This window comes from Cydia splendana, chromosome 24 (assembly GCF_910591565.1).
Source record: "Cydia splendana chromosome 24, ilCydSple1.2, whole genome shotgun sequence".
Classification (NCBI taxonomy): Eukaryota; Metazoa; Arthropoda; class Insecta; order Lepidoptera; family Tortricidae; genus Cydia; species Cydia splendana.
The window spans coordinates 1,682,320-2,242,469 of record NC_085983.1 but is presented as its reverse complement, the minus strand read 5'-3'; the positions used below and the strand labels follow the sequence as shown (position 1 = coordinate 2,242,469).

The window sequence follows — 560,150 nt, the reverse complement described above, 5'->3', positions numbered from 1 at the left end:
GCTTGAATTTTGACAACCCTAAATAGCCGAAAGGGATAATGCCATATATTAGAAAGACAGCATGATTCGACGCTGAACCGCTGTCAAACTTCGGTTTTGTAGGAAGTTCCCTTTCTGTACTATTATTTATTCTGTGACCAAACGAACTCGGTAGCTACTTTCATAGCACAGACTGTGCAAGTGTTATTTTAAACGTCACATTTGTAAAGAAGTTTGATGTGGGCCAAGATCGCCACAGAGTGGCAGCCCAGATCAAAACGAGGATTTGGCAGACCACGTCGGACTCCTTTTTAAAGGAATGGCCAGAGACTGCACAGGATCGGGAAGACTGGAAAGTGGGGGGAGGCTTGTGCCCAGCAGTGGGACATTATAGGCTCCCAATAATAATAATAATTGATGTTTAAAATAACACTTGAACAGTTAAGTGCTATCAAAATCGTAGCCGAGTTAACTTGGTATAACTACTGCGTTGAAAGTTGTGCAAAAACATTGTTTGAATTTTTTTATCCCTAGTCTTAAAGTATTTTCTTCTTACTGCATCAAAATCCTTTTTTACCCTGGTATGTCGTATATGTGTAGGTTTATTCAATGTGAATGTGTGTATTATTAATTTGTCAATTATTTGCATGTCGTGTCTTCGACTGAATACTGATACTTACTTTGTAAAACCTTTTCTGTTGTAATCTTGTACCATACGTATTCTGGTTCTGGCAAATAAATAAATTCTATTCTATAAACGTAGGCTCCATAATGTTTTTGCAACACCACTTTTTCGATTATTTCTCTGTTTCCGCTACCCAAAGGTTGTCTGGAAGAGATCACTCTTTAGCGATAAGACCGTTGTCTGCCTCTACATTTAATCAATTGTTCTTTTCTTTTGTATCCTTTTACTGAGGTGTGCCAATAAAGAGTATTCTATGTATCTATGTATTTATGTCCTAAAGGTACGTCGAAACAAAGGAGTGGTGATATAAAAAAATGTCTCAGTTCCAGAGACCACGAGCGGGCGGCCCTCTGTCGCGCGTGGAGACGCGCGTGGTGACTCGCAAGAAGACGCGCGTGGGGACGCGCGTGGAGACTCGCGAGGATACACGCGTGGGGACGCGCGTGACACCGCACACGACCACACTTACGCGCGGCTCCAGTCCACGCCGGCGCCGGGGCCCAGCGCCGCTCCTCCAGGTTAGTGCACGTGCCTAACGCCGCGGCTCGTTGAGTCATGGTCACGGTATATGGCACGGCCGCGGAAGAAATGTTAAACTCGATACCTCCACGCGTTCCCGAGATAAATACATTTTTATATGAAATAGCTACCGCGAAATACAAAACTTCTTCTCTTACGATATATGGCTAGTTTTCTATTATTTTGGCACTATACTGCAGTTTGTTTAAATTTTTAAGTACTATAAATATATGCAATAAAAAATTATGTACCGCTTTGTGATTGATTTGCGTTATTGAAATTTCTCGGAAACTTACAGCAAGTAGGAGTTACATGTTATAAATATTAATCTACTTATGACTTATCGATAACAGATTTATCGATGTTTCGTTTTCTCAAACACTCGTTTTTGCCACAAAAACTGCTATGTCTGGTCTTGACAAACAGACGGACGGACAACAAAGTGGTCTTATAAGAGTTCCGTTTTTTTCCCCTTGATGTACGGAAGCCTGAAAAGTATACATTCTATGTAATTGGGAAATATTCGACGACCCCGGGTTGGAGGTTTTGTATCAAATAATAATTATTGTTGTTGTTTTTTAGTTTGGTATGTTAGGCCCACTTAAACCATCCCACTAACCCGGGGTTAAGCGGTTAATCCGTTAACCCAGTGTCAAATTGTACTGGTATCCATGGTAACTCCAGGTTTGACCGGTTAACCTCGTGTTAGTGAATGGTGCAAGTGGCCCTTATTAGTATAATCAGCAGAAGGCGGAATTGCTTATGGCAAAAATCAAACGTCAATAGAGTTGAAATGTTGAATTTATTTTTTATTTTTGTCATTTGGAGATTCAACAGCTATTTTTTTTTATTATTTTATCATTATTTTATCGACTTTTCAGCTATCGATAAGTTCAGTCACCTTTTACATTTCTGACTTTAACATTAACCTCTTTGATTAGCTAGTTGACTAGCTAGATTTTTTTTTATACCACATCGGTGGCAAACAAGCATACGGCCCGCCTGATGGTAGGCAGTCACCGTAGCCTATGGACGCCTGCAACTCCAGAGGTGTTACAAGCGCGTTGCCGACCTTTTAAAAACCTGTACACTCCTTTTTTGAAGAACCCCATACTGTAGACCCTCGGAATAACCTCGGAAGGGAGCTCATTCCACAGCCGGAGCGTCCGCGGGAGGAAATTCCTCTTAAATCGCACAGTACGCGACCATTTAGGTTCTAGGGTGTGAGGATGAACACCCTGCCGACGGCGAGCGGTGCGGTGATAGAAAGCGGCCGTTGGCATCATGTCAAATAATTCCATATAGTTTTAATAATGCAGTACTAAGTTAAGTAGTTTATAAAATTAACGTTTTATATTGTCTTTTATTTAAATGTTATTCCGTAATGTTCATAATCATATGAAATCTATTATTGTTTGCTTATGGATTTGAGATTTAGTTTTGTTAATAAATAAATAAAGATAATTATAATCTAGGTAAATATAATTTCAGTTTATTCGATAGTCGATAAAATTCAACGTTCCAACTCTATTGACGTTTGAGTTTTGCCATGAGCAATTCCGCCCTCTGAATTAATCACTTTAATCAGTACTGCGGGCTCAGCACGGTTCCATTTTTATCGACTATCACTATGCGCGTCCCTTTCGCATTTACATACTTGTTAGAACGTGACAGGCATGGTGACAAGGGATAAAAACGCGACCGTGCTAAGCCGCCTGGATAAGTGCAAATATTAATATTAAACTTAATATTGTCCTCAGGCCTCGAAAGCGGCCATCGTGCGCGCTCGCACAAACAGAGCGAGACCCTTAACGGCTTGAACAGGAAGACATATAGGTTAGTCTCGTTAGGTAGCGATAGCTATTACTACCTACACTTTTTTCCTAAAAGTGCGAGTGTATTTTCATGGACGTCACGCTAAATCAATATGTAGGTAGGTTAGACTCGTTAGGTAGCTGGGTGAATCGACTTTTTCTTGGCACTAGTTGCCATTCTCCTGGGTCACTCTTAAAATACTAGTTATTTCGTATTTAAATGAACCAGCCTTGAATTTATTGGTAGTTATAAGGCCTTTCCATAATAGGACATCTACGAAGCACATTTGTAGAACATGGTATGTACAGCAGCTCTAATAAGAAACTGTGCTACTATTGTCTCCTGGCTGATGGGACAGAATAATAACAAGAAATAGTTGATCGACCCAGCTTCAGATGCCCGAAGGGCGAACCGCCCAGAATTAGGAGTTAAGTTGTGAAGGAAGATATTATTTAAACTCATTTATTGTATAATAAGTGTTATAAAATGAATACACATACAAAACAAAAACGAAACAGTGCGCTGGGACCATCCAAGAACTCCGGATTTGATGGACACCCCAGCGTTTTTCACATTAAAACTATTTTTGATGTGCAGAAGTTTGAAATGTAAGCTTCAGTTAAATTATTTTTTGGAATAGATCCAACAGGTCTCCATCGCCATACAGCGGGGTAACGCTGCTAGTGTGATGGGGACCTTTGGACCCGGCATGGCTCAGAACGGGTTTTAGTTTCTTAAGTTTTGTACATACCTAATATTGTAAAATGTATCGACTTGTATTAAATTGCAAATATTAATTCAATAAAATGTTAGCAAGTATGATGCAATGACCTTTTATTTATGTAGACGTGTGACGTTCATAGTTGACAAAACTAAAATTTGATCCAACGATTTTGACAACTTGACAGGTTGGCGTCACCCATACGACTAACTAAATATAGGTTCCGGAACCTATATTTAATGGCAATCGTGCGCCTGGTACCATATCTACCTCAATTTACTTACATCTATGGTATGATGTCATAAAAAACTTTTTTTGGAATAAATGATTGAATACCATTAAGTTTTTTTTTGTAAACCATGGTCACCCTGGCGATACCCTAAGCTTTGTACATACCTAATATTGTAAAATGTATCGACTTGTATTAAATTGCAAATATTAATTCATTAACATGTTAGCAAGTATGATGTCACTAAAAAAAATCGGGCAAGTGCGAGTCGGACTCGCGCACGAAGGGTTCCGTACCATATAAAAAAAAAACAAAAAAAAAAGCAAAAAAAAAACGGTCACCCATCCAAGTACTGACCACTCCCGACGTTGCTTGACTTTGGTCAAAAATCACGTTTGTTGTATGGGAGCCCCATTTAAATCTTTATTTTATTCTGTTTTTAGTATTTGTTGTTATAGCGGCAACAGAAATACATCATCTGTGAAAATTTCAACTGTCTAGCTATCACGGTTCGTGAGATACAGCCTGGTGACAGACGGACGGACGGACGGACGGACGGACGGACGGATGGACGGACGGACGGACAGCGAAGTCTTAGTAATAGGGTCCCGTTTTACCCTTTGGGTACGGAACCCTAAAAATGTTTGGAATAAATGATTGAATACCTTTAAGTTTTTTTTTCAACAATGGTCACCCTGGCAATACCCACAACGTTTCACGTTGACGCTACGCTGAGCGCACTAACAATTTGCCTTCGGCAATTTGCAAACGGCGAAACGTTTGTAAAATGCCGACTTCGTTTGTAAACTTGTTGCGCTTAATTTTTGTTTAAATAAAAATGACTAATATGTAATATTTGACGTTTTTTTTAAGTACCTAATCTTAACATCCGCAACCGCAGATGTCAAAAAATCTGCATCCGCAACATCCCTGGGGAGTATAACGCCTACGCAGAGGCAGGGGTGCGAAACTCCTGACTCCTGACAGCATTGCTCCGAGCAATTATTAGGGTTGACACAACAGCACGTCCCTTTGCGTGCACGACCACAGATAAGATAATGGCTTGAATTTTGACAACCCTAAATAGCCGAAAGGGATAGTGCCATATATTAGAAAGGGACAGCATGATTCGACCCTGAACCGCTGTCAAACTTCGGTTTTGGAAGTTTCCTTTCTGTACCGCAGTACTATTATTTATTCTGTGGTATAACGCCCACGCAGAGGCTAATAAATAAAATAAAACCAATGCTGCTAATAAATAATATATTATAGATCTAATAAGCCTTGTCGATGGCCTTGTTCCGCTTCCGGGGCGGCGGCTTGAGTTTCATGTGCACGTATTTGACGTGAGTGGTGAGCGAGCCCGACTGCGTGAACGCCTTGCTGCATATGCTGCACTCGTATGGTTTCTCACCCGTGTGGATCTGAGGACAGATTGTATTTAAATGGGCGTAAAAAAATAATAAATAAAAATAAAAAGCCTTTTTATTCCGTAACCACTTTTACAAACTATTTTTAAACTAAATACTATTTTATGATAATCGAATAAAGATTATTTAGTTTAAAAATATTTATTTAGTAGATCATAGTATAAAAATTACCTACAGTTAAACCAAGAAAAGTCTGCAGCGATTTTGGTAGCCCACGCAGTGCAAGTGTTATTTTTACGTCATAATTTCATTAACGTTTAAAATAACACTTGCATTGCGTGGGCTATCAAAATCGCTGCAGAGTTTCCTTGGTCTAACTCTATCTTCCAAACATTGTACTAGATGTTAAAAGTATATATACCATTCTCTAGTAGCTTAAAATACGTCTCTATATGAAGAACTAGACTGTGTCAGATACTTTTGAACGAGAACTGACGAGATATACCTCTGTTTAGAAAAGTACTTCAGGGTAGCGGATACTTTAACCTTTTGAACGACACAGACGGCAATTGACGTCAACGCAAAATCGTGACAACGACGTCAAAGACGGCATTTGACGGCGATCGTTTTTTCATTAAAATCTACTGAAAAACACCCCACTTTTAGGTTGACATTATTTATTCACAAAAGTAAATTTTACCCCCGTGGCGTCAGTGGCACGGCAAATGGATGCGCCGTTTGGCGTTCAAAAGGTTAAATATCGTTTTTTATTGGAAATAGCCCGTATGGCAACACTTACCAGGCGATGTTTGTAGATGGAAGACTGCCGGAGGAATGTTTTGGGACACTGCGGGCAGCGGTACTTCCGGATGCGCGCGTGGAAGCTGTCGCGGTGGCCCTGCACACAAATAGGTCAGGTATAGTCCGACATATAGTCTGACAAATATGTATAACATAATAATGTTTTTGGCAAAAATTTCATTTTTGGTACAAGCTTTTATCGCTGACTGTACTTTTCTTACGACAGACAACTAATACTCATCGAGACAATTCTAAAAACCCCTAACACAATTAGGTTGCGTTGTTTCATCACAGAGTTCCTATGGCCACCTCCTGTCTCCATCATCAGATCAGCTCGATGGTACCATAATATTGCATTGTCATCCGATTTATACATGCATGCATAATTTCAGCTCAATCGGAAACCGGGAAGTGGATCAAATGTAACTTGCAAGATTTGATTACAAACAGACAGACAACGGGACAGGTGAAAGTAAATAAAAGCTTGTAATAATTCAGCATACATACGTCCCACTGCTGGGCACAGGCCTCCTCTCATGCGCGAGAGGGCTTGGGCTATCCCAATGCGGATTGGGGACTTCACATACACCTTTGAATTTCTTCGCAGATGTATGCAGGTTTCCTCACGATGTTTTCCTTCACCGAAAAGCTAGTGGTAAATATCAAATGATATTTCATACGTAAGTTCCGTACAACTCATTGGTACGAGCCAGGATTTGAACCCGCGACCTCCGGATTGAAATATGCACTCTGTCACCACCGCTTCTGTGTGACGAAAAAGAGTAGAAATAAAAAAGTGGTAATACTGTAGTATCGTCCCGTTTTCTTAGATTGATTTGAAAGCGACGACACTAAATTATCGCCACTCTTTAATTTCTATTCTTTTTTGTCAGACTGTACAAGAAATTGTAGAAAATTATTGAGGGCGCCACTTCCTACGTATCTGTCACATTTTTGACGTAAAATGCATACATGGCAACAATTTACTATGGAATTTTCGCGCACGAAGGTTATCGTACCAATACGCAAAAAAAACACGTTTGTTGTATGAAGCCCCACTATATTATATTCTGTTTTTAGTATTTGATGTTATAGCGGCAACAGATATACATATAGGATATACATCGTCTGTGAAAATTTCAACTGCCTAGCTATCACGATTCATGTGTATCTCATGAATCGTGATAGACAGACGGACAGCGGAGTCTTAGTAATAGGATCCCGTTTTTACCCTTTGGGTACGGAACCCTCTAAAGAAATAAATACCTTCAGCTGTGAGGCGGTGATAAAACTCTTCGGGCAGAGAGAGCATTTGAACGGCCTCTCCCCGGTGTGGGTCATCTGATGCGTCTTCAGGAGAGCGAAGCACTGTCGAATAACATGAAATATTGCTTTATCTATGAAAAGGCGCCTTATGGTCGATGGCGCTTACGCCATTATCAACGTACTCCCATATAAATACAACGACGCGCTACGCAAAGCGGCGTAAGCGGCATCGACAATAAGGTCCCTTTTCATGGATAACGTCACAAATAGTGAGCGTATATATTTCATCGTCTTATTTTTTATATTATTATATACATATATTATAAGTTCAAGATTGTCCTTGCTTGCTGCTTGATACTGTTATCATGTGAGTTCCTTATACAGTGTGGAAAAGTAAGTCGGGCCCTGGAGGGAAACTACCTTAAATCCTTAAGTTAACTAATTTTACATAAAGGAGACATTCCTTTATTTTTAAAAAGAAACAAAACTGCATTCAAAGATTTTCTAAAACTCGCTTGCCTCGCCCGGGACTCGAACCGACTAAAAATTCCAAAAATTAAACATTCGCAATATTATTCTACTAGTAGATACAGTTAATGTTAATGATAACATTTCTCCAAGAAACATTAGGTCTTACACTCGTCTATCGTACAAAATATCCATAAAATTTAATATTTTGTACTCAAGATTTTTTAGGCAAGCCAAATTGAAGAAAAAAATAAAAATCTTTGAATGCAGTTTTATTTCTTTTTAAAAATAAAGGAATGTCTACTTAGTTAGTTAACTTAAGGATTTAAGGTAGTCGACTGCATAAGTCGTACGCGTATGTTTTCGTATAAACCATCCCACACGAGGCCAAACGATTCAACGGAGCCACGCCGTCTTGTCGCGTAAATAGTGTTTAGTTTATAAAATACATATATATGTTAGTCTGTAAGGCATTTATATTTACTTTTACTTACTTTTTTTTACTTTTTTTTTTTAATAAATAAATAAATATTATAGGACATTTTTTACACAAATCGACTAAGCCCCACGGTAAGCTCAAGAAGGCTTGTGTTGTGGGTACTCAGACAACGATATATATAATATATAAATACTTAAATACATAGAAAACAACCATGACTGAGGAACAAATATCTGTATCATCATACAAATAAATGCCCTTACCGGGATTCGAACCCGGGACCATCGGCTTCGTAGGCAGGGTCACTACCCACTAGGCCAGACCGGTCCGGTCGGTAGGTCGACCGGTTTATTTGTAATATGGGCCTTGTTGCCTAAATATTTTTTTAATAAAATAAAAAACAAATAAACCTCACACTCACATTGTGTAGTCGAGCTTAACGCCAGGCTGTGCGTTCTTCTTGTAGTTCTACACACGGATATATAGTAATATTGCAGCGACATGTACGTTTGCTGCAGTATCGCAGGCGTATGTGTTAGTACCATACTCCTGCGATACATGCATAATCTTGACTATTAACGTGTAAGCCTTCCCGCAGGTCTCGCACATGTAGTCGAGCTTGACGCCGGGCCGGGCGCTCTTATTGTAGTTCTACACACGGATGTATAGTAATATTGGAATGTTTGCTGCAGTATTCGCAGGTGTATGTGTTAGAACCATACTCCTGCGAGACATGCAGAATTCTTGACTATTACCGTGTAAGCCTTCCCGCAGGTCTCGCACATGTAGTCGAGCTTGACGCCGGGTCGTACGCTCTTCTTGTAGTTCTACACACGGATGTATAGTAATATTGCAGCGATATGTTTGCGGCAGTATTCGCAGGTGTATGTGTTAGAACCATACTCCTGCGAGACATGCAGAATTCTTGACTATTACCGTGTAAGCCTTCCCGCTAGGTCTCGCACATGTAGTCGAGCTTGACGCCGGGCCGGGCGCTCTCTTGTAGTTCTACACACGGATATATAGTAATATTGCAGCGATATGTTTGCTGCCGTATTCGCAGGTGTTAGTGTTAGAACCATACTCCTGCGAACATACAGAATTCTTGACTATTACCGTGTAAGCCTTCCCGCAGGTCTCGCACATGTAGTCTAGCTTGACGCCGGGCCGGGCGCTCTTCTTGTAGTTCTACACACGGATGTATAGTAATATTGGAGTTTGTTGCAGTATTCGCAGGTGTATGTGTTAGAACCATACTCCTGCGATACATGCAGAATTCTTGACTATTACCGTGTAAGCCTTCCCGCAGGTCTCGCACATGTAGTCGAGCTTGACGCCGGGCCGGGCGCTCTTCTTGTAGTTGTAGAACCGGAAACGGGGCTTTATATTCAGATGCACGCGGTCGATGTGCGTGGATAAGGAAGATTTTGACAGGAATGATTTGTTGCACTAGAACATAAAAGAAGGCACTTATTAGATATTAGCACATAATTTCCTGTTTAGTTTAAACCCCTTTTAACTTTAAAAAGTAAGTACAATTATTTGTGCACATTTCGTGATGCACACTTATTGATGTCTTATTTCCTTGCTGTTGTTGTCTGTACATGTTCGTACATGGTTTGTGAACATCACGAATATCTTTTATCTTTTGATCTTTTTTTTATGAAAAAAAACCTTGACGCACAAAAGGCGAACTTAATTCAATTAAGGATTCTCTATCAGTTAACCTGGTTCATTAAAAGCAATTTGAGTAGGTAAGAGAAATTATTCTTCCTTAGCAATAGGCTTCGAGCAACACGGAAGGGAGGCGGCATTCGCACTATTTCCCCTCTGCCGAGGTACAAGATTAGCGCGTCAATCTAATCTAGCGCGGGTAATAAAACTAGTTGTACTTGGATTTTTCACTAGACCGAGTCCAGACGCGCGCGTGAACACTGCTGCACAAAAATGCCTGTTTGCACGGTTTTTTGTTATAAAAAGAGGTCGGGGACATCAAATTTACAAAAAGAAAGTGTTACATTTCACATGTAATATTTTCTTTTTACATATCATACGTTTAATTACATTCAAACACAAGTATTATATTTTAGTCTCATGTAATTGTTGGATTTATCGATTTTGCTCGCTCAGTACAAATTGCGGATCGGTCGAGCGACAAATCCGACTTCTCATCTCTCAGAATACAATAACATACTTCAACGAAAATGTGTTAGTGTGCGTGTTGTGACACTTGTCACTCGTCCGTACACAAAAAGAGATCGAGGTTTGCAAGATTTGTCTTTGACGTGTGTCATTTACCATGTATTTGTGTCGTCATTACAGATTGGATTCTGTATGTAAGTGTGTGAGAAGTGCGACTGTGTGCACCTTTCCCCCCGCGAAAAATTGCAGAAAGATTTGTACGGTGAGATATCGCTTGGGCCCCTCCCTTCCGATGTGTCGGAAGCCGGTGCTCGAAGGCAATAGGTTACCTACTAGTCAAATCAGCTTCTTTTTTAGAACCATCAAAAGGATTTGCTTACATGGAATTTATATAAAAACGAGTATAGCGACGTCATGATCAACTCGCCTACTTTTTATATTTCAATCCGATCTATTAAATAGAAATAGTGTTTAAAAATAACTGCTATCTATGTTTTTCTAATAATTATCTGGTGCTTTATTTCGTGCGCGGTGTGAAGTATTTTATTTTAAGTAGAGGAAGCAACCCTATTATGTATACTTACTGCCACAATCTGACTAAATGGTGTTTCTAAATAATTTATCAACGAAGATTTATATGACTCAATCCGTAACAACTTTTTAGACCACCATTTTACAGCCAAACAATCGAGTGTATCTGTATTAGATAAGCTTCGACCCTGAACGCCACGCCTATCGTGCGCGGCGCGTCACCATGAACCTTATCAGAATGCACTAAGGTTGATATTGTGCTGTAGCCGCGTGCGTCAGTTGACGTCTTTGGCGGCCTCTAGCCGCCCAGAGACCTATAAAAAGGTCTCCTGTTCCATTCTAATTTGAACTTTTTGTTGACAAAATAAAATTTAATTTTGCTTGGCAAGGTTTGACGTACGGGCGGCTACAGGTTAAATTACAGAATAAATAATAGTACCATGTAGGTACAGAAGGTTCACTCTCTAAGAAACCGCATCTATTACGACAGATTTGACCGCAAGGTGGCGCAAGCGCGAGTAGGCGTCCGTTCCGTAATAATAATTTAGCCTATATACGTCCCACTGCTGGGCACAGGCCTCCTCTCAAGCACGAGAGGGTTTGGGCTATAGTCCCCACGCTAGCCCAATGCGGATTGGGGACTTCACATACACCTTTGAATTTCTTCGCAGATGTATGCAGGTTTCCTCACGATGTTTTCCTTCACCTGGTAAATATCAAATGATATTTCACACATAAGTTCCGAACAACTCATTGGTACGAGCCAAGATTTAAACCCGCGACCTCCGGATTGAAAGTCGGGCGTCATATCCACTCGGCCACCACCGCTTTTTTACTCTGTCACCACGTTCCGTAGCGGTGCGCGGCAACTACTACTGCTAAACACCATAATTGGTGTGGGCCGCATGTACTTGTAGCGACGCGACGAAATCCACGCCACGCCTGGTTAAAGGGTAAAGAAGAACAAACCAAGAGGAATGTACTCACGTCGTCACACTTGTAAATCTCGACGCCGTGCACGTGCTGACGGTGGAGACTCAGCTGGTCTTCGTCAGCGAAGGAACAGCCGCATGTCTCACAGAACCTGACAGCAATTAAGGTAAATAATTAAAATAAATAATACATAAATAAATAAATATTATAGGACATTCTTACACAGATTGACTAAGTCCCACAGTAAGATAACCCTTTAAACTCTCGCGTTTTGTACACATAAAATAATTACACATTACAGATTACACACATTATTTTTGTACACATTTTTCATAAACTAATTTCAGGTAGTTTAGTGATGTTTTATTAATATCTCCGTTGACATTTGTTGGGACGTCAGTCTTTCCGTGACCACAGCTGGTGTAACTCAGCTGAAACGTCGGAACTAAAGGTAAAAACAATGAAATTATATCGCGGTAGACCCGTTTGTGTAATTAAATATGTCCCACAGTAAGCTCAATAAGGCTTGTGTTGTGGGTACTCAAACAACGATATATATAATATATAAATACTTAGAAAACAACCATGACTCATGAACAAATATCTGTCATCACACAAATAAATGCCCTAACTGGGATTCGAACCCAGGACCATCGGCTTCACAGGCAGGGTCACTACCCACTAGGCCGACTTGATTTTGCAAAGCTTAACTTATTAACACTGACAAGCCTATACATTTACGAAGCAGCTGTCTTTGTGAAGAAGAATCTAGAACTCTTCCCGCCATTTAATAATATAAATAATAGACCTCTTCGACAGTACCAAATGACACTACCGCCCTATAACCTTAAAATAAGAAAAAAAGGCGCATATCACATGTGTATACAAATTTTTAACAAAATTCCTGCAAACATAAAGACGCTACCATTTAACGAGTTCAAATTTAAATTGAAAAATATATTGTGTAATGCAAGTTTTTATAACATTGATGAATATTTTAATTATAAATTCTAACTATTACTTACTTCATTGTGACATGTTAACGTTTGATACTATAAATTCTAATTTTTACTTCATTGTGACATGTAAACTTTTGACATCATAAATCCTAATTTAATTATAAATTCTAACTATTACTTAATTATGACATGTAAACTTTGACATTATAAATTCTAATTCTTACCTAATTTTGACATGTAAACTTTGACATTATAAATTTTAATTTTTACTTCATTTTAACATGTAATCTTTTTACATAGGTAAGTAAGACAATTAGATTTAACTATAATAGATTGATGAACTTAGGCGCTGAATTTGAATGACTAACTGACTGTAGAACTTGGTGTTTGTATTTAATAATTTAAATTTTGATTATATTTTAATAAACGCGACATTTTTGTAACGTATTTTCCTTTGACATGCATGAACTATGTCAATACAAATAATTTTCACATGCCATAAGGCCGAACATATCATGGGTCAATATGTACACTTAATAATATCTACTGTACCATATGTTCTCGTGAATAAACTTTCATTTCATTTCATTTCATTTTAGGCCAGACCGGTCGACAATAATTGTGTCGCTTAACTTCAAACTCGGGTAAATCCATTCGACCCTCTCAGCAAATATCTACCCTATTACCTTTTCTTAATACCAAAATCGCATAATCTGACAGATGGATTTACCCGAGTTCGAAGTTAAGCGACTCAATTAAGGTAATCTATATAATCTAATAAGGTAAAAAGGTAATCACGGTCCATATCCCGGTTGATATAAGTCAAGAGCAAAATGTCAGAAAATTTATAATACAATGTTCATAAATAGGGTACTTGACTACTAGTCAAATCAGTTTCTTTTTTCAAACTGTCAAAACGATTTTGCTACTATGAAATTTATATTAAACACTAGCATTGTGTCTTAATTCATTTATTGTAAAAATAATTTCTGTTAGTAAGTATTTCCTCTTCCATGGCTTTAAGTTTCAATTGTATAAACTCTGGGTTACCTACGAGACAGGCTGAGCCTAGTGTAGGAACCAGAGCAACCTGATATAATATACTTCTTAGCTGAGGTACCTACACTTTGTCAATTGTACATAATTAGGATAATCTTACCACCCTTGAAAATGTTTTTGTGTATTACCTACAATAAATTTTTGAAGTTTTTTTTTTGAAATTTTTTTTTATGTGACGTCTCAATCAAATGACCGTAGTTCTGTAGAAAGCGACCAACTTTTAATTTTTGTCAAAGTGACTTACACCCTAACTCAGTAGCTTTGGTCGCTTTCTGCATTGATAAAAAAATTGAGTTGGTAGTTTTCTGCATAACTACGGTCAAATAACCTACTCTTTATAGTTTTATACAGGTTATAAAATAGAAACTTTGTCTAACTGCTGTCTACGTTTCTCTATTAATCTTCTGGTGATTTATTTTATGCATGGTGTAAAATTATATATTTTAAATACAGTCAAATACCCTATAAAATGGAGCTTTATGCCACTATTCATTCAAGGTAACGACTGGATGCTGTCAGAAAATGATTCTAGTATGTATGATTTGTAATGGGCGGCTGACGGCTGCAATATGGTGACGAATGCATGATATGGATAAGACTTACATTAAATTTCGAGTATATTTAAGTATAAAAATATATGCAAGTTTTTGAAATATATCAGTAAATTCAAAATAATGGTAAAGTTATGAATACGCACCTGTACATCTGTGTGCATGTGTGTCTTACATCTGTAGATGTAGAGAGGTAATTTTCCCAATGTAAGTGGATAGTGAACTATAAAAGGAATGGACTGAAAATATCTAATATAGAAAAAAATATAATTATTTACTTCAACAATAAAATTCTATAGGTTTCTTGCAATCACGTTCTCTTGTTTTAAAACAATTGTAGTCATATCCATATTACGTATATTGTTCGACATTATTTTGACGTATTTTGCATCCGTCAGTCGCCCGTTAATGATTTGACAGATTTACAATATATTTACCGCAATTTGGGGTCGCAGTCGTTGTGAGGCTGAAAGTGTCGGTCTAGCGCCTCCTTGTTCTCGAACTGAATCTTGCATATTGTACATTTCAGTGCCTTTATTTCTTTCTGGAAGCCAATAAAAACAATAAATATTAATGATATGAGTAAGCGGACTGATCGTATCCGGAACACCACGCTGCGCGCAAAAACCCGTATTGCTGGCGTCGGCGAGAAGACTGCTAGGCTCAAATGGGACTGGGCCGGTCACGTCTGCCGCATGCATCCAGACACATGGGCTAGTGTAGCTACCAAGTGGATGCCAGAAGACGGGCGCGGACGCGGCAGGCCCAGACGGAGATGGCGGGACGACCTAGACACCTTTCTCAGTAACTGGCCAGAGCAGGCGCTATGTGAGTCGTGGAAGACAAGAGGAGAGGCCTTTGCCCAGCAGTGGCACACCTTAATAGGCTAGCACAAAAAAAATGATATGAGTAAGTGTGTTGTCTGCATGTATCGCAGGTATAAGTGTTGACTCCATAGATACAGACGTAGTGCATAATAGGGGATACCCCTACTGCAATGTTCTGCCGCCAGAGTGCTAGTAAACCATAGAAAAACTTTTACATACTGTGCCTTAAACTGTTTTATGACAAGTTTTCACAGAAAATAAAATATATCATTGATATTCATTATATTGATGTCATCAAGGCGGGTTGTTAACAACGCCTACCGGGAAACGCGAAAATCGAAATTAAGTTATCTGCCTCTTTATCGCTCGAAAATGCAAGAGTTAAGAGATTGAGAGGATAGATAACGAAATTTAGATTTTCTTGTTTCGCGGTAGACCCCCAGATTGTGATGGATTGTCGTAGTAGCGCCTCTTACGCAGAGTTTCGCGTAATATTCCCTGTTGCTTTCCATCTTATTTTCTCGGAAACGTTCGTATTTGTCATGCTACTTCAGTCAACCTCAGTACTTTTTGTACCGAGACTGACTGAAACAGCAAGACGCGTTCGTATGTTTCCGTGAAAATACGATGGAAAATAATTATGCACTACATCTGACACTATATTTATTAAAACCATAAATATAATTAGGTAATACCAAACTTACAATTAATAAGAAAAATAGGACAATTGCGAGTCGGACTCGCCCACCGAGGGTTCCGTACTTTTTTGTAAGTAAGTAAATATTCTTTATTGCACCACATCATCTGTGAAAATTTCAACTGTCTACTTGTCTAGGTATCACGGTTCATGAGATAAAGCCTGGGGACAGACGGACAGTGAAGTCTTAGTAATGGGGTCCCGTTTTATTAAATTGTATACAACGGGACTTAATCGCGTATTAAAGTTTTAAGATTTACCTCCGACGTTTCGAGGACGGCGTTGTCCCCGTGGTCTCGAAGAAGACTGGCTAAAGTTGACATCGACATCTTCTAGCCGCGCGAGTTTTTCGAACTACCCGCAGTTGGTCTTGTTCCAAAAATCGTGAAAATTAATGAGTAATTAAGTGTAAATCTGTACCTTATTATGTGTCTGAGTCTTGTGCATACGCAGCCCCATGGCGCCCGTGAATGTCTCTCCACAAATATCACAGGTGCCGCCTAACGCGTTCTGAGTCGAGTGGTTTATTCGCAGGTGAGTGTAGAATGTTGACTGTTTTCTGAAAAATACAATTTGTACTTTATTTCGATAACAAATAACGCCATATAGCACTTCAAACTCTCGCGTTTTGTACACATATTTAATTACACAAACGGGTCTACCGCGATATAATTAAACAAAATCTACCCTCAAATAGTTCCTTAAGCCAGTTGAGGGTAGATGAAGACATTACATGATCAAATAATGTAGTTAAAGTCAGGTCGTTCAGTGACAGATCCAGGCGGTGTTGTAATCAATAAATGTTATAACTACCCGAAAATGTACAAATGATTTGTTTACTTTTATTGACATACCTAAAGATAGAGTATAGATCTGGCTCCAATTTCACCACGGTGACAGGTGCGACAATTGTAAAACATCACTGTTGCTGACGTCACAGGCATCCATGGGCTACGGTTACCGCTTACCATCGGGCGGGCCGTATTCCTGTTTGCCACCATCATTGTTTTATTTAAAAAAACTTTATTATATCGGAAAAAAACAGTTATTTCTCTTGCTAAGTTTATGACAATTGTCACAAAAACACTACAATTGTCTCGAAATTCCGACATATAACTCATTACCTGTCAAGAATTACCTACAATTCTTCTAAATCTTGACAATTGTCAGAAACTTCGCAAAAGAAATATCTGTTTTTTTCCGATATAATAAAGTTTTTTTAAATAAAACAATGATGGTGGCAAACAGGAATACGGCCCGCCCGATGGTAAGTGGTAACCGCAGCCCATGGATGCCTGTGACGTCAGCAACAGTGATTTTACAATTGTCGCACCTGTCACCGTGGTGAAATTGGGGCCTGGAATGGCATGCGCTGTGCTATGCCCTACCACACAAAGCGAGATGACATTCAGTGCTCATATCTCTCTTAAAATATTTTTAAATAAACTTACTTGAATGTGAGCGGACAGTGCTTGCACTCCCAGGTTTTGCCGGCGTGGAACTGGGCGTGCATCACCGCCATGTAGCGGCCGCGAATCACTAGCTTGCACTCCTGACAAGACAAAATGCAAAACGATGTCACTGTGAAAAACTGCCTACGTGAAATGGGCAAGCAATAGGGTATTGCTATAATATAAATATATAAATTTCACACCATGCATGAAATAAAGCACCAGATAATTATTAGAAAAAACATAGAATAGTAGGTTTTTTTTCTACTCGTCGACTGTAATTCTTGTATTAAGATTTCTTATACCAAACTGCAATTGGGTATTTTTAATGTATGGGCTCCCAATTCAACTATAATATTCATTTCGATACAGTTTAGTCAACTATAATGAAATTGACCAATCACAGCTCGCCGCGATCAAGAGGACGAAACAAAACCATAGCTCAAATTAATTATTTATATATAGCTGTATTGTAGAAACAATTGCTTCATAAGTCAGAAACGCGCATGTGACACCCTTAATATAGCAACATCCATAGACTAAGAAAACCACTTAGCGTTGCTTGTTAGTCTCCATAGGCTACGGTGGCCAAAATCGAGAAAACAAATGTCTAAAAATTGAATTTAGCGCGGAGCTCAGCAAGCTTAGTTGCCTAAACACGCTACTCGACTGAAAAGCTCCCTATTATGTCACGATTGTATAAAATACTATTTAAACACAAGTTCTATTTAATAAATCGGATAGAAATATAAAAGTAGGTGAGTTGACCGTGACATCATTGTGAAATGTTTCATATAAATACCATGTTAGCAAATCCTTTTGACCGTTCTAAAAAAGAAACTGATATGACTAGTAGGAGAATATCCTATTTGGCCTAGTGTCGCATCTTAAGTCACGTATATATTTGACTGCTTATATAGCAGTACTCGCAGGTTTATGTGTTGTCACATACACCTGCGAATCCTGCAGCAGATGTTGCCGACGTGTATATTAGTGTGAACATGATTTAGCATGATACCTTGCAAATGTACTTCAGCTGGTGGCACTCGATGAGGTGCGTGCGCAGTTTGTTCGGCCACTTGAAGCGGCAGAAGCAGAAGTGGCACTCGTTGGGACCCAGCGCCTTAACAAACAACCATAAATAATGAACGCATGACATAAGTATCAATAAACAAGCCTTACATTGGACAAAATGGTGGACATATGTTTCTAAATCAAATAATATTTTTTAACTGCTGTCAGATTTCTAGTTCGTAATTATGCAATGAGCTAAAAGCGAGTTTCATAAAACATTGTGATGTTTAGTGCTTTAATGCCTAATTATGAAAGGTTACTTACACTTCTTTGTCTAAACACATATTATAAGTTCTCCATGATGTGTTGTTACAATCTTCATTGTGGCATTTAATCACACTGTTTGCGATTGACATTTCATTTCTAATAAAACGTCATTTTACCATATGGCATATACCAACTGGGTTGTGGTCTTTGATGTGGTTTTCATAGTGAACATGGACAGGAAGCCCTAGTAACACTTACACAGTTGACTATTAGTAGTTTATGTCACTGTTACATAATTAAAGGCATTAAAATACGAGCGTGAATTTATGAGACGAGCTGAAAGCGAGTTACATAAAAACATCCCACAAGCGTTTTAATGCTTAATAAAGCAGTCACCGTAGCCTATGGACGCCTGCAACTCCAGACGTGTGATGGGAAGGTTTTTTTATATAAATGATACGTACCGGGTCGTGAACTTTGATGTGGTTTTCATAAGTGAACATGGACAGAAAGCCCTTAAAGCACTTGTCGCAGCGCACGAGCGCGTGCTGGTAGTTCTCAGACTCCTTGCGTGCTGCCATCTCGCGGAGCTGTTCCTCTTCTGATAGGCGGACCACCTGGACGTATAGAAAAAATAAATAAAGCTGCGGGTATAAATATGGCCGACCATTCTAGACAGAGGTCATTCCACAGACAAGACATCCTCCAGACTGAGCATAGTAGCGCTACCCCCTCTGCCACAAATATACCTATGGTAGTTTTACTCCATTTTCGAGTCAAAGTGTCTTTGTGTGACGTCCGTGTCTTTGAACGGACCAATCACGGCACGGGACTAGCTCACCTTGTCTCCCGCTCGCCTGTATTTTTGGCAGCATCGGTTTCATGAAATAATTGCTCTAAACTCCGTCTCGAGGATTCCTAGTCTATGGGTAATTCCGTTGCCGGGCGTCAGACCGTCAACAACTCCTGAGGATGCCTCGTGGAGAGGCGAAACACGTGTCGAGTATTGTTCTTTTGGTAGTGGTTTGTTATATTTATTTGCGTATTTATTTTTGCGGTGGGAGGGTGGGAACATTAATTGCATGTAAAATATACGCAAGTAAGTATAACGGGTTAGCTGATTGACTAGCACGTTATCTTTACGCGGATTAGCAAAGTAATATTTTTTTAAGAAAAAATCTATTTAACACCGCTGAGCTACACGTAGCACACGTGCTACGTCGTAGTCGATAACATGGAAAATGCTTCGTTGATGGCGAAGACGCAAAACGACAATGTGTCGTGATTAGCGTTGAATGGGTTAATTCGTAAATTAACCTCCTAGCCATAATGAAAAATACAAAACTTGCCACAGAAATTTGAACCATTAGTGTAGGAAACAGAGTTGATTTTGCGTTGTTCAAAAACTAAACGAAACAAAGCGAAAGCAACTCTGTTCCAATCGAATATGATTTGAATTTCATTGAACTGAATAAGTAGGTATTATAGACAGGACCTTGTGCCTTAGGAGGTTAAGAATCACCGAACCAGCCGCTACTGACGCTAGTGTATAATAGATTTCGATGCTAAAGTTATGTACCAATTGTATAGCTATGCCACAGAATAAGTAATAGCTACCGTACAGAAAAGAAATTTCCTACAAAACTGAAGTTTGTCAGCGACTCAGGGACGAATCATGCTGTCCTTTTCTTATGTATCGCACTATACCTTTCGGCTATTTAGGGTTGTCAAAATTCAAATCGTTATCTATCTGTGGTCGTGCACACAAAGGGATGTCAAGTTGTGCCAACCCTAATAACTGCGCGGAGCAATGCTGAGCCGAACGGAGTCGAGAATGCCCGAAAGGACGAGTGTCGCCCCACTGCTGCTACTGAAAAAATTGGCGATGCTATGGACTAGGTAATTCACCAGTAACTGGCCACTTTAAGTAAACTGGTCATCCCAAACCAAAAATGAATTCTATTCACCTATAAATAGAATTCATTTTAGTACAAGGTGGCCAGTTATTGAAGGCTGGCCAGTTATTGAAACCGTATACTAAAATGAATTCTGTTTATAGGTGAATACAATTATTTTTTTAGTTTAGGGCGGCCAGTTACTAAAAGTGGCGAAAAGTGTTACTGGCGAATTGGCCTATTTTCTTGAATTGTTTAGAATAGAATAGATTTATTCGTAAGCACAAACAAACAAGACAATACATAATATAAAAGAAAACACAAAATAAGATTAAAGTGCCACGAAATGGCCCCATCTCAGCATGTTGCTCCGATGAGACCATCAAGTGAGAAGAATCACGGGAGGTAATTTAACAGACAAGAAAAAGACATAGAAATACCATACAGTAAACAAATAGTTAAATAAGAAAAAAGTTACACAGCAAGAAGATACAACATAACAACTATATTAAAATTAAGATTATTTATCCATAAAAAACAAGCATTGTGCTCGCAACACTGTATCGGTCCGGTCCAACCATACCTTGGCTGAGCATTATGGGGTCGTCCAGAAATCATCGTAGAGGGGGGGGGGGGGGGGGGGTGTAAGTAAAATATCACGAACGATCACGATGGGGGAGGGAGGGGTTCAGAGATGATATCACGTGTAATTTTTTTTTCAAAGCGGGAAAGACAATAACAACAGTATTACTCAAAAATTAAATTTCTATCAAATAATCCGCTCTATATTTTATATGGGTAGTTACCCAATAAAAAACATCATAATTATCAATTGATCTTGTGGCAGGGGGAAGGAGGGGTTGCATTAAAATCACCAAATATCACCAAGGGGGAGGGGGGGTCAAAAATAGGGCAAATATGATCACATGATTTCTGGACGGCCCCTATGTTTAGACAACATACCTGTATGTTGTACCGCTCCTCGAACTTGGCGTAGTCCTCCTCGCACATGAAGTACCGCTTGAACCCCTTCTTTTTCCGCTTGTAGGGGGCCTTCCTCTTGGCCACCCACTCGACCCCCGGCTTCTCCTGTTTCACTTCCGGATCCTCTTCTATTGATTTCCGTTTCTTGCTGCCGGAAGAAAATAATAATACATAATTCAGGTTAAGTTTTTTATAATGTGTTTTTTATGTGCTTTTGTATTTTACTTTTATATTCATGTTATAAACAACTTAACTTAAGATGAATAATAGGAATAATTCAGCCTATATACGATACGTCCCACTGCTGGGCATAGGCCTCCTCTCATGCGCGTGATAGCTGGTCACGGTTCATGAGATACAGCCTGGTGACAGACAGACGGACAGTGGAGTCTTAGTAATAGGGTCCCGTTTTTACCCTTTGGGTACGGAACCGTAAAAACAAAATAAAATGAAAATTTAAGTGGGGCTCCCATACAACAAACGTGTTTTCTTTGCCGTTTTTTGCGTAATTATTTATTTACAAACATGTCCGGCTCACAGCGGAAACCCAACGCCAGAACATGGAAAAACATGTCAATTGACAAACATACAAATTGATATTTTACAAATACACAAGACAAGTAAAAAGATACAGACAAGTAAACAAAAAAAAAACAATTCATAATCATTAAACGTAATAATATCCACATTTTATATTCAGGCATATTTCCCAACCGCTTTAGTCTAGGGACGTCCGATAAAACAATTAAATATTGGGATATTATCGAGCACAAATCACCTAAGTTATCGTTATCAGTAATGGACGGAACCCTTCGTGCGCGAGTCCGACTCGCACTTGTTTTTTATTTATACACTCGCAGACATATCTGCTTGATAAAAAAAACAAAGTTTTGTATGGTGCTCTAAATAGTTTACTCCCCGGTCCTATGTACAGTATGCTGTAGAGATAACTAACCCCGCTGCACAGGAATTTGTTCACAGGGGGACGGGGGGCCAGTTATCTCTACAGATTACTGTTAATTTTTTACAATTAATATTATTATTTTAAATTTAAAATGTTATTTTTGACGATCATGATGAGAAGATAAACATAATTTTGACGAATATAGCAAATTTATAGTGTAATCTTGAAATAAAGAAATCTAATGATGTGCAATCTATACTTAAATGTGATGTAGTGGTTTAGGTAATACTTCACTACTATATCATTATTAGTATTAGATCTCATTACGGGGGTGACATCGTCACTGCGTGACAAAACCCCTTTAAAAAAAATTGATTAAAAAAGAATGCACTTACCTCGTTTTCCCTTTTTTCTTCTCCCTCTTAACCGATTTTCCCTTTCTTTTCCTCTTAACGCCGCGCTCCCTCTTAATCCTAGTCCCCACCGGTTTCATCTCTCCCAGCTTTTCGTCCAATTCTACCATTTCCCCGACGACTGGCAACTCTATGTAGCTGTCATCTTTGACGTCTGTCAGATCGTCTTGACGTAGGCCGCGAGTGCAGAATGTTGACAGGAGTTGTGAGCTGGCAAAAAAAATGTGGTTGGTTCATAGAGGTACAATAATATAGAGATGACACGGGGGAGGGGCCAAACGATCGAACGAGATGCACTTTTGGAAATTTCAGTAGGAGTAACAGAGAAAGTGGTATTATTGCTTGTCCTTGTCACAGTCTCACTTTTTGTTTGTTCCCCACCATAAATTTAGTATGGTTTATGGTGGGCAACAAATAACCCGACCGAATTACGTAGATTGTTTTTGGTAGGTTGTCAGGAATGTTAAAACGTGTTTTTAATATTGTCGCTTTGCGTATGTTTTGTCCCTCACGGAGGCACGCGTATAGCTCATCTATGTAATACTAGGTCTATGGGTTGGTTGGTTGAAGTATTTTACAGATGGCGTAGGCGTGGCATAGCTTGCCCTGTCAATCCCTAAAATTGCGTCACATTTTTGGTACTTTTAAGCCTATGCTGGCGCTATCTATGCAAACCTTTGACAGTTGCCAGTCCCATTGTCACAGAATAATTAATAGTACTATCGTACAGAAAGGAAACTTCCTACAAAAACGAAGTTTGACAGCGGTTCAGGGTCGAATCATGCTGTCTCTTTCTAATATATGGCACTATCCCTTTCGGCTATTTAGGGTTGTCAAAAATCAAGTGATTATCTTATCTATGGTCGTGCACGCAAAAGGAAGTCAAGTGGTGCCAACCCTAATAATTGCTCGGAGCAATGCTGAGCCGAGCGGAGCCGAGTTTGACCGAAGTCAGGAGTTTCGCACCCCTGCTTCTTGCAATCTTGATGTGTCTTTTAATTGAAAAAACATTTTAAAAATAAGTAACGTCAAATATGTAACAATTATGAATCTAATACGATCATTTATATTCTTCTGCTTTCATAAGTATGTAATAGTTTTTGATTTTTAAAAAGAGTTTTTCAACTAAAAGACATGTCAAGATCGCTTACCTTCTTGCAAGTTCTTTCTAATGCTAAAAAAAACGAACTATACCATACCTAATAAGGGAAAAACGGAACACTTAGGTATTTTACACATTTATTAACCTTTATCTTTTGTTTTTATTTTTGTTTATTTATTTATCTTTTGTTACCATTTAAAAAGTATAATTTTAGGCCCGCCATTAATGTGATAAGTTTTTTTTTGCAATTAATATTAAATAAATACCTGTCATTAGAAATGTCATCATCGAGGTAGTCCTGTAGGCTGGGCTGCGGATAGGGCTCCTCGAGCGGCGCGTAGGGCTCCGCGGCTTCAAGGTCCTTGTCCTCTGCGGGCAGCAGGCAAAGAGACGCCCGGTCCAGCCCCCGGATGTAGTCTGTTGAGATCTGCAAATGAATTAGAATAATTTGAATCCGATTATTTAATTATTAATTTATTTATTTTTATTTGATAGGGATAATGACACACATCTCAAATTTGAAACGAAAAATAAACTCTCATGACTCATGAGGGTATGTATGAATGAAATTGATTGTATACTTTCATGAGTCGTGAGAGTTTATTTTTCGTTGATTCAGGTTTTAGTGAGATTTAAAGTATTTCAAGGTGGCGGTCCTTATGTGAAACTCACGTAATGCTGTTCCGCGAGGCACTTTGTGAGGATGTCGTGCGCGCAGCGGCTGCGCTGACGCAGGTCGAGGCTCCGGCACAGCCGCAATGCGCACTCCGCGCACAGCTGCCGAGGCATCCCGTCGCCTGCCGATAGCTGCAACACATTTACTTACATGAGGAAAGTGAGCAACCATGCGCGACATACTTTATACTTCAATATCTAGGAGTCATAATTTTTTTTTATAAACTGACCGGCGATTGGTTCTAGTCACACCTGATGGAAAGTGAAGACAGAGCCTAAGATGGAGCTCACCGGTTCAGTAAATAGCCTATTCACTCTAGCTTTAAAGAGACCGAGGTCATATTTCTCAGGGAATACAGATGACGGGAGCGCATTCTATTTAGCCATCCTTACCAAAAAAGACGAGGCAAATCGTTTTGTGCGGACAAATGGTAATCATGAACGGATGCATTCATTCCCCGCGCCTGGACGTCGATGATGGAAAGGGGAAGGTGGGATCAGGTCATGCAGCTCTTGTGCGCACTCTCCAGAATGGCATTACCAAATGTGTACTGTTATAAAGTATTTGAATAAGAAATAAGTAAAACTTGGTCACTCAAGTTCTTACCAAACTGTTGTTTGGACCTACCATTATTGAGCTATAGTTTGAAGAAATGTCCTGATAATTAAGTTAAACATATAATCTAGAACCATTGAATTATAAGACTAGTATATATTTTGGGGCTATGTTACTTAGCCCATACTGAAAATTCCTGGACTTACCTCCTCCTCATCTCATATATCAGAATCCAGAAACTTTCAGTATCGCCCGCAGTACGTATTTGTACACCACATAAAATGATAATAGTGATGTTTTCAAAAATTACTTAGAAGCTACAATAGAAAAAAAAATGTATTTAGTTTAAAATACATTTGAATTAAATAAGTGCTCTCTTAAACCTTAAGAAAAGAAGGGTAGAACTATAACTTTATGTCGCAAATGAAGGCCTAGCACCCAATAAAATCAATAACAACAAACTATTCCCCTAAATCGACTTAAAATTACTTAGTTATGTCGAAATTTTATAATACATGAATATCAGACGTTAAATTCTTTCAAATTAAAGCAAAATCATTTACCGTTGTTCCTGTAATATCCAGAAAAGCTGCGTCCAAACGTTGTTCATAGATCCCATACAACTTTACATCAGTTACTAGGCAAATACGGCACGCCAGGGGTTCCTCAGCGTCTAATTCCAACTTAATTGTAGTCATCTTGATCTAATAAATACGTTTATTTACTAATAATTATGTCTAAAACGCTCTAATCATAATAAATAGATAATAATCATATTGGATTATCTTAAGAGTACGCTAGCTTTTTGACAACTAAATTCATGTAAACGCTATTAACTTATTGCAAATCAAAAAATGCTGATGACAATTTATTATGGACCTTATTGCAACGGTCTATGGTATAAATTAAAAACTATTTATTTAGAATTAAAGTGATTTAAGCGTTATTTGCATCAGTAATTATAAAATGTTGCCTTGACGTGAAAACTACTATAATAGTAGAAAGTTTTCTTGCACTTTATTTTGGTAAAAATGTCGTATTCGTGTCGTTATGTCGTCGCCTTACAATATTGCACGATCGCACGTTACACGGTCAGCAAAGTATGTTCAAAGAGTACAATGGGGTTGGCCGGTGGAAGTTTTTAGCAGATGGCGCCATCATAGCTTGCCCCGGCAATCCCTAGAATTATGTAAAATTTTTGTTTTTTAATACCCTGGATGCCAGCCCTTTAAGCCAAATCTCAGAAAAACCGGGCAAGTGCGAGTCGGACTCGCGCACGAAGGGTTCCGTACCATAATGCAAAAAAAAACGGGAAAAAATGCAAAAAAAAACGGTCACCCATCCAAGTACTGACCACGCCCTACGTTGCTTAACTTTGGTCAAAAATCGCGTTAGTTGCATGGGAGCCCCACTTAAGTCTTTATTTTATTCTGTTTTTAGTATTTGTTGTTATAGCGGCAACAGAAATACATCATCTGTGAAAATTTCAACTGTCTAGCTATCACGGTTCGTGAGATACAGCCTGGTGACAGACGGACGGATGGACGGACAGACGGACAGCGAAGTCTTAGTAATAGGGTCCCGTTTTACACTTTGGGTACGGAACCCTAAAAAGGGGCAAGCTATGATGGCGCCATCTATGCAAACCTTTGACAGTTGCCAACCCCATTGATCGACCGAAAGTACATCAAACGTGTCATAAATCGCATGCGGTTTGTTGCAGGGTGTGTAGAAGCCGTAAAGTTTCCGAACGCACTTTATATAGTCGGTTTCGACTCTCGCGCGAGCCACGAGACGAGCCACGAGACGCGAGTGTGAACGGTAGGCTCGTGACTCGTCTCGCGGCTCGGCTCGCGCTCGCCTGGCTCGCGTGGAGGGGCTGTTTTTTGGGTACGAGTCAAAGGGGCTCGCGCAGGACGCGCGATTGCGTTCACACTCGCGTTCGACTTGTCATTCGATTATAAACCTTATGCCGTGCCGTTAGTGTTTAAAATATATTAGCTCGACGAGCTTACGAGCCATGAGAGCTCGACGGGCTCATGCGCTCAAGGCCACTCGAGGCGAGCCACGAGACGCGCCGCGAGACGAGCCGCGAGCCGAGAGTCTAAACCGGCTAATAGATTAAAAAAAAATAACTTTGCCAGGTTTGACACTTGACAGTTCATTTTCATTATCTGTGATTATTGTTTGGTCACGCCGGTCACGGACCTCGGGTTTGGTTTTGCGTTTCGCAGTAGTCGGTTGAAATTAGATGAATTCGATGCACTATTTATAAATTTAATCAAGTAAACAGCAAGCAAACAGTGTAATGCATTAAAAACAGCATTAGCATTAAACCTAACTCGGATCTCTTCGAACTACAATGTCTAAGATTGGACCAAATAACCTCTTTATCGTCTTGGACAAGACAGATAGTACGTGCTCTGATGAGTACTTGTTGTGCTGCCGCGCCTGTCTGTCCACCGACGTCAGATTGTACAATATTCATGATTATAAACTTGCTAAAGCTTTCTCTGCCATTGCTGGGACTGCTGTAAGTATTAACTACTAGCGTATAATACCACGTAGTACCAGTGGCGGATTGGGATGGCGCCCTAGGCCCCAGGCCCTGTAGCCGCCCCTTTCCAGCACCCATCATGTTGACTACATCTTGAGTTATTTCTTGCTATCATCTTTGAATTTTTCCACCCGTAATATCTTGCCACCCTAGGCCCAGACCTGCTTGGCCTTAGGGCAAATCCGCCAATTCGTAGCATGTAATATAAAATATAATAACATTAACCATTACCAAATTGCTATTTAAAGTCTATCTATAAGCTCCTTTAATAAAAAAAATCTCATATTATTTATTTGTAAACATAGGTTAAATAAAGATCTTAATATATAATAATTTATGTTTCACTATGTTTTGCCATTTGGTATACAAATATAGAATCGAGAAGTGACGGAGCATGCACTAATTATAATCTGAGATCGGACAAATTTGCGACATTGCTCGCAATAATGTAGACATGACTCCAAAATTGATTAAATAATTAATCATTTAATTAATTTCTTACCTGAGGTTTAATTTTGATTCCTAATCAATAAATAACACAAAGATTTCTTATAATGTAAATTTATTAAAGAAAATAATCAGCATGTTTTTAAAATTTTCTGTAGGTACTCATTTTTTATATCAAAAATATATTTAAATTATTTAAGTGCTATTTATTGACTAGGGAACAAAATTAAATCTCAGGTAAAAAAAATAATTAAATGATTAATTATTTAATCAAATTTGGAGCCATGTCCACATTATTGCGAGCAATGACGCCAATCTGTCCGATCTCTGATTATAATATGATGTCAAACGAAAATAATATGTTAAATGTCAATCAAAAATAAGAGTGTAATTAAAAGTAAACTAAAATAACTTAAACAAAATGTGTCCAGTAAATATTACATTATCAAATTGTTTTTGTAATTGACATATATGTTTTTGTACCAAAAATCCATACAGGAATTTCCTAAATTAAATTATTGTAATAATATGTATTGGCTACTTATTGTATTATTATTTTATTTATCCTGAGTAAGAGTAGAGTGTTATTAGTGCGTTGCACGCGCACTAATTTCGAACCGTCAGTGGAATGTTTAAATTGTTATAAAAGAATAAACAAGTACAATTATGTTTCTTAAATCCAATTTGTTTACTTCGAAATCAAGCAATATTACTATCCGGTATCTGGCCGGATAGTAGGTCACTATCCGGTATCCGGGCAGATATTAAAATATTGGCCGGATAAGCCGGATACCGGATAGTAACCGAATATCTGGTGCATCTCTAATCGTCACCTAGCACCCATAGTACAAGCTTTGCTTAGTTCCTCACTAGAACAATTTGTGTAAAACATTATCCCCAAATATTTATTTTTTTAAATATTTTTATTTATGTTTAATATTCTTTTATGTTTCCGTTATATTAAATAAAATCATATGCATGATATATGATGTAATTTCTTCAAATAGGTAATCAAGGACGAGCTTCTTCAATATTTGTGTTCACACTGCTGCACTCTACTGATGAAGTGTGTCTCGTTCAGGAAGATGTGTCTCCGATCTCCACAACGGCTCATGCCAGCGTTGCTGAGAGGACTGGTAACTTAGAAAATATTTTATAAGTAAGAATAAGAATAAGATAAGAATAGCCTTTATTGACCAAAAAATAAAATTTCAGTACATATTACATTTAAATAAATTCACATTTCGTAAATGAAATTGTATAAGTAATCACTATAAACTTGCTTCCGGTTCAGATTTATATGTTAGGGGTTGTGCACAAATCACGCGAGGTATTTTTGGCTACTTTTTGACCCCCCCACTCCCCCTTGGTGATATTTGGTGAGGTTTTTGGCTAGCCCCCCTCCCCCCACGCAACCTCACGTGTATTTTTTTGAATTTTTTTCATTCGACCTAATTTTAAGATAAATAGTGTTGTATTTAGAAAATATTGTTTATTTTTCTATTTTCGTTAAATACATTCGCTATTTTGAAGTGCAGAGTGAAGATTTATGTTTAACGAAACCGAGAAAAGGTATTTACTCATGTGGTTGGTTTTTTTTTCTTAGTTTCGTTTACTGTAGAAAAATACACGTGAGGTTTCCTTATACCCCCCTCCCCCAACGTGATCTATCGTGAGTTTTTCGTGACCCCCCCCTCCCCCCATTGAACCTCGCGTGATTTGTGCACGACCCCTTACGCAACATATGATTATTATTCACAAAAATCCCATTATTCGTAATCAAGTATTATTAAGTTTAAAAATTACCTGGACGTTTTGAGGATGGCATTGTCCTGTCCCTGCGGTCTCTGAGAAGATTGGCCATGTCAACATCTTCTATAGCACAGGTCATATTATGAACTACTGGCACTAAGTCTTGTTTATCAACATACATACTACGGACATGTGAACTCTCCTATGAGGCTGGCATCGTCACCACGAGTGTACGAAGCCTCTATAAAAATTAAGATAAAAAAATACTGAGTTTTCGGTGCGGGAATGTTTTACACTAGCCAAATAACAGATCAAAACTGTAAAAAACGATACTAATTTAACATTAACATTCTAAAAAAAAAAACCATTTCTAAGCACATTTGGCCCTTACTACCTACGTTTAATTATTTTACAATAAACAAAGTTATAAACACACGAAATCATTCCCGCACTGAAAACCGCGATGTATGTTTATCAACTTGAATGTTGTGCGCACTAGGGATATTATGGAAGAGATCCCTTAAAGCAGCGGTTGACAACCTGCGGCCCGCGGGCCGCATGCGGCTCGTGAACCTGTCACTTGCGGCCCGAGAGCAGCCTTGGCTATTTTGTATGTAATAGTGACAAACGACAATGTTTCATAAAGTCATAAATATTATCAAAGTACGGCCCGCGTCATCTCCTTTAACTAGCGTGGCCCTTGGCTGCTAAAAGGTTGCCGACCGCTGCCTTAAAGGGATAAGTTCGCGTTTGTACTAATGACGAATGTTATTTTTCTGTTTTGTTAAAAGTCTTTGTTTACTACTACTACTATTATCAGTGAAACGAAACACAACACACCCTACTATTAAAAAAGAATAAAAAAAAATTAAACTGTTTATTTTTAAAATAGAATTAACATACAATTAACTTAGAACTAATCTTACATTTTTAAGATTATCAGAACTAAGGGACCTACTATTATTAGTTTCCATTGGTTTGTAATTGTGCTTCTCATTGATTTTTCCAGCTAAACACAGACTACATTCGTAGTATAAATCAGCCTTCTCAACATTGCATCAATTTAACCACAACTAAAGTTGAAACTATCAACTACATCCCTAAAGATATACATGTTATTGAGACTGCATCGGATAATTATATAACAATTATGGAAACTCTAACACAAGACATAAACTTTGACACATCACTAGCAGAAAACATAAAAGATGAACCAAACATAGATATGGTTGACATAAATAATATATTAAACCAAACTGATGATATAGTAGAATTCGACATTGAAGTAGACGAAGAAAGTAATGTAAAAGACGAAAATGGATTAAAAGGTAGGAATAAAAATATTAAAACAGAAAACGGTGGAACAGGAGCCAAATTTAAGATAGAAATAGATAATGAAAATGGTGATGTAATTAATGTTAGTAGAATTAAATCAGTTATGGATGGAGGTATTGTAAATGAAAATGAAGATATAGGTGATGTCGATGTCAGTCTAAAAAATGAATCAAATTTAGTAATTGGAGACCATATTAAGAATATAAATGATGTCAGTAGTATACAGAATGTTAAAACTTCAGTAAAAAAGCGAAAAGGAAACGGTAGTACACAAAACGCTAACAATTTAGTAAAGAAGCGTAAAAGTAATAAAAAGGAGGAGAAAACTGAAAGTAAACTTAGTGAAAAAAATACGGGTGTCAAACCGAAACGCACGAGGAAAAGAATAAGAAACGAAAAGGAAGAAATGAGAAAAAATAAGATTTTCGAAAGTGATTATTCAGTGGAAATAGTTTTTTTGAGCAAGGTAAGAATTTTTATTTACTGAATTGTAATTGATTATATTTAGTCTATGGCGGTCAGCAAAATATAATCAGCGCGTGTCGATAGCTTAGTATAGGTTGCAGCACGCGCTGAGCCAGTTAAGATGATGTCTGTATCGCCGCAGATTAGAGATGTGATGTTAACATAAGACGAAACAGATGCTGAGTTTGAAATATTTTAGGTAAATATACTCGTCTCGCTAACGGAAGCGGCTCCTAAAACTAGTGCGATAAGGACAAGGCGAAAAGTCCCGCGGAAAAATCTCAAAAATCGAGCTTTCGTACTCGACTGTTTCCTCCTCCTGTATATAAGAAAACCTCACGTGTATTAGCGGTAGCTAAAAACCTCACCAAATATCACCAAGGGGGAGGGGGGGGTCAAAAAGTAGCCGAAAACACCTCGCGTGATTTGTGCACAACCCCTATTGTGTTTAGGCAGTGGGGAGACACTCCTGACTTCGGTCGAACTCGGCACCGCTCGGCTCAGCATTGCTCCGAGCAATTATTAGGGTTGGCACCACTTGACTTCCTTTTGCGTGCACGACCACAGATAAGATAATCACTTGATTTTTGACAACCCTAAATAGCCGAAAGGGATAGTGCCATATATTGGAAAGGGATAGCATGATTCTACCCTGAACCGCTGTCAAACATCGGGTTTGTAGGAAGTGTCCTTTCTGTATGGTAGTACTATTATTTCAGTGTTGCCAACTTGGCATAAATGATGCCAGATCTGGCGTATTTTCACTCGTTTTGGCATCAAAATTTTCCATTTAGCATCTGGCATATTTTTTAGCATAATTTAGTCCGAGCCAAGATTGCAGCAACTTGGCAGCAACAATATGCGCCATCGCCTTATGTGGTTCATTATTTCATATTATTTTTTACTTTTCTGGGCGGATGGACGTCGATGTATAATTTTTTTAATGGCAAATAAATTCCGTTTAATTGACCTCTGATTTTTTATAAAGTACGTAGTATTTAAGTACAAAAAAGTGCGTAGTTAGTGGTATTTTTTTAAAAGTACGGTGTTTTTTACTGAATATTTTTAGACACCATATTATTTTAAGTAGGTATCTATTTTCGAGTGACGTTTTAGCATTATTTTTAACATATTTCAATAACCTTTGGCATAATTTTGGCATAATCTGGACATTGGCCTATACTTCGTTTTTTTTAGCATTAGATATAAGGTAAACAATCTTGATGTGTCTTTTTATTGGAAAACACGTTTAAAAAATAAGTCACGGCAAAATCTGTAACAATTATGAATCTAATACGGTCATTTATATTCTTCTGCTTTCATAAGTAATAGTTACTGATTTTTAAAAAGCGTTTTTCAATTAAAAGACATGTCAAGATCGCTTACCTTCTTGCAAGTTCTTTCTAATGCTAAAAAAAACGAACTATAGCATTTTTCAAAGTCAGAGTTGCAACACAGTATTATTTCTTCTGTGGTTTAGGAAGAGCAACTGGCTGAGGTGACGGCGCGCAGGGAGGGCAGGAACTACTTGGAGTCTCATTTCAAGTGCGAGGAGTGTTACAAAGGGTTCGAAATGAGGCCCGCTTATGAGAATCATATGCAGCGGCACAGTCCTGTGAGTCCCCTTATCTTATTTATTTTTGAGCCTTGCCCTTTCTTTTTTAGGGTTCCGTACCCAAAGGGTAAAACGGGACCCTATTACTAAGACTGCTGTCCGTCCGTCCGTCCTTCCGTCCGTCAGTCTGTCACCAGGCTGTATCTCACGAACCGTGATAGATAGACAGTTGAAATTTTCACATATGATGTATTTCTGTTGCCGCTATAACAACAAATACTAAAAACAGAATAAAATAAAGATTTAAGTGGGGCTCCCATACAACAAACGTGATTTTAGACCGAAGTTAAGCAACGTCGGGCGGGGTCAGTACTTGGATGGATGACCGTTTTTTTTTTTTGCCGTTTTTGCACTATGGTGCGGAACCCTTCGTGCGCGAGTCCGACTCACACTTGCCCGGTTTTTGGTACTTGTGGCAATGAAACATTTTTTATTGATTAATTAATTTATTTTATTTTTTAGGGCACTGGTCCGTACTCTTGCGAGATCTGCGCCGTGCGCTTCCAATGCGACAGAAGGAGGAGAGGTCACCAGAATCTGCATCGGTTGAAGCTGCTCTGCACGCTGTGCGACTTTGTCTCAAGAACCAAGTCAGTATCCCCCCTCCCCTTGGTGATTTAAAGCTCCCCCCTTCCCATCACACACACACACACACACACACACACAAGAACACGTGATTATTACGATGCGGAGACGCTAAGCAAGTCTAATGTCGATTCTACTGTATTGCGTAACTATATGTTCAATAATCTATGTCTCAAAAAAACATTGTTTATCACTTAAGGCCCTAACTTTATTTATATAAATATATGTCGGGAATTGTGGGCGTATCATACAATCGGCAGCACATCAGAACCTTCAATCGTGGATGACGAGGGCCTTCAATGAAATACGATGTTTAACTCTTTACTGCACAAGACTCATTACAAATAACAGCACGCGATACGTTTCTTATCTTAAGCAAACCAGTGGATTAGACTATCATCATCATCTTCATCTTCTCCCGTTAGTTCTCATCGTGCTCTCTCGAAGAATAATTGACAGCATAACTTCAATAGTTCTCGACTTCAATTGTTTTGACAGCGCACTCTATGACGTCTTGGCGGAACTGCGTCGAACGCCACTCAGGTGTACGTAACACCCTAGTTTGCTCTATATGTCAAAGGCTGCGCGATAAAACGCCTCTTGAAGGCGATAGGTGGCACATTTCAGCCATTCTCCGACATATACATACCATATGTACTGTGAACGTATAGTGTGAATCAAGCGATCTGAGCTAGTTTACTCAAAGAGTCTCAAGAATACAATACCATTGAGTGGTAAACCACAAATTAGGATAATCCCCTCGTAGTAAATGCAGATTATAACCGCCTTGAAATATTAGTATAGATTAACGACTATTTCTTTAAACAATAGACTACAAAATACACTAACTAAATAATGGCTAACCCAACTTTTTTTGCATTTAACAACCACCGACACCTGTCGTGGCTAAGGTGCATGTGACTTTCCAAAAGATTGAATATGATATTATCTTTTTAGACCATTTTAACCCCATTCAACAAGACATAAGGTTTAGAATTCAATATACATGCAATGTACTTCTAACTTATTTTGTAAGTAAATTGGTTGGCGCCTACGAGAACAAAAGCAGATAATAGGATTGTAATAGAACAATGCCATTGTTAGTACAGGTAAGTGAACAAGCTCAGTTGAAAGAATTTTACGTATAATTAGCTTGGATATGCGCAGGTCCCAGGCGATGCTCCACTACGGTCTTCACGCGGGCCGAGTGTACCAGTGCGAGCACTGCGACAAGAGCTTCGAGTGAGTTAATTTATCATACGATTTTATTAAGACGAACCAGGAGCTGAGTTTTAAATATTTTAGGTAAATATACCCGTCTCGCTAACGGAAGCGGCTGCTAAAACTAGTGCGATGAGGACAAGACGAAAAATCCTGCGTAAAAATTTCTAAAATCGAGGTTTCGTACTCGACTGTTTCCTCCTCCAAAACTTAACCTACCGTTACCAAAGGGTCTAGCCGCAATCCCATAGTGAAACTGCCTCTGGCTGAAATGTATACCTTTCTTAGGCGCGTTTATTTGTCTTATTATAAGATATCGTTTTACCAAATTTCAAGCCTAGAATCCCCTTGGTTTGGCAAAAATTTCTTTTTTTTTTAATGGTTTTTATTTTTTTTTGCTAAACTAGTGGTTCTATTGTTTTTAAATTTGGATGTTATATGCATCTAATAGTAGTTTATTAAAAAAAAATCAAGATTGTAACTTGTTTATAAAGGCTTAAAAATATATTTTTAATTTTTTTAACTTTTTTTTTAATACTTGTGAGATAGCGACAACCTCATTTTTTTGTTATTTAATGCAGAATATACTATTGCATAAAATATATTTTTTGGAAAAATATCCATTTGTGGCAACAAGGTAAAAATGTCTTACTAATGCATACAGGCCGTCCTTCCTACGTACTTTAGGATGGTTCACGTTTGTATGGGAAAAATTCAAACTAGCTAGAAGAAGCGGCACCCCCTTATTTGGTTACACATAATATGCTAATAATGTACACCCAGTTTTGTAACTTTATCTCAACTACAAGGGGGTGCTCAACCACTTTGAAAATTTTCAACGTTGTATGAAATCCAAAAATAAACAAATTATATATTTTTTTAGATTTTTATATAAGTAGTTGTTTTCAAATTATTTGTAAATGTGATTTATAGCGGTCACCGCTCCCTATGGACGTCTACACTCCAGGGGTGTTACATGCGCGTTGCCGACCATTTTGAAACTTATAAACTTCTTTTTTGGAGATCTCCTTAGACTTAAAGGTTCAATATCGCTTGTGAGTTTGGGATCGTAGACTATTCATAGGTACAGCGCGCCTTTGGACTGATTTGAAGGGTCCAAGGTGGCATCAAGGTGCTCCTGTCCAAAGGTGACAGCAGTACTCAATATATGGAATCAGTCTACACCAGAGTAAAGTATCGCCTCCCTTTATTGAGCACACCGAGTTTTTTTGGATACGAGCGCAGCCTACCCAGCAAGGTGGCTACGAAATTATTGGACGTCACTGATGGAGATGTCAACACCGATCAAGGCTCCCAATACTCCCAGACATGGGAAGGGTTGTGCCTTGAAAAATGAGGTTTTCTTAGCGGTAAACGCGCAAAATTGAGTCTTGGTGGGATTGAATTGGACTAAATTGTCCCGAGCCCACACCGAAACTCAGGATAGAATGCTCTCGATACCTGACACAGGTTTTTCACGACATTCTAGTATCACAGACCGAGTGATGTTGGCACGGCAACGGCATGTGTTATACAGGGTGGTCCAAACCTTGACGTTCAAAATTTTTTTTTACATTGCTCACGCTGTGGGCTATTAGATTAGGTATGTATGTTAGCCGACTTTTCGTAGTTTTCGAGTTATGATTTTTATTACTTTTAACTTTTGTTAAGAAATTCCGGGGTGAAACAATTAATTTATTAAAAAAAACTATTGAACTTTTTGAAATGTTTCTTTTTGTAACATATTCCTTGACAAACGGCGCAATTGCTAAAAAAAATCAGCATCCTCACTTGGCTGAGTTGGGGAAAAAAGACAATGTTTTACGTTCAAGCATGTCAAGCTTAGATGTTGCCCTTACTCCTTACCTAAATAAATAAAAAATACAAGCGATTTCAAGGACTTTTGGTTATTTTAGAAACTGCTAGACCCTAAGTTTTTTAAAAGGTCAAAATAGTGATACTTAATAGTCATAATTTGTCAGAGACGCCGGTCAAAGGAACTGAGGTGGAAAGCTTCCAAATTAGTAATTCGTTAAAAAAAATCCTCTGTTGTTATTTCTACTATTATTTTATGGGGCCACTTCCCCATCGCTATTTCTTGTTATCAGTGCAAATACCATGAACAATTATTAGAAGGCATAATAAAAGCAAAGCAAAGCTTTTCACCCCGGAATTTCTTAACAAAAGTTAAAATTCTCGAAAACTACGAGAAATTACTAAGTAAGCGGATTATGAATCACCTTGTAGATAATAACATCCTTAATAAACACCAATACGCGTACCAAGCGGGACGGTCGACGGTGAGCGCGGCGCGCGACTTGAAGGCGCGGGTGCTCGCCCATCTCGACGGCGGGCGGCATGTCGCTTTTGCGACTTGTCGCGCGCCTTCGAGATGGTTGATCACCAGCTCCTTCTACAAAAAATGTGGTGCTATGGGGTGGGGGGTCACTTTCACAAATTAATTGCGTCGTTTTTAAAAAACCGAGTGCAGCGCACCCACGTCCTAAACTGCAAGTCCAGTCTGGATCCCACAGGCGAGTGTGCCGTGCCCCAGGGATCCACGATTGGTAATTACCTATTCCTGTTGCTTGTTAATGACATCACGGCTGCTAGCTCCGATGCTGAATACGTAACTTACGCAGATGACACTTGCATCATAGTCAGCGATAGTAGTATTGAAAATCTTACGCTAAAACTGACTCATGTTATGACCCAGATATCAAGGTGGTTCCGTGCCAACGGTATGTTGTTAATTAAATGTGGACAAGACCAACTTGATACATTTCCAACTTAGAAAGTCCCAAACAGAGTTAAAAATAAGTATTGACAACACCCCAATACCCCAAGTTGACCAAATTAAATACTTAGGCTTTATTATTGATGCTGGTCTGACGTGGTCAGCCCACATAGACATTATGTGCGACAAGTTATCTTCGGCAGCCTTCGCACTATCGAGACTGGCCCCGACACTTTCAGACGAAAATATGAAAAAAGCATATTACGGCTATTTTCACTCGATATTGATTTATGGTGTCGATCTGTGGGGGACAGCGGCTGATCGCGAGCGAGTGTTCAAGCTCCAAAAGAGAGCAATACGAATAATCGCGGGGAAACCTTACGACCACTCAGCACTGGCCTTATTCATTAAATATAAAATCCTAACTTTACCTAGTGTCTACATTTTAGATGCATGTAAGTATGTTAGAAGTAATCTCAGCTCGTATAAAACCCGTGAGCAGCAGTCAGGTAGAAGCACGCGCGGGGGAAGTCTGCTTTTGGTCCCGCCCCATACTACCGCTAAAGCCAGGAAATCCGTCGGTGTGTTAGGAGTCAAATTATACAACGCGTTACCTGCCGACATCAGAGATGCCCCTAGTGACATCACATTTGCTAATAAAATCAAAAAAATATTATTAGAAATGGTCTGTTACACCATCGATGAATTTTTCGATAAAGTGTCATCGATCCACACACAAAATGTAAATATGTAAATTGTAAAGTCCATGTTTGCAGTAGGTATTTTAGTGTGAAATTTATTATTGGCATTTTTTGTCGCTGTGAAATATTGTTAATATAAAACTATTATTTATTGAATTTTTCTGATGTCTACATTGTATGTACTAGACGTGTGCGCCGCGCCGGCGCGCCGCCGCCGCCGGGCTTTTTTGCCACGCCGCCGCCGCCGATAAATGATCGGCGTGAAATCGGCGTGACCTTGAGTGTTGTTAATTAGCTATTCCAAGTTGGTATTTGGATTACAATATGTTTCTTTTTGTACTGTGTATGTTACAGTTGTCAAATATACATCAATAATTATTAATTAAATGAAACAGAATAGCCAGTTGCACAAACTATTTGACACACCAATTAAAGAGACAGAGTAATCCTAAGTATTCACCGTCAAGAAAGATGAGGCAGAGATAATATGCAAAGAAGGATTGTTTCCATATACGAAGGCAGAATGGTCCGTCATGAAAACACTTACAATTAACTAGGCAACGAAAACACAGGGCTCATGTAGTGTAGTCCAGCAAAAATCTGAGAACATTCATGTCCGAAAACTCTAGATACCCTGAGTTTCCTAAAAAAATCGTGTGCCAATAATGTCCAGAAATAGAAAAAGAGAGAACGAGCGACAACTCTGTAGATTCACTGTCAATCTGGCGATTAGCGCAAATGCTTGCCCCGCAGAAATGTGCAGGCTGGAAATGGTTTTGAAATGACAACAAGAAGTACATCGAAATTGCGGCTCTTCTGAAGAAAAGAGAACATGAAAGTTTTAGAGAGGTCTTAAGATCAACCATTCCAAGACCAAAGTGATGGTAGACATGGCAAACATACTGCCAGTTACCGACGCACTCAGCGATTATGAAAAAGCGAGCTAGTTTGTATAAGTATCTTGGTTTAATAAACAATGCCGGTGGTTGCATCGCCGAGATACGCCGCAGAGCTGGCATGGCTAACCTCGACAAGATCTGGAAGAACAGGTATTCGTGAAACTAAAGTGCGCTTGATACGAGCTCTTGTCTATTCAATATTCCATTATGGTTGCCGAATCATGGAGCCTCAAAAAGTGTGAAGTGGCAAAGGTTGGCGCTAGAAGCTACAGCTAGAAGAACAAATTCCTCTATTCTAAGAGTAGCTCAATATCGACACAGCTCTTCACAACATGTTATGGGAGAGCCTTTAGATTCATTAGACATATTATCCAACGCATGATGTGGAGAAACACATGAATTTAGACCGAATGAATGGCAAACGTGCTCGAGTTGGAGCATGTGTGAGATGGTCGAACGCTATGAAGAGGTCGGCTTGCGGCAGTCTGCACCGTGCAGTCCACACGGCTTATGGCCGCACGAAATAGAGACTAATTACATGTGGTCGCGATCCTCAGCAATAAGAAAACGAGAAAGAAGATACGTCTTAGTGAGCCTGGTGCTAGTACGACAAAAAACCATTAAAAGGAAGCCATAGCAGTGTGTCACTATGTCATGTGTCACTACGCCAAATTTCAAGGATATTTAGAGTGTGTTAAAGTACGACGTTTTTAAATAATACGATAAACCATGGAAATCATGAGAAAAGGGAGGGTTGCCGATCGGATCGAATGTTTACCCCTTAATGCAAGCTATTAGACCTATCCTATATTGATTTACAAACTCTATTTTACTCACAGCCTATTCAAAACTATACGTAGTAACGTATAGTTCTCTGACCAGCAACCTGGATTGATCAAATTTTGAAGAAAACAACAATTTAATGATTTTTCTTAAGAAACCTGAAAGTCAAAGTCACGCCGATTTCACGCCGAAAATACGCCGCCGCCGCCGATTTTTTGGCAAACGCCGCCGCCGATCATTTTTTAATCGGCGCACACGTCTAGTATGTACTTTGATTTTTAATTTATAATTAATGAATTATGATTGACATATGTATTTTTGACGTGTAATTAATTATCTTTATCAATAAAAATATGAATATGAATATGAATATGAATGAATGGGCTAACATACTCGTACATGGGGTATATTTTGATAACCCACGACGAGGATTCCGAAAAAAATTATGGGCGTCAAGGTTTGGACCAGCCTGTATAGAGGGTGGCTAAAAAATAAGTAACTGCATTTCCGTTGCCAGGGAGGTTTTGGGATTATACTGAGCAACTTTTACTATGAGTCCAACCCCTAAGTCGCGAAAAAAAATTTGGCTGTTTCCAACGTTTGGCTGGTTTATTTTCTATGGGAGGGTAAACTTTTTCTTTCGCGATTTCGGGGTTGGTCCCGTAGTAAAAGTTGCTCAGTATAATCCCAAAATCTCCCTTGCAACGGGAATGTAGTTATTTTTTAGCCATCCCTGTATAGTACTGTCGTCCGGTCCGCATATCGATGAATGTGGTCGATAGACAACATGACACAGATATGCAGCAGCAGCAGCTATTGGAGCAGCCGGCCTAACCAAGTTTACAATCGCTATCGCTTCGACAACGAAAAGCATTATGTCTCTTTATCACTCTTCCTTATTAGTTTATTAGTGTGACAGTGACAGTTGCGTTTCGATCACTACAGAGCGTAAGCGATTGGCATCTTGGCTACGCGGCCAGGTTCCGTCTACTACGGCTCATATGCGCCTGCCGGACAAAGGGCTAGCGATCTATTTGCATAGGTAGTCTCTTGGACAGTCCATAAGATGGTAACTTCGACAGGAGACCCCTAACGGCAAAGACGCGCTAACACGGGACACAACTCTGAAGCACTCGGCCCGCTCGCCTTACAAAACGAAAGCATAGCAACTCCTGCTGAATAATACGCTTGATAGAAGTTTCTGGCATAGAGTATTCGCACTGCGGGATGGTGGGCAGTAGGGCGCTACCGTCGTCTTTCAAGGTCGAGTTCGAGGCAAAAAGAGTACCTAAAAGATCGGCTTTCTCTTTTGCGCTGTGGGCCAGAATACCATCCGCATTTCACACTTCACAGTGGTGGTAAATACGACTGACAAAAGTTTCCCTGTTGCCTTTTGGCAAGGCGGAGAGGTAGTCTTTTGCCCATTTTGGCGCCCCCCCTTGGACGGCGCCCGGGGCACGTGCCCCCCCCCCCCCCCCAGTTACGCTACTGCTACTATTAGATGCATATAACATCCAAATTTCAAAACAATAGAACCACTAGTTTAGCTACAAAAAATAAAAACGATTAAAAAAAAAAATTTTGCCAAACCAAGGGGATTCTAGGCTTGAAATTTGGTAAAACGATATTTGTTTTATAATAAGACAAATAAACGCGCCTAAGAAAGGTATACATTTCAGCCAGAGGCAGTTTCACTATGGGATTGCGGCTAGACCCTTTGGAAATCTAAATGATTATTAAATTATCTGTGTCGGACCGTTTTGATTTTTTGGCTAATTGATATCAGTTTTGAATACTACGCCTCTCATTGCGGCATAGTCAAGTAGGTCATTTGGCCATTATTGAAGGGCTCTAGAGCCTTAAAAAACAAAAATATCAAAAGAAGCAAAACGTCCGACACAGATGTCCGAGACACAGATGTTGACAATATTGATCTGTGTTGTAAAAATCATTGCTCTAGCATCAAAACCCACGGAGGAAACAGTCTAGTACGTTCCTATGGAGAAATGACCACTCCTGTTGGCTCTTAAGATCCCCACAATGGGTACAATCAGGCGTGGCTCACTGTCACTCCGCGATTTCGTCGCTTTGCAACAGGTAGCTAAAAGTACATCCGTTCCACACCAATTTTGGTGGCTAGCCATAAGCCGCGCGTGGCGCTGTCGCCACCTAGCGGCCATATCTGTCCTGTCGCGTTTTGTTAGACAGTGAGTTCTTCTGTACCTAGTACTATTATTTATTCTGTGATACAATTTAGAGATGCAACGGATAGTTGAGGCCTGACGATCGGCCGAATATTCGGTATCCAGCCGCCGAATACTCGGCCGGCGGAACTATGCCTACATTTCGGTTTCTCAGGTGCGCATTGTGCAGGTTTTGACTTGTTTCGTAGTGAGCGTTAGCGCGGACTCATTTCTAGGTTCGAAATGAGTGCGCGTGCAAGTTAGTGGAATATTTAAACTGTTTTAAAATAATAAGCGAGTACGATTATGACCGTGACTGTATCTTATTCCAATTTCGTTTACACCGAAATCTAGCAATGTTACTATCCGGTATCCGGCCGGATAGTAGGCCTCTATCCGGTATCCGGCCGGATGTAAAAAAATGGCCGGATGTTCCGGATACCGTGTAACCGAATATCCAGTGCATCTCTTATTTGTATTACAAGACAAGCTTTTAGAGCTTCGAGCAATACCGGGAAATGTCGAAGCACACACCCAACTAGGCAACATGCGAACGCTAACATACTCGTACATGGGGTATATTTTGATAACCCACGACGAGGATTCCGAAAAAAATTATGGGCGTCAAGGTTTGGACCAGCCTGTATAGAGGGTGGCTAAAAAATAAGTAACTGCATTTCCGTTGCCAGGGAGGTTTTGGGATTATACTGAGCAACTTTTACTATGAGTCCAACCCCTAAGTCGCGAAAAAAAATTTGGCTGTTTCCAACGTTTGGCTGGTTTATTTTCTATGGGAGGGTAAACTTTTTCTTTCGCGATTTCGGGGTTGGTCCCGTAGTAAAAGTTGCTCAGTATAATCCCAAAATCTCCCTTGCAACGGGAATGTAGTTATTTTTTAGCCATCCCTGTATAGTACTGTCGTCCGGTCCGCATATCGATGAATGTGGTCGATAGACAACATGACACAGATATGCAGCAGCAGCAGCTATTGGAGCAGCCGGCCTAACCAAGTTTACAATCGCTATCGCTTCGACAACGAAAAGCATTATGTCTCTTTATCACTCTTCCTTATTAGTTTATTAGTGTGACAGTGACAGTTGCGTTTCGATCACTACAGAGCGTAAGCGATTGGCATCTTGGCTACGCGGCCAGGTTCCGTCTACTACGGCTCATATGCGCCTGCCGGACAAAGGGCTAGCGATCTATTTGCATAGGTAGTCTCTTGGACAGTCCATAAGATGGTAACTTCGACAGGAGACCCCTAACGGCAAAGACGCGCTAACACGGGACACAACTCTGAAGCACTCGGCCCGCTCGCCTTACAAAACGAAAGCATAGCAACTCCTGCTGAATAATACGCTTGATAGAAGTTTCTGGCATAGAGTATTCGCACTGCGGGATGGTGGGCAGTAGGGCGCTACCGTCGTCTTTCAAGGTCGAGTTCGAGGCAAAAAGAGTACCTAAAAGATCGGCTTTCTCTTTTGCGCTGTGGGCCAGAATACCATCCGCATTTCACACTTCACAGTGGTGGTAAATACGACTGACAAAAGTTTCCCTGTTGCCTTTTGGCAAGGCGGAGAGGTAGTCTTTTGCCCATTTTGGCGCCCCCCCTTGGACGGCGCCCGGGGCCCGGGCCCCCCCCCCCCCCCCCCCCCCAGTTACGCTACTGCTACTATTAGATGCATATAACATCCAAATTTCAAAACAATAGAACCACTAGTTTAGCTACAAAAAATAAAAACGATTAAAAAAAAAAATTTTGCCAAACCAAGGGGATTCTAGGCTTGAAATTTGGTAAAACGATATTTGTTTTATAATAAGACAAATAAACGCGCCTAAGAAAGGTATACATTTCAGCCAGAGGCAGTTTCACTATGGGATTGCGGCTAGACCCTTTGGAAATCTAAATGATTATTAAATTATCTGTGTCGGACCGTTTTGATTTTTTGGCTAATTGATATCAGTTTTGAATACTACGCCTCTCATTGCGGCATAGTCAAGTAGGTCATTTGGCCATTATTGAAGGGCTCTAGAGCCTTAAAAAACAAAAATATCAAAAGAAGCAAAACGTCCGACACAGATGTCCGAGACACAGATGTTGACAATATTGATCTGTGTTGTAAAAATCATTGCTCTAGCATCAAAACCCACGGAGGAAACAGTCTAGTACGTTCCTATGGAGAAATGACCACTCCTGTTGGCTCTTAAGATCCCCACAATGGGTACAATCAGGCGTGGCTCACTGTCACTCCGCGATTTCGTCGCTTTGCAACAGGTAGCTAAAAGTACATCCGTTCCACACCAATTTTGGTGGCTAGCCATAAGCCGCGCGTGGCGCTGTCGCCACCTAGCGGCCATATCTGTCCTGTCGCGTTTTGTTAGACAGTGAGTTCTTCTGTACCTAGTACTATTATTTATTCTGTGATACAATTTAGAGATGCAACGGATAGTTGAGGCCTGACGATCGGCCGAATATTCGGTATCCAGCCGCCGAATACTCGGCCGGCGGAACTATGCCTACATTTCGGTTTCTCAGGTGCGCATTGTGCAGGTTTTGACTTGTTTCGTAGTGAGCGTTAGCGCGGACTCATTTCTAGGTTCGAAATGAGTGCGCGTGCAAGTTAGTGGAATATTTAAACTGTTTTAAAATAATAAGCGAGTACGATTATGACCGTGACTGTATCTTATTCCAATTTCGTTTACACCGAAATCTAGCAATGTTACTATCCGGTATCCGGCCGGATAGTAGGCCTCTATCCGGTATCCGGCCGGATGTAAAAAAATGGCCGGATGTTCCGGATACCGTGTAACCGAATATCCAGTGCATCTCTTATTTGTATTACAAGACAAGCTTTTAGAGCTTCGAGCAATACCGGGAAATGTCGAAGCACACACCCAACTAGGCAACATGCGAACGCTAAACAGCTACGTAAAGCACTTTTTGAGTTGTATTAAAAAACAAATATTTAAGTGGGTTTTTTTTTTGTTAGAAAGAGTACGTCATACTTTTCTCACGTGCGCACCAACCACCTCGCGACTAACGTGGCGTGCGACGAGTGTGGCGAGGTGTTTGTCAGTAGCAACGGGCTCAAACAACACAAGACGAAAACACATGCCAAGGTAAAATACGAGTACAACTACAAACCAACTGACGACCAGCCGGGCTAGCACATGATTGGCGCGACAGTATCTCGCGGCGAGATAGACTGCCCGTCCCTCTTTTGTTAACATAGTTAGAAAAAGACCGGTAGTCTATCTTGCCGCGATACTGTCGCATCAATCATGTGCTTGGCCTACTGACAGAATAATTAATAGTACTACCGTACAGATTCAGGGACGAATCATGCTGTCCGAATCAGGGTCGAATTAGGGTGCGAAACTCCTCCCTTCGGGCAAACTCGGCTCCGTTCGGCTCAGCATTGCTCCGAGCAATTATTAGGGTTGGCACAACTTGACGTCCCTTTGCGTGCACGACCACAGATAAGATAATGGCTTGAATTTTGACAACCCTAAATAGCCGAAAGCGGTAGTGCCATATATTACAGATTGGACCCTGAACCGCTGTCAAACTTCGGTTTTGCTGGAAGTTTCTGTAGTACTATTACTTATTCTGTGACGAAGGTTGATATTAGGCTGTAGACGCGCGCGCAGACGTTTTTTGGCGGTCAAAGATAAATGAAAATGAAAAATTATTTATTCACTAACAAGCAATGTTTAACAAAATACAGAAAAAAAGAGAATAAATAAGTTTTTGACAAAAATTTCATTTTTGGTACAAGCTTTTATCGCCGACTGTTTTTTTTTCCACAGGCACCTAATACTCATCGAGACAATTCTAAAAACCCCAAACACAATTAGGTTTCGTTGTTTTATCACAAGAGTTCCTATGGCCACCTCCGGTCTCCATTATTAGATCAGCTCGATGATACCATAATATTGCATTGTCACCCGACTTACGTATGTATGCAAAATTTCAGCTCAATCGGAAATCGGGAAGTGGATCAAATTTAACTTCCAAGATTTGATTACACACAGACAGACAGACAGACAACGGTCAGGTGAAACTAAATAAAAGCTTGTAAAAAGAGTTAATAATATTCGCGTTAGTCACTTTTTTTTTTCCAGAAAATCAAGTGCGAAACATGCTCAGCGATGTTTGTGAGCTTAGCCGCTCTGGACAGACATACGGACACGGCCGGCGAGCATACGGGCCTGTGGCCGTGCGAGCAGTGCGGCGAGAACTGTGCGAGCGAGGAGGCGCTACACGAGCATGTGGGGAGGACACATCCGACAGTGTCGATTCAATGTGATGAGGTCAGTGCAAGATAAGGGTTCGTCCACATATTACGGCTAAGGCCCACCCGCGGTTGTAATGCCTCAGATGATTATGATGACATATTACGTCAAAGCAACGGGGAGGGGGGGAAGGGTCATTGCCAAGTGAGACAGTACGTTTTAAATATCCAAAAAAGTGGAGAGTGGGGAGGGGGCGAGGGTCTAAAAAATCGTAATTTTGTGTGACGTAATTAATGGATGACTCCTAAAGAAAATATCTTATTTATTAAGCTTAGAATAAATTTTAAAAGTGGACTAAATTATTGTCTTGGGTGTGACTTGAACTCACGGCCTCTGGATCGATACTCCAGCGCTCTGCCATCTGAGCCACCAAGACCTCATCCCTAGCCAGCAAATCTTTCCACCATATCTTATTTATTATCATTTGCATACATATAAACTTGTTTCCATACTTTACAATGGGGGGTCAAAATTACCAATCAATCAATCATCATCATCATATCAGCCAGAGGACGTCCACTGCTGGACATAGGCCTCCCCCAAAGAGTGCCACAATGACCGGTCTTGCGCCACCCGCATCCAGCGGACTCCCGCGACCTTTACCAGGTCGTCAGTCCACCTTGTGGGGGTCTACCCACGCTGCGCCTTCCGGTACGTGGTCGCCACTCGAGAATCTTTCTGCCCCAATGGCCATCGGTTCTACGAGCAATTTGGCCCGCCCACTGCCACTCGGTTACTTTTTACCATGGTCTAATAAAACATGGTCTTCCATTCCCAGAGTGACACGCGATTACGTCACAATAACATTGCCACTTTATTTCAACATAACATGTTACATGGGTACATTATACCTATGGTTAATAAGTTAAAATATTTCTTTATAATTTTATAATTTTCATTTATATGTATTTTAGCTTAAATTTTACAATAACACGTCATTTTTAATTACTCGTTAGCAATGTCTTCCGATTCACGAAAGAAATTTCAGACTTTCGGGTAATTCTGTTTATACTACTGGCAACACAGGATAGCGCTGGGGACATTTGACAATTCGGATCTAGATAACTTCATGCCCTGACCGTCATCCTTGTCGAACGCGTGTTAATTGTTATTTCCTTCTCGCTCAGTGTCAGCAGTCGCAGTGTTTTCCAAACTTTTCACGTCGTAAGCTTGGTAATTAATGTGTAACTGTGAATTAGTTTGTCTGTGAACGTTTGTCTTGTATAGATAAATAAAGTTTAATTTAATACATTAGATTTGTTTTATTTTACTATGTTTCTACATGAATAACTTAAAATTAATGCCGTTAAAATAATTTTCACCGTTGGTTAAAATTCTCCCACATTTCAAAGTTTGAGAACCTGTAAACAGCATGATGACGTAGGCGCGTGTCAGTTAGGTCATACGCGAATCTCGGAATGGAGTACCAGGCGGAGTATATTATTATACCATGCTTTTTACCAATACCAGTTACCAATTATACCAATACCACAGAATAAATAATAGTACTACCGTACAGAAAGGAAACTTCCTACAAAACCGAAGTTTGACAGCGGTTCAGGGTCGTATCATGCTATCCCTTTCTAATATATGGCAGTACCCCTTTCGGCTATTAAGGGTTGTCAAAATTCAAGTGACTATCTTATCTGTGGTCGTGCTCGCAATAGGAAATCAAGTGGTGCCAACCCTAATAATTGCTCGGAGCAATGCTGAGTCGAGCGGAGCCGAGTTTGGCCGAAGTCAGGAGTTTCGCACCCCTGCCAATACTATAATAAAATTATCAATATTATACTTATATTAAGCATAAGCATATTGTTTGTGAACAGTGCTCGATATCGTTCCCGACGGCTGAAGCTTACACGACTCACGTGTCGCGCTCGCATCTCCAGCAGAAGAGGAAGGACACGCGACAGGGAAAGTATTATAAGCAGAAGGCCTCAGAGAAGATAAAGAAGATAAAGGCTATGTGCGAGTTGTGTGGACACAAAGTGACGGTAATAAATAGTTAAATACATACTAATATTAATTATTTTATTTTATTTTATTTTCCTAGCCTATTAGAGTGTCCAACTGCTGGGCAAAGGCCTCTCCCCTTAATTTCCACGACTCCCGATTTGGTGCTTCCTCCGGCCAGTTGTTCAGGAAGCTGTCCAGGTCATCTCGCCATCTCCGTTTGGGCCTACCGCGGCCACGTCCCTCTACCGGCATCCACTTGGTGGCTAAGCTAGCCCACCTCTCCGGATGCATGCGGTAGACGTGACCGGCCCAGTCCCATTTGAGCCTAGCGGTTTTCTCGCCTACGTCAGCAATGCGGGTTTTGAAGCGCAGCGTGGTGTTTCTTATGCGATCAGTTAGTTTAACACCTAGAATACTGCGCTCCATGGCGCGTTGGCAAACCTTCAGTTTGGACTTCTGAATCTCTGTGAGTGACCAAGTTTGAGCGCCGTAGGTTAGAACAGGCAGAATACACATGTCAACGAGTTTGCGCTTCAGTGACATAGGAAGGTCGCCCTTCATCAGCTCCTTCATGGACAAGTAGCTCTTCCAGGCATTTTGAACACGGCGCTCAACTTCCTTGTCTTGCCTGTTACTGAAAGAGACTAGCTAGCCCAAGTAGATGTACTCGTCAACATAGTGTATGATCTGCCCGTCCACCTCGACACTGTTACGTTCCTTGCTATTGGTCATCAACTCATCACTTGAGTCTTTGCGCGATTCATTTGAAGTCCAACCTGAAGGCTTGCGTTGCTCAAATCTTGGAGTGTTTATATACATACATATAAGATAAGTGTTTATATACATACATAATTAATATTATGTATGTATATAAACACTTTATTGTACATAAGACAGGTTAAGATACAATTAAAAGAAAGCATACAATCTACAAAGGCGAACTTATCCCTATAAGGGATCTCGTCCAGTCAACCTTTGAGCAATTGAGAGTAGACATGGGATTCTTCAAGAAGCGGGTATTTAGGGTTCTCAAGGGTCGGCAACGCTTAAGTGGCTCCTGTGATGTTGCTTATGTCCATGGGCGACGATGACCGCTTCCCATCAGGCGGCTCGTCTGCTCGTTTGCTAACTATTACATAAAAAAAAGACAAATGAAAATGACAGACAAACGAAGACATGTACAGAAAAGTAAAAACCTTTAGCCTACATTCTAATATAAATACACGTATATAATACATATTAATATAAATACATACATAGAAATAAATATATACATAAACATAACTAAATAAAAATACTTATTAATTTTATATAAGTATATTATAAATTCGAAAGTGTGTCTGTCTGTCTGATACCTCTTCATGCTTAAACCGCTGAACCGATTTAGTTGAAATTTGGTATAGAGATAGTTTGAGTTCCGGGGAAGGACATCAGATAGTTTTTAGAAGAGAGTGCAAAGGGGGGTGGAATTGAAAGAGTTAGTGGGGTCGATCAACTATTTCTTGTTGTTTATTCTGTCATTTCTGTCCCATCAGCCAGGAGACAATAAGTAGTTGCATTGTTAACACATGACATATTTGTGACGTCCCACGGGTAAAGGTTATGGCGGTTTACGCTATTATTAACGCCGCTCCAATATTATTGCGGCGCTATACGACGTAAGCGCCAACCGCCATAAGGTACCTTTTGCCGTGGAACGTCACATATTACTGTCTGTTAGTAATAAAATAAAAATATTACAAATACATTCATATTAAAATCATGGTTGACAGGTAGAGAATGCCCTTTGGCATTAAGTCCGCGCGTACATACATTGTTGTATAGGTATATATTTTGTGCAATAAAGTTTAAATAAACAAATGTTCACTGATTTAATAGGTTTGTGTTCAGGAGAGGATGATGAAAGTAAACACAAACCACCTGACCACCTGCACGATAACTTTTTTTATTATTATGAATGGGCTTACTCATAGCCACAGACTAGCCGAGGCGTAGACGTGGCTTACGATGGAGCGAGCTCGCCCAGAAGGTGCCTGTTTACTCTTGATTTAAAGGTTGCCGGGTTATTAGAACACGAAAATACACGGTGTAACATGAGAAAACCGAATAATTTTAACCACGCATTTCTGAGGTCAAAAGAAGGAAAAAATGTAATACATATGAGTTAAGGTCATTTCGCCAAAAAAAAATATTTTTGTTTTGTTTTTTCAATTTTTTGAATGTATTTGTACATAAAAAATAAATGTTATTGGTAAACTTGTCAATCAAAATTGATTTTTACATTTTTTTATTCGTTAAACCTACTTTTTGTAAAGTGTTACTTGTCACTTTTTGACATCTATCAATAAGGATATTTAGACTACGTCCCATAGCAGCAACATCACCATCAAAAAGGCCTTTTACACTAAGTAACAATAAAAACTTGTTTCTTTTTTTTTTAATTAATATTATCTCTGAAACTAGGCGAATTTCAAAAAAGTTTATAGGACATTTTTGTCTCTAAATATGATCAGGAATACGCTTTTAAAATTATTCGGTTTCCTCATGTTACACCGGGTATAGAAGGAATTCCATTCTTTGGCAGTGCGCATAAGGAAAGAATAAGCAAAGCAAACTGCACCTAGCACCCGATTGCTCTACGCATACGCATAGACGTACCCTTGTACTCTGTTAGGCCCCATTCGCACGGTAGCTTTTTCAACGCGCGTTACATGAATGGATAGCCATGTATGTATGTATTCACACGACAGCGGTGGCGCTTTTTATCAAGCGTTGTTGGATTTAGACTTTAAGCCTTGGTCGTTAAATCGAATTTAGAGTGCGGACAGGTTCAAGCGCTTTTTTAACGAGCGTTAATAAATCTGTCGTGCGAATGAGGGTGTGTTAAGTTTTTCTATAATTACTTATAATAATTAAAGTCGCATAGTAAAAGCCATTTCTTTTATTTCTATTAACAAATAATGCAATTTCATGGCAGACCCCAGCGCTGCTGAAACAACACAATCAACTGAAACACCAGGAGCCAAAACCATATGCCTGCAACGACTGCCCGAAGGCGTTCACCTCGAAAGGAAATTTAATTGTAAGTATCATAATATATTTAATTAATAATTAATACCGTTCCGTACCCAAAGGGTAAAAACGGGACCCTATTACTAAGACTGTCTGTCTGTCACCAGGCTGTATATAATTACTAACTATAGATATAAGTTATTGTAATACCTAACCCTATATATGGACCATATGTTCGAAATAAAAATATTTCATTTCATTTCATTTCATACACCGGAATAGCTTAGCAGGTATCGTCTTGGGTCGTCCCATTCGTTTTTCGTCAAGTTCTTAAATTAGTCCTATTCTGCTTTCGTCACTCATTCTACATTGAAAGCCACCGACGATTGTGCCGAAAGTAGAATGAGTGACGAAAGCAGGATAGGACTTATTTAAGAACTTGACGAAAAACGAATGGGACGACCCAAGACGATACCGCTTAGCATTGCCGGAATAGCATAACAGTTGAAATTTTGCAGGCTGTATCTCATGAACCGCGATAGCTAGGCAGTTGAAATTTTCACACATGATGTATTTCTGTTGCCGCTATAACAACAAATACTAAAAAGTACGGAACCCTCGGTGGGCGAGTCCGACTCGCACTTGTCCGGTATATGAGATCTATTTCAGTTCGTACCTTCCTTATTGCTCAATGTACTATGTATCCGCAGATTCATATCCGCTCGCACACGGGCGAGAAACCTTACAAGTGTAAGCGCTGCCCGAGTGCCTTCACCGTGAAGAGTAACCTCAAACGACACCATAAGACAGTGAGTACATCAACATTTTTATTTTTATTTAGTAGCATGTCTCCCCTAGGACCGTCTCCCCCAGGATCGTCTCCTCCAGGATCAAGTCTCCCCCAGGATCAAGTCGTCACTAGATATCAAGTCTTCCCTACTTTTGTAGGGCCGATAGGATAGGTAGTATGACAGATTTTAGACTTTTACTAACTGTTCTAACCATTAAAATTTGATTACTATGAAAATTTCTTTTTTTTCCCTCGCAAGTGTATTGAAAGACGTCGTCATTACACACATCTTAATGCGCGATATCGCCTCGTGTGGAATGACCAAAGTAGCACACTTATATCACAATGTACTATTATGTATGCGTCAGTGTAGCAGTTACTGGTATAAGTACCAATAAAAAAAATGTAATCACACTAATAATGACGAACGTAGCACACTTTGTATCATAAGGTGTCCCTTTGTTTCCCATAAAGTTTTAAGTTATAATGTACTGTTTGTCATATTATCGTTAGTCATAAAACTGAAACCGTTAACTTTTCAGGATTTTCGTAAGGTTCTTCTGTACATAGGTTAGGTTAGGTTTGTTTTATGACAATCCTGAAAAGTTACGCTTTTCTGTGAAAAAACATTTATGACTAACGAAAATTCGGACAAACAATACATTACTGCCCTCTTAAGCTAAAAGGCCGTATTTTCATTGAAAACTTAATGCAAATTAAATACCGCTTTTTAGCTTAGGAGGGCAGATTCTTGCAACATTTATTGCAAACGAAGACTTTCAAGTAATATGTTTATCGGAGACATGGATACCGCACAACCAAAGGAATATTGTTAAAATCAACGGCTACGAGTTTGCAGCTGCATACTATCGGCAAGAACGGCGCGGCGGAGGAGTGGCCATTCTGTTGAAAGAAGGCATAAATTAATAAAAAAAAAAAATAAAAAAAAAAAATCTTTATTGCAACTTTGAGTTGTTACATAACATTGGTTCTAATTATATTGAAAGGACAGACATAAGTGAGTTATCTCAGGAAATGACAATTGAATTGTGTGCAATAGAAATACCTTTATATGACCTTATTGGTGTAAATATATACAGGCCGGATAGGAATATAAACATATTTTACGATAAGTTACGCCAACTCTTACTAAAAATTAGATTAAAAGAACAAAAAATGCGCGTAGTTATTGGCGGTGATTTTAATATTAACATGTTTTTAAATACGCCAGATACACAGCAACTTACAAGCGAAATGCTTACTTGCAATCTAAATCAGATAGTTGACGAACCAACTCGTGAAAGTAAAATGTCTTCCACATGTATTGACCTCATTTTCACAAATAAAACAGATTACGAATTGAGCGTCGAGGAGAACGGTCTTTCTGATCATAAAAGTATAATATACATGTATAAAACAGCTGACTGCGTACCTATTAAACGGATATCATACAAAGATAAAAGGATTTTTAGCAATAAAAATATGGAAAAATTTAGACTAGGGCTAGAAAACATATAATGGCATGATATAATCTCCTGTAACGATGTTAACACAAATTACAACATCTTTCACAATAAACTGCAGGAAAATTTAAATAAATATATACAACGAATAATGTGTAAAAATAATAAACGGTCTTGGTTAACATCTGGAATTAGAAAAGCCTGTAAAAATAAAAGATTTCTAAAAATACTGACTAATTACACTAACAACAAAGAAATAACTAAGTATTATAAGATATATCAAAGTATTCTAAAAAAATGCGTTAGTACTTCTAAAAAGATATATTACACAAGTGAAATGAAGAGGTCAAAGAACAAAACCAAAACGATGTGGAATATAATTAAAAATACGACGCAACAAAAAACACCACAAAACAAAAGCATATCACTTAAAATCGGAAATCGTGTTGTAGAATCGTCCCAATGTATTGCAGATATGTTCAATGAGTATTTTGCATCGGTCGGTGAGTCACCGCAGGCCAGTCGCGCCGGAGCACCTGCGCGCGCGACACCGGTCGGCCGGCCGGTGCTCACCCCTACCGCCAACTCGATCTATATAGGCCAAGTTACTGAACGCTAGATAAACTACGTCATTCGACATCTAAAAAATAAATCAAGCTGCGGTTTAGATGAAATCCCACCAAAACTTATTAAATACTGCAGCAAGGAACTAACGAAACCTTTAAGACATTTAATAAATCAATCTTTTAACGACGGAATATTTCCAGATATGCTAAAAGTCTCAAAAATCGAACATAACCTCGATATAAACTTTAATAAAACGAAAATAATACAATTTAAACCAAATCAAAAAAATCCGTTGCATATAAGTTTACAAATTGACAATAATAAAACCATCGAAGAATTAGACGAGTGCAAACTATTGGGCATAACACTATGACTCGAGTATTAATTGGAAATCGCACATACAGGATATAAAATCCAAACTGGCTAGGTTCACCTACGCATTAAGCATCTTAAAGATTAATACGAACATTGAAACCGCTAAAACCGCATATTTTGCATATGCGTACGCATGGCTACGATATGGTATTATCCTGTGGAGAGAAAGCACCGATGTGCATCAACTGTTCGTTATGCAGAAAAAATGCATTCGTATCTTATCCAACACGCGCGTACCAAACAGCTGTCGCTCATATTTCAAAGAACTGAAAATACTAACACTACCCTCCATATATATAATGGAGGCGGCACTATTTGTAAAAAGTCACCTTCAGTTGTTTGAGATAAAAAAACTGTCAAGACCAAATCGCAAACCAGTCGGTACTCAATTATTATTGCCACTCTCCAAATTAGCTATGGTAAGAAACGGCCCTTACTGTCGATGTGTGCGTATAAGGAATAAAGTGCTTAGTTTCCTGAATATAGAAATTAGCGATAAATTATTTAAGAAACAGTTAAAGGATATGTTATTAGAAAAATGTTATTATTCGTTGGAAGACTTTTTTCATGATGAAAATTTGATTATGTAAAATGATAGTTTATAAATTTTATTTTAATTTTTATATTTAATTGTTAAATTTAATTTTTTAGAATGACTAAGATTTATGATTATTAATGATTATGTGAATATCTTTTATGCATGAATTAGTCTTAATTTATTATTATTTATTTCTTTGACATTTATTATTTCTTGAAATTAAAATTAGGTATAAGTTAAAATCCTATATTGTACACCCTAGCAGGGTATCATGTACCTACTTGCCAAATGTAAGACCAAATGTACAAATGAACATGATTACAATGGAATAAATGATATGATATGATATGACTTAAAACTATTTGAGAAACAATAGAGACCCGTATCATAATGTATTGTTATGTCTAGATGCACCTGGGCATCCACGGCTGCTTCGCGTGCAACATCTGTGGGACCACGCTGACCACCAAGTTCATGCTGCGCACCCACATCGAGTCCAAACATGGCGGCCGAGGCTGGCCGAGAGGCCGCAAACGGCAACAGGCGCGGTAATTAAAATAGAAATGAACCGTAATAAAGATGAACTGCAACCGCAGTTTGGCGAGGAATATAATTGGCAGAAAATTGTTGTGTATTTTATGATAAATAAATAAAATAAAAACATATAATGGAGCCTGGCTAATGAAAGGTGAAGCTGAAAAAACGCGGCAATTTCAATAATACCTTTTATGATTTCTTGAATATGATTTTTTTATCAAGAAATAAACTGTTTGTTTTTTTTTTTCTAGCAACCCTAAAGCTTAAACTCTAACACATTCATAACCATCCAGACAAACAAGACGTCCGCGCCAGGCCACAATTTCGTCATATAAAGCAGTAGTACCACGATCCCGACTATCGGGTCGTCCTGGGAACGAAATCACAAAATACCCGATACCCGATAGTCGGGTTTTCGGCACTGAATGTGCTAAAGTATAGTGCGATATAAAACAGCAGAAGTTAAATAAAATTGAACTAAATAATTTCCATACAAAATTGTTCCCATGTTTAAGCATTTTAGGTCAAAATGTGACGGTTACGTAGGAAGTGGCGCCTTCAATAACTTTCTACAATTTCTTGTCAGACTATAACAAGTCACGAGGTTGGATTAATGCGCTTCACACACTGTAACAGACTAGCGCACCGCGACCTTGGTGCGACGCACCCATAAGTGAGAGCGAGAAAAGATATCTCGGTGCGGTGCGGTAGTCTGTTACTGCTCTCAGATAGGATCCTAAAAAAACCTCCAATTTATTTTCTGATCAAATCAGTCGATTGATTGCTCGTCTTCTTCTGCGTCGGTTCCTCAAGGCTGAGGGTCGTGACCATCAGGAGTGCAGTTCTTCACCACCGCTCTCCAAACCCCCCTGTCTGGACTGGCCTAAAGTTTAAAAAGTTTCCGAACGTTAGTTAGGCTTAGGCCCCATTCGCACGACAGCTTAAAAAGCGTTGCGTTAAAACCCGACGTTGGCGCTGTTTTACCTTTTCTAATATTTGTGTTCAATGCGTGTTAAAAAAGCGCTTGAATCTGTCCGCACTCTAAATTCAATTTAACGACCAAGGTTTAAAGTCGAAAATCCAACAACGCTTGATAAAAAGCGCCACCGCTGTCGTGTGAATAGATTACATGGTTATCCATTTGTGTCATTCAAACGCTTTTTTAACGCGCCTTGAAAAAGCTGCCGTGCGAATGGGGGCTAAAGGCCTTACAATATCGCACGTTACACTGTCAGCAAAGTATGTTCAAAGAATTCAATTGATCGACCGAAAGTGTATCAAACGCATGTATGCGCCTGAGGGTCTACCGCGAACCACGTTCGAAGTGTTGCCTCCCTGTCAACTTTACGGACAAATTTACAAGTGCGATAGAGAGGCAACACGTCGAACGTGGTTCGCGGTAAGCCCTCTGAAGCTTCTATGTGTGCTTTGGCCTCCTAGAAAAAGTTGCCAGTAATCAAAATAAAAACATTTTTCTACAGCAACATTGCTCCCAACTAAGATTTAAATTTTCACGAAATTTTTACATTATTAATCATAAAACGGGACTTAAAACACTTAAAACTTAACTACACTTACTACTTACATGGATTACTGTAATGCACATAGAAAATGTGCTAAATGCGGAGCAACGGCTGTTGAAGATACATATTTGAGTGAAATTCATAGCTTTAGTGGGTTCAGAAGGAACCGCGTCATAACGCATCTGGAAAGCGTATTAATTAACCGTGAAGAAATGTATGAATACAAGTTGGAAATCTGTGAAAAATACCGTGTGTAAAGTGTAGTGTATCTGTGTGTGTAAAGTGTAATAGGTAGGCATGCCTAAAGTTATTTCAAATAACTTTGTGAATGCGCTTTATTAATGTCTATTTTTTTATTAAGTTGTCAGGGTTTAATTTTCAGTGTATATTTCTATATGTAAAACATTTTTCAATAAATAAAATAATACAATGTTATAAACATAAATATGCCTTTTATTTAAATCAATTGATAATACCACAAACAAGGGGTAATATTTGCATCTTTCATATATTTCGTGATATGAAGATAACAAATTATGTTTATCAACAGAATTACTACCTATACCTACCAATACCCGCCAGGCTAAACCGGTTGTCAACTTTAGTTCCATTGGTACACAACGACGGCGCCACTAGTATAAACGTATAAACGGTTGGGGACATTTTTTTGTATGGAGTTACCGTTCTTCTCCTAGTGAGCATTATATTCTTTGATCAAACGTGTCAAAAATCGCATGAGGTTTGTTGCAGGGTGTGTAGAGGCCGTAAAGTTCCGAACGCACATTAGGCCTCATACACACGGGCGCTTTTACAACACGCGTAAAAAAAGGGTTTGAATGACACAAATAGATACATGTGTTTGTGTCATTCACAGGACGGCGGTGGCGCTTTTTATCAAGCGTTGTTGGATTTTCGACTTCAAGCCTTGGTCGTTAAATCGAATTTAGACTGCGGACAGATTCAAGCGCTTTTTTTAACGCGCGTTGAATAAGCTCCCGTACGTATAGGGCCTTATAGATTTTTTTTTTTTTTTTTTTTTTTTTTTTTTTTTTCTGGCTTACTCCCTGGAATTTTGCACAGGGTGGATTTGCCAATGTCGGTGTTGACTTTCACACGTGAGGAGAATGTTCGGTATAATAATTTTGCATTTTTGGGAGGATGTAGTCGGGGAAGCCTAAAAACAAATAATTGTTATGAACATCACAGACAAACACATGACGAATACAACGATTAGCAAAAAAGCGGGAAGCGGATGACAGAACGTTAGTAGTGCCAACATGAAGGAAATGGAAGAGAAGAAAACGATATATATAATATAGAAATATAGAGTTTAGAATAAAACGAGTATAGATTGACATGAATTATACGCATTAAATTAGAAGAGATAAGACAATATTTAGAGTTTTATGTTATTTGTTTGTAAATATTTAATTAGAATAGAAGTTAGCTTAGTATCCATGTGGCAAAGAAGCGAGCTAAAGCATATAGGTCGTGGAACATTTTCGGGTAATACATCGTATAGTGAGTAGCTACATTTTGTACAAGCAAAGAAGATGTGGTCCAAGTTGCCCTCATCCAACCCACATCCACACAATGAGTTCGCACGGACACCAATCATAGCCAGAAATAACGGAGTACATACTTTGCCTAAGCGTAAACGGCAAATGGTGGATATTACCCACTTTGGAGAAGTACGGAATCGATAGAACCATGGTTTTCGAGTAATTCGAGGTTGTACACAGCCATAATGTTTACCAGTCTCCAATCTAGAGATATCCCATTGCCTCTGCCATGTATTAAACATATCAGATAGCGCACAACTCAACAGGTCAGTACTGTAAGTTTCCCGTTTTAGTGAACCAATCTCACCTTATAGAGTCCTTATAGATTTAAAAACTTAAAAAAAAAAAGTTTGACAGGTTTGACAGTTCACCTTCATTATCTGTGATTATTGTTTGGTCACGGACCTTAGGTTTGGTTTTGCGTTTCGCAGTAATCGGTTGAAATTAGATGAATTCGGTGCACTATTTATAAATTTAATAAAGTAAACAGCAAGCAAACAGTGTAGTGCATTAAAAACAGCAAGCAAACCCACATATATATACTCAGATCTCTTCGAACTACAATGTCTAAGACTGGACCAAATAACCTCTTTATCGTCTTAGACAAGACACATAATACGTGCTCAGATCAGTACTTGTTGTGCTGCCGCGCCTGTCTGTCCACCGACGTCAGATTGTACAATATTCATGATTATAAACTTGCTAAAGCTTTCTCTGCCATCGCTGGGCCTCCTGTAAGTGTTAACTACCAGCCAATACCACGTAGTATAATAAAATTAACCGTTCCGAAATTACTATTTAAGTTACTGTTATTTAAATCATCCAAACAAACTTAATTTATTTATTTTCATTTATTTCAGCATATATAAGCATTACATTGTCATATCAAAGTGCTTACATACTAGTCACATCAATTAACATAAAAAAAAAACATTTAATACACATTAGAAACACACTAGATTCAAATAGCAATTCCATAATAAATTCAATAATAATTTACTAATAACTTTTTTTGTTGACCAAAAGAAATTTGCATCTACTTGTTTTGACACTCTGTTTTTTTCCTTTGTATTAATAAAATCATATATATGATATTATTTCTTTATATAGGTAATCAAGGACAAGCTTCCTCAATATCTATGCTCACACTGCCGCACTCTACTGATGAAATGTGTCTCGTTCAGGAAGATGTGTCTCCGAACACAACAACGGCTCATGCCAGCGTTGCTGAGAGGACAGGTAACTTAGAAAAATATTTTATCGCTACTTACTATAAACTTGCTTCAGATTCAGATTTATTTGTTACACAACATATGAATGAATACCAAAATATTACTTTGCTTATCTGGGAAAAGAAAAGCAAAGCAAATAATAAGCAGACGCAAAAGCAAGAATAAATAACGGAAGTGGATAAGCAAAGTAATATTTTGGTATTAATTAATATGGATTTCCACAAAGTAATACCTGATTCTATTCATTACACAACATAATTATGATTCTTCTTCCTTGTTGTATCCTCATGGCTGAGGGATGTGACGAATGTGGACACTTTTCACCAGTGCTCTCCAAGCCGCTCTGTCTTGGGCCCAGTGCATGCTAGCCTGCAATGTGGCATTTGTCTCTGACGTTATTTTGTCTGCCCAACGCGTGGCCATACGTCCACCCATACGCTGCCTTGCCATGCGGCCAGTAATAAGGAGCTTTTCCAGGCTATTTGGTTATTAATATATGATTATTATTCACAAAAATGGGACTTAATGACATATTATTAAGTTTTAAAATTACCTGCGATGTTTTGAGGATGGCATTGTCCTGTCACTGTGGTCTCGGAGAAGATTGGCCATATCAACATCTTTTATAGCACAGGTCTTATGAACTACCGGCACTTAGTCTTGTTTATCAACATAAATCGGGGTTTTCGGTGCGGGAATGTTTTACACTAGCCAAATAACAGGTAAAAACTGTAAAAAACGAAACTAATTTAACATTTCTAAGCACATTTGGACCTTACTACCTACGTTTAATTCATAGTTTGGTAATTATTTTACAATAAACAAAGTTATAATTACACAAAATCATTCCCGCACTGAAAACCACGATGTATGTTTATCAACTTGAATGTTGTGCGCACTAGGGATATTATGGAAGAGATCTCTTAAAGGGATAAACATGCCTTTGTACTAATGACGAATGTTATTTTTCTGTTTGGTTAAAGTTTTGTTAAAGTGTTTTACTACTACTATTACCAGCGGAACGAAACACAACACACCCTACTATTACCTACTATTATTAGTTTCCGTTGGTTTGTAATCGTACTTCTCATTGATTTTTCCAGTTAAACACAGACTACATTCGTAGTATAAATCAGCCTTCTCAACAATTCATCAATTTAACCACAACTGAAGTTGAAACTATCAACTACATCCCTAAAGACAAACATGTTATAGAGACTGCACCGGATAATTATATAAAAATTATGGAAACCCTAACACAAGACATAAACTTCGATACATCACTAGCAGAAAACATAAAAGATGAACCAAACATAGATATGGTTGACATAAATAATATATTAAACCAAACTGATGATACAATAGAATTTGATATTGAGATAGACGAAGAAAGTAATCATAATGTAAAAGACGAAGATGGATTAAAAGGTAGGAGTAAAAATATTAAAACAGAAAATAGTGGAACAGGAACCAAATTTAAGATAGAAATAGATAATGAAAATGATGATGTATTTAATGTTAGTAGAATCAAATCAGTTATGGATGGAGGTATTGTAAATGAAAATGAAGATATAGGTGATGTCAGTCTAAAAAATGAACCAAACTTAGGAATTGGAGACCATATTGAGAATATAAATGACGTCAGTAGTATACAGAATGTTAAAAATTCAGTAAAAAAGCGAAAAGGAAATGGTAGCACACAAAACGCTAACAATTCAGTAAAAAAGCGTAAAAGTAATAAAAAGGAGGAGAAAATTGAATGTAATCTTAGTGACAAAAATACGGGGGTCAGACCGAAACGCACAAGGAAAAGAATAAAAAAAGAAAAGGAGGAACTGAGAAACATTAAGATTTTCGAAAGTGATTATTCAGTGAAAATAGTTTTTTTGAGCAAGGTAAGAATATTGTATCTTTGTTAACTGAGTTCCCTTAAGTCTATCTATCTATTGCAGCATTAAGTGTACTCGTTTCTGGACTTATGCCTTCTCCAAATCTGACAATTTCTATAATTACCCACACAAATTGTATCATACCAAATCTACAATTATTTTCAATCGAATGATAGATTTTGTGTGGGTAATTTTTAAGAAATTGTCAGGTAAATTACATTTTAAGTTTTTTTTTCCTAATCCCTACTCGTATTCAACCCAGTTGACGGTATGTTTGCATGAAAAGGCGATTTCGCAAGGTCAACTTTCATAATAATTATGTGTGTATTGTTAAGCATGGCTCACTCCGCGATTTCCTCGCGTCGCTACAACGTACATGCGGCCCACACCAATTTCGGTGTCTAGCAGTAGTAGTTGCCGCGCACCGGAACGGACGCCTGCTCGCGCTTGCGCCACCTTGCGCCATCTGTCGCAATAGGGAGTATTACTGCAATGTTCTGCCACCAGAGTGCAGCACTAATTTGTTTAGTAAACCATAGAATAACTTATACATACTACGCCTTAAACAGTTTTTTGACAAGTTTTTACTATGACATTGATGCATCAAGGCGGTTTGTACCGCGAAACGCGAAAATCGAAATTTCGTTATCTGCCTCTCTATCGATCGAATAAGCAAAAGTGATAGAGAGGCAGAAGCCGAACTTTCGATTGTCGTGTTTCATATAGGCTATGTGATTGAGCTATAGTCCGACCGCTTAAATGAGTCCTAGACTGCGCGGTACGGGGGCGACGGGGTAGGACGACTAAGGGCGGGTTGCACCAAACCACCTGCTAACGTAAGCACGGTTCGTTAAATTTTAACGCTGACGTGGGGGTCTTAACGATTGCTAAATAAAATGCGTTGCACCAACTATAAAATAACAGGACGTTAAAATTACTAATCGGTAATCGTATTGCCGTATTATGAACGCATTCCTACCAAAAATTTTATGGTAGAATTTTTATTTTATATAGCAACGCAGTCATAAATGCCAAACTGAGTTGTCAAAATTCTCAAAGAGAAAAGTTTTGTAGGCGCGAACTACACTTTCTTTGCAGATTTAAAATCTAAATATAAGCCATTCCTGAATATATTTATGGTTATATATTAAAAACACTCTAAAGTGAAATGTCTGACTACGATTGTTGAATGGCCTAGCTAAAGTCGGAATCAAACAAGGAGCGACATTGCCCGGTAAGTTATCTTATTAGTTTAATGCTTATAGCTGCTTCCTACTTTCAGTCCTTTCAGAGCCCTAAGCACAAGCATGCACAAGTGATTACTTGCGCTAACTACGCTATCTACAACTATGAAGCAAAGACGATAGTTAGGGAAAAAATTCCAATTATATTGTTGACAAAATAATGCATAACTGTTAGTAGCAGGCATTTGAGTTACTTTTGTACTTTAATTTAAAACTGCTTGGTCTAAGCATTAGTTGCCAAGCGGACCCCAGGCTCCCATGAGCCGTGGAAAATGCCGGGACAAACGCGAGGAATATGATGACTTATAATAATATCATGTTGCTTTCTTTTCAGGTTAGATTGACACCATATGATATGGAATACAAGATAAAAGTTACACACAAGTGAATGAATTCAAGAAATCAACAAATTATACAATTAAATTAACTGGAAGAAACTTGTTACAAAAAATAAAGTACAATTAGAAATATTATCTGAATTTCAATTTTGACAAGAAAATATATTGCTAGTTACCTTATCTACTTTATTTTCCATTTCATACTATTATCCTTTTTAGGTACTTAAGCAGTTTAGTGACCAATGGAGGTAAAGGGTTACCCGGAGCGTAGATAAAGAACTTATTTATTTTACAATTATATTTAAGGAGGTACCTACCTATCAGTTATTATATTTTCAGTCATACAGGTAACTTGCTTATTAACTATTTTATTTTCTTCGGGTGTAGATAAATAATTAAAAAGCCAGTATGGTGGGAAAACAAATAAAATAAAATTATTCAGACCGAGGGCCTTTTCTTGTGACAAATTCAGGGCTATTTAGGTACCTATGTTAGGTTTAAATGTTATGTATATAGGGACTTGAGGTAGGTTAATCAGTAGGTACTGTACTGGAACATTATTTCCAATACATGGCTAGGGTTAAATATATTTCAATGTATGACTGGTTGAACACAAATAAAATTCAGGTGACAAGAAGACAAGCCATATTATATTTTATTTGACCCAGGTATTGGTAGTTGTATTAAAGTTTTATAAATGTTGCTTTGTATTTTTAAAGTCACTGCAAATGTTTTTTGACTATAGTGGAAGAGCCCTACTTACAGAATACCTTGAATTTTGTCAATAGATATGCTTGTCAGATGCAGATAGGGGTATTGTTCCTTTCTGCATCTAACAAGCATATTATAAGTTCCTTTAAAACAACTCAGTTGTTCTTATGTATGTTCCATATTTCCAGAATAATTACTCTAATAAGCTTGGCAGCCAGTATCGCCTTGGCACGGTAATATATATTTTAGCTTTTCTTATTACTTAGGAAAGCGGCATCCCTCGGGCATTTATTTTTATTTTATGCTAAAGCAGCGGTCGGCAACTTGTGGCCCGCGAGCCTCCATGGCTATTTTGTATGTAATATTGACAAACGTCAATGTCTGATAAAGACATAAATATTAACAAAGTGCGGCCCGCAACTACTTTGTTAACTACTATGTGGCCCTTGGCTGCTAAAAGGTTGCCGACCGCTGTGCTAAAGGATGCTTTGCCATACTATGTTGATAATGGGTGCGGGATCCTATTAGAAGCAACACAAATTGCACTTGTAGTTGTAATTGCAATTCAAATATAGATAGCTCCAAAAATAATATTATTTTAGTTTAATGCCTACTTGGAAAGTTGTTGTTTCTTAGGGTTATGAATAAGATTATGTTGTAAAAGCAAATAAAACCCAAGTAAGTAGGAGTTGAAATATTATAATCACTTTTGCATTACACATTTTTGTCACTTTATTATAACCTATTAGTTATGCCAACTAGTCTGGAATTGTCCCAATACATTCCACACTTCACAAAACTTCACTTGCCATACTTCACAAAATACTTGATTTTATATTTCGCAACTTGTTTTATGTACGTTTATAGTTCTAAACATAGTTCACTTCTATAGCGGGTTACGATTTTCAGAGGCAGACTTGTAGATGGTTATAGGTGCCATCTCGCTGTTTTCGAATATCATAGTTCGTCCGTGGTGGATTTGTCCAAAGGATTTATCATTTTTATCTTGATTCCAATAATCAGAAGCCTTTAATTGGTTTTAATGACCATCCTGGCGACAAGTAGTAGTGCCGACATTATATGCCGTCGAGTTTCATCTGATGGGACGTATTTGTTAACCTGTGATAACGTCAATCTGGTCTTAACTCCAACTTTGAGTCATTTTGCACGCAATTTAAACTTAAAACACGCACATTTCTTTTAAACTATAAATAAATTAATGTATTTATGAAAGACGGATCGTCTCCCAATTATAATGACTTTTAGAGCCATTCATGTCAACTGTCACACGTTTTTGCGTTTAGAAACTCCACATTTTATTGTTATTAACATTTTTTTAATAATTTAAATAATATATTTCCTAAAATTATTGAAAAATCAAATATAAACTCATGAAATACGGACAAATTCAATAAAGTGCCGCCATTTTTATCAGGCGGTAAAATCGTTAACCAGTGGTCTACGACCGGTTAAGGGCAGCGTAACTTTTTAACAGACGTTAGGCGTGGTGCAACCCAAATATGCAGTTAGCGTTCGTTAGCGCCATCTTTAGCCATGATCAGCACATCAAATGGGCACGGTGCAACCCGCCCTAAGGGTGGCGGGGAAGGTGCGGGCGGCCTTCCCCGCCCCCGTACCACGCAGGCGAGGACTCATTTAAGCGGTCGGTCTATAGTGACGCCCTCTACGCAGAATTTTGCGTAACATTCCCTATATACGCGTTTTGTTAGAGAGTGAATCTTCTGTACCTAGACTATATTTGTCTGTGGTATTGTGTTTAGGAGGAGCAACTGGCTGAGGTGGCAGCGCGCCGAGAGGGCAGGAACTACTTGGAGTCTCAGTACAAGTGCGAGGAGTGTTATAAAGGGTTCGGGATGAGGCCCGCTTATGAGAATCACCTGCTGCGACACAGTCCTGTGAGTCCCCTTATCTTAGAGTTCGACCAAGAAAAGTCTGCAGCGATTTTGACAGCCCTCGCAGTGCAAGTGTTATTTATACGTCATAATTAGAAGTTTGACGTTTAAAATAATACTTGCACTGCGTGGGCTATCAAAATCTCTGCAGACTTTTCTTGGTCTATCTCTGTTTTGAGTAGAAGACTGTCCCCTAATAATTTCTGAGCCTAAAGTGTATTCATCCTTACGTGTTTTACCATGTAAATCATTCCAACAATACGATTCATATACATCGTAATGTCATTGAATTTAAACTGTTGTGAGACATACTAATATTGAATAATTTTACGGTTTAGACTCACTTGTTTTAAGTTACTCGCGCGACATGTTCCGGAGAGCCTAGGTTTCGTCGTGAACGCTGCTCGCACTGTTAGTGCTTGAGAAAGGAGACCTAGGCTCTCCGAAACATGTCGCGTGAGTATTTTACAGTACATATGGTGCTACTTTACCGCACTAGTGCGATAATTAGCACATTACGCAACTATCTCGAAAACTTAAAGGGACATATGTACTGTAAAACGTTGTACGATACATGTGCGAATAGGTAATTCGAAACTCGTGTCGATTTCAAACACTCCCTTCGGTCGTGTTTTAATTTATAGCCACTTGTTGCGAATTTCCTATTTTTTACACTTGTATCGTAATGTACTTACTATCAAAGAGAATTTGAAATAGAGAGTTACTGTCATGGTAAATTATGTAGCTATAGTCATTTTACTGCCATCTTTCGACAGAATATTAAAACTGTTAGAACGCCATTTGACTTTGATCATTATTCGTTCACTGATATGTGTTATCTCGTTATATATTAATATTAACGCCATCTACTCGAGCGTAGGCTGAAGGTTATGGCGCCATCGCTCCATACCATACCTTTGGCCAAGTGTCGAGTAGATGGCGTTAATATTAATATTTAACAAGTTAACACATATCTGTGAAAGAATAAGGATCAAAGTCAAATGGCGTTCTAATACTGGTCTTCTGCCTAAAGATGGCAGTAAATTTACAGTGGCTACATAATTTACTTTGACAATCCGCCTCTATACACTCTATTCTCTTTGCTACTATTGTGTGTGGTTGATTGTGTAGTATTATTTTAGGGCAGTGGTCCGTACTCGTGCGAAATCTGCAACGTACGCTTCGAGAGAGACAAGAGCAGGAAAGATCACCAGAATCTGCATCTGTTGAAGCTGTTCTGCACGCAGTGCGACTTCGTCTCAAGGTCCAAGTCAGTATACCCCTACTCTTGGTGATTTTAATGCACCCCCACCCCCCTCTTCCCACCACACACACACACACACACACACACACACACACACACACACACACACACACACACACACACACACACACACAAGAATACGTGATTATTACGATGCGGGTACCCTTAGACGCTAAGTAAGTCTAATGCCGATTCTACTGTATTGAAGCTACACCAGATTCTGCATCTGTTGAAGCTGTTCTGCACGCAGTGCGACTTCGTCTCAAGGTCCAAGTCAGTATCTCTCTTGAAGCTTGTACCTTTTTACATTGACGTATAATATCTGAGCGGTTCTTTTATTTTTTGCCATTTTTATATATTGTGGCCTTATTTTTTGCCACTTTTGTGTTATTTCTAGTCAGGATCACGAGCCCTTTTCATCCTTATAGGAGAAAAAAAGTGTCCTAAAATTTCCATACATTTTTCAAACTTTCCTTTTTGTTACCGCCATACAAAGTATATGGGGATATGGTAAGACAATAAAAAAAAACTCTGGGACTTTTTTATCCCATTGAGATCGAAAGAGCTCGTGATTCTGAGTAGAAATAACACAAAAGTGGCAAAAAATGTCGCAATATATAAAGATGGCAAAAAATAAAAGAAACGCTCACCTAAGGAAGGAAGTACGGGCACTAAAAATGGTACTAGTTCAGCGGACTCACGAATTCCAGCCAATCGTGCAGTCTAACGCAACTAGTTGCGACCAATAGCGCGCGTAATGCGAGCTCATCAACCAATCGCATGCGTGATGCGAACTCATCAACCAGTCGCGTTGTAGCGGTGTCACACCGCTGTACAGTCGCCATCAGATATATAGGAGCGGCCAAGGTGTTCACAATATCTGAACACGCGCTCTAACGCCCTGACAATAGAGGCGTGTTCCGATATTTGTGAGCACCTTGGCCGCTCCGATATATCTGATGGCGACTGTACTGGCTCCTGTCATGCCTCATTATTATTGCCCGTAAAGCCAGTCCGTAGATATCTATGTACTGTGAACGTAATTAGCTTGGATATGCGCATGGTATAATAATATACTCCGCCTGGTACTCCATTCCCGTCTTTTCTAGGTCACCTAACTGACACGGGCCTACGTCATCATGCGACAGCGCTATATGATAATATGCGATAGCGCTATATATAGCGGCCATGTTGTTGTGACGTAGGCCCGTGTCACTCTGGGAATGGAAGACCATGTTTTATTAGACTATGGATATGCGCAGGTCGCAGGCGATGCTGCATCACGGCCTTCACGCGGGCCGCCTCCACCAGTGCAAGCATTGTGACAGGAGCTTCCAGTGAGTTTACTTATCATACGATTTTATTACGATCCCCACAAAGGGTACAATTTATATTACAAGCTTTTAGAGCTTCGAGCAACACCGGGAAATGAGAAACTTTTTGTACCGAGACTGACTGAAATAGCAAGACACGTTCGTACGTTTCCGTGAAAATCAAAAATATTTTCTAGTATCAAAACTATAATTCCTAGTACAAAGTGTGACCAGCCCAAGATTTTTTGAATATCTCGCCAAATTTTTGTGTAATTTCAGTAGCCAGACTAGTTCGCAAAAACCAACTTTGCGAACGCTAAACAGCTACGTAAAGTAGCACTTTTTTTAAACAACTGTATTAAAAAATAAATATACAAGTGGGTGATTTTTTTTTTGTTAGAAAGCCTACGTCCTACTTTTCTCACATGCGCGCCATCCACCTCGCGAAGAACGTGGCGTGCGACGAGTGTGGCGAGGTGTTCGTCAGCAACAACGGCCTCAGACAGCACAAGGGGAAAACCCATGCCAAGGTAAAGTACAAACCAGGGATGTTGCGGATATCCGCATCCGCGTCCGCGGAACATCCGCATTATTTTTGTTAGGAAGCCTACGTCCTACTTTTCTCACATGCGCGCCATCCACCTCGCGAAGAACGTGGCCTGTGACGAGTGTGGCGAGGTGTTCGTCAGCAACAACGGGCTCAGATAGCACAAGGGGAAAACCCATGCCAATGTAAACTACAAACCAGGGATGTTGCGGATATCCGCATTATTTTTGTTAGAAAGCCTACGTCCTACTTTTCTCACATGCGCGCCATCCACCTCGCGAAGAACGTGGCGTGCGACGAGTGTGGCGAGGTGTTCGTCAGCAACAACGGCCTCAGACAGCACAAGGGGAAAACACATGCCTAGGTAAAGTACAAACCAGGGATGTTGCGGATATCCGCATCCGTGGAACATCCGCATTATTTTTGTTAGAAAGCCTACGTCCTACTTTTCTCACATGCGCGCCATCCACCTCGCGAAGAACGTGGCGTGCGACGAGTGTGGCGAGGTGTTCGTCAGCAACAACGGCCTCAGACAGCACAAGGGGAAAACCCATGCCAAGGTAAACTACAAACCGACTGACGACCTGACAGAATAATTCCGTACACGGCGGGAAGAAGATTATAACTGGCGGGAAAAAATGAAGAAATTGGAACCTTATTTATATTTATTTTAAGTTCAAATTTCTTCAATAGAATATCTCGAGTTATCAACTTCTTCCCGCCGTGTACGGAATTAATAGTACTACCGTACAGAAAGGAAACTTCCTACAAAACCGAAGTTTGACAGCGGTTCAGGGACGAATCATGATATCCCTTTCTAATATATGGCACTATCCCTTTCGGCTATTTAAGGTTGTCAAAATTCAAGCCATTATCTTATCTGTTCATGGTCGTGCACGCAAAGGGACGTCAAGTTTTGTCAACCCTAATAATTGCTCGGAGCAATTCTGAGCCGAACGGAGCCCAGTTTGCCCGAAGGGAGGAGTTTCGCACCCCTGGTATAGTATAACTGATCCACAGAGCTTCGCAATCTATGCATAATAACCCTTTGAATGCCACGCCACGTCTATCGAGTGCGGCGAATCATCGTGCATCGTCAACCTTTTCGGAATGCACGCAGGCAGGGGTGCGAAACTCCTGACTTCGGGCAAACTCGGCTCGGTTCGGCTCAGCATTGCTCCGAGCAATTATTAGGGTTGACACAACTCGACGTCCCTTTGCGTGCACGACCACAGATAAGATAATGGCTTGAATTTTGACAACCCTAAATAGCCGAAAGGGATAGTGAAAACATTAGAAAGGGAAAGCATGAATCGACCCTGAACCGCTGTCAAACTTCGGTTTTGTAGGAAGTTTCCTTTCTGTACGGTAGTATTATTACTTATTCTGTGACGAAGGTTGATATTAAGCTGTAGCCGCGCGCGTCAGTTGACATTTTAGGCGTTAAAAAAAATGAAAAATTATTTATTCACTAACAAGCAATGTTTAACAAAATACAGAAAAAAACAGAGTAAAAAGAGTTAAAAATATTCGCTTTTGTCCCTTTTTTCAGAAAATCAAGTGCGAAACATGCTCAGCGATGTTTGTGAGCTTAGCAGCTCTGGACAGACATACGGACACGGCCGGCGAGCATACGGGCCTGTGGCCGTGCGAGCAGTGCGGCGAGAACTGTGCGAGCGAGGAGGCGCTACACGAGCATGTGGGAGACACACATCCGACGGTGTCAATTCGATGTGATGAGGTCAGTGCGAGATAAGGGTCCATCCCGGATCCCTTTTGTTTGATACCCTCCTAAGACCTAGAGTCATTTTTGCAGTTTTGAATTTGGAACTTTTCTTTTATTCCATTGTATAGTTCAAAATTCGACTTTTTTTTAAAGGAACTCGGGACTTAGGAGGATATAACTATTGAAAGTCATTGTGTAATGATTGCCAGATTGTCATTAGTAATTCTGAAACCGTTAACTTTTCAGGATTTTTGTAAGGTTAGTTAGGGTTTGTTTTATGATAATCCTGAAAAGTTACGCGTTTCTGAGAAAACCCAAATTATGACTAACGAAAATGCCGACAAACAATACATTATGACTTGAAACTATATAACTTAGAGACCCGGGTTCATCCACATATTACGTCACAGCAACAGGGGAGAGGGGGTCATGCCCAGCTATCTCTTTCCTGTGAAAAAGTGGAGAGTAGGGAGGGGGCGAGGGTATAAAAATCGAAATTTTGTGTGATGTAATTAATGGATGACCCCTAATAAGAGAAGAAGATAGAGAAGTTTTGTATGTAAACCTTCCACTCGCTCTAATTTCTTTGTTTTACAATTTCTAGCAACATCAATGACTAGAAAATAAATAATGTTTTGACAAATATCTTATTTATCAAAACTACACAACGGGACTTAATCGCGTATTTAAGTTTTAAGATTTACCTCCGACGTTTCGAGGACGGCGTTGTCCCCGTGGTCTCGGAGAAGACTGGCTCAAATTAACATCAACATCTAGCCGCGCGAGTTTTTCGAACTACCCGCACTTGGTCTTGTTTATCAGTTTGAACGTTTTGTGCACTAGGGATGTTACTCTGTCGACACACAACACTAACGATATTCGATTTATCGACTGTCGATATTCGTTTCCGCTTACATTTACTAATGACTGGATTCCAGTGTTGGCCGAAAGTTAATGCGAATTGAAAATGTTGGCCATTAACCATTATAAATTGAACCTTAAACCGTGACGGACGATTACAGTTTACGATTCAATTTATAATGGTTAATGGCCAGCATTTTCAATTTGCATTAACTTTCGGCCAACACTGCTGGAATCCATGTGGATGAGATCTTAAAACTTAAATATGCGATTAAGTCCCTTTGTGCAATTTAATAATTGTTAGGGTCTCGGACCCCAAAATATATAAATATACAATAATTTCCCGTTTAAAGGTATTAGACATGCGGCCCAGATGACTTCTAACCCCTTAATTTTGTTAATTTGCCTTGTGAACAGTGCTCGATATCGTTCCCGACGGCCGAAGCCTACACGACTCACGTGTCGCGCTCGCATCTCCAGCAGAAGAGGAAGGTCGACACACGTCAGGGAAAATACTTCAAGCGGAAGCCCTTAGAGAAGTCAGAGAAGATAAGGGCTATGTGCGAGTTGTGCGGACACAAAGTTGCGGTAATAAATCCATAGTAATATTATCCCACCAAACCATTTTCATGTAAAATGTTGCCAAGACGAAACCATAAGGCTCGCACTGTCAAAAAGTTATCAGATCTTTTGTAGAGCCAATCTTCTAACTCTACGAGCCCTACTTCACAAACTCTACACCTTAGTCAAAACATGTGGCTTGGCCGTGTCGTTACTACAAACACTATTGTGTAATAAAAAATAATGAATAGTGAATACCTTTTTCATCTTACGCCCATGTGACGGTAGCGAAACGGCCAAGCCACAGATAAAGTGTATCTGTCTGTCTGTTACCTCTTCACGCTTAAGCCGCTGAACCGATTTAGTTGAAATTTGGTATAGAGATATTTTGAGTCCCGGGGAAGGACATACACACACACACACACAAACACTATTGTGTAATAAAAAATAATGAATAGTGAATACCTTTTTCATCTTACGCCCATGTGACGGTAGCGAAACGGCCAAGCCACAGATAAAGTGTGTCTGTCTGTCTGTTACCTCTTCACGCTTAAGTCGCTGAACCGATTTAGTTGAGTTATAGAGATAGTTTGAGTCTCGGGGAAGGACATAGGATAGTTATTATGTCGGAAATCATCCCTGAAGATAGTGCAAAGGGGGGTGGAATTGAAAGAGTTAATGAATTGCCTAATAATTGAAGTAAGCAATGCGCGAATTGAATGATTGCTATTAGCATTATCCAGGCGCTATACCTACTTTAGCTGCTGTCACTATCCACGCAGACGATGTCGCGGGCAAAAGCTAGTAGGGAATATTACGCAAAACTCTGCGTAGAGGACGCCACTACCACTATCTATCACAATCTGGGGGTCTACCGCGAAACAAGAAAATCGAAATTTCGTTATCCAACCTCTCTATCACTCTTGCCCATTCGAGCGATAAAGAGGCAGATAACTAAATTTCGATTTTCTTGTTTCCCGGTAGGCCCTTGTTAACAAACCGCCTTGATGCATCAATGTCATATTTTACTGTCTGTGAAAACTTGTCAAAAAACAGTTTAAGGCACAGTATGTATAAGTTACTCTATGGTTTACTAGCTAGCTTAGTGCTGCACTCTGGCGGCAGAACATTGCAGTAATACCCTTTATTAAAAGTATAAAATTACATTCACATTAAAGTATTTCGTACGAAATATTCACAACACATGACATATTACTGTCAGTAATTAATAAAATAAAAATATTACAAATACATTCAATATTAAAATCATGGTTGACTGGTAGAGAATGCCCTTTGGCATTAAGTCCACCATTTGTACATACATTGTTGTATAGCCTCCTAAGGCCCAGCCATACAACGAAAAATGAAAAATTTGCCACAGAAATTTGAACCTATAATGTTGGAAATAGAGTTGATTTTGCGTTGTTCAAAAACTGAACGAAACAAAGCAAAAGCAACTCTGTTCCAATCCAATATGATTTGAATTCCATTGAATTGAATAAGTACTATAGGTAGGACAATAAAGTTTAAATAAACAAATAATGCAATTTCGTGGCAGTTCCCAGCGTTGCTGAAGCAGCACTATCAACTCAAACATCAGGAGCCAAAACCATATGCCTGCAATGACTGCCCGAAGGCGTTCACCTCGAGAGGAAATTTAATTGTAAGTATCATAATTTATTAATAATTTATTAATTAATAATAAATCGACGGCGAAGTACCATGAACTCCTAACAGTCCTAACTATACAATACAATACAATACAAATATTCTTTATTGCACAGCTCATTACAGAAAACAATACAAATAATACAGGAAGAAGAGGTTAAACAACAGGGGGTCTTATCGCTAAAAAGCGATCTCTTCCAGACAACCTTTAGGAAGCGGAAATTATCAAACTAAATAACTATGTTTACCTATAACACTTTAAACTCTCGCGTTTTGTACACATATTTAATTGCACAAACGGGTCTACCGCGATATAATTTCATTGTTTTTACCTTTAATTCCGACGTTTCAGCTGAGTTGCACCAGCTGTGGTCACGGAAAGACTGACGTCCCAACAAATGTCAACAGAGATATTAATAAAACACCACTAAACTACCCGAAATTACTTTATAAAAATGTTTGGGGTAGACAAAGAAATTGCAGCTACCCGTTAAAGTTTAATGTTTATTGTCCACGGCACGACACGCAGCACTCACAGTATCCGTACACTGGTCCGAAGATATATCCGCTGGTTTCAACATTTGAACCGCTGGTTTCAACATTCAGCTGAAACGTCGGAATTAAAGGTAAAAACAATGAAATTATATCGCGGTAGACCCGTTTGTGCAATTAAATATATGTTTACCTATGTTTATGTTTGTCTATGTTTACTAAATGAATGAAAATGTGTATTACTAAAAATGTTAGTTAGGAGATCATGGTACTTCGCCGTTGAAATAGCATATTTATTTATTTGTAGTAGCCTAGTCGCTGGTGACCCTGCCTGCAAAGCAGGACGTTCCGGGTTCAAGTCCTGGTAAGGGCATTTATTTGTGTGTACATAACAGATATTTGTTCCTGAGTTATTGATAGTTTCAGTTTCAGTTTATTTATTCAAGAACAATTTACATCGTGTTTGAATATTCAATATACATATATACAATTATGATTAACCTAGTGAACAAAACAAAAACGCATGCAAAACATACATGATTATTCAATAAATAAATTCTATTATGACATTAAACGTTTCAACAAACAACCACAGCAAATTCATAATAAAGTAAGAAAATAAATAAATAATAATCAATTAAGTATATAAGTTTATGTCTGATATTTTCTATGTATTTAAAACAAAATCATTTATTTCACACATATATGTTTACGGATGTCAATTCACCTGTCATAAATTACAAAATTTCAATTTTATAAAATACAATAATTAATAAATATTGTATTTTATAATGAGTATAAAAACAAATCCACATCAAAATAATAAGCTCATCGACATTATTAAATTATTAAATAAAATTTATCACAATACAAATAAACTACATACTGAAATAGATATCATATACGAAAGAAAAAAAACGGACAAGTGCGAATCGGACTCGCCCACCGAGGGATCCGTACTTTTTAGTATTTGTTGTTATAGCGGCAACAGAAATACATCATCTGTGAAAATTTCAACTCTCTAGCTATCACTGTTTATGAGATACAGCCTTGTGGACAACAGACGGACAGTGTAGTCTTAGTAATAAGGTCCCGTTTTTACTCTTTGGGTACGGAACCCTAAAAATCGACTCACGCCACCGTTATCCGGGTGGCCGACCCGTTTTAGGCATCTGCCGCGAATGTAGAGGACATGGTTCGATTTTAGCCCTAAACACTTTTTAGGGTTCCGTACCCAAAGTGTAAAAACGGGACCCTATTGCTAAGACTCCACTGTCCGTCTGTCTGTCAACAGGCTGTATCTCATGAACCGGAATAGACACTTGAAATTTTCACAGATGATGTATTTTAGTTGCCGCTATAACAACAAATACTAAAAAGTACGGATCCCTCGGTGGGCGAGTCCGACTCGCACTTGTCCGGTTTTTTCTTTTGTATATGACATCTATTTCAGTTCGTATCTTCCTTATTGCTCAGTGTGCTATGTATCCGCAGATTCATATCCGGTCGCACACGGGCGAGAAACCTTACAAGTGTAAGCGCTGCCCGATGGCCTTCACCATGAAGAGTAACCTCGAACGACACCATAAGACAGTGAGTACATCAACATTAATCCTCCCCTAATAGCATGTCTCCCCCACCATCAAGTCTTCCCTAGGATCAAGTCTTCACTAGAATCAAGTATTCACTAGGATCAAGTCAACCATAGGATCAAGTCTTCCCTACCTACTTTTGTTTCACAGGCACCCATAGGTAGTATGACAGATTTTAGACTTTTACTAACTGTTCTAACCATTAAAATTTGATTAATATGAAAATTTCGTTTTTTTTTCTCGCAAGTGTGTTGAAAAACGTCGTATGAAACGCGTGTGCATTGGTCATTACACACATCGGCTTTGTTAATGCGCACAATATCGCCTCGTGTGTAATGACCAACTAAGCACAGTTATATCACAATGTACTATTATGTATGCGTCAGTGTAACAGTTACTGGCAACCAATAAAATAAAATAAAATATAATGACGAACGTAGCACACTTTGTATCATAATGTACTGTTATGTGCAGGTGCACCTGGGCATCCGCGGCTGCTTCGCGTGCAACATCTGTGGGAGCACGCTGACAACCAAGAGCATGCTGCGCACCCACATCGACTCAAAACATGGCGGCCGAGGCTGGCCGAGAGGCCGCAAACGGCAACAGGCGCAGAAATTAAAAGAGAAATGAACCATGAATAAAGATAAAATAGAGCCTGACTAATGACAACTTTCATCAGCCAGCAAAAACAACGCGGGAATTTAAAAATTCTGTTATGCATCTTTTTATACTTTTTATGATTTCTTGAATATGATCTTTTATTTATCAATAAATAAACTGTTTTTTTTTTTCCTAGCAACCCTAAAGCCTCAAGCCCGAAGGCCCCGTTCGCACGGCAGCTTTTTCAACGCGCGTTAAATAAGCGTTTGAATGAAACAAATGGATAACCATGTATGTATTCACAAGACAGCGGTGGCGCTTTTTATCAAACGTTGGATTTTCGACTTTATGCCTTGGTCGTTAAATCGAATTTAGAGTGCAGACAGAATTCAAGCGCTTTTTTAACGCGCGTTGAAAAAGCTCCCGTGAATGGGGGCTAAAGCCCGCTCCACTCTCGTGCGCGAATCGCGGCGCGAAGCCGTGAACGCGAGTGTGGAGTCGATTTCGCATATCAGCGAACTAGACTCCACACTCGCGTTCGCGGCTTCGCGCACGAGTGTGGAGCGGGCTTAACTCGTCCACTCCCACGGCTCATATATGAGCCGCAACGCTTATGGTGACTTCACATCGTGGGAATGGACAGGTTGAAGCCTAAACTCTAAAGTATAGTGCGACATAAAATAGTGGAATTTAAATAAAATGGAACTAAAACAATCCATAATAAATTGTTGCCATGTTTATGCATTTTACGTCAAAAATGTGACGGTTACGTAGGAAGTGGCGCCCTCAATAATTTTCTACAATTTCTTGTCGGACTATAACAAGTCACGAGGTTGGATTAAAGCGCTTCACACTTTGCTTAATTCAGTCGTCCTGACTGGCATCTGCTGGCATCCTAACTAGCTAAAAGCCGTAATAGACTACTGCACCGCACCGCGAACTTGGTGCGCCGCACCTATAAGTGAGAGCAAGAAAGAGATATCGCGGTGCGGTAGTCTGTACGGCTCTTAGATAGGATCGGATAAAAAGTCATATATAGTTTGTCAAAGGACTGTCTCATTTCAAACATAGACTGAGAGCATCATACTATTTTTGTCTTCGATGGCATCATGAACAACACCACTAAAGCGCCCTCCAGACTATGCGCGTGAATCCCGGGCGAAGCCGCGAACGCGAGTGTGGCGTCGATTTCGCAAATTGTTCACGCCTTCGCGCCATGTTCTCCGTTTTTTGTCGGTATTTCGGCCCGCGTCAAAGGAGACGCGAAGCGCGAACTTGCAAGACTCCACATTATACAATATTTTGGCTCCTCTGTGGCAAGATAAATATTAATTATATTATGATATATTATATTAAGCAGCTATATTTTACGGTTTTACAATAAAACAAAACGGAAAAACAGCTAAATCACGTATGATGCCATAGATAACTAACAGTTAAACTCATAGAATTAGATGAAGCGCGAGCGGATGGTAGGTCTATGGTTAAACGCGATCAGCTGATGCTTTTCCGCCATATTGCCGCAAACCAAACTACGAAATCGCCGTGAAGCGTGCGAGCAAAGAGTAAGGCCAAGCGGGCACCACGATTTTAATTTTTGCGACACGATTTTAGAATCGCGCTGTAATATATCGCAGAAAATCCACTGCGCGCACTGCGATGAAAAAGTCGACGATTTGTTCATTCTCAACATGGATTTCGTACCAGTCGCTTGTCGTGTCTTCTTATAGACACAAAGGTGATCTCCTTCTATTTCCATAATTAAACGGTCAACATCAAGCGTCTCATCTTGTGGTTCCATTGGAGAAGCAGGTTCCGATATGTTGACGCTTGGAGAGCCAAATGCCGACTGAGGTCCAGGGTGCGATTTTATAATCGCAGTGCGCGCGGGGTCATACAGCTCCGTATGCTGCAATTCACTTTGCGACAATCGCGTCGCGAGCAGTCGCGGAAAAATGTGACAAATCACAATTTTAAAATCGCTGCGATTTTTTTGTCGCATATGCGCGCACTGCCATATAAACACATACGTTACATTTCTGCGACAAAATTATCGCGCGACAAAAAGTCGTGGTGCGTGCTTGGCTGTCATTTTCAAATTATGACAGTGGACGGCAATGTAGCCAGTCGATGAAATAACAAAAATGCGGAAGCAGTGCTTTAAAAAGTCACAGATTTTTTAAGATATTCATGGAAAAAGGTGCATTATATTACCTCACGCCCTTCATCTACCTCTAAAAAAGCGGAACCACATTAATTTAAATTCAATCTTAAAAAAAAAATAAAAAAAAATTTAAAAAAAAATTTAATCAGGCAACAAGGCCCATATTACAAATACCTTACAGACTAACATACATATATATATATTATAAACTTAAAAACTAAACACTATTTATGCGACAAAACGGCGTGGCTCCGTTGAATCGGCTGTTCTTGTGTCGGATTCGACAGTTTGCCCCGGAACCTCCGAAACACGACACCTTTCGGCCAGAAGTCGGCGCACTCGATGGTCTCTTGCAGCGGTCGCGGCACGCGCACCACAAAAGAGTTGAAGTGCACGTAGTGGCGCGATCGAAGCTGGAACACCCTCAGCGAGTAACCGGTCTTCTGGTGTACGTACTCCACCACTTCAGCAGCCGTGGCGGTGTAGTGCAGGCGCGACACATATAGCGCCTTACTCGGTGTAGCAACCCGCAAGCCAGAGTTAACCGGTTCGGCGGTACCACACTGAGTCTTACGAGGCGCCGTGCGCGCCTTCTTCTTTCTTGATACCAGTGTGAAATCCTCCTCATCCACACCGGCAACAGGGAGCTTCTCCTTGGGAACCGCTCGCTCTTCAGTACCCTTTACAGGTACACTAACCCGGTTCGATGCAACTTTCGGATTCCATTGCAAAAATTCGTTGAAAAACACGGAAATATGGGACACTTGGCAACACTGGCGCACGTGTGCGGCAGTCTGTAAGCTAGGATCGCACCGTTTTGACGGTTCGGTGCGATAGTGTGGAAGCCCACGCCAGTACGAGCTATTCCTAGAACCGCTCCAAGGTCGCGGTGCGGTGCGATAGTCTGTTACGGCCTTAAGGTGTAAATTGACGCCAATTTCTTTTCTGATCAAATTGGTCAATTTGATCAACCCATCTGGAGGAGTCATTATATATCAGTTTCTTACTTCACCACGGCAACACTGAGTGACACCACTGAAATATGAAACCTATTATATAGGTCTATGAGTGACACACAGTGACAACATGGTGACAACTTTGGCTTAAAGGTCTCGTAGCCAGGCCATAAATTAAAAATAAAAACAGTGACAACCATAGACTTATAATATATAGAGACCACTGAAATATGAAACCTATTATATAGGTCTATGATCTACATATATTATTATTATTATACTCTTTGATCTCGGGAATGTCTCGGGATCTCGGCGACGGCAATAAATATTAATCATATTCGTTTATTTCGTTTAGAATCGTTCATTTTTGTGTAAAGATTGAATCAATATCAATACAGATTCGTTATACAATTTCATCGACGTGAATTCGTGGTTGGCGGTATGTCGCTGGAGGAGGTGTACATCCAGGAAGGACCCGAATGTGAGGACAGTGATGACGGTGAGTTTACTACGGATGTTATATTACTGTAAATAAATGGAGAAACGAATACCCCTGCTACTCACGGGTGGGTCCATAATTGGTGGACATAATTGTCCAGATTTACTGCAGAAATGTCGTCTTCGGTTACCGCGATAGTTACCCATGAAATAAAACTATTGAAACGGATTATATCGCGTATATTGAATTCATACTACATCCGGACGTTTCGAATTGCTAATGTTACATTATGCGTGAACTTTTACATTTTACGTACATTGTTACGTGCGCCTGAACTAGGAATATAATCCTGTATCTCAGGCAAAGAGATAATATACTAATTTGAAGAACAATAAAACAAATTAAAATCATGAACATAGAGATTAGAGACATAGACAAATAGGTATTGAATTATCTTACACATAGTAACCAAGTATTGCTGTCAGTGTCTATGATATCTATAAAGTAGGTTGATCTAATGTCCACCCATTGTTTTTAGATGAAGAGGAAGCAGTATTGTTACAAGTAGAGGGTGTGAAGGAGGAGTGTGAGAGCGCAGAAGCGAGCGAGGCGGGCATGCTGGCCGGCCTGTACACAAGCCATGTGCTCGAAGAATTCGTTGTGTTGGAGCCGGAGGAAGCTGAGGTTCCGACGCATGGTAAGTTGCCCTCCAATTTCTCCATGTTTATTTTACTTTATTAGGTACACTAACTTCTTCCTCACGTTATCCCGGAATTTTGCCACGGCTCATGGGAGCCCGAGGTCCGCTTGACAACTAATCCCGAGTATTGGCGTAGGCACTAGTTTTTACGAAAGCGACTGCCATCTGACCTTCCAACCCAGAAGGGAAACTAAGCCTTGTTGGGATTAGTCCGGTTTCCTCACGATGTTGTCCTTCACCGAAAAGCGACTAGTAAATATCAAATGATATTTCGTACATAAGTTCCGAAAAACTCATCGGTACGAAGCCGGGGTTTAAACCCGCAACTGGATTTAAAGTCGCACGCTCTTACCGCTAGGCCACCAGTGCTTTACAATACAAAACACAATACAATACAATATCATGGGTAACATACAATTGCATATTATGGCTTAAGTCTAGCATGAGATACACATCATGTTTTACAATTAAGCAGAAATATTACAAACGAATTAACACCATATTATAGCTACAGTGAAAAATATCAGAGAAGAAATAACTATCTAAACATCACAATATAAGCAAGTAATGAACTTTACATTATTTATATAGATTAAACATCTCAAATGAAACAAACTTAGGGCCACTTGCACCATCCCATTAACCCGAGGTTAACCGATTAAACCGGTAACCCAGTGGCAAATTGTACTGGTAACCATGGTAACTCCAGGTTTAACCGGTTAACCCCGGGTAGTGGAATGGTGTAAGTGGTGCTTAGGCCCACTTGCACCATTCTACTAACCCGGGGATAACCGGTTAAACCTGGCATTACCATGGTTACCAGTACAATTTGACATTAGGTTATTAGGTTTGACCGCTTATCCCCGGGTTAATGGGATAGTGCATGTGGGCCTTAGAGTGTTAAAGTAGAGTGGGAGAAGAGAAGAAGAAATGTGTTCACAACACTTTATCTTACCCCTACACTCTTGGCCTTATTTGTCCAAATATAAAAGTGCCACGGCTGTATTTAGCCAAATATTAGTCCTATAATATTTATTTATTATTTAGGTATTCCTTTATGCTGTACACTGTCTTATTGAGTAGCAATTTCTTTACTTGGAGACTGAACGTGTTGATATTAGTTTCGGCTTTAATTTCTTTTGGCAGCTTATTATACAATTTCTGAGCCATTATCTTGGCGGATTTTTTAGCAATGTTCAATCTACTTTTTATTGGCCTCAGATTGTCTGGATACCTTGTTGGGCGAACACTGATATCCCTAGTACTTACATACAAATTCACTCTGGTTGTTTTTCTTACGTATAATAATACCTCATAAATATATATATGTTAACACTGATGTTAAGATTCCTAGGCTTTTGAAAAGGTCCCTGCAACTATCTCTGTACTTTGCGTTAGCCAGGACTCTGATTGCACGTCTTTCCCATCACGGAACAATGGTGTTCCGGACCTTTGGGAGGCGTGCGCGGAGCCGAAGCCAACACGTAGAGGACCTTTTGACACTTTAATGAAATGTAAGGGGTGTCATGGGACGCACGCAGAGGCAGCACCCGCCAGGATGTAAGGACTATTGAGAGTTGATGGGATCTAATATTAACTGGGTTATTTATTGGGTGAAAGAGATGGACTAAGTACTGAGCTATGGGATAAAAAATCGGACTCCTGCCTATTAAAATTGCATACCGTTTTATATGCTATTTTATTTATTAATATTATTATATTTTCAGGCATGGTTATGCAGCCGCGGGCGCGCGCTAATTATAAACAATATGCAACTCTAGTTGGGTTTATGGAAAGGTACAATTAAATTTATTATCAATCATACAATCTCCTTATGAAAGTCTATAAATATTAGTCATATAAAACATGCCAGGGAAATAGCCGTAGTTATATGTATGTAGATTAAAAATTGGCCCTTTAAGTGTATAGTCCTTTATTGTGTATTAGACACTCGGATATAGCGCGGCTGCCGCCCGGCTGCCGGCTGTGGGGCGACCGTCTGTGGCTGCAGCTCGTGACGACGCTCAACGCCGTGCCCGGCGGCGTCTACAAGCCCCCCGAGAAGTGGAAGAAAGTAAGTCACTATAACCTAACGCCAAGTCAGGTAAGTTCGTTTGATCCTGTAATTGTGTATTAGACACTCGGATATATCCTGGCTGCCGGCTGTGGGGCGACCGTCTGTGGCTGCAGCTCGTGACGACGCTCAACGCCGTGCCCGGCGGCGTCTACAAGCCCCCCGAGAAGTGGAAGAAAGTAAGTCACTATAAACTAACGCCAAGTCAGGTAAGTTCGTTTGATCCTGTAATTGTGTATTAGACACTCGGATATATCCTGGCTGCCGGCTGTGGGGCGACCGGCTGTGGCTGCAGCTCGTGACGACGCTCAACGCCGTGCCCGGCGGCGTCTACAAGCCCCCCGAGAAGTGGAAGAAAGTAAGTCACTATAAACTAACGCCAAGTCAGGTAAGTTCGTTTGATCCTGTAATTGTGTATTAGACACTCGGATATATCCTGGCTGCCGGCTGTGGGGCGACCGTCTGTGGCTGCAGCTCGTGACGACGCTCAACGCCGTGCCCGGCGGCGTCTACAAGCCCCCCGAGAAGTGGAAGAAAGTAAGTCACTATAAACTAACGCCAAGTCAGGTAAGTTCGTTTGATCCTGTAATTGTGTATTAGACACTCGGATATATCCTGGCTGCCGGCTGTGGGGCGACCGGCTGTGGCTGCAGCTCGTGACGACGCTCAACGCCGTGCCCGGCGGCGTCTACAAGCCCCCCGAGAAGTGGAAGAAAGTAAGTCACTATAAACTAACGCCAAGTCAGGTAAGTTCGTTTGATCCTGTAATTGTGTATTAGACACTCGGATATAGCGCGGCTGCCGCCCGGCTGCATATCCTGGCTGCCGGCTGTGGGGCGACCGTCTGTGGCTGCAGCTCGTGACGACGCTCAACGCCGTGCCCGGCGGCGTCTACAAGCCCCCTGAGAAGTGGAAGAAAGTAAGTCACTATAAACTAACGCCAAGTCAGGTAAGTTCGTTTGATCCTGTAATTGTGTATTAGACACTCGGATATATCCTGGCTGCCGGCTGTGGGGTGACCGGCTGTGGTTGCAGCTCGTGACGACGCTCAACGCCGTGCCCGGCGGCGTCTACAAGCCCCCTGAGAAGTGGAAGAAAGTAAGTCACTATAAACTAACGCCAAGTCAGGTAAGTTCGTTTGATCCTGTAATTGTGTATTAGACACTCGGATATATCCTGGCTGCCGGCTGTGGGGTGACCGGCTGTGGTTGCAGCTCGTGACGACGCTCAACGCCGTGCCCGGCGGCGTCTACAAGCCCCCCGAGAAGTGGAAGAAAGTAAGTCACTATAAACTAACGCCAAGTCAGGTAAGTTCGTTTGATCCTGTAATTGTGTATTAGACACTCGGATATATCCTGGCTGCCGGCTGTGGGGCGACCGTCTGTGGCTGCAGCTCGTGACGACGCTCAACGCCGTGCCCGGCGGCGTCTACAAGCCCCCCGAGAAGTGGAAGAAAGTAAGTCACTATAAACTAACGCCAAGTCAGGTAAGTTCGTTTGATCCTGTAATTGTGTATTAGACACTCGGATATATCCAGGCTGCCGGCTGTGGGGTGACCGGCTGTGGTTGCAGCTCGTGACGACGCTCAACGCCGTGCCCGGCGGCGTCTACAAGCCCCCCGAGAAGTGGAAGAAAGTAAGTCACTATAAACTAACGCCAAGTCAGGTAAGTTCGTTTGATCCTGTAATTGTGTATTAGACACTCGGATATATCCTGGCTGCCGGATGTGGGGCGACCGTCTGTGGCTGCAGCTCGTGACGACGCTCAACGCCGTGCCCGGCGGCGTCTACAAGCCCCCCGAGAAGTGGAAGAAAGTAAGTCACTATAAACTAACGCCAAGTCAGGTAAGTTCGTTTGATCCTGTAATTGTGTATTAGACACTCGGATATATCCAGGCTGCCGGCTGTGGGGCGACCGTCTGTGGTTGCAGCTCGTGACGACGCTCAACGCCGTGCCCGGCGGCGTCTACAAGCCCCCTGAGAAGTGGAAGAAAGTAAACTAGGGTCACTATAAACTAGAGTTTAAAAACATTTCATGTTAGGTAAGCTTTTGTTTCTTTAAAGTATTGAACATTAATTAATCACTACACCTTATAAAACGAAGTCCCCCGCCGCGTCTGTCTGTTTGTGTATTTGTATGTTCGTGATAAACTCAAAAACTACTGAACGGATTTTCATGCGGTTTTCACCTATAACGGGTTAGCACTGAATGACTAGCACGTTATCTTTTCGCGGATTAATAAAGTAATATAGCTGGTCAAGCAGATCTTGTCAGTAGAAAAAGGCGGCAAATTTGAAAAAGGGATATCGTCCCATAGAAAATTTGAATTTCGCGCCTTTTTTAGGGTTCCGTACCTCAAAAGGAAAAAACGGAACCCTTATAGGATCACTCGTGCGTCTGTCTGTCTGTCTGTCTGTCCGTCTGTCACAGCCGATTTTCTCCGGAACTACTGGATCAATCAAGTTGAAATTTGGTACACATATGTAAGTTTGTGACCCGAATACGGACATGTAACGTAAACAAATGAATTTTAAACATGGGGGCCACTTTTGGGGGGTAAATGAAAAAATGAAAAAAAAAATTTTTTTTAAACTATATCATGTTACATATCAAATGAAAGAGCTTATTGTAAGGATTTCAAATAAATTTTTTTTATAATTTTCGAATCAACAGTTTAGAAGTTATTCAAGAAAATAGGCAAAAAATGACCATTCCCCCCCCCTTATATCCGAAACTACTAGGTCTAAAAATTTGAAAAAAATACATAAAATAGGTCTATACCTATAGATGACAGGAAAACCTATTAGGAATGTACAGTCAAGCGTGAGTCGGACTTAATTACAGTTTTTAATCCGACCCCTACGGATTTTTTAAAGAGATTTCACTCACGTTTCACATAAAAAATGCATTGTTAACAGTGCCGGATTACTTAGAGTAGTAGTTTTCTTAGAGTAATTGGTGATAATTTTCTGATAAGATAATCATTTTAAATATTTAACGGTCTTACCTACTTACGAGTAATTATAAGGTCAAATTAAAAATAATGTTTAAAAAAAATGTTAAATTGAGAGCTAGCTTAAAGTTTTTTGTACTCGTCGACTTTAATGGTTGAATTAATAAAGACTTTGCAACCAATAAGCAAAACAAGCACGTGCTTAGGGCACCACGTTCAGGAGGGGCACCAAAATGCCAGGTTGAAAAAGGTGAACAAATTTTAAAATTAGGGACAGACACATCGTTTTTACCACACGATTTTTTTTAGCTGTCCAAAAGCTAATTTGCAAAAATAATGGCGCGTAATTCTTTGGGAAACAATCGGTAGCAGTAGAAGAGTCGTGATTACATGCATAGATTCGATTTCAACCCACTCTTTTGCGGTTCGGCGTTAGGTCTTATGCGAGGCCTTCTGCCTTAATTACACTTGGGCGTGGATCCAAATCCAAGCTTTCCTCTTTCGCAGCTAGGCCTACTGCCTTTCTCACACTTCGCGAATTCAATTCCAAGCTCTGCTTTCTTGCATATTTTATGCATGAAAACAACCTCGAATATCGAAGCCTAAGAAATATCGAGCCCTATGCGAAGCTAGGCTGATAGAAAACTGTCCCATCCCTTCTCTGTATGAAATCCTGGATTCGTGCCTGGTTGGGACTAAAAGTAAAATTGCGTTTGTATATCGAAAAATTTTCGCGCTCGCTTCGCTCGCGTTTTCAATAACTTTATAAGGTATGATAAAGGTGACATTCGGGTGGCGACTGCAGCAACATTAGGTACTCTGTTGCAACATTACTGCTGCGGCACTGTCAATTTTCGTGATAAAATGAGGTGACTGATTTCCATTCTCAGCTGTAACGCGGCAATGAACTTCTCTCAATTTACCAAAAAAACAATGTAATCTTGATGACCCGAGGGAGAGGGGGCACTTAGAAATCCTTAGGGCATCAACATATCTTAATCCGGCACTGATTGTTAAAAATTGTGTAATATACGGAACCCTTGGAACGCGAGTCCGACTCGCACTTGGCCGGTTTTACTGACAAGATTTGCTTGACCAGCTATATTTTGGATTTAATTAATATGGATTTCCGCAAAATGACGCCTGATTCTATTCATTATACTGATGTTGGTTTGTAATTGATTAAGTTTACTATGGATATCTTGTCCGAAATAAAAGCTTTGGCGAAAGTGTGTCGGTCTGTCTGTTACCTCTTCACGCTTAAACCGCTAAACCGATTTAGTTGAAATTTGGTATAGATAGTATGGCCCGGGGAAGGATATAGAATAGTTTCTAGAAAGGTTGGGGAAGACCATATTTTAAACGCCGGTCTTCACCACGTTGACGTATTCTAAAATATTTCAACTGTTTGTTTTGTAGGTCTGGGCTGACTGGAAAGCGAAGACCAAGAAGAAGGCAATCATGTTAAGAAAGAATAACGGGGCAAGGGGTTCCCTCAACGTTCTAGAGAAGCGCGTGTTGGGCGTCATGAAACCGGCTGCCTACAGAATGGCCGACTTGGAGGAGAAAGGCTTTGTAAGTATATTTTTATAACTGCTTTGTAAGTATATGCAGTAACTAGTCACCTGATAGTAACTGGCCACCCTAAACTAAACATGAATTCTATTCACATATAAACATAATTAATTTTAGTATAAGGTGGCTAGTTATTGAAGGCTGGCCAGTTATGTAAATCCACAGACATCTTCTAGACGGAGTTTAGAGCAATTATTTCATGACACCGATGCTGCCAAAAATACAGGCGAGCGGGGGACGAGTTGAGCGAGTCCCGTGCCGTGATTGGTCCGTTCAAAGACACTTGGGCGTCACACAAAGACACTTGATCGAAAATGGAGTAAAACTACCGTATAACTCTTGGATCAAAACTTGAACTGGTATTCTCACATTGACCAAATCACTAGTAGAGTTAGGAAAATGATCTGGATATTTAAGACGCTGAGGTACATTGTTCCATGTAAAATGAGCACAACTTTAACCAACTCCCGCAATGTTTTAAATGAAATTTATATGTCTTTGGTACAATCTATAATAGTGTATTGTATACCTGTGTGGGGAGGCGCACCAAAAAGTCGTCTCATTGATCTGGAACGAGCTCAACGTGCTCTTTTTAAAAGTCATGTTTTTCAAAAAAATTAGATTCCCCACCGACTTATTATTCCAAACTAGTGGCCTACTTTCGGTCAGGAAGTTATATATATTACAAACAACACTAAAAACACACAAATTATTACCTTATAACCCTAACTACAAAAATAATAGACGTATTATCCATGTAGCTACAACTTCACGTACAAGATCGCACTTTGCAAGGTCGCAATTTAACGCAAAGTCTGCCTATTTATATAATAAAATAAATAAAGAACTAGACATCCACTCAAAGTCACACCGAGATTGCAAAACGCTCCTCACTCAGTGGCTAATAACGAAATCATATGAGGAAACGGAAAAACTACTAATCTTAGAATACTAAATAACACATATAAAAAATGGCAATCGGACAGAATAGTCTCTGTCATATATTATATATACACACACACACACACACACACACACGCGTTTTTCATGCATTTACATTTATTATTATATTTAAGCTACTTACAATAAAATAAATCTGTTAAAATTTTACACCTAATTATAAGCATCTAACGTGTAAGCTAAAAATGGTCATTGTTGTTATTTTAGTTTTAGAAATTATATTTTTAGGTATTTATGTTTAGATAAAAAGTTTGTTGTTAACCTAGGGAAGAGCGGTGCTTCCCAACACAGGCAATTCTTTGCTTACCGGGCGGCTCCATCCCCTAAACCATGGCCACGTGTATTTAAAAGAAATAAAGAATTTTGTATTTGTATTTGTTTGTATTTGTATTTGTATATTTGTGGCAGAGTGTAGCGCGACTATGCTCAGTCTGGAGGATGTCTTGTCTGTGTGTAACTTATACTAAAATGAATTATGTTTTATAGGTGAATATAATCATTTCTCGTTTAGGGTGTAGTGGCCAGTTACTGCCGAATAGGGTAATGACTACTAGTCAAATCAGTTTCTTTTTTCGAACTGTCAAAACGATTTTTCTACTATGGAATTTATATGAAACACTAGCATATGACGTCACGATCAAATTACCTACTCTTTATAGTTTTACAGGGGTATTCAAATAGAAATTGTGTCTAAAAATAACTGCTGTCTACGTTTATCTATTAATCTTCTGGTGCTTTATTTCATGCATGTTGTAAAATAATTTATTTTAACCTTTTGAACGCCAAACGGCGCATACATTTGCCGTGCCACTGACGCCACGGGGGTAAAACTTAGTTTTGTGAATAAATAATGCCAACCTAAAAGTGGGGTGTTATTCAGTAGATTTTCATCAAAAAACGATTGACGTCAAATGCCGTCTTTGGCGTCGTTGTCACGATTTTGCATTGACGTCAATTGCCGTCTGTGGCGTTCAAAAGGTTAAATACAGTCAAATACCCTATAAGATGGTAAGAGGTAAACGTTAATGTTACTTTCATTGCCAGATTCCACCAAACTTTTCGGCACCACCTAAAGATGACAACGTAGCGCATGGCGGCTCAGGACAGTCGGAGGCCGCTAACTCTGGAGATGGTATGTTTATTTTGTTATTGACGTCTGCCCGCCATTTGGTTTACCTAGAATTAGTGTTTCCATAGCCCACTTTCATCTCAAGGGATGATTTTATGAGAAATACTAAAAAAAATGTTTTTATTTTCAGACAATTATTTACCTCCTAATTACTGTCCATAGTTAGTATTAAGTATTAACCTTTTGGACGCCAATGACCGATATATCCGCACCGCAGGTTCAACGCCAAATATTAGAAAAACAGAGCAACATATTAGACCTACGTGCATATGCATAAAGTTCAATTTCAGTTTTGACACTTCGGTGACGTGGCGTCCGCGTGACAGCTTTTGTGTTTGACACGGCGTCGAAAAGGTTAACTTAGGTATAAGCTACGTTACTTACGTTACACAGACAATAAAATTGCATAAATGCAAAAATAGATTGTTGATTTAAGTTATTAATGATAAATTATAAAAAAAAAGTTTTTCAAATACAAATGTTTTTGACCGTTGGTAAAACCGAATGGTACTTTTCAGCACATTCAACGGTATCGGCACTCGGAGCGCCGCCGGCACCTCCCGCGCCCCCGGCGCCCTGCTCCCGGCATCCCCGCCCCGCGCCCGCGGCACCGCATCCCCGCCCCGCGCCCGCGGCACCGCATCCCCGCCCCGCGTCCGCGGCACCGCATCCCCGCCCCGCGCCCGCGGCATCGCACCCCCGCCCCGCGCCCGACACACCAAACACGGCAAACTCACGCGAATCGTTAAATGCTTCTACTTCAGATACTCATCCTCCATCAAGCATTCGTCATGCTACTACAACCAGTGACACTACTAGTCGTTCTACTGCAACTAGTCATATTCCTACTACAAGTCCTCCTGCAAATCGTCGCTCACTACTACCGCGTGTAACCCTCGCCGAAGCACTCAACAACTTCACATCGATCGAACGCCGGCGACTTAAGTTAGATGAGATACGAGAGAGGAACCTGCACGCGCGAGAGAGAGAAAAGCTGAGACTGGAAAGGGAGAGGCTGAGGGTGGAGAGGGAGAGGGTAGATGTGTTCCGTCATCTGGCTGAGACGGCGCAGGATTTGTTGGCTCACTTCACCGGGGGTAGCCAGAACCATGCTCGTGAATAGGACCATTATAGAGCAGTACCACAGTATAATAGTACTACCGTACAGTCAGCAGCAGAAGTTGCTAAGCGGGCGAGGTGTTCTAAATTACCTTGACACGCTCTTATTCACTTAACAATAAAGTCACGTCAAGAACATTTTGAACACCTGGCCCGCTTAGCAACATCTGCTGCCGACCGTACAGAAAATAAACTTCCTACAAAACCAAAGTTTGACAGCGATTCAGGGACGAATCATGCTGTCCCTATCTTATGTATGGTAATACTATTTCGGCTATTTTGGGTTGTCAAAATTCAAGACATCTTATCAGTGGTCGTGCACGCAAAGACGTCAAGTTGTGCCAACCCTAATAATTGCTCGGAGCAATGCTGGGCCGAACGGAGCCGAGAATGCCCGAAAGGATCAGTTTCGCCCCCCTGGCAATATTGGCAACAGGAAACGAGATTTTAAAGAACTTTGACAATTAAAAGTACAAAAACATGTGAAGTATTTTCAGCGATTTTCCGTAAATTGACATATGGGGACTAAAGCGACGCAGCAAAATATTTTTCAGCATAAAGTTATTTACATATATTCTGTTTATGTACTTGAAAATAAAAACAATAAACAAATTAAAACGTGTATTAATAACAAAACTTCCGTGAGACACAGACATATTAAATATGGGTCTCTATTGTTTCCCAAATAGTTTAAAGTCATAATGTATTGTTTGTCCGAATTTTCGTTAGTCATAATTGGTTTTTCTCAGAAACGCGTAACTTTTCAGGATTGCCATAAAACAAACCTAACCTAACCTAACCTATCTATAGAATAACCTTACGAAAATCCTGAAAAGTTAACGGTTTCAGTTTTATGACTAACGATAATATGACAAACAATACATTATGACTTAAAACTTTATGGGAAACAAAGGGACCCCATTAAATATATTAAAAACGGGTCACTCCCGTATTCCGACTACGTTCACGTTTTTCGACTTAACGCATTCACTGCCAGGGGGCGTGGCCTACGAACAAACTTATATGACGTTGAACGCACATGTGCGTTGGGGGCAGTGAATGTGTTAAAATACGTGAGTGACCCGTTTTTAATATACAGGGTGAAATTTAAATCACTGGCCATATTCATTCCCGGCACTAGGTTACACTTAAGGAATCTATTTAGCGAAAAAAAGAGTACATTTTTTTTTAATTTTCATTTTTCAATTTTTAAATATTTTCCACGAGTCGTGGTCACCCTATTACCACAAATGTAAACAAACCTAATAATAGGTTTTAACAACAACATCAGCAAAACCCTTATCTGACCTTCACTAAACCTTATAATCGTTGCAATAGGGTCCACCCAGTTAGTGTTGGCGATGGTAGGCAGGTTTATCAATTTCGAGGGTAGTCCAAACCATTCCGCGCTAGCGGTAAACATAACGGTAAGCATAAATGATTAGTCACTCGTCACTCGCCAACCTTAAAATAGTAATCGCGCGCGTACTAAGGTTTAAAAAAATGTTTTCGAACCGGGAATATTACGAAATGGTGCGGTGTTATTTAATTGTGCGTGCATTTGACCAAGTGCGAAACAACGTTGTAGTGCTTAGAAAACTAAAGAACAATGTGCATAATCGTGCCGCACTTTGTTTGGAGCAGCACGGATTACAATTCGAACATTTATTGCAGTACAACTAAAGTGCAATTACTTGCTTCAGTAAGTACCGAGGGTGATATGTAAATAGTTTAATTGCGTCGATTTTTAATCAAATGTAAACTTATGTAACCAACAACATTAAATCAACTTATGTAAGTTGATTCAATTTTTTAAATACGCCTGACTGCATTAATTCCTGACCTAGTTTTTACTCATTGTTTTTACGTTTTGTTAATAATCATTAGTCAGAAATAACATTTTAGATTAAAAATGGGTTGCCTTTGCTTTTTGACGGTCCTAAGGGGTCATCCATTAATTACGTCACACGTTTAGGGGGAGTAGGGAGGGGGTCAAGAAAATGTGACATATTGTGACATGGGGGAGGGGGGAGACACAAACTTTGTGATGTCACTTTAACTTCATCAGTAACCGAATTTTTTTTTTAAATTATTTTATTCGCTGTACATTTAAATAACAAGTTTTTAAAACGATAATCGTTTTTATTCTTTTAAGTTTCTTTCCTAAGCAGTTTTGGGTTATAAAATTACTAATATTTATATCGTCAAAAATATTTTGATAAAATATTAATAATACTTAGGTACTTACTTAATTCGATTTGGCGATTTCGTAGAAAAAATGTGACGTCACACTAGGGGGGAGGGGTTTGCCAAATGTGACCAAATGTGACAAGGGGGGGGGGGGAGGGGTCAAAAAACCTAGAAATTCGTGTGACGTAATTAATGGATGACCCCTAAGCCCGTTAAAGTATGAAGGAAAAAATAGCAACTTATGTAGGTAAGCGTCTTATCTCGCTGCAATAGGGTTCATAATTGGTGACGCGATTGCAAACAGCGGGAGGGGCGGGGTGTCAATGACCTTAACTGATAAGAGAGAAGCGGGTGTAGTGGGTAGTTCACGGTTCACCATAACGTACGAGGTTTTTAGGACAACTTGATGATGATTTATTTCGAAAAAAATGTACTGAGCGGTATTAAAAGAAAAAACACGTGTTTAATATTTTTTCGAGTTCTTTCGGGTGTTTCAATTTGGCCAGTGAATTAAATTTCACCCTGTATATAAAACGTGTATTACTCTTTTTATTTTAAAATGGATTTTATACAATATTCATTAGCTGGAACGGAGCGGGCGCCGCTTTTCATCAGTATGAGTTAATAGGTGCCTCTGCAAATTACCTTTTAAATTGCACCGGTAATCGCAGTAGCTACATTTAAATGGCTTTTCGCCAGTGTGAGTCATCAGATGATTTTGTAACTTATTTTTCAAAATGCACTTGTAGTCACAGTAGTTACATTTAAATGGCTTTTCGCCAGTGTGAGTAATCATATGATTCTGTAACATATATTTCGAAATGCACTTGTACTCACAGTGTTTACAATTAAAAGGTTTTTCATCAGTATGAGTTAATAGGTGCCTCTGCAAATTACCTTTTAAATTGCACCGGTAATCGCAGTAGCTACATTTAAATGGCTTTTCGCCAGAGTGAGTCATCATATGATTCTGTAACATACTTTTCGTAATGCACTTATAGTCGCAGTAGTTACATTTAAATGGCTTTTCACCAGTGTGAGTCATCATATGATTCTGTAACATATTTTTCGTAATGCACTTGTAGTCACAGTAGTTACATTGAAATGGCTTTTCACCAGTGTGGTTAATCAGATGATACTGTAACATATATTTCGTAATGCACTTGTAGTCACAGTAGTTACAATTAAAAGGTTTTTTATTAATATGGGTTAATAGGTGCCTCTGCAAATTACCTTTTAAATTGCACCGGTAATCGCAGTAGCTACATTTAAATGGCTTTTCACCAGTGTGAGTCATCAGATGACTCTGTAACTTATTTTTCAAAATGCACTTGTAGTCACAGTACTTACATTTAAATGGCTTTTCACCAGTGTGAGTAATCATATGATACTGTAACATATATTTCGAAATGCACTTGTAGTCACAGTGCTTACAATTAAAAGGTTTTTCATCAGTATGAGTTAATAGGTGCCTCTGCAAATTACCTTTTAAATTGCACCGGTAATCGCAGTAGCTACATTTAAATGGCTTTTCACCAGTGTGAGTCATCATATGATTCTGTAACACATTTTTCGTAAAGCATTTAAAGTCACAGTAGTTACATTTAAATGGCTTTTCACCAGTGTGAGTCATCATATGATACTGTAACCTATTTTTCAAAATGCACTTGTAGTCACATTCCTTACAATTAAAAGGTTTTTCATCAGTATGAGTTAATAGGTGCGTCTGCAAATTACGTTTCAAAATGCACCGGTAATCGCAGTAGCTACATTTAAATGGCTTTTCGCCAGTGTGAGTCATCATATGATTGTGTAACATATATTTCGAAATGCACTTGTAATCACAGTAATTACAATTAAAAGGTTTTTTATCATTATGGGTTAATAGGTGTCTCGGCAAATTACGTTTTAACTTGCACCGATAATCGCAGTAGCTACATTTAAATGGCTTTTCGCCAGAGTGAGTCATCATATGATTTTGCAACATATATTTCGAAATGCACTTGTAGTCACAGTAGTTACATTTAAATGGCTTTTCACCAGTATGAGTTAATAGGTGCCTCTGCAAATTACGTTTTACATTGCTCCGGTAATCGCAGTAGCTACATTTAAATTGCTTTTCGCCAGTGTGAGTCATCAGATGATTCTGTAATATATATTTCGAAATGCACACAAAGTCACAGTAGTTACATTTGAATGGCTTTTCACCAGTGTACTTCTTGTGATTCCCTGAGTGTAATTTTTGATTGGACTTGTAATCACAATTAAAGGCTTTGTTATTAGGTTTTCTATTCCTTTGTGACATTTGTTGACGATGCAAAGCAATGTTCTCTCGAGTGGAATTACGCGACGGTCCTAACGACAAGTGAGTGTGTATGTGTTTCTCCAAAAGCGACTTGTTCCTGAACCGTTTGCTGCAATGGTAACATTGATAGATGGTGGCGGTGGCATTGGGTGTGGGTGCGGGCTTGGTGGTGTGCAGCTTGTATGTGCGGCGCCCGACCCGGCAGGTGCGCCGCTCCGCGTCCACCAGCAGGCGCTCCAGCCTGACCGAGCACGAGCGGCGCCGGCCCGACACCAGAGCAGAGGAGACAAGAGCGGGCGCTGCAACACGACATAATAATACTAATGGTTTGCATTAAAGACCGTGCAAATGCAAACCATTACTCTAGCATTAAAAACAAGTTATCCTGATATATTACGCGGGATGAAACGTTGAACAATCTACTGTAAAAAAAGACCCATCGAAAACATCAATGTGAAATGAGAGCCAAGGTCAATATTTGTTTTCCTTCATATTTTCTCGGAAACGTTCGTATTTGTCATGTCAATCAACCTCAATCCTTTTTGTACCGAGACTGACTGAAAAAAAAAATTGAATGCATTATTAGACAATTTCTATTTGTTCCTGTTTATTATTTTAATAGTAAAACTAATCCATTTTCCGAATTTTTATTTAAATTTACACAGTATTTTAATTTATAAAAATTACATTTGTTTTAAGACGAAATGTCGGAAAACTTGGTAAAACCCGGAAGTTGATAATTTTTTGTATGTGATTTTGGACAGATTTTTTGGGGTTTGTAATTATTTTATATTTTAAAACTTTATCATAGGAATATCACAAATAGTGTACCTTTCTGATGGTAGTAAGATTTTTCCTATATCTCTTACTAGTAATTATATATTTACTTAAATATGATTTCGCCTATGCAACTTCTAACACTGATTACGCAGTGAAAATCGATGTTTTAGCAAACAATTATGTGATACATATTATTACGGATAAAATTATGTGTCCAAGCAAATTTTTTTGCAGGGGTTTGTATTTGTTTGTATCTGCAGCTGACTGTACAGTCACCTGATAGTATGTTACACAACGAAGGCCGCAAAAATATCTGACACGATCTTATTTGGAAGTAGGAGCCATAAGAGCGTGTCACATATTTTTGCGGCCTTCGAAGAGTAACAAATTATTGCAGGTGACTGTACATATACATGTTAAAAGTCCACACACCTCTCAGCTCCATGGCGACTATGGGTCGATGCGGGAGCTCCGGCCCCAGCACAAGCTCGTCCTTCACCTCGTGGTGGTCGTACAGGCCGGCCAGCATGGCTGCCTCGCTCACGCCGCACCCATCTCTGCTGTCCTCACACTCCTCCTTCACACACTCCTCGTCCGTGAATTCAGCTTCCTCCTTAACAAGGTCTGAAACAAAGTGTTGCAATTATTATCAAATCAAATTAAGGTAAAAATATAAACATCAGTTTAATAGTTGGCTAAACTATAAGATAAGATCAGAAACTCAGAAATAAGAAAGAAAACAAAGATTACTGACATACTTGCTCGCATTGACCATATAAAGTGGGGATGGACAGGCCACATGCTACGATGCCCAATGCCCAATAGAAAAATGGAGCAAACAGGTTACTCTATGGTCCTCTAGAGGCAGTACTCAAAAGCAAGCATATCCAATCACAAGATGGAAAGATGACATCCGTTTGACTCTGGGGCCATACTGGATGAGGGTTGCTGCAGATAGAGCCCAATGGAGACAGTTGGAGGAGGCCTATGCCTTGCGGCACACCAAACTGAGGGATATATTATAAATAAATAAAATAAAAATATTCAATTGTAATTTATATAGTTCGGAATAAATGGAATAAATATAATAATATTACATCAAACATCATCAAACATCAACATTTATTCAGCAAATAGGCCACAAGGGCACTTTTACACGTCATCATTGAATTTACATACAAGCAAAAATAATAACATCAACAATTTTATAAAATAAAACTAACAATTCAATCTAACGTATTACAATTACTAAGAGATGTATATGGTCTCTTAACACATTCAACACCAAGAACCCGACTGTCGGGTACACTGTTCGTAGCGACTACGCGCTACATACGACGAAACCGTGGCTACGCGCTACGAGCGTAACCCGTAGCACTTAGTGGTATTGAATGTGTTAATGTCGAATTACATAAAAAATACAGATACAAAACACAAATAAAAATCTATAATATTTAGAGGTGTAAATGTCTCTAGGTGTCAGAACTATAAGATTATATAGTTTATCAAGTTATCCTTAGAGATGTATAGGGTCTCCAAGAGTCAATATCCTGTATAATTAATACATTCATTAAGAGAAAAGAAACATACGAGAGCAGAATGAGGCGTCTCACTGTAATTAATTAATAAAAATAAAGTTACTAAGTATAATAGCTTGTGTTAGCTTAAACAGACCAGTCTCCACAAACAGCACCCGTTCACGAGTATGACGCGTATCTCAGCCATCGCCTCCCTCAACCTTCATTCGCCAGGGGTCGGCAAACTTTTGAGAAGAGCCAACTGCAGTCAAAATCAAGTTCAAAATAGGTGAAAACCGCATGGAAAGGAAGTCCGTTCAATAGTTTTTGAGTTTATAGCGAACATACATACACACAAACAGACAGACGCGGCGGGGGACTTTGTTTTATAAGGTGTAGTGATATAAAATTTAATTAAATATCGTTTATTACAGGCAACTTAATTTAGATATATATTAATAGAAAGAAAACTAAAATTAAGGATATATCAGTGACTGTAAAAATGTTAAAATGGAAATGGGCTGGACATATGGCAAGAGAAGGTAAAAATAAGTGGGATAGAGAGGTAGCGGAATGGTATCCTAGAGATAGAAAGAGGAGAGAAGGGAGACCAATAATGAGGTGGTCGGATGACATTAAGAAGCATGCGGGAGTAAACTGGATTAGGACGGCACAGGATAGAGAGACGTGGAGAGAGCTGGAGGAGGCTTATGCCAAGAAGGCAGACTAAAATATTAAAAACAATGACATTAAAATATATTTATTATATTAAAAATTTATTAGGAAAGATATTGAAACTAATATAATGATAAATAATGAAATGTGAATTTATTTAAATGCAATATGTACTAATTCTATTTTGGTCAATAAAGGCTATTCTTATCTTATCTTATCTTATTACAGGCAACTAAGACCCATAGATACATACCTTAAAGATAAAGATAGCCTTTATTGCTAGATATTATGGGTAGTTACATGTTTTATTTTATTTCCTCTATTTTTTAATTATTTCTAGCTTTTCCACTGACATAGGCCTCCTCTAAAACCTTCCAGCGCTCTCTCTGCCGCGCTTCCCGGCTCCAAGTTGGTCCAGCAACCTTCTTTATATCATCTTCCCACCTTAGTATCTGTCTGCCTCTCTTTCTTTTAGCATCTCTGGGGTACCAGTGGATTAGTTTCTGTGACCATTTGTTTGGGCCTCTGATCATATGACCCGTCCATCTCCACTTAAGTTTTTTGATAGTTTTTGTTATGGGGATACCTTACAAACTAACATATATACAAGAGTAAAATGTTACAAGCTAAAAATTTAATAACAAAACTTCCGTGAGACAAAGACATATTAAACATATTGTTTTTCGACTTAAAATACGTGAGTAACCCGTTCTCAATATATTTAATAAGCTAAAAAATATTTCGGCGACACGGCGGTTTTCAGTTGTCGCATGTTCTGCTGTAGGATTTGGCAGATTCCCATGGAACCGCCCAAACACCACACCCTTCAGCCAGAAGTCCGCGCTCGCGATGGTTTCCAGCAGCGGCCGCGGCACGCGCACAGAAGAAATAATAGTATCTACTACCGTACAGAAAGGTCACTTCCTACCTACAAACCCGAAGTTTGACAGCGGTTCAGGGTCGAATCATGCTATCCCTTTCTAATATATGGCACTATCCCTTTCGGCTATTTAAGGTTGTCTAAATTCAAGTGGAATCTGTGGTCGTGCACGCAAAAGGAAGTCAAGTGGTGCCAACCCTAATAATTGCTCGTAGCAATGCTGAGCCGAACGTAGCCGAGTTCGACCGAAGTCAGGAGTGTCTCCCCACTGATCTCGGTTACTAAGTAAATTAGATATAAGCCAACCTCGTTCCCACTGGTCCGTATCTGCACTCTCGGGCTCCGCCTTCACGCGCGCTGGCGATATGCTGCCAGAGTTACTTCCCTCCATCTTTACAATGACGGCGTCACAGCTAACGAACGAAGCGCGACGAAATTACAATTAGAAGGTGACAACAGCATTTATATGCATGATAGGTATTTGTTAATTAAATGAATCGTAAAATAAATAGCCACGCTATAATGCCAATCCTCAATACAGCCTGACTGATGCGGATATGACATTGACAACCAAAGAGAATATAATCACTACGTTTTAAGAGACGGGACTTCCATGCTAGCGATTTGATCAGTCTGTGTGTATGTTTGGTTCTCGAATCATTGCCAACATGTACGACAAAGAGCTGTCAAAGAACAATAGTATCAACATAACAGACTTAAATAGTGTAGTCTGCTACACGCTTGCGTATTTTATCGATATCGATAAATTGGGGAGGGTTGAAACATGGGCCCCTGTCAACAAATTTCGTACTCGAAATCAGGTTGTCGTACTTGTAGTACAACCCTAGTTCACAATGAAAGTGGATATGAAATATCTAATTTTCGATGTGTTTATAGCCTGTTACACCAAAATAAGGCTAAAAGAATCTGAAGCTATACTTACCGGTCTTCATCTAATGGAAATTTCGCCATAAACTTCCTTTTTTGCGATTTTCGCGAGCGTATCAATTGCCCCATATTTCGCACTTAAACAACTTAGTTTTCGGTGGCATTTAAAGAAAATCTATTGACTCGATGTATGTTCTTATCACGTGTGACTGTTTTGGAAAATAAAGAAGGCTTTTAAAAAAGAAATTGCAAGATAATTATATAAGTAAAACATGCGAACCGCCATGACAAGCAACAAAGCAATGTGGATGACAGTTGACTTGACAGATAAATAGCACTGACGTTTTATTTTGTTTTTTTGGCTATGGCTAGGTCACCAAATTCCATACAAACGCTTTTTTTGTTCCTAGTTGCGTCAGCCTGTTGACAACTTCTTCTTTTATTTTAATATTTTAATGGCTTTCTGGCCAAACAGGTTCGCACAAATTTGCCAAATACATGAATCTAGTATATAACTGGATCTGGCATGAAAGGTGGGGGAGGTGACCGAACAGGATAGTCTTATGTATCTTTCAGTAGGAGTAGCAGCGAAAGAGCTATTATTATTATTATTTTTTAATCAAAAAATATTTATTATACTTGGTCACAAGCAGATCTTGTCAGTAGAAAAAGGCGGCAAATTTGAAAAATGTAGGCGCGAAGGGATATCGTCTCATAGAAAATTTGAATTTCGCGCCTTTTTCTACTGACAAGATTTGCTTGACCATCTATATATGGTTATGGGTGGGGTTTACAAAGGTGGTACAAATTATTGATGTTCTCCATATCCTGCCTTACACAGGCGTACAATATTGGTAAGTTGTCTTAGATTAATATTTCCTCGCTTCATTGTTCGATATAATTAAGTTTACATTATTGTAGTTTATTTAATCTACTGGCAACATATTGCACGCTTATTTTTAGAGATTTTGAAAAATAAGTATTTCTATTGACTAAAAAACCTCCCCCACCCCAACCCATCTTGGTGGGGTCGCTAGAAGCAATCCTCATTATTTTTTCGTGCACGGCACGTACTTTACGAAGGACGCGAGCCTGGGGGTTGGCCGTGAGTCAACACGAAGGCATTACACATGTAAGACATGGGATTCTATTACGAATACATGTTAATATGTCAATAATACCACCTTAGTCTTTATCCGAGAGATAAGATTAAGAGTAAAATGCGCACTCGCGCACGTACTATCCAAGGTTTTACCTGGCCTATTATTAGTTTTCACTAAACTAATCCTTCGGTTTGTTTTCTGTTCCATACAGAAGACGAGGAGTTCCTCGAGCAAGAAGTCCTACTTATCCCGGATGCTCTCGACGATGGCCAGGGCGCGGACGCTCCTGGCAATGAGGAAGTTCCAGAGGCTGCACCGGGAGACGGGTCTCCTGCACCCGACGCGCCCGACGTAGCCCCAGTCCCCGAGAGTGCAGAAATACCTGATCTGGACCCAGAACTCGTCACTGCACTTGGTGAAGCGACAGACGAAAAACCCAAATTCGGAGACAAGATTCACGGAAATTTGGCATCCCTCTGGCTACCGCTGCTGCGGAAAGGCATGCCCTCAGAGGCAAAAGAAAAATTAAAGAATGAATACCTCATTCCAGAAAACTGTAGCCTGTTACAGGCACCGAAGTTAAACCCGGAAATTTCCGCAGCTATTTCGGAGATGGCTCGCAACAGGGATAAAAAGTTGGAGGCCAGCCAACAACAGCTTGGCCTAGGAATTACAGCTGTGAATCGAGGCCTATCAATCCTACTCACATCCAACGACAAAGTCACAGCCATAAAGCTGTTAAGTGACAGTTGCCGGATCCTGTCCGACCTGCATTTTGGGGAGACCCAAACCCGCATAAAATTGATAACCCCAGGGCTAGCCAAACCTTTCCTGAATATCATCCAAGACGAGGAAAGGGATGAGCTGCTATTCGGAAGCAAGCTTCCAGAGAAAATCAAAGCCTCAAAAGCTATTGAAAAACAGGGATTGCAGATCAAGAAAACTGTACCTGCCATTAAGAATACACCAGCCTCCTCAAGCTCGACTCCTAATGTCCCACGCAATCAATACCAGTTTCAGGGAAACTGGGCAGGACCTACACGGTACCAGTCAAACAGGGGGGGGCGGGGAAGACAAAGGAAAGCTACAGCGGGCCGCAAACCAGCTCCGAATCCACAAGCCAAGCCGGTGGGCCAGGGCAAGACTCGTGCTGCCCCTCAGCAATGAGCCAGGTACCTCATGCAGGACGAATAAGGTTCTTTTATGATTGCTGGTGCAAAATAACTTCAAATGAGGTTATTTTGAACTGGCTGAAAGAGGGTTACTCTATCCCCTTTGAAAGACAAGTCATTCAAGATTTTGCTCCCAAAATAAATTGGTCTGCCTCAGAAAAAGCCGACATGATGGTGGCTATTCAAAATTTACTGCAGTTAGGTGCTGTTACACCTTGCGCTGAACAACGAGACCAATTTATTTCTAGAACTTTTTTAGCCCCAAAATCTAATGGAGGCAAACGCTTTATTCTTAATTTAGAGAAATTGAATAAATTTGTACCCAAGGATCATTTTAAAATGGAAGATCACCGAACAGCTGCAAAATTGATCCCATATCGCGGCTATATGGCCACGGTAGATTTAAAAGAAGCATACTTGTTAATTCCAATGGCGGCTCATTGCCGAAAATATCTGCGCTTCCATTTTGAAAATGAAAACTCAGATTTACTAACCTATGAGTTCACGGCTTTGCCGTATGGGCTTTCTTTGGCTCCGAGAACCTTCACAAAAGTTATGAGAGAGGTTGTTACCTATCTAAGAGGTCAAGGCCATAAATCTGTGTTCTTCTTGGATGACATCTTATGCATTGGGGATAGTTATGAGTTAGTTAGAATGTCTGGGCTTTGTGATAAATTATCAAAAGAGTAGTCTGGAACCCCAGCAAACCTGCCGTTACCTAGGCTTCATATTTAATTCAGTGGATATGACACTATCTTTACCCACCGAAAAACGCGAAAAAATCACAGCCCTTGTTAAAAAGTTTTCGTCACTCCCTTCTTGTACAATTAGGGAATTTTCACAACTCATAGGAGTTCTTATCGCCGCTTGCCCTGCGGCCAAGTATGGGTGGCTTTACACGAGAATATTAGAAAGACAGAAATTTCTAACTTTATAACGTGATGGAAACTATAACAATAAAATAAAATTACCAAAAATTATTAATTAAAACCAAAATATTACTTTGCTAATCCGCGAAAAGATAACGTGCTAGTCAATCAGTGCTAACCCGTTATACTTACTTGCGTATTTTTACATGCAATTAATATTCCCACCCTCCCACCGCAAAAATAAATACGCAAATAAATATAACAAACCACCACCAAAAGAATAAACCTCGACACGTGTTTCGCCTCTCTACGAGGCATCCTCAGGAGTTGTTGACGGTCTGACGCCCGGCAACGGAATGACCTGTCTAGAATGGTCGGCCATATTTATACCTTGACCACTCCCCCTACCGTGCAAGTGTGAGTGAGATGGAAAAATTCGTAATAACGGCGATGACGCAACATTCAATTGTTCGTTAAGAATCATGCCCCTATTGTTGTACCTAATTATTTCCAGTTGTTCCAGAACACCCAAACGCAATCCCTTTTCGCAAACATGTAAAATATCAAAAGAATGATTCTCAGATAAAGTGTGACCTGTATCTAATAAGTGCTTTGCAAAATTGGACTTCTCTGGATGGTTATGTCTATATGACGCAACATGCTCTTTATACCTAGTAGTGAAACTACGGCCCGTTTGCCCCACATACACTTTATTGCAATCGTCACAGGTAAGCTTATAAACTCCAGACTTTTTCCCATTCTCGATCTTATCTTTGCCATTGCAAAGCTTCGAGTGCAAAGTATTATTTGTCTTAAAGGCCACAGGAATGTCGTTAGACTTCAAAATTTTGTAAATTGCATCAGACAACTTGCCAACATAAGTTATGCTCGCTTTATATTTCTTAATCGGTTCAGAGGATCGTGCCGCATACAACATAGTGTTGACCATACTATTCCGCTTTTTCCTGATGATACCATCCACAACAGACTTATCGTAACCATTCGAAACTGCTAAGTCATAAATATTATTTAATTCAATCTGATAGTGTTCATCAGAAAGAGGCACAGTCAACATTCTATGCACATAACAATGAAAAGCAGCCAACTTATGCTGCCACGGATGCGTGGAAGAAGCCGGGATAACTGTATCGGTATGTGTAGGCTTACGGTAAATTTTGAACTGATGCCTGTTGTTTACTTTAGTGATTGTTAAATCTAGAAAATTCAATGAGTTGTCTTGCTCTAGTTCCTTTTTAAACTTAATTTTTGGATGCTTACCATTAATTCCAGCAATAAATGCATCCAGCAGGCCCATACTACCCGTCCAACAAATAATCAAATCATCCACGTATCTAAAATAGTATAATATATTATTGTTGCCCACAATATGCTGGTTCTCAAAATGGTCCATAAAAATATCAGCCATTAAAGGACTTAGTGGTGAACCCATAGCCAAACCATCACTTTGCAAATAATACTGTCCCCCAAATCTGAAATAATTTTGTTTCATACAAATCGCTGTTAGATCTATCAATTCATCTACTTCCCCTGGATGTAAACGTTGCCTTTCAAAAAGACCCTTAATAATCTCCAAAGTCTCTCCATATGGCACATTTGTAAACAAACTGTCTACATCCAATGAAAGAAGAACAGCATTATCTGGTATGTTAATGTCCTGGATCTTTTCTATTAACTGCAAGCTATTTTTCAAGCAATATTTCGGCTGGAACTGGGACTTGTCTCTTATAATGGAATTCAACCTTTTTGCCAGATTATAAGTTGGCGCACCCAAATATGAGACCACTGGACGAACTGGGATATTATCCTTATGAATTTTGGGAAGTCCATAAAGAATAGGAGCTCGTTATGGACTTCCCAAAATTCATAAGGATAATATCCCAGTTCGTCCAGTGGTCTCATATTTGGGTGCGCCAACTTATAATCTGGCAAAAAGGTTGAATTCCATTATAAGAGACAAGTCCCAGTTCCAGCCGAAATATTGCTTGAAAAATAGCTTGCAGTTAATAGAAAAGATCCAGGACATTAACATACCAGATAATGCTGTTCTTCTTTCATTGGATGTAGACAGTTTGTTTACAAATGTGCCATATGGAGAGACTTTGGAGATTATTAAGGGTCTTTTTGAAAGGCAACGTTTACATCCAGGGGAAGTAGATGAATTGATAGATCTAACAGCGATTTGTATGAAACAAAATTATTTCAGATTTGGGGGACAGTATTATTTGCAAAGTGATGGTTTGGCTATGGGTTCACCACTAAGTCCTTTAATGGCTGATATTTTTATGGACCATTTTGAGAACCAGCATATTGTGGGCAACAATAATATATTATACTATTTTAGATACGTGGATGATTTGATTATTTGTTGGACGGGTAGTATGGGCCTGCTGGATGCATTTATTGCTGAAATTAATGGTAAGCATCCAAAAATTAAGTTTAAAAAGGAACTAGAGCAAGACAACTCATTGAATTTTCTAGATTTAACAATCACTAAAGTAAACAACAGGCATCAGTTCAAAATTTACCGTAAGCCTACACATACCGATACAGTTATCCCGGCTTCTTCCACGCATCCGTGGCAGCATAAGTTGGCTGCTTTTCATTGTTATGTGCATAGAATGTTGACTGTGCCTCTTTCTGATGAACACTATCAGATTGAATTAAATAATATTTATCACTTAGCAGTTTCGAATGGTTACGATAAGTCTGTTGTGGATGGTATCATCAGGAAAAAGCGGAATAGTATGGTCAACACTATGTTGTATGCGGCACGATCCTCTGAACCGATTAAGAAATATAAAGCGAGCATAACTTATGTTGGCAAGTTGTCTGATGCAATTTACAAAATTTTGAAGTCTAACGACATTCCTGTGGCCTTTAAGACAAATAATACTTTGCACTCGAAGCTTTGCAATGGCAAAGATAAGATCGAGAATGGGAAAAAGTCTGGAGTTTATAAGCTTACCTGTGACGATTGCAATAAAGTGTATGTGGGGCAAACGGGCCGTAGTTTCACTACTAGGTATAAAGAGCATGTTGCGTCATATAGACATAACCATCCAGAGAAGTCCAATTTTGCAAAGCACTTATTAGATACAGGTCACACTTTATCTGAGAATCATTCTTTTGATATTTTACATGTTTGCGAAAAGGGATTGCGTTTGGGTGTTCTGGAACAACTGGAAATAATTAGGTACAACAATAGGGGCATGATTCTTAACGAACAATTGAATGTTGCGTCATCGCCGTTATTACGAATTTTTCCATCTCACTCACACTTGCACGGTAGGGGGAGTGGTCAAGGTATAAATATGGCCGACCATTCTAGACAGGTCATTCCGTTGCCGGGCGTCAGACCGTCAACAACTCCTGAGGATGCCTCGTAGAGAGGCGAAACACGTGTCGAGGTTTATTCTTTTGGTGGTGGTTTGTTATATTTATTTGCGTATTTATTTTTGCGGTGGGAGGGTGGGAATATTAATTGCATGTAAAAATACGCAAGTAAGTATAACGGGTTAGCACTGATTGACTAGCACGTTATCTTTTCGCGGATTAGCAAAGTAATATTTTGGTTTCAATTAGTATGGATTTCCGCAAAGTGACGCCTGATTCTATTCACTATCCAAAAATTATTCTAAAAGATCTGACTTGGTGGAAAGATAAGATATCTTCATGCTCACACTCTTTGCTACCTATCACCTATTCACTCGAGATATTTTCTGATGCATCTCGGACCGGTTGGGGAGCGTTCTCGAATAATCACCGAGCGCACGGAGCATGGAGATCGGAAGAAAGATCTTTCCACATAAATCAGCTCGAACTTTTGGCTGTTTTTCTGGCTTTAAAATATTTCGCACATGATAGTCGTGATTGTTCTATATTACTGCGTATAGATAATACGACGGCTATCAGCTATGTCAATCGCATGGGTGGCGTTCAGTTCCCTCACCTGAACGACCTTTCGAGGCAAATTTGGCAGTGGTGCGAGGAGCGAAATTTATGGATTTTCGCTTCGTATATAAACACGAAAGACAATACCGAGGCTGATCGAGAATCACGGAAAATAAATCTCGACACAGAATGGGAATTGTCCGAGGAAGCGTTTCAGCGCATAATAAAAAGATTTGGATATCCAGAAATTGATCTTTTCGCATCTCGCGCCAATGCAAAATGCCATAATTATGTGTCATGGGGAAAGGACCCAGATGCGATTGCCATAGATGCTTTCACTTTATGTTGGAGTCATAGTTTCTTTTATATGTTTCCTCCCTTTTCGGTCATATTGAAATGTTTACAAAAGATAATCCATGACAAAGCCTCTGGAATTCTTATTTTCCCTGTTTGGCCGTCTCAACCGTGGTACCCCCTGTTATTGTCGTTATTACAATCTGACATAATATATATGAGCCCTGAGGAACATAAAGTCTGCTCTGATTACAGGACAAGGAGCCCGTTCCACAGGCGACTTATCCTGGGTGCAGCAGTGCTCTCCGGCTAGCCTACCGGAGACGCGGCATACCAGAGACTTCTTGGGATTTAATGTTAGCATCCCTGTCCAAAAATACCATGCAGCAATATAATGTAACACTAAAATTGTGGTGGGCGTTTTGCTCAAATCTTGGTAAAGACGTATTTGACAAGTCAATCTTTTTAATTATTGATTTTTTAACTGATCAGTTTAATAAGGGAGCGTCCTACGGTTCTATTAACAGCCACAGATCAGCACTATCTCTTTTCCTCGGAGATAACATCGGAAAGGATGAACACATAAAAAGATTACTCAAGGGTGTATATAATGTTGGCAACACCAAGTCTACCCTACCCCGCATAGGGTATAAAAACCGGTGCAAACTGTTGCTCGGGACATTTTTCCTTCGGCCGCCGTCGTGTTCGTGTGAGCTATTTTGTTATCGTTCCATGCTGTTGTTTTATATTTCGTTAAGCGATATTCAATGTAAGATTCGTTCCTTTGTTCATATGAAATTTATTGCAAAGTTTAATAAAATAATTGTGATTAGTTATACTGATTGTTTTTGTTCTAAAATCCACCCTGAGACCTTAAATCAGAAGTTGGATAAAGAACGCTGCAGCCCACATTAAAAAAGGAACGAATTTTGCAGCTGACAACTTTTATGGTGTATTAGTTAATGTGCGTCTCATTTTTGTGCGGTTACGTGAGGGTAATCTTTAAAAGCATTCCGTTACATTGCTTTTAGTGTTCGATTTTGCGATACCGTATTGCTTATTGTGTTAAATTAGTGTTATACTTCGGCAAATCATTATCAATCGTAGTTTTGTCGTTCCATAGTCTCAGAAGTTGTTTACGTGCAGGGTCCAAAAGTGTGCTGATTAGTGGCATTGGACCGACAAGTATTGTTTTGTGGTTTGCGCATTAAGTGTTGTGTTATGTGTAATGTGGTTAATCCCTGCGACGTTGAGGTAGTTACGGGATGTCGCGAAGTAGATCGCGTGTTCGTATGAGTAGTAAGTACTTCCCGAAATGGCTAACGCGTTAGTTCTCGGCACCGATTGCAATCTGACTTGTGTAGAAACGCGATTATACGCGTACTAGGCGTTCTAGATCGCGTCTCCGTCGTCATTACTCGCGTGTTCGATCGCGTTACCGGTCTCGGCGTGCGCATCATAGGAGAGAGGCGCTGTCTTATCGGTATTCGCGTAGCAGGTCTCCAGACGATCATAATATACCTGCAAGACGTTCGCGTAGTAGTTCTCGTGCTGGTAGCAGTTCTCGTGCACGAAGGCGCAAACGATCCGGAAGCAAATCTCCTCAGTCTCATACTCGCGTAGTTGCAAAGCCTGGTATTAGTGCGGATTTCGATACTACACAAGATTCGAGTGCGGTACTACCCGGCGCGTCTCAAATCGCACAAGCTCGGGTAGAAGCGACTAAAGTTGCGTAACCTGTGAGATCACATACATATTTAGTTTCCAATGTTGACCCTACGAAACGTCTTAAAGACTCAGGCAGGTTTTTCTGTCAATCTTCGGAAGTGCTGTTTCCTGGTCACTGAGGTCGAATACCTAGTATAGGTTAGTAAGTCAAGGTCAGGTTAGGCCGAGCTCACGTAAAATAGAAGCCCTCGCTAAACCCTTGCCACCGCAAAACGGTTCATTTGGGAGCTCCAACCGAGATACCATGAGTGAAGCATCAAGGAACAGAGCCCGCCAGCTCTTGAGCGGGAACCAGCTTAGCCAAGATGAACAAGCTAAATACATCTACGCCCACCACTTTGACGATCTTGTTTTTGTAATAAATCATTCTTAGTCTGCAGGAAAACTTGTTTTTTGCCAAGCCGACGCTACGGCCTGAGACTACTCAGTCGCAGCTGCGGGAAAACGACGCAAGCAGCATCACGGTGTATGGTGCCTTGGCGTGGCGAGTGGTGCCCCGAGATATGCGTTGCCTTTTTCAGCGGCGTTCGTCGCCTACTGACTTGGCGTTCTTCGCCTACCTACTAACATGGCGTTCCTCGCCTACTGACTTGGCGTTCTTCGCCTACTGACATGGCGTTCGTCGCCTACTAACATGGCGTTCCTCGCCTACTGACTTGGCGTTCTTCGCCTACTGACATGGCGTTCGTCGCCTACTAACATGGCGTTCCTCGCCTACTGACTTGGCGTTCTTCGCCTACTGACATGGCGTCCATCGCCTACCTACTGACATGGCGTTCGTCGCCTGCCTACTGACTTGGCGTTCTTCGCCTACTGACATGGCGGTCGTCGCCTACTGACATGGCGTTCGTCGCCTATCTACTGACATGACGTTCACCGCTTACCAACTGACATGGTGTTCGTCGCCTACTGATCATGCGTTCGTCGCTGGTCTAGCTCGTACGTCGAGCCTATCCGTTCGTCGGAGTACACCCGAACAAGCATACATTTGTTATTGCGTTTGGGCATGCCACAGGTGGGTAAAGACTTGATGTACGTCATCGTCTTGCCTAAAGGTCCTGTGTAGGTGTTCGTCACCTGACAACCGTATACGGTCTACGGTCGTGGCTATGTGTTCGTCACTGTCTAACTCGTAGGTCGAGTTGAATCGTTCGTCGGTTACCCCGTGCATTCCGTCAATGTCATCAAGCCCCATACCCGGTGGATGCTGCTCTGAACGAGTCTACTGACGATACCTTACTGAAGTTGGCTTGGGATGAAAGGAAAACAGTAACAGGGCAGTATTATTTCCTTATTTAAATCTTATATGCAAGCATGCCACGTTATCTGCGCTCTGATATGTTGCTTTTGATTGCAGTATACGTACTACGAGCCCTAATAGAGTCAGAAGAGATTTTTAAAAGAAAATAAAAACACATGTTAAATAGTAAAAGATTTATTGACAAAACATTGAAATAAAGTACATGGGAGATGTTATGGAAATAAGGTGTATAATTGTGTGTGTGTTATAATGACTGCTCTCTCTAATTCCAGCTGATGATACCGATGACTGTCTAAGTGTCCAGGTGAAGATCTGACGGAGCTCACACCTGAAGCCCGTACGAGCTGCTCGGAACCGGCACCACCAGTCCATCTGACCCGGCGCGAGCGGAGTACCCATCCTTCAGCCGTCTACTGCGGGCGGCACCACAGGCTCCGTCGATGTTACCCAAGAGGTCGTGGACGACCTCAAGTCAGGAGAAGCCGTGTTGGCAACACCAAGTCTACCCTACCCCGCATAGGGTATAAAAACCGGTGCAAACTGTTGCTCGGGACATTTTTCCTTCGGCCGCCGTCGTGTTCGTGTGAGCTATTTTGTTATCGTTCCATGCTGTTGTTTTATATTTCGTTAAGCGATATTCAATGTAAGATTCGTTCCTTTGTTCATATGAAATTTATTGCAAAGTTTAATAAAATAATTGTGATTAGTTATACTGATTGTTTTTGTTCTAAAATCCACCCTGAGACCTTAAAATAAATTAAGACCAAATTTGCCAAAATATACACACACTTGGGATCCCAAATTAGTGTTGGATCATATTGCTCAATGGTACCCAAACTCGACTATTTCTTTAGAGCAAATTACTAAGAAACTAGTCGTTTTGTTGGCGCTATGCACAGCTCATCGCGTGCAAACTTTCTCACTGATTAAATGGCAAAATATTCAATTTTGCCACAATGGGGTAAAAATAATTATAACGGATATAATTAAGACCTCAGCTATAGGTAGGGAGCAACCAATATTGTTTCTCCCATTCTTTGAGGAAAGACCAGAAATTTGTGCGGCCTCCGTCCTCAGGGAATATCTCTCTGTAACAAGTACTAGAAGACCCCAGAACTCTGAACGCCTCTTAATAACTGTGAAGCGTCCCTACAGAGACGCGACAGCACAGTCAATAAGCAGGTGGATAAAGAAAGTTCTGGCAGAGAGCGGCATAGATGTGACAATATTCAGTGCTCACAGCACTCGACATGCTGCCACATCTACAGCTGCATTAAAGGGAGTGAATATTGATCTCATTAGAAAGACGGCCGGTTGGTCTTCCACATCTCTAACCTTCGCCAGGTTCTATAATCGTCAAGTGATTGACGAAACTGTATTTGCAAGATCAGTGTGTAATCTTTAATTAATTATAAACATACAAGACTGATTTTAGATCTTAACAGATAATTGTAATTTACTGTTGGCTAATTATAAATGACAAAATTTAATAAATCATGTTATGAATACTTAAAGGTTTTTGCCATTATACATCCCGATAGACAAAACTTTGTCTCTAAACAACTACAATAATGTAAACTTAATTATATCGAACAATGAAGCGAGGAAATATTAATATATGATCAAACGAGCTTCGCAAGCGAAGTTCGATCAATATTATATGACTCGCTTCATTGGAAGATATAATTACCCTCCCTCCCAGTAAACCCAGTCACCAAAGTTTTGTATCCAAAGATCTCTAAAAGAAATGAGGATTGCTTCTAGCGACCCCACCAAGATGGGTTGGGGTGGGGGAGGTTTTTTAGTCAATAGAAATACTTATTTTTCAAAATCTCTAAAAATAAGCGTGCAATATGTTGCCAGGAGATTAAATAAACTACAATAATGTAAACTTAATTATATCTTCCAATGAAGCGAGTCATATAATATTGATCGAACTTCGCTTGCGAAGCTCGTTTGATCATATATTAGAACTAAATACAATTTTACACTTCATTAGCACTTAACTATTGTTTGTCCTTGTCACAGTCTCACATTTTATTTGTTCCCCACCGTAAATTTAGTATGGATTATGGTGGGCAACAAATAAATTCGGCCAATCATAGTGTCGCATTGCGTATGTTTTGTCCCTCACGGAGGCACGCGTATACCACTTGTATAGGATCCTACCTTCTATGGCCAAATATGATAACTTGACAGCTCAGAAGAAAGCGGTATCCAGACGGGATGATCAAATCGACCGATTTGATCGGAAATGACATGAGGACGCACACTGAAAGCAAAAAGGTTAGGACAGATGATGTCGCCAGCGCCACTGGTCCCGGCCTTATATTATTATACTCTTTGGTCCCGGCTTTGTTTACGTTTTGTTGTCAAGTGACAAGTGCGAATTTTTCAGTAATACTTGCGATTATTAAAGTAAAATGTATTCATTTATAAAACTGTACGGGATCTGCAAACCGAGCTTCGACGGAGAAATTCTACAGTTGGGGGAAAAAAGGCTGATTTGATACAAACTTAATATATTTGAGGTTATCTTGTGTATTTTACCGTTTATACAAATTTTCGAAGGCGCACGTGCAGTTTTTTAACCGACTTCCAAATCTCAAAAGGAGGAGGTTATGTTTTTAATGTTTGTTACTCCATATCTCCGTCATTACTAAACCGATTTTGAAAAATCTTTTTTTAATTGTTTGTATGTATATGCATACAGATTGGTCCCGTTTTTGTCAAAACCCAGTTCTGATGATGGGATCCATGAGGAATCGAGGGAACTCCTCAAATCTTAAATGCATACATATAGTGATTTTTGTGTTTTTATCAACAAATCAAGCATATACATTCAAAAAAGTGACATTTGATGAAGTGGAACTGCTGATGATGATCAGAACGGAACTCTTCAACGACGCATAGTTCACGTTTGGCGATTTGTCCTCTTCGTTATGTTTGTTAAGCAAGTTAAGTTTTTAAGCATACTTAAATACGTATATTGTGATCAGTTAAATAGCAGCCAATAATTTATACCTATAGCATCTCAAACTGTTTTGAGAAGTCGGTTTTTTCTATTAAAGATTATGCTCTTATATTACAAGTGATCGATCGAAAACAAAGCTTTGGTGTATACCTGGATGTACAAGAAGGCTTTTCATATACGCCTGCCCTACGACACATCAGATAGGTACACAAAGTCGTGATGCGTATGGAGTACAGCATGTGTGGCCAAGCCATTATGCCCTAATTATGTACTACTCCATTAAAACCTAGGTTACCTGTGTATTTACTCTTTTCAAAATATTATTTATCTTCCTTAAAATGCAGCCTATAAAAACGGTCTTTGTCATTTGCCTTAGTTTTTGATACTCAAAGCTTTTTCTCACCGATTTATGCATATCGGGTCCTTGGGAAAAAAACCGGCCAAGTTCGAGTCGGACTCGCGTTCCAAGGGTTCCGTACATTACCCAATGTGTAACAATGTATTTTTTATATGTGAAACGCGAGTCTTTAAAAAACCCGTAGGCGTCGGATCAAAAACTAAGTAATTAGTCCAACTCACGCTTGACTGCATAATTCTAATGAGTTTTCCTGTCATCTATAGGTAAAGAACTATTTTGAATATTTTTTCAAAATTATAGACCTAGTAGTTTCGGAGATAAAGGGGGCATTTTTTGGCTATTTTCTTAAATAACTTCTAAACTATTTACTACACAAAATATTACAAAAAAAACTATTTGTGATTCTTAAAATGAGCTCTTTCATTTGATATATAACACGATATAGTTTAACATTTATTTTTTTTCCATTTTCTCATTTACCCCCCTAAAGTGGCCTCCATGTCTAAAATTCATTTGTTTACGTAAGATGTCCGTCTTTGGGTCACGAATATACATATGCGTACCAAATTTCAACTTAATTGGTCCAGTACTTTTGGAGAAAATGGGCTGTGACAGATTGATAGACAGACAGACAGACGCACGAGTGATCCTAATATAAGGGTTCCGTTTTTTCCTTTTGAGGTACGGAACCCTAAAAAGTAGTAAAAGTAGGAAAAAAAAGGACTTTTATTACAATAGGCAACTTTAAATGTTTAGGTCCTCTCCTAAACACAAAACAACTAACACATTCATTCAATGCCAGCAATCCGCCAGTCGGGTTCTCTGTTCGTAGGGCCTTTGCGCTACAAAGCGGAAAATGCACGTTATCGGCTGCGAGCTTAGCGCATAGCATGCGCTGGCGCTGAATGTGTTAATTCTGATAATTATAGAAAATATTGATAAAAAATAATATTTTTACGAAATCACCATTTACAATTTTTTTTAATTAGCACACTATGTAATCAACAAACATAAAATTCTCACCTATGCTTGGCGTTGTTAATTTTTTAATAAACACAAATAATTGCCAAACGTTCAGATAGAAAGCATATTTCTTCTACGAAAGGTACCCTCAACTGGCTTAAGGAGCCATTTGAGGGTAGATTTTGTTTACTTTTATTTAAATACCTAATCAAGATACAGACTTTAGTAACGCTCATTGTTTTTAACCTGCTCCGTGCACCCGCGCTAGCTAGCGGACTTAAAAATAAACAATTTGTTGAATTTCATACAACCTTTTCTGCAACTTCTGAATTTATTGTAACAAAGTTGAACATTAAGACAAATTAAAGTTAAATATTACTTTAGATACATGTCCGCGTCGCCCTAGCGAGGGGAGACCTCACCTGGAGAACTCCATTTACTAAAAACCGAAACAAATACTGTCTATAAATTATAATATGTTCATACAAAGTAATTTAATTTGTTCTTAGAGTAACTCCTTTTACTCCTAAACTTTCAGTGCTTATAATGGCTGTATCAGAGCTTTTTATTAGTGTTTCTTTAGGTGAATAATTAAGTGTTGTTTTAGCTTGCACATGCGCAATAATTGCACTGTAAAGACTTTTCACTTGTGTGTCATCTCGTGAGTTCGTAACTGCTTTTTCAGTTTGCATTTGTATTCGCAATAACTACACTGGAAAGGCTTTTTAACTGTGTGTTTTGCTGCATGATGACGTCGTAGTTCTGATTTGTTTGTGCACTTGTAGTCACAATTACTACATTCAAACGGCTTTTCCCCGGTGTGTCTCATCTCGTGGTATCGTATATAATTTTTCTGCTTGCACTTGAAGTCACAGTATTTACATTTATAGGGTTTATCACCAGTGTGTATCCTCTCGTGATCTTGTAATTGACTTTTCTGCTTGCATTTGTATTCGCAATAACTACACTGGAAAGGCTTTTCATCGGTGTGTACTGCTTGATGACGTCGTAGTCTTGATTTGTTTTTGCACTTGTAGTCACAGTTACTACATTGAAAAGGCTTTACCCCAGTGTGTATAATTTCGTGGCTTCGTAAATTTTCTTTCTTCTTGCACTTTGTCACAGTATTTACATTTATAGGGTTTTTCACCAGTATGTATCATCTCATGAGCTCGTAGGGTTTCTCTAAGACGGCTCCTGTGGTCACAGTACTTACACTGAAAAGGCTTCTCTCAAGTGTGAATGAGGTGCCTCTTGATGAACGAAAATGAGGTGCCTCTTGAAGTTTGATTTCCACGTACACTTGTACTCACAGTAGTTACATTTAAATGGCTTTTCACCAGTGTGAGTCATCTTATGAGTTTGTAACGTACTTTTCGCAATGCACTTATAGTCACAGTAGTTACATTTAAATGGCTTTTCACCAGTGTGAGTCATCATATGATTCTGTAACATAATTTTCTTAATGCACTTGTAGTCACAGTAGCTACATTTAAATGGCTTTTCGCCAGTGTGAGTAATCATATGATTCTGTAACATATATTTCGAAATGCACTTGTAGTCACAGTGCTTACAATTAAACGGTTTTTGATCAGTATGAGTTAATAGGTGCCTCTGCAAACTACCTTTTAAATTGCACCGGTAATCGCAGTAGCTACATTTAAATGGCTTTTCACCAGTGTGAGTCATCATATGATTCTGTAACGCATTTTTCTTGATGCACTTAAAGTCACAGTAGTTACATTTAAATGGCTTTTCACCAGTGTGAGTCATCATATGATACTGTAACATATTTTTCAAAATGCATTTGTAGTCACAGTACTTACATTTAAATGGCTTTTCACCAGTGTGAGTCATCATATGATTCTGTAACATATTTTTCCTAATGCACTTGTAGTCACAGTACTTACATTTAAATGGCTTTTCACCAGTGTGAGTCATCATATGATTCTGTAACATATTTTTCGTAATGCACTTGTAGTCACAGTAGTTACATTTAAATGGCTTTTCACCAGTGTGAATAATCAGATGATACTGTAACATATATTTCGTAATGCACTTGTAGTCACAGTAATTACAATTAAAAGGTTTTTTATCAGTATGGGTTAATAGGTGCCTCTGAAAATTACGTTTTACATTGCTCCGGTAATCGCAGTAGCTACATTTAAATTGCTTTTCGCAAGTGTGAGTCATGATATGATTCTGTAACATATATTTCGAAATGCACTTGTAGTGACAGTAGTTACATTTGAATGGCTTTTCACCAGTGTGCTTCTTGTGATTCCCTGAGTGTAATTTTTGATTGGACTTGTAATCACAAGTAAAGGCTTTGTCATTAGGTTTTCTATTCCTTTGTGACATTTGTTGACGATCCACAGCAATGTTCTCCCGGGTTGAATTACGCGACGGTCCTAACGACAAGTGAGTGCGTATGTGTTTCTCCAAAACCGACTTGTTCCTAAACCGTTTGCCGCAATGGTGACATTGATAGATGGTGGTGGTGACATGGGATGTGGGTGCGGGCTCGGTGGTGTGCAGCTTGTATGTGCGGCGCCCGACCCGGCAGGTGCGCCGCTCCGCGTCCACCAGCAGGCGTTCCAGCCTGACCGAACACGAGCGGCGCCGGCCCGACACCACAGCAGAGGAGACAAGAGCGGGCGCTGCAACACGACATAATAATACTAATGGATTGCATATTTAAAGACCGTCCACATGCATATCAATATTCTAGCATTAAAAAAACAATTTATCCTGATAATATACGCGAGATGAAACATTGATTCTGCTGCCTGCGTTGAAATGAGAGCCAAGTTCAAAAATAAAGGAATGTCTCCTTTAAATAAAATGAGCCAGCTTAAGGATTTAAGGTAGTTTCCCTCCAGGGCCCAACTTATCTTTCCACACTGTATATTTACATAAATATGATTTCGCCTATGCAACATCTAACACTGATTACGCAGTGAAAATCGATGTTATATTTTTTTACTATTTTTCCTAGAATTTGTAAACAATTATGTGATACATATATTAATTCCAAGCAATTTTTTTGTTGTTTGTATTTGTTTGTATCTGCAGCTGACTGTACAGTCACCTGCAATAATATGTTACACAACGATTACCGTAAAAATATCTACACGATCTTATTTGGGAGTAAGAGCCATTAGTTTAGTTTATTTATCTCAATATACAATTTTCACACAGCTAAAATATTCATACATTTCCGCTTGTACTACTTGTCGTATGATTATCGTCTTTTTCAATAATAATAAGAATTAGAAACGAACATCAGAATATAAAATAAAATTACAATTCAAATTAGTACATAAGAAATCAAAACAATGCAAATAGAAATAAAATAGAAATAAAATAAAAACGTCATAATGTCACAATAGTAAAAAATATAAAAATAAAACAATGTCAATCTATATGCTTCCACGACCTATATGCTTTAGCTCGCTTCTTTGCCACATGGATACTAAGCTAACTTCTATTCTAATTGAATATTTACAAACAAATAACATAAAACTCTAAATATTGTCTTATCTTTTCTAATTTAATGCGTATAATTCATGTCAATCTATACTCGTTTTATTCTATACTCTATATTTCTATATTATATATATCGTTTTCTTCTCTTCCACTTCCTTCATGTTCTGTCATCCGCTTCCCGCTTTTTTCCTAATCGTTGTATTCGTCATGTGTTTGTCTGTGATGTTCATAACAATTATTTGTTTTTAGGTTGGGGAAAACTACATCCTCCCAAAAATGCAAAATTATTACACCGAACATTCTCCTCACGTGTGAAAGTCAACACCGACATTGGCAAATCCACCCTGTGCAAAATTGCAGGGAGTTAGCCAAAAAAAAAAAAAGTCAATAGAAAAATTTAATCAGTTTTAGTACTAGAAGTACAAATCATAGTACTTAAATGATGTCAATAAAAAATAAATATTAAGTCTAAAAAATAACATAGTACGTCGATTTCTCACTCTGCGGCCCTGACCACCGGCAGCTTGGACCCTGCCCCGCTGCCGGCGGCACCCTATGTTAGGTTTTTTATAATGTGTTTATATGTATTTTTTATTGTTTTGTAAGTGTTTTTATATTTTACTTTTATATTCATATTATAAAAACCCTAGCCTAAGAAGAATGATGAATAAAGGAACATAATAAAAAGAATTATTACATACATATAAAAGTGTGTCACATATTTTTGCGGCCTTCAAAGAGTAACATATTATTGCAGGTGACTGTACATATACATGTCAAAATCCACACACCTCTCAGCTCCATGGCGACTATGGGTTGATGTGGGCGCTCCGGCCCCAGCACAAGCTTGTCCTTCACCTCGTGGTCGTCATACAGGCCGGCCAGCATGGCTGCCTCGCTCACGCCGCACCCGTCTGTGCTGTCCTCACACTCCTCCTTCACACACTCCTCGTCCGTGAATTCAGCTTCCTCCTTAACAAGGACTGAAAGAATAGTTGCAATTATTATCAAATCAAATTAAGGTAAAAATATACACATCAGGTTAATAGTTGGCCAGGGGTCGGCAAACTTTTGAGAAGAGCCAACTGCAGTAAAAATTCTAAATAGGTGAAATAGGTGAAAGGAAATCCGTTCTTCAGTAGTAGTAGTAGTAGTAGTGAGTTTATAGCGAACATACATACACACAAACAGACAGGCGCGGCGTGGGACTTTGTTTTATAAGATGTAGTGATATAAAATTTAATTTAATTAAATATCATTTATTATCAGGCAACTAAGGCCCATGCAGTGGTGGTCGAGTGGATATGACGTCCGACTTTCAATCTGGAGGTCGCGGGTTCAAATCCTGGCTCGTACCAATGAGTTTTTCGGAACTTAAGTACGAAGTATTATTTGATATTTACCACTAGCTTTTCGGTGAAGGAAAACATCGTGAGGAAACCTGCATACATCTGCGAAGAAATTCAAAGGTGTATGTGAAGTCCCCGATCCGCATTGGGCTAGCGTTGGGACTATAGCCCAAGCCCTTTTGCGCAAGAGAGGAGGCCTGTGCCCAGCAGTGGGACGTATATAGGCTGAATTATTATTACGTTTATTTATTATAAGGCCCATAGATACATACCTTACAAACTAACATACATACAATAGTAAAAATCTTACAAGCTATAAATTATTTCGGCGACACGGCGGTTTTCAGTTGTGTCGCATGTTCCGGTGTAGGATTTGGCAGATTCCCACGGAACCGCCTAAACACCACACCCTTCGGCCAGAAGTCCGCGCTCGCGATGGTTTTCCAGCAGCGGCCGCGGCACGCGCACCACGAAAGAGCTGAAGTGCATCTCGGTTACTAAGTAAATTACATATAATATAAGCCCACCTCGTTCTGAATGGTCCGTATCTGCACTCTCGGGCTCCGCCTTCACGCGCGCTGGCGATATGCTGCCAGTGTTACTTCCCTCCATCTTCACAATGACGGCGGCGTCACAGCTAACGAAAGAACCGCGACGAAATTACAGTTAAAAGGTGACAACAGTAATTATATGCATGATAGGTATTTGTTAATTAAATGAATCGTAAAATAAATAGCCTCGCTCAGCTGCTGACATGACAACTTCTTTTATTTTAATATTTTTAATGGCGTTCTTGCTAATCAGGTATCAGCGCCAAATAACAACTTGACATCACAGATAAAATAATAATACCACCGTAATAGGCGTAACACACTACCGCACCGCACCCATAAGTGAGAGCCATGAAGAGATATCACTTTTAGTAGTAACTCCAAAAGTACTGCCGTAGTCAGGATTGGCTCGCACCATAGACTTATAATATATAGAGACGGTGTTTCAGCGAGCTGTCACTGTTGCCACTTTTGTTTAGTGTACGATTAACAATGAGGCCCACCTTGCTGTAGCCATGTCGATAAAGTCATATCGATAAACTATCGACATTTCTTGCAATTTTAATTTTACTTCAAAGGCTTAACGATACCTAAAATGAACAAAAACGCTTTTATTCTTTATTGTGGTTATCAGATCACAATTTTATCGTCACGCCCCAGCAGGGAACCAAGGGAAAGTTCAGATATTTAATTAAAATACATAAATACCTACTAAAATATGTGTTCCGCAATAATTGAATTATTTTATTACATTATAATATATTCATTATCCATTAGCATTTCAATTATATTCATGTTTAATGAACATATTGAAGCTTCAATTAATCGCTATTTCGTTCCGCTGTGTAGCGTTTATCGATATATAACATGATTAAAATCGACTTTTTACATCCCTAAAAGCTAGCCAAAAATTGTTGACAAATATTTCGTTGTTGTATCACCAATTGTCTATGATTAAAAAAAAAAGCTAAAAGTCAGTTGTCAATTTATGTCATTCATTCAAATTGTTTGCGGTTTATAATGGATTTATTTTAAATAATATTAATAATGTCTATACTGAGTGAGGTTCGCTAACTATTATTTAAGCTGGTAAATAATTAGGACAATGTGCGAAGTCGAGGTGTAGCGTTGTATAACGAAAAACTGCAATGTTTACAACTCCTAAACAAATGTAAACAAATTCGGAGGTTGGTGCTCTATAAATATTTTGATACTTAGCATTTAGCATATTTGGCATAGTACTTATGTATTTTTTTGGTGATGGATTAATATTACGGTATTATCGAGCTAGGTCTTATTTATACTACATTTCATTTTTCGCCTTGTAACAATGGTATATGGTGAGAAAGTGTTAACATATGTGTTTATTGTTGACTGTACTTTTCATAGTGGTAGAAATTATGTGAGCTGACTTTGAGTGCACGTCAACGTATATTTAACTTATATCCTTAGGTACCTTACGTGTGCACAGAAAATTAAAAATATTTTCTAGTATCAAAACTATAATTCCTACTACACAAAGTGTGACCAGCCCAAGAATTTTTGAATTTCCCGCCAAACATTTGTGTAAAATTTCAGTAGCCAGACTCTAGTGTACGATTAACAATGAGGCCCACCTTGCTGTAGCCATGTCGATAAAGTCATATCGATAAACTATCGACATTTCTTGCAATTTTAATTTTACTTCAAAGGTTTAACGGTACCTAAAATGAACAAAAACGATTTTATTCTTTATTGTGGTTATCAGATCACAATTTTATAGTCACGCCCCAGCAGGGAACCAAGGGAAAGTTCAGATATTTAATTAAAATACATAAATACCTCCTAAAATAGGTGTTCCGAAATAATTGAATTATATTATTATATTATAATATATTCATTATCCATTAGCATTTCAATTATGTTTATGTTTAACGAAGATATTGAAGCTTCAATTAATCGCTATTTCGTTCCGCTGTGTAGCGTTTATCGATATATAACATGATTAAAATCGACTTTTCACATCCCTAAAAGAGCACACATATACGCTTGTACGCACACATACACAGCCTGGGCGCATTACAAAAGGCAACACTTGATTTGAAGTCCATCTTGTCAACAGTATGGTTGTCCTTTTTTGACAAACGGCATTTTTAAAAGAGCGAGGAGAGAGAAATGATACTAGTTGCTGCGCCGTGAAAGAGAACAGAAAACGTTGGGCCCTTGGCTCGCACTTCAGTGACTCCAAGGAGTTTTAAAAACACTTAGGATTGAAACCAAGGCCTATTGACTTCCTTGAAACGATGTGACCCTTCAAAATTGTGCATGTGTTGTCCGTTCCCAGACGAGATTGCCAGTAATTAACATCAAAATATTTTACTACAGCAACATTGCTAGAACTGGCTTTGTCTATAGATGCGATTTCTAGGAACAAATCAAATTATTTTGATTTGTATTTTATGAAGTAGTCATATGTAAATTATTATTTATTTTTTGATATATGTATATTATTATCTATTATATTTCAGTTTTTCTTTGTCTATGTTCATAAAATCTACGAAGGGTAGACGTGCCTCTACCCTCCTTGATAAAATAAAAAAAAATCTTTGTCAATTGGCCTCTTTGATAGGCCTTGATTTGGGTCTGGCCGGTAAGAACATAGACAAGATAAAAGTCTGTAATGTCAATGCTGTCATTTAAGTCATTTAATGCAAAAATATAAATTTTCATATAAAACGATTTATTCACTTGAAATATATTTATTTACCTATTAATTTTGAAAATAAAATCTATTCATATGTACGAGCAACATATCTAAATGCGTCTTCGCACAGACTTAGTTAAATTTAAACCGTTGTCTCTCTTCCTTCCTTGCTGTATGTATCCGGCAATGGCGACTTTATCAACAATTCTTATCCGGATTATGGAAAGCCCTAATGTGTGTGTGGAAACCGTTGTAGTAAATCAGAAACAGCGATAATTTCAAGGTAAGATATATATTAATCTTTAAATAAAAATGAGCGTGCTAATTACCAAATTCAAATATAATAATTTAATCTTACTATCCCCGTATTTAAGTCCCGCGGACGCGTCCGAAATTATAATCAAAATTCAACATAGATGTAAAACCCCACAGTGTTTAAGCTGGTAACCCTAGGAATTAGCGACGTTAGTAATTAGGAAGATAGATTATATTGTTTAATTTTTTGACTATTTTGTTTTAGAAAGTGAATCAGCAGATGGCTTGAGCGTGAGATAATAATATAATCCTGGGCCGTCATATGATTTCTTGGAAAAAGCTCAGAAGGGCACGTATCTGCCGCATATCCAAACTAGTTTCCCGGTGACCAAGAACGCTGCGCGGAGCTGTGAAGCAGAAAATGTCCGATAACCGGATAGATGTAATAACAACTTGTAACCATTTGCCATATCAGTGTATGTATTCATATGTATTATGAAAATATTTATATCTTAATAATACGTAACTTTTTGTTACCTTTTATATTTCACGAATTTCTGAATATAGTGCCTAATCATTATCTTTTAACGTATTTTTTTACTTATTTGTGAAATGCTAATTTAAGAGCCCAACAACGTGCACACTAGCGCCACTGCTAAATAATCGTGATTATTTAAATTTAACGACATGTATTTAAAAAAGGGGCCGCTACGGACTGTATTGTGTATTTAGGTACCTTTTGAATACATCAAACTAGATTTTATGTTGCTGGATTCGTCGATCTATGAGCTCAAAACAAAAACGGCCGTTTTAACTTTGGACGGGTAGATTGACGAATCCAATAACATAAAAACTAGTTTATTGTATTCAGCAGTGGCGCTAGTGTGCACGTTGATGGGCTCTTAAAAACCTGACCCCAACAAAAAATAAAAAAATACAAAAAGAAATTCCCTCTCTGGGATTCGAACCCAGGACCATTAGCTTCCTGAACTGGATTACTGCCAATACCCGCTAGGCTAAACGGGTTGTCAATTCTAATTACAATGGTATCCCACCAGAGCGCTAGTAGTATAAACGAACTTTTGAAAGGGACATTTTTTTGTATGGAGTTATCGTTCTTCTCCTAGTGAGTATTATATTCTTTGATTGAAACCAATGGGGTTGGCAACTGTCAAAGGTTTGCCTAGATGGCGCCATCATAGCTTGCCCCTTTTTCTATGAGATTTGGCTTAAAGAGCTGGCATCCAGGGTATTAAAAAAAACAAAAATTTGACACAATTCTAGGGATTGACGGGGCAAGCTATGATGGCGCCATCTGCTAAAAACTTCCACTGGCCAACCCCATTTGTGAGATTTCAGTGGAAATCTTGGATTGTGTAATTGTATGTGATAGATGTTTTGTGTAATCACTATGTTAAGAGTTTTGTTACGTGGCGCGACAAAAAGCGTTGGACGCTGGCATAATAGGGATTAGAAAATAGATATAGATAAATTGGTATAAGATGATGAATGATGATAGATGCGTGATTATGTAATTGGTTATTTAAGGGGGGGGGGGGGGGGGAATTTTGGTTAAACGGTTGAGGGTTAGATAAAAGGTTAGTTGCAAAATAGAAAATTAAAAAAAATGATGTTAGGCCGAGAGATATTTAGAAAATTTGGGTTGGGTCGACTATGACCTTTTTGAATTTGGAAAAGATCTTATGCTAACTATTACAAGATATATAAAATTGATTTAAAAAAAATGTCGTAAGGTAGTAGCAGGCGTCGGTGTAGAGTGGGAGCACGAGCGTAGCGGAGGAGGCACGGAGAAAAAGGGCTGCTCTGTGTCGTAGGGCGGGTGGGTAGGTTCGTCGTATAAGTAGTGAATGTGGATTTGTTCGTTTGTTGTGACGTTTATAAGTGTTAACAATTGATGAAGTTGTTCCTTGTGACGGTATGAGATGCGTCCACATAATATTGAAAATGAAAAATGAAATATCATGTCAGCACCAAAACCAACACCCGACTTGTGTATTCTCAGAAAAGTCAGTCGCATTAAGAGAAAATTTTGTACAGCCGTTTACAAAACACAAGGATTGTTGGTTTACTCCAATTAAGGCGTAATTAGAGTAACAGAGAAAGAAGGTAGGCCCTCTGATATGTTTGTAAAATTCTATCTAGTAGTACCTACCTATAGTATGTCCTGTGCGCTTTGATAGCTCGCCGCGATACTTACGCTAGCAAATTCATTAATTCTTCATGTTCAAAGTGAGATTGGACATTTATTACGAAAACATATATTTCGGCTTGCCTTACTCCGAAACCGTAGGCACGCCACTGCATATATTATGTGATGTGAAAAGCAGTATGGGTCACATGGTAGCAAAATTATTTTCACTTTGGGCGTCAACACTTGAATCCCTCACTACGCTCAGTATTCCATTTTAATCCCTCGCTTCGTTCAGGGTTCGCCGTCGCCGTAACCATGACATTTTGCTCCTTAGCGACACAACCTAATGTTTAATTGAAGCAGAGTTGCATCTGTTTTGCTTCGTTGCATTTAAACAAAACAAAATCAACCCTGAATCCTACACTATAGATTCAAATTTCAATAGCAAATTTCAGACTTTTTCCTTGTATGGCTGGGCCCCAGGAGGGTGAGTGCAATATTAACACAACAACATTGACAAAAGTATTCCATTTTTGGAGAATACTCGTATTAAGCTTAAGCTTTACGACAAATTTCACCGACAGTATCAGTTTGTTTACTTATTTTTTCCTTTTGCATTATAGAAACAAGACCCAGATAATATTATGCTGATTTGGTTAAATAATTTAAATGCATATCTAACTAGCACACGTAAGCTAAGTAGCACATGTTGTATAGCAGATGATCTGTTGATTTTTATTGAGTCTGACGCTAAATAAAGCGTACACTTTTTATTTCTTTAGGTAGATAACTTCTGGTTAAAAGTGTTAAACCTATTATGTGAACTATTATTAAGCATTTGTCGTTAATTTGATACATTTGTGAGCTAATAATAACCTACAGCGCACCCAGATATTGTTTCAACAACCGTTAAGAGCGCTATTACATTTCGGCGTTGAGCGAGTTTAGGTATTTTACGCGCTGCGGCAGGCCGTGCGAGCTCAGTACGCCGTTCCCTTCTACCACACTCGCACTACAATGATGGATTAAACATTCTTGATCCTTCGCGAAGCATATTGAAATCAACCATAACAACACTAACTGTACTTAACTTTTAAAGTTCTAAAACTGTTATTTGGTAAGTACGAAAATACTAAATGCAGTGCAAATGTACATAGGGGCTGTTCATAAATTACGTCATCTATTTTTGACGATTTTTGACCCCCCCCCACCCCTCAAATCATCCAAAAATCAAGCTTCGGATGAATCTGTTTTCTCCTACGTCATGTTACCATCATCCGATGTCCAGACCCCCCCCCCCACTCCTCCCATTTGAAACGACGTAATTTATGAATAGCCCCATACTCGTACTTATGAAGGTATATTACTCGAAAGAAATTATAGGTACCTACTCGCTTATTTACATGTTTCGTCATTGCATTTGGTACCTATAGGTAAAAAAATAAATAAATAAATAAATAAATCATTTATTCAGATGAAATAAACCCCATTATACAGATTTTTTTTTGTAAAGTTTGTATCAACGAGGGTTTAAAAACGAACTGGTACTGAGGATCTGATGATGATTAAGGTGGTCACGGATACCAATCAACCATGTAGTAACATGATTAGGCTCGTTTGATTCGTCTCAACAAGATCTTTGACACTGAAGATACACAGGGTCTGATGATGGAGCTGGAAGGTGGCCACGGGTACCAGTCTATCATGTAACTAAACAACTTCGTGTTTGGGCTCGTTTGATTCGTCGAAGCCAAACACGAAGTGGTTTAGTTGCATGGTTGATTGGTACCGGTCACCACCTTCCGGATCCATCATCAGACCCTCAGTACTACCTTGTGTCAAAGATCTTGTTGCGACAAATCAAACGAGCCCAAACACGAAGTGGTTCAGTTACATGGTAGACTGGTACCCGTGGCCACCTTCCAGCTCCATCATCAGATCCTGAGTACTATCTTGTGTCTAAGGTCTTGTTGAGACGAATCAAACGAGCCTAAACACGAAGTGGTTTAGTTGCATGGTTGATTGGTACCGGTGACCACCTTCCGGCTCCAACATCAGACCCTGAGTACTATCTTGTGTCAAAGATCTTATAGAAACGAATAAAACGAGCCTAAACACGAAGTGGTTTAGTGGCATGGTTGATTGGTACCGGTGACCACCTGCCGGCTCCATCATCAGACCCTGAGTACTATCTTGTGTCAAAGATCTTGTTGAGACGAATCAAACGAGCCTAAACACGAAGTGGTTTAGTTGCATGGTTGATTGGTACCGGTGACCACCTTCCGGCTCCATCATCAGACCCTGAGTATTATCTTGTGCCAAAGATCTTGTTGAGACGAATCAAACGAGCCCAAACACGAAGTGGTTTAGTTGCATGGTTGATTGGTACCGGTGACCACCTTCCGGCTCCATCATCAGACCCTGAGTACTATCTTAAGTCAAAGATCTTGTTGAGACGAATAAAACGAGCCTAAACACGAAGTGGTTTAGTTGCATTGTTGATTGGTACTGGTGACCACCTTCCGGCTCCATCATCAGACCCTGAGTACTATCTTGTGTCAAAGATCTTGTTGAGATGAATAAAACGAGCCTAAACACGAAGTGGTTTAGTTGCATGGTTGATTGGTACCGGTGACCACCTTCCGGCTCCATCATCAGACCCTCAGTACTACCTTGTGTCAAAGATCTTGTTGCGACAAATCAAACGAGCCCAAACACGAAGTGGTTCAGTTACATGGTAGACTGGTACCCGTGGCCACCTTCCAGCTCCATCATCAGATCCTGAGTACTATCTTGTGTCTAAGGTCTTGTTGAGACGAATCAAACGAGCCTAAACACGAAGTGGTTTAGTTGCATGGTTGATTGGTACCGGTGACCACCTTCCGGCTCCAACATCAGACCCTGAGTACTATCTTGTGTCAAAGATTTTATAGAAACGAATAAAACGAGCCTAAACACGAAGTGGTTTAGTGGCATGGTTGATTGGTACCGGTGACCACCTGCCGGCTCCATCATCAGACCCTGAGTACTATCTTGTGTCAAAGATCTTGTTGAGACGAATCAAACGAGCCTAAACACGAAGTGGTTTAGTTGCATGGTTGATTGGTACCGGTGACCACCTTCCGGCTCCATCATCAGACCCTGAGTATTATCTTGTGCCAAAGATCTTGTTGAGACGAATCAAACGAGCCCAAACACGAAGTGGTTTAGTTGCATGGTTGATTGGTACCGGTGACCACCTTCCGGCTCCATCATCAGACCCTGAGTACTATCTTAAGTCAAAGATCTTGTTGAGACGAATAAAACGAGCCTAAACACGAAGTGGTTTAGTTGCATTGTTGATTGGTACTGGTGACCACCTTCCGGCTCCAGCATCAGACCCTGAGTACTATCTTAAGTCAAAGATCTTGTTGAGCCGAATCAAACGAGCCCAAACACGAAGTGGTTTAGTTGCATGGTTGATTGGTACCGGTGACCACCTTCCGGCTCCATCATCAGACCCTGAGTACTATCTTGTGTCAAAGATCTTGTTGAGATGAATAAAACGAGCCTAAACACGAAGTGGTTTAGTTGCATGGTTGATTGGTACCGGTGACCACCTTCCGGCTCCATCATCAGACCCTGAGTACTATCTTGAGTCAAATAAATACATATAGAATGTCAGGTCGTTTCAAATATTTTTAATCCTGTCCGGTAGTTTATTAAACTGTACCATTATAAATTATAATACTATAAAAACAGTGCTAGGATCAAAGTCTCTCGTTGCGGTTTACACGCACACAGTATAGCGTTTTACACGGCGCCCGCCGCACACAATGATAAAAAACCTCGTCGTCGCCGTTGAAAATGTGCGGAGCCGACCGACACACGTCCTGCCTCTACAAGCTCTGCCGCGGCACTGAGCTGGCGCAGCGCGCGTCATCGGTAATATAGAGTAGTTTTCAAAAAATTGCCAAAAAATTATAGTAGAATTTCATAAACACTAATGTATACCAACAGTATAAGCAAACGTTGCAGATTGCTTGAGTATGAAAATGACTTCGATATTAAGTAGATTTTCGTAGGAATTGACACTTGTTTCGGAGAGAAAATTGAGTTCGTTTTACTTTGATTTTCTCTTTCTCAAAGGTATGTAGGAAAAATATAGTTTGATATGCCTAAAGTATAGGGTATTAGTAATACAAAATAGCCAGGTTTAGCAGAGTAAAATTCTCAACATTTCCAAATAAGAGCTCGCCATTCAGTGCTTCACGGGGTTTTTCGGAAACGACCATCAGAAAAAAAATCATTACTAATTTAATAAGTCCTTTTTCTAATATTTACAACGATATTTATAAAGATAAGAAGACGCTTTTACTGGAACAAGTACTCATTGTTTCTAATAATGAGCGCAAAGTCCTGAATTTCGTCGACTAGTATCATCAATTTTGCATTATTTCGACTTTTCTTGTAAGAGCGCTCTTAACGCAGACAGCACCACGTTGGTATACTTAGTTACCTGTAGTAAATTACCGGTGAACAGACATATTCAGCACTACACAGCAATATGCGCGACAGTTTATTTATTATACGTATAACTTAATTATACTAGTTTTACACGCTTCCTTAAATACACAGTCGCTATAAAAGTTTTATTTCTATTTTATAATAACTTATTTTACTGTATTTGGCTTAATTTCTGTTCACCGACCCGTTTTTTGGAAAGGTAAAGCCATTAAATAGTATTTAAACTGAATAAGACGTTGAAATGTGCCCTATAGAAATACTATTAGCGTAAAAATAGTTCTTTTCTCGATCAAAAGATAGTTTAAATACCAGAAGTGTACCTTATAAAGATGTTTATGTGCTCAGAGCTATAAATTAAGTCCACAATGGGTCCATCATACCTGTGCTATTTGGGTCATTCGTCTCCCTCCCTTTTATTGGAAAAATAATTTCTAGCTGATAACTTTTTGTCGGTTATTTAGCAATTACATCGATTTTTTTGTTTTTTCTTACATGTTTTATCCTCGTCGCCATTGTGACGTCTAGGTTCTGTTGTATTACAAGGTGATAAATAAAACTCAGTTGGTCAGTCAGGTGCTTGCGACCCGCCTCACGCCATGACAGTTGACAACAGAATGTCGACTTGCAGGTAGTTCGCATTGCACTTTTATTGTATAAACGTCACAGCATCGGAAATTTTATTAAATCTGTGCTAATTTATTGTCAGTTACGCCTATTTGCAGTAGATTTTTGAGTCCTAAATGTACGTTACGCCCTACTGGATATTTTATACGAGTGTTAGAGAATTCAATGTAAGAGATACGCCAACATACTATGTACAATTTCGAGTTTATTAAGTGGGGTGACCTAGTACTTTCCTTGTCAATTTTTTTATTAAGTAGGTACTTGCAGTACCTGCTCATGTGCTCATTGATGCTTTATTTATAGGGTTACTAAAATTTGACAATTTAAACTGAACTAGTGGGTACTTTTTTCATCAGTTTTATGAAAATAATAAAACACGACTACATTAAAATGATAATTATGGCGATTGATTAAGGTTAGACTGATAACTTTTAGTTTTGTATGTGACTGGGCCTTTTGCAATTTTGATTAGACGTAATATTAATATTTTTTTTGTTAAACCCTAATTTATAGGATTAACCTTATGAAAGTTACTGTCTATAAACGTTTACATAGAAGAACGTAGGCCTGGCCATTTGTCTTTTTAGTTTTTTGCCACCTACTCTGATGTTACGTCATAAATAATCACATATTGTAATGCAGGTTCGAATATAGAAACCACCACGGCAGAGTCAAAGACGTTTATTGTCAAGAAAATCGCACCACAGTAAATATTATAGGAACAGTATGACAAGCGTTAGCTAAAACTAAGAAAATACGAAAACGAAAAGCAATGATATGAATGAATCACAGTAAACTTTAGCAAAACAGTACGGCAAGCTAGTTCTAAAAGTAAGAAATGAAAAATTAAACAATAAGCAACAAGCGTAAATTGTTATTGTGCAAACATTAACATTAAACAAGGCTAGCGTATAAGAAAATATTAGTGAAAGTTTACAAGGGGAATAATAATATTGCAAAGCAAGTTAAACTAAAATAATGCTAAGCGTTTAGAAAATCAAACATATGCAAAACAAGGCAACAGAGTATAAGCTAAAAGATTCAAACTTTAACAATTAAGCGGCAAGCTATAATAATTAGCGTATAAAATATTTAAAGGCACAACATAACAAAAGAGACTAACAAAATATTACAACTTACGGTTTACTTAACTTAACATGCAAACGAGACGTAGTGCAATGCCAAACAGATAAACCGTATTACGGAAGTATCGCTTAGCGCAACTACTCCTAAGTACAAAGTGTACGTCCTAGCACTTAGAAAAGTATGTCGCGGCTGACCGGCACTGAACCGTGCTACGGAAGCAATACCGGGCGGTCGCGATGCTTTGCTCGTCAAGTCAGCTACTCCGTCCCATCTCAATGTGATCGGATCGCTGCGCGAGACAAACTGAGCGAGCCGCACAGGATCATCTCACACTCCCCCTTGGGGGGGCGTGGGGAGGCCATGTCAGGGCGAGGCCCTTTTTGGCGGTTTCTATCTCGGGCTGTGGCGACAGCCCGGTCTGTTGTGCCGACGTTTAAGTTGTCGGGTTTTCTCTTTCTTCCTTCTTCTTCTTTCTTCTTCTGTTGGCCTTCATGGCATGGTGGTTATGTTGGCCAATCTGCGGCATTGTGGTTCCTAGGGGTCTGGTTGAGCGAGCCGGGGCCGCGCTGCGGCTTATAAAGGCCTGGCGCGGGCGACCGTGCGGGCTGTGCGCGCGCGGGGTAAGGCGGGTTCCTACGATACCGGGCGCAGCAAGTAGCGCGTATGACTCATATTATTACTACGCGCGGTGGTTTCTTTTACGTTGCATTACAATATTCATTAAGTTTTACTGAACAGGCATACAAAATGTCAAAACTACTATTGTACCTAATAGTATTATAGTATGTAAAAGTAAAATTTATGATCAAATTAAGATTACAAACAGAAATAACGCATACATTTTTTTTATAGTAAAAGTAATTGTTATAAATTGTTTTGATATACATAAATAGATACAGATGATAGGACAGAAGTGATTCTATTGAAGTAATATAAACAAATAAAAAAGAAAACATTGATTTTGTGACTAAAAAAACTACCTTTTCCACGTTTAAGTATACAAAATAACAAAAATGGGGAAAAAACTTAACAGTGAATACCTACATCTCTATAAGAGTTTGAAAAAAAAATGTAAATTATAGTACTTAGAAGTATTAGTGTTCTTAGAAGTATAGTGTGTTATTAATTAAATGCAAGTTGCCATATTGCAACGAAATTGTTGGATTTACGCCAAATGGTACCAATATAGTTAAATTTTTTGTACATTACGCCCTTTTTCGAATAAGATAAACCATAAAACAGAGGCGTAAGAGACGCCCTTCTTAAAAACAGTCGTGTTTTTTGGCGTAACAGACATGCTATTTTCGTAACTAAGCATTGTATTGTATTATAAGTTCAAGCAATCAGTTTAAAAGAGCTCAAAAAGTTAAGAATAAGCCACATACAGGCATCAGTTTACTTAAACAAACAAAAAAGTTATGATTTTTTTTTCTAAAAAAAAACAGTTTTTTGGCTCTCCTGAAAAATCCGTTTTGTCCGTTAAGCCCTTTGAGCCTACGGTAGTCGAATTATGATTGAGGAGTAGCGCGTAGAGTGGTTCGTTATTAGGTTATATAGTTCCCATAGTCTAATAAAACATGGTCTTCTCTTCCCAGAGAGACACAAGCCTACGTCACAATAACATTGCCACTTTATATAGCGCTATCGCATATTATCATATAGCGCTGTCGCATGATGACGTAGGCTTGTGTCAGTCACGTGACCACGAAAAGACGGGAAGAGAGTACCAGGCAGAGTATATTATTATACCATGATATTTCCTTAAATAAAACAACTTTCCTTATTTACTAGAGTTAGACCGTAAAAAGTCTGCAGCGATTTTGATAGCCCACGCAGTGCAAGTGTCATTTTAAACGTCAAACTTCTATGAAATTATGACGTTTAAATAACACTTACACTGCGTGGGCTATCAAATCCGCTGCAGACTTTTATTGGTGCGACTTATAATCAGGTGGTGGTATATTTAAATATAATACTATAGGTTAATCCTGTAGGCGTTTAAATCAACTGTATTAATTTGACTTGTCTCGTCAAATTAATACAGTTCATTTAAACAAAAATAATTCAGACGAGTTCAACCCACATTTATACAAACACCCCAGTCTAGACAGCAAATACCGAGAGTACAATGCCGAAGATGATGGACCATTTATAGTTCATTCATGTCTCTAGAGAGTCTGCGCCATCTTCCAATGCTTCTCTAAAACTCATCAATGTAGGCCTTTTGCTTACTCAAGAAAATGTTAATAATATCCAGAAAGAAGGTGGTATTAAATCAGTAGGTCGCAACAGAGTAGCAGTAACGTTCTCCACAGCAGCTGATGCAAATAGCTTCCTAAAATTAATAATATTAATAATAAGCCCGCAGGGCAGCTTGTTGCGAGCTGTTGGGGAGTAACGACCCCACGGACCCGAGTGCTCCCGAGAGTCGGTCAGGGTCTTCGTCTCCGGCGTGTCTTCGTCGGTCGGAGTGGACCGCAAGGGGACCCGCAGGACTCTCAGCTCTGGCTTGCCTTCATTGGCCGTCCAGAGAGGAGTAGCTAGAGCTATATGTTCCAGGGATGGAAGTGAAACATGCATAAGACGCGAGTTGGCACAGTGGCTGGTAACAGCCACTGGGTAGAAAGCGGCGCACACCTCTCGACACCCCTGAGCCGCTCACACCGGTGTTGCTCCTGGTCGTCTTTACGTCGGCAGTTTCAGAGGCCCATCTAGTCAGCGGCGAGTCACCGCCTGCCTCGATGACGGCGTTAACATTGTTATGGCAGGTGTGCGGACCTCTTTTACAATAGCCCAGTCTCATTGTCCACCCAAACATCAATCCATAGACCGGTATACTGTTCCCTTTTTCTACAATAGTCCCAATGCCTGCTGCGACCGGTTCATGGGTGTCTATTGTTGCGCCTGTGAACGGATTCCAGCAGGCGTTCTAAATGACATTAAAGCTCTCCAAAGGGCCTCTACGTGTTGGATCTATATCCCCACGCAAGCCTATCAAAAGACCGGGATTTATAGGCCCGTGAAATCTAAGGAGATACAAATAATAATAATAATTAATTAATATTCTTTATCGTGCACCATACAGTTAAAATACACAGAAAATTAAATGTACATTAAAAGCTAGGTAACAACAGGCGGTCTTATCGCTAAGAAGCGATCTCTTCCAGACAACCTTTCGGTAGCAGGAAACTAAGGACTTACAACATTGAACGGGTAGTGCCGATATACATTTAATAAAAAAATTATAAAATAAAAATAAGACGAAAACTATTATATACTTTAATATAATACATACATACAAATATAATAAATACATATGTACATACATAATATATTATATAGGCATAAATAGAGGCAAAATTAAGGCACCGAAAGGTAATGAGATTTTAGAAGATTTTTGAAAATGGGAAGGGATTTAGCACGTCTAATGTTTAATAGCAAAGCATTCCACAACCGTACAGCACGAAAAGTAAAAGAGTTGATATAAAATTTTGATGAAGAAGATGGTGGAGCAAGGAGATGTTTCTCCGCACACCGGACAGAAGAAAGATAGCTGAAACGCTGTTTAAGATATAGAGGGGCAGTGGGGTTGAAGAGAATATTATAAAGAGTTGCGGCGATGGCGAATAGGGAGCCACTTGAGCTGGGTGCGAAATTCAGAGACGTGGTCATATTTGCGTAAGCCAAATATGAACCTTACACATGCGTTTTGAAGGCGCTCAAGTTTATTTAGCTGGTCCTGTGTAAGATCAAGATAGCCAATATCGGCATAATCCAATATAGGGAGAAGAAGAGATTGAGCAAGCTCAATTCTGGTAGCGAGCGGCAAGAAGTTACGAAGTCTGCGAAGTGACCCCAGAGACGCGAACATCTTCCCACCGATCTCACTTATCTGTGGTACCCAAGACAGTGTGCGATCTAAGATTTTTTACCTGGCTCGAGAATGGTACCGGGACACCATCAAAGACTATGAACGGTAAGTTAGGAAAGTCAATCCGTGAAATAAGTTGAGAGCTGCCTAAAATTATAGCTTGCGATTTAGACGGATTAACCTTCAGCCCATAGCGTTTGCTCCATACCCTGATACCTGATACCCTGTGGCAGATCGTTCATAACGCATTGAGAGTAGATTTGGAGGTCGTCGGCATAGAGGTGGTAAGAAGAAGAAATATTAGTAGTGATGGAGTTAATAAAGATGGAAAATAATAGAGGAGACAGCACACCGCCCTGCGGAACGCCGGCCAGGGTGCTGCACCAAGAAGAAATGGAAGAGTCTACCTTTACTCGCTGCCGACGACATTCCAAATAACTGCGGAACCAGCCAATTGTCACGGGAGATATGTTAACAGCACGCATTAAACTAAGTAAAACATCGAAATCAACAGTGTTAAAGGCATTGCTGAAGTCTAGCAGCGTCAGTACGGTGAGCTTACATCGGTAATTTTTACTAAAGCCGTGCTGTGACCGGAGCGGAAGCCAGACTGTAAAGGGTTCATGAGCTCATGCCTGTTTAAAAAGGATGTAAGCTGGTGATGTACAAGGCGCTCAAGAACCTTTGAAAGGAATGGGAGGATAGAAATAGGACGATAGTCGGAATAAGAGGTAGGATTAGACTTTTTCGGTAAGGGAACAACGTCTGCACCTTTCCAGAGGGAAGGGAAAACACCAGAGGAGATAGAATAGTTAAGAATGTGAGTGATGACAGGAACAAGTAAATCGAGTAGAGGAAGAGTCATTTCGCGACTGACACTATCAACTCCAACAGCATTGGATGAGATACCAAGAACATTCTTCTCCACGTCACTGTCAGTAAACTGAGCAAGAAAGAAGGGAGGAAAGTCAGGAGTTGGACACCTAGAAAGAGAATTTAGAGTGTCAGTTTTAATTGGATCAGTAAAGGTAGTAAAAGTTGAGAAGTGCTGGTTAAGTTGGTTTAGGTCAACATTTTTGTTAATTGGGTTTTGCGTAGACTTCCCTATTCCTAATGTCTTCAAGAATTTCCAGACCTTAGCTGGCTCGCCATTTACAACCGCACTGTGAATGTGACGCCTTTAAGCATCGCGGCAAATTGTACTGCAACGGTTGCGGAGAGCATGGTACCTAGCTTTATTTTTCTCCGACGAGTTGCACTTATACTTTGACTTGGGTAAGTTTTTCTTTGTGTTAAGAGATCTAATGTCATCAGTAAGCCACGGAGCAGGGACATACTTAATCTTGACAGGACGTATAGGAGCATGAACGTCATAAAGTTCAATAAGCGTGGAGTTAAAAAGTGACACTTTATCGTCTACCCCAGTAGCCTGCAAGATGGACTCCAATCTATTTTTCAGCATAAATAGTTATTTATATTCTCTTCGTGTACTTGAAAATAAAAACAATAAACAAATTAAAACGTGTATTAATCTTTTTATTTTAAAATGGATTTTATACAATATTCATTAGCTGGCACGGAGCGGGCGCCGCTTTTCATCAGTATGAGTTAATAGGTGCCTCTGCAAATTACCTTTTATATTGCACCGGTAATCGCAGTAGCTACATTTAAATGGCTTTTCGCCAGTGTGAGTCATCATATGATTCTGTAACATATATTTCGAAATGCACTTGTAGTGACAGTTGTTACAATTAAAAGGTTTTTCATCAGTATGAGTTAATAGGTGCCTCTGCAAACTACCTTTTAAATTGCACCGGTAATCGCAGTAGCTACATTTAAATGGCTTTTCACCAGTGTGAGTCATCATATGATTCTGTAACACATTTTTCGCAATGCACTTAAAGTCACAGTCGTTACATTTAAATGGCTTTTCACCAGTGTGAGTCATCATATGATACTGTAACCCATTTTTCGCAATGCACTTAAAGTCACAGTACTTACATTTAAATGGCTTTTCACCAGTGTGAGTCATCATATGATACTGTAACATATTTTTCAAAATGCACTTGTAGTCACAGTACTTACATTTAAATGGCTTTTCACCAGTGTGAGTCATGATATGATTCTGTAAAATATTTTTCCTAATGCACTTGTAGTCACAGTAGTTACAATTAAAAGGTTTTTCATCATTATGATTTAATAGGTGCCTCTGCAAATTACGTTTTACATTGCACCGGTAATCGCAGTAGCTACACTTAAATGGCTTTTCGCCAAAGTGAGTCATCATATGATTCTGTAACATATATTTCGTAATGCATTTGTAGTCACAGTAGTTACATTTAAATGGCTTTTCACCAGTGTGAATAATCAGATGATACTGTAACATATATTTCGTAATGCACTTGTAATCACAGTAGTTACAATTAAAAGGTTTGTTATCAGTATGGGTTAATAGGTGCCTCTGCAAATTACGTTTTACATTGCTCCGGTAATCGCAGTAGTTACATTTGAATGGCTTTTCGCCAGTGTGCGTAATCATATGATTCTGTAACATATATTTCGAAATGCACTTGTAGCCACAGTTGTTACAATTAAAAGGTTTTTCGTCAGTATGAGTTAATAGGTGCCTCTGCAAATTACCTTTTAAATTGCACCGGTAATCGCAGTAGCTACATTTAAATGGCTTTTCGCCAGTGTGAGTCATCATATGATTCTGTAACATATTTTTCCTAATGCACTTGTAGTCACAGTACTTACATTTAAATGGCTTTTCGCCAGAGTGAGTCATGATATGATTCTGTAACATATATTTCGAAATGCACTTGTAGTCACAGAACTTACATTTGAATGGCTTTTCACCAGTGTGTGTCTTCTTGTGATTCCCTGAGTGTAATTTTTGATTGGACTTGTAATCACAAGTAAAGGCTTTGCCTTTAGGTTTTCTATTCCTTTGTGACATTTGTTGACGATCCAAAGCAATGTTCTCTCGATTTGAATTACGCGATTGTCCTAACGACAAGTGAGTGTGTATATGTCTCTCCATAACCGACTTGTTCCTGATCCGTTTGCCGCAATGGTGACATTGATAGATGGTGGTGGTGACATTGAGTGTGGGTGCGGGCTCGGAGGCGTGCAGCTTGTATGTGCGGCGCCCGACCCGGCAGGTGCGCCGCTCCGCGTCCACCAGCAGGCGCTCCAGCCTGACCGAGCACGAGCGGCGCCGACCCGACACCAGAGCAGAGGAGACAAGAGCGGGCGCTGCAACACGACATAATAATACTAATGGTTTGCATACTTAAAGAAATAAAGACCGTCCACATGCAAATCAATGCTCTAGCATAAAAAAAAACAACGGGTTGCACTCAGGGAGTGCCGGCAGAAGTGATAACTCAATGACTAGTGCAACATGCACTACGAGTATGTATAATTAAGGATAACGCCATCTAGCGTTATTTCGTCGCATTACTTGAAACCCCTAAGTACATCACTGTTAGTACTCATATTAATATCAGTTAGAGCGAAGCTCACTAGATGGCATTTAAATCAATAAAGAAAATCTCAATGATATTGTATGATGTACATTGTACAATGTATGTATTTACTTTATTGTACATAGAAATAAAAACACGAGAAACACAGTTACAGAGTCAATTAAATACAACAAAGGCGAACTTATCCCTGAATGGGATCTCTTCCAGTCAACCTTTGAGGAAATGAGTAGGACAGAAATAACGATGAATGACAAACAAAAGCGTACAATCCCTAAAATAAATGAAATGCAAGTTTTGAATACACATTACTCCAAATATACATAAATAGAAATATAACAATACAAGAATATATATACATATAAATAAAAATAAATAAATACTCAACATATAATATATATAGATATTAATTCGAACCAGAAAAGTAAAGGAAATGAAAGAAGTAGGTAGGTACTTAATCGGGAAAAACAGAATTATCTAAGTATCGGAAAGCCACAATTTTCTCAGCCTCTCCTTGAGTGATGCTACAGATTGGGATTGCCTCACGGACACCGGAATCTCGTTCCATAACTTAGCGGCGTGGACAGTAAAGGATTTTTTGTAAGTGCGCGTCTTATTGGATGGAATTGCGAGTGAAAGATTGGCGCTTGATCGAAGACGGTGACCACTGCCAGCAGCTAAAAAACTAAATCTTTCGGAGAGGTAAGGTGGCGCAGCAGGATTGAAAAAAACATTGAAAAGCAATGACAGGATATGCACATCTCGACGACGACGAATCGGAAGCCAGCCAAGCTGAGATCGGAACTGGGAAACATGATCAAACTTACGCAGACCGAAAATGTATCGAATACAGATATTTTGCAGTCGCTCGAGTTTATCCAAAAGCTCACTGAGGTCTAAAAAAGCAGAATCAGCATAATCTAACAAAGGAAGTAAAAGTGAACAAGCTAGCGTTATTTTAGTTTGAAGAGGAAGGAAATTTTGAAGACGTCTCAGTGAGTGGAGAGACGCAAAAAGTTTATTGCTAATGTCAGAAACATGAGCTGACCAGGACAAAGTTTGATCAATGATGATACCCAAGTTCTTAACTGTAGAGGAAAAAGGGATAATTGTTCCGTCAAAAAGTACTTTAGGTACCACCATCTCCGACAATTTGGACACAAAGTGAGGACCACCAATGACAATCGCCTGCGATTTCTTTGCATAATTTTTAAACCAAACTTATTCGCCCAGCAACGAATTGACTCAAGGTTGCCATTAATTTTATCAACTAAAGATGGAAAGTCATCAATGCTAGCCGCTGCGTATACCTGCAAATCATCCGCGTAAAGGTGGAAGCTACAATTTAATGATTCAGTAATGCCATTAATGAAGATTGAGAAAAGGAGAGGAGAGAGTATCCCTCCTTGGGGGACACCAGCAGAAAGGTCACACCACTCAGAGACCTTGTCGTCAACTCTGACACGCTGGTGTAACACGGCTGTTTTGAAAGGGGGTAAAATAATAAATGAAAAGCTCCGGCTTGTGGAAAATGGAAACAGCCATGTTAACAAAATAAAAATTAAATCAAAATTAAATTAAATAGACTAAACGGAAACCTTGCTGCAGGAAAGCTAGGAGGAGAAACAATTAAACAAATTTATATCTAACAAACTTTATTAATCTAATCATTTACTATTAAATGCTCAGTGGTAAAGCTGGGTCGCTTCACAGGTTCTAGTTATAAGGGTTTACACCCATTAATTAAAAACTAAAAACTAAATTTCGAAATACCTAAGTTTTATGCACCCCCAACTAGCAAAATAGTCGTATAAGAATTGATTTACTCAGCCTGTTATCGTATAACAGCCGAGTTACGGTTGTTGAAACACCAATATATCGTATAATAGCGGTTAACTCGACTATTTAGCAATTTTCGCTAATTAGTGCTATAATCATGTCGTATAAACGTTTATAGCACTATCTTTTAGCACTTTTATTCCACCTTTTAATAAATGCTGAGTTAGCGCTACTAAATCACTTTTATTCAGCATAATTGTTCTATTAAAATCATATAACAGCTATAGAATAGCTAATTGTCTGAATAAGGCGCTTTAATACAACTGTTACTCAATTCTCTTCTCTGTTGCTATAAAAGCTTATTAAAAGCAATCCAATAACCATTTGGCAACAATGCTGCTGTAACAGCGCGCTTATATCATAATTCGGGTAATGGGGTTCAAACCGCTGTTATAGGAGCTGAAGTGTATTTACAGGTTTTATTCAAAATGTATTCAGCTTAGAGTACTTTTAAAGAGTTTTGAACTACATTAACAGCACAAGTCAGCCATGTTGTCGTTTCAATATAGTCCGGTGGCCAACTGCATGAAACCCTACCTGATAAAAAAATAGAAAAATCCTACTCTGTAGGGGTAGCTGACTTTTAGTAGCATCAACTGCTCTTGGTCGGCCGCGGCTTAATTTGGCAAATTTTGCGCAAATGGCAAAATAGTGGCACAAAAATTCATAAATAAAACCCCATCGTATAATACAATTGAGGACAGCAAAACAAAAGTGGTCAGCTACATCCTGTGTTGGCAGGTTCCTGTGTCCTACCGAATTTGTGGTACAACGTGACAGCTACAATTTACCTCATCGAAAAATAGACTGAAAAAAACTGATTGTAATACCTACATTAAATTTGTTGACGTATGTCTTGGTCGGTCTCACCTTAGCCTGGCAGCTTTTGCAGTCCGTCCGCATTACAAAAAATGTCAATGGCAGCTATCCTACCATACAAGTGACATTCTATTTTTCGATGAGGTAAATTGTAGCTCACTTGGTACCACAAATTCGGTCGGACACAGGAACCAGCCAACACAGGATGTAGCTGACCACTTTTGTTTTTTGATGAATATTTGTACCACTTTTTTGCCACTTGCGCAAAATTTGCCAAGTTAAGCCACGGCCGTCCAAGAGCAGTTGAAGCTGCTAAAAGTCAGCTACCCCTACAGAGTAGGATTTTTCTATTTTTTTATCAGGTAGGGTTTCATGCAGTCGGCCACCGGACTATAAATCCATAAACATGGCGACATCATGTGCTATAAGTGTAGCAGTAAACGCAGTTACTCGACTTATAGTCGAATTAATGAGATATAAGAGAAACTAGATCGTGTAAGCAAATTTTTACTTATTTTAATTAATATTTTTTTATTGAAATTTAAGAAAATAGACGGCCCATGAATATATATGAACCAGTGCCTTTGGTTTTATCAATAAAGTATTTTTCGCGCTAGGTTTTACTGTATTACGTGTACTTACAGACAGTAAAAACTTATGTACACAATCACGGTAAAAATAAATGTCATGGATGACAGCAGTAAAAAAATACTTAAGTACCTTTTTGTTTTATTAGACACGTGAAGACGATTAGGCCTCAAACATAATAAAATAATTGTAATATAATCGCTTACCTGAGATCGTTTTTAGCACATATTAGTTGAATAAAAGCATTTACTGCACTCTTACACATTTAAAATGCCGAGTAAAAGCAATTCGGCTACTTTTACGAAACATTTTTGCTGAGAAAAAGCAGTGCGGCTGCTTTTATAGAACACTTTCACTGAGTAATAGTAAATTGCTAATGTTTATAGAACAAATAGTCGAATAAAAGCACTATCGTTGCTATTAAAACACTAGAAGCGCTTTTATCCACTTTTACTCAACTCTTGCAGCATCGATTTGCTTCTTATACAGCGCTTACTCGATTTTTATAACACTTTTAGTCTGTATAAGTGCGCCTTTTCGCGTTGAGTAAACGCTTACAGGACTTTTATTCGACTGTTTTTACACCTTTTATAGCACCAAAAAGCGAAAATAAAAACGTGCTCTCAACTTTTATAGCACATAGATTTGCTAGTTGGGCCAGAACTTACTTAAAACTTCAAACTGAATAAAATTAAATTATAATTAACCATTTTAAATTTGTAGTTGGTGGCGAATGCCACTCAAAAGTTATGCAACAGACCGACCTCAAAAACTGCTGCTGGAACTGCAGCAGCGGGGAGCGAACTCGCCTTTCCCCGGGAAGCTGGCCGCTAACCTGGTTGGAGCCGGCCGCTGCAGATGGCGTGGTACAGATCCCACAGCCTCGTTTTACAACTTCTAAACATCTTCAAATGAATTCCAAAAGAAATCGAAAGCTCTTCAAAAGAATTCGAAAGCTCTTCCAAAAAAATTCACAAGCTCCCGGCTCCTGTAAACCGAGAAATGGATACATTAGCCGACGCCTTAATGGCCGCTAAAGAAAATATGAAACAATTGGAAATTTAGCTCACCGCACTGGAAGCTGTTAGGACTTCTGGCGGAGCACTCCCAACCCTCGAGCAGGAGTCAACTCTGTAAAGAACCAAAAACCTGGTTAAGGACGAACCCACAACGTTTCGCGCCATTGTGGAGTTGATCACACCTAAATTCCATTTGTACTTACTCAGTGGAGCACACCGAAGGACTCGAGCTGCTTCCAGCATTTCGACCAACATGGCGAATGTGTGGTCTCACCACAAATAGTACTCATGCGAGCGTGCGTCCCCGGAGGGGTCCACACATCAAATGTGCATGTCATCTCAAAATGACCTCCTCATATGTTGAGTACAAAAGGCCAAAACAAAAGTAGGGTGCCAATCCCTTGAAGACACAAATCCTACGAAAATTCTGACTGATTTATTTAACAATTCAGTCCTCAGCCTAAGAAATATATTTTACCAATAAATCTAATAAAGTTTCATTTCAGAGCCCCCTTTTTGGAGTCTGTAATTCCTATGTTTTATTTAACATCTAAATTCTCTCTTACCTAAAAAACATATCTAAATCATACAAAGTTTTCCTGGAGTGACAACCTAAATATCTCAAGTTTTAATTATTTTTACTCGTATGACAACCCCGACAACAGATAAGCATAAAGAGGTGCATCTGAATGCAACAGATTATGCAAATAAGTGCAACCAATCGAGTTAGTTTGGGATATTGTTAAAATCATCGAAATAAGAAAAGGAATTCAACCCAAAAATATTAATTTAAAATTTAAGAAAATGTCTACGTTACACTGGTGCCTCCCAAAGAGGTAGTTACGGAACCAGGACAAAGCTGCATGTTGTTATGTATGTAGGTAGTTTGAGCAAGGGTTTGACAGCTGGCATTAAATGATCATCTACTGAACCACACCTAGTCTTTTATTTAACACTGGCGACGGGCTGGCAAAAATACAGTTTTTCGAAGTATTTCGCGTGTGAGACGATGACAACCATCGGCAAGTTAAGTGCATTCGACATAAGTAATGGGAATTGGCGAGTATATGTGGACAGAGTGGAAATGTACTTTAAGGTTAACTCGACCGCGGACGACATGAAGCTACCGGTGTTGATCTCGGCCATCGGTGATACAGCATATGAATTAATGGTAACCCTATGTAGCCCTAAAAAACCAGGGGAGTTAACATATGCAGAGGATGTAAAAATAATGGAAAACCATCTCCAACCACCGCCATCTGTGTTGGCAGAACGTTTTCGCTTCCGCCAATGTCGTCAGGGCAAAGGTCAGGCAGTAAAAGATTATGTCGCGGAGTTAAAAAAATTATCTCGCTATTGTGATTTTAAAACAACACTTAACGATAATTTGCGCGATCAATTTGCATGCGGGATTAGTAACGATTTATTTCGGCAAAGATTATTTACCGAATCGAAATTAGACTTCGAGAAAGCTGTGTCTATCGCATCGAACCTTGAGGCGGCGGAAAGAGATGTACTAGCGGTGGATTCTAGCGGGGGCGCGGGGACGTCGGCGGAGGGGGTGCATCATGCAAGCGCCAGCACAGCAAAGCCATTGCAATTTGAGAGTGCCTCGCGACAACAAAATCAACAAAACATGAGTGCAGTGAATTTTAAAAACGGATGCACGGCGTGCGGGGACCGTTATCATAACTTTACGGAATGCAGATTCCAGAGTTTCGTGTGCAGTAGGTGTGGGAAGATTGGTCATTTAAGGCGCGTTTGCCCAAACCCGATGGAACAAATCGGTGGGCCGGCGGGTAGGCGTCGAGATGGCGCTTCCACTGGCCGGGGCGCGCGGTCACGGTGGCCGCGCGGGCGCAGCGGAGGCCCACGCCGGGGTACTAATGCATTTTGGCTACAGAACAACGAATATCAATCTACGGAGGAAGTGGACGAGTGCTCTGAGGACGAATGTATTAATCAAATGTCCTTAGCAGATTACAGACCGGTGAGCATAGCAATCAGTGTAAATAATGTTCGTCTTATAATGGAGATTGACTCGGGGTGCGCTATATCGTGTGTTAGTGACAAAGTGTATGAGAATTTGTTCCAATCCGTACCGTTACGTAGTTGTGATACAGTCTTAACATTATATGATTATGGTAAGATTAGACCATTGGGCTATATTAATGTACCAGTGGAGTGTAATAATGTTAGAAAGAATCTCGATTTGTATGTCATCAGGGGCGGGAATAGTACAAATTTGTTGGGCCGGCAGTGGATGGCACATTTAGGGTTACGTGCTGAAGTGCCTTTGCCATTAAACTTTGTGGAATCGGGAACAGAAAATGAAATTGTGAACGATATTTTTTGCAGGCATAAAGAGTTGTTTGATGGCGGGCTGGGTCGGTTCACGGGTGGGACGGCGACGCTGCGCGTGCGTCCTGGCGCCGCCGCTGTGTTCCACCGTGCGCGCCCGCTGCCCTATGCGCTCCGTGAGCGCGTCGACGCGGAGCTAGACTCCATGTTGAGCACCGGTATCATCGAGCCTGTTGATGCCTCCGACTGGGCCACGCCACTCGTTCCCATACGTAAGCCTGACGGCAGCTTACGCCTTTGCGCCGATTACAAGGTAACATTGAACAAAGTTTTATTGGTCGACAAATATCCCGTTCCGAGAATAGAAGATGTGTTTAGTAGCCTCAGTGGTAGTACATATTTTACAAAATTGGATCTGTCACAAGCATATTCTCAAGTATTATTAGACGAGGAATCAAAGAAATATACGGTCATTAACACGCACCGAGGGTTATTCACATATAATAGATTGGTTTTTGGCTTAGCTTCCCGTCCAGGTATTTTTCAAAGGTTGATGAGTAACCTCCTACAAGGTATTGATGACGTGGTTGTGTTCTACGATGATATTTTAATTACGGGGAGTAACTTAAAGCAACATTTAACTACGGTAAATACGGTTCTAGCTAGATTGCAGGCGCATGGTTTAAAATTAAAAAAGGAAAAATGCGTATTTTTACAAGAAAAGGTTACGTATTTGGGGTATGTTATTGACAAAAGGGGTGTAAGTGTAGACAAAGCTAAAATAAAACCGATCTTGGAAATGCCGTACCCTAGTAATGTCAGTGAACTCCGATCATTTTTAGGCATGGTTAATTTTTATGCTAAGTTCATCAAGCATCTCGGTAATTATTTGGCGCCACTTCATGCGTTGTTACAAAAACACACTAGATGGCAGTGGGGTGAACAACAGATTATAGCGTTTGATAGGGTAAAAAGTATGTTGTCAAGTGCCGAGGTGCTCGCGCATTACGACCCCGCGTTGGAGGTGGTGGTCACAAGTGACGCTAGTTCCTTCGCAGTAGGTGCCATTTTGGCTCAGCGTTACCCCGATGGCTCCGAGCGTCCTTTAGCATACGCGTCGCGCGCGCTTACCGCGGCTGAGCGCAATTATAGCCAAATTCATAAAGAGGCGTTATCAATCTATTTTGCGGTCAAACGTTTTCACCGATACTTATATGGTAGGCGTTTTTCTTTGCGAACAGATCATAAGCCCCTGGTTAGTATTTTTGGACCCAATGTAGGCGTACCGAGTATGACGGCCAGTAGATTACAAAGATGGGCTTTATGCTTGTCGGCGTACGATTTCGACATAGAATACGTCAAATCAGAGCAAAACGTGGCGGATGTCTTATCGCGACTTATCAAGGCGCATAAAGTAAGTGAAGTGGAGAATGAGAAAAGGTAGCCAGAACAAACCTATCTCCACTTTGCGTCTGACGCCTTGCTATTAGATTACAAAGTGCTAAAGGCTGAAACTAGGAAAGACCCGTTACTGTCTCGCGTAACAAGTTTTATTTTAGATGGGTGGCCAGATTCCATAGAAATAGAACAATTGAAACCGTATTTCAATCGTAGGAAGGAACTCTATTTAGAACTGGGATGCATTATGTGGGGACACCGAGTGGTCATACCGGTGGGCTGCCAAGACAAGGTTATTAGGGAACTTCATGAAACTCATATGGGAGTAGTAAAGACCAAATCATTGGCGAGAAGTTACGCCTGGTTTCCGGGCATGGATGAAGCGATTGAGCAGGCGTGCGGCGCGTGCGCCGTGTGCGCGGCGACGGCCAGTGCGCCGCCAGCACAGGCCCCGCGCGCCTGGCCCTGGCCGGAGCGCCCATGGACCAGGTTACACCTAGATTTTTTAGGACCCCTCACAGGAGTTATGTACCTAGTAATGGTAGACGCGTGTTCTAAGTGGATCGAGGTAATAAAAATGGCGAGTACCACGGCGGCCGCTGTCATCGCTAAGTTGCGAGAAATCTGGGCTAGGTTTGGTATACCTAAGCAGGTAGTATCAGATAACGGACCTCCCTTTGCTAGTCACGAATTTCAGTTTTTCATTAAAAGTAACGGCGTGGAGCATACCACCCTTCGTCCAACGGTGCGGCGGAAAGCGCTGTAAAAATATGTAAACACGTTTTGATCAAGGCACAAAAACAGAAACTCGATGCGGAAATAGCTCTGAGTAGATTCCTTTTAATTTATAGAAATACAATACATAGTTTGACGGGGGACAGTCCTGCCAACATTTTACAAGGTAGAAATTTACGCACACGTCTGGATTGTTTAAAACCGGAGAGAGGGGCGCACGCGCGCGAAGCGCAGGCGCGGCAACAACGCGCTGCTGGCGGTGTGCATCGGGGTTTCCAAGCGGGTGATATGATTTGGTACAGAAATTACAGCTCGAGGAATGCGGACAGGTGGCTCGAAGGAATTATTAAAGAAAGTTTAGGTAGCTCAGATTACGCAGTAGAAACTATTACGGGCGAAATTGTTCATCGTCATGTCGACCAAATAAAACGGCGTTCAAGAAATACTTTGTTACTTTTCCCGTGTGACGGGGCACAGTCGGGAGCCGCAGGTCCGAGCAGTCCGGGCGAGCGCGGTGGCACGAGCGGGGCCCAAATTTTACCGCCCGACCCGACTCCGAGGTATCAGCCCCCTAGAAATCGAAATCCTCCAATAAGATATGGGTTCGAGGAAGTATTTTTTTTTTAACTAGAGTAATTTCATTTTCGTTTCCGTAGTTTAAGTGATTTAAAGAGTTGTATGGAATACTTGCCATTGTAATTATTTCTTTTTTTTTTGTACTGCTAATTAGGTATATTCAGGTCTGAAATCAAGGCTAAGCCTAAAATTGTTCTACTATTAAGTATACATATAGACTTTGACATGGAACGCATCTTTAAGTGGCTCCCGCTGCCGCCGCCGGCTGGAGGCCTCCCGCGCTGCAGCTGTCACTGTCATTACACTATATATATAAACTTAGCGTCGTGCATGTAAAATGTTAATCATTACAATAAAGTAATACCTAGTTATTCAGTTAGCATTATTATTTAATGTTACATGGTGCCGAAACCGGGAAAACCATCAAAATATGGCCGAAAACAAAACAGACGTCAACATAAAGCCGCCCAAACAATTCATCATAAACACCAGTGAAGATGTAGCGAAGGCGTGGAAGCTGTGGCTCCAACAATTCGAGTGGTATGCCATTGCTACAAACCTGGAAGGGAAAAAACCAACGGTGCAAGTGGCGGTATTCATGGCATGTATCGGACCTGACGCGGTGGTTATATACAATACGTTCAATCTTACAAGTGATGAGGAGTTACAATTACAAACCATTAAAGACAAATTTACAAATCATTTCACTCCAAAGATTAATGAATCATATGAAAGGTATATATTTAATACCATAATACAAAAAGAGGGCCAACCATTTGACGAATTTCTCACAGAACTTAAAAGTAAAGTAAAAAACTGTGATTATGGTACCTTAGAAGACAGCCTCATTCGTGATAGAATTGTAGTAGGAGTAAGGAGCGACTCCCTTAGAGAGAAGTTGTTAGCTGAACAAGCCCTTACACTGCAAAAAACAATTGACCTCAGCCGCTCAGCGGAGCAAGTTAAAATGCAAGTAAAAAGTATGAAGCAGGCTCCTACTGTAGATGCGGTTACCTGGAACAATAAAAACACAAATATTAAGAAAAAAGAAGACAATATCAATATGAATAATAAGAAAAAGAGACATTTCATTGTGGTAGATGTGACACTATACATGCCCGAAGAAACTGTCCTGCTTTTAAGAAAATATGCCTGAGATGTAACCGAAGAAACCATCTTACCAAATGTTGTAAAATAAAAACGGTGGACTCACTTCTCCAGAATGATGAATATGATAGTGAAGATGGATTCATGGTGTCATCTATAGATACTGATGATGATGATGTTGGTAAAGAAGACTGGTATGAGCCATTAACCTTACCTAATGGAGTCACAGTGATGTTCAAACTTGATTCAGGCAGTCGGTGCAATGTTATTAGCCGAGAAATAATGGATAGAACAAAATCACATCTCAGTCCATCAACAACCAGATACCTGACATCCTTTTCAAAGCATAAGATGCAAGTCATAGGTGAAGCAAAACTGATGACTATTAGTAAAGGACAGCAAAACCTGATTAAATACTATGTTGTTGATGAAAAAGTGACACCAATTCTTGGAAAGAAAACATGTGAAAAGTTAAATTTAGTAAAGAGAATTGATGCTATTACAATAAATGATGACTTGTTTGAAGGAATTGGTTGCCTGAAACAATACAAATATGATATTGATTTAGTAGACAATCCAAAGTTACCTATATGCCCGGCACGTAAAATTCCCCACACCATAAGAAAAAAAGTAAAAGATGAGTTGGATAGCATGGTTAAACAGAAAATAATTAAACCTGTGACAAAGCCTACACCAGCCGTTTCACCTATGGTTGTGGTGAAGAAAAATGACAAAATAAGACTGTGCTTAGATCCCTCAGACATAAACAAAAATTTAAAAAGAAGACATTACCCACTTAATACTCTTGAAGAAATTGCTGCCAGAATTCATGGCTCGAAATGGTTCACACTGCTAGACTGCAGAAAAGGATTTTGGCAACTGCAAGTGACTCACCGCACATCAGAATATCTCACGTTTAGTACACCCTTTGGAAGATATTCTTGCTTAAGAATGCCCTTCGGCTTAGCATCAGCTCCAGAAGTCTTCCAGCAAGTTATGAGCTCACTCTTAGCGGACCTGGAAAATACACAGAAGTGTCAATGGATGATGTACTTCTACATGCTGCCAGTAAAGACGAATTAGAGAAGACTACACAAAAAGTACTGGAAAAGTTTAGAAATGCAGGTCTTAAACTTAATAAAGAAAAGTGTGTATTCAGTACACAAGAAGTCAAATTTCTGGGCCACATAGTAACTAGTGAAGGCTTAAAGCCCGACCCAGAAAAAATAGAAACCATCACAAAAATTAAGAGACCAGAAAATATAAAAGAACTGCAACGGTTTCTAGGGTTAATTACCTACTTGTCAAAATTCATAAAAAATATGGCAGATATTACTAGCCCCCTGAGACTATTATTACACAAAGATGTAGAATGGGTTTGGGATCAACCACAAGAAGAAGCGTTCACCAAATTAAAAGAGCTGCTAAAAAACCCACCTGTTCTGGGATTTTATGATCCTCAAGCACCAATTTTGCTCTCAGTTGATGCTAGTAGTTATGCCTGTGGTGGTGTAATGATCCAAAAAGAAAAACCTATTGCTTACTGTGCTAAATCTTTCACTAAAACTGAGCAGGGCTACAGTCAATTGGAAAAAGAGGCCAATGCAATCTTAGTGGCTTGTAAAAAATTTCATAACTATATCTGGGGTTGCAAGGACTTAACAATAGAATCTGATCATAAACCTTTAGAAACAATTTTCAAAAAACCACTTACCAGTGCACCACCAAGACTGCAAAGAATGTTATACCAGATTTTGCCATATAATCCCAAAGTGACATATAAAAAAGGTTCAGAGATGTATGTAGCTGATACTTTGAGTCGAGATTGTGAGAAGCTAAACTGCGAAGATGTTAACTCTGAAAACTTGCAAATATGTGCTATTGTGCCATTTTCAAAAAACCGCAGAGAAGAAATCAAACAAGAAATTGAGAATAGCAGTGAGTTGAGAAACTTGAAACAAATTATACAAGATGGCTGGCCTGAAAAAATGGGGCAATTACCAGATAACTTAAAAAAATACTGGCACTATAGAGAAACGCTCAGTGTATATAACGACCTCATTTTCAAAAACGACAGGGTACTGGTACCCATATCAATGGTATCACTAGTGATGAAACAATGCCACCTGGGTCATAAAGGTATTCAAGGCACAATACGGCTCGCCCGCGACAACGTATTTTGGCCAGGTATGACTACGGATTTAGTCAATTACACGAAATCTTGTACAACATGTGCAAAAGTACAAAAAGATAATCCAATGGAGCCTATTGTTGTACAAACAGCACCAGAACGCCCTTGGAGTCTCGTGGCAACGGATTTATTTCATTTGAAAGGCAAAGACTATATAGTGATAGCAGATGGCTACTCAGGTTTCTTTGACCTTAAGGAACTGAAAAGAGTTACCAGCCTTGACATAATTGACAATCTGAAATCTTGGTTTGCGACATTTGGAATTCCAGATATACTATTGACTGATGGTGGTAAACAATATGACTGCCAAGAGTTTAGACAATTCAGAAAGGAATGGAACTTTGAACACAGAATATCAAGTCCACACTTTCCTCGCTCCAACGGATTAGCGGAACGCTATGTTCAAGAAGCTAAAAATTTAATGAAAAAATGTATGGAAGACAATACAGATTTACAATTAGCGTTACTGCATCACAGGAACACACCCCGACTAGATCTTGGGTCACCAGCACAAAGGATGTTTAATAGAAGGACTAAAACCTTACTTCCTACAAACAGTAAACTCTTTATACCAAAAATAATTAGAAATGTCACTAAACAATTACAAAAAATTAAAGAAGAAGAAAAGACATATGCAGACAGAGGAAAAAAGGTAAATAAAAAGTTTGTTAGTAATGAAAACGTGATGCTACGAAAAGGTCATCAAAACTGGGTTCCAGCAAAAATAGTGACAGAAGAAGGTCACCGAGCCTACAAAGTAGAGACTGATGATGGTGCAATTTATAAAAGAAACTCCTGGCACCTTAAACCAACAGCTAATTACACAGAACTGGCCACAGAAGCTCCAGAGCCAGGAACAGAAGATCCAGACACTGTTGGACAGCCATTACCTACAGACCAGTCACCAGTCCCTGTAGTGCAGCCGTCACCTATATCACCAGCAAAACCCACACTAACTGTGCAGAGTCCAGAACCACAGCCGCTGGTGACAGCTCCTCAACCTAGAAGTACCCGCAGTGGGCGGATAGTGATCCAGCCTGCTAGGTATCACTGAAAAGGAAGGATGACATGGAACGCATCTTTAAGTGGCTCCCGCTGCCGCCGCCGGCTGGAGGCCTCCCGCGCTGCAGCTGTCACTGTCATTACACTATATATATAAACTTAGCGTCGTGCATGTAAAATGTTAATCATTACAATAAAGTAATACCTAGTTATTCAGTTAGCATTATTATTTAATGTTACAGACTTGTTAATTTAATTTTAAGATTATGGTGTCATTACATCTAATTGTATCATTACATGTTATTTTTGGCTGTAAGTACCGAATTAACCGCTTTTCATTAACTGTAATAAATTGTAGTATGCAATGCTATAGGAAAAAAAAAAGCATTGTTATTGTGTACTTATTAGTATAATGCTCATAAACACATGTAGGTATATTACTGTCTTTCAGCTTAGGACCATTAATATTCTTATGTAAGTTTGTTTCCTGTGTTTGATTGGCACTACAAGTTTTTTTTGTGTAAGGCAAGAACGATTTATAACTTGTATAGTGAGATAAACAAGTCGTGCGAAGGGTAGTGGTAGTACTGGTTTTAAAATGTAATAACGCGTGTACCTATTTAGGCGGACCATAATTAAATAGCTTTATTATAAACTCAATTGTTTATCGCTATATTGTTTAAAAAAAAAGTTTCTTTAAAATAACGGTGGAGGTGTTATGTATGTAGGTAGTTTGAGCAAGGGTTTGACAGCTGGCATTAAATGATCATCTACTGAACCACACCTAGTCTTTTATTTAACACATGTGAAACATTTAACGTACGAAGGATATGAAGGAGAATATCAAAATCAACCGTATTAAAGGCACTACCAAGGACCATAACCAATAGGACGAGCAATCGCCATATTGAGTAGCGTACCCCGGAAGAAAACATTATTTTTGTATTAAACTTAGATGGCGTTTGTCATTCAGCGGGCTGTAGGTTGTGTAGTGTATTCCGCAAGAGGTCGCTGCCACTAGAAGAGTTGTAGACGTTGTAGTTGTTAGGTGTAGTTGGTGTAGTTCTTAGTTTTTCTTATACGAGCGGATAGATGGCGCAATAATTTGTATACTACCGCATCATTTGCGTTTCTATGTGTGAACAGCGCATCTGTACACGTGTCAGTGTGTGAGTTAGTTGCTTTGCTTTGCAGTAAACATTCGATGTTTTAGATAAAAATGGTCTTCACTTCACAGCAAGATGTGTTATTGTTAATCGTGTAAACACTAGCAGAAGTAGTGACTGCAAATTTTATAGATTTCCAAAAGTAGTGTGGAAACAAGAACAGCGCAATAAATGGATAATTGCCGTAAAGAGAAAAAAGTAAGTCACCTAACCTAACCTCTAAAATCATATTACCTTCCTTAAATACGCAATCATTTGATTTATGTTATAATCGTATGAAGTTTTAACGGTGAATTATTTTGTTACAGTCCCGATGGATCTCTATGGCACCCAATTTGCAGTGCTCACTTTATCGGTGGTAGAAAGGCTGATGAACAAGTCAGTCCCAGTTATGTTCCAAGGATATTTCCCCCGCAGTAAAAAACAAAACGGATTGACGAAAATGCGGCAATATCGAGGTTTCAACGTTATATGGAACGAAGAAACGCGAAAAAAATAGAAGCAGTTAATGCTATTAATACAACTAATACAAGTGACTTTGAATTGCTGGAAAACAGTGTCAAGAATATTCTGCTCGTATGTTGAAGAAATAGCAGCTGGTACATCAAATTAGGTTTTTTGGCCAGACAAAAATGTTGTGCAGCAGACAATGCCAGAATGCTTCCGTCCGGAGTATAGTAACACTAGTCATTATTGATTGTACAGAGTTTCCTATAGAAGTACCATCAAGTGTTGATAATCGTGTGTATTGCTACTCACTCTATAAAAAGTGCTTATTAGTATTACTCCAGGAGGCTTCATTTCGTTCAAGTCAAAAGTAAGTGGTGAAAGAAAAAGTGTCTCCCAAATAACGGTAGTCAGGATTAGTCGACTACTTAGAAAATGGGGATATTGTATTGGCTGATAAGGGATTTCCGGCAATAAAGAAGGTAATTGATGAAAGTGGAAAAGAAAGTGCTATTATTATGCCACATTTTCTCCAGAATAAAGGTGAATTTACAAGGGAAGAGACCGATGCAACTTATAAAATAGCTCGAGTCAGAATTCATGCCGAAAGAATAATGCAGCACTTAAAAATTTTATCAGATACTACATAAAATACCTGTAAATTTATTTTATCATATTGATGATATATTACATGTTTGTTGTGTACTGGTAAACCTGCAACCACCTATATTTTCAAACAAATAAAACAACAGTTATTTTTTACAATATTTACATTATTAGGTCATGACCTATGAAATTGGCGTTTTGTAGGGAGAATTTCAACGAAACACGAATTTCCATACAATTAATTTTGCGGATATTTTTTTGATGGCTAATTCAAACCAAACAAAATTTTTCCAGTAATTTTTGACACCTTTAAGGTATGTTTTCAATATCTCCATTTCTTGAAAATTGGTACCATTAGAAAAATATAAGTAATTTTAATACTCGAACCGACAGCACATGAAAAGACCTATTTTCAAGGCTTAATTCTGAACACTTAACAATAAAAAATAACAATTAATTGTATGTAAAATCGTTGTTTATTGAGTGCACTGTAGTTTTATTGTAATTGTGTATGTACTTTTGTAAAAAAAAAAAAACTAGGATCAGACTTATATCTATGAACAAAAACGCCAATTTCATAGGTAAGGACCTAATATTTAAAAAGCTATTAAAACATTTTTAATTTAAATTTGTTTTTATTTCACACATAAAACCTGTAAATGTTATGTGACTTTTCATGTCTGAAGGACCCTTATGCACATGGAGCATAAGGAACCACAGACATTGACCGCCACATATTTATAACATGGGCCCGTGGACCTATGAAAATGTGTCAGTCAGGTTAGGGTTTAATATGACCAAGCACTGGACTGATCAACATTTTCATAAGTCTAATGTACAGTTGAATTGAAAGGCGAATACAACAAACATGGAACAAGTACTGGAGCCTAAAAGGTATATTTAAAAGTAACATGCCAATAGCCATTAAAACTAAAGTCCTAAACTCAAGTGTCTTGCCATGTATGACATACGGAAGCCAAACTTGGAAATTCACGGCAAAAGCTCAAAGAAAAATCATTACATGTCAACGGGCGCTAGAAAGAAGCATGCTCAATATAAGAAAAATAGATAAAATAAGACACTCAAAAATAAGAGAAAAAACAGGAGCAACAGATGCCTTGAGCTATGCAAAAAGACTAAAATGGAAGTGGGCAGGCCACACAGCAAGGCTTACAGATAAGAGATGGACATTAATAGTCACCAAATGGAGAGGTCCACTTGGCAAAAGAGGCCGGGGCAGACCACAAATGCGTTGGGAGGAAGACTTAAAAAGAACAGCCGGCACAGACTGGATGGCGACAGCACAAGACAGGGACAAATGGGCAGCAATGGAGGAGGCCTTTACCCACTAGGGATTCATTAGTAACAACACATATTATAAGTCATAGTTTTATTTTAAATTTTTTTATGTAAACACGTTACAATGAATAAAGGGCTTTTTTATTTTTTATAATGTACATACAATGTGTGTACATTTTTTCACCATATTACAATGGATAAAGATAAAGAAATTTATACATATTTATGAACTCGACTGTACATACCATTTGTCATATATTTCTTTATTTCAGTCACATGCATAAACTTACAGCTAAGGATGCCAAAACGCTTATGCGATAGGGACAATACATACATCAGAATCAAACATAGTCTAAAGATTCAAACATTAAAACAAAACAAAAACAATCAAATAAGGTCAGGTTAATATTTAGGTATGCTAGGATTCTAAGATATTAAAATGTTGAGTTCCTTACTTACAGCTAGGTATGTGTATTGCTAATTTTAACAAAGTGTGATACTGCAATATTCGGCTACTTTACTATACTTACATATAAAAAAAACAGTAATAAACATTTTGAGTTAACAACATTTAAACATATAAATTATTATTATTAATTAAACTTAATTAATCAGTATGCTTCATGCCTGTATGACAATGATGCTAACTGTACTTATTGAGATCAATTCAATTCAATTCAATTCTTTATTTCATGAACAATACAGTATTGTGTTTGAAAAGTTTTTACATGCTAACTTACATTAGGTAGTCATACAGTACAGTATAATATATTATATTAGGAACATACACTAAAAAAAAAATACAAACGTCACTAAAATGTCAAAAAGCTATACACAAAAAAAAATTACAGCCATCACTAAAAATGTCAAAAAAGTGAGATACAATGTCAAGAAATATAGAAATACTTATACAATTCAGAATCTTAAGAAATATATGAATTAGGAAAACAAAAAAAAAATCAAAAATCATGGCATATACGATGTCAATTACATAATTATAATCCAAGGATAATTGCAAATCAAATAATAATAATAAAAAAGTATATAATATTACAGGTTATAGGTAGTACCTTACCTTTTATTACATATTTTAAAAGTTAATTACCTAACATTGTATTGATTATATTTTTACCTGTAAAACTATGCTTTGGCTGGTTTTTCTCACTCAAAGTTTGGTTTGTTCTTGTAGAATACAAGAGCGGTAGATAATGAGCGAAGTAAAATTCTTCACTTTTTAGAATTGCTGCTTTAATAAAGTCTTCGTCTCTGTCTGCTCTTACTATACAATACAACTACCTTTTGGTGAATATATAAAGAAATCACACATATAATAGTCATACCAGTGTCATACACTTGCACTTGAATTTGGGTATAATATAATATGGTTTGCTTCTTTCTAGTTCTGGTTGATCATTCACAAACTGCAAATATTACACTAATTATATTGTTGTTTATCAAAATCTACAATAGGTTGGTTTTTACAAGATACAGGACTTCTACTAACATTCTGACACATTCATTGCATATGTATAACAACACCGTCTACACTAGTGCACAACCAAGGCTGATCTTTGCTAAAAATCACTCTGACACAAGAAATTCTTAGTCTCCTCGCCGAGTACCACTCTTGACACATTGATTGTTCTATTGTGTCACTACATAATTTAAAAATTTCTTTATCTGCCAACACAACATTAGCTTCATAAAAGTTTTTTAATGTTTTTTCTATAACTAGACTAGCTTCACTTTGGTACACATCAAACTCTTTTCTAAAAATACTAAAGTTTTCAAGACATGTAACACAATCTTCTTTTTGAATATTAATATCAGTGTGTTCTACTAAATTTTGGATAACTTTGCTAACGGAAATTTCAATATCTTCTGTACAATTTATTTCAGCAGCTTCCAGTAAGTACACGTTTTAAGGCACAATCTTCCTTTAAATCTGAGACATCGAACTGAAAAGCTTCACACTTGTGTTTCTTTGATGTAGGATACATTTCGTGGAAGTATCTCCCTTTGGAATACTTTTCGTTCGTAAATTGTGGGACACTTGGCTTGCCCCATTTTTGTTCCTGGCTGGTTTTAGTGGTGGTGATTGATGTAGTAAATTAGTGCTGCAATGTGCTTGCATTTGCCACTTTTGTAATAAACACAATCGCATGTTACACTAGTAACATGACGATTGATATTAAGAATTAAGGCTGCCTTGTACGCAGTCGCCGTCACAGAGGCTTGACGAACCACTCGGGCTTTGATTATGTAGCTCCTGGCCTGGCGCCTTGCCAAATGTCTTGCACCTCCAGTACGTGCCCAGCTAACACCAAATTTTTGCCCTTATTCATTGTCTCGAGCTGGAAGACAATTTCATGGGTTATGGCACGAAACCCTGTTCCCGTCACAAGCACGTTCATTTTAACTGAAAACCACAATGCTAATGTAATTGTCAATACAGCCATCGTCCAAAAATGTCGAATATACTGTAGATTTCATTGAAATTATTACGATGTTTACTTACTTCTCGTTTGAAAGTTTTGTGACAGAATATCTCGCGAAAGAAAGATAGAAAGTTGCGCTCGCTAGGTGGCGCTGTGGTCGTGCATGGTCGGTCCCAAATGTCCGAAAACATGACTACCTATTCGATTTTTCGAAGATATATTTGATACGTAAAGGTGTATCCAGATTAAACAATTTTTCGCCAATCTGATTAAATTGCCCGATCGAATCGAGAGGTGCGGACGCAAACGCCAATTTGGCTCGCCGAATTCACCCGCCGATAATGAACGATATTACCGATAAAATGAGGTGCGGACGCAAGAATACCAATTTGTGAGGCCAGTATTTTCGTTCTGGGACATTTTTTCAATTTAGAGGGCTCTAATATCACCATAAATCTAAACTTGGAGATTGACGCCAATTACATTTCTGATCAAATCGACCAATTTGATCAGGCCCGACAGGATAAATCACTTTTTGAAGATGTCAATAGGTATTGTAATTTGTGATGAATTGTATACATAAGTACATATTGTATTCATTTTCTTTAACATGACTACCTAGAGTCAGACCGAGAAAAGTCTGCAGCGATTTTGATAGCCCATACAGTGCAAGTGTCATTTTAAGGCACACAATAATTGCACACCGGCTCACAGTGTGGGATTTCCGATCAGTTTTGACTATCTTCATTTTTTAATTCATCGCATTAACCTCATCAAATTAATGCTCAAAGTGAAGGTCCAAAATTTTATCATGCATAGTTTTAGAGATAATCAAAAACTCGAGAAATGTCCATAGAAACCTAAGAAACATAATTTCTCATTTTACGTGCATCTTTTTTAAATATTCTATTTTAGATCTATTAGGGCTGTACTGAGGTATTCCATTCATCAAAAAAAAGTTTAATCTATGATCCAGAATGGCGATATATATATTTTTTTACATATAGAAAAATATTTTTTTTTCTTGATAATCCTACAATTCTAGCATTTTATTTCTAAACAAAACGGTTCTATGCTACGATAGGCAGTACTGAAAAAAAATTGAACGAAAATAACGCAGGATTGCCGAAATATGTATTTTTTAATATTTGGGTCAGGGCTGTGACCTTTATCTCCGGTGGTGTACCTACATAGTTAAAATGTCTGTAAATCCAAATGAAACACAAGCGGCCGTATCTGAAAACCGTAGTAACACAATAAAATATTTATTGTTGTAATAATTAAGCATTTATTTGGTACATCAAGTATTTAGATTGTTTAGTGTGTTTTTGTTGTTGTTTGAGTGTAGAGTATTTTGTTGTTACGCTTGCCTGAAAAGCATTAACTCTATAGTAGAACGAACGGCCATATCAGGCCACTGTGACATATCTCTGATGAAGAATATGATGTGGTGTTGGGAAGGGGTCCCTCGTATATGTATTTTTTTATGTGAAACGTGAGTGAAATGTCTTTAAAAACCCGTAGGGGTCAGATCAAAAACTAAGTAATTAAGTCCGACTTACGCCTGACTGCATATTTCTAATAGGTTTTCCTGCCATCTATAGGTAAAGATCTATTTTGTGTTTTTTTTTTCAAAACTTTAGACCCAGTAGTTTCGGAGCTAAAGGGCGGGGGGAATGGTCATTTTTTTAATCGTCTCATTTACCCCCCAAAAGTGCCCCTATGTTAAAAATTAATTTATTTACGTTACATGTCCGTCTTCGGGTGACAGACTTACATATGTGTACCAAATTTCAACTTAATTGGTTCAGTAGTTTCGAAGAAAATAGGCTGTGACAGACGGACAGCCAGACACACGAGTGATCCTATAAGGGTTCCGTTTTTTCCTTTTGAGGTACGGAACTCTAAAAAATTGTTATCAAGTTCACACATGACTGTGAAGAACGTTACACAAATTGCTGTCGAAACATGTCATGGTTTTGTCAAAAGCAGCAAGATAGAAGAAGAAATTCTTATTCATTCGGATGATGATGATAATGATGATGAATTATGACAATTCTCAATAAAGAGTTAAATTCAAAAGTTTCTTTGTCAAAAACTATACATATTGAAGTATTATTTCTTAACTTCAAACTTGACAACCCTATTTCCATAGAAATCGGAAAAAAACTTAGAAATGTTATAAATCCTAAATCCCGCAAGATTAGCTTTTGAAATTTTGAGGAATTATAGTTTATAGTCTATTTTAGTTTAGGAATTATAGTCGGATACGTCATTACCAAACTCAAGTGGAGCTGGGCGGGACATGTTGCCAGGCAGAGTGATGACAGGTGGGCCAAAATGTTAACGGAATGGTGGCCGCTTACAGACGAAAGGAGTGCCTGGCGTCCGTTGGCTCGTTGGGTGGATAACATCCGGAAGACTGCGGGTCACTTCTGGATGAGATTGGCTCGGGACCGGGATAAGTGGCGTACTCGAAGAGAGGCCTATGCTCAGCAGTGGGCGATAAAAGGCTGATATGATGATGATGTATGATGATAGTTTACCTTATTTTAATTACACTCTATAAAAAATAAAAGGCTAATATTGGAAAATATATGAGAAATAAAAAAAATGTTAAAAAACTTTAGCATCTTATAACTTTTAATTCAAAGGCACTATTAAGATGCTGATATTTTGTACAATTATTGAGTATCTTTCACTTAAACTCAGTAATAAATCTTGCGGCCACATTGACAATACTTTAGGAAATAAACCGATAAACATGATTTCTTAAGGTCATTGACCTCATCTACAAAAAAAAAATATTTTACGTAAACTAAGCAAGATAATCACACGGGAGTTTTACAGTGGGATGTAAAATATTATAAAGCATATAATAAAAATATAAAACGAAGGTGGTCAAAACTGATCGAAAATCCCACACTGTGCGGCTGCGTGTGCGTGACGAGCACGTGCGCGTTCGGCGTTGTAGTATACAGATCCTTATGAGAGACGGCACACCGCTTGCATGACGTGTGCGTGTGCGCGGCGTACGCGCACGTGCACGTCACCATAGATATAATATACTTAAAGATTACGTCTAAGCGAGCTGTCACTGTAACCACTTTTGTTTAGTGTACGATTAACAATGTAACTCCACCTTGCTGTAGCCATGTCGATAAAGTCATAACGATAAACTATCGACATTTCTTGCAATTTTAATTTTACTTCAAAGGTTTAACGATACCTAAAATGAATAAAAACGCTTTTATTCTTTATTGTGGTTATCATGAGAGAGGCAACGGGCGACCCCCGCGCGGGCAGCTTTCTCGCGCAGAGAATTTCAATTGCAATCCAGCGCGGGAACGCTGCCTGCGTGTTGGGCACCCTCCCGAGGGCACCAAATTTTGATAGGTATTTTTAATTTTTAGTTTTAGTTATTTTAATTGTAGTTAGTTTTAGTTTTATATTCTTATTGTTTGTCTTCTAATATATTCAGTATCCATTAGCATTTTAATTATGTTTATGTTTAACGAAGATATTGAAGCTTCAATTAATAGCTATTTCGTTCCACTGTGTAGCGTTTATCGATATATAACATGATTAAAATCGACTTTTCACATCCCTAAAAGAGCACACATGGGCCATTTTATTATTATAAAGTTGTCCCCTACACTTTTTTTTCAAAATTGGGATTTTTTGTGTTATTTCTACTCAGAATCATGTGCTCTTTTGATCCTAATAGGAGAAAAAAGTGTCCAAAGATTTCCATACATTTTTCGATCTTTCCATTCCGAAACCGCCATACAAAGTCTATGAAAAAATGGTAACGGAATGGGAAAAAACCTTGGGACACTTTTTTTCTCCTATTAGGATAGAAAGAACTCGTGATTCTGAGTAGTTCATCTTGTCAACAGTATGGTTGTCCTTTTTTGACAAATGGCATTGTTAAAAGAGCGAGGAGAGAGAAGTGATGCTAGTTGCTGCGCCGTCAAAGTGAACAGACAACGTTGGGGCCTTGCAAGTCACGCACACGCAAGCCTGTGTGCAAAGGCCTTTAAATGTCAAACTTCTATGAAATTATGACGTGTAAATAACACTTGCACTGCATGGGCTATCAAAATCGCTGCAAACTTTCCTTGGTCCAACTCTATTCGACTTTTCGAAGATATCTATCACTTTTTTGTAGGTAGTTAACTTACTAGTTAGTTACTATATCCAGCATTACTTACCTTTTTATTACATAATTATGTTACGAGTATAATATTTGAGGTTGTCATGTGTAAATAAATAATTATGTCAATAGAAAAATAGAACTTTAATTTGCGAAAAATTATCAAATATACTTGGTCAAGCAGATCTTGTCAGTAGAAAAAGGCGACAGATTTGAAAAATGTAGGCGCGAAGGGATATCGTCTCATAGAAAATTTGAATTTCGTGCCTTTTTCTACTGACAAGATTTGCTTGACCATCTATATATTACAAATAGGTAAAAATACTTAAATGTAATGTATCGTGTTACCGCGCGTCGGTAACATTAATATTATGTGAAAGAAAAATGTATTACAGTTATTAAAATTAATAAGACATCGCTAATGCTATTAACAGCTTCAAAAAATATGCGTCAAACGAAACGCATTCAGAGGGCCTACTGCGAACCACGTTCGACGTGTTGCCTCCCTGTCGCACTTACGTACAAATTTACAAGTGCGACAGAGGGGCAACACGTCGAACGTGGTTCGCGGTAGGCCCTCAGTACGGGCAAGTACGGGTATGGTCGAAGCGCCATCTCACGAAATCTATTATCAACATTGAGGCAAGACGAGAGCATGACGATAGTTGTCATTCAAACCCGTCAGATGACATTAATACAGAATCACACTTATTGCAACCATTTGCAACATTTGACACTACTAGAGACATCTGCTGTACTTTTGGGAACTAAATATAAAGTCACGCTACTCAATATGGCGATTGCTCGTCCTAGTAGGCTAGCTAAAGTCTAAAAGTACAAGAACCGTGAGCTTTTTATTTTCAATATTAAAACGAATGTCATCAGTGACCCTCACCTAAGCCGTGACGGTGCTATGCCCGGGGCGGAAACCTGACTGAAACCGATTCAACAAATCATGCTTGTGGAGATATGAAAGGAGGCGACGATTAACAAAATGTTCGATGATTTTAGACAAAACTGGTAAAATGGAGATGGGCCGATATTGGGAAAAGGATGTGGGATTAGAAGTTTTAGGAAGAGGGATAACATGAGCAAGTTTCCACATAGCAGGAAATGTACCAGTGGAAAAGGAAAAAATTATAATTTCGGATAGGATAGGAGCAATTCTATCCGCCACCAGCATAAGCATGTCCAGACTAAGGCGATCCTCACCAACAGCCTTCGTTTTAATATTTTTTAGGATTGTGACAACCTCTTGTGGTGAAATATTGTCAAGTGGTAGAGTCAGGGTCAGAGCGAAAGTTATTGATATTACATGTAACAGGTCCGTCTTACGGTCACGTGATCGTCTTACGGGGACGTACTCTCACGAGTTTAACAATTTTTTCCCCACCTCAAAAAGTGCACAGCGCTGCTAAAGAAGTTTTCAGTTAAAAAAAAAAACAATTTATCCTGATATATTACGCGGGATGAAACGTTGAACAATCTACTGTAAAAAACCGGACAAGTGCGAGTCGGACTCGCCCACCGAGGGTTCCGTACTTTTTAGTATTTGTTGTTATAGCGGCAACAGAAATACATCATCTGTGAAAATTTCAAATGTCAAGCTATCACGGTTCGTGAGATACAGCCTGGTGACAGACGGACGGACTGACGGACAGCAGAGTCTTAGTGGGTCAATTTTCAAATTGGCATTTTTTGCTGTCCCACGGCTAAAACTGGAAGTCCGTAGGACTAAAAGACTGGGTATGTATATATTTTCATTCAATGTCTTATAAAAGCTTTAAAAAAAATGTAAAACGGTACCTTAAATATTATTTGTGTCTGACAAAATCGCATTTGAAGTTCCAAAAACGGCGAAATTTGCCGTTTTTCGTGTGTCCCAGTGGCGGCATAGCGCAATAAAAAAAATCATAACTTTGGATGTACGCAACGTATTATGAATAACATTATATTTTTATAAAGAGCATTTTCTGGAGAATTGATTTAATCTTTTCGATAAATTAATGCGTTAGTTAATAAAACAAGGGAAGCCTTTTTATCGTTGTCCCGCGCGGCACTTGTTTTGTTATGACTTAAAGATACCCCCCAAAATCTTCTTTGTCTATTGAATAACGGTTAGATTACATTTATGTCGCAATAGTGCGGTTAGTTGGGCGTCGATTTCCATCGAATGTGGACGCGAAAACAGTTTAATTTGTATAAAAACAGGTAAGAATCTCTTTCGATATATTTTGGTACGACTACAAGGACATTTGTATGGACGCTTAATGTGTTGGTACACAGTCGAAATAAAAATGTGTATTTTATAATAATAGTTGCAAATATAGTATTACAATTTATAGTAAGATATATAAGTGGGGTTAGTAGCATGGGGTCTAAAACGCAACTCGCCTAAGGAGCAGCTCGTCTAAGTCGCAGAAGGTCTACTTCGCATCTCGTCTAAATAGCAGTTTGTCTAAAACGCAACTCGTCTAAAGAGCTGATCGTCTAAGTCGCAGGTGGTCTGAATCGCATTTCGTCTAAATAGCGGTTTGTCTAAAACGCAACTGGTCTACAATTTATCTAGAGTCGCAACTCGTCTATATACTCGTAGCAAGTGGTCTAATTCGCAACTAGCCAAAATAGGAACTCGACTTAGTAACATTTTACCCATTTGGTCATCTGAGTAATGTTAAAAAAAAGTAATATAATATTTTGTACAATTTTCAAAAATGTGGCATTTTCTTATAATCTTCAGATGTTTATTGCAGGGTTCAGAACAATTTAGATAGAGGGTCTTCGATAGAGAACTTCATCTGTCATTCAGTCGTTTTAGTTTCATTTGAGACCTCCTCATCTACTACTTATAACTTTTGCATATAACTGGATGGATTGAGACACCGGCATTCTGAAATAGTTTTTATCGAAGGCCAAAGGCAGCGCCCCTGTCTTCTATATAAAGGTTTTAGATATAACCTAAACAAAACAAACAAAACAGATGCTTCGTCTAGATTTTCGATTATTGTGGCAGTCAAGTGATAGACCCCTAGTTAGCTGTCATATCAATTCAAACGTCAAGGTCATAATATTTTTTAATAACGCCATTATTCGTGATAGGCAAAGGCCATCACACGATACACCACACCAAACGACTAAAATGTCACAATGAATATTCAAAAAAATATTTTGAATAAACGGCATGTTATAAAAATAATACAATTACATGTAATAAGGTTTACTATCGGTAAAAAATATAATATTGACACCTTCAAAAAACTCAAGGTAGCCAATTCTACTCATCTATGAAATATTGTCAATTCCCACGTCCTTAATACTTGCGAAGTAGACCACTTGCTATTTAGACGAGTTGCGACTCAAGAAAAATTGTAGACCAGTTGCGTTTTAGACAAACCGCTATTTAGACAAAATGCGATTCAGGCCACCTGCGACTTAGACGATCAGCTCTTTAGGCGAGTTGCGTTTTAGACAAACTGCTATTTAGACGAGATGCGAAGTAGACCTTCTGCGACTTAGACGAGCTGCTCCTTAGGCGAGTTGCGTTTTAGACCCCATGCTACTAACCCTATAAGTGAATCGGTTGTATTGTGTAGGAAATTTCGCAAAAAAATATTATTGGCGACATTTGTATGGCGACATTTATACGGCTATTTTGACCGCACAAATGTCGATTCTGGCATACAAATGTCGACATAGTGCCATACAAATGTCGAAAAGGTGCCATACAAATGTCGCTAGGGTCTTATAAATGCCACAAAAATAATAAATAGTGCCATAAAAAAGTAGATACTGCCATACAATGTCGAAAAAATGCCATATACATGTCAAAAGCGCCTTAGAAATGGCTAAATAGTGCCATACAAATGTCGAACTTTAAACGTCTATATCTAACTAAGTATAAACAGTAGAGTGGTGCCTCGTACAGTATATTTTTTTTTATTAAGAACCCTTCCTAAAACTATGATTATAAATCAGATTTTCCAAAAATAAAAAATTGCCATACAAATGTCGAAAAAACACCCTCTTCGAAAATTGACCCTAGTAATAGGGTCCCGTTTTACCCTTTGGGTACGGAAGCCTAAAAATGACCCATCGAAAACATCAATGTGAAATGAGAGCCAAGTTCAATATTACAGATGTAGTGCATATTTGTTTTTCTCCGTATTTTCTCGGAAACGTTCGTATTTGTCATGTCAATCAACCTCAATACTTACAACATTGAGAGCAAAAACTTATTCATAACTAAACTCAAGAGTCTCAAGACACATTTGATAAAGAAAACCTATTATACTGTTAAAGGCTTTATGGAAGACACAATTAATTATTTTTTTACAATAGGCTATTTAGTATTTACTTTGATTAACAAATTATAAGTAACTACCTAGTGCTTTCATTATGAAAGCAGTTAATTTTAGTTAGTATAATAATGTATAAGTTAGTTATAAGAAAAATAACTACACCCGACCGGGGTCCATGTGAAACTTTATATAATTTGTAACATCTATGTAAGTACATACCGTGGTTTGCAAAAAATATTTACTTTTTGTACCGAGACTGACTGAAAAATAGTAGTTTGTATTACAAGGGATCAAAATGATATATTTCCGTCAAGGGCGTACATTGAATCCTGAGCGTAATGAGGGATGTGTTAACGCCCAAGACGAAATAATTTTGATACCGTGTGACACATACTGCTTTTTACATCAACTATGAGGAAAATAAAAAAATCTTAGTGTTGACACAATTATTGTTTCAAAATATTCTTCAAGCTAAAAAAATTATGCAATAAATAACAAAAATAGTGTCCTAGAACAGAAAAGTGCCACTTTGATCCCCCCTAGCAGGGAGGAAAAGTGCCATTTTGATCCCTCCTAGCGGGGAAGAAGAAGCCCTTTTCCGAATATGTGATGTGAAAAAAAATTGTATGCATTACACAAATTCTATTTGTTCCTGTTTATTATTTCAATAGTAAAACTAATCCATTTTCCGTATTTTCACTTAAAACGCAGTATTTTAATTTATAAAAATTACATTTGTTTTTAAACGAAATGTCAGAAAACTTGGTAAAACCCGGAAGTTGATAATTTTTTGTGATTTTGGACAGATTTTTTGGGGTTTGTAATTATTTTATATTTTAAAACTTGCGAATATCATAAATAGTGTACCTTTCTGATGGCAGCAAGATTTTACCTATATATTTTACTAATAATTATATATTTACATAAATATGATTTAGCCTATGCAACTTCTAACACTGATTATGCAGTGAAAATCAATGTTACTATTTTTCCTAGCATTAGCAAACAATTATGTGATACATATATTAATTCCAAGCAAATTTTTTTGCAGTTGTTTGTATTTGTTTGTATCTACAGCTGACTGTACAGTCACCTGCAATAGTATGTTACACAACAAAGGCCGCTAAAATATCTGACACTATCTTGTTTGGAAGTAAGAGCCATAAGTTTAGTTTATTTAACTCACTATACAATTTTCACACAGGTAAAATATTCATACATTTCAGCTTGTACTATTTGTCGTATAATGATCGTCTTTTGCAATAATAATAAGAATTAGAATAAGAATCAAAACATAAAATAAAATTACAATAAAATTAGTACATAAGAAATCAAAACAATGCAAATAGAAATAAAATAACAACGTCAAAATGTCACAATACTAAAAAATATATAAATAAAACAATGTCAAAAGAGAAATTTTATCAGTTTCAGTACTAGAAAGTACAAATCATAGTAATTGATGTAAATAAAAAATAAATACTAAGTCAAAAAAATTACATAATAAAAAGAATTATTACACATATATATAAGAGTGTGTCACATATTTTTGCAGCCTTCGAAGAGTAACATATTATTGCAGGTGACTGTACATATACATGTTAAAAGTCCACACACCTCTCAGCTCCATGGCGACTATGGGTCGATGCGGGCGCTCCGGCCCCAGCACGAGCTCGTCCTTCACCTGATGGTCGTCGTACAGGCCGGCCAGCATGGCTGCCTCGCTCACGCCGCACTCTCTGCTGTCCTCACACTCCTCCTTCACACACTCCTCGTCTGGGAATTCAGCTTCCTCCTTAACAAGGACTGAAACAAAGTGTTGCAATTACAAAGCAAAATTATTGGCAAAGTGACGCAGAGTAGTAGCAACCCCAGACAACACTTCCTATGTAACCGCGTAGTGAAAGTGTGGAACAGTTTACCCGAGTTAGTGATCAGTGCACCCTCGATAAACTCTTTTAAAAACAAACTCGATGAACACTTTCGTAAATTACAAAATACAAGTGGACATTGATGTGCACATATCAGCTTTAAGCTGCCTGTGCATTCACATATAATATAATTATTATTATCAAATCAAATAAAGGTGAAAATATACACATCAGGTTAGTTGGCCAGGGGTTGGCAAACTTTTGAGAAGAGCCGACTGCAGTAAAAATCAAGTTCAAAATAGGTGAAAACCGCATGGAAAGGAAATCAGTTCAGTAGTAGTGAGTTTATGGTGAACATACATACACACAAACAGACAGACGCGGCGGGGGACTTTGTTTTATAAGGTGTAGTGATATAAAATTAAATTAAATATCATTTATTATAAGGCAACTAAGGCCCATAGAGACATACCTTCCAAACTAACATACATACAATAGTAAAAATCTTACAAGTTATGAATTATTTCGGCGACACGGCGGTTTTCAGTTGTGTCGCATGTTCCGCTGCTGGATTCGAGGATTTGGCAGATTCCCACGGAACCGCCTAAACACCACACCCTTCGGCCAGAACTGCCAGAAGTCCGCGCTCGCGATGGTTTCCAGCAGCGGCCGCGGCACGCGCACCACGAAAGAGCTGAAGTGCATCTCGGTTACTAAGTAAATTAGATATAAGCCCACCTCGTCCCGACTGGTCCGTATCTGCACTCTCGGGCTCCGCCTTCACGCGCGCTGGCGATATGCTGCCATTGTTACTTCCCTCCATCTTCACAATGACGGCGTCACAGCTAACGAACGAAGCACGACGAAATTACAATTAAAAGGTGACAACAGTAATTATATGCATGATAGTTATTTGTTAATTAAATGAATCGTAAAATAAATAGCCACGCTTAGCTGCTAATCCTCAAAGCCTGATGCGGATATGATATGATGACAACCAAAAAGAATATAATCACTACGTATGACAACATTTCAGTGATGACAACTTCTTCTGTTATTTAATTTTTTAATCGCGATATGTCCAAACAGGTTGGCACAAATTTGCCAATATGACAACTTGACAGCACAGAGCACAGAATAAAATAATAGTACCACCGTAATAGCCATAACACACTACCGCACCGCACCTTGGTGCGCCGCACCCATAAGTGAGAGCAAGAAAGAGATATCACTTTTAGTAGTAGGTTTTAGGGATTTTTATTTTTTATGCCGACTACATACGTAACGATAAATCGTAGCGATTAAACTGTGCAGTCCGAACTGCGCAGTTTTATCTACCGTGTGTATGACAAATCGTTACGATAATCGACAACGATTTGTCATACACACGGTAGATAAAACTGCGCAGTTCGGACTGCACAGTTTAATCGCTACGATTTATAGTTACGTCGGTAGCCGTGGTTAGTTAGGTTTAGTTTTAGTTATTTTATTTTACAAGGTACTTAAGTATTAAGTTTTTATTATTTATATTATATACTGGGTCAAGCAGATCTTGTCAGTAGAAAAAGGCGGCAAATTTGAAAAATGTAGGCGCGAAAGGATATCTTCCTATAGAAAATTTGAATTTCGCGCCTTTTTCTACTGACAAGATTTGCTTGACCATCTATAAAATACTAGACGGGTCCGCAGCTCCGCTCGCGTAAATGAAATAAAGAGTGTGTCAACTCTGCCAGGGTTCATAACGGTGATAGGGATTTCTTATTTGTACCCTCGGTTTGTACCCGTTATTTGGATAACTTAATACGCAAAATATCTGAAAAAAATTATGTGATTTGATAAAAGGCAAAATTATACTTTTTCATCTACGTAGTTATTTATTTAAAACTCGTTTCAACATAAAATTATTATTTATTTTTATAAGCCTAATTGCAACAACGTTCATTAGATTAATTTCCGCCTTAAGACGAATATGGACGACCACCGCCCATAAATCGCCTTTTGGTACAAACGTACGTACTCCCTTTCTGAATACTAACATTACTTACTACGGTTATGTGAATCCTGGCCTCCGAAAAAGACAAAACAAAACACACCATTTTTCTCGGTCTTGCGATAGCTCTCGCCAGTCCCCATGGCCGAGGATAAGCAGATCTCGAGCAACTACGTTGTTAACGCACCAGCGGTCAAACCAGTCCCCGAGGGGTGAGGGCCAAGGGGCATGATGACGTCACGACCGCGGCGAGCACTAACCGCGCATACCACACACGGCTCTCGACTACCGTCTTATATGTACCTACACATACCTAAACATTTGTAAAAAGCAAATTAAAATAAGTTAACGTGAAGCAGGAGTTTTCTTGAAGAGTCAACCCCTCAGCTGAGCTGTTCGTCAATAACAGCTCCGACAAGTGGCGACCGTGACAGGACTTGGTACCAAAGTCCACATTCCAATCTAACGGGACATCGACGGGCGAGCGGAATATTCCAGACGGATTGCAACAATTGCACCTGCATCCAGTGATCGTCATCGCAATTATTCAGGAAAGTAGCCCATCCTATATTTTCCTTAACACCTGTGATCCATCCATTCCCCTTAATTTGTGTGAATATAGTGCTCGGCCCTCAGCTTTGTCTAGACCTTGAAGTGCTCATAATTCGTGATAAAATATTAATTAATCAGTGCTATAGCTATTAAAATCGCTGCTTATTCGTTCCTGTGCATAAAGTTAAGGATAGCCTACTTGCATTCATGAACTACGTAAATTGCAAACATTAAATAGGTGTATCTACTCAGTGCGATAAGCGGCGTCCATTTTGTGTTGCATCAGCTTTGCATAGCAACAGCATTTATTCGGCTTAATTCTTATAAAATTTAATCTTTCTTCTTCACTTCATATCTTGCTTTAAGCTATTTTTATTTAGTTAATAAATTTATAACAAATTATTGCTTTAATACAATTTCAGTAACCTAAAACCAGAATAACAAGAACTCCGTTAGGAATTTCGATTCAAACTTTAAGATATTCCCTAAATCAGCTGGAAATTAGTGTGTTCTTTAAATTAATACGGTCCTAACCGTGCATTCCAGTGATTACGGGGGTTCTGCCCACATTCCTGTGCCAAGCAGTGCGTGTTGTCGTGCACGTCACGTCACCTACTTCGCTGCAAGTCAACGTGCCAGTGGACCAGTTGTCAATTTTAATTGGGTTTGAGTGCACAAATTATTCTATCTAATTGTTTATTTGCCCTTGATTGAATTAGTGTGTTTAGTTTATAAATAAATAACTGAAAATGTCAGAGGAAGCTTTAAAAGAATTAGTAAAACAAAGAGGCACTTATAAGGGTCGTGTAACGAGATATAAGGATTATCTTTCTAATATACAAAAAATGGATCGTTCAAACATAACTTCATTACAAATTAAAGAATTGTCTCTTCGTTTGGCTAGATTACAAACGTTATTTTCGGAATTTGACTCAATTCAAACACAGATTGAAATGAATAGTGTTAAGTTAGATGAACAGATGGAAGAAAGGGACGCCATAGAAACGCAGTTCATTTCTCTCATCTCAGCCACGCAAGAGATAATTGATTATCATCAGAACAATGATGACCGTGGTTCCGAAGGTGCACGCACAGCCCAATCGACTTTCGAAACGGGCCCTGTTAGTAAAATCCGTTTACCGACCATTTCGCTGCCGTCTTTTGATGGAAACTACTTAAAATGGTTGGAGTTTCGCGACACCTTCGAAGCCATGATCCATGTGAACGAGTCCATTCCTGACATAAATAAATATCATTATTTACGCTCCTCTCTTGAGGGCAGTGCCAGTGTCGTAATAAAATCACTTGAATTTACAGCTAAAAACTACAAAACGGCATGGGAATTACTATGCGAACGATTTGATAATAAAAATCTACTTATAAATAATCACATGAAGGCATTATTTAACATAGATCAGCAGACTCGAGAGTCTCATAGGTCAATTCGATTTCTTATTGATCACGTCACAAAAAACTTAAGCGCCCTTAAATCTTTAGGCCGCCCGACTGATTCATGGGATGACGTAATCATCTACTTAGTCGCGAGTAAACTCGACCCCACTACGTCAAGAAAGTGGGAAGAACATAAGGCTGATTTAACAGACTTACCTGCATTATCCGAGTTCTTGAAATTCTTGCGCAGTCGGGCCGATGTACTCGAAACAATGGTAGCTTGCAGGAGCGATAAACCAGCCGAAAATAAATACCTACAGCCTAAGGCTAGTAAGGCGTTTGTCGCTGCTGCAACTGCATCTCGTAAACAACAAACACACTCTAGTAAGGCGCCGCCGACGTGTCCAGTGTGCCACGGCGCGCATAGGATCTCGGAGTGTGTCAAGTTCAAGGACATGAACGTCGAAAGTAGGTCAAGCGAAGTCTTGAAGTTACACCTTTGCTTGAACTGCTTGAGGCGTGGCCATAACGTCGAACAATGCCGGCTCGGTTCGTGTCAGGTCTGTAAGGAAAAACATAACACATTATTACATAATTATAATAAATCATTATCCTTACAGGCAGATAATAAAACAGCTGGTCCGGCGCCCGTCATTAGCGCGGCCAGCGCGTGCGCCGCGAACGCGTCAGCTGATCCGGAGATATTGTTATGCACAGCTTTAGTTAAAATAACGAATGTCAAAAATAACAAATCTCACATTGTTCGAGCTATGTTAGATCCCGGTTCGCAGAAATGTTTCTTAACTGAACGCATGAAAAATAAGTTAGGATGTTCGGACAATAACAAAAAGTCAGCTTGCGTGTACGGCTTAAATAAATTATCATTTACGGTCTCAGATCGATGTGAGCTCACTGTAAGTTCGTTAACGAGTCCTTATGAAGTTAATATTCGTTGTTTCGTCGTGGAGCATCTTGTAGACAGCCTACCTAACAATTATGTAGATACCTCAGAATTGAACATACCTGCGGACATTCAGCTGGCGGATCCTGGGTTTTATCGTCCTTCTGAAATCGATTTGCTACTTAGTGCTGAATTTTTCTTCAATATCACAACGTCGGAGAAAATAGAACTTGGACCAAACAAGCCTATTCTTCAATCTTCAAAACTAGGCTGATTGGTCGCGGGGCCCACGGGTGACGTTGAGTCGGATGAGGACGAGATTGTGCGTTGTTGCTTTACGAAACAAATCTCACAAGATCTCACACGGTTTTGGGAACTTGAAGAAATTTCATTACCGAACGTCACTAATAGCGAGGAGGATAATATTTGCGAAAAACACTTTTTAGATAATACGCGGCGTTTAGATAACGGTCGATTCTTAGTTAAAATGCCGTTACGTGAAAATCCGGAAACCGCACTTGGCGATAGTTTTAATATGGCGAAAAAACGATTCTTGAACTTAGAAACTAGATTGGAAAAAAATCAAGGACTTAAAAAACAGTATTGCGACTTTATCAAGGAGTACGAAGAACTAGGTCACTTGAGTAAAATTGATAAACCCGACTTCGGTTATTACGCCCCCCACCACCCAATTATTCGTGACAGCGAAACTACAAAATTGCGGGTAGTTTTTGACTGTAGTGCTAAATCAAGCACACAAATATCCCTTAATGATATACAGCATATAGGACCCGTTATACAGGATGAATTATTCGATATCTTGATTAGGTTTCGCCAACATAAATTTGTTTTGTCCGGGGACATACAAAAAATGTACCGGCAGATTGTCTTGGACGAATCGCAGCGCCATCTACAATTAATCCTTTGGAGGGACGATAAAACCAAACCGCTTGATGTACTTAGGCTAAATACGGTGACTTATAGTACCAGCTCAGCGCCTTTCTTAAGCGCGAGGTGTATAGTACAGTTGGCAAATGAATGTCCCGACAAAGTAGTGTCAGAAATAATTAAACATGATTTTTATTATGATGATTTCCTGAGTGGCGCTGAGAGTGAAAACGAGCTAAGGCACATTTACGAGATAGTTAAAGAAACGCTTGCCTCAGCTTGCTTTCCTATTCACAAATTTCGAACAAATTGTCCACAAATTAGATTTAAATAAACAGGCCAGCGTCTTAGGCTTAATTTGGTTTCCTGATCATGATAACCTACAGTTTTCAGTAAAATTGGACAAAAATACTTGTGCCATAACAAAGCGGGTAATTTTGTCCAATACTTGCAAAATATTTGACCCACTGGGCTTGCTCAGCGCATGCACAATAAGGCTAAAAATATTACTTCAAAATTTATGGATTCTTAAATTATCTTGGGAAGATGAAGTACCAATGGACGTAAAAAAAATCTGGCTTAAATTTTTATCAAACGTGCATGTTCTGGCGAGCCTAAAGGTACCTAGACACGTTTTGTGTTCTAGCCCAGCTTCAATTGAGATGCATTGTTTTGTGGATGCTTCTCAAGCCGCTTATGCGGCGTGTATCTACTTGCGGTCGACAGATGGCGCTGGCAATGTGACTATTAATCTTGTATGTGCCAAAACGCGCGTGGCCCCAATTAGGGCACTATTAACGATCCCAAAACTTGAATTATCGGGAGCGCTGCTAGGCGCGCGACTAGCAGCCAAGGTCACCAATGCATTGCGCTGTTCTCTGGACCGCAAGGTTTTCTGGACTGACAGTTCCGTGGCGTTGGGCTGGATACGCAACAGACCAAAACTATTTAAGGCTTTTGTATCGAATCGTGTTAATGATATACATGAATTAACTACCAGAGATTCTTGGCGGCATGTGCCAACCGCCTTAAATCCTGCGGACTTGGCCTCGCGAGGAGTCGAACCTGGCCAATTGCCAGAACTGAATTTATGGTGGCATGGCCCATCCTTTTTATTACATGATGAGAGTAACTGGCCACAGAATATAGGTTCTATATATACCAATTTACCTGAAAGGAAAGAGCAGAGCGATAACTCAATATTTGCCATGATTAATATTGAGCAATCGCCCTTGATAAGATTTGAAAACTATTCGAAGGCAAATAAATTAAAACGAATTGTAGCATACATCTTTCGCTTTATTCACAACTGTAAAAACCCTAAAACTAAAACAAAAGGAACCTTAACATTAGAAGAAATAAACAACGCATTAACCTACTTAGTAAAACTATCACAAAATCAAACTTATGCTACAGAATTAACTACACTTTTACAGGGAAAGAAGCTTAAAACTAAATCATATCTGTTGCAGTTAGCTGCCTTTGTTGACGGTGACAGCGTAATTACAGCAGGTGGTCGCTTACAAAATGCCGATTGCGATTACGAAAAAAAGCACCCGATCCTATTGGACGGTAAGCATCACTTCACACGGCTCTTGATGGAAGGCGAACACCTACGTCTACTACATGCTGGCCCTCAGTTGCTCCTTAGCTCCATACGCGACGAATTCTGGCCAGTAGGCGGTCGGGCTTTAGCGCGTAGCGTTGTTCATAAATGCGTAACATGCGTACGACTTCGAGGTGAAGCTATGAAGCCACTGATGGGCAATCTACCTGCAGATAGGGTTACTTCGTTTTACCCCTTCCAGGTATGCGGCCTTGATTTTGCGGGACCCTTCATGATTTCCAGCAAAAAGGGAAAGGGTAACCGCATAACAAAATGCTATTTAAACATTTTTGTCTGCTTTGCAACTAAGGCCGTCCACCTGGAAGCAGTCAGCGATCTTAGCACTAATGCCTTCATCCTAAGCTTACGTCGTTTTGTGGCTCGTAGATGTAGACCGCATACAATTTATTGCGACAATGGCACTAACTTTGTTGGGGCAAATAACGAATTGGGTAGAATGCTAAGATCCGCTCAAAATTCAGTTTATGAGTTTGGCAATGAGGAACACATTAAATTCATTTTTTCTCCTCCCTACTCTCCTACTTTCGGTGGAATTTGGGAAGCAGCTGTTAAATCGGCCAAATTCCACCTAAAGCGAATTATGGGTAACGCTAGTCTGACGTTTGAGGAGCTGAGCACGTTATTTTCTCAAATTGAGTCGATCCTGAACAGCAGACCCCTCACTCCTTTCTCGTCAGACCCTACTGATCTTTACCCTCTGACTCCAGGGCACTTTCTGGTGGGGAGACCCATGACTTCACTGCCGTCACCCCCCGTTTGTCTTAAAAACCCTGATAGGTACCAGAGGATCGAGCAGCTGCGCCAGCATTTCTGGCAAAGATGGCGGAACGAATACTTGGCTGAGTTGCAGCAACGTACCAAATGGCGCCAGAGGCAGAAGGAGCTCAAGGTTGAAGACCTGGTGGTGTTCAAGGAGGAGTTCTTCTAAACATTTGTAAAAAGCAAATTAAAATAAGTTAACGTGAAGCAGGAGTTTTCTTGAAGAGTCAACCCCTCAGCTGAGCTGTTCGTCAATAACAGCTCCGACATACGTCGTTCCAGCGGTAGGTAGGTACCTATGACGTCCAATTGGGCGTCTCCCATTTCGTTGTCCCAAGTACGCTCTCGTCACGGCACGATCCTCTCCCATTCTTTCTAAATGTCCGAGCCAATGTAAGCTTAGCCACTTTTGTCTCTCAGTATTCCGCCAGTATATCGGAACACATCCTTATTTCTATAGCAACAGAGTTATATTACGATATTTGGCCGACTGCTGACTGTACGTTTGCTTATTTTCACCAGGTCGTTTCGCTCAAAAATATCTGAACATGCACTTAAATTTTATCTACCTACATTATAACTTGCTATCAACTTTGTATTTTTGGCCCATCTCGGCAGCCCGGTCCCCGGACGAATTTGTTTGCCGAAGCTGTGAAAGTAAATCTGAATAACATAACTCAAAAAGAAATTTAAAACAACAAAATACAAATTACTATTGATATTGATAAGTCATTATCAGTCATTATATGGCATGTCACTCGTATGGCCATAAACTAAGGTAAAAGGTTGAGGTTGACAGCACTTTTTATTTTACTTCGAGTAAAAAAGGCCGAAATCACTGCATACCAACATAACAAACATAATTTTGGTTATTTGACGTTCGAAACGAAACCAACCGAGAGTTTCCGAAAATAGCCGATAGTCGTAAAATGATTGGCATTGAGTCGTGAATGATTTCTTTTGCTTATTGTAAATTAAATACGCATCGAAAGCGATAGTTTTTATGCTCTAGTTATATTCTCATACTTAGATAATAGATTAGAACAGTTTTTTCTTATCATACGTGCGTCGTATTTGAGAAACGTGTCAAAAACTTTTTTAGAAATTTGTAAGGCGCCATCTCGCTTCTTCCCTCGTTTTTTATCCCGTTCTGGTTTTTCAATTTTATATATATGATATTTTTCTAATACTTTTAGTAGTTAATTTAATATCTGGCTGGCAACATTACGTAGATGATTTAAAAAAAAAACATAATGAATGAATGAAAACATTTATTTTCAGGCAACTATTGGCCCATAGATAAATACCTTAAAACTAGCATACATATTATTACAAAATATATCTTAAAACTAAAAACACAATTATGGCTGCGATGCAGTTCGCAACCCCGCAGTGTCAGGGAGCCGGCCGCGGAACCGCCGGAACTTGACACCCTTCGGCCAAAACTCCTCCTTGGTGAAGCTCTCTAGATGTTCAGTCGGAACGCTCAGCACAAAAGAATCAATGAATAAATCAAATCAATCAATGAATCAATGAATGGATGTCAATGAATGACATTAAAGTCTATTTCAATAGAACTTGCTAACTATGTAAACAAACCGCCATATTGAAATTGTCTCTGAATGATGAATTTACTAGTGATGGGCAAGACTCCTTCTTACTTTACTAATGTCAAACCATCTCGAATAATAAAATACCAAAAGTAAAAAACAAGTAGTTACATATTTTTAATTTGTTTAATCACGATCAGAAGACAAATTAGTACTTAAGAATGATGTATTGATGTATTTTATAACCGCGGCGGTAGATACAGATCATGGGTTGGGTAGTGTGTAGCGGGTTTATATCACAAACTTTAGTCACAACACTACCCATCATAGGCAATTGTAGAATTTAAAAGAAACAAAACCGTCATTCCATAAGGTCCTCATAACCTAACTTATGAACCCATTTTAAACTTTTAATTGAATATCCAAGATACAGTTATATATTTATGTATTTTACGGAACGGACCGTTTCAATAGTGTATATGTGTATGGTTTCAATGGTATTTGATGAGGTGGTGTAAAAATTCAAAGAGAAACAGTGATAAAACAAAGTAACGTTGTTTGTTTACATAGTTAGCAAGTTCTATTGAAATAGACTTTAGACGTTGTTGACAACTTGACAATCCTTGATTCATTTTTACTGAAATTGTTAAACAACAAAGCAGCAATAATAAACCTTACTACCTACATATTTTTTTTTTTTGTATCTTAAATCTTTTTTATTAAAACCATAAACATATTAAAGTTAAAAGTCGAGTTATTAGTTACTATCGATCAAGAAGTAACTAGCGTTTTTTTTTATTTTTTTATTTATATAGCCCTTTATTCTGAACATGATTGTTGGTTTTTAGTTTTGAATGTTTATATGAAGTCTCTTGGTTCAGTGTGCCTGTCGGCAAAGGCCTCTTCCAACTCCTTCCAGTATTTCCTCTCTCTTGCCACCCTTGTCCAGAGTGGTCCCACTGTGAGTATAATTTCGTCTTCCCATCGTGTTAATTGAGGGCCTTGCGTTTACTAGCGTTTACCGTTTATCATTTAATATCGTAATTGGTAATTTTTTTCCGCATTTGCAATTTATTTGCATTATTTCCATAAAAACTTATATAAAATGAAATTTTTGAGACAATTTGTGAATTAACAAGGTGTTTTGTGAACATAATGGATTCGATAAAGCTTGAGATCGGGTCTGAGGAGCTGCAGGCGTGTCGCACATGTCTAGCCACTGATGTTAAACTATTCGGAATATATGATAACAGACTGGATGAGGTATTCATCGATATAATGGGTACTACAGTAAGTATTTTACGTACTGTAAAACCACCGTATAGCCCAGTACTAAACAGATGGTCCAAAAGTTCAACACTGACACGTAACTAAGTTAAATTACCCATGTTTTTCGTTTTGTATGAGTTGTTGGTATAGGGCCTAGTTACTACTACAGAGGGCAAGAAAATTGCATCACACTGGTTTCGTTTCAACCTTCTAACCCTGAACTTCAACTAAATTCATATACCTATATAAAATCAATAGCCTTATAATTATTATTTATTCATTGTTGAATTCTTATGTTTTGGTTCTGCCACATGTCTACCACCATATAGTTTTAGTTTTAGCTTTAGTCTTTTACCAGGCCTCACTGAAAATCAGCGTCACGTTGTGTGTCCTAGGATACACAACGTGACAAGAAGCTGAGTGAGGACCTTTTGGCACAAATATTTATGCTATTTATGTAATTGAATTTTAGTTTTGTGCTATTTTATTTTGTGTTATTAATTATTATTTGTGCTAATAAACATTTCTTATTCTTATTCTTACCTAACTGGTTCTCCACAAAACAGGCCTACAAAGCTTGGTGCACACCCCTGACATATTCCATGATGTGTTGTGCGTAAAATATACTTATTTCTTTTCTTATACAGTTGTCAGTATGGGACGGGCTCCCGCAGCATCTGTGCGGCTCCTGCGTTTGTAGCTTAAGAACGAAGGTGAGAGGAGCCTGCACGCGCAAGAGAGAAAAGCTGAGACTAGAAAGGGAACAACTGATAGTGGAGAGGGAGAACGTAGATGTGTTCCGTGATCTGGTTGAGACGGCGCAGGATTTGTTGGCTCACTTCACCGGGGGTAGCCAGAACCATGTTCGTGAATAGAACCATTATAGGGCAGTACCACAGAATAAGTAATAGTACTACCGTACAGAAAAGAAACTTTCTACAATACCGAAGTTTGAAAGCGATTCAGGGAAGAATCATGCTGTCCCTTTCTTATGTATGGTGCTATTTCGGCTATTTAGGGTTGTCAAAATTAAAGTATCTTATCTGTGGTACGCAAAGAGACGTCAAGTTGTGCCAACCCTAATAATTGCTCGGAGCAATGCTGAGCCGAACGGAGCCGAGAATGCCCGAAAGGATCAGTTTCGCCCCCCTGGCAGTATTGGCCATTTAAAACGAGATTTTAAAGAACTTTGACAATTAAAAGTACAAAAACATGTGAAGTATTGTTTTCAGCGATTTTCCGTAAATTGACGTATGGGGTGAATTTTTTTTAGTGATACGTATGTACAAGAAATACTAAAGCGACGCAGCGAAATATTATTCAGCATAAATAGTTATTACATGTACTTGAAAATAAACACAATAAACAAATTAAAACGTGTATTCATCTTTTTATTTTAAAATGGATTTTATACAATATTCATTAGCTGGCACGGAGCAGGCGCCGCTTTTCATCAGTATGAGTTAATAGGTGCTTCTGCAAATTACTTTTAAAATTGCAGCGGTAATCGCAGTAGCTACATTTAAATGGCTTTTCGCCAGTGTGAGTCATCATATGATTCTGTAACTTATTTTTCGTAATGCACTTGTAGTCACAGTAGTTACATTTAAATGGCTTTTCGCCAGTGTGAGTAATCATATGATACTGTAACATATATTTCGAAATGCACTTGTAGTCACAGTGCTTACAATTAAAAGGTTTTTCATCAGTATGAGTTAATAGGTGCCTCTGCAAATTACCTTTTAAATTGCACCGGTAATCGCAGTAGTTACATTTAAATGGCTTTTCACCAGTGTGAGTCATCATATGATTCTGTAACAAATTTTTCTTAATGCACTTAAAGTCACAGTATTTACATTTAAATGGCTTTTCACCAGTGTGAGTCATCATATGAGTCTGTAACATATATCTCGTATTGCACTTGTAGTCACAGTAGTTACAATTAAAAGGTTTTTCATCAGTATGAGTTAATAGGTGCGTCTGCAAATTACGTTTTAAAATGCATCGGTGTTCACAGTAGCTACATTTAAATGGCTTTTCGCCAGTGTGAGTCATGATATGATTCTGTAATATATATTTCGAAATGCACTTGTAGTCACAGTAATTACAATTAAAACGTTTTTCATCAGTATGAGTTAATAGGTGCGTCTGCAAATTACCTTTTACACTGCACCGGTAATCGCAGTAGCTACATTTAAATGGCTTTTCGCCAGTGTGAGTCATGATATGATTCTGTAACTTATATTTCGAAATGCACTTGTAGTCACAGTAGTTACATTTAAATGGCTTTACACCAGTGTGAGTCATCATATGATACTGTAACATATTTTTCCTAATGCACTTGTAGTCACAGTGATTACAATTAAAAGGTTTTTTATCAGTATGGGTTAATAAGTGCCTCAGCAAATTACGTTTTGCATTGCACCGGTAATCGCAGTAGCTACATTTAAATGGCTTTTCGCCAGTGTGAGTCATGATATGATTCTGTAACTTATATTTCGAAATGCACTTGTAGTCACAGTAGTTACATTTAAATGGCTTGTCACCAGTGTGTGTCTTCTTGTGATTCCCTGAGTGTAATTTTTGATTGGACTTGTAATCACAATTAAAGGCTTTGTCACTAGGTTTTCTATTCCTTAGTGACATTTGTTGACGATCCAAAGCAATGTCCTCTCGGGTTGAATTACGCGATTGTCCTAACGACAAGTGAGTGCGTATGTGTTTCTCCAGAACCGACTTGTTCCTGAATCTTTTGCCGCAATGGTGACATTGATAGATGGTGGTGGTGACATTGTGTGTGGGTGCGGGCTCGGTGGTGTGCAGCTTATATGTGCGGCGCCCGACCCGGCAGGTGCGCCGCTCCGCGTCCACCAGCAGGCGCTCCAGCCTGACCGAGCACGAGCGGCGCCGACCCGACACCAGAGCAGGCGCTGCAACACAACATAATAATATAAAATAAATAAATAAAATAAAATAGCCTTTATTTACAGAACAAAGAACAGTTGCACATTGTCTCTCTATTATCTCCCATATTTAGTATTCTTTGTCTGCTTGCCCTTCGGCAAAGGCCTCCTCCAACCTTCTCCACTCTCTCCGATCTATTGCCACTCTGCTCCAGGTACGGCCAGCTACCTGCGCGATGTCACCGTCCCATCTCATTAGAGGTTTCTTCGCCTTTCTTTTTCCCTCTCTTGGGTACCATTAGGTGACTCGCTTGCTCCATTTGGCTGTGCCTCGGATGATGTGGCCAGCCCACTTCCATTTGAGTCATTTAATTTTTGTGGCAATGTCTTGGACTTTCGTCCTATTCCTAATTAGGGTGTTTCGTAGCCGGTCAGTCTTACGTACACCTATCATGCTCCTTTCCGCGGCGCGCTGGCAGCATGCTAGCTGAGATGTAGTAGCTTTTGTCAGGGCCCTGGCCCCTATTTCACCACGGCGACAGGTGCGACAATTCGACATATCTCACTGTTGCTGGCGTCACAGGTATCCATGTGCTACGGTTACCGCTTACCATCGGACGGGCCGTATTCCTGTTTGTCACCATCATTGTATTATTAAAAAAACTTTATTATATCGGTAAAAACCAGGCTCTTGCGATGTTTATGATGACAAATGTCACAAGATTTAAAAGAATTTTCATTAATTCTTGGCAGCAAATGAGTTCTGTGTCGGAAACTCGTGACAATTGTCGTGTTTCTTGTGACAATTGTCATTAGCTTCGCAAAATAAGTACTTATTAACTGGCGATATAGTGGAGTTTTTTTTAATTAACATTTTATCTGTGGCTCGTTGACAAGTGACATCGCAAATTTTTCATCTCTGAGAAATTAATAAGAAATTCGTGGAAAAGTGAAAGTTTAAACAGAAATCGTACGAAAATCTAAAAACTGGACTCACATTTCATAAAATTATATCCGAAATTTAATATTAAAACTGTTGTCCGCGCTAAAAACACCAAAGTGACAACTTAACCTCAAAATCGAAACAAAGAAAATGAACGAATCACAAATGGAAGAAATGATGACAAGGCTGATGAAGTCCCAGACGGCGGAAATTACGCAAAATTTAACAAAAATACTGGAAGAAAGCTTCGGCAGCAGAATTACCGCGCTGGAAACGGAAAACAAAACCTACCGGGAAACCGTTGACAACCTTCAAAAACAAGTACAATCCTTGACAAGACAAAACAAGGAAAAAAATATCATCTTATTCAACGTGCCGGAAGAAAAAGGAGAGTTCATCACTGCGAAAGTCACAAAACTTCTTCAAGATAGTGGGGAGATGAACATCGGGGAAACAGATATTGATTATGCAAGAAGACTTGGAAAGTTTACACCCAACAAGAATAGACCGATCCAAGCCAGATTTGTGCGTAAGGAAATGAAATTTAAAGCTTTTAAACTGATTAAGTATCTCAAATCAAAAAATATATACTTAAGTGAAGACTTTACAAAGGAAGTTCTAGAGATTCGCAAAAACTTAATTCCCCTTGTCAAAAAGGAACAAGCAAATGGAAATAAAGCTTATATCAAATATGACAAATTAGTAGTCATTCCTAGCACAAACAAGAGAACACGCTCAGAATCACCCCCTTCGGAAGAAGACAAAAACTTATATGTTAATAAACAAACACCATCCTCTAAGGTTGTAAAAACCAATGCCTTCCAGGTAATGAGGCATAGGGCACAAACGAACAGCACAAAAAACTAATTGTCATAGGCCACAGTTCAACTCCTATTAAGAAACAACCATTTAAATCAACTTTTTCAACACCTCTCCCAATCCGGACAGCGGTCACCGTGGGAGAACAGGACCGCACCCCTCCAGCAACAAATACTACAAAACGCAAGGACAAACACTATCAAACTGTACCAACCTCAAAACGGAAAGAAAACCTCTATATCTCCACATTTAATGTAAACACACTCAGAACTCCAGAAAGATTGGCCGAACTTGAAGAAGCACTCAAAAATATAAACTGGCATGTAGTGGGTTTAAGTGAGGTACGACGTCTTGGAGAAGAAATAGCAGAACATAGCAATTTTCTTATGTACTACAAAGGCGAAACAAGAGGGCAGTATGGGGTTGGCTTTCTAGTACACATCTCACTGAAGAAATATATCACAGAATTCATATCGATATCAGACAGAATAGTTATACTAAATTTAAAACTCCCACAGCAAAAAGAGCCAATGTCAATAGTACAAGTTTATGCTCCTACCAACTGCGCAACTAAAGAACAAAAAGAAAGTTTTTACAATCAACTTAACTCAACAATGGCCACTACACACAAGGCAAAGATTGTGATGGGAGATTTTAATGGCCAAATTGGAAAAAATGAAACATCCATTAACACAGTGGGAAATCACTCTACTGGCAACAGAAACGACAATGGTCAAAGACTGATAGATTTTTCCTTATGCAACAACCTTTACATCATGAACACTTTCTACAGGAAAAGACCGTGTCGGAAGTGGACTTGGATGTCCCCAGGCGAACGCTACAACAATGAGATAGACTTCATACTAACAAACCGGCCAAAAATGTTCCAGGATGTGGATGTTCTTAGCTCACTAAACTTCAGATCAGACCATCGTATGGTAAGGGCTAAGATTATTGTGGGGATGCTTAAACACTGTAGAAAAAATGTAAATCAGACAAAAAGAGCCCATGGACCATTGGATCTCTCGGACGAGGTACAAAACAACATCAGAAAATCATTGGAAAAAATAGAGTCAAAAAGTAATCTACAAGGAAAATACAATCATCTAGAAAAAACGTTAATTACAGCATCCCATAATATTACCTCAAGCAACAGAGAAAAAGACAAGATTGGAGACAGGGCAAGAACTCTCATGCAAAAAAGGAAAACTCTGTTGATGGAAAAAAAGACAAGGAAAAACGAAATTACACAAGTTAGCAAAGACATAAACAAGGCTATCAGACACTATAGAAAGGGAAAACAAACAGATGCATTCGAGCACTACATACAAAAAACAGGCGCAGTCAAGAAAGCTTTTAAAGACATGAGAGAAATGGTTACATGGATACCTAGTTTGAGATCAAAAATGGGGAAAAAGGAGTCGAAACGGACCTCAATCCTGCAAGTAGCTACAGAGTTTTACAAAGACCTCTATAGTGACACTAACCACGAGTCTATTGTCGAACTACATGAAAACCCTGAAGAAGAAACACTTGAGGTCCCAAGCATCCTAGAGAAAGAAATAGAATTTGCCATAAAATCACAAAAAGCAGAGAAAGCGCCTGGTCCAGACAAAATAACAAATGAAATGTTAAAAGCCACTTTAAAAGTAATTTCTAAACCGCTGACAAGTATCCTTAACGAAGTATTAAGGACTGAAAAAGTACCAGAGCAGTGGAAAAAATCTATTATTATATTGCTACACAAAAAAGGTGACAAACAATCAATAAACAATTATAGACCTATAAGTTTAATGCCAAACCTATACAAAGTATTCTCAAAGATTTTACTAAACCGGCTAACAAAGACATTAGACGAAAACCAACCAAGAGAACAGGGAGGATTTAGATCTAATTTTAGCACTATAGACCACATATTTGTAGTCAAACAAATAATCGAAAAACTAACAGAATTCAGGAAAATATACTACTTGGCATTTGTGGACTACAATAAGGCTTTTGACAGCTTAAAGCATGCGAGCATATGGAGCGCCCTGCTACAGCAAGGAGTAAACAAAAAATACATTCGGATTATCAAAGAAATATACAATAACTGTAGTTCGGCAATCCAACTAGAAGCCATGGGAACAGAATTTTCTATCAGCAAAGGGGTGCGACAGGGCGACCCACTCTCACCAAAATTATTCTCAGCCGTGCTAGAGCACCTATTTCGAAACCTTAACTGGGATTATCAAGGCATAAACATAAATGGTAAAAAACTTAGCCACCTGAGATTTGCGGACGATCTAGTGCTATTTGCGGAAAGTGCCCAATCACTACAAGAAATGCTAGAGCAACTCGCTGAGCAAAGTGCTGAAGTAGGACTAACAATGAACACAGAGAAGACCAAGGTTATGTCAAACCACACCAAAAATCTTATACTTGTCCATGGAAATGAGATTGAATATGTCGAGGAATACACATATCTAGGACAAATTATAACAGGTTCAAACATGACGAGTAAAGAAATTGAAAAAAGAACTGTTAACGCATGGAAAGCCTACTGGTCATTGAGAGACATTCTAAAAAACCAAGATTTACCATTGTCTTGCAAATCAAAGGTATTTGATATGTGTGTTCTACCATGTATGACTTACGGATGTCAAACCTGGGCAGTAACAAAGAAAGATCTCCAAAAGTTAAAAGTTTGCCAACACAACATGGAAAGATCAATCTTATCTGTAAAAAGGAAAGACAAAGTAAGACTGACAGATATTAGAAAGAAAACTAAAATTAAGGATATATCAGTAACTGTAAAAATGTTAAAATGGAAATGGGCTGGACATATGGCAAGAGAAGGTAAAAATAAGTGGGATAGAGAGGTAGCGGAATGGTATCCTAGAGATGGAAAGAGGAGAGAAGGGAGACCAATAATGAGGTGGTCGGATGACATCAAGAAGCATGCGGGAGTAAATTGGATTGGGACAGCACAGAATAGAGAGCTATGGAGAGAGCTGGAGGAGGCCTATGCCAAGAAGGCAGACTGAATAATTAATAAAAAGCAATGACATTCAAAAATATATTTATTAAAATTAATTAAGGAAAAATGTTAATATAAATGAAATGTGAATTAATTTAAATGTAATATGTAATGAACTTTATTTTTTGGTCAATAAAGGCTATTCTTATCTTATCTTATCTTAACATGTTGGTGGCAAACAAGCACATCGCCCGTTTGATGGTAAGCGGTTACCGTAGCCTATGGAGGCCTGTGACGTCAGTAACAGTGATGTCGACAATTGTCGCACCTGTCACGCGGTGCCGGTGGTGAAATAGGGGCCTGGTTTGGCTACCATACATTAGGACGGAAAGAACACATGTGTTGAATAGTTTACCCTTTGTCTTAGAGTGGAGTTGTTTATCTTTGAAGACTTCTTTCAGGGACCAGTACCTTTTTACGACATAATAATACTAATGGTTTGCATACTTGAAGACCGTCCACATGCAAATCAATACTCTAGCATAAAAAAACCGGACAAGTGCGAGTCGGACTCGCCCACCGAGGGTTCCGTACTTTTTAGTATTTGTTGTTATAGCGGCAACAGAAATACATCATCTGTGAAAATTTCAACTGCCTAGCTATCACGGTTCATGAGATACAGCCTGGTGACAGACGGACGGGCGGACGGACGGACAGCGGAGTCTTAGTAATAGGGCCCCGTTTTTACCCTTTGGGTACGGAACCCTAAACAAAACAATTTATCCTGATATATTACGCGGGTTGAAACGTTGAATCTGAACTGTAAAAAAAGACCCATCGAAAACATCAATGTGAAATGAGAGCCAAGTTCAATATTACAGATGTAGTGCATATTTGTTTTCCTTCGTATTTTCTCGGAAACGTTCGTATTTGTCATGTCAATCAACCTCAATACTTTTTGTACCGAGACTGACTGAAAAAAAAAATTGTATGCATTATTAGACAAATTCTATTCGTTCCTGTTTATTATTTCAATAGTAAAACTAATCCATTTTTCGAATTTTTACTTAAATTTAGGCAGTATTTTAATTTATAAAAATTACATTTGTTTTAAGATGAAATGTCGGAAAACTTGGTAAAACCCGGAAGTTGATAATTTTTTGTATGAGACTTTGGACAGATATTTTGGGGTTTGTAATTATTTTATATTTTAAACTTTATCATAGGAAAATCACAAATAGTGTACCTACCTTTCTGATGGCATTAAGATTTTTCCTATATGTTTTACTAATAATTATATATTTACATAAATATGATTCGCCTATGCAATTTCTAACACTGATTACGCGGTGAAATTGATGTTATATTTTTTTAACTATTTAACCTAGCATTAGCAAAAAATTATGTGTTACATATTATTTCGGATATAAAAAATTATGTGTCCAAGTATTTTTTTTTGCAGGGGTTTGTATTTGTTTGTATCTGCAGCTGACTGTACAGTCACCTGATAGTATGTTACACAACGAAGGCCGCAAAAATATCTGACACGATTCTATTTGGAAGTAGGAGCCATAAGAGCGTGTCACATATTTTTGCGGCCTTCGAAGAGTAACATATTATTGCGGGTGACTGTACATATACATGTTAAACATAAGTCCACTAATAATAGACAGTTTTCATTGTCATGTATTTTCAAGTGACAGCGTTACGGCATGATTAAGGCCAATCAGAGCGACTAATTTTATAATAGACCAATAATATTTCGGGTCGGTGAAATTGACCTACAATAATCTTGGTCAAAGAAAACCCATACCTAAACTTTAACTTTGCATTTGGTCCGCTGGTGAGCATGCGTATATTAATTTAGTAGCCTCTTGTACAGTCGCCATCAGATATATCGGAGCGGCCAAGGTGCTCACAAATATCGGAACACGCCTCTATTGTCAGGGCGTTAGAGCGCGTGTTCAGATATTGTGAACACCTTGGCCGCTCCGATATATCTGATGGCGACTGTAGGCTGATATGTTGTTTGAAGATAGTCTTCCATGTTTTTTCCTTTGCTGTCTTGCACATCCTCACAGAGTGCCCTTGCCTAATGCATACTCGTGACTTAATCCTGGGCGGACACACATTGCGCCCGGAGGAGTTAAAGTCTCCCGAGATCAAAAAGATCCTGCAGCTGTTTGAAGCTGCAGGTTTGGATTGAGACTTGTAGTAGGTGGCAGTCACAATAGATCAGGGATGGTTGCAGTGATACATAGGCTTTGGAGCCTTATATAGCCCCTAACAACAAGAAGAAAAAGAAAGTCCACGCACCTGTGAGCTCCATGGCGACTATGGGTCGATGCGGGCACTCTGGCCCCAGCACAAGCTCGTCCTTCACCTCGTGGTCATCGTACAGGCCGGCCAGCATGGCTGCCTCACTCACGCCGCACCCGTCTGTGTCGTCCTCACACTCCTCCTTCACACACTCCTCGTCCGTGAATACAGCTTCCTCCTTAACAAGGACTGAAAGAAAGAGTTGCTATTATTATCAAATCAAATTAAGGTAAAAATATACACATCAGGTTAATAGTTGGCCAGGGCTCGGCAAACTTTTGAGAAGAGCCAACTGCAGTAAAAATCACCAGTTTAAAATAGGTGAAAACCGCATGGAAAGGAAATCCGTTCAGTAGTAGTAGTAGTATTTGTGACGTTATCTATGAAAAGGGACCTTATTGTCGATGGCGCTTACGCTATTATTAACGATGCTCCGATATAAATACAATACCGCGCGACGCTGTGCGGCGTAAGCGCCATCGACAATAAGGTCCCTTTTCATAGATAATGCCCCATTTAGTGAGTTTATAGCGTACATACATATACACAAACAGACAGACCAGGCAGGGCCTTTGTTTTATAAGGTGTAGTGATATAAAATTAAATTAAATATCATTTATTATCAGGCAACTAAGGCCCATAGATACATACCTAACAAGCTAACATACATACAATAGTAAAAATCTTACAAGCTAAACATTTTTTCGGCGACACGGCAGTTTTCAGTTGTGTCGCATGTTCCAGTGTAGGATTTGGCAGATTCCCACGGAACCGCTGAAACACCACACCCTTCGGCCAGAAGTCCGCGCTCGCGATGGTCTCCAGCAGCAGCCGCGGCACGCGCACCACGAAAGAGCTGAAGTGCATCTCGGTTACTAAGTAAATTAGATATAAGCCCACCTCGTTCCCACTGGTCCGTATCTGCACTCTCGGGCTCCGCCTTCACGCGCGCTGGGGATATGCTGCCATTGTTACTTCCCTCCATCTTCACAATGACGGCGTCACAGCTAACGAACGAAGCGCGACGAAATTACAATTAAAAGGTGACAACCTATCATCTTTTATATGTAGATATGCCATACACTAACATCTTCTTCTTCTTTTATTTTAGTGGCGGTCTGGCCAAACTAGTTGGCACAAATTTGCCAATGTCAAGTGTTTTGATGTGTACACCTGCGAACAAAGGACAATACACTAACATACAAGCGAAAAAAATGATGCTAACCAATGTTGCCAACGTCACGGCAGCATCAGTTCCAATTTGTTTACAACTTCATACGCAAATGCGTAAAAGAGACGGCACAATTAAAAGAAAACCTAAGTAAAAAAGAGACGGCTAGTGTTTGTCACTTGCGCGTAAATTTGGTAAATCAGTGATACCACCATAACACGACGGCAAATAGTGGAGATGGCGCGAACCGTAAAACTTATTATGAAAAAAAATATCAAAGAATAAGATGTTTGACAGAAGGTGCAAATCATTTTAGTGCAGTTCTATGTAGTAATGTACTCGCTACCGAAGTAAAAAGTTTTCACATTTAGTTATGTAAATAAAATATATTATATACTTATCATTGTTACTTTTGTAACAAAAAAAATTTGGCTGGTTCAGTACGCAGAGTATGTATGTATGGTGGTTAAAATTTCACCCCGTATTTTTATATTTTATATGTACTGGATTCTACCTATTTCGTGAATACTATTAATAATATTCACCTTCCCTTTGATCAAGTGATATATACTGGTACTAGCACAGTTCATACGCAAATGTAAATAAAGCGGTAAAAATATATAACTATGTAAATAAACAATATTCCTTTCCACGAAACCGAGTTAAAAAAAAGCAAATTCAATAACAACAAAACCTTTTATTTTACTAACAATTTTATGTTATAATAATTGTTATTGTGTGAGAAAATGCCTAAAAAAATACTTTTGTAAAATAATTTTGTAGTAATCTTTGTATAACCAGCAATATAGGTACCTATTTACTTAATTGACGCGACCCGGACAATAATAATCTTTAATTTGCCAATTGTTGTGATTAATTACAAGAAAAAATGCGTGCAAGTTAAAAACTATAATATTACAGTTGAAATTTACTTCTCTTATTTGTACGACAAGCACCAAACAATGAATGCAACTTACCATGACACCTCTGCTATGATAATCTATGTACGCAGTTGGTGCGTCCTTGTCATTCTCGCTGATAAGAACATAAACTTATCTCTTTCTGTCAGCCAGCGAAAATGGCGGCCAGCTTTATTTCTTTAAAGATTAAACCGTAGAAAAACGGATTATTTCAGCTTTTACTTACGAATGATATGTGACGCCGTCAATTTTTTTGCGCTTCCGCGGATAATTTGAGCATTTCAACATAACGCAGGTCGGCATTTTGTTGCTTAATACGTTATTTGTGGGAAAGTATTAACCGGTGTACACATCGCGCTTGCGTCAGGCAGACTCATGGTCTATTATTATACCATGGGCAGACTGAGACAAACTCGTACACATGACACGAGGTGAGTGCTTCAATTTTGGAACGTGTATAACACATCTTCATATAAAAGATCATAGGTGACAACAGTAATTATATGCATGATAGGTATTTGTAAATTAAATGAATCATAAAATAAATAGCCACGCTTAGCTGCTAATCCTCAAAGCATATATTACTTACTATACATATATTATTATACTCTTTGCCTCAAAACCTGATGCGGATAATTATGATGACAACTTCTTCTTTTATTTAATATTTTTATTTTTTTAATGGCTGGCCTATTTTATAAAGCTACAAGTTACAATTTACAAGCGGAAGTCTCGTTCTAGCACATAGGGTTAGAAAGAGACTTCCGCTTGTAAATTGTAACTTGTAGCTTTATAAAATAGGCCAGGCCAAACAGTTTGGCACACATTTGACAACTTGACAGCACAGAGCACATAGAAGAAGCATCCTATAGAAGTGGTGTGTGCGTGCCTCCGTGAGGGACAAAACATACGCAATGTGACAATATTAAAAACACGTTTTAACATTTCTGACAATATACCAAAAACAATCTACGTAATTCGGTCGGGTTATTTGTTGCCCACCATAACCCATACTAAATTTATGGTGGGGAACAAAAAAAAGTGAGACTGTGACAAGGATAAGCAATAGTACCGCTTTCTCTGCTACTCCTACTGAAAGTTGTATAAGTGTATCTCGTTCGGTCATTTGGCCCCTCCCCCGTTTCCTCTCTATATATTATTGTACCTCTATGACAGAGCACAAAATATTTTAATAGTACCACCGTAATAGCTATAACACACTAGGTACCGCACCGCACCTTGGTGTACCGCACCCATAAGTGAGAGCAAGAAAGAGACATCACTTTTAGTAGTAGGTTTTAGGGATTTTTATTTTTCAGTTAGGTTTAGTTTTAGTTATAGATGGTCAAGCAAATCTCTATGAGACGATATCCCTTCGCGCGTACATTTTTCAAATTTGCCGCCTTTTTCTACTGACAAGATCTGCTTGACCAACTATATTTTATTTTACAAGGTACATAAGTATTAAGTTTGTATTATAGTTGGTCAAGCAGCTCTTGTCAGTAGTAAAAGGCGGCAAATTTGAAAAATGTACGCGCGAAGGGATATCATCTCATAGAAAAATTAGAATTTCGCGCCTTTATCTACTGAGATGATTTGCTTGACCATCTTAGAAGGTAGCATCCTATAGAAGTGGTATATGCGTGCCTGCGTGAGGGACAAAACATACGCAATGCGACAATATTAAAAATACGTTTTAACATTCCTGACAAACTAACAAAAACAATCTACGTAATTCGGTCGGATTATTTGTTGCCCACCATAAACCATACTAAATTTACGGTGGGGAACAAACAAAAAGTGAGACTGTGATAAGGACAAGCAATAATACCGCTTTCTCTTCTACTCCTACTGAAAGTTCCATAAGTGCATCTCGTTCAGTCATTTGGCTCCTCCCCCGTTTCCTCTGTATATTATTGTACCTCTATGTAGACCATGTATATTTTTTACATTATATAGTTGGTCAAGCAGATCTTGTCAATAGAAAAAGGCGGCAAATTTGAAAAATGAAGGCGCGAAGGGGTATCGTCTCATAGAAAATTTGAATTTCGCGCCTTTTTCTACTGACAAGATTAGCCAGTAGAATAGCAGTAGATTTGCCAACCATTTATAAATATATTTTTCTTTTTTCTAAAGCCCCCTCCAGACTATGCGCGTGAATCGCAGACAACGAAATCGACTCCACACTCGCGTTCGCGGCTTCGCCCGCGATTCACGCGCATAGTCTGAAGGGGGCTTAATACTTTTAGTAGTTAAATTAATATACTTGGTCAAGCAAATCATGTCAGTAGAAAAAGGCGCGAAATTCAAATTTTCTATGGGACGATAACCCTTCGCGCCTACATTTTTTAAATTTGCCGCCTTTAGCTACTGACAAGATTTGCTTGACCAAGTATATCTGGCTGGCAACATTACCACAGAATAATTAATAGTACTACCGTACAGAAAGGAAACTTCCTACAAAAACGAAGTTTGACAGCGGTTCAGGGTCGAATCATGATGGCCCTTTCTAATATATGGCACTATCCCTTTCGGCTATTTAGGGTTGCCAAAAATCAAGTGAATATCTTATCTGTGGTCGTGCACGCAAAAGGAAGTCAAGTGGTGCCAACCCTAATAATTGCTCGGAGCAATGCTGAGCCGAGCGGAGCCGAGTTTGACCGAAGTCAGGAGTTTCGCACCCCTGACATTACGTAGATGATTTAAAAAAATCAAAATGACAATGACATTAGAAGTTGTAACAACTTGACACTACTTGATTCATTTTTACTGAAATAGTTATACAATAAAGCAGCAATAATAAACCTTACCGCAATCGTATTAAAGTTAAAAGTTGAGTAGTCAGTAACTATCGTTCATGACGTAACTAGCGTTTACCAATAACATCGTAATGTAAATCGGTAATTTTCGCATTTGCAATTTATTTGCATTATTTCCATATAAACTTATATGAAATGAAGTTTTTGAGAGAATCTATGAATTACCTATTTTGTAAACAAAATGGATTCGATAAAGCTTGAGATGGGATCTGAAGAGCTGCAGGCGTGTCGCATATGTCTGGCCACTGATGTTAAAGTATTCGGAATATATGATAACAGACTGGATGAGGTATTCATCGATGTTATGGGTACTACGGTAAGTATTTTACGTACTGTAAAACCACCGTATAGCCTAGTAATACACCGATGATCCAAAAGTTCAACACTAACACGTAATTAAGTTAAATTACCCATGTTTTTCGTTTTGTATGAGTTGTTATATTTTGGTATAGGACCTAGTTACTACTACAGGGGGCAAGAAAATTGCATCACACTGGTTTCGTTTCAACCTTCTAATCCTGAACTTCAACTAAATTCATATGCCTAACTGGTTCTCCACAAAAGAGGCCTACAAAGCTTGGTGCACACCCCTGACATATTCCATGATGTGTTGTGCGTAACAATATTTATTTCTTATTACTTTTCTCTGTCTTATCAAATGTAAAGCCCACTTTTTTTTTCACGGGCTTTTAAATCCCAGTCTTTTGATAGGCTTGCGTGGGGATATAGATCCAACACGTAGAGGCCCTTTGGAGAGCTTTAGTGTCATGTAGAACGCCTGCTGGAACCCGTTCAAAGGTGCAACAATAGACATCCATGAACCGGTCTCAGCAGGCATTGGGCCTATTGTAGAAAAAGTGAACAGTATACTGGTGTATATATTGAAGTTTGGGTGGACAATGAGACTGAAGCCCACTTTCATTATTATTTAATGTTCAGTTGTCAGTATGGGACGGGCTCCCGCAGCATCTGTGCGGCTCCTGCGGTGTGCTGCTGCTGAAGAGCAGCGAGCTGCGCCGCCGCTGCCGTCACGCCGAGTTGCTGCTGCGCCAGTACACGCACACGGTCAGTATTGTTAATAATTGAGAAACCAGGAGCTTAAGAACGAAGCTAGCCGCCGCAATACAATCAAAATTATAATAACATGAAATTTGAAGCCCCGTCTCCATATCGCGCGGCAAGCTATCGAACATTGGCTCGCGGCAGCCGCGCGCAATGGATACCGGGCTGCCGCGCGAGCCAACTCGATCATTGACGCGCGAGCCACGCGCCGCGGGACGAATCATTCTTTGTCGGTTTTTCGACGCGCGGCAAAGTAATGTTCGCGCGCAGTTGGGACGGATGTGTATATATTTCAGTTGGCTCGCGCGGCCGCATACATGGATAATGAAAAGTTTCGTACTTTAATTAAATTATACGGCACTAAACAGTTTCTATGGAACAGTAAATGTAGTGATTATCGCAACAGATCATTTTTCTATTTGGCTATACTACGTTCCGAATAATTAATTTTTGTGATATAATGTAGTCGATCGTCGGATCGCCTGCCGCGCGCGGCTGCCGCGCTATAGTTCAAGATGGTGTCAAAATTGGCTCGCGAGCCAAAATACAGGTTTGCCGCGGTCGAACAATGCTCGCGCGGCCGCCGCGCGATATGGAGACGGGGCTTAACATTAACATTCAAGTAGCATGTTGTTTTAAAATGAGAGTGTAACTTCGATAACTCAGCTTTTTGGTGGTGAGATCGTGTTATTTATTATTTAACATTTTAAATCAGCCAACAAGGCCTATATTACAAATACCTTAGAGTAACATATGTATATGCATTTTTAAACATAAAAATCTAAACACTATTTAGGCGACAAAATGGCGTGGCTGCGTTAAATTGTCAGGTCTTTGGTGGTCTTGGTTATTCTTAAGAAGTAATTATTATTTCAGATTACCACAGACTTCATCCGAACCATAGACAGAGTGGCCAACAAGCTTTCCCTACATCTCTCCATCACCAAAATTAACTCCGACACAGACACTAAGCCCAACAGCATTGACACTAAACTCGACACAGAAACGAAACTCGACACAGACACGGAACTCGTCACAGACTTGAAACTCGACGATGATAAACAAGACAGTGATGAAAACGACTCCCAATCAGTGTCAGTTTTTTGCGAACCCGAAATATTTGTAAGCGATGTTAAATATTCACAAGTTATAGCCACAGATATAGACGTAGCAAACCGTATGACGTTACGGAAACGGGTTAAAAGTGAAAAGAGGAGAAAAGAAAAAGTCAAAGTGAAAACAAAAGAAGGAAAAGTGGAAGCACCAAGAAAACAAAAGAAGGGTTTCAAATGGTTTTTCAGTACGGAGGAGGATTATGTGAAATTTGAGAATAAGTATAACATTAGAGTGGTGAAGTTGAATGAGGAGGAACAGAGACGGGAGATGGAGGGAAGGAGAGAGTCGGAGAACTATAGGCACGCGCATGTGCGGTGCGAGAAGTGTTGTAAAGGGTTCTTGTCTATGATTACGTTTGAGAATCATAACAAGATCCATGACCCGGTGAGTATTACTTTTTACAAGCTTTTATTGACGACCGGTCTGGCCTAGTGGGTAGTGACCCTGCCTGTGAAGCCGATGGTCCTGGGTTCGAATCCCAGTAAGCGCATTTATTTGTGTGATGACACAGATATTTGTTCCTGAGTCATGGTTGTTTTCTATGTATTTAAGTATTTATATATTATATATATCGTTGTCTTAGTACTCACAACACAAGCCTTCTTGAGCTTACTGGGGGACTTGGTCAATCTGTGTAAGAATGTCCTATAATATTTATTTATTTATTTAACTTGCAATGTATCTATAGTGTAAATAACATTATTTGCGGTATTTGACGTCTGTCACTCACAACAGCAATACTACGTAAAATGTTTTGCACATCGAAATCACAAAGGAAAACATCTGCACTGCGAACGTTTACGTTCTACGTCTTTTTTTTTTTTAATTTTAGGGTTGGCCGGACACCACCGTTATGAATCGGTAGTCGTCTAAGTAAATCGATATGAATTTTTCATTTTTCTTTTAATAAAAATAAGGAAAAGGTGGATAATTAACTGTAAATATGGATATATTTATCGTCACTTAACAGACAACAAATTTGACACAGAAATAACATAAATAAACTTTAAAATAGATCCCCAGTTAGTTTCAATTTTGACAATGGGTGCGACCTACTCGGTCGGTGTATTAAATACGCCGACCGACCGGTAGCTTGCGGGAAAACCATATAATTCTAGCTTTATTTAAATCTCAAATAAAAATTCATTATACGTCACAATTCGATACCTCAGTCTACGTGCCATCCAATCGTAATCGCTTGCTGTGACAATCGATTTGCGTTAGTTACATCTCTATATACGTCAGTCATAATGTGTCAAATACCGCAAATAATGTTATTTACACTATAGAGTCAACTGTAAAAATATGGGTGCATATAGTCAGCAGCAGAAGTTGCTAAGCGGGCGAGGTGTTCAAAACTACCTTGCCACGCTCTTATTCTCTTAACAATAAAGTTGCGTCTAGCTTATTTTGAACACCTCGCCCGCTTAGCAACTTCTGCTGCTGACTGTACATCAATCTCATCATACCCAAAAATATGAGAGCGCCACAGGTATACACTAGGCCAAAGGTATGGTATCTTTTCGAGCGATGGCGCCATAACCTTCAGCCTACTCTCGAGTAGATGGCGTTAATATTAATATTTAACAAGTTAACACATATCACTGAAAGAATAATGATCAAAGTCAAATGGCGTTCTAACAGGTTTAATCTTCTGTCGAAAGATGGCAGTAAATGTACTGTAGCTACATAATTTACCATGACTTAATGTAATCAAAGAGAATAAAATCTATAGAGACGGATTGTCAAAGTAAATTATGTAGCCACTGTAAATTTACTGCCATCTTTCGACAGAACATAAAACTGTTAGAACGCCATTTGACTTTGATCCCTATTCTTTCAATGATATGTGTTAACTTATTAAATATTAATATTCACGCCATCTACTCGACTATAGGCCAAAGGTATGGTTCCATGTTTTCGAGCGATGGCGCCACAACCTTCAGCCTATGCTCGAGTAGATGGCGTGAATATTAATATTTAAAAAGTTAACACATATCAGTTAAAGAATAAGGATCAAAGTCAAATGGCGTTCAAACAGGTTTAATCTTCTGTCGAAAGATGGCAGTAAATTAACTGTAGCTACATAATTTACCATGACAGTAACTCTCTTCTTCAAATCCTCTTTGATGTAATGTAACCTGATTCTTATATACAATAAAAACTTTGAACTTTGACAGTAACTCTCTATTTCAAATTCTCTTTGTTATTACTTATTATTATCAGAAAGTATCTAAACAAGGCCTTAGTCACACGAATTTTTTTTTCAGAGTACAGGCGCGAACGAGTGCCCGTTATGTTTCTCGCGTTACAAGTTCCCGACGCACCTGCGCCAGCACGTGGTGGAGAGCCACGCGCACAAATATGTGTGCAAGGTGTGCGACCAGGTCATACGGCGGCGGTGAGTACTATAGCTGTATTCCGGCTTGAAACCGTAAATTACGAACCTGTATGGGTGGAACATTTCTAGAGACTGAGCTGAAAGGATAGTGTTATCTAAGTGATCGAGTTATTATAATCGTAAAGCTGGATTAAAAAGTAAAACAAACGGACAGACAGACGCACCAGTGATCCTAAGAGTTCAGTTTTTTCCTTTTGAGGTACGGAACCCAAAAAAAATCACAACAACTGGTCTCAAGTAGCGGTACTGACAATTCCATTACTTGACGCTAGATGTCGACTACGAAATAACTCGCGTTTTGGTAAGAAAAGTAATGTATGGAGTTACCACTCTTTGTTTACTTATATTTCTCTATGGTAGTAGTATATAGTAGTAGTAGTAAAATACTTTATTGTACAAAAAGAAACATAAAACATGAAAGAACACACATCATTAGTACAAAGGCGAACTTATCCCTTTCAGGGATCTCTTCCAGTTAACCCTTGAGCACCCTTGAGCTACGGTATATGTAAGTGACGTCTTTTCGCCAATTTTAGGAGCGCCGCCATGTTGCATTCTGCATTCCACGCGGGCAGGACGTTCGAGTGCAAATACTGCGGACGGACCTTCAAGTAAGTCCTCTACAGTAGATTGTTAACCAAGCCAAAGGATGAAAGGCACTCATTTCTGCCGAGGTAGTTTGGCGCTCGAACGCAGTGAGAGCGCCAATAGTTCTAGGCTGAAATGATGCCTTTCACCCGAGTTAAACACTCAACTTTTCATTTCGAATACGAGGAAAGCAAAATACATGTGTTTTTTTAAACATGACTAAGTATACATTTTTATAGTATTTTTTGAGGGTACTTTCGATTAACAATTTAGGCAAAAGTGTCGTTATTTGTGGAATGGGGAGTCAAATATCAGAATGGAAATTGTATAACAAATCCATTTATACCCAAATTTCAATTGCTTATCGTAGAAAAAAAATCGTACTTGGAACCTAAAATGTTCTAGTGCAGAAACGTATCATTTACTGCACACCTTTTAGATTCTAAAAGGTAAAATTTAGAACAACAATGACCCTCTTTCAGAGCATGAGAAATAATTATGTTATCAACTTATCAGTCTAGGTATGTATTTTTTTTTATTTAATGTTTCTTAATACAAGTGTGACAGGTAAGCAGTTTCAGACAAGTGTCGATATTGTAAAAAACTAAGCAATGTGTTGGGTTGGAAACTTAAATTGCATACTTTAGAGTGTTGGAATATTGAAGGAACGTGATTTTGTATCTTGTCTTAATCGTTAATAATACAAATTAATACTATCGAAGAAACTAGCGACCCGCCCCGGCTACGCACGGGTTGACAAATTATACACCTAAACCATCATCAAGACTCACTATTGATAAGTGAAAACCGCATGAAAATCCGTTTAAAAGTTTTTGAGTTTATCGCGAACATACATACACACAAACAGACAGACGCGGCGAACTTTGTTTCATAAGGTGTAGTGATATTGTCTATGCAATGCTTAATTTAAAACTGGTTAAAAACACTGTATCTGCAGGAAATCTTCAACCCGTTACACACACATGCGCATCCAGCACCCCGGCGAGAACGCGTCCGGGGGCGCCTGCGACGTCTGCGGGGAGACCTTCACCGGAGCCCTGGGGCTGCAGCAGCACAAGACGAGGAAACACAATAAGGTAACCCCTGCAGGCTGGTATGGGCGGCCATGTACACACACACACACATCCGCCATCCGCCGCAAAATGCCGGGACAACGCGAGGATCAAGAAGAAGCCTACATTGAAAAATAAAGACTTTCACTTTGTTACGCAGCCCGCAGTGCCGGAGTTGAAGTGCAGTACCTGCTTGGTCCAGTTCGCGAGCTTGGACGCCGTCGCCAGACACACCGACACTACGCCCGACAACACCTGCGATCCTAGTCTCAAGTTAGTGTACTGTTATTTATTTATTTATTTTAAACTTAAGAGGATAGTGGAGGGCAGTTTTTCTCATATTATAGGCCAAAGGTATGGTGCAATCTTTTCGAGCGATGGCGCCATAACCTTCAGCCTAAGTCTCGAGTATGGCGTTAATATTAATATTTAACAAGTTAACACAGACAATAATGAAACAATAATGAAACAGACAGACACACAGACAGTGAAAGAATAATGATCAAAGTCAAATGGCGTTCTAACAGTTTTAATCGTCTGTCGAAAGATGGCAGAAAATATACTGTAGCTATATAATTTACCATGACAGTAACTCTCTATTTAAAATTCTCTTTGATACAATTGTAGTCCCCTCCTTAAAATATTGACATTATGTTAAATATTTTTACACAATTCAACGTAGGTATCATAGCTAACGTACCTTAACAGTGGGACACTCCTCCTTTCGGGCAAACTCGGCTCCGTTCGGCTCAGCATTGCTACGAGCAATTATTAGGGACAGAACTTGCCGTCCCTATCCGTGTACGACCACAGATAAGATAATGACTTGAATTTTGACAACCCTAAATAGCTGAAAGAGACGAAATTTCTTTTCTATACTATGAGCTGCAGTTAATCGGGAAGATTGGAAGTCTAGGGGGGGGGGGCCTTTGCCCAGCAGTGGGCTACTATATATTATAGGCTTTAAAAAAAATACTATTACTTAATCTGTGGTATTGAAATCCAGAAGTGTAATAGGGAATATTACGCGAAACACTACGTAGGAGGCGCCAGCGCGCCGTAGTGGTAGCACTATCCGTCACAATCTGGGGGTCTACCGTGAAACAAGAAAACCGTAATTTCGTTATCTAACCTCTCTATCACTCTTGCATGTCCCCAGTTTAAACAAGCAAAAAGCAATCATATATATAAAATTGAAAAACCAGAACGGGATAAAAAATGAGGGAAGAAGCGAGATGGCGCCTTACAAATTTCTAAAAAAGTTTTTGACACGTTTCTCGAATACGACGCACGTATGATAAGAAAAACCTGTTCAAATCAATTATCTACATATGGGAATAGAACTAGACCATAAAAACTATCGCTTCCGATGGGTATTTAATTTACAATAAGGAAAAGAAATTTTCATAACAATCTTCATCGGCCATTTCTCGGCAACTCTCGGTTGCTTTCGTTTGGCGGTGCTACAGATTAGACCAAATAATCCGTAAGTTAAAGTAAACTAAATTATGTTTGTCATGTTGGTATACAGGTATTTCTGAGTTTTTTTACACGAAGTTAAATAAAAAGTGCTGCCAACCTCAACCTTAGTCTATAGAGCCCCAAGTAACAATTTGTGGTTCTATAGTAGTCGATAGAACGTTTCCCAAATACCACCTAAGGTCCTATAAAAGACCAAAGAAGATTGTATAAAGCCGAAATGGCGCATCTTATGTGCCATTCAGTGATATAGTAGACCTGTAGCAGTGTCAGTCGTGACGTTTTAGGTCTATAAAAGTGATGTGATGATCACTTTTGTGCTAATTTGTTGTCAGTAACGCCATTATAGTGTTAATTTATACTATAGTGGCATTTGAGATTCCATTATAGTGCTTGTTTTATACTATAGTAGTATTTGAAATTGTATTATAGTGCTTTTTTATACTATTGTAGAATTCATAGTTCCTTTACTACGAAATTTGCTATCAAGTTTTCCATCAACTGTTGTGAGTGGTTTTGTTGTGTGTTTACTTCACAAAAACGGTACTAAGTAAAATGGTGATAAGTAAAGACTTTATATTAATATGCGCCATTTAGATGTCGAATAATTCGGTCCTTAGTGCAAAAAGTATATGGGACGGAAGTTTTACCGTTAGAATAGTATTAGTTTATTGAGGAATTTTAAATGCCCCCTCGATTTATTTATGTTTTTAATAAAATAATTTAATAAAATATTATGATATTCACCATAGTTACTACTATACAGCCAAGAAGTAAATCCGACGCTTTTATAGGCTAACTATAGAACTTACGACGAAATATTCACCGCCATCATGATTAAAATTAGGGTTCCAAAAGAATTCTGCTGTGACCCAGTTACACCTACAAACTCTTTAGAAAGATATAGGATTTTTTTAAAATTTAGATGTAGTCATTACTGTTGTTTCCTTTTTCAGTGTGATTGGTAAAAAGAATGTGCTAATAATGGATGTCGATAAATATCTAAACGTCACGATTTTATACTTGTATTAAATCATTGATGATAAATCTCACCTACAGTCACTAATATCACTGGGGTCTTTTTTATCAATTCATTAAAATATAAAAATATTTTGTACGGAACCACATTATGTGGCTTAGGCCTGAACTTATATAAGCAAGATATAAGTAGCCATTACAGATCAAATTTATCATTTACAAGTAGTCGTTTTCTACCTTTATGTATCTAACTCGGTTTATAAAAGACATAAAAACTCAACTATAACGCTGTTGTCTTTTAAAAGAAAAAACAAAACCACTATACAACAGTTTTGTGATATAAAAGAGTCATTGTGACGTTTACAGCGATGAGATATAATAGGGATTTAAAAACTACTAAAGCGCTTTTTAACGCTATAAATAAGTCCCAAAAACGCTACTATAGAGCAAAACAGTTCTATAATAGTGTTCATATGACTACTAAAGTATTATGTACTATAGCAGTGATCTCTTAAGCCACTATATCCTGAAATCGTTGTATAGCTGGGTTTTTGTCACTGTTAGAACACAAAACTATAGCGGCTTGGCAGGGAACCTTAATAGCGCAAATTAGTTGCATGAAAGTGATTCCAAATACTATTATACAGTAATATTGCTCTATAGTGGTTATATTTGAACCTGTTATAGTACACGCCTATAACGGCTCTATAAAATGATGAAATAAACCTTTACATCAATTGCTTATAGAATATATTAGCTGTATAAGCCTATAGAGCAAAAAGGTGTTGCCAAGCGCTTTTATACGACAGGTGGTCACCTCTGAAACCTTAATACGACGTCTATACAAGCTTTTAGCGATAAAAACTAAAATTATAGGACTAAAATGTTACTTGGGGCCCATACGAGTGATTTATGTCATATATGACTTATCATTCTTATCAATCAAAGTAATTACTATATTATTATTATCAATTTGTATTTTGTTGTTTTAAATTTATTTTTGAGTTATATTATTCAGATTGACTTTCACGGCTTCGGCAAACAATGCCATTCGTCCGGGGAACGGGCTAAGAATGCTGAGATGGGCCAAAAATACAAAGTTGATAGTAAGTTATGTAGGTAGATTAAAGTGCATGTTCAGATGTTATTGAGCGACCTGATAAAAATAAGCAAATGTACAGTCAGCAGTCGGCCAAATATCGTAATATAATTTTGTTGCCATAGAAATAAGCATGTGGTCCGATATAGTGGCGAAATATTGAGAGACAAAAGCGGCTAAATTCAGTGGTGGCTCGGACACTTAGAGAGAATGGGAGAGGATCGTGCCGTGAAGAGAGCGCAGGTACTTGGGACAACAAAATGGGAGACGCCCGAGTGGACGTCCTAGGTACCGCTGAAACGACGTAGTTGCTCAAGACCTGTTCGACCTCGGCCATGGCGACTGGCGAGAGCTATCGCAAGACCGAGAGGACTACACTACCTATGTTTGTATGAAAAGGCGATTTAAGGGCGGTGGTCGTCCATGTTCGTCTTAAGGCGAAAATTAATCTAATGAACGTTTTTGCAACTAGGCTTATAAGAACAAATAATAATTTTATCTTGAAACAAGTTTTAAATAAATACGTGTAGATGAAAAAATACAATCTTGCCTTTTATCAAATCACATCAGTTTTATTTGCGATTTGAGTTATCCAAATAACGGCTACAAATAAGAAATCCCTATCACAGTTTTAAACCATGGCAGGGTTGAATACATAATAATGTCGGTATTTAACTAAACATAAGACGAACTCTTTATTTCATTTACGCGAGCGGAGCTGCGGGCCCGTCTAGTATCATATATACTCGAGTATTTAATAATAATAGCTGTAATTATTTTCACTACCTTTTCAATAAAGACATTAAATTGAGAAACGCAGTCCTAGAAGCCAACGGGGCTAACAATAAAATAACCACTTTAATAAATGGAATCAACCACTATTACAATATTGCGTTTCCTGAGAAGAAAGTACAAGTTAGGTCCAATTCTACATCTTGGATAACGCCTGGGATAAAGGTTTCGAGAGATTATCTAAATAAAAGAGAACTGCTTCAAAACCTCTCACCGACTGATGAGAGAAAAGAAAAGATTAAGGCCTACAAGAAACATCTTAAGAAAGTTATGATTTCTGCCAAAAGGCTGAGCCATTCAGAAAGAATACAAAAATCGGCTGATAAGATAAAAGAATCATGGAAAATCATAAAAGAAGAAGCTGTATGTGGATCAGACAAGACAACGGGCATACCAAATAAACTTCTTAATCATGAAAATTACACATACACGAGTAACCATGAAGAAATGGCTAATACCTTCAATAAATTCTTTACGACAGTGGCCCACAGGATAAGCGGACATTTAGAGATCTCGTCAGAAACATGCATAGAATACCTTAACAATAAACAAATACCACCTAAAAAAATCGTATTTCATGCAGTTACACCTAAAGAGCTAATGACAATAATACGCAGTACGCACTCTAAAAATAAAGAAATCTAAAGATGTATTACAAATGGACACCAGATGTCTTAAGCTTGTTAGTTTTAATGATAACATTATGGAACTTCTTTTGGAAAGTATAAACTGCTGCATTAGGGAAGGGGTATTTCCAGATGTATTGAAGATAGGCAGAGTAGTACCGATATATAAGAAAGGAAATACTTCAGATCCGAACAATTATAGACCGGTTTGTATTTTGCCTGTCTTCTCAAAAGTACTAGAGTCAGCACTAAAGTCGAGAATAGTAACATTCTTCGAAGAAAATGATCTTTTTACGCACTGCCAGTATGGATTCCGAGCCAACAAAAGTACCGGGGCTGCGATTAGAAGAGTATTAGACTTCATACTTGAATCCTTGGATACGTCACAACAATGTGCTAGCATATTTTGTGACTTATCTAAGGCGTTCGATTGCCTTAGGCACGACATTCTTCTGACGAAGCTCACGTACTACGGCTTTAATGGAACAGCTTTAGATATAATGTCATCGTACATGAAAGAACGTAGTCAAATCGTGCAGGTTGGATCAAGCAAATCGGAATTTAAAAACAATGATGTCGGAATACCACAGGGTTCGATTCTGGGCCCTGTGTTATTCCTGATATACGTAAACGATCTACCATCAAATATTCCAGACTATGCACAAGTCACTCTATTTGCTGACGACACTCACGTGGGAGTGAGGCACGCTAAAGTCAACTTAATGGAGGAAGAGCTGATACAAATCCAACGTAGCCTACAGAACTGGTTCCAGGCAAACGGGATAGTAGTGAATACCGACAACACCATAAATGTTAAATATAGAACAAATTCTCGAATAGACAAAAACCCATCTACTCTTAAGTATCAAGATTGCAATAAGTTATTAGGATATATAATAGATAATAAATTAACACATAAAGATCACATACAGAAACTTTGTAGCAAACTCTCTTCGGCAAATTTTGCGTTACTTAAACTCAAACCTCTAATAAATTCAGGAACTTTAAAGATGGTCTACTATGCGTATATTCAATCCTTACTAAATTACGCAATAACTATATGGGGCAATGCATCGGATATTCAAAAAGTACTAGTACTACAGAAGCGTTCTATGAGGATCATGTGCGGTGTCAACTGTCAGCCGACGGGACTCAGCCAAACCTCTCTTTGGAAAACTAGGCATAATGACGGTAATCTCGTTATTTATCTAGAATTCCTTGCTAGAAATACACAAACAAGCGGACTCTCTTCTAAAATTATCTGATATACACAATTATAACACGCGATCCAAGCTTAAATTGCTTTTACCAAAGGTGCGGCTTATAAAATGTCAAAAACAGGGCGTTTACTTAAAGATCAAAATGTTCAATAAACTGCCATTGGAAATAACTAACCTGCCAATACATAGTTTTAAAAATAAAATATCTAATTATTTCAGGAAGCATGCCTTCTACTCTGTGACCGAATATTTAAACTGTAATATTGACATGAATAACTTTGCATAATGTGCTATTGAAGGGAAATTTTATAATTATTTTGATTGAGAACAATTGCTTTTATATAAATTTATATTTATTGTAATGTATTGTACTTAATTTAAGTATTCGATTGCCTGTAACGACATACCATGTAATGCACATATTACTTTATGGTGAATAAATGAAAATGAAAAATAAATAAATATGAAATGCATAATTTTATATTCGAGCGATAAAGAGGCAGATAACTAAATGTAGATTTTCGCGTTTCCCGATAGGCCCTTGTTAACAAACCGCCTTGATGCATCAATGTCATATTTTATGGTCTGTGAAAACTTGTCAAAAAACAGTTTATGGCACAGTATGTGTAAGTTACTCTATGGTTTACTAGAGGAGCTAGTGCTGCACTCTGGCAGCAGAACATTGCAGTATTACTCCCTATTGTCCAGGGCATGCTCCGTGTGCGGGGAGACGTTTCCCGACGAGGCCCGGCTCGCCGCGCACGGCTCCGCCCACGCCGACACGCGCTATAAGTGTGATGACGTGAGTACTCATTATAATGTTAATTTATTTATGAACTGAAATAGATGTCACATACTAAAGTAAAAACCGGACAAGTGAGAGTCGGACTCGTGCACGAAGGGTTCCGTCCCATTACGTAAAAAACGGACAAAAAATCACGTGTTGTATGGGAGCCCCACTTAAACTTGTTTTTAGTATTTGTTGTTACTGCAATTAGTGGCAACAGAAATACGTACATCATCTGTGGAAAAATCAACTGTCTAGCTATCACGGTTCATGAGATACAGCCTGGTGACAGACAGACGGACAGCGGAGTCTTAGTAATAGGGTCCCGTTTTTACCCTTTGGGTACGGAACCCTAAAAAACCATTAGCTAAATTAATGTATTTGTAATTTATTATAGCATAATCACTACACCGTATAAAACAAAGTCCCCCGCCGCGTCTGTCTCTTTGTATGTACACACAAACTGACAGACGCGGCGCGGGACTTTGTTTTATAAGGTGTAGTGATAGACATAACTAAGACCTTTGCGAGTAATTTTTACAGTTATTCCCATATTGTTACAGTGTAACCAACCGTTCGCAACCAAGTCGTCCCTCAGCACGCACATCGACCGCGTGCACCTGAAGATCAAACCGCGGTACAAGCTCATCTACAAGTACAGTGCGGCGAGACGAGCGCAACTAGACGAATACATGTGCGAGACTTGCGGCAAGGGGTACACGGTGAGACATACATACATACATACAAGACATACATATTAGTACATTACTCGTGTCCCACACACAAACCAGGCGTAGGCACTAGCTTTTACGAAAGCGATTGCCATCTGGCCTTCCAACCCAGAGGGTAAACTAGGCCTTATTGGGATTAGTCCGGTTTCCTCACGATGATTTCCTTCACAGAAAAGCGACTGGTAAATATCAAATGATATTTCGTATACAAGTTGCGAAAAACTCATTGGTACGAGCCGGGGTTTGAACCTGCGACCCTTGACCTTTTGAACGCCAAACGGCGCATCCATTTGCCGTGCCACTGACGCCACAGGGGTAAAATGTAGTTTTGTGAATAAATAATGCCAACCTAAAAGTGGGGTGTTTTTCAGTATATATTCATCAAAAAAAGATCGACGTCAAATGCCGTCTTTGGCGTCGTTGTAACGATTTTGAGTTGAAGTAAATTGCCGTCTGTGGCGTTCAAAAGGTTAAATGTCTTGTTTTTACAGAGCTTCGCGAACCTCAAAACACACCAGCTGCGTCACACGGGGGAGCGGCCCTTCCCCTGTCCCCAGTGCCCTAAGAGCTTCCTCACGGCCGCACAAGCTAAGGTAACATTAATCATTACCACAAACAAAGAGAATAGAGTGTATAGAGGCGGATTGACAAAGTAAATTATGTAGCCACTGTAAATTTACTGCCATCTTTCGACAGAAGATTAACACTGTTAGAACGCCATTTGACTTTGATTCTTTATGATTATTAATATTAACGCCTTCTACTCGACACTAGGCCAAAGGTATGGTGCAATGTTTTCGAGCGATGGCGCCATAACCTTCAGCCTACTCTCGAGTAGATGGCGTTAATATTAATATTTAACAAGTTAACACATATCAGTGAAAGAATAATGATCGAAGTCAAATGGCGTTCTAATAGTTTTATCCTCTGTCGAAAGATGGCAGTAAGTGTAATGTAGCTACATAATTTACCATGACAGTAACTCTCTATTTCAAATTATCTTTGCCACAGAATAAATAATAGTACTACCGTAGAGTAAGGATACTTCCTACAAAACCGAAGTTTGACAGCGATTCAGGGACGAATCATGCTATCCCTTTCTAATGTATGGCATTATCCCTTTCGGCTATTTAGGGTTGTCAAAATTCAAGTCATTATCTGTGGTCGTGCACGCAAAGGGACGGCAAGTTGTGTCAACCCTAATAATTGCTCGGAGTAATGCTGAGACGAACGGAGCCGAGTTTGCCCGAATGGAGGAGTGTCGATCAAAAATCTCCAACCAAAATTTTCACCTTTTTACGTTTTTCTTGTAAAATGAGTATGAAACTGAAAAAAAAATAGTATCAGCAATGAATTCTACGTCTTCGGTTTATACGAAATTGATACCAAACTTGCCTTAGCAGCTACCAGGACGAGAATATTTTTTTTTAAAGACAGCTGGCGGCCATCTTTTTACCCCGCCCGACTAGACTAGACGCACACTTCTTATTGCCTCCCGGACTAGAAATGCTTAGAATTTATTTATTTTTATTTACTTATTCTCTCCGGGAACTAGGCGTGATTATATGTATGTATGTATAGTTTAAGCTTAAACTGATTTAAGGGTAATATTTATTTATTTAACTAACCGGTTCCATTCCAGGGCCACAAGGAGCGGGTGCACGCGGGGATAAAGAAGTACCAGTGCACGCAGTGCCCCAAGACGTTCCTGGACAAGAGCTCCGTGTACAAACACAAAGTGGTGAGTGAGGACATCCGGCGTGCGAGCGGGACATGATGCACGTGTGTAACTGTCCCGCTCTATAAAGAAGTACCAGTGCACGCAGTGCCCCAAGGCGTTCCTGGACAAGAGCTCCGTGTACAAACACAAAGTGGTGAGTGACGACATCCGGCGTGCGAGCGGGACAGGATGCACGTGTGTAACTGTCCCGCTCGATAAAGAAGTACCAGTGCACGCAGTGCCCCAAGACGTTCCTGGACAAGAGCTCCGTGTACAAACACAAAGTGGTGAGTGACGACATCCGGCGTGCGAGCGGGACAGGATGCACGTGTGTAACTGTCCCGCTCGATAAAGAAGTACCAGTGCACGCAGTGCCCCAAGACGTTCCTGGACAAGAGCTCCGTGTACAAACACAAAGTGGTGAGTGAGGACATCCGGCGTGCGAGCGGGACATGATGCACGTGTGTAACTGTCCCGCTCTATAAAGAAGTACCAGTGCACGCAGTGCCCCAAGGCGTTCCTGGACAAGAGCTCCGTGTACAAACACAAAGTGGTGAGTGACGACATCCGGCGTGCGAGCGGGACAGGATGCACGTGTGTAACTGTCCCGCTCGATAAAGAAGTACCAGTGCACGCAGTGCCCCAAGACGTTCCTGGACAAGAGCTCCGTGTACAAACACAAAGTGGTGAGTGACGACATCCGGCGTGCGAGCGGGACAGGATGCACGTGTGTAACTGTCCCGCTCGATAAAGAAGTACCAGTGCACGCAGTGCCCCAAGACGTTCCTGGACAAGAGCTCCGTGTACAAACACAAAGTGGTGAGTGACGACATCCGGCGTGCGAGCGGGACAGGATGCACGTGTGTAACTGTCCCGCTCTATAAAGAAGTACCAGTGCACGCAGTGCCCCAAGACGTTCCTGGACAAGAGCTCCGTGTACAAACACAAAGTGGTGAGTGACGACATCCGGCGTGCGAGCGGGACAGGATGCACGTGTGTAACTGTCCCGCTCTATAAAGAAGTACCAGTGCACGCAGTGCCCCAAGACGTTCCTGGACAAGAGCTCCGTGTACAAACAGAAAGTGGTGAGTGACGTCATGCGGCGTGCGAGCGGAACAGGATGCACGTGTGTAACTGTCCCGCTCTATAAAGAAGTACCAGTGCACGCAGTGCCCCAAGACGTTCCTGGACAACAGCTCCGTGTACAAACACAAAGTGGTGAGTGACATCATGCGGCGTGCGAGCGGGACAGGATGCACGTGTGTAACTGTCCCGCTCTATAAAGAAGTACCAGTGCACGCAGTGCCCCAAGACGTTCCTGGACAAGAGCTCCGTGTACACACACAAAGTGGTGAGTGACGTCATGCGGCGTGCGAGCGGGACAGGATGCACGTGTGTAACTGTCCCGCTCTATAAAGAAGTACCAGTGCACGCAGTGCCCCAAGACATTCCTGGACAAGAGCTCCGTGTACAAACACAAAGTGGTGAGTGACGACATCCGGCGTGCGAGCGGGACAGGATGCACGTGTGTAACTGTCCCGCTCGATAAAGAAGTACCAGTGCACGCAGTGCCCCAAGACATTCCTGGACAAGAGCTCCGTGTACAAACACAAAGTGGTAAGGTCTTAATTAGAGATGCACAGAATATTCGGTTACTATCCGGTATCCGGCCTTACCATCAGCAGCCACCAGCCGGATACCGGATAGTAACTTTGCTTGATATCGGAGTAAATAAATTGCATTTAAGAAACAGTCACGGTCATAATCGCACTCGTTTATTATTTTGAAACAATTTAAATTTTCCATTAACTTGCACGCGCACTCATTTCAAACCTAGAAATGAGTCCGTCCGTGTGAAGCTGATCTCTGATTTTCACAGCCATACCCTAATAAATTCTTGTTTTTCGTAGGTACACACGGGTGAGAAACCCTACGAGTGCCAAATCTGCAACAAAACCTTCACCCAATCCGGTTCTTTGTCTACACACATCAAGTACGTGCACATGAAGGTCAAGCCACCGCCGAGGCGCCGGCGCGGGCTCGCTGCCAGCGGAGTATAGATACATACAGGGTGCGTAGCCAACATGCTAATCGTTTACGCTCCGTAGTTATTGTTGATCAAACTTAACCGACATGATTTGGACTTTGAAGTATAAATATCATAGCTTCAAAGGTAAATTTTTGAATACGAGGGAGAGAAGGGTATGAAATTGAAATAAAACTCGCGGTTTATGTGATTTTAATTAATTCAAACATTTAAAATTCGTTTATTTGCCGGTATGTACTCGTTTATGAACGCTCCATTAATCTAATCCCTCAAACGTTTTCTTACATATTTCATGTTGGTAAAGGAACATTGTCCCAACAGTTACCTAACATGGGCGTGCAATGTTTACTTACATTCTACTTAACACTTTCAGTGCCAAGCGCCCCATTCCATGAAGCTTGGCAGTGAATGTGTTAATACCTATATCAACTATGTAACGGTTTGCTATTAAACCTCGTTTGCGCTAAGCGTTTTGTGCTGGCGGATTTTCAAATAGTTTTCAGAATTCTGTCACTTGAAGAAAATTAATGACATCGTCGACAATTTTATGCAAAGAAGATACTAAAAATCTCTAGATTAATATAATTTATCTAACTTGATATTATTTAGATCGTGCCCTATTAGTATTACGCTGTGTACATTTCCCCGGATCGGGTAAGTGTTGCGAATATTTAATTTAAGTTTCCAATGGGAATAATTTTACGTTGTATTCTTTTATGCTGTTAACTAATCTGTTCTTTTCTGACTGCTTCATCCGTGAACACTAAAATAATGCTGAAAGGTTAACTTTCCTGGTATTTCTTTCCTTGTGGGCCGGATGTAGCAGTCACTGTTGTGTACATATTCTAATATGACCAATAATACTAGGGATCAAGTCTGGGGTTGAAATTACCTGCATCCTGCCTGAAACCCTCTATCCTGCACTACCCCGGGTTGCGCTATGCGCAATTGCGCAAGCTCTGTATCCCGGAAGGTTTCCGTTCCGAGCTGAGGATCCAGAATCACAGCGGGGAGCCATCCTGGTCTACTCTGGACCAACTGAGACTTCGGCGCTGTACCGCAGAGCCATCTACGACTGCGACGCCCGCGATGTAGAGCCTCAGGAAAGTGCCTCCTTTTAAGGACTTGTTTCTATATTTCTATCTCTGTGTCAGCTCAGTTTTACGGACTCACGACCCTAGCTAACTTCCTGTAATTATAAATAATATTAAATACCTTTTCTAAATTAAACTTTCATTTCTAACCTATCTATCTCTACCTACATGTGACCCTAAACGTCACATTGGCGCCCAACGTGGGGCCCGAGGTGTCGCTCTAATACACATTCTCTAAAAAAATGTAAGCAACCACATTTTCCTATTTGTTTTAAATGTGGGAAAAAAGATACTCGCTACCCAGAATGTACAACTTGTAATCCTAAAGTTCCAAAAAACTAAGTTTGGTGGATTGCAGTGCACATGAAGTCGACAGTAAATCTAGAAAAAACTTTAATGATGCAGATTGGAAATCTGGGCTTAACTTTATTTCGAAATTTTTTTCTTGCTATTCTGTCACTTCAATCCACGCTTCTCAAACTAAATCTGAAAATATTCATAGTAGACCTTATGTTTCTGTCCAAATCAACGGACATATTGTTAACGCTTTGTTAGATACTGGTAGCGGCTATTCAATTTTAGGTAAAAACTATCATAAAGTTTTCTTGGATGCTGGTTTTGTGCTAAATAGTTCTGAAACTCTGGATTTATTTGGTGCTGGTAGGCATGCGCTAAATAATATAGGTATGATGAATTTGCTTGTCACGTTCTTAGGTCAATCTCATGTCTTAAAACTGTACGTTGTTCCTGAAATTCAGAATTCTTTAATACTAGGCATGGATTTTTGGAGAGTTTTTAACTTATTTCCTAAAAATCTAGACTCTGTAATTTTATCTGAAGATGTTGACTCATTAGAAACACTAACTATTGATCAACCTACTCACTTACGTGATTATGATCATCTCTCTGATGAACAAAAAGTTACGGCTGATCATATAACTACACAGTTCCGTGAGATTTCTTACGAGGAACGTGGTTTAGGCCGGACTTCTCTAATTACACATAGTATAGACACAGGGGATGCTCCTATTCGTCAGCGATACTATAGAATGTCTCCCGAGAAACAGAAAATACTTGTTACTCAACTTGACGAAATGCTAGAGGAAAACGTAGTAGAACCTTGTGAAAGTCCTTGGTCGTCTCCTGTTTTGCTAACGCCTAAAAAGAACGGCGAAATGAGGTTTTGTTTAGATAGTCGTAAGTTAAACTCTGTTACTGTTAAAGACGCTTACAGCCTTCCTTATATTTCGGAGATTATAGACAATTTGCGTGACGCGAAATATCTTTCTAGCCTCGATTTATCAAAAAGCTTTTGGCAAATTGCTATTAAGGAAGAAGATCGTTGTAAAACCGCCTTTTATATACCTTCTCGTGGAACTTTCCAGTTTATTTCTATGCCTTTTGGGCTTACTAACGCTCCGGCAACTCAACAAAGATTGGTTGATATGTTATTTTATGGTCCAGAATTCGAACATAAAGTTTTTGTTTACATTGATGACATAATCATAGTTTCGCCAACCTTTGAGCAACATATCTCTTTACTAGTTCGTGTCCTAGAAAAGCTTAAAATGGCAAATCTAACTATTAACTATAAAAAATGCCAATTTTTTAGGAATAAACTGAAATATTTAGGTTACGTGGTTGACTGTAATGGACTTCAGCCAGATCCTGAAAAAGTTGAGGCAATTATTAACTATCCTACGCCTACCAATCGGAAAGAGGTTCGTCGATTCATTGGAACTGCATCGTGGTATCGTCGTTTTATTCCAAATTTTAGCTCTATAGCTTCGCCTCTTAATAAATTAACCTCTCAAGCTAAAAACACACCTCCATTCAAATGGTCTACCGATGCTGAAAATGCCTTTCGCATGTTAAAAGAAGCTTTAGTGTCTTCTCCCGTGTTATCGTGTCCTGACTATTCTCAATCTTTCCAAGTACACACGGATGCGAGTGATTACGGAGTTGGTGCCGTTCTGACTCAGGTCATCAATAATGAGGAGAAAGTGATAGCTTACATGAGTAAGTCTCTTTCTAGCAAGGAGCGTAACTACAGTGCTACTGAGAGAGAGAGGCTCTCGCAGTTCTCACAGCTATTGAACATTGGAGGTGTTACTTAGAAAACGGTAAGAAGTTCGTTGTATATACCGATCATTCATCTCTTAAGTGGTTTTTAAATTTGAATAATCCCACTGGTCGTTTAGCTCGTTGGGGAGTTCGTATGTCGTCGTTCAATTTCGAGATTAGGCATCGTCGCGGCTCAGAAAACGTAGTTCCTGACAGTCTTTCTCGCTCTGTCCCTATTGCTGCTATTAATCAAACTCCAACGAACAGTGCTATGCTTTACACTACAAATGACCCATGGTACCTAAACGTTTACACTGGTTGTCAAAATACTCCCACCTCAGTTCTAAACTACAGAGTGGCCGATGGTAAATTGTTCAGGTACAAAAAGAGTCTAAATCCTTTAACTAGAGAGTTTGAGTGGAAAGAAGTCATTCCTCTTGAGTTCAGATCTGCGATTATTGATAAAAATCACTCTGAACCTACTGCCGGTCATTTTGGCATTTATAAAACTCACAAACGTCTATCTTTAAATTACTTTTGGCCAGACATGCATCGTGATGTGTCTGAATTTGTTTCAAATTGCGATACGTGTTGTTCTCAAAAACATGCTACACATGCTACTCTTGGCTTTATGGGTCGTCCTAAAGATTGCTCACGTCCATTTCAAATGTTGAGTATGGATCTAATTGGTCCTCTACCGCCTTCGAGAAATCAGAACACTTTTATATTTGTAGTTACCTGCTGTTTCTCGAAATATTGTCTATTATTCCCTATTCGTCGTGCTACCTCCGAGATAATAGCTAAGTTACTCGAGGAGAAGGTTTTTCTTGTTCATGGTATACCCAGTACGGTTCTTATGGACAATGGAAAGCAGTTCACTAGTAATATTTTAAAGAAGCTGTTTAGGGATTATGATGTTCCTAATGTCAGATTCACACCTAAATATACGCCGCAAGTAAATACTGTTGAACGTTATAACAAAGTTGTGATGACGGCTGTGTCATCATATATTGAAAATGATCACAGATTATGGGACTGTCACCTACCTAAAATTCAATTTGCCATGAATACATCAGTTAACGTGGTAACTAAATACAGTCCTGCATTTTTAGTCTATGGACGGGAATTAGTAACTTCTGGCTTACATTATGTCAACTCAGAGCGCATTGATGACATAATTTTTACACCTAGGGATGATTATGCTGAAAATTTAGGCAATTTACGTAAAATTTTTGATAAAGTGCAGTCTTGTTTAATTAACGCTCATTCTAGAAATAGTATACACTATAACTTACGCCGGAAAGATTTTGACTTTAAAGTTGGTGATGTTATCTGGAAAAAGACTTTCTATCTGAGTGACAAAAGCAATAGATTTTCTAAGAAACTAGCACCAAAGTATGTGCCATGTAAAGTTGTTACTAAAAAATCTAATTTAGTTTATGAACTTGAAGACATGCAGGGTAATAATTTAGGTGACTGGCATGTCAAAGATTTTAAAATCACGAACTATAATAAGTCTTAAAATTAATTCCTTCCGTTGCTGCTATCTCTACGTCTATAATCTAATTCTCTAAAACTACCCTCATGGAACTCTTACTAACTAAACCGCTATCATGTTCTTTAAATTTTTTAATTATTAGGTACAAATTAATTTTTTATTAACCCCTGTCGGTTAATGAACTTCTACAAAGTTCAAAAAATTAATTTGCTTTTAACCCCTACCGGTTAATGAGCTGTTTGCCTATTATATTAGAATATAAAACTTCTACAAAGTTTTATGATAAAGAATAGTATGCGTGAATAACTTGGATACTGAGGTTTAGAGTTAGACGAATTTAACATCTATTAATAGTTATATGAGAGTATTTTATACTAGCATAAGTAAAATACTCAGTCTGTATGGACGCAAAAACACTTTTCTGTAGTGTTTGTTGCTTGTTTGTCTGCGTGTTGTATGTATGAAGAGGTATCTTGTGATTGAAGCCTGATTGTTAACTTGTTTTTCTGTTAAGTAAAATAGAGACTTAGCAGCGGATTTTCCTAGCAAAAATCCTAACCTAAAAAGGGGGGTATGTAACGGTTTGCTATTAAACCTCGTTTGCGCTAAGCGTTTTGTGCTGGCGGATTGTAAACATTTAGAAAACATTTTCAAATAGTTTTCAGAATTCTGTCACTTGAAGAAAATTAATGACATCGTCGACAATTTTATGCAAAGAAGATACTAAAAATCTCTAGATTAATATAATTTATCTAACTTGATATTATTTAGATCGTGCCCTATTAGTATTACGCTGTGTACATTTCCCCGGATCGGGTAAGTGTTGCGAATATTTAATTTAAGTTTCCAATGGGAATAATTTTACGTTGTATTCTTTTATGCTGTTAACTAATCTGTTCTTTTCTGACTGCTTCATCCGTGAACACTAAAATAATGCTGAAAGGTTAACTTTCCTGGTATTTCTTTCCTTGTGGGCCGGATGTAGCAGTCACTGTTGTGTACATATTCTAATATGACCAATAATACTAGGGATCAAGTCTGGGGTTGAAATTACCTGCATCCTGCCTGAAACCCTCTATCCTGCACTACCCCGGGTTGCGCTATGCGCAATTGCGCAAGCTCTGTATCCCGGAAGGTTTCCGTTCCGAGCTGAGGATCCAGAATCACAGCGGGGAGCCATCCTGGTCTACTCTGGACCAACTGAGACTTCGGCGCTGTACCGCAGAGCCATCTACGACTGCGACGCCCGCGATGTAGAGCCTCAGGAAAGTGCCTCCTTTTAAGGACTTGTTTCTATATTTCTATCTCTGTGTCAGCTCAGTTTTACGGACTCACGACCCTAGCTAACTTCCTGTAATTATAAATAATATTAAATACCTTTTCTAAATTAAACTTTCATTTCTAACCTATCTATCTCTACCTACATGTGACCCTAAACGTCACAACTATGCTAGCAACATGCAAATGTTTTAAACTAATTAGTGAATTGGTTAGGTACTACCTAGAACTAATAGCTAGTTAAGTTATTCTCTAAAATAATTAGTTTCGTGACTTAAAAGCTAGGTGTTGTATATTCCTTAATGTTGTAAAATGCTCGCTGTATTAGCTTGTTTAATTGTAAACAAGCTAATACAGCGAGCATTTTACAACATTAAGGAGTTGAGTATTGACTCAACTCTCTGAATTGTTATTTATACTCTTCACACTGATACAGTTATTCGCCAATGTGAACTCGTTCATGTGTTTTTAAATTACCTAATCTAGTGAATTTTTTTTCACACATTTCACACTGATATGGTTTCTCACCAGTGTGTACTAGTTTATGTAATTTTAAAGTACCCGATTGAGTTAATCTTTTTTCACATAGGTCACATTGGTATGGTTTTTCGCCTGTGTGGGATCGTTTATGTGATATAAAAGTACCCAATTGAGTGAATCTTTTTTCACACAGTTCACATTGAAATGGTTTTTCGCCAGTGTGTATTAGTTTATGAATCTTTGCAACACTAGGGTCTCTGAATTGCTTTTGACATACTTCACATTGATATGGTTTTTCGCCAGTGTGGGATCGTTTATGTAATTTTAATCCACTCCATTGGTTAAACTTTTTTTCACACGCTTCACATTGATATGGTTTTTCACCGGTATGGGATCGTTTATGTGATTTTAATTGGCTCGATTGGGCAAACTTTTTTTCACACACTTCACATTGATATGGTTTTTCGCCAGTGTGGAATCGTTTATGTAATTTTAATCCACTCGATTGGGTAAACTTGTTTTCACACACATCACATTGGTATGGTTTTTCACCAGTGTGGGATCGTTTATGTAATTTTAATTGACTCGATTGGGTGAACTTTTTTTCACACACGTCACATTGATATGGTTTTTCGCCAGTGTGGCATCGTTTATGTATTTTTACTTGACTCGATTGAGTAAACTTTTTTTGACATACTTCACACTGATATGGTTTTTCGCCGGTGTGGACTCGTGTATGAATGCTTAATTCAACTAATCGTCTAAACTTTTTTTTACATATTTCACATGGATATGATTTTTCACCACTGTGCATTAGTTTATGTTGCTTTACACCACTCAGTGGTGAATTGTGTTCAGTGGTCGTGGTCTCGCTTAGCACGTGGTGTGATGTGGCGTCGTCGCAGCGCTCGCGCCGCTCGGTGGAGACCCGCGCGAGCTGTGTTCCTCCGCGATCCAAAGCCAGCGGACACTTACCTGTGTCACCGAGTGTGACGAGTGTCCCATCTGTGAAAAGTATTGCAATTACAATTTACGTTAACGTATTAGTTAGTACTGCCAACTGCCAAGGCACAAATGCCCGCAGTTCGGCGACAGCCGAAGCTAGTCGGGATCGACTTAGAGCAATGTAAGTCGCAAACTGAAATTAGGTGTAAGTAATTCAATATCTCTGCTCCTAAATGCACGACAACATCAAAACATATCACTGTGCCTAGTCAAGGTGAAAATCATTTGTTAAAAACGAAACGAAACGTAAATAACTGATATGTGGAAAAGATAATGTTTTCTGCAAACGATTGCCATCTCGGCTTGACCCAGTTGTAGCAAGTAACTTACCGCGCACCGCGAGGCCGACGTCGGGGCGGTGCGGGCGCTCCGGCCCCAGCACGAGCTCGTCCTTGACCACGTGCTCGGCGTACAGCTCGTCCAGCGCAGCCTCGCTCGATTCGGCACTGTCGTCGTACACTGGCTCATCCTTCACACGTTGCATCTCTTCTTTCACTTCCTTTTTGACAAGACCTGACAAAAAGAGTTATTTTTATCAGACTAATAATTAAACTGTAAGTATTAGGTTTGTACTAATGAGATAAGAGGTTCCTACAGTCATCAGAAATAAAACGTTGCTAAAGCATTAAAAAAAACCGGCCATGTGCGAGTCGGACTCGTGCAGGGGTTCCGTACCATTACGCAAAAAAACGGCAAAAAAATCACGTTTGTTGTATGAGAGCCCGACTTAAATATTTATTACTCGTATATTCTGTTTTTAACTAGGATTCGAACTGGTCGCCATGGTCGAAATCGGCCGGAAGGATCATCGTCATCATTTTGTTTTTAGTATTTAGGTATTGTTATAGCGACAACAGAAATACAGCATCTGTGAAATTTTCATCTGCCTAGCTATCACGATTCATGAGATACAGCCTGGTGAAAGAGATGGCTTTATGCCCTGACTCGCCACTTAGTTTTGCGGTGAGTATAAATATTATAGTTTCAAAGGCAAATTTTTGACTACGAGGGAGAGAAAGGTATGAAGTTGAAATAAAACTCACAGAATAATAATAATAAATACAACTTTATTACACAATACAATCACACTAGCTACTATGTTATCAATTATGTATGTTTACTTATTATCATACATTGTTTTATTTTTGACAGGTACATTCGTTTGTTAGTAGTACTTGAGTCTCTAAATTGCTTTTGACATACTTCACATTGATATTTTTTCGCCAGTGTGGGCCAGTTTACGTATGTGATTTTAATGGACCCGATAGCTTTTCTACATACATTGGTATGGCTTTTTGCCGTTATATACTCTTTTATCGACGCTCAATTCACCTTAACCCTCGTTTTCTTACATATTTCATTTTGATAAAAAAATTCTATCAGTACGTATTCGTTTGTATAGAATAGAAACACTTTATTTAATTACACAAACGGGTCTACCGCGATATAATTTCATTGTTTTTACCTTTAATTCCGACGTTTCAGCTGAGTTGCACCAGCTGTGGTCACGGAAAGACTGACGTCCCAACAAATGTCAACGGAGATATTAATAAAACACCACTAAACTACCCGAAATTAGTTTATAAAAATGTTCGGGGTAGACAAAGAAATTGCAGCTACCCGTTAAAGTTTAATGTTTATTGTTCATCGTTTGTGTAATTAAATATGTGTACAAAACGCGAGAGTTTAAAGTGTTATATAGAAACACTTTATTGACAAACGATGTACAGAAGATGACATTTATACGAAAACATTGTCCCAACAGTTACCCGGCATGGGAGTGCAATGTTTACTTACATTCCACTTAAGGGGCTCCCCCACGCCAATGATCTTCGATCTGAATCCCTTAATTTTCAAATGTTTTTTGTAACTTATCATATTAACAGCAACGGCTTTAAGTAATATAGTATCCCATATTTACTTCAAAGTTCGTTGTCATCGAGATATTTGGCATCAAAGTTGAACAATTTTAGGGCAAAAAACTGGTTTTCTGGCCATAACTTTTGTGTTAATTAGTTTTCACTTTACCCGAGACGTCAAAGACGGACCCAAATATGTAGATTTCATATATGTAAGATCCTTCACAGCAATCGAGTTACGCAAATCAAAAATCATAAAAAAATAAGTATGAATTTTTCTCAAAATCCGGTAGACAAGAATGGAGATGAAAAATTGAAGAACCGATAGCAGTTTGTCTTATAAATCAATCTGTACTGCAAATGTAGGAGACGCGATTCAAAACTTGTCAAAAATCGATAAAAACCACAGGTAGCCCCTTAATACCTATATTAACTATGCTAGCTACATGCAAATTATGTCTTAAACTAATTGGTTAAGTACTACCTCGAACTAATAGCTATTTAAGTTAGTATCTAAATTAACTAGTTTCGTGACTTAACACATTCGACACCGCGTACCCGACTCTCGGGCACTCGTAAACTTTACTCAGATGCCGGCATACCCGCTAGTCGGGCAAGAGCTATAAACCTACACGCGACGCCGAAGTGCCCGACAGGCGGGCAAGCATTGCATCTTCACTACCTCAGGGCTGCCACTGCCACTAACAGATAAAATTCTGATTATTATGTGGTCGAAAAGTTGGTACAGTTGATTATTATATTTTATTACTTCACTTTGTATTTTTATTTACTTTACCTAATGCGATTACAAAATAAAAATTCTTATTAGTTGGTTACGTGAAATTGCATACACGGGTATGTGTCAATAGGAGTTAGAATTAGGAGAAGAACAAAACGGGGAGCCTAAACAGATGAGACAGCAGATTTAATTTTATCCACGTACTTATACGAAAGTTAGTTGGCACAGCCCTGAGCGTCCGCCGCTTGCCCGACTAGCGGGTTCGCGGCGTGCGGCATTGAGTTGCACGTCGTTGCCCGACTAGCGAGTACTGTCGGTTTCTGGGGTATTGTTTGAAATTTTGCCTGGTTGCGAAAGTGTTAAAAGCTATGTGTTATACAATATGATCACTATCGTATTCAAAATATTCCTTAATGTTGTAAAATGCTCGCTGTATTAGCTTGATAGCAACGCTCAAGTCTCTGATTTGTTATTTATATACTTCACACTGATATAGTTATTCGCCAATGTGATGTCGTTTATGTGCTTTTAAACTACCCAATTGAGTGAATTTTTTTTCACATACTTCACATTGATATGGTTTCTCACCAGTGTGGAAACGATTGTGTAATTTTAAAGCACTTGATTGAGTGAATCTTTTTTCACACAGTCCACATTGATACGGTTTTTCGCCAGTGTGGATTCGTTTATGTTTTTTATAATGACCCAATTGAGTGAATCTTTTTTCACACAGTTCACATTGAAATGGTTTTTCGCCAGTGTGTATTAGTTTATGAATCTTTGCAACACTAGGGTCTCTGAATTGCTTTTGACATACTTCACATTGATATGGTTTTTCGCCAGTGTGGGATCGTTTATGTAATTTTAATCCACTCCATTGGTTAAACTTTTTTTCACACGCTTCACATTGATATGGTTTTTCACCGGTATGGGATCGTTTATGTGATTTTAATTGGCTCGATTGGGCAAACTTTTTTTCACACACTTCACATTGATATGGTTTTTCGCCAGTGTGGAATCGTTTATGTAATTTTAATCCACTCGATTGGGTAAACTTTTTTTCACACACATCACATTGGTATGGTTTTTCACCAGTGTGGGATCGTTTATGTAATTTTAATTGACTCGATTGGGTGAACTTTTTTTCACACACGTCACATTGATATGGTTTTTCGCCAGTGTGGCATCGTTTATGTATTTTTACTTGACTCGATTGAGTAAACTTTTTTTGACATACTTCACACTGATATGGTTTTTCGCCGGTGTGGACTCGTGTATGAATGCTTAATTCAACTAATCGTCTAAACTTTTTTTTACATATTTCACATGGATATGATTTTTCACCACTGTGCATTAGTTTATGTTGCTTTACACCACTCAGTGGTGAATTGTGTTCAGTGGTCGTGGTCTCGCTTAGCACGTGGTGTGATGTGGCGTCGTCGCAGCGCTCGCGCCGCTCGGTGGAGACCCGCGCGAGCTGTGTTCCTCCGCGATCCAAAGCCAGCGGACACTTACCTGTGTCACCGAGTGTGACGAGTGTCCCATCTGTGAAAAGTATTGCAATTACAATTTACGTTAACGTATTAGTTAGTACTGCCAACTGCCAAGGCACAAATGCCCGCAGTTCGGCGACAGCCGAAGCTAGTCGGGATCGACTTAGAGCAATGTAAGTCGCAAACTGAAATTAGGTGTAAGTAATTCAATATCTCTGCTCCTAAATGCACGACAACATCAAAACATATCACTGTGCCTAGTCAAGGTGAAAATCATTTGTTAAAAACGAAACGAAACGTAAATAACTGATATGTGGAAAAGATAATGTTTTCTGCAAACGATTGCCATCTCGGCTTGACCCAGTTGTAGCAAGTAACTTACCGCGCACCGCGAGGCCGACGTCGGGGCGGTGCGGGCGCTCCGGCCCCAGCACGAGCTCGTCCTTGACCACGTGCTCGGCGTACAGCTCGCCCAGCGCAGCCTCGCTCGTTTCGGCACTGTCGTCGTACACTGGCTCATCCTTCACACGTTGCATCTCTTCTTTCACTTCCTTTTTGACAAGACCTGACAAAAAGAGTTATTTTTATCAGACTAATAATTAAACTGTAAGTATTAGGTTTGTACTAATGAGATAGAGGTTCCTACAGTCATCAGAAATAAAACGTTGCTAAGGCATTAAAAAAAACCGGCCATGTGCGAGTCGGACTCGTGCAGGGGTTCCGTACCATTACGCAAAAAAACGGCAAAAAAATCACGTTTGTTGTATGAGAGCCCCACTTTAATATTTATTACTCGTATATTCTGTTTTTAACTAGGATTCGAACTGGTCGCCATGGTCGAAATCGGCCGGAAGGATCATCGTCATCATTTTGTTTTTAGTATTTAGGTATTGTTATAGCGACAACAGAAATACAGCATCTGTGAAAATTTCAACTGCCTAGCTATCACGATTCATGAGATACAGCCTGGTGAAAGAGATGGCTTTATGACCTGACTCGCCACTTAAGTTTTGCGGTGAGTATAAATATTATAGTTTCAAAGGCAAATTTTTGACTACGAGGGAGAGAAGGGTATGAAAATGAAATAAAAACTCACAGAATAATAATAATAAATACAACTTTATTACACAATACAATCACACTCGCTACTATGTTATCAATTATGTACGTTTGCTTATTATCATACATTGTTCAGGCATTTGTGAACCACTTGTCTCTATATAAATTCTCGGTCTTTAAGAAAAACCATTGTACTATACTTTTCTCAAAAAAATATTTCTATTGTTTTACTTTTGACAGGTACATTAGTTTGTTAGTAGTACTCGGGTCTCTGAATTGCTTTTGACATACTTCACATTGATATTTTTTCGCCAGTGTGGGCCAGTTTACTTATGTGATTTTAATGGACCCGATAAAATTAACTTTTTTACTTACGTTGGTATGGCTTTTTGCCGGTATGTACTCTTTTATCGACGTTCAATTCACCTAATCCCTCGTTTTCTTACATATTTCATGTTGGTAAAGTTTTTTTACCAGTACGTATTAGTTTATGTTTGTATACAATAGAAACACTTTATTGACAAATATGTTATTTACATACAATATATATACAGTGGTACAACTAAACGAAATTAATAACTAACTTAAATATAAAATAGGCCCCTGAGGCATTGTACCAAGGATGCTGGCGGCATTTCCCCGCTGTATCGCAATACTGATACGTTGTGCGAGGTAGCCGCCAGCTCTTCGGTCACCAGTTACGTCAACCAGACGCTTCACGATTTCTGCGAACAACTTATGCGCGCTGCGACCCCATGGACCTAGACTCCAAATGGTACAAAATGGTACTCTCTACCGAGGCTCTTATATTTGTTACGTTTTAGAATTTCGGCGCTTTCCGCCGCCCCGCCCGCTTTTACAGTAGTTTGTTGGAGGTGGGACGGTGCCAGCGTGTCTACACAGGTAGCATCCCACACCAGCATCCGTCCCAAGCTCCAAGGAACTAAAGACACCCCGTCGGGCCTCTTGCCATCATCTCTGATAATGCCAGTCGGCTCAAGAAGACCAGGGACATTGATGGTGGCAAGAGACCGACGGATTATGTCATTAAGCGACGCGTGTCTCGAAAAACGGCCTGCACTTTTTTGACAAGATAATCCGTGGTGTCCCAGTCGGTCCACGTCTGTGCCACAAGAGCATATGTGTGGCGTACACACCGAAACCCCGAGTCGCAAACCAGTCGCCAGTCTAAGGGAGGCCGGATCCAAGAAAGTACCAGTATTGGGCGAAGGATGGGCATGTAGCCAGTAACCGGCTTCCCGGGTTCCGACCGCCAAAAGCCTCGCGCGGTCTGGACCTGTACAGTTGTTTAGGAGAGTATTGTAAGTTAAATCACAGTAAACATTGTCCCAACTCCTTTGTGAATTTGGGTTGAATTTGGAAATTGTTTGCCTGGGCAAGCAATTTTAAAAGCATTTTTGGCGCCCTCAAAGCCCGCGATCTCACAGTTTGTGGGCAAAGCCCTTAAGATATTTCCTATGAGACCAGACGTGCTATGAGTGGACGCCAAAAAGGCTGGGGAAGCCACACTGAAAATTTTGCGAATTCCTAAACCTCCAAACCGAATAGGGAGGGACGCTTGAGACCAGGAAGGCTTACTTAGCTGAATGTTTAGAATCGTCTCTAAACTAATTTTGATCAAAACATCTATAGGCGACAATAAATTTGGATGTTTCCAAAAAGGACAACAGCGGAGCACATACGTAAATTTAGGGACAAAAAGGCAGAATTTAAGAATCACAAGAGCATAATGAGGGCTTATTTCGAGTAAGCGATCCGTGTGACTTTTGAATTTAGTTATGGAGTTAGAAATATAATCGGGAAAAGATTCTTCGAATATAGGAGAACCCAGGAGGCAAAGAGAATACTTGTCTACTGATTTGATATTGGGAGTCAGATCATCAAATTTGGGTTGTAAGTCGGTCAAAGTAGAAGAAGATTTTTGAATAAAGAGTTCGCATTTACTGAAATTCAGTTCTAAACCAATATTTTCGAAACTACTCAATAAACGACAAATCAGAGAGCACAGTATTCACGTCGCCTCATAGGGTTCCGTCATCTAAGTACCACGGTAATAGTTTATGTACTAAGATGACATTTATACGAGCATATTGTCCCAACAGTTACCCGGCATGTTTACTTACATTCTACTTAAGGGGCTGCCCCACGCCAATGACCTTCGATCTGAATCCTTTAATTTTCAAATGTTTTTTGTAGCTTATCATATTAACAGCAACGGCTTTATGTAATATAGTAACCCATATTTACTTCAAAGTTAATTGTCTTCGAGATATTTGGCATCAAAGTTGAACAATTTTAGGCCAAAAAACTGGTTTGTTAATTAGTTTTAACGTTTCCCGAGACGTCTAAGACGGACCCAAATATGTAGATTTCATATATGTAAGATCCTTCACAGCAATCGAGTTACGAAAAGTGTTTTTTAGACAATGTTCAAAAAAATCATAAAAAATAAGTATTAATTTTTCTCAAAATGAAGACAGACAAGAATGAAGATGAAGATTGAAGAACCGATAAAACGGCTATCGGCCTTATAAATCTATCTGTAGTGCAAATGTAGGAGATACGATTCAAAACTTGTCAAAAATCGATAAAAACCGCAAGTAGCCCCTTAATACCTATATTAACTATGCAAATTGTCTTAAACTAATTGGTTAGGTACTACCTAGACTAATAGATATTTAAGTTAGTATCTAAATTAACTAGTTTCGTGACTTAAAAGCTATGTGTTATACAATATGATCACCATCGTATTCATTCAAAATATTCCTTAATGTTGGAAAATGCTCGCTGTATTAGCTTGATAGCAATACTCAACTCTCTGAATTGTTCTTTGTATACTTCACACTGATATAGTTATTCGCCAACGTGATGTCGTTTATGTGTTTTTAAACTACCCAATTGAGTGAATTTTTTTTCACACACTTCACATTGATATGGTTTCTCACCAGTGTGTAAACGATTGTGTAATTTTAAAGTATTCGAGTTAGTGAATCTTTTTTCACACAGTTCACATTGGTATGGTTTTTCGCCAGTGTGGGATCGTTTATGTTTTTTTAAATTACCCAATTGAGTGAATCTTTTTTCACAAAGTTCACATTGATATGGTTTTTCGCCAGTGTGTAATAGTTTATGAATCTTTGCATGACTCGGGTCGCTGAATTGCTTTTGACATATTTCACATTGATATGGTTTTTCCCCAGTGTGGGATCGTTTATGTAATTTTAATCCACCTCTTTGGTTAAACTTTTTTTCACACACTTCACATTGGTATGGTTTTTCACCAGTGTGGGATCGTTTATGTGATTTTAATTGACTCGATTGGGTAAACTTCTTTTCACACACTTCACATTGATATGGTTTTTCGCCAGTGTGGCATCGTTTATGTATTTTTACTTGACTCGATTGAGTAAACCTTTTTTGACATACTTCACACTGATATGGTTTTTCGCCGGTGTGGACTCGTGTATGAATGCTTAATTCAACTAATCGTCTAAACTTTTTTTCACATATTTCACATGGATATGATTTTTCACCACTGTGCATTTGTTTATGTTGCTTTTCACCACTCAGTGGTGAATTGTGTTCAGTGAGCATTTGCGCGCTCGTGGTCTCGCTTAGCACGTGGTGTGATGTGGCGTCGTCGCAACGCTCGAGCCGCTCGGTGGAGACCCGCGCGAGCTGTGCTCCGCCGCGATCCAAAGCCAGCGGACACCCACCTGTGTCACCGACTGCCCCATCTGTGAAAATGTTATCATCACACTGATCAGACATAGTAGTTATTGTGGCAAAATAAAGTGATTGACAAAATGAAATATCGACATGTCTGTTATCGATGTTACCTTAAGGTGGATGTGTGCAAGGGCTGTCCTGCCGACTAACCACCAAAAGATGGCGTAACTGTGCACAATTTTCAAATTATCACTATCGTTTCCAAAACCCAAACATTTTTAAGACGTGTTGATATTTAACGACGACCACAAAAAATATGACGTCTAAATCGATATATTTACACTCAACAGTGTCTCATTTCATCAAAAATCTGTAAAAACTGCAAAATATTGCAATATGTTGCATTCACGCACACTTACGTACTTAAAGTCAGTGTGAAATGTCAGCAGATTCGTAATGTTACAGTAATAGTACATTACTACAGAGGCCGGGACGAAAGGGGTTGCCGGCCGAAGACATATAGACGGCCGAGCGAAGCGAGGTCGGATAGGTCTGAGCGCGGGCAACCCCATTTCCCGCCGAGGTATGTATAGTGCTTTTCTCAAACATTCAATGAAATAAATAAAATAAAAAATCCACGAAACCCAAGTTTTATTTATAGAAAAAACTAAAAGTAAACTACTAAGTAAATAAGTATAATTTCCACAGTATTGACGAATTTGTAGTTACATCCATTTAAAATATGCCACAAAACTGTTTCTAATAAACTGTAAGCCATTTTCCTTAGTTTCTCAAATAATAAAATTGCCATAAGCAACCATATACATACTTCGTCTTTGACTTGGCGGCAGAGGCAGCAAGTTATTAAAATCAATTCTGCTTACGCTGGCAATTCCAACGCCTACGATTACAATTAATATTAATTTCATTATTTCGTCGGAACTCATATTAATGTCAAAAAATCAACAACGCACCATAAATCCAATAAAACAGAATGAATATTTTTCAACTTTACCTCCATAACAATTTGTGACGTTCCACGGGAAAAGGTACCTTATGAGGGTTTCTAGTTTCGGAGATATTAAATGTTTTGTAAAGAGGTGAAAAAATGCTCAATTTTTTTTTATTGTGTGATCTGAAACCTTAATGCGTAACGTTTGTTTACCTGTTTTTATTTTTGTTATAAGTTAGTTATAAGCCTAGTAATGTCGTCTCAGAGTTTAGTAGAAAAGGTACCTTATGGAAAAAAGATTGAAAATTCCCAAAAAAACTAGTCAATACGGGAAAAGAAGTTTGGTAGAGATCTGTATTAGCATTCTGCAAAACTAATTTGATAATTTCAGTACTGGTTGGGGCGCCTCGCAAATATTATAACCGTACATATACCGACATCACAAATCCAAGTAGACTGCTATTATACCAAAGTTACTCTCGTCAAGTCTTTCTTAACTAGAATAATCTTCATTTGGTTTGGTCGCATGCAGTAAATCAGCCATTGGTTTGCTGAAAAATGCCAATACCCGACGCATTACCTTATGGAATATCTGAGGTCATTGAACCTCAATGCCGCTTATCTTCAATAGCAACCGAAATATATTATTGATAAGAAATAGACGATTTATACCATCTTAACCCCAAAATATTATTAGTTTATCCTAACTGTTCCATCATCATCATGCCTCATCATGTAACTTGACCACAAGGTACCTTTTCATTACATACAAATTATTGGTCTTTTTTAAGATTATTATGACGAAGAACTAATTAAATTGGGGGCAGTTTAATGTAAATTAATATTTTCTATTCATAAAAGATAAACTATAATATGATTGATATTTTGTAGTGATGTATTATTAGATTTATTTCCATAAGGTACCTTTTCGTAAATGTATGGAGCAAATACTGTTATTGTTATGTAAGTTTAAAGTGGCATAAGGGGTTAAATATAGTATTTAGTTGGGGTTTTAGGATTTATTTCATTTGAATGACAGAATTTCTTTCATATGTGCTCAGAAAAATTGATTGTGTGTCACATTAAAAGTAAAAATATTCAATTTTGTGATTTTATATGAAAAAGTCAGAAAATACATTTTCACCTCTAAATCGGTATTGTTTTTTGCTTAAACTGTCTGTCAGTGTCGTTTTCTAATAGATAAAATTTAAATCTTGAGAGCTCATTGCAATCAATCGTGAAAATGAAATAAAACTTTATTTTCAAGACATTGGTTAGTATACACATAAATCAGTCGATATCAAAAGTTTCTATTTGCATTACAGAACAAGTCGCAATATTTTTTTAATCTCAGATATATAAGGCATTATTATTTGTAGTCAACTATGTAACTTACTTCAGGAACATAGTTTTTTAGGCGGCTAAACTTAAAACTTCTCTATCGTAAAGTTGCTCATTTCACAACATTATTTTCAAAAAATCATATCTCTGTAACTACGCAACCTAGAAGGTTGATCTTTTGTGTTATCGATAGCTTATTTATTGTAGATTACTGGGGTATGCATAACTCCATACCCGCCATAAGGTACCTTTGACCGTGGGACGTCACATTTAAAAAATATAACTACGCGTGTTTGAGTAGACCTTTTTACCGCTAACGTTTAGATGAAATATTTTAAATGTTTTTATTTGTGTAGTTAAATTTATAATTTAAAATTATAGAATGTATTATTTATTAAGTTCATGTTGATTTTATACAAATAAAACTGCAAATAATAGCAAACATTGTTTTATGTTTTTTTTGTGGCAGAGTGTCATTACGAACCATAAAGCAAATACTGCCTCTAATTTTTTTAAATGGATGAATGCCACGATGCTGTGTCATAAATATCTGTGAAATGAAAATTAAAAAAGTGGACTTTGCCGGCCTAGGCCTGCAAGATGTGTATGAAATTCCATTAACGACCTTTTGTCCTAGCCGCACCTGAAACGTCATACTTCGCAGCCTATTATAAGGAACATAACATCAATATTTCATTGCATGTTTGAGAAAAGCAAATTAGAGGGCGCAGCGGATGAAATGTTTATTGTTGAAGAAAGATTGGAAATTAAATTGAAATTCTTGTTCGAGCAACGATTGAGACTTTGACAAGGCACTTAGAACTAACTGATATTTTCAGACATTTATTGTCATGTGCTCGTGGCACCCGTGTACACTGGTTTGAAAAAAATGCAGATAGTAGCTAAGATACAGGATTCAAATCCCGACGATGCCAATTTTTATTATTTTATATTTTTAACATTCTCTTTTGAATTATTTTAAGCGTATGTTATTCTTCGAAATTATACTTTCGTGAGTTATATTATAAAATATGTATATGTTGCAGTCAAAAGTGTGAACTGGTCAAAAGAACTTTTAACCGACAAAAACAGGCAAAACTGCTTTTGACTGAGCATGTTGGTCAAAAGTAGTTTTACCTGAAAATCATACCTATTTCTGGCAGCAGTTTCGTTTTTAGGGCGTAGCAAAAAAAAAATAACCCTAACCTACCTATCTCTGGGAACAGTTTCGTTTTTTGGGCGTAGCAAAAAAAATATAACCCTAACCTACCTATCTCTGCGAGTACTTTTGACTGATAGTAACAGTCACAATTACTATTAACCAATGATTTTCAGGTAAAACTACTTTTGACCAACATGCTCAGTCAAAAGCAGTTTTGCCTGTTTTTGTCGGTTAAAAGTTCTTTTGACCAGTTCACACTTTTGACTGCGACATATATAACATTCACTCAGTTGTATTTTTAGTCGCTATTGGCGACAGGTTTCGGGCCCGTCGAGGGTACTTCCTCAGGCTCGAGTGCTCGCGCATTATTATTATCAATTGAGTGAGAGAGTCGCGAATGCGTCTAGTCATGAGGCTAATTAGGATAGCGGAATACATAAGAAGTTAACTATCGAAGAAATAAAATAAAGGTTTCCTAAATTGTATTGAAATCATAGGTAATATATAAAAAAGTCGAATACTACATACTTACTTAAAAAAATTAGGCTAATAAAATTACCAAAAAGATGAAATAAAATAAATTAAAAACGAAACTAGAACTAGAACTAGAACTCAAATCATGGTAATCTAACTGTTACTTAGTCATATTACAATCTTTGATTGGAGCCACGGGGCTGTTTTAACATATTAACATGACGGCGAAACATGCCAACTTATTCGCACAATGTTACTGTCATTACTGTCAAAGTTGACAAGTTTTATTATATATTTTCTATTATTGGCTACTTGTAGACAAACGTAAAGGTTACGAGCACGTTATCGTTTTGAAGCGGAATGGCAACGTAGCGCGTAACTGGGAATGCGTCCTTTTCTCTTATGATTAAAAAATTACTTTTTTCATATTTCAAAATGGTTAAATTACCGAAAGAAATATCTAATGGTCCATTAGAGTATGTTCGTGTTCTTCTCTCACTCTCACTGACCGTAAGCGTGAGCGAGATGAATGTGCGTGTCGGGATCGTGGATGTCATGTTTTTGAATGTTTATTTTTTTTTGTGCGTTTTAATAGAGTCGGACCAAGAAAAGCCTGCAGCGGATTTGATAGCCCACGCAGTGCAAGTGTCATTCATACGTCATTTCATAGAAGTTTGACGTTTAAAATAACACGTGCACTGCGTGGGCTATCAAATCCGCTGCAGACTTTTAATGGAGTGACTCTAATAAAAAAGTAATCGCTGAGTTGTTCCCTCAAACATAATATTGTTCATTTTTAGAAATAATTTTCATAATCTTTACTTTTTGTGCAAAATATATTACTATTTTATAAACTGCATTTTAGACTTATGTTTATGATTTTTTTCTATCAAGCGACAGTCATAAACTCAACTCAGGAGCGCTGAAGTTAAATAATAAAGATATTATGTACCAGTTTGTAATTGGTTTGCGTTCTTAAAATTTATCGATAATTTACAGCAAGTAGAAGTTACATTTATTAGTGTTCCGTACAAAACTTTGTTGACGGAACACTTATTAATTATTAATCTGTTACAGACTTATCTGTTGATTTTTCTCAAACACTCGTTTATGCTACGAAAACGTATATGTCTTTATCATATTTTGTATTGCCATTATAATTTACGTGAACGTATTAGTTAGTATTGCCAGGGCACAAATACCCACAGTTCGGGGACAGCCGAAAGCTAGTCGAGATTTGTTAGTCGCAAATTGCCATTAGGTGTAATTCTGAAATGACAACTTTTATACTCGTATTTCTGCTCCTAAATCCACGACAACATCAATAGTTATTTGTTTCACTCGGGGGCAAAGTTGTTGTTTAACCGCTCGTGCTAATTTTGATAACCGAGCAAGCGAAAGATTCCAAAATTGAACCACGAGCGTAGCGAGTGGTTCGAAAAATGGAATATTGAGCGTTGCGAGAGTTTCAAAGCACGAGGGTTAAACAAGAGTGAAACACAAAATTTTTCACCACACCTACCCGAAGCAAATATTAAATGTAAATTATCAAATAAAGTCAAACCAAATCAAATCCAAATGAATGTTATTAAACATTTATCATCGAAAATCATCATTTAAAAGTCAATTCTACCAGCAAACTACTCAAAATTTGCATTTGATAATTTTGCCTCACATGTGAATAAAATGCAACTTTGCTATCAGTTTTTGAAGTGCAAAGTAAGCCTTTCCGAGCTGGTGTGGTGAAAAACATATTAGGGTTCCTAGCCCAGGTGAAAGTCATTTGTAGAAACCGAAACAAAACGCTCAGATATAATCGTAAATAACTGTAATATGTGGAAAAGATAGCGTTTTCTGCAAACGATTGTGCCCCCCCCCCCCCCCCCCCCAGTGACTTACCGCGCACCACGAGGCCAACATCGGGGCGGTGCGGGCGCTCCGGCCCCAGCACGAGCTCGTCCTTGACCACGTGCTCGTCCAGCGCAGCCTCGCTCGTTTCGGCACTGTCGTCGTACACTGGCTCATCCTTCACACGTTGCATCTCTTCTTTCACTTCCTTTTTGACAAGACCTGACAAAAAGAGTTATTTTTATCAGACTAATAATTAAACTGTAAGTATTAGGTTTGTACTAATGAGATAAGAGGTTCCTACAGTCATCAGAAATAAAACGTTGCTAAGGCATTAAAAAAAAACCGGCCATGTGCGAGTCGGACTCGTGCAGGGGTTGCGTACCATTACGCAAAAAAACGGCAAAAAAATCACGTTTGTTGTATGAGAGCCCCACTTAAATATTTATTACTCGTATATTCTGTTTTTAACTAGGATTCGAACTGGTCGCCATGGTCGAAATCGGCCGGAAGGATCATCGTCATCATTTTGTTTTTAGTATTTTGACGACCGGTCTGGCCTAGTGGGTAGTGACCCTGCCTATGAAGCCGATGGTCCCGGGTTCGAATCCTGGTAAGGGCATTTATTTGTATGATGATACAGATATTTGTTCCTGAGTCATGGTTGTTTTCTATGTATTTAAGTATTTATATATTATATATATCGTTGTCTGAGTACCCACAACACAAGCCTTTTTGAGCTTACCGTGGGGCTTAGTCAATTTGTGTAAGAATGTCCCTATAATATTTATTTATTATTATTTATTTATTTATTTAGGTATTGTTATAGCGACAACAGAAATACAGCATCTGTGAAAATTTCAACTGCCTAGCTATCACGATTCATGAGATACAGCCTGGTGAAAGAGATGGCTTTATGACCTAAATATAATATTATAGTTTCAAAGGCAAATTTTTGACTACGAGGGAGAGAAGGGTATGAAAATGAAATAAACACTCACAGAATAATAATAATAAATACAACTTTATTACACAATACAATCACACTAGCTACTATGTTATCAATTATGTACGTTTGCTTATTATCATACATTGTTCAGGCATTTGTAAACCACTTGTCTCTATATAAATTCTCAGTCTTTAAGAAAAACCATTGTACTATACTTTTCTCAAAAAAATATTTCTATTGTTTTACTTTTGACAGGTGCATTCGTTTGTTAGTAGTACTCGGGTCTCTGAATTGCTTTTGACATACGTCACATTGATATTTTTTCGCCAGTGTGGGCCAGTTTACTTATGTGATTTTAATGGACCCGATAAAATTAACTTTTTTACTTACGTTGGTATGGCTTTTTGCCGGTATGTACTCTTTTATCGACGTTCAATTCACCTAATCCCTCGTTTTCTTACATATTTCATGTTGGTAAAGTTTTTTTACCAGTACGTATTAGTTTATGTTTGTATACAATAGAAACACTTTATTGACAAATATGTTATTTACATACAATATATATACAGTGGTACAACTAAACGAAATTAATAACTAACTTAAATCTAAAATAGGCCCCTGAGGCATTGTACCAAGGATGCTGGCGGCATTTCCCCGCTGTATCGCAATACTGATACGTTGTGCGAGGTAGCCGCCAGCTCTTCGGTCACCAGTTACGTCAACCAGACGCTTCACGATTTCTGCGAACAACTTATGCGCGCTGGGACCCCATGGACCTAGACTCCAAATGGTACAAAATGGTACTCTCTACCGAGGCTCTTATATTTGTTACGTTTTAGAATTTCGGCGCTTTCCGCCGCCCCGCCCGCTTTTACAGTAGTCCGTTGGAGGTGGGACGGTGCCAGCGTGTCTACACAGGTAGCATTCCACACCAGCATCCGTCCCAAGCTCCAAGGAACTAAAGACACCCCGTCGGGCCTCTTGCCATCATCTCTGATAATGCCAGTCGACTCAAGAAGAGCAGGGACATTGATGGTGGCAAGAGACCGACGGATTATGTCATTGAGCGACGCGTGTCTCGAAAACCGGCCTGCACTTTTTTGACAAGATAATCCGTGGTGTCCCAGTCGGTCCACGTCTGTGCCACAAGAGCATATGTGTGGCGTACACACCGAAACCCCGAGTCGCAAACCAGTCGCCAGTCTAAGGGAGGCCGGATCCAAGAAAGTACCAGTATTGGGCGAAGGATGGGCATGTAGCCAGTAACCGGCTTCCCGGGTTCCGACCGCCAAAAGCCTCGCGCGGTCTGGACCTGTACAGTTGTTTAGGAGAGTATTGTAAGTTAAATCACAGTAAACATTATCCCAACTCCTTTGTGAATTTGGGTTGTCTGGAAATTGTTTGCCTGGGCAAGCAATTTTAAAAGCATTTTTGGCGCCCTCAAAGCCCGCGATCTCACAGTTTGTGGGCAAAGCCCTTAAGATATTTCCTATGAGACCAGACGTGCTATGAGTGGACGCCAAAAAGGCTGGGGAAGCCACACTGAAAATTTTGCGAATTCCTAAACCTCCAAACCGAATAGGGAGGGACGCTTGAGACCAAGAAGGCTTACTTAGCTGAATGTTTAGAATCGTCTCTAAACTAATTTTGATCAAAACATCTATAGGCGACAATAAATTTGGATGTTTCCAAAAAGGACAACAGCGGAGCACATACGTAAATTTAGGGACAAAAAGGCAGAATTTAAGAATCACAAGAGCATAATGAGGGCTTATTTCGAGTAAGCGATCCGTGTGACTTTTGAATTTAGTTATGGAGTTAGAAATATAATCGGGAAAAGATTCTTCGAATATAGGAGAACCCAGGAGGCAATGAGAATACTTGTCTACTGATTTGATATTGGGAGTCAGATCATCAAATTTGGGTTGTAAGTCGGTCAAAGTACAAGAAGATTTTTGAATAAAGAGTTCGCATTTACTGAAATTCAGTTCTAAACCAATATTTTCGAAACTACTCAATAAACGACAAATCAGAGAGCACAGTATTCACGTCGCCTCATAGGGTTCCGTCATCTAAGTACCACGGTAATAGTTTATGTACTAAGATGACATTTATACGAGCATATTGTCCCAACAGTTACCCGGCATGTTTACTTACATTCTACTTAAGGGGCTGCCCCACGCCAATGACCTTCGATCTGAATCCTTTAATTTTCAAATGTTTTTTGTAGCTTATCATATTAACAGCAACGGCTTTATGTAATATAGTAACCCATATTTACTTCAAAGTTAACTGTCTTCGAGATATTTGGCATCAAAGTTGAACAATTTTAGGCCAAAAAACTGGTTTGTTAATTAGTTATAACGTTTCCCGAGACGTCTAAGACGGACCCAAATATGTAAGATCCTTCACAGCAATCGAGTTACGAAAAGTGTTTTTTAGACAATGTTAAAAAAAATCATAAAAAATAAGTATTATTTTTTCTCAAAATCCGGTAGACAAGAATGAAGATGAAGAACCGATAAAACGGCTATCGGTCTTATAAATCTATCTGTAGTGCAAATGTAGGAGATACGATTCAAAACTTGTCAAAAATCGATAAAAACCGCAAGTAGCCCCTTAATACCTATATTAACTATGCAAATTGTCTTAAACTAATTGGTTAGGTACTACCTAGACTAATAGATATTTAAGTTAGTATCTATATTAACTAGTTTCGTGACTTAAAAGCTATGTGTTATACAATATGATCACCATCGTATTCATTCAAAATATTCCTTAATGTTGGAAAATGCTCGCTGTATTAGCTTGATAGCAATACTCAACTCTCTGAATTGTTCTTTATATACTTCACACTGATATAGTTATTCGCCAACGTGATGTCGTTTATGTCTTTTTAAACTACCCAATTGAGTGAATTTTTTTTCACACACTTCACATTGATATGGTTTCTCACCAGTGTGTAAACGATTGTGTAATTTTAAAGTATTCGAGTTAGTGAATCTTTTTTCACACAGTTCACATTGGTATGGTTTTTCGCCAGTGTGGGATCGTTTATGTTTTTTTAAATTACCCAATTGAGTGAATCTTTTTTCACAAAGTTCACATTGATATGGTTTTTCGCCAGTGTGTAATAGTTTATGAATCTTTACATGACTCGGGTCGCTGAATTGCTTTTGACATATTTCACATTGATATGGTTTTTCACCAGTGTGGGATCGTTTATGTGATTTTAATTGACTCGATTGGGTAAACTTCTTTTCACACACTTCACATTGATATGGTTTTTCGCCAGTGTGGCATCGTTTATGTATTTTTACTTGACTCGATTGAGTAAACCTTTTTTGACATACTTCACACTGATATGGTTTTTCGCCGGTGTGGACTCGTGTATGAATGCTTAATTCAACTAATCGTCTAAACTTTTTTTCACATATTTCACATGGATATGATTTTTCACCACTGTGCATTTGTTTATGTTGCTTTTCACCACTCAGTGGTGAATTGTGTTCAGTGAGCATTTGCGCGCTCTTGGTCTCGCTTAGCACGTGGTGTGATGTGGCGTCGTCGCAACGCTCGAGCCGCTCGGTGGAGACCCGCGCGAGCTGTGCTCCGCCGCGATCCAAAGCCAGCGGACACCCACCTGTGTCACCGACTGCCCCATCTGTGAAAATGTTATCATCACACTGATCAGACATAGTAGTTATTGTGGCAAAATAAAGTGATTGACAAAATGAAATATCGACATGTTTGTTATCGATGTTACCTTTAGGTGGATGTCTAGGGCTGTCCTGCCGACTAACCACCAAAAGATGGCGTGACTGTGCACAATTTTCGAATTATCACTATCGTTTCCAAAATCCAAACATTTTTAAGACGTGTTGATATTTACCGACGACCACAAAAAATATGACGTCTAAATCGATATATGTATTTACACTCAACAGTGTCTCATTTCATCAAAAATCTGTAAAAACTGCAAAATATTGCAATATGTTGCATTCACGCACACTTACGTACTTAAAGTCAGTGTGAAATGTCAGCAGATTCGTAATGTTACAGTAAAGCAAATTAGAGGGCGCAGCGGATGAAATGTTTATTGTTGAAGAAAGATTGGAAATTAAATTGAAATTCTTGTTCGAGCAACGATTGAGACTTTGACAAGGCACTTAGAACCAACTGATATTTTCAGACATTTATTGTCATGTGCTCGTGGCACCCGTGTACACTGGTTTGAAAAAAATGCAGATAGTAGCTAAGATACAGGATTCAAATCCCGACGATGCCAATTTTTATTATTTTATATTTTTAACATTCTCTTTTGAATTATTTTAAGCGTATGTTATTCTTCGAAATTATACTTTCGTGAGTTATATACTTATATTATAAAATATGTATATGTTGCAGTCAAAAGTGTGAACTGGTCAAAAGAACTTTTAACCGACAAAAACAGGCAAAACTGCTTTTGACTGAGCATGTTGGTCAAAAGTAGTTTTACCTGAAAATCATACCTATTTCTGGCAGCAGTTTCGTTTTTAGGGCGTAGCAAAAAAAAATAACCCTAACCTACCTATCTCTGATAGTAACAGTCACAATTACTATTAACCAATGATTTTCAGGTAAAACTACTTTTGACCAACATGCTCAGTCAAAAGCAGTTTTGCCTGTTTTTGTCGGTTAAAAGTTCTTTTGACCAGTTCACACACCAGTTCACATATATAACATATATAACATTCACTCAGTTGTATTTTTAGTCGCTATTGGCGACAGGTTTCGGGCCCGTCGAGGGTACTTCCTCAGGCTCGAGTGCTCGCGCATTATTATTATCAATTGAGTGAGAGAGTCGCGAATGCGTCTAGTCATGAGGCTAATTAGGATAGCGGAATACATAAGAAGTTAACTATCGACGAAATAAAATAAAGGTTTCCTAAATTGTATTGAAATCATAGGTAATATATAAAAAAGTCGAATACTACATACTTACTTAAAAAAATTAGGCTAATAAAATTACCAAAAAGATGAAATAAAATAAATTAAAAATGAAAGATATAGGGGAGTCTTGGCCGGGTCGGGATTAGAACTCAAATCATGGTAATCTAACTGTTACTTAGTCATATTACAATCTATGATTGGAGCCACGGGGCTGTTTTAACATATTAACATGACGGCGAAACATGCCAACTTATTCGCACAATGTTACTGTCATTACTGTCAAAGTTGACAAGTTTTATTATATATTTTCTATTATTGGCTACTTGTAGACAAACGTAAAGGTTACGAACACGTTATCGTTTTGAAGCGGAATGGCAACGTAGCGCGTAACTGGGAATGCGTCCTTTTCTCTTATGATTAAAAAATTACTTTTTTCATATTTCAAAATGGTTAAATTACCGAAAGAAATATCTAATATAATGGTCCATTAGAGTATGTTCGTGTTCTTCTTTCGCTCTCACTGACCGTAAGCGTGAGCGAGATGAATGTGCGTGCTCGGGATCGTGGATGTCATGTTTTGAATGTTTATTTTTTGTGTGCGTTTTAATAGAGTCGGACCAAGAAAAGTCTGCAGCGGATTTGATAGCCCACGCAGTGCAAGTGTCATTTATACGTCATAATTTCATAGAGATTTGACGTTTAAAATAACACGTGCACTGCGTGGGCTATCAAATCGGCTGCAGACTTTTAATGGACTGACTCTAATAAAAAAGTAATTGCTGAGTTGTTCCCTCAAACATAATATTGTTCATTTTTAGAAATAATTATCATAATCTTTACTTTTTGTGCAAAATATATTACTATTTTATAAACTGCATTTTAGACTTATGTTCATGATTTTTTTCTATCATGCGACAGCTTCGAGCAACACCGGCTTCCGACACGTCGGAAGGGTGGGGCCCAAGCGATATCTTACCGTACAAATCTTTCTGCCATTTTTTGCGGGGGGAAAGGTGCACACAGTCGGACTTCTCACACACTTACATGCAAAATCCAATCTGTATTGACGACACAAACACATAGAAAATGACACACGTCAAAGACAAATCTTGCAAACCTCGATCTCTTTTTGTGTACGGACGAGTCACAAGTGTCACAACACGCACACTAACACATTTTCGTCGAAGAATTTTATTGTATTCTGAAAGTTGAGAAGTCGGATTTGTCGCTCGACCGATCCGCAATTTGTACTGGGCGAGCAAAATCGATAAATCCAACAATTACATGAGACTAAAATATAATCATTGTGTTTAAATGTAATTAAACATATGATATGTAAAAAAAATATTACATGTGAAATGTAACACCTTCTTTTTGTAAGTTTGATGTCCCCGACCTCTTTTTACAACAAAAAACCGAGCAATTAGGCATTTCTTCTGCTGCTGTGTACACGCGCGCGTCTGAATTGGGTCTAGTGTAAAATCCGAGCGCAAGTAGTTTTATTACCCGCGCTAGATCAGTTGATCTTGTACCTAGGCAGAGGGGAAATAGTGCGAATGCCGACACCCTTCCGTGTTGCTCGAAGAGCAACAGTCATGAACACACTCTTTTTCGCAGAAATCGCGAAGCGACGTAACTGGTGACCGAAGAGCTGGCGGTAGGGCTTCCAAATACCGGACTTCTTTCAATACCGGTATTAATACCGAAACTGTCTTCATCAATACCGGGATCCCGGGATCCCGGTATTGACTATGAATGGCTTAAAAAATTAGAGTTTTTTTTTAAAGGCTCACTTTTACACCAGATATGTATGTCCTTAGCTTAGGATATTAAACAATAATCGCCATCTGCAATAATTATGTGAACCTTCCAGGTTGGCAATCATTTTATCCGCCTTGTTGACTTCACAAGTCACATTTTTAGTTCAACCTAATAATCAGCCAATAAATATTCTTTGGCACCAAAAATTCGTATGCCATTACAGTTAATTTCTTTCTACTTTTTGATAAAATTTTAAGAACTAATTATATTAAGGGGCTACCCGACATTTTTGACAAGTTTTGAATCGAATCTCCTATTTTTTTCTAAAAAAAACACTTTTTTCGTATCTAGTTTGCAGTGAAGAATCTTACAATTACATGTACGTAATCTAAATATTTGGGTTCGTCTTTGACGTCTCGAGAAACGTGTCCAGGGTTTTCATTTTAAACTAATTAACACAAAAGTTATGGCCAGAAAACTAGTTTTTAGCCTAAAATTGTTCAACTTTGATGCCAAATATCTCGAAGGCAATGAACTTTGAAGTAAATATAGAGGATACTAAACTGCAAAACGTCATTCAAGACCAAAAAAAGTAAGACAATGTTGCCACTGCAATCATTTGTTTGTAAAATAGTAAATTCCTTTTGATAAATAATCACGCTAAGATAATTTATGTATTAGTAATTTTACTCCTGCGGTTTAAAAAAGTACTTTTATATACTTATTTTTGCATAAATACAAGACGCGCTAGTAAAAAGTGGCAACATTTTCTTACTTTTTTTGGTCTTGAATTACGTTTGGCACTATATATTGCTTCAAGCTGTTGTTGTTAATATAATAAGCTACAAAAAAAAAATAGAAAACTAAGGGATTCAGATCGAAGGTCATTCGCGTGGGGTAGCCCCTTAATATATCCTGAACATCAGAATTCCTCACCAAATATTTATCTAACGCATATGCACAGATCTTGTTTCAATTAAATGATCTTCTTTAATTAAATTGGCAAGTTATCTTCTTGATACAGCCGAATTTGACCATTTTAATAGATTTTAAACGTTATAATAGGCACATTTTCCTTGTTTTTGAAAATACCGGGATCCCGGTATTTCATTAAAAAATACCGGTATTGAAAAATCTGTTTAAACAGACGGGATCCCGGTATTTCGGGATCCCGGGATCCCGGTATTGGAAGCCCTAGCTGGCGGCTACCTCGCACAACGTATCAGCATTGCGATACAGCGAGGAAATGCCGCCAGCATCCTTGGTACAATGCCTCAAGGGCCTATTTTAGATTTAAGCTAGTTATTAATTTCGTTTAGTAGTACCACTGTATATATATTGTATGTAAATAAATTATTTATAGACTCAGGAGCGCTGAAGTTAAATAGTAAAGATATTATGTACCAGATTGTAATTGGTTTGCGTTCTTAAAATTTATCGATAATTTACAGCAAGTAGAAGTTACATTTATTAGTGTTCCGTACAAAACTTTGTTAACGGAACACTTATTAATTATTAATCTGTTACAGACTTATCTGTTGATTTTTCTCAAACACTCGTTTATGCTACGAAAACGTATATGTCTTTATCATATTTTGTATTGCCATTATAATTTACGTGAACGTATTAGTTAGTATTGCCAGGGCACAAATACCCACAGTTCGGGGACAGCCGAAAGCTAGTCGAGATTTGTTAGTCGCAAATTGCCATTAGGTGTAATTCTGAAATGACAACTTTTATACTCGTATTTCTGCTCCTAAATCCACGACAACATCAATAGTTATTTGTTTCACTCGGGGGCAAAGTTGTTGTTTAACCGCTCGTGCTAATTTTGATAACCGAGCAAGCGAAAGATTCCAAAATTGAACCACGAGCGTAGCGAGTGGTTCGAAAAATGGAATATTGAGCGTTGCGAGAGTTTCAAAGCACGAGGGTTAAACAAGAGTGAAACACAAAATTTTTCACCACACCTACCCGAAGCAAATATTAAATGTAAAATATCAAATAAAGTCAAACCAAATCAAATCCAAATGAATGTTATTAAACATTTATCATCGAAAATCATCATTTAAAAGTCAATTCTACCAGCAAACTAAGCCTTTCCGAGCTGGTGTGGTGAAAAACATATTAGGGTTCCTAGCCCAGGTAAAAGTCATTTGTAGAAACCGAAACAAAACGCTCAGATAATCGTAAATAACTATAATATGTGGAAAAGATAGCCCCCCCCCCGTGACTTACCGCGCACCACGAGGCCAACATCGGGGCGGTGCGGGCGCTCCGGCCCCAGCACGAGCTCGTCCTTGACCACGTGATCGGCGTACAGCTCGCCCAGCGCAGCCTCGGTCGTTTCGGCACTGTCGTCGTACATTGGCTCATCCTTCACACGTTGCATCTCTTCTTTCACTTCCGTTTTAACAAGAGCTGACAAAAAGAGTTATTTTATCAGACAAATAATTAAACTGTATGTATTAGGTTTGTACTAATGAGATAGAGGTTCCTACAGTCATCAGAAATAAAACGTTGCTAAGGCATTAAAAAAAACCGGCCATGTGCGAGTCGGACTCGCGCACGAAGGGTTCCGTACCATTACGCAAAAAACGGCAAAAATGCACGTTTGTTGTATGGGAGCCCCACTTACCATATCGTCAGATGACAAGCAAGTCTCTAATTACTAAAAAAAATTAAACACTAATCGACCTTCTTTTAGTACTAATATGGTTCACTATGGCTATGAACTTGTGAGTTGTGGCGGTACTTAGTGACTTTTGCTTGTCACCCGACGATATTTATTATATTCTCTTTTAGTATTTGTTGTTATAGCGACAACAGAAATACATCATCTGTGAAAATTTCAACTGCCTAGCTATCACGGACCATGAGATACAGCCTGTCACCGACATACGGATGGACAGCGGAGTCTTAGTAACAGGGTCCCGTTTTTACCATTTGGGTACGGAGCCCTAAAAACCGGTCAAGAAGGGTGCCAGACCCCGTCTAATGTAGAGTTCCGTACCTCCATACAATACAAAAAGCCATACAAGCAAAAATGAACTAATGAATTTACTCTAGTATAAACTAACTGCTATTATATTACTCACGACTAAAGGAACTGTATGTAGTAATATTAAAGTGGACATGTCTCAAACCTCACCACACCATAATCATGAATAGAATCTGGCGATTCTGGCGTTACTTTGCGCAAATCCAATCAATCAGTGCTGATTGATTAGCACGTTAGCATTTCGCGGATTAGCAAAGTAATATTTTAGTTTTAATTTTACGGGTTATTCCCACTAGTTATCACCAAGTTTTTACCAGTGGTAACTACTGGGAATTGGTGGTAACTACCACTGGCAAGAACTTATTTATTTATTTAAACTTTATTGCACAATAAATGAAGAGTACAAATGGCGGACTTAATGCCAGAAGGCATTCTCTACTAGGCAACCAAGAACTTGAACTTGGTGGTAACTAGTGGGAGTAACTCAATTTTACTCACCAAAATCCATGACGTCAGAGTCAGGTTCCACCTTGATCCACTGCCCACTGCCCGCCATCGTCCACAGTACCAACTATTAACAACACACCAACGAATAGCCTATGATTAAATGTTTAGTTTATAAACTACTCACTACACTAGTCACACCTTTACACAACGACGACTGGATGATGAATGAAATGGTAAGTTTAGTAATCTGTGAAATGAAATGACCACGCACCACGCCAAAGCCCGGGAGGGAGGGTGTTATCTATGTTCGCATCTTTTGTTTTGTCGCCCGCGATAAGACAAAGTTCGCATCTTTTGTTTTGTTTTATACAATGGATACATCTTTCTCGGGTAAGCGTGTTATTTGTCCGTATTAAATTGACACGAAGCAAAGTAATTGCTAAATGATTTAAAGTTGTATGTGGTTATCCCACCACATTTGAAATCATAGGGCAAGAGAAACACTCGTAAGAAAAATATACAGTTAGAGATACTTACAGATATAAAACCAAATTAAATGATGTTAGTGTGATGGGGACCTTTGGACCCGGCATGGCTCAGACCGGGTTTTAGTTTCTTAAGTTTTGTACATATTGTAAAATGTATCCGTTAGTGTTTAATTGATGTTGTATTGTAATAATTTATTTTAAGCATTTTTATTACTCTTGACGTATACACCACTAAAAATGTGGTGCATATTTTACTTACAGTGTACAATATTGAGTTATGCTCTTTGAATAAAAAATTAAATGATAAATATAACTAACCTAAAACATACGTATACCTACCCCGTATACCTACCGCTTTCTTTTGTCCCGACCGAAATAAACTGTTTCTTTCACCCCTCTTGATCTTAAGTAAATATATTTACATGTAAATATATTAAAAGAGAACTTCGGATAATAATAACCTTCGAAAATAAATATAATAGTTTCAAAGGCAAAGTTTAGACTCGTCAGACAACAACTGAAGACGTCTTACACAGATAAGACGTTGGCAAATTTGTGCCAACTTGTTTGGCCAGACCGCCACTAAAATAAAAGAAGAAGAAGATAAGACGTCTCCAGTTGTTAAATGCTCTAAGGATATAACTCGGTTGCAAGAGCGGTCGAACCGGTGTTCCAAAAGGTCACAAGTTTCTTGCCCGATGCGAATATAAAAAAACCAGGGCAACGCTAGAAAGCTGATGACTGATTTTCACGGTCATGTCCTAATAAATTCTTGTTTGTTCTAGGTACACACAGGTGAGAAACCCTACGAGTGCCAAATCTGCAACAAAACCTTCACCCAATCCGGTTCCTTGTCAGCATCAAGTACGTGCACATGAAGGTCAAGCCGCTGCCCCGGCGCCGGCGAGAGCTAGCTGCCAGCGGAGTGTAGATTATATTAAAACCAGGGTGCATAGCCAACATGCCACTCGTTTATGCTTCCGTAGTTATTGTTGATCAAACTTAACCGACATGATTTGGACTTTTCTTTTGACGCGGTTTTCAACCGTACATTATATTTGTTAAAATTTAAAATAACAACTTACTGTTTTTCTTAAATAGGTAATAATAAAAACATAATTATGGTCCAACAAGAAATTGTAAAAAATTATAGAGGGCGCCACTTCCTACGTAACTGTCTCATTTTTGACGTAAAATGTTTTAACAGGGCAACAAATTAGTATGGAATTTTTTTAGTTCCATTTTATTTAATTTCTACTATTTTATATCGCATGTTTGAAATCGTCGTGAAACGTAAACGTTCAATTTATGCCATGTTAAGGCCCCAGTATACAGTGGTAAAGGATGGGCCATGCCACGCCATCGCCATTGTGTACAGGGTACAATGGTATACAATGGCGGACGACTGGCCGTCAGTTGTCAGCCGTGGTGGGCAATCGGGAAGTTGTCGGTTTTTTTTGGCACACTTCAAAGGAATCGTGGCGTACCGTGGCCTGTGGTGTTCACACAGTCGCCATTGTTTGTTTAGTTTATCACTTCACTGACAGCTTGAATTTTTGACCGCTTGATTAAATGTTGATAGCCCAAAATGTCATTATCGTGGAGCAATGAAGAGACTTTTCAGTTTATAGATTTATATAAATCAGAGACCCGCTGTTGTGAATATACACAACATGTATGTATACGCATGTATATGTATATGCACCATTGTGTGAACATCTACGTGATATAGGCCTACAGTTCCGCATTGCAAAGCATGGCTTGGCATGGACCATTCTTGACCACTGTGTACTGGAGTCTTTAGAGGCGTGGGCAACAATAATCGGAAGCAAGTCAAAATATATAATCTGTAGAAGCCATAATGGGCCCACAGATAACCAGTTCGCCGGATGATATCAGCCTGTCAGTTGTTCGGAGCTGTCAAATGTTGCTTCTAACTGACAGGCCGACATCGTCCGGCGGACTGGTAATCAGTGGGCCCCTTTAAAATGTTGCATGTTGCAAAAGTGGTACGTAACTCTTCGTAATTAGGTATGGTTAAAAAAAACACAATGTTAGTATGATAGTAAGTACCTAGAGTCGGACCAAAAAAAGGCTGCAGCGGATTTGATTGCCCACGCAGTGCAAGTGTCATTTATACGTCATAATGTCATAGAAGTTTGACGTTTAAAATAACACTTGCACTGCGTGGGCTATCAAATCCGCTGCAGACTATTCTTGGTCTGACTCTAAATATAAATAATTGATGTTAGCAAGCTAGTGTGATTGTATTGTGCAATTAAGTTGTAAATATTATTTATTAATAGTATACTGCGAGTTTTCTTTCATTTACATACCCTTCTCTCCCTCGTGGTCAAAAGTTTGCCTTAGAAACTATTATATTTCTTCTTCTTCTTCTTCTTCTTCCTCGCGTTATCCCGGCATTTTGCCACGGCTCATGGGAGCCTGGGGTCCGCTTGACAACTAATCCCAAGAATTGACGTAGGCACTAGTTTTTACGAAAGCGACTGCCATCTGACCTTCCAACCCAAAGGGGAATCTAGGCATTATTGGGATTAGTCCGGTTTCCTCATGATGTTTTTCCTTCACCGAAAAGCGACTGGTAAATATCAAAATTTCCGTGACCCGCCACGGTTTCGCACGGGTTAACAAATTATCCACCTAAACCTTCCTCAAGAATACTATATTGATAAGTGAAAACCCCATGAAAATCCATTCAGTCGTTTTTGAGTTTATCGCGAACATACATACAGTCAGACGCAGCGGGGGACTTTGTTTTATAAGGTGTAGTGATAGCACTCACCGAGACAATCCTTGAACTCCACTGTTGCTATGATTGTCTGTACGCATATATATACTTACAAATCTTACAACCAGTATGTGGCGCTTTTAGATAACTATTTAATTGCACAAACATGCGGGTTGTCATAGCTAACAAAGGCACATCACGAAATACGCGTTTTCGCCACAGAAGGGCAACGCCACCATAGGGCCTGCCACGTAACATGCCTACGGTTGTTGACGCCAAAGCACAAAGAGGGATAAAGAAATACTATATTTATTATGGTTTGCACCTATCAATAGGGTGGCAAACCATGTACAATGCAAGATGGGACGAAGACATTAAAAAACTGCAGGACTAAACTGGATCCAAATAGCAAAGGATAGAGACAAGTGGAAATCGATGGAGGAGGCCTTCACCCAGAAGGGGTCTAATGCACACAGCAATATTACTTAAAACTAATTTATCACTTTATTTATCTCTGCGACACGGCTGGTCGACGCTTCGGGAGACCATAGGGCTGGCGCTTACCTCTCCCAGCGCATATCGCTGGCAATACAGACAGGTAACGCAGCCAGCGTTATGGGCTCAATGCCGCAGGCGGAGGTTCTAGAAGGGGTATTCTCTTTATAACTTCTTTTTATTTTTATATATTTTATTAGTATAGTTTAGTTTTTATATAATATTATAAGTATTAGTTAAATTTTTAAGTAGGTTTATTTTAATTTTAGTTTAGTTTTTAAATCTTTAATTCATAGTTAGTTTTAATGTTTTTTTTTTTTTATTACTTAAGACTTCATTTAAGCAGTATTACTTTCTTATTTATCAAAGAATTGTTCTTGATATGCAATATGTAACTTAACTAGGTTTATTCAAAGTGCTTAAGGCTTTTTTATTTTATTTTATTATATTTATTATGCATTATGTATATTGGTCCTACGGTTGACAGTGAATTTCCTATCAACCTAGGTTTGGCGTTAACATGTTGGTGGTTCATTATAATTTCCAAGTCCTACCTGAACGTCCTGTCATCTGCTTTGCTATAATGTGATAATTTTCCTCTGGTGCCTGGATTATATCCACCGCCTGTTGATAAAATGAAATATAACCACTGAAATATAGGCACTGGTATTCAACACGGTCCCAGTACATGTCATCTTGAAATTTAAGTCATTGTCAATAGAGGTGACAGCAAGGTGTCATCTATTGGGCATTAGCATGTCGAGCACTAGTACGTTTACCTTATAATTCGATTTTTAGCATTAGAAGAAAGGTTAACAATCTTGAGGTGTCTTTTAATTGAAAAACACTTTTGTAAAATAAGTCATATACGATTATATAAGTTCTTTTGCTTTCATAAGTAATAGTTACTGATTATTAAAAAGCGTTTTTTAATTAAAATACAAGTCAAGATCGCGTGGTCTTTTTCTAATGCTAAAAACCGGACTATAAAGGTTAACTCCAGAGTTTTTGCCTCAGAGTAATACCAAAGAATAAGTAATTGTATGGTAATACTACAATGAATATGATATACATAGCACTTGGGATCCCATTTACCTGTATTCGTAATTTAATTACTATGATCAGAACTTTTGCTGTGACTGTTATATATTTACCTAGTCCAATATTAACTCCAGTTAATCAGCTTTTCAGGATCCAGGGATCAGGTTCAACACACTATGTCTACTTCTACTTGCACAAACTTGTTCTTTCAATCACCATTGTCTTGTCCATTGTTCTCACATTGCCCATTGTTCTCGACTAACGGAACGGACTAAACAATAGCGCCAAACGCCAAACAAATGTATCTGTCATCTAAATGTTACCAGCTACAAATATATAAAAGCTTAGTAACATTCGCGGGTCGTGGCTCGGCTCGCGGCTCGTCTCGTGTTCGCCTTGAGCGAGCCTTGAGCTCGTAACATAGAAGGTAGGATCCTATAGTGGTATACGCGTGCCTCCGTGAGGGACAAAACATACGCAATGCGACACTATGATTGGTCGAATTTATTTGTTGCCCACTATAATCCATACTAAATTTACGGTGAGGAACAAATAAAATGTGAGACTGGGACAAGGACAAACAATAATAGCTCTTTCGCTGCTACTCCTACTGAAAGATACATAAGGCCCCATACGCACGACAGCTTAAAAAGCGTTGCGTTAAAACCCGACGTTGGCGCTTTTTTACCGTTTCCAATATTTGTGTTCATATGAACGCTTAAAAATCACTTGTGAGTCGTAATGCCACGTACGCATCTCAGCAAAGCCATACTTTATTTGCTATTACGACGTATTATTTGAATATAGCTTGAATATTTCAGGAATTTGTTAGCATAAGTTGACATTTTTAAGGTGATACTAATAATAATCTTGACGATTGACACCAAAAATTGACACTTGACAGCCAACTGACAGCAGCGCCGGCGCTTTTTTAACGCTTGTGAGAACAGATACACGGAGTTCCGTATGCTCTATTCAATTTGACGCCAACGCTCAACGCCGAAAATCGAACAGTGCTCGATAAAAAAGCGCCGCGCTTAAAAATCGCCTTCGTGTGAATACATACATGGTTATCCATTGGTGTCATTCAAACGCTTTTTTAACGCGCGTTGAAAAAGCTGCCGTGCGAACGGGGCCTAAAACTATCTTGTTCGGTCACTTCCCCCCACCTTTCATGCCAGATCCAGTTATATACTAGATTCATGTTTGACATTGACAATGCTTTGACAGGTGCCAATCCCGATATCCCGTTACTTGCCTTGTGTCAATTTAATACCGACAAATCATAGTCTAATAAAACATGGTCTTCCATTCCCAGAGTGACACGGGCCTACGTCACAACAACATGGCCGCTATATATAGCGCTATCGCATATTATCATATAGCGCTGTCGCATGATGACGTAGCCCGTGTCAGTTAGGTGACCTAGAAAAGACGGGAATGGAGTACCAGGCGGAGTATATTATTATACCATGCCGACAAATAACACGCTTACTTCAACTTGTATAAAACAAAACAAAAGATGCGAACATTGTCTTATCGCGGGCGATAAAACAAAAGATGCGAACATAGATAACCGCGCACCTAACCCTCCCGGGCTTTGGCGTGGTGCGTGGTTATTTCATTTCACAGATTATTAAACTTACCATTTCAATTATCATCCAGTCGTCGTGTGAAGGTGCGACTAGTGTAGCTGTAGCGATTAGTTTATCAACTAATTTAATTTAATCGTGGTATCGGTAATCATGGATGGTGAGTTTTGAGACATTTCCACTTTAATATTACCTCATGCAGTATTTTCTGTAGTGTGTAATATAATAGCAGTTACTTTATACTAGAGTAAATTGAGTAAAAAATGTCTAAATATAAGTTAGAGTCAGGCCAAGCTAATTCCTCAGCGATTTTGAAAGCAGTCTTTGCTTGTGATGTCTTTGAATGCTTGTGTGTTCGGAATTTACGTGTATGTACGGAATATCATTCGATATTTACGAGTCAGTTTTCGTTAAAGGAAAACACCATGAGGAAACTTTATACTACATGAAGTCCCCAAGATATTGGTGGGGCTACAGCTCTATTCCTCTCGTGTCTCATGGAGGCCTGTGCCCAGCAATGGGATGTGTATAAATTTTAGTGTAAAAATAGAGTCTCATATTTATCAAGCAATAACAAATGACATACAGGTTGGCTAAAAAAATAAGTGCATTCCCGTTGCTAGGAAGGTTATGGGACTAAACTAAGCGACTTTTACAGTCTTTTTTAAAGTCACTCAGTATAATCCCAAAACCTCCCTGGCAACAGGAATGCAGTTATTTTTTAGCCACCGTGTATAGAATGTAAATTACATGCTCTAAAAATTATAGAAAACCTCCATACATTAAGTATCCCTATCAATATTATAAATGCAATAGTAACTCTGTCTGTCTGTTAGTCTGTCTGTTGAAGTGTTGAACTGATTTAGATGAAATTTGGTATGGAGATAATGTTTGGCCGGGGAAGGATATAGCGTTGTTTTTACAATATCTTGATTTGGGTGTGTCAATATAATTTAAAAACATATTTAATAAAGGTTAATCCACGAAAACTATTTTAAGTAGATCGGCTCGGTTAAGCCACTTTTGTAAATTTTTCAAACATGGCGTATGTTAAGTTAAGGTATGGGACCCCACATTAGACATGGTCTGGCACGTACTTGACTGGTTTCTTCTGATAAGTGTAGGAACCTCTATCTCATTACGTCACCACTTTGAAAAAAACTCGTATCTTATTGTTGTAAAATTGTGGTTACTAAATGTATGGGATGCATACAGAGTTACTGCGTGTTAACTCTGAGTAGCAATGCAAGATACGAGAATTTTTGAAAGTAGGGACGATTAGTAGTTACCTACTACAAACAGTTTTATTAACTGTCTTATAAATAACTTTTTTTTGTCAGGTCTCCTTAAAAAGGAAGTGAAAGAAGAGATGCAAAGTGTGAAGGATGAGCCAGTGTATGACGACGGTGCCGACACGAGCGAGGCTGCGCTGGGCGAGCTGTACGCCGAGCACGAGGTCAAGGATGAGCTCGTGCTGGGGACGGAGCGCCAGCACCGCCCCGGTATCGGCCTCGCGGTGCGCGGTAAGTTTCTATTAAAAATGATAGAATACGACAAAAGTGCAGCGAACATGGCGTATTTTAAAGTACGGATAACCACACTAGACATGGTCTGGCTTGTACTTGACGGTTTCTTCTGATAAGAGTAGGAACCTCTATCTCATAACGTCACTACTTTAAAAAAAAACTCGTATCTTGTTCTGTCAACCAGAACAAAAATGTGGTTACTAATGTATGGGATGCATACAGAGTTACTGCGTTTTAACTCTGAGTAGCAGTGCAAGATACGAGAATTTTTCAAAGTAGTGACAATTAGTATAGTTTGTTTTTTTTTAGCATTAGAAAGAAGGTAAGCAATCTTGACATGTCTTTTAATTGAAAAATGCTTTTTAAAGATCAATAACTATTACTTATGAAAGCAGAAGAGTATAAATGATCGTATTATATTCATAATTGTTAAATATTTGCCGTGACCTATTTTTAGAACGTGTTTTTCAAAAAGAAGACACATCAAGATTGTTTACCATATTTCTAATGCTAAAAAAACGGACTATAGTTACCTACTACAAACAGTTTTATTAACTGTCTTATAAAAATAACTTTTTTTTGTCAGGTCTCCTTAAAAAGGAAGTGAAAGAAGAGATGCAAAGTGTGAAGGATGAGCCAGCGTATGACGACGGTGCCGACACGAGCGAGGCTGCGCTGGGCGAGCTGTACGCCGAGCACGTGGTCAAGGACGAGCTCGTGCTGGGGCCGGAGCGCCCGCACCGCCCCGACGTCGGCCTCGCGGTGCGTTACTTGCTACAACTGAGGGTCTAGTCAAGATGGCAGTAGTTTTCAGAAAACGCTATCCGTTACACATATTATTTACTTATCTTATTCACATCCTGACATGTTTTGATTGTCTTGATGCAGAGAACAATAAATTTCATTTATGTAACTTAGTGTAGGTATTTGTACTGTGACATAACATAGCCTATAAGTTAGCACTAACAACTATGGACTGTAATTGTCTGAAAATATATAATTTTTATTTTTTATTTAATAATCGAGATAGAAGAAAATAGTTCGTCGATTTATATCGAAACCAAGCGTGCCGATTTTTTCCACCTGCTGTGACGTCACAGCCGCAATTTAGTGATGGGAAATCCTAACCGATTCAAAGACACCGATGCCCCTCTGCCTCGCTACGATTCAACTGTCTTGCTTATACTCATGGATTTTATATCTGCGGTCCCGCTCGCTCACTTCCCGCTCCCCCGCGAACCACACCAAAAATCGAATAGTACGCCGAGTAGTTTCAATGTGAGAGGACGCGCTTTCGAGCGGTTTCATTCTGTCGACGCTGGTGGTATTGGAAGCAGTTATGCATCGCTCCCAGGGTTGGGCAAAATACTGGCTTCCACGTATTCCAAATACAAATTACAAAATACATTTTTAAAAGTATTTGATATACCAAATACAAACTACTTTGGTGACTGGTATTTGAAATACAAATTAGAGTGTTTAAAATAATGTAATGTATTTCAAATACAAAATACCTTTCAATTTTTTTTGTTTAATCATTTAGTTTTTTTTAACGAATATCCTTTCCTAAAAACTTATAGGATCATTGCGCTAGTTTTCGTCCAGCTCTAGTTTTCGTCTACTTGACGAAATTTCAATATAAACCTACATTGCTGCACAAATTTGGACTGATTTCAATCCTTAATGTCGAAACAATATATCTGTCTACATATAAAAATTATATTTCGCAAATAGTAAATTAAAAATGAAATATATTATTTGCTAATCTGTCAAGTGGTCGAAAACTAGAGCATGGACAGAAACTACTGCAATAACCCTATCCCCTGGCCGTTGACAAAAAGTTCCGCGCAGAATAGCTCGCGCATTGTACCTATTTGCCCTCGTACAAGTCGTACATAATATTTAAAAAAAAAGGTCACCCATTCAAGTACTGACCCCGCCCGACGTTGCTTAACTTCGGTCAAAAATCACGTTTGTTGTATGGGAGCCCCACTTAAACCTTTATTTTATTCTGTATTTAGTATTTGTTGTTATAGCGGCAACAGAAATACATCATCTGTGAAAATTTCAACTGTCTAGCTATCACGGTTCGTGAGATACAGCCTGGTGACAGACGGACGGACGAACGGAAGGACAGCGGAGTCTTAGTAATAGGGTCCCGTTTTACCCTTTGGGTACGGAACCCTAAAAACATTCCATTTTACGATCATAGAATTTAATGAAATGTATTTTGAAGCTTAAAGTATTTGGAATACAAAATACATGTGAGTGCAGTATTTGAAATACCAAATACTAAAATGTATTTCAAATACATGTAATTGAAATACTGCCCAACCCTGATCGCTCCCATACACGACCCAATTTTTTTTTATTTAGGTACGCTGAATTGTATCAAACTAGTTTATACTTACCGGTCGTACATTGTTATAATAAATTTCTGAATAAAAGTATCCGCTTCTGCCAATTTTCCGATTTTTCCGTCCAACAATGCCTTGAATCCGCGAGTTACTTCAGGGGAGGCATTACATGCATCAAAGGCACTTTTTTTACCTCTGCCATTAAAAGAAGACACCGTGTCGCATCCTGTTAAGGCATGGAAAATTGGCAGTACTTCAGCTATTTCTGGTTCTGTAATATGTAGGAATACATTAGTTAGTATGTATTTACTGCGGAACTTTACACGTTTTCATTACTAAGGGCATGGCAAACACGTACCGAGTGCATTGGCAATAGAGTGGCATGTAAAAAGTGTGCAAGGTAAAAACACAATTTTAGATAACCTAAAAATCACAAATCGATTAACGTGAATGTCATCGATTTTCTGACGGACGAATGATAAAGACAGACGAATGATACAGACAGATGAATGATAAAAACAGAAGAATGATATTTAACGGAATCATTAGATTCCTAAATAAAATTTGAATTGAATTTTTAAAATAAAACTTATTATTCTAAAAAAAGATTGTATCTAATACTTTTATATATATATACATGTATAGGTATAATATTTAGACATATTTCAATTATTTGGATATAACTCACTTAGTATATATGTTGTTGTAGGCTATGGAAACATCAAAATCGCGAAATAAAACCAGGGAAGAAATTTTAGAAGCCAAAAGGAGAGCTAGCCGAATACGTCATGAAAAAATAAAAAAAGATTCTAAACTACGTGCACTGAGAAAAGAACAACAAAAAGAACACTATGCAAAAAGAAAGAGAGATAAGCGTGTCGTATCTATTAAAGATAAAAGTACAGATGAACAGCAGAAACAAAGACAGAAATGGCGTGAAAATTCGAGAGCATATTACTGCAAAAAAAAAGCAGACTAAGGAAATACTCCAAGTGAATATTAAGCCCCGCATTCACACTCCTACCTTGTAGTCCGCCTCGTTGGGTAGGATGGTGTATGGGGGTTGCGGACTACGAGCCGTCCTACCGTTTAGCCGTTTGTAGGACGGCTCGTAGTCCGCAACCCCCATACACAATCCTACCCAACGAGCCGGACTACAAGGTAGGAGTGTGAATGCGGGGCTTTAGGGAAGAAGAAGAAAGTGAATTGATTGAGTCTAGCGGCGGCAGTGACAAAGATCCCTTACTCGTTGAACCGCCATATTCAGTGAGGCAAGACACAAACAAAAAAAAATGTGGTTACTGTACTTTCGGACGTCAAAGTAAACTATGGTCTTAAAACCCTTAAAAATCTCGTATCGCCCAATACCAGGGTTTGGGAACATAATTTTTCATCTTTGGCTGTGGGAAAAAGTATTAAAGAATTAAAACATAAGTAAATGTTTCACAGAGTGTGGCCAGTCAATTGTCACAAGAAAAAGGCGGCAAAATCAAATTTTACAGGTGACACGCTGATAGTACGCCGAATACATGTGTATAATCGATAGATATATGTAACTGCCGCCTTTTTCATATTGTTCGTATTAATGAGTACCGCCTTGTTCATAATAGAAGAAAAGAGTTCGTCGATTTATATGAGAACCGAGCGTGTAACATTTTGCGTTAAATCGAATTTAGCGTGTGGACGGATTCAAGCGCTTATTTAACGCGCGTTGAAAAAGCGCTCGTGCGAATGAGGGCTAAGCCAGCAGACTTCGACGGGAGAGGACGCGCGCGCTGGTCTTGCGACGCACCCGCTCATCATTAGTTTTAACATTGTTCCTTTTACCATAAGAAGTAAGACTGAATGTAGAATATATTTTTTTTGTGACGATAAGGATAACTATTAGGTATATGTTATGTTGAGTAGTTCTTATTTGCAAATCGTTATTTTGATTAATTTATAAAGTAGAAACCAAAGCGTGAAATCATAATCATTAACAAAATCTTGTTGAAACTTATGTGATAAATAGTTAAGTATAATTGATAATTTCTTATTGCTAACCTTATCTTATCAAAGTCTATATCTACAATCTAATCATATAGGTATAGAACATAGGTGTAAAATGAAACTACATATTGATTTCTTTTCGTAATTTCATAAGTTCAAGCTGAATAGTGCCTTCAACAGGCCGGCATAAACGTTTGATGGTTCGTTGGTAGCTTCAGATGCCCGAAGGGCAAACCGTCCAGAAATAGGAGCCCGTCGAGCTAAGTTGTGAACTAAATGTTTTTTGAAAAGAAACAGTGCGGTAAGACCACATGGTAATAATTATTATCGCCTAAGAAATAAAAATAATGCGAAAAAAACGACTTGGAAAGTATTAATTATAGAGAAAGGAACGCCTGGTGACATCTATGAACGAAAACAAACTCTAGTGGGGAAAAATGCGACCGGGAATAATGCTACGCGGAACTAACGCGTTTGGGGCACTGATCTAGCTACTCACCGGTGAAAAACTATAATATCAGTGTGGTGTGTGTGAAAAAAAGTTTAACCAATCGTGTAATTTAAAAATACATAAACGAATCCACACTGGTGAAAAACCATATCAATGTGAAGAGTGTGAAAAAAAGTTTGCTCAATTGAGTTGTCTAAAAATACATAAATTTTCCCACACTGGTGAAAAACCATATCAATGTGAAGTATGTGAAAAAAAGTTTACTAAATTGTGTAGTTTAAAATCACATAAACGATCCCACACTGGCGAAAAACCATTTCAATGTGAAGTGTGTGAAAAAAGTTTACTCAATTGACTATATTAAAAATACATAAACGATCCCACACTGGCGAAAACCCATATCAATGTGAAGTATGTGAAAAAAAATCACTCAATTGGGTAATTTGAAATCACATAAACGAGTTCACATTGGCAAATAACCATATCAGTGTGAAGTATGTTAAGAACAATTTAGAGACTTGAGTATTGTAAACAAGCATAAACTAATATGTAGGGGTAAAAAAAACCTTATCAACATGAAATATGTAAAAAAAACGTTTGGGGGATTAGGTGAATTGATTCTGAGCCCATCAACGTGCTCACTAGCGCCACTGCTAAATAATAGTAATTATTTAAATTTAACGATAGATATTTAAAAAGGGGAGCCGCTATGTACTGTATTTAAGTACCTTTTGAATACATCAAACTAGTTTTTATGTTGCTGGATTCGTCTTTCGACGAGGTAAAACTACTTTTGACCAACATGCTCAGTCAAAAGCAGTTTTGCCTGTTTTTGTCGGTTAAAAGTTCTTTTGACCAGTTCACACTTTTGACTGCGACACTTCCTCTACCGCCCATTTACACACCAGCAAAAAGCCATACCAACGTGAAGTACGTAAATATTATATTATTAATGTGTATTTTTAGAGTAGTTGAGTTGACGAAGCCTGTTGCGGATTTTATCGCTGTAGTTTTTTGTGATGATGCCTGTAGCTGATTGTAAATTTGTGTTTACCTGACGAAGCCTGCGTTGCGGATATAAAAGTATGGTCTCTGAATAAATAGTACGTAAAAAAGTGTACTCTATCGGGTCCATTAATCACGTAAACGAGCACACACTGGGGAAAATACAATGACCTTTTATTTATGTAGACGTGTGACGTTCATAGTTGACAAAACTAAAATTTGATCCAACGATTTTGACAACTTGACAGGTTGGCGTCACCTATACATATATTATTATACTCTTTGGGCGTCACCCATACGACTAACTAAATATATTGGAAAATATAAATGTGAAGTATGTCAAAAGCAATAGGGGATATTACTGCAATGTTCTGCCGCCAGAGTGCAGCACTACCGACTCAGTAAATTCATAGACTAACTTATACATACTGTGCCTTAAACTGTTTTTGACAAGTTTTCACAGACAATAAAATATGACATTGATGCACCATGGCGGTTTGTTAACAAGGGCCTACCGGTAAACGCGAAAATCGAAATTTAGTTATCTGCCTCTTTATCGCTCGAATATGCAAGAGTGATAGAGAGATTAAATAACGAAATTTCGATTTTCTTGTTTCGCGGAAGGCCATGTGATTGACGTGACGTGTGATGTGTCAATGTGGTTTGTTTGCTGTATGTGCCACAAAGGTGCCACCTACGCAGAGCTTTGCCTAATATTCCCTATTCAGAGACTCAAGTACTGTAAAGAGACAAACTAATGCACCTGTCAAAAAAGATATACCAAAACTTTTTTATTAAGGCCCACTTGCACCGTCTCACTATCCCGGGGTTAAGCGGTTAACCTTTTGGAGGCCAATGTTCGATATATCCGCACCGCAGGTCCAATCCGTGTTTGGATTAATCGATCACAGACCACAGCCGGCCTAGCCAAGGTTACAATCGCTATCGCTTCGACAACGAAAAGCTTTATGTCTCTTTATCACTTCCATATTAGTGCGACAGTGACAGTTGCGTTTCGATCGCTACGGAGCGTTAGCGATTGGCATCTTGGCTACGCGGCCTGAGCAACATAGACCTACATGCATATGCATAAAGTTCAATTTCAGTTGTGACACTTCGGTGAAGTGGCGTCCGAGTGACGGCTTTTGTGTTTGGCACGGCGTCGAAAAGGATAAACCGTTAACCCAGTGTCAAATTGTATTGGTAACCATGGTAACTCCAGGATTAACCAGGTAACCCCGGGTTAGTGGACTGGTGCAAGTGGGCCTAAGAGGACATGTGTCAATTGATTACTTCTAAAACTGCATGTGTAAATTGCATTAACATTAAAATTATAAAATATTTAAAATGAAAACATTCTAATATTTCAGCTGTTTTACTGTCCCAATATCAGGGGTACGAAACTCCTCCCTTCGGGCAACCTTGGCTTAGCATTGCTCAGAGCTATTATTAGGGTTGACACGACTTGACGTCCCTTTGCGTGCACGACCACAGATAAGATAATGGCTTGAATTTTGACAACCCTAAATAGCCGAAAGGGATAGTGCCATATATTAGAAAGGGACAGCATTGTTCGACCCTGAATCGCTGTCAAACTTCGGTTTTGTAGGAAGTGTCCTTTCTGTACGTTAGTACTATTATTTATTCTGTGATATTACGACCCGAATCTCGCCTAAATATGCTTTATTGAAATTACTTTATTATTTTCCCGCCTCGGCCACTAGTGTATGATATTTTAGTTTTAAATTATTTATTTCAGGCACAAATCCCTTATTCAATCAATCAATCAATCACTTTATTTGCAATAAAACATACTTTAAATGTATTAGTGTTAGTACAAAAAATATTTTAATTCTGTACGGTAGTACCTAATACTTATTGTGCCGTAGCTAGTGTTGGGTAAGACTCAAGTCCTTTCAGTCCTCTGCTTCAAGACTCGACTCAGTTTTTGAGACTCTTATAATTAAGTCTAAACTCGAGTTCTTTTCAACTTGTTAGACTTGAGTCATTTTCAGCGAACTCTTGATTTATTAAAAAAATCAAAACGCATTGTATTTCTGTAAAACTCATGAATTAGGTACACAAATCATACAATAACGCCTAATTTATTTACTGTTATTTAGGAAAAACCTATAAAATTTTTGACGGAGTCTTTATTCGAAGGCTCGAGTCCTTTTGAGTTGCCCTTAAAGAAGACTCAACAAAGGACTCGACTCGGGACTTAAAAGAGTCTCGTAAAAACGAGCTGAGTTCTTAAATTTCAGACTCAGTGGACTCGAATTCTTACCAACACTATACTCTGTATCTTTAGGTATTTAAATAAAAGTAAACAAATAACTTGTACATTTTCGGGTAGTTGTAACATTTATTGGTTAACCGACCAAATACAAAACCGCCTAGTTCTGTCACTGAACGACCTAACTTTAATCTACATTATTTGATCGTGTTATGTTTTCATCTCAACTGGCTTTAGGAGCCATTTGAGGGTAGATTTTGTTTACTTTTATTTAAATACCTAAAGATACAGACTATAGCCGCGGTCGTGGACATCTGGCGGTGAAAGGGTAACTACGGGCCGATACAGAGGGCCTACCGCGAACCACGTTCGACGTGTTGCCTCCCTGTCGCACTTACGTATAAATTTACAAGTGCGACAGAGGGGCAACACGTCGAACGTGGTTCGCGGTAGGCCCTCAGACGATATAACAAGAAATAAAGAATACATTGAAATATACATTTTTATTGATAAGCAACATGTCATTGATAAGCAAAAAAAAAAAAAGAGTAGAAATTAAAAAGTGGCAACACTGTAGTATCGTCCCTTTCAAACCAATTTATATAAGATAACGGGACGACACTACAGTGTTGCCACTTTTTAATTTCGACTCTTTTTTGGCAAGCTGTAGGTCTGTGGTCAATTGTGGCTCGTTCCGTCAAAATTGTAAAAAAGGCCGCCATCTTGAATTTCTTTTGTAATGTAAGGTTTTCTTTGGTGTAATAAAGGTTAAATAAATAAATAATCGATACATTGAAATATACATTTTTATTGATAAGCAACATGTCTAGCTGTTCTCGTATCCCTCTGTCTTCATGTCGTTGAGGCCGAGCTCCTCATTCTGCTCGTGCGACCGCTCGTAGTGGACGATCTTGAGGCCTGGCGGGAACACAACGGGTTATAACGCAAAAAATATTTCCTTAGTGTAGGTTTGCTGTATACATGCAGTGTACAGCTTGGCAAAAAAAAAAGAGTAGAAATTAAAAAGTGGCAACACTGTAGTATCGTCCCTTTCAAACCAATTTATATAAGATAACGGGACGACAGTTAGTGTTGCCACTTTTTAATTTCGACTCTTTTTTTGGCAAGCTGTAGGTCTGTGGTCAATTGTGGCTCGTTCCGTCAAAATTGTAAAAAAGGCCGCCATCTTGAATTTCTTTTGTAATGTAAGGTTTTCTTTGGTGCAATAAAGGTTAAATAAATAAATAATCGATACATTGAAATATACATTTTTATTGATAAGCAACATGTCTAGCTGTTCTCGTATCCCTCCGTCTTCATGTCGTTGAGGCCGAGCTCATCATTCTGCTCGTGCGACCGCTCGTAGTGGACGATCTTGAGGCCTGGCGGGAACACAACGGGTTTTAACACAAAAAAAAATGTGTAATTGCATAGGTAATTATGAAGCTAGTTTCTGCCCGCGATGATTGATGAAAACTATCCCATGTCATATTAAATCGCATTTTACAACCGGATCTATCGCGAATTTATTTTGTTATTTACCGACGACACAGGATTCACTGGTCGTGGTCGCGAACTATCGTTTTTTTTAGCATTAGAAATAAGGTTAACAATTTGATGTGTCTTTTTATTGAAAAACACGTTTTAAAAATAAGTCTTGGCAAATATTAATTATGGATCGAATACAATAATTTATATTCTTCTGCTTTCATATCTAAGTAATAGTTACTGATTTTAACAAAGCGTTTTTCAATTAAAAGACATGTAAAGATCGCTTACCTTCTTTCTAATGCAAAAAAAATAGTACATTGTGCAACGTGGGGGGTAAGCGAGATTGTGTAAATGAGGTCTATAACTCCCGACAGCCGCAGGCTGGAGGGAGTTAAAGACTCGAGTTTACAATATGCTTACCCCCGGAGTTACACACAATGTTTTTCATCACACTTGCGAAGAAAAAACTAAATTTTAACGATATAATTCTTAAATACGGTGACATTTCAAACATTCGTCCGCCATATTGTCTTGTTTTGGCAGGTTAGGATTCGAAGGCACAGACCCACCCGGATTCAGCCATAATCGAAAATTGTGTAAAAAATAATTTAAACGGCTATTAAATTAATCAAATTAAATATTTTTAAACATACACATAAAAAATAATTTATAAACGTCAGTATTTTCAATGTAAAACTCATTTAAAACTACTTTTTTCGTATAAATTAGTGACATAATTAAAAAAAAAGCCATAACTCACTCGTGAGTTATAGCTTTTTTTTCAGAATCTATAACTCCCGCGGGAACAATATAGGCCTTTGTCCTTCAGTACACCTGCATGAAATAAGATCTTTTTCGAGCAAGTGTGATGAAAAAACTATAACTGATGTCCCAGCAAAATGTCAAAACAGGGATTTGTGTAACTACCCGACGAAAAACATGTGATTTTCAAAACGCGAAAGTTTTAAATGTTATATCCTATTTCCGGTCCTCAAACTATATCTGCATACCAAATATTATCTAAATCGGTTGTCGTTTAAGCTCATAGAAGTATTGTTTTTGGTTTATTGAGAAGTAGACAAACAAACATAATTAATTTTGCATTTATAATACGAGTATTACCTAATAAAATATGGATTTATTTATTTACTAGGTTCTGTCCGCGACTTCATAGTTCATTTGCGTGGAATGATGATGATTGATAAAAACTATGTATATGTTCTTTCCCCAGGCCTCAATCTATCTGCATACCAAATTTTGTCACTATGATGTTGAACTATAATAAGAAGTACCTTCGTCGGGCTGGCCGTCGTCCGAGAGGCTCTGCACGTAGGAGTTGCCCGCGGGGTCGTCCAGTATGATGGTCACTGGACGCTTGCACTCCAGCACCTCCATCGTCGCTATGATGTTGAACAATAATATGAAGTACCTTCGTCGGGCTGGCCGTCGTCCGAGAGGCTCTGCACGTAGGAGTTGCCCGCGGGGTCGTCCAGTATGATGGTCATTGGACGCTTGCACTCCAGCACCTCCATCGTCGCTATGATGTTGAACAATAATGTGAAGTACCTTCGTCGGGCTGGCCGTCGTCCGAGAGGCTCTGCACGTAGGAGTTGCCCGCGGGGTCGTCCAGTATGATGGTCACTGGACGCCTGCACTCCAGCACGTCCATCGTCGCTATGATGTTGAACAATAATGTGAAGTACCTTCGTCGGGCTGGCCGTCGTCCGAGAGGCTCTGCACGTAGGAGTTGTCCGCGGGGTCGTCCAGTATGATGGTCACTGGACGCTTGCACTCCAGCACCTCCATCGTCGCTATGATGTTGAACAATAATATGAAGTACCTGCGTCGGGCTGGCCGTCGTCCGAGAGGCTCTGCACGTAGGAGTTGCCCGCGGGGTCGTCCAGTATGATGGTCACTGGACGCCTGCACTCCAGCACATCCTCCATCGTCGCTATGAAGCTGTTAAACAATACAAAAACACAGTTGCTCAAAAAGTGATGGCTGTTTCGCGTTTGCAAAGTACGTTTTTTTTAAATAGTGCTTATTGCATTTCCAAGTTTTAAGAAAATACATCTGACCGTAAAGAGTTTAGATGTTCAAAAATTTCATATTTTTAGTTCGCCTTTAGACTTTTATTATTGTATCTACATTTCAGATTGCACGGGTCTATAAATCCCGGTCTTTTGATAGGCTTGCGTGGGGATACAGATCCAACACGTAGAGGCCCTTTGGAGAGTCCCTGTCCCTCACAGTACCTGTCCATCCCGCCGGGACGCAGGCCCGGGGCGTCGCCCGTGGCGCCCGGGGCGTCGGCGAGCTGCTGCAGCGTGGCGCGCAGCAGCCCCTCCGCCGTCGTGTATACACCTGTCACTCCCCCCCTCCCTGTCCCTCACAGTACCTGTCCATCCCGCCGGGACGCAGGCCCGGGGCGTCGCCCGTGGCGCCCGGGGCGTCGGCGAGCTGCTGCAGCGTGGCGCGCAGCAGCCCCTCCGCCGTCGTGTATACACCTGTCACTCCCCCCCTCCCTGTCCCTCACAGTACCTGTCCATCCCGCCGGGACGCAAGCCCGGGGCATCGCCCGTGGCGCCCGGGGCGTCGGCGAGCTGCTGCAGCGTGGCGCGCAGCAGCCCCTCCGCCGTCGTGTATACACCTGTCACTCCCCCCCACCCAGTCCCTCACAGTACCTGTCCATCCCGCCGGGACGCAGGCCCGGGGCGTCGCCCGTGGCGCCCGGGGCGTCGGCGAGCTGCTGCAGCGTGGCGCGCAGCAGCCCCTCCGCCGTCGTGTATACACCTGTCACTCCCCCCCTCCCTGTCCCTCACAGTACCTGTCCATCCCGCCGGGACGCAGGCCCGGGGCGTCGGCGAGCTTCTGCAGCGTGGCGCGCAGCAGCCCCTCCGCCGTCGTGTATACACCTGTCACTCCCCCCCTCCCTGTCCCTCACAGTACCTGTCCATCCCGCCGGGACGCAGGCCCGGGGCGTCGCCCGTGGCGCCCGGGGCGTCGGCGAGCTGCTGCAGCGTGGCGCGCAGCAGCCCCTCCGCCGTCGTGTATACACCTGTCACTCCCCCCCTCCCTGTCCCTCACAGTACCTGTCCATCCCGCCGGGACGCAGGCCCGGGGCGTCGCCCGTGGCGCCCGGGGCGTCGGCGAGCTGCTGCAGCGTGGCGCGCAGCAGCCCCTCCGCCGTCGTGTATACACCTGTCACTCCCCCCCTCCCTGTCCCTCACAGTACCTGTCCATCCCGCCGGGACGCAGGCCCGGGGCGTCGCCCGTGGCGCCCGGGGCGTCGGCGAGCTGCTGCAGCGTGGCGCGCAGCAGCCCCTCCGCCGTCGTGTATACACCTGTCACTCCCCCCCTCCCTGTCCCTCACAGTACCTGTCCATCCCGCCGGGACGCAGTCCCGGGGCGTCGCCCGTGGCGCCCGGGGCGTCGGCGAGCTGCTGCAGCGTGGCGCGCAGCAGCCCCTCCGCCGTCGTGTATACACCTGTCACTCCCCCCCTCCCTGTCCCTCACAGTACCTGTCCATCCCGCCGGGACGCAGGCCCGGGGCGTCGCCCGTGGCGCCCGGGGCGTCGGCGAGCTGCTGCAGCGTGGCGCGCAGCAGCCCCTCCGCCGTCGTGTATACACCTGTCACTCCCCCCCTCCCTGTCCCTCACAGTACCTGTCCATCCCGCCGGGACGCAGGCCCGGGGCGTCGCCCGTGGCGCCCGGGGCGTCGGCGAGCTGCTGCAGCGTGGCGCGCAGCAGCCCCTCCGCCGTCGTGTATACACCTGTCACTCCCCCCCTCCCTGTCCCTCACAGTACCTGTCCATCCCGCCGGGACGCAGGCCCGGGGCGTCGCCCGTGGCGCCCGGGGCGTCGGCGAGCTGCTGCAGCGTGGCGCGCAGCAGCCCCTCCGCCGTCGTGTATACACCTGTCACTCCCCCCCTCCCTGTCCCTCACAGTACCTGTCCATCCCGCCGGGACGCAGGCCCGGGGCGTCGCCCGTGGCGCCCGGGGCGTCGGCGAGCTGCTGCAGCGTGGCGCGCAGCAGCCCCTCCGCCGTCGTGTATACACCTGTCACTCCCCCCCTCCCTGTCCCTCACAGTACCTGTCCATCCCGCCGGGACGCAGGCCCGGGGCGTCGCCCGTGGCGCCTGGGGCGTCGGCGAGCTGCTGCAGCGTGGCGCGCAGCAGCCCCTCCGCCGTCGTGTATACACCTGTCACTCCCCCCCTCCCTGTCCCTCACAGTACCTGTCCATCCCGCCGGGACGCAGGCCCGGGGCGTCGCCCGTGGCGCCTGGGGCGTCGGCGAGCTGCTGCAGCGTGGCGCGCAGCAGCCCCTCCGCCGTCGTGTATACACCTGTCACTCCCCCCCTCCCTGTCCCTCACAGTACCTGTCCATCCCGCCGGGACGCAGGCCCGGGGCGTCGCCCGTGGCGCCCGGGGCGTCGGCGAGCTGCTGCAGCGTGGCGCGCAGCAGCCCCTCCGCCGTCGTGTATACACCTGTCACTCCCCCCCTCCCTGTCCCTCACAGTACCTGTCCATCCCGCCGGGACGCAGGCCCGGGGCGTCGCCCGTGGCGCCCGGGGCGTCGGCGAGCTGCTGCAGCGTGGCGCGCAGCAGCCCCTCCGCCGTCGTGTATACACCTGTCACTCCCCCCCTCCCTGTCCCTCACAGTACCTGTCCATCCCGCCGGGACGCAGTCCCGGGGCGTCGCCCGTGGCGCCCGGGGCGTCGGCGAGCTGCTGCAGCGTGGCGCGCAGCAGCCCCTCCGCCGTCGTGTATACACCTGTCACTCCCCCCCTCCCTGTCCCTCACAGTACCTGTCCATCCCGCCGGGACGCAGGCCCGGGGCGTCGCCCGTGGCGCCCGGGGCGTCGGCGAGCTGCTGCAGCGTGGCGCGCAGCAGCCCCTCCGCCGTCGTGTATACACCTGTCACTCCCCCCCTCCCTGTCCCTCACAGTACCTGTCCATCCCGCCGGGACGCAGGCCCGGGGCGTCGCCCGTGGCGCCCGGGGCGTCGGCGAGCTGCTGCAGCGTGGCGCGCAGCAGCCCCTCCGCCGTCGTGTATACACCTGTCACTCCCCCCCTCCCTGTCCCTCACAGTACCTGTCCATCCCGCCGGGACGCAGGCCCGGGGCGTCGCCCGTGGCGCCCGGGGCGTCGGCGAGCTGCTGCAGCGTGGCGCGCAGCAGCCCCTCCGCCGTCGTGTATACACCTGTCACTCCCCCCCTCCCTGTCCCTCACAGTACCTGTCCATCCCGCCGGGACGCAGGCCCGGGGCGTCGCCCGTGGCGCCCGGGGCGTCGGCGAGCTGCTGCAGCGTGGCGCGCAGCAGCCCCTCCGCCGTCGTGTATACACCTGTCACTCCCCCCCTCCCTGTCCCTCACAGTACCTGTCCATCCCGCCGGGACGCAGGCCCGGGGCGTCGCCCGTGGCGCCTGGGGCGTCGGCGAGCTGCTGCAGCGTGGCGCGCAGCAGCCCCTCCGCCGTCGTGTATACACCTGTCACTCCCCCCCTCCCTGTCCCTCACAGTACCTGTCCATCCCGCCGGGACGCAGGCCCGGGGCGTCGCCCGTGGCGCCTGGGGCGTCGGCGAGCTGCTGCAGCGTGGCGCGCAGCAGCCCCTCCGCCGTCGTGTATACACCTGTCACTCCCCCCCTCCCTGTCCCTCACAGTACCTGTCCATCCCGCCGGGACGCAGGCCCGGGGCGTCGCCCGTGGCGCCTGGGGCGTCGGCGAGCTGCTGCAGCGTGGCGCGCAGCAGCCCCTCCGCCGTCGTGAAGCGCCCCCCCAGCGCACGCCCCCCCACTTCCAGCTCGAGCTCCGGTATCTCCATATTGCAAGTTTCTGACTAGATAATATAATTGGTAGGTTAGTACCATAGCCCACACTGTTAACTGATAGTTCGTAAACCTTATTACAAAAGGCATAAGGTATAGTCTTACGATTTGTAGCTGGCCCCGAGCTGCTAATCCTTTGTTAAGTAAAACCGCTCGTGCTACCACCTGCATAAAATATCGTTCGGTCACTTTAACCTGTTATTGAATTACAACTCCTATGAAAATTTGCGAGGCTGTGTGTGGTCTACGGTTACTGAGTGCCGGCGAGTCGAACGCTGCTACAGAACCAGTCTAAAATCTGTCATCGAGATGCGTAACAAAGGCTCGTTATCGGAGAGCGCATTTACACTGTTTTTTTGAGCGTTGGACTAGCCCGCGCTCAGGTGCCAATTAAAATAATTAAGACCCTTTTTTGCAGGTAAGTAGCACGTGCGGTTTTACTTAACAATAGACAAAGGATTAGCAGTTCGGGGCCAGCTACAAATCGAAAGACTATATACACCGATGGACAGTTAGTGTTGCTGTTTGTACATTGTGATACAAGTGTGCTACAATGGTCATCACACACTAGGCGATATTGTACTAGTAGTATCTACTAGTCAATAAGATAGCCGATGTGTGTAATGACCAACACACACGTGTTTCATACGACGTTTTTCAAGAAAAAAAATTTAACTTACATATTAATCAAATTTGAATTGCACTAAAATCTGTCATACTGTCTGCCGTCGACCCCTCAACCCTGCCGCTATTGGCGACTAATGGCGTTGCGTTTCGCCGGCATATTTTTGTACTTTTTATTTATTATTTTAAGCAATTAAATGATAATTTAATAACGGAATTGCATTTGTAATTGTAACATGATATAACGGCAACAAAAATCCGATTAAAAATATTTCGTTCAAATATAAACTTCATGCACGAGGCTAATTGATGTTACCCTTACGGCTCGGCCACGACATCGCGCGGCAGCGCCGAGCGGCGGCCATAGGTTGGAGCGGTTACTTGGAACTTATGGTTGCCGCCGCCGGTCGCGCAAAGTCGTGGCCGGACCGTTACGGCGCCAGCGAATTACCTTAAGTACGTCCCTGGAGAAGTCATCCTTGCTGGCCACCCGCACCTCGAACCTCACTCCTGTGTCCTCCACTCCACCCCCAGATTTCACCTGACAATACCACAGAATAAGTAGTATGTACTACCGTTAGGGCTTGCAATATCGGATGGTTTCCAATTCCGGAACTGATTTTCGATATTGGATTCCAATTCCGGAATTCCGGAACTGGTTCCAGAATTAGGCTTTATCATATTTTTATTCGATTTTTTAGTAAAAAACAACAAAAATGTGAAATTCTGATACTTTACGTTTATTAAAGTTAATATTGTATAACCACTCACATGCTTGATCTTTTTCAGTGACCTCTATTATTATAATAAAATAAGGGTGACAGCTGGTAGCTACAGTTACCAAAAGCAAGTGAGTGGTTAAGAGAAATTTAATTTGAAGTAGGTACGTTTTCTTTACCACCCATTTTACCACCTTATTAAAATGGTCGCTGTTATTCACTTCTATGATACGGGGTATTTATTTGGGGAAACTATAGTTGCTAGCAAACCATTCGATGCATAATTTTATAAAATAGTTAACTATAATAGCTTCCTACTCTTCCTAACCTAGTAGGTATAGTGGTGTTGTTTAAGAAGTTGAAGGTCTAAGTTTGGCTTTTTCCTTCCTAGTTCCTAATTATGATTCACAATATCATATATTATGTGCTTCTACAGGATTCGAAATCGTTAATAGAGAAAACCTCTTTCTCTCTGAATTCAAGGTAAAAAGTCCAAATATTTTTAAATATCAATTCTACAAATTCGCTTATGTATGATTCCGACTATTCTGACTATTCTAAGCAAGTAAATCGCTCTGCTTTTTTGTATTTTTATTTTTTTATTATGAGCCCATATTGTCCACTGCTTTAGCAAACGGAAAATTAAAATATACCTATACTATACTATAGTTCACTGAATGACTAAGAAGCACTTAATAACGACAAAAAACACCCGTACGGTGTAGTTTCTTAACAATTTTTAATAATAAACGTATTAAAACCTACAAAAAGTACTTATATCCAATTCCGGAATTTTCGATATTGAGTGGTATCAATTCCGGAACTGTAATATCGGAAAATTTGTCCGAGATTCCGGAATTTCGATATTCCGGAATTCCGGAATGCAAGCCCTAACTACCGTACAGAAAAGAAACTTCCTACAAAACCGAAGTTTGACAGCGATTCAGGGTCGAATCATAGTTGCTCCCAACCCTAATAGTTGCTCGGAGCAATGCTGAGCCGAACGGAGCCGAGAATGCCCGAAAGGAGGAGTTTCGCACCCCTGTCATTAGACCTCCGAGGTACTCGTAAAATGAATATTTACTGCCGTACAGAAAAGCAACGGCCTCCTAGCCTAGTCGGTAGTGACCCTGCCTACGAAGCAGGAGGTCCCGGGTTCGAATCCTGGTAAGGGCATTTATTTGTGTGTTCATCACAAATATTTGTTCCTGAGTTATGGATGTTTTGTATGAATATAATTATTTATATATGTGTGTATATTATATACATATATCGTCGTCTAGTACCTACAACAAAGCCTTATTGAGCTTACTGTGGTACTGGGTCGATCTGTGTAAAATTCTCCTATAATAATATATAATTACCTCGTTCGTGCGATGTCCACAAGCATCACACACAGTTGCCATGATGACCACTTCTTTGAAATGTGGAATCTCTGAAACAAATTAGATTATAATAATTATAATAATAATTTCAGCCAATATACGTCCCACTCACGCGCGAGAGGGCTTTGGCTATAATCCCCCACACCACGCTAGCCCAATGCGGATTGGGGACTTCACATACACCTTTAAATTTCTTCGCAGATGTATGCAGGTTTCCTCACGATGTTTTCCTTCACCGAAAAGCTAGTGGTAAATATCAAATGATGTTTCGTACATAAGGGCTGAATGAACGCGATCGACAGCCCGCCTGCTTCCGGGCGGGCGTCCCTACACTACATCTAAGTTCCGGAAAACTCATTGCTACGAGCCGGGGTTTGAACCCGCGATATCCGGATTGAAAGTCCGACGTCATATCCACTCGGCCACCACCGCTATACCTATACCTACTAAAGAAAAAGTGACCAAGCCCCTCTAGTGGCCCAGGCTGAATAGTCCGAAATCGATGGAGTCAGCAGTGATGGCTCCGGGTTGTGATATGAGGCCTCGGACGGCTCGCACGGAGTCAGGAGTGATGGGTCCGGGTTGTGATACCTGACACATGGAGCCAGGGCTCCGGGTACTCACTGGTGAGCTTCATGTTGGTGGTGGCCGGGGCGTTGCATTCGGGGCAGTTGGTCGGGAACTGCAGGACTTCATCGGCTGACAATTGCTCGTATGAGGCCTCGGACGGGTCGCACGGACTCAGGAGTGATGGCTCCGGGCTGTGATACCTGACACATGGAGCCAGGGCTCCGGGTACTCACTGGTGAGCTTCATGTTGGTGGTGGCCGGAGCGTTGCATTCGGGGCAGTTGGTCGGGAACTGCAGGACTTCATCGGCTGACAGTTGCTCGTATGAGGCCTCGGACGGGTCGCACGGACTCAGGAGTGATGGCTCCGGGTTGTCTGACACCTGGAATGAACATGGAGTCAGTTGTACAAACGGCAACACTCGGTGGACCTTATTACAAAAGGCGTAAGGTCGACGATGGACAGTTAAGAGTGCGGGCGATGGTACCCTTTGACCACAGGGCGGACACGCCATACATCAAAAACCGGACAAGTGCGAGTCGGACTCGCCCACCGAGGGTTCCGTACTTTTTAGTATTTGTTGTTACAGCGGCAACAGAAATACATCATCTGTGAAAATTTCAACTGTCTAGCTATCACGGTTCGTGAGATACAGCCTGGTGACAGACGGACGGACGGACGGACGGACAGCGGAGTCTTAGTAATAGGGTCCCGTTTTACCCTTTGGGTACGGAACCCTAAAAATCATTTGCGTTTATGTGTGCGCGGCACGTCTGTACTCGCGTCATTGTGCATGAGTGGGTAAGTCGCTTTACTGAGAGGACGCCAGAAGTCCGCCAGATTCACGTCGCGGCCAGTCGCGGGGTGAGGTAATGCGAGTCGGGGCGGGGCGGTGCGTGGCCGTTCTGTCAGGCCTCCGTCACACGCTCAAGGCCACGCGCTATATGCCTACCGCTCGGCGTATCGTCGACGATACAACCGACAGAGGGCCGCCGAACGCCCGCCTCAGCGCTCGCATCGCATTGCACCGCGCGTTTCCCGCGCTTATGCTTCGAAATGCCGAAACCACGTAATTATTGTGCAGTAGATGGGTGAAAAAGTAATAAAAAACAAAGGAAAAAGCCTATAATAAAGATTCATCTTTTTATGGCGGGCTAAAGGTCCCACCTGAAACGTTTAATAATTATATTGAAGGGTTAGAAAAAGTATTTTTAAATAATTTTGACGACGTAATAATTAATCGGCCTGGTAGCACCGTATTACAACTTTTAAAAACCGTTGATTGTCCGTTGCTTTGCTCTTGAATATTTATTAAAATTATTTACGCGATTTAGGACATCTTCAACTATAAAATTTAATAACAGAGAATTCCGAGAAGGGGAAAAATTATAAATAATTATATTATAACTAAAACATATTTGATCCGCAACATTCGTTTTATTACAATAATCATCATAGGTCCCTACCTATGACGATTATTGTAATAAAACGAATGTTGCAAGCTACCCTTAGCTACAACCCTAGCGCATTCTTACGATGACGCGTTGGCACGTGACTCGCACGGCGGGCAACACAGTCTCGACTCTTTGTGCGCGTACTTATGGTACATTTCTTCTTGTCCTGAGCAGCAGGTATTATTATTAAGGTTTTGTAGGCTATTATAGCGTAGGTATTTTTGCTTTTGTTTGGGAATGAAGTATCTGTTACGTAGTAACTATTTATTAATCTGTGGTTCTGTATGATAATACTATTACTTATTCTGTTCCTTTGACCGCCGAAGACGTCAACTGTAGGTAACACTTCACTACTACATCATTATTACTATTAGATCTCTTTACGGGGGTGACATCGTCACTGCGTGACAAAACCCCTTAAAAAAAAAGATTAAAAAAAAGACGTCAACTACTGACGCGCGCGGCTACAGCTCAATATCAACCTTCGTGCATTCCGATAAGGTTCACGTTGACGCGCCGCGCACGATAGGCGTGGCTTTCAAAGGGTTTACTAGTAAGAGTTGTGAGATTTTGCCAAATTAGTCACACCGCTTTCTATCAAACATAGCTAAGAAACCGCAAGGAAACTAGCTTTCACTTGAAAAAAACCGCATCGAAATCGGTCCATCCGTTGGGCTGTGACGCCACAGACAGACAGATATTGGCGTCAATCAACACCCCCATTTTGGTTCGGGGGTTAAAAAAATCCCTCACAACGCATCCTCGCACATCTCTGGTCGAAACGCAGCCTTAAGTGAAACTCGGCAAGACCATAAAAACTTTTATTTGTTTTTTGCGAATTCAATTATTTTTAGACTTCGGGTTAGGGTCTGTACCTCAAAAGGAAAAAAACGGAACCCTTATAGGATCACTTTGTTGTCCGTTCGTTCGTCCTTCCTTCCGTCTGTCTGTCTGTCTGTCTGTCAAGACCCTTTATCTCGGGAACGCGTGGAGGTATCGAGTTGAAATTAAAACCATATACTCGAGTCTATAGCCCCTTGAAGCTGTAAAAAAAACTTCCAAGTTAACGTAAAAAAAAGATACGGCCGTTTATGCCGCAAAAAACGTATATTTTGACACTCTCAAGGAAATCAAAATTTATAGGGGACTTCCCGTTGACCTAGAACTATGAAATTTGGCAAGGTAATATCGTCTTACACTACAATTACAGGGAAACATCTGAAAACTATAAATTTAAGTTTTGAACGATTCACGGTTAGTTTCACTAGACTTATATCGACCGGGATATAAACCGTGATTACCTTTTGTATTGTTTTCGAGCTCGCGATCGAAATCCGTAACTATAAATTTGTAAAAAAAAATAAAGTTATATTTGTACGGAACCCGGTGGGCGAGTCCGACTCGCGATTGCCGGGATTTTTTTTTGTTAAAGGCCAGTACCTCCTCGCGGGTGAACACGCCCAGCATGTGGTCCTGGTCCTTGGTGCGCTTGAAGTCGACGCGCTCGCAGCGCGGGTCCTTGCGCGGGGCCTCCGGGTTCTCCACGAAGCAGTTGTCTGAACTACTACAACTGACCTAATCAGGGGCGTATTTTGATATTTGGCGCCCCGGGCCAATAAGTTTCAGCGGCCTAAAGTCAAGGAAGAAAAACAAAAAACAATCCGCCAGGAGTGGCATACGCCCACATACGCCGCCCTTGGCGGATTGGCGCCCCGGGCGATGGCCCGGATGGCCCTAGGGTAAATACGCCCCTGGACCTAATAATACTATTACTGGTGCTGTCTCTGCGTGCGTCCCATGACACGGGCAAGGGCAGCATCCGCTCGGTGTACCCCATACATTAAAGTGTCAAAAGGGCCTCTACGTGTTGGCTTCGGGCACAGAATAAATAATAGTACTAGGCACAGAAGACTCACTCTCTAACAAAACGCGTCTGTTACGATCAGGACAGACATGGCCGCTAGGTGGCGACAGCGCCACGCGCGGCTTATGGCTAGCCACCAAAATTGGTGTGGAACGGATGTACTTGTACCTGTTGCAAAGCGATGAAATCGCGGAGTGAGCCACGCCTGCTTCGACTCCGCGCACTCCCAAAGGTACAGCATTGTCCCGTGATGGGAAAGACTACTTCTACCACTGTGTGAGGTGTGCAATGAAGAGTATAGTATAGTACCTCCTCGCGGGTGAACACGCCCAGCATGTGGTCCTGGTCCTTGGTGCGCTTGAAGTCGATGCGCTCGCAGCGCGGGTCCTTGCGCGGGGCCTCCGGGTTCTCCACGAAGCAGTTGCCTGTACAAAACAAGTTTCAGTCCGTGACACAGGGTAAACTGACACCGTATTATGAAGTATGGTGGCTAAAAAATAAAAAAATAACTGCATTCCCGTCGCTAGGGAGGTTTTGGGATTAATACTGAGGAACTTTTACTACGGCACCAACCCCGAAATCGCGTTAAAAAATTTGCCTGTTTCATACATTTTGCCTGGTTCATGTTCCGATTTCGGGGTTGGTCCCATAGTAAAAGTCCCTCAGTATTAATCCCAAAACTTCCCTGGCGACGGGAATGCAGTATACATAGACTTAGACCAAGAAATTTCTGCAACGTTTTAGATAGCACACTCAGTGCAAGTATTTTAAACGTCAAACTGCTATGAAATTATGACGTATAAAATAATACTTGCGCAGTCTCCGGGTCGCAGGGGGCTGCGAGACAGCCTGCTGGGACCTCTCTCTCACTGTACTCACCGCTGCCATCCTCCAGCTCCAACGTCCACCGCTTGTCGAGCTGGCGGGCGCCCTGCAGCCGGCTCACGAAGGCGTCTATCTGAGCAGTTGCCTCCGGGTGCTCCCTGCGAGACAGCCTGCTGGGACCTCTCTCTCACTGTACTCACCGCTGGCATCCTCCAGCTCTAACGTCCACCGCTTGTCCAGCTGCCGGGCGCCCTGCAGCCGGCTCACGAAGGCGTCTATCTGAGCAGCGGCTTCTGGGTGCTCCACCCTGCGAGACGCTTGGTCTTGAGTGAGCCCGGCTATGGCCCGGGTGATGATACCCTCCACTGTGGTGACTTCTGCAATATAAAATAAGATTTAAGGCAAAAAGTGCATTAATTTTAGTAGTTTATGTGACTGCTACATAATAAAATTCATTAAAATACATGTGAGTTTATGAAATGAGCAGAAAGCGAGTTTCATAAAAACATCACACAGGTGTTTAAGCCTAGAATAGTGTGGGAATGCCGCCGGGACAGTAACCTGCAGCTCCAACTTCAGGGAACAGGGCTGAATGAACGCGACACACGATCGACAGCCCGCCTGCTTCCGGCCGCTTCACTACACATCTACAAGTATTTAAGCCTAATTATGCACAATTACATGCACAATTACATACACTCCTTCCTTCTCCAAACACTTTTTTAACAAAAAGAATCCATAATATAAGCTCTCTATGGTGTGTTCAGCAACCGCATGTTAATTGAAAAAATATTGTATGTCTGTAACTTCGAGCAACACCGGCTTCCGACACGTCCGAACTGTCGGAAGGGAGGGGCCCAAGCGATATCTCACCGTACAAATCTTTCTGCCATTTTTTGCGGGGGAAAGGTGCACACAGTCGCACTTCTCACACACTTACATACGAAATCCAATCTGTAATGACGACACAAATACATAGAAAATGACACACGTCAAAGACAAATCTTGCAACCTCGATCTCTTTTTGTGTACGGTTGAGTCACAACACGCACACTAACACATTTTCGTCGAAGAATTTTATTGTTTTCTGTATGGAGTGTAGAATTACCTCTACCTTCCATAGTTTTCTGAGAGATGAGAAGTCAGATTTGTCGCTCGACCGATCTTGTACTGGGCGAGCAAAATCGATAAATCCAACAATTACATAAGACTAAAATATAATAATTGTGTTTAAATGTGTATGATATGTAAAAAAATGATTACATGTGAAATGTAACACCTTCTTTTTGTAAATTTGATGTCCCTGACCTCTTTTTACAACAAAAAACCGAGCAATTAGGCATTTTTTCTGCTGCTGTGTTCACTCGCGCGACTGGACTTGGTCTGGTGAAAAATCCGAGCGCAACTAGTTTTATTACCCGCGCTAGATCAGTTGATCTTGTACCTAGGCAGAGGGGAAATAGTGCGAATGCCGCCTCCCTTCCGTGTTGCTCGAAGGTCTGTAGGACCTTTAGTTGTCTGATAACAAATAATATTTGATTTGATTATCTAGAATGTTTAAAATGTCTGTCTAAACTTGCCTCCTTTCTGACTCTGCGCCGGTACCTCGAAGTCCAGCTCCGGTATCCTGACGCAGGTGTAGTCGCTCTTGACCACCTGGCGGTTCAGGTCTTCCGGCTGCTCCACTCGGAGTTTCCATCTGGAAATATATGGTAATGGGATGTTAAAGAAATAAAGATGAATTGAATTGATGTTGAATGCATGTGTGTGAGCGCTGGTGGCCTAGCGGTAAGAGCGTGCGACTTGCAATCCGGAGGTCGCGGGTTGAAACCCCGGCTCGTACCAATGAGTTTTTCGAAACTTATGTACGAAATATCATTTGATATTTACCAGTCGCTTTTCGGTGAAGGTAAACATCGTGAGGAAACCGGACTAATCCCAATAAAGGCCTAGTTTACCCTCTGAGTTGGAAGGTCAGATGGCATTCGCTCTCATAATAATGTAGATGCAGGAGGCTGACTTTAGGGTTATAAGCTAACAAGCTAGCCAAAGGTATGTAATTTAGATAAACAAATGAAAGATAATATTGGTTTAAGTACTTACTGTTTATTATCACAATATCAAATGTATCCTCACACTTAACTCACCAATGCAAGCATAGAACAATTGCTTTACGATATTTAAGCAGAAGCTTTAATAAAATAATTTAATTCGCAGATTAGTACTTTCTCCTTCAATCTCCTTTACTGTTGGTGGTTAAATCAGGACTGACTAAAGGCCGCGTGGCCACTATTCCCGCTACTTTACGCGTCATCACTGTCGGCCAATCAGAATGCCGCGCCACCACTTTAGCAGCTCCCTGATTGGTCGACGTGCCAACTGTCAGTCTTGGTTTAATCATTACACTTACTTATTTTACTAAATAAATCAGATTATTACTAATAAAGTACCAAATGGATGTAAATAATATGTTATTAATTATATGAAGCTAACAGTCGGCCATCCAAATTGATGCAACGACCTCGTAAATCTAAAATGATATATGAAACAATAAATGTTACTGACTAAATATAATCGATCAATTAATAAGTAACAGGCTATACGATATTAAAGTAAATCATTGTAACAGATGGATATTAACAACGACTAATTATACAGCACAAGTTAATGAAATAAACAGTAGTTAATAGCACATCAAAGGTATTTTAGTTAATACATAGGTAGTTAAAGTTTTATACATAAAAGGCATTATTTCATGGCCTTATCTTATCTATCGGTGATCAAACATTATTTAATAGCCAATACAGGCAAACAAGAAAAACTATACTAGTCTTATCCTAGCAGGCATTATTTCATGGCCTGTAAAGTACATATGAACAGGCGTTATTTCATGGCCTGGATTTATATATTAACAGGCATTATTTCATGGCCTGGATTTATATATTAATAGGCATTATTTCATGGCCTGGATTTATATATTAATAGGCATTATTTCATGGCCTGGGTTTATATATTAATAGGCATTATTTCATGGCCTATGCTTACTGGAAAAGAAATATCATTATCAACATAAAATAATTTAATAAATCCTGGACTGTATATTTATGATTATATATACATATATGCAATAAAATCTGCGAAGAACCCTAAATCAGTTTTAGTATTCGTAAATTAATCATTCTAAGTCTGGTCATCAACTTCATCATCTTCTCCGGACGAGATATCGTGAGGCCTCACATAATTCAACCAAGGTCTGATTTTATCAACGGCTACTACTGTGGAATAATTTTTGGAACCCTTTTTCGTCATAGGGGTGTCCTCAATTTGGTACCTATCATAATCAAACACTTTAGTTATTCTATATGGGCCCTGGAATTTAGGTATAAGTTTCTTACTACTCCCGGTAGCTTGAACTTGTCTTTCAACGCGGACTAAATCCCCAACCTCGTATTTCTTAGGATTACAACGTTTTGCGTCATAATATAATTTTTGGGATTCCTGTGACGCCTCTATATGCGAATTTATATCCTCCCTGATCTTATCTACATCTTGACAGTTTGTGCTAGTGATGTCGTCAGTCAGCTCTGTCAGAATACGACTCTCACTGGACCCTATTAACCTTATACCGAATAGTGCCTCCGCCGGTGTACGATTAATACCTTTATTGTACGTATTATTAAGTCCCCATTGGACATCGGGCAAGTGGTCGTCCCATTTGTTTTCGGCTGATCCAATGCATTTCGCAGTCAGAGCGTCCAACAAAGTCTTATTATAACGTTCCACTTGTCCGTTGGCCCTGGGTGTGGAAACGGCATTTAATACATGCTTAATATTCTTCTCACTTAAGAATTTCTTAAAAGATTCGCTAGTGAACGAAGTGCCACGATCGGTAATAATTCGGCGAGGAACACCGAAAATTCCAAAGTACTCGCGAAAAGTATTAATAGATGTTTGAGATTTGGTATTTCTGACAGGTTTCAAATATATGTATTTTGTAAACGAATCTATTATGACCAGTATGTAGACGTTACCCCTTTTACTCCTAACAAATGGTCCAACGTGATCGGCATGTAGCGTATCGAACGGAGTATCGATCTTCTGAATTGGATGCAGATATCCCGGCTTTTTACCTCCGCCTGACTTAGAGTAAGCGCATTCGAGACAAGATTTGACATATTTTGTGACAAAACCACGCATCTTGGGGAACCAATAAGAAGCTCTGATCTTTTCTAGGGTTTTGTCTACGCTGAAGTGTCCTATGTCATCGTGATTCTGCCTAACTACTTGCCAACGCACACCTTTCGGAACTACCCATCGGTCGCCATCGGGAGTTACTCGAAATAACTTGTTATTCTTAATTTTGTAGTTGGATTTAATATCAATGACATTATCTAACTCAGGGTCATTTAGGATGCCAATTATTCTCTGAACCTCACTGTCTGCATTCTGAACGGTAGCTAGCCAATCCGAATTTACTATATTAAAAACGTTATGTGAATCGCTAACTAACGGTGACGAATCAGGGACAGGGTTGCGGCTAAGCGCATCCACGTGAGACATTACTTTGCCAGGCCTATACTCGATGTTGAAATTGTACTCCTGCATTTGCTCCCACCATCTAGCAACGCGAGGCAGCATGTCTCTTTTTTGAAAGGTAGCTCTAAGCGAGTTACAGTCTGTAACGATCTTAAAAACAATTCCTACCAAGTATACTCTAAATTTATGCAAAGAGGCCACTACGGCGAGCGTTTCAAGATCATAGGACGAATAATTTTGCTCTTCTGGGGTGGTTTGCCTACTGAAATACGCCACAGGCTTAAGGATACCATCCCTATTTCTTTGGAGCAAAATACCAGCGACGCCTATTTTGCAAGCGTCAGTGTGTAACTCGGTGCTTGCCTTAGGGTCGTACAACGCCAAGGTTGGCTTTTGCGCTAACTCACGTTGAAGGGTTCTAAAGGCCTTCTCTTGTTCTGGTCCCCAGAACCATTTGACGTCATTTCTCAACAACTGTGTCAAGGGTTTGGCTATGACAGAAAAGTGAGGTACAAACCGCCGGAAAAAACTCGCAAGACCTAAAAATTGCCGAACATTATGCTGGTTTTCAGGAACTGGGAAGCGTTCCACTGCCTCTATCTTCTTTGACCCTGGACGTATCCCATTTTCAGATACTTCGAAGCCAAGATAATCCACTGTACGACCAAAAAAGAAACACTTCGAGAGTTTTAGAGTAAGGCCCGCGTTACGAAACAAGTCTAAAACCGACTTTAACCTTGACATTCCCTCAGCAATATCCTTTGATGGTATAATAACGTCATCTAGATAGGCTAAGGCTTCCTTATGACGGGCCGAGCCCAGGACCTGGTTCATAATACGCTGAAACGTTGCAGGCGCATTGGCGAGACCGAAGGGCATCCGATTAAATTCGTAATGCCCGTCGGGTGTTACGAACCCAGTCTTATACCTGTCTTCCTCGCGTATGGGTATTTGATAGTACCCTGACGCTAAGTCTAAGGTGGTATAAAACTGGTTACCCGCCAAAACATCAAGTTGATCGTCGATGAGGGGCATAGGGTAGTTTTCCTTCACCGTCTTTTTGTTAAGAGCTCTAAAATCGATACATAGGCGTAGTTCCCCAGTTTTCTTCCTAACAATAACGACTGGGCTGGCATAGGGTGACGTAGAAGGACGAATAATATCATTATCCAACAGCTCTGAGATCATGTCCCTTACCTTTTCCTTCTCCGATGCAGCTAACCTATAAGGTCTATAAACAACGGGGTCATCATCTTGTAGCTGTATGGACATATGCCCTACTGACGTGATACCCAGTTCTGACAAATCGAAAGCAAAGCTGGTTCTATATTCATTCAGCAAATTTATAAGTTGGTTTCTATCCTGAGAATTGAGATCTTCACCACATCTTAAATCGCAGTTTGATATACCAGAGCCCTTCTCTACATTCCGGGTCCTAATATTCAAAACATGTACACTGGTCTCTTCCTGAGCTATCCGGCCACGTGCAACCAAGGCATCTTTGACTAACGAACAAGTATTAGGAGCAGGGCAATCTGCCATAATTTGACCTACCCCTCCAACACCAACTCGAAATACGCCGGACGATATAGAATAATTTACTCCATTGTTTACTCTTAACCCTCCTTCTATAAAAACGTCGCCTTCATAAACCGGGTCAGTGCGTACCGTAATGACGGTCGGGCCTGAGATCTGGACATCACTATCGCAAAGTAGTCTGATTTTATTATGCACAGTAGCTAACTGATCAACTTGAACTTCATCTAAATGACTGCTATTGTTGTTATTCACAATAGCTGATGGATCAACCCGAGCTACATTTACATGACTACTAGAATTATTATTCGCACTACCTAATTGATCAACCTGAACGATTTGTAAATTTGTACTAGTTTTAATCATAAGGATATGAGGTTGTTCTGTGTACGTCTGCCCAATTATCAACTTGAAAGGACTGCTACTATCGGGGACAACTAGTAAGTCTACATTAGCTGCCACACCATCCAATGTAATCTGAACGTTGCGTCTTCCCAACGTTTGTACTGCCCCATTTCCAAATCCGTTAAGTACCGGAAAATCACGAGTTAAATTGATTTCTAAATCATCTTTAATATTAAACAGCTTTATAAACTGTGAAAGATTGATCATCGAAATTTCGCTGCCTAAATCAACAAAGCAATCAATCGGTATACCATTTACCAAGGCCGTTTTAAAATATTTATCATTTGGTTTTTGAACAGGGGGCTTTACAGACGTTGGAACTATAGATGAAGTACTCGAAATATTGCTCTCAGCAACGCGCATTGCTATCTTTTCATTAGGCAGCTTTGCATAGCACTGTTCGGTTTCATGGCCTACTCTCGAACACCTACCACATTTCTTTAACGGTAGCGTACATTGGGAGGTAATATGACCATCTTTCTTACAATTAGAACACCGCAAAGGCCTTTGATTTACGCGTACCTGACCATCCTGAGTCCTTGAGGGTAAGTTTCTGGGAAATTTACGTTCTATATTCGGTTTTGTGTTTCTAGCATTGCGCAGATACGGTAGCAATTTATTAGGATCGTCATATTGTGCTGCTTCCGCACCTAACCTTACGGAACGATCATCGATGCCGTGTAAAATGCACTCCACCGCACGCTTGCCGAAAATATCACATCTACTTATTAACGCTACCTTCTCATAGTAATATTCCTCCAAAGAGTCGGAGAATCGGGCCCTTTTAGCTAACATGTCGGTGAGCATAGTGCCATAATTCTCCTCGGATGGAAAAGCTAATAAAAGTTTTTCCTGCCACTCGACCCACGAAAAGAGAACAGACGGGAGACTCTCGTACCACCTCTGTGCAATACCTTTTAATTTTGGCAATGCAAAGTGCACAATCTGCTTTTCTGTCCAGTTGTAGATGCTGGCGCATTCGTTTACCTTATGCAGCCACATTGTCATAGTCTGTTCTTTTTTTCCTGGGTCGAATTCAGGTATCGTATTATTCATAGATAATTTATCTAAACCAACATTAGGACTACTAAATGTCTTTAAAGCTGATACTAGGTCTGCAATATTAGTATTACTCAATGGCTCACCCGTATCCTTGGTTCTTCGCTCGCCACGACTGCATGCCCTGTGTCCACTCGAGTTGCTACGTCGAGGAGTTGAGCGGCGCGATCGGCGGCTGCGCCGGCTCCGTGACCGACGTGTCCGGCTACGCGAGCGGTGCCTCGATGGCCCCGGAGCAGCCGCGTCAAGGCTGCCGCTCACGTGGCTCTGCTGAGTGCCGGGGTCCCGGCTGCGCGTCCGTTGGTTCCGCGTCCGACGGTTGCCGCTCACGTGGCTCTGCTGAGTGCCGGTGTCCCGGCTGCGCGTCCGTAGATTCCGCGCCCGACGGCTGCGCGACCGTTGACTGCTCGAGCGTCGGCTGCGCCTCTCGCCTCGCCGACGCTGGTCTTCGTCCGGAGAGCAGCGGCTGATACGCCCCCGCGAACGCCGACTGGTGCGGCTGCGCGACCGCCGCGGCGCCCGGCTGCTCGTCCGCTGCCTGGCTCTGCTGCGCGACCGTTGGTGCCTCGAAGCCTCTCTCGTAGGACTCGTGGGGGTATACAGCACCCGGCTCTGAGATCCAGTAATCATAGCGACCTGGAACGTTCAAGTTATTCGCGAAAATCACAGCTGACGTGAACTTGAATATATATGATATACTCTTTATCAATAATTACACATTAACATAGCAGAAAAATGCTACAATGATTGTGATAGGACCTCTAGATTTTAAGTTGTTTCGTCGTTTAAAATAAATAGGGTAGTATTACAATTAATTTTAAACTAGCACACACTATTCAACTCTTTTCCAAATTAATACAAGTACTGTAAGCATATCGCAGCAAAATACATACTGATGCTATCTCAGTGGTAACCTAGGTGTACCTAGTTTTGGTTTAATTACCACTTACAGTAACTCATTTGTATGTATGAACGTGATTCCTTAACAAGAACTACATACCTTTGTTAATTTTCTAGCAATCTTTTCAAAAGCAAAATTTATAATTCAGAACGTAGGTAGTGGACGTAGCGGTTTAACGAAAACAAAAGCACAAAGCAGAAAAAGAAAAAAAAATGTATTTATTTATCACTCTAATAGTTCATATATCCCACTGGCTGAGATGTAGATGCAGGAGGCTGACTTTAGGGTTATAAGCTAACAAGCTAGCCAAAGGTATGTAATTTAGATAAACAAATGAAAGATAATATTGGTTTAAGTACTTACTGTTTATTATCACAATATCAAATGTATCCTCACACTTAACTCACCAATGCAAGCATAGAACAATTGCTTTACGATATTTAAGCAGAAGCTTTAATAAAATAATTTAATTCGCAGATTAGTACTTTCTCCTTCAATCTCCTTTACTGTTGGTGGTTAAATCAGGACTGACTAAAGGCCGCGTGGCCACTATTCCCGCTACTTTACGCGTCATCACTGTCGGCCAATCAGAATGCCGCGCCACCACTTTAGCAGCTCCCTGATTGGTCGACGTGCCAACTGTCAGTCTTGGTTTAATCATTACACTTACTTATTTTACTAAATAAATCAGATTATTACTAATAAAGTACCAAATGGATGTAAATAATATGTTATTAATTATATGAAGCTAACAATAACTAGTGCGAATTGGCGTTCAATTCTTGGGATTAGTTGCCAAGCGGACCCCAGGCTACCATGAGCCGTGGCAAATGCTGGGACAACGCGAGGATGATGATGGAATGTTTAATGTAGTAGAACAGTCTATAAAACAATGCAGTCATTCGACGAAGCCGTCTAGACAGGGCGATCGTGCGGGGTGCGAGGGGTGGCGCGCGCCCGAGCTGCATATATCGCCATTGTTAGTAGCTCGGTACTACTTACAGCATGCATGCATAGCTAGCATGTCTTATAGTAAAATGTCATTCTATGGAACTTGCTAACTATGTAAATAAACATTGCCATATTGAAATTGTCTCTGAATGATGAATTTACTAGTGACTTTTGTTTACATAGTTAGCAAGTTCCATAGAATTTGTAACCTGACTCCAAGCTCTGCAAAGGCCCCCCCGGGCTGAATCTCATTGTTCTGGTATCCACACTCCTCTCAGGAGAATGACATGATGACCACATTCTTGTAGTGCGGGATCCGAGTCAGCAGCAAGCGTGTGACACCCTGTGACATACAGATATAACTTGTTTACCTGACTCCAAGCTCTGCAAAGGCCCCTCCGGGCTGGATCTCATTGTTCTGGTATCCACACTCCTCGCAGGAGAATGACATGATGACCACATTCTTGTAGTGCGGGATCCGAGTCAGCAGCAAGCGTGTAACACCCTGTGACAAAGAGATATAAGGTTAATGTGGCTAATTCCGTCATATGGGCTATTCCTTCCACTAGCGATTTTCTCAAACAACGAACAAAATATTTTATTTTTAGTTTAACATTTAAACTTAAATTAACATTTGCAGTCAAGCTACACATGTTAAAAGAAGTGACATTATATCAACATTGAGACTAACATTTTACTTAAGTGCTAACTATACATTGATTGAGCTCGGCGACATTATTGACTCTAGGTATCCGCTACTAGGTTTGGTGCATTGGAATATGTCAAGTTCGCTTGATTGATATTTTGAAATTGATAATTTCATAGACAAAGCAGTGATTGCTGTTAGTTTCAGCAGTCAAAAGCAAATGGTTTTTTTTCTTACTATTGAAAATCAAAGAAATATATGCTTGTGGACAGAATAGTCCCTATGACAGAATTAGCCACATTGACCTTAAGTTATTAATATTTTAGTAGCTGTTTTAAGCAGGGATTGAATAAGGGTATTATTTTAACCTTTTAACCGCCAGCAATTTTTGATTGAGCGTGCTCGTGTCGCCACCGACAGAAATTGTACCATGCAGAGTAAGGTTGGCATAGTTACGGGAGTAATAAATGGGTTGTAACAACCAAATCAGATCTTCGTCTTATTTATCAGACTGTGGCGAAATTAGCTGGATATGTTATGTCTTATATATCAGACTCTGGCGGTTAAAGGGTTAATAATGACCAAATGAAAATTTTAGTGTGTCAATAATGTGTATGCATTAGCATGCTAATCTGATGGTTGACTGGCAGAGAATTCCTATTGGCATTATGTCTGGCATATGTATATTTTTCGGCTTGTGCAAAAGAGTTTAAAATGATGAATGAACCTTTTAGGTACATAATAGAAAAGTCCGCTAATTCACTAACATTCCTGACAAACGACCAAAATTCCTGTCATCTGGTAACCCTAGTTGAGGGTAGATGAAAACATTACATGATCAAATAATGTAGGTTAAAGTCAGGTCGTTCAGTGAATGATCCAGGCGGTTTTGTATTTGGTTGGTTAACCTTAAATGTTATAACTACCCGAAAATGTACAAATTATTAATTAATTTTTATTTAAATACCTAAAGATACAGAGTATTGAGTTAAATTTCGTATTGACCGGATGAAGGTTATAAAGATATAATTTGAACAATGTAAAGATTACCCATTAAATACGACTTAATTTATTCTTAAAACTATTATTAGGATTCTTTTAGAACCTACTACGTGCCCAATGAATAGTATAAACACAAACATAAATAAAATTGGAATAGATTACGAGCACTTTCTAGAACTTTTCTGTTTACTCACGTTCGCGTGGCAGTTCATGCAAAGAGACTCAATTTCCGTGACCTCTGGGTCCGGGTCGTCAGCGCTGAGGTCCCTGAACACCGGGTTTTGTTCTACGGAACACATTTTTCAAGAAAACTGCGAATAACTTCGGCAAAACCAAAACAGCACGTTGCGAACCAATATTACTCAATGACGTTTTGACGTTTAACTGTCAAAACATCTACGTATTAAGACTTGAATTCTAGCTTTTTAGCCAGGAATAACTGATCAAATTAAATTAATCTTTTATCGTGCAAGTAATCACTGTTTTTGCAAATGAATAATAATATGTTAAATCATGAAATTAAGTTTATTGTTCAAGGTTAACACGATGAGTTATTGAGCTCCAATAGGATGATGTCATTAGAAAGAAATAAACATACGTGACCTTGGAATTCGAGGCACTATGACGTCACTTCATTATTTTTGTCGATTTGTCCACGACTCGTGCAAACCGACCAAATTGAATATAAGGCAGAAGTTAGTTGATATAACTTGAACTGTGTACGTTTTGATTTGGGAGGCTAATAATAAATTTATGCTTTCGACGCGGAGCGGCTTGTTTGAATTCATGTGAATAGTGTAGGCACGCCGCCGGCTTATCGTGTTTCGTGCCTTCTCGACTAATACATTTATTATATAGATTTAGATTCATATTCGTAGAACCTCTAGCTAGTGTTAGCCCTGTTGTTGGATACGTGGATTAAGGAGTCGGATTGCTCAAATAATTTAAAGAGTAAGTGTTATTTATTATTTTCTACGTATATAATTATCAAATCTTTATATTTTAAGTATAGTCACAGGTCACAGGCAATATTGCTTAAGTTGCAAAGATTTTCGCGCCCTTCGTTGAGCTAGATTTTATACAGGTGACTGTACCTAATATCTAACTTTTTAGGTTGTAACATGTTGTAAGAACTTTTAACACCGTTATTCTAACTTTGATGTGCAATTTGTGTATTGGTAGGTACTTTTAGTCAGTACAAAGAGCATAAGTACATAGTATAAATAAGTGTTATTGTCATTCATAGTAAATTTTGTAGTAGTACAGTACCTAAATTTACTGCCATCTATCGGCACGGAGTTACATATCTTTGGACAGTAGGTAACCATGTATGGTAGAAAATGGTAGGTACATATTTTTCCAAGGCCGTGGTGTTCGCAATGAATTAAAAGAATATGTAAATAAAAAAGTAAATACTATTCTATTGTCTGTTGCGCCAGACAAGATGAAAACTGAAGCGACAAAGACAGCAGAAGTTGCTAAGCGGGCCAGGTGTTCAAAATGATCTTGACGAGACTTTATTGTTAAGAGAATAAGAGCGTGTCAAGGTAATTTTGAACACCTCGCCCGCTTAGCAACTTCTGCTGCTGACTGTACTTATACCATGAATAACTCTCTCTCCCTTAGTCTCTCTTGCTTTTTCTGATATGTACAGTCAGCTGCAAAAATATCTAAGCTTCGCATTATTAGATTAGCGATTACAAATTGTCAAAGTGCCACCATAAATGTAATTTTTTATGAAAACCTTGAACTATCTTCATGCCAAAGTTCATCAAAATCGGTTCAGCGGTATAAGCGTGAAGAGTTACCAGACAGAGTAAAGACTGACATGAATTTTTATTTCAATATCATTTAAATTAGTTACATATTATTATTAATCTTACAGGAAAACTAATCAAATTTTATTTGATTGGCATAACTAGTTATGAGTACCTAGGTAATACGTGCAATCACCTGCAATGTTACACAACGAAGTCCGCAAAAATATGTGACACGATCTTATTTGTAGATCCATAAGGCCATAATTGTAAAAAAAAAAACCGGGCAAGTGCGAGTCGGACTCGCGCACGAAGGGTTCCGTACCATAATGCAAAAAAAAAAACAAAAAAAAGCAAAAAAAAAAACGGTCACCCATCCAAATACTGACCACTCCCGACGTTGCTTAACTTTGGTCAAAAATCACGTTTGTTGTATGGGAGCCCCATTTAAATCTTTATTTTATTCTGTTTTTAGTATTTGTTGTTATAGCGGCAACAGAAATACATCATCTGTGAAAATTTCAACTGTCTAGCTATCACGGTTCGTGAGATACAGCCTGGTGACAGACGGACGGACGGACAGCGAAGTCTTAGTAATAGGGTCCCGTTTTACCCTTTGGGTACGGAACCCTAAAAAACTATAATCTATTCGGGCATATTTAGTCATCAAGGTCTCAGGTCAAGGCTCATAATGTCATCGCTATGCTTAGAATTTTAAGTGTTTCTAGGAAAAAGAAACAGGTTACAGACGCCATCAAATTCATCGGAGCGGCCAAGATGTCCACAAATATCTGAACACGCCTCTATTGTCAAGGCGTTAGAGTGCGTGTTCAGATATTTTTGAGCACTGTGGCCGCTCCGATATATCTAATGGCGACTGTACCATCGCCCGCCTACTTATTGCATTTGCTCGCAGTATTTTGGCGAACCGAGTATTTGCCGTAACAAATCTGTCTCTATGTTTACATATGATCTTAGCAACACCGGCCTAGGTCCCGACAGAGACCAGTTAATTAATAAAGACATCACAATGCGTCCATAAATTAACGAGTTTATTGTAGATAGCGTTCATTTTAACGAAGTCTCAGTCAAATTTTGATAGTAGGTGTGGTATACATGGTATACATAATGTAAGTCAAGGGGCCCACTGATTAACAGTCCGCCGGCCGGTATCGGCCTGTCAGTTGTTCGGAACTGTCAAAATTTTGTTCTAACTGACAGGCCGATACCGTCCGGCGGACTGTTAATCAGTGGGCCCCTTTAGTTTTAATTTAACCTTCTCTGTTTTTAGGGTTCCGTAGTCAACTATTTATTTTATTTTGAATTGTAGTTTAGGCTTTATTTAGATATATGTGTGAGCACCTTGGTATCTTATGGCAACTGTCCCTACAAAAATCAACGATTCGTAATGTACAATAAGACACAACTCTCCATGGACATTAGTAGTCTATCTCTGTATGATATGGATATTAGTAGTCAGTATTAATTACCGGTCTCTGGCCCCGGTTACATCACGTTCAAGGCACTTGTATCGCCACGGAACGAGGTATTTACATACCTACTCGATATATTTCTATAGTATGACTATGATTTGGTATGATGTATGATGTAAGCGTGTTCCGCTTTGATAGAATAGTAATTGCTTTTAGGGTTATTAATGATTATTTAATGTAGGCTTTTTAACCGTTTTATTAATACGAGTAAACTGTGGCTCTGTGAGCTGTAGTAGAGCTCTCGCTAAGCATCCTTTCGGGCATTCTCGGGTCCGTTCGGCTCAGCATTGCTCCGAGCAATTATTAGGGTTGGCACAACTTGACGTCCTTTGCGTGCACGACCACAGATATGTACTGATTAGGCTGTTAATTTGTTTTTTTTTATTAAATATTTGTATCCTTTTCAGACCATGGGTAAAGACGAGAAAGAAGACTCCGGATTCGGCTTCAAGGACAAGGCTAAGGCAGAAGAGACCCTGAAGCTTCTAGAACAGCATGACCCTAATTACCGGCGGCTCACTGTACGCGGACTGCTGGGCCGCGCCAAGAGGGTACTTTCCTGTAAGTATCTTCAACTAGGCAAAGAGACTGAAGCTTCTAGAACAGCATGACCCTAATTACCGGCGGCTCACTGTACGCGGGCTGCTGGGCCGCGCCAAGAGGGTACTCTCCTGTAAGTATCTTCAACTAGGCAAAGAGACTGAAGCTTCTAGAACAGCATGACCCTAATTACCGGCGGCTCACTGTACGCGGGCTGCTGGGCCGCGCCAAGAGGGTACTTTCCTGTAAGTATCTTCAACTAGGCAAAGAGACTGAAGCTTCTAGAACAGCATGACCCTAATTACCGGCGGCTCACTGTACGCGGGCTGCTGGGCCGCGCCAAGAGGGTACTTTCCTGTAAGTATCTTCAACTAGGCAAAGAGACTGAAGCTTCTAGAACAGCATGACCCTAATTACCGGCGGCTCACTGTACGCGGACTGCTGGGCCGCGCCAAGAGGGTACTTTCCTGTAAGTATCTTCAACTAGGCAAAGAGACTGAAGCTTCTAGAACAGCATGACCCTAATTACCGGCGGCTCACTGTGTCGCTAATCTGATAGATTGCACATGTTTGGCCTGTACCAAAGAGAATTAAATCACTACGTTGTCTGTACTACCTAATATCTTACTAGCGGACCATAAAAAGTCTGCAGCGGATTTGATAGCCCACGCAGTGCAAGTGTCACTTATACGTCATAATTTCATAGAAGTTTGACGTTTAAAGTAACACTTTCACTGCGTGGGCTATCAAATCCGCTGCAAACTATTCTTGGTCTGACTCTATACTCTTTGGTCTGTACCCATTCTATGACATGTGCCATGCGATAAGTAACTAAGCTGTCACTAAACTTCAAAATATCAATAAACATTGTGATGTTATATTAATATTAGATATTTATATTGTTGTATTAATATAATTACCACAATGTCTCAAAATCCACCAGTTTCAAACCGAGAATGTTTATGTAGCAGGAGCACAATAACATTTATACTAGTCCTATTTAGTTTGATGTTTTACCAAATTTATCGTCATCTAAAAGAGGTGTCTCATATCTTGAACGTCTTAACTCGTTTATTTAGGAAAAGTCCAATTAATGTGGAGGAATTAACGTTTGAGCTGGATAATGACAATGACGGCGACCATGATGTACAGATCTGATGACAGTGATCACTACTCGCAGGAGATACCTACTTTAATGTCAATATGGTAATTATGTCACTATCTTCTTCTCTGTCGTATCGCTCTTGACAGGGCGGTCGTGGTCACGTTGAGCATCGAAGTAGAGGCGGACACAGCTCTTCGCAGTTCGCACGATCTCCCGCCATCTCTCCCTGTTGGCAGACTGTCTAGCACAGTCAGATACGCGGTTTCCCACTGCGGATTTTATTTGGTCAGTCCAGCATATGTGATCTGCCGCGCGATCTGTTTCCCTCCACTCTTCCTTGTACGACCAGTGACCAGTCGCTCTATGGAGTCGTTATCTCGCCTAGAGATATGAGACTATACACGGTGGCTAAAAAATAACTGCATTCCGGTTCCAGGGAGGTTTTGGGATTATACTGAGCAACTTTTACTATGGGCCTAACCCCGAAATCGCGAAAAATCAGGATGTTTAACAGTCCTCCTCGCTTCGCTCGTCGTCGTATGGTTGACGAAATATAAAGTGAGCCGATCTCTCGAACAAGTTTGAACGAGATCGGCTCACTTTAGGCAAAGACATATGTAACTTCGTATAAGACGAATAAAGTCTAAGGAAAAAACGTGCCTCGGAATTCAAGTAAAAGTCATTCTCGAATAGATGGCGCACACACCTTTAGCCTATCCTCGGCTAGATGGCGTGACGACACCGTTTCATATTTAACAATTTTAACACATAGATATCAGTGAATGAACATGGATCAAACTGATATAAAAATAATAAAATCATTTATCCATATATATACATTTTTTGATAACTTTATACGTTTTCATTTTGAGTTTTAGTCGTGTGTCGATAGATGGCAGTAAATTTACAGTGACTACAAAATTTACAATGACAGGACCCCTCTATACTATCTATTCTTTTTGCTTTAGGTATATTTCGTCAACTTTAGGTAGCAAATGGGTATTTCATTCTTATTTATTGGTAGAAATTCAGGTAAAGATTTTCCAAGTAGGCATGTTACAATGCGCTTATGAACGTCAAAATAAAGCTACGTCTTAGGTATTCAGAAATTCCGGTTATTGGTATTAGTAACCCATAGATTTATAACTGAGTTAGTAACCCCTCTGGTGCTGCAGGTGTTCATGGGTCACGGTAATTGCTTACCATCAGGCGATTCGTCTGTTAGTTTGCCTTTGCCTCCTACATCATAAAAAAATGACTGCCATTATAATTTAAAAAAAAATGTGTTCTAATTCCAGTAACAAAGGCTGAAGACAAAATAAAGAACATTAAAGAAGCGATGGAGGTATTCGAGAATTGGCTGGCGGAACTGGACGCGGGCAAGGAGAAGAAACCGGATAAGAAGAAGGAAGAAAAGAAGGCACAAAAGAAAGAAGACAAAGATGTAAGTAGAATATATCATTATTCTGTTAGAGTTAAGAGCCAGTGTAGCACTGCGTAGCCAGATGCTTGAGATGCTTCTGGTCTGAGGGCTACCACGCCGAATACGGAAAAAGAACGGAACTGAACGCGGGCAAGCCAAAGAAACCGGATAAGAAGAGGGAAGAAAAGAAAGAAGATAAAGATGTAAGTAGAATATTATATTAATGTTAGATGTAAGGAGCCCCGCAAGAGCCAGTGTGGCAGCTAGATGTTTTTGGTCTGAGGGCTAATACTGCGTCACTGGAATGAAAAACATTGATATAGAAAGTAAAATTATTATAATATAACATTTACTGTGTAAACGTTATATTGTGGGTCACAAATCAGTTTACCTCTATCGATCTTCGCGCTCGAATCTTCTACAATCATAAAGCATTCGACTCTGTACGAAATTGACAATATTGGTTGCTTTTCAGTCCAGCTCAGACGTGGAAATGGAGGACAAAGAAGAGAAGAAGCTGCCAGCGGACAAGGTCCAAGGGCTGGGCTTCAAAGACAAGGAGGCTGCAGAAGGGACCCTCAAAGCTCTGGAGGGGCGCGACCCCGACTACCAGCAGCTGGCCGTCAAGGGGCTGCTTGGGAGCGCCAAGCGGGTGCTTACTTGTGAGTATGAAGAATCTAGCAGTAGACAAGGTGCGGGCAAGAAAAGTGCCTAATACCAGGGGTGCGAAACTTCTGACTTCGGCCAAACTCGGCTCCGCTCGGCTCAGCATTGCTCCGAGCAATTATTAGGGTTGGCACCACTTGACTTCCCTTTGCGTGCACGACCACAGATAAGATAATCACTTGAATTTTGACAACCCTAAATAGCCGAAAAGGATAGTGCCATATATTAGAAAGGGATAGCATGATTCGACCCTGAACCGCTGTCAAACTTCGGTTTTGTAGGAAGTTTCCTTTCTGTACGGTAGTACTATTATTTATTCTGTGCTAATACTTTGATAAAAATTAGCTACTACAATAGGCGTATTATGGATGGTTTCATCCACGTGATAAAATAACTATCACTTTTTAACACCGCGGGATAGAAAGTGACGGACACCGTTTTATCACGCTGTCACGTAGACAAGAACGACCATCATATCCGTACTGGAGCTTGCCCTATGGCTTCAATGCCTTCTTTTTTAAATTATGTTTTCATTTGAAGAAGAAAAATTTGAACTTTAATTTGAACAATAAACATTTTTATATAGTCTGTCAAGCTATAATCTAAATGTAAATCAAAATGTAGGCGCGAAGGGTTATCGATATCGTCCCACGTACTAAATTTGAATTTCGCGCCTTTTTCTACTGACAAAGTGGTTTGACAGCCTATATTTTAATTCTTTGTGGTTCTATCCGACATCGGATCGGACAATGAGAAAACGCTCATATGCCGTTTCTTCACAGGCACTCGGGACGAGACCAAACTCGCCAACATCAAGGAAGCCATGTCCATCCTGGAGAAGTTCCTGGACGATTTCGATACTAAACACCTGAGCAAGCAGAACAACGCATACTTGAGTCTGGGCATCGTCAGGACTGCGGAGAAGTCAGCTGGTGACGCCGTTACTGAGCAACAGGTTTGTATATCACAGCCCATTAGGACGAGTTCTACAGTTTCTAAACTAACTTCTGAGCAAGTAGAACAACGCGTACCTGAGTCTGGGCATCGTGAGGACTGCGGAGAAGTCAGCTGGTGACGCCGTTACTAAGCAACAGGTTTGTATATGATCCCAGCCCATTAGGACGATTTCTACAGTTTCTAGAACAACGCGTATATAAATTCAAAAGAATCTGGGCATCGTGAGAATTAGGAGGCAGGCTTCTCTGCATAGGATCACAAGCATTATTATTAGTGTCATTTATTTCTTCGCTAAATCACTTTCTCAAATAAATAAAAAATTAACGGTGTTTTTCAGAGAGCCTTCATAGCAGCTTACAGCTCTGTCAACGGCGAGTACAAGCGCCTGCGCACCGTAGAGGAGGAGGAGGGAGGCAAGACCTGGGACATCGTGAGGAACGCTGCGCTGAAGGATCTGAAGGAGAAGGTACCTACCTTTTTGTCTTTCTTCTCTGTCGTCACACTTGTCAGAGTTCTCAGAGTGGTCGTCATATCAGGGCTTCACGATCCGTCGTCAATCTTCCCGTATTGTTGTGTAGCCCTTCTTGCGCCTGCGCACCGTGGAGGAGAAGGAGGGAGGCAAGACCTGGGACATAGTTAGGAACGACGCGCTGAAGGATCTGAAGGAGAAGGTACCATTTTGTCTCTCTTCTCTGTCGTCACACTTGTCAGAGTTGTCAGAGTGGTCGTGGCCGGTGGCAAGCTCCACAATCCGTCGTCAATCTTCCCGTACTGTTGTGTAGCCCTTCTTGCGCCTGCGCACCGTGGAGGAGGAGGGAGGCTAGACCTGGGACATCGTTAGGAACGCTGCGCTGAAGGATCTGAAGGAGAAGGTACCTTTTTGTACTAGTGGCAGTGGGGCAACACTCCTCCTTTCGGGCATTATCGGCTCCGTTCGGCTCACTGCTCAGCATTGCTCCGAGTAATTATTAGCGTTGACGTCCATTTGCGTGCACGACCACAGATAAAGATAGTCACTTAAATTTTGCCGACTCTAAATACGCGAAAGGGATGGTGCCAAAAATTGGAAAGGTTCGTCCCTGAACCGCTGTCAAACTTCGGTTTTGTAGGAAGTTTCTGTACGGTAGTACTATTATTTATTCTGTTGTTAAAGTCATGGTCATGAAGTAGACTATAATCATATGTTTACTACGTCAGCTTAATCGCGTTAATAGAACGACAATCACTATCTCTGTTTCTTTCTCACAAACAAGGTACTTCTTACTTTCTCCCGTTTTAAATGATATTTTTTATATTTCCAGCACGCTAACGCAAAACTCTTCAACGACAAAGACGAGCCTACCGCCGAACACCTGGAACTCCTGCTGTGGGCCTACTCACCTGAAGCGGCCAAGGTCAAGAAGGTGGTGCCAGAGACTAAAGAGCCCAAAGAGGACCGGAAGAGGAAGAGCAGCGGCGGTGACGAAACTCCTAGTAAAAAGAAAAAAGAATAACGGCAAGGTTTTTGAGCAAGATAATTGTTTTTTTTTAAGGGGGGGAACAAATATATGATTTAATAATGACGTTATTGTGAGTGCAGGCATTTAAACTGGCGTGAAAGTAGGAATTACATTTTGTTAAGTCCGTCTTAAGCTCTGGTTTCCTAGGACGGTGCTGTCATATAGCGGCCGTCTCCATACAAAATCATGAATCTAATATTTAACTGGATCAGGCATGAGGGGTGGGGAGAAAAACTAACTAGGCTGTTGGTTACGAAAAAAAAAATACTAACCGTCCACCTAGGTGGACAGACTGGTTTGTCGGCTAGTGACAGACGAATGACCGAACAGGATAGTCTTATGTATCTTTCAGTAAGAGTAGCAGCGAAAGAGCTATTATTGTTTGTCCTTGTCACAGTTTCACATATTTTTTGTTCCCCACCTTTTTTTTAGTATGGATAATGGTGGGCAACAAATAAATTCGACCAATCATAGTGACGCATTGCGTATGTTTTGTCCCTTCACGGACGCACGCGTATAGCACATCTCTATAGACAATACTACTCCATGAACTCCATCCATATTTAGCCGTATTATTTTGTATGGAGACGGCCGCTATATTTTTTGAGAATGACCCAAAATGTTAAATATCAAGTAAATTACACAATATTTTGTGAGGATTTGTTACTTTAGCATTAAACATGGTTTTCACGAGCATTTACATTTACACTGTATTTTACGAATCATTGAATAAAAAGTGTTAACATTGTTTTCTGGTTTTTTTTTAACCCGATTACCTAACGCTATCTGTTTCTCGAATAATAGGATCAACGTTTCCCAGACAAATAAATAGATAAATTTAGAAATAAATAAATATTTATTAGTATGAGATATCAAATGAAAGGGCTTCAACTTGGGTCAAATTCAAATGCTTACAGAGCCAACGGCCTACAACCAAAAACAGGAAACATATTTATAAGATGGTCAAGCACATCTTGTCAGTAGAAAAAGGCGCGAAATTCAAATTTTCTATGAGACGTAATCCCTTCGCGCCTACATTTTTCAAATTTGCCGCCTTTTTCTACTGACAAGATCTGCTTGACCATCATACTTTATAACCTTAGAGGATATCCGAGTTTATAACTTTTGAAATGTTGTCAATAATGTCAACGTGATATTGTTGGCTTAAAGAACTCGCATCCAGGCCATAATTGTTAAAAAAAAAGCCATTGGTCATTTTGTTTTTGTTCGCGACGAGGTGGTCTGTGGTGCAACAAGATTAATATTTTCATGTTTATTATTTTTTTATAATTTATTTATAAAGAATACATCACAAACACGTTTTCGTTTATGCATACCATAAAAACGCCTCTAGCTCAGAGGGCCTACCGCGAACCCCGTTCGTCGTGTTGCTTCTCTGTTCCACTTGTAAATTCATACGTAAGTGTGACAGGGAGGCAACATGTCGAACGTGCTTGGCGGTAGGCCCTCAGTTCATCGATTTGACGTAACGTTGTAAACACAAAGTACAATGAACTCTTTCATTTTCGCGATAAAATTGACTGAAATATCGCGAATAATGAATTAAATGTGTCTTATTCAGTGCCCTTTTATTATTTAGTAGCAGTTATATGTAAATGCGAGCCTTATATAGTGGTGTTCATGTGTATATTTAGCAGGGCGGGGAGCGGTCATATAAGGAGCTATTTTTACATTTTACGGTAAGTAAATAAAACAAAATTGGTCTTGAAGACGCTTAGAACTGCCCTACGTATCGTTACTTACTCAAATTTGTACTTTTGCAAAGCATCTTTATGTTGTTTTGTAAAAAAAAAATTGTATAAGAATGACCGCGATTAAAGTATTTAAAAGTTAGTCTTATCTGAATTAAAAAGTTATTTTAACTGGAAATATATATCATTCGTATGTATTTTATGGGTAGGTACTATTTTTATGCCATACCATATTAAATTTTTGTAATATAATATTTAAAACTTTCGCGTTTTGAACACATATAAACTCACATTTATAGACGGGTCTAACGACTCTAACGCGAATTTTATTCAATTACCTTTATTTACCGATGTTTCGACACAGGTTTCACTGGTCGTGGTCGTGGCTGACTGATATTCCAGCAAAATGTCAAATTTCAGAAATTCGCGTTAGACCCGTCTATAAATGTGAGTTAATATTTTTTTGTAATTATTTGTTAAATTTTTTAAAACAAGCTTACAACCTGCCCAATGGGTAGTTACTGTAGCTTATGGACGCTCACTGTGTGAGTGTCATGTATGTTGGTTGAACCTTTCATTTTAAGTTCTTGTTTCAGATTATGTTATATAAGTAAATATGCAAATGCAACGAAGAAGCATGGAGGCTAGCAGCGATGCAAGCTACTGTAAGTATTAGTTTACACATAATACAGATTTATAGTATAGGCAGTGGGGAGACACTCCTCACTTTGGTCGAACTCGGCTCCGTTCGGCTCAGCATTGCTCCGAGCGATTATTAGAGTTGGCACCACTTGACTTCCTTTTGCGTGCACGACCACAGATAAGATAATCACTTGAATTTTGACAACCCTAAATAGCCGAAAGGGATAGTGCCATACAGCATGATTCGACCCTGAAACGCTGTCAAACTACTAGCGACCCGCCCCGCCTTCACACTGGTTAACAAATTAAAATTATACACCTAAACCTTCCTTTTAATAATCAATCTATTGATAGGTGAATACCGCATGAAAATCCGTTCAGTAGTTTCTGAGTTTATCGCAAACACACAAACAGACAGACTCGGCGGGGGACTTTGTTTTATAAGGTAATTTAGAGCTCTATCAGAACCATACTCCAGGGTTTTGGTACTTGGAATGATTTCTTTTATAATTTTGTTTAAAATGGTATCCAGACTGAGACGGGACTGATCAAATCGGTCGATTTGATCAGAAATGAAATTGGCGTCAATCTCCAATTTTAGATTTATGGTGATATTAGAGCCCTCTAAATTGAAAAAATGCCCCAGAACGAAAATACTGGCCTCACAAAAGTATTCTTGCGTCCTCATTGCGCACCTCATTTTATCGGTAATATCGGTCATTATCGGCGGTTGAATTCGGCGAGCCAAATTGGTATTTGCGTCCGCACCTCCTGATTCGATCAGCCAATTGAATCAGATCGGCGAAAAATTTACTAATCTGGATACGCCTTCAAACGAAATGACAGCAAAATTCTATATATGTAACTACTGAACCTGCTCACAAAAATTCTCGAGAATCGATTTCATTCTCTGCAGAGGAGAACATCTGGAAAAAAAAAAACCGGGCAAGTGCGAGTCGGACTCGCGCACGAAGGTTTCCGTACCATAATGAACAAAAACGAAAAAAAAAATGCAAAAAAAAAACGGTCACCCATCCAAGTACTGACCACGCCCGACGTTGCTTAACTTTGGTCAAAAATTACGTTTGTTGTATGGGAGCCCCATTTAAATCTTTATTTTATTCTGTTTTTATTATTTGTTGTTATAGCGGCAACAGAAATACATCATCTGTGAAAATTTCAACTGTCTAGCTATCACGGTTCGTGAGATACAGCCTGGTGACAGACAGACGGACGGACGGACGGACGGACGGACGGACGGACAGCGAAGTCTTAGTAATAGGGTCCCGTTTTACCTTTTGGGTACGGAACCCTAATAAAAAAGCATTTTTGCCCGAGTTGAAAATTCTCTTCTTCTCTGAAAATTCTGAAAATTTTAAAAGCTCTGAAAGTAAACTTGGTTTTATGAAGCTAAAATAAATCTTTTTTCTACAGATGACAGGGAGCCCTATGAAGACTGGGGAAGCAGGTCATCGCTCAGCCAACAAGAAGAGGTAAATTAATTATCATTTATCCACTTTAAACTGTCGTCGCTACACCAGTGGGGAGACACTCCTCACTGCGGGCAAACTCGGCTCCGTTCGGCTCAGGGCATAACCGCGAAAATCGAAGTTCGCAAATTGCGGGCATTTTTCTCTGTCACTCTTATTACGCTTTCATTGGAGTAAAAGAGAAAGATCCCCGCAATTTGCGAAATTCTGTTTTCGCGGTAGCCCCTCAGCATTGCTCCGAGCAATTATTAGGGTTGACACAACTTGACGTCACTTTGCGTGCACGACCACAGATAAGATACTTACTTGAATTTTGACAACCCTAAATAGCAGAAAGGGATAGTGCCATACAGCATCCGTTTATACGTTTATACTAGTGGCGCCCTCGTTGTGTACCAATGGAACTAAAGTTGACAACCGGTTTCTAGTAATTCTGTTGATAAACATATTTGTTATCTTCATATCACGAAATATATGAAAGATGCAAATAAACCCTTGTTTGTGGTACCTATTATCAATTGATTTAAATAAAAGGCATATTTATGTTTATAACATTGTATTATTTATTAAAAAATGTTTTACATATAGAAATATACACTGAAAATTAAACCCTGACAACTTAATAAAAAAAATAGACATTAATAAAGCGCATTCACAAAGTTTTCAGTATAATACAAATAACTTTAGGCATGCCCACCTATTACACTTTACACACACAGATACACTACACTTTACACACGGCATTTTACACAGATTTCCAACTTGTACATTTCTTCACGGTTAATTAATACGCTTTCCAGATGCGTTATGACGCGGTTCCTTCTGAACCCACTAAAGCTGTGAATGTCACTCAAATATGTATCTTCAACAGCCGTTGCTCCGCATTTAGCACATTTTCTATGTGCATTGCAGTAATCCATGTAGGTACAGACTTACAGAGTCTTAACTGGTAGTACCGCTACGTTGTATTTATTATTTAAAGATTTAATAAATACAATTTTCGTTCTGAACTTTAACCACAGCAGTTGGACAGAGTCATTGACAAATATATTTTTTTATTATGGTGGGTAGACGTACCTACCCTCCATATATTTTATGAACATTGATAAAGACAGTTGGAAGCAAATATTCATTATAAAACGTAATCGCGTGTAATTAAGTTTTAAGTGTTTTAAGCCCCGTTTTATGATTAATAATATAAAAAATTCGTGAAAATTTAAATCAGAGTCGGGAGCAATGTTGCTGTAGAAAAATGTTTTTATTTTTATTACTGGCAACTATTTCTAGGAGGCCAAAGCACACATAGAAGCTTCAGGCGCACACATGCGCAATTATAAGGGGACATAACTTTCTTCTTGAACAGGCCTTGCTAGGAGGTGACTACACTAAGCTAATTATACGGTTTAAAGCCCCCCATTCACACTCCTACCTTGTAGTCCGCCTCGTAGTCCGCCTCGTTGGGTAGGATTGTGTATGGGGAATGGGGGTTGCGGACTTCGTGCCGTCCTACAACACCCAAGTAGGATGCCTCTTGGGTCCTATGAATCCTGCAAGCCCCGCCCACCGCTGTAGTCCGCCGCGTAGGATTGTGTGTGGGTTGTCGTCCTACGTTGCGGACTGCCGTGTTTAACGTATGACAACAGTGCGCGCCATTTTTTTGAAATTTATAAAGAATATCGCTGTTTGTGGGACCAAAAATCACCCAATCACTCCAACAAACAATGGAGGAATAGGCATTGCAACAATTATTACCAATACTTAAGAAATATGACGCTCTCTGGCGAATTTTTAGCAGTTTCGTTTCCCACACTCTTTTTTATTTTTATCCAATAACAAGAAAATACATAGCAGAAGAGCTATTTTTTTTTTTAATTGCACGTAATATTTTCAAGAGTAAGTAGACCGACACTTGTGAGAAACGAAGCAGTACTGATGATGGACGGCAAAACAGTACCGTGTGTGAGCTATTTCTTGCTCCGTAGTCCTGAAAGGCGTACTACAATGTAGGAGGGTGTGTGAGCTATATCCTACGCCGTAGTCCTGCGAGGCAGACTACAAGGTAGGAGTGCGAATGGGGGGCTTAACCCACGTATTTTTAGTCACTCACGCGACATGTTCCGGAGAACCATGGTATAATAATATACTCCGCCTGGTACTCCATTCCGAGATTCGCGTATGACCTAACTGACACGCGCCTACGTCATCATGCTGTTTACAGGTTCTCAAACTTTGAAATGTGGGAGAATTTTAACCAACGGTGAAAATTATTTTAACGGCATTCATTTTAAGTTATTCATGTAGAAACATAGTAAAATAAAACAAATCTAATGTATTAAATTAAACTTTATTTATCTATACAAGACAAACGTTTGAAAAACTAATTCACAGTTACACATTAATTACCAAGCTTACGACGTGAAAAGTTTGGAAAACACTGCGACTGCTGACACTGAGCGAGAAGGAAATAACAATTAACACGCGTTCGACAAGGATGACGGTCAGGGCATGAAGTTATCTAGATCCGAATTGTCAAATGTGCACAGCGCTATCCTGTGTTGCCAGTAGTATAAACAGAATTACCCAAAAGTCTGAAATTTCTTTCGTGAATCGGAAGATATTGCTAACGAGTAATTAAAAATGACGTGTTATTGTAAAATTTAAGCTAAAATACATATAAATGAAAATTATAAAATTATAAAGAAATATTTTAACTTATTAACCATAGGTATAATGTACCCATGTAACATGTTATGTTGAAATAAAGTGGCAATGTTATTGTGACGTAGGCCCGTGTCACTCTGGGAATGGAAGACCATGTTTTATTAGACCATGCGGAGAACCTAGTCTTCATTTTCAAGCACCACAGAAAGCAGGGGTTGGTCTGTGCCCACTGGGTTGGAAGGTCAGATGGCAGTCGCTTTCGAAAACCTAGCGCCTACGCCAATTCTTGGATTTAGTTGCCAAGCGGACCCCAGGCTCCCATGAGCCGTGGCAAAATGCCGGGACAACAGGAGGAAGAAGTTATGAAATTGAAGTCGGTTAAAAAGTAAGAGTTTACTCCAGGAAATTATGCAAATTTGTTTTTGCTTCCGGAAATGCGAAATCAGAGGGCCTTCCGCGAAACACGTTCGACTTGTTTCCTCTCTGTCGCACTCGTAAATTCGTACGTAAGTGTGACAGGGAGGCAACACGTCGAACGTGGTTCGCGGTAGGCCCTCAGTATATTCCCGCCAACCGCAAGTTTTTTAAAACACTCCAATGTTAAAATAATGGACCATAAATTAATAGACCACATCAAATAAAAAATCTATAAATGTCCAGGAAGTCGGATTATCTTTTTTTTTCGCTCGGAATGTTTCGGAGTGTCGGCTATTTTCGGCCAGTTCGTTTCCTTTGCCTATTTTCAAATAGGGTTGTCCAATTTTAATTAAGACTTGGTTTAATTGCATTTTTTTAATTAGCTGCTGTATATTTACTTAAAGGTATGGATGTAAACTCGAAATGTTAGGCTGTCTGTATGTCGGTCTGTAAAGTCATAGCTACGTTCTAGAACGGATGTTTTCCCGTTTTTGGTTTTAGTAAAGGGTCGTTATTTCTCGTAAGAACACTTCCTCTGTCTAGATAATGACTTCGAAGTACATATAGTGTTAACCGTCGTACGAGTATAGGTACATGCTGAAGCCAGTGACTGAACTGTGCGCCTTATGTACTTATGTACCTATTTACAGGAATTCCCATACCAGTAAGGGTTAGAGTTAGATCAAGGTAAATCTGCAACGATTTTGATAGCACAGACTGTGCAAGTGTTTTAAAAATTGTATACGTAAGTATAAATAACACTTGAACAGTCTGTGCTATCAAAATCGCTGCAGAGTTATCTTGGTCTAGTAATTTACTATTATATTGGTCTAGTAATTTACTATTATAGGTAGTGTCACCAAAACGTGCATATTCAATGCGGCTCTTTTATTAAGTAGGAATAGTTGGCACCGCAGGCAAGTAGTGCAAGCACCCCATTATTCACGAAACTGTTGAAATATAAACCGAACGCATATTTGGGCAGAAATAAAAATGGCGCCAACATTACGTATTTACCCGGTGCTCAATAATGCACAACCCTGCGAATGAAGCGGTACTACGGAACTCGGTCCCATTTCTAAAATGTGTTGTTACTTAATTGTTATGCGTTTCTCTTATTTTACTCGAATATACTAACATCAATCGGTGTGTTAATATTTAAACAGGGAAGTTTACAAGCGATGTTACAATTTTTTTGAATTATTGGCAAATACATCATACATTTTTCATTATTTTGGTGATTTGACATACCAATTTTTTATTTTGTATTTTGAACCTCTCCTCTTAAGTTATTTTTTTTCATCATTAGAACTAATCTGAAGGGTTAAATTAACCCGTTTATTTATCCTTTTGGCTACGATATTTTAATAACCAAGTATTCCTTTTACTCGTGAGATCGCATTCAAAACATATAGTAACGCCGTAGGCGCCATCTGACAATTGTGATTCAGTGTTGCAAGGTGGTCATTGGGAAACCGGACTTATAACATTTTTGCCCACACAATTTGATTATTATATGAATGTAGAAATCACGTAGACATAGAAACCAAAAATAAGTATAAGTAAATATATGTATGATATGTAAATGGTCAAGCGGACCCCAGGCTCCCATGGGCCGTGGCAAAATGCCGGGATAACGCGAGGAAGAAGAAGAAGATGTAAATGTTCACTCGTTTTAAATGTTACGGCTACGGGTAGTGCATACACCTTTGTATAAATAATTAAAAAACGGGCCAAGTGAGAGTCGGACTCGCGCACGAAGGGTTCCGTACCAATACGCAAAAAAGGAAAAAAAAAACACGTTTGTTGTATGGGAGCCCCACTTAAATATTTATTATATTCTGTTTTTACTAAAAACATTAAGTTCAACTTAATACACACGTTACTCTCTTCCACAATTCGTATATATAACCTATACTAGATGTAAGTTGTGTGATGCGCGTGGAAATCTGATCCGGGTGTCAATTTATGTTTTTAGGATTCGTTGTTAGAGCGGCAACAGAAATACGTCATCTGTAACAATTTCAACTGCCTAGATATCACGGTTCATGAAATCATGAGATACAGCCAGGTGCCAGATAGACAGATGGACAGTGGAGTCTTAGTAGGGTCCCGTTTTTAACCGACTTCAATTTCATAGAAGGAGGAGGTTCTGTATTCGGTTGTGGCTATCTTTTTTTTTTCTATGTACGTTCACCTATTACTCCGACATCCGTAGTCCGATTTGAGTAATTCTTTTTTTGATTGAAAGGAGCTACCTCCAAGTTGGTCCCATATTATTTTGGTTCTGTTCTGATGATGGGATCCATGAGGAATTGAGGGAACTCCTCAATTTTTATAGGCACATGCATGGTGATTTGGGTGTTTTCTTAAGCAACTCGAGCATTTTCTCCCGAAAACCACCAATTTGATGAAGTAGACCTGATGATGATGATTGTTTTGATGATAATGATGATGATTTTTAATAATGTAGTATGTTCAGCGATTACTCCGGCACCTGTGATCCGATTTGAGTAATTCTTTTTTTGTTTGGAAGAAGTTACCTCCAAGCTCCAAGGTGTTTCCGTATTATTCTTGGTTCTGTTCTGATTATGGAATCCATGAGGAATTCAGGGAACTCCTAAATTTTTAAAGGCACGTGTAAAGTGATTTCGGTGTTTTCTAAAGTAACTCGAGCATTTGCTTCCGAAAACCACCAATTGGATGTAGTGCAACTGTAGCCTTACCATGAGCTTGTCACTACCCCCGATCAATAGCCTTACCACAAGTTTGACATTGACATATTCGCTAACGTCTTCATAACTTACTTTTTATGCATCTCGCTCGCACTAATATGTTAGTACGAGCGAGATGCATAGAAAGTTACACACACGCTAGCGATTATATCAATGTCAAACTCGTGGTAAGCTGGTAAGGCTACTGATCGGGGGTTAGGGTTAGAAGTTAAGGGGTCAGGGATTAAGGGGTAGGGGAATGGCGGTTGAAGGGTTGCTGGTTCAGGATCGAGGGGTTCCTGGATCAGGGGTTGATGTGCTGTGAGGTTGAGTGATCGGGGGGCTGAGGGATTGGGTCAGTGGCGGGGCGGGCGGATGGATTTAGTTGATAGGAATTATAATTTCCCAGACTGACTCGAGATATTTACTAAAGTAATAGGTACTTACACGAATTTAGTGTTAAACATGATCTTGTTTTTCATTCATGCGTCGCGCTCTTAACAATGCGTAAAAACTAAAAATGGAAAAATATATTTTTTTACAAAAAAAAGAAAACCGACTTCAAAAAGGATGAAATAAAATATTATCCTTATTTAAGTCTATGCGTTACCAACTGATATGTTTGAAGTCGGTGCCAAGCCAAGTAGTAACAATACCAGTCAAAATTAATCAGCTTTATGGCTATGAATCCCATTAGAACTGTATTAATAACTATTATAAATGTGTAAGTAATTCTGTCTGCCTCTTTGTCGCCTTTTATGGCCGAACTGAACCGCTTTAGGTGAAAGGTGGCAAGAAGGTAACATCCTTGAATTGTTTTATATTTTGAAATGTAGTCCTCTGGATAAGGAACGGGAAATAACTTAGTCCCAATCCTACACTTGCGTGCTATAGACTGTTCGAGCATTAGTAAGAAATGCTCTTTAAAAAATACGACGGCAAAAAAATGCATTGGATTTACACTAATGTGCCGACAAACATGGTACGGACTGCTCCAAGAAGGATTGATCGTGTGTTCTGAGGTGTGTTCTTAGGTACAGTCGTTGTCAATGATATGTTTACACTTTTGCACCTTACTCCTTTCCGCTGGAGGCGCTGGATGCGGGCGGCGCAAGACCAGTCATTGTGGCACTCTTTGGGGGAGGCCGATGTCCAGCAGTGGACGTCCTCTGGCTGATATGATTATGATGATGACCTTAGTCCTTTGTAATAAGGCGAAAAGTGTAAACATATTTTTAACGTCGACTGCACCTACAGAAAGTACGTTCATTTGTCGTCGTGTAAGGCAATCCAACGTAGGTACATCCTTATCGAAACGCACCAATATCATGGTATGCTTCAAAATTTGGCTTGGCACCGACTTCAAACATATCCGTTGGTAACGCATAGACTTAAATAAGGATAATATTTTATTTCATCCTTTTTGAAGTCGGTTTTCTTATTTTTGTAAAAAGTTTTTATTACCATTGGGTACGGAACCCTAAAAACGGTAGTAACAGAAGATTGTTTTCTCCTTGCGTAAACGTAAACATACACTACACCGCAGACCACGATGACAAGCCTGACAAGGGTAACAAAGAGGTAATGCTAGCATAATCCTTCAGGTACGGGGCTATTCATAAATTACGTCATTTCAAATTAGGGGGGGGGGGGGGGGGGTCTGGACATCGGATGACGGTAGCATGAAGCAGGAGGAAATGGGGTCATTTGAAGCATGATTTTTGGATTTCATTCATGGGGGGGGTCAAAAATCGTCAAAAATCGATGACGTAATTTATGGACAGCCCCTACCTATGTAGCTTAGTAGAAAGCGTATATTATGAATTTTGAGTTCTTGGTATGATAAAAATTTCAAATTCAATTTATATAATCGACCGTTTCACGGCATTTTGCCACTTGTTAAGAAAAGCAAGTTATACGGCAGACTTTTGTTAACATAATTTTCAGTGAAACTCGTGTAATTTGAACCTTTGACCTGGCAACCCCACCAAACCGGAATGCGCCATACTAGAGATGGGCGAAATGTGTCAGTAGAGGGAAAAGATTGATATATATCTTTTTACCACTGGGATATGTATCACTCTTTTATATCTTTATATCCGTGTGTATCAGTTGTCCCGCTTGTAACTGTATCGACACTTACTGACTTTGCGTCATCTTATGAATGAGAGAGAGACAGAATTGTTATTATAACGTGGCTACATTTTCATTTTGTATCATGATGGATATAGATTGGTACATTCACAAGGAAGCTTGATTTGGTTGGTATTGTCATGCGCAAGAATATATTTGCCTAATAAAATACCTTATTGCTTTTTGTTTACATTTTATTAAATGCAATGCAATTTAACTCATTAACCGAATTAATACCTCATCATTGCATCCTGCGCGAGCGAGATATACTATACTATCTACTTCTCGTTCCCGCGGAATAGCGAATGACGCGTCCGAATCCGCCTGAACGACCGCTGTCGCTCGTTCGTGTTACTTCGGTCGACACGCGACCGAGTCATCGCTTTCGCTTTAGTAAATCGTTGCCGAGGGAGTGAGCGGTACGGATATACTGATACATTCGGATTCGTAAAGACAAGAAGAGTGATTCATGAAACGAGAAAGATATATATCTTTTTTATCTATCACTCCTGAGTTACCCATCTCTACGCCATACAGCGCCGCGCCGCCCGCCGCGCAGTCGTGCTACGTCACCAAAATAAATAAAACAACAGTTATCCCGAAAAAAAAAACAATAGTCAAAATAACAAGAAAAACACTCTCGCGATGTGAAAATTAAAAAGTTAGTGATTTCCTGTTTCGCCAATGGCGGCAGTGTCGTGTTCCGCCTTCGAAATTTAGTGCAACCGTGTGTTTTAGTGCTGAATGCTGACCTAGTTTTAAATGCAATGTGACGTCATTTGGTAATTTTTACAAGCTTTTTAAGTGTCGGATTTTCGATACAGTGTAATTGATGTAAGTGCTAAAGTTATAGTGATAAAAATCTATGAGTATTGGTGTACCGACTTCTAACGTTTTATAAATTTTACTGCATTCTTTACATGCGTACTTTAGTTGGTCTTATTTAGTTAAAGCCCTAAATGGCACAAACTAAAGGTGGTTTAAAAACAAAAAGTAATGAACTACTTAATCGAATTTGAGTCTTTATCATGAATATTTTAAAATGACAATCGCATTTTGACTCAATTGTTTTTTACAGACAATAGCGTTTTGACATTTGGACCCTGTGTTTTTTCTGCCGCTGAGTCTGGCATCTGTTTAGTTTAGTTTTATAAATTTTACTGCATTCTTTACATGCGTACTTTAGTTGGTCTTATTTAGTTAAAGCCCTAAATGGCACAAACTAAAGGTGGTTTAAAAACAAAAAGTAATGAACTACTTAATCGAATTTGAGTCTTTATCATGAATATTTTAAAATGACAATCGCATTTTGACTCAATTGTTTTTTACAGACAATAGCGTTTTGACATTTGGACCCTGTGTTTTTTCTGCCGCTGAGTCTGGCATCTGTTTAGTTTAAAAACCACTTGACATTCTGGAGGACTACCAAAATAAAACAAAAGAGCATAGGTATCTAAAAATAGAAATCTGAGTTTAACCTTACGAAAGTTATGAATAAAAAATGAAATGCATTTAGTTTGGGCATAAATAACATGCAAAAATAGTAGAAGTGATTCTTTAATGTCAGTGTTGGTGAAGTTTGGTGTTTTATCCTAAATGCTGGAAGTTCTTAGGGCCGCTGTGCCCCGAGGCCTTCTGGCACAGACATTAGCTGGGCCACTTTTGAGAAAAATCATTTATTTACATACAAGATATACATATACAGTGGTACTACTAAACGAAATTAATAACTAGTTTAAATCTAAAACTTGAGGCATTGTACCAAGGATGCTGGCGGCAGTTCCTCGCTGTATCGCAATGCTGATACATTGTGTGAGGTAGCCGCCAGCTCTTCGGTCACCAGCAACTAGGCGCTTCGCAATTACTGTGAACAATTTGTGCACGCTGGGACCCCATGGAATCCAAATATGCTTTTTAAATATGTTTTAATATGTGCTCAAAACGCAAAAGTTTTAAATGATATAGATGAAATGAAACAACAGATTTAGTTCGTACAGATTTAAGATTAACCTTAATCTTGACTTGGCATCATTGCAGCAAGCAACAACTAATATTATTCTTGGCTTGTATGGGAATTGGGAATATTTATAATTTTTATTTACTTACTAACTTCTTTCCGCAACTCAGTCTGTATGGAATAACGATGAATAGTTAATGATGATTGATAAAAACTACCCTATGTCCTTTCCCGAGCCTCAAACTATCTCCATACCAAATGTTATCTAAATTGGTTCAGCAGTTTAAGCGTGAAGAGGTAAGCAACAGACGGACAGAGTTACTCTTTGTATTTATAACATTGGAAAAGAAGGCAATTAGAACAAGTAGAAGTTTTATATGTGAAACTTACCCACTCTAATTTTATTTGTATTACAATTTCTAGCCACAAAACTTAGTGCCAGACATAGATATATATTACGAGCATGTTTGTGTCAAATTTCATGATATTTCTAAATATATTAATTCGATTGTATGCCAGCGGCAAGGTTTGTGTGACTTAAAGGCTCTTAAGGAGCTCCCTGGTGCCAAAGACCTTCGATCTGAATCCCTTAGTTTTCTTATTTTTTTTTTAGCTTATCAAGTTATCATATTAACAGCAACTACTTTACGCAATATAGTATCCCATATTTACTTCAAAGTAAAGTATGTAGCTGTCTTCCAGATATTTGGCATCAAACTTAAACAATTTTAGGCCTAAAAACTGGTTTCTGTCCATAACTTTTGTGTTACTTAATTAATTTTAAATTAAAATCTCTAACTAGTTCTTAGAGACGTCAAAGAATCCAAATATGTAGATTTCGTATATCCTGCACAGCAATCGAGTTACGAAAAAAATGTTTTTTTTTAGACAATGTTTAAAAAAATCACGGCTCAAAACTTATCAAAAATCGATGAAAACCGCGGGGAGCCGCTTAAATAAAACATTGTTCATTCAGGTAAGCAAATAAAAAAATTGGCGTATTGACTAGTACCTACTTTATTTTCATATTAAGTTATTAGCGTATATCTTACTCATGATTCTCATGAAGTGTTGCAAGTACCGAAACCATACTCGGATTTGCCACCATTGTTGTATACAAATACGTACCCATTACAATAGGGACAGATAACATATTTATTGCCCATATATTAGGGTTCCGTATCCAAAAGGTAAAACGGGACCCTATTACTAAGACTTCGCTGTCCGTCCGTCCGTCCGTCCGTCCGTCCATCCGTCCATCCGTCCGTCCGTCCGTCCGTCCGTCCGTCCGTCACCAGGCTGTATCTCACGAACCGTGATTTCTGTTGCCGCTATAACAACAAATACTAAAAACAGAATAAAATAAAGATTTAAATGGGGCTCCCATACAACAAACGTGATTTTGACCAAAGTTAAGCAACGTCGGGCGTGGTCAGTACTTGGATGGGTGACCGTTTTTTTTTTGCATTTTTTTTCCGTTTTTTTTTTTTCATTATGGTACGGAACCCGTCGTGCGCGAGTCCGAATCGCACTTGCCCGGTTTTTTAGAAACTTATGCGTAGGGAATAACAATCAAAATCGCATGCTTGGGCTCACCTTGGGCTTGCCCATACAAACAGTCCCTTACAATGGATGCGTCACTGATTAAACATCAAAGTTTATTGCTGACAGACAGACAAATTGATTGCTTTGGTGTCTGCCGTATCTGTGAACCTAGCATCTCATTATGTTATGAATTCTAGAAGCATCCCTTAGTTCTAAAAGTTCTAGGTGGTTTTATCATCAAGCTAATTTTACGGTTAATTCACGTGTTTTTAGTGCTTGAAAATTGAGACCTAATATGCTGATACCACCAGTTTGTAACTGACATATTCGCTAGCGTGTGCGTAACTTACTTTCTAATCTTTCTATGCATCTCGTACTGCGAAGGCAATCGTGGCATAGAGTCGGGGTAAGGCTACTGATAGGCTCTTCGAAAAATGTCACGCGAGTGACTAAAAACACGTGAGTTTAAACCACAGATGATGATGATGATGGTACTGATAAAACGTGGCTAAAACCACTACTTGACGCTAGATGTCGACTACGAAATAACCCGCGTATTGTTAAGAAAACTGATGTATGAATGAAGTTGGCAATCCTTACTTATTTATTATGACCGCACAAATTGGAGACAAATCACATGCGGTCATTCTCAGCAATGGGGGAACGAGTAGGAAGAAAAAGGCTTTCGTAATTACTTTTATTTAAATACGTAAAGATACAGACTATATAGTTCGTTGTACGAATATTACTTAACTATTTAGCACAGGAGCGAATTATATCCGATTTAACGACCGGCATAAAGGCGACCTCTCCGACTCAATTAGATAGTAATATATCAAAGAAATTGGAGAAACAGATGGCATCATCAATCAGCATTGAGTAATCTAAGGTCTTTCATATACATACTGTAGTAGAATTGAGAACCTTGTGACCATAAGGTTAAGGTCCAGAATTAAGTACTTGTTCACTTGTATAGACGTGATATAGAATTTGTTTGCGGAAATGCGGACAATCAGATATTGGTGAGTGATTCGCGAACACTGTTTCATTGGGGGCTCAGAAAATTTGGTTGCCAGAAATAGGTAACAAAGATTTCTTCTTCTTCCTCGCGTTGTACCGGCATTTTGCCACGGCTCATGGGAGCCTGGGGTCCACTTGACAACTAATCCCATGATTTGATGTAGGCACTAGTTTTTACAAAAGCGACTACCATCTAACCTTCCAACCCAGAGGGTAAACTAGGCCTTATTGGGGTTAGTCCGGTTTCCTCACGATGTTTTGCTTCACCGGAAAGCAACTGGTGAATATCAAATGATATTTCGTACATGAGTTCCGAAAAGCTCATTGGTACGAGTCGGGGTTTGAACCCGCGACCTCCGGATTGAAAGTCGCACGCTCTTACCGCTAAGCCACCAGCGCTTTTTTCATAAACACACACAGAACACTAACAAACACAACACACACAGAACACTAACAAACACAACACACACACACACAACAAACACAAACAAAGATTTATACTGTATTGAAAATAATTTAATTCAATTCATCCCTATCCACCTTTCGGTTGGTTGCAGAATTTCACTGGAACTATTTTTTTCAAACTATACTGTACGTGTATTAACTCACATTTATAGACGGGTCTAACGCGAAATTTATTCAATTACCATTATTTACCGACGTTTCGACACAGTCGTTTCTTTTCGTCGGGTAGTTGCACAAATCTCTGTTTTGACATTTTGCTGGGACATCAGTTAGCCGCGACCACGACCAGTGAAACCTGTGTCGAAACGTCGGTAAATAAAGGTAATTGAATAAATTTCGCGTTAGACCCGTCTATAAATGTGAGTTAATATGTGTTCAAAACGCGGAAGTTTTAAATATTATATACTGTACGTGTACTGTCACTGTCATCCTATACATGAGAATAACAGCGCCCTCTTGACAATGATCATATAAACTACTAGAATAAGCCTGGTCAGGCTTTATTCTAGTTCGGAGAGTTATAACTCATAACCTATCATTGTCCAGTATCTAATAAACATACATGTGTGTTTGTTAACAGTACACATTGATAAGCGGTTGCATAGAATCTATATTTAGAACAAAGAGACTCATTGCACGCAAGGTCAAGACGTTACAGCCTACCTAACTTTCAGGGTTAAAGTCGTTTACCTAGCATTGTTAAAGCGTTTAGCAATTGAAACTTCTGAGACAGGGTGTTTCCTTGCGACCGAGAACGTATCAAATACTCGTTTCTGCCAGGGGTGCGAAACTCCTCCCTTCGGGCAAACTCGGCTCCGTTCGGCTCAGCATTGCTCCGAGCAATTATTAGGGTTGGCACCACTTGACGTCCTTTTGCGTGCACGACCACAGATAAGATAATGACTTGAATTTTTACAACCCTAAATAGCCGAAAGGGATGGTGCCATACATTAGAAAGCGATATCATGATTCGACCCTGAACCGCTGTCAAACTTCGGTTTTGTAGGAAGTGTCCTTTCTGTACGGTAGTACTAATAATTATTATGTGCTATGGCATTACAGCAATAAGCAAGACATGTTGTCATCTACAGGAAGTGACAGTATTAAGCAGCAGAAGCCGGAAGATCCTAATAAACGAGCGATCTCGCATTCGCCTCGACCCTCTAAAAATATACTCGACTTAAACACGATGCGTTAAAAGACACTGTCGAATTCCATCGATTATAGGCCGGTATTCTTATAGCCCACGTATATTATAGACGAGTCGAACGCTCTGGTTATTCTCTTCTTCCTCGGTCCCTCATTGCTGAGGATCGCGACCATGTATGCTACGTCTCCACAGTGCACTGAGAGAAAAAACTAACAAAAACACACTTAGAATTACAAAAATAAAACTTAATCCGGGGACAAGGAGAGTCAACTAATAGGAACAAATTGACTTTTGCAATTTCCATTTAGTAGGAAATACAACTTCTATATTTGTAATTTGAAGTATGCTAGAGTAATTTCAGAAATTTGGTTTTGTTATTCCGAGAGGTGCTTTAGCAATATCGGAGATGATGACGTCATGGGTGAAAACTGACCGTTTTGTAATTCTAAGCGTGCTTTAGCAATATCGGAGACGATGACGTCATAGGTTTTACTAAACTGTACTGCGATTCCAAGCTAGCTGTTGTTATTCTAGAGATAATGACGTCACAGGCAAAAACTAAACTGTTTGCAATTCCTCCGCCCCTAGCAAACGGGCGCCGCGAGAGCATGTCGCGCGCGTGGTAGCTACCCGTCTCTATTTCTGTCTGTATGAATAAAAAAACATTTGGTAGTATATCTCTGTACTAAAGAGGCACTATAAAAGCCTGTCGAGATATTCTACCCATTCCTTTCTTATTCATACAGTCAGAAAGAGACTAGTAGTTATTACGCGCGCAACATGCTCTCGCGGCGCACCTGTGCTAGGGAGGTTGGAATTGCAAACAGTTTAGATTTACCTTTGATGTCATTATCACTAGAATAACAACAGCTAGCTCGAAGTTGCAGAACAATATATTCCTGTAGACCCCAACTACACAGTAGGTCGCGGGTTAATATGTCCAATTGTCCATGGCCCACAATATATCCTAAATTTATTATTTAACTTAAGTATGTTTTAAACAAAGAAGACACGAGACACGCCCGCCCGACATCCGACACAATACTAACTCTAACCAAATGAACGTAGCAAGTAGCTGTGTTGGTATTACAAAACTCGTTTAGTGATTGGTACAACAATGAACATAAACACAACAAGTCTATCTACTAAATACCAGTAAACTTTGTAATGTCGCTATAGTAACAACTGAATTGTTATTTTAAATGGGGTAATGTTATTCCCGCGAACTCGTTTTTTAGATATTACAAAACTATGTAAGTGAGACATTTACTAAAATCATAACTTGAAATCACAGATGCTTTTTTCCAAAAATCACAAACTTTACTAGTAAAAATCGGAGAATTTTAGTAGTAATAAAAATGGATTGTAACAAATACTGAACTTTGTTTAATGCTCCATTTACTAAAGTCTGTTTGCTGAAATTAGATTTAGTATTACTGAGCTGTTTGTAGAAATAAATAAATTTTACAGAAATAGTGACACTTCCATGATTACTACTAAAACTTCATTTTTTCCCCCAGTACAGAACTGTTTATTAATTCCTGGTGGTGATTTTTCTCTCAGTGTGTGCGATCATAGGCAATATGGGTCACGCACTCCATGTTGCCGCCAACCACCCTCTTCACAACATCAGATCATCTCGTGGGTGCTTTTCCTCGCGCTCGCTTGCCCTCTATTTGGCCCAATAATATCTGCCTTTCTAGGTCGTGCTTTTTAGACCGCATGATATGACCAAAGAAGCTGAGTGCGCGTTCTTGACATTTTGTAGAGAGCCGTGTGGTGATCTTCAGCTCCTCTAGGATAGACTTATGCTCTGGCTATTATGGAATCCAATTTATTTATTTATTGATCAAATAAGTAACACAGCATTACAGTAGAAAACCAAGGCACTGTGAAACTACAAAGTAAAAGAAAAGACAAAGAAAAACAATACATATAAAAATGAAATTAACTAAATATTAGATTTGGGCGATGACGTAACGGCGTGGCTCCGTAGCGTCGTCTGACTCGGCGTAGGGTTCGGCAGGTTGCCCCTGAACCGCCGAAACACCACACCCTTCGGCCAGAAGTCCGCGCTTGCGATGGTGTCCTGCAGCGACCGCGGCACGCGCACCACAAATGAACTGAAGTGGACATAGTGACGCGACTGTAGCTGGTGCACCCTCAGCGTGTAGCCAGTCTTCCGGCGAACGTACTCCACCACCTCGTCGGCCACGGTGGAGTAATGTAGGCGTGACACGTAAAGCGCCTTACTCGGTGTCGCAACTCGTAGGCCAGAATTAACCGGCTCCGCAGTGCCACACAGAGGCTTACGAGGCGCCCTGCGCGCCTTGTGTGTCCTTTCCACCAGTGTGAATCCCTCCTTATACACATCGGTGCGGGAGGACTTCTCCTTAAGTGGAGCCCGTGCTTCATTCACCTTGACAGGCGGGTTGCCCGGTTAGCTGCGACAGGCTGACCGGCGACGTCAGCATATGCACGCTGACGTGACTTCGAGGTGAGAGGGGGCGGTCGCACGCGCGGGGGGCGCCAATATCGGTAGATTGTCAATGCCCTGAGCAAACCGTTGTTAAATTTTGTCCCTTGAAATCAAAAAGACAGAAATAAATGATTATCAGAGGCTTGTTAGACTTGACAAGCGTTTATGAATAAAGACATAATTGTTTTTCACATCACCTATTCGAAAAAGGGCTTTTTTCTTCCCTAGTCGAGGAGGCATCAAAGTGGCACTTTTTTTCCTGCTAGGGGGATCAAAGTGTCACTTTTCTGTTCTAGGATACTTTTTTTGCATAATGAAAATGATTTCCTCTAGTATCATGGTAGCAAAATTATTTCCACCTTGGGCGTTAACACTTGAATCCCTCGCTACGCTCGGGATTCTACAATAGAATCCTTCGCTACGGTCGGGACGTCGGGAGTCTATTATAGAATCCTTCAATGTACGCCCACGCCGTAAATATGTCATTTTGCTCCCTTGTGACACAATCTACTATTTCTGCCTGTATATTCGATTTGTTCGATTCACTTTGGATTTTGGATCAATCGGAATTACAACACACGAAGTACAGAATGCGCAATATTCTCAAATTCCTACTTTATCCCTTACATTATTAAGTTGATTTTCGGTGGCGGATGATTTTATTGATCTTTCGCAAGTTTGAATTGGCGATCGTCAGTGTTTAATCAATATGTTTGCTTGACGAGGTCAGGGGTGCGAAACTCTTCCCTTCGGGCAAACTCGGCTCCGTTCGGCTCAGCATTGCTCCGAGCAATTGTTAGGGTTGGCACAACTTGACGTCCCTTTGCTTGCACAACCACAGATAAAATAATGGCTTGAATTTTGACAACCCTTAATAGCCGAAAGGGATAGTGGCATACATAAGAAAGGGACAGCATGATTCGACCCTGAATCGTTGTCAAACTTCGGTTTTGTAGGAAGTTTCCTTTCTGTACGGTAGTACTATTACTTATTCTGTGCTATTAATAGGGCATCCAATATCGGTAGATTCTCAATACCCTGAACAAACCTTTGTTAAATTTTGTCCCTTTAAATCAGCGGTCGGCAACCTTTTAGCAGCCAAGGGCCACATAGCAGCTAACGAAGTGGACGCGGGCCGCACTTTGTTAATATTTATGACTTTATCAGACATTGTCAATATTACATACAAGATAGCCAGGGAGGCTCGCGGGCCGTAAGTGAGAGGTTCGCGGGCCGCTGGTTGCCGACCGCTGCTTTAAATCAAAAAGACGGGTTATATATAGTACATTGTGCAACGAGGGGGGGGTAAGCCAGATTTTGTAAACGAGATCCCTAGGGAGTTATAGATTTTTTTTTTCATCCATAACTCCCGTGGAAACAATATAGGCCTTTGTCCTTCAGTACACCTGCACGAAATAAGGTATTTATCGAGCAAGTGTGATGAAAAGCTAATACTCATAGCTTCCCAAGCACGTTTACAAAGTACATCAATATCAGACGATGTCGCCCAGCTGGCGGGTCAAGGTCACGGGGTGGGGTGGAGGGGGGGGGGGGGGGGGGCACGAGAACTCCCCTTTGGGAAGTGGACAAAACATGTGCGAATATCTAAAAGTGGATTACAGATTTTGTATACACTGCATATTTAAAGGCCGCACTGTGGGACGAAATTCGGCTCTCATTGACATAGAAACCGAAGTTGTTATTTTTATGTTTTTTTGATTGAAATAGGTTTTGCTAGGCATTGTTATGAATTTTAGACGATTTGGAATGAAAATTGTCGAGTTACGATTTTTGAAGTGAAAACTTCTTTAGCGGCGCTGAGCACTTTTTGAGGTGGGGAAAAATGATAAACTCGGGACAGCGTTACGCGTAACGCGTAAGGCGTCTCTCCTCTCTTTCTACCGCACGGCGAAAATGTATGCCTGAGCCTGCTGTTTCATGTAGGCGGCGCAGGGCGCTTGCGTGACTTATGTCATGTGTGACGGACAATGTTATTCACCAAAGAACTTTAGTCATAACGTATCATAATCAGGTCAATTATTTAAAACTGGACTTTTATATTAAGCAATAAAGCTCAATGTTCTAATCTTGTACGGGCTGAAATACGAGGATCTCACATTTACATTCTAACTTTATATCACTCCAATATAATTCAATAATTCAATAAAGTCTCATCTTGATGAAATCGCTAATAAAAGTGAACTCTAGGTCTGGTGAATAAAACTCAAAATATCATGACCAAATATATTTAGATGCGAGGTCTGCAAGGTAACTTTACAATTTCTATTCGAATTTTAAACAATTAAGACTACAAATTTAAGTTCACTGGCCAGCAATTTCAGAACTAAAGTTTTTCAATATAAAGGAGGATGGGTCAATTATACATAGTGCTGCAAACATTTTGGACTAGTTATTGAGTTTTCACTTCTGTCGGCACTCCCGGAGTGCAACCCGTTGTTTTTTTTTCAAAAACAATGTATGGAGCAGGAACAAGAAATCATTATTACTCAAGAACCGCAAAACAAACCGTAATATTCTCGCAGGTGGTTATACTACGAATCATTTGTGATTTTTTGGCATACTACATATATCCGTCACGGGTGCGGTTTTTTTTTTAATCATTAATTGATTTTATGGAAAAAACAAAAACCAAAGTCAACATATTAAGATTTTTTTGATTGAAATGGGTTTCGCCTAGTATGTTTATGCTAAGTTATAAGTTTCAGACGATTTGAGTTGAAAATAGTCGTTGTTTTTTTTAAAAAAAAAAATGTATGGAGCCGGTAAAAAAAATCAAAATATCTCAAGAACCGCAACAAATACGGTAATATCCTCGCAGATGGTTATCCTACGAATTACTTGTGATTTTTTGGCACCCTACACTAGATATGAGCGCCGATAGGCATTTAGCCGGCGGCGGCGCGCCGGTCAAAATCGGTCGGCGGCGGCGGCGAATCGGCGGCGTGGCCTTGAAACACCTTTGATTAATGAAAAACGAATTCAAACCAAAATTTTACCCGTTAACATGTTTTTTGCTGTAAGGAAGTTATAAAATAAGTGTATTTTTCAATTTCAAGCAAAATTTATTCAATAAAGGTACGAATACGGGCGTCAGAGGCGGTCTTAATCTTGGCGAGGCCCTGGCCGGAAGATCTTTGCGAGGCCCTTATATTTTGTGCTTAGTAAAAAGTAGCGGATTGACTGTATCAGGGAAACGTCTGGTCGACAGTCCAAAGAGCCGAAGTGAGGAAAATCAAGCTCCGTCATTAACCAATTACGACCCAAAAAACAGATTTATGTCAAAAAGTGAGGTCCAGGGCCGAGCTCCACCTAACACCGAAGACCTGTTTCCGACGCCTTCCCATGCGAGGCCAGAAGCTGCAGGTAATGCCAAGTGTGAGCTTGGCTGACGGCCGAATGCCCGGAGCGCCGATTACGGCGCGCCTCTGTGCGAGGCCGAAGGCCAAGCTGCAAGAGAGCAGAGCTTGGAATTGAACTATAGGTCCAGTGTAAGCAAGTCCGAAGGCCGATAAAGACCGAGGCCATAGTGTTAAAGACCTGGAGCTTTCCTGCAGGTGCATTGGTGCGAGGTTAAAGGCTGTGCTGCAGTGAAGCTAAGATCGGAGAAGATCTAATGACCAAGCATTTATTTTAAAAGTAAGGCCGAAAGTTAGGCTCCAAACAGGGCCGAAAACTTGGAGGTTCAGATAGCGTTTTACTTCTATGCGAGCGATGCGAGGCCAAAGATTGGGCTGCGAGAAAGCAAAGCTTGAAATTTGAACAATGGCCAAGCTTATATGAGACCAGATTCCGTTTCCGAGGCCCTTCCGTGATTCCGTGCGAAGCCAACGGCCGGAACTTTGGGCGTGAAAACACTTAATATCTGAAATTAACCCCTTTTAAAGACATTCAATCCATGCTTGCAATGATTAAATTCGCGGTGAATGACGGATGAGCACGCAGAGAAGATGGCCGATGGGGTCGAAAAGTGCTCGAGTGGAGACCACGGACTAGCAAGCGGAGCGTAGGACGTCCACCCACAAGATGGACAGACGACCGTATTAATGTCGCCGGAAGACGCTGGATGCGGGTCGCTTCCAACCGGTACGTATGGAGGTCCAAGGGGGAGGCCTATGTTCAGCAGTGGACGTCTTATGGCCGAGATGATGACGGATGAGCTAGCCAGCTGGCAAAATTAGTCATTTCGTTGCCCTAACAGTACTAGCGCGGTTACCAAACAGAAAAGTTTGAATTTACCATCAATATTTTTTAATTATATGGACCTATAATTATTTATTTATTTATTTAGTTATTTATTATACAATAAGTTACAACTTACAATACCTTTTGAATGTCTATAAGCTATTCAGACTGGCGCTGTTAAAGATCTAAACTAAATAAAATATATATTTCTGATTCTGAAAGTAGTACTATCTAACAAGGTCACGCCGATGCCACGCCGATAGCGCAGCGTCGGCGGCGGCGGCGCGAAAATTTTGTCGGCGGCGGCGGCGCGCCGGCGCGGCGCTCATATCTACCCTACACATTTCCGTCACGGGTGCGGTTCTTTTTAATCATTAATTGTTTCTATGGAAAAACACAAAAACTGACATAAGAACATATGTAATCACTAATCAAATAACTACTACACGTATATATTAGCGCGGCCCACAATATGTTTATCAAATGCTCCCATTAGCATGACATTTAGTCTTGACATGACGAAATAGACCTTCGAGTCACCTTATTAGATAACCGTAGGCGTCGGAACTTCGCGACCTATGGCTAAATTTCACCGACTTTCTCTTCGCTTTACAAATCAATTAAGCGCCGATGTATTTAATTGGTCGACGTTAGTGACGTAACGACGTAAAGCCCCGCATTCACACTCCTACCTTGTAGTCCGCCTCGTAGTCCGCCTCGTTGGGTAGGATTGTGTATGAGGATTGCGGACTACGAGCCGTCCTACAAACGACTAAACGGTAGGACGGCTCGTAGTCCGCAACCCCCATACACAACCCTACCCAACGAGGCGGACTACAAGGTAGGAGTGTGAATGCGGGGCTTAACTAAATAAATACATACGTAGAGTCTAGAGATGCCCCGAATAGTGAATTTGGCCGATGCCGAATACCGAATATTCGGCCCCTCTTTCGGCCGAATACCGAATATTTGGCATAACATGCGAACTTTTTGAGTCACAATTATTATGAAAACTGTTCGCCAACAAAGCACAACGTTTGCTAAGATATATTTTTATGTTGAACAGAATTATTAAGACGAAACAGGAGCTGAGTTTTAAATATTTTAGGTAAATATACCCGTCTCGCTAACGGAAGCGGCACCTAAAAGTAGTGCGATAAGGACAAGGCGAAAAATCCTGCGTAAAAATCTCAAAAATCGAGGTTTCGTACTCCTCTGTTTCCTCCTCCAAAACTTAACCAATCGTAACCAAATTTGGAAATCTAAATGATTATGAAATTATCTGTGTCGGACCGTTTTGCTTTTTTGGCTAATTGATATCAGTTTTGAATGCCACGCCTCTCATTGCGGCATAGTCAATTAAGCCATTTTGGCCATTTTTGAAGGGCTCTAGCGCCTTAAAAAACAAAAATATCAAAAAAAGCAAAACGGTCCGACACAGATATTGACAATATTAATCTGTGTTGAAAAAATCATTGCCCTAGCTTCAAAAACCACGGAGGAAAACGAGGAGTACGTTTGTATGGAGAAATGACCACTCCCGTTGGCTCTTAATGAATGTCATTAGAGGCAATCAAATCAGACCCATGATATAAATATAATATTTTGTAATCAACAAATGCTCAAAAACGTGCCTAACTACTTCCCAAGAATATTAAATATTAAATATACCTAGTTTTTGGTTATCTTTTTGTGTAATTTTTCTTTTTAGGTAGGTGCAACAGATATTCGGTATTCGGCCGAATAGTAGGCAACATTTGGTTAAATACCGAATATTCGGCAAAGTGGCCGAATATGCCGAATACCGAATAGTTGCCGAATATTCGTGGCATCTCTAGTGGAGTCTGTCCAACTCGTCTAAGCCATAGAAAAATTTAAGCTTATTTCCAATTATTTCACAAGAAATTTTTCGTGTAATGCCTTTTGATAGGCGTAAGATATTTTTTTCAACGGTACTATAATTATGACACTCAAATACGATAATTCTCTTCCGCTCACCTGGCAACACTGCACTTACTATACATATATTATTATACTCTTTGCACTGCACAACACTCCTAGTAGCAAGGGTGCGAAACTCCTCCCTTTGCGTCACGACCACAGATAAGATAATGACTTGAATTTTGACAACCCTAAATATCCGAAAGGGATAGTGCCATATGTTAGAAAGGGATATCATGATTCGTCCCTGAACCGCGGTCAAACTTCGGTTTTGTAGGAAGTGTCCTTTCTGTACGGTAGTACTATTATTTATTCTGTGGTTTTGTAGGAAGTTTCTTTTCCGTAGCACCATAACTTAAGGATGACTCACGTTAGACCGGGCCGTGTCAGGGCCGGAGCTTCCGGCGCATCGTTTTCTATGGGAAGCTTCACGTGATCGCCTGTCATGTCATAGAAAAGTAAACGCCGGAAGCTCCGGCCCCGCGCACACGGCCCGGTCTAACGTGAGTCATCCTTTATTCTGTGCCTACCGCGTCGTGAACACACAACACTCCCAGTAGACAAAACAGTCGTGAGGTGTTACAATAGATCAATAGACGTTATCTAGGATTCGTTAAGCCAATAAGCATCGTTTGATGTCATGCGAAGTTGCTTCAAGGTCAAAAGGCTTACGGTTACTTGCTATGTACATGGATCGGGTAATCCCAAAATACGCTCATAGTGCCGGACATAGCTAACTATGGGGTGTCTGGGTGACATTTGCAATAACGAAGTATGGACTGTCATTATTAATGTCAATTTTATATGAAAACTAGCTTTTACCCGCGACTTCGTCTGAGTGGAATAAGTAATTTAGGGAGGGAGCTTATTTTTATCCAATCTGCTTTTTAGGGTTCCGTACCCAAACGGTTAAAACGGGACCCTATTACTACGACTCCCGTCTGTCTGTCGGTCACCAGTGCAAGTCTGCCGAGCACACGAAGGGTTCCGTACCATTACACAAAAAAATGGCAAAAAAATCACGTTTGTTGTATGGGAGTCCCACTTAAATATTTATTTTATTCTGTTTCTAATATTTGTTGTTATAGCGGCAACAGAAATACATCATCTGTGAAAATTTCAACTGCCTAGCTATCACGGTTCATGAGGATACAGCCTGGTGACAGAAAGCCAGAGGAGTCCCGTCCCGTCCCGTCCGTAATAGGGTCCCGTTTTTACCATTACCATTGAGGAAGGACCCCCGACGGGCCCGAAACATGTCGCCAATAGCGACTAAAAATTCAAGTGAGTGAAACCGTTGTCGTATAAACAATTTATTTAAAACATGTCTCACGAAAGTTTAATATCGACCATTACCATTGTTGGGTTATTACCGGGTTGATGATGAAAACTAATACTTGTACCAATATTTTAACTTTATTCATTTGTTACAAACATAATAACAACCAATTTACAATAAAATATTCAAGACGTCTTCACTCTAACTTGCCCGTACTCGAACTGGCCACTTGTCACTGCCATCCGGCCTTTTTATAACAATTCAAAATGGCGGGAATCAGTGACAAGTATGAGTCAATTGATACTCTTTTATAAGCTAATCATAAATAAAAGTAAGAATGATTAAAATATAAGCTATTAATAAATAATGATCCTTACAATATATATAGTGTGTCAAAGGACTGTCTAATTTCAAACATAGATAGAGAGAATCATACTATCTTTGTCTTACACTAGTACTGGCACCCAAAAGAAAAGGATGAGTATAGTTTTTTTTGTTCCTATTTACTGACAAATTGGTTTGACCAGCTATAGGTACGTTTGTCTATACTCAGACGAGTTAGTAATATGTATATGCACACGGCCATTTCACGAAAATTATGGACGTGCAGAATTGCAGATTTCAAGCACCTTATTGTTATTCTGCCCTTGGCTGAATCTCGAGTAATAAAGTTACCCTTTAGTGCCCTTTACGTTTGGCTTATCTTTATCGACTTCTCAAATTCGTACATAAAACAGTGTTACGTGCAACTTCGTGACTTATACGAGGCAGAGACTTAGTATTTGCCACAGAGCTAAGTACTTACTTACCAAAGATTTATTAATAGGGAATATTACGCAAAACTCTGCGTAGGGGGCGCCACTACCACTATCCACTCACTATCCATCACAATCTGGGGGTCTACCGCGAAGCAAGAAAATCGAAATTTCATTATCTAACCTCCCTACTCGAGCGATAAAGAGGCAGATAACTAAATTTCGATTTTCGCGTTTCCCGGTAGGCCCTTTGTTAACAAACCGCCTTGATGCATCAATGTCATGTTTTATTATCTGTGAAAACTTGTCAAAAAACGTTTTAACGCACAGTATGTATAAGTTACTCTATTTTACTAGCTAACTTAGTGCTGCACTCTGGCGACAGAACATTGCAGTAATACCAATACCCCCTATTATTGTAGAAGTGTGAAGTCTAACAAAATATTTTTGCTTCGAATTTGATAGCCAAATAGCGCTGCATGGTCCCGTAGATTATGCGGTAACTCTGACTGTCAAAAGTGGACATTTGACAGTTCTGTTACTACAAAACACGATCTAGTGCAGCTGTCAAATTCGGGGGCACGCTATTTTTTGACCGAGCGAGCCACAGCTGAAAAATGCCTACCGAATCTCTCGAATTTTTTGGGTAGTTCAATAACTATTTAGAGTTTTTATCGATTCAATTTTTTTTAATTTTTCAAAATGGCCTGCCCACGTTCTGCTGACTATACTTATTGAGTTATAGGTTATATGAGTAGTTAATTGGCGGTGTTTGCCAACGTGCGCCATCTACATAGTTAATTACACTTCATTGTAGTTGTGTTTGTGAAGTTGTGTTAGCGTTAGAAGTTGGATGAAGCCATTTGCTCTACAAGCGTTGTCTGTACCTTTTAAGCTGCAGATACACGTTTGGTGATAATGTCAAATGCCCAACCTCTACCACCCAGACGTTAAAGACACCAAGAAAAATTTAATTTTGATTTGTCAAAGTAAAGATTCAAATTAGAATGGAACAGGAGACCTTTTTATAGGTCTCTGGCCGGCTAGACTGTAATTTTAGAATCTGGAATATAACCCCAAAATTTCATAAAAAACACTACAAATACTTACGCGGTACACCAATACTCATATCATCAATACGATAGGCAAAAATGTAAACCAATCCAAGTGCCAAAATGACTCTAAATCTAACCGGAAACCGTACCGTGGAACCGCGTTCAACGGCCTACTACTACGCGGACATCGAGCGTCTGAAACGGAAAAACCAGAACGGAACTCCTCACATCACTGCCGACGAAGAAACGAGGAACCCTGACGAGCTCAGCGAATATGTCGAGTCTAATGAAGTTGTCAACGAAGGAGCTAAAGTGGAAGTGCCTCCTTTACGAGACAGGCAGTACAGTTTACCTGAGTACACTACGCCTGAAGCTTGCAGACCTGAGGAGACCTATTCAACGGCAGGCACATTTCCAATGCCAGAGCCTAAAGAGAAAGAACCACTGCTAGCTGAGCTGGAACTTGTTGGTCGACTGCCTTTAAGCCAGTTGGATAGTGGATCTGGAGTCAGGAGGAGTAGGAGCTGGTATCTCTGCTGTCCCAATGTGGCGGATGAGGAGGTGTCCAGGGAGTCTTCTTGGCGGTACTCGAGTCTGCGGCCGGTTACGGCGCCTCCGATGGGGAGGAATGGAATGAATTTTATGGTACGTTCTTAACAAGGATCTTTATTTAAGTTGGAGGTCTGTTTTATTGAGGTACGAAGCATTGAGGTTGAATGACGTTACATGCATTTTTGGGGTAAAGTAGCTTAAATTTATGAAAGACCTGAGATAGCGCTATTATATTAGACCAGGGCGCCTAGCCAAGATGCCAATCGTTTATGCCGTAGCGAACTATACGCTCATGACTTTCTGTCGAACTTATATGGAAGAGTGATAGAGAGAGATTACCGTTTCATTCGCTGCAGCGCAAAAAATTGGCATCTTGGCTAACCCTCAGTTTTCTGATGATTCATATGAGCCAAATAGATTGAAATAAATGTCGTCACTCCGGGCGTTATATCAGGCTTCGAAGTATCACGTTTAGGGCGGAGCAACTCCAGACAACTGTAAAGGAATTTCATACAAAATTTAAGGCCTAGGCCGGGAAGTAATATTTTTTTAAATTTCCAGTTCACAGATATGTGTGACACACCATAGTCGCATTCAGCCATTAAAGTGATAACACACTATCGCACCGCTTTAAAAAAACTATAGGCAGTTTATGGTACGATTTCTTTTTTTTTTTTAATCTTTATAGGGCTGTATCTCCTAAATCGTGCGTCGCAGCGCAAAAATAATAAAATGTTCGTTCCTCTGTAAGAAACCCTTAATTAATATTAAAAAAAAAACACAAAAAAAAATAACAAAACAAACTTTATAATGCTGTATCTCCTAAACCGTACGTCGTAGCGCAAAAATAATCAAATTTTCGTTCCCCTTTAGGAAACCTCTTAATAACATTTTAAAAAACACAAGAAAAGAAAAAAAAGCAAAAAAAATATTTATAGGTCTGTATCTCCTAAACCATGCGTCGTAGCGCAAAAATAATAAAATGTTCCTTTCTCTGTAAGAAACCCTTAATTAACATTAAAAAAAAAAACACAAAAAAAGAAAAAAAAAAATAAAAAAATAACTTTATAATGCTGTATCTCCTAAACCGTACGTCGTAGCGCAAAAATAATCAAATGTTCGTTCCCCTTTCGGAAACTCCTTAATAACATTTAAAAAAACACAAGAAAAGAAAAAAAAGCAAAAAAAAATTATAGGGCTGTATCTCCTAAACCATGCCTCGTAGCGCAAAAATAATAAAATGTTCGTTCCTCTGTAAGAAACCCCTAATTAATATTTAAAAAAAAACTAAAAAAAAAAGAAATAAAACTAAAAATACTTTATAATGCTCTTAAACCGTGCGTCGTAGCGCAAAAATAATCAAATTTTCGTTCCCCTTATGAACCCCACGCACTGAATAACCTATCACATTAGGACATGAAACAATCATCATCATCAATTTTTATTATTATTTCATTGCATGTTTAAGAAAAGCACTATACATACCTCGGCGTGAAAAGGGGTTGTCGGCCTCATAACTATCCGGCCTCACTACGTTCGGCCGTCTATATGCATTCGGCCGGCAACCCCTTACTTCCCAGCCTCTGTAGTAATGTACTATTTTTTATTTTTTTATTTTTCTTAAAAAAGCTTAATTTATGTTGAAGCAAATTAATCAAATAGTCTATACTTATAGAGTCCCATAGAAGTCGAAATCGAAGAAGCAATCTATTTTTTGTTGAAATTTCCTTATTCCTGCGAAACCTCCCTCTACTTTGACTTATTTTTTGCAAGAAAGACAAATAATATAAGATTAGTTCCACACACGAGGGTTTCTTTTGCGCGGCCGTCACGCCCGATTAGAGCTCCCTTAATGACAAACGGACGTTAATGAACGGCTCCTGCGTAGACTGCACTCGACTAGATCCCGTATTGTACAGGATTTTCACAATGCGCTCCCCACTATTATTGTCGGGGCAACGTAAGAACCAATATTTGACTGTTATGAATTTACCCTTTTAAAGGTAAGACAGGGGTTCCCAATCTTATTAACCCCTTACTGCATATAATAAAAATTATTTGTTGAAATTTGAACTTTAATAGCTGTCAATAGAGTTAAATATCATATCCGCCATATATGGCTTCGTATGCGGTAAGGGGTTAAGTCCGCGGCGCCCTTGCAAGTTTAATATTTCGGCGGCGGCGCCCTATTAACCTGGCTAATAGGCTATTCGAAATAGATAGGTAACATTGGTGAGGTGCATTGCCTCACGGCGCCCCTCCACTCTACGGCGCCCCAGGGTGCCGCGGCGCACAGTTTGGGAACCCCTGAGCTAAGATATATGCTTTTCTGATAGCTTGAAATATCTACATATTCATACGTATAAATTTTTGCGTTACATTGCGGCGACCGTAGGCGTATTCAAGAATACAGAGTTAGACCAAGCTAAGTTTGCAGCGATTTTGATAGCCTAGACTATGCCAGTGTTATTTAAGCGTTTAAAATAATACTTGCACTGGATTCCGGTACAAACATCCAACTACCTAAACAGAATTTCCTCCTCTTGAAGGTATGCAAGCATAACAAAGAATCAGATGCTTTATCCTGTGGGAGTAAATCTATGATGGCTCCTAATACGGAGTCTTACGCGCTGTTGGCTCCGGGGCACTGACCGTACAATCCTTGATGAGTCCAAACTAACCTGACAGAGGTGGCGTTAATTAATTGAAGTACTTACTTACTTACGTTATGTTTTGGTATGTGACATGCAATCAAGTGCAGAGCAAGTACCTAAAACATGTCTACTATAAAATTGCAAAAAAAGTCAGCTGTATGTTACTGTCTACATATAGTGACTACTTTTCTTCCTTACTGTTTTGCTTGGAAATTTAAATCTTTTTAGGGTTCTGTACCCAAAGGGTAAAACGGGACCCTATTACTAAGACTTCGCTGTCCGTCCGTCCGTCCGTCCGTCCGTCCGTCTGTCACCAGGCTGTATCTCACGAACCGTGAGTTGAAATTTTCACAGATGATGTATTTCTGTTGCCGCTATAACAACAAATACTAAAAACAGAATAAAATAAAGATTTAAATGGGGCTCCCATACAACAAACGTGATTTTTGACCAAAGTTAAGCAACGTCGGGAGTGGTCAGTACTTGGATGGGTGACCGTTTTTTTTTTTGCTTTTTTTTCGTTTTTTTTTTGCATTATGGTACGGAACCCTTCGTGCGCGAGTCCGACTCGCACTTGTCCGGTTTTTTTCCCAAACATTGTCAAAACCTGACCATATCTGTTTATCCTTCCAGGTAACAACTCAAAGCAGCGGGCATCCCGACGCGACCACGCTGCGCTGCGAGCGCGACGCACTAGCCCGGGCGCTGTCGGCGGAGCGGGCGCGGGCCGCCGCGGCCGCGAGAGCTCACGATGCAAGGCTGGCTGAACTACATGGGGTCATTGCTGAGCTGGTGCGGAGGAGGGCAGCGGATAAGCAGGCTAGGGCTATCCCCGAGGAAGAAGTATCAGGTAAGAAACATAAAAAAAAATATTGACAAAAACCAGTACATATGGGTGTTACAGAAGCCAGTGTCCTCTCCCAGACAATAGAAACTATGCATGTAGGAAAATGGTTGTATTTTGTTGAAGCTTCTAAGATAGCAAGCAGTGTAATGAGAAGTCGAGGACGTGCGCAAGCAGAATGGCCGTGCCGGAGTGGCGGTGCCGCCGTGCCGTGTTTGATAAGAACAATCTAACTGGTGTAATCACTGAAAACGCATTTTTATACAGGGTGGCTAAAAAATAACTATACATTCCCGTTGCCAGGGAGGTTTTGGGATTATACTGAGCAACTTTTGCTATGGGACCACCCCCGATCCCGAGAAAAAAAAATTGGCAGTTTCTTTCATTTTTGATGGTCCATTTTCTATGGAAGGGTAATTTTTTTTTGGCATTTCGGGGTTGGTCCCATAGTAAAAGTTGCCCAGTATAATCCCAAAACCTCCCTAGCAACGGGAATGCAGTTATTTTTTAATAGCCACCGTGTATACTCTGGTTAGCCAAGTTTGTCAGTTGAAAAATGCACGAAATGATGCAAGACTGGCTGAACTACATGGGTTTACAAGTATAGCTGAGCTGGTCAGGATGAGGACGGCGGATAAAGAGGCTAGGGCTATTCCTGAAGAGGAGGTTTCAGTAAGAACACTTTTATAAGTAGCTTGTAAGACTCTTGTACAGCCCGCATGAGAGCCTACCACAAACATTGAATAATCGAAAATCGTTATCTATGTTAGTCTATTTATAGTCTAGTCTTTTGACGACCGGTCTGGCCTAGTGGGTAGTGACCCTGCCTATGAAGCCGATGGTCCCAGGTTCGAATCCTGGTAAGGGCATTTATTTGTATGATGATACAGATATTTGTTCCTGAGTCATGGTTGTTTTCAATGTGTTTAAGTATTTATATACATATTATATATATCGTTGTCTGAGTACCCACAACTAGTGATGTGCCGTTACCGGTAAAATAACCAAGGTGGTAAAATACCCAGTAATGTTACCGGTAAGATGACCCAGAATCAGTAATTTACGGTAATATTCAAATTAAGTAAATGTCAACATAAGTTGTTTTACATTAAATCATTACTTGTCAACAAATGCATCATACGAAGTGCAAAAAATCAACATAGGTTTACTTTTCTAGTAAATTCCCAAAACTACTGGTAATTTTCCCAATGTTACTCGGTATTTTACCAATATTACTAGGAAGTATTCCCCTTGTCTGGGCAAGTGGGCATAGTCAAAACCAGTTTCAGTCAAAACCACTCAATGAATAATACTAGAATTTTAGTAAAACTAAAACGAAAATGTAAAAATCACATTGATTTAATAATAATCATCACATTTTTATGAGTAGGTAAGGTGTAGTACAATGCCATTGTTTTTATACGTTAAGTGGTAATTTTTTATAGCTTAATTGATATAATTATATTCTTATTTTGAGCGTGTATATTTGTTTTTTTTTATATATTTATTTTGTTTATTTTATTTATTTTATTTATTTAATTAAGCCATTTCTACATGTTTTAAATTAAATTAATTCAGTTATAACGTAAGCGTTCAAGTACGAGTATATTACCCGCTTTTGGGAATACTACCGGGAAGAATGGTAATATTCCCAAATGGTAAAATACCGGTAATGGTATTATACTCTCGGCACATCACTACCCACAACACAAGCCTTCTTGAGCTTACTATTTTATTTTATTTTACCGTGGGGCTTAGTCAATTTGTGTAAAACATGTTCTTATAATATTTATTTATTTATTTATCGCTCTTGCATATATGCCCCGTGCATGAACTACAAGGGGCAGCATAGGAGCCGTAAGATGTTTGTCGCGAGGCGTAAATGTGTCCTTTATGCTTCCGATGTAGCCCACAAGATGGCAGAACCTACTATGCACAAGGAGACGTACCGACGAGAACGGTAGATGGTAGCACTTCCTTTGGCAATGTACATGTGCACATATGTTTCCGATTCAGGCCACAAGATGGCAGACCCTCCAACGCGCACGGTCCCTATAGCATATTCGACCGACAGTGCCTGGCCCTCTGGTGCCGAATGTGCCGATACCTATATTGAAGATATTTATTTAATCTTTATTGCACAAGGAAAATACAAACGTACAAAAGGTGGACTTAATGCTACAAGGCATTCTCTACCAGTCTATCATATTATGTAAATGAATGGTCTTCTTCTACCTAGCGTTAACCCGGCCTTTGCCAGGGTCCACTTTCCTACTTGCTTTCCTCCACATTATGTAAATGAATACTCTGACTTATTGTTTCAGATGAATGTGAGTCGACTACGCAACCGGCGGGGGAGCTGGACAACGACGCCGACAGGTCCAGGACAGACCAAGTATGTTACTTATATATATATATAAATAGTTATTTGTTTTACAAGGGGGCAAAGTTGTTGTTTAACCGCTCGTGCTAATATTGATACCCGAGCAAGCGAAAAATTCCGAAATTGCGTAGCGAGTGGTTCGAAAAATGGATTCTTGAGCGCTGCGAGGGTTTCAAAGCACGAGGGTTAAACAAAATTTGCCCCCGAGTGAAACCCAAAATTTTTCACCGCACCAACCCGAAGAAAATATTAACTGTAAGATATCAAACAAAACTAAACCAAAACAAATCCAAATGAATGTTATTAAATATTTATCATCCAAAATCATAATTTAAAAGTCAATTCTACCAGCAAACATAAGAAAACAACTCAAAATTTGCATTTGATTACTTTGCCTCACATGTGGATCAAATGCAACATTGGTATCAGTTTTTGAAGTGCAAAGTACGCCTTTCCGAGCTGGTGTGGTGAAAACATACTTACTTAGCTGGCGCGATGACCCCAAAATGAGTCCTGGCCTCCAACACAAACGAAAGTTATTCCGACTATGGCGAAGCGAAAAGAATTTTCTGTCAAAGTACTATCGCTCACACTGTTAACTGACAATTCGTAAACCTTATTACGAAAGGCATAAAAGATTGTTGCTGTTTGTAGTAGCCGGAAGGCGTCTATGGCGGAAATCAAGCGATGGTTTCGATTTCCGGTCCGGCACCCTGGCCCCAGGAAGCGAGCCTTAACGCGAAAACATGTGTCAATAACCATAATACAGCTATTTAGGTCATACCACACTTTGTAACTATACCAAAGAAGTTGCGCAGTGATTTTCTAGTAAAGTAAGGATTAAGGACACGTTTTATTTTTTATCAATGCAATACCAAAATAAGGTTTTTACGTGATTTCTGTATAAAACAAAGTTTTACTATCAATTTAGCGCAAATAAACATTTGAAAGTAGACAGATGCGCACATATTTATGTAGTAACAGTGTGTAATTACTTAATATAACGCAATTGTTTTTTGTATGGAAAGCGAACCACCTTAAGCGCAAAATAAATCGTAGACCAAGCTAAATTGGCAGCGATTTTGATAGTACAGACTGTGCAAGTCACTTGTTTTTACTCACTCGCGCGACATGTTTCGGAGAGCCCAGGTCTCAAGCACTAACGGCGCGGCGCGAGGAGGGTTCACTACGGCCGTGCTTCGCGTGGCGCGAGACGGGAGACCTGTACGGATATGTTGGTTGTTTTTGTCTATAGTTCGTTTTTTTAGCATTAGAAAGAACTTGCAAGAAGGTAAGCGATTTTGACAAGTCTTTTAATTGAAAAACGCTTTTTAAAAATCAAAATTTAATACTTATGAAAGCAGAAGAATATAAATGATCGTATTAGATTCATAATTGTTACATATTTGCCGTAACTTATTTTTAAAATGTGTTTTTCAGTTAAAAGACACATCAAGATTGTTTACCTTATTTCTAATGCTAAAAAAAATTAACATGACAGCGTGATTAAAACGGTGTCCGACTCTTGCTATCCCGCGGAGTTAAAAAGTGACAGTTATTTTATCACGTGGATAAATGTGGATAAAGCGATCCATAATACGCCTGCTAGGCTCTCCGAAACATGTCGCGCGAGTGACTAAAAACAAGTGAGTCTAAACCGTAAGATTATTTAATGTTAGTATGTCTCACAACAGTTTAAGTTCGATGACTGTGCAAGTGTTATTTTAAACGTCAAACATCTATTAAATTATGACGTTTAAAATAACAATTGATCAGTCTGTGCCACAGACAAGACATCCTCCAGACTGAGCATAGTAGCTCTACCCCCTCTGCCACAAATACGGTAGTTTTACTCCATTTTCGAGTCGAAAGTGTCTTTGTGTGACGTACGTGTCTTTGAACGGACCAATCACGGCATCATTGGTTTCATGAAATAATTGCTCTAAACTCCGTCTAGAGGATTCCTAGTCTATGGTCTGTGCTATCAAAATCGCTGCCAACTTAGCTTGGTCTTCTACATTTACCCACCTGTCCCTATCGTTATTGCACGTGCATAATTATATTTCTGTCCAGCTGGCACAGTGGCATTGACAGCATTATAAATACAGATGACGTGCATAATTAATTTCCATCGTATTTTCACGGAAACTTACGAACGTGTCTTGCTATTTCGGTCAGTCTCGGTACAAAAAACCGGCCAAGTGCGAGTCGGACTCGCGTTCGAAGGGTTCCGTACATTAAGTCCGACTCACGCTTGACTGCACATTTCTAATAGATTTTCCTGTCATCTATAGGTAAAGATTTTGTGTATTTTTTTCAAAATTTTAGACCCAGTAGTTTCGGAGATAAAGGGGGGGGGGGGGTAATTTTACGTCTGATTATTGAAGCATTACATTACATTTGTACATCAGCATTTGTGGATAAAACATAGTGATCGAAATGTATTTAAAAGTACCACCTGGCGCCTTATTCGAGACGAGATGTACAACTGTCAGATTTCGCATCCACATCAAATTAACTCTTGATTTAATAGCATGATGATTCTATCAAGTTTTGATTCGATCAACTGTGGATAATATCATTTGGTACAACCAAAACTCAGCTTTGAACTCTGGGTGGTTCGGTTTTGTTTGGTTGTCACCTAACTGTGGATTGCTAATGTCAAATTTTGACAGCTGCACGTATTCGACAACTCACAATTTTATCCAAATCAACGGGAGATCAACTTGATATGTCAGTTATCGCTAGTCGAATAGGGGTCGATAGCTATTGGAATGGACTGTATTACTTATGAGATGATGGAAACAACGTTTTATAATTAATGGTTTTAATTGGTCAATAAAACACAATAAAGATGTTGTTATTACAACGGTGACAGGCAGACTGACTGACTATTGTCAGTAATAAATCAAGAGGTTTTACAAATCATATATGTTCCAAAGAGGTCGCGCGCCAGCCAGTCGCCAACAGGGGTCCTGTATTATTACCTATGTTATACAAATAAATTCTGATCCTGATTATTTTGTCTTGCAGAATGACAGCTCGTCCCTCGTCAGTCCGGCCGAGCTACCGACTCCTCAGGAGAAGGTGGAACCTGGATCGGAGGATTTTAAACATGAGGTCCAAGTCAGGTGGGTTGTCTTGAGGATCGTTTTTACAAGCTTTTATTTAACTCGCCCATGTGGGTACAATCTTGGAAGCTAAGACCCACTTCCCGATTTCCGAGTGAGCTGAAATTTTGCATACTTACATATGTAAATCCGATGACAATGCAATATTTATGATGACATGAATTCTGATCTGATGATGGAGACAGGAGGTGGCCATGGGAACTATGTGATAAATCAACGCAAACTAATTGTGTTTGGGGTTTTTTAGAATTGTCCTGATGAGTACTAGTTGCCTGTGGAAAGAAATACAGTCAGCGATAAAAGCTTGTACCAAAAATTAAATATTATGTATATTATTCTGTTTTTCAGGATAGAGAAGCCACAGGAGATGAGCTCTAGCGAGACTCACCCCGTGGACAACTGTGACACCAGCCTAGATCTGTCAGCCAGGGATTCAGAGATCTGCCTGAGCACCGCGAGGTAAGATACTAAATGGATTGAGCTATTGTCATTAGTAGTCAGTAGAGAAGCCACAAGAGATGAGCTCTAGCGAGACTCACCCCGTGGACAACTGTGATACCAGCCTGGATCTGTCAGCCAGGGATTCAGAGATCTGTCTGAGCACGGCGAGGTAAGATACTAAATGGATTGAGCTATTGTCATTAGTAGTCAGTAGAGAAGCCACAAGAGATGAGCTCTAGCGAGACTCACCCCGTGGACAACTGTGATACCAGCCTAGATCTGTCAGCCAGGGATTCAGAGATCTGTCTGAGCACGGCGAGGTAAGATACTGAATGGATTGAGCTATTGTCATTAGTAGTCAGTAGAGAAGCCACAGGAGATGAGCTCTAGCGAGACTCACCCCGTGGACAACTGTGATACCAGCCTAGATCTGTCAGCCAGGGATTCAGAGATCTGTCTGAGCACGGCGAGGTAAGATACTAAATGGATTGAGCTATTGTCATTAGTAGTCAGTAGAGAAGCCACAAGAGATGAGCTCTAGCGAGACTCACCCCGTGGACAACTGTGATACCAGCCTAGATCTGTCAGCCAGGGATTCAGAGATCTGCCTGAGCACCGCGAGTTAAGATACTGAATGGATTGAGCTATTGTCATTAGTAGTCAGTAGAGAAGCCACAAGAGATGAGCTCTAGCGAGACTCACCCCGTGGACAACTGTGATACCAGCCTAGATCTGTCAGCCAGGGATTCAGAGATCTGTCTGAGCACGGCGAAGTAAGATACTGAATGGATTGAGCTATTGTCACTAGTAGTCAGTAGAGAAGCCACAGGAGATGAGCTCTAGCGAGACTCACCCCGTGGACAACTGTGATACCAGCCTAGATCTGTCAGCCAGGGATTCAGAGATCTGTCTGAGCACGGCGAGGTAAGATACTGAATGGATTGAGCTATTGTCACTAGTAGTCAGTGGAGAAGCCACAGGAGATGAGCTCTAGCGAGACTCACCCCGTGGACAACTGTGATACCAGCCTAGATCTGTCAGCCAGGGATTTAGAGATCTGTCTGAGCACGGCGAGGTAAGATACTGAATGGATTGAGCTATTGTCACTAGTAGTCAGTAGAGAAGCCACAGGAGATGAGCTCTAGCGAGACTCACCCCGTGGACAACTGTGATACCAGCCTAGATCTGTCAGCCAGGGATTTAGAGATCTGTCTGAGCACGGCGAGGTAAGATACTGAATGGATTGAGCTATTGTCACTAGTAGTCAGTAGAGAAGCCACAGGAGATGAGCTCTAGCGAGACTCACCCCGTGGACAACTGTGATACCAGCCTAGATCTGTCAGCCAGGGATTCAGAGATCTGTCTGAGCACGGCGAGGTAAGATACTGAATGGATTGAGCTATTGTCACTAGTAGTCAGTAGAGAAGCCACAGGAGATGAGCTCTAGTGAGACTCACCCCGTGGACAACTGTGATACCAGCCTAGATCTGTCAGCCAGGGATTCAGAGATCTGCCTGAGCACCGCGAGGTAAGATACTGAATGGATTGAGCTATTGTCACTAGTAGTCAGTAGAGAAGCCACAGGAGATGAGCTCTAGCGAGACTCACCCCGTGGACAACTGTGATACCAGCCTAGATCTGTCAGCCAGGGATTCAGAGATCTGTCTGAGCACCGCGAGGTAAGATACTGAATGGATTGAGCTATTGTCACTAGTAGTCAGTAGAGAAGCCACAGGAGATGAGCTCTAGCTAGACTCACCCCGTGGACAACTGTGACACCAGCCTAGATCTGTCAGCCAGGGATTCAGAGATCTGTCTGAGCACCGCGAGGTAAGATACTGAATGGATTGAGCTATTTTTTTTTTTTTTTTTTTTAATTTATTAAGAAACAAACAGTCTTATAAAACAGATAAGTATATAGAGTAACATTCTTCTAGTAATAGACTTATAGTTTCCTATATGTAAACAGATATTATAATAAAAACTTATTACTACGTATAAATGACATGCATATGTACTAGTATGTGTGACGAGATATGCGAGGAAATCTTAATTTAGGTGGTCATACAGGTGTTTTTTATTTTAAAGAAGAAAAAACTAATTTTTTATACAATCTTAGTGAGCTGCTAAATATGTCTACGTTTTGGCACTTTACATTGCTATTGTCACTAGTAGTCAGTAGAGAAGCCACAAGAGATGAGCTCTAGCGAGACTCACCCCGTGGACAACTGTGATACCAGCCTGGATCTGTCAGCCAGGGATTCAGAGATCTGTCTGAGCACCGCGAGGTAAGATACTAAATGGATTGAGCTACTGTCACTAGTAGCCAGTAGAGAAGCCACAAGAGATGAGCTCTAGCGAGACTCACCCCGTGGACAACTGTGATACCAGCCTAGATCTGTCAGCCAGGGATTCAGAGATCTGTCTGAGCACCGCGAGGTAAGATACTAAATGGATTGAGCTACTGTCACTAGTAGCCAGTAGAGAAGCCACAAGAGATGAGCTCTAGCGAGACTCACCCCGTGGACAACTGTGATACCAGCCTAGATCTGTCAGCCAGGGATTCAGAGATCTGTCTGAGCACCGCGAGGTAAGATACTAAATGGATTGAGCTATTGTCACTAGTAGTCAGTAGAGAAGCCACAAGAGATGAGCTCTAGTGAAACTCACCCCGTGGACAACTGTGATACCAGCCTGGATCTGTCAGCCAGGGATTCAGAGATCTGTCTGAGCACCGCGAGGTAAGATACTAAATGGATTGAGCTATTGTCATTAGTAGTCAGTAGAGAAGCCACAAGAGATGAGCTCTAGCGAGACTCACCCCGTGGACAACTGTGATACCAGCCTAGATCTGTCAGCCAGGGATTCAGAGATCTGTCTGAGCACGGCGAGGTAAGATACTAAATGGATTGAGCTATTGTCATTAGTAGTCAGTAGAGAAGCCACAAGAGATGAGCTCTAGCGAGACTCACCCCGTGGACAACTGTGATACCAGCCTAGATCTGTCAGCCAGGGATTCAGAGATCTGTCTGAGCACGGCGAGGTAAGATACTAAATGGATTGAGCTATTGTCATTAGTAGTCAGTAGAGAAGCCACAAGAGATGAGCTCTAGCGAGACTCACCCCGTGGACAACTGTGATACCAGCCTGGATCTGTCAGCCAGGGATTCAGAGATCTGTCTGAGCACGGCGAGGTAAGATACTAAATGGATTGAGCTATTGTCATTAGTAGTCAGTAGAGAAGCCACAGGAGATGAGCTCTAGCGAGACTCACCCCGTGGACAACTGTGATACCAGCCTAGATCTGTCAGTCAGGGATTCAGAGATCTGTCTGAGCACGGCGAGGCAAGATACTGAATGGATTGAGCTATTGTTACTAGTACTAGTCAGCAGACAAAAGACATATGTATCCTTTATCATACCATGTCGGTGGCAAACAAGCATACGGCCCGCTTGATGGTAAGCAGTCAGGCTAAGCGTATGCTGAGATGCAGGCGACGCAGTTCACGCAGCGCAGCGAAGAGCAGATTTTGTAAAGTATAAAACGTCCTTTATCTACGCACGCTGTGCACATCTCAAGGACGTTCCATACTTTACAAAATCTGCTCTGCGCTGCGCTGCGTGAACTGCGTCGTCTGCGTCTCAGCATACGCTTAGCCTCTCCGTAGCCTACGGACGCCTGCAACACCAGAGATATTACATGCGGGTTGCCGACCCTACCTACATATTTATTCTTTGAATTTGTGACAAAACTTGAGCGAGCGAGTAGCGTCTCCGTTTCAGTTTCCGTATGTGACGTATGTCATATGCAAGTTGCATTTCTTTATCAATTGTCCTGAAATTTCGTGAGCAGGTTAGATAAAAAAAATACCCCAAAAACAGTAGATCTCCTTCTTCTTCTTCCTCGCTTATTCCGGCATTTTACCACGGCTCATGGGAGCCTGGGGTCCGCTTGACAACTAATCCCATGATTTGACGTAGGCACTCGTTTTTACGAAAGCGACTGCCGTCTGACCTTCCAACCCAGAGGGGAAACTAGGCCTTATTGGGATTAGTCCGGTTTCCTCACGATGTTTTCCTTCACCGAAAAGCGACTGACCCCAAAAACAGTAGATATCCTGTTAAAACAGGAGACCTGGCAACCTTGGCATGCGGTTTGCTGCAACCCTAAGCGCCACTTGCACCGTTCCTCCAACCCGGGTTTAACCGGTTAGACCTGGAGTTACCATAGTTACCAGTACAATTTGACACTAGGTTAACGGTTTAACCGCTTAACCCCGGGTTAGAAGAATGGTGCAAGTGGGCCTTACTGATTTACTTTTTTCACAGATGTTGCGGCTACACGCGTCCACACGCCAGCTCGGGCAGCTGCGAGCGCGAGCACGGCTCGGCCGACGGAGCGCGGGTGTGTACGGCCTCGCCGCGCGACGAGCGCCGAGCCAAGCTCGCCAGCAGGGTGCGACTGAGACGGACTGACGACGACACCAGCCATGAGGAGGTGAGACAGCACTTGTAAGACTGAAACCGCAAGAAATAAATCGCAGTGCGTTCTAAGCCTAAGGCGAACCCTACACGTCAATAAATATTGTGATAATTATCATAATATTTACTTATGTATCTGATGATGATGGTCCCGGGTTCGAATCCTGTTAAGGGCATTTATTTGTTTGATGATACAGATATTTGTTCCTGAGTCATGGTTGTTTTCTATGTATTTAAGTATTTATATATATTGTTGTCTGAGTACCCACAACTAGGGCTTGCAATTCGAATATTCGAATATTCGAATATGTCGAATATTCGACCTGTTTTGATATTCGAATATTCGGCCGCTCAGGTTTCGAATATTCGAATATTTTTTATTACTAGGTAAAATCTATTTTCATCCGTTATAGTTACAGTTTCTGTGTATTTTGCCGGGTATTAACAGAGAATGAGGAACCGTAGGTACCCAAATGCGAAGGAAATAATGTTTTTACTGTATTCCTCTCAATAGGCTTCGTGAATACAGTTAAACCTAAGAACCTAACTCAATTTCAAAGGAAACGAAATCAAAAAGTATGTTTTATTACGGTGCGGCTAATGCTTTTTCTAGGTACAAGTAACGTTTACGTAAGTTTTAAGATAAAGGGTCATTTTGTTTATTGAGTAAAAGCGTACCTTAAGCGAATATTCGAAGTCTAAACCTTGCCCTTTATCGCAATTCACAAATTTGATCATACCAAACCTACCGAACTAGGTAATCTAACCATGCACCTTTAGCTAACGAATGATCCACCCCGTGGTCAGCCAACTTCTTCCCTTAAATATTCCAATACCAATTATATAACTTATTATATAACAGCCGACCATTAGGAATCAAAACTAAACTTGCCAAGACTAATAAAGTCAATAAAGATTCAAAATACAATGGAATTAAAGGCCATTTTACAGGCTTCTTAACGACAAGAAGTTAATTTAAATCAGAATATGATTAGTGATTACCTACTAAAATGTTTTCTCTCTTACATACGTGTTTGGATGGTTAAAGTTATATTAATTCACGCAACGACGCATTTATAATAAAAAGTTTTATCAAGAAATATTGAAAATGTCTAATTTTTGCGTTTTAGGTACTTACTTGCTTTTATAACTGTGGGTATTTCAGAGTAGGATGATAAAATCTAGTCAATAAGTGGATTTCTGCAAAATATCATTAATTTTAGCAATATGTGAAAAAAGCTTTTGAATAAAACGATAATAAACCGATTTTTCGTTCCTTTTCTTATTTTTTTTAAATATTCGAATAATTATTCGAATATTCGAATATATCGTAAGAAAAAGTCGAATATTCGAATACCTGAAAGTTTCGAATATTTGCAAGCCCTACCCACAACACAAGCCTTCTTGAGTTTACTGTGGGGCTTAGTCAATTTGTGTAAAAATGTCCTATAATATTTATTTATTTGTTTGTTTGTATCTTGGGTCGGATCACAGCACACCCTACACCATCAATACGGATCGCGTCAGTACTGAAGCGTTCTTTGTACGAGGCAGACGTGATGGACTCTAAACAGAGACGCGATAAATATCAAACGCGACACTACACGCCAGTGTTGGCCGAAAGTTAATGCGAATTGAAAATGTTGGCCATTAACCATTATAAATTGAACCTTAAACCGTAACGGACGATTACAGTTTACGATTCAATTTATAATGGTTAATGGCCAGCATTTTCAATTTGCATTAACTTTCGGCCAACACTGCTACACGCAAGATAAATATCACGATCCAGGATCTAGGATCAGATCACAAGGATTTCCAGAAATCCAGCGAAATATTGTGATCCGTCAATACACTACCCTTACACGTCAATAAATATCGTAATCCGTCACTTTATATTGACGGATCACAATATGGATCTTGCGTGTAGGGTTCGCCTAAAAGTGATTATTTTATTATTACAGACGTGGTGTGCGGAGGCGGCGGAGAGGCTGGCGCTGGATGTGTGCGCTCAGGCGGACCTCAGGGAGGCGCTGGTCGCAGCCAGCAATGATGGTCAGTTCACTATTATTATAATATTACAGACGTGGTGTGCGGAGGCGGCGGAGAGGCGGGCGCTGGATGTGTGCGCTCAGGCGGACCTCAGGGAGGCGCTGGTCGCGGCCAGCAATGATGGTCAGTTCACTATTATTATAATATTACAGACGTGGTGTGCGGAGGCGGCGGAGAGGCTGGCGCTCGATGTGTGCGCTCAGGCGGACCTCTGGGAGGCGCTGGTCGCGGCCAGCAATGATGGTCAGTTCACTATTATTATAATATTACAGACGTGGTGTGCGGAGGCGGCGGAGAGGCTGGCGCTGGATGTGTGCGCTCAGGCGGACCTCAGAGAGGCGCTGGTCGCGGCCAGCAATGATGGTTAGTTCATTATTTCAAAATTGTATTAAAGTGCAAAAACAAAGTAAATTTAAAGATAGTGTGTAAATTTTAATATAGTATCTAGCACTATAGGATAGGTTCTTAAATAGTGTAGAGAAACAGTCTTCTGTATTCGCGGCAGGCGTCGTAATCATTCTTCTTCTTTTCGTGTAAAGGGATCAAACTTCTTAGTACTAAATTTTTGTTTGCCAATGTTTTGCCACTTCCAGCCCTCGGGGTGTAGCCCTCAGGAGATCTTCCTCAGTGCACGTCGTTGAGCACAGAGAGCACTGTCTCATGTGTAATGTTGTTTGAGGTACTCCACACTCGCAGGATGTATCACCTTGTCGCCCAATTCCCCATCTCAGGAGATTATCTTTTGACCGACCAACTCCCGTCCTAAGTCTGTTGAGAGCTTTCCATACTGGCCACTTTTGCTTTCCCCCTGGAGGCAGGTGTTCCACAGCTGGCATTCGTAGCGATGTGTCGCTGAGTTGCAAGTTCCATGACTTGATGCGAGCCTCCTGAGGAGTTTGCTGCTGGAGAGCTGAATTTGTAACAAAGCTCTTCCGGGACTTTAGCCTTGCAGTAACTGGTTTGTGGCCGTGCAGGGGGTGACGCGGGTCACGCAGTTGTTTTTCTCGCTCCACAGCCGCCGCAATATCTCTGCGTATGTCCGGTGGTGCAATTCCACTCAGTTGGTATAGGTGGTCACGTTTAGTGGGTTTTAGGCATCCTGTTATTAGGCGGCAGGACTCGTTGAGAGCTATGTCAACCTGGGCAGCATGTATAGAGTTCTTCCAGGCTGGGCATGCATATTCTGCAGCCGAGAAGCTGAGTGCGAGAGCCGTTGTGCGTAGGGTGTGTGGGGTTGCCCCCCACGTAGTCCCGGTGATGCATCGCAAAATGTTGTTCCTCGCCGCCACTTTCTGCTTGGTGTTAAGGCAGTGAGCTTTGTAGGTCAGTGACCGGTCTAGCGTCACCCCTAGGTATTTCGGGGCGGCAGTATGTTCTAGCCGGCTGCCTTCCCAGGCGATATTCAGCTGTCTGGTGGCCTGGCTGTTTCGTAGGTGGAAGGCACAAACCTGTGTCTTAGACGGGTTAGGTTTAAGCTGGTTTTCTTTGTAGTAAAGTGACATGCTCGCCAATCCTTCCACTAGGCTATTCTCTACTGCCTCAAAAGATTTTTCTTGCGATGTGAGTGCAAGGTCATCGGCAAAAAGGAAATGTTGTAGGTTATCTATGATCGGTTGGTCGTTCGTATAGATATTAAAAAGTGCAGGTGCCAGTACGCTACCCTGAGGAAGACCATTTTTCAGGGACCTCCATCTACTTTTTTTCCCTTGAAACGATACATAGAACCTTCTGTTGGAGAGTAGCTCAGATATAACCTGCGTGAGTTTATAATCTTTTGTAGTATGGTATAGTTTGGTTACTAGTCTCCTATGGTTTATGGTATCGTATGCAGCCGTGAGGTCGACGAAGACTGCACCTGTCACCATGCCCCTCTCGAAGCCGTCCTCGATGTACTGTGTCAGGTTGAGCACTTGCGAGGTACAGGATTTACCTGCCCTGAAACCTGCCTGTTGCGCTATGAACGCATCCTCCAGGGTTGTTCTCATGCGTTCAAGTATGAGGCGTTCAAAGAGTTTGAAGGTGTGGCATAGAAGGGAGATCGGTCTGTAACTTTTCACGTCGGCGGGGTCTTTACCAGGTTTAAGAATGGCAGTTACGTGAGATTTCCTCCATATCTTCGGTAAGGATGTAGTCTCCACACAAGCATTGAACAGTTTCAGTTGCCACAATTTAGCCGCAGGCCCAAAGTGTTTTATTTGTTCGACTCTTATGTCATCAATACCGGCAGCTTTCCCAACTTTAAGCTTTTGGATACCTGCTTCTAATTCCGACATCGAAAAGGGGTCTCCTAGATGGTCTTTTTCGTTTTCAGGTGAGTCCCGGGCAAGTTTCAGTGGTTTACACTTATCTGTCGTTTTTCCGTTGAGTAGAAGTTGGTGGGCTATCTGGTCGGCTGTTATGTTAGTTAAGTAAGTGTGTTGTTTGTTATCACTGCCAAGCTTGTTTATAAAGTTCCACGCTTTCTTACTATTGTGGGTCATATCGACACTCTCCACGAGTTCGTTCCATTTTTTCCTTTGGGTTTCTGATATTTCATCCATGAATTTATTACCCAGGAGGATAGTTTCCCGGGAAAACGGATCGGCCGCATATGCCTTATAGTACGCATTGGCTTGGTCCTTGAGGCTGTCAGACATCCCTGGGATATACTGGGTTTTACAGCCGCGTGGTATATGTCGTCTCGACGCCACTTTCACCAATCCAATGAACTCCTCGTAGCCATCGGCTGTAGGCGGAAGGTGTGAAACGAGGTCGTCTAGCTCTTTCGAGAAGCATTCCCAATCCGCTTTTACGAAGTTGTATCTTCTCCTGAACGGAACTGTACGTGGTCGGACTGCTTCGTATGTCCTGCAAACTATTGGGCGGTGTTGAGTTTTAGGGATGACTTCGCATACTGACTTCCTGCACTGTTTTGAGACGCTTTCGCTGGCAAAGATGAGGTCGGGGTTATAGCCTCTCTTCCATCTGCCACTATTGAAAGATGATGGTAACTTAGGGTCATGAATCAGTGAAATCCCGTACGAGTCGGCCCATTCCTCCACCAGATCTCCATTTTCATCTGCAGCCCTATAGCCCCAGCTCTCACTATGGCTATTGAAGTCTCCCACCACAAACCTTGTGGGCTGTGAATCGAAGTTCAAGGGTTTGTCGAACTGATATGTTTCGTTGGGTGGTTTGTACACAGATGTAATAGTGCAATTGTTGAGCTCTACAGTAATGATCTCAATGTTGTTTGTGTTGTATGATCAGTTTTGTGTACAGATCTGATGTTTAATCATTGGTCACCCAACATGGCGTTAAGGATGACTTACGTTAGACCGGTCCGTGCTTGGGCCGAGGCGTCCGACATGTCATTTTCTATGCCGGCTGATCGGTGATCACGTGGTGATGGTGGCCGGCCCCGGTCCGGTGTAGTGCGGGTCAACCTTTACGCGTTGAATTTTCTCGAGTATATGCAATTTTTTAAATGCTTACGGCGCCCTCTGGCTAACTTTGAAATAGAAAATATGTTCGTGATTCCTATCCGAATTAACTTATGTGTGTTTTGCAGAATTTGGTAGTTTATCAGTATTTTTGCAGGTTGCGCGCTGTCGGCCAGCGTGGCGGCGTGGCGCGCGCGGTGCGCGCGGCTGGAGGCCGACGCGCGCGTGCTGCGGTGCGCGCTCGGCGCCGCCGCCGACACCGCGCACAGGTACACACACACACACACACACACACACACACACACACACACACACACACACAGCTAGCGTGGCGGCGTGGCGCGCGCGGTGCGCGCGGCTGGAGGCCGACGCGCGCGTGCTGCGGTGCGCGCTCGGCGCCGCCGCCGACACCGCGCACAGGTACACACACACACACACACACACACACACACACACACACACAGCTAGCGTGGCGGCGTGGCGCGCGCGGTGCGCGCGGCTGGAGGCCGACGCGCGCGTGCTGCGGTGCGCGCTCGGCGCCGCCGCCGACACCGCGCACAGGTACACACACACACACACACACACACACACACACAACTAGCGTGGCGCGCGCGGTGCGCGCGGCTGGAGGCCGACGCGCGCGTGCTGCGGTGCGCGCTCGGCGCCGCCGCCGACACCGCGCACAGGTACACACACACACACACACACACACACAACTAGCGTGGCGCGCGCGGTGCGCGCGGCTGGAGGCCGACGCGCGCGTGCTGCGGTGCGCGCTCGGCGCCGCCGCCGACACCGCGCACAGGTACACACACACACACACACACACACACACACACACAGCTAGCGTGGCGCGCGCGGTGCGCGCGGCTGGAGGCCGACGCGCGCGTGCTGCGGTGCGCGCTCGGCGCCGCCGCCGACACCGCGCACAGGTACACACACACACACACACACACACACACACACAACTAGCGTGGCGCGCGCGGTGCGCGCGGCTGGAGGCCGACGCGCGCGTGCTGCGGTGCGCGCTCGGCGCCGCCGCCGACACCGCGCACAGGTACACACACACACACACACACACACACAACTAGCGTGGCGCGCGCGGTGCGCGCGGCTGGAGGCCGACGCGCGCGTGCTGCGGTGCGCGCTCGGCGCCGCCGCCGACACCGCGCACAGGTACACACACACACACACACACACACACACACACAGCTAGCGTGGCGCGCGCGGTGCGCGCGGCTGGAGGCCGACGCGCGCGTGCTGCGGTGCGCGCTCGGCGCCGCCGCCGACACCGCGCACAGGTACACACACACACACACACACACACACACACACAGCTAGCGTGGCGCGCGCGGTGCGCGCGGCTGGAGGCCGACGCGCGCGTGCTGCGGTGCGCGCTCGGCGCCGCCGCCGACACCGCGCACAGGTACACACACACACACACACACACACACACACACACACACACACACACACACACACACACACACACACAGCTAGCGTGGCGGCGTGGCGCGCGCGGCGCGCGCGGCTGGAGGCCGACGCGCGCGTGCTGCGGTGCGCGCTCGGCGCCGCCGCCGACACCGCGCACAGGTACACACACACACACACACACACACACACACACACACACACACACACACACAGCTAGCGTGGCGGCGTGGCGCGCGCGGTGCGCGCGGCTGGAGGCCGACGCGCGCGTGCTGCGGTGCGCGCTCGGCGCCGCCGCCGACACCGCGCACAGGTACACACACACACACACACACACACACACACACACACACACACACACACACAGCTAGCGTGGCGGCGTGGCGCGCGCGGTGCGCGCGGCTGGAGGCCGACGCGCGCGTGCTGCGGTGCGCGCTCGGCGCCGCCGCCGACACCGCGCACAGGTACACACACACACACACACACACACACACACACACACACACACACACACACACAGCTAGCGTGGCGGCGTGGCGCGCGCGGTGCGCGCGGCTGGAGGCCGACGCGCGCGTGCTGCGGTGCGCGCTCGGCGCCGCCGCCGACACCGCGCACAGGTACACACACACACACACACACACACACACACACACACACACAGCTAGCGTGGCGGCGTGGCGCGCGCGGTGCGCGCGGCTGGAGGCCGACGCGCGCGTGCTGCGGTGCGCGCTCGGCGCCGCCGCCGACACCGCGCACAGGTACACACACACACACACACACACACACACACACACACACACACAGCTAGCGTGGCGGCGTGGCGCGCGCGGTGCGCGCGGCTGGAGGCCGACGCGCGCGTGCTGCGGTGCGCGCTCGGCGCCGCCGCCGACACCGCGCACAGGTACACACACACACACACACACACACACACACACACACACACACACACACACACAGCTAGCGTGGCGGCGTGGCGCGCGCGGTGCGCGCGGCTGGAGGCCGACGCGCGCGTGCGGCGGTGCGCGCTCGGCGCCGCCGCCGACACCGCGCACAGGTACACACACACACACACACACACACACACACACACACACACACACACACACACACACACACAGCTAGCGTGGCGGCGTGGCGCGCGCGGTGCGCGCGGCTGGAGGCCGACGCGCGCGTGCTGCGGTGCGCGCTCGGCGCCGCCGCCGACACCGCGCACAGGTACACACACACACACACACACACACACACACACACACACAGCTAGCGTGGCGGCGTGGCGCGCGCGGTGCGCGCGGCTGGAGGCCGACGCGCGCGTGCTGCGGTGCGCGCTCGGCGCCGCCGCCGACACCGCGCACAGGTACACACACACACACACACACACACACACACACACACACACACAGCTAGCGTGGCGGCGTGGCGCGCGCGGTGCGCGCGGCTGGAGGCCGACGCGCGCGTGCTGCGGTGCGCGCTCGGCGCCGCCGCCGACACCGCGCACAGGTACACACACACACACACACACACACACACACACACACACACACAGCTAGCGTGGCGGCGTGGCGCGCGCGGTGCGCGCGGCTGGAGGCCGACGCGCGCGTGCTGCGGTGCGCGCTCGGCGCCGCCGCCGACACCGCGCACAGGTACACACACACACACACACACACACACACACACACACACACACACACACACACACACACACACAGCTAGCGTGGCGGCGTGGCGCGCGCGGCGCGCGCGGCTGGAGGCCGACGCGCGCGTGCTGCGGTGCGCGCTCGGCGCCGCCGCCGACACCGCGCACAGGTACACACACACACACACACACACACACACACACACACACACACACACAGCTAGCGTGGCGGCGTGGCGCGCGCGGTGCGCGCGGCTGGAGGCCGACGCGCGCGTGCTGCGGTGCGCGCTCGGCGCCGCCGCCGACACCGCGCACAGGTACACACACACACACACACACACACACACACACACACAGCGAGCGTGGCGGCGTGGCGCGCGCGGTGCGCGCGGCTGGAGGCCGACGCGCGCGTGCTGCGGTGCGCGCTCGGCGCCGCCGCCGACACCGCGCACAGGTACACACACACACACACACACACACACACACACACACACACACAGCTAGCGTGGCGGCGTGGCGCGCGCGGTGCGCGCGGCTGGAGGCCGACGCGCGCGTGCTGCGGTGCGCGCTCGGCGCCGCCGCCGACACCGCGCACAGGTACACACACACACACACACACACACACACACACACACACACAGCTAGCGTGGCGGCGTGGCGCGCGCGGTGCGCGCGGCTGGAGGCCGACGCGCGCGTGCTGCGGTGCGCGCTCGGCGCCGCCGCCGACACCGCGCACAGGTACACACACACACACACACACACACACACACACACACACACACACACACACACACACAGCTAGCGTGGCGGCGTGGCGCGCGCGGTGCGCGCGGCTGGAGGCCGACGCGCGCGTGCTGCGGTGCGCGCTCGGCGCCGCCGCCGACACCGCGCACAGGTACACACACACACACACACACACACACACACACACACACACACACACACACACACACACACACACACACACAGCTAGCGTGGCGGCGTGGCGCGCGCGGTGCGCGCGGCTGGAGGCCGACGCGCGCGTGCTGCGGTGCGCGCTCGGCGCCGCCGCCGACACCGCGCACAGGTACACACACACACACACACACACACACACACACACACACACACACACAGCTAGCGTGGCGGCGTGGCGCGCGCGGTGCGCGCGGCTGGAGGCCGACGCGCGCGTGCTGCGGTGCGCGCTCGGCGCCGCCGCCGACACCGCGCACAGGTACACACACACACACACACACACACACACACACACACACACACACAGCTAGCGTGGCGGCGTGGCGCGCGCGGTGCGCGCGGCTGGAGGCCGACGCGCGCGTGCTGCGGTGCGCGCTCGGCGCCGCCGCCGACACCGCGCACAGGTACACACACACACACACACACACACACACACACACACACACACACAGCTAGCGTGGCGGCGTGGCGCGCGCGGTGCGCGCGGCTGGAGGCCGACGCGCGCGTGCTGCGGTGCGCGCTCGGCGCCGCCGCCGACACCGCGCACAGGTACACACACACACACACACACACACACACACACACACACACACACACACAGCTAGCGTGGCGGCGTGGCGCGCGCGGCTGGAGGCCGACGCGCGCGTGCTGCGGTGCGCGCTCGGCGCCGCCGCCGACACCGCGCACAGGTACACACACACACACACACACACACACACACACACAGCTAGCGTGGCGGCGTGGCGCGCGCGGTGCGCGCGGCTGGAGGCCGACGCGCGCGTGCTGCGGTGCGCGCTCGGCGCCGCCGCCGACACCGCGCACAGGTACACACACACACACACACACACACACACACACACACAGCTAGCGTGGCGGCGTGGCGCGCGCGGTGCGCGCGGCTGGAGGCCGACGCGCGCGTGCTGCGGTGCGCGCTCGGCGCCGCCGCCGACACCGCGCACAGGTACACACACACACACACACACACACACACACACACACACACACAGCTAGCGTGGCGGCGTGGCGCGCGCGGTGCGCGCGGCTGGAGGCCGACGCGCGCGTGCTGCGGTGCGCGCTCGGCGCCGCCGCCGACACCGCGCACAGGTACACACACACACACACACACACACACACACACACACACACAGCTAGCGTGGCGGCGTGGCGCGCGCGGTGCGCGCGGCTGGAGGCCGACGCGCGCGTGCTGCGGTGCGCGCTCGGCGCCGCCGCCGACACCGCGCACAGGTACACACACACACACACACACACACACATATCATTCCCTGCCTTTTTTTAATGTTACAAAAAATTACTTTATTGTAAAAGTAAAAGTACATCATGATTAAAACTATAATTATAAACTAAACTAAAATTAAAATAACACTAAATAAATCTAAAATAAAACTACATATATTAAATCTCCAATGATCATACATTTTGAGATTGACATATATCTTAAAGACGGGCAATAAGAATGGGGCCAGTACAGCGGTGTCACGCACACGCATTCGAGCCAATCGTGCAACGCAATCCTTGCATGTTAATGGGACGCACTGTCAAGACGGCGTGCTGCAGTGGACAAATAATGTCAATGGCAAACAAGAAACAATATAACACAAGGTCTAAGGTCTATTAACACATATAATATTATTATATTATTTTTGTACAAGACTGTTTGTTGCCTTAAAAAAAAAATTAAACGCATTTTGTACACATAGGTATTTAATTACACAAGTGGGTCTACCGCGATATAATTTCATTGTTTTTACCTTTAATTCCGACGTTTCAGCTGAGTTGCACCAGCTGTGGTCACGGAAAGACTGACCCGTTTGTGTAATTAAACAAGAAACAATCTCAAATATGCAATAATTAATTAATTATACAGTTATGTAGTAAATTTAAAAATGGAAATATTACTACCCTGTGTGAGACTTGAACTTACGACCTCTGGATCGATACTCCAGCGCTTTGCCAACTGAGCCACCAAGACCAGATCCGGAGGCCGTGAGTTCAAGTCTCAACCAAAACAGTAATTTTTCCACTTTTAAATTAATTCTAAGCTTAATAACATCGTTCGCAGCCGTTACTGCTTGTTAACAATTAAATTAGTTAAGGTGCAGCGGATATATATATTTATTTATTTATTTACATAAGGAGATCCAATAGCTAACTAAATGACAATGGAATCATAAATAGATATATAGAGCCAATTACAGGAACTCGCAAATAGATATGTAGTAAAAACATATACTTAAGTAAAACGCATCACATACACACACACACACACACACACACACACACACACACACACACACATCGCACACATGAAAGAGATAAGACTCAAACCAAAACTAACAACATTCGCTTACATAATCAAACCCTTCTACCGGTGACAGGACACCAATTAAATAGTGTAAAAACAAAGAAAAAACAAAAAAAAAATAACTGAAAAACTAAGAACAAAACTTCTTTTTCGCTATCTGGACATATATGTCCAGATAGCGAAAAAGATGTGTTGTGTGTGACTCTAGTTAATAATGTAAAACATGGAGATTAGTTGAAATTATCCCGCAGTCGAAGTTGCCCAGCTGCACCTTATACATATATTATTTATCGTAAATTAAAAAAAATATATATATTTCATAATTAAAATAACACATAAACTAAACTTAAATATAAGCTAAATAAGTATAAAATAAATTAACTACTGAAGCCCGTCCCGGGCTGTCCCCGACGCAAAGGTGCCCATCACGCTCGCTGCGTTGCCGCGTTGGATTGCGATGGACAAGCTTTGCATCAGGAAAAACCCGGAGCGTTAAAATCGTAAATTCAAATGTAATATTTTATCCGCAGATTATCGTGTGCGTGTGCGATGCAAGAGTCGTCCTCGGTGTCCGTGTGTCTGGCGTTGCGCGCCGCCGACCGAGCGCTGGAAACGTATGACGTACTACTGGCATTAGCCGAGACCTTACACAGTCCGCAAGAAGAGGTAGGTACTAATAGGGAATATTATGCTAAACTCTGCATAGGGGGCGCCACTAACACTATCCATCACAATCTGGGGTCTACCGCGAAACAAGAAAATCCAAATTTCGGTATCTAACCTCCCTACTCTTGCATATTCGAGCGATAAAGAGGCACATAACTAAATTTAGATTTTCGCGTTTCTCGGTAGGCCCTTGTTAACAAATCGCCTTGATGCATCAATGTCATATTTTATTGTCTGTCAAAATACAGTTCAAGGCACAGTATGTATAAGTTACTATATGGTTTACTAGCTAGCTTAGTGCTGCACTCTGGCGGCAGAACGCTGCAGTAATACCCCCTATTTTGCAATCGTTCGCTTGCTCAAATATCAAAATTAGCCGAATATTTAACAACTAGCCCCCTTGTAAAACATATGGGGCACTATCTATGAAAAGGGCCCATATTGTCGATGGCGCTTACGCCGCACAGTATTTGCGTCGCGCGGCATTGTATTTATATCGGAGCATCGTTAATAGTGGCGTAAGCGCCATCGACAATAAGGTCCTTTTCATAGATAACGTCACATATGACTGTATATTTCTGTAATGTAATGTTATTTATTTTACTAACAAACAATGTGATTTTAGTTCATATTTTTTTTCCTCTATTATTCCAACTGTCACTCATGACATACAAATGCATACATGGTCTCCCGCGGTACAGGCCTAGCCTAGTGCGGGGACCCCTGGAAATTCTGTATTATTTAACCCATGCTATGCACCCACCCGATGTCACATCAATTTCTGTATTGTACCTACTGTCTGTTTTGTGTGTAATAAACTTATTTTTATCCTTTATTTGTCAGCGCAAAGCAGCAGAGGTAGTAGCGAAGCAGTTGCTGGCGCGACTGGACGCGGAGCACACGTCGGCTACAATAGGAGAGCCGCTGCTGTCGCCGGGGCCGTGGCTGCAGCACGACGGACAGTGAGTACCGTCACCCACCCTGTTCACTGTACACGGTGGGCCTTACGCCTTTTGTAATAAGGTCCATCGATGTACAGTTAGGAGTGTAGCTGTATAGTCGTTCGATTTGTAGCTGGCCCCGAGCTACTTACCTGCAAAAAAGGGTCTTAATTATTCTATTTGGCACCTGAGCGCGGGCTAGTCCAACGCTCAAAAAACCAGTGTAGGTGCGCTCTCCGATAACGCCTTTGTTACGCATCTCGATGACACATTTTAGGCTGGTTCTGTAGCGTTCGACTCGCCGACACTCAGTAAAGATCGGTTTTCCTAGGATAACTGTGCCGTCATATAGCGGCCGTCTCCATACTAAATAATACGGCTAAATTTGTATTGTAGTATTTGTATGGAGACGGCCGCTATATGACGGCACCGCTATCCTAGGAAACTAGAGCATAACCTTGAATAATTTTACGGTTTAGACTCACTTGTTTTTAGTCACTCGCGCGACATGTGTCGGAGAGCCTAGGTCTCCTTTCTCAAGCACTAACAGTGCGAGCAGCGTTCACGACGGCCGTGTATCGCGTACGCGAAACATGTCGCGCGAGTAACTAAAAACAAGTGAGTCTAAACCGTAAAATTATTCAATGTTAGTATGTCTCACAACAGTTTAAATTCGATTAGAGCATAACCGTAGAGAATTACACGACCCTTTTTAGGGTTCCGTACCCAAAGGGTAAAACGGGACCCTATTACTAAGACTTCGCTGTCCGTCCGTCCGTCCGTCTGTCCGTCCGTCTGCCACCAGGCTGTATCTCACGAACCGTGATAGCTAGACAGTTGAAATTTTCACAGATGATGTATTTCTGTTGCCGCTATAACTACAAATACTAAAAACCGAATAAAATAAAGATTTAAGTGGGGCTCCCATACAACAAACGTGATTTTTGACCGAAGTTAAGCAACGTCGGGCGGGGTCAGTACTTGGATGGGTGACCGTTTTTTTTTTTGCCGTTCTTTGCATTATGGTACGGAACCCTTCGTGCGCGAGTCCGACTCGCACTTGCCCGGTTGTACAGGTAGAGGCACGTGCGGTTACGATGGTAGCCAAAGGGTTGGCGGCTCGGGGCCAGTTACAGATCGACAAACTATACATCGGTGGACCTGGTGTGGCCTTTTGTAATAAGGTCCACCGATGTACAGTTAGGAGTGTGGCTGTTTGTACAATCAGACAATCACAGATCTAGAATCATGCTTAGGGCACAGAATAAGTAATAGTACTACCATACAGAAAGGACACTGTTTACATATCTACCTACATTGCTGCGCCCATCAGGGTTTCATGTGTCATTTGTGTACCTACCCATACTCTTAAGTACTTGTAAAACCTTTAATGTACATGTGAATTGCAATAAATAAATACAATACAATAAATACAACACTTCCTACAAATCCGAAGTTTGACAGCGATTCAGGGTCGAATCATGCTGTCCCTTCAAGGTCAAAATTCAAGTCATTATCTTATCTGTGGTCGTGCACACAAAGGGACGTCAAGTGGTGCCAACACTAATAATTGCTCGGAGCAATGCTGAGCCGAACGGAGCCGAGTTTGCCCGAAGGGAGGAGTTTCGCACCCCTGACGGCGGAACCGGTCCCAATTTCTCAACGTCAAAGTCAACGCGGGATTACGATATTGATATGTTCCCAAAGTTGTGTATAAATGGCAGCACCTGTCTCATTCGCTATATCTTTCTTGGATGTTTTGTAAGGTATGAAATTTAATTGCAGGGCGCACACAGACAGCGAGTGGACGGAAGAATGCGAGACAAGGCTCCGAGCGCACGCGGCGCGGCTCAAGAGCGACACCGTCACGCTGCGGAACGCCGGGCAAGCGCCCGCGCTGTTCTCATATCACGGTAAACTCTAGTGTGAGATCTGAGAAAGAGATCGATACATTACAACTAGCAAGCGCAATAGGCGTGACTCAAACACCGTCACGCTGCGGAACGCCGGGCAAGCGCCCGCGCTGTTCTCATATCACGGTAAACTCTAGTGTGAGATCTGAGAAAGAGATCGATACATTACAACTAGCAAGCGCAATAGGCGTGACTCAAACACCGTCACGCTGCGGAACGCCGGGCAAGCGCCCGCGCTGTTCTCATATCACGGTAAACTCTAGTGTGAGATCTGAGAAAGAGATCGATACATTACAACTAGCAAGCGCAATAGGCGTGACTCAAACACCGTCACGCTGCGGAACGCCGGGCAAGCGCCCGCGCTGTTCTCATATCACGGTAAACTCTAGTGTGAGATCTGAGAAAGAGATCGATACATTACAACTAGCAAGCGCAATAGGCGTGACTCAAACACCGTCACGCTGCGGAACGCCGGACATGCGCCCGCGCTGTTCTCTTATCACGGTAAACGCTAGTGTGACAGCTGACATATAGTTCCATAGTTTACAACTAGCAAGCGCACTAGGCTTGACACAAACACCGTCACGCTGCAGAACGCCGGACAAGCGCTCGCGCTGTTCTCATACCACGGTAAACGTGATATCTAAGAGCTGTTTCCCACTGACGACCAGTTTTTTGCGGGTACGGTTATTTGCCGGATCCCGTTTTAGTAGTATACATACATACATATAATCACGCTTATTTCCCGGAGGGGTAGGCAGAGACCACATATTTCCACTTGCTACGATCCTGACATACCTCTTTCGCTTTCTTCACTTTCGTAACATTCCTCATACACGCTAGTCGGTTTAGGGTGCTCTTGACCTGGCCTTTCTTCAGGATTTCCCCAATCTGATCAGAGAAAGTCCGCCGAGGTCTACCCCTTCCAACTCCCACTTCCACTTCTCCGAGTAGTATAGGTGCTAATATAATAACTTTCACACGAGGATTCTGTTTGCGGGATCCTGCATGCATACTAAAACGGGATCCTGCAAAAAACCGTACCCGCAAAAAACTGGACGTCAGTGGGAAACAGCTCTAATCTGACATGACAGGATAGGCCAAAGGTATGGTGCCATCTTTTCGAGCGATGGCGCCATACCTTTGGCCTACTCTCGAGTAGATGGCGACTTTTTGACATTTAACAAATGTAACACAAAGAATAAATAAAACTTATTAATGGCGTTCTAAAAGTTTTAATCTTGAAAATGATTGAATGAAATGTACTGACTACATAATTTACTTTGACAATATTCATACTTTATTAGTGATTTCTGCGCAAAAAGAGTAATAATTTAAGTTAATACAGGGTTTGTTTTCAGATGTAGAAGAAGATGACTTACCAAAATCCGCGGGCAGCGCCAGTATGGCGGAGATGGAGGCAGCGGTCATGATGCAGGTTAACTTATGTTACTTTAGATTCAGAAATGACAGGAGGTGGCAATGGGAACTCTCTGATAAAACAACGCAATCTGTGTTTGGGATTTTTAGCCTCCTAAGACCCAAGGACATACTTGCAGTTTTGATTTTGGGACCCTCTTCTTTACTCCATTATAGTTCAAAATTCGATTTTAATTTGTTCTTTTTAAAGGAACTCGGGACTTAGCAGGTTAGAATTGTTTCCATTAGTATTAACTAGTTGCCTTTTGGAAGAATAGTACAGTCAGCGATAAAAGCTTCTGCCAAAAATGATATTTTTCACGATGATCCTTCCACGGGACGATAATCCTTCGCGCCTATTTTTTTAAATTTGCTGCTTTTTTCTACTGACGGAAATAACATCGCCTTGTGATAATGTATTATCTTGTTTGTCTACAGGAGATACTCGCGATGCGCGAGGCCCGCGCTGCCGCTCGAGCCGCCGAGGCCGCCGCCGGCCTCCGGGACCCCAACGAAGACCACAAGGAACATAAAGAATATAAGGACCACAAGGAGTACAGCTACAAGGACCACAAAGACTATGACCATAAGGACAGGGACAAGGACCATTCGCAACATAAGGTAATTCACAATGATGAAGTTAACAGCGCCATCTATCTGACCATTTATGTACTTAATCGAACCCTAGATGGCTTGTCAATGGGGTTGGCAACTGTCAAAGGTTTGCCTAGATGGCGCCATCATAGCTTGCCCCTTTTTCTATGAGATTTGGCTTAAAGAGCTGGCATCCAGGGTATTAAAAAAACAAAAATTTGACACAATTCTAGGGATTGACGGGGCAAGCTATGATGGCGCCATCTGCTAAAAACTTCCACCGGCCAACCCCATTGATCGATAATCAATACGCATCCAACAGGGGCACATAGTTCCCAATACCAGACCAATACGTTTCAAAAAACTTATTAAACTATTTGTTTCAGAGCGACTCGACCCGCAGCCGCCGCCGGCGCGAGCGACACTGGCTGGAAACGCAGGCCTCCGAGACCGACCTCTGAACATATCCTAACCTAACTTTTATTCCTCAGTATATATACTATAGAGACTAGTCTCTAGAGATGGGCCGAATATGGACTTTGCCGAATACGAATATTCGGTCCAGATCATACCGAACCGAATATTCGGTTGACTAAAACCATAGAGAAAAAAAACAATAAATGCTCACTCCATACTTAAGTTTTAGTACCAATAAGACTATTATTTTCGCAGTCGACATCTAGCACCGAGTAGCAGAATTATCAGTACTGCTACTTGACAATAGATGTTCCACCGACCGAAAAGTCTAATGCTCAACAACTTCTAACCGGAACTCTATTTTCAACGACTTCTGTTTTTAATATTAGTTGTAAATTGTTGTTCAATACAATTTTCGTGAGTCGACACTAGAGAATTCTAGTATAGAGTAGCGGTACTGATAATTCCGCTACTCGATGCTATATGTCGACTGCGAAAATAATAGTCGTTTTGATACCAAAACTGATGTATGGAGTGAGCACTCTATTCTTACTATATTTGTCTATGCTAAAACTGTCCAAAATAAGTTTAAACAGGTCCGCGATCTGCACTCCGCACGTGTTTTTTAACCTTGCCCTCTGGAACGACCGGGAAGTACACACGGCCAGCTAGCGGACGCTCTAAAAAAGAATTTGTTTATTCGGTAAATATTCGGCGGTTCGAACCGAATACGAACATTGAAAAATATGACGAATACCGAATATTCGGCCCATCTCTAATAGAGACCGTGCCTGCCATCTCGTGATCGGAATCGAAAACGAAAACAATTCACGTCTCTAAGCAGGTGCTGCCACCTACACACGAACCGTGTTGCCACGATTATACTCTGTATTTTTAGGTATTTAAATAAAAGTAAACAAAATCTACCCTCGAATGGCTCCTTAGGCCAGTTGAGGGTAGATGAAAACATTACATGATCAAATAATGTAGGTTAAAGTCAGGTCGTTCAGTGACAGATCCAGGCGGTTTTGTATTTGGTTGGTTAACCAATAAATGTTATAACTACCCGAAATTGTACAAATTGTTTGTTTACTATTTAAATACCGAAAGAGACAGACTATAAGTCCAGTCAAGTGTAAAAATATGGGTGCACACATCATACTCAAAAATATGTCCTATCGTAACGTCCCATATGTCAGCGAATTAAGTTAAATTAAGAAAGAAATTCTATTAAGTACATATTTTTAGTAAGTTATATGCACCCATATTTTTGATGTACAATACCATAACAAAATTATCTTAGTATGAGAAATAACTGACATAATTTTATCATAGTAAAATAAACGCTTTTAGTAGGAGAAAGAAATGGAAGTTAGCGTGCATATTTTTATTGAAATAAGCCAAATAATTGTAAAACTCGCCAAAATAAATTTTACCATTTCAATATACTTTTAAGCCCCGTTTAGACGGTTGGATATTCCGATCAAATACCGCAATGTAACGAAAATCGCATGCAAGATCTTGGACCGTGTAAATGGAGCTTTAAGGATGACTCACGTTAGAACGGCCCGGGCCCGGGCCGAGGCATCCGACTCCTCGTTTGTATAGAGAGCATCACGTGACCACCGGTCACCTGTCATATAAAATGAAGTGTCAGTCGCCTCGGCCCGGGCCCGGTTCGTTCTGGCGTGGGTCATCCTTTAGGCTTGCGACTTTGACAACGTAAAATTATAGTTGAATTCATCTGAATATCGACTGAAATTAATTATGCAAAACATTATCTAAAAAATCATGTTTTAGAAATAGTACAAATTGACGCCTGAGAGGCTTTCCTTCCATCTAGTTATAACATTGTAAATCATGACATATCTTATTCATTTTAGTTAATAATGTTAATATCCTATTTTTGTTTTTAAAATCAAAATCCGTACTAATATAATATTATAAAGGCGAAAGTGTCTGTCTGTCTGTCTGTTACCTCTTCACGCTTAAGTCGCTGAACCGATTCAGTTGAAAATAGAGATAGTTTGAGTCCCGGGGAAGGACATAGGATAGTTATTATGTCGGAAATCATCCCTGAAGAGAGTGCAAAGGGCGGTGGAATTGAAAGAGTTAGTGAATTGCCTAGTAATTGAAGTAAGCAATGCGCGAATTGAATGATTGCTATTAGCATTATCCAGGCGCTATACCTACTTTAGCTGCTGTCACTAATTCCACGCAGACGAAGTCGCGGGCAAAAGCTAGTGTATAATATGTTAAACAATTCACTGTCGTCATAAATAAAAAACCGGGCAAGTGCGAGTCGGACTCGCGCACGAAGGGTTCCGTACCATAATGCAAAAAACGGCAAAAAAAAACGGTCACCCATCCAAGTACTGACCCCGCCCGACGTTGCTTAACTTCGGTCCAAAATCACGTTTGTGGTATGGGAGCCCCACTTAAATCTTTATTTTATTCTGTTTTTAGTATGTGTTGTTATAGCGGCAATAGAAATACATCATCTGTGAAAATTTCAACTGTCTAGCTATCACGGTTCGTGAGATACAGCCTGGTGACAGACGGACGGACGGACGGACGGACAGCGGAGTCTTAGTAATAGGGTCCCGTTTTACCCTTTGGGTACGGAACCCTAAAAACAGAATCTTATGCTAGTGTTGCCTTTGGGTACAGCTTTTATCTTTGCCTGATGGCTCCTCTATACGATGGGCCAACGTCGGCCAATCCAAGGGACGCATTTATGCGTTAGAGGGAGCAAGTGATATTGCGATCTCATTCTACCGCATAGCTGCGTCCCTTGGATTGGCCGACTTTGGCGCATCGTGTAGAGGAGCCATGAAACTAGTCGTAAAACATTGATTTATGAGAAGTTTGAAAACACGGCGAAGTTTTATTAAGCATTTTACATTTTTATCATTTTTACATTTTGATGTTTTACTTTTTAATGAATTGTTGTTTCTCTTTCGCCGATAAAATTCAGTTATAGTCGCAACATTTTTCTTGTACCTTGATATTTAAAAGAACTTTAAAAACATTGAGTAGGTACTAAACGCTCGTGTTGCTGAACGTCCTCGCTTGAGCTCGGCCGTTTAATTCACGCTCGGCAGGCAGTCCCGATCGATGTATGGTGCTTTACTCAAAGATAAAATTTTTAAAAATAATAAATTTCTTTGCTGGCGTGTAGATTGTCGGGTTTTGCGGCATGTTGTAGTAATAATAATAACGAGAATAGGTAAGCAGTACCACGTTTAGTCAATTATTTGTTTTAAAGTAGGCATATATATTTGAATATCATCACAAAAAATATGTAAATTAATAAAAAGAATCTCGAAAATTACCAGTGTCATAATATTGTTAAAGATATTAGCTATTGTATAGAAAACTAATGTTAAGTTCTTCCCTCTGTAATTAAGTATTAATTATTTAATTGTATAGATTTTAAGTACATATGGTGTGGGATGTTATTCAACAAATTGGGACACGCCCCGACTTTGCACGGGTTAACAAATTATACATTCAAACCTTTCTCAGGAATCACTCTATCGATAGGGAAAACCGCATGAAAATCCGTTCAGTAGTTTTTGAGTTTATCGCGAACATTCGCGACGCGGCGGGGGACTTTGTTTTATAAGGTGTAGTGAGTTATTGCCACAGACATATAATTATAAACAAATTATTCAATCTGTATTAATTTTTATTTAACCCTTTTGCAGTGTCATTATGAACCTTGTGGGAATGCACGAAGGTTAATATTGGCACAGAATAAATAATAATATTACCGTACAGAAAGGAAACTTCCTACAAAACCGAAGTTTGACAGCGATTCAGGGTCGAATCATGCTGTCTAATATATGGCACTATCCCTTTCGGCTATTTATGGTTGTCAAAATTCAAGCCATTATGATATCCGTGGTCGTGCACGCAGGGAAGTCATGTTGTGTCAACCCTAATAATTGCTCGGAGCAATGCTGAGCCGAGCGGAGCCGAGTTTGCCCGAAGTCAGGAGTTTCGCACCGCTGATACCTGTAGCCGCACGCGTCAGTTGACGTCTTTGGCGTCATATCTTGCGTTAAGTCTTGGTGTTATTTTGAATAAGATCCCACATTGAAATATTTTTAGTATTTTGCTGACTCTTAACTCCGCTTACAAATGTCTATAACGTTAAATATAGCTTAACATGTATGTACGATATATACATCTAGCCTCTAGTATAGCACAACCAAAGGTTCTTGAAAATGCAGTGACGGATTATATTCGCGCCTTTTGCTACCGACAAAGAGGGTGTGTCTGAGTATACTCATATCTATGTAGATGAATCTCAGCATATTTTTAACTTCTAAAAACGGTTCATTAGGGGTCATCCATTAATTACGTCACACGAATTTCTAGGTTTTTTTACCCCTCCCCCCTCCTTGTCACACTTGGTCACAATTGGCAAATCCCTCCCCCCTGGTGTGACGTCACATTTCTTCAACGAAATCGGCAAATATTTATTTAATATTTTATCAAAATATTTTTGACAAAAGAAATATTAGTAATTTTATAACCCAAAACTGATTAAGAAATAAAATTAAACGAATAAAAACGATTATCGTTTCAAAACCTTGTTATTTTAAATGATAATTAGCGTATAAAATAATTTAAATACATTTTCGGTTACTGGTGAAGTTAAAGTGACGTCACAAAGTTTATGACTCCCCCCTCCCCCTTGTCACAACAAGTCACATTTTCTTGACCCCCTCCCTCCCCCTAAACGTGTGATGTAATTAATGGATGACCCCTTAGACTGAATTGACCCAATACACAATTTCCCGCTGTTAAAGTTGTTTGTCAATAAAAAATATTGGCTAAAATAAAATCCTACAAGTCAAACCTTTTGCGCGGCACTACAATATTTGTGACGTTCTACGGGAAAAGGCGTAGCACCGCATTGGTATTAATAGCAGCGTAAGTGCCAACCGCCATTGCCAACACCTTTACCCGTGGAACGTCACATTTGACGTTGTAAAGTGTGTGTCTGTCTGTGGCATCGTAGCTCTCAAACGGATGGACCGATTTCGGTGTAGTGTTTTTTACGTGAAAGCGATTTCCCTTGAGGTGGTTCTTAGCTATGTTTGATAAAAATCGATCCAGCAGTTCGAAGAGTATCAGCTCTTTTCAAAAATGATGTAAGGCATTTTTGTACGTATTTGGTTGTGCTATGTCTGAGATATAAAATGGCGCATAGCGGATAATTATAATGAATTAATGAGCTTTAGTTACATATAAATAGTGTATTCGGGTAATTTCAACTACATCTAATTCCTAAAATCTCACATAGTTCCATCATTTTAGAGATTCTTAACTTATCGGAATCACCCGAATACACCCTATGTTTTACTGAATGACTGGTATACATCCTAGACAATGCATGGTTGTTTTTTTTTATTATTGGTAGATCAAATCTGACTATAGTATGGGGTTTTGAGACAGACTAAAGATAAGCATGTCATCAGACGGATTGGTGTGCTTGTTTGTCAACGACATAGTAAAGGAAGTGCATACTAAATGTTAATGTTAAAATAGTACGAAAAAAACGGCAACTCTGTACCAATTGAACATAATTTAAATTTCATTGAACTTACGTCACAGAATAAATAGGTACAGAAGACTCACTCTCTAACAAAACGCGTCTGTTACGATCAGGACAGATATGGCCGCTAGGTGGCGACACCGCCACGCGCGGCTTATGGCTAGCCACCAAAATTGGTATGGAACGGGTGTACTTTTAGCTACCAGTAGCAAAGCGACGAAATCACGGAGTGAGCCACGCCTGGTGTAGTGCATATTTATTTCTATCGTATTTTCACGGAAACGTACGAACGTATCTTTGTTTTTTCAGTCAGTCTCAGTACAAAAAGTACTGAGGTTGACTGAAGCAGCATGACAAATACGAATGTTTCCGAGAAAATACGATGGAAAACAATTATGCACTGTACAGGCAGGACCGTGAGCCTTAGTAGGATATATGTACCTTCTGTCTCAAGTTAAGCAAATGCTCTGATAGGGATAGCATGAGCCAGTCATTGAGTAACCGTTAGCTTGGAGCAGTTGTAAATGTGTGCAAATGTATAAATGTATATGAGTGTACAGCGCGTAAGTCGGTGCTAGCGTTAGTACGTGAGACGTTATGAGAAAATAAACGCTATTACAATACTACATACTTTCATTTATCCCATCAACGCTGGATTTAATTAGTTTCAGCAAAAACATATGTAACTTCGTATAAGATCAATAAAAGGAAAAAACGTGCCTCGGAAATCAAGAAAAAGTCATTCTCGGATAGATGGCGCACACACCTTTGGCCTAAGCTCGGCTAGATGGCGTGACGACACCGTTTCATATTTAACAATTTTAACACATAGATATCAGTGAATGAACATGGGTCAAAATGATATAAAAATAATAAAATCATTTATCCGTATATATACATTTTTTTGATAATTTTATACGTTTTCATTTTGAGTTTTAGTCGTGTGTCGATAGATGGCAGTAAATTTACTATGACAGGACCCCTCTATACTATCTATTCTCTTCGGTTTCAGTGATAATTTTCATTAATCGAAATAAAACTTTCGTGAGACATACTATAGCGACTAAAATACAAGCTCAGAATAAATAATAGTACCGTACAGGAAGGAAACTTACTACAAAACCGAAGTTTGTTAAGTTATGTGGCCGTGCACGCAAAGGGACGTCAAGTTGTGCCAACCCTAATAATTGCTCGGAGCAATGCTGTGCTGAGCCGAACGGAGCCGAGTTTACCCGAAGGGAGGAGTGTCGCACCCCTGTTTAGACCAAGAAAAGTCTGCAGGGATTTTGATAGCCCAGTGCAGTGCGAGTGTTATTTTAAACGTAAAACTTCTATGAAATTATGACGTATAAATAACACTTGGACTGCGTGGGCTATCAAAATCGCTGCAGACTTTTCTTGGTCTAACTCTAGACGAGAGAAAAGGTTGGTACAATAAAAGTGCTGAAACATTACAAATTGTTTAATTATATTACTAAGTCAGTATGTCCATGAAATTGATTGTTATATAATTCATTACAAATTAATCCGTAGCACAGAATAAATAATAGTACTAGGTACAGAAGACTCACTCTCTAACAAAACGCGTCTGTTACGATCAGCACAGATATGGCCGCTAGGTGGCGACAGCGCCACGGGCGGCTTATGGCAAACCCCAAAATTGGGGCGGAACGGATGTACTTGTAGCAAAGCGACGAAATCGCGGAGTGAGACGCGCCTGTCTGTAGTAAATCGATACGGAGGAATTAAATACTATTTACCCGACTACGGCAACGCAAAAGGAGGGTTATGATTTTGACCGGTATGTATGTATGTTCATCTGTTCCCTCATAACTTCTAAAGTACTCATTGAAATTTGACAAACGACATGTCATTCGAATCGTCTTATTTATGATATGAATGAAAAATTAAATAAAAAAATATTTATTGAAGAAAACATAATGGTCCATAAATTTGTTAGTAATTGCTTATCATTTATGTTAGTAGCAATAGTAACCTAATAAGATATTTGAGTCGCTTAACTTCTAACTCGGATAAATGCAACTGTAAGATTTTGCGATTTTGATATTAACCTCGTAAGGCTCAATGTGCATTAGAATGTACACTCTGTTTCAATCTAATTTGAACCTTTCAGTAACTACATAAGGTAGCATTTCTTTTCTTTCAATGTTTTCTAAAACAAACTTAAGTCACCCTAATCTCTTATACAACAAGGTTCAAATTAAAAATAGGGAAACTTTTAGAATAAGGTTAAGTAAAGGCAAAGATAATAGATGGTATAGAGGGGTCCTGTCGTAGAAAATTTTGTAGTCACAGTAAATTTACTGCCATCTATCGACACACGACTAAAACTCAAAATGAAAACGTATAAAATTATCAAAAAAATGTATATATATGGATAAATGATTTTATTATTTTTATATCATTTTGACCCATGTTCATTCACTGATATCTGTGTTAAAATTGTTAAATATGAAACGGTGTCGTCAGTCGTCACGCCATCTAGCCGAGCATAGGCTAAAGGTGTGTGCGCCATCTATTCGAGAATGACTTTTTCTTGATTTCCGAGGCACGTTTTTTTCCTTAGACTTTATTCATCTTATACGAAGTTATATATGTCTTTGGTAAAGGTAATAGGGTAGATATTTCCTAAGAGAGTCGAATGGATTTATCCGAGTTTGAAGTTAAGACACATTTAATAATTTATAAACAAAAGTGACTTTACATATGTTACAACCATAGTATTTTTCAATCTCGATAGGTAGAATGACAAATGTCATCTCCATATAATTTATAACCTAAAAACGCCAAATCTCGCAAAATTGTATTGAAATGACAGCTGTAATTTCAATACAGGCCAGATTATATGCAGGTTCGAAAATATAAGCCACCAAGGCAGAGTTCAAGACGGTTATTGTCAAGAAAAGCGCACCACAGTAAATATTATCAGAACAGTATGACGAGCGTTAGCAATAATCGAGTCGAGTCCATAGAGTTTGAAAAATACTAAAATTAAAAAAGGCTACTTAAATTATGTTAAAATCGTATTATAAACTAAAGGTGAACACGCTGGACTATATCACTGGCACTGGATCATCTTCATTTTTTAGGGTTCCGTGTCCAAAGGGTAAAAACGGGACCCTATTACTAAGACTCCGCTGTCCGTCTGTCACCAGGCTGTATCTCACGAACCGTGATAGCTAGACAGTTGAAATTTTCAAAGATGATGTATTTCTGTTGCCACTATAACAAGAAATACTAAAAGCAGAATAAAATAAATATTAAAGTGGGGCTGCCATACAACAAACGTGATATTTTGCCGTTCCGCCGAGTCCGACTCGCATTTGGCCGGTTATCTTTAATACCTTTTTACACATTTTTCAAGAATTGGACTTTTCTCCGAGGTAGGTATGTTCTTTCATGTACTTTAAATCGAATTCAAAAGTTAAATAACTTTGTTTAAATTTTGCATGCGAATAATTTTTCACTAGCGTGAACACGTTTAGGTATATGAACTTGAGTTACACAATTGCAAAATAGTTATTTACGATACAAGTGCGGAAAAGAGGAAATTCGAAACGAGTGGCGATAAATTAAAACACGATCGAAGGGAGTGTTTTAATTCGACACGTGTTGCGAATTACCTATTCGCACGTGTATCGTACAACGTTTTACAGTACATATGGCCCTTTAAACTTTTGACATCGCACGAACTAGTGCGGGAAAATAGGACCATATGTACTGTAATAGTTTTTACATAGTTCACATTCAACTAGGGAACAAATCAAAATATTTTTATGAAAATATATTGATTTGTGTTTTTAAGTAGTCACACTACTATGTATAAATAATAAACTAAGCTGAAGACGCGGGTTCGGTTCCCGCCTCGGCCACCGGTGGACTTGGTCACATTTTCTTTAGTGTTTGATATCTATTTCAGTTCATAGTTCACATTTTTATCCTTTTTTGCCGGTGTGGTCGCGCTTATGTTTATATATTGTACTCAAGAATCTGAATCGCTTTTTACATATTTCTCACTGCTATGGACTCCGCGTTTATGCGTGCCTAATTGACCATATTGTCTAAATGTTTTCTTACATATATTACATTGATGTGGTTTTTCACCACTGTGTATTAGTTTATGATTATGTAAAGTACTCAATTCTCGGAAATTCTTTTTACAAAATTCACACTGATAGGGTTTCTCACCAGTGTGTATTAGCCTATGTCTCTTTAGACTACTCAATTCATTGAATTGCTTGTTACATACTTGGCATTGATACGGTTTTTCTCCGGTGTGAATTCGTTTATGTGCGTTTAATCTATCTATTCGTGAGAACATTTTTTGACACATTTCGCATTGATATGGTTTTTCGTCAGTGTGTATTAGTTTATGCATTATTAGCTTATGTCTCTTTACAGTACTCAAATCCCTGAATTGTTTGTCACATATTTCACACTGATATGGTTTTTCACCGGTGTGAACTCGTTTATGCGCGTTTAATTTATCTATTCGTGAAAACTTTTTTTGACACATTTCGCATTCAAATGGTTTTTCGCCAGTGTGTGTTAGTATATGTCTATTTGACGTTCTCAAGTCACCGAATTGCTTTTTACATATTTTGCACTGATATGGTCTGTGTTTCTGTCGCGATGTAGCGCGTTCAGCAAGCGTTGGCTTGGTCTTGGTCTTCTTCTTGGTCTTGGTCGTGGGTACGTGGTGTGATTTAGGGTCGTCGCCGCCCCAAGCCTGCAGGCTACCGTCTGCGTCACCGAGCGCCCAGTCTGTAAAAAACTATTTATTAGAGATGCACCGGATATTCGGTTACTATCCGGTATCCGGCCTATCCGGCCATCTTTTTAATATCCGGCCGGATACCGGATAGTGACCTACTATCCGGCCGGATACCGGATAGTAATTTTACTTGATTTCGGAGTCGAGAAATCGGATTTATTCTTTATTTCATTGTAGTCATGTTCATAATACAGTAAGGTATTACAAGTATAAAGCGGTAGGTACATGACACCCTGTAAGGGCACACAATATTATTGTCCTTTAACTAAAAATAATTGGCCAAGCACGAAGTCAAGACTACGGTGTTCAGAGCACCGTTCCCTTTCTCTATACGCCTTACTAACTCTATGTGCTCTATTGTGAAAAAAAAAACAACGACAGTGAAGAACGGAATTCTTAAATTGAATTTTTTCAGATAAACTGCAATAATAAATATGATTCTTCCTGGGAACATTGAGATTGGTTGGAAAGCCCGTTCGAAATTTAAACTTATTTGCAATATAATAAGGTTGTATTTTGTAGATCTCTCTCATACTTATAGTAGGCTATTCAGAAAAAAAAATATCCCACAAAAATAAGCAAGCAGAATTAAACTTTGTATCAAAGACATAAGTCATAAATTTCAATGCCAAAGTTTTAACTAAGGATCTTTCTCGCTAAAACTACTTACTAATATTTAATGACCAGTGTAAGCATCAGTTAGCTAGCCCTAAGCAACCAAAGATCAGGCTGCAGTTGAAAAACTAATAAAGATAAAGGTAAGCTGATAATTTTCCCGCCGTCTCCATGCTTCTTTAAGTTGGGTATTGACTGGTCAGCTGCCTGTTAGCTATAGTTTTCGCGAAAATCGCCAGGACAGAGGTGAAATTTTTTTGTATGAAAACTTGCAACTTTAAATGCATTTTTTATCGAAACTATTGCACTCTAAAATGAAGTCAAAATCAGTCCATCGACTCAATTTTTTGCAAGCTTTCTAATGGTACCCCACACGATTCTTACAAATAAAAAAAAAATCAAGCTACTCCTCTCAACCCCCTAAACTTCCCCCTAAAATCAGAAATAAGCAGTTTTGACTTATTCACAGTGTTAGTGATGGTACCATGCCGTAACTATTCCAAATTTTAGGTACCTACATCAAACGGTCTTTGAGAAAAACGCATTTAACCGATTTGCAAGACCGAAGTGATCCCATAAGAGCACCGTGAACAAAGTTTTGTACGGTGCTCTAAAAAACAACGGGTTGCACTCCGGGAGTGCCGACAGAAGTGAAAACTCAATGACTAGTCCAAAATGTCTGCAGCACTATGTATAATTGACCCATCCTCCTTTCTATTGAAAAACTTTAGTTCCGAAATTGCTGGCCAGTGAGCTTAAATTTGTAGCGTTAAATGTTTAAAATTCGAATAGAAATTGTAAAGACCTTGCAGACCTCGCATATAAATATATTTGGTCATGATATTTTGAGTTTTATTCACCAGTACTAGAGTTCACTTTTATTAGCGATTTCATCAAGATGTAGCTTTATTGAATTATATTGGAGTGATATCATCATCATCATCATCTCAGCCATAAGACGTCCACTGCTGAACATAGGCCTCCCCTGGAGTGATATAAAGTTATATAACTGTTAGATCCTCGTATTTCAGCCCGTACAAGATTAGAACATTGAGCTTTATTGCTTAATGTAAAAGTCCAACTTTTAAATAATTGACCTGATTATGATACGTTGTGACTAAAGTTCTTTGGTGAATAATATTGTCCGTCACACATGACGTCAGCGCGTTACGCGTTACGCTGTCTCGAGTTTATCATTTTTTCCCCACCTCAAAAAGTACTCAGCGCCGCTAAAGAAGTTTTCACTTCAAAACATATATTTACATTAACTTAACTTAAGAAACCGTCACGGTTATTATCGTACTCGTTCAATATTTTAAAACAATTTAAAGCATTTAAACATTCCGCTCCCTTGCACGCGCACTCATTTCGAACCTAGAAATGAGTCCGCGCGAACGTTCACTACGAAGCAGAGGGCCTACCGCGATCCACGTTCGACGTGTTGCCTCTCTGTCGCACTTGTAAATTCGTACGTAAGTGTGACAGGGAGGCAACACGTCGAACGTGGTTCGCGGTAAGCCCTCAGGTCAAAGCCTGCGCAATACGCACCGGAAAAACCGAAATGTAGGTCTATAGAGTCTGGCTACTGAAATATTACACAAATGTTTGGCGGGAAATTAAAAAAAATCTTGGGCTGGTCACACTTTATGTAGTAGGAATTATAGTTTTGATACTAGAAAATATTTTTGATTTTCTGTGCACACGTAAGGTACCTAAGGATATAAGTTAAATATACGTTGACGTGCACTCAAAGTCAGCTCACATAATTTCTACCACTATGTAAAGTACAGTCAACGATGAACACATATGTTAACACTTTCTCACCATATACCATTGTAAAAACGTGAAAAATGAAATGTAGTGTAAATAAGACCTAGCTCGATAATACCGTAATTTAGTAATATTAGTCCATCATTAAAAAAAATACGTAAGTACTATGCCAAATATGCTAAATGCTAAGTATCAAAATATTTATAGAGCACCAACTTCCTAGTTTGTTTACATTTGTTTAGGAGTTGTAAACATTGCAGTTCTTCGTTATACAACGTTACACGTCGACTTCGCACATTGTCGTAATTAATTACGAGCTTAAATTCAAATAACAGGAGAGATCTTGTTATGTTGTTTCGAGCGGTAGCAGGGAGTAGAAGTCAAACACCTTATGTGTGATAGTATAAGAACGTATATTCTCTAAATGCCTGCCTATATATACACGTTAGGTTGCGCTGACACAAGCAATACGCGTTTATGTCGCAGTAAACCAAAGCGTTACTGCTAAACACTAAAACTGGCTAATCGCCATATTACACCTCCCCCGAAAGTTCCTCTCACCGCCGGGGTGGCAGAAGAAAAAATTTAAACGCATGTTACTTGTTTACAATTTTTTCTGAAATCAATAAAAAAAATAATAATAAATTATATAGGTAATGCAAACAATCTTTATATAGCTTGATTTTATGTGTCGTATTAATGTCGTAGTCCTTGTAAAAAAAAATATCGTTATCTTTTAATAAGAAAATATTATCTTCACTTAAAATGTTATCATCTCTCAAACGTTAAAATATTAATTTACTTCCTTTTCTCATAAAATATAAATCTCGTTCTTTAAAAACATTTACCTACTCTTCATCTTTAAAACATTTACTATTCAACTTTAAAACATTTAAAAACATTTGGTATTCAACTTTAAAATATTCACTCTCGCTGTTTATAGTTACGGTACCCTATAAATCTCGTAATAAAAATAACTAATGCCGTATTAAGACGGAGTCCTAAGCTCCTAACATAATTAATGGGAATGGTTACCCAGGGCATGGTCACCCTATAATCAATACATCATGGGCTACGCTCCCGTGCGTACCCGAACTTCATAACTACACGTGGGATTGGCTACCCGAGGGCATGGTCACCCTAAAACACAATAATAGCGGCATATCAGGCCAGGCTGTACGGCTCTGCCTGTACCTAGAGACACAAATACATTAAGACTTAAAAGTCTCCTACAACTTTCACGGAGGATACTGTATATCACACTATGATCAAGTACGAAGGACTAGTGCTCTAGCTATAAGGTCACATTGTACGAATGTGCCTATTAAACTCCTTAAAACTTCTCAAACTTGTACCGTACTGTAAGGTTTTTTATAAAATAAACACTTTTATTTAACTTCCAAAATTCAAAAAAAAATTATGTAATAAATCAAACTTTCGCTGTATATCAGGTGATCAGTCCGACACGTAGCTAAAGTATTAATCATTACTCAAAAACAATTAAATAATTTTATTGAATTGAGTTGTTTATTACTTAATCGTTATGCGATGTATCAAATTTCATTCATCGCTTATTAAAATATTCTAACTCGCGGCAAAGTCTCGCGGCCTAGTTAAGTTTTCTGTCGACGTGCGCACAACGTGTGGCACGCGCTGCAAATTGCAACATACATAATTGAGGACACTATTCGACACTTTTAATTTTTATATTATATTATGACTTCTTATGAAAATTATTTATGCTCGAAACGAAATTGAGTTTAGCGACAACCTTTAATAATTATGAATGATTTAAATATGACTGCTACTGAATTGGAAAAAAAATGCTGGCTTTAGAGAAAATTAAATAAAATACTAAATTACACGTAGGATTTACATCCTATTGCTGCGTGGCTGGCCGTCCTCGGCTTCGTCTTCGTCCGGTCCGGTGCGAGTTCGCGACCGGCATTCTTGGCAGCTGTTGACGCGGCCTGGCGAGCTGGCACCTCCACGTGGCACTCGCTTGACGCTTCATATGGCTGGCTGGCTCTGCTTCCGATGATTATGGTGGGCCGGGATTACCCTGGACACCTCTTGGTTTGCGAGCCGGGAAACCCTGGACAACGCTCTTCGATCTTCGCTCTTCTTGATTTCTCTTCTTAACTTGGTTTCCGTTTTTTGATGTTGGGTGGTTCTTCTTTTTTCTTGGTTCTTAATGGTGGTTGGTTCTGACTGCGTGGATTCTTGCGTTGAAAGTGTGATTGGTTATCTGGGTTGTAGTCTTGGTAGATTCTTTCTTCTTTCTTCTTTCTTGAGTATTAGTTCGTTGGTTCGCTGGTCTGGGTCGCCATCAAATAACAGGAGAGATCTTGTTATGTTGTTTCGAGCGGTAGCAGGGAGTAGAAGTCAAACACCTTATGTGTGATAGTATAAGAACGTATATTCTCTAAATGCCTGCCTATATATACACGTTAGGTTGCGCTGACACAAGCAATACGCGTTTATGTCGCAGTAAACCAAAGCGTTACTGCTAAACACTAAAACTGGCTAATCGCCATATTACAAAATAATAGTTTGCGAACCCCACTCAGGATAGACATTATTAATATTATTTAAAATAAACCCCTTATAAACCGAAAACAATTTGAATGAGTGACATAAATTGACAACTGAATTTAAGCTTTTTTTTAAATCATAGACAATTGGTGATACAACAACGAAATATCTGTCAACAATTTTTGGCTAGCCAGACTCTACCTGAATATTCAGTTCAGCGGCTGGATACCAAATATTCGGCCGATGGTCAGGCCGAACATCGGAAAGACAGGCGAAACATATCTCTATTTTCTACTCCCGTACTTTTATTTGTCATATAAAGGGTCGTGCACACATCTTTAAAACCCTACCTTATAGTTGTCAAGACAAGTCTTTAGTCTATTCCCCAAAAACGCATTTGTGCTTACACGCAGTATCTTTTTGACACTTTTCGATACTTCGTGTAATGACCACTTAAAAAACAACAACAGATAACGGCGGACCAAACATGTCACAGAATGGTTACTAATAGACACACCGAGAAAACAAAAAAAACGAATACAAGATGGAGAGATGAGCTACGAAATTCCATGTACGTGAAGTTGACCGCCCCATATCGAGTGCCCGCAAATGGCATATCTATATCGTTAGTTCAACGTTAGTTCACGTTAGTTCAGTATATTAAATCATTAGGATCCGACTACAACTCTACCTTAAAACCTACTCAATCTCTAATGCTCCTCTACTTAAAAAAAATCGCACATAAGTTATGCGTCGGATCGTAACGATTTGATATACTGAACTAACGTGAACTAACGATTATCTATCGATTCTAATTGATAGAAACCATAAATCGGTTTTGGGGCGGTAGCGTGAAGTTGACCGCCCCACTTTTGTTTAAAAAAAATACATATTGTAGTCGGATCCTAACGATTTAATATACTGATCTAACGTGAACTAACGATGAACTAACGATATAGATATGCCATTTGCGGGCACTCGATATGGGGCGGTCAACTTCACGTAGATCGAAATTTCGACAGATACTGGTGGAGAACAGCACAGAATAGGAAGGAATGGGAAAAACTGGGGGAGGCCTTTTCAGCACACGCGACATGCAAATAAATAAAATGGCCGTGCGTGGACCTTATCTCAACGAGATAAGATCTACGCCTGGTCAGTTGACTGTGATGATGTCTCGCAAGATAGATTTAGGATACATACATATAGGTAAATTTCTGATAACTTAACTTGTTACTTAATAATTGGTGTACCTATTTAGCTTAAGATTAGTTTAGAGCGCACCGCCAACAAACTGTCTCACAGTTTGGCGAAACATTCGATTAAGGTACTAAATATTGTACTTTTTCCGTAAAAAAAAAAAAAATACTAAATTGAAAAAACAATGACAGTGTAAAAAGAACTAAAATGCATGAAATAAAGGCTATTACTACTACTATTACTATGTAAATTCACTAATAAGAATTAGAATAAGAAATGTTTATTAGCACAAATAATAATTAATAACACAAGATGAAATAACACAAAACTAAGATTCAATTACATAAATATTTGTGCCAAAAGGTCCCCACTCAGCTTAGTATTCGCTTGTATTTTGTTATGCAATAGGCCCCTGGTAGTGTGTATTGCGATGTTTTTCGCCTATAGAAAGTTTTAAATTGAGGTTTCTTTAGCATGCGATTTGTAACTTGCCTGATCGTTTTTGGGTGATCAACAAAATGTTGTATTTCGCACCTAAAATATCCCTTCACGTGGCGGTCAACCCGTTAATGGTTGGATCGAAAAGCAGTAAACTGGTGGCCCAACAGTGACTGGTTGATGAGGTGTTGCCGTATTAAGAGGTATAATTGAACGCATTTAAGTATAGTTACGCTCTTCTAGCGCCCAAAATTTGGTAGCGAGTAAGACAAGGATAGCATACCGTAAGAAACACAAAATAGTTATTTGTTATACAAGGGGGCAAAGTTGTTGTTTAACCGCTCGTGCTAATATTGATACCCAAGCAAGCGAAATATTCCAAAATTGGACCACGAGCGTAGCGAGTGCTCCGAAAAATGGAATCTTGAGCGTTGCGAGGGTTTCAAAGCACGGGGGTTAAACAAAATTCGCCCCCGAGTGAAACACATAATTTTTCACCACACCAACCACAAGCAAATATTAAATGTAAAATATCAAACAAAATCAAACCAAATCAAATTCAAATGAATGTTATTAAATATTTATCATCCAAAATCATCATTTAAAGTCAATTCTACCAGCAAACTTAAGAAAACAACTTAAAATTTGCATTTGATTACTTTGCCTCACATGTGAATTACTGATAGCAAAGTGCAACTTTGCTATCCGTTTTTGAAGTGCAAAGTAAGCCTTTCCGAGCTGGTGTGGTGAAAACAAATTTGTTGGCAAGGACCATTAGATTAGATTAGATTATTTATTTCATGAAATAAATTACAGTACAACTTTGCCCAAGCCAAAATTATAAGAATCATCACAATCGTCAAATTTTCAAAATCGTCATTAATTGGTTGGTTATTGTTCTTTCAGCATTTGAAATTCAAACTTCGTGTGTACTAGTAAAACTTTGCACAAACTAAAGAAATCTTTATCAGATTTACGATTATTTTTAATATTGAAAGGTACAACAAGCTTAAAGTAACGTAACCTGTAAATTGTATATTTTGTCAAGATAAGGCTTAAAGGCGCGACCGTAGCTACTTAGACCGTATGAAGTAATGCTTTCCCATAACTGCCCTTAACACATTCATTGCCACATAGCCATCCAACAAACAACATATCTGCACCAGGCCACAACAATTTCGTCATTTAATTTGTGTATAAAGCTGTAGTTCATCCGGCCTGGGAATGAAATCATACCTGATAGTCGGGTTTTCGGCACTGAATGTGTTAACATACCACATATGAGGTCAATACAGACCTGATATGTACATACATTTCATGTACCTACCATATGCAATTATGAAGAAAAGAAAACCTAATTTAATTTGTAATATAGGAATTATTGATAAAATGCACCTTACTTTTAATAAGCATCTGTCATTGCCACACCTGATATGGATAGCACGTATTGAAACAATTGTTACTGGAAGACCTTATATGTACACACATGTAAGCAATTATAATTAACCTCTGGAGCGCCCCAGAATTACCGTAGTATGGAACTCCTATACTAGTTACCAGCACACGTGTCTGTGTAGGGCGCTCCACGGGTTAAATAAATAAATACAATATGAATAAAATCCGACTTATATCTTAACCGCCCATAATAAATAATAAATAAAATAAATAACCTAACCTTAAGTATTCTAATAATTACAAGTGGACATATTAATCCAACTTCTTTGCTAAGTCAATGCCTTTGTCTGAGATACAGGATTATATTCCTAGTTACGTAACAATGTACATAGTATGTAAAAGTGCATGCATAATGTAACATTAGCAATGATTTCTCAATAAATTGTTCTTATTTTTAGCGCCACTTGCACCATCCCTCTAACCCGGAATTAACCAGTTAAACCATTAACCCAGTGTCAAATTGTACTGGTAACAATGGTAACTCCAGGTTTAACCCTTTACCAGGCTGACATTTCAAAAATGACAATCAATGGTCTCAGTCTTACTCATCGAAAATAGAACACATGTTTGAAGTTTGTATGTGGGAAATATAATACCTTAGCCTGGTAAAGGGTTAACCGGTTAACCTTGGGTTAGTGAATGGAGCAAGTGGCCCTTAATGAGTTAAGAAACCAACTATACTTCCCAAGCCCTAAAGCCGGAGTTACATTACGAAATAGGTGGTAGTTTTACAAACAGTTTCACGTGTAATTTAATATTTTCGTAATGCATGCATTAATTTCATGAAAGCAAATCAATTTCACCTTTTTTTTGTGATTTGGTGTGTCATGCAACACTAATTGCATCGTGTAAATGCGACGTGAAAACTAGTGTCGCGAGTGCCTGCGCTGTTTCACGAAATTACTTTCGCATATATCGAAACTACTTTTGTGAAACTGATTTCAACATGCATGACACTAATTTCGTAATGTAAATCCCGCTGAATGATTTTACAGCTTAGAGTTAGAACCAAAAACTGACCTGTGGGTGAGTCATCTTTGGCGGCGTGGTCGTACAGGTCCGCCGCCGCGCTGACGCCAAGCGACTCTTCACACACGTCATCCAGAGGCTCATCTTTCACAAACACTACCTCGAAAGTGCCCTCATCTGTACACACATCCTCAAAGGGCTCAGCCTTCACGCGAACACTCTCTGCGCCCTGTAACGGTGATGACTCCATCGTTGACTATAACTCTACGATATTATCTTCAACGTAAACGGCAAATAAACTAAGGGTATTTATTCTATTGGGTTATTGTTTCAAATTCGTGCAATTTTTCTTTAAATTTCTGTGTAAAAATTCTAAAATTCAGTATTAAATGTTCATATTGTCATTGTCAAATTTGACTTCTCACGATTTTTTTTAACAATTACAGCATGGATGCCTTGGATGCCAGTCTTTTAAGCTAAGTCTTTATTTTTAAAACAATGGCGTGAGTTCGAGTCACGTTCGAATACTTCCAATTAAAACCCAATATCGAAATTCCAGGAGTTCCTTTTTATAACGAAGTTTATTTCTTTCTATAGAAATGACGATATTTTAGTTTAAAAGAGCCTTTAGCCTGGCCCATGGCCTAGGTAGTAGGAGATCCCACATATGGTCGACCTTCACCAATCTGTCAGACGGATGAAACTATGAAAATATGAAAGAAAATATGTTCCAGAACATAAATAAATAGGGTTGCCTAAAGAAATATGGTCAAGGCTATTTTTAATAAGTTTTAGAAAAAAAAATTTTTTCGTCAAATTTCGCTGATTTGTCTGACGAACGAAATAAGTTTCAATGGAAAGTATACAACTTGTACAACATAACTCAACTAGGTTGCCTATCTTTTTCCGGTCACTATTATGTGGTTGCCGTGTTTAAAGAGGTGATTTTATATCGATATTTGCACTCATCTGTCTGATGCTTGCATTATACATCAAAATGATGGTAATTTTATTGCAAATACAATGGTATAGGGTTGCCTGCGAAAATCCGGTAACAACTAACTGCCTGCGTCGCGTAGGTAATAATTGCGTGCCCGCGTAGGGTATCTTTATAAATATTTAGTACCTAAACTACTACTACTTCTAAATACAAGATCAATATTAGTTAAATAGGTCAACCATAATAACAAAAACTTGTTACATAGCATACACTTTAGTGGACTGTATAAATAAAATGATTTTGTTTAACCGACTTTATAAAAGGAGGTTCTATGTTTGTATTGTATGTATGTTTTTTGTTCGTTTTCATGGATGACGTGAAGCGTAATGTCTTAATATTTAGGTATTCTTTTAACAAACATATCGTTCTATTAAAAACAAGTTGAATAGGTAAGTAAACAAGGAAAACTTAATATCTAAACAAATGAAAGGTTTACAAACCTATTTTAGGTGAGCATTTAATTACGTTTGTATGTAATAATATTACAATGGTATGCATAAGTGGTGATTATAAGAAATTCAGGGATCCGCTCGGTAACCCAATATCAAGAATTGACCCAGAATGGATCCGTGTTATACACTTAACATCTACAAAATGTAATTAATGCATCCAGCTATAAATGCGAAAATAACATAACTTAGCAGTTTTTTTTTGTACTTAACATAAATTACATAGGACAAAGTATTTAGCGCTTGGAATAAATAATACAACAATGGTATTTTTTAGCAAAATAGCTTGTGTCGCAAACCCTTGTGCTTATGTATTGAGTAGGTATTACAAATGACAACTACAGTCGGCTAGAATTATTAGTACCTAAAATTTATTAACGAACGAAATAAATTTAACCGCCCACCATAGCTCATTATTTTTCACTATACAGATGTAAACCTTTTATTAATCTGCAGTTTTAGGTAACAATATTAATTTAGACAACGGTCTTTTTAGAATGTGATTGCCCTTACACTGGACCGTTACAACACGTACTAAGTTATCAGGCCCTGCGTGCAGTGCCGTGATCTTGCCTAGCAACCACTTTGCTGGTGGTAAGTCTTGCTCCTTCATAATGACAACATCTCCTATACAGGGTGATTTTACCACATCGTACCACTTATGTTTTTGCTGGAGTGTGTTTAAGTAATCTGATTGCCATTTTTTCCAGAAGTCTTGAGTTTGTTTTTGTACGAGTTGCCAGCGCGTTAACAAATGCAATTTATTGTTTTCATAGTTTCTATCAGGAATGTTTATCAAGGCCTCACCTACAAGAAAGTGTCCTGGCGTGAGGGGGTTAAGCGTGTCCAGAGTGTCATCCAGCTGACAGAGTGGCCTTGAATTTAGACACGCTTCAACCTGGCTTAGCTGAGTTGAAAATTCCTCATATGTCAACGTCGTAGTTCCATTGACTCTCAACAGATGGCGCTTTGCCGAGCGGACTCCACTTTCCCACAGGCCTCCGAAGTTGGGTGACTTTGGCGGCACAAAGTGCCACGTCGTACCATCATTAGCAAGAAGTTCAGCTATCTCTTTAGGTACGTTGTTAGAGCTCTTGGACCACATATCTCTTAGTTCCTTATCACCACCAATAAAATTGGTCCCATTGTCACTCCATAATTGTGCGCAATGTCCTCTACGTGCGACGAACCTCCTGAACGCCGCGATGAATGCTTGAGCTGTAAGATCAGTTACTGCTTCCAAGTGGATTGCCTTTGTGCACATGCAGACAAATAAGCAGATGTAGCCTTTTGCAGATGTACGACCTCGACCCTTTGACGTTCTTAGATACACCGGCCCAGCAAAATCAACTCCACTGTGGTAAAAGGCGCGATTCTGAGTGACTCTTGAGGTGGGTAACTGGCCCATTAGCTGCTGTCTAGTAAGTGCGTTGTTTTTTATGCACACGATGCACTTACGAGTGAAATCTCTAACTGCGGATTTGAGACCTATGACCCAGTACTTACTTCTGACGTAGGTCATGGTTTGCATGATTGTGCCATGTAAAGTTTTGGCGTGCGCATCCGCTATTATTAACCTTGCAACATGTTGCTTGCTTGGTACGATAATAGGGTGTTTAGCGTCTTCTGGCAGATCCGCTTTACTCAACCGTCCTCCAACTCGCAGTAAATCGTCTTCATCTACATACGGGGTAAGTTTAATTAATGAACTTTTGTTTCTAACCTTTCCTTTCTTTTTCAGGTCTTCAAATTCTTGGCTATATACTAGTTTCTGATAATACCTTACACAGCAGTTTTCAACTTCATCCAACTCGTCAGCACTCAAGATATCATCTTTTTTGTTTTTATAATCTAGAAATCTCTTACATTGAGCTATCACTCTTTTCATCCTGACTATCGACGAAAATCTCTCCCAAATAGGTGTGTCTTGTACTGAGCCGTGGAATGATTTCTTGCATTCTAGATCTGTTGTTGGAATTGTTGTGGCCCTTAACACCTCAGTGTTTGTCTCCTTTAACCATACGGGTCCACTCCACCAAAGTTCATTGTTTGTAAGTTCACTTGCCTTAATACCTCTTGAGGCAAGATCAGCTGGGTTGTCTTCCGATGAAACGTGTCTCCACCTATCGTTATCTATATGCTGGATGATCTCCGACACTCTGTTGCCTACGAATACCTGCCAGCGGCTGGGTGGGGACTGCAACCATGCAAGAACCACCATTGAGTCTGTCCATGCGTAGATTCTGTGCATAGGTATGTTAAATAATCCTGAAATTTCATGCAGCAGCTTTGCCAATAACACCGCAGCACAAAGTTCAAGCTTCGGGACCGTCAATTGTTTCAGGGGAGCTACCTTTGTTTTTGAAGCTAATATCGTGACATGAACAACGTCGTGCTCGTCAACAACTCTTACATACACAACAGCTGCATATGCAAGTGTTGAGGCATCAGAGAACCCGTGCAGATCCACTTCTTTGCAGCGAGATGACATCTTGATCCATCTTGGAATCTCTATAGTTTGCAGCTCATGTAATTCGTCTCTGAAGCTCATCCATTCGTCAACCAACTCTGAAGATAGCTCATCATCCCAACCACAATGACAAAGCCATAATTTTTGGATCATGATTTTGGCTGTTATTACGACAGGTGAGAGCCATCCAAAAGGATCAAATAGGCTAGCAACATCAGATAAAATCACTCTCTTTGTTACAGGTATCCTGCTTGCTGGTAAGTTTACTGAAACGTGAAAAGTATCATCCTTTCTATCCCAGGTAAGTCCCAGTATTTTTATTATTTTATCTAATTTAATCTCTTTCTTGTCTTTTACAGGTTCCGGAGTCTTCGTGCCATCAATCAAGTCCTTCAGGAGTTCTTCAGAGTTACTAGACCACTTCTGCATCTCGAAGCCACCTGCCTTTAATAATGCATTGATTTCTTTACAGGTTGCTTTCATTTCGTCGAGATCTTCGTGACCTGTCATAAGGTCATCCATGTAAAAAGAGTTTCTTACTACCGCCGCTCCTCGAGGGTAGTTGTCTTGTTCATCATCAGCTAAACGTTGAAGCGTACGGACAGCCAGATGAGGTGCAGCTGCTGTCCCAAATGTCACTGTAAGTAGCTTGTAACTATCTATCTTCTCAGATGTATTATCCCGCCATACTATGCGTTGTAAATCTGTGTGTTTGTCATTCATTCTTACCTGACGATACATCTTTATAATATCGCCAACAACACAGATTTTGTGAGTTCTCCATCTAAACACCAGACTACGTAGATCTGGCTGAATTGTAGGTCCTACCATCATGCTGCTGTTTAAGGAACATCCGTTAGGGCCCTTTGCTGACGCGTCAAAAACTATGCGCAGCTTTGATGTTTCCTTATCATCTCTTATTACAGCACAATGCGCAAGATATACTGCATTACCTTCATCTTCTGTGTCGACCTTCTTCATATGGCCTAACTGTAAGTACTCGTGTATAACTCTGGTGTATTCTGCTTTCAGGTGCTCGTTTCGGGCGAACTTCCTTTCCAGCTGCTCTAATCTCATTACTGCCTGACGCTTTGTATTTCCACACGACCTTACAGTGTCTTCAAAATTTGTTTTTAAAGGAAGCTGTACTACGTACCTCCCTGTCTCATCCCTTGTTGTTGTTTGTTGATATATTTCCTCGCACTTATCTTCCTCTTTTGTCCACATGCTGTGCTTCTTGTATAATTCAGACTCTACCTCCCAAAACCTTTTCAGGAGATTATTATCTTCTTCAATTTGTCTTGTAACATGTAGACTTGTAATGTGCTGTGAAACAGTAAATGATGCATTAGTATCTTTATTAGTTTTCTTACCCCCTGACAAAATCCAGCCCAGGTGTGTTTTTTGAGCAATAAAATTTCCTGGTCCTTTCATTAAACCTGCTTCTAGGATTTCGCTGTAAACTCTCGTACCAAGAAGAATGTCAATCCTCCTTGGTGAGCCATAGGTGGGATCAGCTAAATCTAATTCGTTAACTTGTGGCCAATTAAGGCTTCTTATTTCCCTAGATGGTAGCTGACTGGTTACGGATTTCAATACATAAGCATCTACATTTATACAATAGGAAATATCGTACCTTGATTGAATGCGTAACGTTACCCTATGTTTGAAAGACGTCTCACACTCCTCAATACCAGAGATCACTCCGCTGATTTTGGTTTTCTTCAAACCCAGCAACTCGACCGCCCTTGCAGTCACGAAGGACTCCTCTGATCCCTGGTCTACGAGAGCCCGAAGCACGTGTGACTGCCCCGACTCCGCTGTGACATGCACCATTGCTGTCGTCAACAAGGTGCCTTGACCAGGTTGTAGAACTTGTGATGTGGTCGACGTGTGCGCCACGACGACGGTTTGTATCTTTTCTTCATTGTTGTTATTTGTTTCTCCAGACGTATGCGATTCTTCACTTGCTTGTTTATCTCGGTGCAGTAACGAATGATGCTTTCTTTTGCAAATCTGGCAAGTTGTCTTTTGTTTACACTTAAATACACTGTGGTTCGGTATTAGGCAATTAAAACAGAGATTATTTTTCTGCACGAAACTGTATCTGTCTTCTATCGTTTGCTTAGAAAACTGTTTACATTGATAAATGTAATGATCTTCGTTACAGAATGTGCACTTCACTTCGCTCGCTGCAGTTACATGGAACATCTTTGTTTTCACAGGTTTATATACTTTACTTGCAGGCTCAACCATCTCCAGAGTACGGAACCTATTTTCCAGGAACGATTTTAATTTATCAAAACTAGGTAAGTCGTCCGTCTCATCTCTGCTTATTAACTCTTCCCATTCCTTGTGAGTGCTCGAGTCTAATTTTGACACTATGGAATAGTTAATAATTGCGTCCCAATTATTCGTAGGTAAGCCCAGATGTTTCAGTGCACTCATACATTCCACCGAAGTGTCCAACAATTGTCTTAAAGCTGTAGCCGATTCGTGCGTTATCGTTTTTTGTGAAAAGAATTTCTTAAAAACACAGTTAGCTATGTATCTCTTATTGGCATAACGTTTCTTCAGTACTGACCAAGCTTCTTTATAATTTTCAGCGGTTATTGAAAATTGTCGTAATAATGCCTCCGCTTCTCCAGCTAAACTGCTCTTTAGATAATGTAGCTTTTGAACATCTTGCAAGGATTCATTGTTGTGCACTAATGCCATAAATAAGTCATGGAAAGACTGCCATTCAGTGTAATTGCCATTAAACGTAGGAAGCGAAATTCGTGGCAATTTTACTTCACTACTATTCGATGTACTAGGTGTAGGTGTAAGTGTTTGTTTAGACTCACTTTTTGTCGGAACCATACTTTCTAACTTAGACATCATTTCGCCTTTGTATGTGTAATACTCTTCTTCAAATGCCTCAAACGTGTTGTCGGCGAAATAATTTGTAGCTTGACGCTGTTCCATAGGAACCGACAAAATTAACTTTTCATGTACGACTTGAAACTCTTTCCAGTACAATTCCAGTGTATCTATTCTTCCCTTCACATAACCAGCCGTTAATCTCTCCTTAGGAGATTTCTTGTAGTTAACGTATGCCTTTTTCACCTTTTCTAGCGTATCTGCTTGAATAACTATATGTTTTTCAATCTTATCCATTGTAGAATAAGTCTATCACAACTAATAAATCAATAGTCTATCACATATAGTCAAAAACACAGCAATAAAAGTACGTAACCACTGTAGGAAAGTTCCACTCCTTTGTTAACTTTTTATGTGTAGGGTAAGCGAGCGCCACACGAAATTGTCCAACAAATTACCGAAATCACGGCGACTCACTATTTTAATACACGGCAAAGTACTGTCTTATTTGTAGTTAACAACACAAAACGTTATATCCACGATACACCTTGTCCTTTTGTCCAATTATCACACGTAATTAATTTGCAAAACTATTTTTGTAAAAACACTGAATTGTCTGAATCCTTAAAGTTCTTTTGGCTTAATTCACTTTTGTTACATATTTGTCCAACTAATTAACCACATTTTGATATGTATTTAACGTTAATTCACCGAAATTACACCAATTTTCTATTGATCCAATTATTTTTACGTGTCACTGTTCAAGCATCTTGGTTCGAATGGACCATGTTCTTTACGGAATAAGGTTCAATTTCCATTGCAGGTGAATCTCAAAGCAAACGCGTCTGGTTTCTAAACATTATTTATTGTAACTAACGAGAGGCTATACATCTAGGTAGGTATAGGTATAGTACGGGGACGGAAATCGACAGAACACCAGGCTTTTAATTAAAATAAGAAGGGAAGACTTTTAGCGATAACTCATAAACGGCTTAACTGATCAAGTTTGTTTTAATTTTATTTGATTTAGTTTTTTAAGCAATATTTTCATTATTTTTTTTATCTTTTTTGGACACATGGTTCAAAAGTTAGAAGCAAAAACCTTTTTTTTTTTCTTTCTAAACGATTATTTCCGAACTGATTCACTTTATCAAGAAATATTGTTTAAAGTACCCTATTTATTTTGAAAGGCCTATCCAACGACAACCCACTCTTTAAGGCTGAAACAATAAAAAAATTGTCACACACATTTTGTTTCTTTCAAAGCGATTATTTCCGAAAATATTCACTTTATCAAAAAATGTTCTTCTAAAACCCCTATTCATTTTGAAAGACCTTTTCAACAACATCCCACACCATTAGGGTAGACACGAAAAAAAATCTCACGTACATTTTGTTTCTTTCGAGGCGATTATTTCCTAAAATACTCACTTTATCAAATAATGTTATTTGGAAAAACCCTATTTATTTTAAAACTCATATCAAATGACATCTTACAACATAGATATCAAACGAAAAAAAAGAAAAAAAATGTATGTGACCATTTATTTCGCTTCAACCCTATAGTATGACATGTCGTTGGATAGGTCTTTTGAAATATATACGGTTTTTTTAGAAAACATTTTTAATAAATATCTATCTAGGAAATAATCGCTTTGAAAGAAACAAAATGTGTGTGACAATTTTTTTATCGTTTCAACCTTATAGTGTGGGGTGTCGTTGAATAGGCCTTTTAAAATAAATAGGGGTCTTTAAACAACATTTCTTGATAAAGTGAATGATTTCGGAAATAATCGTTTAGAAAGCAAAAAAAAAAAAGGTTTTCCCTTCTAACTTTTGAACCATGAATCCAAAAAATATAAAAAAAATCATGAAAATAGTGCTTAAAAAACTCAATCAAATAAAATTAAAACAAACTTGATCAATTAGGCCGTTTATGAGTTATCGCTAAAAGTCTTCCCTTCTTATTTTAATTAAAAGCCTGGCAACCCTTATTTGTGACCGGATTTTCGCAGGCAACCCTATACCATTGTACTTGCAATAAAATTACCATCATTTTGATGTATAATTCAAGCGTCAGACAGATGAGTGCAATTATCGATATAAAATAACCTCTTTAAACACGGCAACCACATAATAGTGACCGGAAAAAGATAAGCAACCTAGTTGATTTATGTTGTACAAGTTGTATACTTTCCATTGAATCTTATTTCGTTCGTCAGACAAATCGGTGAAATTTGCCGAAAAAAATTTTTTTTCAAAAATTTCTTAAAAATAGCCTTGATCATATTTCTTTAGGTAACCCTACGGTCTAAGATCCCACATATATGGTCGACCTTCACCAATCTGTCTGACGGCTGAAACGATGAAAATATGAAAGAAAATATGTTCCAGGACATAAATAAATAGGGTTGCCTAAAGAAATATGATCAAGGCTATTTTTAATAATTAAAAAAAAAAATTTTTTTTCGCCAAATTTAACCGATTTGTCTGACGATCGAAATAAGTTTCAATGGAAAGTATACAACTTGTACAACATAAATTATCTAGGTTGCCTATCTTTTTCCGGTCACTATTATGTGGTTGCCGTGTTTAAAGACGTGATTTTATACCGATAATTGTACTCATCTGTCTGACGCTTGAATTATACATCAAAATGATGGTAATTTTATTGCAAATACAATGGCATAGGGTTGCCTGCGAAAATCCGGTCACAAATGAGGGTTTCCAGGCTTTTAATTAAAATAAGAAGGGAAGACTTTTAGCGATAACTCATAAACGGCTGAACTGATCAAGTTTGTTTTAATTTTATTTGATTGAGTTTTTTAAGCACTATTTTCATGATTTTTTTCATATTTTTTGGAAAGATGTTTCAAAAGTTGGAAGGAAAAACCTTTTTTTTTTCTTTCTAAACGATTATTTCAGAAATGATTCACTTTATCAAGAAATGTTGTTTGAAGACCCCTATTCATTTTGAAAGGCCTATCCAACGACACCCCACACTATGAGGTTGAAAAGGTAAAAAAATTGTCACACACATTTTGTTTCTTTCAAAGCGATTATTTCCGAAAATATTCACTTTATCAAAAAATGTCCTTCTAAAACCCCTATTCATTTTGAAAGACCTTTCCAACAACATCCAACACCATAGGGTTGACACGAAAAAAAAATTCTCACATACATTTTGTTTCTTTCGAGGCGCCTATTTCCTAAAATATTCACTTTATCAAAAAAATGTTCTTGTGAAGAACCCTATTTATTTTAAAATTCATATCATATGACATCTTTCAACATAGGTATCAAACGAAAAAAAAAGAAAAAAAAAAGTATGGACCATTTTTTTCGCTTCAACCCTATAATGTGATATGTCGTTGGATAGATCTTTTGAAATAAATACGGTTTTTTAGAAAACATTTTTTGATGAAGTGAATATTTTAGGAAATAAACGCCTCGAAAGAAACAAAATGTACGTGAGAATTTTTTTTTTCGTGGCAACCCTATGGTGTGGGATATAGTTGGAAAGGTCTTTCAAAATGAATAGGGGCTTTAGAAGAATATTTTTTTATCAAGTGAATATTTTCCGAAATAATCGCCTCGAAAAAATCAAAATGTGTGTGACAATTTTTTTATCGTTCCAACCTTATAGTGTGGGGTGTTGTTGGATAGGTCTTTCAAAATAAATAGGAGTCTTAAAACAACATTTTTTGATAAAGTTAATATTTTAGGAAATAATCGCCTCGAAAGAAACAAAATGTACGTGAGGATTTGTTTTTCGTGTCAACCCTATGGTGTGGGATGTTGTTGGAAAGGTCTTTCAAAATGAATAGGGGTTTTAGAAGAACATTTTTTGATAAAGTGAATATTTTCGGAAATAATCGCTTTGAAAGAAACAATATGTGTGTGACAATTTTTTTATCTTTTCAACCTCATATGGAGGGGTGTCGTTGGATAGGGCTTTTAAAATGAATAGGGGTCTTTAAACAACATTTCTAGATAAAGTGAATCATTTCGGAAACAATCGTTTAGAAAGAAAAAAAAAACAAGTTTTTCCTTCTAACTTTTGAAACATGTCCAAAAATTATTAAAAAAATCATGAAAATTGTGCTTAACAAACTCAATCAAATAAAATTAAAACAAACTTGATCAGTTCAGCCGTTTATGAGTTATCGGTAAAAGTCTTCCCTTCTTATTTTAATTAAAAGCCTGGCAACCCTCGTTTGTGACCGGATTTTCGCAGGCAACCCTATACCATTGTATTTGCAATAAAATTACCATCATTTTGATGTATAATTCAAGCGTCAGACAGATGTGTGCAATTATCGACATAAAATCACCTCTTTAAACACGGCAACCACATAATAGTGACCGGAAAAAGATAGGCAACCTAGATGATTTATGTTGTACAAGTTGTATACTTTCCATTGAAACTCATTTCGATCGTCAGACAAATCGGTGAAATTTGCCGAAAAAAATTTTTTTTCAAAAATTTATTAAAAATAGCCTTGACCCTATTTATTTATGTTCTGGAACATATTTTCTTTCATATTTTCATAGTTTCATCCGTCAGACAGATTGGTGAAGGTCGGCTATATGGGGGATCTCCTACTACTCATGGTATAATAATATACTCCGCCTGGTACTCCATTCCGAGATTCGCGTATGACCTAACTGACACGCGCCTACGTCATCATGCTGTTTACAGGTTCTCAAACTTTGAAATGTGGGAGAATTTTAACCAACGGTGAAAATTATATTAACGGCATTAATTTTAAGTTATTCATGTAGAAACATAGTAAAATAAAACAAATCTAATGTATTAAATTAAACTTTATTTATCTATACAAGACAAACGTTTAAAAAACTAATTCACAGTTACACATTAATTACCAAGCTTACGACGTGAAAAGTTTGGAAAACACTGCGACTGCTGACACTGAGCGAGAAGGAAATAACAATTAACACGCGTTCCACAAGGATGACGGTCAGGGCATGAACAAGGGCCCAACGTTTTCTGTTCTCTTTCACGGCGCAGCAACTAGTATCATTTCTCTCTCCTCGCTCTTTTAAAAATGCCGTTTGTCAAAAAAGGACAACCATACTGTTGACAAGATGGACTTCAAATCAAGTGTTGCCTTTTGTGATGCGCCCAGGCTGTGTATGTGTGCGTAAAAGCGTATATGTGTGCTCTTTTAGGGATGTAAAAAGTCGATTTTAATCATGTTATATATCGATAAACGCTACACAGCGGAACGAAATAGCGATTAATTGAAGCTTCAATATCTTCGTTAAACATAAACATAATTGAAATGCTAATGGATAATGAATATATTATAATATAATAATATAAATTAATTATTGCGGAACACCTATTTTAGGAGGTATTTATGTATTTTAATTAAATATCTGAACTTTCCCTTGGTTCCCTGCTGGGGCGTGACTATAAAATTGTGAACTGATAACCACAATAAAGAATAAAAGCGTTTTTGTTCATTTTAGGTACCGTTAAACCTTTGAAGTAAAATTAAAATTGCAAGAAATGTCGATAGTTTATCGATATGACTTTATCGACATGGCTACAGCAAGGTGGGCCTCATTGTTAATCGTACACTAAACAAAAGTGGCAACAGTGACAGCTCGCTGAGACACCGTCTCTATATATTATAAGTCTATGGGGCATGAAGTTATCTAGATCCGAATTGTCAAATGTCCACAGCGCTATCCTGTGTTGCCAGTAGTATAAACAGAATTACCCGAAAGTCTGAAATTTCTTTCGTGAATCGGAAGATATTGCTAACGAGTAATTAAAAATGACGTGTTATTGTAAAATTTAAGCTAAAATACATATAAATGAAAATTATAAAATTATAAAGAAATATTTTAACTTATTAACCATAGGTATAATGTACTCTGGGAATGGAAGACCATGTTTTATTAGACCATGCTACTACTATTTATCATGGTCTAATAAAACATGGTCTTCCATTCCCAGAGTGACACGCGATTACGTCACAATAACATTGCCACTTTATTTCAACATAACATGTTACATGGGTACATTATACCTATGGTTAATAAGTTAAAATATTACTTTATAATTTTCATTTATATGTATTTTAGCTTCAATTTTACAATAACACGTCATTTTTAATTACTCGTTAGCAATATCTTCCGATTCACGAAAGAAATTTCAGACTTTCGGGTAATTCTGTTTATACTACTGGCAACACAGGATAGCGCTGTGGACATTTGACAATTCGGATCTAGATAACTTCATGCCCTGACCGTCATCCTTGTCGAACGCGTGTTAATTGTTATTTCCTTCTCGCTCAGTGTCAGCAGTCGCAGTGTTTTCCAAACTTTTCACGTCGTAAGCTTGGTAATTAATGTGTAACTGTGAATTAGTTTTTTAAACGTTTGTCTTGTATAGATAAATAAAGTTTAATTTAATACATTAGATTTGTTTTATTTTACTATGTTTCTACATGAATAACTTAAAATTAATGCCGTTAAAATAATTTTCACCGTTGGTTAAAATTCTCCCACATTTCAAAGTTTGAGAACCTGTAAACAGCATGATGACGTAGGCGCGTGTCAGTTAGGTCATACGCGAATCTCGGAATGGAGTACCAGGCGGAGTATATTATTATACCATGCTATTTATTTATGTTCTGGAACGGGTGTGTAATGCTTAATATAATTATAAAAAAACTAACATACATTTGTTATAACCAGGGCCGGATTAAGCATGTCGGGGCCCCTAGGCAGTGCGAGGCTCGGGGCCCCCTACAATCAATTCTGCACACAGCATATTTAGTACAGGGAAAGTTTAAGTTTGCGTTTTTAATTTCAATTTTCAGGCGTAGGCCGAGCCGATCCAAATCGAACGATGTTCTTTTCGCTCTTATTGCGTGGACATAAAGCTTTATTCTATCGGTTTTTGCCGCTTCCGCGTCGCGTCAAGTGTGGGGAGAGCCCTTTAGGCTCAAGGCCAATTCCCAGTGCAATACCAAAGATGTGAGCTTCAGCGTCACTTGCCTATCTACCTCTAATGGCAAATTTTAAGCGAGGCTAAAGGCTAAGCTCAGTTCTGCAAAGTTGATTTTCTCAATAGTTAATATTTTGCGAGGCTGAACAGCAATTGTCCGACCATAAGACCAAACGCCCAGCCACATGATTAGAATCAACCTAATAATAAATAATTTCCATATGTTAAAATTACTTAAATTACTAGAGTTAGACCAAGATAAGCCTGCAACAATTTTGATAGCACGCTCGCAGTGCAAGTGTTATTTTAAACGTCAAAACTTCTATGAAATTATGACGTATAAATAACACTTGCACTGCGTATGCTATCAAAATAATTGCAGACTTTTCTTGGTCTAACTCTATTCATTCACTAGTCAAGCTAACATGTAGACGATACAGGGTCAACTAAAGAACCAAAAATAAACGCGAGCGCAGCGAGCGCGAAATTTTTTGTTAACAATATATCGCAAATTGTGAAAGCGTGTTAAAAGGCTGGGTATCGATCTTCATCTGGGCCTAAAAGTCCGAAGTGCCCCAGTGAGGCGAGCTTTCATGCGAAGTCAAAGCCGTGCTTCATCAGACTTCAGGATAAATAGTTCAGAGCACAAACACGAACCAATGTCCATTGTATTAAAAAGCGAGACTGCAGGCCGCAGCGAGGCCAAAGGCTAAGCTGAAGTAGAGGAGATGTGAAACACAAACCAATGGTAAATTGAGGTAAAAAGTGAAGCTGAAGGTCGAGCATTCCTATGAAAAACTGGGGACACGTTCGTCTTCTTTCTTTTTCTTGGTTTTAATCAATAGTCCTCGTGATTCTGAGTCGAAATAACACGAAAGTTGTTGGTTGTTCGAATAAAAGTGAACCATTTTTCCTGAAATCCCCTATTATTACAACTTTACAACAGGTACGCAGAATACGCCCCGTAAACTGTAACGTATTGCTTCAATTTTATTACAGTATTTCATTAATTTAAAGAATTGATCGAAAAAAAAAGCAATAACAAAGTATACTCATTATTTTAAGAATAAAAAAATTACTTATGAATTTTGACCCTATGGAACAAAATATTATTTGGTGCGCGCTGAGCCGCCGGGGCCCCCTAGCCGAGGCGGGGCCCCTAGGCAGTTGCCTACTTTGACTTAGGGTTAATCCGGCCCTGGTTATAACGCTATTTGATATATTATTGTATCTTATAATGTAATTTTTATTATACGTTTCCTTTATTATATTGTCATTTCATCTAAACTGTCATTGATATAATGCCTAATTAATATAATTTTCAAATAGTATATAGACATGTTTTATAATGACATTTATTATATTATACTTTTGTATAACGTAATACTGCATACAATTTTATCAAGTATAAATACATATATTGTATAATATTTTTGTCATATTTCATTTACTGATAACGTAGTTTTACTTAATTTTTATAACTAGTACGCAGGCCTACTTATTTTATTCTAGGGAAGTCACAGTTCTAACCTAACCTAACCAATTTTTTCACGGTTTTCGTTCTGCAGGGGCCGCAGTTCAAACCTAAGCTAAACCACTTTTTTGTTAGAGTATTTTATTCTACGGAGGGTCAAAGTTCTAACTTAACCGAACCCTCCTTTTGTTAGGTAGTTATTCGTTAGCGCGGAGTCGCAGTTCCAACCTAACCTAACCCATTTATGTCATGCAACTATTATGCCACACGAATAATTATATGATGTCACTTGTTATAACAAATAATATGCTTTAGAGTATGTAATAATTATGACAATGTATATTAGACGAAGTGTAAATATACCTTATGACCATTATACCAATAATAACATTATGTTTACCGTTAATTATGTATTACGATACTATGCTATTTATTACGTTATTCAAAATAACGATAAGTATATCAAACTACAATGTCCCTATAATATAATATTTATAATATTTAGTTTCATCCGTCAGACAGATTGGTGAAGTCGACCATATATGTGGGATCTCCTACTATGGCCTGGCCGCACACATTCGGAATAGAGTGATTGTTCAGGAAGGCCGTAACACACCATCGCACCGCACCAAGGTTATTGTGCGACGCACCGATAAGTAAGAGCGAGAAAGAGATCATCGTGGTAACGAAAGAAAAGGTTGGGATAAAGAAAATGCTGAAAATTTAAGTTATTTATTAGGATTATATTGGAAAGTGAGTGTGGACATTACATGGTATTGAAGAACCGATTTAGCTAGGACCGTAAAGGCCTGTCCAGACGGGAACCATTTTTCGCCAATACGATTAAATTGTCCGATCAAATCAGGCCGCGCGGACTCAAACGCCAATTTGGCTCGCCGAATTTGACCGCCGATTATGACCGATATTACCCATAAAATGGGGTGCGCGTTTAGGGGCATTTTTTTTAATTTATAGCGCTCAATATCACCAGTAAAATTGGGGAAAGTGGCCAAATTGGCGTTGAGTCCGCACGGCCTGATTTGATCGGACAATTTCGTCGGGTGACAAGCAAAACTCACTAAGTACTATCAAAAAATTAAAGTAACAATGCACTTTATTACACTTGTAACACGGTTTATTGTCCAATAATTTCAATGATGTTAGTGACTTTTGCTTGTCACCCAACGATTTAATCAGATTGGCGAAAAATTGTTCCCGTCTGGACAGACCTTAAATGGCGTAACAATCGCGGAGCGTGATGGTACATGGTATGGATTGTTATAATTACAATTTATTTATTTGTACCTTTTTCGATATACACGGTGGCTAAAACAATTACTGCATTCCTGTTGCCAGGGAGGTTTTGGGATTATACTGAGCAACTTTTACTATGGAAATACCCTGAAATCGCGAAAAAAAATTACCCTCCCATAGAAAATGGACCAGCCAAAATGTATGAAACAGCCAATTTTATTTCGCGATTTCGCGTGATTGCCTCCTTGGCAACGGGAATGCAGTTAGTTTTTGGCCACCATGTATTAACAGATTTCAAAAATTATATTACATTGTTGTTACATGTTCTTGCAAAAGATTTTTGCGTCCGCTAGCATCACTACGCTGGCCATATTTTGTTTGTTTTTTATATCAATGTAAATTTATTTGTGTGTCATTGGCGTACGTGTCGCCATCAACTTTAGATTAAGTCAGGCCCCCACAGAAAACCAGCGCCACGGTTTGCCGCGGCATTATGCTGAGTGGGGATCCTATTTTAACGTCCAAATATCTTTTATGTCTGTCTGCATGTCTTTCGTTTTTTCATGTACTATGTTATGGCGTTAAAATAAATGTATTTCTTCATATTTGTAAAGCTTTTTACCTTTATGTTTCTTTTTATTAAAATTTATTTGGGACAGAAAATAGTAACACACACACAGAAATAGAGTACAATGAATAATTAAGTGTGATACTTTGACGGTTCGAAAAAAGAAACTGATCTGACTAGTGGTCAAATACCCTATTCCCATTCCCATTTTACTAATTTTGTGTGTTTTTATGTTTTAATTTTAATATTAGCTGCATGTTTGTTTGTTGTTGTTGTTGTTCTTGTAGTTTTAAGTTATTTATAACATAATTCAAACACAATGTAAAATTGTTTTATGAATAAATGAATAAAGAATAATATCGTCCACAGTCCACATATGTAGGCTCTTCATCAGTGTACCACCACCCACACTGTTAACTGTCCATGGTGGACCTTATGCCCTTGTCCACCTATGGACATTTTATGGGGTTTCAATGTATGATTTCGGCTGCTAGCATAACAATACTGATTATACTAGTAAAGTTTCCTATGGTTAGGTATGTCTCTTTACATGAACTTTCAAAGCACTTTTGTATGCACTAGCATAACTACATTGTTCACAATGATAAGGTTTCTCGCTAGTATGCTTCAGTAAATGACGTTTCAAACTACCTTTGTATGCGCTAGCATAACTACATTGGCCACATTTGTGATGCTTTTCACCAGTGTGTTTTTTTATATGCGTTAATAATTTATTTTTGTAACTACTAGCAAAACTACAATGGTCACATTTGTAAGGTTCTTCGCCAGTGTGTTTTCTAGTATGGATTAATAAATAATGTTTATCATTGCTAGCATAACTACAGTGCTCACATTTGTAAGGTTTTTCACCCGAGTGTTTTCTCATATGGATTAAGAAATTATATTTAAAACTACTAGCATAACTACATTGGTCACATTTGTGACGCTTTTCACCAGTGTGTTTCCTTAGAATATGCTTTTTTAAACACTGTTTGCTGATACTACAATAACTACAGTGCTCACATTGGTAAGGTTTCTCATTATTGTGTGTCTTTACATGAACTTGCAAAGCCCCTTTATATACACTTGCATAACTGCACTGACCACATTTGAAGGGCGTTTCACCTGTGTGTTTTCTTACATGACTTTCAAAATTACTTTTGAAGGCACTAGTATAACTACACTGGTCACATTTGTAAAGATTCTGTCCAGTGTGTTTCATTATATGAACTTTTAAACCAGATTTGTGTGCGCTAGCATAACTGCACTGGCTACATTTGTAAGGCTTTACACCAGTGTGTGTTCTAGCATGGATTAATAGACTTTTTTTGTAATTACTAGCAAAACTACATTGTTCACAATTATAAAGATTCTCTCCAGTGTGTTTCATTACATGAACTCGCAAATGACGTATGTTTGCACTTGCATAGCTACAGTGTTCACACTTGTAAGGTTTTTCACCAGTGTGTTTCCTTACATGAACCTGAAAATTACTGTTTTTGTTAGTAGAATAACTACACTGGCTACATTTGTAAAGATTCCCTCCTGTTTGTCTCTTCTGTGGAGTTTTCTCTGCAACAAAATGTTATATTTATTCAATCTGTACTGTCTGGTATATTGTAAAACAATCAAGGAACTAATGGAGGAGATTTTATTGTCTATATGTCTCATGTACAATCCAGTTTTTACATACATACATAAAGTGGGTTTGAGGTTGTTAACATAAGAGACTCATTCATAAAGAATGAATATAGAATTCAACTAATTAAGAACTTTCGAGTAGGGTTTACATTAGCTCGCTTGCACCCGGGATCTTGGCGTTTGAGTGATGTTTGTGTTTATGACATAACACATAAAAGGGTTAACAACTTCAAAATCCAAATACAAAAAACCAACTCAAAAATATTGTATGTCACCTCAAAAGTTATCATTATCAATCACACCACCAATACCGTCTTTACCATAAGGGCACACGGGGCCCATGCCCAAGACCCATAATTCAGGGGGCCCTGAAGGACACACAGTAACAGTATATTTGATTATACCCATAATAAATAGAAGATCATAGTAGAAAAATGTTAGTTTACTTAATTCACTTCCTTTACTTTCCAAAAGGGCCCCAAATTCTTGATTGCCCAAGAGCCCCAAGAGCATAGTTTAAGATGACCTTGGCCACTAGTTCATACATCAGTCAACAAATCTGTTATACACCTCAACAGTACGCTTTCACAATATGAAATGAGTTTAGATTTTATTTTCATTAATAAATAGAAGATCATAGTAGAAAAATGCTAGTTTCATTTACTTTCTTACTAAAAGGGCCCCAAATTCTTATGTGCCCAAGGGACCCAAGTTTAAGACAGTTACCACAGGCAAATTAAATACTATGGCCAGGGGGGTGTCACTACGCAGTTTAGGTACATTTGGCCGGCGCGCCGCCCGGGCCGGCAGGTGTATGGCAGTGGGCTGCCGCTCGACCGCACGATAGTCGTGCCACGTGGCGTTCGCGCAAATGAGATTCACGGTTCGTGCGCGGTTATAAGTTTCAATTTTGTTGCAGGCGGCTAGTATAGGTATAATAAGCATGTTGACAATTTTTTAGAACTGTATTCATTTTATAGATAGACACGTAATTATTACAAAAAAAAATTTAAATTTTTTATTCATTTTTAAACACTAAATAGAGCTTAATTAGTTTAGTGTTTAAAGTGTTTAAAGCCTAAACGCTCCAGGCTGTCGCGTGACGTCACGAACAGATAAATAAACAAACTGCTGCCAAGATGTCAGTCCTAGCGTAGATCAAAAGCTGTAGTATTTAATTTATCTCTCTTTCTAAAAGATAAGTATTACGTAAATATATAAGGGTGAATCAACTTTTTCTTGTCACTAGTTGCCATGGTTACGGTCTCCTGGGTCACTCTTAAAATACTAGTTATTTCGTATTTAAATGAACCAAACTTGAATTTTTTGGTAGTTAGGCCTTTCCATAATGGGACATCTACTAAGCACGTTTGTAGAACATGGTACAGCACCTCTTCTAAAAAACTCTGCTACTATTGTCTCCTGGCTGATGGGACAGAATAACAACAAGAAATAGTTGATCGACCCATAAGCTAAAATAATGAATAACAAGCTTTACATGTCTTATCCAGTGCCTATGTGTAAAAGAACAACAATCAAGACCTTGTTACATGATACTTACGTTGCAGTTACGAATTTTGACTTGAATGATATTGTTAATTGCGCACTATATGTATACATATTACGTTCAGCGATGATAAAAACATTTCAAAAATGGAGCACAATAACTGATTTCACACAAAAACACTTACAGTTACAATTTAAGATGAATTATTATGATACAACAAAAATTTTAAATGCAAATATAGCGGGCGCAGATATAACTTTTTTAAATTTAATTTTTTTTGTTTCCGACAGCCAATGTGGCAATGATAGTTCCATTCAGCCAAATTATTAAAAAGATTTTGGTGAAATATCGTATTATATAACATTTTATTTATTTAATAACAAATAAATATATACTTTATATCATGTAATCGGGGGGCACGGCAGTGCCCCCGCCAAGTCGAGCGCGAAGCAAACACTGCCGTACCATCCTTTACTGGAACCATTTCGCCGCATTTTCAGGTCCCTATTTGAGAACCTCTGGATAAGACCAGAACGCAGAAATTTTCGTCATCCAGTAAGCTATAATCACATACTTAAAATCCAAAATTTCAAGTCTGTAGGTCATTTAGTTCCGAAGTTAAGCGAAAGCAAAGTTTCGCATTTATGACACACACTCACTCACTTATGATCATCAGAATAGAACTAGTACTTTCCATAAACTCAGAGAGCTGAAATTTGGTACAGAGTTAGGGTTTAATGGCCACATAAAGGGAAAACTATAAAAACTAGGATAATCGAAGATCTGGAGTACCTGGTGACCCTGATTAGAAAACACAAGAGCCCAACCAAACTATTGGAGATCGACATACCGCCTTTACAAAAAATATTCAAATTGGTGGGCCGCTTCATTTGATGTCAAAAATCGAAGGTCTGAAGTATCTGATGAAGAACCCTCAGCTGGTCTCAGCTGTATTAAGGCTCCGTCAGACATAGGCGTTTTGCTTGGTGCAACATATGTACACACTGTTTTGGTCATCCGACACGCCTTGATGAGCCTTTGGGAAAGTAGTACCCAAGATGGAGCTGATGCTGAACCCTGGCTGTACCTAGTGGAACTCAGGCTTGGTGCAACATATGCACACACTGTTTTGGTCATCCGACACGCCTTGATGAGCCTTTGGGAGAGTAGTACCCAAGATGGAGCTGATGCTGAACCCTGGCTGTACCTAGTGGAACTCAGGTTTGGTGCAACATACGCCCACGCTATTTTGGTCATCCGTCACATCTTGATGAGCACTTGGGAGAGCAGTACCCAAGATAGAGCTGATGCTGAACCCTGGCTGTACCTAGTGGAACTCAGGTTTGGTGCAACATAGGCCCACGCTATTTTGGTCATCCGTCACATCTTGATGAACACTTGGGAGAGCAGTACCTGAAATAGAGCTGATGCTGAACCCTGGCTGTACCTAGTGGAACTTAGGTTTGGTGCAACATAGCCCCACGCTATTTTGGTCATCCGTTACATCTTGATGACCGCCTAGTGGAACTCTGCAACAGGCACACGACGACAAGTCGGTTAACCAAAACAAAGTGTGCCTATGTTGCATCAAACCTGAGTTCCACTAGGTACAGCCAGGGTTCAGCATCAGCTCTATCTTGGGTACTGCTCTCCCAAGTGCTCATCAAGATGTGACGGATGACCAAAATAGCGTGGGCTTATGTTGTACCAAACCTGAGTTCCACTAGGTACTGCCAGGGTTCAGCATCAGCTCTGTCTAAGGTACTGCTCTCCCAAGTGCTCATCAAGATGTGACGGATGACCAAAATAGCGTGGGCTTATGTTGCACCAAACCTGAGTTCCACTAGGTACAACCAGGGTTCAGCATCAGCTCAGATCTATGTATACTAAAACCTTTACCAGAATGTAACAAACACTTTTCTGAAAACCGCATCAAAATCGGTTCAGCCAAACGCGAGATAATCGCGAACAAACATACATACGGGTCAAACTGAGAACCTTTATTTTAAGGCGGTTAAAAATACATCAACTTTGACATTTTTGGCAGTAATGCAGTCGGCAGCTATACTGCAGCAGGATTGCAGCATGCACTACTGCTGACTGAATTACTGAGGTAAATATAAAAAATTCGGTCAGCATCATCGTATTTGACATTTGCTGCAGTAATGCAGTCGGCAGTATTGTCGCAATATACTGCTGCAGGCTACAAAACGCTCGTGAAACTATTCAACGTCCATGATCATGCTTTCCAACGTCCAACGTTCAGTAATCGAGTGACCGCTCACAACACGCGCTGTGTTCTGTGTGACTGCGCGGGCGTGATCAGAGCGGGTCGCGCGCGCAGCGCGCCAGCGGGCCGCTGCGTCCAAGCGCAGATCGCGAGCGCCACGCGCTCGCGTCACGCTCGCATCGTGCCCCGCTCACGCCGCGCTTTGAAAACGCTCATGTGTGACGGAGCCTTTAGAGATATGGTAATAAACAAAATACTCCTAAAAAGAAAAAAAATGTGTCAAATAAGAAAATGTAATAAAATAAATAAATATGCCCACGTTTCTACAAAAAGAAGTGAAATCCCACCAAAAACATTCTGTAAAAAACTAGCCAAGTCTCGATGGAGCTGCTTGTATATCTCTAAAAAGTAATGAAATCTAGACAAAGTCGTGCCAAGTCTAAGGTTCCTTACTGCGATTTCTTTATTATTATAGTTAATGTTGTGTGACTTGGCCGTTGAAGGGTACACAAGGGTACAAAACCAGGTGCTCCATGACACCAAACATACAGTATAAAAAATTATTTCCAGTACAGACGGACTTCTAATCATTGATAGAAGTCCCTCTGTACGTCTATTTTATGTTAGATCGATGGTCGATTTGACGCTTCAAAAAGGAGTGTTTGTTTCAGGCTCGCCTATACATAAGTATTATTGAAATACGCAGCTTTATCAAGCCTACAATTGACTGGTTATTGAATCAACGTTTTCCAAGTGGCAATTTTCCATCGTCAATGGGTAGCGGTTCTGGCGACAGATTGGTGCAATGGTGTCATGGAGCACCTGGTTTTGTACCCTTGTGTACCCTTCAACGGCCAAGTCACACAACATTAACTATAATAATAAAGAAATCGCAGTAAGGAACCTTAGACTTGGCACGACTTTGTCTAGATTTCATTACTTTTTAGAGATATACAAGCAGCTCCATCGAGACTTGGCTAGTTTTTTACAGAATGTTTTTGGTGGGATAATATTTTTTGGACGTAATAAATGTCTATTGTCGAAATAAAAAATACATACAGTTTTTGCAAATCCAAACTCTTTGGTGGTGTCGTATGGATTACGGTCAGGTTTGACGACTTGTCTGTGGTGTTTCTCATGTCATGACGTCACGCACTCCGATTGGCGTTTACAGTCACGTGATACTGGGCATTATTTTAAATACTTTTGATTATTTATAATTAATTTATTACGCATATTTACACTTGCAAAATATGATTTTCAGCATTCTAATATTCCCTGCTATGGTAAAAACATAACATGTTATATGTTCGCGATTCATGTCAACATGCCTATTTTATACCTAAATCCTTAGAGGATATAACCAACGGAGACGCCATGTCTAAAATTTTCGGTACAAAATAGTCTGCCGTTCTTTGCGGGGGAGGGGCACATCAAAGGTATAGGTACGTCATGTCAGATAAACGCCAGTCCATACATATGGTTGACATGTGGTTGACCATTGGCCGCCTATTTTCGACAGAGGGGAACGCATGTTAATGGCGGCTCCATTGTTAATTACTCCGAGCCTAAATCTGACTTTTGTGAAGGAGTGAATTTTCTGTACGGTAGTACTATTAGTTATTCTGTGCTATGGCCCTTATTTCTAAACGCGCTACAATCCTCAATTAGCTAATAATCGTTTGTCTGTATCTATCATTTTGACTTATGTATTTGTAAGAAAGGGATAAAACATAATTTAACTAAATCAGGCCTGTAATTTTTCATGAATAAGGGGGTACATGTCTACACGGATCCGTTACCTCCTTAGAGGATATAACCAACGGAGACGCCATGTCTAAAATTTTCGGTACAAAATAGTCTGCCGTTTTTTGCGGGGGAGGGGCACATCAAATGTATAGGTACGTCATGTCAGATAAACGTCAGTCCATACATATGGTTGACATGTGGTTGACCATTGGCCGCCTTTTTTCGACAGAGGGGAACGCCTGTTAATGGCTCCATTGTTAATTACTCCGAGGTTACCTCCTTTGTTTCTTTTAGCTTTCCCAACTGTGGTGTTCCTGAGTTCTTCTAGATCAGCTTCAGGAACTTGTCTTGGGCTGTCTGCGTCTGTGGCTAGTCTGTCATCTTGTCTCTCGGGGACAATTTCACATGACTGCTTCACTTCTATATCTATGTTGAAAGCTGAAATCACCCGCAGATTAAAACAATATTTACTCATAAATAAATATTAGGAGACATCTTACACAGATCAACCTAGCGCCAAACCCAGCAAAGCTTGTACTATGGGTACTATGAGACGATATATACATACTTATACACATAGAAAACACCCGTAACTCAGGAACAAATATCTGTGTTTATCACAAAAATATATGCCCTTACAGGGATTCAAACCCAGGGCCTTCGGCTTCATAGGTAGCAGGGACACAGGGTCACCTTCGTTAATGCTTCGATCAAATATGAGAGATGAGGAATGACATGACATTTATTAAATCTACCAACATAGGTAGTTGCAACATCGTCCTGGCATCGCCACTATCAGACGAGGCCAGGTTGATGTGCAAACTATACTTATATGTGATGTAGTGGTGTAGGTAATACTTCACTACTACATCATTATTACTATTAGATCTCATTACGGGGGTGACATTGTCACTGCGTGACAAAACCCCTTAAAAAAAAAAAGATAAAAAAAAAAATATGAGAGATGAGGGATGGGCCAAATATGGACTTTGTCGGGTAAATCTTTACTGTATGGACCGTCGATTTTTGGGGTGGGGAGGGGGGAAGGGGGGTAGAGGGCTACCCCCCAGTCCAACCCCCATGGCGCGTAACACCATGGTTATGGAGTTATCCATGGTTAAAGTTTGTATGGAATTACTATGAAATAAGGGATTACAGCAAAATTTGAAGGGGGAGGGGGTGCGGGGTGAGGGGGGGCGCGCGTGAAGCTGGTGGATCTGGGTTAGCTCCGGCGCTGCGGAGAGCAGCCCTTCCGCCCTCGCGTGACAAAGCACGCTCACTACACTCGGCTCCGCAGCTTCGGCTTACTGGTCGCCTTCGGCGACCAGCCTCAGCCTCTCGCCTCGCTCGTTCCCGCGCTCCGTCACGGCGGGCGAGGGCTGCCCTCCCTCCGCGCCTCCGTTTTTGGAATTGCTCTCTAGGGGTAGGACAGACAAGACCACGTGGATAGTGGGGTGCACTGATTCGGTTTTATGTGACCTTGACATTTTGGGTACCTTGTGATTCTGGTGACCAAAGATTTTGATGATCTTGAGATTCTGGTGACCTTGAGATTTTGGTGACCATAAATTTCGTGACCTTGGGATTTTGGTGACCTTGAGGATGGTGGTGTGGTATCAAAGGTAATATAAATTAACACAAAACGGCACCTATCGACATCTGCTATGACATTTCTCCTTTATTTCATAGTAATTTCATACAAATTTTAACCATGGATATCTCCATAACCATGGGGTTCCGCACCATGGGGGTTGGACTGGGGGGTAGCCCTTTGCACCCTCTACCCCCCCATACCCAACACACCCTCCAAATCGACGGTCCATAAAGTAAAGATAAGCCCTTTGTCGAATACAAATATTTAGTTCAGATCATACCAAACCGAATATTCGGTTGGGCTAAAATTGCCTAAAATAACTGCACTCCGCACATGTTTTTTGAACTTTCTGGAATAGCCATGCATGTTTATAAAAAGAAACGGAACCGTCTCCTACCTGACTGCGAAGTTAGTTGACCGAAGCGTTAGCGAAGGTCTCCGTTTTGATTATAGTTAGATCCCACAACTGACCTGTTGGTGCGTGGCGCACGCGCCGCTCCACTAGCACGGGGCCGAGCACGAGCTCATCTTTCACTGCGTGTTCGGAGTACAGCCCCGTCGCCGCGCTCACGCCGGCCGACTCGTCTTTTACACTCACATCTGAGTACGATGGCTCAGCTTGTATGTATACACATTCGCCTTTGGACCCGTCTTTTACATACACATCATCCTGTGGCTCAATCTTCACAGACACTTCCGCGGACGTGGGCTCATATGTTATACACACTTCCTCATAGGGCTCAATCTTTACGCAAACATTCTCTGTACCCTGTAACGCTGAAGACTCCATCGAAATAGGGATATTGTTTCAAGTCCATATAGAATATACTAAAACAGGAATTGAAGTTATACAGAGAACACTGGCTTGAACACTTTTATAATACTAGGAGATTATTTGAGAATACTATTCTTGGTAAATAAACTGAATTTGTTAAATTTTCCGTAGAGAATCACAGTACAGTAAATAATAAAATGCAAATTGCAAAATTGCAAATGGCGTTGCCGTTGGCGACAGGTTTTTTTTTTGTCGGACGGGTCTTAAGGCCCACCCAAACGGGATGATTAAAACGACCCATTTGATCAGAAAATAAATGTGACGTTCCACGAGAAAAGGTACCTTATGAGGGTTTCTAGTTTCGGAGATATTAAATGTTTTGTAAAGAGGTGAAAAAAATCTCAATTTTTTTTTATTGTGTGATCTGAAACCTTAATGCGTAACGTTTGTTTACCTGTTTTTATTTTTGTTATAAGTTAGTTATAAGCCTAGTAATGTCGTCTCAGAGTTTAGTAGAAAAGGTACCCTATGGAAAAAAGATTGAAAATTCCCAAAAAAGCTAGTCAATACTGGAAAAGAAGTTTGGTAGAGAACTGTATTAGCATTCTGCAAAACTAATTTGATAATTTCAGTTCTGGTTGGGGCGCCTCGCAAATATTATAACCGTACATAGACCGACATCACAAATCCAAGTAGACTGCTATTATACCAAAGTTACTCTCGTCAAGTCTTTCTTAACTAGAATAATCTTCATTTGGTTTGGTCGCATGCAGTAAATCAGCCATTGGTTTGCTGAAAAATGCCAATACCCGACGCATTACCTTATGGAATATCTGAGGTCATTGAACCTCAATGCCGCTTATCTTCAATAGCAACCGAAATATATTATTGATAAGAAATAGACGATTTATACCATCTTAACCCCAAAATATTATTAGTTTATCCTAACTGTTCCATCATCATCATGCCTCATCATGTAACTTGACCACAAGGTACCTTTTCATTACATACAAATTATTGGTCTTTTTTAAGATTATTATGACGAAGAACTAATTAAATTGGGGGCAGTTTAATGTAAATTAATATTTTCTATTCATAAAAGATAAACTGTAATATGATTGATATTTTGTAGTGATGTATTATTAGATTTATTTCCATAAGGTACCTTTTCGTAAATGTATGGAGCAAATACTGTTATTGTTATGTAAGTTTAAAGTGGCATAAGGGGTTAAATATAGTATTTAGTTGGGGTTTTAGGATTTATTTCATTTGAATGACAGAATTTCTTTCATATGTGCTCAGAAAAAATTATTGTGTGTCACATTAAAAGTAAAAATATTCAATTTTGTGATTTTATATGAAAAAGTCAGAAAATACATTTTCACCTCTAAATCGGTATTGTTTTTTGCTTAAACTGTCTGTCAGTGTCGTTTTCTAATAGATAAAATGTAAATCTTGAGAGCTCATTGCAATCAATCGTGAAAATGAAATAAAACTTTATTTTCAAGAGATTGGTTAGTATACACATAAATCAGTCGATATCAAAAGTTTCTATTTGCATTACAGAACAAGTCGCAATATTTTTTTAATCTCAGACATATAAGGTATTATTATTTGTAGTCAACTATGTAACTTAGTTCAGGAACATAGTTTTTTAGGCGGCTAAACTTAAAACTTCTCTATAGTAAAGTTGCTCATTTCACAACATTATTTCCAAAAAATCATATCTCTGTAACTACGCAACCTAGAAGGTTGATCTTTTGTGTTATCGATAGCTTATTTATTGTAGATTACTGGGGTATGCATAACTCCATACCCGCCATAAGGTACCTTTGACCGTGGGACGTCACAAATTTTCATCAATCTCATTTAGCGTCCACGCGTACACAATTTAAGATAACGCAAAGATAAAATCTGCTAAGATCCTAATTTATCCGATTTTAAAACCCATTGCAGACGGCAGACGGGCGTACCGGAAAAAATATATCTTATTCGCTCTGACTTATAATTTTATTTTAGCGAGCATACATTGGCACACATCCTGATGAAAATCAGGCAATTTAATCAGAATGTAAGAAAAATTGTCCTGTCTGGACTGGCCTTCAAATATACGACGAACACTTTTTTTTCAAAAATACGTTTTATTTCATGATAGAAGTATTGGAACGCATCGCACGCCATCGCTCAGCCATCGCTGCATCGCTGCATACATGACATGTGTCATACTATACTGACATTGGTTTGGTTGGTTGCTGTAGAAAAGAAATTGCTTTTTCTGTTTACTTTTATTAAATTTTTATGGATATTTACGTGACACTAAAGAATAATGGAACCTAGAGAGTTGACAATGGTGTCAGCATTACAGGGTACAGAGAATATTCGCGTAAAGGCTGAGCCCTGTGAGGAAGTGTGTATAACAGATGAGCCCACGTTTGAGGGAGTGTCTGTTAAAGTCGAGCCTTTACTGGATGCTGTTATAGTAAAATACGAGCCCAGGTGCGAGAGTGTGCCAATAAAAGATGAGCCCAGGTGCGATAGTGTGTCTATAAAAGACGAGCCCAGGTGCGAGAGTATGTCTATAAAAGCTGAGCTTTTAGAGGATGCTGTTTTTGTAAGAGACGAGCCCAGGTGCGAGATTATGTCTATAAAAGATGAGCCCAGGTGCGAGAGTGGGTCTATACAAGACGAGCTCAGGTGCGAGAGTGTGCCTGTAAAAGACGAACCCAGGTGCGATAGTGTGTCTATAAAAGCCGAGCCTTTAGTAGATCCTGTATTTGTAAAAGACGAGCCCTCGTGCTCGGATGTGTGTGTAAAAGAGGAGTCGTTCGGCGTGAGCGCGGCGGCGGTGGCGGAGCTGTATACCGATCACGCCGTGAAAGATGAGCTCGTGCTCGGCCCCGTGCTAGTGGAGCGGCGCGTGCGCCACGCACCAACAGGTTAGTTCTCAGTAGACTAGAATCAACTGTCATGCTTTGAGACCCCTGCAACGCTTATGATTCTAAAATTTTGAACCACTCCATAACTCTCTTTTTGCAATCTTACGCTTTCTTGGGTATTCAAATTAGCGGGTTATTCCCACTAGTTACCACCAAGTTCTTACCAGTGGTAACTACTGGGAATTTTTTTCCCACCTTTTACCACTGGTAACTACTGGGAAAAAAAATTCCCACTAGTTACCACCAATTCGGCTTGGTGGTAACTACTGGGAATTTTTATTGTAATTTTTTAAATGTAATAAACAATTGTGTCAGTTAGTGATTCAGTAAACTGCTTTAAAAGTGATCAAAAATATTAAAACAATTTTGCCGGTATAAGTGTAAAAACTAAAATAGAAGAGTCTCATTCTAGTTAAGTAGAAATTAACTTATTATCTGGACTAAATTTATCTTATTAACTGTAAATTGAATTACATATTTATACAAACGAACAAACAAATCGGTCAAAAACCGACAGAACTGATTTCGTTTTATCATTTACCGCTACTTCATTTCGTTCTATTATAACACGACGCAAACCTGGAATATGTAGGTATTCATAATTTGTACTCAGGCTAAATAATAAAGGGCATTAAACCGCTTAGGGCGCGCTTCGGATGTGCTGATTGCTTTAGTTATTTAGCCTGAGTACAAATTATGAATACCTACATATGCCAGGTTTGCGTCGTGTTATAATAGAACGAAATGAAGTAGCGGTAAATAACAAAACGAAATCAGTTCTGTCGGTTTTTGACTGATTTGTTTGTTCGTTTGTATAAATATGTAATTCAATTTACAGTTAATAAGATAAATTTAGTCCGGATAATAAGCTAATTTCTACTTAACTAGAATGAGACTCTTCTATTTTAGTTTTTACACTTATACCGGCAAAATTGTTTTAATATTTTTGATCACTTTTAAAGCAGTTTACTGAATCACTAACTAACACAATTGTTTATTACAGCACGCTACATTTATACTATACTATTTATACTGTTTTTATTATTAACACAGTTTTTAGTATTGAATTCTATCAATATTTTGGTGGTAACTACTGGGAATAAAAATACCCACCTTTTACCAGTGGTAACTACTGGGAATAAAAATTCCCAGTAGTTACCACCAAGCCGAGTTGGTGGTAACTAGTGGGATTTTTATTTCCCAGTAGTTACCAGTGGTAAAAGGTGGGGAAAAAAATCCCAGTAGTTACCACTGGTAAGAACTTGGTGGTAACTAGTGGGAATAACCCAAATTAGCATGAGTGGTTAAACAATTACTTTGTCCCCATGGAAAACAATTAACTATTATTAAATTATTATATTGTATTAAGTATTAACACATGTACTGTTTACCTATAATTGGATAGACACTTATTCATGTACTTTTGGCTTTTATGTGTAATTTCTGTAGTGTTGTATCTGTTGGTAAACTTTAAATAAATCAAAATAAAATAAATTACATATGGTTTCTATAAATCAAACATTGTTGCAGGACAAACTCAACAGAAGAGGCCGGGAAGTGCCACGGGAACAGCCATAACCTCTTTTACACGTAGTGTAAGGACACATTCTAAAAACAAATCTTACAAATGTGGCGAGTGTAATTATGCTAGTGCGTTCAAAACTCATTTGCAAATTCATATGTTGAATCACACTGAAAAGCTTTACAAATGTGATAAATGTAGTTATGCTACTAATTACAAAGGAAGGTTATCAATTCATATAAGAACTCACACTGGAGAAAAACCTTACAAATGTGAGTACTGTAGTTTTGCTAGCAGCCGTAAAAGTTTTTTGCAAATACATATAAAGGCACATGCTGAAAGTTACCAGTGTGAACTGTATAATTATGGTAGCGACCATGAAACTAGTTTGGAACATCATGTAAAGAAACACGAGGTGAGGTGTTATGTGAACAAAAAACGTGCGCTCACACAGACAGTCGACGAGTCACAGGATGTAGCATAGACACAGAATGAGTAATAGTACTACCATACAGAAAGGACACTTCCTACAATACCGAAGTTTGACAGCGATTCAGCGTTGAATCTTTAAATTTCTTTTTGCTTGCTTTAAAAAAATAAAAATTCCTTTTTTAAAGTATTATTTATTGACGTCATCCATAATTCCATTTTTTGCAAATTAAATTGTATGCATATTATTATGTATGTACTTACTTTTTAAAATATATAAATAATTAATCAATGGTGTATAATTATTAAGGAGCTAGCTTAAGAAACGTTTTATATAAGTATGTATTTCGTAGAAATTAAAAAGTGGCAATACTGTAGTGTCGTCCCTTTCAAATCAGTCTAAGAAAACGGGACGACACTACAGTATTGCCACTCTTTAATTTCTACTCTTTTTTCGTCAGATCTTTAATTTAAGCTATCTATTGTTGAAGTGAAAACTTCTTTAGCGGCACTGTGCACATTTTGAGGTGGGGAAAAAAATTTAAACTCGAGACAGCGTAAGGCGTAACCCTCTCTTTCTACCGCGCGGCGAAAATGTATGCCTGAGCCTGCTGTATCATTTAGGCGGCGCAGGGCGCTTGAGTGCGGACAATGTCATTGTGTTTTTTGATTTAAATGCCACCTAGTGAGTTTCCCTCAAACTGGTATTAATATAACTGCAGTATTCACAGTGATGTGCTTAGGGGTTTCAAGTAATGCGACGAAATAACGCTAGATGGCGTTAACCTCAATTATACATAGTGCTGCAGACATTTTGCACTAAATGGCGCTGTTATTAATATTTTGAGTTACAATGTCATTGAGTTTTCACTTCTGCCGGCACTCCCGGAGTGCAACCCGTTGTTTTTTTTATTAAAAAAGGGAAAGCATTTGGCCAAAATCCAAAGAGTAGTTTAATCCACAATCTCACCTCATGGTAATGCAGTCTATAGTATGTATCTTTAGGTACTTAAACAATAGTAAACAAATAATTTGTACATTTTCGGGTAGTTAAAACATTTATTGATTAACCAACCAAATACAAAACCGCCTGGATCTGTCTCTGAACGACCTGACTTTAACCTACATTACTTGATCATGTAATTGATCTTGATATGTTTTCATATACCCTCAACTGGTTTAAGTAGCCTTTTGAGGGTAGATTTTGTTTACTATTATTTAAATACCTAAAGATACAGAGTATAGGATGTAATGCAAAGAGTTATATAACAAGCGGTTTACATTCTCGCGCGAGCCACGAGCCGAGCCGCAAGCCGCGCCACGAGACGCGAGTGTAAGCGGTGGGCTCGCGGCTCGGCTCGCGCTCGCGTGGAGGAGCGGTTTTTTGGGCACGCGCCAAAGGGACTCGCGCGGGACGCGCGCTTGCGTTTACACTCGCGTCATTCAGTTATAAACCTTATGCCGTGCCGTTAGTGTTTAAAATATATTAGCTCGACGAGCTTACGAGCCACAGCCACGAGGCGGGAGTGTAATCATTAGCTCGACGGGTTTACGAGCTTGAGGCGAGCCACGAGACGCGCCGCGAGCCGAGCCGCGAATCTAAACCGGCCATAATATATAGATCGAATGAATAGTGGTAACAGACTATCGCACAATGACTTTGGTGCGGTGCGATAGTGTGTTACGTCCTTAATAGTGATAACACACTATCGCACCGCACCACGGTCATTGTGCGACGCACCCATAAGCGATATCTCTTTCTCGCTCTTACTTATCGGTGCGGTGCGATAGTGTGTTACGGCCTTAAAGTATAAATATAATGGTACATACATACCAAGCCAACGAATGGGTTTGTTGCTTAATTGCGCTTAATTTATTTACTAATATCTGGGAGACCGAACTTTGCTGGTAAAACACAAAAAACTAAAAAATGCGCGTTTTCCAGAGATAAGACCTAGCTAGATTTATCGCCTCAGAAAACCCCCATATGGCAACTTTCACCGAAATCGTTGGAGCCGATTCCGAGATCCCCGTAATATACACATATGTACATATATAAATAAATAAACAAGAATTGCTCGTTTAAAGGTATTAGATTAGATAAAGTAGTACAGCCTGGCAAAAAAGAGTAGAAATTAAAAAGTGGCAAAACTGTAGTGTCGTCCCTTACACTAAAGTGTTGGCACTTTTTAATTTCTACTCTTTTTAGCCAGGCTGTATGTCATACCGTAAAAAGTCTGCAGCGATTTTGATAGCCCACGCAGTGCAAGTGTCATTTTAAACGTCAAACTTCTAAGAAATTATGACGTATACATAACACTTACATTGCGTGGGCTATCGAATCCGCTGCAGACGGGTCCATATTGGGTTGCATACAAGTTTAGGTCATATCTTTGATGCGCATAACTTGTGTCATAATCATCATTGCGCATACAAATGAAAAGTCATATTATATTGTGTCATACATTTTTAGCCATAATATTTGATGACATACTCAGCAGTTATCATACATTTTTTGTGCATATAGGTTTTGATTATAATGAATCAAATTACCTCTTACCAGCTAAAAGCATATTTATCGATATTTATAAGGTTTTTACGTATAACGTTTTGTAGCATAATAATTTTCAACCATAATGGCTTACATAAATAATTTAAGAAACTAATTTTAGCCTCTCAACAACTCCTCGAAAAAAACCTTTTCCCTAATCTCCGTCCAAACACTTAATTCGACGGAGCCCCGCTCGCGCGGGGCTCCTATTTCTGCCTAGTTTGCCCTTCGGGCATCTAAAGCAACCTAACGAACCTAACCTACCTATTATGATTAGTTTCTTTTATGACCACTAAATATATGACTTAATTTTTTATGTCTATATTAATACTATGCACTGCAATACTTCGAACGAAAAACAATTATGGATATCAAGCAGATGACTTAAAAATTTATGCGAATTAAATTAATGACTACAAAAATTATGACATAACTAATTTATGACAAAAACCCAGTTATGCTCAGGAATAATTCTGACTAAAGATTTTTATGACTTACAATTTTATACATAAAGTGTTATGACAATTAAAAATATGACAAAAGTTGTTATGCGACCAGAGGGAGTCCTCTGCAGACTTTTATTGGTGCGACTTATAGACAGGATCAAGATCGCGGTTGGGTACGCCCGTCTTTTACCACCCTTATTTCGACCATGCGGAACGTGGAACATTGAATAATGATTGGATATTTGAACGCACGCCATTATGACGCCATTGCCCACAAACTGCCAAATTTGACAATGACATTAAATCCATTAAATAAATAAATGTTTATTTAGCATACCTTTGGGAGCTTCGTCTTTGGATACATATTATTTTGTACGGATTTGAAACAATATCCTATTTGAACAAAGATCCTATCCCTGTTTACTTGACGTTTACATTATAGTGAACCGAAGAGAGGTCGTACGATGGAGTCATCAGCTTTACAGGGTACAGAGAGTGTTTGCGTGAAGGCAGAGCCTTGTGACGATGTGTGTACAACGGATGAACCCACGTTTGAGGGAGTGTCTGTTAAAGCTGAGCCTGAGAATGCTGTTTTTGTAAAAGATGAGCCCAGGTGCGAGAGTGTGCCAATAAAAGCCGAGCCCAGGTGCGAGAGTGTGTCTATTAAAGCTGAGCTTTTAGTGGATCCTGTTTGTGTTAAAGACGAGCCCAGGTGCGAGAGTATGTCTATAAAAGACGAGCCCAGGTGCGATAGTGTGTCTATAAAAGCCGAACCTATAGTGGATCCTGTTTTTGTAAAAGACGAGCCCAGGTGCGAGATTGTGCCTATAATAGTCGAGCCTTTACTGGATGCTGTTTGTGTTAAAGAAGAGCTCAGGTGCGACGATGTGTCTATAAAGGCGGAGCCATCATGTTCAGATGTGTGTGTAAAAGACGAGCCGCTCAGCGCGAGCACAGCGGCCGCAGCGTCGGGGCTGTATGCCAACCATGATGTAAAAGATGAGCTAGTGCTCGTCCCCGAGTTAGTGGAGCGGTTAGCTAGAACAGGTTAGTTCTCAATAGACATCTTAAGGTATTGGCCAGTACTGTAAATTTTTAACATTAATTTCATTTTCTAAAATGTTTAACAAATTTTGCTTGATTCAGCTGGTTTAGCTGTAAAAAATACATAATAGTTATTGACATATACCTAAACCTAAAGCTAAAATCACGAAATTATCTGTGCTACTTTTTTTTACAAGCTTTATTTGGCACGTATTTAACTGGTCAACTAATTAATCGAATTTGGGTAGTTTAAAAAAATAGAAATGGGTACTAAAATTAATAGTTTGGCAACAAAAACGGAGCCTTAAAATATATCAATATGAGTTGTATTTTAATGCCGTTACAGCTTTTGATTATTTTTAGGCAGGTACCAAGTATTTATTTGGCAACTGAATTATTATATTGGAGACTATTTATGAAGCACATTTTAAAAAGAAAACGGCTATCTATTAATTCAAAAATGAAGTTCTTTTAAAATATGTTGTTTGGTCATTACACGGTCAACCTAACACGCTCCGCCTCGCTTTGTTCGTCGTCGCACCTATCTGTTGACTCTAGCAGAACACAGTGGTAACTATTGAAATTAGTAATTAAAAAATTAAAGATCTAATGGTATAATGGCCATTAGGCGCTTCATGATTAGAAATTTCGACTATCAGTATACTGACCATTATGTATTGGTAAATTAATTTGAGGTGTTTTGTGTAAAAAGTGACCAATATTCATTAAATTAAACTGCTTTCGTGTTACAATACTACCTAGCTGAAACAACATGCTCAGTTATGACTATAGTTGATTACTTAGGTGTGAACAACTAGATGACAACTAAATTTTATGATCACTTTACAATATTAGTTGCCAATTTATTATTTTAGTCGCCAACCTATCACTTTAAGTTCCCTATAATTTTTTTGGGTGGCTTGATTTTGCTGCCAGTTTTTTTAATAATATGATGCTTATATTTGAGGCTAATATATATTTTTTGGCGCTAAAATATTAATGCACAGCCAAATTATATTATTATATGTGACGTTCCACGGGAAAAGGTACCTTATGAGGGTTTCTAGTTTCTGAGATATGAAATGTTTTGTAAAGAGGTGAAAAAATGCTCAATTTTTTTTTAATGTGTGATCTGAAACCTTAATGCGTAACGTTTGTTTACCTGTTTTTATTTTTGTTATAAGTTAGTTATAAGCCTAGTAATGTCGTCTCAGAGTTTAGTAGAAAAGGTACCTTATGGAAAAAAGATTGAAAATTCCCAAAAAAACTAGTCAATACGGGAAAAGAAGTTTGGTAGAGAACTGTATTAGCATTCTGCAAAACTAATTTGATAATTTCAGTTCTGGTTGGGGCGCCTCGCAAATATTATAACCGTACATCGACCGACATTACAAATCCAAGTAGCCTGCTATTATACCAAAGTTACTCTCGTCAAGTCTTTCTTAACTAGAATAATATTCATTTGGTTTGGTCGCATGCAGTAAATCAGCCATTGGTTTGCTGGAAAATGCCAATACCCGACGCATTACCTTATGGAATATCTGAGGTCATTGAACCTCAATGCCGCTTATCTTCAATAGCAACCGAAATATATTATTGATAAGAAATAGACGATTTATACCATCTTAACCCCAAAATATTATCCTAACTGTTCCATCATCATCATGCCTCATCATGTAACTTAATCACAAGGTACCTTTTCATTACATACAAATTATTGGTCTTTTTTAAGATTATTATGACGAAGAACTAATTAAATTTGGGGCAGTTTAATGTAAATTAATATTTTCTATTCATAAAAGTTAAACTGTAATATGATTGATATTTTGTAGTGATGTATTATTAGATTTATTTCCATAAGGTACCTTTTCGTAAATGTATGGAGCAAATACTGTTATTGTTATGTAAGTTTAAAGTGGCATAAGGGGTTAAATATAGTATTTAGTTGGGGTTTTAGGATTTATTTCATTTGAATGACAGAATTTCTTTCATATGTGCTCAGAAAAGTTGATTGTGTGTCACATTAAAAGTAAAAATATTCAATTTTGTGATTTTATATGAAAAAGTCAGAAAATACATTTTCACCTCTAAATCGGTATTGTTTTTTGCTTAAACTGTCTGTCAGTGTCGTTTTCTAATAGATAAAATTTAAATCTTGAGAGCTCATTGCAATCAATCGTGAAAATGAAATAAAACTTTATTTTCAAGAGATTGGTTAGTATACACATAGATCAGTCGATATCAAAAGTTTCTATTTGCATTACAGAACAAGTCGCAATATTTTTTTAATCTCAGATATATAAGGTATTATTATTTGTAGTCAACTATGTAACTTACTTCAGGAACATAGTTTTTTAGGCGGCTAAACTTAAAACTTCTCTATCGTAAAGTTGCTCATTTCACAACATTATTTTCAAAAAATCATATCTCTGTAACTACGCAACCTAGAAGGTTGATCTTTTGTGTTATCGATAGCTTATTTATTGTAGATTACTGGGGTATGCATAACTCCATACCCGCCATAAGGTACCTTTGACCGTGGGACGTCACATATGCCCAATGAAAGTTCCTGTTTAATATTTTAGTTGCCCGGTTAATAATAAGCCCTTTTATTTAACTTGTTCTGTTATTATTAAAAAGTCGCAGTGTGCAAGGGCCCTAAATATTGAATAAGAATATGTTTCATATCTTGCACAGTTAGTATTTTTTTCGCATTAGTGTGGTGAAAAGTGTTGCATCTGAAGCAAAATTTGTTTAACTTTAGTGCCTTGAAACTCTCGCAACGCTTAAGATTCCTCTTTTGGAACCACTTGATATACTCAAGGTTCAATTTTGCAATCTCATGCTTGCTCGGGTATCAAAATTAGCACAAGTGGTTAAACAACTACTTTGCCGTCTTGGAAAACAATTAACTATTATTGATGTAAATGTTACAGTACCTGCCAATAATGTATCACCTCCATGTTTTACTGTACCTATATTTTTTTTTATATTTGTAAGTGACTTCCATGAGTGATGAGAAAAATTGGAAGAAAAGAAAAATATGCTGTGTTTCCTATTGTAGCACAGTATTTCATTGCAGTATTCATCATATATTTCTATAAAATTACTAATAAAATATGCAATCTACAAACTAACTATAGGTTAGTTTGTAGATTGCATATTTTACCTATACAAGTTCATACAAAAACACACAAAGGTGAAAAATTATTGGCCGGTACTGTATATGGTCTCTATAAATCAAATATTATTGTTGCAGGGCGAACTGGACAGAAGCCGGGAAGTGGATCTTATCGTTATAAATGTGCTGAGTGCGAATATAGTACAGCCAAAAAAACCACTTTGAGACGTCATGTAAGGACACATACTAAAAACAAGGTTTACCAATGTGCCAAATGTAGATTTGCTAGTGCGTACGAAGATGATCTGGAAATTCATATGTCGAATAATCATGCAGAAAATCTTTACAAATGTGATAAATGTAGTTATACTAGCGGGCGTAAATGTAATTTGCAACAACATTTTAAGCAACATGCTTACTATTTTGAACAGTACAATTATGGTAGCAAGCAACATGCTAAAACTTACCAGTGCGAACAGTATAATAGTAGCACGGGTAGTGATAGGCAAATGCACATATCTACACGTAGTAAAAGTAGATCGGAACTTCGTGTAAGGAAACACGAGGTGAGGTGTTATGTGAACAAAAAACGTGCGCTCACACAGACAGTCGACGAGTCACAGGATGTATAGTTGTTCGATTTGTAGCTGGCCCCGAACGAACAGAACGTTACCTGCAAAAAAAGGGTCCAATAAATTTTAATTGGCACCTGAGCGCCAGCTACTCCAACGCTAAAAAAACTAGCGTAGGTGCGCTTTCCGATAACGCGCCTTTGTTACGCATCTCGATGACACATTTTAGACTGGTTCTGTAGCGCCACCCGGCACTCAGTAACCGTAGAGGGACCACACAAGAAGTGGCAAATTATTTTTCATTTGTTCATTTTGAATCTTATTGCAATTTCCATAGTAGTTGTAATCCAATAACCGGTTAAAGTGACCGATGCAGGTAGTAGCACGCGCCGTTTTACTTAACAATAGACAAAGGATTGGCCGTTCGGGGCCAGCTATAAATCGAACGACTATAGCATAGATAACAGCGCTGGCAGCGGACTGAACGCACGCGTTGCGCGGTGGTTCGTCTGGCTCGCCGCGCCACGTGCGTCCAGTCCGCGGCCTTAAGTGGTATGACTAGGGGGTACAATTTAATAACAAGGAGGGAGTTCCAAATTAATGGAATAAATGGAATAAGTTACGCTTCCGGCAGGACATTCTTATTAGAATAGAATAGAAGAATAGAATCTCATTTAATCAAGTAGGATATTACAATCTCTTTTGCATCGTCAAAGTACATTGTAAATAAATTAAAAAATAAGTAAATAACAAAATTCAAAATTCAACAATTAAAATTTACTACTGATACAATTTCATTTCATAATAATTATACTTACTCAGATTGACTAAGTCGCAGTCACAGTCTCAGTCCCAGTTTAGATTTCACTAATAATTGTTGTACAAATTTCATATTCAGGCAAAGAAGAACCACGCCAAGTTAGTAGACTATGAATTTGACTCCAATGATGATTTTACGCCTGATTCAGATCAAGCTCCTGATTTACAGTATACGCCTCAAGAAGAGTCAGATAATATTACAGATTTCTCAGAATATACTTGTGTTCATGAGGAAAAAACTCTAACAAGGAAGAGAAAGAGCAATCCAAACGTAAACAGAACTGTAAACAAGGCGAAAAGAGCCAAATGCCTGCCTTATAAGAACAATACAAAGGATTGTCCAGCTAAAGCACCAAAATACATTGATTGCTCTCGATGTAAATTTAAGTGCACTGACAATATACCAGAAGAGATAAGAAATCGGATCTGTAGACTTTATTGGGGCCTAGACTATGGCAGGCAAAAAGATTTCATTTTGAAATACGTCCATCTGGAATACCCGAAACGTAGAAAAGTGAATGTAACCAAAAAAGGGGCACGCAATGTGTCGAAAAAATATTATTTGGAAAACAGCAACGGTAAACAAAGAGTTTGTGCAAACTTTTTCCAAAAAACTTTGAATATATCAAATGGGCCTATTAACACAGCCATTAAACATAAGGGCTCTACTGGTTCCTTCATAGGACAAGACAAAAGAGGGAAAAAATATCCTGGAAATAAAATAAGCGAACAAGCTAGAAATATGGTCAAAAGGCATATTGAAAGTTTTGCGGCTATGGAATCCCACTATGTTCATAATACTTCAAAGAAACTCTACCTAGAGAGCAATTTGTCTGTTTCCAAAATGCATACATTGTATAAAGACAACTTTTGCACGAAACATGGTATACAACCAGTAAGTGAAAAAACATATCGTCGTATTTTTTGTTCAGAGTACAATTACTAATTTTTCAAACCCAAGAAGGATCTTTGTGCGACGTGCTCCAAATATTCAGCAAGCTACTGAAACTGACAAGAAAGACGTAGAAGCCGAATACACTTTTCATCGTATGCGGGCTACTCAATGCAACGAAGCTAAGGAAAACGATAAACTAAGAACCAAAGAGGATTCCTCATTCCTCACTTGCTCCTATTGATTTAAGTTACATACGGATTTAATAATTCGAAATAATATCAAAACACGTTTATCTCAGTTGTGTCAATTTGGTACTTAGTGACTTTTGCTTGTCACCCGACGGTATAAACACTCCATTTTAAGCTTCTATAGTATTGTCAAAGCCTGTGGCTGATTTGCATTTGTGTCCACTTGACGAATATTGCGTTGCTGCTATGTATTATTCAATTTATTCATGCATTTCATATGAAATAAATGTTTATATTATAAGAGTATTTTGTAGTGTCTCATTTATTACTTGCTTAAGAACTTTGAGTCGCTTAACTTCAAACTCTGATAAACCTACTCTACCCTCTTAGGAAATATCTACCCTAATACCTTTACTTACATCTTCCAACCTTTACTTCCTACCAAAATCCGAGAATCTGACGCCGGCTCGGCTGCACACACTTGTCGAGAGCCTCTCGCGGAGAGTAAGCACCACTCCGACCCAGTCGGAGAATGGCGAGACGAGACGAGAAGGGAGCAGTATGTACACACTCGTTCTCGGCCGGTCTCGGGGTCTTGACGAGTGTGTACAGCCCGCATGACAGTTGGATTTCGAGTTTGAAGTTAAGCGACTCACTTATGGATCCATTGTCGATCCCATTCGATAAGTCGAGAAAGTCTGTGCAGATAGAGAAGAGTCGTGAAATGTATGGGTTCCACTTCCAATACATTCTACGACTCTTTCCGCACACTCTACTTCCGTGAGCAAAGTCAAGTTAGTTAACGCTTAGGGCCACTTGCACCATTCCACTAACCCGGGGTTCACCGGTTAAGCGAGTTAGCATGATTACCAGTACAATTTGACACTGGGTTAACGGTTTAACCGGTTAACCCCGGGATCTTTCCGTATAGTCGAAGTAAAGTCCAGAGGCTTACCGCGAACCACGTTCGACGTGTTGCCTCTCTGTCGCTCTTGTTAATTCGTACGTAAGTGTGACATGGAGGCAACACGTCGAACGTGGTTCGCGGTAGGCCCTCAGGCCTACTAGTGCGAAAACAGAAAATTGCAGATATCTTTTTTTTTTACTTCAATTAAGACGTAATTAGAGTGACAGAGAAAGATTCCCGTAATTAAAGAAGGCTGCTATTTAACTGATCACCAGATTTAGTAAAATTTAATACCAAAAAAATCTATTTTACCACCCTAAAATCATGAATGATCACCAAAATTATAACACCATTTTAATGTGAAATGATTACCAATTTTATTACATTTTACTATCCTTTTAAAGGAAATGACACCAAAATAATCATTATTAACCCAAAAATAGTCAATGATTACCAAATTTCAATCCCCATTTCAATGTGAAATGATAACCAAATTTTTACATCTTGCTATCCTATTAAAGAAAATGACAGCAAAATAATCATTGTAAACCCAAAAATAGTAAATGACCACCAAAATTGGAACTCCATTTTAATGTAAAATGCATAGACCTAGGATTCGCTTGCGCTTGACAGACAGCTGAAGTGTGCGAAAGGGAAGCCATCACGTATATGAACATCCCATGAGTGCGAAAGAGTCAGATTACCAAAGAGAAAACGTAACCACTTTTGAGTTTGACGACGGCCGCGGACGGCCAAGAGCTTATCACGGTAATTTTCAAATTGAAAAATATACACGGATTAGGACGAAAAGTATTAAATAAAGTAATTCAGTGAAGATGGTGTCTTGTAGTGTGCCGGATTGCAGTGTCACAGGGCCAAATAGTCCAAGCAAATACTCATTTCAGAGGATTTATGATATTCCGAGCGAAATTTTCATAACGATATTTTGTCAAATTAACAGCGTAAAAAGTGTAAGAAGCCGGTTTATACAGTTCATTATAAGTTTTTCTTCCTTTGTGTGCTAATATTTTATCATATTAGTCTATAATTTAAAATATTTTGTGTAAAAACATAATCTGTTACTTTACGCTAGGGCTTGACAAAATGTTCACATGACAGTATCGATAACTTGTCGGTATATTAATAGCTATGTAATTATTTCTTCAGAAGACATCATTAAGATATTAGCTTTTATAACCGACTTCAAATAATAACGATTGTTATACCTTTTTGAAGCTGTTCATGTATAGCGGTAAACTTAAACTTCACTTTCCAACACAGTAAGAGTTACATTAAGATAAGTCTGCAACGATTTTGATGGCAAACGCAGTGCAAGTGTTATTTATACGTCATAATGTCGTAGAATTTTAACGTTTAAAATAACACATTTGAAAAAGTAGTCGATAAAGCAATCAAACATCGACAGATTATTAATATGTTGTAACATGACATCACTATTTTTGATCTCACATAGACAAATTACGCCCACACTTGCATTTCATTTTTGGTCACACTTTCGAAGATTGACAGTTGTTCTTTGTCATATAATTCTTTGGTAAAATGATAACCAAATTTTTAAATCTTGCTATCCTATTAAAGCAAATGGCTCCAAAATAATCATTGTAAACGCAAAAATAGTAAATGATCACAAAATTGTAACCACATTTTAATTAAAAATGTGCAATCATTTAATATATCGTTATCCTATTAAATTAATTAATCCACTTCGTCACCTTTTTCTAGTAGCATTTTATTTCTGTAACAGTCGCAGTTCTAACCTAACCTAACCCACTTTTCTAGTAGCATTTTGTTTCTGTAAGGGTCGCAGTTCAAACCTAACCTAACCCACTTTTCTAGTAGCATTTCTTTTCTGCAAGGGTCGCAGTTCAAACCTAACCTAACCCACTTTTCTAGTAGCATTTCGTTTCTGTATGGGTCGCAGTTCAAACCTAACCTAACCCACTTTTCTAGTAGCATTTCTTTTCTGTAAGGGTCGCAGTTCAAACCTAACCTAACCCACTTTTCTAGTAGCGTTTCGTATCTATATGGGTAGCAGTTGAAACTTAACCTAACCTATTTTTCTAGTACCATTTCGTTTCTGTAAGGGTCGCAGTGCTAACCTAACCTAACCCACTTAACTGATAGCAGTTTAACTTACTTTTCTAGTAGCATAACGAAATGCTACTAGAAAAGTAGATTAGGTTAGGTAGGTATGCGGTGCGGGCTACGGGGGGTTGAGCGGGAGGGGCTAGTAATTTTGGCATCAGTTTACTTTATTTGGTAATATGTATAAATTTTTTGGTAATCATAGTGGTTTATTTAGGTGAAAATATCGCATTAATTTGGTCTTCAAGATTTGGTGATCATTAATGATTTTTGGTGATCATTCAATATATTTGGTATTTGAATACAATTTGAAGTGCAGTCGTAATTAAAGTGGTGGTACTTTTGTATTTTTAGGCCTTATCTTTTTGGTGTTCAGTAATTTTTTTTGGTAAGCATGATTTTTTTATTTAGGGTACCAAAGTATTTTTTGGTGGTCATTATATTTGTAGCCATTAAAGAAGTACGATTTTCGCGGTATCAGATTGTGCGAAAAATCGTCCCGTCTGGAAGGATCTTTAAGTAAAACTTGACTTGCGGTGAAATCTCCGTGGTTTCTGAACGATTGTCTGTCAAACCAAATTTGATGCAAATTTGTCAGTAAATAAGAACAAAAAAGCTATACTCATCCTTTTCTTTTGGGTGCTTGTACTAGTGTAAAACAAAGATAAAATGATTATCTCTGTCTATGTTTGAAAGGAGACAGTCCTTTGACAAACTCAAGTGTCAAGACGAGGTAGTAAGTATGGCCTTTGGTCTTAGCCTGTCCGGAAGGATTAATAAAAAAAAACAAGTGTCAAAGTCAACGACAAAATAAAACTCTTGTATCTCTTTTTGTTATAATAGGTTAACAGTTAACAATACTTTTACTGATTGCCACAATAATGTCATTGTGTTTAATGTACCCGGTTTCATTTCGAGTATTACGACGAATACAATATGTGTGAAGTTCATTAGATAGTCGTCAACAACGATGGCGAGCTAGCATTGAGAACGGCTGCATTCAACTTTGGCAAGTAGTTATTGCAATGATTTATAATTATTAATTACAATAAACAAAAGAACCGTAGTGCAATCTATAATATTTTTCACCATTTATTTATGTATAGCCTTATTTCAGAATAGGTACGTTTTTTTTATACTATATCTACAGTTTTCCTTAATCTACATTCTACGGTAACTGCTTCTGTGTGCCTTTGGGCAAAGGCCTCCCCCAATCTTCTCCACTCTTCCTTATTATGAACTAATCTGGGCCATGTTTTTGTTTTTGTCCTTTATTTTTCACCATACCAACTGGTAAAGGCTCTTTTAAGAGCCAACGGGAGTGGTCATTTCTCCATACAAACGTACTCCTCGTTTTCCTCCGTGGTTTTTGAAGCTAGAGCAATGATTTTTTCAATACAGATTAATATTGTCAATATCTGTGTCGGACCGTTTTGCTTTTTTTGATATTTTTGTTTTTTAAGGTGCTAGAGCCCTTCAAAAATGGCCAAAATGGCCTAATTGACTATGCCGCAATGAGAGGCGTGGCATTCAAAACTGATATCAATTAGCCAAAAAAGCAAAACGGTCCGACACAGATCATTTCATAATCATTTAGATTTCCAAATTTGGTTACGATCGGTTAAGTTTTGGAGGAGGAAACAGAGGAGTATGAAGCCTCGATTTTTGAGATTTTTACGCAGGATTTTTCGCCTTGTCCTTATCACACTACTTTTAGGTGCCGCTTCCGTTAGCAAGATGGGTATATTTACCTAAAATATTTAAATCTCAGCTCCTGTTTCGTCTTAATTGTTCCAAAACTGATAAGAAAGCTGCATTTTATCCACATGTGAGGCAAAGTAATCAAATGAAAATTTGAGTTATTTACTGTTTGTTTGTTTGTTTGCTCTGTGGATATTCTAGTTGTTATTCCGTTGTTTATTTTTTGTATACGTGTTAGTAGTTAGTGGCAACTTCATTGGTTCATGTATTGAATAATATTAATATCTGTAAGTATTATTGTACCATTTGTGCCCAAATAAACATTAAAACATTAAAACTTAAGGTTGCTGGTAGAATTGACTTTTAAATGATCATTTTGAATGATAAATACTTAATAACATGCATTTTGAATTGATTTGCTTTGATTTTGTTTGATATTTTACAGTTAGTATTTTCCTTGTGTTGGTGTGGTGAAAAATTTTGTTTCACTCGGGGGCAAAATTTGTTTAACTCTCGTCCTTTGAAACCCTCGCAATGCTCAAGATTCCATTTTTCGAACGACATTTATATTAGCACGAGGGTTAAACAACAACTTTGCCCCCTTGTAAAACAAATAACTATTATCAATATGTTGTGGTAACTCCTGTAAGTGTTTGTGTGTATGGGGGATAAGGTGGTTCAAAAAACATTTTTTTTTATTTTCCGACGGGGCACCCCCTTATTTTGTTACACTTATTATGCTGATGAAATACACCAGGTTTCGTAATTTTATCTCAACTACAAGGGGGTGCTCAACCACTTTGAAATTTTTGTATGTTGTATATGAAACCCAAAAAAAAAGTATCTATTATTCAGACTTTTATTTAAGTATCTGTTTTCACACTGTTTGCACATGTGATTTATAAGTTTTGAAGTAGAAAAACATTTTTATTACTATTTTTTATAATTTTTCACAGGTAAGATTTATAAAAATTCACCTAAAAAATTCATAAAAAATAGAAATAAAAATGTTTTTTTACATAATAACTTTTAAATCACACTTTCAAATAATGTGAAAACTATTACTTCCATAAAAATCTAAAAAATAATAACTTGATTTTTTTGGATTTCATACAACTTTGAAAAATTTCAAAGTGTTTGAGCACCCCCTTGTAGTTGATATAAGATTACAAAACTTGGCGTATTTTGTCAACATAACAAGTGTAACAAAATGAGGGGGTGCCACTACTTCTAGCTAGAGTTTGAATTTTTCCCATACAAACGTGAACCACCCTAATGGGGGAGGTCATATGCTGTAACGTTTAGGGAAAAGCATAATGAAACAAGGTATGCTAACTCAAATAGAACTCATTTATAAACTTATACACTTTTTGGGGTTCGTATCCAAAGGGTAAAAACGGGACCCTATTACTAAATTCAATTCAATTCAATTATTTATTTAAATGAAGATAACAGAGATCCCATTGTGTTAGTATTACATATTATAAGGCTTAAAAACTATATTAATACTTAAAAGTTATATTAGACTAAGACTCCGCTGTCCGTCTGTCTGTCACCAGGCTGTATCTCATAAACCGTGATAGCTAGGCAGTTGAAATTTTCACTGATGATGTATTTCTGTTGCCGCCATAACAACAAATACTAAAAACAGAAATAATAAATATTTAAGTGAGGCTCCCATACAACAAACGTGATTTTTTTGCCGTTTTTTGCGTAACGGTACAGAACCCTTCATGCGTGCCTCGAGTCCGACTCGCTCTTGGCCAGTTTTACTTAATGTCGACCCGTTAGACCTAGTTAAGTTTTCAGCGATTTGTATATGTTTAAATAACACTTGCCCAGAGGGTGCAACTGTTATTTAAACGTCATAATCTCATAGAAGCTTACCAGTTCCTATCAAAACAGCAATGCTATTTCGCCAATGGTCGATGGTTTGCCGCTACTCAGGGTTTTATTTTGTGGGACCCAATTGGTTGTTCTAGCCTACAAGTCATGTGGCATACGCTATTGTGACCCGCCCAGGCCCACTGACTGAATGCTTAGTACTTTTTATGTTTTTGTCACATTCTACTTCCATTGCAGGTGGCCAGTGTGAAGAATAAAATGTCACTTGAAAGAATACATGTAAAAATGGAGATTGAAGAGGACTTTGTGAAAAAGGAACCTACTGAAGGGTTTTCAGAGGACTTTGAAAAGGAGTTCAATGTAAAAGAAGTACTCAAGGATATTGATAGGTCAAGAAAGGAAGATATAGTTGAGGTAAAAGATGAGGAAAAATGTCCAAATAAGGATCCCATGGTCAAGGAGTCAGTAGAATTCTTAGAAAAGGAGGATAGTGTAAAGGAAGTACTCAATGATAGGTCAAGGGAGCAAGATATAGTGGAGGTAAAAGATGAGGAAAAATTTCGAAACGAGGAGCCCACAACAGTCACGGAGGTAGTTGAAAATATTAAAAAGGAGGATAGTGTAAAGGAAATTGAGAGTCCAAGAGATATAGAGGCAGAAGATAAGTGTTCAAATGAGGAGCCTGAAACAGTAAAAGAGTTAATAAAGGACATAAAAGAGGAGGATGGTGTAAAAGTGGCGCCCTACAAGAATCCAAGGGAATTAGAAAATAAGGAGAAGCGTGCAAATGAGGAGCGGTGTGTAAAAGAGGAGACAGAAGAGATTGCAGACTCCTGTGATTTGTATGAAGATGTGCTCCGGGCTTTAATGGATCCGGAGAATGTGGTGAAGGAAGAGATCGAGCCAGAATCCGTGCTCCAGGCCATGATCGTCTCTGCTGTTCAAGGTCAGTTGCCAAAGAGCGTGTATTAGAGTATTTTCATTTTAACTTGTACTTTAAAGCGCGACTTAAGTCTTGTTTCAGTTACGTCTAACCGTTACATTCCTGACAAAATGTATGGGATTTGATATTGACCGTCAGTTTTGTAACGATTGCTAACCGGTTGTTAATGGTACACAGTTAAGTGAAAATGCCCATTAATAAGAGTTCCCGGCAAGCTCGGCCGAATTTCACCTTCCCATACAAACGGAGTTTCGTTATCATTTTAAAACTACGCGTTGGATTGTAATGAAACTTTGCACATACAATGACATGAGGTATATCTAGGTCTGTAATTAGTTTATATAGCGCCAGTTTATAAAACAAACGAAATAGTTTTGTATGATAAACTAAAATTTGCTTTATTCTTTAACTATAGTATCTGAAACTGGGTACCTAATGATTCTCCGATAAACTTTTAGCAGATCATCGATTCGCCGACAACGATTCGCCGAACATCGTTTCGCAGAGTCATTTATTTGTCAACGTAACTTCTGGTCAACTAACGTTACGTAGACTCTTGGTTCACATACCGTTCAGTTTGCTTCTGTGTAAATTCGCAGAACTATTATTGGACGATTTCCATTTGGCAGAGTATAGACGTGCGCGCCGCCGCGGCGCGCCGCCGCCATAGAGAGTAAGCGCGCCGCCGCCGCCGCCGGTAGTCTAGAATTCGCGCCGAATATTTTTTTATAAGACAGTATTATGCAGCGTTAAAATATGTAATAGGTTATAGACCGATAAGAAATAGTTGAAAATTATTGCGGGCGCCACTTCCTACGTAACTCTCACATTTTTGACGATTTTTGACCCCCCCCTCCCCTATAATCATCCAAAAATCATGCTTCAAATAACCCCTTTTCCTCCTACTTCATGCTACCGTCATCCGATGTCCAGACCCCCCCCCCCCCTAATTTGAAATGACGTAATTTATGAATAGCCCCTTGGCAATAATTTAGTACGGAATTTTTTTGGTTATTGTATAATTTATTTTCTACAATTTTATGTCGCACCAACACAATACTAACTATTTCTTATGTGGCAGTATGATTTACATAAAAATGTGTTGTATGTATGGGTAAAACACATTTACAAAGTATAATGTCCAGTGTTTTAACCGTTGTCGATAACACGGCACTTTTGCTAAGTCCAGTATGTTGGACATTGCCAAGTATGCGAAGAGTAAAATTATCAAATTTTCTGGTAGTTTTTATGGTAAATAAATTAAACAGAGGTATGTTAAGTGTTTCAAAACGTTTTAAAAATTCATTACTTGTCGGTTTACAACGTAATGAACGAATGAACCAAATAGATAAAAAAATATTTTTACGGATTTTTTTTTCTGTGCGTTCATCAAGACATCAAGAGACAGACCCGATTTCATTTGAGAAATTTCTTACGAAAATATTGATAAAATTGCATGTATTATTGTAAAAACCATTGCTCAGATGTTGCTGCCTCCTAGTCCTCCTACGATACCCCGCTAAGTTTGATAAATGACGGTAAAATTTTACCACCTACGAGCTATAAAGTTTTTGGAAAAATATAAAAATAATAGGTTTGACTTTAATTCATAACATAAGTTGACATTATCAGTAAGTGTATTTGTAATTAAAAAATGCAATTATTCTATATTTATTAAAAAAACATGAATTTGACAAAAAAAACCTTATGCACATAAAGTACTGTATGTATCCAAAATACTGGACGTCTTTTCATTATGCGGCGTATCTTTTTATTTACACCGAACCTGGCAACATCCAACATATTTAACATACGTATGTTTTTTTCGAAACTATTATAAATATATTTTTTTCATGATTTTTCTACAATAAACAACCACATAATAAGACAATAACTTATTTTTACTAACTTATTTTAGTACTTATTTTTTTATGAATTTTTTAAACATTGTCTAAAAACCACTTTTTTCGTATCTAGTTTGCGGTGATCTTACATGTACGAAATCTACATATTTGGGTTCGTCTTTGACGTCTCGAAAAAGATGTCCCGGGTTTTAATTTTAAACTAATTGACACAAAAGTTATGGCCAGCAAACCAGTTTTTTAGCCTAAAATTGTTCAACTTAGATGCCAAATATCTCGAAGACAATGAACTTTGAAGTAAATATGGGATACTATATTGCTTAAAGCCTTGCTGTTAATATAATAAGGTACAAAAAACATTAGAAAACTAAGGGATACAGATCGAAGGTCATTGGCGTGGGGTAGCCCCTTAAGGGTTAAGCGTAACTTTTCATTATACGTCTTAATATTGAAAAGTTGAAAAATCCCACGCCGCCGGCGTTACGCCGCCGCCGTGGATTTTTTCGTGGCGCGCCGCCACCTGATTTTTTTCGACCGGCGCGCACGTCTAGCAGAGTAATCGTTTCGTTTAAGCAATGTTTAGTCGAATAACGTTTCACATTTTACATATAAGTCGTTATTTTCGAAACAAAAGAATGAAATGAAATTTTATCATTTTTTAAGTAAATGCGTTAAGTATATGTATATAAAGTTACGAAGAAGTTAGCGAATATGTGGTGTCAAACTCGTGGTAAGGCTACAGTTGCACTTCATGAAATTGGTGGATTTCAGGAGGAAATGATTGAGTTACTTTAGAAAATACCGAAATCATAATACACATGCCTTTAAAAATTGAGGGGTTCCGTCAATTCCTCATGGATTACAACATCAGATCAGAACCAAAATTGTTATGGGAATACCTTGCAGGTAACTTTTTTCAAACAAAAAAAGAATAACTCAAATCGGACCATGGGTGCTGGAGTAATCGCTAAACATACTACTTTAAAAAAATCATCATTATTATCATCAACAATCATCATCAGGTGCACTTCATCAATAATTGAAATCTCACCTTATTTTATAATTTTTTTTTAGCATTAGAAAGAAGGTAAGCGAAGTTGACATGTCTTTTAATTGAAAAACGCTTTTTAAAAATCAGTAACTAAGTATTACTTATGAAAGCAGAAGAATATAAATGATCGTATTAGATTCGTGAATGTTACATATTTGCCATGACTTATTTTTAAAAAGAGTTTTTCAATTAAAAGACACGTCGTTTGTTTACTTACCTTTTTTCTAATGCTAAAAAAACGAACATTCAATATTAATGCCAAATGAACATTCGACCTGTTGTGTTTCGACCAATGGTTTCTCGGGTAATTATGACAGTTACTAAATGATTATTCTACGAATAGTAAATATGCGTATCAATGTTCTGCTTATTGACTACTCTCGCAATCGACTATTATGCGTAACGAGATTCGGCGAATCGTTACTCTGCCAAACAACCGTCTGCGAATTGTTGTCGGCGAAACAAAAATCGGCGTATTTTTTTTCGGAATATCAATAGGGCACCTCTGAAACTACATAAACTAATTACAGACATGGGTGTACATTATCCTGTTGTAAGTACTAAGTTTCAGAGCACACTAGCTACTCGTTTTAAAATGAGAGTGTAACCATGTTTATGTAATGTGTGAATAGTTGTCCCCATAGAAAATTAGAACTTCGCGCTTTTTTCTACTTACAAAGTGATGATGATGTGATTAATATCTCTTTTTTTTTTTTTTAATCAGGCAACAAGGCCCATATTACAAATTAAGAGAATTTGAAACAGAGTGTTACTGTCATGGTAAATTATGTAGCTACAGTACATTTACTGCCATCTTTCGACAGAACATTAAACCAGTTAGAACACCATTTGAATTTGATTATTATTCTTTATAAGGATAATAATTTACTTTGACAATCTGCCTCTATACACTTTATTCTCTTTGCAAATACCTTACAGACTAACATACATATGCATTTTTATAAACTTAAAAACTAAACACAATTTATGCGACAAAACGGCGTGGCTCCGTTGAATCGTCTGGTCAATTATAGTGACATGAAGCTGATCTAATGATGGGGACAGGAGGTGACCATAGGAACTCTGTGATAAAACAATGCATCCTGAATGTATTTGGGTTTGTTAGAATTGCCTCGATGAGTATTAGTTGCCGATTGAAAGAAAAGTACAGTCAGTGATAAAAGTTTGTAAATTTTAGTTTATTTTTTTGTCAAAAAACTTGTATTCTAATGTTTATACATTTTTTCAAGATTGCTGCAACAGGGCTTGCTCAGTCCGCCTGGAGCGCCTCATCGTGAACGAGAGGCGGCGCACCTGTCGCGTCGGGCGCCGCGTCTACAAGCTCGGACCAGACTATACCTCGAGTGTCGGCAACTACCAGTTGCGACATACCGACCTATACAAACTACGGACTACTTTCAAGCGATCTAAACTCAATTCAAATACTGCCGTAAAGTATGAATGCAATGACTGCGGCAAGGGATTCAATAGTAAGTCAGTCTTAACAAAACATATGCACACTCACTCGCGACATATACGTAATTCAGATGGAAAATTTGTCTGTGATTTCTGTGGTTCTTTATTTGAAAATAAATTACTCGTGTTAGAGCATGAGAAAAATGAACATGGCGTCCTCAGTTTCATGTGTTCGGAATGTGAGTTTACGACAGAAAACAAGAAGAGTTTGCAAGCACATTTTAATAGTCACTCTGTGAATGGTGTGTTCCACTGTCGGCAATGTAGCTACAAAACTCCATATATAGGCAGTTTCCGCAGACATCAAACAAAACACAGTAGCGAGAAACCTTACTCATGCGATAAATGTGATTTTAAATGCAAACGGAAATATCATATGCAACAACATCAGGACACACACACGAATGAGAAACTGTATAGCTGCAACATGTGTAACTACAAGGGTAAAAGAAAAAGAGACTTACAAAGTCACCAAATTATACACACCGGTGAGAAACGGTTTCAGTGTAACGATTGCGAGTACAAATCTTTTACAAAGAGTGACTTACGTAAACATATTATGACGCACACTGGAGTGAAGCCTTATGGATGTACTCACTGCGACTATAAGTCTAGTCGCAAGACATCCTTACGACTTCACCAAATGATACACTCCAGCGATAAGCCTCTCAACTGCAACAAATGTAGCTACAAGTGTAAAAGGAAAACAGACTTACTAAAACACGAATTAACACACTTAAATAAAAATCCCTTTAAATGTAGTCACTGTGATTTCACGTGCAAGCAGAAGACTAAATTAAAAATACACGAGATGAAACACACCGGCGACAAACCATTCGAATGTAGCCGTTGTAACTACAAGGGTTACCGGAAACGACACTTACAAATTCACGAGAGAAAACACAAGAATGATAAAGACGTTAAGCCCTTTAAATGTAGCTACTGCGATTACGTGACTACTGCAAAAGGTACCATTCAATATCACGAAATGAGGCACACCGGTGAAAAACCATTTAAATGCAATATTTGCGACTACAGATGCAGCAGGAAAGCGGGTATCAAAGAACATCAGAAAGTACATTCAGACGAAAAGCCCTTCAAGTGTACGTATTGTGCTTATGCGTGTAAAGTGAAAAAATCCCTGAAAATCCACCTAATGATACACACGGGTAACAAACCTTATGAATGCGACTTTTGCGGTTACAAGGGTGCTTTACGAACAGATATGGATAGACATCTGCTAGTGCACACCGGAGAGAAACCCTTTCAGTGTAGTTTCTGTGAGTTCAGGTGTACACGCAAAAGTCATTTGAAAAGTCACGAGATGAGACACACTGGCGAGAAGCCTTATCAATGTGCGCTGTGTGAATTTAGATGTCGGCACATATCAGGTCTTAAAACTCATATCATGCAACACACGGGAGAGAAACCCTTCCAATGCGACGAGTGCGGGCACAAAACTCGCCATAAAATGGACATGCTAATTCATATGAGGATACACCGCGGGGAGAAACCGTACGAATGTGGCATATGTGGCTATAGGGCGAAAAGGATGGCAGACGTGAACATTCATATGAAGACACACAATAAATATAATATGGAAGAGGATCCCTTAGACTTAGAAGGTTTAGAGTAACAAAGAGTTACAGTCATTTTAACCTTTTGAACGCCAAACCCATCCATTTGCCGTGCCACTGACGCCACGGGGGTAAAATTTAGTTTTGATAATAAATAATGCCAACCTAAAAGTGGGGTGTTTTTCAATAGATTTTCATCAAAAAACGATCGACGTCAAATGCCGTCTTTGGCGTCGTTGTCACGATTTTGCGTTGACGTCAATTGCCGTCTGTGGCGTTGAAAAGGTTAAAATAAGTAATTGTATTTTTATTATTAATTGATAAAATGATAAATTAATGTTGAATTAAAGGCATAACAAAGGCAAGAAACTATGTTCCTTTTTAACATTTTTTTACGTACATTAATGGAATGGCAGTTGCATATTTAAGTTAATAGATATCGGAGTAGTTTATTTTTACTATTAAAATAAATCTGTACAGGTTATTTTGTTCATTAAATGTATTTACTTTCTTTATGTTATTTAATTTATTAGCAATAAATAACTTCAACATTTATTCAGCAAATCGGCCACAAGGGCACTTTTACACGTCAAATACAGATCCGGATCAATTTGGACACACCACTTAGACTCTTCTACTGCTGATAATACAGCGTTGTATAAGGGGAGGCTGAAATATTCGCGGCCTAAACTAGTAAAACAGAAACAAATAACTATGCTACTTTTTTCCCCGCCTCTTTGGCAGTCTAAATATTGCCGCTATTACTAACGATTAATAATTAACATTTACTTTAATACTCTCTTTCTTTTTTTTCTAAGGCCGCGAACTTTTCAGTCGCCCCACGTATGCAATTGAAAATCAGGGTAAAAATAACTAATATATTTAATAAGATATATAGGTATATAAAGTTGGTCAAGCAGATCTTGTCAGAAGAAAAAGGTGGCAATTTTCAAAAATGTAGGCGCGAAGCGATATCGTCTCATAGAAAATTTGATTTTCGAGCCTTTTTCTACTGACAAGATTTGCTTGACCATCTATACTTTTTTTTAGAAATAGAAAAAACATGATGCGGTGCTTGCGTAGTCTATGTTCTAGATGCTGTCTCACCGTTAAACGGTACAATTGGCACCACAATAAAACAGGTTGTATCTATATTTAATTTTATTTGTATATATTACAACAGTACACACATTTTATACATCATTTCTCATGATCCATGTAAACGCCACGCCTATTGTGTGCGGCGCGTTATTTTGAACTTTGTCGGAAGTCGTAATGCACGAAGCAGGGGTGTTGCGAATATTCGCATCCGCATCCACGGAACTTCCGCATTATTTTCAACATCCGCATCCGCATAAAATCGATGCGGAGCTTATGCGGATGCGGATGTCAAACAAGTCGGTACAGGAACGTCTTAGCGGCGGCGTAAGTGCTAGGTAATTTCGTCATTACCTATAACGAAATCGTCAAAATCCAGAAAAGTCGGCCAAGTTACTGTTTATTAAATATAAAGCACCTATATTCTTGCTCAAATACTAAACCTTTCGTTTTTTTTTTAATAAAAATTACAAAAAATGTAATATTTGACGTTTTTTAAGTACCCAATCTTGACATCCGCATCTGCATACGCATCCGCGCAATTATTAGGGTTGACACAATTTGACGTCCCTTTGCGTGCACGACCACGGATAAGATAATGGCTTGAATTTTGACAACCCTAAATAGCCTAAAGAGACAGTGCCATACATTAGAAAGGGACAGCACGATTCGACCCTAAACCGCTGTTAAACTTCGGTTTTGTAGGAAGTTTCCTTTCTGTACGGTAGTACTATTATGTCCAATATAATAGTATATTAATATAATAGTATATTATGTGTTTTCGGTAGTGTTATTAGTCGTAATTAAAACATTTGGAGGTGTCGCCATCGTCGGACACGGCGAGGAGGACCATCACATTATCACACTATTATGTATTCTGTGGTTCTGCCATCTTGTGAGCTAACATTGGAAGCATAAACGATACATTTACGCCTCACGCCATAAATCTGACGGCTCCTATGCTGCCCCCATAGTTCATGCACGCCTGTACGGGGCCTATAGGCACGGTTTGGCTTCCTTCTTGTTCCGCTTGCGCGGCGGCGGCTTGACCTTGAGGTGCACGTACTTGACGTGCGTGTACAGTGAGCCGGACTGCAGGAACGCCTTGCCACAGTAGCTGCACATGTGCGTGCGCTTGCCCGTGTGGATCTGGCGAAATAAATGTTTTTATAAATATAAATGAATATTATCGTCTAGCCCCACACGTTAAAAAAATTTAAGACTAGCAATAACTCGCGCACAAAGCGCGCCCCACTTAAATATTAATTTTATTTTGTTTTTAGTATTTGTTGTTATAGCGGCAACAGAAATACATTACCAGTGAAAATTTCAACTGTCTAGCTATAACGGTTCATGAGATACAGCCTGGTGACAGACAGACGGACAGAGGAGTCTTAGTAATAGGGTCCCGATTTTACCTTTTAGGTACGGAACCCTAAAAAAGTTCACTCATTATTTTGTCTCGATCTCAGAATAAAATAGTCAAAGTGGTCTTTCAAAATCTCTTCGTTTTTAGATTATACGCAGCACTTTTTGATGACGAGAGCGCTACTGTGTATGGTTTACATTTACACTAATTTCCACTTGGCTGTCCCCGCTTACTCACCAGCTTGTGCACGTAGACGGAGGACTGGTGGAGGAAAGTCTTCGGGCACTCGGAACAGCGCCACTTCCGGATGCGGCGGTGCACGCAGTCGCTGTGGTTCTAAACATAAGATTTATGACAAAAAATAATTTTAAATAGGACCTACAAGCTTTTATCGCTGACTGTACTTTTCTCTCAACAGGCAACTATTACTCATCGAGAGAATTCTAACGAATCCAAACACAGTAAGGTTGCGTTGTTTTATCCTACGGCCACCTCCTGTCTCCATCGTCAGATCAGCTCGATGGCATTGACGTATAATATCTAAGGACTGGCCTTACGGACACTAAAAATGGTACTAGTTCAGCGGTGTCACTCACGAATTCGAGCCAATCGCGCAGCCTAACGCAGCTAATTGCTACCAATCGCGTGCGTGATGCGAACTCATCAACCAATCGCGTTGTAGCGGTGTCACACCGCTGTACTGGCCCCATGTTTATTGCCCTTAGGGGCTGTCCATAAATTACGTCATCGATTTTTGACGATTTTTGACCCCCCCCCCCCCCTATAATCATCCAAAAATCATGCTTCAAATGACCCCATTTCCTCTCACTTCATGCTACCGTCATCCGATGTCCAGACCCCCCCCCCCCCTAATTTGAAATGACGTGATTTATGAATAGCCCCTTACGGGCCAGTCCTGAGATATTATACGTCAATGCTCGATGGTACTAATATTAATATGTATGTAATGTTGTCATGTATATGAAGTTTCATCTAAATTAATGGGAAGTAGGTCTACTTTCGTTTGCAAGTTTTAACCAAAACATACATGCATACATACTCACTTTAAAAGTAAAATTGAAGTAAAATTGGGGAAATTTAAATGTAAAAAAAACTGCTGGCTGGCTCATTCCTAGGCCAAAGAATAGGCATAGCCAAGCGGGGTAATCCGGGTAATGTAGCCAGCCTCATGGGCACCCTTCCGAAGGGGACAGACTTGTGGGACCTTTCATAGGTGGGTTTTTTTCTATATTAGTTTAATATTTAAGTAATTTTATTTTAATGATAGAAAGTTTTAATTTGTTTAATTTATAGATATAGTTTGTCAAAGGACTGCCTCATTTCAATCATACTATCTTTGTCTTACACTAGTACTATAGTTCGTTTTTTTAGCATTAGAAAGAACTTGTAAGAAGGTAAGCGATCTTGACATGTCTTTTAATTGAAAAACGCTTTTTAAAAATCAATAACTATTACTTATGAAAGCAGAAGAATATAAAACATCTTATTAGATTCATAATTGTTACATATTTGCCGTAACTTATTTTTAAAATGTGTTTTTCAATTTAAAGACACATCAAGATTGTTTACCTTATTTCTAATGCTAAAAAAACGAACTATAGCACCCAAAAGAAAAGGATGAGTATAGTTTTCCTGGTTCTTACTGACTGACAAATTGGTTTGACCAACTATAGTTTTAATATTTTTTTACATTTGATTGTAATTTCAATTAAAATTTAATGTAATTTAAGTACATGACATATAACAGTAAGACTACATAAGTAAGTACTCTTAGCTGCCAGGCGTACAAGTACGCTTTTGGGCACTGCGGGCATTTGAAGGGCCGGTCCCCCGTGTGGTCCAGCTGGTGCGTTTTCAGCACTGACAGGCACTGAAACAGATGAGACACGGTTTAATAACACTTAGGAAAATTATAAGTCACTTTTAACCTTTTCGACGGCGTGACAAACACAAAAGCTGTCACTCTGGCGCCACGTCACCCAAGTCTCAAAACTGAAATTGAACTTTATGCATATGCTCTGTGGTCTGTGACCGATTAATCGGTCTTTGGCGTTGAACCTGCGGTGCGGATATATCGGTAATTGGCGTCCAAAAGGTTAACCCTCTGAACGCTTTAGGTATAGTCTTTCGATTTGTAGCTGGCCCCGACGGCTAATCCTTTGTCCATTGTTAAGTAAAACCGCACGTGCTACTTTACCTGCAAAAAAAGGTCTTAATTATTCTAATTGGCACCTGAGCGCGGGCTAGTCCAACGCTCAAAAAACCAGTGTAGGTGCAATCTGTAATGACGACACAAATACATAGAAAATGACACACATCAAAGTCAAATCTTGCACACCTCGATCTCTATTTGTGTACGGACGAGTCACTATACGCACCGCCATAGGTACAGTTGTATCTATGCTTTGGCAGAGAGGAAATAGTACGAATGCCGTCTCCCTTCCCAGTGTTGCTCGAAGGGTAGATAGCATGCAGATTGAAAAGAAAGTTCTATTGAGACCCACCGTGAATGATTTCCCGCAGACCTCGCAAACATTTTTCTTCTCCCTAGGCTGGGTCCCTTTGGGCTTGTCCCCCCTCTGTCTCTGCAGCCGCGCGTAGTACTGCTGTCAAGTAAGTAGGTAGGTAGGGGGTAGATACCGGCTAAAGGTAGTTCTATTGAGACCCACCGTGAATGATTTCCCGCAGACCTCGCAAACATTTTTCTTTTCCCTAGGCTGGGTCCCTTTGGGCTTGTCCCCCCTCTTTCTCTGCAGTCGCGCGTAGTACTGCTGTCGACCTGATCCAGGCTTGATGTTCAGGTGAAGGCGGTCGATGTGCACAGAGAGTGACATTTTTGACAGGAACGATTTGTTGCACTGGAATAATTATAGTTTTAGCATTGAGTATTTTTATTTATTTTACTTCTTAGACTAGGTCATTTATCATATGAATATAAAAGTAAAATACAAAAACACGTAAAAAACAAAGAAATAAGTATAAACACATTATAAAAAACCTAACCTAGGGTGTCACTGGCAACGGGGCAAGGCCCAAGTTAGCAACCCGAACCGAAATGGAATGTTACGCAGACGAAGCTAGTAATATTATAAATGTAAAAGTCACTATGTCTGTGTGTTCAATTGTAGTTAAATATTATATACAGGTGGCTAAAAAATAAGTGCATTCCCGTTGCCAGGGAGGTTTTGGGATTATACTGAGCAACTTTTACTATGGGACCGACAACGATATCGCGAAAAAAAATTTACCCTCCCATAGAAAATAGACCAACCAAAATGTATGAAACAGCCAAATTTTTTTTCGCGATTTCGAGGTTGGTCCCATAGTAAAAGTTGCTCAGTATAATCCCAAAACCTCCCTGGCAATGGGAATGCAGTTATTTTTTAGCCACCCTGTATATGTATCGCATAGTTTGACTCCCGAAGAAGGACATAGCATCATTTGAATCCCGGAAATCATCACTTAAGGGGGTGGAATTTACTATGAAACTGGTATACGGCTGAATACATTTTTTCTTATCACTAGTTGCTATGGTTACGGTCTCCTGGGTCACTCTGAAGCTAGTAGACTAAAATGAAAATTACCGCGTCGCATGTGAAGAGTTCGACGCCGTGTATCTCGTGTTTGTGCTGTATCAAGCCCTCCTCCGTCTTAAACAGAGCACCGCATTGCTGGCACGCACTGTTAACCAAACATCATCATCATCATTTTAGTCTAAAAACCCTAAACACAATCAGTATGCGTTGTTTTATCACAGAGTTCCCAAGTCCACCTCCGGTCTCCATCATCAGATCAGCTCGATGTCATCATAATATTGCATTGTCATCCGATTTACCTATGTATGCAAAATTTCAACTCAATCGGAAATCTGGAAGTGAATCAAATTTTGCTTCCAAGATTTGATCCATACTAACATTACATAGGGTAAATCGCCAGTAACTGGCCGCCGGCCAATAACGGGCCACCCTAAACTATAGGTTCACCTATATAAACAGAATTCATTTTAGTATAAGGTTTCAATAACTGGTCAGCCTTCAATAACTAGCCACCTTATACTAAAATGAATTCTGTGTATAGGCGAATAGAATTCATTTTTAGTTTAGGGTGGCCAGTTACTGGCGAATTCCCTACTAACACGGTACCTAAGTTAGATATTAAAAGCTTGTAATAAAATGATTACATTTAAATCAATAAATAAATATTAGGGGACATCTTACACAGATCAACCTAGCCCCAAACTAAGCAAAGCTTGTACTATGGGTGCTAGGCGACGATATACATGCTTATATAGATAAATACATACTTATATACAAAGGAAACATCCATGACTCAGGAACAAATATCTCTGTTCATCACACAAATAAATGCCCTTACCGGGATTTGAACTCAGGACCATCGGCTTCGCAGGCAGGGTCACTACCCACTAGGCCAGACCGGTCGTCATTTCTTCTCTATTTGTATTTTACCCAGAGACAAGACATCCTCCAGACTGAGCATGGTAGCGCTACCCCCTCTGCCACGCATACGGTAGTTTTACTCCATTTTCGAGTCGAAAGTGTCTTTGTGTGACGTCCGTGTCTTTGAACGGACCAATCACGGCACGGGACCTCGCTCACCTCGTCCCCCGCACCCCCGTATTTTTGGCAGCATCGGTTTCATGGAATAATTGCTCTAAACTCCGTCTAGAGGATTCCTAGTCTATGATTTTACCTCTTCTTATTGTGGCACCGCTTCCCAGGCTGCTGTTCCTTGTGACGCAGCAGCGCCTCCTTACTCTCGAACTGCAAGCGGCACTTGCGACAGAACAGGCTGCGGTCCAGCGACTGCGAGCAAACGGACTAGGTAAGTCTTTTAATGTAGTTGGCTGGACGAAGTATTATTATAAATGTACAGATGGCGCTAGGCGATGACTCGAGCGTGCGCTATGCGCATATGCGTTGAACGTCTACTATACAGTATGTATCAGAACGAAAGGCCAAGAAAGAGACCCATTAATGTTTAGGTCATACTGAGCAACTTTTACTATGGGACCAACCCCGAAAACGCGGAAAAAAAAATTGGATGTTTCATACATTTTGCTGGTCTGATGTTGACATTTCCTATGGGAGAGTCAATTTTTTTTTTTCGCCGTTTCGGGATTGGTCCCATAGTAAAAGTTGCTCAGTATGACCTAATTAATGGGTCTCTTTCTTTGCCTTTCGGTCTGATACATAATGTATGTACCTCCCTGTGGCTCCGGGTCTTGTGCATCTTGAGTCCCTGCCGGCTTGTGAATATCTCTCCGCGCAGTTCGCATGTCACGATGTGCGTTCTCGAGCGTGCGCTATGCGCATATGCGTTGAACGTCTACTATATACATAATGTATGTACCTCCCTGTGGCTCCGGGTCTTATGCATCTTGAGTCCCTGCCGGCTCGTGAATATCTCTCCGCACAGCTCGCATGTGCCGATGTGCGCTCTCGAGCGTGCGCTATGCGCATATGCGTTGAACGACTACTATATACATAATGTATGTACCTCCCTGTGGCTCCGGGTCTTGTGCATCTTGAGTCCCTGCCGGCTCGTGAATATCTCTCCGCATAGTTCGCATGTGCCGATGTTGGCGTTCTCGAGCGGGTGCGTTATGCGCATATGCGTTGAACGCGACGTCTTCTTCCTGTCACGAATAACAAAAATACAGTTTAAAAATATGAGGACAGAGGAATTCAGAAATGACGACCAGTTGTAAATCTTAACAACTATGATATTTCGGGGGCCAAAAAAAAATGAACCAGAAGCAACAATAAAAGGTACAGTCCGCAGAAATAGGTGCTAAGCGGGCCAGGTGTTCAAAATGATCTTGAAGTGACTTTATTGTTAAGAGAATAAGATCGCGTCAAGGTAATTTTGAACACCTCGCCCGCTTAGCAGCTTCTGCTGCTGACTGTGTGCGTTGCAGCAAAACAAAAGGGTTCTGGCTTACGAGTACAAAAGGCTTCCTTGTAAGAAGGGTACCGAACTGGTCAGCTCCGATTCTCCGATGAACCAACGTGAAGTTCGAGTGAAAGGATGAGAATTATGAAACTTCGAAGTGTGTGTTTTTGTAAAATATGAATTTGAGCCGAAATAGCAAAACACGTGTCCATTATTTTTTCATGTTCTCCAACATATATTCAAACCAGTAATTAACTAGCAATTTGCTTGAACAAAACTCTCTACAGATGTTAGAGCGTTTTGTCACTTTTCAGTACTTTGGAGGCCAATTTCGCCCAGTAAGTTGAGTATAAGCAGCTAAAAAAAATACGTGTCTGTTATTTTAGACTAGTCTATAACATATATAAAAATAAATCAAATCGGAGCTGACCAGTTGGGTACACTTCCTTGTTAGTAATACGCTCCACTCTTTCGACTGAAGCACGGATAATTCTGTTAGAACCAGGGGTAGGAAACTAGAGCGTTCGGGCATTCTCGGCTCCGTTCGGCTCAGCATTGCTCCGACTCTGAGCAATTATTAGGGTTGGCACAGCTTGACGTCCCCTTGCGTGCACGACCGCAGATAAGATAATTACTTGAAATTTGACAACCCTAATTAGCCGCGATAGTGCCATACATTAGAAAGGGGCAGCATGATTCGTCCCCGACCGCTGTCAAACTTCGGTTCTGTACGAAGTTTATTTTCTATGACGGTAGTACTATTACTTTTTCTGTGCTAAATAAAACCCAGACCACGAAAAGATTATCGATGTACAAAAATAATAAATAATAATAATAATATAAGTTATTTATTGCAACTGCAAAAATCTTTATGGTTTAAGACAGTGGTGGGCAAAGTACGGCCCGCGAATGGATTTTATCCGGCCCGCCGCCGGTCCTATGAAATAATTAGTATATGGCATTGGCCCACGAATCCACGATTATCGCAAATCAAAATAAATTTTGACTACAATTCTGGCCCTCCACTTAAATTTCCTATACTTTTTGGCCCCCCATGAAGAAAGTTTGCCCACTACTGGTTTAAGACATTTATTTCTCAAAAGATGTACACAAATCACTTACTGATAAAACAATAATTTTGCTTAAATCTAAATAGGAGAGGGTAGCACGCAAAAACGGTAAATGACTTAAGTACAAATACGCTTGGTAACAACAAGCGCAATGCAATAATGTAATGCAGTGCGTCGAGTCCAGTTAAACAGAACTAGGTACCCGTGTGGCGACAGGGTCAAAAATTTCACTGATTTAAACTTTCACCACCACCACCAAACAAACTAAACCACTGGATTGAGCTGCATAATCCTAAAATCCTTTCCACGGATCGCCATTTCTACAGTAGAAAAGTGCGGGAAGCCATTGAAATCAAAAAACATTGCAATTTTAATCGGGACGAGGGTTTTAAGATCTCATCCACATGGAATCCAGTCATTAGTAAATATAAGCGGAATCGAATAAATCGAATATCGTTAGTGTTGTGTGTCGACAGAGTAACATCCCTAGTGCGCAAAACGTTCAAACTGATAAACAAGACCAAGTGCGGGGAGTTCGAAAAACTCGCGCGGCTAGAAGATGTTGATGTCAACTTGAGCCAGTCTTCTCCGAGACCACGGGGACAACGCCGTCCTCGAAACGTCGGAGGTAAATCTTAAAACTTAAATACGCGATTAAGTCCCGTTGTGTAGTTTGATAAGGGTTAAAAATCATGATCTGTAAGCATGATCGATACTTGGTACTTTGTGAGTTGTGTATCCAATTGTTACTTCTGTGTATCTTCCTATTTATAGGCAGAACCGAACTAGCCCTGTTTCTAGTTATTATCAATATCATTATTTTATATTTAATGGAACTATAGGTCTTATTGTATATCTGCAAGCTTAAACATATTTGTATGTGACTGTTTGTTTCCTAAATAAAATAATAAAAAAATTACAGGTACAACCAAAATATACCCATAAAACCATACTCACAGGAACTGTTTGTCGCAGTGCGCGCACTGGAACGTGGTGCCCGAATGGAACGCGGCGTGCAGGATGGCGCATTGTCTGCGGACATACATAACGTGTTGAAAATACAATACTGGCACTACTTTGAAAAGAAAAGTCGTAACATCTTCTGTCAACCATACTATGATGCATACAGAGTTACTACCTTTCAACTTTGAGTAGAAGCACAGACAAAACATCCTCCAAACTTAGCATAGTCGCGCTACCTCCTCTGCCACGCATACGGTAATTTTACTCCATGTTCGAGTCGAAAGTGTCTTTGTGTGACGTCCGTGTAGGGTAAACCCTCCAGTGAATGAACACCCCCCAGTGAATGAACAAAATAACGTTTTTTGTCTAAAATAAGAAATACAGCAATTTCCACCACTTATCGTATTTTTTTTCTTATTAACAAATCTATTTTCTATGCAATGGCAACCCGTGATAAATTTATTTTCGACCAGTTTGAATGTGACTGGCATTTGAAGTTTACAGGTTTCTGGTTTTGAAGTTTTGTAAGGAAAAATTAGATCCCAGGTAAGAACAGTGTACGTTTGGAGCAACATATGAAGTACTTATTTAATGTTTACCTGTACAAAGTTGAGTTATTTGGTTAGATTAAGAGTTAACCCTTCTATAAATGTACACTTTGTAGACGTATTATGCGATAAAGTCTTTATTTTTTATAGTTCCATTACTGGCTTATCAAATGTTCTGAAACCAGTAAATGAACGGTGTGTTCATTTACTGGTGTAGTCTAGATTTACATTTTTTTCTAAATTTATGTGTAAACGAAATGGTATTGAGCTTGTTTTTCGTGATTCTGCATAGAAAACGATGCTGATTCATTCAGCCAGTATTGGAACAAACCAAATTTCTATAGTCCATTTACTAGATTTTTCATGCCTATGTATGAACAATACAAAATTTGGCTTGTTCATTTATTAGAATTCTACTAATTCTATGTATGAACAATATAACAACGAATAAAGCGATGACAAGTTTAATATTTTAAGCATTATTTGCTAAGCCTGACTTATTTCCATCAAAATATGCACGTTATTTCTTGTTTTAAAAATTGATTCTCGTTTTCTTATTAATATGTAACAGGTTTCTGTGTTATTGGTGAATAACCATCATTTTATTTAATTGAAATCAATATGAAGCGATAAAAAGATATGAACGCTTTTGCTATTATACCTACTAAAATAGAGCTAGAAACGGTTTTTGTGTTAAAAATGTTTTTTTAATGCTGATTAAAAATATGTTAATAATGTTCATTCACTGGGTTTCGCGGTGTTCATTCACTAGTTTGTATGTTCATTCATTAGGTTTTTGGGTACTTTTTGATAAATTCTGCTGTAACTCAAAAACTATGAAAGTAACAAAAAATCGCAGAAATTACTTTCTTGTTTATTAAATGAGGATTGATTAAATTGCAGTTAATTATTCCAATTATTAATGAATGCTGAGAAATGATTTTTCAAACTTGGATAATTGCTTAAGTGTTCATTCACTGGAGGTCTTACCCTATTTGAACGGACCAATCACGGCACGGGATTTCGCTCACCTCGTCCCGCGCACCCCCGCATTTTTGGCATCATCGGTTGCATGAAATAACTGCTCACTCGGTCTAGAGGATTCCTAGTCTATGAGTAGAAGTGAGACATACGAAATTTTTTCAAAGCAGTGTCGATATGTATTACTAGCGACCCGCCTCGGCTTCGCACAGGTTAACAAATTATACACCTAAACCTTCCTCAAGAATCACTCTATTGATATGTGAAAACCGCATCAAAATCCGTTCAATCGTTTCTTAATTTATCGCGAACATACAAACAAACAGACGAGGCGGGGGACTTCGTTTTATTAGGTGGTCATGGTAGCTCAGGTGGATGAGCCCTAGCTAGAGGATCGTGGGTTCAAGTCCCGTCCAAGACAGTAGGTACATTTTTCCACCGTTAACTTATTTCTAAAAAAAAATTAAACCTAAAAAAAACCTTACGGCATCGTTGGCAGATGTTTCAGCTTAATACAAAATTAATTTAAGTTAGGAACTCACAGTCCGGCCATGAACTTGCTACACACGGCACAGAGGAACTTGAGACGGTGCGCGTTGCGCATATGATCTCGCAGCTTGCCCGGCGTGTGGTAACGCAGGTGGCAGAACTGGCATTCGTGGTCGCCGCGCGTCTGAAAAAAAAAAGAATTTTTAAAGTAGCACAAAGTTCAGTTGGTATAAAGCTAGGTTTTGAAAGAACTAGCGTTTCGGTACTTTCAGATAGAATTTTCCAAGTGTTAAATGTTTTTAGATGTTGGAATATAGTGTTCTCATAAGAAAGGATGTATACAATTCGTTGTTATTAAACTACCAACATTTATACGCTTGGCGTATTATTATTATTCTTGAAATTTAAAAATAAAAAAATTGTCGGTTCCCGGGATAATTATCCTTGGAAAACCAAAATACATATACACCGTGTTTTTTTTTTATTTCCGTTAATTTCAGGGGTGCATTCCTGAGCTTAAATCAAGTAACGTTGTCAAAGACACCGATATTCTAATTAACTCCATTTCGGAGATAATCAATAATTTATTTTTTTCCTATAAGGCCTCTACAAGCGTGTACACTTGCCTTAGGGCCGGTTTACATATTGATTAGTGTTTAGAATGAGTTCATGCATTTGCTACTAAACTTAAGTACAATCTCGGTCGATCAATGTTCGAAATGACATTAATATGTCACAGATTTCAATTGTTTGGTTGAGTTAAATCTAATGCCCGTGTTACAACAACGCTATATGCTACATTTAATTACTTTTTTAACTTAATTTTTTTTTTCACAAAAGCAAAAAAAAAATATTTTTTTTGAAAATTAACTATGCCATTTAGTTCTCTTAAACGTACTTAACCATACCCCGAAGTTAACGGAATTCAATAAAAACACGGTGTATTTGGATCCGGAAATTAGTATTAAATCATACTTGGTACACTCCTGGTCAAAAATCTTTTGCTTTGCTGTTGATAGTTGCATAAAATAATTTAAAGTTTGTTCGGAGCCCAAAGAGATAATAGATAATATACCTATGTGTAGTAAACAGAACCCTCGGCGCGCTAGTTAAATGAACTCGCAACTGACCGGATTTATTTTTAAATAGCATACTAATAAAAATAGAAAATGAAGTTGTAGGTACTCACCACATCATGTGACTTCAAATGGTTATTATACGATGTATGTGTTAGGAATCCTTTATAACACAATTCACACTTATACATTCCATTCAAATAGTTATCCGACTTCTTTCTTTCTTCCATATCCTTCGCCATTTCGTCTTCTGTCAAATTCTGCACTTGAAAATTATATTTCTTTTCGAATTCCCTAATTTCTTCTTCCGTCCCTAACTTTTCTATGAATCTTTGCGGCTTTCTTTTTCTTACTTTTACTGTGCCATCTTCTCTCTCTATATCTTTGGCTGGTGTATCTTTAACTTTTTTACTTTTAACTTGTGATGTACTTTTTACTTTTGCTTTACTTTTTTTCACTGTAACTTTTTCTTTCACTTTTTGTATTTTCTGTTTAACTGGTCGTTTTCGAGTCTTTCTTTCTTCAACTATTATATCTTGGGGCTCTAAATTGATTTCTACTATTTCTACTCTTGGTAAGTTTTTCGCATCCTTTTTAGTGATTTTATTCTTATGTTTATATGTATTAATCTTATCTTGTTCGTAATCATCATCAGAGCTCAGTTTGTTTGGAAAATCATCATCATCCTCCCAGTTTAAGTCAAGTTCTGGCTTGTCGCGTTCTGTGTCATTCTTTTGTATTATATCTTTACATTCAAGTTTGATATCATCATCATCATCGTCTAATGATCTTTTATCATAGACAGAAATTTCAATTACATTTTTTGAACTTTTATGACAAGAAAGTGTGTTTGTCAATCCGTGCATGGAGCGGTCAATGGTACGAATGAAAGTGTCTGTAATCTGTAAAAAAACAAAGATTTCTAAAGTAAAGAGAGGCCCGTTCGCTCAAATAACGATAATTTGGTTTCCGCAGTAAGTCCTTTGGCCTTAAGTATGTACTTAAGTGTTGTTGGACACTCACAAAGTGCTGGTGCTGGAGTGCCTGCTTGAGCAACGCGTCGGTGCGGCGACAGCGCGCGCGCAGCGTTTGCGCCCGCGCGAGCTGCGCGCGGCACCACACGCACAGGTGCTGTGGGAGCCCGTCCCACATAGATAGCTGCAACAAACATAGAAATAGTTATTTGTTTTACAAGGGGGCAAAGTTGTTGTTTAACCGCTCATGCTAATATTAATACCCGAGCAAGCAAAAGATTCCAAAATTGAACAACGAGCATAGCAAGTGGTTTGAGAAGTGGAATCTTGAGCGTTGCGAGGGTTTCAAGGCACGAGGGTTAAACAAACATTGCTTCCGAGTGAAACACAACATTTTTCACCACACCAATGCGAGGAAAATACTAACTATGAAATACCAAAAAAAATCAAATCCAATTGAAAGTGCCTAATAGAAATTGTATCATTCAAAATTATCATTTATAAATCAATTCTACCAGTTAACAAAAAGAAACAACTCGAAACTTGCATCTAATTACTTTGCCCCACATGTGGGCAAAATGTAACTTTTTCATTACTTTTTGAATAATCAAGAGGGCCTTTACCAGTTGGTGTGGTGAAAAAAATATGGCATTATTGGAGCATAATGTTGCAGTAAATTGACATATTATGGGCAAAATGAAAAATATGAGGCAATGCGGCCAATGCCTTGGGTAACACTTAGTTTAGGGTTTAGGCAATGATTATGTGTTAGAGATTTACTTGAAATTGCGTTTTTGTGTTAAATTTTAGTTAGTTGTATCGAATTTACAAAAATAAAATGCTTTTAAAAGGGACCTCAAACCTGGAGGGAAAACTGTACCTCAATGGGATCAATGGGACATCAACCAAATGGGACAAATCATGCTGTACCCTTTCTAATGTATGGCACTATCACTTTCGGCTATTAAGGGTAGTCATAGTTAGTTAGTTATACCTACTGGGCATTTTCCGCAAGTCGAGAACCATTGTGCCTATTTTACGTGAAATAAGGGTAGTCATAATTCTCATCATCTCATCATCTCATTTATTCGTGATAAACAACAAGTAAAGAAATAACAAAGAAAGTTGAACTAAAAATAAATAAATAGTTTACCACGAAATTCAAGTCATTATTTTATCTGTAATTGTGCACGCAAAGGGACATCAAGATGTGCCAACCCTAATAATTGTTCGGGGTAATGCTGAGCCGAACGGAGCCGAGAATGCCCGAAAAGAGGAGTGTCACCCCACTGGCGACAGTTCATTCCACAGTTTAATTTTGCAGTGGAGGAAGTTATTAATAAACAAATAATTCAAACTCACTGTTGTTCCCATAATCTCCGCGAACGTATCGCTCATCCCCCATTCATGGATACTGTACAGCTTCACATCCCACGCCAGACAGACTCTGCAGGCTTGGAAAGATTCGTTACCCACTTCCAATTTCACTGGGTCCTCATTCAACACTGATAAAGACATTTTTCTTGATTTTTCACCACTAAAATATCCTATATTAAAGTCCTCACGACCTTGTTAGACTACATTTATTTTATACACAAACATACACGCAAAAAACGAGTTTCTCTCTCTCTGTTTGCTCTTTAGTCTTTACGGCACAGGGGCACTCGAAATGGTTTGGATTAACTCGGATAATATAAGATTTATGAGACAAGTAGTCGCTGCTATTAATAAAACTTCTTAGAGGATTACTACGAGGATTACTTAATTATCAGATACACTTTACTATCCTTATAAACAATGGTATTATCTTTAAAAACGATCGTATTGAAATTTTATGTATTTATAGATTTTATTTTTAATAATATTGATATATATCAGTATGTATTTTCGGGTTAACTGTCAATGCAATGTCAATTTGTACGTTCGGATACAAGCAACGCAGTTGTACAGAATTACACTCTGAGATTATCTCAAAAAAGTGGCAATCAATAGGAAAAACTTATATTAACTTATTAATTCAAACACAAAATATTAAAAAGGCTTTGTTAAGACAAAACTAAGAAAGTTTAGTTACTCGGACCGCATCGAAGGCGCGGTCCGGTACGCCCGTCTATTGTAGGCTTCTATCGTCATATATATTATTTTGTACTTACAACACTGACTAAAATTTAGGTAGGTTGACACTAGTTCCATCATTTTTATCTTACTGATGTCACAAAATCAGTGTCAATTTTCTCCTTTAAATCTATCAGCTCAACGAATAGCGTTAGACGTATCTTATGAAAATTATGAAGTAAAATGAAGAAACTTTCGTCAATCTCATTATAGCGTTGTATTATTTTACTGTTTATAATTGGCTTAAACTTAGTATTTCAGTGTAATGTTAGCTTATTTATATAATTATACTCCTAAACTTAGAAATATACAATCAATCTCATACAGTTAAGAGCCATGAATAGGGTAAAAGAAGAACTGGAATCGGATAATTTGGTGGCGTGTCGTGTTTGCCTAGCTTGGGAAGGCAGACTCTTTGACATCAGAGAATGGGGTTTGGACCAGGTCTATGTGGAGATTATGGGCACAACTGTGAGTTTTACTTGATATTTGAACTATTCTAAGTTATAAGTGTATACAATTTCGAGATGTTATAGTAGATAGATTAGTACTAAGTATTCTAGTTTGAAAGCCCATTGAATACATGCTATGGACAATTGCTAATAACTTTATGAGGTTTATTAATGAAATTTATTGCTCTTATTCTATTTGCCACCTTTTGTTTGTATTGGCAAAGAGATGTATAACATCTAATTGCCAATTTAAGAACTTTAAACTTACCTGTAACATTTTATCTAATGATTTATCTGTTAAATACAAATTTCTTGCAGTGATGTCTATAATAGGAAATTATTATTAAAAATACCATTTAATAGGATTATTAGCATTTTTATTGATAAATACTTTATTTATCAATCACATAAATAAAGTATTTATTATACAAAGAAAACGAATTCTTAATAAAATTATACAAAAAAATCCATTATAACCAAATCCATAAACTGAAAGAAATTTTTGCATAACAATAAGAAAATATAATTCGGACATACAAAAACTAGCACTGAAAACTATGTATATCACCAGCCAACAGGTGGATTCTTAAAAAATATGTTTTGTGTATTTTGAAGTACTCAATGAGTTCGGCTTATTATTTTTTTCATTGTAGGGCCAAGACTTATCACTTTCAATCACTTCATAGATAATCAACCACTTTCAGAGAAATGAAAAACTTGTTTTAATATTTAATTACACAAACGGGTCTACGGCGATAAATGAAAACAATGAAATTATACAGTGGTCCACCATTCGTGTAATTAAATATGTGTACAAAAGGCGAGAGTTTAAAGTGTTAACTTGTTTTAACACGTATCACTCACATATTAAACATCTCGACGCGTTTAACTTGTTTAAAAAGGAACTTGCTAAACATGTCATTGCAGACAAACCTATAATATAAAACGAGTTGAACGTGTTAGTTAATTTGTGTTTTTCAGATAATCCTAATAAAATTAAATATGTACTTGTCTTATTTTTGTTATGTTGCGACGACGAAAATAGATGTAAATATGTATTTTTAAATATGTTCTCATGTCAGTGATGTATTGTCTTTATGAGAATAAATGTCTTTAAACCTAAACCTAACCCCCCAGCTGTCAGCATGGGACGGGCTCCCGCAGCACCTGTGCGCGTGGTGCCGCGCGCAGCTCGCGCGGGCGCAGGCGCTGCGCGCGCGCTGCCGCCGCGCCGACGCGCTGCTCAGGCAGGCACTCCTACACCAACACTTTGTAAGTTCATTTTGCTCTATAGTAGTTTGTGTTACAAGGGATCAAAATGATATATTTCCGTCAAGGGCGTACATTGAATCCTGAATGAAGCGATGGATTCTACAATCCTGTGTCCTAAAGTAGAATCCTGAGCGTAATGAGGGATTCAAGTGTTAACGCCCAAGACGAAATAATTTTGATACTGTGTGACACATACTGCTTTTCACATCAACTATGAGGAAAATAAAAAATTAATAAATGAGGAAATTATCATGTATCAAAACACTATTTAAGCTAAAAAAATTGTATGTAAAAATAAAATAAAATGTGTCCTAGAACAAAAAAGTGCCACTTTGATCGCCCCTAGCAGGGAGGAAAAGTGCCACTTTGATCCCTCCTAGCAGGGAAGAAAAAGCCTTTTTTCGAATAGGTGATGTGAAAAAAATATACCGCATTGAATTGCGATGTACAGCCTTTGCACCAGGAAAAACCCGGAGCGCGGGTCAAGGCCCCTTTCTTGCAGGTGGCGACCTACTTCCTTAAGAAAAGTTTTTGCGTCAGTGCATCAACAACGAGGTCTCTAACAGATTTGTTGACTGATTCATGGACTAGTGGCTCTGAGCTGTAGACCTAAACCTTCAAGCCCCGATATCTACATAATTTTTAAAACTTTCCAAAAACTACATTGTCAAAAAAAAATGTTTTTTAACATTCATAAGCGCAATGTAATCTAGCTAAATTGAATAATAATGATCTTTGTCATATAGAAGTACCTCAAGGCAGGGATCGGATACCGGTATTTTTTGTATGGGAACGAAAAAGGTATTTTTTCGTTCTTTGTTAATTATTTAATTCCTAATTGGGCAATCTAATAATACGAAGTCGTAAACTAAAACACAACAGAGTACTATACGTTTCGAGTTTAAAATAATTCGAAAAATATGGTTATTTCGAAGTTTTTTCAAAAAACTGGTTCCGGTCCCTGAATCAAGGAATTTGTACAGTTGTATCTGTTCTTAAGAATTATAAGTAAAATTGTGTATTTACAGATTACAAACAGCTACATCCGAAATATTGATAGAAAAGCACACAAACTAACACACACTCTCTCTAACCACATTATTAAAGAAACTATAGATATCGTATTTGAAGAAATTCAGACAAGCAATGATGTAAAAGATGAATTAATGCGTGATATGATCGTTGATGATCATGTTGATATGGATGATGATCTATTTCTACCCAATGATGATATGAAACCATTTGATATCAACTTTGCTGATGTCTCACTAGTTAAAGATGATGATTTGACCGAAGTAAGTCCAGATAAGAGTAAAATTATAGTAGAAGAAGATATACTACCTAAAAGAACAACCAGAAAAACATCTAAAAGAAAAAAAGCAGATATAATTGAGGTTGAATCTCCTAAAAGGAAAAGATCGCAAAAGAAAACTCGAGAGAAAGAAACATCAGTTAAATTTGTAGTTAAAAAGAAAGAGAAACGGTTAAAGAAGAGTAAAATTAAAAGAGAAGAAGATTACAAAGAGTTTGAGAAGAAATATGACTTCCAAGTGAAGTGTTTGACAGAAGAGGAGATGGTGGAAGATATGGAGAGGAGGAAATTGTCTGACAAGGCCATTAAGGGGGTGGTGAAGTGTCAGTTGTGTTATAAAGGGTTTATGAATAATACTACTTTGGAGAATCATATGAAGATTGCGCATGATCCGGTAAGAGACCTTTAAGCACTATTTTTTTAACTCTCAGATGTATTCATGCATAATTTTTTTTAGGCGACTGGAAATAAATAGTGCAAATTTCGTTTTAACGCCGCTGTTCGGAAATGCGGGAATAGTTGGTCGAAATCTTGACTAGAAAGTAGTGCTTAGTATATTTTAGCTGACCTGAAAAAAATTGACCCTCCCATGGACCAGCCAAAATGTATGAAACAGCCAAAATTTTTTTTCGCGATTTCGTGGTTGGTCCCATAGTAAAAGTTGCTCAGTATAGTCCCAAAACCTCCCTGGCAACGGGAATGCACTATTTTTTAGCCACCCTATATAACTTTTTCAGTCCGTTGGTTCGAATGAGTGCCACCTCTGCCACTCTCGCTACCGCTTCGCCGTGAATCTCCGTCAACATGTACAGAATGCCCACCAGCTCATGTTCAAATGCAGACAATGCGGGGAAATCGTGTGGGGCGAGTGAGTACAATGACTATCTTAACTAACTCACCAACCAAACCGACTGTCAACGGTAAAACATTTGCTGAAGTTTATTGTATGAACAATTTGATAGCAGACCGCTCGAGAACATTCTCAATTTACTATGGGAAATATTCTCGAGCGAGAACATTCCCATACAAAAGGGAGAATGTTCTCGAGAATAGCAGAACTCGGCCATTCTCGAGCCCAAAGTCTATTCATGAGAACCTCTGCTCCATTCTACTTATTGTACTTGGTATTTATTAATTTTTATATGCGGTGTTTTTTTTAAACTCCATCAACTTCAGGGTATGAAACTGACGCGAATCTACGTGCGATTGCGAGATCTTGTATTCTGCGAGAAAACAACGAAAACGTGTGTTTAGAGCGAGATTGATAGTTTCAAATGGGGTTGGCCGGTCGAAGTTTTAGCAGATGGCGCCATCATAGCTTGCCCTGTCAATCCGTAGAATCGTGTCAAATTATTGTTTGTTTAATACCCTTTAAGTCAAATCTCATAGAAAATGGGGCAAGCTATGATGGCGCCATCTATGCAAACCTTTCACAGTTGCCAACCCCATTGACGACCGGTCTGGCCATACAAGGATCCTATAGAAGTGGTATACGCGTGCCTCCTTAAGGGACAAAACATACGCAATGCGACACTAGGATTGGTCGAATTTATTTGTTGCCCACCATAATACATACTAAATTTACGGTGGGGAATAAAAAAAATGTAAGACTGTGACAAGGAAAACAATAAGAGCGCTTTCGCTGCTACGCCTACTGAAAGATGCATAAGACTATCCTGTTCTGTTAACCACTCATGCCCAATCCAGTTTAATACTAGATTCATGGGTGTGGCCTGGTGGGTAGTGACTTAGAGACCCGTTTCACTATGGTAATGTTTGTGCAGGTCGCACGCGGTGCTCCACGCCGGCATACACGCGGGGACGACACTGAAGTGCCGACATTGTGATAAACAATTTGTGTGAGTTACTACTTTTTTAACACGCCTTTATTAGGGTTCCGTACCCTAAGGGTAAAAATGGGACCTACGGGACTAAGGGCCAGTTGCACCGACCACATTTGACAGACTGATCAACGTCAGCCGGCGCGCCCCGGCGCGCCACTATGAAACTTTCCATACATAAAAATTTTGCGAACTCTTTAACGATACGAACAGTTTGGTGCAACCGACCCTAAGACTCCGCTGTCCGTCCGTCTGTCTGTCACCAGACTGTATCTCTTGAGCGGTGATAGACACTTGAAATGTACACAGATGATGTGTTTCTGTTGCCGCTATAACAACAAATACTAAAAACAATAAAATAAATATTTAAGTGGGGCTCCCATACAAGAAACGTGATTTTTTTGCCGTTTTTTGCGTAATAGTACGGAACCCTTCGTGCGCGAGTCCGACTCGCACTTGGCCGGTTTTGAGTTATTTTACAAGCTGTTATTTAACTTCCCTGTTAATTTGGTAGTGTGGGTCAAATCTTGAAAGCAAATTTGACCCACTTCCAGATTTCCGATTGAGCTGAAACTTTGCGTACATATGTAAATCGGATGACAATGAAATATTATGATGACATGACCTGATCTGGGGACTATAGCCCAAGCCCTCTCGCGCATGAGAGGAGGCCTGTGCCCAGCAGTGGGACGTATATAGGCTGAGATGATGATGATGATGACCTGATCTAATGATGGAGACAGGAGTTGGCCATAGGAACTCTGTGATAAAACAAACGCAACCTAATAAGGAGTATTACTGCCATGTTCTGCCGCCAGAGTGCAGCACTAATTTGTTTACTAAACCATAGAGTAACTTATACATACTAGGCCTTAAACAGTTTTTTGACAAGTTTTCACTATGACATTGATGCACCAAGGCGGTTTGTTTATAGGTGGCCTACCGCGAAACGCGAAAATCGAAATTTCTTTATCTGCCTCTCTATCGATCGAATAGTCAAGAGTGATAGAGAGGCAGAGACCGAACTTTCGATCGTCGTGTTTCACGGTAGGCCATGTGATTGACCTAGTGACGCCCTCTACGCAGAGTTTTGCGTAATATTCCCTATTGTATTTGGAGTTTTTTGAATTGTCTCGATGAGTATTAGTTGCCTGTTGAAATAAAAGTACAGTCAGCGATAATAGCTCGTTTAAAAAAATGAATTCTTGACTTATAAACTTATTTATACAGGAAGAAAACGACCCGAACGACACATATGCGTATGGCGCACCCGGTGGAGAACGCGGCCGGCGGCACGTGCGAGGTGTGCGGGGAGACCTTCACGAGCCGCCGCGGGCTGCGGAGCCACAAGGCGCGCACACACAACAAGGTATACTATAGGGGGCGTTACTGCAATGTTCTGCCTCCAGAGTGCAGCACTAGCGCCTCTAGTAAACCATAGAGTAACTTATACATACTGTGCCTTAAACTGTTTTTTGATAAGATTTCACATAATTGAGAGGCGTCCTGTGGGACGTATATGGGCTAAATTATTATTATCATAATTATATACCTTTATTTACCGATGTTTCGACGCAGGTTTCACTGGTCGTGTTCGCGGCTAATAAATTCGCGATAGACCCGTCTATAAATGTGAGTTAACCCTTATCCAGGCCGGACCAATCTACAGGGTTTTCCCAAAAAATCAAACATATTCTTGATGATTCATTTGAAGACAAGTCGCATTTCCCGAAAGTGCAATCTAATTCGAACCTAAAGGGGCTGTTCATAAAGTACGTCATCTATTTATGACCCCCCCCCCCCCCCCCCCTAAAATCACCCAAAAATCATGCTTCGAGTGACCCCGTTTCCTCCTACGTCATGCTACCATCATCCGACGTCCAGACCCCCCCCCCCCCCGCCCCATTTGAAATGACGTAATTTATGAATAGCCCCAAAGTTGAAATTCTATTGGCGGTTATGTGGTCGATTAATATTTGTTCGCCTTGTTTTATTAGTTCATGCAATGATCGTATTATGTTGCAGCAACTGCAGCCGTCGGTGCCGGGCCTGTTCTGCCGCAAGTGCCGCGTCCAGTTCGACTCCAAGCAGGCTCTTCAGCACCACAAACAACAGCAGGAGGGCCAGCGCTGCCACAACGACCACAGGTATATGAACCCTCGTGGATGTCAGCTGCCGCTCTGTTGGTGGGTTGAGGAACGACCATAGGTAATGCCCTGACGGGATCTTAAGGCCCAGTTTTATTAGTCGATGCGGGAAATTTCCATAAAACTAAAGAAAATACGCTTTCCACAAAGATTTTCGTACACTGACCCGCCTGTTGCTATAACGAGCACAGGTATCCTAGGTCTGTCTGCAAGCAGGTCCCGGGTTCGACTCCAAGCAGGCTCTTCAGCACCACAAACAACAGCAGGAGGGCCAGCGCTGCCACAACGACCACAGGTACCCTATGAACCCTCGTGGATGTCAGCTGCCGCTCTGTTGGTGGGTTGAGGAACGACCATAGGTAACTATGCCCTGACGGGATCTTAAGGCCCAGTTTCATTAGTCGATGCCGCAGCATATCACAAGCAGCAAGAAGAGGGCTAGCACTGCCACAACGACCACAAGTACCCTGCCTGCCTATGAGGTCCCGGGTTCGAGTCCAAGCAGGCCCTGCACCACATAGCTACAGCAGGAGGGCCAGCGCTGCCACAACGACCACAGGTACACTAGGCATAATAAATAATAGTACTACCGTACAGAAAGTAAACTTCCTACAAATCCGAAATTTGACAGCGGTTCAGGGTCGAATCATGCTGTCCCTTACTAATATATATCCCTTTCGGCTATGTAGGGTTCTCAAAATTCAAGTCATTATCTTATCTGTGGTCGTGCACGCAAAGGGACGTCAAGTTGTGCCAACCCTAGTAATTGCTCGGAGCAATGCTGAGCCGAACGGAGCCGAGTTTGCCCGAAGGGAGGAGTTTCGCACCACTGCCCTAGGTCTGCCTGCGAGGTCCCGGGTTCGACTCCAAGCAGGCCCTGCACATCAGGAGGGCCAGCGCTCCCACAACGACCACAGGTACCTTTCTTAGAATATTCACATCTTATACGGCCTCCTAGCCTAGTCGTAAACCAGGAGCCAAGCGCAAATTTCGTCAGTAATCGCATCCCGAGCGATAACTCGTAAAGTGGTTAAGGACGATGTATAATGAACCCTCGTGGACGTCAGCTTTCCGATTGCAAATCAGCCATCGCTTTCCGATTGAAACTATAAAATCAATTCATCTTTGCAATACTTCTCGCGTCGAAAGATGGTCCCTATGCCAGTTCCAACAAGTCTCTTTAAAGTCTATTTCAATAGAACTTGCTAACTATGTAAACAAACAACGTAACTTTGTTTTATCACTGTTTCACTTTGAACTTTCACACCACCTCATCAAATACCATTGAAACCATACACATATACACAATTGAAACGGTCCGTTCCGTAAAATACATAAATATATAACTGTATCTTCGATATTTAATTAAAAGTTTAAAATGGGTTCATAAGTTAGGTTATTAGGACCTGTTGAAATGACGGTTTGGTTTCTTTTAAATTCTACAATTGTCTATGATGGGTAGTGTTGTGACTAAAGTTTGTGTTATAAACCCGCTACACACTACCCAACCCACGCTCTGTACCTACCGCCGCGGTTATAAAATACATCAATACATCATTCTTAAGTACTAATTTGTCTTCTGATCCTGATTAAACAAATTAAAAATAAGTAACTACTTGTTTTTTACTTTTGGTATTTTATTATTCGATATGGTTTGACATTAGTAAAGTAGTAAGTAGGAGTCTTGCCCATCACTAGTAAATTCATCATTCAGAGACAATTTCAATATGGCGGTTTGTTTACATAGTTAGCAAGTTCTATTGAAATAGACTTTAGATTAGGATTAATTTTTAAAAAATAATCATAATAGAGTTAGACCAAGATAAGTCTGCAACGATTTTCAAGTGGGGACCCCACTGCGGGGAGTGCGGGGTATCATTTGAAAGAGCTGGAGTTGTATATTTCAGTATTTTCATTGTGTTTAACCTGTCTCCCTCTGTCGCAGTGCGTGCGAGCAGTGCGGCGCGCTGTATCCGACCGAGGACGAGCTAATACGTCACAAACACGAGGCGCACGGCGTGCAGCTGTTCACATGCGACGCGGTGAGTCTGTCTCCCTCTGTCGAAGTGCGTGCGAGCAGTGCGGCGCGCTGATGGCCTACCGCGAACCACGTTCGACGTGTTGCCTCTCTGTCGCACTTGTAAATTCGTACGTAAGTGTGACAGGGAGGCAACACGTCGAACGTGGTTCGCGGTAAGCCCTCTGTACCCGACCGAAGACGAGTTGATACGTCACAAGCACGAGGCGCACGGCGTGCAGCTGTTCACCTGCGACGCGGTGAGTCTGTCTCCCTCTTACAACCTTTGTCTCGCTCTTACATAGAGTAATATAAGTAAGGAAAAAGTGGTAACTCCATACATCATGTAGCGGAATTTATCAGTACTGCTAGTTGACAATTAGATGTCTCGGCGAACGAAAACTCTAATGCTCAACAATTTTCAGCTAATATTATAACCGGGTTAAGAACCCATCAACGCGCACACTAGCGCCACTGCTAAATAATCGTGATTATTTAAATTTAACGAAAGATATTTAAAAAAAGGGGCCGCTACGTACTGTATTTTGTATTTAAGTACCTTTTGGATACATCAGACTAGTTTTTATGTTGCTGGATTCGTCGATCTATTAACTCACAACAAAAACGGCCGTTTTAACTTTGGACGCATTGTAAAAGTTTCTCAGTATAATCCAAAAACCTCCCTGCCCTCCCTGGCAACGGGAATGCACTTATTTTTTAGCCACCCTGTAGATAAATACATACTTATAATAGAAAACACCCATAACTCAGTAACACATATCTGTGTCATCACACAAATAAATGCCCTTACCGGGATTCGAACCCGGGACCATCGGCTTCACGGGCAGGGTCACCCACTGGGCCAGACCTGTCGTCAATAAAGGTTGTATTTTGTTACAGTGCTCCAAATCCTTCCTATCCAAGGTGTCCCTGTCCGTGCACATCGACCGCGTGCACCTGCACATCAAGCCCGTGCGGCCCAACCGGCCCAAGCCGGCCGGCGAGCGCCGCGGACAGAAACCCAAGCCCAAGCAGAAGTTCAAGCTGGACAACATGTGCGAGATCTGTGGCAAGGCTTACTCGGTGAGTGGTCTACACACACACACACACACACACACACACACACGCACACACGCACGCACGCACGCACGCACGCACACACACACACACACGCACGCACGCACGCACACACACACACACACAACCAGCCCAAGCCGGCCGGCGAGCGCCGCGGGCAGAAATCTAATTTATTAAATATAAATAGTGTTTAAAAATAACTGCTATCTATGTTTTTCTAATAATTATATATACTGTTGGCAGTGCCTGGCGCTGCTGAAGACGCACCAGATGCGTCACACGGGCGACCGGCCATTCAAGTGCACGGAGTGCCCCAAGGGGTTCGTCACGGCCACGCTGCTCCGGGTATGTTCATCGCATTGCAGGTCTAGATGGAGCATTGTCCGCAGTGCCTGGCGCTGCTAAAGACGCACCAGATGCGTCACACGGGCGACCGGCCCTTCAAGTGCACGGAGTGCCCCAAGGGGTTCGTCACGGCCACGCTGCTCCGGGTATGTTTATCGCATTGCAGGTCTAGATGGAGCATTGTCCGCAGTGCCTGGCGCTGCTAAAGACGCACCAGATGCGTCACACGGGCGACCGACCCTTCAAGTGCACGGAGTGCCCCAAGGGGTTCGACACGGCCACGCTGCTCCGGGTATGTTCATCGCATTGCAGGTTTAGATAGAGCGTTGTCCGCAGTACCTGGCAATGCTGAAGACGCACCAGATGCGTCACACGGGCGACCGGCCCTTCAAGTACACGGAGTGCCCCATGGGGTTCGTCACGGCCACGCTGCTCCGGGTATGTTCATTACATACCAGTTTTACACTGAATAAGTAACATCAGAATAAGTATGAGGTTCTTTTCTGTATTCTTTGTATTGTTTTGTAATGAGGTGCGTAATAAAGAGTATTTGTATTGTATTCTTCGAGCAACACCGGCTTCTGACACATCGGAAGGGAGGGGCCCAAGCGATATCTCACCGTACAAATCTTTCTGCCATTTTTCGCGGGGGGAAAGGTGCACACAGTCGCACTTCTCACACACTTACATACAAAATCCAATCTGTAATGACGACACAAATACATAGAAAATGAAACACGTCAAAGACAAATCTTACAAACCTCGATCTCTTTTTGTGTACGGACGAGTGACAAGTGTCACAACACGCACACTAACACATTTTCGTTGAAGTATGTTATTGTATTCTGAGAGATGAGAAGTCGGATTTGTCGCTCGACCGATCCGCAATTTGTACTGAGCGAGCAAAATCGATAAATCCAACAATATCATGAGACTAAAATATAATAATTGTGTTTGAATGTAATTAAACGTATGATATGTAAAAAAAAATATTACATGTGAAATGTAACACTTTCTTTTTGTAAATTTGATGTCCCCGACCTCTTTTTATAACAAAAAACCGAGCAAACAGGCATTTTTGTGCAGCAGTGTTCACGCGCGCGTCTGGACTCGGTCTAGTGAAAAATCCAAGTGCAACTAGTTTTATTACCCGCGCTAGATTAGATTGACGCGCTAATCTTGTACCTCGGCAGAGGAGAAATAGTGCGAATGCCGCCTCCCTTCCGTGTTGCTCGAAGATTGTATTGTATCAGACATCGGACTTTAGAAAATATAAAAGACTGCCAATGCCAACCCCCATACAACGCATCGAGTATGAGGGTTGAGGGCTACCTACCGCGTTCAATTTCGCCGCTAGGGGCGCTAGTGCAAAGTGGTCTTTCAAAATGTCAAATGAGAAGTTTTGGGGGTTTCAAGCTTTTTTATCGCTTTTTTCACTCCTTATTCATAATTGTGGTAAATCTTTTTACATCTTTGATTATAATCATGGTAAACAATAGATATAGCTGAAGAAAAGTTAGTGGTTTTAAAAAAGTGGCAAAATATATACAAAATTAAACAGGCTGAAAAAACGGCATGTATATTATATGTATATTACCTTTGTGTATATTAGAACGTATGGATTTCATAAAAATAAGCATAGAAGAATTTTGAGTGAGTACAGTGGCGCCAACTGGTGAGCACAAAAACGGTAGCCCTCATTGACAATGTTGTAAATAGATTACATGCAATGCAAAGATTATTAGGGTGTAAGTATATAGTGTATAGAGAGTTACTGTCATGGTAAATTATGTAGCCACAGTACATTTACTGCCATCTTTTGACAGAAGATTAAAACTGTTAGAACGCCATTTGACTTTGATCTTTATTCTTTCACTGATATTTGTTAATTTGTAAATATTGAAATTAACGCCATCTAGCCGAGCGTAGGCCAAAGGTTATGGCGCCATCTCTCGATAATAACTGATATGTGATGTATGATGTGCGCAGGAGCACCGCGACATCGTGCACGCGCGCCTGCGCAAGTACCGCTGCCCAGAGTGCCCCAAGACGTTCCTGCACCAGTCCTCCGTCTACGTGCACCGCGCTGTAAGTTCAGAGGAATACAAACGTAGTCCCCATTTTACTCTAGACCGGAGGTCTCCAAACCCCGGCCCGCGAGGCGTTCTAATCCGGCCCGCGGGAGTCAGGCTCCAGGGGTTCAGCCCTAACAGCAGCAACCAGATACAACCCCTCCGGCGCCGACGGTGGCCCGCGCGAAAGTTTCAGAGGCGCAATATGGGCCTCAGGTAAAAAAGTTTAGTGACCCCTGCTCTAGACAAAGAGAATTAAGAAGACATAGAGTGCTCACTCTATACATCAGTTTTGTTACCAAAACGACTATTGTTCTCGTAGTCTACAACTATGCTCTGTATCTTTAGGTACTTAAATAAAAGTAAACAAATAATTTGTACTTTTTCGGGTAGTTGTAACATTTATTGATTAACCAACCAAATACAAAACCACCTGGATCTGTCACTGAACGACCTGACTTTAACCTACCTTATTTGATCATGTAATGTTTTTATTTACCTTCAACTGGCCCGTTAGTTTATAATGTAACGTAGGTTAGGTTAGATTGTAATCTACCGTCAGTTTATAATTTAACTAGCGATATTATAAACTGACAAAGTGACAAGTGTTTACAATTTTACGGTGACATATCATATGTAAGTCGGGCGACAATGCAATCGTCCATCGAGCTGATCTGATGACGGAGACAGGAGGGTGCCATAGGAAATCTGTGATAAAACAAGGCAACCTAACTGTGTTTGTGTTTTAGAATTGTCTTGATAGGTATCAGTTGCCTGTGGAAAGAAAGTACAGTCAGCGATAAAAGCTTGTACCAAAAATGGAGTTTTTGTCAAAAACTATTTTCAATATAACACTTTAAACTCTCGCGTTTTGTACACATATTTAATTACGCAAACGGGTCTACCGCAATATAATTTCATTGTGTTTACTTTTAATTCCGACGTCTTTCCATGACCACAGCTGGTGCAACTCAACGTCAACGTCGGAATTAAAGGTAAAAACAATGAAATTATATCGCGGTAGACCCATTTGTGTAATTAAATATGTATATAAAAACTATTTTCGTTGTCAGATCCACACGGGGGAGAAGGCGTACGAGTGCAGCTTCTGCGGCAAGGCGTTCACGCAGGCGGGCACGCTGCACACGCACGTCAAGTTCGTGCACATGAAGGTCAAGCCCCCGCCGAGGAAACGGAACAAACACTTGATGGACGCCTAACATACATTTGTATACATAGTATTGCAGATATCGCAGCGTGGTTTGCTCCTTTTTGTAATAAGGCGTTCACGCAGGCGGGCACGCTGCACACGCATGTCAAGTTCGTGCACATGAAGGTCAAGCCCCCGCCGAGGAAACGGAACAAACACTTGATGGACGCCTAACATACATTTGTATACCTAGTATTGCAGATCTCGCAGCGATATGGTTTGCTCCTTTTTGTAATAGTCAGGAGGGCGAAACTGTCCCTTTCGGGCATTCTCGGCTCCGTTCGGCTCAGCATTGCTCCGAGCAATTGTTAGGGTTGGCACCACTTGACGTCCCTTTTGTCGACCACAGATAAGTTGTCAACCCTAAATAGCCGAAAGGGATAGTGTTAACACATTCGACACCGCGTACCCGACTCTCGGGCACTCGTAAACTTTACTCAGATGCCGGACAACCCGCCCAGCGGGTTGTTTTGTACGCAGATATAGACGACCGGTTTCTGGGGTAGTGCGCCGTTTTTTGCCCGGTTGCGAAAGTGTTAAACATTAGAAAGGGACACCATGATTCGTCCCTGAATCGCTGTCAAACTTCGGATTTGTAGGAAGTTTCTATTCTGTACGATAGTGCTATATTACTTATTCTTTGATGGCGTTCGCTAGCTGGCGCGGTTGCACGGAGCGGGTGAGCGGGTTAACGAAAAATAGTATGAGCGTTGCTAACAGAGGGTTTACCACTTGTAAATTGGTACGTAAGTGTGACAGGGAGGCAACACGTCGAACGTTGTTCGCGGTAGGCCCCCTGGCGCGAACGCGTGCGATGGATTTTAAGTACAATGGCGCCCGCAGCAGCCAACGGACGCCCGAATATGTAGGTACAAATTACTAACACACTGCATATCTCGCAACAATATGGTTTTTTCTTCACTTCATAAAGTAAGTCTTGAACAGAAAGTGAAATGTCATTATAAATGTTATATTTTCATAGAAATTTGACGCTTATAAAGACATTGCCACACTATATTAATGCAAATGCCAGACAGAGTTCGTTTGGTAATTTTTTTAACGGAACGACACAAGTTAAATGTCACTGTACTTTTTCATCATTCTCCCCGTCATCTCATCATTCACTTGCGTTCATTTCATATCATCTCTCACACAGTCCATCCACCTTTTCCTCGGTTTTCCTTTCCTCACGGTCACGGTACTTTTTATGTTGGTATAAAGTATTTTAATATATTATGTACATACATAAGCATTTTAATTTTATTTTTTACAATAAATAATTAATATAGTTCGTTTTTAGCATTAAAAAGAATGTAAAAGATCGTATATGATTTATAATACTAACATATTTGCTGTGAGTTATTTTTCAATGGTGATTTTTAATAAAAATATACATGTCGTGATCGCTTACCTTCTGTCTAATGCTAAAAAAACGAACTCTAGTTAAATTAGATCATTCGTAAAATCTGACTTATAAAATATTGTATTTTTTTATTATAATGTTTTAGTTTTATTTTAACAGATTTTTTTTAATCTGATGACTTCGGAATATTTATAAACTTTTTTTTAAGTAGGGAGAGTAGAGTGTAAGCATACATTGTACACAATAAACATTATGAGATGACACGATACTCGTTTTAATATAAACATTTATTTAATATGAAAATCATGAGTACAGATGTAGGTAATGCACAATTCTGCCCTGCTTATCGTTAATGCAGTACTTGCAAAAACATCGTTTAAATAAAAAACTTAATCAAAAAGGTTAATGAAGTTGTCTATGTTGCTCTAAGAAATATGTATTGATGCCGTCAATCCTTAGATCGCTTCTGATTGGCGTTTCAGTAAAAATGGCCGATTGGAGAATTTTGCACTTTTATTTTATTGAATATATTAATAATCCTAATGTTTATTCTGAGATTGGGCCATTTTTTAACATCGTATTAACATATATGTTTCTTTGAAACCATTATTTCCATGAATCTTTATCACTGTCATCAGGCCTATTGCAGGGGTTGGCCGGTCGAAGTAGCATCTTCCTCGCGTTGTCCCGGCATTTTGCCTCGGCCCTTGACAACTAATCCCGAGAATTAGCGTAGGCACTAGTTTTTACGAAAGCGACTGCCATCTGACCTTCCAACCCAGAGGATAAACTAGGCCTTATGGGGATTAGTCCGGTTTCCTCACGATGTTTTCCTTCACCGAAAAGCGACTGGCAAATATCAAATGATATTTCGTACATACGTTCCGGAAAACTCATTGGTACGAGCCGTGGTTTTAACCCGCGACCTTCAGATTGAAAGCCGCACGCTCTTACCGCTAGGCCACCAGCGCTTGCGGTTGGCCGGTCGAAGTATTTAGCAGAATATGGCGCCAGCATAGTCTGCCCTCTCATTTCCTAGAATTGACAATTTTTGTTTTTTTAATGCAGTAGGGCATTTGCGGCCCGCGAGCCTCCCTGGCTATGTTGTATGTAATATTGACAAATGACAATGTCTGATAAAGTCATAAATATTAACAGAGTGCGGCCCGCGTCCACTTCGTTAACTGCTATGTGGCCCTTGGCTGCTAAAAGGTTGCCGACCGCTGCTTCGTACGTTTCCGTGAAAATACGACGGAAAATAATTCTGCCGTTCTAACAACATATGCAATAATGCACCCACAAGATGGACAGACGACCTTGTTAAGGCCGCCGGAAGACGCTGGATGCGGGTCGCTTCCAACCGGTACGAATGGAGGTCCAAGGGGGAGGCCTATGTTCGGCAGTGGACGTCTTATGGCTGAGATGATGATGATGATGCAATAATGCAGTTATCGCAATGGGGTTGGCAGGTGCCATCATAGCTTGCCCCTTTTTCTATGGGCATCCAGTAGGGACTACTGCTACAAAAAACGAACTATATAGGTTCAAATTACAGAGGCAAATTTCGGTATTATTATTTGGGCAGAATTATTTTCCATCGTATTTTCACGGAAACGTACGAACGTGTCTTGCTATTTCAGTCAGTCTCGATACAAAAAACAAAGTACGGAGGTTGACTGATGTAATGACAATATCAAACAACCATGGAACATACGATTAAGGATTCTAACCTTCGAGCGGTCGTTCAAGATCTGATGAACTATTATTTGTGCTCATTAAAGAGGCTCAGTGATTAACAGTCCGCCGGTCGGTATCGGCCTGTCAGTTAGAACAAAAATTTGACAGTTCCGAACAACTGACAGGCCGATACCGTGCGGCGGACTGTTAATCAGTGGGCCACTTAAGTGTTTTTGTTTTCACATTTGTGAGGCTTTTCACCAGTGTGTTTCTTTACATGATAATTCAAACTATTTTTATGGTTGCTAGCAAAACTACACTGTCCACATTTGTAAGGCTTTACACCAGTGTGTTTCCTTACATGAAGTAGCAAATAACCTTTATGGGCAGTAGCATAATTACACTGGTCACATTTGTAAGGCTTTTCACCAGTGTGTTTCTTTACATGATATATCAAACTATTTTTATGGTTGCTAGCATAACTACACTGTCCACATTTGTAAGGCTTTGCACCAGTGTGTTTCCTTACATGAAGTTGCAAATAACCTTTATGGGCAGTAGCATAATTACACTGGTCACATTTGTAAGGCTTTACACCAGTGTGTTGTATTACATGACGTTGCAAATTTCCTTTATGGGCAGTAGCATAATTACACTGGTCACATTTGTGAGGTTTTTCACCAGTGTGTTGTCTTACATGAACTCGCAAACCACGTTTATGGGCAGTAGCATAATTACACTGTTCACATTTATAAGGTTTTACACCAGTGTGTTGTCCTACATGAACTTGCAAACCACGTTTATGGGCAGTAGCATAATTACACTGGTCACATTTGTAAGGCTTTACACCAGTGTGTTTTCTTACATGAAGTTGCAAATCATCTTTATAGATAGTAGTATAATTACACTGGTCACATTTGTGAGGCTTTTCACCAGTGTGTTTTCTTACATGACGTTGCAAACCACGTTTATAGATAGTAGCATAATTACACTGGTCACATTTGTGAGGCTTTTCACCAGTGTGTTTCCTTACATGATATTTCAAACTATTTTTATGGTTGCTAGCATAACTACACTGTCCACATTTGTAAGGCTTTACGCCAGTGTGTTTCCTTACATGAAGTTGCAAATCACCTTTACGGACAGTAGCATAATTACACTGTTCACATTTATAAGGTTTTTCACCAGTGTGAATCATTTTATGTCTTGCTATTCCAGATTTGTAGGCACTAGCATAGTTACAAAGGTCACATTTGTATGGCTTCTCATTGATATGTTTTCTTAAATGACTAATTAATATTGCTTTTCTGGTTGTTGTATATTTACAGTGGGCACAATGGTAAGTTTCGGCTCTACTGCTTGGTTTCTTCTGTGGAGTTTGCCCTGCAACAATAATTGTGTGTTTAAATCAGGGATGTTGCGGATGCAGATTTTTTGCCATCCGCGGATGCGGATATTTAAAGGCTCACATCCGCGGATGCGGATGCGGATGTCGAGATTAGGTACTTAAAAAACATCAAATATTACATGTTCACTGGCGAAAGAGTGGACTGCAAAAAGTGGGCGATAGGGGAATACTTTAGGGGTCGGTTGAGCAAGAAAGTTGTATGTCAGAATTAACCTATGAAATTAAATTTAAGTGCGAAATAGTGTGAGGCGAAGTTACCTTTGCAATCCGGTGGTTGTGGGTTGAACCGTTGGTCTCCGTTGTGGACTGTTGGTGTTGGTCCGGGCTGCCCTTGTCGCAAGCTAGAGGTAAGCTCAGAACCGTTACCTTCAGTCGGCCAACTTAAACCTAGGTTTTTCAACTGCACAGATGGGCACGGCGTCCTTCGGCTACACAGCACTGATTCTAAATAGTCTAGAGATTGGCAGTAGTGCTTTTAACAAAATTGCGAGAATAGCGAGAGGCGGTGTGCACTGGTAGTAGTTCTATGACATACTGACTCTGACAGCTTATGACAGAGCAATATTTAAATTCGAACCGTGACTTTGGTGTTGCCACAGTATTTACAAAAAATAATCCTAAAGATACAAAGCTAAAACTGAACATTACATTTCTAGTAATTTTTATTGAAAAAAAAAACGAAACAGTACCTATTTGAGCAAGAATATAGGTGCGTTATGTTTAATAAACAGTAACTTGGCTGACTTTTCTTGATCGAGACGATTTCGTTATAGTTAATGACGAAATTACCTAGCACTTACGCCGCCGCTAAGAGCTAGGTTTCTGTACCGATTTGTTCGACATCCGCATCTGCATAAGCTCCGCATCGATTTCATGTGGATGCAGATGCGGATGTTGAAAATAACACGGATATTAGCGGATGCGGATGCGAATATTCGCAACATCCCTGGTTTAAATAATTTATTAAAAGAATCGCATGTTAACAAATTAGCAGTTCTGCACCTCGGTAAAAGAAGTCCTATGGTCCAATACATCAAAGGGCACTCTCCAATTGCAGTGGCGACGTCTCAAAAGGATCTCGGTGTGACAGTTACTAATAACCTGAAGTGGTTAATATCATAGTCAAAAAGAAAAAGTTAGTTCTTGTCTATTATAAAACGCTCATTTCAATGCATAAATATCTATTGAAATTTATTATTATATTTTTGAAGAAATTTATATAACATATGTCGGCCCTTGATATGACAAATATATATAAGGCTGATATAAGGTGTTTTCGAAAATTATACTTAACAGGATAACGAATAAGTAAGTTGGACGAATGCCAACCGCGCGAACAAGCGGGGTTCCGCAAAAAAATTTCGACCGTAGATAATATACAAGTTATCACCCAATTCATAGAAAAGGCAAAAGAATTCAGGATACCTTTGTACATGTGCTTCATAGATTACACGAAAGCCTTCGATTAACTTCATTTCGAAGCCATATGGGAATCATTAGCGCAACAAGGAGTGAACCAAAAATACATTAACATAATATCAGATATATATATATATACAAAGTGTAACGCCAAAGTAAGATTAGACAGGGAAGGAAAAGAATTCCCTATACAAAAAGGAGTAAGACAGGGAGACCCGTTGTCCCCAAAAATCTTTTCAGCTGTGTTAGAATCTATCTTTAGATGTCTAGACTGGGAAGCGAAGGTTATAAAAGTCGACGGCGAACTACTAAGTCACCTACGTTTCGCGGACGACATTGTTGTATTTGCACACAGCCCATCAGCTCTGGAAAATATGGTCACTGAGCTAGCAATGGAGAGCAAGAAAGTTGGACTAGCAATGAATAAATCTAAGACAAAGATTTTAACAAATAGAAAACCGGAAGATGTTATTAAAGAATATGAAAAAATTTAATATGTGAAAGAGTATATTTACCTCGGTCAAACAGTGTCATTCGAAGATAGCACAGAAAAAGAAATACAAAGACGAATATCTACATCTTGGAAAAAATATTGGGGACATAAGGAAATTATGAAAAACAGCTCTATTAATATTGGTATAAAGAAAAAGGTATTCAATATGGCAATACTACCGTGCTTAACATACGGTTGCCAAACATGGTCTTTGAAAAAGATAGACGAAGAAAAGATTGATGTTTGCCAACGAAAAATGGAACGGAGCATGCTCGGACTAAAACTATCAGACAGAGTAAGAAATGACAAAATAAGGAGAGTTACCAAAGTAGAGGATGCGAAGAAAAAAGCCCGGCGGCTTAAGTGGCAATGGGCAGGCCACATATGTAGGATGGAGGATACTAGGTGAACCAAACGGCTGACAGAATGGTTTCCGTATCAGGCGCGGATCCACCGTTGTGGGCACGATGGGCATGCCCACAACCCTAATTGACTTGTGATGTTACATTTTTACGGTCTGTTGAGTTCGAAAGGCTTTCAAAAAAAAAAAAACAGAACGATGAATCGTGCGTGATTCGGAACGCAACAAAGAGCCATAGACAAAATGGTGATACTTTTTGTCACATTTTTTACAACATATTATCTGTCTGTTTTTGGCACATGAATATTTGTATTGGAAAAAAAGAGATCACTATTGGTTGATCTACTTATTTAAAAGTAAGAGTGTATTGAGTCGTATGCATACACATGTACATTCCCGCCAAAACGCTAATTCTTCCGAGGCCGAGCCGCCGTTCTTTAAAAAGTTATTTGTTAATCTCAGTCAGGGTAACATTGCTGTGATAGTGTGATTGGTTTTTCGACATAATGGTAAGTTATTTTAATGAAATTATTTATATTTTACCGCTCTCATGCAATCCCTACGCTATATATTAATTGTAACTTTATTTTATAATAGTTTTTTGTTTATGTCGGCCAGGGTAAATTGCTCTGATTGTTTTCTCGACGTGTAAGTAATTTCAATGAAATTATTTCTATTTTATCGCTATAATGCAAAACCCTATGGTACGCTATGTATATTACTTTTATAATAAAACAAGGTTACAAATTATGCAATAAAATATTCATTGCATTTGTTATCGATTTATTATAATATGATTGTGTTGTGGGTTTTTGATTTGTTTTCTTGAGGATGTTTTTGTGGCGTCTACTAAATACTAATCAATAACTAAGTAACTAAGTGTCTATAAAATTAAGTCCTACTGCTGCTCACGCTTCACGCAGCTATGTATGCATCTAATACTTAACAGCGCACTAATTAAATTATAGGTTTATAGGTATTTTATGGGGAATATCGATTTTTTATTTAGTACAATCTAAAATAATATACATATTTAGTGGTCGATTGAGTAGTAATGGAATACCTCATATCATACGGAAATAAATCAGATAAGAGTAGGTACTTACTATACAATACACACATAATAAAATTTAAGCTTACTAAGTATTACGTTTCAAGCGAGTTTAAAAATTATTAATAATACATATTACCTACCATACAATTTATTAAGTAAGGAAACTGGTGTATGGAGTAGGTAAGCACTCTTAAGCTGAATTATTTCTCTATGTCTCATACCTATACAATACATAATTGCTTGTGCTAATTATACACAACGAAAGGTCATAGTCCTACAGCTAACCCAGATTGTGGATACCTAATCTAAAATACATTTAAAAATAAGACCTCTCCCACCGGGCGTCAATTCTTAAGATTTTCGAAAAGCTTCCTTGTGCTTGTGCATGTTGATTTTAGTTTTGGTTGCATTGCTTCACAGGGTGATGAGGGTAGAGGTAGTGTGGAGAAAAAGGGTGGTGGTACAAGTGGACGTAAGCGGAGCCATGATACTGCTTCAACGCGAAAGATTAACTCATATTTTTTTAAAAAACCTAGAGTTGAGGTTGAGGCTGGGGCATTGACTATTGGTAGTGAAATAACGAGTCCTCCAGCTCATCCAGCTGAAGTGAATGACGATTTAGATATGGCTTCTTTTTTTGATCAGCCAACAACTTCATCAACAGCGTCATCATCATCAACTAGAACTAGTGGCTTGTCATTAAACTCTGAATTTGCTTCAGATATCGGAAATTATATTTCTACAAAAAAAAACTTGCATGAATTACCTGATGCAACTAAAGCTGTACTACTAGAAAAACATTGGGTGCCTCCTTCAAACTATGATTTTCCGTACCAAGTTCTACAAAAACACGGAAAAACGTACAGAAAACATGTCCAAAAATCACATCTTGAAAAATTCCACTGGCTTGTGCTTTCACATAAAGATCAGGGACTTTATTGCAAATATTGTGCCTTATTTGTCACTCCATCTTCCACTGATTTCGTTAGATCGAATCCTGGACGTCTTGTGAAAGAACCGCTGAAAGTTTTCAATAACCTATTAGGTGAAACAGGGTTATTGCTACAGCACCAGCGTAATCGATACCATAAGATAGCTGTCGAAAGTGGAAAGAACTTTTTAGCCTACTATCACAAACCGGAGATTGACATTGCCAACCTGATTTCAACGCAAAGGATGGCTCAAGTGGCAGAAAATCGAGATCGGTTAAGACCAATTATTAAAACAATAATATTGTGTGGTCGTCAAAATATACCATTACGTGGCCACAGAGACGATGGCCAGATTATTAGCAAAAACACCGATCACAGTGACGTTTCCTCTTCAGAAGGAAATTTCCGAGCTCTGTTGAAATTTAGAATAGATGCTGGCGACTCAGTTCTCGAACACCATTTATCATCAACAAGTTCTACAGCGACTTATATTAGCAAAACTGTACAAAACGAACTTATAGATATTTGCAAAGAAAAGATTCAGGAAAGTATTTTACAGAATGTGAAAAAGGCTAAGTTTTTCTCTATTATTTTTGACGAGACTACAGATGTATCTCATACCGAACAGATGAGTGTATCATTTAGATATTTTAATGACGGTTTTATTAAGGAGGATTTTTTATGCTTTTGCGATGCCTATGAAATACTAAAAACACTTCAGTGCGAAGAAGAAGGCTCAGACGGCACAAAAGAATTACAGTTAACAGGCATCGCTTTATCAAAAATAGTGGAAAATATTTGCTACAAATTTGATATAGATTTATCATTTTGTGTAGGGATAGGAACTGACAGCTGTTCTGTAATGGCATCCGAAGCAAAAGGTGCCGTTCAGGAACTTTGTAAAAAAGCCGTTCACGCAAAACGTTGTCCTTGCAGCAATCATGTTTTAAATAACTCTTTGGCGAAGTCGTCAAACGTCGCTTTGTGTAGAAACGCCACGGGGACCATGAAAAAAATCGTGGCGTTTGCTAACGCGTCTGCAAAACGCCATAAAGTATTTTCGGAAGAACTTGATGGTACTGCAATTCAAAGTATATGCGAGACACGATGGGTTGAAAGGCATGACGGCCATTTACAATTCCAGGGTGACAATCTGGTTAAAATTTGTAACGCACTGGAGAGAATATCGACATGGCAAGATAATAAAACTTCAAGTGACGCTCACAGTCTCTTGCAAACACTACGTAGCTCTGATTTTATTATATCGTCGATATGCTTAAGCGATATTCTAGGTAAGAAAATAAAACATATCAAAATTAGAATTATAATGTAAAAAATATTTAACGTAGGTCATAAAATATTTTTTATTTTTCATTTTAGGAACTACAGTTTCGTTAAGCCGATTCCTGCAAACGGTATCAGTTGATATCAAAAGAGCTACCGATGCAGTGAAGGATGTCATGGAAGTATTACGGTCCAAACGCCTAAACGCTGAGTCTGTGTTTAAGCAGTTATTTGCAGAGGCGACAGAGCAAGCAAAACAATTGGATGTTACATTAAAATGCCCACGTACAGTTCCAAGGCAAACTAACAGGTCCAATTATGTGGCGAAATCGGTGGAAGAGTACTTTCGAATATCCATTTACATACCTCTATTAGATTCAATTATCAATGATTTGGAGCAGAGATTGTCTCCGGAGGTACTCGATCTATTTAATTTGGGAGTTTTTTTGCCTAAACCGAATGTCAGTGTCAGGGACCACAGAGACTGCGATATCGAGACAGTAAAAGTTAAAAAAATTGTCCAGATGTACCGTCGATTCATTAATGATAGTGAATCCACTGTCATAAATGAGTACCGACTCTGGATGGCCAAATGGAAAAGAGAATGTGAAAACAATTCGTCCATACCAGACGAGGTAGCTCATCTCATCGAAGCATGCGACCAAGATTTGTACCCTAACATCAAAATGTTTTTACAAATACTGGCAACTCTCCCGGTCAGCGTAGCTACCGCAGAGAGATCTTTTTCTACTCTTCGCAGAGTAAAATCTTGGTTGCGTGCCTCAATGGCAGAGGAAAGGTTATCTGGGCTTGCCCTCCTGAATATACATAAAGATACGAACCTAGATATAGATGAAATAATCAACGTTTTCGCAAAAAAGAAACGTAAGCTTGAATTTGTAATTTAAGTATGCTTACTGATCTCGCACATCCAATGATGATCCCTAAGTCACTTCATTTTTATATGTAACAGCCTGTCTCGTAAAATGTTCGTAGACATTTTATTGGAAGTATAGCACATTCGTTTATTTAAAAATGTAACATTTAATTAATACAAATACGGTAAAAACATATTTCTATAATTATTTTTAAAATTAAGCCTATCCAAAAGTGACTTTGGAAAGAAAAGGGGCAAAATCAGGCAAAAGTGAGTGAGGGTCATAGGTAGTAGGTACCTTAGTAATATGAAGATAGATTGATAATAGTCAAGCACGACTTAGTTGCTTTAAATACAACTTGTAGATTATGAAAAGCTCTGACAATCAGTCCACAAATGTTCTGTCTATCATTATGATTTTTTATTTACGCAAAAGGCTAAACTGTCAAATTCTTACTTTTTTAATAACTCCGATAATTACCTAACCTCTGTATGAAAGTTAATGTCTAAATTTCTTAAATTAAGGAAAGATTGGCTCAAATTATTTTTTGCAGATAATTATTGGGAATAAAGAGAGTGGTGCAAAACTAAATCATTGCAAATATGTATACGAAGCGCAGCACTGATTCATTTTTGCACCTAATATTTATTTCTGCAATAATTACTAGATTTAAGGTTTAAGAGAGTTGATGTTTATTATAAGACACGTTATTGATTTGCTTTTTTGTTGTAGCACTGTATCTATTTGCATTCCTATAGATTTTTTTAAATAATTAGTACCTACTAACAACCAGCTTGTCTGAATTATATCGGTTCAAAGGGAGTTTAGTAATACCTACAAGTCATGCATTATTATTATCTTTATTTCCCATTTTAGCAAAAAACATTATCTATTATTAGTTGATTTGTACGTGTAACAACTTGATGGATGTCAAGGGATATGAAGGTCTTAGAAGAGTTTTATGTTATGAAAAAAAATTAGACTACCCGCCAAAACTTGAGAGTCTAAATTTATGATTCATCTCAAAGTAGTAGAATGCGGTTCGGTTTTGCATCTAACTGTAAATAAAGTTATTTAATATAAAATGTATACTAGCGTCTAATTTTATTTGATATCCTCTGAAGTAGTAAACATTTCATCAAAATGGGTTTAGTAGTTGTAATAATTAAGTCTCGCCTGGTGCGTCTCACACTTACAATTCCTGAGACAGCGTCAAGATACCTTTTTCCCCAATTTAGTGTCCCTATTGGTACCTAAGTATTGGTTTACTAGCTGGCTACTATGAAAGAAAAAAATTATAATTTATTGAATTAAAAAGGGTTTGGAATTTATTTATAACTATTTAGTTGGACGAAATCAGCTCTGACTTCAAAGCCAAAGATCTCATGCGCGGGAAAAAGTAATAGTTAGGTACCTACCTAATCAAATTCAAATGTCATTCATGGGTCATAATGTCATAAATGTCATAATTGCATCATGAGCGAGCTCAGAGTCGCACTTGGCCGATTTTCGGCTGGCTGTGACCACAACCTTTTTTGAGGGCTGGATCCGCGCCTGTTCCGTATGATGGTAGTAGAAATAAAGGACATCCGAGGAAAAGATGGAGAGATATCTTTAACGAAACAGTTGGCGACAACTGGATGCAAAAGGCCCGCGATAGAGATATGTGGAGGTGCATAGGGGAGGCCTACGCCACAGAGGCGACTACTATTATAAATAATTGTTAAAGTCAAGTGTTAAAGTTTAGTTTAATTGAATAATATGTATAAGTAATTAAAACTGTTTAAGGATAAAGTAACTAAATACTAGATTGTAAGTCAAGTTATTGTAAGGTAATAGTAGAAATAAGCGATAAAAGAGCGGTGGTAGCCGAGTGGGTCATATCCACTCGGCTACCACCGCTCTTTTATCGTCCGACTTTCAATCCGGAGGTCGCGGGTTCAAATCCTGGCTCGTACCAATGAGTTTTTCGGAACTTATGTACGAAATATCATTTGATATTTACCAATAGCTTTTCGGTGAAGGAAAAACATCGTGAGGAAACCTGCATACATCTGCGAAGAAATTCAAAGGTGTATGTGAAGTCCCCAATCCGCATTGGGCTAGCGTGGGGACTATAGCCCAAGCCCTCTCGCGTATGAGAGGAGGCCTGTGCCCAGCAGTGGGACGTATATAGGCTGAAATGATGATGATGATGATAAGTAGAAATAAAGGCTATTTTTATTTAATTTTTTCATTTTTTTTTATGTCGGCCCTTGCTTGAATATGCTTTTCAAGTATGGAATCCTTATAAGAGATGCAACGGATAGTGGTTTGGCCGGATACCGGATATTCGGCTTCACCATCGACCGAAATCCTTATTTCGTCAAAGACATTGACCTTCTAGAGAGTGCGCATTTCAGCATTTCAGCATTAGAATAAACCAAACTAAATAAATTAAACCTACCACACATCGCCTCTTTAACGGCCTCCTAGCCTAGTCGGTAGTGACCGTGCCTATGAAGCAGGAGGTCCCGGGTTCGAATCCTGGTAAGGGCATTTATTTGTGTGTTTAACCCAAATATTTGTTCCTGAGTTATGGATGTTTTCTACGTATATAAGTATTTATATATATGTATGTGTAGGTATATTATATATATCGTCGTCTAGTACCCACAACACAAGCCTTAAGGCGCGTCTCGATATCGCGCGGCTGCCGCGCGAGCAATGTTCGACCGCGGCACACCTGCATTTTGGCGCGCGAGCCAATTTCGACACCATCTTGAACTTAAGCGCGGCAGCTGCGCGCGGCAGGCGATCCGACGATCGACCACATTATATCACAAAAATTAATTATTCGGAACGATGTATAGCCAAATAGAAAAATTATCTGTTGCGATAATCACTACATTTACTGTTCCATAGAAACTCTTTAGTGCCATATAATTCAATTAAAGTACGACACTTTTCAGTATCCATGTATGCGGCCGCGCGAGCCAACTGAAATATATACACACCCGTCCCAACTGCGCGCGAACATTCCTTTGCCGCGCGTCGAAACACCGACAGTGAATGGTTCGTCGCGCGGCGCGTGGCTCGCGCGCCAATGATCGAGTTGGCGCGCGCGGCTGCCGCGAGCCAATGTTCGATAGCTTGCCGCGCGATATGGAGACGGGCCTTCATTGACCTTAATGTGGGACTACTTAGGTTGATCTGTGTAAAATTGTCCTATAATATTTATTTTATTTTATACCTTGATAATGTTCTTTAATATCCTCAACTGTAGTGTTCTTGTGTTCACGCTCTTCATCAGCTCCATGAACTTGTCTCGGGCTATCCCCGTCTGTGCTCCGAGTGCCGGTGAGCAGCGTGTCCACAAAGAGGCGCTCCAGCCTCACACAGCAGTCCCTCAGTAAGGACTTCCCTTTTAACGCCAGGTTGGAAGCTGAAACCACTGTAAAACATTTACAGATGTTTAAACACAACACCATCATATTCTGCGCAAATTTCCACAGATTACTTAAGCTATAAAACTCCTGTGAGATTCAAACATATTAAAATTAGTTTACGGGTAGAGCCATCCTCGCAATGGTGACGCGGCCTATCGTGTGCGGCCATGCGAGTCGGGCTTTGAGCCGCAGTACACGGCGCGCCTTTGACCAGTGAAGGTGAGTCGCTGCTCCGTGAAGAGTATCCTCGAATATTGGATCGAAACATGATAAGATAGATAAGATAATTTATTGACCATGTAGTATACATTACATTTACCATGTCATACATTACAGTATATGTACAGTATACATCATATACATGTTCACTTGATATGATAATATGTGAGTGACCCATTTTAAAATAAATTTAATAAACCATAAGCTCTTGTATGTGTGAATGTACTGTTATGATCAACATCTATAATAAATACCCTCATGTTCGCACAGCTTCATGCCACACATGGTTAAGCCAGTGCCAGCAGGCAGACAACCACAGTTTCTGCAACATGGCCTTGGTAGAAGCGCGGCTGTCTACATGGTTTACAACAAGCCCAAAACTTAATGGTTGGCAGAGCACGCCTATCCACCAAGGGCGTTTAAAAGTCTGTCTACCACATGGCTTAAAACCACTGTTTTTCTACCAAAGTCATCTTGCAGAAACTGTGGTTGTCTGCCGTCTGGGCCGTCTGGCACGAGCTTTAGAGTCACAATCCACAACTGACCTGTCGGTGCGTGGCGCACGCGCCGCTCCACTAGCACGGGGCCGAGCACGAGCTCATCTTTCACGGCGTGTTCGGAGTACAGCCCCGTCACCGCGCTCTCGCCGAGCGACTCGTCTTTCACACTCACATCTGCGCACCAAGGCTCGGCTTTTATAGACACGCTATCGCACCTGGGCTCGTCTTTTACACACACGTCACCCAGCAACGGCTCAGCTTTCACAGACACGCTCACGGTCGTGGACTCATCAATTATATACACATCCTCACAGGGCTCGGCCTTCACCCAAATCACTGCGCCCAATAACGCTGACGGTTCCATCGTGAACTAAATCTCGTTTTGATTTAAGTATTCTTTAGCGTCAGTTTACAGTTAGTAACTTTACTAATTACTAGATAGGGTATTGTTCCAATTCCATACGAAATTAACACAAGCACGGTTTAAAGCTGTGAATGCTATGGCTATGCTAATGCTATGCTATGATTAATCACTGAAATATGAAACCTATGGAAGTGAAACGTCAGCGAAAAATGCGTGCCAGTGTGACGTCATCCGGCCGCTAAACATGGCGGTTTTAGTGCTGCCCAAAAGATTTTTACTGTTACTAGGTTTTATCGATACATCGATAACTTTTGAACGTTTTCAGCTCATTTTATTTAAAATATGAATGAATATGTATGAATTATTTGTGGAATTTATATTTTAATAGTATGTAAGTAAATATTCTTTATGAGTATATTGTTATGTGAAAAGATACTTTGATTGAGTAAGATGTGTAAAATCTAAGACAATTTCGTGCTTCGAATTTAACAGGTAAACCGAGATGACGCTGTTCAACTCCATATATATTGCGATTTTTGCGGTAACTCTGATTTTCAAAAGTTGACGTTTGACAACTCAGTGACCACAAAACACATGGCGCAGTACAGCGCCATCTGTTTTGGATGTCAGAATAAGTGTACGTGTTTTTCTTAGACTTTGCCTCTATTACAATCAATTTTGTTGTGTTGTTAACCCTAAAGTCCGTAACACACTACCGCACCGCACCTCGACCTTGGTGCGCCGTACCTATAAGTGAGAGCGATACAAATTCAAACTTATCAAGCGACGGGTGAAAAAAACAAAACACCTTCAGAACATTTATTTAATTACAAAAATAAGGAATGACTTCCGCTCTTCAACTTCAACTTCTTCAACATTTATTTAGCAAATAGGCCAAAAGGGCACTTGTACACGTCAACATTGAATTTACATACAAGCAATAATAATAACAATACATCAACAATTTTATAAAATACAACTAACTGCAACTACCAGTTCAAACTAACATATTACAATTACTTATTGATGTACCTATATGGTCTCTTAATGTCGAATTACATTAAAAAAAAACTATAATAATAATATAAAAAAAGCCCGCAGGGCAGCTTGTGGAGTAACGACCCCACGGACCCGAGTGCTCCCGAGAGTCGGTCAGGTTCTCCGTCTCCAACCACTTTTTCTTTTTATGTTCATTTCTTGGTAACCTGTAAAACATGTTTTAATTATTTAATTAAGATAATTTAGTTGGTTTTAAGCGGGGTAGCATGATATAATAAGAAAATATAAATAAACAATCATAATAAATCGATATCAAAGTCGATAAATAAAGTACAACCCTAGCTGAAATGTTTACATTATTTAAGCATAAAAATATAGTTAAATAAGTCAAATCACTTCATGATCTATAACTGCACATAAGAACTTTGCTATTTATAATGTGAAACATCCTTAAAATTCCCAGGAACATTAACAATAACCAATATTTTTAATGTAAATTATAGCGTACCTGTGTAAGGTTAAAGATGGCTGATTTGGTGTTTGCTTATGCGGCACCCTAATACACTACACACTGGCATATTCGCGACGTAATTGTTCACATTTGGCTTCAATTATTTTCACACAGAAGCAAAATACTGAAAGATAATTAATAATTTTCATTTTCACCACGACTTTTTGACAGGACAAGTACCGGCTGAACTGACTGACAATGACATTTAGGCCGCTAAACATGGCGGATTTTCGGCCGCATTAGGTATTTACGTATTTTCATGAACCACTTTATGTACGTACCGAAATACTGTCATCCTTTTTTGCTGTGGGTGACAGTGCTGAGTAAAAACGAGATAGATAGATATTTATGTTTGTGCCGTCAAAATGGGTGCTATTTGTATAAGCAATTGTACGTATAGAACAATATGTCTTGTCCCTATTATACAGGTCTATGTTCGGAAGTAACTTATTTTTTTCGTCTATCTTCAGGCCAAGGCCACAACGCTGACTGTTCTCTTTGACGGCGCAGCAACTAGTATCATTTCGCTCTCCTTGCTCTTTTAAAAATGCCGTTTGTCAAAAAAGGACAACCATACTGTTGACAAGATGGACTTCAAATCCAGATGTCCCCTTTTTAGGTAGACCCAGATTGTGTATGTGTGCATAAAAACGTATATTTGTGTTCTTTTAGGGATGTGAAAAGTCGATTTTAATCATGTTATATATCGATAAACGCTACACAGCGGAACGAAATAGCGATTAATTGAAGCTTCAATATCTTAGTTAAACATAAACATAATTGAAATGCTAATGGATAATGAATATATTATAATATAATAAAATAATTCAATTATTGCGGAACACCTATTTTAGTAGGTATTTATCTATTTTAATTAAATATCTGAACTTTCCCTTGTTTCCCTGCTGGGGCGTGACTATAAAATTGTGATCTGCTAACCACAATAAAGAATAAAAGAGTTTTTGTTAATTTTAGGTAAATGAAATGTCGATAGTTTATCGATAAGACTTTATCGACATGGCTACAGCAAGGTGGGCCACATTGTTAATCGTACACTAAACAAAAGTGGTCCCAGTGACAGCTCGCTTGAAAGGTATCTCTGTATATTATATCTATGCTTCAGGCATGGCACGAAACCATTTTGCCCCTCGCTAGAGCTGTAACAGACGGGCGAACTGGACCGCAACCTTAGTCCGGTCCGATTGTATAGAATAGCCATTCTCTAAGTGTGTTCCGCGAAACCCTAGGGTTCCGCGACACCCCTGCAGGGGTTCCGCAAGAATTTAGAACACTATGCTTTAGTCGCCTCGAAAAATTTGACTATGCAAAAAACACACTTCTAAAAACTATTGTTTTATTGTAGGGTTCCATCAAGTATTTCGCTTTCCAAAAGGGTTCCGTCAAAAAAAAATTGAGAACCGCTGGTATAGAACGTGGTCCTCGTGCGTCTTATATCTTTTTTAGATGGTAAACTGAAAGAGAATATAAGAGTAGTACCATGGTCTAATAAAACATGGTCTTCTATTCCCAGAGTGACACGGGCCTACGTCACAATAACATTGCCACTTTATTTCAACATAACATGTTACATGGGTACATTATAGCTATGGTTAATAAGTTAAAATATTTCTTTATAATTTTATAATTTTCATTTATAATGTATTTTATCTTAAATTTTACAATAACACGTAATTTTTAATTATTCGTTAGCAATATCTTCCGATTCACGAAAGAAATTTCAGACGTTCGGGTAATTCTGTTTACATTACTGGCAACACAGGATAGCGCTGTCACATTTGACAATTCGGATCTAGATAACTTCATGCCCTGACCGTCATCCTTGTCGAACGCGTGTTAATTGTTATTTCCTTCTCGCTCAGTGTCAGCAGTCGCAGTGTTTTCCAAACTTTTCACGTCGTAAGCTTGGTAATTAATGTGTAACTGTGAATTAGTTTTTTAAACGTTTGTCTTGTATAGATAAATAAAGTTTAATTTAATACATTAGATTTGTTTTATTTTACTATGTTTCTACATGAATAACTTAAAATTAATGCCGTTAAAATAATTTTCACCGTTGGTTAAAATTCTCCCACATTTTAAAGTTTGTGAACCTGTAAACAGCATGATGACGTAGGCCCGTGTCAGTTAGGTCATACGCGAATCTCGGAATAGAGTACCAGGCGGAGTATATTATTATACCATGAGTAGTACGTATAATATAAATATAATCACTTGTTTATAAGTTTAACACTTATAAAATAAATAATAGTACTAACACACTATCGCACCGCACCGCGACCTTGATGCGTCGCACCCAGTATTATATTCTTTGGTCGCACCCATAAGTGAGAGCGAGGAAGAAATAACACTTATCACATCATGGTTTCGATTTTGGCAGACAGCGAAATCGACTCCACACCAGAATAATAATACTCACTATACTTCGCGCCGCGATTCACGCGCATAGTCTGGAGGGGGCTTTTCGACGAGAACAATTTTTCGCCAATCTGATTAAATTGTCCGATCAAATCAAGCGGTGCGAACGCAAACATCAATTTGACCACTTTCACCAATTTTCAATTTATGGTGATATTTGACCGCTGTAAATTAAAAAAATGCTCCTAACCGCGAATACTAGCGTTACAAATTGGTATTCTTGCGTCCGAATCCCATTTTATCGATAATAATCGGCGATCGGCGAGCCAAATTGGCGTTTGTGTCCGCACGTCCTGATTTAATCGGACAACTTTATCAGATTGGCGAAAAATTGACATCGTTTGCAAACCGTCCTATAGTCTGGCAAACGTCCCTAAAAATGATTAAATTTAACTCAGGGTTAAATAAGAAATACTTACACAACTTTTCTAAATGTATTTATTACAAAATAATCATCATATATTCACTTATTTATTTTCACACGTTAGGTAATATTTCTCCTAATTTCAGGGCATCACTGAGTATCTGTGTAAATAAATTTGGTAAAGAAATTATTTCGTAAATCGCCTAGAGTAAGACCAAGAAAAGTATGCAGCGATTTTGATAGCACACGCAGTGCAAGTGTTATTTTAAACGTCGTGTTAAATAACACTTACACTGCGTATGCCATCAAAATCGCTGCAGACTTCTTGGTATAACTCTATTTCGCATTTATAAGAAGTTATTAGTATTATTCACGTAAATAGGAACAATATTTTTTCTTTAAAATACAAATGGCAGTGCTAAAATCAAATTAACATACATACAGTGTTTTTTTAACATTTGGACGAACTCGCGACACCGTGATTCCAGCCTGCCGCTCTACCAGCTAAGCTACAGAGACTCTTTGACAGCGAATATTTCCACCACATTTCTCCCATATTTCTCCCGGGGTTATTGCGGGGTCGCGATGAAGAGACAGTGAGTTTTCCACTTTTCCTTCATTCCTAATCACTTTGGTATCTTACAGAAGTTTCTGCCTAATACAACATTAATGATAGAGCCAGTAGCCTGTAGTATTTATTCAGTTCGGTGAAATTTAATTAATTTAAATCATGTTCAATTGGAATCATAGAGTAATATACGTAAGTAAGGATATTTCGTAGTCGACATCTATCGTCAAGTAGTGGATTTATCAGTGCCGCTACTTGACACCAGATGTCACGAGGGCCGCGACTGACGAAAAATGTATTGCTTAAACAATTTACAACTAATATTACACGCAAAAGGAGTTGAAAATAGAGTTCCAGTTAATCCGGTTATAATATTAGCTGAAAATTGTGTCGCTTAACTTCAAACTGGTAAATCCATTCGACCCCTCAGCAAATACCTACCCTACTTTTCTTAATACCAAAATCGCTTAATCTGACAGATGTATTTACCCGAGTTTGTAGTTAAGCGTCTGAATTGTGGAGTATTAAAGTTTTTGTTCGTCGCGACATCTATTGTCAAGTAGCGGTACTGATAAATTCGCTACTTGACGCTAGATGTCGACTACGAAAATAACGTTGTGGTAAGAAAACTAATGTATGGAGTTAGCACTCTATCCTTACTTATTTCTCTATGATTGGAATAGAGTTGCAATTGTTTTCAGACAAGTTTACAAACAAAATAAAAACAACTCTATTCCCTACACCAGCGGTAGGCAAGAGGCGGCCCGTGAACCTCTCACTTGCGGCTCGCGAGCCCCCCTGACTATTTAGTATGTAATATTGACAAACGACAATGTCTGATAAAGTCACAAATATTAACACAGTGCGGCACGCTTCAACTTTTTTACTACTGTGTGGCCCTTGGCCGCTAAAAGGTTGCCCACTGCTGCCCTACACTATACCTAGGTAGTTCTTTTTTCTTAGCATTTGAAAAAGAGTTCGCGATCTTGACGTTGAACGCGTCTTTTCATTTAAAAACGCTTTTTAAAAGTAACTATTACTTATGAAAGAGAAAGAATGTAAATAATCGTATATGATTCATAATTGTTACATATTTGCCGTGACTTATTATTCAAGTGTTTTTCAATAAAAAGACACGTCAAGATTACCTTACCAAATAAGTTTACCTTTTTACTAATGCTAAAAAAACGAACTATACCGGGTGTGGCCTATAATATGAGCAAAAAATTAAACTGTAGGCTGTACTCCTCATACTGACCAACATTTGTTCAGCGACTTTTAAAAATAACTTGTGGTTTGTATTTTAATACACTTTAAAGTTTATTCTAAGATGCAATGTATTGCGAATTCTGTTATGTTTAAGGCGTGACAAGCAACGTCAATCACAATGATATGGCGTGGCGATGGCGTCCATTGAAGATAATATTTATTTTGTACGAAAAATACGGAGTCTAAATACTTCATAATTTTTAAAAGTTGTTGAACAAAAGTGTCACCGTTTGAGGAGTACAATCTATGTTTTAATTATTTGCTCATGTTACAGGCCACACCCGGTATAGGTTGAATTTACAGAGGCAAATTTCGGTATTATTATTTGGGCAGAATTATTTTCCATCGTATTTTCACGGAAACGTAAGAACGTGTCTTGCTATTTTAGTCAGTCTCGGTACATGCAAAAAACAAAAAGTACGGAGGTTGACTGATGTAATGACAATATCAAACAAACATGGAACTTAAGATTATGGATTCTCACCTTCAAGCTGTTGTTCAAGATCTGATGAACTATTAGGGTTCCGTACCCAAAGGGTAAAACGGGACCCTATTACTAAGACTTCGCTGTCCGTCCGTCCGTCCGTCCGTCCGTCCGTCCGTCTGTCACCAGGCTGTATCTCACGAACTGTGATAGCTACAGTTGAAATTTTCACAGATGATGTATTTCTGTTGCCGCTATAACAACAAATACTAAAAACAGAATAAAATAAAGATTTAAATGGGGCTCCCATACAACAAACGTGATTTTTGACCAAAGTTAAGCAACGTCGGGAGTGGTCAGTATTTGGATGGGTGACCGTTTTTTTTTTTGCTTTTTTTTTTTGCATTATGGTACGGAACCCTTCGTGCGCGAGTCCGACTCGCACTTGTTATTTGTGCTCATTAAGTGTTTTTGCTTTTATTAAATTGTTTTTTTTTTTTGTAAATAGGAGCAAAACTATTCGCATTTGTAAGTTCAAAGTTCAAATATACTTTATTCGTGTAGGCCTAGCAACAAGCACTTATGAATAGTAGCTACTTATTACATATAATTATATTATCAAAGCTAATTTACAGAGCAATTTATTGATGTAAATATAATTAATAATAATAATAATAATAAGGGTTCCCCTGTGGTTCTGCCTAGCTCTGAATCCCCTCAGCACCCTGCTGAAGGATTTGGGACTAGGTTGCCGGCTTCAGAGAGAGGGTGAAGTCATTTCTCACCTCCTGTACATGGATGACCTCAAATTATTTGCACCAAATAGCCAAGACTTGTTGGAGCTACTGAAAACCACCGAAGTCTTCAGTAGTGCCATCAACATGGAATTTGGTGTCGATAAATGTGCGGTTATGCATGTGGGTCGTTCTCTCATTTCGTGCAAATCGGTGATGTTCTCTCGATTTGTAAATTTTCTTTTAAATGGTAAATTTTTGGGTTTTGATGCATTGTGGATTCATTTATTGACACTTTTATGCTAAAGGCACCTTCGTAACCTTATTCCTTTTCATTTAATAAGACTGGTGGTAATGAACTACGCGCTGGTAATGAAATGGGCATGGATGGTAATTTTATCAGTGGAGGGTAATGAAACAAACTTATGAAATCGCAATAAAAAAACTTTAGTTAATGAAAATTAACACCATTAATATAATGAACAACATTAAAATCACGTGTCTTAAGCGCTGTGCAGACGATCAAGCCGACTTAACAAATACTCCGGCTTGACAATCGCGACTTATGATTTACCACCTAGCTTGTAGCGATTGTCAAGCATAATTTACGTGATTGAAGACGTATTTCGTATTGTTTATTTATTTAATGATTACACAGCACTACATCAGTCTTGTCACCAACACACTGAGAAACTACATACTTTAATTTAAAATTAACATCCAAATACACTCGACTGCCAATCCATCCACCGTAGCTCCATAAACTCGCAAAATCTCAAGCACTCATGAGTTAACAGGAGATGCACCAGGAGAAGCCTAAGGGTTATATTTCTAATGTCCGGTACAAAAAGTCTTACAAGCCTCTCTACTAGTTCAAGGCAGCCAGAGTCTCCACGAAAAGCCCAACAAGCTAAAAGTAGTAGGCTTAAGTTGTGCCTCACCTCCAAAGAAATGAAGCCCAGGGTTCCTAAAATAAATATTTTTAGGTAATACATCCTAAGGAAATTCTTTTGGACCTTTTCCAATAGTAGAATGTACGTTGACTCGTAAGGGATCCAGGCTAATGCTGACGCCTCCAACTTGCTTCTGACCAGAACATTGTAAAAAACTTTTATGGGGCAAGGGTCATGGAATTCTCTGACAATGCGAGTGACAAAGCCTAATCTACTGAAGCTACAGTACCAAGTGCTTTGATATGGTCGTGAAATGTTAGCCGCGTATCGAATATGACCGCAAGATCCTTTACTGAGACGACTCTTGAGCATGTGTAGGAAATAGGGCTTGATTAAAACTACACACTTGACACTTAGCCGCATTGAAAGTCAGTTTGTTACCCCGACTCCATTGGAACAGAGATGATGAAACATCCTCCTGCAGCAACTTACAATCCTCCTCCTTCTCAACTCAATATACCAATTTAAGATCGTCGGCGTAGAGTAGACAACGAGCGTTATGGATAACCGAGGGCAGGTCATTGACCATTATTCCAAATAGGAAAGGCCCCAAGATTGAATCTTGGCTGTCACCAGAACGAGTATGGTACGGATCTGGTACGAAGTGGCCATGCTGGTCGTTACGTGCTGCGGTTTATCACGCAGATAACTGGCAAAAATGTTAAGCAAATGTGGATTGAACCCAATAGCGTCTAGTTTGTGTAGGAATACATCGTTACCCACACGATTGAAGGCTTTTCGGAAATCATAATACAGGACGTCTATCAGGATACCCATATCCAGATGCTCTGAGATGGTGTCACTGTCAACCAAGGTCAGGTTAGTTTTCACAGACCGTTTCACTCTGAAACCATGCTGAGTGTTGCACAGGAATAATGGTTTCACTTGTTTCGACAACGTGCCATGGAGTATGGACTCAAACAGCTTTGCTAAAGCTGAAAGAAAATAATACCTTGACTTTGGGATCGGTCTTACCCGTGAAATCTTCCAATGGTGATGATATGTACTTGTGGAGAGTAGGTACCAGATTAAGCATGGAGTGTATTGGACCATTCAAATGCTCTAAACACCCCTTTAAGATATATGCAGGTACCTAAGTAGTCTGGACCAACAGTATAGAAGCCCAAAAAACTTACTTTGGTGTTAAGACCCCTTATGCAGGTACCTAAGTAGTCTGGACCAACAGCATAGAAGCCCGAAAAACTTACTTTGGTGTTAAGACCCCTTACATTTTGGTAAATTCGATCCAGTGAAGGTTTCAAATCAGGATTCCGAACTAAGTATTACTGGTGGGTTTTTGTCTGACTCCCATTGACGTTGGATTTACGAAATGACCACGATTATCGGGCTACATAGTTGGAAATAAACAGGATTCATACATTGTCAAGGGTACTCCTATTTTGAAAGTCTTGGAGTCCCCTTTGAGCTTAAGTTCATCGACAGTGCACCATGAATAACAGCAGATATGCCCGTATGTCCTCCGATCCTCAAGCTATATTCCACAGATGGATGAACTTGCGATGGTCCACCGCCCTGAGAGGGATTTTACACCGCTTTTTACTGCTGGTATCAGTTTTCTGAGATTTATCACGCACGGATTGGGAATTGTCGCTTTTGACGGCGGAGGCACTATTATTGCTTATCGGCCTGTGTTTATGTTTCTGTAGTTTCTGCCCTTTATTCCAAACATTTGCCCCGTTCTCTACCTTATCGTCGACAGGTATCAGATGATTCCAACTCACTTAGTCTCTTAGTAACGTGTCAAATTTCTCAGCACAGTCCTCGAGTGCGGTCTGGTATTATATATAGAGCGGCAGATTATGTTAATCTACTGCGCTCTAGTTAAATCCAAAAAATCACCAGTTGGGCTCCCCTATATATTATTACATAGTTTTAAATGCTTATACAACATTCTATTTATAATAACTTAACCCTCTTTCCATTAAATGCACTGCCTAATATACATTATCATTACCTTCTAAATTCGTTCATTACCTTCCCTGGCAATATTGGAAGGAAAAGAAATGAATGAAACAGATATGAATGAAGTTTTGGAAGTTTTCGTCGCCTAGGTCGGTTGATATCAGACCTTGATTTCGCAGAATAAGCCACACGAAAGGCAACCCTAAAACACATCAATTAGGTATAATTTTAATAATGTACAATTGGTACTTACTGTATAAATCACTAGATGGCGATGAAGATTTATCTGAACCACACTCCTTCCCGACACGAGAGAACGTAGGTATTTTCGTCAAAAGCAACATACGGACGACCGCTGTGGTAGCACGCGGCCAACTGACTGACGAACAATGTGTTGTATCCGCGGGAAGTGCTATATACCCTTGCTATATAGCAAAATATAGCTAATCCATTTCTCGCGTCGGTAATGAAGAAATTGCTTGGACCATCACTTATAAGGCTGTATAGTTTTATTGTTAATTTCTTAGCGTATAATATTATAGGATATAAAACATAACTAAATTACTTGTTTACTGAACCAACAACAAGTTTTCTATTTTTAGTATCTTAAGGTTCAAATGGAGGTCAAAGTTTAACTTCACGCGTTACATGCAGAGAGGAATGAAAATAGTGGGGGTTAATTGTAAATATAAAGAAAATAACCACCTTTTTAGAATTGTTCATGGCGGGCCAATATACTTTAGGTCCTATGTTACAACCTTGCATTAACAGATATTCGAAAACACCATCACATTTTTGGCAAATTGCAAATAATACCGATTTGCACGAAATGCGAGAATGACCCATGTACAGCGGGGGAGGGTTGTAAATTCAAGAAATTTACAACTCTCTGAGACAATGTCTTTCAGATCTATCTCTGAATCAGAAACCTATAAATACCTTGGTATGTCACAGTCGTTGGGTATTGAGGACGAGGGTATTAGACGGTCGGTGAAGGAGCGCTTTTTCAGTCGGCTCACAAAAGTCCTTAACAGTCTTTTGTCAGGAGGCAACAAAGTGCGCGCCTTCAACGCCTGGGTAATGCCCCTACTCACATACTCCTTTGGCATACTAAGGTGGACTCAGACCGAGCTGGACGCCCTGGATCGGAGGGTCCGATCACTGCTCACCACACATCGCATGCTACACCCACGCTCGTCAGTTATGAGATTGTACATCCCACGGAAGTGTGGAGGCCGAGGCTTCCTAAATGCCAAGGATCTCCACAACCGCGAGGTGTACAATCTCAGGAATTATTTCCTTAACAACGAGTGTGGGATGCATCGTGATGTTGTGGCAGTAGACAGGAACCTAACGCCGCTCTCCTTGGCAAACGAGAACTGGCGCAAACCTGTGGTACTAAGTACTGCGGATCGCAAGGCGGCATGGGAGAGTAAGGTGCTACACGGGCGGTTCTACAAGGCCCTCACGGGACCCGACGTGGACCTGCTCGCGTCGGTGAACTGGTTACGATTCGGGGACCTCTTCGGAGAAACCGAGGGTTTTGCCTGTGCAATTGCGGACGAAGTGATGATGACGAACAACTATCGGAAATATATCCTGAAGGACGGTACGGTCGACATTTGTCGGGCATGCCGCCGTCCCGGAGAGTCACTCAGGCATATCATTTCTGGTTGTTCTCATCTTGCTAACGGCGAGTACTTGCACAGACATAATCTCGTAGCCAGGATTATTCACCAGCAACTTGCTCTTCTATACGGCCTTGTGGACCGCGAAGTACCGTACTACAAGTACTTACCTGCGCCTGTTCTCGAGAATGGTCGTGCCACGCTCTATTGGGATCGATCTATCATCACTGACAGAACTATTGTAGCCAATAAGCCTGACATCGTGATAATAGATCGATCGCAACGTCGGGCCGTGCTCGTTGACATCACCATCCCCCATGATGAGAATCTCGTGAAAGCCGAGAAGGACAAGTCCAGTAAGTACCTAGACTTGGCTCACGAGATAACCGCCATGTGGGATGTTGATTCGACGATCATTGTCCCGATAGTCGTTTCAGTGAACGGTCTAATAGCGAAGAGTCTCGACCAACATCTTGAGAGACTCTCGCTAGGTGGTTGGATCAAGGGTCAGATGCAGAAGGCGGTGATCTTGGACACGGCGCGGATAGTCCGCCGGTTCCTCTCTCTGCGGCCCTGACCACCGGTAGCTTGGGCCCTGCCCCGCTGCTGGCGGCACCCTAGGTTAGGTTTTTTATAATGTGTTTATATTAATTTTTATTGTTTTGTAAGTGTTTTTATATTTTACTTTTATATTCATATTATAAATAACCTAACTTAAGAGCGCTCTTACAAGAAAAGTCGAAATAATGCAAAATTGATGATACTAGTCGACGAAATTCAGGACTTTGCGCTCATTATTAGAAACAATGAGTACTTGTTCCAGTAAAAGCGTCTTCTTATCTTTATAAATATCGTTGTAAATATTAGAAAAAGGACTTATTCAATTAGTAATGATTTTTTTTCTGATGGTCGTTTCCGAAAAACCCCGTGAAGCACTGAATGGCGAGCTCTTATTTGGAAATGTTGAGAATTTTACTCTGCTAAACCTGGCTATTTCGTATTACTAATACCCTGTACTTTAGGCATATCAAACTATATTTTTCCTACATACCTTTGAGAAAGAGAAAATCAAAGTAAAACGAACTCGATTTTCTCTCCGAAACAAGTGTCAATTCCTACGAAAATCTACTTAATATCGAAGTCATTTTCATACTCAAGCAATCTGCAACGTTTGCTTATACTGTTGGTATACATTAGTGTTTATGAAATTCTACTATAATTTTTTGGCAATTTTTTGAAAACTACTCTATATTACCGATGACGCGCGCTGCGCCAGCTCAGTGCCGCGGCAGAGCTTGTAGAGGCAGGACGTGTGTCGGTCGGCTCCGCACATTTTCAACGGCGACGACGAGGTTTTTTATCATTGTGTGCGGCGGGCGCCGTGTAAAACGCTATACTGTGTGCGTGTAAACCGCAACGAGAGACTTTGATCCTAGCACTGTTTTTATAGTATTATAATTTATAATGGTACAGTTTAATAAACTACCGGACAGGCTTAAAAATATTTGAAACGACCTGACATTCTATATGTATTTAATTTATTTGACTCAAGATAGTACTCAGGGTCTGATGATGGAGCCGGAAGGTGGTCACCGGTACCAATCAACCATGCAACTAAACCACTTCGTGTTTAGGCTCGTTTTATTTATCTCAACAAGATCTTTGACACAAGATAGTACTCAGGGTCTGATGATGGAGCCGGAAGGTGGTCACCGGTACCAATCAACCATGCAACTAAACCACTTCGTGTTTAGGCTCGTTTTATTTATCTCAACAAGATCTTTGACACAAGATAGTACTCAGGGTCTGATGATGGAGCCGGAAGGTGGTCACCGGTACCAATCAACCATGCAACTAAACCACTTCGTGTTTGGGCTCGTTTGATTCGGCTCAACAAGATCTTTGACTTAAGATAGTACTCAGGGTCTGATGATGGAGCCGGAAGGTGGTCACCAGTACCAATCAACAATCCAACTAAAACCACTTCGTGTTTAGGCTCGTTTTATTCGTCTCAATAAGATCTTTGACTTAAGATAGTACTCAGGGTCTGATGATGGAGCCGGAAGGTGGTCACCGGTACCAATCAACCATGCAACTAAACCACTTCGTGTTTGGGCTCGTTTGATTCGTCTCAACAAGATCTTTGGCACAAGATAATACTCAGGGTCTGATGATGGAGCCGGAAGGTGGTCACCGGTACCAATCAACCATGCAACTAAACCACTTCGTGTTTAGGCTCGTTTGAGTCGTCTCAACAAGATCTTTGACACAAGATAGTACTCAGGGTCTGATGATGGAGCCGGCTGGTGGTCACCGGTACCAATCAACCATGCCACTAAACCACTTCGTGTTTAGGCTCGTTTTATTCGTTTCTATAAGATCTTTGACACAAGATAGTACTCAGGGTCTGATGTTGGAGCCGGAAGGTGGTCACCGGTACCAATCAACCATGCAACTAAACCACTTCGTGTTTAGGCTCGTTTGATTCGTCTCAACAAGACCTTGGACACAAGATAGTACTCAGGATCTGATGATGGAGCTGGAAGGTGGCCACGGGTACCAGTCTACCATGTAACTGAACCACTTCGTGTTTGGGCTCGTTTGATTTGTCGCAACAAGATCTTTGACACAAGGTAGTACTGAGGGTCTGATGATGGATCCGGAAGGTGGTGACCGGTACCAATCAACCATGCAACTAAACCACTTCGTGCTTGGCTTCGTTCGATTCGTCGCAACAAGATCTTTGACACAAGTTAGTACTCAGGGTCTGATGTTGGAGCTGGACTGTGGCGACGGGTACCAGTCTACCATGTAACTGAACCACTTCGTGTTTGGGCTCGTTTGATTTGTCGCAACAAGATCTTTGACACAAGGTAGTACTGAGGGTCTGATGATGGATCCGGAAGGCGGTCACCGGTACCAATCAACCATGCAACTAAACCACTTCGTGTTTGGCTTCGTTCGATTCGTCGCAACAAGATCTTTGACACAAGTTAGTACTCAGGGTCTGATGATGGAGCTGGACTGTGGCCACGGGTACCAGTCTACCATGTAACTGAACCACTTCGTGTTTGGGCTCGTTTGATTCGTCGCAATAAGATGTTTGACACAAGATACTACTCAGGGTCTGATGATGATAGACAGGTACCCGTCGCCACCTTCGCGCTCCATCATCAGACCCTGAGTACTACCTTGTGTCAAAGATCTTGTTGAGATGAATAAAACGTGCCTAAACACGAAGTGGTTTAGTTGCATGGTTGATTGGTACCGGTGACCACCTTCCGGCTCCAACATCAGACCCTGAGTACTATCTTGTGTCAAAGATCTTGTTGAAACGAATAAAACGAGCCTAAACACGAAGTGGTTTAGTTGCATGGTTGATTGGTACCGGTGACCACCTTCCAGCTCCATCATCAGACTCTGGGTATCACCTAGTGTCAAAGATCTTGTTGAGACGAATCAAACGATCCTAAACACGATGTGGTTTAGTTGCATGGTTGATTGGTAATGGTACCTTCCAGCTCCATCATCAGACCCTGAGTACTGTCTTGTGTGAAAGATCTTGTTGAGACGAATCAAACGAGCCCAAACACGAAGTTGTTTAGTTACATGATAGACTGGTACCCGTGGCCACCTTCCAGCTCCATCATCAGACCCTGTGTATCTTCAGTGTCAAAGATCTTGTTGAGACGAATCAAACGAGCCTAATCATGTTACTACATGGTTGATTGGTATCCGTGACCACCTTAATCATCATCAGATCCTCAGTACCAGTTCGTTTTTAAACCCTCGTTGATACAAACTTTACAACCTATAGGTACCAAATGCAATGACGAAACATGTAAATAAGCGAGTAGGTACCTATAATTTCTTTCGAATAATATACCTTCATAAGTACGAGTATGGGGCTATTCATAAATTACGTCGTTTCAAATGGGCGGAGTGGGGGGGGGGGGGTCTGGACATCGGATGATGGTAACATGACTTAGGAGGAAACAGATTCATCCGAAGCTTGATTTTTGGATGATTTGAGGGGTGGGGGGGGGGGGGTCAAAAATCGTCAAAAATAGATGACGTAATTTATGAACAGCCCCTATGTACATTTGCACTGAATTTAGTATTTTCGTACTTACCAAATAACAGTTTTAGAACTTTAAAAGTTAAGTACAGTTAGTGTTGTTATGGTTGATTTCAATATGCTTCGCGAAGGATCAAGAATGTTTAATCCATCATTGTAGTGCGAGTGTGGTAGAAGGGATCGGCATACTGAGCTCGCACGGCCTGCCGCAGCGCGTAAAATACCTAAACTCGCTCAACGCCGAAATGTAATAGCGCTCTTAAGATGAGAAATGAATAAAGAGAATAATAATAATAATATTCTTTATTGTGCACAACAAAAAACTAAGCAACAACAGGCGGTCTTATCGCTAAAGAGCGATCTCTTCCAGACAACTCATAATAATTCCAGATAATTCATAATAGTATTGAATTATTATGCAGATTAAAATTAATACTTCATCAATTCACAAAAAGATCAGCAATACATAAAAATATTGTATAAAAAATACTAGTCTAGAATGTTTCTAGAATAAAAAAAACAAGGCTTTTGTCCTGTTTCCTTCTTAGATGAACTCACAACTTCTTTTTGTACTGCCTCTCTAGTGTGACCATTATAGTAATACTGGTCACACTAGAGAGGGCTCGCTCGGGGTGTCCTAAACTGTTATTGCGAATCATATTTGCGGGAACTGTAAAGATTTCACCAGTATGTTTCCTCACATGAAGCTCCAAATAATCTTTTTGGCTGGTAGAATAACTACACTGGTCACATTTGTAAGGGTTTCCACCAGTGTGTTTCCTTACATGACTTTGTAAAGTATATTCGTGGTTGCTAGCAGACTTTTCAGTAGGTAATGTGTGTCCTTACATGAACTTGCAAATCACCTTTGCGGACACTAGCATAACTACACTCGCCACATTTGTAAGGCTTTACACCAGTGTGTTGTCTTACATGACGTTGCAAATCACGTTTATAGATAGTAGCATAATTACACTGGCCACATTTGTGAGGCTTTTCACCAGTGTGCTTCTTTACATGATATTTCAAACAATTTTTATGGTTGCTAGCATAACTACACTGTCCACATTTGTAAGGCTTTACACCAGTGTGTTTCCTTACAAGAACTTGCAAATCACGTTTACGGGCACTAGCATAATTACACTGCTCACATTTGTGAGGTTTTTCACCAGTGTGTCTCCTTACATGAAGTTGCAAATCATCTTTATGGGCAGTAGCATAATTACACTGGTCACATTTCTAAGGCTTTACACCAGTGTGTTGTCTTACATGACGTTGCAAATCATAATTGCGGACACTAGCAAAACTACACACGCCACATTTGTAAGGCTTTACACCAGTGTGTTTCCTTGCATGAAGTTGCAAATAACCTTTATGGGCAGTAGCATAATTACACTGCTCACATTTGTAAGGCTTTTCACCAGTGTGTATCCTTACATGATATTTTAAACTATTTTTATGGTTGCTAGCATAACTACACTGTCCACATTTGTAAGGCTTTACACCAGTGTGTTTGCTTACATGATATTTCAAACTACTTTTATGGTTGCTAGCATAACTACACTGTCCACATTTGTAAGGCTTTACACCAGTGTGTTTCCTTATATGAAGTTGCAAATAAGCTTTTCTTGCACTGGCATAACTACATAGCTCACATTTATAAGGTTTTTCACCAGTGTGAATCATTTTATGTCTTGCTAAAGTAGATTTGTAGGCACTAGCATAGTTACAAAGGTCACATTTGTATGGCATCTCATTGTTATGTTTTCTTAAATGACAAATTAATAATGCTTTTGTGGTCGTTGTATATTTACAGTGGGCACAATGGTAAGTTTCGGGTCTACTGCTTGGTTTCTTCTGTAGAGTTTGCCCTGCAACAATAATTGTGTGTTTAAATAATTTATTAAAACAGTCGCATGTTAACAAATGCAGTTCTGCACCTCGGTAAAAGAAACCCTATGGTCCAATACATGATAGGGAACTCTCTAATAGGGAATATTAGGCAAAGCTCTGCGTAGGTGGCACAACTAGCACATACAGTAAACAAACATCAATGACACATCATGCGTCACTACGTCAGTCACATGGCCTACCGTGAAACACGACAATCCAAAGTTCGGTTTCTGCCTCTCTATCACTCTTGCATATTCGAGCGATAAAGAGGCAGATAACTAAATTTCGATTTTCGCGTTTACCGGTAGCACAGAATAATTAATAGTACTAACGTACAGAAAGGAAACTTCCTACAAAACGAAGTTTGACAGCGGTTCAGGGTCGAATCATGCTGTCCCTTTCTAATATATGGCACTGTCCCTTTCGGCTATTGTGAGTTGTCAAAAATCAAGTAATTATCTTATCTGTGGTCGTGCACGCAAAAGGAAGTCAAGTGGTGCCAACCCTAATAATTGCTCGTAGAGCAATGCTGAGCCGAGCGGAGCCGAGTTTAGAGATGCCCTGATCGGTAAAAGCCCGAAAAATTAAATCTTACTAGTTTACTTCGGGCTTTTACCAACACCCATATGGTAAATCCTAGGTCTTACCACGGCGACCGGTAAAGTTTGAATCATGCACTGATTGATGCAAAAAACCGACTTCTATGGGGCCCGATAAAAGATTATGGTAGATGGTGCACTATGTAGATAGGGAGGTCAAACCACCCACTTTTCTAGTAGCATTTCGTTTCTGTAAGGCTCGCAGTTCTAACCTAACCTAACCCACTTTTGTTCGGTTCTGTGAGGATCGCAGTTCAAACCTAACCTAACCCACTTAACGGCGCATGTGGTGCGGTGTACGGGGGTTTGAGTGGGAGGGGTTGAGAATCAGTGCATGATTCAAACTTTACCGGTCGCCGTGGTAAGACCTAAGATTTACCATATCGGTGTTGGTAAAAGCCCGAAGTAAACTAGTAAGATTTAACATTTCGGGCTTTTACCGATCCGTAAAACCTGTTTTACCGATGCCGGGTAAAACCTAGGTAAATCCTAGGTTTTGCCGTACTACGGGCTTTTACAGTAACATATATAATCAAATCAAGGTATATCAATCAATAAATTTGACGAAAATATAATAGACATCTTAAAAAATCCCAGGTAATAATTTGTCTAACAATAATTTATCAAATTATTATTGTAGTTGGGAATTGATATTAATGCGAAACGTTGAGTTGGGTAATAATAATTTGACCAAATAAAAATATGGGATACGTAGTTCGGGGAGTTAAGAATTTGCTAAATAATTTTCGTTGAAACATAAGTAAACCCGGCCCTTGCGTGAATATGCTTTTCAAGTATGGAATCCTTAATTCGTCAAAGACTTTGACCTTCTAGAGCAGGGGTCTCCAAACCCCGGCCCGCGACCCGTTCTAATCCGGCCCGCCGACACCCAAAGCAAGTGCCCACTGTCAGGCCCGAGGGAGCCATGCTCCAAGGGTCCAACATTCATAGAGTGGAACTGTTCGTAACAGCAGCTACCAGGCACCCTCCCCCGGCGCAAAAACCGACGGTGGCCCGCGCGAAAGTTTCTGAGGCGCAATATGGCCCTCAGGTAAAAAAGTTTGGAGACCCCTGTTCTAGAGAGTGCGCAGCGGAGAGCTACCAAGATTCATTTAAGGCGTTTCACACCTACCTTATGAAGAAAGGTATTGAAGCTGCCCAATGGGCAGCAATGGAGGAGGCCTTTACCCACTAGGGATTCATTAGTAACAACACATATTATAAGTCATAGTTTTATTTTAATTTTTTTATGTAAACACGTTACAATGAATAAAGGGCTTTTTTATTTATTTTTATTTTTTTATTGAAGCTGCCCACACTCAAAGCCCACCTCATCGAGTGTTTTAAGATTGTTACCCACTGTTACGACCTCCCCTGACATCCACGAAATAATAAGAGAACTGACAGCCGCGAGACCCGAGGTCACAGCCTAAGAATTGTTCGTACTCTCACTACTACTAAAGCTGCATATCATTCCTTGTCCAACGGTGTTGTGGCGGCTTGGAACCGTTTACCGTGTAGTGTTGTGACTGCCCCCTCGGTCAATGTGTTTAAAAACAGATTGTGTGGCTTTTAAACAATTAGTTAGACTGATGTTATTAGTGAATAGATATGACTTTACAAACTTTGAACTATATGGACACTGTGTGACATAGGCTCATCAGCTAAATAGCTGCTCGCCATTAATTATACAGATACTGACGGATGAAGCACTGCCTTAACCATTAAAAGTAGTGCTTTTTATCAATATTACACCAATATTAGCTATGTACGTGGATTAAATACACCAGCATTTCAGCATTAGAGTAAACCAAACTAAATATTTAATTAATCCTACCACACAAATAAACTGAATAAACACATCGCCTTTTGTACGGCTTCCTAGCCTAGTCGGTAGTGACCCTGCCTACGAAGCAGGAGGTCCCGGGTTCGAAACCCGGTAAATATTTGTTCCTGAGTTATGAATGTTTTCTACGTATATCAGTATTTATATTATGTGTAGGTATACTCGTATTACATATATCGTCGTCTAGTACCCACAACACAAGCCTTATTGAGCTTACTGTGGGACTAGGTTGATCTGTGTAAAATTGTCCTACAATATATTTTTTTTTTTTCAGTTGCGCGCGGGCGCTAGTGAGCGACGGACGCGGCGAATTATTATTTCTCGAATTCGTACGGTTCAAGGTCACGTGCGCGCAGTTTGTACACAAGCAATGATTTCAAGATTGTGCCTGTATTTAAATGGATAAGATTGATAAAGATAATCTTTCGGAAAGTGATCAGTGTGATGACAGGGAGAAGAATAACGACGTGGTTTGTGACGAAAGTGAGGTTATGGTGTTTGGCGGTGGTGAAAACATGGAAAGCGAGCATTACTTAGAGTTAGATCGGCCCTCTAAAAGAGGTAGGGAGATAAATGGAGAGGAGCAGTGGACTAGAGTGGGCCGAAGGGCAAAAAGATTCAACAGAAGGGGAGTTAATAATGTCGCGACGGGAACTGCGGAAGAAATAACTTTTATGACCGAAGTTTGTATTACGTGTACAGAAAAACTACCGAAGCAATTTGGATTAGCGAAACTATTAAAAGCCGAAGGGATACAGGGCATAACACGAATAAAATACGTTAATGAGTACAAAGTGTTGATCCACTGTAGTAGTGATACCAGTGCTGAGTCGCTAATTCAATCAAAGCGCTTTAACGAGGGTGGCTTTAAATGTCATAGAACGCTTGAAAAGAATCAGTCGTATGGTGTTATTTTTGATGTTGACCTTGAGATGACTGAGGAGGAGATATTACAAGATCTTGTAAGTGAGACGGCGATTTTGGCAGTGAAACGTTTGAAACGCAGGAATACGGCTGACGGAAAGTGGGTAACAAGTGAAGCTGTTAGAATTACCTTTAAGGGCGCATCTCTGCCGACATATGTTTATATTTATGATACTAGAACCAAGGTCGCTCCATATAACTATCCTGTAACACAGTGTGCACGGTGCTGGCGGTATGGCCACACGGTTAAAATGTGCCCTTCTAGTAAAATTGTGTGCCCTAAATGCTCAGAGAATCATCCTAATTGCACGACGACAATCTTTCAGTGCAACAACTGCTCGGGTCGTCATATGGCAATGGCGAAAGTATGCCCAGTGTATGTGAAAGAACGGAAAATAAGAGACCTGATGACAAAATTTAATTGTTCATATAAAAGGGCGCTTGCTATGTACACTATTCATATTCCGTCCCCTATGTTTACACCTGAGATATTGCCACAAGAACCGTCTCAACCAGTTGAGTCACAAGCTCTATTTGAACAATCTCAGGATACTCGGGAACCTCCTACAGAGAAAGATGAGCTTGAGAAGTCTAGCTACGCTGGGTCGGTTAAAACAAGTAAAGTCAACTCTAATAGGATAGTGAATGCAAATAAGAAGAAAAGTGTGAAAAATAGGAAAGATCAAGCGGAGATTTTATTTGATGACAACATGTCGGTTAAGAGTGTCAGTGAAGGTGGTCCCAAGAGCCAAGAAGAACGATCGGAGCACAAAGAAAAAATTACCTGGCAGCTGTTGTTGGCTAAACTTAAGAGGAAACTGTTTGAAGAGGAAGGTGTTGCATGGAGAGATAAGATCAAAAGTTGTGTGAGTACCTTTTTAGAGGGGATAATATCAATAGTTTTACAGTATATGAAGGATCTGCCAGGCTTAAGCTTTATAAAAGAATTATGGACCGTAACAACTCACACATCACCCTAAATGTAATACAATGGAATGCCCAAAGCATTCGCCCTAAACGACTAGAATTTGAATCGCTATTACATCAAGAAAAGATACACCTTGCTTTAATAAGTGAGACATGGCTTGACCCGGCTAGCCAATTCAAGATAAGCGGTTACAACATATTCAGATCTGATCGTGGCGATGGATATGGGGGTGTGGCAGTGTTAGCCCACAAATCAGTTAAAGCACAACAATGTAATTCTCAACTAACCAACACACATATTGAATTGATCCATATGAAGATACTAAACTGTAGTTTCTTAGAAAATGTAATATCAATATATTGTCCACCGACGGCTTATACTACACAGAGGGACTGGGACCAGATATTTACACTAGCTGACGGGAAATGCCTTGTAGCAGGGGATTTAAATGGCCACCACACTAATTGGTCAATAAAAATGGATGTGAGAGGGGAACAGATTCATGATTCTAGTGTTGAAAAGGGTCTTGTTACCCTGAACAATGGTACTCACACGAGAATGAAATTGGTGAACGGCGCAGTACAGAAATCTTCCCCTGACGTTACTCTGGCTTCTGCAGATATAGCTTTAAAGTTCAATTGGTCAGTACTTAACGAAAATCTTGGCAGCGATCACTTAATGATTAAATTAAATACCGATATTAATAAGTCTGATAGACATAAGAACAGACGCAACTTTAGAAAAGCCGACTGGGCAAAGTATAGAGCCACTGCACAAGAAGAATTCACGGACTTCATCCTGCCAGAGAACCCACAAACGGCATATGACAAGTTCATTGATGCTATGGACAGAGCTGCGAACGCCTCAATTCCTATAATTAAAATATGTGAGAATCCTCTTCGTCAGCAAAAATTTACTCCAAGACCCTACTGGAATCAAGATATATCTAAGGCCGTTGCAGAGAGACGTCGAGCGTTGGCAATCTTCAGACGGAACCCTACACCGGATAATTTATCTGTTTTACAAAATAAAGTTAGTGTTGCTCAGCGGCTGATTCGACAAGGAAGCGCTAAGGCGTGGCAAAAGTTTTGTGATAGTGTTGATAGTGCTACATCCTCTAGTGAAATGTGGAACAAAATGAAATGGCTGAAGGGCTACAGAGCACCTAGAACAACAATAAGCCGCGAGAAGGCTGAGCATCTGTTAGGCAGTTTAGCACCAGATTATGTAACACCCGCAGTCCCTACCTTTGCTAGCAATAGCATATGTTTGTCGTCGCCGATTTCGGTACATGAATTAAAGAACGCTATCAAACAATCTGATACAGCACCGGGCATGGATGATATATCTTTTTCTATGATTAGGCATCTTCCAGATGTAGCCAAACATGTACTGGTAAATATATTTAATATATTTTTATTTAGCAGCTTTGTCCCGATACAATGGCGAAGCGTTCAAATAGTTCCTATACCGAAACTCGGTGCAGACACAAGGCAAGATGTGACCTTTAGACCAATTTCTCTGCTGTCCTGTCCATGCAAGATATTTCACACAATTCTTACACGTAGACTAGAATGGTATATCGAAAAGGGAAACCATTTTTCAGATGAGACTATAGGTTTTAGGAGATTCAGATCTTGCATGGACAATTTAACTAGGCTAGTTTCACGAATCCAGACTGGGTATACCAACGGGCTTGCCACGGTGGGCTGTTTCGTTGATATAGACAGTGCTTACAATAATGTTAGTTTAACTTGTCTCCTGAAAACACTAGACCACCTTGGTGTGGACAATGTTATCTGTAAATATCTTTGGCAGTTTTTACATTCACGACAACTGGCTATAGACTTGTCGGGTCATGAATCCTTAGTTCGAGTTACGGGAATGGGTTTAGCACAGGGGGACCCCTTATCTCCTTTACTATTTAACATAGCGACTCTAGATATTTGTAAACAGCTGGGAGATATATTTGTATCACAATATGCAGATGATTTTGTACTTTATGCCAGCCGCAAACACCTCTCGGATGCAGTTAATGCAGTACAGGATTCCTTAAATATTCTTAATAGCACAGTAGAAGGAATGGGTCTTAATGTATCACATAAAAAAACTAAAGTCTGTGTATTTGTTAGAGGTCATCCTAGGAATGTAAACAAACATAGAGTAGATTTACAGATAGACAGCAATAAGGTACAACAGGTGGATTGTGTGAAATATCTAGGTATGTGGTTAGATAGAAGCCTAAAATGGGGAAGACACATAAATGAAACCCGTGAGAAAACATTGAAATTTCTAAATGTATTTAAGGTTCTAGCTGGAGCAAAGTGGGGTGTCCATCCAACCCATCTTAGGCGCCTATATATCTCTATCCTACGTAGTAGACTGGATTATGGTTGTTTTTTGTACGATATTAGTGTTAAAAACCATTTATGCAAACTGGACAGAGTGCAAAACCAAGCTATGCGGGTTATTGGCGGATTTATAAGAAGTACCCCAATACATGTCATGGAAAGTGAGCTGTGCATACAGCCCCTCTTTGTAAGGAGGAAATACCTGGCGGCTAAGTTTTATTTAAGAGGCAAATGCTTGGAACATAATGCTACAATACATGTGTTAGAAGAACTAAATAGGGCATGTGAAAATAGGTATTGGAGAACAAAGAAAAAGCCGCTACTCATTGAAACTTATAACCAATTCGGTAACCTCCCAGTACAATCACATGAGCAATTACCTATGTACTCAATGAATAGTTGGATAAGTAGCTACGATTTATCAAATAATATATATGTTTTTATAGAGGGTTTAGAGACTGCCAAAAAACATGTGAACCAAATAGATTTATATAGGTTATGTAATGATCTCTTAGAAAGTAAGTATAGCTCATTTTATAAGCTGTTTACTGATGGGTCCAAGGAGAAACAAGGATGTGGGGCGGCTTTTTTTGACCCTCAGGTGGATTTCCGGGGAAAGTTTAACATACAAGCTGATATATCTATTATGCACTGTGAACTTATTGCCATAGCCGAAGCGTTGTCATATGTAGAGTCTATAGACCATAACAAATGTGTAATTTTGTCAGACGCAAGGAGTGCCCTTTCACATTTGGCTCGGTTACCCTCGAGCAGTCGAGGGCATCCGATAGCCTACACCATCCTTGAATCCATCAACAAACTTCGTACACTAAATAGGGAAGTGATTGTACAGTGGATACCTTCTCATGTTGGCATCATGGGTAACGAGGAGGCTGACCGAGCAGCAAAACTTGCAATAACCAACGGTATTCCATACCGTTGTATACCAGTACACAGCGAAGTACTAGGTAAAGTTAGGATTAGTTGCAGGCAGATGTGGAGGGAATACTTTGATAAGCGGTCTCTCACTAAGGGAATCTGGTACCGAACAGTTCAATGTCAGCCCCCTCAGGTCCCCTGGTTTGACAAAAAGCTTAGCAGGAAACAGGTAGTATCACTCCTCAGACTTCGTTCCGGGCACATTCCGTCAAACAAATTCAAGCACCTGATGAAACTAGCGGCTTCACCAAATTGCCAAGAGTGCGATAAAATAGAAGATGTTCACCATGTGTTGATGGAATGTGTCCGTAATGAGGCGCTAAGGAATGACATGACATTTATTAAATCTACCAACATAGGTAGTTGCAACATCGTCCTGGCATCGCCACTATCAGACGAGGCCAGGTTGATGTGCAAACTATACTTATATGTGATGTAGTGGTGTAGGTAATACTTCACTACTACATCATTCAAACTCAAACTCAACTCAAAGATCCGCCTAGAGACACAAGGAGAAGAATTCAAAATCCAAAGAGGGGTACGACAGGGAGACCCACTCTCACCAAAACTCTTCTCTGCAGTACTAGAGTATGTATTTAGAAACCTAAACTGGGACTGTTACGGAATAAAGATTAATGGATCCAAATTAACACACCTCAGATTTGCAGACGATTTAGTCCTATTTGCTACCGATTCCAAGTCTCTACAAGACATGCTCATCCAGCTTACCGATGAAAGTGAAAAAGTTGGCCTAACGATGAATGTCTCTAAAACGAAGGCTATGACTAATAGTAAAAACGAAGAACCAATAATAATAAAAAATCAAGAAATAGAATATGTAAAAGACTATATATATTTAGGTCAACTAATATCTCCACACAAACAACAAACACAAGAAATCCAAAGAAGAATTACAAACAGCTGGGCTAGATACTGGTCTCTAAAAGAAATTATGAAATCAAATTCAATGCCAATCTCTGGGAAAAGAAAAATTTACAACTCATGTATACTCCCAGTATTAACATATGGCTGTGAAACCTGGGCCTTAACCAAGGAAAATGAGCACAAAGTCAAAGTCACTCAACAAAGTAACTATGGAGAGAAGTATGCTGGGAATAAAACTAAGAGACCGATGCAGACTTTCAGATATTAGGAAAACGACCAAAATAGAAGACGTTTCCCAGAGAATCCGAACACTTAAATGGAAGTGGACAGGGCACATGATGCGCTCACAAAAGGACAAATGGACAAAAGATGTCACAGAATGGTACCCAAGAGGAAAGAAAAGACCACAATGTAAACCGTACAAGAGATGGGAAGATGACTTTCCTGCGGACTGGAGAAGACTCTCAAAAAACCGCGAGGAGTGGCGTCGCCTGGAGGAGGCCTATGTCAAGGACAGCCTGACAAAGAAAAATAAACAAAAGAAAAGAGTAGAAACATAAATAAATAAAATAAAACATAGATAAATACCTGTATAGTGTAAGAAAATGTAAAAATGTATATGTCAGGAATAAAGGCTATTTCAATTCAATTCAATTCAACTACATCATTATTACTATTAGATCTCATTACGGGGGTGACATTGTCACTGCGTGACAAAACCCCTTAAAAAAAAAAGGATTAAAAAAAAAAAAATATTTATTTTATTTTATTTTGTTTTATACCTTGATAATGTCCTTTAAGATCCTCAACTGTAGTGTTCTTGTGTTCACTCTCTTCATCAGCTCCATGAACTTGTCTCGCGCTGTCCCCGTCTGTGCTCCGAGTGCCGGTGAGCAGTGTGTCCACGAAGAGGCGCTCCAGCCTCACACAGCAGTCCCTCAGCATGGGCTTCCCTTCTATCGCCAGGTTGGAAGCTGAAACCACTGTAAAACATTTACGGACGTTTAAACACAACACCATCATGTTCTACGCAAATTTCCACAGATTACTTAAGCTATAAACTCCCGTGAGACTCAAACATATTAAAATTAGTTTAAAACGGGTAGAGCCGTCCTCGCAACGGTGACGCCGCCTGTCGTGTGCGGTCGTACGGCGCGCCTTTGACCAGTGAAGGCAAGTCGCTGCTCTCCATGAAGAGGATTCTCGAAAATTGGATCGAAACATAATAAGATAATTTATTGACCATGTAATACATTACATTTAGCATGTCATACATTACAGTATATGTACAGTATACATGTTCACTTGATAATATGTGAGTGACCCATTTTAAAACAAATGTAATAAACCATAGGCTCTTGTATGTGTGATGTACAGTTCATGATCAACATTTATAATAAATGCCATGTTCGCACAGCTTCATGCATCACATGGTTAGAGTCACAATCCACAACTGACCTGTCGGTGCGTGGCGCACGCGCTGCTCCACTAGCACGGGGCCGAGCACGAGCTCATCTTTGACGGCGTGATCGGCGTACAGCTCCGCCGCCGCGCTCACGCCGGGCGACTCGTCTTTCACACTCACATCTGCGCGTGAAGGCTCAGCTTTTATAGACACGCTATCGCACCTGGGCTCGTCTTTTACACACACGTCATCCAGCAACGGCTCAGCTTTCACAGACACGCTCACGGTCGTGGACTCATCAATTATATACACATCCTCACAGGGCTCAGCCTTCACGCAAACACTCACTGCGCCCAATAACGCTGACGACTCCATCGTGAACTAAATCTCGTTTTGATTCAAGTATTCTTTAGCGTGACTTTACAGTAAGTAACTTTACTAATTACTATATAGGGTAGTGTTCCAATTCCATACGAAATTAACACAAACACGATTTAAAGCTGTAAATGCTATGGCTATGCTATGATTAATGGAAAATTTCTTTCAGTATTATCTATTATCCATGTATTCTCAATGTCAATTTTGACGTTTTTTTTTTTTGTTTTTTCGTCCCATAGACTTATAATCATAGACTTATAATATATAGAGACGGTGTCTCAGCGAGCTGAGGGTCTACCGCGAACCACGTTCGACGTGTTGCCTCCCTGTCGCAATTACGTACGAATTTACAAGTGCGACAGAGAAGCAACACTTCGAACGTGGTTCGCGGTAAGCCCTCTGTCACTGTTGCCACTTTTGTCACAGAATAATTAATAGTACTATCGTACAGAAAGGAAACTTCCTACAAAAACGAAGTTTGACAGCGGTTCAGGGTCGAATCATGATGTCTCTTTCTAATATATGGCACTATCCCTTTCGGCTATTTAGGGTTGTCAAAAATCAAGTGATTATCTTATCTGTGGTCGTGCACGCAAAAGGAAGTCAAGTGGTGCCAACCCTAATAATTGCTCGGAGCAATGCTGAGCCGAGCGGAGCCGAGTTTGACCGATCTCAGGAGTTTCGCACCCCTGCTTTTGTTTAGTGTACGATTAACAATGAGGCCCCGTTCACACGGCAGCTTTTTCAACGCGCGTTAAAAAAGCGTTTGAATGACGCAAATGGATAACCATGTATGTATTCACACGAAGGCGGTTTTTAAGTGCGGCGCTTTTTTATCGAGCACTGTTCGATTTTCGGCGTTGAGCGTTGGCGTCAAATTGAATAGAGCATACGGAACTCCGTGTATCTGTTCTCACAAGCGTTAAAAAAGCGCCGGCGCTGCTGTCAGTTGGCTGTCAAGTGTCAATTTTTGGTGTCAATCGTCAAGATTATTATTAGTTTCACCTTATAAATGTCAACTTTTGCTTACAAATTCCTGAAATATTCAAGCTATATTCAAATAATACGTCGTAATAGCAAATAAAGTATGGCTTTGCTGAGATGCGTACGTGGCAGTACGACTCACAAGTGATTTTTAAGCGTTCATATGAACACAAATATTGGAAACGGTAAAAAAGCGCCAACGTCGGGTTTTAACGCAACGCTTTTTAAGCTGTCGTGCGAATGGGGCCTGAGGCCCACGTTGCTGTAGCCATGTCGATAAAGTCATATCGATAAACTATCGACATTTCTTGCAATTTTAATTTTACTTCAAAGGCTTAACGATACCTAAAATTACCAAAAACGCTTTTATTCTTTATAGTTAGGGAGGCGAGGTAGCTAAATGGCGTAATTCAACGGCGCCGTCGAGACCTATCAAAATCGAAAGATAAAATAATTTCGAAAAGAAAAGCTCGTATGGCAAAAACCATTTTAGCGGTGGGTTTGGCGTGTACGGTTTTTCAAAAATGTTAAAAAAAACAGTTACTTGGGCATTCTCGAGCGCGTCAGATATTCATACTACGTATGCCCCGAGTGCCTCTGATAACAACAGTATACTAATCTGCCGGTTTGCGTGGTGGGGGTAGGCATATAAAGTAGTCAAAAATGCAAAAAAAAAAAATTTACTCGAGCGCGTCAGATTTTCGGAAAGGGTGTTAAGTAGGCCCCAAGGAAGCTTCCTTTAAAAAAACTGACGATTTCGGCGTGACGATAAGTTACGATGAATTTTTGAAAATGCAAAAAAAAAAAGTTTTTTTGAAATACTCGAGCGCGTCAGATTTTCATAGGGGAGGTTTATCTCGGTATCCTGAAAGCATATTTTTTTAATCTGACAAAAATGTTGGTGGGTTCTCTTAATCTGACCGAAAAAGGTTTTTTGGTTTCTTTTTTTTCCTTTCTTTCTCCTTGATAAAACGGGGAATTTAAGAATGACAATAAAATTACCTTTTTTGTTTATTTAAACTTTTTTTTTGTAAAATGTATCGTTCGCGACTTATATGCCGCAACGCGTTCTTAGGAAGACGAAATGGCTCCTCCACACTTCCGGTCATGCGGAAACCGGCAGATTTTGTATTTTTAGTAAGTTTTAGATTATATTCTTCAAAATAAAAAATAAAAAAATCGCGCTCGAGAATGCCGGATTAACGTTTTTTTTTTACAAGTTCGCGACCCTATAACTCGGCGGCGTCAAGGACTTATCGTCAGATTAGTTAAATTTAGTCTTTAAACACTAAAATCAACCCCCAATATCTTAATCTGAGGCGCTCGAGTATTTCAGACTATCCATTTTTTTTTACTAATCTGATCGTCTATCCTAGGCGCGCGTCACTACATATAGAGCTAAATACTTTACAAGGTTGTTCTATTAGGTCTAAGCTATCTCTCATATCTTAAACTGCCACGCTCGAGTATTGCCGAAAATTCCCCTATTCGCCTCCCTAACTATTATTGTGGTTATCAGATCACAATTTTATAGTCACGCCCCAGCATCAACCAAGGGAAAGTTCAGATATTTAATTAAAATACATGAATTCGTCCTAAAATAGGTGTTCCGCAATAATTGAATTATATTATTATATTATAATATATTCATTATCCATTAGCATTTCAATTATGTTTATGTTTAACGAAGATATTGAAGCTTCAATTAATCGCTATTTCGTTCCGCTGTGTAGCGTTTATCGATATATAACATGATTAAAATCGACTTTTCACATCCCTAAAAGAGCACTGATATACGCTTTTACGCACACATACACAGCCTGGGCGCATCAAGAAAGGCAACACTTGATTTGAAGTCCACCTTGTCAACAGTATGGTTGTCCTTTTTTGACAAACGGCATTTTTAAAAGAGCGAGGAGAGAGAAATGATACTAGTTGCTGCGACGTGAAAGAGAACAGAAAACGTTGGGCCCTTGCTTATAATATATAGAGACGGTGTCTCAGCGAGCTGTCACTGTTGCTACTTTTGTTTAGTGTACGATTAACAATGAGGCCCACCTAGCTGCTGCCATGTCGATAAAGTCATATCGATAAACTATCGACATTTCTTGCAATTTTAATTTTACTTCAAAGGTTTAACGGTACCTAAAATGAACAAAAACGATTTTATTCTTTATTGTGGTTATCAGATCACAATTTTATAGTCACGCCCCAGCGGGGAACCAAGGGAAAGTTCAGATATTTAATTAAAATACATAAATACCTCCTAAAATAGGTGTTCCGCAATAATTGAATTATATTATTATATTATAATATATTCATTATCCATTAGCATTTCAATTATGTTTATGTTTAACGAAGATATTGAAGCTTCAATTAATCGCTATTTCGTTCCGCTGTGTAGCGTTTATCGATATATAACATGATTAAAATCGACTTTTCACATCCCTAAAAGAGCACACATATACGCTTTTACGCAAACATACACAGCCTGGGCGCATCACAAAAGGCAACACTTGATTTGAAGTCCATCTTGTCAACAGTATGGTTGTCCTTTTTTGACAAACGGCATTTTTAAAAGGGCGAGGAGAGAGAAATGATACTAGTTGCTGCGCCGTGAAAGAGAACAGAAAACGTTAGGCCCTTGCTTCAGTTTAGTAGATTACCTTGTCTATATCAGGGTTACCATATCTAGGTATTTCTTCAAATCCAATAGAAATTAGAATTTCAAGTTACTTCCAGATCATACAAAAAAATGTATACTCCTCACAGAGATTTATCTGTGAGGATTCAAAATTAAACTCGTACCAAGTCAAAACAACTAATTTACAAATTCCATATCCTATATTTCACCAACAGTGCTAACTATATATTTATACAATGGCAAATATGTACATTTATTTACAATTAAGTCTGTAATGTTACGCGGGATACACTCTGAACGCTCAAAGATAAGTAATAATTCATCCAATAGCACAAGGCGCTGAATGCCAAAAAGGATGGGCAGTCAAAAATAATGTGAGATATGGTTTCTTCATTTAAATTACAATGTGAGCATTTCGGACTATCAACCATTTTAAGACGATACAAATGAAAGTTTAATCGACAATGACCAAAACGAAGACGCATAATAATGGAATAAAATTTTCTATTAACATAAAAATTACTTTTACAAAACCATGGCTGACTATTAACTTTTACTTTAAATGTAGCATACCACAATCCCTTATTATCTACTTGAATAGCATGGTTCCAATTTGTCATCCATTTTCTGGTCATCCTATGCTTCAAAACTGGAATAAGATCTGTATAAGGTGGCGAAATCGACGCCACACTCGTGTTCGCTGCTTCGCGCATCGAATCGCGCATGAGTGTGGAGGGGGCTTTTCGACGAGAACAATTTTTCGCCATCTGATTAAATTGTCCGATCAAATCAGGTGGCGCGAACGCAAACATCAATTTGGCCACTTTCACCAATTTTAAATTTATGGTGATATTTGACCGTTGTAAATTAAAAAAATGCCCCTAACCGCGAATACTAGCGACACAAATTGCTATTTTTGTGTCCGCACCCCATTTTATCGTAGCATCGATATTGGTCATAATCGGCGAGCCAAATTGGCGTTTGTGTCCGAACGTCCTGATTTGATCGGACAACTTAATCAGATTGGCTAAAAATTGTCTTCGTCTGCAAACCGTCCTATAGTCTGGCAAACGTCCCTAAAATGATTAAATTTAACTCAGGGTTAAATAAGAAATACACATCTTTTCTAAATTTATTTATTAGACAATTTTCAGACAAGTTTTCAGGGCATCATTGAGTATGTGTAAATAAATTTGGTAAGGAAATTATTTCGTAATTCGCCTAGAGTAAGACCAAGAAAAGTATGCAGCTATTTTGATAGCACACGCAGTGCAAGTGTTATTTAAAAACGTTAAACTTCTATGAAATTATGTCGTGTTAAATAACACTTACACTGCGTGTGCCATCAAAATCGCTGCAGACCTCTTGGTCTAAGTCTATTTCGCATTTATAAGAAGTTATTAGTATTATTCACGTAAATAGGAACAATTTTTCTTTAAAATACAAATGGCAGTGCTAAAATCAAATATACATACATACAGTATTTTTTTAACATTTGGACGAACTCGCGACACCGTGATTCCAGCCTGCCGCTCTACCAGCAAGCTACCGAGACCCTTTGACAGCGAATATTTCCACCATATCTCTCCCGGGGTTATTCCGGGGTCGCGATGAAGAGACAGTGAGTATTCCACTTTTCCTTCATTCCTAATCACTTTGGTATCTTACAGATGTTTCTGCCTAATACAACATTAATCATAGAGCTAGTAGCCTGTAGTATTTATTCAGTATGGTGAATTTTAATCAATTTAATTAATAATGAAATAAGTAAGGATAGAGTGGTAACTCCATACATCAGTTTTCTTACCAAAACGCGGGTTATTTCGTAGTCGACATCTAGCGTCAAGTATTCGATTTATCAGTACCACTACTTGACACCAGATGTCACGAGTGTCGTGACTGACGAAAAATGTATTGCTAACACAATGTACAACTAATATTACACGCAAAAGGAGTTGAAAATAGAGTTCCAGTTAATCCGGTTATAATATTAGCTGAAAATTGTGTCGCTTAACTTCAAACTGGTAAATCCATTCGACCCCTCAGCAAATACCTACCCTACTTTTCTTAATACCAAAATCGCTTAATCTGACAGATGTATTTACCCGAGTTTGTAGTTAAGCGTCTGAATTGTGGAGTATTAAAGTTTTTGTTCGTCGCGACATCTATTGTCAAGTAGCGGTACTGATAAATTCGCTACTTGACGCTAGATGTCGACTACGAAAATAACGTTGTGGTAAGAAAACTAATGTATGGAGTTAGCACTCTATCCTTACTTATTTCTCTATGATTGGAATAGAGTTGCAATTGTTTTCAGACAAGTTTTCAAACAAAATAAAAACAACTCTATTCCCTACACCAGCGGTAGGCAAGAGGCGGCCCGTGAACCTCTCACTTGCGGCCCGCGAGCCCCCCTGACTATTTAGTATGTAATATTGACAAACGACAATGTCTGATAAAGTCACAAATATTAACACAGTGCGGCACGCTTCAACTTTTTTACTACTGTGTGGCCCTTGGCCGCTAAAAGGTTGCCCACTGCTGCCCTACACTATACCTAGGTAGTTCTTTTTTCTTAGCATTAGAAAAAGAGTTCGCGATCTTGACGTTGAACGCGTCTTTTAATTTAAAAACGCTTTTTAAAAGTAACTATTACTTATGAAAGAGAAAGAATGTAAATAATCGTATATGATTCATAATTGTTACATATTTGCCGTGACTTATTATTCAAGTGTTTTTCAATAAAAAGACACGTCAAGATTACCTTACCAAATAAGTTTACCTTTTTACTAATGCTAAAAAAAACGAACTATACCGGGTGTGGCCTATAATATGAGCAAAAAATTAAACTGTAGGCTGTACTCCTCATACTGACCAACATTTGTTCAGCGACTTTTAAAAATAACTTGTGGTTTGTATTTTAATACACTTTAAAGTTTATTCTAAGATGCAATGTATTGCGAATTCTGTTATGTTTAAGGCGTGACAAGCAACGTCAATCACAATGATATGGCGTGGCGATGGCGTCCATTGAAGATAATATTTATTTTGTACGAAAAATACGGAGTCTAAATACTTCATAATTTTTAAAAGTTGTTGAACAAAAGTGTCACCGTTTGAGGAGTACAATCTATGTTTTAATTATTTGCTCATGTTACAGGCCACACCCGGTATAGGTTGAATTTACAGAGGCAAATTTCGGTATTATTATTTGGGCAGAATTATTTTCCATCGTATTTTCACGGAAACGTAAGAACGTGTCTTGCTATTTCAGTCAGTCTCGGTACAAGCAAAAAACAAAAAGTACGGATGTTGACTGATGTAATGACAATATCAAACAAACATGGAACTTAAGATTATGGATTCTCACCTTCAAGCTGTTGTTCAAGATCTGATGAACTATTATTTGTGCTCATTAAGTGTTTTTGCTTTTATTGAATTGTTTTTTTTTTTGTAAATAGGAGCAAAACTATTCGCATTTGTAAGTTCAAAGTTCAAATATACTTTATTCGTGTAGGCCTAGCAACAAGCACTTATGAATAGTAGCTACTTATTACATATAATTATATTATCAAAGCTAATTTACAGAGCAATTTATTGATGTAAATATAATTCATAATAGTATTGAATTATTATGCAGATTAAAATTAATACTTCATCAATTCACAAAAAGATCAGCAATACATAAAAATATTGTATAAAAAATACTAGTCTAGAATGTTTATAGAATAAAAAAAACAAGGCTTTTGTCCTGTTTCCTTCTTAGATGAACTCACAACTTTTTTTTGTATTGCCTCTCTAGTGTGACCATTATAGTAATACTGGTCACACTAGAGAGGGCTCGCTCGGGGTGTCCTAAACTGTTATTGCGAATCATATTTGCGGGAACTGTAAAGATTTCACCAGTATGTTTCCTCACATGAAGCTCCAAATAATCTTTTTGGCTGGTAGAATAACTACACTGGTCACATTTGTAAGGGTTTCCACCAGTGTGTTTCCTTACATGACTTTGTAAAGTATATTCGTGGTTGCTAGCAGACTTTTCAGTTACAGTTACAGTTACATTACTGTGTGTCCTTACATGAACTTGCAAATCACCTTTGCGGACACTAGCATAACTACACTCGCCACATTTGTAAGGCTTTACACCAGTGTGTTGTCTTACATGACGTTGCAAATCACGTTTATAGATAGTAGCATAATTACACTGGCCACATTTGTGAGGCTTTTCACCAGTGTGTTTCTTTACATGATATTTCAAACAATTTTTATGGTTGCTAGCATAACTACACTGTCCACATTTGTAAGGCTTTACACCAGTGTGTTTCCTTACAAGAACTTGCAAATCACGTTTACGGGCACTAGCATAATTACACTGCTCACATTTGTGAGGTTTTTCACCAGTGTATTGTATTGTATTGTATTTATTTATTGCAATTCACATTTACATTAAAGGTTTTACAAGTACTTAAGAGTATGGGTAGGTACACAAATGACACATGAAACCCTGATGGGCGCAGCAATGTAGGTAGATATGTAAACAATACTTATCATTATATATGCCCGCATAATTTCATATTCTAGCATTATACAATTAGGTAGGTCGGTGCCTTGTTACTTTCACACCGAGACCGTTGTACACAAACAAATACGAATAGGTAAACTGAATAAGCTATTTACTTACAAGTAGGTGTGTCTCCTTACATGAAGTTGCAAATCATCTTTATGGGCAGTAGCATAATTACACTGGTCACATTTGTAAGGCTTTACACCAGTGTGTTGTCTTACATGACGTTGCAAATCATAATTGCGGACACTAGCAAAACTACACACGCCACATTTGTAAGGCTTTACACCAGTGTGTTTCCTTGCATGAAGTTGCAAATAACCTTTATGGGCAGTAGCATAATTACACTGCTCACATTTGTAAGGCTTTTCACCAGTGTGTATCCTTACATGATATTTTAAACTATTTTTATGGTTGCTAGCATAACTACACTGTCCACATTTGTAAGGCTTTACACCAGTGTGTTTGCTTACATGATATTTCAAACTACTTTTATGGTTGCTAGCATAACTACACTGTCCACATTTGTAAGGCTTTACACCAGTGTGATTCCTTACATGAAGTTGCAAATAAGCTTTTCTTGCACTGGCATAACTACATAGCTCACATTTATAAGGTTTTTCACCAGTGTGAATCATTTTATGTCTTGCTAAATCACATTTGTAGGCACTAGCATAGTTACAAAGGTCACATTTGTATGGCCTCTCATTGTTATGTTTTCTTAAATGACAAATTAATAATGCTTTTGTGGTCGTTGTATATTTACAGTGGGCACAATGGTAAGTTTCGGGTCTACTGCTTGGATTCTTCTGTAGAGTTTGCCCTGCAACAATAATTGTGTGTTTAAATAATTTATTAAAACAGTCGCATGTTAACAAATGCAGTTCTGCACCTCGGTAAAAGAAACCCTATGGTCCAATACATGATAGGGAACTCTCTAATAGGGAATATTAGGCAAAGCTCTGCGTAGGTGGCACAACTAGCACATACAGTAAACAAACATCAATGACACATCATGCGTCACTACGTCAGTCACATGGCCTACCGTGAAACACGACAATCCAAAGTTCGGTTTCTGCCTCTCTATCACTATTGCATATTTTTATTTTTTTTATTTTATTTATTTAAGGATCACCAACGGATAATACATCTACACAATTACATAGAAACAAGGACATTTAACAATAACAGATGCTTAGCCACTTATAGGTGACCACAGCTCACACGTGTACATATCAAAGAGAGTATACATAAAAACAACTAAAATTTACTTAAAGTTACTTAAATTTACATAGAGTAGAGAAATATGAACAGGAAAACATGTGTAAGCATGCAGACATAGAATTAAAATAGTAATAAAGTATCATTGGATGAAATGTAGAGGCCATTCCTCTAGTGTGACTTATTTAGATGCGAGGCAATTGCGTTTCTGAATTTTAACTCTGGATCATTAAGTATATCTATACTCCTGGAGTCAGGGATGGAGTTGTATAGCCGTACCATCCTAGAGATTGGCGAGTTGGTGCCTAGCCTTGTTCTCCTAAAGCGCTCTTTAAACAGTTTGTAGGTCCCTTTTCTAGGTAATCTATTAGGTATGGTAAAGTTTACAGTTTTTAGCAACTCAGGACAGCATATACCTCTACAGTTAACTAGCTTATGAAGGAACATCAAGTCGTGAACTTTTCTTCTGTTACTGAGAGTAGAGAGTTTGAAAAATTTTAAACGGTCTTGATAAGATCTCAAACACCGTGCTTTTCCGGATGTATAGCTCAATATAGCCAAGAAGCGCTTTTGCACTCTCTCGATCCGGTTCTTGTGGACTTCGTAACAAGGTGACCAAACCTGAGGGCAGTATTCCAGGTTACTTCTGACAAGAGTCTTAAATAATAGAAGCTTTGTACGGGCTTGTTTAAAATGCTTGGTGTTCCTTGTCACAAAGCCCACCATTGCAGAAGCTTTTTTAATGATGTAATCAAAATGTGCATTGAAATTTAGCTGATCATCTATCATTATGCCTAAGTCACGCACAACTGTGACTTTCTGTAAGGTTAGTCCATTTATATTGAACTCTGTTGGTACTGGGATTTTGTTTCGCGTGAACGTCATGTGGTAGCATTTTTCGGAGTTAAGTGCCATTTTATTACTTTTGCACCACTCGGTTAATCTGTTAACATCGTCCTGTGACTTTGCACGGTCCACATCATTATTAATAGGTCTTATAATCTTTAAATCGTCAGCAAAGAGATAGGCTTCAGAATTCCTGAAACAGTTGACTATGTCATTAATAAAAATTAAGAAGAGCAGGGGGCCTAAATGTGATCCTTGAGGTACGCCTGAGGAGGCATAAAATGGTCTTGACAGCTCCCCGTTAACCGTTACCGACAGTTTACGGTCCATTAGGTACGATCTAAACCAACTCAACAATGGCTCACCAATGCCGCATCTTGAAAGTTTATCCAGTAATAGGATATGGTTTACCCTATCGAATGCTTTACTGAAATCAGTATAAATTGCATCTACTTGGGTCCTATTATCCATGTAATTACTTAAAGTCTCGACAAAGGAAACCATGTTCGAACCAGTCGATCTTGACCTAACAAACCCGTGTTGCTTGTCTGATAGCTGATGCTTGAAATGACTATAAATAACAGGGTAAATCAAGGATTCGAAAAGTTTTGGAATTGTAGACAAGATAGCAATCGGCCGGTAGTTACTTATGTCCGACTTTGAACCGCCCTTATGGATTGGGACTATTTTTGTCTCTTTCCACATAGATGGAAATGTTCCGGACTGAAGGGACCTATTAAAAATGTATGTCAGTGGAAATAAAAACTGCTTAGCACAGTTATACAACAGAATTGCTGGCAAACCATCTGGACCACAACCCTTTCCTAAATCTAAGGATTTGATTTTTTTTAAGGTAACAGTTTCGTCTATCACGATTTCACTAAGAGAACTGGGAAAAACGGAAGAAACGCTCACCAACTGCTCAGATACAATAGGTTCACTGTTGGTGTCATAGAGTGATGAGAAATTCCTCGCGAACAATTCACAAACCCCTTCACAATTTTGAGCAACATTGTCTCCCAGTTTCATAACTGCAGGCATCGTAGACTTATTTTTACGTTTTTGCTTAATGAATGTCCAGAAGTGCTTTGAATTGCGTAGGATATTTTCTTCTAAATGTTGACAATAAGAATTATAGCAAATACGAGCCTGACGTTCACACCGCTGCTTAAGTAAGTCTAGGCTAATCTGATCAAGGGGATTATGGTATCTTTTTACTTTCTGTCTTAACTTGAACCTTTCTTTCTGCATTCTGATTAGATTTCGCGAAAACCATACCGGATATCTCTTCCCTTTTGGTTTTTTTACTGGAACATATTTGTTGATGCCAAAGTCTAGTGCATGTTTTAATTTACCTACCATATCATCCACATCAACACAAGATCCCAGTAACGTTGGCCAGTCTATGCTACCAAGATAATTGGATAGTTCTCCGTAATCGGCTTTGTAAAAATTAGGTCTTGGTTTTATACTAGACGCGAGAGTCGGTTCTGAGTCAATTTCAATATTGAATTCAATTGGGGGATGGTGAGGATCTATAAGGCTTAAGGCAGTACAACTCTTATTCAGATGTACTTTTTCGGTGCAGAAAACGAGATCTAGGATCTTAGAGTTACAGTTACTTTCAGAATTATACTGCCCCAAATCATTCAGCGCAGCAAACTCCATCACAAGATGTCCCAGAGATCAAGAACCATGCAGTTCTGGGGATAAAGATATTTGATAGTCAGTTGCGGTCCAGGCAATCGAAGGCATGTTGAAGTCTCCCACTATTAAAGAATTTGTATGATTGATCAGATTAATAGACGCCTTATCCACGAACCTTTCCAAATCATCTACTTTCACAGGTGGAGGAAGGTAAACACAACGTTATTGGTTTTGTACTCGATTACAACCCATAAGTCTTCCGACTCCGATTCATATTCATAAATCCTGTACGATACGAATTTCTTTTTGACTGCTATCATTACCCCTCCACCGGTTTTTTTGGAGGAAGGAAGTTCGAGATTGCGGGCTCGCCTATAAACAAAATATCGGTCATCAATGATTTCAGAGTCATGGACATTATCTTGCAACCATGATTCGGTGATACATATTATGTCGTAATTATTTACAGATACATTACATAGAAAATCAACAGTCTTAGTATTTAAACCCCTAACGTTTTGATAATAACAATTCAATTTATACACAATATTTATAACAGACGCTAATCTTACACTTGGAACAAAAGTGGGGATTATAATTATAACAGATTATTATTAAAGTTTTTTTATGGAATCTAAACTTTTCAATACTATGGCTTGAGCCTTATCGTCTTTACGAACTAATATTCTTCCGCTCCGAACCCACACATATTTGTACTGCTTGTCCTTTGCCGCGAGCCTCGCTTCCTTGTGCAGTTTCTTGTTGTAGGCGGTTAGATGCTCCGCAACATAAACTGGCTTTTTGTCACCTCCTATACCTAAATGACTAGAATTCAATTTATTATCCTTGTTTGTTTTATTGAACTTAATCACCGACGCAAGCAGTGTGTCACGCATATGCGGACTTTTGAGCTTAGCTACGATATTGCGAGGTCGAGGACTATTCCCATCCAACTTGGCAGTTCTGGTGCAATGATGAATATCCTCAGCTTTTATATCGCAAGAAACTGTTTTTGCCAGTTGCAAGATTGCTGTGATCAGGTTTTCGGATTTATGCTCCGGCACACACTGAATCTCTATGTTACACGCACGAGAGTGCTGTTCGAATTCATTCAGTCGATTGGCAAGCTCTAAATTGTCATTTTTCAAGGTTTCAACTTCCTTCTGCAGTTGGGTGCATATTTCAAATTTGTTTTTAGCCTCAGTCTTCATTTCCTCAAACTTAATGTTCATGAAATCCATGGACTCCTTCATTGACAACACCTCGCCCTTTAACCCTGCTACCTCTGACCGAAGCGCTTGCATACTTTGTTCAATAGTTTTAGTCACCTGTGTATTTAGAAATCTACTCAGTTCAGCTTGTATGACTTCCCGGACATCTTCTTTTGATAAACATTGACGTGTATGTTGAACATCGCCTCTGCCCTCTGCCAGATTATGCTGATTGGCGTGCTCACTAAGGAGGGCAACGTCAGAGTGCTGAATTGCGTCCACCTTTGAAGTCGGGGTCCTACGGCCAATCGGCGTGTTCGAGTTATCTCCACCCTTTGGTTGTTTCAGGATACAGCCGACACAGACCCAGGAGTTTTTTACATCTACACTGAGTTTTTTGAAATCCCTTATAGACATGTTCACGCATTGCGGGTGATAATGAGACTTGCATGTAGAACATTTCACACTATCCTTCTCAGCCAATTTATTTGGGCACGCAGAACAATTAACAGAAGCCATTTTTTTTTAGAGTCTACTAAAACTTACTATCACGCAATTTAGTGCACTAACGAAACGCAACTACTTTGACAAATTGTAACTGTCAGTGTCAGTTGTTATAGTGCTGTCACTGTACGATAACACAATAATGCCGGTACTTGCTTAAAATGTTTTTGTCAGTTTAACTTATTTTAATATACATATATTATAGTTATAGTGATGTATAGTATAACTCGCCTTATATTATTGCCAAAAACAGGTCCAGTTCAATGTATATAACTTGTTTAATTATCACGGAACTTCCACTTGAGGTTAACTCGAACCGGTAAGTCGATATCTGGTGCCTAAACTCACTAATTCACTTTGAAAGTCATTTTGACTAGGGAAGAATTTACTTGTAGTGCTTACTCTTTGAAGTTGCGGGTAGGTCGAGCGATAAAGAGGCAGATAACTAAATTTCGATTTTCGCGTTTACCGGTAGCACAGAATAATTAATAGTACTAACGTACAGAAAGGAAACTTCCTACAAAACGAAGTTTGACAGCGGTTCAGGGTCGAATCATGCTGTCCCTTTCTAATATATGGCACTGTCCCTTTCGGCTATTGTGAGTTGTCAAAAATCAAGTAATTATCTTATCTGTGGTCGTGCACGCAAAAGGAAGTCAAGTGGTGCCAACCCTAATAATTGCTCGTAGAGCAATGCTGAGCCGAGCGGAGCCGAGTTTAGAGATGCCCTGATCGGTAAAAGCCCGAAAAATTAAATCTTACTAGTTTACTTCGGGCTTTTACCAACACCCATATTGTAAATCCTAGGTCTTACCACGGCGACCGGTAAAGTTTGAATCATGCACTGATTGATGCAAAAAACCGACTTCTATGGGGCCCGATGAAAGATTATGGTAGATGGTGCACTATGTAGAAAGGGAGGTCAAACCACCCACTTTTCTAGTAGCATTTCGTTTCTGTAAGGCTCGCAGTTCTAACCTAACCTAACCCACTTTTGTTCGGTTCTGTGAGGATCGCAGTTCAAACCTAACCTAACCCACTTAACGGCGCATGTGGTGCGTTGTACGGGGGTTTGAGTGGGAGGGGTTGAGAATCAGTGCATGATTCAAACTTTACCGGTCGCCGTGGTAAGACCTAAGATTTACTATATCGGTGTTGGTAAAAGCCCGAAGTAAACTAGTAAGATTTAACATTTCGGGATTTTACCGATCGGCATCGGTAAAACAGGTTTTACCGATGCCGGGTAAAACCTAGGTAAATCCTAGGTTTTGCCGTACTACGGGCTTTTACAGTAACGTATATAATCAAATCAAGGTATACCAATCAATAAATTTGACGAAAATATAATAGACATCTTAAAAAATCCCAGGTAATAATTTGTCTAACAATAATTTATCAAATCATTATTGTACTTGGGAATTGATATTAATGCGAAACGTTGAGTTGGGTAATAATAATTTGACCAAATAAAAATATGGGATACGTAGTTCGGGGAGTTAAGAATTTGCTAAATAATTTTCGTTGAAACATAAGTAAACCCGGCCCTTGCGTGAATATGCTTTTCAAGTATGGAATCCTTAATTCGTCAAAGACTTTGACCTTCTAGAGCAGGGGTCTCCAAACCCCCGCCCGCGACCCGTTCTAATCCGGCCCGCCGACACCCAAAGCAAGTGCCCACTGTCCGGCCCGAGGGAGCCATGCTCCAAGGGTCCAACATTCATAGAGTGGAACTGTTCGTAACAGCAGCTACCAGGCACCCTCCCCCGGCGCAAAAACCGACGGTGGCCCGCGCGAAAGTTTCTGAGGCGCAATATGGCCCTCAGGTAAAAAAGTTTGGAGACCCCTGTTCTAGAGAGTGCGCAGCGGAGAGCTACCAAGATTCATTTAAGGCGTTTCACACCTACCTTATGAAGAAAGGTATTGAAGCTGCCCAATGGGCAGCAATGGAGGAGGCCTTTACCCACTAGGAATTCATTAGTAACAACACATATTATATATAAGTCATAGTTTTATTTTAAATTTTTTATGTAAACACGTTACAATGAATAAAGGGCTTTTTTATTTATTTTTATTATTTTATTGAAGCTGCCCACACTCAAAGCCCACCTCATCGAGTGTTTTAAGATTGTTACCCACTGTTACGACCTCCCTGACATCCACGAAATAATAAGAGAACTGACAGCCGCGAGACCCGAGGTCACAGCCTAAGAATTGTTCGTACTCTCACTACTACTAAAGCTGCATATCATTCCTTGTCCAACGGTGTTGTGGCGGCTTGGAACCGTTTACCGTGTAGTGTTGTGACTGCCCCCTCGGTCAATGTGTTTAAAAACAGATTGTGTGGCTTTTAAACAATTAGTTAGACTGATGTTATTAGTGAATAGATATGACTTTACAAACTTTGAACTATATGGACACTGTGTGACATAGGCTCATCAGCTAATTAGCTGCTCGCCATTAATTATACAGATACTGACGGATGAAGCACTGCCTTAACCATTAAAAGTAGTGCTTTTTATCAATATTAGCTATGCATGTGGATTAAATATACCAGCATTTCAGCATTAGAGTAAACCAAACTAAATATTTAATTAATCCTACCACACAAATAAACTGAATAAACACATCGCCTTTTGTATGGCCTCCTAGCCTAGTCGGTAGTGACCCTGCCTACGAAGCAGGAGGTCCCGGGTTCGAAACCCGGTAAATATTTGTTCCTGAGTTATGAATGTTTTCTACGTATATCAGTATTTATATTATGTGTAGGTATACTCGTATTACATATATCGTCGTCTAGTACCCACAACACAAGCCTTATTGAGCTTACTGTGGGACTAGGTTGATCTGTGTAAAATTGTCCTACAATATTTATTTTATTTTATTTTGTTTTATACCTTGATAATGTCCTTTAAGATCCTCAACTGTAGTGTTCTTGTGTTCACACTCTTTATCAGCTCCATGAACTTGTCTCGGGCTGTCCCTGTCTGTGCTCCGAGTGCCGGTGAGCAGCGTGTCCACGAAGAGGCGCTCCAGCCTCACACAGCAGTCCCTCAGCATGGGCTTCCCTTCTATCGCCAGGTTGGAAGCTGAAACCACTGTAAAACATTTACGGACGTTTAAACACAACACCATCATGTTCTACGCCAATTTCCACAGATTACTTAAGCTATAAACTCCCGTGAGACTCAAACATATTAAAATTAGTTTAAAACGGGTAGAGCCGTCCTCGCAACGGTGACGCCGCCTGTCGTGTGCGGTCGTACGGCGCGCCTTTGACCAGTGAAGGCAAGTCGCTGCTCTCCATGAAGAGGATTCTCGAAAATTGGATCGAAACATAATAAGATAATTTATTGACCATGTAATACATTACATTTAGCATGTCATACATTACAGTATATGTACAGTATACATGTTCACTTGATAATATGTGAGTGACCCATTTTAAAACAAATGTAATAAACCATAGGCTCTTGTATGTGTGATGTACAGTTCATGATCAACATTTATAATAAATGCCATGTTCGCACAGCTTCATGCATCACATGGTTAGAGTCACAATCCACAACTGACCTGTCGGTGCGTGGCGCACGCGCCGCTCCACTAGCACGGGGCCGAGCACGAGCTCATCTTTGACGGCGTGATCGGCGTACAGCTCCGTCACCGCGCTCTCGCCGAGCGACTCGTCTTTCACACTCACATCTGCGCACCAAGGCTCGGCTTTTATAGACGCGCTATCGCACCTGGGCTCGTCTTTAACACACACGTCACCCAGCAACGGCTCAGCTTTCACAGACACGCTCACGGTCGTGGACTCATCAATTATATACACATCCTCACAGGGCTCAGCCTTCACACAAATCACTGCGCCCAATAACGCTGACGAGTCCATCGTGAACTAAATCTCGTTTTGATTTAAGTTAAGTATTCTTTAGCGTAACTTTACTAGATAGGGTATTGTTCCAATTCCATACGAAATTAACACAAACACGATTTAAAGCTGTAAATGCTATGATAAATGTTAGACAAATTTCTTTCAGAGGGGCTACCGCGAAAACCGAAATTCGCAAATTGCGGGGATCTTACTCTTTTACTCCAATGAAGGCGTAATTAGAGTGACAGAGAAAAATGCCCGCAATTGACGATTTTCGGTATTGGCGGTAGCCCTACAGTATTGTCCATGTATTTGACGTTTCGGAAGTAACTTTTTTTTTTTCGGCCATCTTCAGGCAAAGCACGAAGCCATTTTGCCCCTCGCTAGAGCTGTAACAGACGGGCGAACTGAACCGCAACCTTAGTCCGGTCCGATTGTATAGAACGTAGTCCTCGTGCGTCTTATATCTTTTTTAGATGGTAAACTGAAAGAGAATTTAAGAGTAATACATATAATATAAATATAATCACTTGTTAATAAGTTTCAAACTTATAAAATAAATAGTAGTACTAACACACTATCGTACCGCATCACGACCTTGATGCGTCGCCCCCATAAGTGAGAGCGAGGAAGAGATATCTGTTTCGATCACGGATGTTATAACTTCATGATTTCGATTTTCGCAGACAGCGAAATCGACTCCACACCAAACAATACTCACGCGCATAGTCTGGAGGGGCCTTTTCGACGAGAACAATTTTTCGCCAATCTGATTAAATTGTCCGATCAAATCAGGTGGTGCTAACGCAAACATCAATTTGACCACTTTCACCAATTTTCAATTTATGGTGATATTTGACCGCTGTAAATTAGAAAAAATGCCACTATCGTCCCAAATTGGTATTTTTGCGTCCGCATCCCATTTTATCGGTTGTATCGGTCATAATCCGTATAATCGGCGAGCCAAATTGGCGTTTGTGTCCAAATCAGCACGTCCTGATTTGATCGGACAACTTAATCAGATTGGCGAAAAATTGTCTTCATCTACAAACCGTCCTATAGTCTGGCAAACGTCCCTAAAAATGATTAAATTTAACTCAGGGTTAAATAAGAAATACACATCTTTTCTAAACTTATTTATTACAAAATAACCATCATATACACTTTTATTTAAATTCACACGATAATATTTCTTCTAATTTCATTGCATCATTGAGTACCTGTGTAAATAAATTTGGTAACTCGCCTAGAGTTAGACCAAGAAAAGTCTGCAACGATTTTGATAGCACACGCAGTACAAGTGTTATTTTAAACCTTAAACTTCTATGATATTATGACGTGGTAAATAACACTTGCACTGCGTACGCTATCAAAATCGCTGCAGACTTCTTGGTCTAACTCTATTTCGCATTTATATGGAGTTATTAGTATTCACGTAAATAGGAACAATTCTTCACTAAATTACAAATGGCAGTACTAAAATTAAATTAACTTACATAAAGTGTTTTTTTAACATTTGGATGAAATCGCGACACCGTGATTCCAGCCTGCCGCTATACCAACTAAGCTACCGAGACCCTTTGACAGCGAATATTTCCACCATATCTCTCCCGGGGTTATTCCGGGGTCGCGATTTCGAGTCAGTCAGTTATTCCACTTTTCCTAATCATTGTGGTATCTTACAGAAGTTTCTGCCTAATACAAAATTAATCACAGAGCCACTAGCCACCCAAAGTCCTACAAAAAGTACTTATTCAGTTTAATGTTCAATTGGAATCAAAGAGAAATAAGTAAGGATAGAGTGGTAACTCCATACATCATTTTTCTTACCAAAACGCGGGTTATTTCGTAGTCGACATCTATCGTCAAGTATTAGATTTATCAGTACCACTACATGACACCAGGTGTCACCAGTGTCGCGACTGACGAAAAATGTATTGCTAATACAATGTACAACTAATATTACAAGCAGAAGGAGTTGAAAATACAGTTCCGGTTAATCCGGTTATACTCGTAATATTAGATGAAATTTGTGTCGCTTAACTTCAAACTCTGGTAAAGCCATTCGACCCTCTCAGCAAAGACCTACCTTACTTTTATTAATACCAAAATCGCATAATCTGACGAATGGATTTACCCGAGTTTGAAGTTAAGCGACTCAATTGTTGAGCATTAGACTATTCATTCGTCGCGACATCTATTGTCAAGTAGATGTCGACTACGAAAATAACGTTGTGGTAAGAAAACTGATGTAGGTATGGAGTTAGTACTCTATCCTTACTTATTTATCTATGATTAGAATAGAGTTGCATTTGTTTTCAGACAAGTTTTCTAACAAAATAAAAACAACTCTATTCCCTACACCAGCGGTAGGCAAGAGGCGGCCCGTGAACCTCTCACTTGCGGCCCGCGAGCCCCCCTGGCTATTTAGTATGTAATATTGACAAACGACAATGTCTGATAAAGTCACAAATATTAACACAGTGCGGCCTGCTTCAACTTTTTTACTACTATGTGGCCCTTGGCTGCTACAAGGTTGCCGACCGCTGCCCTACACTACAGTTCCTTTTTTTTTAGCATTAGAAAAATACTACGCGATCTTGACGTATCTTTTAATTGAAAAACGCTTTTTGAACGTAACTATTACTTATGAAAGCAAAAGAATGTAAATAATCGTACTTATATGCATGATAATTGTTACATATTTGCCGTGACTTATTATTCTAAAGTGTTTTTCAATAAAAAGACACGTCAAGATTGTTTACCTTTTTTGTAATGCTAAAAAAAACGAACTATACAGGTTCAAATTACAGAGGCAAATTTCGGTATTATTATTTGGGCAGAATTATTTTCCATCGTATTTTCATCGACTATTTCAGTCAGTCTCGGTACAAAAAACAAAAAGTACGGAGGTTGACTGATGTAATGACAATATCAAACAAACATGGAACTTTATGGATTCTCACCTTCAAGCTGTCGTTCAAGATCTGATGAACTATTATTTGTGCTCATTAAGTGTTTTTGCTTTTATGAAATTGTAATTTTTTTTGCAAAACTACTCGCATTTCTAAGTTCAAATATATTTTATTCATGTAGGCCTAGCAACAAGCACTTATGAATAGTAGCTGCTTATTACATATAATTATAATATCTTAAGCTAATTTTCAGAGCAATTTATTGATCTAAATTATTATGCAGATCAAAATTAATACTAAGAAATTCACAAAAAGATCGGCAATACATAAAAATATTGTATGAAAAATACTAGTCTAGAATGTTTCTAGAATAAAAAAACAACAAGGCTTTTGTCCTGTGTTTCCTTCTTAGATGAACCCACAACTTCTTTTTGTACTGCTGTTATAGTAATACTGGTCACATTAGAGAGGGCTCACTCGGGGTGTCCTTAAATGTTATTGCAAATCATATTTGCGGGAACTGTAAAGGTTTCACCAGTATGTTTCATCACATGAAGCTCCAAATAATCTTTTTGGCTGGTAGAATAACTACACTGGTCACATTTGTAAGGGTTTCCACCAGTGTGTTTCCTCACATGACTTTCCAAACTATATTCGTGGTTGCTAGCAGACTTTTCAGTAATGTGTGTCCTTACATGAACTTGCAAATCACCTTTGCGGACACTAGCATAACTACACTCGCCACATTTGTAAGGCTTTACACCATTGTGTTGTCTTACATGACGTTGGAAATCATCTTTATGGGCAGTAGCATAATTACACTAATCACATTTGTAAGGCTTTACACCAGTGTGTTTCCTTACATGAAGTTGCAAATAACCTTTATGGGCAGTAGCATAATTACACTGGTCACATTTGTGAGGCTTTACACCAGTGTGTTTCCTTACATGAAGTTGCAAATTACCTTTACGGGCAGTAGCATAATTACACTGCTCACATTTGTGAGGTTTTTCACCAGTGTGTTTCCTTACATGAAGTTGCAAATAACCTTTACGGGCAGTAGCATAATTACACTGATCACATTTGTAAGGCTTTACATCAGTGTGTTGTCTTACATGACGTTGCAAATTACCTTTATGGACACTAGCATAACTACACTCGCCACATTTGTAAGTTACACCAGTGTGTTGTCTTACATGAAGTTGCAAATCACCTTTGCGGACACTAGCATAACTACACTCGCCACATTTGTAAAGCTTTAAACCAGTGTGTTTCCTTACATGAACTTGCAAATCACCTTTATGGGCAGTAGCATAATTACACTGCTCACATTTGTGAGGCTTTTCACCAGTGTGTATCCTTACATGATATTTCAAACTATTTTTTCGGTCGCTAGCATAACTACACTGTCCACATTTGTAAGGCTTTTCACCATTGTGTTTGCTTACATGATATTTAAAATTATCTTTATGGTTGCTAGCATAACTACACTGTCCACATTTGTAAGGCTTGACACCAGTGTGTTTCCTTACATGAAGTTGCAAATAACCTTTATAGGCAGTAGCATAATTACATTGCTTACATTTGTAAGGCTTTTCACCAGTGTGATTTCTTATATGATGTTGCAAACAACCTTTACTTGCACTGGCATAGCTACATTGCTCACATTTATAAGGTTTTTCACCAGTGTGAATCATTTTATGTCTTGCTAAAACATATTTGTATGCACTAGCATAGTTACAAAGGTCACATTTGTATGGCCTCTCATTGATATGTTTTCTCAAATGATAAATTAATAAATGCTTTTCTGGTCGTTGTATATTTACAGTGGGCACAATGGTAAGTTTCGGGTCTACTGCTTGGTTTCTTCTGTGGAGTTTGCCCTGCAACAATAATTGTGTGTTTAAAAAAAAAATATTTAAACAGTCGCATGTTAACAAATGCGCAGTTCTGCACTTCGGTAAAAGAAACCCTATGGTACAATACACGATAGGGAACTCTCCAATTGCAGCGGAGACGTGACGTATCAAAAGGATCTCGGAGTAACAGTTACAAAAAACCTGAAGTGGAGTGAGCATATAAATAACATAGTCAAAAAGGCAAATTCGTTCTTGTATGTTATAAAACGCTCATTTCAATGCATATCTGTTGAAGTTTTTATCAAAATGTATAAAACAAATGTCGGGCCTTACTTGAATATGCTTTTCAAGTATGGAATCCCTATTTCGTCAAAGACACCTTCTAGAGAGTGCGCAGCGGAGAGCCACCAAGATTCCTTATAAACTGAAACGCTTACCTTATGAAGAAAGGCTAAAGGTACTGAAGGTGCCCACACTCAAAGCCTACCTCATCGAGTGTTATAAGATTGTTTTGTTAACCACTGTTACAACCTCCCTGACATTCACGAAATAATCAATAAGAGAACTGTCAGCCGCGAGACCCGAGGTCACAGCCTAAGAATTGTTCGCACTCCCACTACTACTAAAGCTGCATATCATTCCTTGTCCAACTGTGTCGTGGCGGCTTGGAACCGTTTACCGTATAGTGTTGTGTCTGCCCCCTTGGTCAATGTGTTTAAAAACAGATTGTGTGGCTTTTAAACAATAATTTAGATTGATGTTATTAGTGAATAGATATGAGTTTACAAATTTTGAACTTAATGGACACTGTGTGACATAGGCTCATCATCTAAATAGCTGCTCGCCTATAATTATACAGATACTGACGGATGAAGCACAGCCTTAACCATTAAAAGTAGTGCTTTTTATCAATATTACAGCAATATTGGCTATGCACGTGGATTAAATACACCAGCATTTCAGCATTAGAGTAAACCAAAGTAAATATTTAATTAATCTTACCACACATCTACATACCTTGATAATGTCCTTTAAGATCCTCAACTGTAGTGTTCTTGTGTTCACGCTCGTCATCAGCTCCATGAACTTGTCTCACGCTGTCCCTGTCTGTGCTCCGAGTGCTGGTGAGCAGCGTGTCCACAAAGAGGCGCTCCAGCCTCACACAGCAGTCCCTCAGCATGGGCTTCACTTCTATCGCCAGGTTGGAAGCTGAAACCACTGTAAAACATTTACGGATGTTTAAACACAACACCATCATGTTCTATGCAAATTTTTACAGATTACTTAAGCTATAAACTCCCGTGAGACTCGAACATATTAAAATTAGTTTAAAACGTGTAGAGCCGTCCTCGCAACAGTGACGCCGCCTGTCGTGTGGGGCCGTGCGAGTCGGGCTTTGACCCGCAGTACACGGCGCGCCCTTGACCAGTGAAGGCGAGTCGCTGCTCTCCGTGAAGAGGATCCTCGAAAATTGGATCGAAACATGATAAGATAGATAAGATAATTTATTGAACATGCAATATACATTACATTTAGCATGTCATACATCACAGTATATGTACAGTATACATGTCCACTTGATAATATGTGAGTGAGTTAAAATAAATTTAATATACCATAAGCTCCTATATGTGTGAATGTACAGTTCATGATCGACATCTATAATAAATGCCATGTTCGCACAGCTTCATGCATCACATGGTTAGAGTCACAATCCACAACTGACCTGTCGGTGCATGGCGCACGCGCCGCTCCACTAGCACGGGGCCGAGCACGAGCTCATCTTTCACGGCGTGGTCGGCGTACAGCTCCGTCACCGCGCTCACGCCGAGCGACTCGTCTTTCACACTCACATCTGCGCACCAAGGCTCAGCTTTTATAGACACGCTATCGCACCTGGGCTCGTCTTTTATACACACGTCATCCAGCAACGGCTCAGCTTTCACAGACACGCTCACGGTCGTGGACTCATCAATTATATACACATCCTCACAGGGCTCAGCCTTCACGCAAACACTCACTGCGCCCAATAACGCTGACGATTCCATCGTGAACTAAATCTCGTTTTGATTTAAGTATTCTTTAGCGTCACTTTACAGTTAGTAACTTTACTAATTACTAGATAGGGTAGTGTTCCAATTCCATACGAAATTAACACAAACACGATTTAAAGCTGTGAATGCTATGGCTATGCTATGATAAATGTTAGACAAATTTCTTTCAGTATTGTCCATGTCATCATGAATTGTCAATGTCAACTTTGTAGGCTTGTGTCGGTCATGAACTAAGAACTGTTAAGAATGAAATCCCCTCAAGGCAGAAGGAACTAAATCTTTTTGTACTCTCTTAATCGGTCTTTAGGTCCTTTTAGTTCAGTGGGATTGGTGAGCGCTTGACATGAGTGAAACAGAAAATAGACTGAACGAAATGGTTCACAATGATGCTGGCACGAGTGCGAACGAGATAAAAGAGTGACAAACAGTCCTAAACCTGAAAAGTATGAAGAAAAATCAAATATATTTTCTGTATTTTTTATATTATTTTATTATGTTTTTGATGTTTAATCGTCATATAGTATCGTACAACTTGAATCGTAATTCAGTTGCCAAAGATTTAGGAAAAAACTACTGTAAAATCGATTCATACATTCCCAGCTCTCAAAGACCGAACTGAACTAAACGAACTAAAAGACCGAACTAGTTCGTTTGACCGAGAGCGGAGCGCTCTCTGTAGTGACCGAGCAGGCACAAGCCTACAACTTTGACGTTTCGGAAATAACTTTTTTATTCGTCCATCTTCAGGCAATGCACGAAGCCATTTTGCCCGTCGCATAGAGGTGCAATCAGTGTTGGCCGAAAGTTAATGCAAATTGAAAATGTTGGCAATTAACCATTATAAATTGAATCGTAAACTGTAATCGCCCGTTACGGTTTAAGGTTCAATTTATAATGGTTTATGGCCAACATTTTCAATTTGCATTCACTTTCGGCCAACACTGGGTACAATGGTACAATAATATAGAGATGAAACGGCCCATACAACCATTTCCAGTCGCCGTTACGACGCGGTGTTGACACATCTTGTGTCGACACCGTCTGTTTCGGTCACAATTCCAGTCGCAGAGTCGTCGCCGTGTCGACACAGTTACCAGAAATGGGGAAGGGTCGACACATGACACAAAGTGACATAAAGTGTGGTCGCCGTGTGCACACATTGTTTCGGGTTTGCGACTACTTTATGCCAAAATCATTCGTTCATTCGTTCATTTTGTTCCTGTCAAATGGAAACTGTCAGATGGAAAAATACTTAAATAAAAATAAGTGACATTAATACGCCATCTCTAAAACGGATTACAAGACGTAATTATATATTGTTTGCATTTATATTACAATATGACTTAAATTATTATGGGGAATTAAACTGCTCGAGTGATTTGATAAACTAAGTGTAATATAATCAACGCGCCACCACATTGTTTTAGTTTAGCCGGAAATGAAATTGTTTACTTCTCAGTGCCTGTGTTCATAACTATATTATTTGAAGCATTTTTAGTACTTCGATGCGTATACTATACTTAAATAACAGAAATAACGCTTTACATACTACGAAACTTGTTAATTATGATGTATAAATATGGTTTAAGGCTGAGAAATATTGCAGTCACAAAGTAGTTGCAATGTTTCGACTTTGTGTCGACTCTGTGTTGACACATGACACGCGCTGTCAAAAGTAATAACAAAGTTACTGGTATGTTACTGGATTTGCAAAATGGCTCCTTGTGTTGATTTGTTTTCAGATATTCTCAAAGTGTAAAAATGCCGTGGTCAGAGATGGGCATTAATCGATTAACTGTTTATTCGACTAATTAATGGAATAAAAAAAGTTCATTCTCAAATTTTAATCGCGATTAGTTTAGTCGACCTAACATAGATTGAAATTGAATTAATCTGAATATTAATAGAATAAATTATCGATTAAATCTCGATTGAAAGTTGACACGGGGCCATTTTTGTACGTAAAAATAATAGAAATGTCTTGCATGCAGATGGTAGCAAAACACTTTGTCATAAAAGTCGAGATGGGTGTCGATATATAGGTTTTAGGGAGTGCCGATTTCGAAAATAATGACCATTTTGGAATCCGAAATGGCGGCCATGCACTGTGTCATAAAAGTCGTCATGGATGTCGTTTTATACGTTTTAGGGGGCCCCAATTTTGAAAATGATGACCATTTTGGAATCCAAAATGGCGGCCATGCACTATGCCATAAAAGTCGTCATGTATGTCGTTTTATAGGTTTTAGGGGGCCCCGCTTTCGAAAATGATGACCATTTTGGAATCCAAAATGGCGGCCATGCACTATGTCATAAAAGTCGTCATGGGTGTCGTTTTATAGGTTTTGGGGGGCGCAGATTTCGAAAATGATAACATTTTCCATTTAAAAATGGCGGCAATGCACTATGTCATAAAAGTCGTCATGGATATCGTTTTATAGGTTTTAGGGGGCGCACATTTCGAAAATGATGACTATTTTGGATTCCAAGATGGCGGCCATGCACTATGTCATAAAAGTCGTCATGGATATCGTTTTATAGGTTTTAGGGGGCGCAGATTTCGAAAATGATGACTATTTTGGATTCCACTTTTATGACAAAATACGTAGCCGCCATCTTGGATTATAAAATGATCATCGTTTTCGAATTCTGCACTCCCTAAAACCTATAAATCGACATCCGTGACGACGCAAGTTATCTTTATTTTCAGATCTAACAAATTGCTACAGAATACAAAGGACAAAAAAGAAGCGAGGAGGTAATGAAACAAGCAAAAATACAGATGATTCCTCGACGCAATTGGGTGATTCTTAAATTGTGTCCAGATTTTTTATGTCATAAAAGTTTTTATTTTTCACATATTACTCTCACAAGTTCCGTGACATTTCGACCTTGTAATTTTTTAAGTAAATGTTTTTGTTTATCTATGAGGATCTCACTAGAATAGTATAATCAAGGTATGTTTATATTTGATGAATGAAATAGTACCGCAAAAAGAAAATATATTTGTGTCTTATATTCCTGCCGAAGACTTTTATTTTACCTTTTCCTTCTACACAAGTCTGGCCAAGTAATAAGAATTTAGGGCTCTCAATTTTATTTTGACTTCTACAACAGTAAAGCTACGAGGCCATGTTTGGTATCCTTTTCGTATAAATTCGCAGTACCAAATTTAGTTAAGGTATCACATTGACACCATTCCGAAGTAAAAACATATAAACTTATTAAAATACTTTCTTTTAAACTCCTCTTCACGCTTAAACTGCTGAACAGTTTTAATTTAAATTTGGTACACATATATTTTGAGTCCCGAGACAGGATATAATAAGTTATCTCAAAAATCATCCTTTAAAGGTGTGAAATGAGGTGTAGGGGGGAATTCAGAATTGACTTCTTGAAGTTAATACTGTTTAAGTTTAGGTTTGAAGTCATGTTTTTTCATCATTTTTAACTAAATCAAAGATGTAGACCATCCCAAATTTCATATAAATTGGTTCAGCGGTTATTGATTTCCCGTACAAATTTCCACGCCACTTTTCACACCTTCAAAAGATGATTTTGGTTATAAGATCTATCCTATGTCCTGTTCCGGGACGCAAACTATTTCTATACCAAATTTCAACGAAATCGGTTCAGCGGTTAAGCGTCAAGAAGAGTTTCAAAAAAACCGGCCAAGTGCGAGTCGGACTCGCGTATTAGGGGTTCCGTACATTAAGTCCGACTCGCGCTTGACTGCACATTTCTAATAGGTTTTCCTGTCATCTATAGGTAAAGAACTATTTTGTGTATTCAGACGGACATACATACAGACGCACGAGTGATCCTATAAGGGTTCCGTTTTTTCCTTTTGAGGTACGGAACCCTAAAAAGATTTATTTTTATTTTGTGGAATGGTGTCAATGTGATATCTTAAATGGATTCAGCACCCCAGATTTATACGAAAACGATACCAAACACGGCCTAGCACCTTCACTGATATAGATATATCAAGATAAAATTGAGAGCCCTAAATAAACTTTCAAGAGCGGATATCTCAAAAACTATTTAACATATCGAAAAAATTGACTGAATAAACTTGTAACAAATTAAATTAACTTTCATTTTGTATAAGTGGCCATGTCGCTGAGATGCATAGTTTCCGAGATATAATCGAAAAACGGGAAAATGGGACCTTCAAAGCCCCCTCCCCCCCCCCCCCCCGCTCAAGGGCTACGGCCGGGGACTTTTGATATGTTCACCTCCTAACTTGTCAAACCGAGTTACGGAGTCAAAAATTGTGTTCCGAGCATTTCCCTCTACAACTTTTGGAGCATTCGTTGCCTGACCTAAGTAGCTTATTGAATTTCTTTAAAAACTTTTCTGTAAAAGGTTGACGGGTGTTGGGTGTTTATATGGTTTCGGTCGATTATTATCATTTGCATTGCCCATGATGACTTACTAGAATTACGAGCACACGAGACACTAATAGTAGTTTGACAAACCTTGGTTTTCAAGAGGTATTTTATATTGACATTTGCTGTCACAAATTTGCTGTCAGATTTAGTCGCAAACCGCACGCAAAGTGCACACAAATGTGTCGACACCTTGTTACGGAAAAGTGTAGACACGGCGACGACACTTTGTTTCGAAACAATTCTAGACACATTGTGTGGACTCTGTTACGACCATGAAGTTATATTGTTTAAACTGGAGCGAGTTGTCACTTTTTTTGCCATACTAATTTGAACCTTATCACCGAGACAGAATGTTGTTCGTACCAGACTAGAGAAAACGGTCCACATGAGATAGAAAACCCGAGCCCTGTGTCTCACTCGCACATGTTGCCAATGTTAAAAAGATACCATTGTGGTAAAAATTATATCAATATACTACTGAAATTCATTACCTTCTTATACTATTTTAGTGCTATATTCCAATTAGAGTTCTGATATCTTTTAAGTAATTTGCTAATTATTATGATGTTAATATTATTAACTGATTAAGCCAAGTATGTGCGCAACAAAGAAAACAGTAAATTGAATATGGTAGAAATTGTAGTAACTTTGAATATTAATTGGTATCCCCAACTTAATGACGATTAGGGTGACCATGATGTCGGTACGATTTGGATCGGTCTTACAAAATTGTTATTTCATACTTAATGTAAAAATAACTTTACCTAAATAGTATACTAATAAATAAATAAAGATATACTTATTTCGGCATGTTTAATTATTCGATTCACGTAATGAGAGCTACATAATTGCCAAAAATTAAACCCGAAGTCCTTGGACATTACAGACTCATATTTATACATAATATTTAATTACTGGAACGTTAATTCTAACTATTTATATATATGTAATCGATTCTATATAGGTTGGGCCGACATTTCCGTCAGTATAAAAAAGCGGCAAATTTGAAAATTTTGTTTCTATTACAGATCTACGATGACGCTTAAAGAATAGCTAAAGTATGCAAAAGGGAAGTCATCACGTATATGAACACACCATGAGTATGATATTGATAGTGATAGGTATTTTGTTAAATTATGAATTATGAAGAGCATAAATAGTGTAGAATGCCGGTTTACACAGTTAAATGTAAGTTTTTATTTCCTCGTGTGCTAATATTTTATCATTTTAGTCAATAATCAAGATAATTTCGTGTAAAAACATAAATTGTTACGCTACGCTAGGGCTTGACAAAATGACTAGTATCGATATCCAGTGGGCATAGTAATAATATAAATTTATTTGCGTTGCAAGTGTTGAAAGTAGGAATTGAATTCGCAACGAGTGGTGATAAATTAAAACACGACCGAAGGCAGCGTTTTTAATCGACACGATTTGCGAATTACCAAGTACAACTACAACGTTATACCCGACCCTGAATATCTGTCTCGCTCTCTCTTATAGCTGTCTTTGATAGAAATAAATAGAAATAGAAAATATTTATTTGGCGTACAAAAACATACCTAGATTACGGTAAGTACAACATAAAGTTAAGAATACAGTAAACATACACCAAATAGGATGCCGCTCAGCATAAGCAGTGTCTGTAAGACACTACGCTGGTTTTCACCCAATACGTACGATGGACCTACGGCGGACCACCTTCCTCACAATCAACCATGATCGCATTGATCGCGATCCAATACGCCCATCCCATCTGTAACAGCTTTTATAACTTTATAACTACTAAATTAAGTAAGGTTGTGTGAAGCGTTTTACAGAAGAGAAAAAAACTTTATCCATCTCTTTTCTGGGGCAATTATACTAGCATAGGGAAAATACAGTATGTTTCTCTCTGATTATGCACGAATGAAAAAAGATCCTGGCCAAACTATACATTCCATCTTATGCTAATATCCCACATTCATATGACTTATGGTCACCCTAATTAGAAAGAGATGGAGGGCTCAGGTTTGACATCTCATGTGGACACACTTTTTGGCCAGTGTACACTATCCAGTTTACTCTCTACGTCCGTGGTTACGACACATCTGACATTTAGTTACCACTTTGTGATTCTGCGACTGGAATGGTTATATGGGGGGGGAGGGGCCAAACGGCCGAACGAGATGCACTTATGGAACTTTCAGTAAGAGTAGCAGAGAAAGCGGTATTATTGCTTGTCCTTGTCACAGTCTCACTTTTTGTTTGTTCCCCACCTTTTTAATAGTATGGAGAATGGTGGGCAACAAAACAAATGAATTCGACCAATCACAGTGTCGCATTTGCGTATGTTTTTACGCACTTCTATACGATCCTACCTTCTATGGCCGCTCGCTAGAACCAAAAACCCCCTCCAGACTATGCGCGTGAATCGCGGGCGAAGCCGCGAACGCAAGTGTGAAGTCGATTTTCGCAGACAGCGTAATCGACTCCACACTCGCGTTCGCGGCTTCGCCCGCGATTCACGCGCATAGTCTGGAGGGGAAGAGAATAATATATAATCACGCTAGAACTACAACAGACGGGCGAACTGGACCGCGACCTTAGTCCGGTCCGATTGTATAGCACGTGGTCCTCGTACGTCTTATATATTTTTTAGATGGTAAACTGAAAGAGAATATAAGAGTAGTACATATAATATAAATATAATCACTTGTTTATAAGTTTAAAACTTATAAAATAAATAATAGTACTAACACACTATCGCACCGCATCGCGACCTTGACGCGACGCACCAATCGCACCTATAAGTGAGAGCGAGGAAGAGAAATCTGTTTCGATCACGGATGTTATAACGTGGTTATAACTTCATGATTTCGATTTTCACAGACAGCGAAATCGACTCCACACCAAAAGCCCCCTCCAGACTATGTGCGTGAATCGCGGCGCGACGTCGCGGAGCGAACATATCGCGAAGTTGACGTATGACTCCACACTCGCACACTTCACGACGATTTCGCAGTTTGGTTTGCGGCAATATGGCGGAATAGCATCAGCTGATCGAGTTTAACTGTTAGTTATCTATGGCATCATACGTGATTTTGCTGTTTTTCCATTTTGATTTATTGTAAAACCGTAAAATATAGCTGCTTAATATAATATAATCATAATATAATTAGTATTTATCTTGCCACAAAGGAGCCAAAATATTGTGTAATGTGGAGTCTTGCAAGTTCGCGCTTCGTGTCTCCTTTGACGCGGGACGAAATACCGACAAAAAACGGAGAACAAGGCGCGAAGGCGTGAACAATCTGCGAAACCATGCGAAATCGACGCCACACTCGTGTTCGCTGCTTCGCGTATCGAATCGCGCATGAGTGTGGAGGGGGCTTTTCGACGAGAACAATTTTTCGCCATCTGATTAAATTGTCCGATCAAATCAGGTGGCGCGAACGCAAACATCAATTTGGCCACTTTGGTATTTTTGTGTCCGCACCCCATTTTATCGTAGCATCGATATCGGTCATAATCGGAAAGCCAAATTGGCGTTTGTGTCCGAACGTCCTGATTTGATCGGACAACTTAATCAGATTGGCTAAAAATTGTCTTCGTCTGCAAACCGTCCTATAGTCTGGCAAACGTCCCTAAAATGATTAAATTTAACTCAGGGTTAAATAAGAAATACACATCTTTTCTAAATTTATGTATTACAAAATAATCATCATATACACTCTTATTTAAATTCACTAGATAATATTTCTTCTAATTTCAGGGCATCATTGAGTATCTGTGTAAATAAATTTGGTAAGGAAATTATTTCGTAATTCGCCTAGAGTAATACCAAGAAAAGTATGCAGCTATTTTGATAGCACACGCCGTGCAAGTGTTATTTTAAACGTTAAACTTCTATGAAATTATGTCGTGTTAAATAACACTTACACTGCGTGTGCCATCAAAATCGCTGCAGACTTCTTGGTCTAAGTCTATTTCACATTTATAGGAAGTTATTAGTATTATTCACGTAAATAGGAACAATTTTTCATTAAATTACAAATGGCAGTGCTAAAATTAAATTAACTTACATACAGTGTTTTTTAACATTTGGAAGAACTCGCGACACCGTGATTCCAGCCTGCCGCTCTACCAGCAAGCTACCGAGACCCTTTGACAGCGAATATTTCCACCATATCTCTCCCGGGGTTATTCCGGGGTCGCGATGAAGAGACAGTGAGTATTCCACTTTTCCTTCATTCCTAATCACTTTGGTATCTTACAGATGTTTCTGCCTAATACAACATTAATCATAGAGCTAGTAGCCTGTAGTATTTATTCAGTACGGTGAATTTTAATCAATTTAATTAATAATGTAATAAGTAAGGATAGAGTGGTAACTCCATACATCAGTTTTCTTACCAAAACGCGGGTTATTTCGTAGTCAACATCTAGCGTCAAGTATTCGATTTATCAGTACCACTACTTGACACCAGATGTCACGAGTGTCGTGACTGACGAAAAATGTATTGCTAAAACAATGTACAACTAATATTACACGCAAAAGGAGTTGAAAATAGAGTTCCAGTTAATCCGGTTATAATATTAGCTGAAAATTGTGTCGCTTAACTTCAAACTGGTAAATCCATTCGACCCTCTCAGCAAATACCTACCCTACTTTTCTTAATACCAAAATCGCTTAATCTGACAGATGTATTTACCCGAGTTTGTAGTTAAGCGTCTGAATTGTGGAGTATTAAAGTTTTTGTTCGTCGCGACATCTATTGTCAAGTAGCGGTACTGATAAATTCGCTACTTGACGCTAGATGTCGACTACGAAAATAACGTTGTGGTAAGAAAACGAATGTATGGAGTTAGCACTCTATCCTTACTTATTTCTCTATGATCGGAATAGAGTTGCAATTGTTTTCAGACAAGTTTTCAAACAAAATAAAAACAACTCTATTCCCTACACCAGCGGTAGGCAAGAGGCGGCCCGTGAACCTCTCACTTGCGGCTCGCGAGCCCCCCTGACTATTTAGTATGTAATATTGACAAACAATAATGTCTGATAAAGTCACAAATATTAACACAGTGCGGCACGCTTCAACTTTTTTACTACTGTGTGGCCCTTGGCCGCTAAAAGGTTACCCACTGCTGCCCTACACTATACCTAGGTAGTTCTTTTTTCTTAGCATTAGAAAAAGAGTTCGCGATCTTGACGTTGAACGCGTCTTTTAATTTAAAAACGCTTTTTAAAAGTAACTATTACTTATGAAAGAGAAAGAATGCAAATAATCGTATATGATTCATAATTGTTACATATTTGCCGTGACTTATTATTCAAGTGTTTTTCAATAAAAAGACACGTCAAGATTACCTTACCAAATAAGTTTACCTTTTTACTAATGCTAAAAAAAACGAACTATACCGGGTGTGGCCTATAATATGAGCAAAAAATTAAACTGTAGGCTGTACTCCTCATACTGACCAACATTTGTTCAGCGACTTTTAAAAATAACTTGTGGTTTGTATTTTAATACACTTTAAAGTTTATTCTAAGATGCAATGTATTGCGAATTCTGTTATGTTTAAGGCGTGACAAGCAACGTCAATCACAATGATATGGCGTGGCGATGGCGTCCATTGAAGATAATATTTCTTTTGTACGAAAAATACGGAGTCTAAATACTTCATAATTTTTAAAAGTTGTTGAACAAAAGTGTCACCGTTTGAGGAGTACAATCTATGTTTTAATTATTTGCTCATGTTACAGGCCACACCCGGTATAGGTTGAATTTACAGAGGCAAATTTCGGTATTATTATTTGGGCAGAATTATTTTCCATCGTATTTTCACGGAAACGTAAGAACGTGTCTTGCTATTTCAGTCAGTCTCGGTACAAGCAAAAAACAAAAAGTACGGATGTTGACTGATGTAATGACAATATCAAACAAACATGGAACTTAAGATTATGGATTCTCACCTTCAAGCTGTTGTTCAAGATCTGATGAACTATTATTTGTGCTCATTAAGTGTTTTTGCTTTTATTGAATTGTTTTTTTTTTTTTTTTGTAAATAGGAGCAAAACTATTCGCATTTGTAAGTTCAAAGTTCAAATATACTTTATTCATGTAGGCCTAGCAACAAGCACTTATGAATAGTAGCTGCTTATTACATATAATTATATTATCAAAGCTAATTTACAGAGCAATTTATTGATGTAAATATAATTCATAATAGTATTGAATTACAGTAGAGTCCGGTTATAACGATGCCCAAGGGACCGCTGATATTACGTCGTACTAACCGGACGTCGTACAAAACGAACTGCCAATTTTAATATATAGTTTAATCAAAATAATTAGATAATTTTGTATTTACATATTAATACTTATGCGACAATCAAAGAAAAAATAACATTTCTTTTAAAGTATTTATTTACGTTTAGTATTACGTAGGTTGCCCTGAAAGTTTCGGGAATTGCATACTTAGGAACGTATATTTGACATGTGTTATACCTCTTTGTTACAAGCATAGTCTCATTATTCGAAAACACTGGCCACTTAGAAAAAAAAAACAATGTTCTATTTTCAATTGTTTTTTAAAGTCGTTGAGTCGCTGGTGAAAATGGAGCTGTCCCGCGAAAGTTTTAGAGCAATGATTTATTATGACTTTAAAAGTGGATTAACACAAGAACAATGTGGAGACCGATTGACTATTGCTTTTAGTAGTGAAGCACCTTCGAAGACGACAATATACAGGTGGTATTCGGAATTTCAACGTGGCCGTGTGTCTCTTGCGGATGACGTACGTGAGGGTCGACCGAAAACTGCCGTTACCGATCAAAACATCGATGTTGTTCGCCAACTGATAAAAGAAGATAGGCATGTTACATATCGGGAAATTCAGGAGACTTTAGGCATTGGAATGAGTCAGGTACAAGTTATTTTACAGCAAGAGTTGGGCGTGCGGAAGTTGTTTTCCCGGTGGATTCCTCACTTGTTATCTGACGACCAGAAAACGGTCCGTGTCAATTGGTGCCACAAAACCCTAAAAAGATTTAATGGAGGAAGCTCAACTGCCGTTTTTAGTATTGTGTCAGGTGACGAGTCATGGATTTACGCATATGAGCCTGAATCCAAAAACCAATCTCGAGTATGGGTTTACGAAGACGAGCCGAAGCCAACAAAAGTTGTTCGTTCTCGCAGCACGATCAAAAAAATGGTAGCCACGTTTGTCTCCAAATCGGGTCACGTGGCGACTATTGCTCTTGAAGATCGAAGAACTGTCAATGCCGATTGGTATATAGGCGTTTGTTTACCGATTGTTTTTGCTGAACTGCGAAAAAATAACCCTAACCGCCGTATTATACTACACCATGATAATGCCAGCCCTCATACTGCTCAGAAAACAAACGACTATCTGAAGGGCGAAAAAGTCGAATTACTGGACCATCCTCCGTACAGCCCCGACCTAAGTCCCAACGATTTTTTTACTTTCCCGAAAATAAAGAATCGGTTGCGTGGTCAGCGTTTTCAGGCCGCGGAAGAAGCAGTCCACGCTTATAAAATGGCCATTTCGTCAACCCCCAGTTCAGAGTTCAATAACTGTTTTGAAAACTGGTTTCAGAGAATGAAAAAGTGCATTAAACACAAAGGAGAATACTTTGAAAAACAATAAAAGTACTTTTATTTCATTTAAACGCGTATTTTTTCCAATTCCCGAAACTTTCAGGGCAACCTACGTACGACACCTTGTCTTAAATGGAGAGACTTGTGTGTTTAGAAGAAGCCACTTTTCAAGGTACGCGTACTCACTCGTCATCCGCAAATTACTCGAATCCCGTAGAATAAAAAGTCGTAATTCTTGGGGAACTAGTCAAACTGACTTTGTTTTATCACATAGTTCCTATGGCCACCTTCTGTGTCCATCATCAGATCAGCTGGAAGGTACCAAAATATTGCATTGTCACCCAACTTACATAATTATGTATGTGAAGTTTAAGCTCAATTGAATAATGGGAATTGTTTTATTTAGTTTGCAAGATTACGAAAAGTCACATGACTATTTCATCCTGCTCCGTATAGGCAAAAAGGGGAGGGGAGTTGGGTGCGCGGGACGGAGTAAGCTTCTTACCAACAATTTATTTGTAAAAACTACGTCGCTCGTCGTTGTAACCGGACTTGACGGACGGATTTTGAGTCAATCTCCGTCGTTAAAAGCGATCGGTCGTTATAAGCGGAGTCGTAATAAACGGTTGTGCTTTCATAGTAGCTTGTACTAAAACCAAACAAGTGCCTCTACTTACGTCGCTATAAGCGGTTGGTTGTTATATGCGAAGTCGTACTAACCGGACTCTACTGTATTATGCAGATTAAAATTAATACTTCATCAATTCACAAAAAGATCAGCAATACATAAAAATATTGTATAAAAAATACTAGTCTAGAATGTTTCTAGAATAAAAAAAACAAGGCTTTTGTCCTGTTTCCTTCTTAGATGAACTCACAACTTCTTTTTGTATTGCCTCTCTAGTGTGACCATTATAGACTTATAGTAATACTGGTCACACTAGAGAGGGCTCGCTCGGGGTGTCCTAAACTGTTATTGCGAATCATATTTGCGGGAACTGTAAAGATTTCACCAGTATGTTTCCTCACATGAAGCTCCAAATAATCTTTTTGGCTGGTAGAATAACTACACTGGTCACATTTGTAAGGGTTTCCACCAGTGTGTTTCCTTACATGACTTTGCAATATATATTCGTGGTTGCTAGCAGACTTTTCAGTAGGTAATGTGTGTCCTTACATGAACTTGCAAATCACCTTTGCGGACACTAGCATAACTACACTCGCCACATTTGTAAGGCTTTACACCAGTGTGTTGTCTTACATGACGTTGCAAATCACGTTTATAGATAGTAGCATAATTACACTGGCCACATTTGTGAGGCTTTTCACCAGTGTGTTTCTTTACATGATATATCAAACAATTTTTATGGTTGCTAGCATAACTACACTGTCCACATTTGTAAAGCTTTACACCAGTGTGTTTCCTTACATGAACTTGCAAATCACGTTTACGGGCAGTAGCATAATTACACTGCTCACATTTGTGAGGTTTTTCACCAGTGTGTCTCCTTACATGAAGTTGCAAATCATCTTTATGGGCAGTAGCATAATTACACTGGTCACATTTGTAAGGCTTTACACCAGTGTGTTGTCTTACATGACGTTGCAAATAAGCTTTACAGGTAGTAGCATAATTACACTGCTTACATTTGTAAGGCTTTTCACCAGTGTGATTTCTTACATGATGTTGCAAATAAGCTTTTCTTGCACTGGCATAACTACATAGCTCACATTTATAAGGTTTTTCACCAGTGTGAATCATTTTATGTCTTGCTAAATCACATTTGTAGGCACTAGCATAGTTACAAAGGTCAAATTTGTATGGCCTCTCATTGTTATGTTTTCTTAAATGACTAATTAATAATGCTTTTCTGGTCGTTGTATATTTACAGTGGGCACAATGGTAAGTTTCGGGTCTACTGCTTGGTTTCTTCTGTAGAGTTTGCCCTGCAACAATAATTGTGTGTTTAAATAATTTATTAAAACAGTCGCATGTTAACAAATGCAGTTCTGCACCTCGGTAAAAGAAACCCTATGGTCCAATACATGATAGGGAACTCTCTAATAGGGAATATTAGGCAAAGCTCTGCGTAGGTGGCACAACTAGCACATACAGTAAACAAACGTCAATGACACATCATGCGTCACTACGTCAGTCACATGGCCTACCGTGAAACACGACAATCCAAAGTTCGGTTTCTGCCTCTCTATCACTCTTGCATATTCGAGCGATAAAGAGGCAGATAACTAAATTTCGATTTTCGCGTTTACCGGTAGCACAGAATAATTAATAGTACTAACGTACAGAAAGGAAACTTCCTACAAAACGAAGTTTGACAGCGGTTCAGGGTCGAATCATGCTGTCCCTTTCTAATATATGGCACTGTCCCTTTCGGCTATTGTGAGTTGTCAAAAATCAAGTAATTATCTTATCTGTGGTCGTGCACGCAAAAGGAAGTCAAGTGGTGCCAACCCTAGTAATTGCTCGTAGAGCAATGCTGAGCCGAGCGGAGCCGAGTTTAGAGATGCCCTGATCGGTAAAAGCCCGAAAAATTAAATCTTACTAGTTTACTTCGGGCTTTTACCAACACCCATATGGTAAATCCTAGGTCTTACCACGGCGACCGGTAAAGTTTGAATCATGCACTGATTGATGCAAAAAACCGACTTCTATGGGGCCCGATAAAAGATTATGGTAGATGGTGCACTATGTAGAAAGGGAGGTCAAACCACCCACTTTTCTAGTAGCATTTCGTTTCTGTAAGGCTCGCAGTTCTAACCTAACCCACTTTTGTTCGGTTCTGTGAGGATCGCAGTTCAAACCTAACCTAACCCACTTAACGGCGCATGTGGTGCGGTGTACGGGGGTTTGAGTGGGAGGGGTTGAGAATCAGTGCATGATTCAAACTTTACCGGTCGCCGTGGTAAGACCTAAGATTTACCATATCGGTGTTGGTAAAAGCCCGAAGTAAACTAGTAAGATTTAACATTTCGGGCTTTTACCGATCGGCATCGGTAAAACAGGTTTTACCGATGCCGAGTAAAACCTAGGTAAATCCTAGGTTTTGCCGTACTACGGGCTTTTACAGTAACATATAGAATCAAATCAAGGTATACCAATCAATAAATTTGACGAAAATATAATAGACATCTTAAAAAATCCCAGGTAATAATTTGTCTAACAATAATTTATCAAATCATTATTGTAGTTGGGAATTGATATTAATGCGAAACGTTGAGTTGGGTAATAATAATTTGACCAAATAAAAATATGGGATACGTAGTTCGGGGAGTTAAGAATTTGCTAAATAATTTTCGTTGAAACATAAGTAAACCCGGCCCTTGCGTGAATATGCTTTTCAAGTATGGAATCCTTAATTCGTCAAAGACTTTGACCTTCTAGAGCAGGGGTCTCCAAACCCCGGCCCGCAGGCCAAATCCGGCCCGCGACCCGTTCTAATCCGGCTCGCCGACACCCAAAGCAAGTGCCCACTGTCCGGCCCGAGGGAGCCATGCTCCAAGGGTCCAACATTCATAGAGTGGAACTATTCGTAACAGCAGCTACCAGGCACCCTCCCCCGGCGCAAAAACCGACGGTGGCCCGCGCGAAAGTTTCTGAGGCGCAATATGGCCCTCAGGTAAAAAAGTTTGGAGACCCCTGTTCTAGAGAGTGCGCAGCGGAGAGCTACCAAGATTCATTTAAGGCGTTTCACACCTACCTTATGAAGAAAGGCTAAAGGTATTGAAGCTGCCCACACTCAAAGCCCACCTCATCGAGTGTTTTAAGATTGTTACCCACTGTTACGACCTCCCTGACATCCACGAAATAATAAGAGAACTGACAGCCACGAGACCCGAGGTCACAGCCTAAGAATTGTTCGTACTCTCACTACTACTAAAGCTGCATATCATTCCTTGTCCAACGGTGTTGTGGCGGCTTGGAACCGTCTACCGGATAGTGTTGTGACTGCCCCCTCGGTCAATGTGTTTAAAAACAGATTGTGTGGCTTTTAAACAATTAGTTAGACTGATGTTATTAGTGAATAGATATGACTTTACAAACTTTGAACTATATGGACACTGTGTGACATAGGCTCATCAGCTAAATAGCTGCTCGCCATTAATTATACAGATACTGACGGATGAAGCACTGCCTTAACCATTAAAAGTAGTGCTTTTTATCAATATTAGCTATGCACGTGGATTAAATATACCAGCATTTCAGCATTAGAGTAAACCAAACTAAATATTTAATTAATCCTACCACACAAATAAACTGAATAAACACATCGCCTTTTGTACGGCCTCCTAGCCTAGTCGGTAGTGACCCTGCCTACGAAGCAGGAGGTCCCGGGTTCGAAACCCGGTAAATATTTGTTCCTGAGTTATGAATGTTTTCTACGTATATCAGTATTTATATTATGTGTAGGTATACTCGTATTACATATATCGTCGTCTAGTACCCACAACACAAGCCTTATTGAGCTTACTGTGGGACTAGGTTGATCTGTGTAAAATTGTCCTACAATATTTATTTTATTTTGTTTTATACCTTGATAATGTCCTTTAAGATCCTCAACTGTAGTTTCTTGTGTTCACACTCTTTATCACCTCCATGAACTTGTCTCGGGCTGTCCCCGTCTGTGCTCCGAGTGCCGGTGAGCAGCGTGTCCACGAAGAGGCGCTCCAGCCTCACACAGCAGTCCCTCAGCATGGGCTTCCCTTCTATCGCCAGGTTGGAAGCTGAAACCACTGTAAAACATTTACGGACGTTTAAACACAACACCATCATGTTCTACGCCAATTTCCACAGATTACTTAAGCTATAAACTCCCGTGAGACTCAAACATATTAAAATTAGTTTAAAACGGGTAGAGCCGTCCTCGCAACGGTGACGCCGCCTGTCGTGTGCGGTCGTACGGCGCGCCTTTGACCAGTGAAGGCAAGTCACTGCTCTCCATGAAGAGGATTCTCGAAAATTGGATCGAAACATAATAAGATAATTTATTGACCATGTAATACATTACATTTAGCATGTCATACATTACAGTATATGTACAGTATACATGTTCACTTGATAATATGTGAGTGACCCATTTTAAAACAAATGTAATAAACCATAGGCTCTTGTATGTGTGATGTACAGTTCATGATCAACATTTATAATAAATGCCATGTTCGCACAGCTTCATGCATCACATGGTTAGAGTCACAATCCACAACTGACCTGTCGGTGCGTGGCGCACGCGCCGCTCCACTAGCACGGGGCCGAGCACGAGCTCATCTTTGACGGCGTGATCGGCGTACAGCTCCGTCACCGCGCTCTCGCCGAGCGACTCGTCTTTCACACTCACATCTGCGCACCAAGGCTCGGCTTTTATAGACGCGCTATCGCACCTGGGCTCATCTTTAACACACACGTCACCCAGCAACGGCTCAGCTTTCACAGACACGCTCACGGTCGTGGACTCATCAATTATATACACATCCTCACAGGGCTCAGCCTTCACACAAATCACTGCGCCCAATAACGCTGACGAGTCCATCGTGAACTAAATCTCGTTTTGATTTAAGTATTCTTTAGCGTAACTTTACTAGATAGGGTATTGTTCCAATTCCATACGAAATTAACACAAACACGATTTAAAGCTGTAAATGCTATGATAAATGTTAGACAACTTTTTTTTTTTTTTTTTATATGGCGTTTATTACAGTAGCCAGTGTCATGTCGATATGTATTAAATCGAAAATTTAGAAATTATAATGAGATAATTAATAATAGTTGCTGATTTCAAAAATGGTATATATCAAAGTTTCAATTTATTAAGTTCACAGAAAGAAGCTAGAGCTAAAAATATAAATTTGTCTTTGGATTTAATCAATTGTATAATAGAAGTAGGTAAGGAAACTTTAAGGTGAAAAAGATCCGTATAAAGATAATCATGATTATATAAAGGGCATGCAAGAAAAATGTGATTTAAGTCACCTTCCTCCTGCCCACATTCGCACAGCGAGGAGTCTCGACTATGGATTTTTTTCAGATGGACAGGAGAACAGCAATGGCCCAGTCTCATTCGAATAATTATGGAACATAACTGTTTTGGGATAAAAATCCTTGAGAACCAAGGTTTTCTTGGTACATCAGGTTGTACAAGGTAATAAGATTTGGTTCGGGATCGATTAGCGGCAGTCCACTTGGCCGACCAGGCTTGGAAAAGCCAACTAGAGGCCAGAGGGACTAAATCGTAACAGTAGTTCCTGAAAGGCGTTTTGTCACCGCAAACCACGGCTTCCTTAGCTACCCGATCAGCTCGTTCATTCCCTGAGACCCCTGAGTGGCCCGGAACCCAGATCAAAGCAACCTCAAACCCCCTTTTTTTACAGATTAGAAGATTCTCCTTAATTTGGAGGATAATTGGGTTGTGGAATTTGGACGAAAACGGGTTAGATAGTAGTGCTTGTAGACAACTACGGGAATCTGAAAAGATGATAGCTTTCTTAAGTTTGAAAAGAATAATAAACTTCACACTCTCCAAAATGCCAATACATTCTCCAGTATATACAGACGTTTCAGGAGGGCATTTAATTTTTTGTACTATGTTATATTGAGAGTGGAAAACTCCTACTCCCACACAGCCAGTTGGTGATAATTTAGACGCATCACAGAATATAGTGTTCCAGTCATGCCATTCGCGCGTAAGGATCTGGCGGAGGTACTCATCTGCATGAGGATCATTATGACAAATGTCGAAGTTTAGAATAACGCGGGGCTGGTAAATGATAATCGCGTAGTTAAATTAATACAAAGGTAGTCGGCGGGTATGGTAAACTGGATCTTTGAGAGTTTGAAACTTTCTTAGGCTATTCACAAGACAGGGTAGGTCAAGACGATTAGGGGCAGACACTGCTTTAAGGACATATAAACGGTGAATGATAGGATGATACGAGAATTGTAGCGATCGGAAAAAATAACTATCCGCTAAGAATTGACGGCGCAAAGCGAGGGGAGGCTCAACACACTCTACCTGCATAGCCTTGATTGGGCTAGACCTCATTGCACCCAAAATAATTCTTAGGGCTTTCGATTGGATTAGATCAAGTTTTTTCAATCCAGCTTTATTCCCTGGTACCAAGAGATGGGAGCCATAATTTAATATGTTTCGAACAGTAGCATTATAAATTAGTTTCAGGGAAGTAGGATGGGAACCCCACCAAACTCCCGCTAGGCATCTGAGAGTGTTAAGTCCACGTTCACATTTTTTAACTAAATATTCAAAGTGTAGGTCCCCGGTTAGTTTAGAATCTAAATTAATTCCTAAAAATTTGTAGGAGGGACGGAAGGGAATATTAGAATCGTTGATCGAAACATTCAAATTAGGCAGGGCTCTTTTACGAGTATAAACGACTGCACAGCATTTAGAAGGAGACAGGGACAGACCATTATTAGAGAGCCAGTTATTTAAAGACTGAAGTGACATGTTGATAGACTCACTGGCAGAAACTAGGTTTTTATTTGAGGAGTAAATTAAAAGATCATCTGCATATTGGAGTACTTGGCAGTCAGAAATAGACCGCTCCAGGTCATGAGTGTAAAAATTGTACAGTAGGGGGCTCAGGACAGATCCCTGTGGTAATCCGCGCCAAACCAGTCTAGAAGGGTTGATGTGAGGGTCTTTGCCCCGGAATGTAACTTGCCTTTCGGAAAGTAGGTTACCCACTAGCAAAAAGCAGAGCTTTGTAAGGGCTCGCGGAGGGTTTCTACCTTAACGTACCGAACCGGTTGCTGTCCGGTACGCCTGTCTGTTACAGCTTTTACTTTGTCCTTTAAAAACGTGTCCAGATGACAAAATCTAATTGCCAATATCATCCACACGTAATATACAATTTCATAAACGCTTATTACATCCTACACGGCCGCCCAGTACTTTTTGTAAGGAACCCAACTGGCTTTCCTACATAATGTTGGGTCAGCGAGCCAATGTTCTTGAATTTATTTTTGCGTCCACTCCACACAATTGATCGAAAAACTATCCCGTCTGGACACCTACTGGCGGTAATCACGCTGCTCCGCACATAAACTAACACACACAGTTCCACTAGGTACAGCCAGGGTCCAGCATCAGCTCTATCTTGGGTACTGCTCTTCCAAGTTCTCATTAAGACATGTCAGATGACCAAAACAGCGTGTGCCTATGTTGCACCAAACCTGAGTTTCACTAGGTACAGCCAGGGTTTAGCATCAGCTCTATCTTGGGTACTAATCTCCTAAGTGCTCATCAAGACGAGTCGGATGGCCAAAACAGCGTGTGCCTATGTTGCAACAAACCTGAGTTCCACTAGGTACTGCCAGGGTTCAGCATGAGTTCTATCTTGGGTACTGTTCTCCCAAGTTCTCATCATGACGAGTCGGATGTCCAAAATAGCGTGTGTCTATGTTGCATCAAACCTGATCGAGTTCCACTAGGTACAGCCAGGGTTCAGCATCAGCTCTATCTTCGATACTACTTTCCTAAGTTCTCATCAAGACGAGTTGCATGACCAAAACAGCGTGTGCCTATGTTGTATAAAACCCGAGCTCCATTAGGCACTGTCAGAGTTCAGCATCAGCTATCGTGGGGACTGAAAGTACTGATCTACCCAGTGATCATCATGACGAGTCGGATATCCAAAACAGCGTGTGTCTATGTATGTTGCATCAAACCCGAGCTCCACTAGGTACTGCCAGGGTTCGGCATCGGCTCTATCTTGGGTACTACTCTCCTAAGTGCTCATCAAGATGAGTCGGATGATCAAACCATAATGTACCTTTGTTACACCAAACCTGAGTTCCACTAGGTACTGCCAGGGTACTGGGTCATTTTGCTGAACTGCACGCCGACGTTTCGATTGGCGTGCAGTTCCCATACAAGTTGCAGCCGGGTTGTAGTCCGTCTGTATCGGCCCTAAGTCACTGAAGTTTGTATTAATTATGCTTATCTTTATTTATAATTTTAGCAGTTCCAAGCAATAGTAACACTAAAGGCGCCATTCATTCATTACGTAAGACAATTTTTGCCAGCTTTTGACTCCCTCCCTCCCCTATGTAAGAAATAATAAGAATAGGCTGACCCCGTCCTCCTCCCACCAATATAATTTATTTTCAAAAAAATATTTTTATGAATGTTTATTTGTACCTGTACAAAGGTACTTGAGCTCGTTTAAGCTAACTCTGCACCGTGTTTGATAGCACAGAGTGTGGAAGTATTGTTTTAAACGTCATATTTCATAGAAATTAAAAAAAATATCGCATCTTTGTGATCTTACTTAAGAACTATGAAAACCCCCTCCCACCACCTTGTAAGAAAATTAAGATAATGTTCGACCCCCCTCCACCCCAAAATCGTCTTACGTAATAAATTAATGGCGCCAAAACTGTATCTCGAACTGAAAATACCCGATTTAAGTTTGCTAACACAACATGACTGATCATCACATCGTCAGCGTCACAAAACATACGAGTAAATTGACCTCCGCAGTAAATATACAGCAAGATTGATTGTTCTAGTAGGTATTCACAAAAACTTAATTGCTAAAATGGGAATCAAACCAAGTGAAGCGAGGTGGGTTGAATCCAAAATTGTACCCACTTTGGTATTCATCGTTGTTAATGGCGTAAGCGCCATCGACATTATTGAACTTGAAAACACCACATAGGTATCGTATTGTCTGAATACCCACAACACAAGCCTTGTTACTTAGTCAATTTGTATAAGAATGTCCAATATTTATTTATTACTAACGCCATCTGTTAGAGAAAGAAATAATTAACATTAGCACGAATGTTAATTCATCATTTTGCCAACAGATGGCGCTAGTAGTAATACAAAGTGTTATTACTTTATTTTATTTTTTTAGGTTTATAAAATGATATTTTTATGTTTGATAACACATCTAGACATGAATTTAAATTACTATGTTAAATTTCAAACCTAACAGTGCAGTAGTTTTTCCGTAAAGTGTACCACAAGAATGCATAGTTCGTCGATTAGTGATAGGGCTCGCTTCGCTCGCCCTAACAAGACAGGCCAATCTCGCAGGTATTCTCAAATTACGGAGTTTTTCTCGGAGAATGGAAAGTTGAACATTGTCGTAGGCAGCCTCGACGTCCAAGAATACTGCAAGAACCGAAGCTTGTTTTGAAAAAGCTAGTCTTATATCCGTTGTGAAAATAGCCAAGCTATCAATTGTACTTTTACCTTTTCTAAAGCCATATTGAGATTTTCCTAACAATTCGTGGTTTTCAAGAAACCATTCCAATCTGTTCTTGATAAGATGCTCTAAAATCTTAGTTAGAACGGACGATAAGGCTATAGGTCGGTATGATTGTGGGTCATTTGGGTCCTTACCTGGTTTAAGAATGGGCATTATCAGTTGAGATTTCCAGGACCGAGGGGGCCGGCCCGAAAGCAAAATAGAGTTAATTAGGCCAAGGAAGTAATTAAGGAATCGGTCACCAGCTTTAGCAATAAACGAATAGGGAATACCATCATGTCCTGGGGCGGAGTCTTTTACCGCTCCCAACACATTCCTGAGCTCCACAAGTGAGAACAACTGATCTAGGGGGTCAGATGAATGGTTATTCAGCAAACCTATAGTGGAGTCAAGAACCCCAGGAACATATGGAGGAGCTATTTTGGTTAGAAAAGATTCAGCCCATTGTAAAGAATTTGGGTAAGGACATTTGCAAGGGTTATATGATCTTCTAAATTTTCTGATATTGTTCCAAACAATTGTATCCGGAGTAGAGGGACTTAAAGAGGAACAGAATGATTTCCACCCTTCAGACTTCTTATTCTTAAGCAAGATTTTGGTATCCGTCATGGTTTTTTTCAGTGAATCAAAATTCTCATTTGACATATTTACAGCATACTCCCGCTCTGCTCTTTTTCTAGCCCTGATAGCCATAGAGCAGTCACTGTCCCACCACGGGGGAGAAGCCAGTTTGCCAACAACTGTGTTTTTAAGGGGAAAGACCTTATCCGCAGACGTCTTAATGGCTGCAATTAAGGCGTCGGAACAAAGCTCTATAGAGTGTGGAGTGATGGGAGGAAGATGTAACGTCTCATACTCTAGACGTTTTTTGTAACTATCCCAGTCTGCGTTGTTGATATTATATATTAGAAGGGGATAGGTTATTGAAGGTCTTTTAGAGGAACCAAAAGGAAGACACAGTAAAATAGGGAAATGATCGCTTCCATAAGTGCTGTCCAGGACTTCCCAGGAAATTCGAGATGCAAGAGAAGGAGAGCAAAGGGATAAGTCAACTGCACTAGCTGATTGATTAGGGAGAGAGCGTCGGGTGGGTGAACCCGAGTTTAGTAGGCATAAGTTGCATTTGTCCAATATATCTAGTAGAAATTGTTCTCCTAGAGCGTCATCTTTTTTCTCACAACCCCATAAAGCATGGTGGATATTAAAATCCCCAAGAACAATAATAGGTTGGGGGAGGGGTTCTATTAACTTCCTAAGAGACTTTAGGATGTTAGAAGAAGGATCAGGAATATAAAGGGATAAAAATGTAATGCCTTCCACACGAGCACAAGCTGCGTGGAAATTAGGACTATTATTAGGCAGTGAAATAGGTAAGTAGGAAATATGGTCTCTAATGAAAAGGGCACTTCCAGCACAGCCATCAGCCCGGCAATCCATTAGAGAACAATAACTGGGGATTTTGAAATTGGAGTTTTGCTTTAGCCATATTTCTGATATGGCCAAGATAGCTGGATTGTATTTATTGATAAGGTAAAGTATCTCTTGTTTTTTATTGTTGATACTGCGACTGTTCCACTGAAGTATTAGTTGATCCATTATGATTTAACAGAGATGAAATAAAAGGCGCTACGTGGGAAATCAAAGAAGGGTTAGCCAAAGGGCTGGCGGGAGAAAAAATTTTTACGAAGGAAGAAATCAACTTTATAATTTCTGAAACTATGAATTGTTCCTTAGGGGGTGGTTGATTAGGGAAGACCGGTCTGGATTCGACAACCGGGGCCCTTGTCAAAGCATCATGAGCTCTTTTATCATACCCTTTTTCGAGGTGAGGAGGCGTGCGGGGTTGACGGAAAATAGTTTTTCTATAAGACTGCGGTTGGGGAGAAGAAGAGCAAGAGGCCGCAACATTGGCGTAAGATTTGTGAGAGACTTTAGCATGACGATTTGAGGCTTCAATGTAGGAGATATTCTCCTCCCCCATGGTTTTTTTAATGTTTGATTGTCTAACAAATTCGGGGCAAGATTTGCTGTTGGCTGTGTGACCTGCCCCCAACCCCTGAGGGCAGATACAACAGAATGGTTGAGGTTCACCATCGCCGTTACAATTGTCCCCCTGATGAGCACCTCCGCAGCGGAAGCATCTAGGGAGAGACCTACATTTATCTTTCGAATGACCATACCGGCAGCATTTGTAACATTGGATAGTAGGGAGTTGATATTGTTCGACCACTAGAGAGTTCAGACATAAAAATACCCTCTTAGGGAGAGTTTGGCCGTCAAAAGTGACAATAACAGTTTCGGATGGAAGCCACGAGTAAGTGCCGTCTTGTTTGGTTTTTTTAAAATTGAGGCGTCTGATTTTAATGGGGACGGGGCCTCCCGAGTTTAAGGGGACCTTAAGATTTTCGAGCACCTCCTCAGGGGACCAATCAGCAGGAATTCCTCGCACCAGTCCCAGTCTTGAGACATTAAAAGATGGCACAAAAGCCTTGTAGTGACTGTGTGTTAAAGTGGAAGATTCTAGAAAGTGGTTGGCATCTTCAGCGGAGTGGAAGCAGATTGATACCCGATTTCGCCCAATTCTTTTAACCGACCCCTCAACAATATTGGGAAATTCCCTTTTTCGCGTTTGCAGGAAACGCCCAAAGGTCACTGGGTGTAGAGTTGTTCCCGAATCTAAAGCCGCTTCTATTTTTTGAACGTATACCAAAAAAGGACCTTGATCATTGGTTGTGTATTTAGTGCGTCCAATTGGGGTAAGAGGGGAGGAAGGGGACTGAGAGGGAGTTTTATTTTCTTGCGAGTCTATTAAATGAGCCGGCGGAGTAAACACTGAAGACTGCGCCATCGATAGTTGTCCTGGCGGGATTTGACTCTCCTCTGAGCTGCAGTGGGGCTGATTAAAATCCATACTCGAAACATCCGACCATCTATCAGGGGGGCTGCCGGACCTGGAGCGGGCCCCCTTATCTTTATTTGACATTTTGTCGTTACGATCCTTTTCATGAAGCTCCTTACGCTTCTCCCTTTCGCGCCTATGAATTCGTTCCAAAACGGGAGTAGAAGACTCAGACAGATGTGAATTCTCGAAATTCTCATGATGAGCTAAGCTAAAAGATAAAGAACGATTGGGTTCTCCATCTCTCGGACGGTTTAAAGTAACGTCCTCGTTCATGAGGTGTTACTATGGTTGCCATGGGCAACCACCCTACAAGATAAAAAAGAAAATTATATCGCTTTTTATGCACTAACTAATACGTCTTACCACAAGAATTGGAATAGCAACATATAATTAGTTAAATTTAGCACTTATTTCACCAGCTGGGTATAAAGATAACGCCAGAGATTTAAAATATTTTAAAATTCAAATCAACCGCGATCGACACTCAACTGACCTACCGTTAAATTCCTTAGACAAATTTCTTTCAGTATTGTCCATGTATTTGACGTTTCGGAAGTAACTTTTTTTTTTCGGCCATCTTCAGGCAAAGCACGAAGCCATTTTGCCCCTCGCTAGAGCTGTAACAGACGGGCGAACTGGACCGCAACCTTAGTCCGGTCCGATTGTATAGAACGTAGTCCTCGTGCGTCTTATATCTTTTTTAGATGGTAAACTGAAAGAGAATTTAAGAGTAATACATATAATATAAATATAATCACTTGTTAATAAGTTTCAAACTTATAAAATAAATAGTAGTACTAACACACTATCGCACCGCATCACGACCTTGATGCGTCGCCCCCATAAGTGAGAGCGAGGAAGAGATATCTGTTTCGATCACGGATGTTATAACTTCATGATTTCGATTTTCGCAGACAGCGAAATCGACTCCACACCAACTCCACACCAAACAATACTCACGCGCATAGTCTGGAGGGGCATTTTCGACGAGAACAATTTTTCGCCAATCTGATTAAATTGTCCGATCAAATCAGGTGGTGCTAACGCAAACATCAATTTGACCACTTTCACCAATTTTCAATTTATGGTGATATTTGACCGCTGTAAATTAGAAAAAATGCCACTATCGTCCCAAATTGGTATTTTTGCGTCCGCATCCCATTTTATCGGTTGTATCGGTCATAATCCGTATAATCGGCGAGCCAAATTGGCGTTTGTGTCCAAATCAGCACGTCCTGATTTGATCGGACAACTTAATCAGATTGGCGAAAAATTGTCTTCATCTACAAACCGTCCTATAGTCTGGCAAACGTCCCTAAAAATGATTAAATTTAACTCAGGGTTAAATAAGAAATACACATCTTTTCTAAATTTATTTATTACAAAATAACCATCATATACACTTTTATTTAAATTCACACGATAATATTTCTTCTAATTTCATTGCATCATTGAGTACCTGTGTAAATAAATTTGGTAACTCGCCTAGAGTTAGACCAAGAAAAGTCTGCAACGATTTTGATAGCACACGCAGTACAAGTGTTATTTTAAACCTTAAACTTCTATGATATTATGACGTGGTAAATAACACTTGCACTGCGTACGCTATCAAAATCGCTGCAGACTTCTTGGTCTAACTCTATTTCGCATTTATATGGAGTTATTAGTATTCACGTAAATAGGAACAATTCTTCACTAAATTACAAATGGCAGTACTAAAATTAAATTAACTTACATAAAGTGTTTTTTTAACATTTGGATGAAATCGCGACACCGTGATTCCAGCCTGCCGCTATACCAACTAAGCTACAGAGACCCTTTGACAGCGAATATTTCCACCATATCTCTCCCGGGGTTATTCCGGGGTCGCGATTTCGAGTCAGTCAGTTATTCCACTTTTCCTAATCATTGTGGAATCTTACAGAAGTTTCTGCCTAATACAAAATTAATCACAGAGCCACTAGCCACCCAAAGTCCTACAAAAAGTACTTATTCAGTTTAATGTTCAATTGGAATCAAAGAGAAATAAGTAAGGATAGAGTGGTAACTCCATACATCATTTTTCTTACCAAAACGCGGGTTATTTCGTAGTCGACATCTATCGTCAAGTATTAGATTTATCAGTACCACTACATGACACCAGGTGTCACCAGTGTCGCGACTGACGAAAAATGTATTGCTAATACAATGTACAACTAATATTACAAGCAGAAGGAGTTGAAAATACAGTTCCGGTTAATCCGGTTATACTCGTAATATTAGATGAAATTTGTGTCGCTTAACTTCAAACTCTGGTAAAGCCATTCGACCCTCTCAGCAAAGACCTACCTTACTTTTATTAATACCAAAATCGCATAATCTGACGAATGGATTTACCCGAGTTTGAAGTTAAGCGACTCAATTGTTGAGCATTAGACTATTCATTCGTCGCGACATCTATTGTCAAGTAGATGTCGACTACGAAAATAACGTTGTGGTAAGAAAACTGATGTAGGTATGGAGTTAGTACTCTATCCTTACTTATTTATCTATGATTAGAATAGAGTTGCATTTGTTTTCAGACAAGTTTTCTAACAAAATAAAAACAACTCTATTCCCTACACCAGCGGTAGGCAAGAGGCGGCCCGTGAACCTCTCACTTGCGGCCCGCGAGCCCCCCTGGCTATTTAGTATGTAATATTGACAAACGACAATGTCTGATAAAGTCACAAATATTAACACAGTGCGGCCTGCTTCAACTTTTTTACTACTATGTGGCCCTTGGCTGCTACAAGGTTGCCGACCGCTGCCCTACACTACAGTTCCTTTTTTTTTAGCATTAGAAAAATACTACGCGATCTTGACGTATCTTTTAATTGAAAAACGCTTTTTGAACGTAACTATTACTTATGAAAGCAAAAGAATGTAAATAATCGTACTTATATGCATGATAATTGTTACATATTTGCCGTGACTTATTATTCTAAAGTGTTTTTCAATAAAAAGACACGTCAAGATTGTTTACCTTTTTTGTAATGCTAAAAAAAACGAACTATACAGGTTCAAATTACAGAGGCAAATTTCGGTATTATTATTTGGGCAGAATTATTTTCCATCGTATTTTCATCGACTATTTCAGTCAGTCTCGGTACAAAAAACAAAAAGTACGGAGGTTGACTGATGTAATGACAATATCAAACAAACATGGAACTTTATGGATTCTCACCTTCAAGCTGTCGTTCAAGATCTGATGAACTATTATTTGTGCTCATTAAGTGTTTTTGCTTTTATGAAATTGTAATTTTTTTTGCAAAACTACTCTCATTTCTAAGTTCAAATATATTTTATTCATGTAGGCCTAGCAACAAGCACTTATGAATAGTAGCTGCTTATTACATATAATTTATTATCTTAAGCTAATTTTCAGAGCAATTTATTGATGTAAATTATTATGCAGATCAAAATTAATACTAAGAAATTCACAAAAAGATCGGCAATACATAAAAATATTGTATAAAAAATACTAGTCTAGAATGTTTCTAGAATAAAAAAACAACAAGGCTTTTGTCCTGTGTTTCCTTCTTAGATGAACTCACAACTTCTTTTTGTACTGCTAGTACAGTAATACTGGTCACACTAGAGAGGGCTTGCTCGGGGTGTCCTTAAATGTTATTGCAAATCATATTTGCGGGAACTGTAAAGGTTTCACCAGTATGTTTCCTCACATGAAGCTCCAAATAATCTTTTTGGCTGGTAGAATAACTACACTGGTCACATTTGGTAGGGTTACCACCAGTGTGTTTCCTTACATGACTTTGCAAAGTATATTCGTGGTTGCTAGCAGACTTTTCAGTAGGTAATGTGTGTCCTTACATGAACTTGCAAATCACCTTTGCGGACACTAGCATAACTACACTCGCCACATTTGTAAGGCTTTACACCAGTGTGTTGTCTTACATGACGTTGCAAATCACGTTTATAGATAGTAGCATAATTACACTGGCCACATTTGTGAGGCTTTTCACCAGTGTGTTTCTTTACATGATATTTCAAACAATTTTTATGGTTGCTAGCATAACTACACTGTCCACATTTGTAAGGCTTTACACCAGTGTGTTTCCTTACATGAACTTGCAAATCACGTTTACGGGCACTAGCATAATTACACTGCTCACATTTGTGAGGTTTTTCACCAGTGTGTCTCCTTACATGAAGTTGCAAATCATCTTTATGGGCAGTAGCATAATTACACTGGTCACATTTGTAAGGCTTTACACCAGTGTGTTGTCTTACATGACGTTGCAAATCATAATTGCGGACACTAGCAAAACTACACACGCCACATTTGTAAGGCTTTACACCAGTGTGTTTCCTTACATGAAGTTGCAAATAACCTTTATGGGCAGTAG

General features: G+C 39.7%; 28 protein-coding genes, 1 long non-coding RNA gene and 1 pseudogene across 34 annotated transcripts; 15 read left to right on the top strand and 15 right to left on the bottom strand.

The window, feature by feature from the left end:
* Window positions 1–5,197: 5,197 nt before the first annotated feature.
* LOC134802346 (zinc finger protein 737-like) lies at window positions 5,198–26,034 on the bottom strand. The gene is made up of 15 exons (XM_063774960.1): window positions 25,816–26,034; window positions 24,694–24,828; window positions 24,288–24,448; window positions 22,902–23,129; window positions 21,582–21,750; window positions 19,188–19,340; window positions 18,461–18,565; window positions 17,443–17,543; window positions 16,412–16,550; window positions 14,905–15,011; window positions 11,953–12,049; window positions 9,583–9,741; window positions 7,386–7,487; window positions 6,118–6,216; window positions 5,198–5,372 (listed from the first exon to the last, which is right to left on the bottom strand). The coding sequence occupies exons 1-15, from the start codon at window positions 25,948–25,950 to the stop codon at window positions 5,223–5,225; spliced, it is 2,040 nt and encodes a 679-aa protein (XP_063631030.1). The 5' UTR covers window positions 25,951–26,034; the 3' UTR covers window positions 5,198–5,222.
* A 1,422-nt stretch (window positions 26,035–27,456) lies between these two features.
* On the top strand, window positions 27,457–56,162 carry LOC134802333 (zinc finger protein 82-like). The gene is made up of 12 exons (XM_063774941.1): window positions 27,457–27,785; window positions 29,264–29,392; window positions 31,018–31,809; window positions 33,289–33,423; window positions 33,886–34,013; window positions 35,176–35,250; window positions 45,523–45,652; window positions 46,658–46,846; window positions 48,655–48,822; window positions 51,762–51,866; window positions 52,507–52,605; window positions 55,938–56,162. Exons 1-12 carry the CDS (start codon window positions 27,615–27,617, stop codon window positions 56,079–56,081), a joined length of 2,265 nt encoding a protein of 754 aa, XP_063631011.1. The 5' UTR covers window positions 27,457–27,614; the 3' UTR covers window positions 56,082–56,162.
* A 3,411-nt stretch (window positions 56,163–59,573) lies between these two features.
* On the top strand, window positions 59,574–69,672 carry LOC134802368 (zinc finger protein 28-like). Of its 2 annotated transcripts, XM_063775000.1 has the most exons (8): window positions 59,575–59,885; window positions 60,262–60,390; window positions 61,487–61,811; window positions 61,851–62,278; window positions 66,347–66,481; window positions 67,621–67,748; window positions 69,005–69,079; window positions 69,456–69,672. In XM_063775000.1, exons 1-8 carry the CDS (start codon window positions 59,715–59,717, stop codon window positions 69,655–69,657), a joined length of 1,593 nt encoding a protein of 530 aa, XP_063631070.1. In that variant the 5' UTR covers window positions 59,575–59,714; the 3' UTR covers window positions 69,658–69,672. The 2 variants fall into 2 exon arrangements, with proteins under 2 accessions (XP_063631069.1, XP_063631070.1); XM_063774999.1 differs by having other exon boundaries at window positions 59,574–59,885; window positions 61,487–62,278.
* Window positions 69,673–70,038: 366 nt separating this feature from the next.
* On the top strand, window positions 70,039–77,201 carry LOC134802435 (zinc finger protein 845-like). Its single transcript, XM_063775098.1, has 6 exons — window positions 70,039–70,162; window positions 71,155–71,343; window positions 72,607–72,777; window positions 74,309–74,413; window positions 76,405–76,503; window positions 76,977–77,201. Exons 1-6 carry the CDS (start codon window positions 70,058–70,060, stop codon window positions 77,133–77,135), a joined length of 828 nt encoding a protein of 275 aa, XP_063631168.1. The 5' UTR covers window positions 70,039–70,057; the 3' UTR covers window positions 77,136–77,201.
* A 3,321-nt stretch (window positions 77,202–80,522) lies between these two features.
* Window positions 80,523–91,728, top strand: LOC134802088 (uncharacterized). Its single transcript, XM_063774681.1, has 17 exons — window positions 80,523–80,724; window positions 81,203–81,361; window positions 83,092–83,161; window positions 83,312–83,442; window positions 83,502–83,621; window positions 83,681–83,800; window positions 83,860–83,979; window positions 84,039–84,154; window positions 84,232–84,357; window positions 84,474–84,536; window positions 84,653–84,719; window positions 84,779–84,919; window positions 84,976–85,077; window positions 85,137–85,252; window positions 87,811–87,966; window positions 89,971–90,058; window positions 90,574–91,728. The coding sequence occupies exons 1-17, from the start codon at window positions 80,667–80,669 to the stop codon at window positions 91,176–91,178; spliced, it is 2,358 nt and encodes a 785-aa protein (XP_063630751.1). The 5' UTR covers window positions 80,523–80,666; the 3' UTR covers window positions 91,179–91,728.
* Window positions 91,729–93,895: 2,167 nt separating this feature from the next.
* On the bottom strand, window positions 93,896–99,912 carry LOC134802087 (oocyte zinc finger protein XlCOF6-like). The gene is made up of 3 exons (XM_063774680.1): window positions 99,828–99,912; window positions 96,882–97,073; window positions 93,896–95,968 (listed from the first exon to the last, which is right to left on the bottom strand). The coding sequence occupies exons 1-3, from the start codon at window positions 99,910–99,912 to the stop codon at window positions 93,945–93,947; spliced, it is 2,301 nt and encodes a 766-aa protein (XP_063630750.1). The 3' UTR covers window positions 93,896–93,944.
* A 1,792-nt stretch (window positions 99,913–101,704) lies between these two features.
* Window positions 101,705–103,092, top strand: LOC134802243 (uncharacterized; the record flags this gene model as incomplete). Its single annotated transcript, XM_063774830.1, has 1 exon — window positions 101,705–103,092. A coding segment is annotated over one exon (975 nt), but the record flags the coding sequence as incomplete, so codon positions are not given.
* A 12,051-nt stretch (window positions 103,093–115,143) lies between these two features.
* Window positions 115,144–120,672, bottom strand: LOC134802210 (gastrula zinc finger protein XlCGF26.1-like). The gene is made up of 3 exons (XM_063774802.1): window positions 120,409–120,672; window positions 119,324–119,515; window positions 115,144–117,703 (listed from the first exon to the last, which is right to left on the bottom strand). The coding sequence occupies exons 1-3, from the start codon at window positions 120,491–120,493 to the stop codon at window positions 116,256–116,258; spliced, it is 1,725 nt and encodes a 574-aa protein (XP_063630872.1). The 5' UTR covers window positions 120,494–120,672; the 3' UTR covers window positions 115,144–116,255.
* A 28,130-nt stretch (window positions 120,673–148,802) lies between these two features.
* Window positions 148,803–154,900, top strand: LOC134802086 (uncharacterized; annotated as a pseudogene).
* A 13,593-nt stretch (window positions 154,901–168,493) lies between these two features.
* LOC134802199 (uncharacterized) lies at window positions 168,494–169,934 on the bottom strand. Its single transcript, XM_063774793.1, has 2 exons — window positions 169,692–169,934; window positions 168,494–168,888 (listed from the first exon to the last, which is right to left on the bottom strand). The coding sequence occupies exons 1-2, from the start codon at window positions 169,774–169,776 to the stop codon at window positions 168,656–168,658; spliced, it is 318 nt and encodes a 105-aa protein (XP_063630863.1). The 5' UTR covers window positions 169,777–169,934; the 3' UTR covers window positions 168,494–168,655.
* Window positions 169,935–181,245: 11,311 nt separating this feature from the next.
* On the bottom strand, window positions 181,246–183,293 carry LOC134802395 (gastrula zinc finger protein XlCGF46.1-like). The gene has a single exon (XM_063775037.1). It carries the CDS (start codon window positions 182,525–182,527, stop codon window positions 181,304–181,306), a length of 1,224 nt encoding a protein of 407 aa, XP_063631107.1. The 5' UTR covers window positions 182,528–183,293; the 3' UTR covers window positions 181,246–181,303.
* Window positions 183,294–194,908: 11,615 nt separating this feature from the next.
* LOC134802352 (zinc finger protein ZFP2-like) lies at window positions 194,909–247,417 on the top strand. 2 transcript variants are annotated; one of them, XM_063774972.1, is made up of 13 exons: window positions 194,909–195,050; window positions 195,674–195,799; window positions 196,673–197,296; window positions 199,183–199,313; window positions 199,850–199,924; window positions 200,860–200,998; window positions 201,135–201,247; window positions 207,877–207,970; window positions 208,519–208,677; window positions 209,178–209,279; window positions 210,329–210,427; window positions 212,317–212,477; window positions 213,321–213,760. In XM_063774972.1, the coding sequence occupies exons 1-12, from the start codon at window positions 194,916–194,918 to the stop codon at window positions 212,464–212,466; spliced, it is 1,947 nt and encodes a 648-aa protein (XP_063631042.1). In that variant the 5' UTR covers window positions 194,909–194,915; the 3' UTR covers window positions 212,467–212,477; window positions 213,321–213,760. The 2 variants fall into 2 exon arrangements, with proteins under 2 accessions (XP_063631042.1, XP_063631043.1); XM_063774973.1 differs by lacking the exons at window positions 212,317–212,477; window positions 213,321–213,760 and adding an exon at window positions 246,853–247,417.
* LOC134802085 (zinc finger protein 239-like) lies at window positions 218,453–221,648 on the bottom strand. The gene is made up of 4 exons (XM_063774678.1): window positions 221,642–221,648; window positions 220,203–220,385; window positions 218,949–219,872; window positions 218,453–218,460 (listed from the first exon to the last, which is right to left on the bottom strand). Exons 1-4 carry the CDS (start codon window positions 221,646–221,648, stop codon window positions 218,453–218,455), a joined length of 1,122 nt encoding a protein of 373 aa, XP_063630748.1.
* Window positions 222,848–225,945, bottom strand: LOC134802084 (zinc finger protein 726-like). The gene is made up of 3 exons (XM_063774677.1): window positions 225,840–225,945; window positions 224,346–224,528; window positions 222,848–224,015 (listed from the first exon to the last, which is right to left on the bottom strand). Exons 1-3 carry the CDS (start codon window positions 225,943–225,945, stop codon window positions 222,967–222,969), a joined length of 1,338 nt encoding a protein of 445 aa, XP_063630747.1. The 3' UTR covers window positions 222,848–222,966.
* Window positions 227,591–237,585, bottom strand: LOC134802082 (zinc finger protein 570-like). Its single transcript, XM_063774676.1, has 4 exons — window positions 237,579–237,585; window positions 236,271–236,576; window positions 234,541–234,711; window positions 227,591–228,780 (listed from the first exon to the last, which is right to left on the bottom strand). Exons 1-4 carry the CDS (start codon window positions 237,583–237,585, stop codon window positions 227,897–227,899), a joined length of 1,368 nt encoding a protein of 455 aa, XP_063630746.1. The 3' UTR covers window positions 227,591–227,896.
* LOC134802428 (zinc finger protein 239-like) lies at window positions 238,141–244,526 on the bottom strand. Its single transcript, XM_063775088.1, has 2 exons — window positions 244,370–244,526; window positions 238,141–239,102 (listed from the first exon to the last, which is right to left on the bottom strand). The coding sequence occupies exons 1-2, from the start codon at window positions 244,521–244,523 to the stop codon at window positions 238,303–238,305; spliced, it is 954 nt and encodes a 317-aa protein (XP_063631158.1). The 5' UTR covers window positions 244,524–244,526; the 3' UTR covers window positions 238,141–238,302.
* Window positions 247,418–251,830: 4,413 nt separating the features above from the next.
* LOC134802254 (nucleolar protein 58-like) lies at window positions 251,831–257,868 on the top strand. The gene is made up of 4 exons (XM_063774840.1): window positions 251,831–252,104; window positions 253,285–253,467; window positions 254,057–254,232; window positions 256,537–257,868. The coding sequence occupies exons 1-4, from the start codon at window positions 252,098–252,100 to the stop codon at window positions 256,804–256,806; spliced, it is 636 nt and encodes a 211-aa protein (XP_063630910.1). The 5' UTR covers window positions 251,831–252,097; the 3' UTR covers window positions 256,807–257,868.
* Window positions 257,869–262,298: 4,430 nt separating this feature from the next.
* LOC134802274 (zinc finger protein ZPR1) lies at window positions 262,299–287,667 on the bottom strand. Its single transcript, XM_063774856.1, has 12 exons — window positions 287,498–287,667; window positions 286,027–286,160; window positions 277,848–277,966; window positions 276,468–276,644; window positions 275,752–275,867; window positions 272,472–272,506; window positions 272,180–272,316; window positions 271,535–271,605; window positions 269,903–269,992; window positions 268,666–268,838; window positions 264,840–264,958; window positions 262,299–262,426 (listed from the first exon to the last, which is right to left on the bottom strand). The coding sequence occupies exons 1-12, from the start codon at window positions 287,600–287,602 to the stop codon at window positions 262,335–262,337; spliced, it is 1,368 nt and encodes a 455-aa protein (XP_063630926.1). The 5' UTR covers window positions 287,603–287,667; the 3' UTR covers window positions 262,299–262,334.
* Window positions 262,759–264,399, bottom strand: LOC134802275 (uncharacterized). The gene is made up of 2 exons (XR_010145828.1): window positions 264,292–264,399; window positions 262,759–262,890 (listed from the first exon to the last, which is right to left on the bottom strand). It is a non-coding gene; the product is annotated as an uncharacterized LOC134802275 (long non-coding RNA).
* Window positions 287,668–291,165: 3,498 nt separating the features above from the next.
* On the top strand, window positions 291,166–549,204 carry LOC134802437 (uncharacterized). Of its 4 annotated transcripts, XM_063775101.1 has the most exons (7): window positions 291,474–291,562; window positions 293,497–293,642; window positions 294,097–294,283; window positions 295,070–295,242; window positions 295,582–295,710; window positions 296,546–296,763; window positions 549,187–549,204. In XM_063775101.1, exons 2-6 carry the CDS (start codon window positions 293,538–293,540, stop codon window positions 296,735–296,737), a joined length of 786 nt encoding a protein of 261 aa, XP_063631171.1. In that variant the 5' UTR covers window positions 291,474–291,562; window positions 293,497–293,537; the 3' UTR covers window positions 296,738–296,763; window positions 549,187–549,204. The 4 variants fall into 4 exon arrangements, with proteins under 4 accessions (XP_063631173.1, XP_063631172.1, XP_063631171.1 ...); XM_063775103.1 differs by lacking the exons at window positions 291,474–291,562; window positions 549,187–549,204 and adding an exon at window positions 291,166–291,226 and having other exon boundaries at window positions 296,546–297,491; XM_063775102.1 differs by lacking the exons at window positions 291,474–291,562; window positions 549,187–549,204 and adding an exon at window positions 291,367–291,450 and having other exon boundaries at window positions 296,546–297,491.
* LOC134802500 (uncharacterized) lies at window positions 309,046–358,942 on the top strand. The gene is made up of 15 exons (XM_063775179.1): window positions 309,046–309,294; window positions 326,452–327,006; window positions 330,201–330,417; window positions 332,736–332,806; window positions 335,828–335,932; window positions 339,004–339,107; window positions 340,696–340,864; window positions 342,813–342,903; window positions 346,480–346,591; window positions 353,194–353,329; window positions 354,173–354,291; window positions 356,056–356,183; window positions 357,545–357,621; window positions 358,041–358,223; window positions 358,583–358,942. The coding sequence occupies exons 2-15, from the start codon at window positions 326,482–326,484 to the stop codon at window positions 358,655–358,657; spliced, it is 2,112 nt and encodes a 703-aa protein (XP_063631249.1). The 5' UTR covers window positions 309,046–309,294; window positions 326,452–326,481; the 3' UTR covers window positions 358,658–358,942.
* Window positions 367,918–378,286, bottom strand: LOC134802426 (zinc finger protein 239-like). Its single transcript, XM_063775086.1, has 2 exons — window positions 378,011–378,286; window positions 367,918–368,967 (listed from the first exon to the last, which is right to left on the bottom strand). The coding sequence occupies exons 1-2, from the start codon at window positions 378,207–378,209 to the stop codon at window positions 368,186–368,188; spliced, it is 981 nt and encodes a 326-aa protein (XP_063631156.1). The 5' UTR covers window positions 378,210–378,286; the 3' UTR covers window positions 367,918–368,185.
* LOC134802232 (zinc finger protein 431-like) lies at window positions 394,252–404,732 on the bottom strand. Its single transcript, XM_063774823.1, has 3 exons — window positions 404,214–404,732; window positions 402,425–402,586; window positions 394,252–396,593 (listed from the first exon to the last, which is right to left on the bottom strand). Exons 1-3 carry the CDS (start codon window positions 404,530–404,532, stop codon window positions 395,554–395,556), a joined length of 1,521 nt encoding a protein of 506 aa, XP_063630893.1. The 5' UTR covers window positions 404,533–404,732; the 3' UTR covers window positions 394,252–395,553.
* LOC134802412 (zinc finger protein 300-like) lies at window positions 406,751–409,676 on the top strand. The gene is made up of 2 exons (XM_063775069.1): window positions 406,751–407,453; window positions 408,984–409,676. Exons 1-2 carry the CDS (start codon window positions 406,844–406,846, stop codon window positions 409,457–409,459), a joined length of 1,086 nt encoding a protein of 361 aa, XP_063631139.1. The 5' UTR covers window positions 406,751–406,843; the 3' UTR covers window positions 409,460–409,676.
* LOC134802081 (uncharacterized) lies at window positions 412,866–419,346 on the top strand. The gene is made up of 3 exons (XM_063774675.1): window positions 412,866–413,448; window positions 416,705–416,799; window positions 418,037–419,346. The coding sequence occupies exons 1-3, from the start codon at window positions 412,866–412,868 to the stop codon at window positions 418,901–418,903; spliced, it is 1,545 nt and encodes a 514-aa protein (XP_063630745.1). The 3' UTR covers window positions 418,904–419,346.
* On the top strand, window positions 425,846–432,913 carry LOC134802547 (zinc finger protein 431-like). Its single transcript, XM_063775201.1, has 2 exons — window positions 425,846–426,545; window positions 430,706–432,913. Exons 1-2 carry the CDS (start codon window positions 425,858–425,860, stop codon window positions 432,565–432,567), a joined length of 2,550 nt encoding a protein of 849 aa, XP_063631271.1. The 5' UTR covers window positions 425,846–425,857; the 3' UTR covers window positions 432,568–432,913.
* Window positions 434,092–448,746, bottom strand: LOC134802556 (zinc finger protein ZFP2-like). The gene is made up of 12 exons (XM_063775212.1): window positions 448,373–448,746; window positions 447,060–447,194; window positions 446,150–446,938; window positions 445,014–445,144; window positions 442,937–443,011; window positions 440,514–440,652; window positions 439,707–439,819; window positions 438,581–438,677; window positions 437,666–437,854; window positions 436,765–436,866; window positions 435,213–435,311; window positions 434,092–434,755 (listed from the first exon to the last, which is right to left on the bottom strand). Exons 1-12 carry the CDS (start codon window positions 448,526–448,528, stop codon window positions 434,603–434,605), a joined length of 2,178 nt encoding a protein of 725 aa, XP_063631282.1. The 5' UTR covers window positions 448,529–448,746; the 3' UTR covers window positions 434,092–434,602.
* Window positions 449,295–459,910, top strand: LOC134802080 (oocyte zinc finger protein XlCOF6-like). Its single transcript, XM_063774674.1, has 12 exons — window positions 449,295–449,596; window positions 450,715–450,849; window positions 451,878–452,555; window positions 452,899–453,029; window positions 453,946–454,020; window positions 455,233–455,371; window positions 456,028–456,149; window positions 458,095–458,191; window positions 459,067–459,249; window positions 459,487–459,588; window positions 459,633–459,734; window positions 459,779–459,910. The coding sequence occupies exons 1-12, from the start codon at window positions 449,462–449,464 to the stop codon at window positions 459,908–459,910; spliced, it is 2,031 nt and encodes a 676-aa protein (XP_063630744.1). The 5' UTR covers window positions 449,295–449,461.
* LOC134802470 (zinc finger protein 726-like) lies at window positions 459,930–463,254 on the top strand. Its single transcript, XM_063775149.1, has 3 exons — window positions 459,930–460,026; window positions 461,578–461,676; window positions 462,734–463,254. Exons 1-3 carry the CDS (start codon window positions 459,934–459,936, stop codon window positions 462,878–462,880), a joined length of 339 nt encoding a protein of 112 aa, XP_063631219.1. The 5' UTR covers window positions 459,930–459,933; the 3' UTR covers window positions 462,881–463,254.
* LOC134802079 (zinc finger protein 431-like) lies at window positions 464,909–478,250 on the bottom strand. The gene is made up of 3 exons (XM_063774673.1): window positions 477,932–478,250; window positions 476,972–477,163; window positions 464,909–467,293 (listed from the first exon to the last, which is right to left on the bottom strand). Exons 1-3 carry the CDS (start codon window positions 478,248–478,250, stop codon window positions 466,134–466,136), a joined length of 1,671 nt encoding a protein of 556 aa, XP_063630743.1. The 3' UTR covers window positions 464,909–466,133.
* Window positions 549,205–560,150: the final 10,946 nt, after the last annotated feature.

Coding starts and splice junctions, on each gene's coding strand:
- LOC134802346 (XM_063774960.1), bottom strand. CDS start 25,950: ATGACTACAATTAAGTTGGAATTAGACGCTGAGGAACCCCTGGCGTGC. Junction 23,130..24,287: donor GATGACATTTCTAATGACAG/GTATTTATTTAA, acceptor TTTTTTTGCCAG/CTCACAACTCCTGTCAACAT. Junction 15,012..16,411: donor AGACTCAGACACATAATAAG/GTACAGATTTAC, acceptor ATTGGCTTCCAG/AAAGAAATAAAGGCACTGAA.
- LOC134802333 (XM_063774941.1), top strand. CDS start 27,615: ATGTCTAAGATTGGACCAAATAACCTCTTTATCGTCTTGGACAAGACA. Junction 45,653..46,657: donor AGACGAAAACACATGCCAAG/GTAAAATACGAG, acceptor TTTTTTTTCCAG/AAAATCAAGTGCGAAACATG. Junction 48,823..51,761: donor TGTGTGGACACAAAGTGACG/GTAATAAATAGT, acceptor ATTTCATGGCAG/ACCCCAGCGCTGCTGAAACA.
- LOC134802368 (XM_063774999.1), top strand. CDS start 59,715: ATGTCTAAGACTGGACCAAATAACCTCTTTATCGTCTTAGACAAGACA. Junction 67,749..69,004: donor GACTTCGTCTCAAGGTCCAA/GTCAGTATACCC, acceptor GGATATGCGCAG/GTCGCAGGCGATGCTGCATC. Junction 69,080..69,455: donor CATTGTGACAGGAGCTTCCA/GTGAGTTTACTT, acceptor TTTTTTTGTTAG/AAAGCCTACGTCCTACTTTT.
- LOC134802435 (XM_063775098.1), top strand. CDS start 70,058: ATGCGCGCCATCCACCTCGCGAAGAACGTGGCGTGCGACGAGTGTGGC. Junction 70,163..71,154: donor AGGGGAAAACCCATGCCAAG/GTAAACTACAAA, acceptor CCCTTTTTTCAG/AAAATCAAGTGCGAAACATG. Junction 74,414..76,404: donor CCTCGAGAGGAAATTTAATT/GTAAGTATCATA, acceptor ATGTATCCGCAG/ATTCATATCCGGTCGCACAC.
- LOC134802088 (XM_063774681.1), top strand. CDS start 80,667: ATGTCGCTGGAGGAGGTGTACATCCAGGAAGGACCCGAATGTGAGGAC. Junction 81,362..83,091: donor AGCTGAGGTTCCGACGCATG/GTAAGTTGCCCT, acceptor TTATATTTTCAG/GCATGGTTATGCAGCCGCGG. Junction 84,155..84,231: donor CCCCCGAGAAGTGGAAGAAA/GTAAGTCACTAT, acceptor ACTCGGATATAG/CGCGGCTGCCGCCCGGCTGC.
- LOC134802087 (XM_063774680.1), bottom strand. CDS start 99,912: ATGGAGGGAAGTAACTCTGGCAGCATATCGCCAGCGCGCGTGAAGGCG. Junction 97,074..99,827: donor TACGGACCAGTGGGAACGAG/GTTGGCTTATAT, acceptor ACTTTGTTTCAG/ACCTTGTTAAGGAGGAAGCT. Junction 95,969..96,881: donor AGTCGCCATGGAGCTGAGAG/GTGTGTGGACTT, acceptor GTCGTGTTGCAG/CGCCCGCTCTTGTCTCCTCT.
- LOC134802210 (XM_063774802.1), bottom strand. CDS start 120,493: ATGGAGGGAAGTAACACTGGCAGCATATCGCCAGCGCGCGTGAAGGCG. Junction 119,516..120,408: donor TACGGACCATTCAGAACGAG/GTGGGCTTATAT, acceptor CTATTCTTTCAG/TCCTTGTTAAGGAGGAAGCT. Junction 117,704..119,323: donor AGTCGCCATGGAGCTGAGAG/GTGTGTGGATTT, acceptor GTCGTGTTGCAG/CGCCCGCTCTTGTCTCCTCT.
- LOC134802199 (XM_063774793.1), bottom strand. CDS start 169,776: ATGGAGGGAAGTAACAATGGCAGCATATCGCCAGCGCGCGTGAAGGCG. Junction 168,889..169,691: donor TACGGACCAGTCGGGACGAG/GTGGGCTTATAT, acceptor ACTTTGTTTCAG/TCCTTGTTAAGGAGGAAGCT.
- LOC134802395 (XM_063775037.1), bottom strand. CDS start 182,527: ATGTCACTAAGGAATAGAAAACCTAGTGACAAAGCCTTTAATTGTGAT.
- LOC134802352 (XM_063774972.1), top strand. CDS start 194,916: ATGGATTCGATAAAGCTTGAGATGGGATCTGAAGAGCTGCAGGCGTGT. Junction 199,314..199,849: donor GACCAGGTCATACGGCGGCG/GTGAGTACTATA, acceptor CGCCAATTTTAG/GAGCGCCGCCATGTTGCATT. Junction 208,678..209,177: donor CTTGCGGCAAGGGGTACACG/GTGAGACATACA, acceptor TTGTTTTTACAG/AGCTTCGCGAACCTCAAAAC.
- LOC134802085 (XM_063774678.1), bottom strand. Junction 219,873..220,202: donor CGTCGGCCTCGCGGTGCGCG/GTAAGTTACTTG, acceptor TACTTTTCACAG/ATGGGACACTCGTCACACTC.
- LOC134802084 (XM_063774677.1), bottom strand. CDS start 225,945: ATGCTGGTGTGGGATGCTACCTGTGTAGACACGCTGGCACCGTCCCAC. Junction 224,529..225,839: donor AAGCGCCGAAATTCTAAAAC/GTAACAAATATA, acceptor TCTTTTTGTCAG/GTCTTGTCAAAAAGGAAGTG. Junction 224,016..224,345: donor CGTCGGCCTCGCGGTGCGCG/GTAAGTTACTTG, acceptor TACTTTTCACAG/ATGGGACACTCGTCACACTC.
- LOC134802082 (XM_063774676.1), bottom strand. Junction 234,712..236,270: donor AAGCGCCGAAATTCTAAAAC/GTAACAAATATA, acceptor TCTTTTTGTCAG/GTCTTGTCAAAAAGGAAGTG. Junction 228,781..234,540: donor TGTTGGCCTCGTGGTGCGCG/GTAAGTCACTGG, acceptor ACATTTTCACAG/ATGGGGCAGTCGGTGACACA.
- LOC134802428 (XM_063775088.1), bottom strand. CDS start 244,523: ATGCAACGTGTGAAGGATGAGCCAATGTACGACGACAGTGCCGAAACG. Junction 239,103..244,369: donor TGTTGGCCTCGTGGTGCGCG/GTAAGTCACGGG, acceptor ACATTTTCACAG/ATGGGGCAGTCGGTGACACA.
- LOC134802254 (XM_063774840.1), top strand. Junction 253,468..254,056: donor TATCGGCCTCGCGGTGCGCG/GTAAGTTTCTAT, acceptor TTTTTTTGTCAG/GTCTCCTTAAAAAGGAAGTG. Junction 254,233..256,536: donor GCCCCGACGTCGGCCTCGCG/GTGCGTTACTTG, acceptor ATGTTGTTGTAG/GCTATGGAAACATCAAAATC.
- LOC134802274 (XM_063774856.1), bottom strand. CDS start 287,602: ATGTGTTCCGTAGAACAAAACCCGGTGTTCAGGGACCTCAGCGCTGAC. Junction 276,645..277,847: donor GGCGCAGAGTCAGAAAGGAG/GCAAGTTTAGAC, acceptor TTTATATTGCAG/AAGTCACCACAGTGGAGGGT. Junction 269,993..271,534: donor GTGGACATCGCACGAACGAG/GTAATTATATAT, acceptor TGGTATTGTCAG/GTGAAATCTGGGGGTGGAGT.
- LOC134802437 (XM_063775101.1), top strand. CDS start 293,538: ATGGAGGTATTCGAGAATTGGCTGGCGGAACTGGACGCGGGCAAGGAG. Junction 293,643..294,096: donor AAAAGAAAGAAGACAAAGAT/GTAAGTAGAATA, acceptor GTTGCTTTTCAG/TCCAGCTCAGACGTGGAAAT. Junction 295,243..295,581: donor ACGCCGTTACTGAGCAACAG/GTTTGTATATCA, acceptor GGTGTTTTTCAG/AGAGCCTTCATAGCAGCTTA.
- LOC134802500 (XM_063775179.1), top strand. CDS start 326,482: ATGACTCTAAATCTAACCGGAAACCGTACCGTGGAACCGCGTTCAACG. Junction 356,184..357,544: donor CGCGCTGTTCTCATATCACG/GTAAACTCTAGT, acceptor GTTTGTTTTCAG/ATGTAGAAGAAGATGACTTA. Junction 358,224..358,582: donor AGGACCATTCGCAACATAAG/GTAATTCACAAT, acceptor TATTTGTTTCAG/AGCGACTCGACCCGCAGCCG.
- LOC134802426 (XM_063775086.1), bottom strand. CDS start 378,209: ATGGAGTCATCACCGTTACAGGGCGCAGAGAGTGTTCGCGTGAAGGCT. Junction 368,968..378,010: donor CAAAGATGACTCACCCACAG/GTCAGTTTTTGG, acceptor AGTTTTTTACAG/ACTGGGCGCTCGGTGACGCA.
- LOC134802232 (XM_063774823.1), bottom strand. CDS start 404,532: ATGGAGTCTTCAGCGTTACAGGGTACAGAGAATGTTTGCGTAAAGATT. Junction 402,587..404,213: donor CGTGCGCCACGCACCAACAG/GTCAGTTGTGGG, acceptor GGGTGATTTCAG/CTTTCAACATAGATATAGAA. Junction 396,594..402,424: donor AGCTAAAAGAAACAAAGGAG/GTAACCTCGGAG, acceptor ATTTTGTTGCAG/AGAAAACTCCACAGAAGAGA.
- LOC134802412 (XM_063775069.1), top strand. CDS start 406,844: ATGGAACCTAGAGAGTTGACAATGGTGTCAGCATTACAGGGTACAGAG. Junction 407,454..408,983: donor CGTGCGCCACGCACCAACAG/GTTAGTTCTCAG, acceptor ACATTGTTGCAG/GACAAACTCAACAGAAGAGG.
- LOC134802081 (XM_063774675.1), top strand. CDS start 412,866: ATGGAGTCATCAGCTTTACAGGGTACAGAGAGTGTTTGCGTGAAGGCA. Junction 413,449..416,704: donor GGAGCGGTTAGCTAGAACAG/GTTAGTTCTCAA, acceptor TTATTGTTGCAG/GGCGAACTGGACAGAAGCCG. Junction 416,800..418,036: donor AAACCACTTTGAGACGTCAT/GTAAGGACACAT, acceptor TTTCATATTCAG/GCAAAGAAGAACCACGCCAA.
- LOC134802547 (XM_063775201.1), top strand. CDS start 425,858: ATGTCACTTGAAAGAATACATGTAAAAATGGAGATTGAAGAGGACTTT. Junction 426,546..430,705: donor GATCGTCTCTGCTGTTCAAG/GTCAGTTGCCAA, acceptor CATTTTTTCAAG/ATTGCTGCAACAGGGCTTGC.
- LOC134802556 (XM_063775212.1), bottom strand. CDS start 448,528: ATGTCTTTATCAGTGTTGAATGAGGACCCAGTGAAATTGGAAGTGGGT. Junction 443,012..445,013: donor AGCAAGTTCATGGCCGGACT/GTGAGTTCCTAA, acceptor GTATGTCCGCAG/ACAATGCGCCATCCTGCACG. Junction 436,867..437,665: donor TCTGCGGGAAATCATTCACG/GTGGGTCTCAAT, acceptor CATCTGTTTCAG/TGCCTGTCAGTGCTGAAAAC.
- LOC134802080 (XM_063774674.1), top strand. CDS start 449,462: ATGAATAGGGTAAAAGAAGAACTGGAATCGGATAATTTGGTGGCGTGT. Junction 449,597..450,714: donor TGGAGATTATGGGCACAACT/GTGAGTTTTACT, acceptor CTAACCCCCCAG/CTGTCAGCATGGGACGGGCT. Junction 452,556..452,898: donor TGAAGATTGCGCATGATCCG/GTAAGAGACCTT, acceptor TAACTTTTTCAG/TCCGTTGGTTCGAATGAGTG.
- LOC134802470 (XM_063775149.1), top strand. CDS start 459,934: ATGCTGAAGACGCACCAGATGCGTCACACGGGCGACCGGCCCTTCAAG. Junction 460,027..461,577: donor TCACGGCCACGCTGCTCCGG/GTATGTTCATTA, acceptor TGATGTGCGCAG/GAGCACCGCGACATCGTGCA. Junction 461,677..462,733: donor CCGTCTACGTGCACCGCGCT/GTAAGTTCAGAG, acceptor TTTCGTTGTCAG/ATCCACACGGGGGAGAAGGC.
- LOC134802079 (XM_063774673.1), bottom strand. CDS start 478,250: ATGGAACCGTCAGCGTTATTGGGCGCAGTGATTTGGGTGAAGGCCGAG. Junction 477,164..477,931: donor CGTGCGCCACGCACCGACAG/GTCAGTTGTGGA, acceptor CAGTGGTTTCAG/CTTCCAACCTGGCGTTAAAA. Junction 467,294..476,971: donor TATTAAAGAACATTATCAAG/GTATAAAATAAA, acceptor TTATTGTTGCAG/GGCAAACTCCACAGAAGAAA.